Source organism: Oreochromis niloticus, linkage group LG9 (genome assembly GCF_001858045.2).
Source record: "Oreochromis niloticus isolate F11D_XX linkage group LG9, O_niloticus_UMD_NMBU, whole genome shotgun sequence".
Lineage (NCBI taxonomy): Eukaryota > Metazoa > Chordata > Actinopteri > Cichliformes > Cichlidae > Oreochromis > Oreochromis niloticus.
This window is the reverse complement of record NC_031974.2, coordinates 20,075,244-20,651,959: the sequence shown is the minus strand read 5'-3', so window position 1 is coordinate 20,651,959 and position 576,716 is coordinate 20,075,244. Positions and strand designations below refer to the sequence as shown.

General features: G+C 40.7%; 19 protein-coding genes, 2 long non-coding RNA genes and 3 other non-coding genes across 38 annotated transcripts in view; 15 read left to right on the top strand and 9 right to left on the bottom strand.

Annotated features, from left to right (window-relative positions):
• Nucleotides 1-46,678: 46,678 nt before the first annotated feature.
• socs6a (suppressor of cytokine signaling 6a) lies at nucleotides 46,679-50,998 on the bottom strand. Its single transcript, XM_005471782.4, has 3 exons — nucleotides 50,551-50,998; nucleotides 50,029-50,098; nucleotides 46,679-49,766 (listed from the first exon to the last, which is right to left on the bottom strand). Exon 3 carries the CDS (start codon nucleotides 49,638-49,640, stop codon nucleotides 48,030-48,032), a length of 1,611 nt encoding a protein of 536 aa, XP_005471839.1. The 5' UTR covers nucleotides 49,641-49,766; nucleotides 50,029-50,098; nucleotides 50,551-50,998; the 3' UTR covers nucleotides 46,679-48,029.
• An 11,663-nt stretch (nucleotides 50,999-62,661) lies between these two features.
• On the top strand, nucleotides 62,662-96,540 carry rttn (rotatin). Of its 4 annotated transcripts, none has more exons than XM_025910183.1 (49): nucleotides 62,662-62,834; nucleotides 63,107-63,294; nucleotides 63,611-63,800; nucleotides 63,983-64,063; nucleotides 64,158-64,248; nucleotides 64,523-64,637; nucleotides 66,149-66,299; nucleotides 66,581-66,749; nucleotides 67,359-67,549; nucleotides 67,791-67,903; nucleotides 68,803-68,970; nucleotides 69,053-69,265; nucleotides 70,291-70,403; nucleotides 70,509-70,635; nucleotides 70,972-71,097; nucleotides 71,345-71,461; nucleotides 72,019-72,158; nucleotides 72,781-72,952; nucleotides 73,037-73,136; nucleotides 75,038-75,123; nucleotides 75,664-75,781; nucleotides 76,366-76,462; nucleotides 76,554-76,619; nucleotides 76,760-76,951; nucleotides 78,202-78,444; nucleotides 79,803-79,959; nucleotides 81,023-81,189; nucleotides 81,588-81,807; nucleotides 82,745-82,873; nucleotides 83,013-83,123; nucleotides 83,932-84,090; nucleotides 84,460-84,537; nucleotides 85,291-85,489; nucleotides 85,671-85,768; nucleotides 85,854-85,941; nucleotides 86,238-86,478; nucleotides 86,837-86,927; nucleotides 87,218-87,368; nucleotides 87,657-87,794; nucleotides 88,461-88,663; nucleotides 88,856-88,961; nucleotides 89,191-89,288; nucleotides 89,529-89,606; nucleotides 90,007-90,133; nucleotides 92,368-92,561; nucleotides 92,738-93,008; nucleotides 95,833-95,936; nucleotides 96,193-96,262; nucleotides 96,381-96,540. In XM_025910183.1, exons 1-49 carry the CDS (start codon nucleotides 62,804-62,806, stop codon nucleotides 96,458-96,460), a joined length of 6,756 nt encoding a protein of 2,251 aa, XP_025765968.1. In that variant the 5' UTR covers nucleotides 62,662-62,803; the 3' UTR covers nucleotides 96,461-96,540. The 4 variants fall into 4 exon arrangements, with proteins under 4 accessions (XP_025765968.1, XP_025765969.1, XP_003443622.1 ...); XM_003443574.5 differs by having other exon boundaries at nucleotides 62,663-62,834; nucleotides 67,788-67,903; nucleotides 86,277-86,478; XM_019363178.2 differs by having other exon boundaries at nucleotides 62,663-62,834; nucleotides 67,788-67,903.
• Nucleotides 81,816-82,856, bottom strand: LOC112847786 (uncharacterized). Its single transcript, XR_003221576.1, has 3 exons — nucleotides 82,722-82,856; nucleotides 82,437-82,565; nucleotides 81,816-81,944 (listed from the first exon to the last, which is right to left on the bottom strand). It is a non-coding gene; the product is annotated as an uncharacterized LOC112847786 (long non-coding RNA).
• A 143-nt stretch (nucleotides 96,541-96,683) lies between the features above and the next one.
• cd226 (CD226 molecule) lies at nucleotides 96,684-101,293 on the top strand. 3 transcript variants are annotated; one of them, XM_005471784.4, is made up of 6 exons: nucleotides 96,684-97,115; nucleotides 97,786-98,109; nucleotides 98,270-98,647; nucleotides 99,061-99,163; nucleotides 99,475-99,529; nucleotides 100,619-101,293. In XM_005471784.4, the coding sequence occupies exons 1-6, from the start codon at nucleotides 96,932-96,934 to the stop codon at nucleotides 100,736-100,738; spliced, it is 1,164 nt and encodes a 387-aa protein (XP_005471841.1). In that variant the 5' UTR covers nucleotides 96,684-96,931; the 3' UTR covers nucleotides 100,739-101,293. The 3 variants fall into 3 exon arrangements, with proteins under 3 accessions (XP_005471841.1, XP_025765971.1, XP_003443621.2); XM_025910186.1 differs by having other exon boundaries at nucleotides 99,982-101,293; XM_003443573.4 differs by having other exon boundaries at nucleotides 101,037-101,215.
• A 1,911-nt stretch (nucleotides 101,294-103,204) lies between these two features.
• Nucleotides 103,205-156,086, bottom strand: dok6 (docking protein 6). 4 transcript variants are annotated; one of them, XM_005471785.4, is made up of 10 exons: nucleotides 155,890-156,086; nucleotides 155,712-155,801; nucleotides 127,614-127,721; nucleotides 121,765-121,879; nucleotides 117,932-118,051; nucleotides 116,195-116,384; nucleotides 115,670-115,808; nucleotides 114,512-114,617; nucleotides 107,706-107,738; nucleotides 103,205-106,343 (listed from the first exon to the last, which is right to left on the bottom strand). In XM_005471785.4, exons 1-10 carry the CDS (start codon nucleotides 156,022-156,024, stop codon nucleotides 106,189-106,191), a joined length of 1,191 nt encoding a protein of 396 aa, XP_005471842.1. In that variant the 5' UTR covers nucleotides 156,025-156,086; the 3' UTR covers nucleotides 103,205-106,188. The 4 variants fall into 4 exon arrangements, with proteins under 4 accessions (XP_005471842.1, XP_005471843.1, XP_003443620.2 ...); XM_025910185.1 differs by lacking the exon at nucleotides 103,205-106,343 and adding an exon at nucleotides 107,430-107,449 and having other exon boundaries at nucleotides 155,890-156,085; XM_005471786.4 differs by lacking the exon at nucleotides 107,706-107,738 and having other exon boundaries at nucleotides 103,205-104,403; nucleotides 155,890-156,084.
• Nucleotides 156,087-168,219: 12,133 nt separating this feature from the next.
• On the bottom strand, nucleotides 168,220-183,805 carry crispld1a (cysteine-rich secretory protein LCCL domain containing 1a). 3 transcript variants are annotated; one of them, XR_269500.4, is made up of 16 exons: nucleotides 183,420-183,805; nucleotides 182,503-182,873; nucleotides 176,609-176,727; nucleotides 174,858-174,990; nucleotides 174,645-174,760; nucleotides 174,396-174,496; nucleotides 174,115-174,309; nucleotides 173,388-173,448; nucleotides 173,235-173,301; nucleotides 172,908-173,038; nucleotides 172,757-172,800; nucleotides 172,582-172,654; nucleotides 172,427-172,502; nucleotides 172,163-172,296; nucleotides 168,393-169,203; nucleotides 168,220-168,289 (listed from the first exon to the last, which is right to left on the bottom strand). XR_269500.4 is itself a non-coding variant. In XM_005471787.4 (15 exons), exons 2-15 carry the CDS (start codon nucleotides 182,761-182,763, stop codon nucleotides 169,152-169,154), a joined length of 1,563 nt encoding a protein of 520 aa, XP_005471844.1. In that variant the 5' UTR covers nucleotides 182,764-182,873; nucleotides 183,420-183,805; the 3' UTR covers nucleotides 168,225-169,151. The 3 variants fall into 3 exon arrangements, 1 of the variants encoding a protein (XP_005471844.1); XR_269499.4 differs by having other exon boundaries at nucleotides 168,225-168,582; nucleotides 169,097-169,203; XM_005471787.4 differs by having other exon boundaries at nucleotides 168,225-169,203.
• A 10,916-nt stretch (nucleotides 183,806-194,721) lies between these two features.
• On the bottom strand, nucleotides 194,722-199,291 carry pi15a (peptidase inhibitor 15a). Of its 2 annotated transcripts, none has more exons than XM_005471788.4 (6): nucleotides 199,059-199,291; nucleotides 198,644-198,970; nucleotides 197,664-197,782; nucleotides 196,872-197,004; nucleotides 196,673-196,788; nucleotides 194,722-195,926 (listed from the first exon to the last, which is right to left on the bottom strand). In XM_005471788.4, the coding sequence occupies exons 2-6, from the start codon at nucleotides 198,917-198,919 to the stop codon at nucleotides 195,791-195,793; spliced, it is 780 nt and encodes a 259-aa protein (XP_005471845.1). In that variant the 5' UTR covers nucleotides 198,920-198,970; nucleotides 199,059-199,291; the 3' UTR covers nucleotides 194,722-195,790. The 2 variants fall into 2 exon arrangements, with proteins under 2 accessions (XP_005471845.1, XP_003443523.1); XM_003443475.5 differs by having other exon boundaries at nucleotides 199,132-199,289.
• Nucleotides 199,292-229,974: 30,683 nt separating this feature from the next.
• Nucleotides 229,975-235,868, bottom strand: gdap1 (ganglioside induced differentiation associated protein 1). Its single transcript, XM_003443474.5, has 6 exons — nucleotides 235,653-235,868; nucleotides 234,895-235,087; nucleotides 234,192-234,365; nucleotides 233,776-233,870; nucleotides 231,377-231,491; nucleotides 229,975-231,261 (listed from the first exon to the last, which is right to left on the bottom strand). The coding sequence occupies exons 1-6, from the start codon at nucleotides 235,809-235,811 to the stop codon at nucleotides 230,909-230,911; spliced, it is 1,089 nt and encodes a 362-aa protein (XP_003443522.1). The 5' UTR covers nucleotides 235,812-235,868; the 3' UTR covers nucleotides 229,975-230,908.
• A 1,082-nt stretch (nucleotides 235,869-236,950) lies between these two features.
• On the top strand, nucleotides 236,951-269,806 carry jph1a (junctophilin 1a). Its single transcript, XM_003443473.5, has 7 exons — nucleotides 236,951-237,106; nucleotides 237,227-237,726; nucleotides 239,900-240,668; nucleotides 259,471-259,589; nucleotides 265,319-266,052; nucleotides 266,964-267,060; nucleotides 267,237-269,806. Exons 2-6 carry the CDS (start codon nucleotides 237,348-237,350, stop codon nucleotides 267,042-267,044), a joined length of 2,082 nt encoding a protein of 693 aa, XP_003443521.1. The 5' UTR covers nucleotides 236,951-237,106; nucleotides 237,227-237,347; the 3' UTR covers nucleotides 267,045-267,060; nucleotides 267,237-269,806.
• Nucleotides 269,807-276,376: 6,570 nt separating this feature from the next.
• eloca (elongin C paralog a) lies at nucleotides 276,377-280,045 on the top strand. Its single transcript, XM_003443472.5, has 4 exons — nucleotides 276,377-276,513; nucleotides 276,988-277,014; nucleotides 277,154-277,297; nucleotides 279,273-280,045. The coding sequence occupies exons 2-4, from the start codon at nucleotides 277,011-277,013 to the stop codon at nucleotides 279,461-279,463; spliced, it is 339 nt and encodes a 112-aa protein (XP_003443520.1). The 5' UTR covers nucleotides 276,377-276,513; nucleotides 276,988-277,010; the 3' UTR covers nucleotides 279,464-280,045.
• Nucleotides 280,046-281,142: 1,097 nt separating this feature from the next.
• Nucleotides 281,143-291,526, top strand: ube2wb (ubiquitin conjugating enzyme E2 Wb). Of its 3 annotated transcripts, none has more exons than XM_005471791.3 (6): nucleotides 281,143-281,243; nucleotides 282,044-282,135; nucleotides 285,019-285,121; nucleotides 288,769-288,924; nucleotides 289,013-289,088; nucleotides 289,193-291,526. In XM_005471791.3, the coding sequence occupies exons 1-6, from the start codon at nucleotides 281,229-281,231 to the stop codon at nucleotides 289,204-289,206; spliced, it is 456 nt and encodes a 151-aa protein (XP_005471848.1). In that variant the 5' UTR covers nucleotides 281,143-281,228; the 3' UTR covers nucleotides 289,207-291,526. The 3 variants fall into 3 exon arrangements, with proteins under 3 accessions (XP_005471848.1, XP_005471847.1, XP_025766171.1); XM_005471790.4 differs by lacking the exon at nucleotides 281,143-281,243 and adding an exon at nucleotides 281,289-281,532; XM_025910386.1 differs by lacking the exon at nucleotides 281,143-281,243 and adding an exon at nucleotides 281,561-281,698.
• Nucleotides 291,527-292,796: 1,270 nt separating this feature from the next.
• On the top strand, nucleotides 292,797-395,362 carry stau2 (staufen double-stranded RNA binding protein 2). The gene is made up of 15 exons (XM_005471792.3): nucleotides 292,797-292,904; nucleotides 294,558-294,765; nucleotides 295,823-295,953; nucleotides 296,211-296,370; nucleotides 298,573-298,708; nucleotides 314,707-314,866; nucleotides 321,703-321,810; nucleotides 330,753-330,965; nucleotides 331,076-331,213; nucleotides 336,519-336,647; nucleotides 339,556-339,613; nucleotides 350,061-350,416; nucleotides 363,148-363,261; nucleotides 392,687-392,752; nucleotides 393,837-395,362. The coding sequence occupies exons 2-15, from the start codon at nucleotides 294,567-294,569 to the stop codon at nucleotides 393,870-393,872; spliced, it is 2,004 nt and encodes a 667-aa protein (XP_005471849.1). The 5' UTR covers nucleotides 292,797-292,904; nucleotides 294,558-294,566; the 3' UTR covers nucleotides 393,873-395,362.
• Nucleotides 395,363-399,469: 4,107 nt separating this feature from the next.
• Nucleotides 399,470-410,989, bottom strand: rdh10a (retinol dehydrogenase 10a). Its single transcript, XM_003443470.5, has 6 exons — nucleotides 410,299-410,989; nucleotides 409,722-409,957; nucleotides 403,092-403,190; nucleotides 401,921-402,066; nucleotides 401,204-401,335; nucleotides 399,470-401,081 (listed from the first exon to the last, which is right to left on the bottom strand). Exons 1-6 carry the CDS (start codon nucleotides 410,582-410,584, stop codon nucleotides 400,958-400,960), a joined length of 1,023 nt encoding a protein of 340 aa, XP_003443518.2. The 5' UTR covers nucleotides 410,585-410,989; the 3' UTR covers nucleotides 399,470-400,957.
• Nucleotides 410,990-412,555: 1,566 nt separating this feature from the next.
• On the top strand, nucleotides 412,556-416,771 carry rpl7 (ribosomal protein L7). The gene is made up of 7 exons (XM_003443469.4): nucleotides 412,556-412,691; nucleotides 413,201-413,300; nucleotides 413,397-413,563; nucleotides 413,970-414,107; nucleotides 415,533-415,642; nucleotides 416,194-416,409; nucleotides 416,723-416,771. The coding sequence occupies exons 1-6, from the start codon at nucleotides 412,678-412,680 to the stop codon at nucleotides 416,400-416,402; spliced, it is 738 nt and encodes a 245-aa protein (XP_003443517.1). The 5' UTR covers nucleotides 412,556-412,677; the 3' UTR covers nucleotides 416,403-416,409; nucleotides 416,723-416,771.
• Nucleotides 414,201-414,292, top strand: LOC112847968 (small nucleolar SNORD12/SNORD106). Its single transcript, XR_003221805.1, has one exon. It is a non-coding gene; the product is annotated as a small nucleolar SNORD12/SNORD106 (small nucleolar RNA).
• On the top strand, nucleotides 415,735-415,827 carry LOC112847964 (small nucleolar SNORD12/SNORD106). The gene has a single exon (XR_003221801.1). It is a non-coding gene; the product is annotated as a small nucleolar SNORD12/SNORD106 (small nucleolar RNA).
• LOC112847969 (small nucleolar SNORD12/SNORD106) lies at nucleotides 416,455-416,547 on the top strand. The gene has a single exon (XR_003221806.1). It is a non-coding gene; the product is annotated as a small nucleolar SNORD12/SNORD106 (small nucleolar RNA).
• A 521-nt stretch (nucleotides 416,772-417,292) lies between the features above and the next one.
• On the top strand, nucleotides 417,293-422,425 carry lg9h8orf89 (linkage group 9 C8orf89 homolog). The gene is made up of 7 exons (XM_005471795.3): nucleotides 417,293-417,667; nucleotides 417,750-417,795; nucleotides 420,211-420,305; nucleotides 420,585-420,723; nucleotides 421,155-421,262; nucleotides 421,358-421,413; nucleotides 421,727-422,425. Exons 1-7 carry the CDS (start codon nucleotides 417,469-417,471, stop codon nucleotides 421,864-421,866), a joined length of 783 nt encoding a protein of 260 aa, XP_005471852.1. The 5' UTR covers nucleotides 417,293-417,468; the 3' UTR covers nucleotides 421,867-422,425.
• A 6,265-nt stretch (nucleotides 422,426-428,690) lies between these two features.
• Nucleotides 428,691-434,101, top strand: sbspon (somatomedin B and thrombospondin type 1 domain containing). The gene is made up of 5 exons (XM_005471796.4): nucleotides 428,691-429,632; nucleotides 430,576-430,770; nucleotides 430,903-430,981; nucleotides 431,576-431,752; nucleotides 433,646-434,101. The coding sequence occupies exons 1-5, from the start codon at nucleotides 429,407-429,409 to the stop codon at nucleotides 433,761-433,763; spliced, it is 795 nt and encodes a 264-aa protein (XP_005471853.1). The 5' UTR covers nucleotides 428,691-429,406; the 3' UTR covers nucleotides 433,764-434,101.
• Nucleotides 434,102-434,408: 307 nt separating this feature from the next.
• Nucleotides 434,409-440,045, bottom strand: terf1 (telomeric repeat binding factor (NIMA-interacting) 1). Its single transcript, XM_003443568.5, has 10 exons — nucleotides 439,776-440,045; nucleotides 439,253-439,336; nucleotides 438,698-438,825; nucleotides 438,258-438,344; nucleotides 437,994-438,143; nucleotides 436,469-436,578; nucleotides 436,356-436,379; nucleotides 434,934-435,031; nucleotides 434,744-434,817; nucleotides 434,409-434,645 (listed from the first exon to the last, which is right to left on the bottom strand). The coding sequence occupies exons 1-10, from the start codon at nucleotides 439,957-439,959 to the stop codon at nucleotides 434,484-434,486; spliced, it is 1,101 nt and encodes a 366-aa protein (XP_003443616.2). The 5' UTR covers nucleotides 439,960-440,045; the 3' UTR covers nucleotides 434,409-434,483.
• A 3,911-nt stretch (nucleotides 440,046-443,956) lies between these two features.
• Nucleotides 443,957-530,970, bottom strand: kcnb2b (potassium voltage-gated channel subfamily B member 2b). Its single transcript, XM_003443467.5, has 3 exons — nucleotides 530,834-530,970; nucleotides 529,059-529,770; nucleotides 443,957-447,552 (listed from the first exon to the last, which is right to left on the bottom strand). Exons 2-3 carry the CDS (start codon nucleotides 529,641-529,643, stop codon nucleotides 445,573-445,575), a joined length of 2,565 nt encoding a protein of 854 aa, XP_003443515.1. The 5' UTR covers nucleotides 529,644-529,770; nucleotides 530,834-530,970; the 3' UTR covers nucleotides 443,957-445,572.
• Nucleotides 519,179-521,998, top strand: LOC112847869 (uncharacterized). Its single transcript, XR_003221700.1, has 4 exons — nucleotides 519,179-519,259; nucleotides 521,129-521,358; nucleotides 521,756-521,819; nucleotides 521,912-521,998. It is a non-coding gene; the product is annotated as an uncharacterized LOC112847869 (long non-coding RNA).
• Nucleotides 530,971-531,894: 924 nt separating the features above from the next.
• trpa1b (transient receptor potential cation channel, subfamily A, member 1b) lies at nucleotides 531,895-574,260 on the top strand. Of its 2 annotated transcripts, none has more exons than XM_025910456.1 (29): nucleotides 531,895-532,040; nucleotides 555,532-555,661; nucleotides 555,895-556,020; nucleotides 556,450-556,612; nucleotides 556,776-556,951; nucleotides 558,130-558,237; nucleotides 558,395-558,503; nucleotides 558,959-559,104; nucleotides 559,826-559,962; nucleotides 561,432-561,480; nucleotides 563,579-563,678; nucleotides 563,777-563,877; nucleotides 565,131-565,306; nucleotides 567,239-567,403; nucleotides 567,568-567,682; nucleotides 567,886-568,052; nucleotides 568,465-568,555; nucleotides 568,723-568,782; nucleotides 568,884-568,976; nucleotides 570,282-570,352; nucleotides 570,479-570,635; nucleotides 570,791-570,880; nucleotides 571,114-571,283; nucleotides 571,364-571,493; nucleotides 571,923-572,105; nucleotides 572,298-572,366; nucleotides 572,587-572,688; nucleotides 572,799-572,917; nucleotides 573,269-574,260. In XM_025910456.1, the coding sequence occupies exons 3-29, from the start codon at nucleotides 555,925-555,927 to the stop codon at nucleotides 573,480-573,482; spliced, it is 3,357 nt and encodes a 1,118-aa protein (XP_025766241.1). In that variant the 5' UTR covers nucleotides 531,895-532,040; nucleotides 555,532-555,661; nucleotides 555,895-555,924; the 3' UTR covers nucleotides 573,483-574,260. The 2 variants fall into 2 exon arrangements, with proteins under 2 accessions (XP_025766241.1, XP_003443514.1); XM_003443466.4 differs by lacking the exon at nucleotides 531,895-532,040 and adding an exon at nucleotides 553,523-553,637.
• A 1,796-nt stretch (nucleotides 574,261-576,056) lies between these two features.
• The window catches only part of msc (musculin (activated B-cell factor-1)), a 1,850-nt gene continuing 1,190 nt past the window's right edge, over nucleotides 576,057-576,716 (top strand). Inside the window, exon 1 of the mRNA XM_005471797.4 lies at nucleotides 576,057-576,716. This exon is cut by the window's right edge and continues 260 nt beyond it. Coding sequence (XP_005471854.1) covers nucleotides 576,554-576,716 — 163 coding nt within the window. The 5' untranslated portion in view covers nucleotides 576,057-576,553.

The following is a 576,716-nucleotide window of genomic DNA, read 5'->3' as shown; positions in this document are numbered from 1 at the left end:
TTTCTGTGAAAGAAGACCCTATTTTTAACGCCAATCTAATTTCATTTCTTCACCACAAGGCCAGAACAATCGTCTGGATGCTTCTCATATTTTAAAATACTCAAAACAGCCGCAAACATGCTCTGAACCCATTTGCCGAAGCCATTGTATACACACACACACAGCAGTACACAGCAGCCAACCACCAGGCTTCGGTCTGTCTCCCAGTCTGTCTTTTCACGGTGCCATCATCAAAAATGAAAACCTTCAGGCCTAAAGCAGGACGGGGTGATGAGGGGAGAAAAAAAACAGAGCGAGAGAGATACTTTGAGATGTGTTTGATATTCACACTCGGAGGCAGAGCTAAATGTGATTCCTCATTAAACAGCAGCCAAAGCTCTTTGCAGGTACAGCCATCCACGGTTGAGCTGAAGCCACTTAGCACCTGATTAAAACATGGAAACACTCCCTGTGGTGTTATGGGATCTGTGATAAAGCTACTCCCCCATAATGGCATTAACTACGTTGAAGAGCAAAGTAAAACGTTTCTTGCTTTTGCTATGTTGCTTAATTATTTTATATGAACCAACTGGGCCTCCTTTGCCATTTCAGATTGGGATAATTACAAGTTGTCCATGGAGGAACTTTTTGTCTATCTGAATAGTAGGATGGTATGTAGACTTTGTAAATACATAATGAATATTAAAACATCCATTGTCAAAGGTATTATTTCCCCCAAATTTTGCTAAGTAAGGTAAGTAAGATCAGATAAAAGGTCCATCAGTTTTAGGCAGCTCATGGTTATAAACCAATTGTTATAGTTTCCATACATTCAAAGGTTCTGGATAGCTGAGCAGCTTCCGATTTGTTGTTACATCACAATGTCCCTTTCAGCCTTTAAACTTTTGTCAAACCACCTTTTGAATATGCTAAATCACACCACCACCAGAGAAAACTGACTCGTTTCCAACGTGTCAGTCTCTTTTTCAAATGCACTTTTAGATATAAGATCTCACAGCATTGTTTTAGCATTGGCATGTGCTGGTAACATTGTTACTGTCAAGTCATTTTGACCATTTGAATCTTACCTTTGACTAGTGCTTTTTATTTAACTTTGCCTTTCTTAATGCAATTAATGAGTATTGGGTATCACTTGCAAACTTGAGTTTTAGAGGTTTAATCACAAAACACACAAACAAAAAAGGTTTAATTGAAGTGAAATTAACGGTCATGCTGAAGATGCTGAAAGTCGTGTGTTTGCACTGTGATTAATTCCTTATTGTTTCACAAGATGTCGTCCAATAGAAAACAACTATTAGTAACCAATCAGTTTGCATGAAACTATTAATGTCTGTACAAAAAAGGCTAAAGTAAAGTAACAAAAAGCAAAATAAGTGATAAATTTGCTACAATTGGGATGTTTGTAAAAGGATGACTATAGGTTATAAAAGAAGCTGCTGTGTGAAAACCAGCATTGACGTAGCCATACTGTCTTGGGCGGCATTTCTTCATGACAGCATGTTTTGCCAAATTTCATGCTATTTCAAGTCAGTGAGGCACTGTAGTAAAATGATACCTTAAATATCTCAAAAGTGATATTTCAACTGAACGTACATCGAGTTAGCGTGTCAAGTCAGTTTGCGCCACCCTTTTCACATGATAGCAAGCCAACAAAAGGCAGCCAAGTAAGTCTATATTTTCGATCCAATCCGGTCCAAAATTGTGGCTGTCAATCACTTTAACTAAGTTTTTATCAGTGATCAAATGACCCCTCAGAGCACTGAAGTCCTTATTGCTCCTTGCTACTACATAACAAATGGTTTTACTTTAGTTTATCCCAGTATTCCTGGTGGATAAAGCTATTCTGTGATCAATCTGGTTTTATTAGACCCCCCTTTAGTGATCACTGTCCCGCTTCTTCCACAATGAAATACCCTAACAGTGTTAGGTATCACTCTGCTCTTTATTTTGTGGATTCCTACTTACAGCAAAATTTGACTATCACCTCGTTAAAACTGTGATATTGTGCATAGGCCTGAACCTCGGGGTTCTTTGTCCCCCTACAAGGAACAATAAAAGTGGAAAGTTGAGAACTTTTTCTCAAATGACATGGTTAACAAAAATCCAAATATTATTAAATGTGACCTAATTAGGACCCTGTTCATTTTTAGTGGACCAATACAGTAACATAAGCAGCCGAATTTGTCTCAATTAAAAGTTTCTGGTTGCAAAAAGCAAACACTTACTTAGTAGCTTGAGTCGAATTTAAGAAAGTTGGTAATGATGTGTTTCCCTCTTGTGACTTCCTACGTCTGGCCATAAAAAGGTACCAGGTACAGCACGTTTGAACCTGTTGCATCCAGCTGTTGATTACATGTGTTGTAGAAAGAGCCGCCAGCATGAGAGTTGTTAAGGCTGGGAAAAACAAGAGTTTTCTCAAAACACTGAATATCAGGAAACATAAAGCTGTGGTAAGTGAAAGCAAAAGTATTTCTACAGCTGAATAGGTGTTTCACTTCATTGAACAGTTATGTAAATGGGAAAGTATTACAAAGGTCATGTCTGTTTAAAACACCACACAAAAGTCTGAATCAGCTTTAAATGCATATTTGGATATTTTATTATTAATGCTGAAGATGTAGATTCTATCCAAACATCTTAATTAGACAAACCCTAACCCAGACTTTAACCCTGACCCTGACTGTGATCCATTTATTTTGTTTTCTTTATCTCATCAACGACTAGTGCTGTTGTTTTGCTGCCTAGAGAGGAAAATAACCACAGAATTTAATGTGATTGCACATTTTTACAGAATATTAAACACCTGCTCAGAAGGGAGCTGAACATACACTCCCTGGACATATTATTAAGTACACTATCCTACTAGCAGATTTGACTCTTTTGTGCCTTTAGAACTGCCGTAATTCATGAATTATTTGAAAATAATTAAATAAATATATACATCTGTATGTATACATCCATTTTCTGATGAAATGTAGCCTGGCTTTCAAAAACCACCAAGGTGAAACTGCCTCTGTATCTGTATCCAAGTCAGTTAAGCATAGGACTTGTAAACAGGGGTTAAAGTGGAATTTGGTAGGTGACAGAACCCTGAGATCAGGTGCAGTGCATCGTGGGGATAACAATTACTTACAAATAAGAAATGAGTAACATAATTTTATTTAGGCTGTGGTCAGCTGATCTGTGCTGCTCTTTGTGGGTTTAGCCAACTGAATTCTAATTATACACAGATTTCGCAGCCTGGGTGGCTGACTTTGCAAGCCAAAAATACTGAAAAGCTAGTATAGAAGGTAGAATTCAATGATGGAATCCAATCAACCTAAGTTTAAATGCAATGATTTATCTCTGCTCTTTTGATTTAACCTAACATTGATAATGAGCACCATGTCTGCTGTGTACTGGTGTACTATTGAAACTGTAAACCAGTTTAGCCTGCACTAAAGTCTACCAAACTGCTCAGTGGGGCTAAAGTTTGACTAACAAAGAATTTGTTTACTTCAACTTGTTTTGCAAGATGTTTCATAAGCATAAGTTCAGCTATACATCAAGTATAGATCCAGTTTCTGATGCGAAAAACTTTAAAGTTAAATAGGACGGTAAGAATTAAACTTCTAGGTTCTTTTTTTCTTTCTCCATTTCAAAAAAACCACTGCAATAAAAAGTTTAAAGATTAGGGATGTTAATTACTATATAACTATTAAATATTTTTAATGCATTTTTATTGTTTGCAATATTGTAAACTCCAAATGCACTTATTTTTGTAACAGCTGTGGACCATGGTCCCTCAGAGCACACGAATATAAGTAAAGAAAATATCTCAATATTAGTTCACGTTGGTTTTTATAGGACACATCTGTGGCACAGTTTGTGTACAGCAGTCAGTTTACAGTCAGGTGTTCTGGTCTGTTCTGCCATAATTTGTCAGTCAGTGAAGTTAAGGGAAACTTCTCTTCTTTTCTCTTCTCGTCACTATCCTTTAATTAGGGATCGGTGTGGTGATAGAAATTTGATTTAAACTCAACTTCCTGTCTTTTATTAGGAACACAAAGAAACTTGGAACATGAGGCAGATGGAAGTGGCTTACGTCTCCTTGGTAGCACACAGAGATGAAACCAGGATAGCAGCCAAAAAAACAAACACACACACACGCGCGCGCACGCACACACACTGACACGCAGCAACATTTGCACGCACACACAAACACAGTCAATATTTCACCCCTTGCATCTGCCAATTACGAACTAGATTCGTTTGTGAAGAAAACATACACAAGTCTAAACTTAGCAGTGTTCCATACACACACTGTGAGTCAGTAGTGCAAAACACAACGGCAGAAGACCCCCCCAGGTGAAATCCCAGAATATCGACTGGATGATTCAACTCTTTAGAGTCGTTAGGCTTTCTCCTTTTTTCTAAATCTTTTGTAAAAATCCGGTAAAAAACCTTCACTCAGCTACTCTCCCTCTTTCAGCTTAAATAATCCTCTGTATGACAGCATATTCATTGTGCACGGGTGATAACAGTGCAGAGCCCATTGAGAAAACCTCCGTATCTGATTCCCTATCTGGCAAACAGCTTGAGGGTGGCATGGCCTCGAGGCTTCTCTCTGTCCCTCTGTCTGGGTTAGGACACAATCTTTTGATCTGTGGAGGAAGGCTACCACATGCTAAGAAAAACTCACGCTACGCTAGGTGTACATTCCTTTCATGCTGGACCAGAGGGAAATTCGATAAGCACTGAATTGTGAGTCTCCATGCTACACCGACCCTGATGTGCTCACTATCCATGTCAGGCACTTCTCTCGGTCTTGTTTGCTACACCTTTAAGAATGCACTAGATTAGATGAAAAACTCCAGGCAGGAAATACATTGTTTGAGCTGTCATGCCCTCTCCACTGCCTCAAAGCTGTTTGCTACCTTTGTTCTTTACCCATCTGCAGTTTTTCCACCCAGCAGTTCAAACTTTGCTGAATTCTTGTTTATATTAGAGGCTGCAATATCTTACCCCACTGTGAGAATACATTTGCAGGAAATAATCCAATCATGTTCCGTTTCTGGGGTACGTTTTATTGTTATCTTTTTTTTCCCTAGTATACAAAAGCGGTTGATTTTATTTTTTGTCCCTTCGAAGATGATGTCTAACTTTATTAAAATGATTTTATGAAACTCAGCTGGGAATGAGACACTGCTGAAACAGCTTATAGATAGCGCAATGTGCTGGATGCGATTGTAAAAGTTGCACAGTTAGGCGATCTGGTGAGGTGAGACACTGAAAGTGAATGCGGTGTGTGTGACGAGGACAGGGAAGAAGAGAGAATAATGAGGGAGTGAAGGCGTGCAACATAGAGAAGGGGTCCAGACAAACTGCTTTCATTAATTCCATTTGTTTCTGTAAGAGGGTGTGATCGGGTGACCTTTGCAGGATCCAACCCAGCTCCATCATTTTTTCTCATTATGCAAGAGCCGATAAGATCCAGGCTGACACCTGTCTCCTCGGGGAGGGATTAAACAATAAATGAATTCGCTGGAACTTTGTAAACTTGCTATCTGTGTCTCGGCCAGTGAGGAGTAAAACTAAACCACAGGATGGAAAATTCGCCGGGAAGCTAATAAGACTTCAGGGCATTTCAGAAACCCATAAAAGCTGCCATTAGCTGTAATAGTCTGAGCAACAGTCCTGTTTGGCATTAAAAAAATGTTCCACATTTACTCTGGTCTTGATTTTATCTACGGAGAGAGAGTCAGTGTACATATTCCTAAGAGTTTACTGAAACGCAGTCGAGCTGAACAGCCTGCTCTTATGGTTTAACAAAACATCTTTTTCCCTGATTGGTAGATCTTAAGAACAATGGAACTTGATAAATATGAGAAAAATATGTCTGTGAAAAAAATAAGCGCACGTTATTCTTTTCAAGTCTGAAGGCCGCTATACCCCTTTAAAGAATATTTTTCAACCCACTTCATTAATTCAAGTAAGACAGTTAATTAGGCAATAGATTTTTATATTGGAGACTTTCATGCTGCTGCAGTGTGATCCTCCAAATTTCTGCTATCACTGGTGAATTTCAATCAGCTATACAGCACAGCCATTGCTTTATATACAGCGCATACAGAATCCTTACGGCCAACGTCGAGCCAGCTCCATACGCAGTCTTACTCAGATGTTGATACAAAGACAAGAAATATCAGCGCGCATGATCCTTATGTCGGAAAAAAGTGTCACTGTGTTGGTACTACTGGCACCTTAATGCTGCTTAATATGCAAAAATAATGTGAACATTTAGGGTAACTTGAATATGGTTCTTATATAGCGCTTTTCTGCTCTTCTGAGCACTCAAAGCGCTTTACACAACTTGTGCATTCACCCATTCACAAAAATTTTCTTAGTGCTTTCTAACTAACATTCACACACACATTCATACTCCGATGGATGCATCGGAAAGCAATTTGGGGTTAGTATCTTGCCCAAGTATATTTGGCATGCAGATTAGAACCACCAACCTTCTGCGCTACCGCCTGAGCTACAGCCACCCGCCAAAAAACAGTCACTAGACCTGTCAGATTATGGAAGTCTGTTTTAACAGTCTTGTAATGTTTACTACAAATACTTTAAGATGTCTGGATTTCAAGCGCTTATTTTTTAAGTCAACACAATAGCGGAATTTGGCTACTCGAATTAAATACATCAGATTTTGATACTTAAATCGTTACTTTTGTTTTTTGCACAAACATTTTATGGTAACCACTGATTGATTTTTGATAATGAACAGTATAACAGGCCTTTGTAAAATATGGTTCACATTTAGTTTTATAACACTTACTTTAACCCAAAAGGCAAACTTATAGTTAGTTATAGTTTTGGGGCCTAAACATGTAGTTTTTTCAGGAAACTGTGGTTTGTGTCCACTGTGGCTTTGTTTTTATTGACTACATTAGCTGCAGATTGATTTTAGACAAAAGAAAAAAGAATTACTTGGTTAGATTTAGGACAAGGTTGCAGGTCAGCTTTAAAAGCCTGCATCTACCTGTGCATTTAAATGTGATCCAAAGGTAAAGTTTGCATATTTCACAAGTTGGGATATGTGTCTGAGTATTCCCCAAACCCTCTCCTATCTATACCTATAAGACACTATTGGCTTTGACAAACCAACAAAGTGGCAGTATTTAACACCCCGGGATGAGAATGGGCTGGCCATTCAATGTGCAGCTTCATACTAACTTCAAATTGTCAGACAGAAACTAAAAAAGGGTCTTTGACTACATTTTGTTTACTAGTTTTTTCCCCCAGCTGTTTGTTGTAGAACCAATTTCCTCTAAATTAAGTCTTTGTCTCTTTCAGCTGTGGCTTCGAATTAAAACTGTTGAGAGGAAGCAGTCTTCTCACCGCTTCCTAACAGCTCTGTGGATCTCCCACCTTGTGAGGGGCAAGGAGGCCATGGCACAGCCCTCCAGCACCTGGGCACCAGGTTGAAATACATTAATTTTCACATAAGAGCCTAATAAGGGAGAGCAGCGGCAACTTCTGCACCCTGCCAGTATCTTTCATGTGACCAATTACTGACAGATCCCCAAAATCATATTCACCTTTTACCATCTTTAATTAGTTCTTTATCACTACTGCTTTTCCAGGATGTCGTCTCCAGGCTCAATTCATTCCTGTCAGCACGCTGTGAGATGACTGCATTAATCAGGGGTTGATATCCCCCAACGATGCACGAGCATTTATGATCCGTCTCACACACCGGATTCCAGGGGTTTCTGTCACCGCGTGTTATCTCCACTCAGCGCTATCATTGTGGGCAGAAGTGCTGGAGATACTGTAGAGTTGAATGGGAGAGAAAAAACACAACTACACAGGGACAAAGAAAAGTAAAGAAAAGCATTCACGCCTGTAATAGTTATGCAAACGATCACAATTGGAGACAGAAGGTTTGGTGAAATAAACTGAACTCAGTGGCATTTGTAAGCCGAGATTTCCCAGTATTTTAACTTTTAAGATTTATATTTAACAAAGTACTTGCAAGTGAGAAGATTCATAGCACTCATTTTTTAAATTGTTTACGGCACATCATTTAACACTCAGTGCAGCGTGTTTATTAGTGAGAATTCTTACAGCTGATGTGAATTTAAAGCAAGTGGGAACAAGAACATGCGATAGGTCTGACATGTGTTTAATTCTGCATTAACGTCTTCCTGGTGGAAGCAAACAGGCTTGCCATTAGACATTCATTATATTGATTTTGCAGCAGAGTTGAGTCTCGTAGGAAAATGAGGTTTCTCTCCCTTTTGTCTGTCAGCTAATTATTGAAAACAAGATTTGCTTCTGATTAAGGGAGCGGGTCGTTGTTGCTGCAGACACATTGACATGCACAAAACACCTGAGGTTAGTGGAGGACAGTGGGTGGATATGGTTGGGGCAAGGTCTTTCCTCCTTAAGCCTATTAAAGAAACAGATGCCAGATCTTACAAGGTTTGCTTATAACAAGGTGGATTAAATGGCACCATATGTCTGCATTACTTTCCAGCCATTTTAAGCAGTAAGAATTTGCAAATATTGTAGCTGTGTCTGCAATTTCAATTCAAAGCACTGACAATGAAGATGTCTTTTTTTTCTGGGTTTGTTAAGCTAAGAGTGAGAACGTGGTGAGAATATAAACACTAGCTTTTTACCAAATGATCTTCAAATTCTGTTTGTCTTCAGAAAACAACACCAATTCAAAACTAATCACTGAAGACATGTTTTTATGTATTTTGTGGATATCTTACTTTTCTAAAATCAGCCAACTTCCTTTAACCTGCCCAAATATAAATGTCATTCCTCTCCATCCACCTCACTCACGAGGGATGAACAAATGACCTTTTCAAGCTCCTTCCTGGAATCAGCTGTGCTGAGAGTTCCAAGCCAAAGGCTCCAAAAAGATATTTAAAAATAAATAACTAATTAAGAAACCTCAAGAAAACTATAAGCATACATTAGATGTGTAAATACTTTTAAAAAGTACTGACATAATGGCGTCTTTAGCATTTTTTCCCACACATTAAACTGCAAATAATATTGATTGCTTTGAAGTTAACTGTATCAAAAGACCAGCTGTACTAAAGTCTGTGCTCCAGTTTTGGTGAGTGATAATCTAGCATTTTTACATGTAAGCGCTAAACATCTGTATAGCTGTGATGTGTCCATACAGTCTACAGTACAACCAAGCTCGTTAGCGTTAGCTTAAAGTTAGCTAACACTTCTAGCTAACACTTAGCTAACACTAAAATGCTTCCTTTTGTCCAAATATGGTCATTTATGGCTTAAATTCTCAGACTCGGGCTTAAAAAAGTCCTCCTGAGCTAATAGGCAATGTCACAGTGAACACATTCATCTTTCATATATAGTCTATAGCTGGAATGTTAAACCCCTTTACATTGTGCCCACTTTTATCTTAAGTGGGCCGATCCAGTGAATTTCCTGTTTCCTGTAAAGATGTTTAACTACACATTTAATCCCATTTAATATAGAAATAAGTCCTAATTCAAAAGTAAATCTCAGTTTTTACCACACTATGAAAATGCTGCTGTATTAAATGCAGAAAAAATGAAAAAACAAAAACAGGCCGGATTCGGTCTTTGGCAGCCTGATTCTGGCACTCGGGTCTTGCGTTTGACACCCCCGATATATAGTGCAGATTTTGCCTATGCAAGTTGTTCATGTCTACTCTGTGTAACAGCAGACTATCCATACAGAGGTTTCCCCATTTTGTTTCAGCCTGAGCTGTAAATGATAGATCAGTAATTGAGGGATTTGATTCTACTTTGCCCTGTGGAGGTTGTCTTCCCCTTTGACCCAAAACCATAAACGGCCTCCCGTCCCAGGAGGGAAAAAAGTAATTGCTCATTCTGTAGCTACAGCACAGCCTGACCAAGTCACTACTTAATAATTTACATGTCTTCCTGGTGGCTCTTTCCTATGAATCACACAGCGATATTGAAATGTGACAGAGAGGTTGAGAAATTCTGAACCTCTCTTCTCATCTGAGGCATCACTAAGAAATGTGCACGATTGATTTTCTGTTTGTTTGTTTTTCAGGGCAGTAAAAGCTGCTAAAGTGTGTCAGACAAGAATCCACATTCGAGTTGCACGTTGCAGAGAGCGGCGGGATGATTATCCTGTGATGTAGTGAGGCTATAGGCTGTAGCCGCAGGTAGAACGGCAGAATGCACAATGTGGAGCTGCGGAGTAATTGATCTGCGTTGCTGTCTGTTGTGGGTTCGGGTGCAATATTTCTGGATCACACTGTTGTACAAACTCTTGATCAACATGCTGAATCATTACATGTAATTCTCCAGCTGAGCCATAAATCATACCGTGACGGTAGAAGGAGGTTGTGTTTTGTTTTGGGTTTTTCTCTCTTTTGTTTCTCTACTCCAGTTTTTAAATTTCACTCCTCGCCATCATCCTTTCTTCCTCATTGTTATTCAAGCGCATCCTTTTAAAAGAAAAGGTGGAAAAACATTGGCTGACTAAGTCGGGCTTTTGACTTGCTACACATAACTTATTTTGAAAGCGTAAAAAACAGATTTTGGGTACAATAAAGTTGCCAGACATCCCCACCCCACCCCCAAACGAGGGAAAATCAATAAAACTGATAATAAATTGTGTGGGCGGGCTTTCTCTTTCTTTGCCTTTCTGGGCATGGGTGAGGCATCCTGGCATGGCTTCCACCCTCTGTGGCTCTGTGGGAATATGAATAATGCATTTTTCATTTAGATTCACCCTCATCCTACAGTATGTTAGGGGCATTAAGAGATGGTGGGATGTACAAACACAGAGGTTAGAAATTAGATGATTCCACAGGGACTGTATGAAAATGCAGTGCATCTGTTGTTTTTATCGGGCTATTTTCTTCCTCTGGCATTAATTCAATCTGTGTGAAGGTGGGGATGATTTCAAATACAAGCAAATGTTCAGACGCAGCGCCATTCAGGCAGTTAACGAGCAAGGCAACGCGAGGTAGAGAGAGGAGGTGAGCGTGAGAGACAATCCTCTCAGTGTTTATCAAAGTGGTCTAATCAGGTCAGTTACTCATCTCTGACGTCACGTAATCTCACACTTGTGCATCCCTACCGCAGACTGATGCCACTTTATGAGCCATTCCTCACTGATAATATTTACCCGGGTGCATTGTTAAATGCATTATATCATCCGGTGATATTAAATCACATGCAGCTCCATCATAAACTAAGTTTGTACCCTAACATCAGGGGAGATAGAATCCAAAAACAAAGTCTAAATTGTGGGGCGAGCGTCTGTGTGGATGAATACGATGGGACAGATAAGGAAACTGAGACTAAGCCAGATGTTGTATTCCTGGGTGTGTCTTTGGAGTCTTGGCTTGGTTTTTCCCGGTTGCTGAGCTAAGCTGTTTGAGCAAAGCATCGTGGGAACTGTCATCTCTGCTGAGCAGCAGATGAAATCAGGTGGTCAACACAGAGAGTGGGAGGGGAAAGAAATGTGCTTTTAAACACTAAAAACTTTTCTTCTCAAGAACAAAAATACCTCGAATAATGCACAATAAACACTCCATTTTCTTGGGACATTTAGACATTATTTTCTTCCCCTTTACCTTTTTTTTGTTTTGTGCAGTCTTGGCAGATTTTCTTTTTCTAAACTGAATTATGTAGCAATTTGCTGCGTCTTTGATGTGATAAATTTGAAGCCCTGCTGAAATGTACACAGACTTGAGGGTCTGCGAGAAACCATCAACACCGTCGTGCTGTTCGGCTGTAGCTCACCCCCTTCCCTGCTGAAAACAGAAAGATGAGACTACTGTAGCTGTTGGGCTTTTCTGCATAAAAAGTGCTTCATTCAGAGTCCGGGGGCTTCCTGATCGGGGCCGATTATACCGCTGTGGCTAGAAAAATGATGACTATTCAGGAGTGGAGAAGGATGCTGACTGGTAGTAACCTCGGGAAAAGGACAGTGAAATGAAGGCTGGGATGCTCTGTGTGTGTGTGTGTGTGTGTGCAGTCTGATTAATTATAATGAGAGACTAAAATTAAGAACATTTATCTAGGATGATGTTTCCTCTGTGAAATGTGAAATACACATTACACATGTGCTCATTTTTTCCTTAGGTGCAACAGTGGACTTATTACAATCCCTTCTTTTTTGAGCTCTGAGCAGCTATCGCAAGGATGGGAGTCTGTTTTTTCTCCTTCTCTCCCTCTTTCATTCCATGTGGAAAAATGCATAAGGTTCTGTGGTGTTTGTGGATCAATAGCGTTGCTGTGTTGGTGAGTTCCTTGGTATGGGTGACACAGCTTTGCAGTTATTTGGAATTGAATTAGGGGGGCTGAGGAGGGAGGCAGAGATGATGAAGAGTATCAATCATTCTGTCTCTTGAGTGAAGTTATTTGTGGGTCGACAGAATCTGCAATAATGAAAGTTCACTTGTTCACCACTGAGGGTTTGTGGGTAAATTTACTTTCCCCGTCACATCAGACCTAGAACAAAGGGAGCGCACCCTCAGCAGAGGAAGAACTGTCAATAGAGTCCGAACGATTCTTTACAAGTGTTTGTCCTCATAGCAGAGTTTGTCATGACATAAGCCTCAGGGGTTTCTCCGTGCCACGTTTTCCCTGGCCCAAACACAGATGGCTGTGTCGGTTCAATTTTATCGCCCCTTTTAACAGAACTCTAGCTGCTATTATGACTTTCTCCTCATACCTAACTGATGTCTGACACTGTATCTACCCTTTTTTTCTCACCCTGTTCATGATTGCTTTCACAACCTAAAACGCAGAAATAAAAGGCACAATTACTCCTCTGTTTTTCCTCCTCCCCCCTTCACACACAAATCCCTTTTACCCTCCTCTTCCCCTTTAATCTGCGGGAGAGTGATCGCCCCAGCGCTTCAGAAGCGATTTGATAACATTACAGTGGAACTGCCCTCTCTGCTGTCTCAGTATTAGGCAGCGTGGTTGCGATGGAGAATAGTTTAAGTGAGATTGATTGAACCCAGCTGGTTTGGATTCCTGGTGTTTCAGAGTCATTTGTGCCGGGATTGGCTCATAACCTGTCAATCAGATGGATGGATGGACAAGGAGGTGCAGCAGAGGGTGGGCCTGAGAATGTGGGAGAAGTTAACTCAAATGAGTGAGAGTGCCGGAGTAAAGAATCAGCCCGAGTCTGTGGCTGATGCAGGTTGATTCTGTTTAACCGGTGTGCCAGTCATTATGTATGATTAAATATACTGTGGCTGATTTTGGGTTAGCTTCACTATGAGCTTGGCGTCACCTTATGTAAACATCTATTTAACACAGCCACATTAACGTTAGCGCCTAATGGAATCGAGCATAAAATGTGTGACTGCATTTTAACACCCATGCATTTTGCAACCCAAAACAATCAAACCACCAAAATAAAAGGCTGAACATGAAAAAGTAATGCAAGTTATGTAAAAAGCAGGGTTTTTTTTTTTTAAATGGAAATGCTATCAGGTGGAGAACCCATACAGCAGCATCACTGCTTTTGTGTTAAAGGTCAAGAACTTTAATATCCACATCATGATGTGTATAAAATCTAAGAATTAAGAACTCCAGAATAAAAGGGTGTGCTACTGTTTTCCAGTTCAATTTTAAGTTCAGTAGAGCTATTCATTTAGGCAGAGTCAATTCATATATATTAATTGGTCACTTTATTAGGTACACCTTGCTAGTACTGGGTTGGACCTCCTTAATTGTTCCTGGAAGCTGAAGCCATTCTCTGAGTTTTTGGTCCACATTGACATGACAGCATCACACAGGCGCTGCATAACCCATGATGCCAGTCTCCCATACCACCGCATTCCAAAGCTGCTGTACAGGATTAACATCTGATGACTGTGAGGCATTTGAGTATAGTTTTCATGTTCAAGAAAATAGCTGGAGACGATTTGAGCTTCATGACATTGAGTTTATTGTCCTGCTGTAAACTGTGATCATAAAGGGAAGGTCACTTGGTACTGTTGGGCCCAAAGTGTGCCACAAAAACATCCCCCACACCACCAGCAGACTGAACTGTTCATACAAGGCTGGATGGATCCATATTTTCTGTGGTTTTCTTGACCCTATGTCACACCAGAAATCAATATTGATTGAACCAGACAACGTCCTTCAATCTTCATACCAATTGAAATTCTTCATAGAAGATGTGAAGCCTTAGTTTCACGTTCTTCACTGACAGAAGGGGCACTCGATGTGGTCTTCTGCTGCTAGATAAGGTCTCAATGTGCTATGTATTCAGATGTTAGCCCAGAGACCTGTCGCTCACTGCATATCAGTTTATGAAATACTATCGGTAACTATGCCACAGTCGAAGTCACTTTAATCACCTTTTGTCTTCATTGTGATGTTCGGTGTGAATTTCACCAGGTTATTATGACTATGTCTGTATGCTTAAATACACCAGGTTGCTATCGTGTGATTGGTTGATTAATAATTATTTGCATCAACGAGCAGATGAACAAATGTACCTAACAAAGTGGCCAGTGTAGGTCTTAGTTTAGTGTGTTCTAAAATACAAACCAATGAGTTTGCAGCTCTGGGTGCTTTGTTGTCTTAGCTCATTAGCTAATAGCATTAATCCACTGATGAGCTTTCAGACTTTTACTTAACCAGAAAAATGAAATGATCGCTCTCAATAAACCGGACTAGTTAATTGGTCCGCTGTGAAACTGCTCCCTGTGCTGTCACATGATCTGTCTCTATGCGCTGTTTATGATCTGCATAGAATCGGAACCAAGAAACATTCATGTCCATCCATCCATTTTCTCAACCGCTTGGCCGGGCACAGGCACAATCAAAAGAGGTGTGTCTGAGATCAAATGGGAGACCTTAATGAGGGTCGTGATTGATTTATGAAGTCTGACAATTTAAGTAACCCTTTAATAAAGCTCATGAAATAGAAAAACAAAAGGCACTTTAAAGGTAGCAAGTAGCAGCAGCAAGCAAGAGAACGACATCGTGTGGATTTGTATCTGTGCCAATTCAGCCACAAATTGCAGAGGTGGATTTGTGCACTGCACAATATTTTCACACATATTATTGCCAGTAATTGCTCAGCCACCCAACTTCATTATTCCATAGAAAGAGGACCATCCAACACAACTGGCTGCTCTTCACGCAGGTAACACTCTTTACATAAGAGGTTACAGTAATGACACCATGGGTCCTCAGAACCGAAAGATTTGCATACTGATAGAGAACGCCATGCAGACATCCTGCCAATCTCCCTAATAACTAATAACTGGCTTAATTTGAATATCAAGAGAATATTGTGAGGGAGGGAATAGAAATTGCGTTACACGATTTTCATCCTTATAGTTTCCACCATCCATGTGGCATTTAAATGAGAAATCAAAAGCGGAGTGATGCATTGGTATTTCTTTATAATAACTGTGAGGACGTGACGCACTGGTGAATCACTTTACCATGTGGAGGAATTAAAACTTGAGCAAATCGCTCTTTTCTATAAACTTGCACAATTTTGTATGTTTGTGTGGAAGCCAAAACATTTTTGTTTTTTTTTTTGTAATGAGCTCTCCAAAACATATTCCTTTCCCTAATTAGCGTAAGCTGATCAAGTAGCCTGTTGCAGGATTGCTGTGGCTTTACAGCGAACAACCAGAGTATGAGCTGATAAATGAGGTGTCTGGCTGTCCGGGCTCCGGTGTTATCTTGGAGCTGCTATGTACAGCCGACTGCTGTGTAGGTGGTGAAGGCAGGTGACAAGAAGAGAGGGAGGAAAAGGAAGTAAGAAGGGGGTTCGGAGGGGAGAAAGGGAGTGACAGAGTGACAGACAGTAAGACACACAGAGGGTGGAGAAGACGAGAAAAAACAAGGGTAGGGGTGGAAGCCTATGGGTGCCTGGTCTGTCAGGCATGTGATGTGTGATTGTGGCTCTTTTTTTTTTCTCTCTCCACTACAGAATATGGTGATATTGTATCTGTGATGGCACCACACCCCTGTCAGAGGGGAGCTCAGCTGGGTTTGAAGCTAATTAGGTGAACTTTGCTCCTTACCTCCGAGGTGAGGCGAGACTATGCGAACTTGCAGTGATAGGTAACGACAAGCAGCATCAGATAGACTTCACAGCGGATGCTTAGCTGAAGGTGGAGAGATGAAAAAAAAACCCAAGACCGAAAATAGTGAAAATCATTTCAATAAACATACCTCACTGCACTGATGAATAATAGATAAAGAACCATTTTACCCTGAGTTGAAGTATAGTTTCACTTCTTTCCTCACAGGATGCATGGCTCTTTTTTTTAACCTCCATTTTGCAGGATTTTAATAAAGCATGGGCTACAAACTGGCACCTAATGCTTCAGCAATACAGTTTCACTTGGTATGAAAATATTCCGAGGATCTGGCACATTCACAGCATCGTCTGTGTTACTGTGCGGCTGTCAAATAGATTATAATTCATGAGCAAGGAGATGTTCTACATTTTGCCTACCCTTTACTTATCGCAAAATAGCATATTAAGAAGAATGAAATTTGCAGGAATCGTGTGAATGAGTTCTGGGTTCCAATTTAAATCATATTTATGTCTGACTAGGGTTGCCAATCATTTATTTTGTCTGTGATATGAATAAAATGTGTGGTTTTAAATGTGTTGTCTTTATGTAGAATGTGTAGTTTTCCCCAAAAAACATGAAGGGCGGCATTAAAAGTTCAGTAACCTTAATGTGCAACTGTAACATCTCCCTTAAGTATACGTTTTTGCACTATATTCAGATATATTTTTCTATTTGCATGAAAGCGCTGACACTCTTACAGCATTCACACCCCTGAATAGCTGCATATTCGGTCTTCGGAGAAGATGACATTGTGAAAGCATTAAAAAACAAGAAACTATGTATAATCAGGGCTCAGCAGTCTCAGAGAACAAAAGGGTGAATTTAAGAGAATTTAAGCTTGGGAAATTGTCTAAAAGGAAGAGGCAAAGGAAAACTTTACACAATATAAGATGTCAAAACAGACATAATAATACTCCAGTAAGACATACAAATTCTATGGAAAGCAAAGACGGATCACATGTATTTATTACATACAATCATGTGGAAAAGAGGGTTTTCTCAGAACTCTGCAGCTCTGCTAAAAAGAGTATTTTGTAGAACCACCTTTAGCAGAAAAAAGCTGAAGCAGCTGACGTCTTTTCAGCGTTATCAGTTCTCTCACATCTTTGTGGAGGACGTTTAGGGCGCTTTTCTTTCATTGAGGTTTGCAGATACTTATTCATGCACAGCTCTCTTTACATCCTTCACAGCATTTCCATAAAGTCGAGGTCTGGAATTTGGGCCTTTACAACACCTGAATTATTTTCTTATCCAGTGATTCTGTTGGAGATTTGCTGCTGTGCTTGTGATCATGACCCAATTTAGTGTTTCTAGAGTACTTTGGTACTCAGAGGCATTCGTGGTGGACTCAATGGCTGCATGATTCCCAGGTCCTGGGAGTGCAAAACAAGCCTAAATCATCACTCCTCCACCACTGTGCTCGACAGTTGGTATGAGGTGTTTGTTGCTTGGCTCGTGCAGATGCATCTTTAAAAATCTAATCCATCTTCCTGTTATTTCTAACGAGAAGAGGCTTTCTCCTGCCATCCTTGCATGCAACTTGTTCAGTCTTCTTCTAATTATATGTTAACATTTAACATGCTAACTAAGGTCTGTAGAGACTAAGATGTAACATGAGCTCTTGGAAGATTGCGGCCTTTACCACATACCTAAATGCTCAAGGCCAGCAAACTGGCAAAACGTCTGTGACACTTGCTGATGATTCATCACTGAAGTGCATTAAATTATCAGCAAATGACTACTACTATCCTTTTGATGGATGCTCAATCATGCAGGTAAGGAAATCCCAAAAAGTTGATTCTGTTCATATGTAAGATGAACTTTTTGGGGTACTACTATCTTCCACAAATTCCATTCGAAGAGTACTTTTCCACAGTCACACAAATACTGACATATGTTACAAGTGAAGGAACACAACAACATTTCAGGAACAATAAAAGTTTAAACTATTTTCCTGATTCTTTCAGATTGACTTAATTTCTTTCTTAAATTCTGTCATTTCTAAGATGAAACAGACAAAATGTTTAAAAACCTTTATGATCTGACATTGGGAACAAATATGTATGAAATAAATATGAAATGGAACTAGCCCGAGCAGAGACTCCAACCAACAGTGAAGTTTGAAGATGTAGAGAGAAGAGTTGTTTGCATGATTTCCACAGCCAACGATAAAATGTAAAGGTATGAATTATCCAACTAAAGTTGATACCGATCAGGTACCACGAGGAGCAGATCACTGTAACTAAATACTAATAAAAGAAATCTGGCTACAGAAACAAGATCTGTTCCTAAAAAAAGAAAGCTAATTTTAATTTCAGCTTGGACACAAGTTTTTCAGTCCATTTAAAATGACAAATGTTGAACTATAATCCCTAGAATATTGTCTAAATAATAATGAGACTACTCTAGGTCACGGTGATTGCAATTCTGCTTTCTTGGCTTGGCTCATTAGACCGTTTATTGTGTTTTTAAGGGAAGAACCTCAAAATCGTAATACACAAAAATTACTTTTTTCTGTTTTCATAGCAGGTATGATTAAGACTCCAGAAAAACGGCGCAGGAAGAAAGCTAAAACAAGGTTTGGGTGAAAGATTAGGTTGCAGCTTGTGCAGTCGTATCCAAGAGACCTGCAATAAATCATACCTTCCCAAAGGTTATAATGTTCAGTGTTTGTAAAACTGTTTTTTAGAGGTGTTGCTTGGTCATTTTTGAGTCTGTATTTTCGAGCCTTGTTGGTTTATAAAAGAAAGGGGGAGGTTTTAGTCAGTTACCCTTTTAATCTCTGATAAAATGATGGCTGGGAAAAAAAGGTCTAGAAACGTGGTGCAATTCAATAGAACCAAAAATTATATTCTTTGAAAATAACTATAAAATTAAATTAACAGTTTCAGCAAAACGTGGATGAACCCCTCATTAGAGGAGAACACATTTTACTGGACTTTATGACTCGGGGCTATTTTAGCTCAGTACTTTTACATACTGTCAGCTGTGTGTACATAATATGAATCTTTAAGAAATACTTCCTTTGTTCTTCTATCAAACCAGTTGTTTAGCATACAGACAATAAAATATCTTGTGTTTTTCTCACTTAAGCATATGATTTTCATAAAACGTATTACTTCCTACATTGTGCGTTGTGATTTACCTGTAATGCTCATGTGATAAGATGACAAGTACATCTTTTCTTAAAAACAATGATTCAGTGGCCATTTGAACAGTTGTGATCAGTCCCTCACATGTTGCCAGTAGACAGAAGGCTCAGCAGAGGTCATTGGGTCTACATCCGCATGTACATCAGAGTTTTATAAACAAGGATTTTCTCATTTCCTGTCAACACAACCATTGATTTGAAAATTATCTCCAACTGCATAAAAAAAGAGTCAAGAGCATGCCAGCTTTACGCCGCATACGTGTGGACAGGGCCTATGGGCATCCTAGATTAAGGTGCTTCACAGTAAAGGACCTGCTGGCCGAGTGATGTTAACTTAATAAAATGAACGAACTCAGTAAAAATGAAAAAGAAGGTGTTTGTGCAAATCTAAAGTAATTTATTTCACAAATTATCACCAGCACTGACAGTATACTAAGTACTGGCAGCTGGTAAAGCGTACACAGCTTTTCTTTTTTTTTTGAAGCTATAGCGCCTATTCCCTTTTTTTAACCAGGTTTTATCCACCTTTTCACTATATACTCTTAAGCCGAAATCTGTAAACCATGGAAATCCTCAGTAAACTCTAGAGAAAGGCATATTTGCTATAGACTAAACATGGCTCAGCCGGCTCATTATGTTGTGTAGCTCTGTGAGGCAAACCCTGATACTTAAAGGTTCTTGAGTGCATTCAACCATTTGAATCAGCGTGGTTTAAGAAGCACTTACTTTGTAAGCAACACTGTGGCATAATAATAACTACAGTGTGCAATTTTATTGTCTACGAAGAAGGAAAATATGTACGCAAGGAATATTTCAGAGACTGTTTACGTCACGTCTATGATGTGTTTTCTTTTTATGTTTCTACATTGAGCGAACTCCTTGAGTGTCTGCCAGATTGTGTGCCAGTTATTAGAGATGGCACGTGAGGGAGATAAATGAAAAGAAGCTGTAAGAAGCACATGAAAGTGGCTGAAGAGAGAGAAACATGGATGGCTGTTGCTAGGTAATAATGATATGTTGAAAGGTGAAAATGAGGAAAAGGTGAGAAAAATTCAGATTAATGTTAAAAAAGGGAGTGGAGGAATGAACAGAAGAGGTAGGAGAGCTGAAAGCAAGGGGATCTGAGGCAACAGTGTCTTCTACCAACAGCACTTGTACAAGCTAAACATCAGAGTAGCCAATAATCAAATACAGGTAATTGAGTGCAGTGTAAACTAGTCAGTGCTCCTCGAGAGGTTCTTTGTGTTTAAGGAGACCCACTGACCTCTTTTCCTCTCTCCTGTCTCTCCGGTGTGTGTGTATGTGTGTGTATGTTTTGAAGTGTGATGCGGAGGGCTGGCAAAAGTCTGAGATGCACTTAAGGAAAGAGTGAGCGAGGCGATTCACGGGCACGCCTGACGCAAGTAGAGGGGCTTGGGGGAGGTAGGGATGAACTTGCAGATGAGCTCGGCGGGGAGCGTGTGCGAGCAGTGGGAGAGCTGAAGCACGACTCCAGTGATCCTCAAAGGTAGGGGAGCCACTCGCTAGCTGAAATATCAGCGTCCAATGTGCAAACTTAAGTGAGCAGGCGATATGATATAGCAGACTGCCATTGTGTGAAAGTGTAGGTGCATGTGGTCACGCAGCAGTTGAGAGACTAAAATACTGTCTGAAATAGGTTGAGTATGTAAACGCCTAAAACCCCTCAATCATGTTGATTTGTGCTGGTTAATTAAATACATTATAATGTGTTAGCTAGTGGGCTCAGGTCTGCTATAACTAGGTTGTTTTTTTGACCTTTAAACAGAACAAACTAGCAAATCAGCTTCTTGTGTTGATATTCATTTGATAATTCTGTGTTTAGGAAGGGTAAACCATTTTTAGGACTATATTTTGTACAAGGTAGATAACAGAGGGAGATCCAAGTGCTTTTCATCCTGTATCAAGTTACAATTACTGGTCAGTACATTATACTCATTGGCATCCACTATCACTGCAACACATTAATGTGCTGCTTACTGATTGATAGACAAAGTGGACAATTCCTATGGTAAATCTTTCTTAGCTTCAAGTAGAAGTGTGTGAATCAATCTAAATGCTGGTATTGGTTTGGGATCAATACTAGCAAGACAGGATCGATGCTTTGTTTCCTCTAAGTTCAGTATACAGTTCAGTGGATTGTGTTTTTGTGGAAACAAAAAATATAACTAAGATTATGTCTGGAAAGAATTACAGTGATTACATGATAATTAAAATGTGTTCAGAATTTGCAAATCGATGATGATTCACCTCATAAGTCATGGCACACTGCTCTCCCCGATATAAGCTCACTTCATAAGTTAAAAGTATCAATAGTGATATTGGCAATACGGGCCCTGTATTTACTTATAAGATTTTTCCTATCGCACAGTACTAGCTTCAAGGCAATAGATTGAAAAACTACAAATGAGAGCAAAGCGTAACATTAACTGACCTATGAGGGAGTGGTAAATTAGAGGGTTACCTAGGCAACGGGAACCTGGACCTCAGCTAGCAGGTTGCTTTAAATGCGGTTGGAGCTTTAAAAAAACATACAATTATTTAAATCTACAAGGCAACTGTTGTTTTACCGTGTGCCCATGCACTTGTATTAGCATTACTTTAACTTTAGACTTTTACATATTTGGTGCTGTCCACTTGGTGTGAGCAAGATATCCTCCAAATTATCCCACGGTTTACAGTATAAACAATATTTTGATGATACAGAAAACAAAATACTGTTTTATCTATGATTACTGTTTGCAGACAAAATGGTAATAAAATGACAGACATTTACCATCTTTCATGACAGACTGCTTAATTTGAAGTGTGAATATTTTGCCAAACGGTAACAGCAGCAGCAACAGCTTTAAAGGGCAACAGTAGTGACACAGCCTTATATCCAGTGACACAGCATAAAGCATGAAAGTAGCATAGGTAGTGTCTTCCCACGAAATTTATAAAGCTATAACTGTCTAATAATTTAGTTTAACATGAGCTAAGCTAACTTGATCTTAGCCTGCATTAAAAGAAACATTTGACGTAAGATAGGTAAGTTAGAGAAACTAAATGTAGCTGTATCATGCACTGACAATAAACAAGTTGCCCTATCTTAGCTGTCTTAAGTAAACCGTGCTGGGTTTTATGGTCATGCGTTTGCTAAACTTTTTTAAGTACTATTAACTTATTAGAGTTCAAAGTAACTGGGATGTTGTAACAAGGGTTAAGCAAGGGTTGCTTGCTTCTCCTCCTTGCATGTCTCCATAGCCTGATTATTCTCCAACGGTGTGTTTTTGTCTCAAGTGATGACACAAGTTTGCAAATTCCACCTTTAGCGGGATTGTTTTGCATATTTTGCAAAGCATCGTGTTTTGTTGGAGGATGTTGAAGTAGCTCCTTTTATACAAAATCTTCATTGACTCGAGACTCTGGCAGTTAGATATGTCTGAGCTTGTCTGATTGGTGTGTGCATGAACCCATGGGAATTCTGTAGTAGTGATATCATGAGATCACACATTTTTATGACAACATTAAAATTATACTATGGCATGGGCACCAGTTTGGCTCAGTGCGTTGACCAGCGACCACGTACCATGCGGCTGGGGCTAGCCGGCCCGGGTCCGAGTCCAGCCCGCGGCCCTTTGCATCATATCTGCCCCAACCTTCCTGTCCTTTCTTCACTGTGTCTATCAAATAAAGCTGAAAAAGGCCAAAAAAATTATAATATGGCACCACCCTACTGTCCAACAACACTGAAATTTTGATGCTTTAAAAAGACTGTATATATAAGATGGTAATAGCCTTCGGTTATTGCCACGAGTTTTAGCGTGGATCTCAGTGTGTGTATTACTTCCTGTTTTATTTTGATAGTCTTGTGTGCATTATTTTCTATTTTGCTTCCCCTGTCTCATTTAGCTTTTCTTTAACTGTGTCTACACTTTGCACCTGTATTCTTTGTCACATCGTCCCTCATGACTCCTGCTATGTACCCCATCTACTCTTTGGTCTCCCCGTGTTCTGCTCTAATCTTGCTCTGTGTTTATTTTGTTATCTTTTGCAAGTTACCTGCAATAAAGTGAAAGTGATTTCACATCCTGCCTCCTGAGTTGTGCATATTGGGTCCAAAACCTGCCTGCAGCACAGCATTACATGACACATTCTTTCTATTAGTCAGCAGTGGCGACTTGTGGTTTGCAGTAAGTGCAAATAGATGTCTATTGGGGAAAAAAAAAGTCTTAATCAGTTTACAGTATTAACAGCTGTTTTCACATCTCATTTCGTGAAACACTTTGTTCATTTTGTACATGATGGTGCCATTTAGAATAGACAATAAAGCAGGGCAATGCTTTAGATTTAGTTTATCAATCAACTAAACTGATTAATAAGCCCCAGTTTGTGAGTCAGATCCACCCCTTGCACCATGGAAACCAGTGGATGATGTCATCTTTTATGTACATATTATGGATCATAGTATTGCTTGGAGTAATTCTATAATATTTGAAACTACTGTTTTGCTGTCAGTTTGCACCTTCATGATGGTTTATGTGCATCAAAATGACTACAAACTCCTTTCTTCACAGTACACATCAGTGTAGACAAGTGGAAATGTTATGCTCTGACATGGTTAGCCTTCCTCCGTGCCATCCAAAATCATGTAAACATCCCTGCCATATTTTTTGTAATGTAAATGACAGCTGTCCTACTTCTTGCTTTGAAGAATTCAAGTGCTAGGGGCATGGCCCCATCTTCTCTACTAGTAATAAAATAAGACAGCGAGGGCACGCTTGGCACAATGGCTCCTTTGTGTTCAAGCAAACAAAAAGCACAAAAAAGAGTAGGAATGTTAAGTGAAGTCATGTAAGGTTAAATCTGTTTGCAAAAACCATAAAGTCACAAAATCTTTACACTGCATGCTAAAATGAGAAGAAAAATAATATCCCTGACCTCTTGTCTCGATATACTCTTCTGTCTCTTTCATCCCACTCAAACAGATCTGATGGAAACAACAGGTTTGCACGCAGATCAAATGTGTCACCAGTTTGCCTTCCTTCACAGATGATCACAGCAGAGGTAACCGAGGCCGCTTTGCCACAATCGCCAGTCGTCAAACAGAGCCAAATGGTGGAGCCAGAGACGGGAGGGAAAAGCTAATTGAAAGCCAAACACTCCACGGCCCTCTGGGTTCACCTTTTTTGTACATGGAACGTGCCGAGTGCTCTGTATTTATGGGGTAAAATCAGATTCTACAAATGACATGGAGCCCCCTCCAATGGTGCTGGAGCCTCCTCGTGCAGCACGGTGCGTGGTGCTGAATGCAGCAGGAACAGCTTGGCTGTTCCCCGAGGAACAGACCTGCCGACTATCTGCAGCTGTGCTGAGAATTGTCATTTTTAAATATTCACATATTTAATCAGCTGAAAGGGCTCTCACAACACACACACACACACACACACACACATCAGTGTATGTGGAGGATGTGCTGTAGGGTTTGCTGGCAAGAAAAATTATTTATACTGGGATTAGTTTTTATGACTGTGATTTATGAGAATTTGTTAACAATTAAGAGTTTTGTTGATCTTTATCTGAGAGCAGCATTTTTATGCATTACGCATCACACAAGTACATACGGAAGGATGGTGCACGGTCATATTTATTTTATTTATAACAGAGTGATTATGACAATCATCAGTCTGCTTTTCTTTATCAGTGTTACTGCAGCAGTTAGTATTGAATGACCCTACTGTGTTCACGAGCCATTAGCGGGGCCACTTTAATCTCAAATATCAAAACCTAATCTCTCAAGTTCTTAATCTGCCTCTGCAGAAGCAATGTGGCTCCTGAGTTGACTCAAAATCCAGACAAGAAATGTCAGAATCTTCTGAAATTAAAAACCAAGTTTTACAAATATGGGTTGACATAATTCTAAAAAGAGGTTTGATTTCGTGAGCGCACGTTGCCTTGAGCAAAACAAAATATTTGCCGAACTGAAAGGGATGAATCATGACAATATCAAGTGGAAATTAACACGTAATACCTGACCTCCTTTTCATTGTTTTAAGGCAGGGACTAAATGGAAGCGATTGTTTGACGAAAAGCATTATAACCGAAATGAATGCAGCTTTCACCCACGAGGATAAACATGCGCACTAACAATGTGAAGCTGCCGAATGTTTCTGATACTCCGGTGAGATTCCGAGGCAGCATCAATTAGCTGTGCACGTTGCTTTGACCTGTCACTGGGATGTCTGAGCACCTTTTATCATCGTGCACAGTGTGGAGTGTGAGAAGCATCAACTTTAATCATGTATTGTTGTTTTTCTTGGTTTTGTTCTGCTATTTTTTGTTTTTTTGTTGCTGCTTTTTTTATGCCGGGGTAAAAATATGTCCCTATACCACGCAGAGGCCCCAGAAAGCCATGTTGTTTACTGCCGATTAACAAAGGGAAGAGAAAACTGTGACACCAGTTAATGTGAATGAGGTGCCACAATACCACAGCAGGGTAACACACACAACACGGAAAAAATTCCAAAGCGGCAGGTCTGAAATAAAGAAAGAGAGGCACAGCGGAGGAGCGAAAGACGGAGAAATATGGAAAAATTGAGGGGCGGGGAAAGAGGAAAACAGTGACATACCCCCCCATCGATTGTCACTGACAAATCCCTCCTAACACAACATAGTGAAAGTGCTTGGGAGCGTTGCTGGTGAACTCTAAACAATTATAAGACTGAGTAAGACCAGAACTGAAGGTGTTTTGCAGACGAGTTTTAATAAAATTCTTATGTAACAACCATTACAATGCTTTACATCAAAACTGGGACACATTTGGATCAGTTACAAAGATGCAACTGCTGGGTCGGATTTCAAGTTTACAATGTGGTGATCACGTTGCCATGTACTTTGTCTGTACAAGTAATAGATAATGTAAAAGTAATCCTGAAGTAATGAGGAACTACATATTATGGTGCTTTGCTTTAATTGGGGGAAATTGCTCAGGAAGTCACAAAGGGAGTGGAAATATGATTGATTTTCACATAGTTAGTATTTGTTATATTTAGTACTACCTAATGAGTCATTGACATTGCATCTCCCAGCTGGTTCTTTAGAAAAAATGAAAACATCAACTAAAAAGTTCAGAAGTTGAAGCTGAAGTTAATGACTGACTAATTAACAAGTTTTTCCTATTTTGTTCCTAATAACTATGCAGTTTTTTTTCCAATTATTAACATCAGTGGATTTCTTTTTGATATGTCACATGACATTACGGCCATTGTCACCCAAGAACTCTGCAAAATGCAAATGAAATAAAATTGAGACCCTCACACGACTATGCCAGACTGGAAATCCTCGATTTCATATAAGGAGGTTGCAGAGTGTGCAAAACGCTCAACGCACCACAACTTCTCAATCAGTGTGAATCCACCTATTACCTGCATTTGGATTCTCACATGCTCCTCCATCGGGCACTCTCTCATAGAAGTTCAAGTCTGTTGTGCACATATAAAAAACTGCTACTATCTTTAAAAAAGAAAATCCGGGCAGGTTTTTAGCATCTAACGTGACACACACCTTCATGTGAGACTGTGAAGAAGGTGTCAGCCAGTGAGGATCCTTTTTTTTTATGCATTAGTGATGCTTTTAATAGCAACAACGAACGAGGAACCATTAATGGACGGACTTCATTCTCAGACCAGCAAATGCTGCTGATCGTAAGAAGAGAAAACTAGTGTTCCTACTTAGATGTATTAAAAATATCCACGTCCCTTTGTAGGGCTTATTTTAGTGCTTTTTGTTATTTTAAATCAAACAATAGCTTACCTGCTAATAAAGCTTCATATTCATGTTCTTGGTAAGCATATCGGTGACTGTCATAACACTTCGTGGCTCGAAGTCAAAGCGAGAAATATTTTTTTACTGGCTTCCGTGCTCATTTACGGCTAGTCTGCCTCTGTCTGCTTGACGATCGCACGTGTTTAGTCAGACACAGCTAACAACATAATAACTGATCACAGCAGAGGATCCCTCGAGCTGATCCAATCTAGCACTAAAGGAATGAACCTAACACTAATTAGCAGGTATTTGTGTCTGTTCATTGCACTCGTACATTTTATGGATGCAGATTACTAACCAAGCTTGCTAGTGTTAATTGACAGCTTAGCACTCCATAATTTCTAAAGCAATTTCATCTAACAAAAAAAAAATAGCCTCAAGTTGAAGTTAAACATGTCGTTATCTGAGGCCTCAATCAAAAGTTGGATATTTTCGATCTGCTTCTTTGCTTTCTTGCTGAGTTAAATGGAAAGGGCTGGTAGCATTCTGATGTCTGTTTGAAGCTAAACAAGCAGCTGGTTGGATTAGCTTTGCATGAAGACTCGAACCAAGGGACAGCTACACAAGCTGTGTAGCCAAACAAGAATTAAACTGTTAAGTAGCGAGCTTTGGAGGTGGAAACTGGCAGATTTGGGTAGTTTGGGGCAGAGCCAGATAGCTGTTTCTAGTTTTTACCCAAAGCTAACTAATTGCTGGCTTTACCTTTAATATAAATGGACAGATGTGGGGGTGGTATCATCCTCCTAAAAGCAAAAAACTGTTTATGTGTCAACATGACCTACACATTTATGGTGAACCCAGGAAAACCGTACACAGCTTGACCAGGAAAATCCTTTTCTTTACTCTTAAGCATGTTTTTTGTTTTGTTTCTGCAAACATTTTGGAAGAAACTAATGAGAAGTGACATGACAACTAGCACAAGCAGGATGACACATCTTCCCAACATTACTGTGGGCAACATCACTTCCACATTTTTCTAATATCCTAAAAATACACTTTAAACAGGATGGGAGTCTGCCAAGGGATCAAACAGGCGCAAGTGGTGCACCAGCTGGTACCATGGAGAATACCTTACATTCCTGTGGCACACTCTGCACAGGTCAAAGGATTAGCGGGGTTGTTAGTGACAAAGATGAGTAACAGGAAGGAAGAGGTAGGTAGAAAAAAGTGGTTGCTGTTGTTTGAAGTGATTTAAGCTGCTTTCATACTGTATGCCACAGCGTTTTGGAAACACCTGAAATATCTAAGGTGTTTTCTCTTCTGTAGATGAAAAGCATCATTACACGCTTTTCATCTCCGTCGTTGATTATTATACTACAAGAGCTAAAGTAAGCAGGCAGCAGATATCCTCCATAAAAATGTCAAAAACATATTTTTGTAGGTGCTTAAGCTTTCTGCAAATTTTATTCTTTTCCATCGCCAAATAAAAATGAACAACCACATGTCTGAATCATGATACAGTGAGCTTACGTATAACAACAGCATGACATTCTACATCTTCTACTATAATTAGTTACTTTTTCCTGTCCCCGAGGAGCCCAGTGCCAGTTGGATGAATATGGCCTATTATTTTCCTCTTCTGCTTTGCTCTCACTGGATGTCTATCACCACACCTGAACAAATAAGAACCAAGCTCAGTGCATATCACTCCTGCTGGGAAACTTACACTGGCACCGAGATGCAGTCAGTTGGTGGGGATTCTTCTTTAAGTACTGGCTGAAAATCAAATCAGCTATGAAAAATGCAATCGCACCATGTCACCAGAACAAACCTGAATTCGGGAGGCCCAGAAAATTTTACCATATAAATGTCAGATGTTTCCCTTAACTTTCTTTATCGTGGAATAACAAGCTTCTTTTTGCAGTATGAGCGGTGGAGCAAAATTAAAGCTTCATCTAACGACCGATCCAAAAAAGAGACACCATCATCTAAATAGGCTTAAATATTTTTAACTGTGGAATTTCCCAATTCAAAATTAATTATTAAATAGTCTAATAATTACGATTAGTGCTCATTTTCAGCTCCATGTATTTGTTTTTTGGACTCTTTAGAGCTTTGCATGATTCACAGTTCAACAAAATACAAGGTGCAAGCTCTCAGTTTATCCCACTGCCTGAAACAAGCCAATAAGGCTTCTGTCTCACTCCCTTTAAGCCAGCTTTCTTCTGATTGGCTCCCATATGCAAATTAAAGATTAGTACAGCAAGTGAGTGGGGCTTCTGTGCTCACAGCCAGAGCTGTAAGCCTGATAGGAGCATATCAAGGTTATGGACTACCACTGACATCATACAGAAAGAAGAGTTCAAAAACTGTGTGAAAGTGAAAATCTAGAGCTATTTGAAGCTTGTATGCATAACCCATTAGAAATGTTTGAATCTGAACAATATACAAGTAAAACTACAGAAAACCTGAAGTTAAATTCATTTGTGTGAAAATATGATAAACCTTACAAATATAACAGTATCTCATATATGTAAGTTTTCTTGTTGTTGCAGTGAGTAAATCAGTCTCCAATACAGGCGGTATAGCAAAAAGAAGAGACTGTCCTGAGACAGAAGGACCATGATTCCAGGACTGATGTGGCTGAAGTGCTGCTGAAGTGTCCCTGAGCAGGACTTTGAATTTCTTTGAGCTCCATGGGCAATGCAGTGTTGCTCTTCCTGCATTCTGCCCTGTTGCATGGAGGGAAGCAACAAAAACAACAACAACAACAAAAGAGACGCTTCCTATGGGAGATATAGGGGATTGATGTAACGCTGTCAGTTTGACCACTCTGGAATCAACAATGGTGTTGCGATCAATATTTTACATGCTTACTTTCTCATGGAGCTTGAGGGCAAAGTTCATGTTCGTGGGCTACACTGACAAAACAGCCTGAAAGACAAACAACGAAACTGTATTTCTAAATTATGTAATTTGGGGGTACTTAAAAATACCCAGAACACAACACTTTTTAAGGTAAGGCAAAGTTGTTGGCAAATAATTTCTTGTTTAAAGAACCTTGTAGTTGTGTCACTGATTGATGCCTTCTTTAACTTTAAAGTGAAAGCTTAGCTAATCGCTAACATGTGTGGCAGGATTTCAAAGAGCTAAAAGCTAACAATGTAGCCAGGGAGGGGAATTCACTGAACGTGTTCTAAATGGCACCTTTCACATGTGATCCATTGCTATTTTAGATGCATTGTGGCTGCTTTAAAAAAGAACAAATTACAGGGGACAACTAGAAGTGACTTTTAATTTAATGCTGTAGCCCCCTGTGTTTTCTCTACATACCACTTGTGAGGCCACACCTTTTCCAGTAAGGTAATAGTTTTCATGGAAACCTATTGAAGGATATGGGTGAAATTAAAAGGCACGGTTTGCAGGGCGCTGTAGTAGAAGAAAGGACATTAGGAGTGTTATACTGGATTTGCAGGCTTGCCAACCTATTTTAATCATGTCATCTTTATTAGGAGGGGTTTACCTGTGCAGTTGCAAACCAGCTTCACTGGTTGGAAAGGAAAGACGGCTGAAGAGATATGAATTATCCTTTTTGTTGCTTTGTGGCACTAATTTGACACTTGACGGTATTCTTTCACCAGTTTTCGCCTCTCGGTGAAGCACATTCTCTTGAACTGTACAGGTGAACACCAGCTCCTGTTTGAAAAATGAAAAAAAAATCTGTAATTCCTGAAAAATGAACAATGACAAAGCTCTTTCCTGTTCTTGCAGAAATGGTAGGCAATGGCGGCTTTAAAACACCATACTTTTGGAGTGCTTTTGTATTTCTGAAAGCTCAATTTGAATAATAAGCTGAAAAGTGCTCTTTAATGGTTGGCATTCATAGTATCCATTCTCCGGCGTGATTAAGGAAAGAAAAAACCCCTCAAACGTCTATCAAGGTGATACCAGTTAAATCCTCTCTTCTTCTTCTTCGCGCGACGCGTTGCACATAAACACGCGCCTATATGAGTCGCAGGTGTAATCAAACTGAATGATAATTCTACCAGGTTAAAATAAATAAACATGGGCGGAATCGAAATATTGCAGCAATATAAAGATTCAAGGCTAACCCGAGAAAATTAAGCAGCTTGTCCTCCATTTGCTCTATTTGGATTCATCTCGCAAGAGATAGCTATCAGCTCAGTGATGTAGGTAGGATTTATTTATTTATTTTCACCTTTTATTTATTTATATGTAGTTTTAAATACCACCCACGTCTGCTCCACATTCCTCTTGTCTCCTCACTCGTTAAGATCTAGGCACTGCAGCACCGCAGCTGACAGTCTTTTACCTTTGTGATTCATAGATCCAAAAGCCTTACATACTGCTTATTTACTCCTGTAAATGTGAGTTTATGCCGAGGGTTTATATTTATATTTATATGTAAAAATGGATTTTTGAGGGTGGAAAATGAGTTCCCAAATATACACCAAAACACCTGCAGCAATGAGAAATGTCTATCACATGTTGTGATCAGTTCCAAACGGGGGATTTGAAACGTCACAGAATGATGTTGAATGTTTAAAAGACAAAATGCACCTGTAAAACAACCCAAGTGCATTCGGTGAAATGTTTAAGACGAACAGAAATTGTGAAGCTACTGAGAATGTTACAACAACTAAAAAAATCCTCATAGCAATCTGCTGAGCCGCAGCGAAAATAATAACTGATCATGATAACTAATCATGCCCGCGAGTTAAATTTAATAGATGCAGTCTGGGTCAATTATTCTAAAACACTCCAGGGATTATGATTAAACACTTGTGCTCTCACAATGAGTGAACCACAGAACTACTCAGTTGCCTGCGCTCTCTTGGATCAACTTGTGTCTCGGATGCTGAATTACAGAAACCTCTGTAGAGGGTACAGAGGAGATGAATCTGCACTGCAGCTTCCAAAAGGCTTCCCTCTGCAACACATCTTTATTTAGAACTGCAAGGAATCCACATAAAACCAGAGCGCCGGAGAATGAAAAAGAGAGACGTGAAGAGAAACAAGAGACACGCAGCCAGCTTGAAAGCAACCAGGTGATATTATGTCAGTATATTTTCTTTCTAAAGGGAATGGATGTAATATTTTTACTTTGTGAAACAGAAGGAACTCGTTTTAGTGCAGGATCGAAACAGAATCACTTGCTGAACAAGGACATCTATAGGTCACACAGGATAATGCAATAATCATGACAGGCTGAGTGTTTTTGAAGATGAATAAAGGGCAGTTTTTAAAACATATTTGCAAAATCTGTTGTTTTCTTTTGATATTAAATAGAAAAATAAATGCACATTAGCAAAGCCGTTCAGTGTATCACATTAATGGCCTGGCTGTGGGTGCCTAACGAACTGGTATATGTATCCCAAACTGTCCCTGTCGATCAAAACAAAAGGTCAGGGGGAAAAAAAAAGAAATGATCATTCTCCAGTCTTGCTCATGGGTCACAACCTGCTGTCCCTTCCACTCATGTCCTCATGGCTCACAACTTGTATGACAAAAGTGATTCATGTCCTCCAATATAGTCTTACAGAGAGCGGAGGAGCAAGGGTAGTGCACACTAGCCTCCCTTTAAGCTGCTGTTTTTCTCGAGGGGATTTGGAAGGATTTTTACACTCCAAACTAAATGGCACACTTCAGTAGGAGGAGCGGACATGCATGGACTAAAGCTACTTAGTCAAAATAGCGCATTAACTGAAAAAAAAAGTGTTCTTTGATGTCCCTCGAGGAATTAAGTCACGTAAACGTGATTGTTCACCTCATTCAGGGATGTATCACAGGACACACCCAAATCGGCTGTGAATGCGCTTTATTTCTTTTGTTTGTGCGTGCGCGTGTTTACTTTTTCCCTTTCCTACTCACAAGTTACATCACACACCACAAAGACCACTTGATGTCTCTCAGGGCTCTTATTCAACAAGAAGCACTGAGGCGCCCTTTTCAGGAACGCTCATTTGCCTCATCATGCTCAATCAGTGCATGTAGTGGTTTTGATTTTGATTCAAGAGGCCGCTTTGACCTTTCAGACCTGAGCGAAAACGATGAAGAGCTTCTAAAATTATAATATTAAATGTTGTTTAATAAAGTTTTAAGGGTTTACCGTGGAGCCCTTATATGTTTTAGGCTATTTGCATGTGTAATGTAAGGGCAGATTTAATACTGAGGTTTGCTGAGTTTTAAAATGCGTAAATAAAAACCGATTTTTCTGTTTCGCACAATTATGCACATCCTCGATCCTGCCATTAGGAAACGCTGCCTCCAATCAAACCTCAAAGCATTTTCTCTTCTTTTGCACCCTCATGTTAAACAAACCACCGAGTCTTTAGAGCGCTTGACAGTTTGTGAGATGAATTAATAAAGGAACACATTCTTTTATCCAAGCACATCCCTGTAGATCTGTTTAATGACAGCTGTGGATATTTAACCGTCCTCCTCAAACAGAATTATTTCAGTTCTGCTTGAGCCCGCTCCCACAGTTCATTACTATTGCATGGCCCGTGGCCACTTTTACTCATCAAGACGGCATTACATTATTTACAAACTGGAAACAATTGAGGCGGCGATGTATTACGCGACTGGGAGTCACCCATTAAAAACCTAATCCTGAATTATGAATGAGTATTTCATTTACTATGCCATGTTTCATTAAGCACCTTTAAATGGCGGTGCTGACGGTGTACGTAAGGGACATTTGTTGGGATACTGTTTCTTTCAGGAAGAGGACAAGAGGGCAAATTCAGGACAAGTTTATTTGACTTGTCCTGTTCAGGCAAAGACAGCTTACAAAATGTAATGGGATTGAAGGATTTCAAGCCGAACCTACCATGCTGCAGGGATCTTGGGAGTAGAAAGGATGGGCAGACTGACAAAGAGACAGACTCAAGACAACGTCAGTAAGATAAACTGATACAGCCACTGAGGAGGCTGTTAGCTGACTTTAATGGCCCAAGTCATGATTAGGATTCCCTCTACTAACTCTTTAGGCTTGATATTGTAAAGCAAAACCACATGCTAGCTCATAAAACATTTTTTGTACAACGCTCCTTTTGGATTTTATTATTGGCCGAAAAGGAGATGTAAATAATAAGATTTTATCTTGGGAAATGCGAGCCTCTATTCCCCACAATCCCTTCAGTTTGAATCTATTTTTAAAGGACTTCCCTCCAGGTCCACGTTCAAGCCAGCTATCCCTATGCTGGTTCAGATTTATGTCAATGTTAGAGATAGAGCTCGTTCCTCTGATGTTCTCTATCAGGGGGCACGCTGTGTACACAGAGTATATAGGCTATATTTTAAAGAATTGTTGTAACAAAATCACTAAAAAAAAAAGTCACATCATTATGTTGGCTTGTTATATTTCGTATATTTTGTGTATTTCTTGTTTCTGACACCATCCTGATGCAATGTTGTGATTGAATTTACAGCATTAATGTCTTTTCTGAGTAATTATCTTCACCTGCAGTTGGGAAGTCTCTAAAGACTGAAAATTCTTCTTCAGGAGATCATAAATGTTCTACAAAATTTCACGGCAATTCTTTTCAAAAGCCAACTTACCAGCCTAGACGGCAAGGATTTCACACTCATCAGCCACTTTGTTAGGTACACCCTGCTGGTACCTGGTTAGGCTTTTACATTCAGAACTATCGTAATTCTTCATGGGGTAGATTCATCAAGGTACGGAAGAGGATTAGGGCCACTGGAAAAAGAAAAAAAGTGAGGACGTCTTTTTTTCTTCGAATCCTAGGGGGGAAAAAAGATGTCCACACTTTCTTTCTTTTTTTTTCAGTGGCCCTAATCTTCCGTATCAAGGTGCTGGAAGCATTCCTCCAAGATTTTTGTCCGTCTTGACATGATGGCGTCATAAAGTTGCTGCAGATTTGTCAGCTGCACATCCATGATGTGAATCCCAAAGCTGCTCCTGGATTGAGATCTGGTGACTGTGGAGGCCATTTGAGTACAGCGAACTCATTGTCATGTTCAAGAAACCACTTTGGTTGATTTGAGCTTTGTGACATAGCACATTATCCTGCTGGAAGCAGCCATCAGAAGATGGGTACACTGTGGTCATAAAACAGATAGACAAGCTGGTCAGCAACTATACTCAGTTAGTCTGTGGCATATAAACAATTTCCAGTTTGGCACTAACGGGGCCAAAGTGTGTGAAGAAAACACAATATCCATTACAGCACCACCGACAGCTTTTCATGTTGTTTACACCAAATCCTGACCCTAGCATCAGAATGTCACAGCAGAAATCAAAGCAGCAACATTTTTCCAGCCCTCTATTGTCCAATTTTGGTGAACCCGTACAAATTGCATCCTCAGATTTCTGTTCTTAGCAAACAGTAGTGACACCCGGTGTGCTCTGCTGCTGTTGTAGCCCATCTGCTTCAAGGTTCAGTGTATTGTGCACTGACAGATGCTCTGTATACCTTGTGTGTAGCAAGTGGTAACTGGAGTTAGTTGTATTCCTATCAGCTCAATGCGGTCTGGCCATTCTCATCTGACCTCATCAACGAGTCATTTTCTTTCCCTGTGAACTGTCACTCACTGGATATTTTCTCTTTTTTTGGACTGTTCTCTGTAAACCCTAGACATGGCTGTGCAGGAAAATCCCAGAAGATCAGCAGTTTCAGAAATACTCAGACGAGCCCATTTGACACCAGCAACCACGGCACATTCAAAGTCACTTAAATCACCTTACTTCCCCATTCTGATTGAACTTCAGAGGCTCATCTTGACCCTGTCTATATGGCTAAATTCATGGAGACACCTGAGTAGATATGTGTATTAACAAGCGATTGAATAGGTGTACCTAACAAAAGGGCAGACAAGTGCATATAATATTAAATTTGTTGCATTAAAGGTGCTTGGATCCCTTTAAAACAACATGATACATCACTTTAAATATCTAAATATACATCATACATTTTCCAAAACAGTGTACATATGTGAAGCATTGGGTTGGATACCAGTTGTAGATATCCATCACACCTATAAGCTTTCAGAATCGTTTTATCTTTTATAAAAACCAATGCCAGTACACCAAGTCTGTCCTTTGGGAAACTGCAAATCACCTGTGATGGTATCACAGACATCCTGAGCAAAATATCTTTCCACTTCAATAGATTACAGAACTGAGGAGGGAGCCAAGGCTGCCATAACAAATCCGTCTCTCACCTAATTCATTTGTTTACTATTTCCAGAGATGTAGCTTTTAATGTAGTGCGTTGCAGATACGCATGGCTCCTGAGATAATGTAATCAAGCTTTAAGGATGCCGAGCTTGTTAAAATTTCAAACCTTTAGGGTTGGCAAAGACAGCACGATAGGAGTGCATCAAACCATAATGGATGAAAAAATAAAATCTAAACTTACTATATATACCCAAACACTTAAGAGAGCTCATAAACAGTTTTGGGAAGTATTCTGGGGATGCTCAATTTAATAAAGAGTTGAGAGAAATGAGTTTTTGGAACAAATAAAAACACGCTGATGATTTCTCTCTTTGTTTCCTCCCCTCTCTCTATCTCTCTCGAAAGAATTTGTCACTTTTGATATTTTGATGAATCTCAGCCAGTGATGTCAAACAGCACAATTAGCATACATCTCAGTGATTAGATCACATCAGCCTCCTTGGAGCTGTGACTGTGGAGATGAAATGTTTGAGCTGCGCAGTCACGTAGAGTAAAAATGATGGATACCCATTTTACTTGAAAAAATATGATATGTAGGAAGAGAAATTACAACTCTGGCTAAATTGTCTGTTAAATGTTATTTAAAAAAAGAGGAAGGACTGTTAGCTGCGTATGCAAAAACAGTTGGGTTTCTTTTCTTACAGCTACAATGAGCTCAGGGTTTGTTTGACAGTTACAAAGCAGATGCTACACCAGAGGTGTGGCGAACTGAGAGAATGAGCTCATCAAAGCACCAGAGGGTTCAGAAGGTTCCTGAGGTACTGTAGCTGACACGTTCGAGTTGAGCTGGGGCTGGGATATTAGCGGGCTGGCTGCAGAGGAGGGCGGGGTCCCGCTGACTAATGCACACTCAGAGGTCGGGGAGCTGTTAATTGCCATGCAACATCTCAGTTGCGGGAGCATGAAGCACTTTAGGGACTGGGGCAGTTCAAATAGTTGGGAGTGCGACTGCAATTCAATCAAAGTAGAAAATGATGGCAGCCTGGCCCTTGACCAAAAACAGATTGGAGGCAGGTATGTCATTAATTACACATTGTTCATTTTGTCCTGGCGGTGGACTTTTTGTCTTTTGGTAAATTTGTAATTTGCAGCTGCCAAACTCACGTGAGTTGAGCTTCATTTGTAAAGCTCTCCTGTTCTGGAAACAGTCTGCGATCATCTGGGACCTGCGAGCAGCAGGGTTCCCGCTGCGAAGGCGAAGTCCATAGCGCTCTATTGGCTGTGCTTTCGCAGACCTACAGGGGAACTCCATTCCTCGTTAAGCAACAAACCACCACCTGTTCTCATTTCATCTCTCCCGTCCTCGCTGTGCCTCTTGGACCACTGGTGAAGGGCAGACACCCAGGTACTCCGTGAGGAATGGAGGCAAGTTTCCCATTCAAAACATTCCCCATCCATTTCCTGATGGCTGCCACCTGTTCTCCCACCCTCAAGCCCCACACCCCTCCCAACACCACGCCGCAGCCCCAGGCACACACACACAGGTCCCAGCTGAAGGATGGGCAGATTGTTGGATGGAATGAGAGTGCATTGTCAGTGTCACGGGGGGCAAAGGAGAGAAAGAGGTGCGACTCTGTGCTGCTCGATGCCCCTCAACTTCCAGATGTCACTCTTTTTAATGACATAATTATGACTGTGTTATGACTCCCCTTGGCCTTCAGTCAGTGCTGGAAACCACGCATTAGGTACTAGCACAGAATGCACATAAACACACAATTCCTGCATATTATTAATATTCTCACTATTCAATGTCAGTGTGGCTATGCCACTGAAATTGTAACAATGTCTTTCTGAAAGATAGTTTATAGGATTCGCAGGTAGCTGATTTACATTTCCTCCTGCTGTCAGATACTATCTCACAGAACAGCATAATAGTGATAAGAAAATAAAATTTTTATCACATAATATGTGATGCATGAAAGAGTCTAACAAAAGGGATTACTTTGTGAGTGTCGAATGGTGAAAGATTATCAATCAAATATCAAAGTGGCCAGCTTCTTCTTTGCTGACACCCTGGAGCTGGGGCCATCTGGAATAGCCATTTTCTGGTCATTAACCATGCTCGCTTCTCAAGAATTCAGAGTTCTTGCGCCTGTCTGTAACAGTGACTTGAGCTGGTGACTCCAGTCTTCACCATTTGAACCACTTTGTTTGTTAAACTCTGCCTGTTTTGGGAGAGATACTGCTTTTAGAAATGGATGGTGATGAAAGGCAACCCAGAGGCATACAGTGTGAGACACCCAGAGTGGTAGTTTCCAGGCCAAATTCAGCAAACATACCCTCCACAAACATACCCTACACTGTGAAGAATGATCACAGTGAATAGCACGATGAGCTGTTGTTTCAGTGGAGACCTGCTAATGATGAAGGCAGTCCTGTCTCTAACAGGGCTAATTGGGGTTCAGAGGCGCCTAATGTATGATAGATGGGGAAGGAGAGGGTCTCAGTGGTGTATGGCACTGCTGGCATGAGATGACAAGCATTAATAGAGCTGAACCTTTCACTCTGAGCTGAAAGACATCTGTAGCCAGCAGGTAACCTCAGCTTTATCATTACAAGCTAGACCTACTGATGCTCTCCTGGCATGACAATTTAAAGCGATATATATGTTTGCTGGCTAATTCAAGCTGTCAACATCATCCCTGTTTGTAGGTGAAAAATGGGTGCACCACGCAGTGCACCAGATGGCAGGAGCGGATCATCAATCTGAGACAGCAGACACTTGATGGATGGAGTCTCCAGAGTAAACAGTTTCAAACTAAGAACCACACAGAAAAGAAGAAGGAAAAAAATGGCTCACAAATGAGCACTTTTGTGGCAAAAGAGCAATGCAACAAACATATTTTAGTTTGGGGATTTCACCCGAGAATCAAAAAAGTCAGGAAGGGATCCTGATATTAGACTCCAGCTGGTGCTAGAGGTTAGCGTAGTCAAAAGCAAGTCAACAAATAACGATTTTAATGATATAAATAGTAATACCAATCTATTGAACACAAAGGGGTTGCATTATCCTCCTACTCTTACCGTTTCCATCCCTTTTTAAAATAGCAGAGTTTAGATACAAACTGCTGCTGAGTGGGCAGCGCCTCTGATGCACCAACCAAACGCCCAGTGCTCACCATTTCACACCTTTGCAAGGAAACATTGTAGCAAAACAAAGTGTATAGCAGGTTTTTGGTAGCAACAAGAAATCTCTAACATCAGAAATCTGTATATGAACGTGCACAGCCTGCAGGGTGACCTTTGGTTATCACTTGAAGGGGCCGGCAGCTAAATGTAAGCCGGGTGAGGTTTCCACTATTCATTAGTGCAGCAACAATATTTTCCTAAATCTACTTATTTAGTAAAATCAGTATGGAAGCCCGTTTCCGCCACAAAAAAAAAAAAAGAAAAAGAAAAGGATCCATCAAATTTCGAGAAAATAACTCGAAATTAATGCGAAATTAACTCGAAATTTTGAGAAAAGTAACAGTAATCAGTAATCTACGTGAATGATGTCATTTCCTTGTTACCCAGAAACTGGAGCCCTCAGCTACAAATGCTACAGCTAAGCTACCAGTATTACATCCAGTCATAAATGCACAAATTGCTGATTATTTTCAGCGTGGCTTCAAAACTGATGAAATCCTTGTGTTACTAGCTAAATCACATGGCGTTACTATCAGCAAACGTACTCTTGAAAGCGCCGATTTGCTGCAGTCAAGTTTTTATCTATGTAGATTACTGATTGGCAGAGCTAACTCGAAATTTCGAGTTAGTAAGTCGAAATTTCAAGAAAAATAACCCCAAATTTTGAGTTATAGATCCTTTTTTTTTTCTTAGTGGCGGAAACGGGCTTCCATAAATCAGAGACGCTGTTAGGCAGACTTGCTGTTAGAGATTGCCTGAGCTAGCCTTCATGCTAAGTAAGGTAAACTAAAATAGAATAGAATAGAATAGAATTCAACTTTATTGTCATTGCACATGTCACAGGTACAGGGCAACGAAATGCAGTTTGCATCCATCCAGAAGTGCTTTAGCCGCGATATAGATATATTACAATATATATTAGCAATAGTATAGATGTGTAAGTATATTACAGAAATGGGTCTATTATGGTATGTTATAATGTACACGGTGTGAAGTATGTTATGAATATTCTATAACTATAAGTATGTACAGGCTGTAGTGAGTACAAGCTATGAACAGGCTATGAACAGGATATAAATATGAAATAAAAACTATACAGAAATCTGAGATATACAGTTATACAGAAATGTGAACTATGCAAGTTATAAACAGTTGTAGGATTGAAAAATTATCATATGTACAGAATGATATTCACACAGAACTATACAGTAGTGCAGTTAGGATAATTGTGATAGTGATAAAGTGCTAGTGGTTGTGGGTGTGTGTATGTTCAGTCCATGAGTTTAACGTGGGTCAGATGTCAGGAGGCAGAGTTCAGGAGTCTGACAGCTGTGGGGAAGAAGCTGTTCCGGTACCTGGTGGTCTTAGTCCGGAGGCTCCTGTAGCGCCTCCCAGAGGGCAGGAGGGTGAAGAGTCCATGTGATGGGTGACTGGGGTCTCTGATGATTTTCCCAGCCCTTTTCAGACACCGCTTCCTGTAGATGTCCTTTATGGCAGGAAGTGGTGCTCCGGCGATGTGCTGGGCAGTTTTCACGACCCTCTGCAACGCCTTCCGGTCCGAGGCGGAGCAGTTCCCGTACCAGACTGTTATACAGTTGGTCAGGATGCTCTCGATGGTGCAGCGGTAGAAGTTCACCAGGATGTCTGAGGACAGGTGGTTCTTCCTCAGAGTCCTCAAGAAGAAGAGGCGCTGGTGAGCCTTCTTGACCAGCTTGGAGCAGTTGGTCGTCCAGATGAGATCCTCGGAGATGTGGACTCCCAGGAACTTGAAGCTGCTCACACGCTCCACAGCCGTCCCCTTAATGTGGATGGGTGGATGTGGGTCAGCATTCCTCCTGTAGTCCACGATGAGCTCCTTGGTCTTCTCGGTGTTAAGCAGCAGGTTGTTTGTGTCGCACCACTCAGCCAGATGATCCACCTCCTCCCTGTAGGCGGTCTCATCGTTGTCGCTGATGAGGCCAATCACCGTGGTGTCATCTGCAAACTTAATGATGGTGTTAGAACCATCAGCAGGTCTGCAGTCGTGGGTGAAGAGGGAGTAGAGGAAAGGGCTCATCACACAGCCTTGTGGTACCCCGGTGTTCATTGTGATTGTTGATGAGCAGCGGTTATCCAGTCGGACATGTTGAGGGCGGTTGGTCAGGAAGTCCAGTAACCATTTGCAGATGAGGGAACTGATGCCCAGGTCTGTCAGTTTCCTGATGAGTTGTGAGGGGTGGATTGTGTTGAATGCTGAACTGAAGTCTATAAACAGCATTCTGGCGTAGGTGTTGTTGTTGTCCAGGTGTGAGAGGACAGAGTGCAGTGCGATGGAGACTGCATCCTCTGTGCTCCTGTTCTGGCGGTATGCAAATTGGTGGGGGTCCAGGGTGGGGGGGAGACAGGATTTGAAGTGTGCTAAGACCAGCTGCTCTAAGCACTTAGTGATGATGGGGGTGAGTGCTACTGGGCGGTAGTCATTGAGGCTAGATGGGTTGGAGTTTTTGGGTATCGGGACGATGGAGGTGGTTTTGAAGCAGGCCGGTACCACAGCGTGGGCCAAGGACAGGTTGAATATGTCTGTCAGGACTCCTGCAAGCTCCCCAGAACACGCTCTGAGAACACGCCCAGGGATGCCATCAGGACCTGCAGCCTTGTGGACATTGATCCTGCTCAGCACCGCTCCTACATCGGTGGGGGAGAGAGTCAGAGGTTGGTGGTCTGGCGTCGTGTCTGTTTTGGTTGTGGTTGTGGGGTTCCCTCGCTCAAAACGAGCATAAAAGTTGTTGAGCTCGTTGAGGAAGGAGACATCAGAGGATGCGGGGGAGGGTTTGATGGTCCTGTAGTCTGTAATGGTCTGGAGTCCCTGCCACATGCGTCGGGGGTTGGAGTAAATGGCTAGTGGTAGTTTCACATGTACCTTTTTAAATACTAATGATGTCAATTTACTCATACACAATGAAAAGAAAGCCAATAAACATATTTCCTAAAATACTTTTGAATGCAGATATTTCTGTGTAGCAGAGATATTCTTTTGTAGTCTACTTACTTTGCATAGAAAACAAACTGAGACACATATTTGTGAGTGAACAAAAACATGTAGGCAGACTCTTTAATGCCAGAAATATGATCCCCTGGTAAATTCTCAATTTCAACCACTTTCAAAAAATGAGCGGTTTATCGTTTCAATTTTTGATTTACTTGGTAATCAAAGATAAATTATCAACAAAACAATCAAGAAAATACACATCCTGTGAAATTAGTCAAAGCACCCTGGCCAAGTGCCCTTTCCCTCAATGTTTTGTGTATTTCTATAGTGTGTATTTCTGCCAAGGATTCAATCGCACTGTGCCCTTGGCAGAAATACACCCCCAAAGCATAATGATTTCACCATGTTTGACAGTGGCGATGATTTACTTTTCCCTCCTGATGCCAAACAGCTCAATTTAAGTCTCATCTAACAACATCACATTCTCCCAAATCTCATCAGAACTTCTGGTAACCTAAAGAAGGGCCTGAACAATGGCTTTCTTGAGCCTGGGTACTTTATAGGCACCGCAAGAATTCATACTATAATGGTTACCAACGGTTTTATTAAGTCACCCACTCAGTGTGATTTGAGAACTTTAAGGAAATCCTGCTATGTAGTTCTGGGGTCATTCCAAACTGTTCAAACTGCCAAAAGTTGCAATTTTCTTACCAAACTACTTTCTGATGTTTTTATAGTCCATTCGAGCCTTGTGGAAATAGGCAGTCTTGTTCCTCACATCCTTTAATAGATCTTTGGACTTTTTCATGGAGGTCAAGTTAAAGATGTATACTAGGAGTCCTGGTATACTACTCAACAAAGTGGTGCAATTAACTGTGAATGCTGCCTTGGTAATTGTTAATAATTTAGTTGAGACTCGTTAAGACTCATTTCCCTTATTCCTTTGTGATTTTGTTGATACATTATATTTAGCTATAAAATTAAACCTGATATTAAAGCTTTATACTACTCATTTCTCTGTAAGGGGGTGTAATTATAAATTAATCACAGTGTCAAATGCTCATTTCCTCCCACTGATCACATTACACCAGACCAAACTGTGATTATTGACTTTCATGCACATAAACTGTAGATAACCTATTGGACAGAATGTACTTAAATATCCATTTATGTGATGTGTCAGGATTGCATCTTCAGAGGAGTTAAATGTTTGCTGAGGCAGCATAAGCGGTGACACAAAAGTGACAGCGTTTCTTCAAAACAGCCACACAAAAGTGATGTACACTAAAGTGAGGAAACGCAGGCAACTTCCTGGGTACGAGTTAGCAAGGTGAACGAGGCCAATGTGACGTCTGCAGACAAATCCAAAAACTACTGAGATGCTGTGTCACAATATGACAGGCTGCACTCTGCCAGCAAAGTTAAACCTTCCCCGCTATATTCTGAATATAAACAGTTTGAAAAACTGCAAATTAAAAAAAAAAAAAGAAAAAGAAAAAAAAAGGTAACAGTGGAAGGCAGAGATGAGTCCTTTTATGATGGAGGCATCTCTATATGACATGCGACCACCAGTGTGTGCCATGAATAAATCATCCCGAACCGGGCGGCGAGAGTAAACAGTTGTGTATCTTCACCTCAAATGCCTAGAGAGACCTGTCAGACACAGCAGTTAACAAAGCCTACCTCCTAATCATCATGCGAACCATGTTTCAGCAGATCCAAGTCCACAGCTGACACCATTACCCCACTCCCATCTTCTCCTCTCACTTTACAACACAAGAACTCACTCAGTATTTCTCCAGAGTCAACTTAAAGTGAAGTTAAAGCAAGATGGTAGCATTGCTGTTAATCTTTCCCCAGAGTCTCTGCTTCACTCAGCTGTATTCAAAGACCGCCTGCATTGTCTTTGGAAATTAGGAAACCGGGGCTTTGGGATTAGCTGCCAATTTGCACCCACTGTGGAATGAATCTCCTTAAGACCTCCATGATTTACCCATTAACACGGCTGCAAGCATGACCCGGCTCTTATCGAGTGCATCACTGGAACAAAGTATGGTTTAAAACAAAATCAGCATGCTTCATCCTGCCATAAAAACTCTTTAAAAAACACTTTTTTTTTTAGAATATAGTTTTATTTATAATTTATAATTGGCAGATACAAAAAACTCTTGAACTGTATCCAAAATGTGCAATAAATCACTGTTGATTTTTTTCCCAAAGAAAAATACAAAAAGACCATCTATTTTGGAAAGTTGACAACCAATGTAAACTGGAGTGAACTGGTAATTCTACAGAGGGTTTACTAATCGCTACGAATTCTCCTTCGACTACAAATCTGCTTTGCTCTCCCAAGATGAAAACCAAAGTCATTGTGTGTACATACATCTACATTGGTGACATTCTATTCCCGCCCCCCGCCCCGCCCACACTGTTAAATACAAGAAAGGCAATCATATCTATAAGCAGCACAAATGTGTATAACACATTAAAAGAAAAAAAATAATAATAAAGAGTTTTCAAATTGTACCAAGATATTCACGTGAGAGAGGGTAAATAAAAGGGAGGGGCATGTCCAAATGTAATGTTGTAAACAATTACCTTCACTCACCGAGATGCACAAAACAAAACAACAACAAAACAAACAAAAAGTCGGAGCTTGTTAAGTGCTTAACAGCTGTTCTCACTACAAAAAGCGTCAGCAGTCTGAACAAGCATCAACCTCTGGAATCAAACTTTGAAGGCAATAATGCTTAATAATAAACTAGTATTTCGAGAAATCACAGCAGCATACCGTATGAAACTGGCTCCTGCGTGTCAAAATTTGATAACAGATTAAACATTTTAATGGCAATACATTTAAAAGAACATAGTATTATGGAAGAAAAAAAAAGACTAACATTTTATTTTTCACATTTCAACTGAAACACATACAAACACACTGAAAACATGATTAATATCAACATTCATGCCGTGATCCCATTCCTTGACAGCCAATGAGCATTTGCAGAGGCTTTGAAATGATGCTGGTGAACTACCCTTTTTATCCCACAGATATGACAACAAAAACTCTTTTTAATCTGACAGTTATATGAACACATAGGGACAAATGTGACTATTTAACCATTAAAATTAAAAGAAAACCCAAACACACACACACACACACACACACACACACACACACACACACACCATCTGAAGGATAACTGTAGGCAGGAGAGGATCCGAGTATGAAAAATGTTCAAGTGCAAATAATGTGTCAATGTAGTTTTTATGCTTCCCATGCTTTCTGAAAATGGTCTGCAGGCAGATAAAAATGGATACCTCAAACAAGCGCACATTCCCTCTATACAACCACATCCCCCAGATGGCAAATGTCACAAAACAAAATAACAAAAAAAAAAAATAAAAAAAAATCAAGAATTCAAAAAGAAAGAAAAATACATTTCTTGTACACAGAATATCCAGCCAACGCTTGTGACAGAAACATCTCTCGACACAGCCGAACGCACGACCCAAATCCTTCATTCCTATACAACTCAAAAGCTTTAAAAGGTTACGTTTTTAAACATGCAACACCATTCAAAGTTCCTATCTAATTTCTGCTGTGCTAGATTCATAGTAACTTCCGCAGACACCACCGTTTCCAGCTAACAAACTAGAACTATGCGCTAACAACCTACCAACGTTGTTCCAAATACTTTTAAGGACACTGATGTCAAAAAAAATAAAATAATAATAATAAAGAAATGCTCATTCATAATGTGAAAGCACAATTCCCTGTCAAGTATCCATATAAAGCACTTGCGTAGCATACTGTGTGCTCTTCCCTTTACTCTGGCAGAAACAGCCCAGTAGAGAGATAATCCGTGGGGTAGTGCAGTTCTGTGGAGACTGAGAACAATGTGACTGAGCAATGACAAAAACTGTACGCCTCTGTTTACATGTCCTGAAAACCCATGTAACACTAATGACAACATGCAGCTGTGACTGAACTTTTGTCATATGCTGAAACACTGGCATCACTCCGAGATGGCGAGGAGGACTCAACTCTGGCTTTCCCAAATCCGCTCACCTAAGCTTCCTCAGTTTTAGGATTCCTTTGATCTGTGTCCAGCTCATTGCAGGCATTAAGAGACTAAGAAACAGCCATCCCTACATTCAGATTGTCAATTGACTAGAGACCTGTTTTTGTTTTGTTTTTTTGTTAGTTTGTTTGTACCCCCCCCCAGTCGTAACTTAATTGAGGGCAATTTTCTTTATATATATATATATATATATATATATATATATATATATATATATATATATATATATATATATATAATATATATATATATATATATATATATATATATATATGAATTGCCCAAGGTAAATGCATCTGCGCATTTAACAGCCTTTTACTCAGAGTCGCGCTTTAATAACAGCCAAAAATCTCTCCCCCCTTTTACTGTGACATCTTCTCTCAATTAGTGTAGTTCTACAGTGCCTTTAATTGACAGTCTTAAAGCCTTTATAACATGCAGATAAAAGCATTACACATAGTGACAAACTTGTTAGGCCTGAGCTGCGGTGCAGTTTTTGTAACATTCCCAAAGCAGAATTTTTTTTTTCACTTTTAGCATATTTTAAAAAGGTTTATACATAAACTTTATGCTGTTACCACAAACAGCACAACATTAAAATCCAGCATTATCAGTACCTTTAGGCTTGCACAATGTATAATGGCTGCATGCAGCCATATAATTTAAAGCTACGTCTCTCAACGATCTGTTTGAAGGCTCTGGCAGACTGGTAGATTGTGGACATCTTTTGCTATACAGTTGTAAATCCTGGATGCTAAAGGTAAACCTTTAATCAACAGATAATCATGTTTATTAATGCTTATCTGTTTAACAGTGCGGCTGAAAATAAGCCCTGTGACAAGCACTTAAGTATTGGTCGTATAAGCGCTGCCACGTGCCAATAAAGGGTCTGTTAATGCATCACGGAGAAACTTAATCCTCTGAATAAGGAGTTAGGTTTGTAAATTAGCAAAAAAAAAAAGATTATAATCAGAATAATCGGTCAGTCATTGCAAATATGATGATGCCCTACCTTTCTATTTGACTAACAGCACAGTACGAATGCATAATGTTCTCATTTGCAGTCTGAGTGCTGTAAGTGAAGGAAAAAAAACAGCAAAAGATGAGCCAAATTGGTCAGTCTGCAGAGACCTTAAAAAAAATACCGCTCCATGTTGGAATCATCCTTCATATCTACTACAGATTGAATTTAACAAGTGATGGAATTTGAGAGGAATATTCTTTTCCCTATTCCGCAGTTTCAACGCCGATATAATTTCTTTAAAAAAAACAAACAAAAAACTGTTACACTTGCACAGCTGGATTATTGTAGATGTAACCAACATCAGCTTCTGCACTTGATGCATTCAAATGAGATTACTTGGCTGTATATCTCTGCTGTGTTTTTGCGATAGATTATGTGCTGGCCTACATTTCTGGAAGTAGAGCCTCCTGTGAAAAACCCCAGAACCGTGGAATGAAGGGCCGAACAGTGACAGGGTCACACGGACACAAATCAAGAGCCACCAGAACCAATCATCTCAAAACTGTGGTTGTCTGTAAACCCCTTTTGTAAATCTCTTAACTGAACACAAAAGTGCAAATTACCATCTGTATCCTCAGTAGTGCTTCTCCTGCAGATAATCTTTCATCTTGTTAGGTAAGGGCAGTTTTTGGATAAGGTCTATTCTTGTGTATTGCCTAATGACAAAGCGGCAAAGGTACTGCAGAGAGCGCACTTGCATAAACCGAGATACTGGGTTGGTTAATCTGACGGGGTAGGTTGCAGACCCTGGTAAGCGAGATCTGGAATAACAAAAAGCCCCATTTTCTGAGTCTTTGATAGAGTGTTCGATTAAGTCAACAATTGATGTGTGTCCCTCCACGTCGGGCTGCTCGTAGAAGCTGAAGCGTCCGTTGGAGTGTTCGATGCGGGTGTGGAGGGTTTTGCTCTGCGATCTGAAACTCAGGCTGAGCAGGTACCTGTCGTCAGAGCTGTCTCTGACCAGAAATGATCCATCGGCCAGGTTGACCAGCTTTTCCTCTGCCTCCCAGCGTGTGATGGGACCCCAGTACCAGCCCTGCCTAGCAAGCTTCTTCAGCTCCTCCGTCAGGCTGGTCACAACCATGGGCCCGCTGCTCTGGACTGAGTCGTATACCCGACTAACCCCAGGAGCCGAATTTGGGTCAAAGTTGAGGTGGTGTCTTACCCTCTCAGCTACCTGGCTGTCTGCAGAGCTAAAGCCCGAAAATGTCCTTGGAATATGTCCATTACTAGTCATGGGTGGCAGGAGTGGAGAAAGGGGAGGTGGCATCTCCACTCTTGAGTTTTGGAGCATCATGCCAGCAGAACCAATAAGAATACTATTGACTGAGGTTTCCATGAATATATCTGGAGGCATCCCATTCACCAGTTCATGCTCCTCCTGTCCCTGCTCTGTGTGGAGGGACCCATTGTCTGCCTCTGTCACCACCTCCATAGGAGAGGAACCTTCCAGGCAGAAGGAGTGAGACCCTTCGGGATACATTCCCTCATCTAAAGGCATTGTGTACTGGATGTAGTCCTGGGGCGTCAACCCCAGCACCACAGGCACATCATTTTCATCAATATTTAGATGCAGCTCACCATTTTGCGGTTGCTGGAGATTCTTTAAGGACTCTGCTTGGTCCTGAAGGAGCCCTTCCATCTGGAAATCATGAAATTCTTTCCGGACACCGTTTAAGTTGGGACTTGGGCTAGGAGAGTGAACCATGGCTTTAACTTTTACCTCCATTTTGATGCACGCATCATCAGAGTTGACAGACCGCAGAGGCCACGGAGAAGGGCTATAATGGTGACTCCGGAGGGATGCAGATCTAAGGGGTCTCTGAGCTTTTACCTCATTGAAGCTGATCGGGACAGAAGAAGATGAGAAGGTGTCTTCATCATCCACTGAGCCTATGGTCGAGGTGCCGCCTTTCACTTTCGCCTTCTGTTTGGTAGACAGCCTTCTCTTTAGCGATCCCATCAGAGTCTCACTCTTTGAGCGGCCCTTGTTCTGTCCCCCTTTTTCGTCCTCGCTAGCAATATCGCAGGCAGAAAGCTCTTTGGTGTAGCAGCCCCCAAAAAGTGACTCATCCTTAGAAAACTCTGCAGTCACTGAGGGCTGCTGGAGCATGACAAAGTCACCCTCCTCTTTGCCCTTTATGCTGAGTGACTTGCGGATGGTCTTAAGGCTTATCTTCTTCATTCTGACAGGCCCTCCAAAATGAGGGCATGGGATGGCTCTCCTGGTATCCTGATGAAAGTACTATCCACCGTGTCCTCCCATCAGGCCACATGAAACAAGTCATGCACAAAGTGGAGCCAATAAACCCTGTAGTGAGAGAAAAAACATGCAAGATATTCTTTGAACCACATAAAGAAAAATAAAGCACTGAAGAAGGTTATTGTGGCCCTTAAACACAGTCTCCCACTCTCTCTTTTAATTTGTACATAACCAAAAAACAAACAAACAAGCACACACACAAACAATATCATCAGTTTTACTATCTACGTCACTAAATATTTCAAAATTAAGATCCTCAGACATGAGCAGATGTTTGATAACCAAAAACAGCAGCAATCTGATTACTCACCATGATGAGCAGGAAAATGGTGACTCAGTTGGCTGGGTCAAGTTCCACTTCCACCACCTTTCATTGGATGCTACCAAAAACAACACAAAGCCAGCTCATTTGAAATGTTCACGTCTGATTAACATGTGAATTTACCAGAGGAAAACATGCATCGTCAATCACGCACATTAACATTTAAAGTGGTTTCTAATAACCACACCAACCTCAGCTACATTTGTCCTTACCTGAAAAGGCCTGCGGACACAAAAGCATGGATGTAGCTTAGCTCCGGTTGTTAGCCTTTCACTTTAACGCCAATATTGCAACACCGATGGTTACAATGAATACCATTGCAATTAAAATAGCAACAACAAGAAACAAAGCCAACCGAGATCATATCCGACGTCAATGTGAGAGCTGCTGTGTTGCTCAGATGCTATAATAAAATTTTGCTAACGACCAGTGTTAGCATGCCTACAATAAAAGTGCATTTGTAAATACCTGTAACCACTTATTCTAAACACGCACGATATTGCCTCTTACCTGATCACTTCTGCTTGTACTGATGGCCAAGACAGCACGAAGGTTTACGCATTCGCTTTGCACAACACCTTCATTTAAGGTTCGCTCCTTGACGATTGTTGGCTAATGTTAGCTTGACTTATACAGGCTTAGTACCTGAGCCAGCTAGCTTTGTTAGCGCTTTCTGTCGAAAACATTACCATCACCTTCCCTTCATTCGGCTCCCACGCAAAAAAGAAAGCACAAAGCGATTATATGGCAGGACCCTGTGCTACTCTAAACATATAGCTTTAAATTGCCGAGCAGAATTAAACAATAAGTTGACATCTTCAAGCCTAGGTTGGCTAACACTTTCTAGCGTTCGGCCTCTTCCTTTCTTCCTTTGTTGCCTGTTGAATTGTGGGAGCAGAGTCAGAGGACTCAGATGCAGCGAATCAGACACACAGCAGCTCCAGCACAACCACACACAGCCCTGCTACTCCGACATCATGTGCACATCAAATCAAGGAGAAAAAAATTAATTAGCATGAAAATATAATTTTTTCTGAGATTTATTTATTTATACCCTTAAATGGGAATTTGGGAAAACATTTAATTTTAACTGCTTTAATGCGAATTTCCAGTAATATAAGGATGTGTTTGTGCTGTGAAGTCAGAATGTACGTTCTTACATGCAAGGAGGTGTTAATGCTTTATACTGGGGTTAGATGCAAAAATAGAAGATGTAAAGATGTCTGACTGGGTACCTGTAGGCTACAATTCAACACACTTTCAATTTAGCTCAAGTAAAAGTATTTAAGATGCATCCACATTTCTGTGCTGCATCAGAAGTGGAAGTGTTACACCACAGGAAAGACTGAAAAAAGGACTGCTGAAAAAGCTACTGGAAAAGAGAAAGTGCTTAAACTTGGGGGGCGGGGGGAGTTGTTGCTTGCAGAACTTGCCCATTGAGTTCAGTCATGATTGCAGAGACATGAGCCAGCTTTCTGGGCCATGTGAAGTTATTAGCGATGCAGTCTCTGGGGTGATTTTGCATTTTAACAAATGACTAAAAGATTATTTTTCATAAGGTGCAACCACCCTCTCGCAGACAGTGGTTTTTAAAATGCATGATCCAAGCTGTTTGGACTTTTCATAATAGAACCGCAGCACGGGAAGATTTAGTGTGACAGAAGTTGCATCTATAATGAAGGGTTGAAGAGTTTTGGAGGTGTAGGGGCGGGGGTAACTGTCCTTAATCACTAATATGTAGTCCAGTCATTAACCCATAGTGTCATGTCCTGATTGTTTATTGTAGAGAAATGTAAAGAAATGTAAAACTTTGAGGCATGGTGCTCAGCTTTTTTTATATATTCTTTTTCTTCTTCTCAAAATTCTGTAAACAGGAAACAGTGTGTGAATATGCATAGCTGCTAATTAATGTAAATTGACCACAATTTGTTTGTTTCTTGCTTGTTCGCATGTGATTTACTTCATATGGCATGTAAAGTCCCCAGTTCAGCAATCAAGTATCAACTTCCCACAGCAGATATCACATAACAGCAGAGCTACAAACCTGTTTTTGTTCCCTAATGCTGGCTGTGCTCGGCCTCTTTGCAGAAAGGTCTTTCTCATTTGTATTCGCACGACATCAAGTTGGCTCTCAAAGTACTTCAAGTACTTGATACAGCAACTAAAACTTGAACTCTGAAATGATACATTGGTTGCCTAATTAGTGTCAGTATTGTTTTAAAGTAGATTGTGTTTACTACTGCCAGGCTAATTTGGTCCATATACTGAACATTACATTGTTTTTTTCCACACTGTCAAGTGTATGGCAGTCCTTCCCCAACCTGCTTAGGGCAGCTGCGTGCAGACAGGCTCTATGCAAAGACTCTAATTACCGGGCCCTATTAGGGTTGATCAGGCTGCCTTCGCTTGATGTGTTGGCACGGGAGTGGAGGGCTGGTGGGGAGAGGCTAGAGAGGAGGGGTGGGAGCTCTTTAGATATAACACCAAGGACACTGGGAAGCAAGGATGCGATGTTGCTACAAGCTAAATTAGACCTGACAAACAAACTTTTGTGTGGTTGGTATTTGTTGGCAGGCAGTAAAAACAAGTAAATGCTCCGCTGTGGGAATAAGTCTGTTTTGTCATGACAGCACAAACAGATCAAATAGTTGCTAATAGCAGGCTGTTTAGAATTTACAGAAAAGATATCTTGCTCTAATGGGAGCTGAGTATCAGCACTGTGTTATCAAGCGCCACACGGCACAACATATGACCGTCTCTCACTCCCTCCCTCCCTCCCTCTCTCTGTCTCTGTCTCTTTTTCAGATCAATATTTCCCAAATAATTTGAATTTATGTATAAGCACGACTCAAAACACTGAATCGCAAGTCAGGATGGAAGACTGTACGCGTGGAGCAGGCCGCGCTGTTTTAATGAGACATCCCTACATGAGGGGAGGCTCCCCGCGTTTCATCTTAATTTCTAATGAACACCGTATCAGCCATAAATTATTTGCAAAATGTGGCTACGCTTGCCTCAGTTTGACTCAGGCCTCCGACTTGACTTCATTGCCGTCGGGGGATTGTAGGGGGGGCTCCCCTCGGTGCCCACCTTCATATCCTCAACACTTGCAGCGGAGCGGAAGACGGGTACAGCAGGCATGTCAGATTGTGACAGGGCTAGTGGGACCACTTGGGTTTTGTTTCAGGAGTGACTATAGAATAAGACAGGAAGTGTTTACCTCAAGTAGGATCTGAATATTTTGGGTTAAGATGATGGCGTAGTGCTGTGATCTCATGGGTTTTCTTAATCACTTTCATTTTACCTTTTCCCCTCCTCAGATTTTTAAGGAGGTCTTCAGAGATGTGCATTGATTGTTGTTACATGGACTGTGACTGCATACAAGGTAATGACTCAGTTATATAGCTGAGTCATAGAGCTCAATCGCAACAGCAGCCTGGTTAAAACAATGAAAAAATTGTCCACGCTTGCTCATGTTCTTCATTGGGCCCGTTATGCCGTCACCCTTGATTTCACATGGGTAATTCTGCTAGTAGCTCATTTTATTTTGTTGCCATATGGGCTGCTGAATTTTGGACAATTACAATAATGGTTTGGTAATTAGCTGAGCTGACCTGGTTTTATGCATGAAAAGCTGTAATAGCAACACCTAATACTTTTGCAGTCCCAAGCAAGCTCTTGTGAAACATGTGAACATTTTTGTGGATTTTAATTCAACGTATTATTAAAGAGCAGAGGTTAGAGAAGATGATGTCACAGTTTTTTACTATTTTTCAGCTATTGAATATTTTTGCTAAAGTGAGGCTTTTTTATTATAGTATACTTTCTTTCTTTCTTTCTTTCTTTCTTTCTTTCTTTCTTTCTTTCTTTCTTTCTTTTTTACAAAACAAGTGTTGATTTTGGGGGGGTTGCATAGCATCCAGGGGCCATACAAATGAGGTGTAGAAAAGAGAGCAGGAAATTAACATGCAGTCATTGCAATCAAACTGGGGAGCTACCAAATGGCCAAATGTGCCTGTGTGCCTTTACCAGCTATTGAGTCACCTCCATGGACTGTTTGAGCCCTGGCCTAAATAGTTAGCTCCACAACCATGAAAAACACATTACAGGTGGATCTAAATGGTGTTAGTGATAATTACCCTCCTTTCCCCCCATTTGGCATGATTGTAAAGAGTTAAAAAAAAAAAAAAAAAAAGGTTCTTGGTGTCATAAAGTTGACCAGTATGTTCTAATGGCATTTTATTTTAGCATCTATTTCTTCTAAAACAGGGAGAAATATTTTTAGTTTTTTGATTGCAGCTTCCAGATATTCATAGACTGTTAATCTTGCTTCTGTTAACCACAGAGTAAAAAAACCAACAACTTGTCCTTCCAAATGATAAGATGAAAAAGAAAGAGGAAGAAATGCATTTGTCTGCATTTCTCAAAACAACCCGAGGTCACCTTTAAACACAAAACTAGCAACAAGCATAATGGAAAACATGACTAAATATTATAGTTGACGTGCAATTTTGAACTGTGATTTAGCTTGTGTAATAGAGTGTAGCTGATGGAGGTGGTGTAGTAGTAGTCAGTGTAAAGTATGCAAATGGATTTAAGGATGAAGGAGATCTGAGAGATAAAGGGGTGGGGTGGGGGTGGGGGCTCATGAAAGTAAGGAGCAGATACTTGTGTTGTATGCAGTAAAACAAAAAACAGAGAGCAAATGAGGTGAAATCGAATGAGGAGAGGTGTGATATGATCGATGGACCTGGTGCAGATAATGATCCTTGCTACTGAATTCTGTGGTACTTCAAGCCGATTAAAAAGTTTATTGGGGAGGCCAGCACGAATGACAGTAATCCAAGCAAGTGGTGACCAGGATGAGAGCAAGAACTTGCATATTGTGTTGAGGAAGAAAAGAATATAGTGTTGAAATAGTATAGTAGAAGGCTGAGACATTATTGATATGAGTGGAAAACAAGAGAGTATTACCCAAAATCACAGTTCTCCCCCATGGAAAAAGCAAATGGGCATATTTCTGGATGGTGCGTTCTTTCAGCCAATGAGGATGATGTCACTTTTATTGGCATTTAGTTTGACATCATTATTTATCATCCTGGTACTGATGGCCTGGAGGCAAGTGGAGGTAAAGTAGGAAGAGAGGTCCTAGATTTTGTAGGGATGTACAGTTGTGTGTCAGTGGCACCAAAATGAAGCCTTATTAATGTTTACACCATTTTTTATTTATGATTTGCCCTTTTTCCTACTTTAATGACAAAGTTAGTTAAACCAAATCAGCACTATAGTTCGAGTTTGGGAGAATGTTTGTTTTTTTCGTTTAATAAATCAAAGGAAAGATCCAAGGAGAATATCTGTAATGTGGCAGATCTTGCTTTTATAGTAAGATTCAGTCATGCTTATGCTATAAATCTCTATGGGACTTTTAGTCTCTGCAAGTTATCTTAAAAAATGGAATAGACATCAACAGTTTAATGCTCATTACTTTTATTTGTGCTGCCCAGTACGGTCTGGCACAAGTAAATGACTCATGATCAGCTTTAGAATCCAAACACTGAGATGCTTTGAGAGTAAATCTAGCTTCAAAGTATTTAAATTGGCATGCTTTCCACTCAGAGAACGGGCTTACATTCGTAAAGTGCCCGAGGTGGTTTCTGGCATATGAGTAATTTAGCCTGATGTGAAATAGCTGACAGATAACAAGTAGCTCTTTCTGATTTACAATGTTAAAAATCCTTAAATTAACCCTCACCCTGTCGAGTGGGGTCCATGCAGATGCATTTTTGTTGTATTTCACAGGTGGGTTTTTGTCTATCATTCTAATTTGTTTTGACTTTTTCAGCCAATTTGTTCCTAGTGATGTTACATGATTGTTTTTTATTTCTGCTTTGATTAGTGCTTTTTAAAAACAGAAATATTTGGGGGGCCCAGGAGACCTTTGCAGTTTTCATAAATGGAACTATTTATTCAGTTAATGTTTGCTATCTATCCTAAATTAAAGTATCACAAAGTATCAAGGGAAGGAGGGTGGGGGTACTTTGTCAGTCATTACAAACAAGAAAGATTCCATTGCAGCTTTCATCATCTGGATAGGGAACTTCCCAGATTCAAAGTTATATGAACGTTGGAGACATCCCTGGATCGACCTGAGACAGCTGGAGTGTGCCGCTCTCCTTTCCATGCCACACATAAAAAGGAGAGCAGATACTGCTCCGTTACAAAATCGACACCTTCAGATTTGAGCATGACTGAAAGTTTAAGCTATCCACATGGACGAGCCAAATGCCTTCTGGTGAAAGGTTTTATGGTCAAATGAGGCAAAGATTGATCTATTTGGCCTCAATGGCAAGCGACCTAAGAACACTGTATGAACTGTCAAGCATGGTGGTAGTAGCATCATGCTCTAAGGCTGTTTGCCACCATTGTTACATTGTACAAAGTGGATGAAATAATGAAGAAGGAGGGTACTTCCAAATTCTTCAACTTCATCTCAAGTAAACAGCTAGACAGTTGAAACGTGGGCACAGTTGAGTGGGTGTTCCAATAGGACAGTGAAATCAAAGAGACATTACACCTGTTTTTGAAATGGATAAAACAGGCTCATTACTTAAAACAGATGGGGTGTTCCCTGGTCACGCACATACGAAAAGGAGACTTGATACTGCTGCGTTGCAAGCCTTAATCCGAAACTACACCTGCTGACATGACTGTCTGGCAATATGGAAAATCAGCTTGAAAAAGGTGTTACCTTTGGTCTCAAAACAAAGATAGGAAGGTAGAAAGGCAAGCCCTGAGCATAGAATGAGACAGATTGTGTGGTATAACTGCCTGTAGTGTGTGTTTATAGCTTTAGTTGGTGTTAATTGTTTCTGGTTGCTATACAAACGTAGTGAAATCTTGGTTTGGATTTCCAGCAAAGTTTCTGACTCATTCTTCGTGGGTACTGCTGTCAGATTGGGCTGCCCTATGTCAAAGATTCTGTTCATGCCTTTTATGGACAGAAATTCTAGGAGGATGGATGGTGTTGGATTCTGTGGCCTCAGGATCTCTTCTCATCTCTGCTTTTTTGAAGATGATTGTGATTCTCTTGGCTTTATCAGGGAGTGACCTCCATCTCGCACTGGGGTGGCTTGCAGCTGAGTGAGAAGCATCTGGGATGAGAATTAGAACCATAGCTTCAGACTCATTCTGGTGGTTCTCAGCTGGAAAATGGGGAATTGCCCACTCTGGGTCAGGAATGAGTTGCTGACCCAAGTAGAGAAGTTCAAGTATCTCAGGGTCTTGTTCACAAGTGATGGACAGACAGATTGGTTTTGCGTCAGTAGTGATGCAGACACTATACTGGTATGTTGTGTTAAGGAGAAAGCTGAGTGAGAAAGTGAAGCTGTCGATTTACAAGTCAGTCTACACTCTGGTCACGAGCTGTGGGTAGTGATTGAAAGAATAAGAAGGTGGATACCAACAACGGAAATGAGTTTCCTCCAAAGGGTGTCTGGGCTTACCTGTAGAGATATGGTGAGGAGCTTGGCCAATCAGGAGGGGGTCTGAGGACACCTGCTACTCCTTCTCAAGGGTGAGGAAGAGCACCTGAGGTGGTACAGGCATCTGACCAGGGTGCCTCCTGGACACCTCCTACATTAGGTATATTAGCCACAACCTACCGAGAGGAGGCCCCAGGCCAGACACAGGACATCTTGGAGAAATTACATCACTGGGCTGCTTGTGTTTATTGTGTGCTCATTTCATTGATTTACAAGCCCACTATGTTTCATCATATAAATCCAGCACAAATAATGTTTACTTGAAATTACTGAAATTTCAGGGATACCAGAGTGAAAGGATGGTAAATAAACTTTTAAGTATTAATGTGGATTGTGCTCTGGATAAAAGCACCAAGTTGTACTAAAGAAAAGTAGAGATTTGCAACTGTGCAATAATACTAACAATAATCTGCTTTTTCTTCTTTAGATGACATTTATTACTTAACTAATAATGCTCTGAGAAGAAATACATTTTCCTATAATTATTATTTTGCTATTATGATTGTTTCCTATGGTTGAAAAATCAGGAGGGTTAAATATGTCATTAGGATAAGTGTTAAATATAAATTAAAAGATGGGAGTACAAAACACCAAATAGGGAGATTTTGTGTAAATATCAGAGGGGAAAACAGAGTTCATGACAAACAAACGGGATAATGGATAACACTATGTTTTCACCTTACCCCATGTTTTCAATTATTCTGTTTTCCTGTTTTCTTCCCTGTCTGGAGCTGGTGTTAACAAGTGATCCAAGACACAGCGTGGTTGTCAAACAATGAAGTGATGTACTCTTTGGTGAATACTCAACAGCTACTGAAAACTCCTAGTCTGACCTAGGGCAATGTATTTTTCTTCCAGGTAAAGAAGACCTCCTCAGCTGCTCGGATGTCAGAATTCTCACTTTGTATTCTCATTGTACATCTGTAGAATGTCAGAAACATTCATAAAAACTCTGTCCTGTGTACTATATCAGAGGCTGAGAGAACTGGAATAAATTTTTTAACCTCCACAGGTCAATGGACCCTCTGGCAAGCCCATCAATATGACTCATGTTGTGCAGACAAGCTCTGTTCCAACCCACAAAGCATTGTTTTCAATTCTGGTCAAGATGCAAAGGTTCCCAACAACAACAAATGCATCCAAAATTGAATAGATGTATAAAAAAGGATTTTGCATTTAATAGTACAGCTATGAAACATCACCTTAGATTAGAATATCTGGCTTACCTTGTGGTCTGTTTCATACGTGGCTCTCTGGAGCAATAAAGCTGTATTTGATGTTGGCAAAGACTGTGATGGAATAAAACGTTGTATATACATTTGAAGTAAGCTGAGAAGAATCTATATGTGATGAAATTTTTAAAAAGAGTCTTGGATTATACTTTATATCCATTTTAATGCTTAATGCATTAATATGATAGTAAAACATGCCGTATAGTATCTGGCCAAATTAATTATGGGTTTAAATCCTCCTGGAATTCACAAAAGCTGTGTGATTATATTATTAGGATATCAAATTATCATTTGCTAAGTCTGTTAATTATCACCCTGTCTGCGGATCACATCCATGTCCCATCTCGAGTGTGAGAGCTTCTACAGCTGGAATATGAAAATAATTTACACCTGTAGTTGTGTTAAGAGGTGAATCACATCAACTTTGATTTTTGAGAGCATCTGTGTTTAATGACAGGATGACATAGATGCTGTTAAGATTTAATTTATTCAGTATGTCGGCAATGCAACAGCCTTTCAGAGTTTTTGAGAGATGCTTTGAAACACTGCTGATGCTAGAAAGAGAAATTGCTTCAGGGTGTTTGTGGAAACTTTCAAAAGATCAAATGAGAGTGGTCTGTAACCAAACTGCACATCACATGGGTCATGACAAACAAGATGCCAGCAAGAGACAGACATTTGTTGATCACCTGTGATTTACAGTGCATGCATCTCCTAAGCAGATCTCAGGTCCCTCTACTAAAATGGTTTCAGGACTTTTGTTATCAGTGTTGGTAAGATTAGAGGGGAGGGCAAAATACAGTTGTGGTTAGAAATTTATCTCAACTTGCCATAGGCTTGAATTTCATGGTAGGTTTCAGCTTTTAGTTTGAATTCATTTAGGATTTTCTCTAATCCAGACTGATCAAAATATACATACAGGCTCAAATATATACATACATCCCATCTGATATTTTATTAAATGTCCCTTAACAAGTTGCACCTCAACCAGATGCTTTTGATAGCTTTCAACCAACTTCTGGTCTAATTCTGGTTTTATATTTGACTGCTCTTGTTAGTAGAATTGGTAAAGTTCATTTATATTAGTTGGTTTCCTGGTACCCTTTTAAGCATACTCAACAAATTTTCAATAGGAGGTTGAGACTGGGGTTTTGGAAAGTCCATTCCAAAAGCTTAATTTTAGCCTGCTTTATCCATTCCAAAACCAGTTCTGAAGTGCGTTTGGGATCATTGTCCTGTTGGAACACCCAACAAAGTTTCAACCATTTAACTGAATTGTTGTGAAGTTAAAGAATTTGGAGATAGTCCTCCTCCTTCATTATTCCATTCATTAATAATAAATATACAGTTGGGGTATTTGTTGATTTAAAAAAAGCTTTTGATACGTTACAACATTCTATTTTGATTTCTAAATTGTATAATTATGGTGTGAGAGGAGTGGCATTGAATTGGTTAAGGAGTTATTTAGAAAATAGGTCGCAATATGTGCATTATCTCGGTAACACCTCTGAAAGATTGAAGATTGTATGTGGCGTTCCTCAAGGTTCTATTTTGGGACCTAAACTTTTTAATTTATATATTAATGATATTTGTGACGTATCAAAAAGGTTAAATTCTATTTTATTTGCAGATGACACAAATTTTTATTGCTCTGGAGAGAATTTGAAAGATTTGGTTGAAATTATGACTTCTGAGATGTTAAGATTAAAAATATGGTTTGATGTAAATAAATTATCTTTGAATCTGACAAAAACGAAATTCATGATATTTGGCAATCGTGTAAAGGAGGATGAAGTCATTATGTCCATTGATGGAGAATTGATTGAAAGAGTTACTGAATTTCGTTTTTTGGGTGTAATAGTAGATGAAAATTTGACGTGGAAATCACATATTGAGTATATTAGAAAGAAGATGGTTAAAAATATTTATATTTTGGGAAATGTAAGAGATTTATTAGACTATAAAACAATGCGCATTTTATATTTTTCATTGTTTTTCTCATATTTTAGTTATTGTATTGAAGTCTGGGGGAATACATATGAGAATACTATAAAACCTCTAAACTTATTACAGAAGAAAGTGATACGAATGATTCATAATGTGAAATATAGAGAACATACAAATAAATTATTTATAAAATCGAAATTATTAAAATTAGGAGATTTAGTGAAATTACGGACACTATTAATTATGTTTAAGGCTAAAAATAATATTTTGCCCTTTAAGTTACAAAGAGTATTTTTATTGTGTTCAGGGGGAGAAGACAGCCGAAGGAAATTTTATTTTAAGCATCAGTTAGCTAGGACTACACAAAGGTTAATGAGTCCAACGGTTAGGGGTACTCTAACTCTAGGGGAACTCTCTTCATTATAATTTAAAGAATTGTATAAATTTATATTGTTTTAAAAAGTGTTATATGCTTAAAACGATAACTCAATATGAAGAATGTGAATGAAATTGGAGTTCATTGATGAAGGATCCATTATAATTTTTTGTTTTATTTATTTTAATTTTATTTTTCTCCTTGTTACCATGTGGAGTGGTATATTCTGATTGTAAATTTGTATATTCTGATGGTAAATTTGTTGTTTGGTTTGTGGTAGGACCGGAGATAAATGTTAATGTTAGTTTGTTCTCTGATTTTTGGTGCCCACTTGTAATATAAGTTGGATTGTAGATAGGGGGCAGGGTTTAATAAGAATATTTTTCTTCTTCCTGCTCCTTTTCACACATGGTTGTAGTGTTTTATTGATAGAAAGTGTGGTTGGTTTGTTTGAACTATTGTACCAAGTGTGAAATAAATAAATAAAATGAAATGAAATGAAATGAAATTTTGTGCAATGTACCAGAGCCCAGAGCATGATGCTAACACCACCGAGTTTAGCATTTGGTACAGTGCTTGTAAGTTTGAAAGCCTCTTGCTACTGTGGCTCAATCTTTGTCTCATCTAACCATAAAACACTTCTCTAGAAGACATTTGTCCTGTCCGTGTATGCAGCTGCAAATTTCAGTCATGCTTGATCACTAATGAGAAGTTAGCACAACTTATTACAACTTATTAAAAGGTTTAAGTGAATGTATTTGTTGTGTATATATTTGAGCCTGTATGTCTACTTCTGACCCAGTTTGAATGAGAAAAAATTCAAAATAAATTCAAACTTGTCCACTCAATTCTTGTTTTTTAAAGCTATCGAATATGTATGCTGTGGAATCATTTCACCCTGGAAAAAGAACAGTTCAAAGAAATCATTAAAAGACCAACATTATTTTGACATTCATGGCCATGATGAATGTATGTAAAATTCTGACTATAACTATAACACCGCAAGTTTCACTGAAGAATAGATGGATCCCTGCCACGTATGACCACTGGGGTTTGTTAGAAACATGACACACCATTGTCTTCAAAGGTCAGGGAATATCAACTTTCAACAAACCCTTGCTTCAATACATTAATTCTTGCCCTTTTCATTATAAATGAACTTGAACTTTTTTGTAAGTCTACTTTCTATACGATTAAAAGACACACTGTTTGTCTCAGGTCGATTTATTCTTATTACTTTTTAAGGTGTTTATTTATTTATTTTTTTGCAGCTGCTGATAATTTATGGTCCCTCGGGATTCTTTTGACCCCTTAGTGCCGCATTTATTTTAAATGGATGAAAACGTTATTATGTTATATTATGATTATGTCATATACGAATATTTTACTTTAAGTTAGCTGAAATATTTCCTTCAAGGTAACTTGTGTTAATGTAAAATAAAATAGAGCTTTAATTCTGCAGTGTATCAGTTTTCCTACACCGTTGCTTCAAGTAAACGCACCCGGTCCTGACCTGCACAGGAAGTGGAGTGACGCTGGCGCGGTAGTTGAAAACAGACGTTGTTGACATGACGCTGGCGAACAACAGCTCAGCAGATGTACAAACCTCGGTCGAAGCTTTTACTTAACTTTAACACAGGAGAACTTATCGTAACTTGACACCGAGAATGGATTTATCTTCCATTATAAGGAAAATGGGTGAGTTGAACTGTTAGCTAGGCAAATACCGCGCAAGAAGCTGACTATAGCTTACTTTAACTTATGATGACAAAACCCGTTAGCCGCTAACAATAGCAGCTTCCTCTCAACTTTAATATGCGGCTGTCATTATTTGGAATAACAGCACTTAAATTATCATGAAACTGTTCAACTTTGTAAAGGAACCCCGAGTCAGGGAACCTTAGCTACCTTTGCTAACTCTGCTCCAATTTTTTCCCTGTTTAATATTTTTGATTTCTCATAACTTTCAGGTCATTCTCTGGTGGAGATAAGAGTGCGAGCATTGAAGAGCATCTTATGCAAGCTGGATCTTTCCCTGATTTCCGTCCATGATATTGTCCAGGAGAAGATGCTGTTTGTGTATCTTCTGGAGTGGTTCAATTTCCCCGAGGTGCCAATGAAGGAAGAGGCCCTTGAATTGCTTTTAACCTTATCAAAGGTAGATAAGAAGTATACTGATAATAGATGCAACGCAAGGTGAATAAATCAAGGATTGTAGCTAGAGAAGAGCAGTCTGCCAGATGGCAAATTACACTCATGAACTTTAAATGTAATTTTGGCCTTAGCTTCAGTATTTTTTTCTTTTTCCAAAAGCTAACAAGGCTTAAAATGCATAATTGATGAAGGATTTACTTTTGTCCTGATTTTCACTGCATGATTCCAACACCTTATGTCACCTGTATAAAATTTACACTATATCAAACCAAGACATATAATTTCCAGTTTTCTGATTATGCACTATTGTGTCTTCAAAGCATCCAAGTGCAGCCCAGATGCTGAGAGACGTTGGGGCGGTGGACTTTCTCACCCAACTGTCTCCTAACGTGGAGCCCAGCCTGCGAGCTGTCATTGATGGAACCCTGGACCAGCTGTTCCACCTACCAGAACTGCTCCCCAGTCGTGTAGTTGTCTACTCACATGGACCACGTAGTACATCTCCAAAAGGTGTTGAATGTTAGGCCAATTATTTGTTTAACTTTAGCATCTGTCATTCATAAAATACTACATTTTCACAATATGATATTAGAGTCAGTTTGGTTGAAATGGTCTATATTACCAAACTGCTTTAAACTTTCTTGTACGGAGATGTTATCCCAGCTACAAGTCTCATGTCTCTGTTGTTTCAGCTCAAGAGGATTTGCCTAAAATGGGTTATTTCCACAAGAGCATGCCAAATAATATGGATATACCGCCTCACAAGATAGCAGGTTCCTTTTGCTTGAAAAATCTTTCTCTAATGTTATATGCATGATATTTTTATTTCCTTAAAGGACTCATGCTTTATCCCTCTGTGTTATATAGTGCACGAATCTGTGAGATGTCTGAAGTTTTCTGTGTTTCCATGGCTGACTTTGACAAACACAGACAGGCACATACTTTCTTCCAATGAGAAGTAAGAGACAGACGCATGCCTTTAAGCAGTAGTATATTACACTTTTCACCCAGTGTAATGGTATTATAATTAGACAAAATAAGATTATTACCAGTATTGTTTATTCAAGCTTTGTTTTTCAACCATTTCTGAATTCAAACCTGTTTTTATTTGATGCCCAGTTCTATACATAACCTAGTATTTGTGTTGTTCTTTACTGCTGAAATTCTTTGTATTTAATCAACTCGACAAGTGTGAGATTAAAAATAACTCTGTTGTGGTTCTTTTGAAACAGTTCCTTGGGGAGCAGCAATCCCAACCTAGTGCGAACAACTTGTGAACTTCTGTGTGATGTCATTATGCAAGACTTTCCTGCTGAGATCTTTCTGCAAAGGCCGGGCATTGTAAAGGTATTAAATCTGGGTGTTTTTGCACTGTTAGTGTGTATACATGTCTATTGTCTATACGTTTATGCTGGGAGGTTTTGTGTCTTTTTTTTGTTCGTTTAGTTTTTATTTTTTAATATAAAGAGAATGTTCACACTCAACCAGAAAGAGACAATGCTGTAGTGATTGCAATTTCCATTTTTTAATTATCAGGGCATTAGAAGAGCTCTCACTATTTTTATTTTATAGACTCTGTGATTTTTAGCAACCATCATGTGTAGTGCTTGTGTTCAGAAACGATCCCTGTACTGAATAGAAACGCTGCTCTCGCTTGGTTTGAAAATGCTTTATTCACTGTTGGTTTCCTAAGAAACAAAGTTGAAGATGCCAATCAAGAATTCAGAGTCTGGTTTTATTTTCCAGCCAAATGGTATTCACATCGATTAGATGCAGTGCGCTGTTTTGAGTGGCTAGCGTGACCAGCTCATAGCGGATTTATAGGATGGCCGCTCCAACCACTGTCAAAATAATAACCTGTCAAATGGTGTCCTTGAACAAAGCATCCATTTATAATTCTGCGTCCCTGATCTTGTAGGAGGCTGTGAGGCCCCCGAAGGCTTACTTTGGTTGAGCAGGTACTAGATTGCTGCTAGGATGTAGTTTTGTCATGATGTACCTCTTGCAAGGTGTGAAAGTCCTTGGTAGAACATTTTGCTTCTTCCCTCAAAGGCCTCCTTGAGCGGCAGAGTTTCTGTATAACAGGACGCTGTCGGGCACAGCCTTTGAACAGCTGTCGACCTCGATGGCTCTTGCTGGCTTCTGCTGGCAGCTGATCCATGGGGTCGTAATACTGAAGTCTGCAATGAGTTTCCACTTTGTACAGCTATACATCTCCATTTCTTTTGAAGCGAGCAACACTGTGTGATGTATCTCCCCACTGTCATCTTGGTAACAAAGCACATCAGTGCTGTGAGCTCTTTGTTTCACTGGCATAAAAAGAGTTTTGGGGGAGACATCATTTTGCCCTGATGAGCCACAGTGAACATTACTATTTTGCTAATAAAGTGGTGCATTAAATTACATCGGTCTCACGGTAGCATTAACATACTGTCACCCAGCAGTGTCATCACCAAAAAAGAAATGATTACGGAAAAGTACTTCTTGTGGCTTTACTTGGTCCTCTTTCGAGTTGCTGCAGCCATTAAGCAAAATTAAAAGGCTTGAATTTAGAGACATGACATCATTAGCTTCAGAGGGCAGGGAATCTGAACTCTGAACAAATTGCTGCTTCAATAATTCAATTCCATTTGCCCTTTTTATCCAGTGAAATTTATTACGACTTTTCTGTCAGTCTTGACTTTAAGTCTGGTATATACACAGTGTGTTTGTCTCGGCGTAGCTTTGTAAATTGACTAATATGCAGTTTTTACACATTTGCAATAAAATTTTTATTGGATATTACAAGGTGTTCATCCACTGAACACCTTAGCAGTAATGTAATCTGTTATGCTGCTGACATCCCGTTCCATTTGCAGAACCTTCTGTCCCTATTGAGGCTGGGTCCAGGTGAAGAGGAGTCAGGCTACCTCTACTTGTCGGCTCTTTCCTGTCTCCGGCAGCTTTGTGTGGGATTAAGAAGGCGGCTGCGCTTTCATCAAGACCCAAGCTTCTACTCTGCGAAACAAGGTAGCGTGCCCTTTTTACTTGTTTTTAAATAATGAAAGCAATATCTTCCACTGTCATCTATGTGGTGATTTTTCAGTTATTTTTGCATGCTTATAATCAGTAAATCACATGTTACTACCTGGTATCTATCACCTCCATTAATCAGCTGTATTTTTCTTGTAACTCAAGTCTAAAACCGATCTAGAATATATTGCATCCACAATGTGAATTCCTCATTTTTATATTCACAAATCGTGTCAAAGCATCTAACTTATTTGTTTTATTTATTTGTGGGTGTGTAGATCCAGTTTCTCAGAACTCGTCCTTCTCCTACACCCAGGAGGTTCTGGGGACCCAGCGTTCCGGGGCCTCCTCTCCTGGGTCCGAGTGCTCTCCCCGGCCTTCTTTAGTGGGACGCACAAGCCAGAGAGCCAGAGGAGATGGTCAAGATGGAGACGCAGCTTCTAATAGGTACGCATATGAAATCGACATGACTGTATGTTTGAAATTATAGTTAAAAAAACAATAAAAATTTGTCTCTTTTTGTGTATCTTTTCTTGTTTAAGGTATTGTTTGCATAGATGTTAGTAATCATATTGGCACCGAGAGTAGAGACTCCCTTTAGCTTTTTGTCACACTTCTGAGGCGTGCATGGTATTACGTTAGTCATTCTACCTTGCTTGTAGAAATGATATTCTTGACGTGATTCACCATTTTCAATTCTTTTCATTAGGCTTAAGAAGTGAGTCTTACATTTCTTTGAGAATTTGTGCACAGTAGGGTTTTCTGTGGCTTTGATAATGACAAAATCACTAGTGACGCCAGCAGCCCACACAAGACGATAAAGCAGTGTGAAAGAAAAGAAAGACTGTGAAGGATGTTCTTCTAAATATGAACAACACTAGGAGCCCTCTAGCGGCCGGTCTGTAGTGTTTAAAAATCAGGTTTGATTCATGTGATGGCATATTCATTTTTATGTTCCATCCCTATACAGCGGATACGTCACTCCTTGCATTTGAATGGTCCAAGAACAGATCACAAATTTACAGTTGTCTTTCCGTCTGTCTGCAATTCATCCAGTGGCAGCTCACACAGAGGTGGAGGAGCAGTCCAGGCCCCCAGACAGATGGCCCATTCACCTGCAGATGTGGCCCATGTGGAGCTTCCTGATCTGGGTGTAGAAGATGTGTTGGAGTTGCAGTTGCGGCAGCTCACTTTGGCTCAGTTTACTGTTGCCTCTATGGAGTGTGCCATACCACTGCTTAAGACAGGTAAGTGTCAGTATGCTTGTTTTTTTTTAAAATTTATCTTATTTGGTAATATATGAGTGGTAAAACTATTTTTTTTTTTAAGCCATTAATCAATAATCTCAGTCTCATTTGTTTTTGAGCTTAAGATTCCCTCACCTGTTTCTCTACATTGACTGGATTCTCTCCATTGTTATTTGAACACGTCAAAACATTTCTTCCACTCTTGCTTTGTTTTCTCTCTCACTCTGCTGTTTCTCAGAAGGTTTGCATGCTTTCCATCGCGTTCTGGAGCTGCTGTGTGACGCTGTCCTCCTGCTTGGGGACAGCGTTTGTGAGCTGGTCTGGGACGATCGCAGCCTGGCGGGGATGGAGCTGGCAAGTCAACACAACTCATGACAGCCTCTTATGTAGATGAATAGACACTTCAGTGAAAAGGGGAACTGACTTGGCCACCAGACAATTTGCCACAGACACACAGGCATACGGTACTCAACTGTCAAGGAGAACTGCGGGCACGTGATTGAGCGTTGTGTTATATAAAGGTTACAGAGGCTTTCTGCTGGTTATAAAGTGCTTCTTGCATACATGCAAACTTCCCATCTGTACCCTTGGGTTTATCCCAGCACAGAATTGCAGGGCTAGTAAATGTCTTCATTTATTACGTGCATAAAGTCCCCACAATAGATTGTGTTAAACAGGTGTATTTTTTTTACCATGCAGAATCATTTGTTATCTTGCATGGCTGTTTTAAAGGGTATGTTCCTCTGCAGGGGGATTTACACACTTGTCAAGTCCAGGCCCCTGTGGCCCTCTGCTGTTTAATACATGCCCAGAGCCTTGCAGCCTGAGAACTATTTTGTCATCTTTATGTGGAGAGCAGCTTTTGTGTGCCAAACCTCTAGGTTTTTCCTGTGGGAATGGACCAAACTGTTCATGCCCGCCTCAGCCATGCAGAGGGCATGTACTGCCCCCTGCTGGTGTTCATCTTCCATTGAACAATTTTTACACCCAGAACAAAGTGGCTGAGAATAGATTGTTCCAATTTATTCATACAGAGATAGGGTGGATCTGTATCTCGTCCCAAAATAACCCTGAAATCTGATTACATTCAATTCCTAACCCCTGGAACGAACAATTTTTCTCTTGGCTCGCAGCCAGAAGCTGTGTCTTGACTGTGTGTGAGCATTCATACAGTGCGAGTACATGTGCACATAATGGTGCGTTTATGTGGAAGTGTGTGCGTTTGTCTACATTTTTGCTTGTTTTTATTTTAGAAAGAGAAGCTGCAAACCTGCATGGAGCTACTGGGGGATATACTGAGCTATCACCACAGCTGTTCAGTGGATACTCCCAACAATTCTCAGGTTCACCATAGAATAGCCTACATAGGCTCTGCGATATTTACTATTAAACTCCTACAGACCATCCTCCCACCCGAGAAGGTGTGTGCTTGTGTGACAGAATCACTTTGATTCAGTTACTGTTTTCCATTTGAAAGTTAATCATTCTATGAACGTCACACAGGCTAGTGACAATCTCCCAGAAAACACTGCAACAGCTCTTTTCCACTTATGCTTGGACACATCATTGGGAAGTTTGTTACCCAGCATGCAAGAGACAGCAGTGGCCTACTTGGAGCAGGTGAACTCGGACAGCCATGAAATCTACAGGAGGGTGACCCGAGCTGCCCTCTGGATGGAATCCACTTGCAACTTTCTCAGGGAAGCACAAGCGGAGGTATAATCACCATGTCGTGCATCAAATACAAATACTAGGCATCCTTTATACATATATATATGGATACACTATACACTGATCAGGCATAACAATATGACAACTGACAGGTGACGTGAGTAAAAGTGATTATCTCAAAGTTGATGTATTAGAAGCAGGAAAAATGGGCAAGCGTAGGGATTTGAGTTTAAGGATCAAATTGTGATGGCTAGACAACACGTCAGAGCATCTCCAAAACGGCAGCTATATATCTCTGTGTCCAGTCTGCAGTGGTCAGTGTCTATCAGAAGTGGTCCAACGAGGAATAGTGCTGAACCAGGGACAAGGTCATGGGTGGCTCATTGATGCACGTGGGGAGCAAAGGCTGGAGCAATTGAAGAAGATCACCTGGTTTGATGAATCACACTTTCTTTCCCGTCACGTGGCTGGCCAGGTGCATCTCAGGATGTACCTGCGAAACACCTGGCACCAGAATGCACTATGGGAAGAAGGCAAGCTGATGGAGGCAGTGTCGTGCTTTGGGCAGAATACTGCTACGAAAACCTCGGGTCCTGGCAACCATGTGGAAGTCACTTTGAAATGCACCACCTACCTAAGGTCCAGACAACGTATAGCCTTTCGTGAAAACGGTTTTACCCAATATTCCCATTGGCCTCTTTCTGCAGGATGGTGCGCCCTGTCACAAAACAAAAATGGTTCGGGAATAGTTTTAGAAACACAACATCTTTGAGGTGTTGACTTGGCCTTAAAATTGTGCAGATGCCAATCAAACCTCTGTGGGATGTGCCAGACAAAGATCTGATCCATGGAAGTGGATCAGACCTGGTGCCTGATTCCACGACACACCTTCAGAGGTCTAGCGGAGTCCATGCCTCAATGGGTCAGAGCCGTTTTAGCAGCAAAATGGGGACCAACACAATGTCATAATGTTATGCCTGATCAGTGTATATGACTATAATGAAGTCTTTTCAGACAGTATATCATCACCACTTGACTGTTAATTAAACATTGTATTTTTTTTTCTCAAGGGGGAGAAGAATTGGCTGGAGTTACTGGAGCTGGCAGACCAAGCCATAGATGGCCTTCCATTTCACCAGCACTTGCCTATCATCAAAGAATGTGTTCACATTTGCTCTTATCTGTAAGACATCAGATCTAAACTCAGTCATAGTAATGACTTTTTTTTTTTTTTTTTTTTTTTTTTTTAACCAAGTTAGTTAAAAGTCATTTGATTGTTTTCCTTTAGGTGGAAGTTTGATCAGCCCAGTCCCCTCCTCCAAACGGAGAGCCAGAAACTCTTCCTCAAGCTGCTGGCCCATCCTTTACTGCCCGTCAAGACAGAAACATATGAATGCACTTTAAACCTGGTCAAGGTTGGAGCAAGCCATCTTATATAGACAGTCATTGTTTGGATGAGTGCGGAGGGTCATGGTTAAAATATATGAGTGTGATATAGCCTTAATGTGAGCCTGTTTAGTGGGGCACCCATATGTAAATAAGTGGGATGAAGATGGATGAGTCATGGCTCTTTGACAGGCCACTATAAAAAAACCCACTTGACATTTGAAATCAGTCTTTCTTTTCCTTTTGCCAATTACTGGCTAGAGTGAGTGGCTACATTTAAAGTGAATTGAAACTCTTATATGCGAGCACAAGTGAGAATAGTGATAATTTATGATGTGCTCTGGTGTGATTGCATATACCCCTAGGACTGCCTTGGCATCCAGAATGCGACACGACAGGAACCAGAGGCATGTGCTGGAGTTAGCTTCCTACTCCACCACAGGGTGCTCTATGAAATAAGCACCTTTGGACTCCAAGATTCGGCACAAAAGGTAAATGTACTACGTATGCCTTTCAAGTTTTAGACCTTTGAGAGAGCTCATTCTGATAATGGAGTACAGTCACTCACAGGTAATCATGAGATTAAAAGCAGAGGGGTTTGTGGGGGGGTTTTTGGACATTACATGCTAAACCGGTGTAATAATTTAGACATTTCAAAGTTGTCACATGGAGTACTTGTTAGTAGACGTTTTATCAGCAACGCCTTTGTGAACTCAGCACTTTACCTGTGATCTATAGGTGGATGCTCTTGCCAAGGATATCCTGCTATTCCTGCTCAAGGGACGATTGATGATGACAGCATCAGCCTGGGACAGATTCAATGAGGCACTTTACCCGGTCATGCCCATATTACAGGTGTTGTAATCTCTTCAGAGGCTCAGTAGTATTTGCACTGCAGAGCTCATAAAGCGCACATCTCATTTGGAGCTTATTAAACAATATTTATGGAAGGGAAGAATGGGTGTATGTTGCCCACAATTAGAAGAGCTATGATCAAAAGTGCAATATTAGCACTCTTGGACCGCAAAGACTGTGCATTGAGCTGCCAGTGAGAAAAATTTGGTTATTTTCTCATTTACATATTCTGTTATATTGTTTCCTTTTTGAGTGGAGGGGGAAGAGAAACAAAAACTTTTTATTAATTGTTCAGTTCCAGGCAACAGAAAGCCAGGAAATTCTTCATGAATATACATGAGGTTTTGACTAGGCTGTCAAGTGTGATTTAATTCAAGCAGGCCATTCAGAGATGGGCCCACCATGTCAACAAGAGACAAAATGAAACCACCCGTAATCAAAGTGATGCATATTTTATTTACTGTTGCACGGCTTTGCTGGAATTCCCCATTGTTTGCTTTATTGTCTGCCAAGGCAGTCCTGAGAATTGTGTGTGTTTGTGTGTCTGTGTGCGGCAGGGTTACGCCAGCACCGAGGAGTCACTGGGAAACTGCGTCCTGCTGATAAGTGACATGTCGGACATGGCAAGAGACAGTGTGTTCCCAAGTACAGCCAAACTAAAGGCGGCACTGCGGCTCCTTTTCACTAAGCAGCCCGCGTGAGTCTCTTCTCTGGGTCTTTCCTTTGTTGCTGTTTCTTGTTGTTTCTCTCTGTGCTCGTTTGAGCATTTTGTGCCTGCCCGGAATTGTGTGCATATCAGAAATGTGTGTGCCTGTGATGAGTATACTTGGATGTCTGGCATGTTTCTTTTCTTTTTTCGTTTTCCTTTCGTGGAGTTGTTTGATGATTTTGACGTCGGTTCTCGGGATTATTTGTTAGCCAGACAAACACTCTAGAGTCTGAAAATGTACTCTCCAACACTTGCGGTGGGCATATTAGGCCTCTGTGTTGCTGTCAGGTGCTTGTGCTTGTCATGTCAACCAAATGCTCTTCGAGGCCTGTGTAAAACACTTTCTCATCCGGTCCCAATCTATGAATATTGATAGACATGGAAATCCACACCAGAGAAGCCCTGGTAATTTTTGGCAGCAAGTAATAGAGCCGCCGCCTCCACTGCCAGCTATTTCTTGAGGAGTTGCTGTTTGAAAAAATCAAACTGTAAATGTTTTGTTTTTGTTTGTTTTGTTTTTTTTCTTCATCGCATGAATTAGGTTGTTTTGCAGCGATTATAAGTCCTGAACTACACCTGCTTATATTCTTTCATTATTCATTATTAACAGTGTGAGAATAGCAGCAGTACAGCAATTCCTGCCCCACCTCACTGGAAGCGATGATGCAAATACAGCCCGACCAAAACTGGATCAACAAATGATTGCCTCACTCCCCAACCTCTTCTGCCTTAAAAACCCTTTAGACATCACACTTGATACCAGCAAGAAGTCTGTTCTAAAGGTATAATCCTGCATACATAGCACAAAACAGATGTGTGTACTAATAAAAGTAAGTGCTTACCTATGTGTTTATTTTATGTCTTAGGTGGAATCTGTTGAGAAGCTGTTCAGTATCCTCTACTCAGACATTGTTGATATCACCTTGAAAAGATCAGCTGCAGAACAGCTTTCTGTGGTGCTACAAGGTGAGACATCTATAAAAGCTATATTTATAGTAGTATTATAAACTCACCTTTTGTCTGATTTTTGTTCTGGCAGGTTAAAACTGGTAAACGCAACTTCTTAGCCTTCCTTTGGAAGTTGCTCAATATTAGATTAGACTACATATGTAAAACTATATTTTAAGATCCTTCCGGCATTGTCTTTCCTCAAAATTACATATTTAGAAGCTTCTTTTTTTCAATAATAATCCCTTCATGTCTTAAGTAGTTTAAGATTTGTGCTCTTGGATTTAATCTACATCATAGGTATGTCTTAATCGCAGACCTTTTTAAAACTCAACGCCATAACTTAAACCATAATCTAACGTGCACTACTCTAGGAATGTGAGTTGTGTCAACATGTAGTTACGATGACTTTGATTGACCCGTTCATTACTGTCATTTAATCCTAAGTCACTACTCCAGCTACTTCTTATGCCATCTTTTTTAATCATCTGGAGGAAAACTCCACTGCCGACTAGTGTTTTGGCAGCTAAATTGCAGAGCAACAGAAGAACATATTCTGCACAGAAGTATTAGTCACACATTTAATGCATCGAATTGCCTTATTTGGCATGTGCAGAACTATGTGCAATGTGCTAATATTGCTGCTTCACCATTTGGGTACCTGCTCCAATCCACATCTGTGAGCCCCAACAAGAAGTTTTCTGGCTATACAGTTCAATTCAAATTCAAATTTTATTTCTGTAGCTCTGAATCACAAAAGTCACATCTTGGTGCATTATATTATAAGGTGAAGAGCATTCAATGATATTGAGAAAACCCCAACAATTAGATGAACCAAGAGCAAGCATTTGGTGACAGTGGGAAGGAAAAACTCCCTTTTAAGAGTAAGAAACCTCCGTTAGAACCAGACTCAGGGAGGGTCGGCCATCTGCTACAACTGGATGGGGGTGAGGGAAGAGACACACTGTGGAAGAGAGCCAAAGATTAATAACTAATAGATTGTTATTAGTTTCCTTCTGTATCATTCTGTATTATTATACAGAAGGAAATGTACTGTCTACATTCAGCTCTTTCAAGGGAGAGAGGGGGAAAAAGCACGGGCTATATGCAGTAATCCACATTATCTCAATAAACTGTCATCGTCAGCTGACCATTTGCACAGAATAAAATGTTATTCTTTGCAAGTTTTACTTACAGTAACTTGGTAAATTGTCATCAGCTCCTCTGCTCCGTGTGTGTCTGTTACACAAACACATGGATTGGAGTTTGGAAGAGACATGCATGGTGCCACTGAGAGCAGATGAGAGCAGCGAAACAGCATCAGAAACTGTCACACTGAGCTGAAATGAAACAAATGCTCATAGAAAAGATGAATCCTCAGCTTATCAAACAGCAAATAATGTTTCGCAAAAGTTAGACAGATTTTGTTGCTTATTGCCAGCTCTCAAAAGTTGGAACTTCCCTGCAAATTGACAGAACTAGTTCCTTAGGTTTGTAATGAATAAAACCCTGGTGGTTTTCTAGATACACTGCTGTTCCACTTTGAGAATGCTGTGCTTCAGAAAAAAATGCTTTTTATTTTTATTGAAATGATTTTTTATTGGGAAACACTGACTTTGGTGGCACATCCAGGCCAGTTTTAGAATGTGATAATACAAGAATTTAGAGATGTTAATTTACATCTGGATAATTGATGATTTGAATGTCTTATTAGCTTTGCAAAAACTGCATTCACTAAAATGTTAATCAATTATAAGAGTCTGTGATAAGCAAGACGCCATGTTAAAACTACAATTGTAGTAAGGGCACCAGTGTTTGTTGTTTCCCAATACTTTACTCTGTGTGTGTGTGTGTGTGTGTGTGTGTGTGTGTGCGTGTGTTTTGACATATATTGAACCGTTTTCTTTCTTTCCATTTAGACACAGCAATGCATCCAGTATTAAAGAACCTTGGAATAACAGATAAAGTCCTTTCTGTAATTATGGAGTGTGTAAATGGCAACAAGGTAAATAGAAAAAACAGACTGTAGATGCTTACAGTCACTATTATACAGTTACTATTGAAACTCAATAACCCAAATATATAAAGTCACATGTGCTCTCGTTTATGTATATGTCCATGTTTATATGTGTTCATGTGAGTTCATGTGTGGATGCAGGAAAACCACTATACTGATAGAAGGATGAAATGGCCTGTATAAATATTGTCAGACAGGCCCTGGTCAGCAGTGATTTCTGGCCTGTAGTTGATGCAGTCTGCTGATCATTCCCAGGCTTTTAATCAGAAACTGCCGGGGGTAATTGTCCAACATGTCTCGCTACATGGATGTTGAGTAACAGGGCTACAGAGAATGACTTGTATTTGTCCCCAACCTCCCTTGCCTGCAACCTTCACAGTCACAGAATTTAGGTATAGCTTATGCGAACTGACACTAAAGAAATCCTGTGCAGAGGCAGAACAAGACGAGACCGACAGGCAGCGCGTGGCTTTGTTTGTGTTTTCCTTGCAATTAAACACCGAGTGAGTATGTTGCTGTTTTCCCCAGAGGTTTGATTGTCTGCTGGAGCCTTGTGTATGTATCCTGAGAAAGCTGGTGTACGCTGATCCATCTCTGAGGCACAGCCTGGCACAGCGGCACCTCCTGCTCCTCACACTGCTCAGGGGTACATTCACAAGACAACTCATTAAGTAACAGCTACACACATTGTGTCGAGTAGCTCGGGGCCATATTCTCAAGTCATCCACTGATGCATAGCTTTTAACCATGCTGTCACACTGTAGTAAGTAGCATATTAGTATGATGCAACTTGTTGCCACAGAGCTCGGCTTGGCAGCAGTGCACTTTTAACAGCTTAGTCTTAATAGTAGTTGGTAATATATACAGCAGCTCTAATATTTGTTGCATAAATTTGAGCTAAAATATAACTCGGTTTGTAAATTAAAAGACATTTAATTCAAGTGATTTTATGTATATTTGTGTAATGGTTTTAGTCAGATCTAGACAGAAAATAGAGCTTTATTTAAATGTATTCATGCAAAAGATATGCAGTGTTTTAAACATAACCACATTTTAAATTCAGAGGAGTCTTACATTTAATAAGAAAAGTGTTTGCAAGTTTATTTTCGCAAATAAATTCTTGCAATATAAGCTACTTCACTATTACTTCTGTAATCTTCTTATGGACTCAAGTGATAAAGTTCTGGATGTTATTGTTATGTAAATTGCCTATTTTGGTCTTCATTATAGCATCCTTGATATTGAAGGAGAACAAAAGCGATGGAAGTGAGATTGCTGTCCTGATGAGTTTACTGCTATTTGATGAGATTGCCAGCACTGACTTATGGTGAGCATAATTTTCCTCTCTTTAAATTTCCATTTGTGCATGCATTAATGTTCATCCTTTTAATACTGCAGTGCTCTTTTTCTGTCATCAGGTCTGATAAATCCACCACAGAAGTGAGCGTCACACCGTTCTCCCTGCCATTGGCAGTAACACGCAGGTAAGACCTTCATAAACTTCTGGAGGTCAGCAGCAGTGTTAAATATTGCCTTGTGCTTTGTTGCCACCTTTTTTACTTCCCTGTCATTAAAACACTTTACAAACAATATTCACAGTTTTGTTTCTTAATCTTTCTTCAAGGTACAATGTTCCATTTCAGGCAGCAACTCATCATGCTGTTAGTCCGTACTGCTGCGTACTGGTGCCTTCGTCTGACCTCCAAATTCTTAACCCTGCCCGCCAAGCCCTACAGGTGGCCTGGAACACTGCGTGGCATTCTGGGATAGATAATCTCCTTCAGGAGCTTTGTGACGTTGCTAGAGATGTCAACGAGTAAGCTCCTTCATATTTCCAACTGTATATGTGCAAATGTTAGGTGTGGCCATTGTACTAATGGGTTTCATGCGTGTTCTTTTTTTGTGTTAAAAAATTAGGATTAAATTAGAGATTGGACACCATGGTAGATTAATGTAGGGCAGCACGGTGGCACGGTGGTTAGCACTGTTGCCGCACAGCAAGAAGGTCCTGAGTTCAATTCCAACATCAGGCCGGGGTCTTTCTGTGTGGAGTTTGCATGTTCTCCCCGTGTTTGCGTGGGTTCCTTCCGGGTACTCCGGCTTCCTCCCACCGTCCAAAGACATGCAGCTTGTGGGGATAGGTTAATTGGATAATCCAAATTGCCACTAGGTGTGAATGTGCGAATGAATGTGAGTGCTCATGGTTGTCTGTCCCTGTGTGTTGGCCCTGCGACAGACTGGCGACCTGTCCAGGGTGTACCCCACCTCTCGCCCTATGACAGCTGGAATAGGCTCCAGCGCCCCCCACGACCCTGAAAAGGATAAGCGGAAGTGAATGGATGGTAGATTAATGTTTCTGTGTCAAGCAAATGTTTGTTTACTTACTCTAGTAGACTGCCAAAGAAACTTACCTGAGCAATAATTCTGTGACAGGATTTTGAGTTATAGGTATCACTCTTTTAAAACATTCCGTTGTAGAGCATTGCGGTGAAGTTTGAGATTCAGTCTTGCCATCTTGTGTTTCATCTGTCTTCATTTACTTCTAATGTGACCTAATTCAAACAAATGAGAGTGTCTCTCCCAAATTCAACCAGCTTGATTACAGCACAGATGTTTGAAGCACACCATGGATGGATTAGTCCATCTTAAACCGAATTTCACACAAAGCTGTGACTGGGGAAAACAGCACTTGTTTAAGATTGATTAGTAAATAAAATAGAGAGGTGTCTTCTTTGTACTTAGCTATATTTCACATAAACACTATGTATCAAAGCGATCAGCTTCACATATTGTTGTTTTTTTGTTACCAAACTCAAAATATAAAAAAAGACAAGAAAAAAACATGGCTACATCTGCTTTAATCAGTTGTAAGAAATTCTCAAAACTTCTGATGAATCATAAATGTCTCATCCCACTGGACTGGTGATCAAATATGACTGTTAATGCAGTCATTAGTGTGATTCTTAGGCTGCTGCTTAAGCAATAAACTTGCCAGCTCATCAGTAGTCATGCGGTTTAATTTGGAATATATACATTTTTAAACCATTAACATTTTATTCCCCTCAGATTCCATCCCGACTTAAAGCTGTCAGAAAAACAAGTTCTGTGGCTGAAGGCAGTGCACTTCCCCACTGCGCTGCAGGATTGCATCCAGGCCATCGTCACAGCATCAGGGCACAGTTCTGTGGCCTCTGCTCTCTCCAGGCTCAGCCTCTACCTGTTGATTGACAGGCTGGCATTCCCACACATTCCCACCTACAGATGCAGGGAGACCCTTCACTCTCTCAGCTGGCAGGCTGCAGTGACCAGGTACACTAGATAATTATAATCAAGGATTTATGAACTTTTCTCACACTGTTACCAAAACCAGTAAATGTAATCCTGTGTGTAAAATGTTAATAAAGATAGAATTCAAGGATTAAAATTCTGTACAGGCAACATGTCAAATATTGAAAATGAGATGTGAAATGTTTATACTTTTAAAAATGCACTTTATGTTGTAGCCCAGGCAAAAACTGAGCACAGACCTGAACAATATATTCAGGTCTGGGAGCAGCGTACGCTTCCATTCAGACAATGTCTTTTTCAACTTGCTTATTTCAGCAAAACAATGCCAAGTGACATTTGTGAATGCATTATAACAGCATGACTCTGTAGTAAGAGTGCTAATTTGACTTGCCTGCAGCTCAGACTTGTCATCCATTCAACACATTTGGCACATTATGAAACCGAAAATATGACAAAGAAAGCCCTGAAATGTTGGGCTGCTCAAATCCTAAGAATGCAAGAATGGAAAAACATTGTGCTCTCAGAACTACAGCAACTGGTGTCCTCAATTCCTAAACACCTACAGAGTGTTGTTGAAAGAAATGGTGATGCAACACAGATATAAGCTTAGCCGAATGAGTGGGTGACATCAAATTCAAAATAAACATTGTATAAATGCTTTTGGAACTATTCTCCCTTAATTTAGGATCTGAATAATCTGGAAGCATTGCATTGTGTTTATTTACATTTACACAGGGTCCCAGGTTTTTTGGAAATGGGTATTTTACAAAACTGAGTGATGCATAGACACTCATCTGCCACTTTATTAGGTACATGTGTTCATCTGCTTATGAACGCAATTATCTAATCAGCCAATCACATGATGGCAATCCAGTGCATTTAGTCACGTAGATATGGCTGAAGTGTTCAGGTTGCTGGTGGTGTAATAGTGTAAAGCATTTTTTTTTTTTTCTTGGCACACTACCGGTCAGTACCAGCTGAGCATAATTTAAAGACCAAAGCCTACCTGAGGGTCATTGCTGGTGAGGCCAACAAATCTACAGTAGCTGTGTAATGGTAGCATGTCAGTATGGACCGAAATCTCTGAGGAATGTTTCCAGCACCTTGATAAATCTGTGCCAAGAGGAAGAAGAAGGAGAATTAAGGTAGGTCTAAAGACAAAAGGAGGATGCAACAAGGTACTAAAAAAGTGATGAATGAAATGTAATACTTCAGTAACAATGAAGACATTTTGGAATAAGTACACTCAATAATGCAACAATACACTCAGATATGTCAGTTATTTCTCTGATCTGATCAGTGTTATTCAATCAATGTTATTACCCTTCTCAACCATGTTTTTCTAATGTTGTCTCTTTCTCTTCCTCTTCTCCCTGCAGGTTTCTCCAGGTGCACCCAGCCTGTGTTGAGGATGAAAGGTTGCTGGTGGGCATCATTGCATTTTTGAACGCCTACTTCACGCGGATTCACACCGAATTTGTGGCCGACTCAGAGGACAAGGACCTGCGCTGGATACTGGAGCTGCTTCTCAACCAGGTACACATCATTTACACTTAGACATGTGTGAAAGAAAAACCTCACTTTAAAAAAATCATTATAGTTTCATTTTATTTAACAGTAGCTGTGCTGTTTAGCATGGTTCAAACACAGGCAGCTACACAGAGTTTGTAGCAATTACTAATGTCGAGCCATTTTCCTTAGTTAGGCAGTTTTTTGGCACAGCGTGTACACATTATGTTTAGTTATGGATTCATTGAGCACTCTAGTTTCCCATTAAACTAGTGGCCATCTTATCCATACATACCTTACTCATCTTATTTATGTGTCACACCGTAGCTCACCTTGTTAGTACCATTAAAATATGTGTGTATGTGTTCCCATTAGCTGGTAATCTGGTTAGATGCAGAAAGCTATAAATATGCAATCAAAGCATGGATAAATCACTCACACACAAGCACACACACCGTCGCACAACCATATTACTTTTTCATAACTGAAAATAGTTTCGTAGCTACCTACCTACCTCAGGCCTGTGGCAGAGATTATTTCCTTATTTCCTTAAAACAAAGTCACATTCATATTTTTTTTTTATACCTTAGCAGAAGAATCATCTCACTGTTTCAGTGAAGAGAGCTGCTTTTAGGATTTAATCAGTTTCACCTTGGCTTTCTCATTAATGTGTGTGTAAACAATAATTCCTCCCCTGGCAGCTAACGAAGACTCACACTGAATGCCTGGTAGGGGTGAGCAGTGCTGCTCTGACTTTTTCTGTAATTACTGAGCTGTTTCAGGAACATCTGTCACTTCATAGACTTGGATTAACTACCCACTCTGTGTGCACTGCTCAGTATGAAATTCTGCTGTTTGGCATTGCAGAGCAGGGTTTTTAGGGAGAGAAGGAGGTGGTTGCTTACATACACTTCTCACCCTTCTCTCCATAATACTCCATACTCCATAAGTCAGTTTTTCTTTTCTACCTTCAGTTTAAAACCTCTATGACTAAAGTAAATCCACTCAACACTACTAGCTAGGAATGCACAAATTATGGGGGTGAATTTAAAATAATTACATACAATTCAACAGTATCCGTATCTTCCAGGATGCTGTGTCTCTGCTGAATTTGCTGCTTGGTGTGGAGACCCAGACCTCAACTCAGAGCACAGGGGAGCATCAAGAAGTGAAGAACCATGTGAGCCAAAGACTGCAGAGAGAGCTCACCCACTTCTTTAACACCTTACTCCGATGCCTATCACATACCACTGACAGGTAGGTTTTCACACAGACACACTTGTGGCTTCCTTTGGTGAAGTCACATATGACATCCAGTGGTTCTTTTTTTAGATTAAATAATTTTAACTTTTAAGTAAAACACAACTTTGTAATTACATTGGACAGGTTAGAGGGTTTAATTCCTTTTTACATTATAATGTGATGCGTATCATTGAGATTTATCTGCTTCTAACATATCAAATACTTTCTTCCTCTACAGCTGAGGTATTGATTGCCTTACCAAAACATTCACCCATATTTTATACAAAATACCTTTTTGTAATGCTAAGTATAAATAATTCAGTCTTTATCACTCTTCTTCTGCCTTTTTTGCCTTTTTCTGTCTGATTTGCTCGCATCTGTCTTTCTCGTTCTCTCCTTTCCTGTCTGTCCAGGCTATGTTTGGCATTAGCCGGCCCCTTCGAGAGCCAGCTGGCCGTCCGTTTGCTTCAGAGCCTGCGGGTGTCTGATGCACCGCGTTTTTATGGCCTTCCCAGCCTGGAGAGGACACTGCAGGGCATGATCAGCGTGACTGCCCAGCCTGGCTGGAGCTCCCACTGCCCTGACCTGGAGCCCAGCTCCCTTTGCTCCAAGTATCTCAGTGGGTTATTAGAGGTATGTGTTTGTCCTCAGTTTGTGTTTGCATGTGGCATGTGTATCAAGTTCTGTGTCTGCACAGTGTGTGCGCATATGCTCGTGCGCTGCATTGGCAAGTGCCGAAACTTCTTCCCTCTCATCAGATACGAGAATGCCTACAGAAATGAAGAAAAAGGCAAACAGAGTACTTTCTGTGGAATTAATTAAAATTAAGCAAAAATATGGTTACGGGACATGAATAACAAAAGGTAAAAAACATTCATTGATTAGACATGCCACACTGTGAAGATGCTGATGAGATTAATCAACCTTGCCTATTCCATCTGTTCAGCTGTTCAACAGTCCATAAAACAATAGCGTAACTCAGTGTAGACCAGCTTGCACAGCAGTCCAGAGCACAGAGGTGTCCACATTTATTTTTGCTTTCAAATGAAGACCCCCAAGGAACAGACTATTCTGTTTACATGGAAACAGCCTTTTGTTTGTTGTTTGGGGGGCAGCTTTTATTGACATAAATTAACATTTAATGGAGACTGAAGGTTAATTTGCTTTTGCAGTTAGGATTTGTAATGGCAGCTTCGGCCTCTCAGATTCAGGTATCTCCCTCTTTCATCGTAGCCTTTTTAACCTTTTCACCCACCTCTCACCTGCTATAGATCACAAAGGCTCTGTCGTTGACTCCTCCCCCACCTCCTCCTGGCAAAGTAGAGGCCCAAATCTCAGCAAGCCTTGGGCTCCTCTCTCTCTTCATCTGCTCATATGTGCAACCACACATCCTGATGGCACACCAAAGCAAAAATAATTAGTCTCAGCTGTATTTAATTTTCATTTGGATGCATTGGGCTGCATGACAAGCATACAGTTTGCATTAACACAGAAGCAACTACTCTGTTTGCTCAACTGACTAACCCAATTGGATAACAACTACATACCAAATATTCTGTTATCTACCCAGGTGATATCCTCCTTTTATGTTGAGTGGGGTGGCAACTCCTTGTCGTTCATGGGGAAAGGTGTTACCAAGAATGCAGTCATCTGCTTGCTTCACTTGTCTCATGAGATGATGTCTGAAAACAAGGACAAGGCAAGTGTCAACATACTGCAGTATATAGCAGAAAACATGCTCTAGAATTGACATCCTACTGTCTTTATAGTCAGTGAATACTTTTCTGCAAATTATTAAAAGACGTTGGAGTAAAACTGAAGTTTTTTTTCGGCACTAGGACATGATTCCACAGTGGTCTTTGGGGAATGAAGCAGCTGCCGAGGAAGCCAGTTCCTCTCAGCTGGGTTTAGCATGGTTGATCCCGTTATGGGTGGACCGAGATCAAGAGGTAATGAGCGCCACTTTTATATGCAAACATAACACGAAAACTATGTTTACTGTGTTCGTTTGATTATTTGTTTGTTGGGAATATATCTTAAAATCGTTTGAAGGTCTGTTTATGTTGCTTTAAATGGTGCCACATTTCTAAGGAAAATGCATTTGTGGTTTGAGCAGCAGAGTTGAGGGTGTGCGTTATGCCCAATAAAAACTTTCCAAACAGCTTATTCTGTTACTGACTCTTGTTTGGTGTTGTTTATTGGACAACTACATAATTTATTGCCAAGTAGCACTGTTACAACAACGAAATAATCAACCAAACACAAATATCCTTACTTTTTGTGCTGTGTTTATTTAGTCTTTATACTTCAATATATGAATTTGCTATAAGACAGTAAAGGAGTTGAGTTTGCATTTGATTTTTCACCTTCATTTTGTAAACCCTGTCTGTTTTTAAAATGAAGCTTTAAATGTTTGGCTTCTGGAGGGGGAAAAGAACCCTGTAACAGTTGCACAAGAGCTCACAGGCATAAAGGAAGTACATGACAGCTAGTCGTACCAAATGCAATGCTCAAAAATGACTTCCCACACAAGTCAGTCTAAGAGGCTCCCTTGACAAAGAAGACTATGTTTTCAGTTTAAATGTCAGTATAATATTATAGTAAAAAAATAACAACCACCATGACCAAATTCACATTTATTGCATTAGATGTGTCCCATAACATTAACATGTCATGTTTTGTTTTTTTCTTTAACAAAGCTTCATCTCAGTGTTCTCTCTTCCTCCTTTCAAACGTGGGTTTATTCTTTCATGTCAGGTGAGATTTGCCAGTTTGAGTTTAGGTGCAGCTCTATCCTCGATGCCCAGCGGGTGCCAAGCTCTGTGTGCCAGCTGTCAGAACATAAGTGGAGGCCTGTGGGGCACATTGCTCAACATCCTCCTGGATCAACAGGAGAGCAGCATGGTCCGCAGAGAGGTACAGTGTTTGAACTGCAACTGTGCTCCGTAACTGACTGTTAAAGTCAGAAATATTCTGGGTTATTGATTATTATCACTAATAATTTAACCCGAGGACTCTTGGGTGAATATATAGAACATGCAGAGATGATTAGTGATAGGTAAACTATGAGTTGCAGAGTATATATGTCTCAGTGGAAGCAAAGCAAATTTCATTTTCACCTAATGAGTGGTCAGAAAATGAGTTTGGACTTGAATGTATTACCAGCCAAATAAAGGCAGATGGCACTGTTGCTGATTTAGTTTAAGTTGACTCAGTGTGTGTGTGTGTGTGTGTGTGTGTGTGTGTGTGTGTGTGTGTGTGTGTGTGTGTGGTTTGTGTGTCTAGGCTGCATTTATCCTGCAGAACTTGCTGGTGATGCCTATGCCTGCCAACGCAGAGGAGGCCAAGGACTCCCACTGGCAGGTCAGCAGATCTGCCAGCCAGTTAAAAAGCTTTTATAGACCATGAACTGTTTTCGCTTTCTCTCTCATTTGGTTTTTCTCTCTTTATATCCCCTCTCTGTCCCTCCTTTCCATTCCAAACCATCCTCTCCTCTCTAGTTGAGCCCTCCAGGGTTCAGGGGTGTTGCTAGAACTGAAGCTGTACTGAGGGTGCAGGCTTCCAGCACTGAAACCCCCCAAAAATCACATTTAAATCTGTCAAAACATCAAATTAATCCTAATTCAGCATGCCATTACTCATCAAGGGAGCTGTAAGTCAGAAATAGAAAAAAAAAAAAAAAGGTACCGTGTGTTCTTATCTTATAAAAGCAAAGCTTGTTGTTGACTAAATCTGATGCACACAACATTGCAAAGTACAAAGCAGGCCAAGAGCAAAAAAAAGAAAGCAGAAACGGTTACACTTGCTGCCTAGCTGTGCGGGGGCTATATGAAAAGAAAAGAAAGATCCAAAAACAAAAAGAGAATAAAACTAGGACACAAAATGTCATCCTGTAGCTATGAAGTAACATTTGTAAAATGAATGAAATGTCTTATGTCAGTGGCGCAACTTAACGAATGCCCTCAGCCTCTTCACTTTGTCCTTTTCTTCAACTCTCTTTGATTTCTTTGTTTTTAATCTGTAAATTTCAATGGAAATCATAATTGCATCATAAAAATGTAATGTTTGCATTAAATACTGAAATATCTATTCTCCTGTCGCCCTCTCGTCGTCCAGCACCCATGTGTTCGCGATGAAGTGTCCGGGGTGTCTTTGGTGGGTCTTCCAGCACTGCAGGCTCTGCTCTATCACTGTCAGTATTTCCAGCATGTGGCTCTCTCTGCCTCCAGTTGTTACTGTGGCAGGTACACTTTCTACATCCAGCCTCGTGGTGGCTCTCACTGTGGCCCAAGACTTCAGGAGAGTGCCTCATCGGGTAAGCTAATTCTTTTGATTTTCCTTAATTACTCTCTTCAAGCCTGATAATGTGGATTTGTTCCAGCAGTACACATCCACACTCACTTTCATTACTGATTTTCTTCCCTTTTTTTCCCCCTTCATTTTCTTATCACATTGCTGTAATCTGTATGTGTTGTTTTGTTTATATGCTTGTGTAGATTCTGAGAATTCTCTGTGGCTTTCGGGACGCAACCCACCAGCACCCACAGTCAACTCCAGCAGACCCTCCAGCTCTCTCTCCACCTCTAGCACTGTGGTCAGCGCAGCAATATGCATACCAATAAATGAACTGCTGCATTAAAGTCAAATGGATCCTCACATCTTAATATTGTCCATTATAGATAAGAGATTCAAGGCCACACTCCCCAAAGGCTCCCTCCCCATTGAGTATGACACAAGATACCCCTGTCAGCAGACTGATGGCTCAAGGTACTAAAATGAGAAATGTCTGTGGATAACAGCCACAGTAAAGCTGTGCGTTTACTTCTTAGTACTGCATAAACCTTTCATTTTTTTCTCTTCTGAAACAGTGGCTCTCAATATGGCTACTGATTGTCTTAAACTAAACCAAGTTGTGTGTTTATGTGAGCATCCTAAATACACAGCTGAGAAAGTAGAGGAGTGTTCTCCTGTGCTTTTCTTTGGTTTACTGCTTTTGATTATGTGGTCAGTGGTTGGTAGCCAGAGACAGAGACGTGATTTACAATATGTGAACCTTTTTTCAGGAAGTGTGTCTGTTAGCCCTCTATTGATGTGTCTCGCAGGCCAGAGCGACACAGACACCAGCAACTCCATTACCTCGCAGGACTCCCGACAGGGCGAGCCCTTGGCCGTGGAACCGGTTGTCAAGGTAACGCCTGACCTCCTGACGGCCCACTGCGGCCTGCTGACCAACCTGCTGGCCATCCTGCCAGACTTCACCCTCACTGCCATCCGACATAACCAGCTCCTCCAAGCTCTGGCCAGGTAAGAGGTCACGTGCTGAGTCCACATGAACACCAGCTCAACCTCACCACCCTTGATGTATTATCATCTTAAGCAAGCATTGATTTAAATGTTTGTTTTTTTAAGCAAATAATCATTTAAGGGAAAGACTTGTAATAAACAGAAGCTGAAAGTTTTTGTCCTTGTAAACACAAAAACCATAAAATACAGACACAAAAGCTACACTTTGCATCCCTGCACCATTTTTTTTCTTTTGTCACTATTTAAATAAAAGTGTGCATATTTGACTAGAGAATTCATGTTAATTGTAGCCTTAATCCCCTCTAGCTGGTTCCTTGCAAGCGCGCACTTTCTACATCATGTTTATTTTCTTCTTCAGTCTGGTGGTTGTTGGCTCCGTTGAAAAGTGTCTGACTGAGCTGAAGACGCCAAACATCCTTCCAGGAGAGAGAGAGGACATCAAACGCCAGGTGACGATTACTGCGGTAGACGCATCTAAAGATATTTTTCCAATGTTTTTAACATTTTTATTATCATTATATCTTACCACAAAAAACTGTGGGCTGGTTTGAAAAAACAAAGCAAAACAGTGCATTTGAGTGCAGCACAAGGTTATCAAAGAGCATCTCCATATTTCAATGTGGGTGGAATACTTAAGCTCATATTCAAAACATACCATTGTTTTGGACATGTTTTTAATAATATGAATTTCTTTAATTTTAACTGCTTAATAAATATGTGCATTTTTTTTCCTTTCTAGTTTGTCACCATACTTCAGTTCCTGTCCAGCTTTTCAAAACTCCTGCAGTCATATGTCACAGTGAGCGATGAGCCGATTGGACAGATGGACTTCCTGAAGAAGCTGTTGTCTTCTCTGGTGGCTGTGCTCATGCTGGATACTAATGGTTTAGGTCAGAAAATCATATTATATTTAGGTCAGAAAATCATATTATATTTAAAGGAAACAATGTTTAGTATGTTAAGTTGGTAATGATATAGACTGTTTTCCAAAATTTGTATGTATGCCATCATTGGTGACCTTTCCCCCCCCCCAAAAAAACCTAAACAGTTCTTCAAAATCAAGTCCTTTTTGGACATTGGTCCCACTCTTTTTGCAGCATGCCCTGCAGTGCACTCGGTGTGTCTCTTTGTGGCTGTCTTGTGTCATAAAATTTGTGACTCACCCTTTCCCTCCTCAGACGCAGGTACCCGGGACGTGGTTTGTATGTGCTGGGCAGACGTGTTTATGCTCCTGGCTACTCTGGTGAAGAGGGACGGCTCAGCAGCGCACCCATCTGTCTGTGCTGCGCTGGGGAGACACTGGCGAGCGTTTGCAGGTACGCAGGCGCTCGGCTTGGTATACGAGCAAAACCAGGAGGGGGGGAAAATAATATAATAGCTGGAATTTGGACTACAGAATTTTATTGTAATATTGATCACTTCTCATATTTCACAATTATATACTATTGTGAAATTATGTATTCCATTTGATTTAAACAGCCCACTGAGGTTTAAGAGACAAGCTCTTGCTTGATGAAATGCGGGCTTACATCATAAAAGACTGATAACCGTGATTAGGGTAATTACGTTGATTGCAGTAACTGACTAAATAATCAGGATTAGCATTTTAGGTGTAATTGTGCAGCCTTAAATCTGATGCAGAAAAAAATCAGTTCTGTCTTTTTAACATGCTTTTTGCATCATTACTGTTTGTATTAACTTTCCTGAACAGATGCTACGATATGATAATTGCATCCTGTCCTCATACTACCCCTACTTGTCTTCCTGTGTGATTAATGGCGCAGCAGGAAAGTCTGATGAGTCCAGTGAAATAATGCTGAGCCTTCATGCGTGTAGTTTTGAGTTTACATGTTCACGGTATCATGGTAATATTCAAATAATTAGTGTGCTTACTTCTCGCACCTGCTGCCTCATTCATGAACAAATATTTAGCTGTCACAGGGTTACAGTTCTTTACTCTCATTTTCCCCGTGTGTCTGCAGGAACGTTATCGGTGTGCGTAAATGAGAGGTTTGCGCAGCCTCTCCTTCACACAGTGGCTCTGCAGTTTCTCTGTACAGTTTTCACAGAGGCAACAAAGAGCCGCAGTCAAGAGGTCACAACCTCAAACTCAAAGTATGTCAGATCTCTCTCAGACGTCCTGAATAGTCCCTCAGCCAGCGAGCTGTGTGAGCTCTTATTACAGGTATGATGGGGTGATGGTCTCTAAAGTAATCAGCTGTGTTGTTAACTCAGCTATCTTTGTGTTCACTGGGAATTATTTTGGAACAACAAATTGAATTACATGCTTTTGGTCAATGTTATGTAAAAAAGTTTGAATTTGAAAGTGTGTTACTGTGCGGCGCAATCACTGTCCTGCCTCAACTTCTGATACCAGAGCTTTGAGAAGAGGACCACTCAGGACCCTTTAAAGAAGCTTACAGCTAGAGCTCTGATGACACTGCTAGCCTGCAGCCCCACAGCTCAAAACTATGCAGTTAAAGGTAATCCGCCAAACGTCAGGCTGGAGTTAGATTATCACCTGTCATTTACTCTGGTTTCTTTATATTCATCTATCTTTTTAAACGGTGTCCCTAAAAGTTAATCTTTGAAGCAAACCTATTATTGAGCTATTTTTGTGATTGTGTTTAAAAGTGCTTGGATAACAGTAGAAACGTGGTATCTTGGTGATAGTTTAACCTAGTGTGAACCTCGGGTTGTCTTGTGTTCTAGCTGGTTTAATTGACACCTGTGTGGAGCAGCTGAAGCAAACTCATTCCCAGCTCCACTTGGAGTCAGTCCGGCCCGGCAAGGCTTCCCACCGCAAAAAGGTGAGCACAGACTGGCTGGAAATTTCCAATCTCAGCATTTCTTTTCCCTTTGGATAGAATAACAAACTGAATTGAACACGAATGAGTTTTTGGGTAAATGTTATGAATATGGGTTGTACTTGTCAGCAGAAAGTCTGCTTACTGTTCTTATAAGCTTTTAATGACTGCGGTAAAGAGTGTTTTTAACTTTGGAAAATGAAGCCTATTGGACTTTATTTTTTTGTTTTCCCATATTATCAGGAAGAGGGCTATTTGAAGGAAGTCAAGCTGACTGTGGAGATCCTGCGGAGTGCTCTTTATTGCAACGATGAATGCAAAGTAAGCCTCTGTGCCTACCTTTTAATTCCCCACTGCTAATTGGTTTTTAATGCAACCCCAGAGTACCGGCGCTGTTCTGTGAATGAAATTTGCCTAAATGCACACGGCTCAGCTAACATCTCAGCAACCTTAGCTTCTCGCACCCTATAATGTCATTACTTATGAGGCTTTTTAGCTGGTTTTCATTTTCTAAGTGGCCTTTCAGTCACTGTCGGTTAGCTCAGACTAAAAAGCCATGAAGGCTCCACTGCAGTGTTTACCCTGCCATCAGTCTCCTCCTTGTGTGCGTTTCCTGCACGCTTAGGAAAATATTGAGGCATTTTAAGTTGATTACTGTCATCTGTGTCGGAGCTGTTGTATAAATCATGCGCGTGTGTGTAAAATCTGTTTGCGTTTGTAGGTGGTTGCCACAGATGCTCACCTAACACAAGCGCTCAATGCCCTTTGGCCTTGGCTCCTATTGGACGACGCAACTATGGAGGCGGTTCTGGAGCTTCTGTGCGTCTACACGGCCAACTGCACAACAGGTCTGCATGTTTGTGTGTTTATGTTTGCCTGAGTGTGTATGCTTGTGTGTTTGTGTAGGCATTGTGCCTGGCCCGTGCCTGCCCATCGCCTCTGTCTGTATATGGCAATCTGACTGAGTCATACACACTTTGCACTGAGAGTCCCATTGTTCTCTCTAATAACCACAGAGCTGCATTGCATCTCAACTGTATAAGACCCAGTGCCTTCTTGCTTGCCACTCACAATAGGCACAGTGTGGCATCCAGAGGTCAGGCTGCACAGCTGTCTCGCTGTATGCAGAGCAGCCAGTTTTAGAGCATGATGTGGAGAGGAACAGAGCATCTATGTGCTGCTCGAGGTACCAGTATTCCATCATGCAAATGTAAGAATCATGTATGTGGAAACCAAAAAGACGTGCAAGAAAAAGAGGGAAAAAAAACCCTTTTTGAGTGGAAAAATTGAAAGATTCATAGGAAGGAAACGGTTGGAAAAATGTACTTTGATAAACAGCTTGTGGTACCTTTGATGTGTTTGTGTGCATGCATGCATGTGCGACTGGCTTAGAAATCAGTTTCATCATCATTGGTGGTGGTGTTGGGGGGTTATGTGCAACACCTATGAACGTTTGTGAAAATGTGTGCATCTGTGCGTGCGTGCGTATGCATATCTCTATTTGATTGGCATCAGTTCCTCAGTGGGTGCGTGTGCACGCTCTGATCTAAACTCCCTCGCTGTAGACCCCCCATAAGCTCAAGCTGTGAAGCACCAGAAAGCAGTGAAGTCGGGCACAGTATTTCCCTAAAGGTTAACTGAACAGCAGGTTGTGTTCAGCCTGCATGCAGCCAGGCTCAGTATTACACCATACACCCTCAGGCTACCACTCGGTCTCCCGAGACCGCTACATTTCTGCTGAACCTTTCATCTCCAGTCTACCTCCTTCATCCAAAGCTTTGTTAGCGCTGCTAGTTCGAGTCGGATTGTTGTTTTCATCTGTGCCACACATATTTTCCACAGATATTTTTGGAGCAGCCCAAAACTTGCTCCCTCAGACACACAGAAAGTAAAACAAATGAAAATCTTTTCTCCACTTACATGCAGGGATCTCTCCTTTTGAAGTATATGTTGCATGGCTGCAAAATAATTAATCAGCAGCCGACTCGTATCAGAAAAACGGTTACTTATTAAAGCAGATCCCCCTTGTCAGTTTTATGACACACCAGGTTTCTTGACAGGTATTGAGATAACCGCAGGCTAAGATCAGCATATGCCTGTTTCCAATCTAGGATTAGCAAAACCATCAAGCTGTCATTTTCTCCAACAAGAAACGTCAGTCAGTTTCAGACTGCCTTGTCAATTCTCTTCAACTTAAGCTTGTTAATTTCTGTATTTTGTGTGTAATGTACATCCATGCCAATTAGTCATGTCAGTTATGCTGATGTGAATGTGGCGTCTTAGTAGAATAAATTGTAGCTACATGATTTACTTCCCACCCAGAGTCAAACGAGCCTAACTGTCATCACTCAAGTATTTTCGTGGTGACTGAATATTAAATAAATGAAGTGCTTTTCAAAAGTGTTTCTGAAACTCTCCGATTCCACCTGTGAAAGGCTTAAAGTTACTTTAGGACTCTTTTTCATCATATTTTGTTTTTCCTGGCTCTTAGCTTGTGCCTGTCAGCACTTAAGGCTGTATTCTTCCTTCACATATATGTTATGTTCTGTATTGGTGCACAAGTTCCACTTGTCTTCATCATTTTGGTCATTTAGCTAGACTGTCTTTACACCAAAGTAAGCTCTCCATGCAGCCGCGTGGAGATGTTTAGGTGTGGTGGGCAGACAGCCGTGCAAGACAAGTCCTCAGTCTGTTTATGCAGCTACTAATGCTGCTGTCTGGCGAGCTAGCCGGCATTAAGATAAACAAAAAAAAGAGTGAGAGTACTTCCAACAACAAGAAAAAAATGGTTTCACTGTATGTGTGTTTGACTTTTCTTAATGCTGAAATTGGCGAGAGAAGTTGTGATTCCAGTCCAGACATAAGATTTCACAGTGTAGTACAGGCGTGTGCGTGTGTGTGTGTGCGTGTGCGTGTGCGTGTGCGTGTGTGTGTGTGTGTGTGTGTGTGTGTGTGAGAGAGAGAGAGATGTAGATCCAGACATCCACAAAGTGCAAAATAAGCATGTTTTATTTTAATGTTCTTATAAATATAAATGAATAAGAGCAGATTAATAAAGCCATTTTCTTTTTTCTGTTCCCAGCATGCAGTTCTCTTTGTGGCAGTGGCCCTGGCCTTGTACCAGGATCTAAAAGCTCCTCCACTAGCTCACTGATGCACTCTGTCATGAAGCTGGCTTCAGCGCTTGCCCCAGATAACAGCATCATCCAGAATCTAGCTTTCTCCCTCTTGGCTAACCTAGTCATGTCCCGTGACTGCAGATGTCTCCTGCAGAAGGTAAGAGACATTATGTACATAGAATTAGTAGGCAAGACAAGTAGCAAATTAAAATGAAAAAGGTTCAAAAATGATGTTAGGCAATCTCACTTTTACCATGTCCAAAACTCTTTCACTGTTGTTATGACTGAAACTTTAATCTCTGTCCACTTTTGTTCCATTTCTGTGATTCTCAGAATAACTTCCTTCAAGCCTTCTTGTCAGTACCGGTGCCCAAGGCTGCTGGTGTTAAAGCCACGTCTGTAAGTAGTGGTTGGAGCCTTCTGGGCCTATGGCTGAGGCTGCTGGCCAGTCTCTCGTTCACAGAGGACGGCCAGCAGAGTATCCTCAGGCTGACCGGAGCGCTGGAACTGCTGGCAGACTTGGCGCCACATCGACGGCACGCGCTGCTCACCCTTCAGAACCTCTGCTTCTGCCCTGCCAACAAGTCACACGTCATTGCCAATGGTATGGAAGTTAAGCAAGGATTAAATTTAGGAATCTCACTCAGGGATATGAAAAAAAGAAATAAAAGACCAAAAGGGGAAGTTCAATAAGAGATTTGTCAGCATTCTGTGTCCACAGTGCAAGTCAGTGATTAGGGAAAAGTTCAGTGCAGCTAAATGTTCCCCGCTGAGTCACTTTGTTCACTCTCCGTAAAAGTCATCAACCACAGAGGGACTTGTGGTGCACCTAAGGTATGTGCTTTCTGGTGGTAGCTCATTTGCATCAGTAAGTCATCTTAGATCAGTTTCTCTTTATAAGTGTATAAAATTTGTACTTTTGTGCTACCATCATGAAGTTCTGCAACTGCACCTATAAAATGCAAAACAAAACATACCTGATTTTCAGTTTACCCAAAGTTACCCCTTCCAGGTCATCTTCTTATGAACTTCTGGATCTCTTTTAGTGGTCTAATGTTTTTAAGTTGCTCTGTCCAGGTCTCATTATTTGTACTTCTGTGCATGAACCTCAAACTTGTAATAGAGTGATCATTAAATTTAAATCAGGTTTGTTTAAAGGTTTGTTTAAAAATCTGTAGAGTTGCAAAAGCTTAATGGGCCCACACGTTAGTTGCTTAGGCTGCACTGACTCAGATTGTAAGGAGGGAAAATAAAACATACCACATGTCATTGCTTCGTTTTAAAAGTTTGCAAATTATGAAATGTACTGAAAATGAACAGTCTGGTCTTTATTTAATACTTTCACTCTGTTTATTTGCTTAGTTTTATATCATGTGCAAAAAAAAATCAAAACAAAACAGACTCGTGCGGTTACATACTCTCTGCTCTCATCAGCCCTACCTTATAAAACTCCAGGCAGTCATAGCCTGATGCTAAAGGGGGCTGTCTGCAATCAGCTGGTTAGCAAACTTTAGCACCCTTGGACTGGGTTATATTGACAGGACTGCTGAACAGAAACCAAACAGAAAGTGACTTTTGAAAGTACACACAGTATGAATAGTATCGTATATACTAGGTGTAGTGCACACGTTATATTACTGTGATGCGGAGCTTCTGAATTGAGAATGGAGACTGAGTGGTATCAGTAACAGCTCTGAGAATTAAAGCTACTAAAAAAAAAAAAAATCATATATATATGATATTAAGCACTTTTAAATTTATGTTTGCAAATGTAGGTCGAATACAACAGAGATCTGACTATCACTGATTCTACAACACAGAGATGAAAGCGAAGGAAGTCTGTGAGAATGAAAGACCGATCGTGTCCCCCATGCAGTGCACGCTGCAGGTGGGAGTTGTGGGACCAGGTGCAAAAACTATGTGACCGTATATCTGGTTTCCTGTGGAAAGATCATGTTTCCTGTGTTTTGCATACAGCAAGATTTCCATCAATCACAATAGAGAAGATGAGCAAAAAAAAAAAATCTCATTGCTTGATTGAAAATCAGCAAGATTAAATAAGTTAAGGACTTATGACTAATGTTGCTGCGAGATATGCCACTCAGATAATAGCAGAGGAGAAAAACCTTTTTTTCCTTTGTTCACTTCACTGCACATAAAATAAACTTTTGTGTTATCCATGAGACTAAATATCATTTTTCTGTTAAGTTAAAGTTAATTTCAGGGTCTAGACTAGCTTACAACAGCCTTCGTTTAATAGATCTGAATTATGCAAAGAAAATATGTGCTATTAAAATTACTGAGCAGCTACTGAGACTTTCAAGGAAACTTTGATGGCAATAATGCCGTGGGACCTGTACTGTAAAAGCAGATGATGCACAGCCAGTAATCCAGTGATTAATCTGTTCTCGTTTTGTTACTCTCCTCTAAGTTTCAGTGAGTTGTGGTTGAAGTGGGAAAAAGAAAGTCTATCAGGTTTTCCAGATGTGTTTTGAATACAAGAAGGCTGAATTCAATGACCGAACCAGGCGCCTGCTCTCTGCATGCTCCAGATTTGGGCCCAGAAGTTGTTGCCATTCAGTCTTCTTCATCTTCGTTTGAGCACCGTTGTCTTTTTGGAGTCTTGATTCAAAGTCAGTTGGAAAATAAGCAGACCAACCTTACAAAGCTTAGAGTACCATTTCCATAGCTCTGTTCAGAGTTCCACATTAGATCATGATGTGCCGGGTGGAAAACTCAAATGGCACGATTGCGCTCATTGTAAACACTTGATCAGCTTCATGTTGTTTACCCTGTTAAACTTTATAAAACAATTATACTGAACGTTTCTTGACTTCGTGATTAATCTGTTTACATTAAGAAAACGGCAAGTTTTTCCCCAGGTATCTGAAACCTCTGTCAGTTTGGGACTTTCCACAGCGTTGGTAGTTGAATCGGGTAAAAATGATGAGCACTTTATTAAACATAGTAATTCTTTATGTATGTCATAACTATTTGTATTGTTAGTTATTTGTTTTTAACCCCCCCACAGTGACTTCATTAGAGTCCTATACAGTGAATCAAAGTCTTTATGTTTATATACTGATTCAAACGTCCATCACCTCTTATCTTTTGGTGGATCTCCTTTGCTGCTACGGATGTCATATAGAATAAGTTCCAGCTGTTTCACACCTGGAGATGAGTGTGAGTGGAGCGAATTTTCCATTGTAGAGCAAGGTTGTTGTTTCTTTCTCCATTTTATAGTGTGTTGCTTACAGCTGTGTTTTTCTGGGCTCTCTCTTTTAGCTGGAGCTCGTTGAGGTCTTTTCTTCATTTTTATGGCACTGAAGAGACTTCCTGCATCTAGCATGTGTCCAAAAAAAGTCATTTTCAAGCCTTATTGAGTTGCGAATCCCCCATAACGATCTGCACGTCTTTATTCCTTTCAGACAAAGCCATGAAGGTGCTGCTATCCTGCCTCGAAAGTAAAGTGATGGAGACCCGCTGTATGGGAGCTTCTGCAATTTGGGCATTGCTCCATAACAATCAGAGGGTACATACACGCACACACCCTAGTACTAAAACTTTTATTTTATTGTGCTTTTATTGGCTGGTATTTGAGTTTATGGTTGATCCGTGGCAAATGAAATCCTCTGCCTGCTTGATTGTCTGCCTGTAAGAGAGATTTGCCAGAAAGCTTGACTGTTCTCTCACTTTCATCCGAGATGATCAATGTTTTTTAATCTCCTGATTATGAAAAAAACAAACTACTATCCTCTCCATAATCTGTTCCTCATTTTCTCTCAAAGGCCAAGACTGCTTTGAAGTGTCCTTCTGTTAGATTGAGAATTGAGAAGGCTCATACCATCGCAAAGAAGGGTAGGCATGAATTTTGTTTCGTATCAGCGTCCGTCTCTGTCCGAAATATGTACATTTGAAGGTTTTCCACATTCCGCTGTTTGTACTTATTTATTATTTATTTATTTGTAAAATGCAGATGCAGACAGCAGCCAGGAACACATGAACACCTACCTACTGGAGTGCCTTGAAAACATTTCTCAGCTGCTAAATACTTGAACAGTGTTTGTTTTTTATGGATTTTTGTACCACGTTTCCATCTTTTAAATGTGAATTAGATTAAAATAATCTCAGCTTGTCGTGTTTGGTCTAATTTCAGTTGATACATTTTCATTTTGAGACCACTGGTGTTTTCAGTTCACCGTTTGTGGTGGTGGCAGTGGTGGTAAGGTGCTTTTCCACACTGTGCCACGTTTGGCTTACTGGTGAAAATCGTCACAAAGTATTCCAGAAACACAGGAAGGAAATCTTTGGTGTTCACAGGAAACCGAGGCAGGGCATGTGTTCCTCTTTCAGTTTCAAATTTGTGATATGTTATTATGGATTTTGATTTTTAAATTATACTTAGATATTGCTCTAGAAAAACTTCATTATAAAAGCCACCAAGCAGTATTATGTCACAAGTTTGCCACCCAATCCCAGTCCTGGTGATAAAGTGCTCCTTTGTGTTGGAGTAAACAGTGGGCTACCATGAAGTGCGCCCCAGTAGCTCAAGTGCTTCTCTGTAGCGATAGAGCTAGCAGGAAGTGTAGCCTGGGTGCCTCCACTCGTCTCATCAATGCAGCTTTCATTCTCCCTCTGTGGGGCAAGATGGAAGCTGTACAAAAGGACTGCTGGTACTTCGTGGTACTTATCTTTCTCCCTTTTCTTAAAGGTATGGGCTTTATTTTTTAATTCAAATATATTTTTTGAATTTGCAGTGTTTGTTTTTTAATTGGAAAAAGTGCTGTAACAAATACTTTTACTAACAGTTTTAAAACTGATGGCTTTTTTGGCTTTAAGGCTGTTTTTAAAGTCATTTAACAAAATCATTTTCTGATATCTAAATCATTAAAAAAAAAAACCCAAATGTAACTTTTCATTCTTATTTAAAGTCGATGATAAGCCTGTAATCATAAGTCTTTCTAGACATTATTATTCCAGACTTGGCTCTCCCAAGGGCTTCACTGGATTTGAAACAAATTGTCATTCAACTCAGATAAAAGGCTTTGAAAAACTTGGAGGCTTGATCACCAGCTATTGTCAGCTGTTTTTATGTGTACTGGCTTAAATTCGCCTAATTACCATAGGCCGAGGGATGATCTCAGAGTTGTGAATTGCTCTGGTACTCTTCAAGTAGAGGGCTCTCATTGTGTATGTGTAAACCTGATAGAGGTTCTCTGCCAGTAAAGGAAAACTATTATAGTAGAATAAACTGTATGAACGTTAGATTTACTCCTTCCTTCTTAAAAATGTGTAATTTTGTAGCTTTATGGAGATTTTGTTATCTGTGTTGTGTCATGACTCAGATGTTAACAACAGAAAAATTCAATCCCTTTGTCCAGTTGCTGTCCAGCAGAGAGTGCCTGCTACGGTTAGGCTGGAGGAGGGGATGGTTCTGCATTGCTTGTGCCCCTGGGATGGCAGCCTCAGCATGGTGTCTTGGACAAAAACGTCAGAAAAAAATCCAGTGGCTGTTTTCCACCCTGATTTTGGAGTGTCTTTCTCACTTCGTTTCAAAGGGAGAGTGGAGTTCCTAAAGAGCGGTCCCATGGATGGCAGTATTTCCATAAGGAACGTTACCCATCAGGATATCGGGCATTACGAGTGCTCTGTTCAGACCTTCCCTCGGGGACCCTGGACCCGGCACATTCAGGTGGAGGATTTAGGTAAATATGGCAGAAAGCGTGAGAGCGCACGTTCTGAGCTCTCTAGTATCATTCCCACCTCCCCCGCTTAGTGATTAAAAATGGTGGAATATGAAACCTAGAAAGGTGCCATACTGTAATTTCCACCACATATTTTTAGATTTCTTTCTTTCGCTTACAGATGAGCCACCGGAGGAAGACCCCACAGAGCCCGCTCCCACACAGGAGGCCGTTTCAAACGAAGAGCTGCTAGTAGAGCAGAACAGCAACCTGACCATCAGATGTAACTATCAGCAAAATGGCACCGTTAACCAGGTCATATTGGAGAGGATGCTGCACGGCCAGTCGTGGACCATTGTTGGAGTGTGCAAGAAGGTGGAGCAAGGCCTGGTGGCGGAGGACTACAGCGACAGGGGCCGGGTCAGCTGTGAGGACAGCCTGGATATGAGTCTGCACTTGACTGACGTGACACAGGAAGACAACGGTTTCTACCGCTGTACTTTTAACACCGATGTAGGACAGCAAAATATCACCATGCAGCTCACCATTGTGGCTTCAGGTACGAAGCAGGCATCATGAAGTTTCTAAGACACACACACAGCTGAATGTATGCATGTCTGTGATTGTTTAAATTTGTTGTGAATTGACATTAAAAAGTGCATGCAAGTAAATAAGGCCAGTGATGATAATGAAATTAAAGAAAACAAAGCATGTGATGTCACTCGCACATTCATGCAGCTCAGAAGACTCTTATGTGCGCTGAAACCACAGAGGTTTGTGGCTAAAAGTCCGAGCTGTGTCACTGCGTATCTGAAAAAGCACTGGTTGCACCATATGTGTGTAATGGAACAAATTGAAAACACTAATCGGACACTGCTGTATGACATAGAATTATTCAGAAAACAAATTTTCACAGTTTTGTTCCCAGTTTGATTTTGCTTCTTCTTTTTTCTCCCTCCTGCACATAACCAGGTTGGTTCAGCCTGTCGTTATACATGATGTACATTTACATCGGGGTTGGAGCTGCTGGACTCTGTCTATTTATTGCCATCATCATAGTAGTAATGAGGCACAGGTAAGATATCAGCAAACTAAAGTAAGGGGTGCTCTGTCTATAAACACAGATAAGTACGGAGTGAGCACTGATGGTTCAGCTCATAGTGTGATAACGCTGACATGCTGATGTTTAGCAGGGAGCATACTTCCATCTCAAGCTCCATACATGCCTAACAAATGTCACCCTTTAATTCTTTAAACCTGTGCTCCTTGAAGAATTGTGTTCATGAGAAAATATCATTACTATCTTGGAAATCTTCTGATGTAGCGCAGTTAAGTTTGGTTTTTTTGGACAGTAATGAAAATCCTTTTTGTCTGAAAACCCTGCAGAAAGAGGAACAAGAGAACGGAGTACAGAGTCAAACTGCACCCATCCCAGAGACAGGTAGGCATCGCCACGTTCATTTTATCTACTCTCCTCTTTACTCTCGACACCTTTAAGGCACTCCCGTACCTTCTCATCAGACTTGCACTTAATTACAAAACCATCACCCTTTACAGCTAATCTCAGTTAATGGCGCCGCCCACTCATTTAACTAATGCTAATTAACTTCAATGTTAACTGAAAGTGTTTTTGAAGACAAGCAGCTTGTCAAAATGTTATTACAGTATCAATGTCCTGAGTTTGATTATTTAATGTAAATAAATACACAAGCTCTTTAATAATTAGCTGATCTTTTTACACAATTTTGATATAATTTGAATGTATTATTTATTAGCGTGAGCCCATATTGGTGGAAAAAGTAACTACATTTTGCCAAGCTGCTTGACCTCTGCTGCCTGTTTTGGTGTAGTGGCTTAAAAAGCATTAACATTCACTTCCTCACATCCTCACAGCCAAACTTCTATGAGAACATCCCCATGTGTCCCAGGATAAAGAAGTCCAGACAGATCAGAAACTGTCCCGTTTATGCCAACGTACAGACTGTCCGATCCATGAAAACCACATCGCAGCAACGACAGTGTAATAAATGAACACACGCACGAACGTGAGGTACTGGATGATGTTGATCTGTCACAGCTTCGTGTGCGTGCGCCTTCCAGCCTTTCACAAACAAAGCCCATCAACGTTTATCTGAGAGAAAAAAGAAATCTACCTGTGTTGACATGAACAAATAATTTATTTGATATCTTGTAATTATATGCGTGGATCACGCTGACACTGATTAGCATTCACGCCGTGGTTTCAAATGAGCTAACAAGTTGGTGCTTATCTGCGAGTCAGAACGCTGACAGGGGCTGTTTGGGTCCAGCCTTGCTCCCTCTAATTAAATGTAGTATGTACTGCATAATTACTGTTGAGGAAATATTTGTTTTGCCCATAACAGTATTTGACAGTAACAATCACGCAGAAGACAAGACAAAGGGCCGTGTAATCGTTCTTTTCACTTCTCTAACCCCCGAGTAAAACGACTGACAAAAGCCTTTGTAATTGCCCTCCTTTTTACTTTCATCCCTCCTGGTTTCCATTCAGGGATTGACAATGGTGTCTAATCATCTAACGGAAGAGAAAAGCAGTCACTCAGCACCGTACCATCACTTGAGACCGTTTCTTACCCCAACGGGCTCTGTGTCTGGGATGGCTGCATTCTAGTTACATCACACTCTTCGCGCAGGAGCTAAGCTCTAATTAGCTAATCCTGTGCTTAGTTTGTAGCTCCTCAGACTTTGTGTGCCTGCTGTTTATTGATGAGTGTTTGTTCCTGTCGTTGTTCTCCTGTTGTAAAACTGATTTTAAGATAAGCTGTCAAAAGTTTTCCAAGCTGTATTTATTGTTTTGTTTCCAGAGTTTTTCCGAGCTTGCTTTCGTAAATCAATATTTAGGGTTTATGATGCTGTAGTACTGTTAAGCCGTGTGCTGTTTGTGTAATCTAATTCATTTATCTCCATAGAAATGGAGGCAGTGGCAGAGGCAGTAATGGATATGCGGGCTATTCCGCTAAGAACGAGACAAATGTGGAACATAAAGGGACAATATAATCAGTTTGTTTGTTGCTTTCAATTCGCTTCCAATTCAAGAATCTGCAACTGTACATTCGACTGGGATGGCACTAAAGGTGACGCGAGCGTGACCAACCATACTGAAACTGATGTGTGTGACTGTAAACGATTTCATGTGGTACGAATAAAACTGTGTCACTGCCTCTGCTTCCTTTTGTTTTCCTGTGTTAGGTGTAGTTGAGTTCATAGACTAATTGGACAGAATCATCGATGACTGTAGTCGTTTCTAAGAAAGCAAATCATTTCCTCTAACCCACAAAGAGGTACCAGGTGACACGTGGGCAAAAGATGAGCCGTGGTGATCTAAAAAGGAAAGCAGCCCCCAGAAAAATCCAGCATTTTGCAAAATGGCGAATGATTGCAGAGTCTGTTCAATTCCAGCACCGTGGGTTTCATCAGAAGATTTGCAAGATGTCTGCAAATTTGAACGCCTATATTTGATTTACTGTAGGTGGATTTGTCTTTCCTGTTGGTGACATTTTCGTCGTAATCTGTCATATTTAGGTTACGGTATAAATAAAATTTGTAATATGGTCTTCAGTGTCTAGCCCTTTGCTTACTTTTTAGTATTGGCTCTCTGAAAAAGAAACACAAAACGATCTGTCAAACCACCAGACTTTGGTGCACAAAAAACTGAGATATGAAACAGCCAAGATAAGAAGTGTGCCATACATCTGTTTGCGAACCAAAGTGACAGATGCAAAGAATGAGGTGTTTGCTTCTATCTGAAACCTCAGCTTGAAAGCGTAAGAAAAAGAAGAGTGTGTTAACCACCACCCGCAAAGCCACTAATGAGCTGAAGAGGCGCTTTCTGGCTTTTAGCACGACATACACAGAAACAATGTTAAAAAGTAGAGTAAGGGGCTCGTGTTTTTCATCTGAACAAAACTGCAGAAAGTGTGAGAACACTGTTAATGTCTCACTGTGGGGGAATTTTCGCTCTTCATTATAAAAAAGGCATGTTTATGGACAGCTAGTTTAAGGTCCCAGCGCAGCATTTCAGCCAAGTTCAGGACTTTGGGCCATTGCAACATGTTGATTTGTTTCTTTTTCCGCCATTCTGTTGTAGATTTGCTGCTGTAGTTGGGATCATTGTCCTGTTGCATGACCTAGTTTGTCCAACTGTCAGACAGATGGCCTCACATTTGACTCTACACTCTTTGGTATACAGAAGAGTTCATGGTTTACTCAAAACAAGCCTAAATCATCAGCCCTCCACTGCGTCTGACAGTTGGTATGAGGTGTGCTGATATGCTGGTCTCATCTGTCCACAGTCCTTTGGCTTGTTTAGATCCAAGCTTGCAAACCAAAGCTGTGCTGCAATGCTCCTTTTAAACAGGAGAGGCTTTCTTCTGGCATCCCTTCTAAACAAGCCACACATCCGTCTTGCTGGAATGAACTTTAACATTTAATGTATAAACTGAGGTCTGCAGAGTCTGAGAGGTAACTCTTGGGTGCAGTGTCACTGAGCGCTGCACAGCCTGACCTCGGGGTGAATTTGCTGGGACATGCAGTCCTGTTGTGAATCATCTTTCTCCCTGCAGAATCATGGACTTTAAATTGTCTGGAAATATAACCCTAAGAAAATTACTGACGTCTTTCCTCTTTGGCTAAATGCTAAAACATCAGCTTTTATAGAGGTTCGCAATTCCCGATGATCACTGTTACTGAACCCCATAATTCCTATAGAAGAATTAAGCCTGTACTTATTTTTTTTCACACGCTGCTTCTGAATTTGGCTCAGTCATTATCGAATGAATAACAACACATATGCCAGGGTAACATGCAATGCCTTCTGATTCATCTGAGGTTGCATTTACCCGAATTTAAGACCTGTTATGTACCACCTGATTTTTTTTAATCCCTCCTACGTAAAACCTTAGAACTGAAAGAGGTTGTGCTTTCTTTTTCACATGACTGTACTCCTCTTGTGTGTTATTGCAAAACTTTCCCCATTACAATATTGTTTTCCACTAAAGCGTTAAGAATAAAAAGTAAAAGAATGCTAAATGTACTTAATACGAATCCTGATGGCATAAAGGGCAAAAAAAAGCAGATACATGGCAGAACATTGAATTTATTACCTTTTTTTAATCATCAAAAACATTACATATGTACACTTAGTGAAAACTGTAGGCCTACACTCATGTATTAAAAGTGCTATTTTAATCTATGAGAACACAAAACATGGTGGACACAAACACAATCATATAATAATGATAACAGCTCTTCTTGACACTTCTACAAACAAGTGAATAGCTACAGTGAACAAAAATAAAACAGCAAATGACAAACACAGTCAACTAGAAGTTTCTCCAGTCCTCTCAGTACAGCTGCCAGTGCAATGGAACTACTATACTGGAGCTAAGACTCAACTCAGTTATACAACAGCTTAGTTAAATGTGGCCAACAACTGTATCAGTGGACTCTGCGATGCAGGCTAACAATCATCTGTGGCTTAAATTAATAAAATTAATGACATGATTGCGGTTTTTCTTTTTTAATATAATATTTTGCACAAAATAAAGTGACGACTGCGAAACACAAAATAAGCGCTTGTACTTTAGCAACTGTTCAAATGTAAAACCAAGACAAAAGAGCATCAGTACCAAAAAACAAAACAACAAAAACACAACCCACCTTTAAAAATGATTACATTTGACACTGAGAGACTCCTATGTTGCCTAAAACTGATTGTCATTGGAAACTTTTGTGATTAACCCACAAAATGCTGTAATTTCAGAATTGGAGAACGAACAAGAAAAAAAAGTCATAAATTTGATGCATGAAAAACGTCACCACAAATATTTAGAGATGAAGTTGGGTCTAGTGATTGCCACCCACAGCTAACAGGTTATACTCGGTATTGATGCTGTTACATGGCATTTCACAGCCGGGAAAAAAGGAAATGTGGCAAAGCTGTTTTGAAGATTCCAAGCAAACTGTCCGGTCAGCGATGGTAAACTCAAAAGCCAAAGACGTTGCTTTGGTTAGATCTCACACTCTACGGTCTGTGTGTCGGAAGGCACTTCTTACTCAAGGAGGACGATGCAGAAACCATAATCACAGCAGTGTTTCCGTCATGCTACAGAGAGGAATGGAAGCGGATGGAAAAAGGGGGCTGCAGGGAACTAACAGGGGTAGTTAGTTGTTAGGCTGCTGGGTTTGAAACTGTGTGGGTGGGTTTTTGGGGTTTTTTTGTTTTGTCTTCTTTACAAGAGTAGATCTGTTTCCAAAGCCATCAGCCAATCACAAAGCCTGGAAACAAAAAACATTAGCCTTACTGTTTCAAACTTGTTACATTGTTTCATTTCCTCTGTACCAAAAAAACATGAAAAAAATAATGTGGTGCTGATACACAAATTCAGTTACCTTCATAGAGCTAAGAGTGGGTTTGCTTGTTTCAGTTCAGTTTTTATTGTCTGAAAATGTTTCACTTTAGTTTAGGGTACATTTGTTTCGGTATGACTTTTAGTCTTTTTAATTACCACTGTCAGGAATATGTGAAAGAAAAAAATCAAAAATCGGCATACATATAACAATAAAACCCCATTATTTGAAGGCAGCTGTTCACCATCATGTAGACAATCAAAGTCTCAATAAACATATCCATCAAAGCTTTTACTGAACTAACAAATAGTAAAACTATGAGTTCACAAAATCATTTCAGCCACTTTTAATTCTTTTCAAAAGTCTAGTTTTTATCATTATTTTAGCTAACTTTGTTTTGGTTTTCACATCTACTTTTAGTTAACTATAAAAATGTTGGTATCACATTGTCTCAACTTCAAACAGCAGACTTTTACAAGATTTGGAGTTTCGCATATTGTGTCTTTTCTTGGCTACCATTTATTCTGTAACATAGTATCAGGTAACCCTTAGGCAAATTAGAGTAGGTGCTTATCAGGACTAACCACTTCAGGTAAAGTGATTTTATGCTTTTTTTTGTTTGTTTTCCATATCAGTGGGCAAATATACTGAAGTTGGAAGATTGATTTCTGAGCTTGTGAAATGGGAGTGCCAGGCAGTAGAGTAAATTTATAACAAAGTATATTTTCTCAAAGAAATGCACTGATTTTAATCTATTTTCCCCCAAATTAAACTGTGTTATTAAGTTGAATGAAAAGTAGTTATGATGTTTAATTGCCACAGAGCACACCCTGGACCCAAAATGCCAATATCACCTCTGCTCTGCGTAGCTTACTCCCTCAGGTCGCTCTCTTTACACCTTTTTGCAAATGAACCAGTCCTCAGAGGGGTCGGACGACGACGTGCTTGGTGGCTATTAAAATCAAATTGCTCTGGTGGAAAGGTAAGGTTGGCAGTTTTAAAGCAGATGCTGTGCGAAGGTTACATTGGATCATTTCTGACATGACGGTCCATTACTACATCCTTCAAGCACATATCTGAATGACTATTTCCTTTTCCAGTTGTATTCATTCAGCTGATCCATCACTGGCGTCAGCATCCAGCGTCTTTTGTGTAAGGCATTGATCAGTTTCACATTCTTGAGAAGAAAAAAAAAAGCTGAAAGCAGCGAGTGTGGGAGTATTATGAGTCAAAACTGGTGGAATTTCTCATGAATTGGTTGCCGAGGCTGCACATCAATGGAGCGAGCCTGATGGCATTTCAGGAGTTTTGTAATAAAAGTTGACACTGGTTTACAGCGGGCCGTGGTGTGTTAGTAGCTTTTAGGTTTTGTAAGGTATGATGTAGTGCTTTAAAACAGGGATGGGGAGAATCATGCTGGCTTTAAAAGGATAATGACAACATAAAACACTTGAAAACAACAGTTAAAGGATTTTTTTCTTCCTTTTGGTACAATCTTTGAAGCTACTTCGGCTGTCGCACGTCGCACAAAAAAATAGGTACAATCCTCCTCGAGATCCTTTTTTCGCGTACCGATCGCTCTACAGTTGACACTACTGTCTGTAAGTTATCACCATAAAATGATATATTACACATGTCGCTATACATATTTCTACATCCTCTCTAAAGCAGTGGGTAAAGTGTTCAGTCCAGTGTCGATGGAGCAATTCTCTGTCATTGAAGGGGTCTCAGGCTGCAACTAGATTCACAGCCACTAGAGGGCGACGGCGCCTCTCGCTGGTGCTGGCTCTCCTCCTGTTCAGGCTCATCAGACAGAAAGCTGGGGAACGTCTGTGCTCTCGGGATGAAAGTCATCATCAGGCCCGTTCCTTTGAGAGGGAGAAAGAAAAGCTTCAAGTGAGCACTTTCTTTTTTTTCTCTATTTCTTCTTCTTCTTTTTTTTTAAGAGGAATAAAATTAGCCGATCTGCTTCATTTATCTGGAACTCCACTGCAACACTACAGTATTGTTTCTTAAACTATATAGTCATGGTGCAACTGTTGCTTAGCTACTCTCCATGGAAATATCTTTATGAAGATTAAAGAACGACCCTTCTCAATTTTGCTAAAAGGATCTTTTAAAGCCCTTTGATGAAGGTGAAGGTCCTTTTCAGATATACAAAATCTATAAACCCTAAGCTGTATAATAGTAACAGATGTGACATAAAAGCAACCTTTCATCTCAGATAAACAACTTCATTCGGCCCTCTCATCCTCCTCGACTGCTGTCGTCTCTCTCTCTCCCCTGCCATCTCCCTCTCCACCTTAATTTAAATTAACTGCCCCAATTTGTTGTGCAGTTTGTATTGGTTAAATGCACTGAAAGTGAGTAATGGATACTTGTGGGTGGAGGGCTGTTCTTGTGCAACCGCGGGACCATTAATAATATATTAGAATGCTGTTTGGAGACGTGCACACGGAGGTAGGTTGGGGATAAAGTGGCTGGCAAGCTGCTGATCATGCACCAAACAAGGAGGAAGTGGCCAATGATCAATATTGCAGGAGGTGCGAAACCTAACACAACGCTGTAATCAACTCTAACCTACAGCATACACGGGGCCAGCCAACATAGTCGGCTGGGAGAAGTTGCTGCGTATCAATATTTTATTTTTCAGGCATTTCAGATCAATTCACCTACGCAGGCTAATTGAAATTTGATTAACAAATTAAAATTTGATTGTTTTTTTAATATTCCCAAGGGGCATAGAGATGAAATTGATAAAGCTGTGATTTTTACAACTGTTATTGGTGCTGAAATGCTTCTTAGCAGATATGACTTTAAGCTATGCACACCATTTGTTATACAGAGAACACACACATACCAGAACCCACGCGCACAGCCAGCAGCACCAGATATCATGGCAGCCAAAGGGAACTGGGATCAGACACGCTGCCACTTCACCACAACACGGAATATAAAACATGACCCAGTCAACCTGGCAATCAATGTCAATTGTGAGCGTACATCAGTACCACAGAGACAGAAGTCTTGTTTTAAAAAAATGGAGGCACGTAAAAAAGAAAAGATGCACAAGTTAAAGAAAGATACTGAGAAGGGAAAACATAGAAAAGGCATTTTTCCTGTGTGAGTTCAGGGAACAGCTTGCAGCAGGAAGCACAGAGGGGCCTGTGTGGGTGTGAGGATGAGACCAACACAGCATCAGCCATAACAGGTGAGTCATACATACACACCTCTGTCTGCTAGTCTTTCCTTTCCACCACTCCCTGAAATGAAGGAAAAGAATAGCATAAGGCTCTAGCTTAAGGATTTAAATGTAACAGTGTCCGTGCTGTAGGAAAAGGGGGGAAAAACCCACTGCAAGTTTTAAAATGAGGGGGTGGAGGGGGGTGCACTTTGTCTTTCCTCAGCGTTGTACTTAATAGATTGCTGCAACGACTGGTGCGCAACCAGGCATATCCTTTTCACATCTTTGCCAAGACAATCCTTCTCCTCAACCAAGGCCAATTTAGACTGGGGGGGGGGAAGGGAGCCCAGCGCAGACAGAGAGGGCAAAGTGGATCTCATCATCTCCTCAGTGGTAAACAGTGGTGTTTGTTGTGCGGTGCCAGACCCCTGACGAGAGCCATGCTTTCGCAAAGCAGACACTCTTACAAGATAAATAAATAAAATAATAATAATAAAAAGCACTGAGAGCGATGATGGTGTCAGCATCTCCCCTCTTCGTCTATCCCTGTGAGAAGCAGACAGTGATTTGTCAGTGCCTTTTCATTACCAGGGAAGGTCATGTCATTCTATCTGGCCTGGGGTGGCAGCTGCTGGGCCGGAGCAGACAGGACAGGCAGGGGAGGGCACTCTCACACACTGACAGAACAGCAGAGCCGGATACAGAGGCAGCTATTCACGTGTGTGTGTATGTGTGTGGACACACACATGCACCTTTCTCCACCTTCTTTCCTCCAAGTGCAACAACGCAGATGGCATCCTAGAAACAGCTGTAACCAGAGAAACCCGGGCTGGACGTACCACAAACTGCTGACATGCACGGCTGCGTCTCCTGGGCAGTAAAAAGCCGCTGGGGTAACGACAGGCTGTAAGTGATAAAATATCAATCTGATACAGCCTAGAGACTAGGTCGGTTAACTTAAGCTTTGATTCATATAATGTGCGGTGTCGTCCACCAAGAAGAAAGAAACTAACTTTTGCCTGCAATGAATTTTTCATGGGGTTCAGTTTTTGCATTTACTGTACATCTACAATACTCCATGTTGCTTGTCGCAGATAAGACGGGGTTATCGTCTTGTCCCTTTGATACTTGCTACCTCTCGGTAAAAATCCCCTCGCATCGCACCCGGCCGATCAAACTGGGTACAGCTCTCTATTTCATTAGAATTGCTAATGCTACATCACTAAACTACAGAGCACAATAAAATGCAGGAGTGAGGGAGGGAAAGACGGCGTGCATGCGAAACATGCGCACGCACACAAAAATGGGTACACGAAAAAATACAAGCATCCCCGTCCCTTTCCTTCCCAGTATTAGAGTTGGTAATTGAACCATTTCCGACAGGCGTGGCGCCTCGCTTTTTTTCAACTCGAAAACTTTAAAGTGCACTTCCTCTGCATCAGCAAACTCGGAGGACACGGCAGTTTCACCGAAATCCAAAAGAGTGAATAACATTAGAGTAAAGGTGGAAGACAGCGGTATAAACCATAACCTGTCTCAGTATGATGTATCTTGTGAAGATTAAAACACCCATCTAAGGTCATATTTAAAAAAGCTGAATCCTTTGATGGGGCTGGATTTAGTTGAAAATAGATGAAAAGCTCTCTTTTCTTTTAAACAAGACGCATTTTACCATTATCTTTGTCAGTTACAGCAAACAAGGCTTTTGGGATGTGTTTTTTTTCAGCTCAGTAAAAAGCAGATGTTAAATATATTTGAATAAAAGAATGACACTACTTTTACTGCCAAGTCCACTCTTTTACTGACACAAAGAAATAAACAAATAGGTGAATAAACCTCAGCAGGGGGGGAGAGACTGTGTTCCTTAATTATTCCACCGGACCCGCAGGGTATTTGAAAGCAGCCCGAGCATGACTCAGCAAATTGACTCTGCTGATTGGATATTCATCATGCACAGAGTGATACAGCCAGGAAGCAGACACAGCCAGCTGTATCATGGTCCAAGAACCTGACTTCCTACCTATATTAGGATCCAAATTATTATTCTGGGAGCTAATAGCATAATTATGAAAAAAAAAAGAAAAAGAAAAACTCACAACCTGCAGCCATGTCTACTGAGTGTGTTTAAATATGTCTGTTTTGAGCTTATAAGATATTTTTAGGCACCGATTTCAACTTTTTTTCCCACCTTAGTCTGATTTTAAAAAATATTGTTAATTAACAGTGATAACTACATAATGAGTCAGCTGCAATCTGGGAACCCATTGGCTATTGTCTGATGACTCAGTCCCTTGGAACAAGTGCCAGCATTTCAGGGCTTCCGGTGTAGCCAGCAGATATCACAGCCAAGATTTCTTGTCCATTGTTTATGAACGCAGATAATTCTTTAAAAAAAGCAAGAAACCCCCCCCAAAGGTTTCAAGATGTTATTATGGAAAATTGAACTGTTGCTTTGCTCTTCTGCATTCAGGGAAACAACACGGTTGGCTCCTTGCATGCAATCAGAGCCTGATCACATGTTATTGGTCAATGCTAATCAGACCATATATATGGATCATAAATCATGTTCCGTATTTTGCATATTGCATAAAGTAGTGGATGCCATGTCCGCTGCAGTGGCCTCTTTTAGTAAGAATTTTGTTAACAAATCAAAGACAGTTTTGTTCTGATCCCCCCATGAATGGATTTGGTGGCTCTGTAATCCTGTGGGGCATTTTTCCAGCATGGTTTCTTCCAGGGGTCTCAAATTTGGAGTTCTTGTGCCCATCTCCAGTTCTCTGATACGACTCTGGTAACGAAGAACAGAATTTCTAAAAACATTTTCCTTTAATTCATCATCGCTTAAAGTGGTTCTTTCAATGGGAAAACTGTGGATTTTTCACACTGATTTTGTTTTTTGTTACTAAAACGTGCGTCGCATTCTGGGTCTATCACTCAGTGCATTATTGTCTCAAATTTGCTGAACCTCAGTAACGCTGGCTACCATGGATGTATACACATACATGTGTAGTACTGAGTCCATCTACTTATGGATTCCAAGTTCAAAAGGTCATGGAGGAAAACAGATGATGTATCAGTGGACAGACTTGTTTACTTTCACTGCTGCTGCTTATGCCTGAATTACACTTCTGCAGTGAATCTATATATAGAGCCTATGATGTAGTCTACACCAGTGTCCACTGGTATCACCGCTTTTATACCTGTCGTCGATAGCAACATGTGGTTACATTTCTAGCTAGGTTTATATTTGGTCAAAGCGTGGGGTTTTAAAGAGGGCATGCCTACGGCACAGATCTAACACAGACATAAAAAAAATTGCACGCTTTATCAGTAACTAGAATTTAAACTAAACTGAAACAGGCCTTTTTATCATCACTTTTTCTATTCGACTGCTATATGTTACAAAAGTACAGGCTAGTTTTAATTTGATTCACTGGGACAAAGACAAATTGCTCCAAAATGTGTCTTGAGAGTAAATATCTTCAAGAGAGAAGCGTCAGTGCAAACCATTATGAAGCTGCTAAGCTTGAACACTTTTATCTTGTGATGAAAACATTTATACCCTGCTATGTAGAGAGTGGACAGTAGGTGTGATGAGTATAAAGATGTTATGGCTTCACAGTTATCAGATCTCAATCCAGCTGAACATTTATGGGCGATTAAGAAAAAATGATGTTCATTCCTCCGGCCGACTTCCAGAGACCCTCATGAGAATCAGTGGGTCACCTAACAGATTACTTATACACTGTATGTTGATTTTTCCTTTAATTTGTTACCTGGCTGTAGCAATCAATTGTTAAAACCAGTTGAACAAATTTGGAACATGTCAATGAAAGGATGCTTTGACCTCCAGGGAGGTGCAGGCCTGCCAATAAGGAATCAATGCAATTAATGTGTGAGGCCGTCCTCATCCATGTCTTACAGCCATGTTAAGCGAATCGCCACCCCGCCCCGCCCGACACGCCAAACATCCCATGTCGCAACAGGACTTAAACTCCCGTCACTCCCCAGAACAACCTTGTTGTCCTCTTTGCCTGACGAGACCTCAAACGTCCTCAAACACACTGATGCATTCAATTTATTCATGGAAAGGGTGGAGAGATAATAGCAAAGCAGAATGTGCACGAGCAGGAGAAGGTGGAGGGTTGTTCCAAACGTGGACCGACATGCAGAGAAAGTGTGGGAGGACCAGTGGATATGCCAAGGTGATGGATGAGAGAGAAGCTCCTCTGCTCACCAGAGTTTGGAGAGGAAGAGTTTAAAAGGAGACTTTACAGTGACTGAGCTTATAAATAATGACCCCAAGGTGGAAGCTTCTCCGTTTAGTGTATATGAGTAAAAACATGTTGATGTTTGGAATGGAAGACTTGCGTTTTGCTTTTAAGCTTATCGGCCACAATTAAATGATAATGAAAAAAAGAGAAGAAAAAAAAAAACACCCCAGCCTTAGCTTTTCAAAAGAAAATTATGACGTCAGAGCGACTTTCATCTTAGCCTGGCTTTCTGTTTAGCTCTATCAGTGAAAGCCAAAAGGCCCATAATCCTCAGATAAGTCTACTAATCAACTAATACCACGGACAGAGCATAATCGCATCAGCTCACTAATCACCTTTCTGCCTCTGGTCTACATCTAGACATTAAACACACACATACACACACTCTCTTACTCCTTCTGAAGTATATGTGTACATTAAGTGCACACAGAGGACAAACAGGGTTGAGCTTGGACGCATACGGACCACCTGCTGCATTATTAATGCACTCGGTTCGAGACGCTCTCCCTTACTTGCACACGCGCGCAAGCACAAATGTGCTTTCTTTCACAAATCATTCGTGTCTTTTATAATGTAATTTAGATTGGCTTGTGTGTCTCTGGTTTTGGTTAGCAAAGAAAAAGACATCCTCAGAGAGCTCACGCACATCAGTCAAATTCTTAGGAGGGTGTGAATGGGGATGGAAATCGAGAACAGGTTCCAAATACTCAAATCCACCGGAAACCATTGACTCCAAGCTCGCCGATTCCTTTTTAATCAATGCCGGCGTGTTTTTCCGACAGCTGCGCATCCCAAAACAGTCACGTCAAACTCGTGGCAATGGAGTGAGTCACAAAGCCTTTTTTTTTCCTACTGTGTTTCTAGACTGAGATAACACAACAGTTGGGTTGACACTGAAAATCTGCGTAGGCCTATTTGTTTGTTTGTTTTTTTCCAAGCACAGAATATTGAACAGGAATCAACTGAGAATGGGTGAATAATCAGATCCATATGTGGAATCAATAGAGTGTTCTCAATATTCAGGTGTGAGCCGCTCTCCTGGGCGTATGTGCACTGGGTTAAATTTTGGCCTGTAGTAGATTTGCTTTAATGTTTGTACCGCAGCTTCTTCTTCTCCCGAGCCTCAGCTGGACAGCCAGCCTGACATTATCCTGGAAGATACCTCCATAAACTCGAGAATTCATTTTCCGCACAATGACGGCGAGCCGTCCAATCCCCGAGGCAACAAAAAAGATCCAAATCGCGATGCCCCCCTTTCACTTCAGTTCACCTTCTGATGTTTTCATGTTGGCATGCAGGGCCTTTTCATGCTATACATAGTGCAACGTGTTCTTCCCAAACAATTTAACCTTAATTTAATTAGCACACAAAAGTTTTTCAGGTGCAGTACAGCATGAAGGAGCTTTGTGGCAACTTAAGGTGTGCAGTGATGTTCTTTTTTAAGCAACTTGCTCTGTTGTGTTCTGCCAAGGACACCGGGCTCCATGCAGTCTTTCCGCTTGATTTGCATACGGCAGATTCACAAAGTGGAACAGAGATGTTAACCTAAAGCCTTTTTTGGGCTTCTTTTTTTAAGTCTCTGAGCTTTTGAAGTTGTCTATTTAGGCATCCACTTCTAGAGAGAAGCTAAAGAGCTAAATTATATCCATTTATACTGACTTTGTTTGAGTGGAAGAAGGAAGAAGATAACTTTGTAACATTCCCCAGCTTCATAAAAAATGAGCTATTTATGATCAAAAGTCTCTAATATCCCTGATTCACACCATATATCATGTTTCATTGATTTCACTCCTGAATCCAATTAGCTTTAGCTGATGCCATTATCCTAAGGGTGCACATTCTTTTTACAGCCTAGTCTCATTTATGTATTAGATACGGACAAGAACAATAGCGCGCAAGCAATTCGTGATTATGTGATAAAAATTAATTTGTGTCCTTAAGAGTCTCAGCTCCCAGCTCGGACTCGGGAGACAGAAACTCCTAGCTCTACTTGTAAGTTGTTGTTTAAGGCTTACAAAACGACACGCTTTGAGATGAATATGGTTGTGAATTTCCTCTAGATTTAAAATAAATAAATAAATGTATTCATAGCTTAGATTATGATCTGACTATCTTAAGACAAATTTGAACCTAAATCTGGATAATTCCCAATTGTTGGCTAATTTTTCTGTATGATTAAACTCAAAAGGAGCCTAACATTTTACCAAAGATCTTTATAGCAAAGCGGAGAGAGCTCACCCGCTTGTGTTGAGTTTGCGACTATAAACGTCAGTGCTTACACAGAGTGGAACTCATCTGCATTTATTTTCTTGAACTCAAGCTTATCAGATGTGCATCAGATAAGGCTGAGTTTGCATGCCAGGCATGAGATAAACGCAACTACCAGCCAATGCACGAGACACAAAAAGTAATTTCTTAAAAAGTACAGATTTGTAAAAAAATATGTAGTGCTGAAATACACAGAGGTAAAAGCTAAAGCCATAACTGTCGTGTAATCCTCATTAGCAGTTTTTCAGTCTTGCCGGCGAGCCAAAACCCCAACCCGTGCATATGACAATTAGTGACTTCTTGTTTGTACCTTGGTAGCTGTACAGATCCCCCACGCTGGTCTGACGTGTGATGTGCTGCCAGTAGGCGCTGCGTGGCAGGGAGATGGACTTAGTTAGCGTCTCTCTGGAGTGGCTCTGGAACAGACAGAGAAAGCGTACGGTGTCTCTCACTTTTCTGTCACTCTCAGTCAGTCGCTCACAACAGGTGAAATTGCTCTGCATATGTCAGTAAACAAACAGCATGGGTAATACAGCATATTAGAGACTGAATGGCATGTTTCCGCTATGAATGGCTGCGTGATGGGTGAGATGAACACTCGTTCGGGGTCCCCGTGTTGTTTTGCCAGGGAATGATGTGTTTTATATTTTTGCGTTCAATGTGAAACCAAAGACTCCCGTCTAGAAAAAGCAGCTTGAAATACATTAAGTGTTGAAAAAAATATGGATTTACCCAGCAGTAAACATGCCATTTCCCCCATTCTGCTACATGAGCGGTCAGTTTTCTGTTGCTGAGCGTACATTTTATAGAGCTAAGGGTAGCTGCATTTGGAAAAGTTCCCAAATGGTGGGGTCCAGGAGCATGACCATATGGTCAAGGCTCATCAAACACTAGGCAGGCCTACATAAATAAAGAATACAGATGATAGCGGGGAGGAAGGGAGGAAGGAAGAAAAGCATGGGATGATGTTGTGGTGGAAGGAGGAAACCGAGGCCAAGACGGCGGGGTGTCAGAGGGCTCCTGGTCCAAAGCGGAAATACAGTACCTAGAGAGAAATGTGTGTCGTGTGTATGAAAATCATGACTTATTGCCTGCTTTCTAAAACGAATTCTGCAAAAAGCTTCGATGAAATGCTCGTCAAATCAGCCTCAAACAGGCAGGGAAAGAGCTGCAGAGGAAAAAAGGTGTTTTATTAAATTACAGTAATATGTGTCTAAGTGTGTGCACAGATGGAGTCTTTGTGTTTCTTCTGGCATCAATTTCAGCAGGATATTTTAACTACAGAAAGTGAAGCTCACTATGTTAGTGATACATAATTATTTCGACAACAACTTCATGTTGATACCAGCATTGATTATTAGCCGCTTGTTATGCTGGAGGTACAAGAAGGCAGTTGTCGGGCTTATCAAGTGCGGCTGGTGGATATAAGATAAACAACGGAAGAGGGGGAAAAAAAGCACAAATGTACCTGGGAGCTCTTCTCCATCTCCTCCATCATCCTCTCATGCTGCTGGGCAATGGCCAGCGTGGCCGAGTGGACCCGCTGGTAGATCATCTCCCCCTCCCGCGTCTGGAACGTGAACAAACCCTCTCCTGTGTCACACATCCTGCGCCAGGAACACACACACAGAGACCCACTTTGATCGCGCTCACTCTCAGATTGCTGATCTACAAATATGCATGGCTGACTGTTCAGTTACAGAGAGAGAGACACTATAATAGCCCGCTGGAGTCAAACACATAAACACATGCGTGAGTAGATACAGTACACAAACACCGACACACATTCACAGAGGCACCTGTCACATCGTCGCCTGAAGGGCTCTGCGGCAAACGCTGATATCCTGGGATGTTTCGGATATCCGAAGTTGCTTTGTTGAAGTTTTTACAACCTTTCCAAAACTAAGTTTTTCACTCCCACTGCTAACATTTCAATCACACGTAAGACAACAGCAGGCACGAAATACTTGCATGCACATACGCACACACGCACCTTCCGGACTCGAAAGTGAACCAGGTGGAGTCTCTGCCGTATCTGCGCAAGGAGCTGAGGGGCCACATGACGAGTTTGAGGCGAGCATTGTGAATGTCCCACAGATAGATGTTTTCATGAGTGATCTGCATGGTGCACTCCCCGTAGATGTCCAGGTTGGGGGTGGGCATTAGGTACACGTTGAAGCGTTCTGAAAGAATTCACAGCAGACTTACTTGAAGGTGGGATCCCACAGCGAAGAGTGCGGTTTAAATGAGCATAGATGCGGGTTGTATCATTCACAACAGCAAATGGTGCTTTAGAGGGTGGATAAAATATAAGCCACATGAGGTGACTAGTCGGGGGCTGCGGTTTTGTTTAAATTTTAAAAAGGCTATGAATTATTATTATTGAAATATTGCAAGGTTACTGAACATGGCTTCTATTGCAGAAGTAGAGAAAAACTATGATGCAGAAAGCATTTTAAGCAGTACTTTACTGACTTCAACCGCAGTGGGTCTAACCGGCCATCCAGTGAGCTGCACCGGAATCAGTGAGCCAAATCTGCCCATTCACATTAAAGCATTTCTCTGAGGCAGGCAGACAGAGACAGTCAGAGAGACAGTGTGAGGGGGGGAAAAAAGTCCTCCATAATCTAAATTAGTTCTCACTAATTACGCTTAATGATTCAAAATAAGCCATGAGTCTGCAGTGGATAGAGAATGGCAGTATCATGGTGTGGCGTATTTTTAGGGACAGTGAAAATGAACTCTGATCTAATTATCAGCCCCTGCTGTTTGGGGAGGGCTACTAATTGAAATTGCAGGCTAAAGCCTTTTGTTTCATTCACTCATAGAGGCAGCGGAGAGGTACGAGTTCAGTTAATCTCCATAACACTTTGCTGAAAGCTTTGTAGGAGCAACAAACAGCAGGATTTCTGCCACAGCTGAAGAGAGAGCGAGTGTTACAGTTCAACTGGCTCCCCACTCCCGGCACAGTCAAAAACTTGCGTATTGATACCGTAAACGAATGAAGCCAAGTTTATGTTGAGGAGTACAATTTCACTCTGCAGCCGCAACGGGATGTAATGGGTCGAAATGACGGCAGGTTCTTTTCAATTCCTCGCCCCCTTTTTTTCGACTTTAAACTGCTGGTTTTTGCCTGTTGCCTTTTCGATTTCCTCCGCGACTTTACAAATTACACAGGGAATGAGCTCCACTGTGATAGCAGAGCCCTGTTGTCTCCTCTCTTTTCCATTTTCATTTCCTGTAAGTGGAATATGTGGGGAGGCACATTTATTTCACATGGCTTTAGGAGCCATAATCTCATCCATCTCTGTGACAAGCTTCATTATGAGGGAAGCCAGTGATGCACAGCACTTCTCATTAGCCCTGGAACAGAGCCCCGGCCGCAGCCTGTGACTGACCTGTGCTCTCACACACACACACACATCCAAACATTCTTCTGAAGTCTTAAGTTGAACCCTCGTGTGTGCTAATGTAAGTATGGGCTGTAACAGGGGACATCGAATCAGGTATTGGCAAAAAAAAAAAAAAAGAAAAAGGCCATTATTAGCCCGGCCTAATTGGACAGCGGCTGTTCTCCATTCACCTAACCCTCTGAGGTCTTAGTTGCTTTAACACATAAAGGCCTGGACTGCATCAGCTAACTGCTCAGTGGCAGGCTGAGTGAGAGAGATTGACCCTGAATGGCTGTCTGTGTTAGCCCCGTGTTAGCAGGGACTAATTGGGCACTCACCGTTCTGCTCCCGCTGCACCCCCGCTGCTAACAGGTCTGGCTCTCCCAGGCTGATGTCATTGAGACGGCTGCCCAGGCACTCCATGCACAGCAGCTTACACCATTCCTCTGCATCCAGCTCTGCACACAGCAGCACAGCATAAAGGAATGTCCACCATTAACCACACACATACACGACAACACATGCTGTACATGTTGCACTACCATACCTGTGCTGTGTATGCCACCAAATAAACCATCCGAGGAATTTCAGGAGCAATGCGTTACATGCACAAGGCATGAGTACAGCAAACAGTGAAAGGACTGGGGGGGATCAGTCTGATTGATTTGGTGCAGATTAAAAAAAGGCAGTGGATTCTGTCCAGATGAAGACGGGGTTTCTCCTCCATTATCTGCCAATACTCAGCTCTAAGGCTATAAAATATAAGTAGCACAGCTAAAACAATATGGCCAGAGTAAATCTGAAACTAGTGATAATCTACTCAGGTAATCAATAAGCTATTTCCCAAATTGAAGAAGGAGTTTTGCTTGTTAGCTGGAAAGGAAATACATGAATTCAACATTTTTTTTAGAAGTTTTATACTCTCTTTCCCTTCAGACATAGTTAGGGTGGATGTTTCCACCACGATAAGCAATCAAACATATTACCTGGCTATAGAGTCATATTTAGTGTGGAAAGGCAGCGGTATCATTTTACAATCATTTTGCACTTTTCAAAATAAGGTTGTCAAAATTAGCATGAATGTGTAACGCATCAGATGGCTTTTACTTTGAAAAGGCTAAAAAAGTTATGGACCGCCCTGCAGTGCCTCTGATTGGGTTGTGTTTAGCAGGTTAAGTGGACGCATGACTCACAAGGAACAGTAATTGGCTGGAGGAGTGAATCAGAGACGCAGCAGGTCCAGAGCCACAGAGTAAATTACTTTTTCCCTCGTGGTATTTTAATTTCCACTAAAGGAATAATTGCTGCTTTTTGTTCCATTTCATTGTTTTATACATACAACATTCATCGTCCATATTCCCCCACAGAGGGACAAATTGACGTCCTTTAAAGTGCAAAATTTTTGGATTTGATTGAAATGCAACTCTTGGATCATGTCCTTCTTTACAAGTGTGCACATGGGCACCTTAGTAACGTAACATTATTATTTTTTCTAAACCCTTGTTACGTCCCTCTCTTAACGAGAAAATAAGAATGTATCCAAAATGTTGAAGTTAAGATTTGAGGGCTCTTTTTTTACCATTTCTTTTTTATTTCATCCCTACAGAAAGCAAAGTGAAGGTACCGCTTTAAGTGCAGCTGAGGTTTTACACAGAATCATCCGATCCAATAACTCCCTGAAATACTGTAATGAGGTGAGCTAACCAGCTGTATTCATATTTAATGTATAGGTGGTATTAATATTCCCCAAAGGTGCCTTAGCAGGACACCTTTGGGGGCACACGGGGTTACGAGCCTTGTGTTGGGGCTTTAACTTCCAAATTTATGTTTAGTAACATAGAGCCACAGTGAATGAGCATTGTTGGATAATTTTGAGAAATTTGGACAATTAGGACAATTATTGTTTCCTTCCAAAACAACAATCTTGGATTAAGGAAATGAGCTGCGTGTAAGAAGTTGCGCCTGCTACGGATGAAAGCCGGAAACGAAGCAGAACATTTACTGTGAGACAGATTTTTTAATTTAAGGCTAAGTGGAAACAAATGATTTCATGAATCAAATCTGGAAGTCAGTGTGGCAGTGTGTTACGTGTGAATACCAATTTTCCTTCCTGTTAAGTCAGAAAAATTGTGTTTACAGTGCAGAAGATTTCCAATTGTCTTACATGAACGTTTGGTGAAAGTCACTGAAGTGCGAAATGAGGCAAACGCCAGAGTTGTTTATCTTTCTGAAGCTCCCTGGCCCTGAGGAGCACTGGGATTTGTAACTATGGCCACTCATGTGTACAGAGACACATGTGCAAGTGTGGGAATTCTACCATGTTTCTGTGTTTGCTTACGAAAAAATCCTCATGCGCTCGTGTAAAATGCGAGAGAGCATTGGCGTGTCTTCCTGGCGTATTTGCCGGCATTGTGAGACAACCTGTTTGTCAGCTCAGCTCTGACAAACACTGTCAATGGGACAGATCTACATTACTCTGCAGGGTGAAGGAAAGGTCTGCTGCTGCCTGGAGCGCTTCATTCACACATACAAAAAAGCGAAACTTTGGAGCCACACATTTACAGGCAGCACCAGCAGCTCCGAATTTGAGCTCTTTCCTCATGCCTCCCCAGATTCAGCTTTTCTCATTCAGTTGCCATGGCCTTCTTGGCCTCTAAACTCCCACACTTTTTAAGGCCAGTGAGTGGAAAATCAGCTAAGCAAACAGTTCATCAGCACAGAGGCAACCTCGCAACTCCATGTGCCATGCATGAAGAGATGTTGCGGGAGGATGTCTCAGTGTGGAGGTGTGCTGTGGAAAAGGATGGATGTGCTGGCAAGATGAAGCTGGAGTGACAGTATGTGAGAATCAAATCAAAAGACAGTCGAGCTTTCTTTGTATTTCCTGTTTCGGGAGAAGGTGCCGTTATCCAGACAAATACAAAATGTATATCCACTTGTATACGTGCTGTCAGGCCCCATTCGGCTGTGGAATTTAAAGAGTTGGCACACTTGACAGGATTCTCATCTCTTCAGGTCATGCTCATCTCTCTTTATGTGCATATTTGTCAGATGCACCCAAAGCTGTCAGGAATTTTAAATGATTTTTCCTTTGTTCCATCCCGTGTTTCCTCAACAGCACACCAAACAACACGGTACTGCTTAGATGGAGGCATAAAATGGTTATTTTTAAAAAGCTAAAATATCAAGAGAGCTTCATGAGACCTAATTATCTGCTTTTTCTCTTTGCTTTTAGAAAACAGTGAAGAGCCAATTATTGGCATATTTGTATGAATGCCTTAAGAAATGACTGCACTTTACAAATGCCAGTTTTTAAATCCATACCCTCACTGTTGTTGCACTGTAGAAAATAGGCAGCATGCAAAATTTAAATCTGATACAACCTGAACCTCTTACTTACTTACAAGATGGCACATTTTTGCTAATTTCCACAAGTTTAACACTTGTGGATATCATGTGATGTAAGGCAAATGAAGGATATCAGATGTGGAAGGTTGACGGTCAAAAAAGGGGAAAAAGACACTCATATGTTGGGGTGAGAGGACTGATCCAGCAGAGATAGGGGGAGCGAGTTAAGATATGAGTTCACTACTCTCCATCTCACATGCGCATATTCCCAAATGCACACCTGCAAAGGTGGAGTTAAGATGTTAATTAAGGTGCATCCACCTTACCTAACCCTCTGCTTTCAGCTTTGCACAAAAAACGCCATCCGTGTGCAGATCCTGAGCCTTCTTGGCTTCCTATCCACGTATTAGAAGCAATCTCTATTGTTACAGTCTATAATTGAGTTGAAACACGCCGCAAATTATACCCAATATCAGTTTTCATACCTGCACTATGAAAATCAATATCTCGGAACAGATCCTCCCACTTCTTAATATAGCGGCAAATGAGCATCACTTGGCTAAACTCCAGTTCTCCGCTGCCTCCCTCATCTCACTCGTTCTATTTGTCTTTCTCCTTCAACCTCTCACTTCTCACTCTCCTTCCACTTCTCGTCAAACTTTTCAAAAAATCACGCTGCCAGTCCTCACCTTACACCTGCCGGCGTATTTATAAGAAATGACACTTGAAATCAGTGCTGTCCTTGCTCCGAAGTGGCTAAAGAAAAAAAAAAAATAGTAATTTTGATTTTTGCCTGGGAAGAAAAACAAAAAAGGCACTTTACCTGATTCGCAGGCGAACGTCTTGGACGTGTCGTCACAGAAGATAATCGCCACAGCATGCTTTTTTGTCTCCCGAGGCATCCGGGTAATGTTCTTGATGTTATGGAGCTCAGTGATCTAAAAAGAGAAAAAAGAGAGCGTGGCAGGAGGATATTGCCTTGAATGAACACAGCCACCAGCAGCAGCTGCAGCAGCATGGTTTAATTGCAGCCTTGCAAAGCTTTGCTGAAATTGCAATAGCAGTTAGAGGCTTAGCATTAAAGGGGTGAATTAAAACAAAACAAAACAAAAAAGGGCGATGGGGGTGATCTTAAGGGATGCATAAACAGAAGTAGTTATTCTGCTGATTACAAAGAATATCTTAAAACAGTACGAAATCACACACAGTATCAGCTTCCTGCAGCAGAAAGCCTGCTACAGCGTGATGTGTAAAATGTAAGTATGTTATTTATTTTAAAGGCACCCCTATGAATAAACATGACCCGGTGCTCTTTCGGTATACACAGCACATCTATTGTTCATCTCCTCAAAGCTGCCCTTCCAGTCAATAGACAGGAGCGCGATCATAAGCATCTAAATCACTTTACCAGGAGATTGATTGAGCAAATGAAAAAAAGAGAAGATTACATTTAATTAAATATAAACCGCATTTACAAGCCATTTTGTTCAACAGTCTTCTCTGTGTTCACTCTGCCTACTAGATAAGACCCATTACATTAGTGTAGTCCATTGTGTGCTAACTGTGGGCAGTTTGCCAGACTGTTGGGAATGAATTAGCTGGGCTCCCTGTATAGTAAAGCTTGTCTGTTAAAAGTTAAGGGACCAGACCTTATACACACACAGCATATGTGGACTTGAGATTTCTCTGTTTGATAGTATTAGATGTAATGCATTTGTCCCGCAATATTGAAGTTAAACTGGAAATACAACAGATGAAGAAGTAAATCAGAGGCTATAATACTGAAAGATAAGAAGTGCTTTGTTTTTTGTTCCGTTTGTTTATTTTTCTTATCCCCTCTCAAAGATGGTATCTAAATATTTCATATGAGATACGGTATGAATTTGTCCTCGGGCAGGCAATTCATAACTGACACAAAGTAAGCGTCAACGCTGGGAATTTCTGAGCAATGAATGTCACCAGCCTCTCGTCTCTTTCTTTCCCTGTTTGTGTTTAGTGTGTAACTGCGCATGTTTTAGTCTTTATCTGTGTGATGCGTGTGTGAAATGAGAGATTTGGGTGCATTCCCAGCCTGAGGCGCTAGAGTCCAAGCATAGTGAATCATTTCTGATGAGACCTATTTCCTCTCCCATTCTTTCCTCTTCATCTTTATTCATGTTTAGCCTTCATGCATGGCAGACATGAGGCGCAAGAGAAATCTCATGTTTGGAAAACTGGAACTCTAGTCATACTAGTGGCTCAGTGTGGTCTAACTCATATGCTAAATAAAAGGTACCATCTTCTCTAAGTAGCTTAGCCTACTAGCATGCTCATGTTTGCTAATTAGCATGAAACGTAAAGAGCGGCTGAGGCTGAAGAGGTTTGCAGGTATTTTGAAGTCAAACTGGTTGAACTGTGAACTAAATTTAACAGAATTTGATCTAACAGCGGTCGACATGGGGCTGAAAGCTAGTTTTACAAGTGCCAGTGTTAGAGTAAAACAGCTGTTCTCCATCAGGTGGCTTCGTCTTCTAGCGGCTAACGATCTCTCCTGTTAAATCACAGTAAAGTACTGTTTATTGGTTTTCCAGCATGGAACTGTAATTTTACAGTGTTTCTGCTATAATCTAAAACAGCAGTTTCCTACTGTGAAAATAATAAACAATAAAGTATCCAGCGTTGGCTGGCTGAATGTATTACTGCTGGTTCTCTTTCTGTAGTGTCCAAAGTGAGATTATTAATGTAAAATGTATTGCAGTTGTACATAGATCTAAAAAAAAGAAATCCTTATTCTAAACATGTACTTGATCTGCAAGTCCTCATCCACCTGAATATACAGTACTGTGCAAAACAGGGAAGACTGTTAGGCATTGCCACCCCTCATTTCTTTATATTTTGCTAGAAAAATGAACAATTGAAGCTGTGATTTATTGAAACATTTGCAGCAAATAAAATATAAGGCAAAAACAAGAGTTTATGCACATCTAACAAGCTTGACAGTCAATATTCACATTATCACATTATTGTGATTTCTTTAAGTAGTCTTCAGAAATACTTCCTTGGGCTTTGAGGTCCAATCTCTGGGGAGCCCAATCTATAACAGATAGTGTTCCCTAGTGTGTCTAGGTCAGTCTTTCTCCTGTTTTCCTTACTCAAGAATGGTTCTTGACAGTGACCCTTCTACTGAGACCACTTCTGATGAGACCTTGGGTAACAGTACATGGATCAACTGAAGGTCCAGAACATCTCTCAGGTCCTGGGTCAGGTCTTTACTCTATTTTTTTCTGGTTTCTTAAGGAGATGATTTTCAGTTCATCTTCTGTCAATAGACTTTTAGATCCACCATTTCTTTTGTTCTCCTCTTTTCCACTTTCCCTACATTTTAAAAGAAAAAACTGCACGCCATGCTGACAAATATGCTAGGTTTTTAGCTAATAGGTCTTTGGAAAACAACTTGATGGCATAAACATACAATTTTATCCCTATCAAAGCGTGCTATGTGTTGCATTTTTCATAGTTTAAGCTAAAAAAAGCACCTTCAGATAGCTTGAAGAACTACTGTTCAAGACAAGAAAGGCTGGCTCCTTGGAAGTAAAATATAAAGAAAGGATGTGTGGCTCAAGACATTTGACTATGAAAAGATCATCTTGTGGTATTTGCCTCCATTCCCCATTTGCTATGCACAGGAGCTGAGGTTCAACAATTTGACATCCACCCTGATAACGAATGATTAAGCAAATCTTGATTATGGAGTTTCATAGCTAGCTTAAACTTTACGCCCTCCCCACACAGGCTACATGATTTTGTTCAGATGAGATCTGGTTCTAATTTAACAGACATAAAATATGAATTTAGTTAGTCAGTGTTCTTATAAAACTGCAACATAGTTTGTACAATAATTTTTGCTATATAGACCAAATTGGTGGAACAACCAGCTGCACTAGTGAGGCTCAGTCAGCTCAGCTCTCCCTGCTTTGCTGGTTAGTTCCACATCCATGTGTACAAATTAGGCATTTAGCTACAGCTCCATCATTTCATGTTAACTGCTCCTGTCAGGACCTCAGGAGAGCTCAGAAAATGTAGCACAAAGAAGAACAACTTTTCAGAGAGCTAAAAATATTCAGGGACTTTTTACTGCGTGGACCAGTGCTCCTCAGACAGCAAAAGCTGCACAGGGAGAGGGAGACGAGTGGGAGAGAGAAGAGGGAATGGAGAAAGAAAGGGAAAAAAAGCCAATCCCCTTTGTGTTGATTGTGTAAATCAGCCACCAGTGCAGCCTATTTCCCCCCAAAGCACTGCAGCGTTGAATGAAGCCCTCAGACGGGACCTTTCTTGATCTTTGTGGCGATGCATTACCAGGCGCACTGGTGCATGTGTGCACTCATCGCTCACTCCAGCACTGGGTGTATGAGATCCCTCTGGGAGGGGAGTTACAGCCACACAGGATGCCCCATGTGACAGCATGATGCAGTAGGCATAGAGATGTTTCATTCACAATACATGGCTGATACTGTAGCAGCAAAGCGAGCTAAGGAAATGGATCAAAACACCTACCTAGCTTGTATACAAGCTTTCTCAGACAGGAATGTGGAAAAAAATGTGAAATTCTACCAGAAATGAAAAATCTCACAGCTGACTCACAATCACAAGTAGTAAAGAGTACTAAATCTTCTCTCAAACATATCGCCTTATGAGAAACTGATGTCACAGTCCCCTATTATCTGCAGTTATCTCCCCTCATTATGATAAAACATAGTTCACAGTGCTACTCTTTAACATCGTCTCCACTCACCATGATAATGAGCCATAATTGGAGTATTTCAAAGGGCTTAAGAGGCAGGGAGTGAGATATTATACTCTGGATTATTACTTTCTGAAGGGAGGAAAAAGGCCCCAAAGGACATGATAAAGTTGCAAACTGTGTCTTAATAGATCCTTAACTTCATCATCTGAGGCCAATGGACAGAACTTAATACATCAAGATGAAAACAAGGCACAGATGTGCACAACCATATTCCATAATCTTTTTATGCAGTGTAAAAAGCACCTCGTGAGTAATATACTCTTAAAAGATAAGCAGCAGATACTTTTCTTAGAAGTCGTGCTAGAAACTGAAAAAAAAAATCTTGAAAATCAGTTCACATGAGACTTTTACCAGAACATTTGTTTCTGTAGTTTGAAGAGGACAGGAGGATTTTAAAAGGACAGTTCCTGACATCTCATTTTTACTGGGGGACCACTTCCATCAGATTTTATCAGCTGATGCAAATTAATTCCACCAATTGGCCAACCTGCAAAATGAAACTCTGGGCTCCCGTCTTGTAATTGTGCTCTGCATGTCAATGTCATCAGCATTTAGACAGTACCTTAGGCTGCTACCTGAGGAGTCACACAGCAGGTTTAATCTGATTTTGGGATTCAAGAGGACAAAGATCGGACAAACTTTTAGTTTCAAGGTCCTCTAATGACCTTAAATACCCGCTGGGTGTTGCATATATGGTTTTCTATAGAGGCTACAGTTTCATCGACTTCAGTAGAGTCAAATACAAAGTGATGTCTAATGATTACATTAGACGAAAGGTCAGGGTGTTACTAAATCATCACGAATCATACTCTGGAGATTATGAATATTGATTCCTAATTTCACGGTAATGCGGTCACTACATGCTGCATTATCATGATCGACCAATGAGCTGAGTGACATTGGCATCCTTAAACCTCACCACCCACAACGAGAATTTTCTCTCCAACACTGGACTTACTGGTACAGCACACAAAAAGTCAGCACTGTGTAAATAAATACAATGTAATATGTTACGCTGTTCAGATTGATTATTGAGTACTTGTTTTGTCCATAATGTGTCATACAATAGTTGAAAAGAACACACTCACGGCCACACGCTACTTTGTTAGCATGGAAGTGAGCGGAGACCCAAAGTTAGCTAAAGTGAACCGTTGTGTGATACTGCAAAAACAAGTTTCCCAAACCACAAGCCGGCAGCCTCAAAGAGGAAAGGATCAAAGCAGTAATGAGAAAGATTATGGAGATAAACAAATTTGAAAACATCTAAAATGTGTTTTATGAATCTGTTGCACCTGGTTTTGTTTGGTAAAATCAAAAATCAGCAAAAATTGTTATCAGCAGGTCAAACTAGGAGAAAAATCAGAAACCTGAAACTGCAATCAGTGCGTCTCTACAAAAATTATTTAAACATTATATGATGCTTTAGACATCTTCAGATATAAAGAAAATCCTTTTTGAGCCACAGATAAGGCCACAGATTTTCCTATAAAAAAATAATCCTAATCCCCACAGCTAAGAAGATGGATTATTTATTTCCTTTTTTAATCAGAAATGTTAAAATTCCCTGATCAATTTATACATTTACAGTTTTTTTAGTCTTCTACATATTATTTTAAATATTGTGGACTCATTGTCTTAACCTAAGACATTACACTGGGCTGGGAATATGCAGTTGTCATTTCATAGGGTGATGGACAGATTAATCAAGAAGTAATTGATAGATTCATTGATGATCACAACTTGTATTAGTCACAGCCAGAGGATCAAAATCACAATCAATCATGCTGATCTAGTACTCAATAATCATTTTATCTACTAATGAAGACATCAAGACAAACAGTTGATAAAAAAGGAATGATGTTAGTGATGTATTTGAGTCATTTGTTTACCTTGTGGAAGCTCCTGAAGTAGGCTGCCTTCTCATCTGGGTACTTCTCTAACCGCCGGGGTCCTTTACTCGAGGCTTTCTTGAACACCAGCCAACACCTCCGGAAGATCTGACAAAAGACAACAAATATTATGGTAACTGCAGATATAAAACTACACCATCATATGAAAGTCAGACCAGAATAAAATTAACTAGATAGAAAAATTAGCAAGATGAGCGATCATCCTGGAATCGGAACACACCGTTAATGACCAAAAAACAGCAAAATGTCCAAGCAAAGCAAATAAATATATTAGTGAAGCTGTGGATATTATATAAGGACAAATAGACTGACCTCAGGGCTCATTCATCAAATTTAGAATTGGAAAGCGCTGACAAAAAAATCGATAACACTGATCCTTACACTGATTGCTGAATACTTAACCACTATGAATTCTGGGAAATGTTATTTTATTTGAGAATGAAAGGATCAAAAGGAAGTCAAACACCTCGACACAGTAACACTCGTGGTATGAAGAACAACTTTAACCTGTGACCTTCGCTGGGGTCACTCCGAGTGAAAGGACCGCAGAGAACCTGCCCACACCAACGTGCTTATGATGGTTGCTAGCAGTTTTTCCACTGAGTAAATTAAGTTTTCACTTTGATCAGTGGCAACTCCACTAAGTGCATGCCTTGGATTTGTAATGTTAATATTTTATGGGCACAGAGGACATTCAGACTTTGGACCTGCTACATTTAAGGATCTGTTATTCTCAATCCTCAAGCAAACTACTGATGAGATGCAGCATTGGGAAACGTCTAATTGGCTTCAAGTTGATGGTAAAATTATCTGTATTCCTCTGAAGAACAATATTTTAAATGCCCCTGAGCACGTTTTATGTCATAGCAATAAACATTCATGACGATCTATTTCAGTATGAAAAATATAATCCTGTAAAAATATATCTTCTTAGTACTTGTTAAATAAGGATATTCAATTTTCAGCATCAGACAAAGATGCTGAAATGTAGAGTAAGGCTAGGAGTATCTATCTAAAGTCATGCCAGACTACAGCAGCAAAACTGCGAGGTGTGCTGAGTTAAGCTAAAAGGCTGTTTATGAAATGAGGAGGAAGAATTTGTGAGTTGTTCTTCGAAAGGTTACATAATCTCACTGTAAACACTCCAAACCTGCTGCGCTGGGATTACGAAGGTGTGGTTTGGATCAGATTTATGACCGCCGGCAGAAAACAACATCCATCCAGCTGTCGTCAGATTCAGATTAAAATGTTGCTAAATCCTGTTGGGCGCACAGTTTGGTGGCATAACCTTTTCACAGCAGAGCAGAGAGCAGACGGGGATAAAAGCAGATAAAAACTGTTAAATAACCAAGATAATTACTCATGGGGGGAAAATAATGGGAAAAGGTAATCATTTAAGAAATGGGTGCCCTGATGCCTAAGCTGTCAAAGGCGCTGTGCGGATAAATATATGAGGGAAATGAAAATCAAATCAAAATGTTTTGGTGGAATGGAAAATCATTTGATTTATTATCAGATGATTTTACTTATTGATTGAAATCCAAGATTCTGAATATTTTCATCCAATTATGAAGAGATTTTCTCTGTGGTGCTCTGCTGTGCTTATTTATTTATTATCAATAACCCAAATATGGCCTAAAACTGCCAGCAATAAAGCTTTACTTTAGATTTTGTGCCTACACAAACACATATTGTTGCAGAACTTGAAATAGACAATAATGTATACAAAACATTTCAAACTCAACAAATAACTTGTGTTCCTTGGAGTTTTGGACAAACTGCTGTTTAAGCATTGCAATTTTATAACTTAGTTTAAACTCGGAGTAATGTGATTGCAATTGCAGATAACTTTGGGCCAATATGCTCATGCAGAGACATGTACTGTGGCCCTCTCTGGTGTAGGAGATGACTGTGCATTATAGTGATTACTGGGGGTGGAGGGGGCTGAAAAGCAACAGTCATTATCTAGGGAAGCTGGGACCTGGGATCTGACTACTAACCTTATATTTTCTCACTCCAAGAGGCTCTAAAAGTGTTTAACTATGATTTAAAAGTCTCATTTTGAGTTGGTTCCAATAATGGAAAGACTAAAGTTGTAGTAGTGCATCAGCTGTCATCAATAAGATCGTGAAGAAAGAAAGTCTTGGGTAAATAACTGTGTTTGAGGGAAAACAAAATATCTTAAAATGTATATATCCTGATATTATGTTTCCTTGCTTTACTTGATGAGTTTTTTAATAAAAATTTTTTGTTTAAACGTGCATCCACACTGCAGGCCATTTGCTTGGTGTTTATTCCTTTGAAGCTAGCTGCTGGTTGCAACTAGATTGTCCAACTCGATAGTGTATAGGTAACCCCCTATGGCAGAGGTGGCCAACTCCAGGCCTCGAGGGCCGGCGTCCTGCAGGTTTTAGATGTGTCCTTGATCCAACACAGCTGATTTAAATGGCTAAATTACCTCCTCAACATGTCTTGAAGTTCTCCAGAGGCCTGGTAATGAACTAATCATTTGATTCAGGTGTGTTGACCCAGGGTGATATCTAAAAACCGCAGGACACCGGTCCTTGAGGCCTGGAGTTGGCCACCCCTGCTCTATGGTATATATCTGCATCTCAAGCAATGGTATTCTGCAATCTCATAGGAATTGCTTTGATCGCCAACATGGAAGTTGAGAAAAGCTTATTTTGGGTACCGCCTGTGTGGTTGGCAGTTATTTTACCCATACTTCCAGTGTGGATGCCGCTTTAGAGGGGTTTTAGACAATCTTCCACTATAGCTGAAGATTTCACCAACATATTGCAAAAAATATTTGCTCGACTGCTTCCATACGCATGAACTTGAGTGTCGTCTCATTCATAATCCATAGGGTTTAATATGATGTCGTCCCATCCTTTGCAGATATAACAGCTTCAACTCTTCTGGTAAGGCTTTCCACAAGGTTTAGGAGCATGTTTATTTGACCATAAACACACTCCTTCCATGAAACTAATGTGAAGGCGACATAAGGTTTGGAGATCTGTGGTGAATGGCTCTGCAGAAAGTTGGCGACCTCTGCACACTCTGATTTTACGTGGCCTACCACTTTGTGACTGATTTGCTATCATTCCCAGTCACCTCCACTTTGTTATAATACCACTAACAGCTGACTGTGGAATATTTAGTAGAGAGGACATTTCACGACTGAACTTGTTGCAATCATGAAACCACACTGGAATTAAAAGAGGTCCTCAGAGCGACCCATTCTTTCACAAATGTTTGTAGAAGCAGTCTGGATGCCTAGGTCCTTGACTTTATACACCTGTGGCCATGGAAGTGATTGGAACACCTGAATTCAATGATCTGGATGGGTGACTGAATACTTCTGGTTATATAGTGTATATTGAACTTTTTAAACAACTGCTTCTTTGCTTCATTTGAACACAAAACATAGATTCATGCATGTGCACCTGCAGACCAATTTTTGCCTTATAAATATATATATATTCAAAAATATTTCTTTTTCCTTTAACGGTAGATTTTAGCAGGACAATGTTTTTCTAATTACTTTGTTTTATCGCCATTGCTGTGCTGACAAGGCATTTGGAAATGGCAGAATTCTTAAACATCACCTCCATCTTCATACAAAGGCAGTGTCGGGGTGTTAAAAGCTATTAAAAGAGAACAGTGCAGTCGAGAAGCAAAACAAGTGCGATGGCCAATAGCTAATGAGTCCTATGTGGTTGCCTATCTTTAATAGTAGGACCCTTCCTGGTGGAGACAGCCGCTCACTCTGTCTGATGTATGATTGCCCTGGGTCGCATGGTTGGATTGGGGAACCACAGCCGTACGATTAATTTGTTTACTCAGCTGGTGTACTTCATAAAAGGCCCGCTGAGTTGAACTTGGCACTTTGCAGTAATTGACTATGGTGGATCCCTAGGTCCTTATCAGTCTGCCTTGATGGGCCTCCATTCTAGTTAAGTGTTGCACAGGCCCATTATAAACAGCAAACAACAGAAAACAGCACACTACACACTCTGCACTAATGCACTGTGGATCATTCCCTACACCATCCATAAAATCCTTTAAAGAAGTGGGGAAACAAAGGAGGGGTTAAATCTTACTCTAAACTGAACATACTGTATTTATTTCCATAATAATGACGATGAAAATCAAAAATATGCTGCGGCTTGAAGAGAAGCACAAACACATATGTGAGTCCCTTTTGACAATGGACATTCATTTGCAACTTTAAAACAGTAAAATTAAACCTAGCCTCAATTCCCCTTTGGGAGTGTGAATCAAAGCAATGGTGCTTGCTTTCTGCACACAAAGTAATTCACCCTAGGAGTGCTCAGATTAAGTAATTATACCAGCACAAAAGCAAGCTCAGTGAGATAGCTCCTGCAAAATAAGAATTAGGGGGTATGAATGGATTTTGCCTGTTCCACAGATGTCAATGCTTTGTCAAGGCAGTCCTATTCTCTGGTGCTGCTGGTGGGTCTTATTCAGAGACACTCCTACACTGATTGTAATTACACAGACGTGAATGAGACTATCTGCTGGTTTGGTGTGACTCATTTAATGCCAGAACAGTGAGGAATACAATGCTTGGCACAAGAAACCAATTACCGGTAACCAGTTTCGGGGAATTTAAAAAAACAATGCAATGATGAAGACAGTTCTAGAGAAAATAAATCAACCTAGATTTGCTTTGAGTTGTTCTCTGATTAGCGATTAGTTAGAGCAGATCCATCTCCACTAAATACCTGAGGCTAATTACACAAAATAGGCAAAGCTTGCACTACACAGATTTTCAGAAACCTATAACAAATAAGCAACTGCATGCCGCTTTGAGCACTGCCAACTTTGCTTCCTCATCCTCGGTTATTCTGATTGCTTACTGACAGCATAATTGTGATTGACTCTTGATGTTAAGTCACTTATGCATCAAATCACTTGCTTTTAACAAGTTAATCTACTTCTTGTTTTCAGAAATTACATCGCCTTCAATCAGTCCAATTTATTCCAATCAGGAAAGAGATCGCAAATCAGCAAGAATGATGACTTATTTCATAAAGAGACTCTGGCTTCACTTACATAAACCTTTAAAGGGTAGAAGCAACAGTGCTGCCACAGTGGTGATGAGAGACAAAGTGGTTAAGCTGCATATTGTTCAGTGAAGGTGGGAAGTCAATCCCATTAGACTTATTGCATAATAATAACTAGGAAATATCAGTTTTATTGTCTTGATAGTTTAACCTGGACGAGTATTTTTACTTTTAGGGGTAAAAGTTTGGGAGGAAAAATGTGCAATAAAATAAAACTGTAAGTCTGTCTCTTTGCGTCGTCTAAGATGGAAACTAAATGTGTTTTATTATCATCATAAAAAGCAGCATGCGATGGCATTCACCACACAATAACTAGGTTTCTTGCCTGTTGGCACAGAATAAATCAACAAGATTACATTTGGTAGCAAGTTTCTTACTCTGAGCTGTAAAACAGACAGTTTTAATCCTCAAAACCTGTTTGGGTTTTAATATCCAGGCACCGAAATACTGAATCTAAAAACAGAGAGAGATGCAGCCACATCAAGTGTGTCATCCGTCTGCTGACAGAGATACCACGTCTCCTGATGACTACACCAGGGTGCAAATTTATGCACTGCAAAAAAACACGTCATGCAGGAATTTAGTCGAAACAACTCATCTTTTGTTCAGCTTTATATTTATATTTAATTCTGACTCAAGAAATGTTGGCTTAAAATAAAAAGTTGAATACATTAATTTTTGTTTTAAATTAGGAGAGTTTCAAAGCATTAGCACTTCCAGGTTTGGTTAAAATAAAATCCTGTGAATAATAATTCATGTTAAAATAAAGTCTGTATGTTCAATGTGATAAAAATAAAAACTATTCATTAAGATTATCCAAAACTTTATGGATCTGAATGTACAGTTAAGTCCATGAGTTTCTGGACAATGACCCATATTTTTGTATTTTTGCCTCTGCACCCCCAAGGATTTTAAATCAAACAACCAGCATCTGATTGAAGTGCAGACTTTGAATTCAAGGTGTCTGACAAATTTGCATTAACTGTTTAGGAATTAGATCCATTCTTATGCACAGTGCTCCATGTTCAGAGGCTCAAACGTAATTGGACTGACAAGTATTTTCATGGGCAGGTGAGGCCTGTTCCCTTGTTATTTCTTAACAAATGAAGCAAATGCAAGATCTGGACTTTATTCTAAGTTTTGAACTTGCATTCTTTATCTGTTTCCTGGAACTTGGAGAATGAGGTCCGGAGAGATGTCGGTGTAAGTGAAGGAAGCCATCATTTTTTTTAAAAACTGGTTTTTTTTTTAACGAAAACTTTAGGAATTAATTCAGTTTTCTAATCAGTTAAGTTTTATTTGATTAAGGCCAAACAGTCACCTCAAGACACTTTATATTGTACGGTTATTCAGAGAAAACCCCAACAATCAGACAGCCCACTGTGAACAAGCAATTGTCAAAACACCTCTGCAGTTCTAGAAAGTATTTGAACAGATGAAATAAAGATTTAGTTGTGCAGATTGATGTGAAAAGAAAAGTATGGAAGGAGAGAAACAGCTTATGATCCAAAGCAAGCCACAATATCTGCCAAACATGGAGGAGGCAGTGTCATGGTATGGGCATATACCACTGCCACTGGGCTTTGTTGATGATGCGATGCAGCAGGATGAGTTAAGAAGTCTGCAGGGCTATACTCTCTGCTCACACTCAGCCATGGACAATGCAAATGGACAATGATGCCCAAAGCACGCTGCAAAAGCAACCCAAAAGTTTTTCAAGGCAAAGAAATTAGATCATCTTTAAAGGCCAAGTCAGACATTTGATCTCAACCCAACAGAGCATGCTTTTCAGTTATTAAATACAAAACTGACGTCAAAGACCCACAAACAAGCAGCGACTCAGGGTGGCTATAGTAAAAGCCTAGCAGAGCATCTCAAAGGAGGAACCAGTAAGGATTTTCATCCAAATGTTAAAAATAATCCTTATCTTTAAAGTTATGTTAGTTTGTCCAATTACTTTTGAGCGTCTGAAAATAGGGAATTGTATTATAAAAATGGCCGTAATTCGTGAACAGTTCATGCAGTACTTTTACAAAATCCCTGAAATTAAAGTTAAAAATCTGCACTTCAATCACATCTTGGTTGTTTAATTTTAGATCCTCTGTGGTCCTGTACAGAGACAAAATTACAAACAAAAAATGGGTCAAATGTCCAAAAACACGTACTTCATCTTAGTCTCAGTGGGAGCAGGCTCACTGATCTGCGGTATAAAACGGCTTCAACTGCTGCAATTGTAAGTAAACCCTAAAATACACCAGGCACAGCTGCGGTGCATTCTGACACAGTCACCGGAGCTGATCGCACCCACTCAAGACAATGCTTACGATTCCACCAGATGCACTGGAGTGCGTTTCAGAAGGGTCCCAGAAGCAGATCTACCTGTCAGTAAAGTAGTAGTCATGGCGCAGATGTCACTGAAAATAGCCTACATATCCAGAGCAACAGTGGCTCTCCTCATATTAGTTTACAGTATTCTGAGAACACACCAAGTTCTTAATAGATTTGTTCAGCTTTACAGATTAGAGTAAAGAGCAAGTCTAATTATCATGCACCTCCTCAGCTTCAACAAGGACTTAACTGAAATCTGGTGTCTGAACCTTTCCCATAATCTTGATTGGCAGCTTTGAGAATGCTTTCAGATATATTAAATACAGACGTGTATGGTAGTCTCTTAAAGACATCCATATATTATTAATATGATCCACTGATCAAAATGCTGCTTTCAGTGAACCCCAATATCCATCAGCCTGCTAAGGTCAGAAAAAATGAAAAGGCTTATATGAAGATTTAAAGCAGTCATTTTATTGTGTATTCATTTAAATTTGGGGCTGCGAGATGAACCCAAAGGGCCGCTAGAATCCAGGCGAGATTGGGTCATTAAAAATTTAACACTTCATTAACACGATCTTGGAATGATTTATGAAAGAAAATTATTTTTTCAACACAAGTTGCCCACGATTTTACGTAATATGTGTGTATGTGTGCAGCTGTCCTCTTTATTCATAAATAAACATACCAAAAACAGAAGAAAGCAAATAGAAATCCTTTGATTATTGGTTTAAAATAGGCTTTTGTAGATCTATTTAAATGTGAAGTATTGCAAAATGATGGATTTATTATCACCTCATACCAACTTCTATTGTATTTCATCAACAAATCTAAAAAATAGATTAACTATAAGAACTTTGAATTTACCCAAAAAGTAAAAAATCTTAGAGGTTGACTCTAAGAGTCCTCTAAAGACGCGTCCAAAACCCTTAAATGAATTCAAGTTATCTCATGAATTTAGACAAAAATATGGAACAAAATGTTTTTTAATTGCATGTAACTGCGTGGCAAATTGTAGAAACACTGTTCATGAGAGCATGTTGGTGAGAGGTTCTTCATTTTCAATAGCACTGAACACTGCACAAAATGTATTTTCCGTCTTACAATACGTATAAATAAACAGGTCTATTTATATCTGTTCAAAAAGGTCAGAAAAAACCTCTCCTACTGAGTTTGTCCACAGGACCTTGATCTTTTGTTATTTCCTAAGTTGGTAACAATGAGTAGGCAAAAAGAGGTTGCATTTCAAAAAAGTGACAACAAAAATAACATGTGGGGGCATTGTTAAGGCACATATTTTGAGGTCAGATGGGGAAAAAAAACGCAAAAAAACAGGCCAAACTCTTCAGTTATAATGCAACAGTCTGGATCTACAAAAAGAAAGGCTAAGCTCCTAATCCATGTAAGCTTTCTACCATGAAGAACAGTCAGTTGTATCCTTCCTCTTGTAAGGATTCAGGAAAGAATACATGGAGTGATATCATGCAAACTGTTGATGACAACCTGCTTCAAAGTGCTCAAGATCTTTGATTAGGATGACTTTCAGCAACCTGTGAAATAAGCAGTGAATTGGCTGTGGAGTGGGTAAGCCATAATTTCAATTCTGCTAAAAATGATGAATAATAGAATATCTTGAAAATGGCTTTTTACAGCACTGGCTTAGTAGGATTGACCTTGAGCAAATGTGTAATTTTCACCACACTGCAGGCTCTCAACAAATAAAATATAGTAGATTTTCTACTTAGCTGGTAGCAATGCACTAAATAATGTGAGAGGAGTCATCAGGCTGAATGCATTTTTAAACTGCTTAATAGTCACTACTACATCATTAGATGTGTCCTCAAGACTAACAGGGACTACAACCATCTTTAAACTTCAGAAATAATAAAGTGTTGCAAAACACTGTCTATCCACAGACAGACAGCCATAGAAACAGCTGCCAAACTCCTAACTGCCTCTGCATGTTTATTTTTTCCTGCTTATGGGAATTTTTGACACCCCTAAAGAGGTTTTAGTCAGAACCACAGGAAAATCACCAGTGTTCAAATCTTTTTAATTGAGGTTTCATTTACTTAAGTATAATGGGGCTTTTGTTTATCAAATTGTCATAAAAAAGAGGAACAGATTTATGTTGAATTTGCGCAATTGATAAAGACAATCTCATGCTTACTGCTGCATTTACTGTCACCCCCAAAGGTGCATCCTAAGTCAGGAAAAACCCTCCGCTGTAATTCCAGCAGCAATCAGTTTTCCAGAACAACATTTTGCCGTGATGACACATGCAGAGACTCATTCCGCAATGCATGCAATTCACACCAGCTGTGCTATCATAGCTGGTATGAATTGTATTTAGGGTGCAATGCTAGTGAACCTGCAATTCAAACCTCAATAATCTTGTCTTGTGATTCCCTTTTTCCATGCTGCACTGCCACCCCACTTCACTAACATAGCTGGCCATGTGACGGAGAGAGGTTGTAAAAGTGCAGAAACTCAGTTCATGGATGTAAACACAGACACGTCAAGGGGATTATGTGACAGCCAAGTCAGATAAAGAGAAGACTCCCTTCAGCTGTGTAACTGCAGGGACAACCCTGCTAGTTAAGCTTTGTGTTGGAACAGACAGTTTAAGTGTCCTACATGTTGTTTTATACAGTCGATGCACAGAGCAGGAGGATGAAGATGACAGTCTTTTGGAGTCGTCGGTAGCTCCTGGTTAAAGGATGATAGTCTTGTTAAAGCATTTATATTTAAAAGGTCCCTCAAGTAAAGCCTGGAGTGGAAATAGTATGATCTGGTTTGTTTTTTTGTTCATTCATTGATTTCATTGTGATCAAGTAATCATGCATGTGATAAAATTAGGTTCTTTTCCTAATTTCCTCCTGTGGATCCCTCTTAAATTACGAGGTATGGACTGAAACCGTGGATCTCCAAAGCTGTGGATTTGTTACCCCCATAAATGTACAAAACTGAGCACTACAACTGAGATTTGCATGAGGAGACAGGAAGAAGTACCAGAGCCAAAGTGTGATCGCATGGAAGCAGACTCCTCATGGTTCAAAGGCAAGCTGAGAACAGATCCGTCTATCTATAAAATAACTTTGCTTTATGATGTAGTGACATTTAATGTAGCCATAAATACCTTAAAGTTCAACTTGGATTCCTATCCGCTAGGATTTTTAGCTGCAGGGGTGTATAAAGCCCTGACTGACAGGCCTGGAGAAGAATTTAAGAGCTCAGACACCTCATGGAACGAAGTAATGAGCCATCTTTTGAGCCACAGACATTTTCTGTAAGTGGCCTCGAACACAAAGTCCATTCACTTCACGGAACATTATCAAACTTGTGACGTTATTGAGGAACTGTCTCGCCTCTCAATAAAATATGAACCCTATTCCCCCCACAGGCAAAATCACTCGTTATTTGGATGAACTGAGGAACTGTCTAAAGACGTGAAAATGATTTCCAATGACAGCTCGCTTCAGCTAAATGACTAATCACACAGCGGAATAAAAATAGCTGACTGTTAGATTGGGAGAACTAGTGAATACTGAAACACGATCGTAATACCTCAGAGGCACAAATGCTTTTATTATCCCTCAGATACTCGATGAAAGATGGGACAAATGTGGGCAGGGTTTGTACCCTCTTGATGATTCATATCTTACAAACTATGATTTAAAGATGATTGCTGCTGTACTTACAGGCAATACAAAACATAAGAGCACTGCAATCAAGGTAGGCCCGCGACACTTAGACATAATAGTAACAGACTGGATTTAGCCACAGCTTAGGTGTGGAAAATTTTGCTCTGCAGCATCCCGAACAGAAATTAAATTTGACCTTGAAATGATAAGAACGCATTAAAAAACAAACATTTGAAAAAGCACTGTTCTGTCTGTGTTGTTGTTTTCTGTCTAATTTGCCAGCAGCATAGTGTGGATGAAGTTTCCCTCCTCATTCAGCTCTGCATAAGGTTTACTGTTCCCTTGGTGATAATGATGCCTGATGGACTATGACAGACCAGACCACGCAATATCAGCTCCTAGTGCTAGCAATCAATTTCAGACGGCGGCAGGGTCTGTGCTGGGGTGTCCATCTTTATAATTTGATTTGTTATCCCGTCGGACAGTTGTTACAGCAATCATCGCAGCGATCACTCCTCCGACCGCGACCCCGGCCTGCGGCTCCCCTCCCCAAAATCCTCCCAGGACTATTCCGGCATTTTGACAATTCTCAGCTAAATTCAAAGGTTGCAACAAAATTTCTCTTAATTGCACCACCGCGCCCTCTGTCACTCTGTCCTCTAGCCGCTGGCTGTCACCTTTGACCTCGTGCATAACTCCCATCCCACCCAACCTTCTCGCCTCCTGTACCGAAATACTTTTCCCGCCGCATCTGAAATGTTTGGACATCCCATAATTTTGTAATTCGCCCCTGACTACAGCTGTTGGCAGGGTGGCAAGCCAGCCGCGCCCCAGTTAATCATAGATTACTTTATCTGGGCCATTCCAAATCCTCATGTGTAATGCAGTGCTACCTCAGCAGCAAGTAATCACTGCCCCCCACCTTCCCCCTTTCCATCCCAAACACACACACACACACACACACACACACACACACACACACACTTCTCCTCCTCACTTTCTCTCCAAGCCCCTGATTTGTCTCTTGCCCGTCTCTCTCTTCTAAATTTCTCCTCTCCCATTCCTCATCTCTTTCTTCTGTCTATGCATGATTGGACATTCTCATCAAACATTCATGAGCCAAACTGGTCCCAAAATGTAATATCAGAGTATTAGCAACCCTTATTTCATTTGTTAAGGCCTTGGCCATGTCTGTGTGCTATTACGCACAGTATTCATAGTCGAGTATTCATAGCCGAAAACTGGATCCCAGTCACAATGTGGCATGAAATATGACGGACAACAGGTTCCAGCTGATTCCTCGCCAAAAGCAAGGGGTCCGTCTACCCAATATGACAAAGAACGCAAGGGCAGGCGGTATTAAAAGAGCATGTAATGGACAGTAATAAAAGAGAGCAATGGAGAAAATGGGATAAGGCCAGGCGATAGAAAAAATAAGAAAAAGAGCAGCAAATAGAGAGTCCAAGGGAGAGCAGGAGGGTGGTGAGAGCAGCTGCTGAAAAAGAATAGACCTGAGCCACAGAAGCAACCGGCTGCAGCTTTCCATTAAGATAAATTATACTTTTAAATAGAACTTGTGATAAAAACATTAAGAACAGTTATTGATAGCGACCTCTTTTACGTAAGGTTTAAAAGAATCTGAAATTCACAGACAGAACATATTTATAGTCACTTTATTAGGTACATCTTAGTAGGACTGGGTTGGAATCACTGTTGTCTTCAGAGCTGTCTTAACTCTTCACAGCACCGATTCAACAAGGTGCTGGAAAATCCCTCAGAGAATTTGGTTCATACTGACATGACACCGTCACACAGCTGCAAATCCCTGATGTGAATCTCCCGTTTCACAGCATCCCAAATGTGCTCATAAAAGGATTTGGACATGGTCAGCAACAATACTTGCGTTTAATCAATTCCAGGTTCAATGCATTGAGTGTTCAGAGATGCTTGGCTGTAATGAATGCTTATTTGAGTCACTGTTGTCTTCCTATTAGGTCAAAGCATTCTCCACTGACCTCTGGCATCAACAAGTCGTCTTTATCCAGAAAACTGCCACTCACTGGATATTTTTTTCTTTTCTCAGATCATTCTCTGTAAACCCTAGAGATGACTGTGCGGGAAAATCCCAGTTTGATCTTTAGCAGGTGTTTTAACCATGTCCACAAGCTTAAATCCACTAAGTTGCTGCTTTGTTATAGATTTATTAGATATATGTGATGACAATCAGTTGAACAGGCCTACCTTGTTCAACTAAGTTTTGTCAAATATGGATCTGACAACATTTCAATGAGAAGGTAAGGCTGGAGAAATAACAGCTAACAGCCTCGCTAGCTTGTTTACCAAGGTGTATCCATAATTTACTGATTTATGGGGTCTCTGTGGACTATGATGTTTGCAGACAACACTGATGATCAGCAATGAGACTTGGGAGCAGGCAGAAGAGAGGCTGGGCAGGTAAAGGTATGCTCTGGAGATAAGAGGATGAGTCAGTGGACACAAGACAGGATGGAAATGTGTGATGAGGAGGAGGCAGGTAGAAAGGTGAAGATGCACAGATCAGAGGTAGTGAAGGTAGATGAGTTCAGATAACTGGGGTCAAGCATTCTAAGCAATGGACGGTACAAAAGAGGGGTTAAGAAGTGAGTGCAGGCAGGGTGGAGTGGGTGGAGATGAGTGTCAGGGGTGATTTGTGACAGAAGGATAGCAGCAAGAGTGAAAGGGAAGGTTTACAAGATGGTAGTGAGACCTTCTGTGATGTATAGTTTGGTAACGGTGGCACTGACAAAAAGGCAGAAGATGGAGATGATTTTGTTGGGAGTCACAAACACAGAGGCAGAGAGATAAGGCTGAGATGGTTTGGACATGTGCGGGGGGGGGGGCACACTGGATATACTGGACAAAAGGTGTTAAAAATGGAGCTGCCAGGTGGGAGGAAAAGAGAAAGACCACAGAGAAGAGTCATGGATGAAGTGAAGGAGGACATGCAGAGGGTTGGTGTGACGGGGGAGGACGGTAGGGATTGGATGAGCTGGAGGAAGATGATCCCCTAAAGGGAGCACCTTAAAGAAGAAGATAGTACCTTTGGATTAAAAGAAAACGTCAGCTCAGTGTTTTAGTAAAACTGCTGAATAGACGAAATGACAGTTAAAGTGGCCACACCACTAATAAAAACCATCTAAAATGATAAAATGATGTAAGTTATATTAAAATGTGGACCTTTTACAGGAGTCATGAGGCAGGAAAAAAGCTACGGAGACCAAAGAAACGTTTCTGTATCAGGCTGGAAAACATGTTTAGTGCTGTTGAACATTTTAACATGGAAGTCTATGAGGAATGAGTCAATTTTGGGGCAAGCCTCAAGAGACTATTCGAGGAACTCCAAAGAGAGGTTGCCACTTGACATACACTAGTGTTTTTCACATCCTAGAAAGCCAGCAAACAGTCTTACTAAAAAAAATCTTTCCAATTCTCATGCAAATAAGACTGTTGGGTGCAGAGAAAGTGTTTCTACTGCTGATTTCTTATTACTGAGAGAGAGACAAGGGAGATGTTTGACCCATGCTGGGCTGCGCAGCCTTGAGCAGAACAACATTAGTTAAAATGTCACACACTGTGTGGATTCAGGCGTCAGAGCCACTGTTGCAGAGCATTTTTTTTTCCTTTTTCTCTTTCTTTTTTTTTTAAGCACGGCACAAAAATAGCAGCCAAATTATTCTGAAGGAGATGTGGGTCAATATTGAAGTTTCTCTCCCAGGTATGAGAGAGAGTGAAGATAAGTAGTGGGGAAATGTTCCTGTGGTGTAAACAGGGTGACGCATTGCTTGTGTCAAGCGGCTTCACGGAGACAAGGAGACTTAACGCTGTTTTATTAAGAAAGCATATAATAAAGCGTTACACTGTGATGATAATGCCATAATCTACCAATACAGTTTTATAATGTTGCTTTCCTCGCTGCAGCAAAGTTATGCTATCGTATATTTTAACCACTATTGATTTCAATGTGACACCGAGGTTGGCAGACACTGTTGGCTACAGCGTTCAAAGCAGTGCTGGACTTGCATGCATGTGTAAAACATTTTTTTTGTCGGGCCAATTTTGCTTTAAGTCATCATTATGACTATTGCCTGCTCTTTAAACCATCCCTCATCCAAACCTCTTTATGTATTACAGCTTAAGTCAGCAATCCTCTGCACACACACACACACACTCACTGCAATTTCCATTTAATCCATGTACAAGGCTGGAGCTTTCACAGACAATAACACACAGACAAAGAAGAATTTGACTGTGGGCCTCACCAACAAGCCTACTTAGGCTATCGCAGGCAGAGAGCAACAATGCAACGCAGTGTTATTTTGGTTATAATACTAGAATAAGTTGTCCAGCGCTATGCATCCAGTAGCCAGGCTGAATGTTAAACTGAACTAAATCCATAAATGAAGGAGGGCATGGGCTGAATGCAGAAAAAGCACAAAAATCTACTAAGGTCTTGATGTAATGTAGGCAAAGCCTTATTTTCCACTTTAGTATGTTGGTGCTCTCGTCGCCGCCAGCTTCAAAATTAGCATCTAGGCCAACAGGTGAGGGGCTGTTAGAAATACAGTGCTTCAGAAGTGACCGACTAGCTGCTGTGGGAAGAGGATGTAAAGTAAAAGGATGAAAGCAGCTTTTTTTTTCTTTCCCACAACCATGATCCAACTTCACTGATTGAGCTTAATTACCATTAGCTGACCACCTGATTATCATATCAATAAAGACTGAAATTAAATGAGGCACAGACCACTGTGCAGCGTTCCACCGAATATTTGCATGTTTAGCAGGATATTACGAAACGCCAAGTGTTTTCCAGGACACTTTGTGCAAGCGTTTGTTATTTGAATTTCATCAGAAGCCCTAAAAGCAAGTAATCCTCATGCATTGGTGCATTCATCCCCCCCGAGGATTAATTCTAAAGAGGTACTCGCTCACTGATGTTCAGGCTGCTTCTCTGATATGGTTAGCTGGGGAAGCAGCGAGCTCTGTGTCTGCAATGACCGTTTCCTCACAACCAGAAAGCAAGAGATTTGTGTTGCTGGAACTAACTTGACTCAGCCACGTTTAGGTCTGCGAAATCAAAGAGGACATTGGGGGGAATAAACGCGCGCGTGTGCAAGAGAGGAAAATGCGGACTTTTATGTCAAAGAACGGGGTCCGATGGAGTTTGTCATATTGTTTTTGTCTCATTTCCTCCCAAAGAACACACTCCCTTGGAATAAGTGGGCTGCGATTCAGTGTCACTCTGTGTCTCAGCATGAAATCATTGAGGAATGCAATTATCACTTTGCCCAACAGACATTTCTCTGAAATGAAAGAGAACAATTGGGAACATAAGGGAAAGGGAGGGGGGTGTATGTGTATAAATAGGGAGGGGGTGTAACAGCAGCTAATGCGCGCCCTAGTCCCTGCTCTGAACTTCAAACTTACTTTTTGTTAAATTACTTCAATCCTAATCCGCCAGCGTACATCGTGGGTCAAAAGTTTGACACATTAACTTCCCTTTCGTTCTTTTATTTTATATTTCACTTTAAATTTGGTCCAATAACTGCATGTTTTCTATGGTTTTATGACTCTTAAGAGCCACTATTTTCTCCATTATGACCTTTAAATGATCCACTCAAAGTGCTACTGCCAAGGCTACTATTGTGTGCTCCATTTCCCTTGGCAGTCCTTACCCAAAATTCATTCCCTGAACAATAATTCTCACGGAAATATTAAAGCTGTTTAATAGAAATGGGATCAGATTGCTTTGGCCTACACTTGAGGTCATTTTGGCTCATTAGAACGGGAGTGCAAATTTTAAAAGCAGGCCGCTTTTGAAGGCAAGGCAGTCGAGGCATTTCATGCCGAGCTGGGCAGGTACCAAACTGTCACCACGGTGCTCAGCGAGAGGTAAACTGTCACCTCCTTACTATTAAAAGAACTCCCTAGAGAAAGAAAGAGGGAGGGAAGGAGAGTGTACAAACTCAGCCACAAATAAACAGGAAAAAAAAGAGCTTCCACACCTTTGGGTGACAAGAGCTTCTTCCTTTTTCCTTCCGTTTACATGAGACTCTAAGGTCAAGGCTGTTTGAACAATGCATTAATAATACAGCATCAAGCAATTAGTGCCACGTAAAAAAAAAATCGTGTTCATTTGACAGAATGGGAAAATTTTCATTATTCAACAAGGTTATTTGGCTGCATCTGAAGCAAAACAGGTGTAATATTTAAATATTTATTAAAGAACTCCATAATAATGTTTACCTATGTGCCACAGTGATTAAATTAAGAACACAGACACAAAGACAAGCCCTTTAGCACAGATACGCACACGCAGCTGAGGCTATCTTTGGCTGTACACTGTACTGAATGTGCTTGGCAAGCAGGCTGATGAAAGGTAACTGCAGGAGAAGAACTCATTATAGATTGTGATTCAAACATAAAAGGTTGGTGTGTCTTTTTTCCCCAAGAATAACTTCATCTGATTCTTTTTTGCATCCGTGTATACAAATGTCATTTTTTTAACAGCTCATTTCAGAAGATTGGATTTGAAACAACCTTTCTGGATCGCATAATGGCTAAAGTGAATTTGGCAACACTTTCAGAGGCATGACCGACTGATGACACAGGATCTCTGACTTCTAGTCAGACACAAAAATTAACAAACCTAGCAGTAAATTCCCTTTGGATACTAGCCATTTACACGCTGCCACATGAAATCACCCATGCACAGATGCAAACGCACGCAAACAATGCCCACATACTCAATGCGCACATGCAGGGACACACAAACTGAAAGTGAGCTTAGCTGCAGAGCTGCACCCAGAGGGCTGGTCTGTTGATTAATGAGGGGAGGAAGGTAAGAAGAGGAGGCTGAAGCAGAAGTGTTAATGGAGCTATGACAGATTCCTCTAGGCCTGTTGTTTTATAGGTGAGTCTCCAGTGTATCTGCACAAAGTAGCAAAAAGCTACTACAGACTATAAAGTCCCACTCTAATTTGGGGGGGGAGATGCTGATCAAATAGACTTGGATATGGAGCAACATACTATAGCCATTATTTAAGGAATACATGTATCTGTGAACACCTTATTAGATTATTATAGCTCTTATTTTCAGCCACAAGACAGGCTCGAGTTTAAAGCAAAATTCATTTCACTGAGACATCTCTACAAGGTTCTCTTGTAAAACACTTCTGAGAGACATACCTTGGGTTAAATGACAGCACATTGAGTGATTCTACAGGAACATCCAATCTGTTCATGACTTGAGGCAGTTTGACGGAGAATCTTCATAAATCGCGATTCTTTATTGAGATTTTCCCTAAAAGTATCACTTGAAAGAAAGATGTGATCTAAAATGGATATATTATCGCTAAATAGACTAAACCAAGAAGAGATGGGAACATGCTGTCTTTACGCTAAGGTAAAGATAGATGGATAGCCAGTTTTAACAGTTTATCTTGGAAACAGGCAAAGTTTGCCCTTTATTTAATATATATTTATCTGTGTTAGCTTGATTGGTTTAAGGTTTTATTTATGACTTTTTCTAAATGGTCTTTGCACAGCAGCATGAATTTACCACGATGGAAAATTAGGTTGGCAAAGGTTATAATATGCCTGGATCATGCATTTGCAATTTTAAGGGAAATTCATGCAATTATAAATATATTATAAAAGTATTATAATGTTGTAGTATTGAGTAAGTATTGTGGCATAGATTCAACAAGGTGGTGGAAACATTCCTCAGAGATCTTGGTCTATGCTGACATGACAGCATCACAGTTACTGCAGTTTTGTAGGCTCCACACCTATGATGACACTCTCCTGTTCGACCACATCCCAAAGGTGCTCTGTTGGATCGAGATCTGGTGGCATTTGCATAAGCTATGCTGTTCGTCATATTCATGAAACCACTTTGAGATGACTGGAGCTTTGAGGACGGGCACATTATCCTGCTGAAAGGAGCCATCAGTAGATGGGTACACTGTGGTCATAAAGGGATGTGCCAGCAGGCACTTTGGGACCAAAAGTGCACCAAGAAAATATCACCCACTTCATTATACCACCACTATGAGCATAAACTGTTGATACAAGACAGCAATGATTCATGCTTTCATAATGTTTATGCCAAATTCTAACCCTACAATCTGAATATTGCAGCAGAAATCAAGACTCAGGCTGGGCAACTTTTTACGATCTTCTACTGTGTGTCTTCTAAACACAGTAGAAGCCCATCTGTTTCAAAGTTCTGCAGTTCTGCAGAACTTTAAGACCTAAATCACTTTTATTTCCCATTCTGATGGTGAGTTTGAACTTCAGCAGGTTATCTTGACCATTTCTAAATGGTTAATTGCATTGAATTGCTCTAATGTGATTGGCTGATTATATATTTGCATTAAAAAGCAGCTGAATAGGAGTAACTAATAAAGTTTCCAGTGAGTATATATAGAAAACTTTTCAGTCTGGGCTAAAGTGCTAGACAGACAGTCCAGCAGACAATCTAACATCATATAGAGAGAGAGAAAAAAAGGAGTAGCAGAAAAAAAGCAGTGTTGATATAACGGATATTTGTAACGAAAAAACCTTTCTGCTGGTCGTAATCATTCGAGTGGCTTTAATGACAAAATAGTTATAGCATTCGTCCCCTACCATGACAAAAACCTCTTTTGATAATTAGGAACAACTGAAATCAATAATGTGAAAATATTTAAGTGAGGTCCTGGCAAAGATTTATTAATGACTATTCGTGACTATATAATAGAGGCCCATTTTTCAGCATGAATAATGATTGTTGGGCTGTTGTTCCCATATCTTGTTAGAGACGCAATTCATCAGGGCCAATAAGAGGTGGCGATTTGTCTTCGGGGTTTATCTGATGGAGGAAGCTGATGAAAACCAATGGAAATGAACACGCAACGTATAGCTCTGCATATCTGTGAGTTAATGCACTGAGTCTAAAACGATCTAGCACAAAGAAAGAGGAGCTAAAAGTAGGCTGCATGCACCCACAAGGCACAAATAAAATCATAAGCAAAGATAGTCATATTAAAAATCCTCTGTCTTCTTCAGCTCCAATTTCCTTTGGCAATCAGAGACGAAGTGCAGAATGCGGCTAATTTTTACCCACTGGATGTAAAGAATGACTGATTTGCTAATTGATATAACCTGACTTCATTGCACAACCTCAGCCACATTTATCCATGTTGTTTGGAAGTCTCAATTGCTGCAAGTCTAACACAGCTGACAGTGTATTTTCTACGCTCCACTGACAAGTACAGTTCCTGGGATGAAAAATCTCCTGACATCCACCATTCTGGACAGCCTGTCATTGTTAATAGTGAGTGCATGGAAGTGGCAAGATCCTATCTTAAATGGCTGTGCCATCTTGGACAATAGACACATTGTTCTCCACTCCTTTGCTTCTGCTTTGGTGGGTGCTTGTGTGCCAATAAGGGGAGGGGGACATACCCACACACCATCACAATACATGCTTTCCACATAAAGGCTACTGGATACTGGACACAAATACCCACTTGTAAGTCAAAAACAGCTGAGACCGAGAAAGGAGGGACGTTGATAACAGCTAATGGAGGCAGTGACTGTACGCTGAGATGGGTAGAGAGTCCAGAGGAGTACTTAAAGAGTAACAACTCTTCCCTTCTTTTATATTAAGTGTTTAAAAAAAGAGCAAAAGTGCTTTGTTTGTGTTGTTAGCATCTTTATCCCTGTGCACTTTAAGCTGCAAGCAAAGCATTTGTTGTTGTTTTACTAAAGATGTGGTTTGGTAGCACAGAGGAAATTTTATTCCAACCAAAAAAAGAAAAGAAAAACACAATCCCAAAGGCCTTGTGCTTATATGCTTCTACCAGCCAGTACAAATCAATATCTGTCCAGAGCTATAGATTTAATATATAACCACTTTGAAGGAATTTAATATGTTTAGATTAGTGTCTCTAATTCAAGACCCAACCAAAAGTGAAATATGGCCACAATCTTCTGTGCTGTTGAGTTGTGGCACTGAATGATGGCCAGAAAAGTAAGTTGATGTTTGACCTTTTGGACATAATTTTATCCATAGACCACTTTCAGAGATATTGCTGTAGCAAGAATACAAATCCTTGAGTCATAGCCAAAAATCTTGTTTTAGCATGGCCACCAACTTATAATTAGTTCATTGTTAAAACCAAGTAAACAGCTATGCCACATTTTAAGAAGATGTACTAAATTTGATGGATGGAAAACCTTAAAATGCAATACCTCTGATCACAGCTGTTGATAGAAAGCAGGCAGAAAATGGTCCAAAAGCAGCTTGTCACATGTGAGATGGTGAAACTGGAGAGTGTCTTGTTATATTTGAAGAAAAAAAAGAGGTTGCTTTTGTTGGACGAAACAATTAAATGACTAATCTTTTCAGCTCTGAATGGAAATTCCTGTTCAGCTCTATTTCCAGCCTTCGTTTCTTGCCCAGTGTTGCAAATACGGATGGATTCACGAATGTTACATTTATCCCATGAGTAAGCATTCATGATTAGTGTCTAACCCCCGAGCCAGTGCGGCTGATGGAAGTATTACTCCATGTAATGTCATGTGTTCAGTCACAACAAATTATTCCCCTCTGTCAGTTTCTAACAAATCCTTCCGTTGTCTTTTCTGTCAAACACTGAAATCTAATTCCCCCCACCAACACCAAAGGTGGTGAAAATCCAAGACGCAATAAACTCCGGCAGTTGTTACTTGTTTGCTTGTTTTTTCGAGTTTCTAGATCGCAAGGGGTTATTTGCAACAAAACAAACTGTATGCATGCACAAGATTGCAAAATGGTTCACTCATAAAAAACTAATTTTAAGACCTCAAATCACTTCTGCAAATCTATAAACAGGACTGTATTCATCTTTTTGCAAATGATATCCTTGTGCTAGGATGATGAATAACTTAAGCTCTCAGTCTGCAGCCCAGATTATTGGTTTACTGATTATTTGTTTATATTCAGACTTTTTGGCTGATTGTTTTTTCACTCCTCCTCATTCCGGACCAGACATAATGCATTTTTAATGTGTTTTCTGCTTTGACATTTAATGCTGTGCTTGGACCAAGGCACTCTCAAAAATACACTTAGATGGCATTAGAGCTGTCCCTCTCAATTTTATTACTGCTATTATGACGTGCACGAACAGCAAAGCTTATATATTATTTGTGCTTCAAAGATCGAAGTTAGTTTGCGGGGTCCAATTTTTTTTATTTGTGCTTAAATTTAAAGGTGAAAGTTGACCAATTGTGCAGTCTGGTACAATGAAGGTACGCTCGCTGATTTTAATTTCCAACAGCACTCTTAATCTCAGGAACTTTTTCCAGCTCACTGAAATGAATATGTGTAATGTGAATGGGGTCATTTGTTGTCACATACCCACAGAGAATTATAACTCCTTACACTCACTCAGCTCTGTGCAGCTTTATATCGTCTTCCAGCTAACTGTTTTGCCTTGGCTGCTCTCAGTAGAGAGGAAAAAAACATGATAATGACAGTACGCTTGTTCAGTATGAGCGGCTACTTTAACCTAACATGCAGTCATGTGAGCCAGTGCTAACAAAAGAAAATTAAGGTTTTATGGAAAAGAAGTCGCTATTGTTGTTGGTTTTTTTATCATGTGGTGAGAACCAATACTATCTAAGGGAGTGAGAAGCACTCTGTGTCCTCTTAAAGTACTACCCAACTACCTGTGAGCCAGGATCTGTTCTACAGCTTCTTTGAAGTGTCAAAACATGTTTGTGAATACAGAGACTGGCAGACAAACTCACCTCCAGCAAACTTAAATTGACCGCTTTTGCTAAGACTGAAAGTAAACTTGGACAGACGCGGAGGAGAGGAGAAAAATATTCACAAGTTGACCTTTTATATTTACCGCAGTGTTCCTAAGCTTGGGAAACATGTACTGTACCTGGACTGAGACTGACACACAAATTACTCAAAGGTCACCTTATTCAGCCTTTCAAGAGGAGTCCATCCCACTGATAGCATCAGCCGTTTTTCACTGAAAGGAAACAAAGAACCTGTTTTGATGACAGAAATATCACTACTGCTGTTTCTTAGACGCTGCTAGATTTTGCTTTTCTCTGCACTGAAGCACTTCACTTGTTTCTGGCTCTTGTAAGCATTTAGTTTATTTTCATGTTGTAAAAAAAAAAAAAAATACTGTATGGTACAAAGCCACAGGATTAAAATTAATTGAGAATCCACACACTGTTCTCTGGCAGCAGATTGTTTACTTGTTTGTCGGGTGCATGTGTGTGCCAATTCAATGTCGAACCAAGCCAACTTGTGTGTGTGTGTGTGTGTGTGTGTGTGTGTGTGTGTGTGTGTGTGTGTGTGTGTGTGTGTGTGTGTGTGTGTGTGTGTGTGTGTGTGTCTGCCTTTGCACTGTGTCAGGGGGAATAGCCTGTTGGGGTTATGGAGGGTGCAGCGCGGGGTGATGAATAGGATGCTTTTGTGCTCGGCCCCACAGCTGTCTACAAACCAGTGAAGGAGAGAAAGGTGAGGGAGAAAGGGGGTAAGGTAAGAGAGATAGCCAAATAAAGGGGAAGAAAAGAGCGAGGGAGATAAAATAGCGCAGAGGAGATGAGAGCATCACAGCTCCGCGTGGGGAGTACAGGTGAGATACTGGGAGCTGAGAGGTGAGAGAATGGGTTTAGAGGTGAGGAAGAGAGGTGGGGAAGGGGGGGATGTGAGAAAGGAAAGGAAAAAGAGACTGCTTGTGCATTCAAGAACACTGCACCGTTGTCTCTTCAGCCAACACAGAGACAAAGACGTTGGCTAATGTAGGAATCGTTGACATTCATGTGCATGGACAAAAAGAAAAAATGCCTCCAAAAAAATAAGAAAAAAGAGAGAGAGAGGAAGCAGACTTGACCTCATGGCCTCAACCTTCACACATGATGGGGTTTGGAAATGAGCCAATCATAGTGAGTGATGCTGATGAGTTCGGCCAAAGCTGTTGGTGTTGCTGTGGCCACTTTAACACCTATCACATAAGGACAACCATTGGACTATTTCTAATAAAAAAAAAAACACATTTAAAAAAAGTATAATACATTTTAAATGGCACTGCATTACAATAGAGGCCGATGTGGGAGCACCAGAAGGTCAACTGTGATGCAAAGTCTTGATATGTGATATTTCAGAGACCTTTAAACCACTTAAAACATTAAACTAGCATCACGTGAGAAGGAAAACACCAGAAACCTTTCCGACCTCAGACTCAAAGCAGAGCAGAGACAGTTTGCGAAAAATTCAGCTGCCTGCTGACAGGCAGGGCTCGATATATTTTCAGAGCTGAGCATCAGAAATTGTCAACTGTCAACTTGTGTCAAGTGTTTTTGACCAAGTAGATCCTTATTTACATCCACTTTTACATTTCACTGTAGCAACATTCTCGAGAGGCTGTTTCACCAATGTTTATGCAACCCCAAATTCAAAATAGTTAGGACACCGAATGCAATGATGTGCAAATCCCATAAACTAAATATTTTATTCACAGTCGAACACAGAAAACATATCAAATGCTTAAAATGACACATTTAACTCTTTCATTTAAAGTATTAGCTCATTTTGAGTTTGATGGCAACAACATGTCTCAAAAAAGCTGGAAAAGTAGGTGGTACTAAAAGAAACAGCTTGAAAGTAACTGGCTTACTTTGCAATCGGTGAGTAACATGATCTACCAAAACCTGGATCTACAGATGGTGGCTCAATTTCAGATGTTCCTCAACTTAAAATTGCAAAGACTTTGAATATCTTATCATGTAGAGTACATCATATCAGCAAGAAGAATCTGGAGAAATCTCTGTGCGCAAAGGCTGAAAATCAATATTGCATGTCTGTGATGTTCGGTCTCTCAGGCGACACAGGGTGTTTTCATGGAAATCACTGCATGGGATCAGGAACACTGTGTATATCCGTAAATGCAGGTTAAAGCTCTATCAGGCAAAGAAGAAGCCACACGTGAGCATGATCCAGAAACACCACCATCTTCTCAGGACTAAAGCTCATTTAAAATGGACTGAGCCAAAGTGGAAAACTACTCTGTGGTTAGACAGAAACAAAATTTGAAATTCTTTATAGAAAGCATGAACTAAAGAGACGAGAGACCATCTGGCTTGTTCAGCGCTCAGTTTAAAAGCCTGCATCTCTGATGGTATGGAGGTGCATTAGTGCCTGTGGACTTGGCAACACATTGGCACATCTGGAAAAGCACCATCAGTGCTGAAAGGTATATACAGGTTTAGAGCAACATATGCTCTCATCCCTTTCAGGGAAGGCCTTTCATACTTCAGCAAGAAAATGCTAAACTGCATACTGCATCTATTACAACAGCATACCTTTGTAGTAGAAGAGTGTGGGTGATGAAATGACCTACCTGCAGTCCTAGACCAGTTGTAAACATCTGGCATTTCGTGAAATGAAAAATATAACAACAAGACCCAGGACTGTTGAGCAGGTAGTCTTATATCAGACACAAACTTAACTGCAAAAGTCCAGCAGCTGCTCTCCTCAGTTACCAAACTTTTGTAGACTGTTGGTTAAAGTAGAGGCGACGCTGCACAGTTGTAAACACGACCCTGTCCAACTTTTTGAGATTCATTGATGCCATCACCGTTAAGTCCCCCTTATATTTTTCATAAAATGGTACATTTTCTCAGCTTAAATTGTGTTCTCTATGTTCTGTTTTTAATAAAATGTGAGTTTATGAGACTTGAAAATCATTGCACTCTATTTTTAATTACATTTTACAGTGTTCCAGCTTTTTGGGGACGCAATTTGGGTTGTGCATTTCACATTCAAGAATATACTTTAATACAATGAAAACTGCCTTAGTGATCACTAAAAATGTCTAAAAGGCATCAGTCCCAGTTCGTCACATGTGTAGACATTGTCGTGTTGTCTGACAATATTAAGCGGAACAACTGTTAGACAGTTTGCTCAAATAAAACAAAGGCTCTGCGTGTTCTGGTAAGTTGCAGCAGGAATGCTGTTGGAGAAAATGTGAACATAAGTAAATATAAATAAAGCAAAAATACTGAAATAAGTATTCTTATTACTTCAGAGCTGTGTGTGATTGCACTGAAATGAGGTCCATTATGTAGATTTGCCTGTATTTTATTGATGAAGAACCCAAAGAAGCAAAGAGGTAAATACATCTCTCTATCCAAATCTGACTCTCTGTACAGTAAGTTCCTCGTGTGTTCTGTTTTACATACATAAACATTACTGAGGTGTTGAGTCATCGATAACAGGAGGAAAATTGAAAAAATAATGAATTAAGCTTAATAGAATCTCTGGTTTATGTTGAGAAAAGCTGCAAAACTCCCATTTATCTCGAGGTGTATCTTTCCAGTGTATCTGACACGCATTTTCATTTTCATCCCTCTCCAAATCCTCCCAAGAACACTTAAAATAATGCCACAGAAAAAGAAGAAAAAAAAAAATCGCCTGTTGATTCAGGCGCACGGATGCCCGATCCTGCTCGGTCTTGTTGTTTTGTTCTGCCTGTTTCCGAATGAGAATTGTCCTGGAATAACTAACCCTAGCGTGGACAGATAAATGCATTCCATCTTCCCACACCAGGGTTCTCTGAGGCGATCGCAGCATGACTTTTCTATGATGAAACAGCAGCAAGCGGTGGAGGGCTGAGGGAGTGGGCGAGCAGGACACAAACTGCTTTTCTCCACAAACAGCAGGATGAGATGCGGAGCTGGCAGCGATATGGCATCCATACCACGAGCTCAGCCAACACAGCATGCGTCCTCACACTTGCTTTGCAAAGTCATAGGCTATCCACATCTTCTGACCACATTTGACTAATAGCATATGCGCGAAATAAACACACTGAGTCAACTGAGCTGTGTACGAGCAGGCGGATTTGCATGTTAACAACGAGAAATGTCTCGCGCCTTCATTTGTTTCGTGCGGCTTGTAAAGCCACTGTTACTATCAAAGAGTAATCAAAGATATCCTGAACAGCAGCAAACAATGGCAGAGCAGTGTTGATGAAGCCAGGTGATGATGTGGGGAGGCAGACATCATTAGCCCCCATCATCACACTTCATCAGAGTAGAGGGAGTGTGCCCGCTCTGTTAGCGTAATGAGCTGGAAGTATGAACAAAAGCAGATGGCTTTATGAGTCAGACAATAAGGCACTCATAATTGAATCTATATCATTCATTTCAATTTAAGCAGTCAAGCCATTTTTCCTCCTTTCTGTATCTCAATAGAAATCCTTAATCAATGCATTGAGGAGCTGCCATCATAATGAATCAGGCGCACTTCAATGAGACTTTTCAATTCTGCTGGGAATAATTCATGAAGGCTGAAAGAGGGGTAAAGTACAGCGCAGCCTGTGCTGTATGATAAAGGTACAAGCATTTCCCATCTTACCATCTGTATAAAAGAGTGTTCATTTTTACCATACATCATCCATAAAGGGACTAACATTACCTTATTACACACAGGAATTTATGCCATATGACTGATCATACTAGAACTTTACATATTTTTTCTTATAATCCTGTAGTCTAGTCTATAATCAAGTTGGTTACCCTGTCTTCAAGCTTATACATTCATAATACTAGTTGCAGGCTAACATTCTCGAAGAAAACCAAGTTATGGCTGACAACAAGCACAGGGTATGATTCACAAACCCCTCGCACATGACACCGGCTGTCAATCACCCAGACTTCACCATCACCTCCAAAGTATTTGTGCACAAAGCACCGAGTGAAACTTGGCGGCTGCTGGAGCTGCTCTAATCTGTTTTCCCTCTTGAAGAGCTCACAGCAGGACGCTTTGCCCGTGGAGCAATTAAAGCCTCTTTCTTAATCCAGCTGCCCTTGACTGCAAACAACTGGAAGTCCTCTTCCCTTTCCTCCCTTCCTCCTCCTCCTACACCACCTCCTCCTTCTATTTCTCCTCCGCCTCGCTAGACAGCAAGTGCAACAGTACTCACCCCCAGTTTCTTACTCCGTATCCTCACGTATCCCTGCTTGACTATATCGTTGAAGTTAGAAGCCATGGTGAGAGGGAAGCTGGTGGCTTCCTGTCCGAAAGAAGGAAAAAGAAAAGAAAAATAAAGTAACCCCTCTCTCTCTCTTTTTTTTTTTATTTTGAGTAGCGGAGTCTTTTACTTGAGGTTCGGTCCGTGTGACATCCAGCAGGAGGAGAGCGAGAGGTGGGCAACCTGCTCCGGTGTCAGCCAGTATGACGCTTGGGTTGGCCGGCTTCAGCGGCGCGATCCATCCGGGAGAGGAGGGAGATACCATTCGTCAGCTGATTCACTTCAGCCGGAGAGGAGAGCAGAGGCGCGCTTCCTGGACCACACCACCACGCACCGGCGAGGGGGGCGTGGAGGTTATGTGCTGAGGAAGGTGGTGATGGGGGGGTCATTTTTATTTAGTTTCATATTAAAAGCCCACTTTGTTCAAAAACAAAATCCCCTTCCTCTCCCGTTCCCTTTTGCAATTGTTGTAATTCAGAAAGTCACTTAGTGGGAGTCATACCCACTGTGATTAATATCCCCGAGGAATCAGTGGAAACTGTAATGGTTGTCTACTGGATTAGTTGGCATTAGTCCAAAATGCTGGACTCTATTTCCTCTGTTAGTCTATTTTAGCAGGACTAAGCTCTCAGTCTCAGAATATTGTGCTCATTTTATTGTAGCCTTATAAAATAATGTCTTTCCTTTGACAGGCAGCACTACCTTTAACCCTTTATGGTTAAAAGGAAACACATGGAAATTCAAAATTTCAACCCTAGAGCATGTTACATGACTTTTTTTTTTTTTTACTTGCGTGCCTTTTTCCAATTTTATTTTCATTTTTATGGCAAATCTAGTTCAGTGAAATAACCATAATATGGTTCCTCACCCCCTTTTAGGGTATACGTTTTCCCAAGAAGTGTGTATATAAAAAACATATAAAAAACACATTTAAAGTAATGTTAATTTATAAACATTTTTCTTCATTCACAATGGAAATGTCCAAAACTGTAACAAACATATTAAAGCACAACCCTGATCAGTCACAGGCAGCTACTTCACAGTAACATGGTAACATGCTGTATCATGGTAACATGATATTTTCTTCAGAGATTTAAGTTCATTTCAGTTCACCTACTGAACTGAGCATGTGTATACACCTTAATACAGGCTGTTCTATTTTATGGCACAGCACTTGATGGGTTGACTTCCATAAAAGAGCCAAGCAGACAGCTGCAAAAGAAAAACAGGTTTTTGTCAATATCCAGCCAGATTTGAAGGAAAACAATAACACTGAAGTGTTGTGCTACTGAAAACAAAATACACTGACATGGGAATTGTAAATATATGACAAGAAGTTAAAAAATAACATAATAACTACTGATGGGACCAATTTTTCCTAAATAAATTACAAATACCCAATTACTAAATTAATTTAAAATAATAACACTAAGTAAAAATAAACACCATTATGTGCAATTTAAGTAGTTAAACTATAAGATCATCAGAAAAAAGATCCCACTGTACCCTTTCTAGCCGGAAAATGTTGAAAATTGGTTAAATTTCTCATCTGATCATTGTATAGTGTTATAGAAATTAGAGGAAGCATCCAAATATACCATTTACTACTGTTCTATATTTTAATAGTGTATTTTTGTTAGTAAATAACACAAGTATGGCTCCTTAAATGTATCTGGTGCGTGCCTAAAAATAGACTATCACTGTTATGGTAGGTAAACAGGGCACATGATCAAATATCACGATTTCATCTTCCTCATGAAAACTGTGCTACTAGACCAAAAACTGAGCCATGGAGTGTAGAATAGAGGTAAATAGGGAGTTAAATGTATATTCTTTAAAACAATGACAATTAATATGGTTGGTACATTGTTGTGTACAGTGACTGCTGTACACAGTACACAGACTAACATAACCAGCCTGTTTAAAAAGCAAAAACACAAAAAAACAAAACATTATGTACATTTTTTTTTTTCATCTAAATTCTATTTCATTTGTGACACGATGAAATTAACACATTGGACTCTCCCAATCTGTGATCGTGTGATGTCGGCATCAACCGGGAACGCTCTTGCATATGTGAGTCAGCTCAGAGGGACCTGTTAGCTCGTGTGATGGACCTGAGAGAAGGAGGTTGAGACAATAATGAGGTGCTGGTTGTTTCTTTGCCTTATTTGTTCTATAAAGAAACCTCTTACTAAGATATAGTAGAAAGCCATTCTTGAACACAAACTTTCACTTAATAGAAAGTCGAACAAGGACATTTAGGCAACGTTGAAGGTGTGACCATCGTGGTAACATCTGCAAACTCGAACTTACATTTTTAAACTGTTTTTCAACCACGGCTAGATGTTGAAAAAAGGCTGCCAGCCCACAGTTATTAAGTGTTTTCTGGGTTGTAACTTCAGATTTTTCTTTTTTTTTAACATTAGGTTAGTCTGTTTTAGTTAGTATTGAAAGTTGCGCACTACCCAAAATTGTTTACAGTAAAACTTTTTCCTTATTTCTTAACGTGAAACGCGAATTGTTACCCCCTTATTCTAGTTTACCTTCCAATACAAGTATTTTTAGATAAATAAACGTACAAAGTCACCAGCAGGTTTGCAAAGTTAACTTTTTTTTTGTTCTTTTTTTTTAAAATCACCTTTAGGGTTGCGTCAGGAAGGGCATCCAGTGTAAAACACTGCCAAATCAAACAGGGCTACCTGCTGTGTTGACGCTTTGTGAGGGAAGAGAGCAGCAAAAAAATAGCGTCTTTTTCTGTTTCTTCTATCAGTTAATAGAGAAAACAACCAGCAGAGTAACCAGTTCAAGTGATTATTTGTTGCTAACCCCATATAATAGATATCAGGTTGTGACTCAACAACAAGTAGCCAAAACTGATTTACCTGCAACATCTTGATGTTCCTTTGTTCTGTACAGACTTGGACTGTTTTAGTCATTATAGGAATTTGCCATTCATCCTTTTTATCACTAAATTTGTGTATAAGCTGGTCCTCAAGGTCAAGATTAAGATGCTCTCCTTGATCACTGTTAACATGCAGTGAATTCAATAAGACTACTTGTTTACTGAATTTTGCTGTAACTTTTGAAACCTGAAGTAACCACTCAAATTCGGTCCTCGGCTCTCTACTCAACAATGTTCAAAGAAAATATGCAAATACACAACAGAGCTTGGTGTTCAGACTAATTTGCAACGCACTTTGTACCTTGCCTTTTGGTTATTACCTGTCTCAGTATGAATAGCATTTCCATATTTTTCACCAGACAGTCCGCTAATAAGGAAATACAATTTGAGATTGCTAGTGTGCGAGCTCTGTGTTTTGTCATTATTAGGCGGCCCCGAATTGATGTTGTTTGATTTGCTGAATAATGCAACCAGATAGGTGAGTGCCCTATTAAAGGATCAAATGAATAGTAGGAAACCAGACAGTAGAAAGCATAGCACCGCCGGCTGGAGCTTGTAAGTAGCAGATACAATGCTGCAGATTGGCAATCAAAAAGCACCGAAAATAAAAGCACAGAAGCAAATTCTGATCCCTGCCAGAGCTTTAATCCTGATGTAGTGAGAGGCGTAGCTCAGGTTGTACAGCCGTAGCTTGTGAAATCCTTGGTATGAGACAGCAGATGCTTCAGGTGCAGTGATACGAGTGGCTGTCATTGCTTATGTTGTTTAAAATGTGGGGGAAAAAGAGATGGCTTATGTAACAGAGTTATATAAAGTATACAAAACTCTAAATAAAGATCAAAGGCTTTTAATTCCTGGAGAGGTTTTTCCAGATTCTTTTGTCTAACACTTTGCATTCTAACAAGAAAGCCACAGATTTCATTGTAAAAACGAGGACAGAAACACTCCAGAGCAGCCTGTGTTTTTCCCGTTTTATCCCGGCACAATTATCCTATTGCGAGTACTAATTTATTTATTTATTGTGTATCACCGAAAATGAAATATCCCCTGCTGGTTGGAGGCCCTTTTTCAGTGCGGCATTGACGGCTGCCACTTTGAGAAGTGTCATCCTGTCAAGTGTCAGCTTTTAAGACCAGAGGTAAAACTCAGTTTCTGTTTTTCTTTTCTTGTTTTTTTTGTGTCGCTTTCTTCACATTCACAGGGGCACGCAGAACAGCAAGCTGCCACCCCTCCAACAAACAGCTTGACTTTGATAGTCTTCATATCTCTGTGGATGTGTCCTCAAATTTCAGACTTGTCAAAGTTGTTTTGTCTTCATAATCCTCTTTGTACAACATGGCGCTCTTCCATTCCCACTGCCTTGTCATCCTCTCTCTAAGAAAACAATGCTGACAGCAACAATTTCTTATTTATTGCACTAAATATTGTGCTCTGGTGACTGTCATTACCAAGGACTGTCCTAGTTTTGGGGGAAATAATTGCCTGCCGTGATACATGAACAGCAATCATTCGGTCTCATGTTGGTCTCAGGTAGAGGGGCTGCCTCCACAGCATGCAGGCTGCCACGCAAATCAACATATGGCCCCGTCATACATGAACGGCTGCCAACGGGGGTCAGATGTGGCGAGACTCGCTCAGGAGCAGAGAGACCTTCACCAAGGTCAGTAACCAAAATCTGCTGAGCTGTGGAAAACAGCTTCTTTCCAATATGGCAACTTATCAAATATTGACCTCATAATCATCACCATTTTTCATACACGTTTCGCATCACCTGTCTAATTCCCTTCACGTCTATGATGATTAATACGGGGGAAGACTGAGAAACCGCAGCATCCATTAAAGCACCAAGCATTCCTAAAAAACCTCCCCGGAGCTGTTTATTCGGTCACTGCGGAGGTAAACGCAAATGTTTTTTATGGTGTGGTGAAATATTGAAACTGCCTTAAATGCTTACTTTGTCTCAGTGCTACTTGGCAAGCACTCACAAGCACAAACAGCTTAATAATTAACACGTTTCGAAAAAGATAAGTGATGGTGAATGAGAAAAAGAGGGGGAGAGCGAAGGAGAGAAATGCGTCTCTGTGCTTCGTTGTTTGCCAGGTAAGCATTTTTACACGTAGGCGGAGGCGAGAAAATAGAGATCACACAGGCAGAGTTATGGTAATGATCTGCTCCGGGTTCCTGTACTCAAGCTTTTTACAGCAACTCGTATCAGCCTGATATGTTAATAGGCACAATGGGATTTGGGTTTGATTAAATGTCAATGCCTGAAGGAGAAAAGCAAGAGTGGAAAGGGGGGGGAGAAAAAATGTCAATTTCTCAGAATAAGAGATGTGGCTTGTTCTGAGCTCAGCGGGTCCTTGCCCATGCAAGGAGGACATTGGTTAGTCTCACACTATAGGACAGCAAAGGTTGTGTTAGTCCCAGCGGATCAGGCCATGACATGTTTGTGATTTACTCCATAACAGCTAGAGCTAGAAGTGGTTAGAGGGCTTTTCTGTCCTTCAATAGAAGGTGAATCATGAGAGTGGGCAAGTCAAGAGGGTCCTTTACTTGAGTCACAGATAAGGGTATGAACAGAGTGTATAAGCTTCTTACGAGTTCTCCTCACAAATTAACTGAAAATAGCAGCGCCGAGGCTAAGATTTAATTTGCAGCACGATGTCTGCTTCTGCAAATTCGTTCGTAAGGTGATTTAGCAGATACACCTTTTGTTTTAAAGTCCTAACCATCGAAAATGAATTAAAGAGCGCATTTGCATCGGGGGTGATTTATAATTGTAAATGAGTGCATTAGTCAGACAATGAACTTTGGGGTGTAAAGTCTGCAATTACACCAGTGGTCATTATGTTAATGGAAGAGGATGAACGAAAACACAAAGAGAAAACTGGTAAAAAAAAAAAAAAAAAAAAAAAAAGTTTGTGAGGAAGAAAAGATGCAGACAGGACAAGGAAAAGATGGGGAGAGGAGAGGCAAGGACACAGGGACAATAATTGAAAGGGAACAGATGACTCTCAAGGAAAGAAAGGCTATGCCTCATGTCGGTTTGACCCACTCTTTGTGTCTTAAATTGGGGTCCATCTTGTGTCACGGTGAGCCTGAACCCCGAGCTGGATCTCTGGAGAATAGCTGTGCTGCTGTGGCACTTCTCAGAGAAAATAACCAGGGGAGGCTGAATCCATACTTTGTCAAACTCAGCCCCTTATAGAAGATTGAGGAGTAAAATAGGTGACTCAACTCAACCCACACCCACCCACCCACCCCCAAGAGTGATGACATGCCTGTTTGGTCTTCTTTTCTGATACTGCACAGCTCATTTGGACACCGGAAGCTGAATTTATCAACTCTCTAAGTGAAGGAGGGGCTGGTCTTGGATCATTCACCAGGTCCTTTATGTGGCCACCTCATTCATTTTAATGATCTTTTATATTAGGAGACTCTTGATGAATTAAAGCTGGTGTGCCTGGAATTAGATATCGGGTTTTCTGGAGTTGTTATTCTGATTAGTTTATAATTAGTTGTCTTAAAACATCACCTTTTTTATGCATCGCATTAATTTAAAAGTTATAATGGCAACAACATGTTTTGTATTTGCAGCACTTCATCTTGTGTGCCCTCTACTGTAAGGTCAAAGGTCAGAGTAAACTGGTACATCCTAGGTCGCTAAAGGTTTTTAAATAAACAGGTGCCGGTGCAGGACAGATGAGAGCGTGGCAGATTGCCACCCTGCAGTTACTGGTCCTCAGGCTCTTTAAATACTGTGTAATTATACATTAATTAGCCCATGTGATGCTGAGTCTGTTTAACTGATCACAGCCTCCTATACTTAAAAAAAAAGAGTAATGAGCAGGGACAGACAAGCGTGACTAATGTGTATGCCCTGTAGAGGGCAATATTGTCTGCAGTGCTAGGAGTACTTTGAAGGGGCCTTTTAAATGTCTTCATATTTCTTCTGTATGGTAATGAGAACTCTCTTCTTGTGCTATAAATTCCTAAAGTGATGAATAATCAACATAAGCTGTGTTACAGATCGCTGCATGAAGTCAAAAATGAGTCTGTTGTAGATCAAGCCATTTTCACATATGTTTTAAATCCTCCAAAAAAAAAGTTTGTTACCTCAAATAGGAAGATGCAGGCTGCTTTGTCATTGCTTGTTATTAGTCATTGTGCACCTCATTTAGTGTGAGGGTGGATCAGTGTTCAAGAGCAGATTCATGTATGAGTTTCCAAATGCTGTTTGTTCTCTTCCAAGGCTCAGTTTAGAAACAGTTGTTGGAAGCATGATCAGCAGCAGAGCATGAAATTTGGCTAAAACGTCGCCTCGAGCACCGCGGGTTATTGACTTCCGTATTTAATCTGACACATTTAATATAAAACAGGTGATCCTTGTGCCTTTCTCAATGGCTGTGGCTTGTGGATCCTTCTTCGGGACTGGCAGAAGCACACGACTCCAGTGCTCACCATCCAGGTCAGAACAAAGCTACTCTTTTACCTCCACGGCCCGCATTACAACGACTCGTGTGTGAGGATGGAAAAAGAGTGGAAATCAAACCTCCTCCATAAATACATGAAAGGTCAGCGATGACGTCAGAGTCCAGGGACTGCCCAGTCCGTGATTTTGCGGCCCATCGTCGGTGCCTGATTCGCTGCAGCTCTTTATATTTTGCACTCAGTGCACCTTGACCATGATCCCAATATAAACACGGTGCTACACTTCTGAAATAGAAATGTGTGTTTGCCCGCTGCTCACAAGTCTTTCTACTGTTCCATTTGTTGCAGGCGGCTACAAAAGGAATAATTTTTGCTGACTTGCACAAAAAAAATTGAAAATAAACTTTTATTCTGTTTGATGTAGTTTACTATGAACTGCATTGTTTCATGAGTTCTCTTAGTATTCACTTTCCATGCTCTGCTCTTCTTCCACTACCCCTGAGCCCTCTAGGCCTTGGCCCAAGACTCCTCCACTTCCTTTTTCTAGTATTATGACTGACTGCAAAGAAGTGTGTGTGCCCATCTGCTGTGCTTGGCCTGATTTTTTTGGCCATGACCCTTAACTTTGCAGCATGTAGTTTTTCAGTCTGTTTCTTGCTTTATTGGAAGGTATGTTATACTTTGTCCCAGCTCTGTCTCAACATTTGTATCTTTGCTTCACTTTGCAGACTTGTGCTTGCTTTACATGCAGCTTGTGCCTCGGAGAGGCAGGGTTCTTTGAAATTCAGTCCATTTCCTGTTGTTATCCATGGCTTTATGCATAAAGGTTGACACATATCTCAGCTAAAGCACTCTTATTATAGTTATAATTCATTCATTCTCAATTGAGCTGCATTTGGAGGATAAACAGGAAACCTCTGCCCGTTTAGCTGTTGATTTTTAGAAATATTATATTCAAAAGTAGGGCTGCTGTTAAACATTGATCCTTTGGCAAGAGAGAGATGCTGGACTCAGTGGCTCAATTAAATAATAAAACCTACACTTCACAAATAAATATGTATTAATTTGTTGTTTTAAGAAGCTATTTTGATGCAGACTTGTCCTTATTTATGCTGAGGCGCAAATCTACCAGCCGTGCAGTCTGGGAGGCAGCCAGCCCCTCCCGGTGAGGTACTGTAAGCCCAACTTTCCCAACTTTGGTCCTCAGTGCTTGTTTTAAAAAGACGTCTACATGTGGCCCACATCTGAATTCACAGCATAAAACTGTTTCACTTTATTTATACAGGAACAAATGTCACTGCTGGTGTTGTATGTGTGCAAATTGTTGACTATAAACCATCTGTGGGCAGTTTTTTTTCCCCCTCTTAGCGCTGAAGCATTTAAAATATAGCTGCAGTTTTGCCATGGAAGAAGTAAGATTCATTTATGTTAATCAGTGTTTACACACAGAGTACAAGTGAGAGGAAAACCAAAACAGAGCGTGGAGCAGCTACCATGTTAATATGTAGATGCACAGTATTGTGTTTAGCATAATGTGCAAAGAAAAAAGCAAAAAAAAAAAAAGTTTGCCAGATGTTCTTAACTAGCTTTACTGGCCTGAGTATACAAGGGCAAAATAATCTTTCTGCAGCACAAGAGCTCACATTTCTTAATTTTCTGTGAAACAAAGGAACCTTTTCTTGCGGAAAGCCTCTTTTATTTGTGTTGGATTGGAAGACAGAGGGTGTATTTGATCTGTTAAAGCGCCCCGCAATTAACCTGGTACAACACATTGGCCGAGGCTCAGCTGTTGACATTGTGTAGCCGCTGCAGGTACAGCGCTCTCGAATGGCACTGTTTGGTTCTAGGATCCAATAAGCACCACTTAGGCTCATGTAACAGATACACATAGCCATTCACACGAAGTTAACCATTAGTTTGACACTGTTAAATCACACTGCCTGCAGCTCAGCGTGTCACACATTGCTCTCGCTTCTGCAAGGCGTGGATAGAAATAATGACCACAAGCGTGCAGGCAACCTGTTCTGTGTTTTTAAGGTGGATAAGCGCACAAGCACGGGCAACGAGCCAAACAGAAGCCGTTGATGTTGAACGATCCCCTTTTGGCCTCTTGATTGACACATTCAAAGTATTATTTTTGATATTTTGTTATTGCAGCACAACTCTCCAGCTTTAAGGACTGCGGCAGCATTTCGAGTACATGCTGTATGATTTCAAACTTCACTCAAGTAGTCGGGTTTGTTGGTCACGGTTGCTAATGAATGGTTGTTATAAATCAAATGTCTAAGATTTGTCAGAGGTTTGTTTTAAAAGCATCTAGGCCCAAAATAACTCAATAATTATATGACTCACCTTGCCACTCAGGAAAAGCGTATTTTTTTTCTCCGCCAAAGTACCCACTCCATCTTTGCAAAAAACTAATTCACAGTGTGGCTATGTACATGTAATATTTTTGGATCATAAGAGTAAAAAAAAAAAAGCCCACTCCCTGTCAAATGCTATGTTTTGTTTGTCTGCCAAAGTAAAGGCTTGACAAGAAGGAATCCAGTCATTACCACTGGCAACCATAACTTTTCACCTCGGTGCTGACGGCTTCCCTGACTGCATCACTGCTATCTGATTCCCATCCAACTATATTGGGCCAGACACTGTACATAAACAAACAGGTGAGTAAGTAAAAAAATACAATTAAACCCAAATGTACAGCACATGCACAAACACACGCACACACACACACACATATCGCTGCCTGCCTGTCTATCCTCTCTCTTCCCCTCTCCTCAGGTATATGCGGTCTCTTTGACACAGTCTGCCAGTCTGCTGCCATGCAGCGCCACATTTAGCTTCGCAAGAAGTGCCAGACTGCAGCAGAGCAGAGCGGAGTGAGGGGGTTATTAATGGCCTTCCTTATTTTAAACGACAGTCTGAAAACACTGGTGGCACCATGCAGACCCTGCTAGCTGCAAGCTTGTCTTTCATCCCATCTGTCTTCACGGCACTCAGTCTCCTTGGTCCTAATGGGCCCATAGCTGTCGCTCTGTCAGTTTGCACCTAATGCATCCTCGGCTGTCTGGTGGGTCCAGTGGGCAGTCTCGGTGGGTTGCATGTGAAAGCACACAATAATCCATCACTTTCAACTAATGTGTTGCACCTCTTCTTTAATTATTTGAAGACACAGAGGATTTTCTTTTAAATAAATAGGCTAACTGTCCAACAAAGCCTTTCATGAGAGTTACATCTTCATAAAACGTACCCACAGTTGGGAATGCAGCGTCATCACATCATTAAGATGTTCAGACCGTTCTCTCAAACCTTCAGGTTATCTCTCCCCCATTTTTCCCTCCCTTTCACCGTCCTGCTCACCCTCTTACTTTTCATTCTTCCGAGCCTCTGAATGCCACCTATCACTCCATCCCACTGTGAATTTTGACACCTGTCTGATGTATGGCTCTGTTTTCTGCATCAGTCTCTCTACGGCCCCTTTAGCTGTGGAGCTCGGCCAATCAGGCAAGCGATCAAGATTAATCAAAACATGATGTGTTTATGTGTTGACACTGCAGCAAGCATTGATATAAATATGAACAGAGCAATGGTTTGTCAGAGTAAAGATAAATAATGCCATTATGTAAAACTCAATACACAGTGGCTTATGTACAATACAAGTGTACACATCTATGCATGTTATATACCGGCTGCTTGGATTTAGTATATATTTCAGTGCTATTTTACTGTATTTGTTCTCTAGTTCTGGAGCAATTATATGGTCTAAATGAAGTTACAAACATGAGTCAGCCTCCTCTAAATGTTTTCACTGTTCACCAATTGTTGTGAGGGTCTGCCTGTATTTTTCTATTTGTACACTGACATTTGCTAATTTACACAGATATGTAATTATGAATCCTAAGCTTAGACGCACTGGCACAGACACAATTAATTGAACATAAATCCATGTATACTCTGTCACATTGGTGTCACCAGGCCAGTGGCTGTACATTAAGGCCATAAAATTTAGTATCACTTGTCTGGGGAGTAACAAAGACTGACGGCTTAATTCAAGACCTATTGCGGCCCTCCAGACATCATAACGCTGCCGGACATGGACATGGTGAAATCTATTATTGACTGGTCATTTTGTTTGACTGTTGCTCCCAAGTGAATGAGGAGTGATAGCTTCTCTCCCTGGTGGCAGACACTCAGGAGGTATTCCAAAATAAGTCTGAACAATTTCTAATTTTTCAAAAATATATTTTCAGTTACAATATTAGGGCAGTGGATCAAAAGTTTATTCCATATTATTTGGGTAATATGGGTTGGGTGAACCTAATAATTATAAAAATTCCTATGTACAGTCACCAGGTATATACACCTGCTCATTAATCTAATGAATGAGCTCATTGGGCAGACTGCTGAAGGAAGGAAACAGTAACTCAAATAATCGCTTGTTACAACCAAGGTATGCAGAAGAGCACAAGTTGAACACAAGATGTGCTACAGCAGCAGAAGCGGCTGCATTTTAAACAGGCTGTGATATTTGGATGGTAGGCTCAGAATTTGGTGTAAACAACATGAAAACATCCAGTTCAGACTGGTGGTGGTGTAATGGTGTGGGGGATTTTTCTCAACCAAATGAGAATTGCTTAAATATAAGAGTCTACCTGAGTATTTTAGCTGACCGTTTCCAGCCCTCCGTGACCACAGTGTACCCATCTTCTCCTTCCAGCAGGATAACACACCATGGCACAAGTTCACATCATCTCAAAACTGGATTCTTGAACATGACAATGATTTCACGGTATTCAAACGGCATCCATCATAACCAGATCTCAATCCAGTAGAGCACCTTTGGGATGTTGGGAAACAGGAGATTTGCATCATGGATGCACAGATGAAACATCAGCAGCTGCTGTGTCATGCTATCATGTCAATATGGACCAAAAACTCTGAGGATTGTTTCCAACACCTTGTTGAGTGGAGTCAGTTTTGAAGGCACATGGGGTCCAACTCAGTACAATCAAGGTGCAACTAATGAAATAGCAAGTGAGAGTATTTAAATGTATAATGCAAACAGCTTTTTAAATCAAATTAACTTTAACAGACTCAAAATGGAAGAAGAAAGCGGCTAATAGAAATATGTGGTCATTCTATTGTTTTATTGCAAAATGAACTTTTCCTAACAATCCCAAGGTAGGAAAATCTATATGCAAGGAAAACAGAGATGAGAATAGAGTTACTTGCCCGTTGTAACGACTGCAGCTTAAAAGAAAGCATGCTGTATGGAAGTATACTGCACGACATACTTTATGAGATTTTTAAGACGTGCTTTTGTTTCTCTGTATCAGTGTCAAAAACGATTACTAATCGGGCATCATTTTTCTTTGGAGCAACGGCATCCAGTAAAATGAAATTCACGATGAAAGGTGAATGGTGAATCCCAGAGAGATGAGCATACTTCCCGACCTGCAGGCAGTTTGAACTAAACCACATTTTCTGGAAAATTACAAAGAAATTCATCGAACAGGTGATCACAGCAACAATACTTAAAACATATAGCAGCATCCTTTACAAGTCATAATGTTATAGTGTCTAACCATACAAAAATAAATGAATAACAAATTTCCCCAATCCAAAAGTACTAAATGTAGCAAAAGCACCAATAAATGTGCCAGACTTAATATAAAAGTGATATTATCTCTGAAGTGCCATTATAAGGTCATATAATACATTTCTATAATTAATATTCATACACAGATATTTGCTACAAAGGCAATATAAATGTAATACTATATTAACAAATATGTACAACAAAGTAATCAGCAATATTTACAGTTTTTAACATTTCCTGCTAAAGCTGACAAAAACTCATGGTTCTCATTGCGTGCATGTCAAGTTTCTTTTTTGTTGCAGGGCTTCCGTTGCCATAGTGACAACCTCTAACCCGTGTAGTGTAGCAAAGCCAGAAACATTTCAGTCATTGAGTTTGACAACATGGCTTGATTACCACCTTTTCAACAGCACGAGTGCGATTTTCTGTTTGGCGAAGCTGCCCTCTGGGGCTCTCAAATCACAGCGAACACCCGGAACGCCTTCCCTCCGGGAGGGTTTTGAAGGCTGCAGGGAAGGAGAACAACAAGAGGGAGAGTGAGTCTGGGTGCTGCATGTGTCAGATACAGAACGTGTCCCAGCCTACATGACAGACACACACAAACAGATCGACTGGTTTTGTGGAGAAATGTCCGTGGCAGTGTGCTGTCTGACGCTTTGATGACAGACAGGACACAAACAGATGGAGGCTGAAGTTCAGTGAAAAAAAAACAGGTAAACCACCCATTAATACACAAACACGAGGAACTTCATGTGGTCACCCAGCAAAGACAGACATGTTGTAAAGGTAAGGGAGACAGATAAATGATGGGCAGACGTCAGGTATCTTAGCAGAGTGACAAAGATAAATTAAGTGGCGACAGGCATGGTAAGAGCAAGGAGATGAAAAGGAGGAGGAAAGGGCTTTGAATGAATGAGGCTGTGCATGCAAGTCTCCCCTCTACATAGGTCATGGGAAGCGTAGTGATTCTGCAGACCACAGTAGGTGCAATTTAATTTCTCTTAAAAACTGGAACAGACTACACTGTATCTAGGTCACTTTGAAGAGTGGCTGGTATGAACCTGTGGCCTTAATATTGTTGCAAGGTGGTGCAGCATAAATTCAACACATGCTTTCACCTTATTAGCATAGCAATACCTTGGCGTGCAGGAGAATTTAATAACAGCAATCTCTAATTTTATACCAGAGACACTGAGTCTCCTGACTCAAAGATCACATCTGCTGGTTCTTCTACATTCAGAAGACAGCGTTACACAGCACAGATTTGAATTTGTTTGAGTACTTTATAGGCCGCTTTAAGCTTCTTAACATTCCAACAGCCACCGTAAAAACCAGTGATATCTCTTGTTTCCTACTCTGTGTTAGCACATGGCACCAAACAAGGTAATCTACTCTCAACCCTCTTCGTCGGATTAGACAAATGAAAAATGTCGGGGCGGTATAAGCAGATGTACACCCCTATGTCGACGATGAAGTGCTCTATTTGCAAACTAGCTGAGGTGTTTCATCTTATGTATAGTGCTGTCCTTGGCTGTGGCATTGTTAAAGCTGGAGTGAGAAGCTGTTACATATACATGACCAGCTGTTACATCCAAGCGCTCGCCAAGTGGGTTCACACAGTGCTGATTAAACCTATCAGAGCCATGTAAATGGATGTGTATTTTCCAGTATACCAGAGTTCTGAATCTGGCATCTGTGGTGACATTCCCATGCTGGCACTCCAGTAGAGATGAATTTTATATTAACAAAAAATAACCGGTTTGCTAAAACTGAAGAAGGGAGAAACCACAGAGCAGGATGGAGAAGAGTATATCAGCTAGGCGTGTGGTAGAAACGCCCAAAGAAAAGGAAAGTTTCTGGTGCTCTAGACAGAAAAGGAACTCGTTCAGAGAAAAAATTACAGTCTAAAAAAAAAGTTACTAACTGTTGTCAGCTGTGTTTATGTAATTATTTTTGCTGCCAGAAGGGGGAGACAAAAACAACAGAGATGCTAGGTGTTGTTCATATGCTAAAAATTGGTTATTTTAGCTTGTGGTTGCTAATACGGATGTAAGCATTAGCAACCACCATTCTGGGTGAACAAAAGATTACAAACAGGCCATTCCAGCCCATTGTTAGCTGACTGCCAAGCAATTAAAATGACACAATGCTTTTACAAGATGTTATAGTTGCATAGGCAACATGATGATGTCATAATATTTGATATAGATGAGAACCTTCAGAGGACTAAGATAAACCTGTGTGCAAAGTTTGGTCGCTCAACTCCTGTTGGTCCAAGAGGAGTTGAGAGACAAAGAAACAAACACAGACAAAAATTTCTTTGAAGATACTAGTTGTCTGTGCCGCATATATTTCATCTTTTTAGCTTTTGTGATGCTAGCTACTTTTCAGCTGTATTATGTTTACTAAATATTCAGCAACACAGCACCTTCAAATGCAGCAAGTCAGCTTTTCGGTGATGACGACTTCTATTTCTATACCATATAGCAAATTAGAGCAATCGAACGCCATTTCACAGATTCATTTAGATCACATGTGACCGTACAAGAAACCAGATACGTTTCTGCCAAACAAAATCCTTCTTTGCAGCTTCTTTCCTCAACCCGATTTGCATTAATTCATCCACTTTCCTGTTAGGACCAAGCAAAAAATTGTCTAAAATCTCATTCAGTATTGACCTCCTTTGAGATAAATGGTAACAAGACCCTGTTTCCTCGGTTACATGCATTACCTTTTTATTTCTGTCCTTTTTGTTGTCGTTTTTAATTTATCTGTTTAACTATATTAAGCTTTAAATCCTTGTCTATTGGTCGTCCTTTTTGACCTTCTACCAGAAAGCAAACCACGTCTAGAACTACACGAAGATGCACTCCTCTTGTGTACACTAATTGCCAAGCAATTCATTATTTTAAACTACAAGAATGCAAATGACTCTACCGCGTGCACTGCATACAGGATGTAACTGCCTGCATCTTGAAACGATTAGGTCCACAAGGAGAGGAGAGTGGATACCTGAGAGGCATTGATTTCTTACTGCTCCACTCTGGGTGCAAGTGCATTAACCTCTTCACTTTCCTGTCATGTATTAAGGCTGAATGCTGACACAGGACCAGTAAACCCCCCAAACAATAGATCTATATTGGTATTATAAAACAGAGATAGGATACCATTATGCATTATTTATTTTGTCCTTCTTTTATTGTATGTGTATATATATATATATATATATATATATCTATATATATATATATATATATATATATATATATATATCTATATATCTATATATCTATATATATATATATATATATATATCTATATATCTATATATATATATATATATATATATATATATATATATATATATATATATATATATATATATATATATATATATATATGTAGGGAGAGAGAGAGAGAAATATTTTCCCCTCTTATAAGATTGTGAGGTTAGTCATCCAATACCTCTCTGAGGAAATGCCATTTTGGTACGAGGCGATGTAGTGTTTTCGCTTGTCCACTGGCATCACATCGATGTAACCACCCACATCGTTCCTGAAGACTCCGGCGTGGACGGCCGCTCGACATATACTGGACTTCTACAGGAGCATGCAAGAGGAAGGAAAACATGTCAGAAATGTTCATTCATTTCTGTCTCTAAAATGCTGACAGCCCCAAAGTAGTGTGAATTAGTGTCTGACAAGTTCACCTTCAAAAACAGGGACTTACATCAGAGTATATTCTGGTACCGATCACTCTGGATATGTGAGGATTCTCTTCTACACAGTTTCTCGGGCAGTATAACCTAAGACGAATGATGAACAGACATGATGCTAGGCAGCTCTGATAACCAGAGAGAGCGTGCGATACAGGGAGGTGCATACCTTGGACAGTGTTTTACAGGCCTTTCGTATGGACACAGTTGTGCAACTGTGGTTTCACATGTGATGGCTTTGACTGTAAGAAGGAAACACAGCGAGTGTCAGCAAAGCTCATAATGAGAAGCTGGAAACAAATGACAACATATCTACATGCACAGCGTGACGTCGCCAGACTAACCTGTCACTCTGGAGACTATGAAGGAGTTAGCACTTTGATATTTTCTGTCAAGGGGAAAATGAATACAGCAACATTAGGTGTTATTATTTCTATTCACTTTCATTATACTTAACAATCAGTTGTCATTGGTGTAAATTTATTGCTGTCTCACCCAAGTGACTGGATGCCATTCTTGTAGGATTTGATAAAAAAGTGCTTTCTTCCTTGCCTTGTTACATCCATCCATCCTCCATCATTATCTATGACACCAGCATGTAGACCAGCTCTGCACACACTGGATTGCTGCAACAAAAGAGATACAAAGAAACACCATTTATACTGTATTTAGTAAGAAATTTGGATAAATTAAGACGTATCCTCAAAGTATAAAACATCTTTTTCCCCAAAGCTTCATCTTGCACACCTCATGAAAAAACACTGTAGTGTCCAAATGTTTTTTAATCTTCCCTCAGAGTAGACTAGCTACATGTGCACTCACCATTTCATAGTACACTGTGCCAACTACTTTTCCTGTAGCATCTAGGCATCCAGCTGGGCACTCGTATCTGTGTGTCAATGCAAAAATAACCATGTGAATATGTGAACTGCACATTCTGCACCGCACCCTATTAATGCTTCGTCTTCACTGTACCTATTGCATGTTGTTCCTTTGCACTGATCCCGAAGCTTAGTGTCACAGGTCACTAGCTGGGCTGGAACACATAAACACAGAGGTCTTTGAGTTCTCCTGCAGGAAACAGCATGCGTGAACTAGCGGCTCCTATGCAGATGACTAGTTCCTAAAAGACTCGAGTGGAGACGCTTCAAGAATAAAAGACAAGAATTCAGGTTCAGGGTGGTCAGCAAAACTAGAGGATGTGTCTCATCTTACGAGCACAGGCCCCAATGTGCTGCAGAGAGGAAGCCATTTAAAAACCACAGCGAGCCGCTCTCACCCCTCAACCCTTCTCAGCAAGCCAAAAACAAACACACACTCAGGGGCTCATGCTAAAATAGACCTCCCCTCTCTGCTCCAAAGAGTGACTTGCAATATTGAGTAGACTCCAGAAAGTGCCAGGGTTAATCAGGGAGATGACAGATAAGGACTACACAGCATCAAAGCAATTTAAGATAAATTGCAAGAAAAATATTTAAGGTCAAAGTCTACTTTTTGCACTTCTTATTCAGTATCGCTAGCTCAATACTGAGCAAGCAGCTACTCTAAAGCTCTTTGGTTCTGAGCCAGGTTTCTTTTTCTTTTGCAGCACATATTGTCCTCCACTTCCACTCTCTGCGCCTCCCAGACCTAAAACCATATTGTACACCCCCCATTTCGAGACGAAACTAGATCCAAAATAAACAGTCAAATGGCAGCTTACACATCTGCTGTGTGTTGACCATTTCATTCTTCTGCAGGTCCTCTGCGGGGGGCTGTGTAGGGGCTGGAGCGGGGAAACTGGGAGGCTCAGGTCTGGAGGCCCGAGCTCGGGGATTTGTGGTACGGGGGACCTCCGGTTCAATAAAGTTGTTCTCTTCAGTTTCCTCTTGCAGTGGATATGAATTGTCATCTTGCCCTTAAATAAAACAGAAATCAAGGCATGATAAGGAGTCATTTGCATCGACTTCTGTCTCCCTCTCTCTCTCTGTGGCTTTTTCTTACCTTTGTAGCAGAGGTTGTCTTTGCATCCTCCTCCATAGCTGGGGGGACAAGAAGAGCATGGGGTCCCATGTTTGTAAGGTGCATGACCCCACCAGTTTCCCCTGTGCACATGAAACATCAAACAAAAACTACTGAACACAGACATACCAGTACTGCTTTAACTACAAGTGATCGCTGTGATGTCACATCAAAATGACCTGAGACTATAGTTAGCTCTTCACAGTGCTGGTACACAACACATCTGCTTACTTTGGTGAATAGTTGCAGACAAGATAGACTGCTTTGGCCCAGATCTGCCCCCACACGTTCATGTTGTAACACAAGTTGATTGCACAGCCGATTCGACTGCTGGTAGCCCAGACAAGCTACAAAAGAAGGACAACACGGAGAAGCAGAAACAGATGACTTAAATGTTCTCATTGCACATCTGTAAGGTTTCCAGAAGTCATGATCCATAGCTACCTGTGTGTAATGTGTGCAAACTGGGCCAGAGCACTTGAAGGGACAGTAGGGATTACACTCCTGAGGGTAAGGGAAGGAGTAGTCTTTCACTTCATCATACCAAGCCTGAACATGGGACGTGGGTGGACGATACCTGGAGAGATCGGTAAGAACATCTATGATTATAATGTTCCAAGCAACATTTCTTGTGTCTTATGAGTCCTTTGGTGTAGATGTTTGCATTAAGCTCTTCACTGCTCACTGCAACTTGGATATTCTGCTTGGATATTCTGTTATATTAAAATGCATATATATATATATATATATATATATATATATATATATATATATATATATATATATATATGGTAAATATGACTGAGCATTAGATAAGGAGTGCTTGATTTGTTTTGACACAAGAACTCTGAGGCAAGCACACTTAATAAACCCATGTAGTGCCACCTATAGTTATCATCCACTGGCAAACAGAGTGCTCTAACTGAAAATCAACATTTGTGCTCAGTAACCAAGGACACTGATCTGGCACCAGGTGTTGCCAGTTAATCTGATTAGAATTAAGCAGACATCTCGACTGTGGAGTGATATGATTAGATGCAGAACAAGCGTCTCTTGTGTGAAGCAGCGCTGTTTTCGGGAGCTCTGCGGGAGACTGAGTGAAATAAAGGAGCAAAGAAATCTGTATTAAGTCTGAGTCCACTCTCATACATGCCACAGTGTGCGTCTGATGTCTCACTCGCAGTAGGTAAATGCCAGTCATGGGTAACATATTGTACACTCACCAGCCACTTTATTACTTGTGAATGTTCAAGTGCTTGTTAATGCAAATGTCTTATCTGCCAATCAGAATAGAGAAACAGGGTGATTTAAGAGACTTTGGACGTGGCGTGGTTTTCCGTGCCAGATGGGCTGCTTGGAATATTTCAGAAACTGCTGATCTACTGGAATTTTCCAACACAACCCTATCTCTAGGGTTTGCAAAGAAAGGTCCAAAAACCAGAAAATATCCAGTGAGCAGCAGTTCTCTGTTCAAAAATGCCTGCTTGATGCCAGAGGTCAGAGGAGAGCAGCCAGGATGCTTTGAGCTGACAGGAAGGCAACAGTAACTCAAATAACCACCTGTTACCAACAAGGTAGGCAGAGCAGCATCTCTGAACGCACAGCACATCAAAACCTTTTAGCAGATGGGCTACAACAGTAGAGGACCACACTGGGTGCCACCCCTGTCAGCTAAGAACAGGAAACTGAGGCTACAATTCACACAGGCTCACCGAAATTGGACAACAGAAGAAAAACTTTGTCTGACTTGATAAGTCTTGATTTCTGCTGTGTCTGGTGTTAACTGGTGGTGTAAATAACACGAGAGCATAGATCCATCCTTGCTTCTATCAACAGTTCAGTCTGCTGGTGGTGCAATGTTGCGCTGATATTTTCCTTGGACACTTCAGGCCTTTTAGTATCAACTGAACATTGTTTAAATGTCAGAATGCCCGAGTACTGTTGCTGACCATCCCTTTATGACGACAGTGTAGCCATCCTCTGATGCCTGCCTCCAGCAGGACAACACACTTAAACACGAGAGTGGCTTCACTGTATTTGAACAGCCTTGATCATCACCATTTTTACACTGCAGCTTACTTGGTCACTTAAAGTACAACAGAGCACCCTTTGAAGTCCACAAACATATTTAACTTTAGTGTTTGATAGCATAAAAGTCTACATGCATAAACTGTCTGTAATAACCGATTATTTACCTTCCCCAGTGTGCCCCCAGATTCTGTCCAATCTGCGGCAGCAAGCCGGCGGGCCCGTGCTCCCACAGACACGTCTCTGCCCACTCCTCTGCAGTACGTTCCAACTCTGTGTCCCACACCTGCACGAGGCCAAATAAGAAATGAGTTTCCTGGATTATAAAAGTAACAAAATGGTGATAAAATGCATATAAACCAGTTCAATGTGTTATAGGGTAAAGGAGCTTAGAGAAACACTGCTCTGTGGTCAGTAACATGAGGGGAAATAGCACACCATTTCAACCTATAATGAATAAGCAATATTCATTATGTGTGATAAGGAAGAGAAACTAGGAGCCGCTGCTGCTGTAAAGCTTTTTGCCTTTCCTACTTCGACTCAGCTGACTTTTCTTGGAAGTTGGAAGTTTTGGAAGTTTTTTTTTTTTGGTAATAACTTCCATATGTCTCTAGTGAGATGACTGGGTACAAGCTTTTGTTTCACTTTCCCTCTGTGAGTTGCCCTCTCAGTCAAGTTTAGCTCTGGTTGGATACTAAGGGATCGTATTCCCATTCTGGGGTTTTCTGGGAATGCAAAGAGCGTCCTTCCTCCCTGCTGACCTACATTCTACTATAAAAATGCTAGAAAAACACCAACTGTACTTCCTCTGAAGGACGCCATGTGTTCGTTTACTCCCAGCTCCAGTGTGGGATGACTTATATAACAGGTTTCTGCCAGAAAGTCAATTAGTTGATGTGCGTTAGTGGGTGTGAGCACATGTATTAGGAGTATACGGGTGAAGGTGTGAGAAATATTCGCATTTCACACGTTGGGGCCTGGAATTCAGCTAACCTTCACTGAAATCTCATCCACTAACCATACTAAAATAACCCCCCTCAACTTCCACCAGCCACCTCCACCTCCACTGTCCGTCCCCCACTTTCAGTCCCTCTAGAAACAACTGCCCCGCACACCTACTTAGCAACAGGATGTCTGGCAGTGCTGCAAATTAACTCTTAACTCCGAGCAGTTTCTTCAGCTGTTTCTTCCCGTTAAACGCATTTGTTAAAAATCAGCGACGCCAACGTGATACTGCAGAGCTGAATGTCAGTTTTTAAAACAGAGCCTTGTGGGAAGGTTACATAACTGAACAAACACATAAAAATTCATCGCCAATAGAGGGATGCAGAGTTACAGCAACCTCTCCTGCAGTTGCCTGTGGTCGTTCCTGTACAGTAAGGTCAGATGTTGAGTGACAGACGCAGGGCTAAAACAGGAATGAGAATTTGTTTACCTGAAACCCTATCTCGCTCCGACGTGACCTCTGCTTGCAGTGAGCCGCAAATAAACGTAAGTGTTGCCTTATCTGTTGCGTATCCCTTTTTTTGGCAGGATAATAGCCAGCAATGCTGGAACAAAGGCACTAAAGGTTTTTAAGCTTGGTCATCATCCGCACTAGAAGAATCCTAATGGAGACCAGTCAACTCTAGTTTGATTTATATCTGAATATTTTACCTTTGATGCTTCTCAACGAATGACATCTTTGTGCAAAAAAATAGACTGATAAGCAGACTGAAATACAGTATGCAGGGCTAACTGTAGAATGATCTGCAAACCACATGAGGAGTGTGGTCTGTTCAGTGTTTTTTTTCCACCCTAAATTGGTGGTTCCGTGTCTTAAAACATTTTACTGTGACTGCAACTACAATAGGCTTCAAGCCTGAAAAAGAACCCCAAATTCTGGCTGCAGCTTCTTGGAGCTCTTGGAGATTACAGTTTGTATCACAAAGACGTGATGTGCGATGATTTCGAGGCACGTCTTAAATAATGATAAAATAAGCGGCACCGTCCAGCTGAGAAACTCATTCCACTGTCTTGAAAAGTTGCAGTGAAAGCAGGTTGAGAAAGTGTTGACCAAGACACATATTTTTCAGCTGTTGAGTCTGTACAGAGTGCAGCTGGCTTGTCAAGCCGCTGCTGTTTGCACAGTTCGCCCAGCAGGGGAGGCCTTGTAACCGCGAACCACCCCGCCCACCACCCACTTCGACCACAGTTCCGCGGGGCCGTAAAGAAAAACACCTCCTCTGCTTGAGTCTTTCAGCGCCGTGCACACTGCATTGCTTATTTCGCTTAACACTTCATTTGTGGCCATTTTTTGTTTTTTTTTTCTGATTCTATTCCAAAGGCCCAGAGGGCTACTTCCTTTGCAAGTGTGGGTTTCCTGCTCATAATCAATGGTGCATGCTGAATAATACTGAAAAGCAGGGAACAGACATGGGAATTGGGAAACCAAAGCCGGGGGAAAAGAAAACAGAAGGGGTGATATGATTTGGTGAGAACAATGGGATGCAAATGGGTAACTTAATTTACAGCAATACAAATCTTAACGGTATAGCAACAATAGTCAACAACAAGGGAAAAATAATAAGACAAATTAAAGGAAAGATGTGTATCCTCAGTTTGTGTAAATGTGTCTCTGCTCATTTTTATACCCATGCCGTTTTTTATTCTATTACACATTACTGAGTCGTCATTGGAGTCAATGGTCCGAAAAGTTTTATGATGACATTCCCCGAAATATTTATGAAAAGTGCAATTGCAACCCATTCATAGTGAGCATTTGCAGGAAGAGCAATGTTTATAATCTTGGCATTATATTAAGCAAGTGTACTGAGAGCTTTGGACTCCCACAGCAATATATGCAGCTTGAGATGGCGTGCAATTATTCATGCAGTGCATTCTAGCTCCCACCAGCTCACATCAAAGTTCCCGGGGCTGACCACTGTTTGAATGTTGTCGCCGAGCAAACACCATTATCTCCCTATTATTGTGCTGTAACAGGGGGCATGGTTTGAGCAACACTGCAAAGCAAATCATTGTCGGATGAGAAAATCGCATTTGCAAAATTGCAGAAGGAGTTACGCAGCCAGTGTTTTGCAGATGAACCAAATGACAGGAAGCCGTTTCAATTGCGAGCTGGCCAAACTGTAGCTCGAAACGCATGACAGGCGTTGGAGGAGGCAGTGAAGGATGGCTTTCAGAGGTTCTACGGACTTTTAAAAAAAGGCTGATGAGTCAGGACTAGATGGAAGGCCAAAGTGTTTTAAGTCAGCGTAGGGGAATGTTGGCCTCAGTTCATGGCATTGTCTAGAGGATAAAAGAGCACTTGGATGACCTCCGTAAATCAAAAAAAAAAAATCCTCTGAACAGGTGGTTTGAAGGATGTGCCAATAAGCGTAACGGCTCAGGTTTCACAAAAAGGAATCGGAAAGTATTTTCAATAGGTCAGGGAATGCCAAAGACAATCTGTGAAGCTAGCAAACACAGGGGATGCTTTTTATGTCTCCAAACGTGTCTATCTCCGTCACCAAACAGTGCCACTGCAGGCCTCGTCATAGCTCCTTAAATGTTTTTATAGACAATGCAAGAGTGCCACTTGTTTTCGGCAACCAGTGCAGGTGAGGTCCCAAGAGAGCATATTTTCTGTTAGTTTGTCTGTTAGGCTTTGCAGGAGTTTAATTATAAGTAATTCAGGGTGGATTGTTCCAAATTACTGTACATAGGATCTACTGGATGTGCTTTAAGCACCTGTGGCAGATGCTCTCTTCCCCACGCCTTGTGACTGAGCAAACCTGTAATGAAAAACAGACACACACACACACTGGAGGGAATTCATCTCCGGGCTGGTGTATGACTTCTGAACCATCCAGTGCAAGAAACGTTGCATCATATGCTCGTCCATATAGCTGTAGACATTAACCCGGTGAAAATGTATTATCCTGCTTTTTTTTATTGTTTTCTTATTGTGCTTCTTTGGTTTTTTAAACACATTACGCATCAATGATTTAAAAGGCTCAACATTTGGCAGCAGAGCTCTTGATTCATCCATTCATTTATCATCCATTGCTAACATCACTGTAACCTCAGACCTGAGCGCAGACCAGCAGCGCCAAGTTAAACATCAAGGCAGGTGGGGCTCTTTCTCCCAGGATGCCATTTGTTTATCTTACAGGGCTTCAAACGCTGACACGTCTCTGTTTATACCTGTGGGGTCAACATTTGAGTGAGCGGCAGAAACGCGGTCCTCCTACTGAAGCTTTGTGGACCGCTACAGAGTGTGAATGCTTATCCGGGGAATTTTTTGGGCCTCTGTCTTGGATAATGACAGAATGGGAACGGAGCCACAGGGATAAGGGAGAGGGAGGCAGAAAGAGAGAGAGAGAGAGGGCAAGAAAAAGAAGCCGATAAGGGGGAGGAAAGAGGGGGATTTGAATTGATGTTATCACTGAGTCTCTGTCATGATTGCCACAGAGGGTCACTCGGGTTGTGGTTTAATACAATGGCAGACAATAACAGAGCTGATGGGCAAATGGTTATGTGTGCGGATGTCTGTGTGTGTGTGTGTGTGTCTGCATGCCTGAGTGTGTCAGGAGAGCAGGAGAGCATGTCTATGAAGTCTTCCAGTACAGTGAAGCTGTGAGGTTTCTGAAAGGTGACAGCAGTTCAACACGGACCAAAGGAAAATCGGAGGAATACGGAGCACCCTTTTAAAAATAAAGTGCTAAAAATCACCAAAAGACCTGCTCTACATATGACCTGAACAGCTTTTGCCTGAAACACACTGACATCTACAAAATTGCACATGAGATTTCGGTGCCTATTCTTGCATGCTGCTGTCTCTCCTAACTGCGTGCCCCTTCAGAGTTTTTTTTTCTTTTTGCTCATTTCCTCTTTTCTCACCTTCACTTCAGTTACTTTGACACCTGTTTTGCGATGCTTTCTCTCCCTCCATCTGTCTCACTCTGCCTCCTCTTCCTATTTAAAAAACTCTTTTGAGTTGTTTTTTTTTTGTACCTCTATTTCACTTCATCTTGCATTTCTTGCTAACTTTCATTCTCCTTCACCTCACATACTCTTGTTGCTTGCCTTTCCATATTTCACCCCTGGGTGCCCCTGCAGCTAAGAAAAAAAAAAACAGCCAAGTGTAACAGGAGACAGTAGAAAAGAGCTGTGTGCTGCTGGCTCAGCGTTTCTCCTCTAGCGTGGGCCTTAACCAGAAGGCAGCCAGGCTGAGCGTCTCACATACACATACCTATAACACACACACACACACACACACACACACACACTAGAGGTCCTCAAGTCCAACCTCTCAATTATACAATTACACAGTCCAGCAATTGCCCCCAGCAGGAACTGTTTATTTGCCTTTACCACAGAATAATACTGCCTTTTGTTCCATAGCTCTTTAAGCGTGGATGAAAAGATGATAAAATCTCATTACTTTCTGCACATTGCATTGATTTTTACCCTTTTAACTATTGTAGATGGCAATGCGCTGTAGTGGTCAAGCTGCGCCTACACACGTAGTGCTTCTGGAAAAGTTTCAGATTTGTGGATTGCTAAGTTTCAGAAGGTGTGCTATCCCCCGTGTGCGTTTAGTGAGGGGAGTCGAGGGAGGGGCAGCTGGTAAAACGAGCCCCGGTGCCGTGCTCTGATTCTAATTGCACTGTGAAAAGTGATCTGGCGCTCTACATACACGTGATGGCCAAAGGATAAAGTCAAACAAATCTCTTACCATGAGTAAAAGAAAACAACAGAAAAAAAACATTGGAGAAATGTGATCATTGGCAAGGTGGTGAGAATTCTTCGCTTCTGGCAAAAATGACCAAAGTCACGTGGGTACAAAGTTAAGTGTGTGTGTGTCTCTTTGTGTTTGGGCTCATGTGTGAGGGTGCTTAGATGCTGGCATGCTGCAAGTGTGAGCCAAGTGGGACAAACGCCAGGCAGTCTGGTGACTGGGTCATTTCACTAAGCTATATGGGCCACAAATGTGCGAGAGTTCAGAAAAGGGTCAAAACATGCGTTAACTGCATGAACTCTAAATCACCGAAGACGCACAGACAACACCTGCACCTACCATGTACTCCATGTTGGAAGCAGGAGGGTAAACTTGGCCTCTGAGCTTGTTGTGAAGGTCCAGGATGAGCTGAGCGTCGCTGTCAGTAATGGCCCTCTTCCCCCTCTGTTTGGCCTCCCACCAGTCGCCGTCCTCGTCCAGATACTTGTCCAAAATCTGCTCCCAGCCTGTGGAGTTTGGAAGCATCACCATGGAAGTCGTCGTCTGGAGCAGCAGGAGCAAGGACACGCCTCTCAGCCGGTGCAGGGATCCAAGCCTCATCCTTGGAAACGCCGGTGATAACGATAAACTCGAGCAGGATGGATAGGGTGGAAAAATATTTTTGTGCCAGCGCAGACACACTTTGTCTACAATGTCAGTTGACAAGGACCCTGAAGGAGAGAGCGGGGGAGAGAAAGAAATGATAATTGGAAGCTTTGCAGTTGGAGTGCTGTATCAAATTTGCTGAATAACTTGGGTCAATATTGAACTTGGTGAGGACAGTGTGTTGGCTTGCAGGCACTTAGTCTGGTGCGCTGCCACAGGTAAGCTAATGGGGTTCACTGAGGGTAAGCTGGCAGGCTGGGAATGACTAGTTTGGATTAAGCCTGGATTAAAGAAATCAATTTTTACAACTTTCCCCCTAAATCCAAATAATAAAAGGAAAGCTTTAGAAGGAAAGAACACAGCATTACAAATCACAGTAAACAGCACAGCTGCAATAAATGCAGTTAAGGGTACAGGATGGTGAATAATGTAGCTTTTGCTTTTACCAAGCCTATATAAACACAAGCTCTCACTGGAAGTGTGTGTGCAAGCAAGGATGATGACAGAAGCTGATATTACGAGCCAATATCTAATGGAAAATGTGAAGAGTAATGCATATTAAAACAGAAATGGAGTGGTGTGATTTAGTGCAGACTTTGGAAATAATTTACCTTTAATGAATTGGAATGAAGCCCACTCCTTGAGGTTCTGACAGAGATCTGGCTGTGATGAAACTTGTGCAGCAAGAAGAAGGGGGAAAAAATCCGCCTTCAGTTTGTGTTGCAGAGCTCAGGTGGAGCGGTGTGATGATTGTCGCTGGCTGCCATAGCACGTAAATCAAAGATGTGATGTGGTAGCTTCATTCGGTTTTCATCAGTTTGGGGGGGAAAAAAGAGAAGAAGTAGAAAAAGAAGAAGAAGGCTGGTCTTTCTTCTTTCAGGATTTTTGCACCAAAGCCGCCAAAGCATCACTTATCCACATTTTATCCTAAACTTGGCTGGGCTTCCAGAGAGCCGCCCCTGACCACGCCTCTCCTAACTTTGGAAACAGCCCACACCGCTTCATGGCGAGACCTCTGTGCGCTTCCGGGGCAGTGCGTGCATATTTCTTTCTCCAGTAATGCGCGCAGAAAGTAAACTTCATACTGTGAGACTCTAAAACGCACAAAAAGATTTCAGATAAACGTTTTCTTTATATTTATTGATTCTGACAATGAGTTTATAATGATCGTGACGTCATTTATTAGTTATACCACCTGATCTTTGATTGGCTCGTCATTAGCGTTTTGTGATTTCAGCCTGGAAAGTGATTTTGTTCAAAACCGCATTAACTTAAATCAGATCTACCTCATTTTCCCAGGTCTGGCTGTTCACAGGTGACTCTCTGTCTTCTTCTTTTTTCTTTTTTTTTTCTGAGGTGGGGGGTGTTATAACTAGAGAACCAAGCCAAGCAGTGAACCTGTCGTCACTGTTTCCCCGCTCTCTCCTGCAACACAGACTGAATTCCATAATGGAAACAGGCACGTTTTGTCTTTTGTCATCTGGTCATTTTTTACTGGTAGCTATGGCACATGTGGAAACAGTAGACCTGGGTGTGTTTACCCCCCCTCTACCCGGACAGGCTTACTTTTCCACCAGGGGAGGCACAATGTTCTTGTGTTTTACAATAAACCGCAGGCTGGCCAAGACAAGCATGTGCAGGAGTTTTTCCCCTGCTCCCCAACACTAAGTAAATCCCCTTGTTTCTATGACTCCTTGATGTTTTTAGCACTTACACATCAGGTGTATCAAGCACTACACAGAAAACTCAACTATGTGTGGATGCCTGTGAATTTGAAGTTGTAAGGTTTATAATCTGTGCCAAATTTCACGACTGATGTATTATAAACAAATGAAACGCCGGTTGTGGACTAAAGTGTAATTTTAATGAAACTATGAAGTTATGAAACCCAAAATTAGCTTAAAAGAGTTATAAGTACAGTTTATCTTTGCACAGAAATGGGCCTGTGGCTGGTGTATTATTATTATTATTATTGGATTGTTAATGTGTAAGCAGTAGCTTTTCAGATGTACAGCTGATGATTTTACCTTTAAACTTTGAAATAAATTCTTTTATGGAAACTGCAACAGAAGCATCTCGTAGTCATGCTGTGAAACAAGCCAAGCTGACTGTGCACGTCTGGTTCAATCCTAAAAAATGCATTTTGTTATCTGACAGATAAATAATGCAATAAAAACAAAACAAATAAGTGTGTGCTTGAGTTCCTTTACTTTCTTCCACCACAGCCCCCAGCTGATGAACTATCAGTGGGAACTGAGAACAAGACGTATATAAAAACCTTTCTTCCAGGCTGCCTCTGCTTGTCTAACCTACTTCATTAAATGTGATACAGAGCTCACTTTGGTGACTCACTCTGAACTTCCATAAACCCGGGGTTTACTGTCGGCTCCCCGGGTCAGTTGCGAGGGGCCCTCGACCACGGCTCCAGCGTCAGCCACCTCTCCGCTGTCAGACCTGACAGGACTTTCCCAAGTCCTCATCACAGCAGCTGAAATAGCAATGTTCTACCTTTGCTCACCGCTCCCAGGAGGGATCGCAACTCTGAAAACACTCATTCATCTGCAGCAGAATAAAATGCTGCACTACATTTAGATAAAACATGTGCCTTGAAGGAAGAGAGCTCAGTGGGTGTGTGTTTGTCTCTGTTTAACAGGAGGAGAGTGAGAGGTGAGGCGGCAAAGTGGTGGCGTCGTCCGTGCATCCGTGCGTGCATGTGTGTGTGTCTTGGCACAGATGCCTTCACAACTTAAATATGAGCCGATACATAAAACATACAATTATTTTAAAGACTCAAAATAAGTTTTATGGGCCGAGGGTGTGAAAGGACCTAAATCACATGAAAGTTACAGCTGAATTACACAAAGTCTGACTGTGAAAGGATGCCTCTGACCTCGAGTATGAACATTAAACTGTGTGGATAAAGGAAATATTTACCAACTGTTCAGGGATTTCTATGATTTATAGTGTGGTAATTTAGGTCAGGCCATCTGTAACACGCAAGTCACTCTCTGATTAATGTTATTACAATGCCTGCCAGTAAATATACACTATTTGTGCCAGCAGTAGAGCAATATAAATGATTTCATGCCTAGGCGTCTTGTGTTAGCAGCCTTTCTTTCTTTTTTTATTTTCTTTCTTCTTGCATCTGCTATCTTGTACCTGTTACTGGGTTGTTTTTCTTATGATTTCATATTTTTCCCCTGTTTTTGTTACCTCTGCTTTCTCTACCTGAAGTTTCTCTGCCTTTGTTTTCACGCCAAAACATTCACTTTCTCCACTCCTATGCTTGCTCCTCTCTCTCCTCGCACTTTCTATCTTACCCACACAGTCATTGTGAAGCCATGTGGGCCCAGATGCTCCATTCTGTACCTCCTCCATTCAGCATGTGGTCTTGCGAGAAACCCCATGAACCCAGGAGAATGCATCGGCCGTGCCAGGCCCCGCATCTACACAACAGTAGCCTCTGGACACAGCAGCAAACCACACAAACAGACTCGAAGAACACTTTTTGTTGGCCCATGTTATCTGGCACATTGCTCTCTAATGGTTCTGGTTGGGCTCAATTGAGGTCAGAGTGTTGGAATGGCGTTGGGGTGAAAGTGGGAGTAAAGAGCATCAAGGTCATTTGGCTGCTGTTCTACATCATTGCTTTTGTGACATTATCAGCAGCGTTCAGCAGAAGGCTGCCTAAGATATCGCCTGCAGGCCAGCTTGGGATTAGTTTGTCTGTGTCTACCCTCTTGTGGTCAAGAGATGCCAATGCATCTGTGAGCGGTGCACAAACTGTTCTCTGTTTTCCTGCCAGGTCTTATTGCAGGGTTGTAATCGGGGATTTTGGTAGAATGTGTCCAACTGAAATACGAGGCCGTTAATACACAAACGTTGAACGATCTGTTTTAAATCCACTGGTCTTCTGTTGGTGTTGGATTCACACTTCTTTTCTGCGATATGTAATTTTATTTTTCCTGTAACTTTCACAAAGACGACCTTTTTTAATTTCTGTTGTATTTTTTTCCTCTTCCATCCCTTCCTCTGTTTCACTTTCCATTTTCATTTACAGGAAACTGTGTTAAACCACGCTGCCAAACTTCACAGCCCAGGACATGTCCAATTTACTGCACAAAAGTAAAAGTAATATAAAACAGTGTCACTCCAGTCAAAGAGCAGAAATACTGTCAACAGCGTGTCAAAAGTACTCATTATGTGTAATTTCAGCTCTGAGTCTTTCGCTGCTTTTTAATGGTTTTTAAGAGCCCTGAAAGTCTGAAACCTTGCATCATTTTTGCTTGTGCCTGTAATGTCTTATTGGTTTACAGTACACCCAGTACTCTCTCCTGTAATACCATACTAAGCAAAAGTCTTGAGCCAGTTATTCATGTTTTGCTCGGAAAATAGGAAATAGGTCCAGTGATTTATTGAAATGTGCAAACATTCATGGAAATACAGTAAATTAGGCAAAAGCAGCGTCTGTACAGTTCTTGAAAGTCTAAATTTGGTATGACCACCTTTATTCAACACAGCCTTAACTCTCTTGGGCAGCTTTCTTGTAATTTCTTTAAGTAGTCTTCAGGAATACTTCAGGAAGGGCTCAGGTGCTGTATCAGGTCTTTATTTGATTTGTTCTTGTTTCTTTTTTGACATGACTTCCAGATGCTACTGCCACTTCTTCTTTTGGGACAAACTGCACACAATGCCAAGATATGCCAGGCTTTCAGCTAATTTGGGAATTCACTTGTTGGTGCAAAAATACTGTTATGTGTAGACACAACGCTGATTCATCCCTTGAGTTAGGTTCCTTTTTATGCTTGAGTGTTTGAGAGATCAGTGATAAGTGACTTAACGAAGAAAGACCACTCATCTGAAAATGGGCAGGTACAAGGCATGGACTAAAAATGTCGGAAAAAGCAGCCAATGTCCAAAGAAAAACTTGGAAAGGCTTTAGAAAGCCTGAAGCGCTACTGCACATTAAAACATCATAGGAAAGTCTGGCTCCTTGGAAGCAAAATATAAAGACACAAAGTCTTTTGCAGAGTACTGAACATTTAATTTGCTTTGTGAGTGTTGACTTAAAACACTTGTGTGTGACAACTTGAAATAACCCCACCATGCCTTGCTCCATATGTTGCTCTATATGCTTTCATGCATGCAGAAAAATGAATGCTGCTTTGAAATGCAGTGAGCAATAATATAGAGCAGTTTAAAAAGCCAAAATTGAGAAACTCTATATGTCACACACTACACACGGTATTGTTTAAGCTTTAAATTGCAATCTGTAAAAATTCTGTAACTGCCGTTTAAAAAGATACAGAGGTGACACCGAGCAGGCTTTTGAATCACAAGTGTGTTGCCTCCTGAACAATGCTGGCTCTTTCTATAATATGTAGTATGTGATACTAACAATTCAGGGAAATGTATCTATAAACATTTGGATTTGCTTGCAGGGAAATGCATGATAAATATCAAATCTTCCCATAACCACCAGGTGTCAGTATCTTTTTATATACAATGTGGATCTCTCAGTCAACCTCAGTTCCTGATGACAGGCTAAAATGCTTCAGCTCCCCCGCTGTAACACCACAAAAGGAGCTCTGGGTAAACTGAGGCACTTATCCATCGCTCAGGCTATTAGGGTAAAATCCTGAGCAAACAAAAAAACCTAAAGTGATGATGTAGAGACAATAGACGCTGGGGAATTGTGGGTATCTAAATACACCCTTGATTCATGTCAGATTTCATGATGTTACCAAATGAGTAATCCTAGCAGAAATTTGGCTCCCTTGAACTGAATGTTTGCAGATTACTGCTTTTGCCCACAAACCGACTGAAACCAAAAGAAACTCAACACAGTGATGCCAAATACACTGCGGTCTAATGTCACCTTATATTCTCCTCGGGAGAGAATCCCATAATCATGCAGTTTCTTGCATTTGAAGCGAAAGTTGGTTTGCCGCATTGGATGTCGAAACCCTTTCTCGGTGACCAACTCAGTAATACAAAAAAAAGAACAGTTGACAGGGTTATTTTTATGAATTTAGAGGGTTTGGTTTTTTTTAACCCTGCATAGAAAGTGCAACGCATTTCTATGCAAAAGGGTCAGTGTACCATGAGTCGATATCAGCATCAAAGCCGCGCTGAGCTTGTTTGACTGAGGGTGTAAAAGAGAGTTGAGAGTGAAGGAGGAAGCCCATCTGATTAGGCAGCACTTTCCCAGCACTGTGCTTCTGGGAGGACATTGATTTTGGCCCGTGTTTTGGAGCTGCAGGATGTCGCTTGTCTGAAGTCCCTGCTAGGCCCTGCGAGGAGGCTAACTCGGCCCCATCCAAAACAAAGACTACAATAGGATATGGAAGACAAACACCAAACGCGGGCAACCTTTGCCTCAGTTTGTGTTCCTAGACTAAACGAGACGGGTCAAGTGAAGTTTGTTTCAGCATTAGACATGTTGTAGATTCAATCTTATGGCCACTGCAGGTCTGAGATGTCAGTTTGAAAGCATATAATTACTTTTAATGTTGCATATGGTGAATATAGACTATACAGTTTTATGACGAGACCCTGCTTATGTGCTTTGTTGTAAAATTGAATATCTATGCAGAAGTATGCCAGATATGCTTTATTTATATTTTACTAGACCATGTTACAAACTTACTTTGCCAAGGAAAAGTCACCAGACAAGAAAAGTGACCGTAACACAAGCCAGCTCAAACTGAAATGGTGTCTTATTTCATTGCGGCTGATTGCGAGAAACATCAGCGTTCGCTTGGGTACTTCTAGCGTGGTGAGCATGTTTAAACCCAGCCATGAAAAACCTTCTGTGAAATGAAATGTTTCCCACACGTATTATGACAGCTCTGTCCTGAATAAACAGCATTATAGACAAAAATAGACGCCTGAGACACCGCAAATGATTTGTGTACCTGAAATGCTTTATTTTTTACTCCTTGTTTGAAGTAAGGGCATCCAGCAGAAAAGAAGAAGTCACCCTGCATTTAACTCCCCAAGACATTTATGGACACAATGGGGTTTCAGCATGGACATGACAGCATCTGAGGAGAGCCAAAAACATACTTTGAGTACCTGATGTCAGTCTCTGGGTAACACATATGTCAACAGGCTCATCCCTGACCTGTCGGAGGTGTGAATGTGTACTTGTGGGCGATTATTTGATTGATAAGGATGTTCAAATTTGACTTTTGAAGCAGCTGAATAAACAAAATAAAAACTGAAGTATTTTACCCAGATTAGATATATTTTACATATTTGCAAGATGATAGACTCAACCCTTTTGTAGATGGTGAAGCAGAGTACAAATGATGACTGATGCACACTTTGGTTGCAGCAGCCTGAAGAAGGGAGATGGCAGATGGCTCACTGGAAAAGTACTCACTCACTCACTCACTCCGTCACTCACAAAAAGTTTTGGAATCCAGCTGATGAAAAGCATGCATTTTATTAATTTAAGCCAATCTCTCCTTCAAGGTCAACACCTTGTGAAGCAATGCACCACCACATATCCTTGCTATGTCTGGATTGCTCTTTGGAAGATTTGCTTGTGTACACTTCACATTTGCAAAGAATTCATCCCCCAGGGTAACATCCTGACATGTGTACCTGAGTTTTGGTCCATGTCTGCACTGAAGGAGTTTTTTGCTCACCATCCACCGTTCTGGCCAGACTCCCTTCTTCCTAAAAACTACAAATGCGCAAGTGCAAGTGGGCAAAAGAGAACTCCTACCAGGAAAAGTCTTGGATGTGGTGCAGAGCTGCACAAGAAAATGACCTTGAAGGGAGCCATATTTAAATAGAGTTCCATTACTTTTTCATTTCACCTTGTAAGGAGGAGAATGAACGTGAGCAAACAGAGCATGAGTTTGATTCTTGTCCGCATGTTTTATAAAGCTCAAAATTAGACGCTGACTTGAGAGGCTGTTTCTATTTTATTATTTCATTGTTCCTGTTTAAACCAACACGAACAATAAAAACGAAATGTTTGAGCATTTTCACCGTCTTCTGACCAATCGAATCCCGATGAGCCGATGTCATGACGGGCCTAGAAAATAAAAACATTCATTGAGTTGAAGGACAAAGTCAAGCATCAAGGTAATCTGCCAGTTTTAATTTCTAATAATTTATATGCAAAATTTTCCTTATCATCCAAAACACTTGTGTATAGGACTTTCTGGATTAGCTGCATTAGCTCTGTAGTGAGTGTGGTTCTTAAAGATAATGATGTGTCTATCTCAGCCTACAGCAGCCTAACATCTAAGCTCCTGAGGGTGACAGATCTTTATTTGGCAATAAAACTCTGCTGACTTATTTATTTTCCCCTCGCCCCATGAGCACAAGGAAGTAAAAAATCTATGCAGACACTCTTCCTCTCTCTAAGCTCACTAAAAGCCAGTTTCACCCAACCTGTTTATGCTTGCATTACAAGGTGATTTATGATCTTGTGCGTAACAGAATTTACACTGCTGGTTTTTTAAATTCACTGAGCCCTTATTTGAGCTTTTTCTTTCCTAATAGCAGCTCCATTTTGATGTCCTCAAGCTGCTCTGCTGCTATGCCAGTAAAGGATTTTTGGGAGGTTTGCAGACGGAGCGAGGCTTGAACAGGGCACAGGGTGCATTTCCGATGGTTGAGCTGCAAGGGGAACAAAGTAAACATAGTTGTTGTGCTTCGGGGGGGGACTGAAGAACAAGAAAAAATACACTGAATAAAAACAAAGTCTCTCCCAATATCCCCTCTGAGGCAAAGCGAAGCCAAGTTTTCAACCATTCTGTGCAGTCAGGGAGGGCACAGAGGTTGTAGAGTACAGAGACGATAAAGTGGAGGAGACTTTTTCTACAGCTGTGCACCAAATATATATTTTTTAAAAAACCCTCTAACCATCCACACAAAAGATTTATCCCTCTTCTTCGTTATTATACTCAAACTGTGACAAAGTCTTTCTCATACTTCTCGCCATTATTAGATTTGGATGGCTCTTTGCACATTTGGAAACTGACTCCTCGCACTCACCCGCTCCTGGTTCATAATCTATCAACCTGCCAAGGTCCTTATGAAGTCTCCATCCTCTTTGTAAATAAACATTTCACCACCTTCACACTTGAGGGAGACTTAAATGTTTCAGCAGTTACAGTTTATCTGACAGGTCGGTAATTCACATGTGTTATTAGGAAAAGTGGTGCACCTTCAGACGAGATCGCAGATGCATCATCATCGCCTCGGTAGATGCTGGCACAGGCCGACACTGTAAGCCAGTTGAAGTGGATTTATTGCTGCAGCATCTGGGGACTGAACATCTGTTTTACCTCTCCAGCTTTCTGATTGTGTTTAACTCGTACTTTTTGGTCTTTGAGTGGGTCCTCATAAGATTTTATTCTTCTTGCTTAACTACCACGCGCTGGGTGAGGGATTAGCAGCATCATACTTTTAAAAAATTAGGACAACGTTCTTGCTGGTTAAAAATACATTTAAATATAAACTCTTAAATATCTGAATTTAATTATGAAAACAGTTGAAGCTTGTTTCCCTGAATGAAGTCGACTGAAAGACCATGTGTGGGTTGTTATGATCATGAGCCCTAAAAAATCATGGGAGAAACATAGTTTTAACCAAAATGTACCAATTTATTTACCAAAAAAGCAAAAAAAAAAAACAACCCCAAAACAAAGCAATCATGTTAGCTGAAGTGTCAGCAGTTTTTTGGCTGTTTGACTGTTAGGTGTATGGTGTTTTATAAAATAAAACCTAAAATAACCAGGCTGAAGCCATCCAAAGAAAAAGTATTTAAAGAGCCAGCAGTTAGACTGACCAGGTGCACTGACAAAGTTTGGCTACCAGAAACCTGCAGGCTTTCCTGGTAAAGCACTAAACATGCCTCATTTATACCTTTGTATACACTCTGATCATCATCATCATCAGAGAGCAACTTGTAGACTGGAAGAGCCAGTGAACTGAACCTTTAGGATAGTAGGCAACCTGCTCAACCACCTAAGGTACAGCCATCCCTACTAGAGTGAGAGCTGCCATTAAATAGATGTTACCACAAGAGCCTGACCCAGAATCAGGTCATTTACAAGTTATTTAGCACCGGATTCTCGATTGGGGAGAGGTGACCATCAAATGGCTGTCCTTTACCAGCAGGCCAGCTATCTGAGACAAATCGAAGATCCATAGCGATACAGTATCAATGCATCTAGGCAGCATTCTGACTTAGAGGCGTTCACTCAGAATCCCAAATTTGGTAGCTTGCACCAAATTTCTGATCTTAAATTGGCATTTGAAGAGTAACAAATGGGCCTTTCAGTTTGAGTACTCAAAATGCTTTCTACTACAAGCCTCGTTCACTTTTTTTTCTATACTTACAATAACATACTCACACAAAAGCAGTGGGGACAATTCCAACTTGAGTATCTTTCCCAAGGATACATCAAGGTACAGACTAGATAAGTTGGGACTGAACTACTGACCTTCCCGTTAGTAGATGACCTACTCAACCTCTTGAGCAACAGCTGCCCACAGAAGCACCTAAAATGTCATTTGATGTGTCACTGCTAAAAGGAGCTGAGGGGTCACGTTAAGACTAGCCAGTCTGTTTTGTGGAACCAACCAGCTGATAACAGTGTCCTTCAGAGTACTGGGTCTGCACAACGATGCAGCTTAAAAAGTGTCACTACAGGGAAAAAAAATGACATAAATGACAAACTCCAACAAACGGCATCAGGTTTCAAGTGTAAATCAACTGTCAAGTAGAAGTTTTCAAAGTGTTTCCACTCATTCATTAGTAATAAGAAGAAGAAAAAAAGCTGAATTAAGTCCAAACTCATGAATGTTATGGACATATTTGTTCCCTTTCCAATTTACACTTCATTTGCAGGTGTTTTCTTGCTCATGCCCTCGAGCCATCACAAGCTGCTTTCATCCCAGCCCAAACCCATGTCCTTAACCTCTGACAGTCCACAGCAGACTGTCTAACTGGTCGTTGCATCGCGCTCCGCATCCTGATGATGTGACTTTTTAAACACTCACCTATCATCTGTTTGGCTCGGGACCTGGCATTTGCACAGACGGGAAGATTTTTTCCCATGCATACTAATGCGTTCCTCGAAAACTCTCTGCTGTTTAGTTCCAGGGAATGCGCTGCTCTATCTGGCTGCAAAAATGTGCAGGAAGTGGTTTGAAATTGTCACGCTATGCAAAGGTTATCGTGAAAGTGTTTAATAGTGCAGTGCTGCTGCGCACATCAGCGTCTTTACATCCTGACTTCTATCCCTGTGTTTCTACCTCTTCCTAATTTTTCTACCTCAACTCTTTAGAGCGTCTCATTCTTACAATTTGGCTGTCTCCGATGATACGCCTCTTTCTACATCCAGCGTTCTTGCTGCTCCTTGCTTCTCCCCCTCAGTAAGGTCAATGGTTTCAGTGGAGAAACCCAAACATGACAGTCCCCTGAAACCCTATCAGTTATCTGTTCATTTATGTAGACACAGACCGCCAGGGCCAAAGTCAACCTTCTCTTATTAGGATTCAGTTGTAGCCTGAAGATGTTTTCTTTTCTCCTCGTTTTTGCTGTTGATACGCAGGACGTGGGGCTTTTCAAGGACACTCTTTAATTGAGAATCAAAGAGTCAGAATGATAATCAATATAAGACAGCACAGAGCAGAAGCTGGATAAAGATACTGCTTTTAGCCAGAGGCACAGCATGAGCTGTCCAAAACATGCAACGGAACAAACAAACAATCAAAATAGAACATTTTATTACAAGTACAAAACACAAATGGAGAAAAGGTTCACAATCAGTGCTGAAAATGTTAATTTCTTTTGTTTTTTAACTCTTTTTTTTTATCTTACTGATTAAAAATGCTTTCATTGCACTCCAATCCTTTTACAAAACAAAACAAAACTTAATATCACTTAAATATATATATATATTTAATATAAAAATGAATAACTTACAGTATATTTGAAGATAGTCAAAGTATAATGATTATCTACATATACAAAAAAATAATAATTTGAGTATTTTGGAAATTTACAAACAATTAAGGTGCACTCAAGTGCCTAAAGCTTGGCTACATCAGTGATTATAACGAAATATATAAACAACATCAATAGACTGTATATAGTGGTAATATACAGTAGGATACCAATAGTCTCCATAACAAATATGACTACATAACAGATATGTGGGTCAAATGATTTTATGTGCTTCTTAGAATACAAAATGACATGAACACTGTATGAAACCTGTAAAATGCCCAAACGGATGAAGTCTCTGTAATGGTACACAAGCACTGAAAATGCATTGTTTTGCACTTTAAACAAACGTCCCACCACTGAGGTGTTGTGTAACTTGACAAGTTGCCTTCACACGGCCACTTCCCACTCTAACTGATGTATATTCTGCACTTTTGTCAACAAACTTGCTGCCGGACACAAGCTGGAACTGCAGCACACTTGAGCTTATAAGCTGCTGACACTGTCAGTGTGGGGGGTTTCCCCTCTGAGGTCAAAAGCTTTGATCCTTATATCAGAGCATTCCTGTGAAGGCAGAGCACACAGCATGGTGGTGTGATGCCCGTAGCACCAAAGTGAGCAGCTATGAGGAGTTGTGATGGTAGTAATGTCCTTTATTACCACACTGTCAGCTGTAAACTGGTATAGTAAAAACCAAATGTGTTTCTAGCACCACGCACTGTACAGTCTGCGCTGTTAAAAGGACCCATTTTACATTTAAATATATTGCATCAGTTAAAATAGTCTTTGCAGTTTCGGTATAAAACAAATTAATTTACAGATTATTTACAAGTGATCAAAGCTAAAATTTTACGCTGCCTTTAAATGCATGTTTCTGTCTTTAAATAAGCCCATATATACAAATTAGTGTGGTCCACAACTATTGTGCAAATCCTTACTGGATTAAAATAATGTCTCTGTGGTATTGTAGGTTGTCAGCTTATGTTGAGAGGAAACCTTTGTTTATTTGAACCAGTGCAGGTAGTTTGTCTTGAGAGCGGGGAAGCACATGTTGTTGCTGCACGAGCCCCCATAGCTGGGAGGGCATGCAGAGCAGGGTACGCCTACTTTGTAGGGAGCCTCTCCGATCCAGTTACCCCTGGAAGACAGTAACATCTAGTGTGAATGAACCACAAAGATAACCACAGAGCTAGAAAGGAAGTAGCAAACCGATAGTTTCTAGGTCCATTTTTGCAGCTTTCAGTCATATTCTATGGTCTTCATTAGCAGAAGATCTTTGGATATATGACTGAAACATTGAGTACGATCCCTAAATGGAAATGGGTGTGAAATTGCCTTTTTTACATGTGTAAAAAACACAAGGTTCAGATTTCAGTTTCTGCCATTAAACTGAACTAAATCTCGACACCAACTAGATTTAACATATTGCAGTGCCAGCTGGCATCATGCACAGAACTTCTGTGACAACAGTGACCTCTGCAGGACTGTGTAAAACACAAGAGCACGGAGACCACATTCCCAGTTAGCAAGCTAAAAATGGGTCATGAGCCAGTTCTTCTCACACGTATGTCTCAAACTAGTGAGATTAAAGAACCTCGGGTCACAAGTCAGTCACAAGTCTGGGTGTTCTTTGATTCTCTGAAATATTTAGAGACTTTTTCTTTTGGTTCGTGGCCCTCCGGTGCTACCAACATGGGTGGCATTTCGCAGCTAAGCATAGAACAGAGCAAAGTGTGTCAGGATTAAGCCTGTCGTCAGCGTGTCGTCATCAGGTTAACAAGTTCATTAGAAATAAAAGGTTTCCTTTCAGCGTGAAAGCTACACTATGTGAGATTGTGTAACGTAAACCACACAGTTAACTGTCAGGTTAGCAAGTACACTTACTTAGGCGAGTAGTTGCAAACTAAATATGTCGCCCTCTTCCACACCGCACCCCACACATTCATGTTGTGGCACGTGTGCACGGCACAGCCGACTTTGTTGGATGTTGCCCAGACCATCTGCAAGTTAAAAAGATCAGCTGTTACTCGAAGTCCCCCCAGCAGGAGTTCTACTGTAGCCTGAGTAAGTGTGCAACTACTACCTGTGTGTAATGGGTACACATGGGTCCATAGCATCTGAGTGGGCACCGAGGGTTGCAGTCACGGGGGTAGGGGAAGGCGTAATCTTTCACCTCATCATACCACGGCTTCACCAGCTGAAGAATGGATCGATATCTGTGAACAGAACACTTAAAGTTCAGCAAGCCTCATATTATCGGTTGTAACTTGTGCCATTATAATTCTTTCTAGCAAATGAGAGATCACAGGAACTGCAATTACTAGCAGCAAGGGAAATGATGGGAAAATTATGAAAATCAGTTATTTTGTTTGGCAAATTGGAAGAAAATTAAAGAACTGTTTACTATAGCCCTGAACTAGTTTTGTCCAGGTATGTGTGAAGATATTTTAGTTTCCTCCATCGGCTTGGCTTTAGTAAAAAAAAGGGTTTTTACCAATTTTTGTGGCTCCACAAGAAACATCAGTTTCCTTGTGTTTTTAGAGATGTATTAATGAGTTCAGAAGGACATGTTCAAATAGCCTGTACTCCATGTGCCTCCTCAATAAAATCTAAAAGCAGGAACACATGAAGGTGCCCTCTGTTTCCAAATGGAAAATCAAGACCCAGTAAAAGGGACAGGCTTTTGTCCTCATGGGTCATGGCTGAAAGCAAGGTTTTTGTGTTTATTTGAAGGGTCACAGGAGCATTCCTTAGCCAGTCACCAGGTCACAGTGGAAAGGGGAAAGAAGAAGGGGGCAACAAGGCAACAACCATGACTGCTGAGAGAGGGTCAGCAGATGTCAGGGAAGGGGGAGGGAAGTCAAAGGTCACTCACCGTCCCGTCCTGACTGAGAGGTTTTGACCCAGGAACCTGAGGAGGTGAGGCGGCCCGTGCTCCCACAGGCAGGCATGAGCCCAGTCCTCGGCCGTCTTCGCCAGTGTGTCGTCCCACACCTAAAAACACAGAGAGATTAGGTGGAAGCAAGAAAACCCATTACATAACCAAGGGGAAAATATCAGCACAAGATCTTCATTTAGCAGCGCGATATGAGATAAGAGTTGGCACGCTGAGCTCTTAGCAATGTTGCAGGCGTTACTATGGCAAAACACAAAAATCATCCATCAAATTAGTTGCATAAGAGGAGAAACTTTGTTTCCTAGTCACCCTTACTGAGTGACCCTTTCGAGGAATACATTTTTTTATTATAATGAATGAAGGCTGAACAGCTTCTTGTACACTTGTACACAAGGGTGCCATTAGGAATGGATCATGACTGGAGCCCTTTAACAAAAGTAGTCCAATGATTTTATCAAGGAAAAGGACAACACTAATAATATTTTACTGATGACACAATGTAAGAGCTGGAAATAGCTGTTTTAAATGGAAACACATCAATCTAAGTGCTTATGTTTGTCAGCCAAAATAGCATATGTCCAAATGAGCAAAATGCACGCATCAAGTCTGTTTTTGGACTTGAAACTCTTTAACATCTAACAGGTCAACTGGATGTTTCCATTACAGCAGGCTTCTGGTATCATACATGACCCCTCTTCTTTTGGAAGTGACTACCTTGGTGGTCTGCTGCAGCATGATCTGCTGAACAGCTGATGATGTCAAGTAGACCCTAAAAACGCTTCCTGAATAAAGTAGGGCGACTATTAAAATGAGCTAGCATTACTTTCATAGCTCTTATATTTGATTGGTGCATGTTGGACTTACGAGGTGAAATATCCTGTTCATGGAACATATGGCTGCAGTAAAATCGCGCAATAAATATATGTGTATATATTTTTAAATCAAAATCTGTCACCTACCATGTATTCCATATTGGATGCGGGAGGAAACACTTTGCCTCTCACTTTGTTGTGGTAATCAAGAATGGCGAGCATGTCGTTCTGACTAATGTAACGCTTCCTCCTGGTTTTTGAAAAAGTCACAGTGTCTGTTCCAAAGTCGAGCGCTGCGCCAAAGCTGGTGATATTGGCGGCCGGCGGGGACGTGGACACAACAGGAATAGTCACTGCCAGTGCACTTGCTCCGCAAGATATGCACAAGAGTACTAAGTCTAAGGTAAATAGCTGAGGTTTCATGTTTGCTCTTTAGCAAACCGCAGAAGAGAATATCCCGCGTCCTGGATGACTCTGAAAAATTAAAAGAGAAAGAGAAAGAGAGAGAGAGAGACTTAATGGATTGTCGTTTGAAAATGCGATGCACTACAATCCAACTTACATCAAGTTTCAAACCTCCCTCTTTGTAACAATACAGTACAGAAACACCGGTCGCATTCCTTCTTTGCTCTTACTTTTCCTTGCGCGGCGGTACCTTGTCCCTGCGTTGCCAAGGCGGTATCACCTCTAAAGCCTCTGTGAGGGATCGGAGAGAGGGAGGGCTGCAAGTGGGTAGTTTTTGCGCTTTGCAAACTTTGTGAGTGTTTCAGAAGTCCGTTTTTTCGGGCTTATATATGGTAATGGGGAATGCAGGAAGTGAGCCTGCCTCGGAGGTAGACGCACAGCCCCTCCTTGACACCTGAAACAGAACATCACCGAGAGGCGTTGTGTTTGTTTCCTCTTAATCCTTTCCCTGTAGAATGTGCCTAATTTCCTCAAAGCGTTAATAAAGAAAAACGACAAGGAAAAGCAAGCTGTGGCACAGGTCTTTATCATGCACGTGCTTTAATGGGATTCATCTACAGATTTATTGGAGGGGGGAGGAGGTTATCTTACTAATACTGAGTAAATGGACTGGACTGGACTGGACTGGAGGTTAAATTGTTTTTAATAACCAAACTGGCACTTTAGCTCCACATTCAGGTGGCAGATTTGCACTTGCACTTGTCGCATGCGCCACTGATCACATATTCAGCACTTTTATCAGTAAAATCAGTGTGAGAGCTGGGTGTCGTCCTATCAGCCTTCTTTGTGGTATTCATCATACTATAAAGATTACACTTGTTCTGAGTGTGCCTCCAGCTATGTGTTTTGCCAGTGCAGATTCAGTGCCAAGAGAGAGGAAGAAAAAAAACCTTCTGCAGGTCATCATTTTCATTGGCAGCTGGTGAACAAATTAAAGCAACGTGACGCAGGAACACTTTTTTTTCTCCCCCTTCTCTCTCTTTCTCTTTCTCTCCTCCTCGTCTGCAGTCGGCAACTGGTGCTTTCCCAAAAAAAATCTTCTTGGAAGTGATGTCCTTTTTCAGGTGGTGCAGTTGGTGGAAGGGATATATCATTCAAGCGGGTTGCACGGCAAAGACTTTCTCCTTCATTTCACTCCATCCATACATTTCTGCTCCTACTCTCCACCGCTCTTTAAGGTTTCACTGGGATGGAAAATCGTCAGAGTAAGAGGGTGAATCATGACAGATTAGTTTAATTACTTCCCAGCACAGATCCAGCACTTTGTTTAATACTCAGATGTGAACCCAGATTTTTTTTCTCAGAAATAAATCAGATTTTTTTAAAGGCTATGACAGGTTTTGAGATGTGAGATTGACTCTAGTAACTCAATGAGACCTGTACTTACCTTTGAGTGAACTGTAGAAACTAGTCAAAGACGAAAAAGTACATTTAACCCCAAAAATATTTTTCATGCACATATTTTAAAGCCATTGTGTTGGAATTATATCTATCTACATATAATTCTATTTAGCCAATTCAGTACCTTTTGAGGTATAATGTGATTAGGTTTCCTTTTTTCCTGTTGTGACTCTGCACCATCACATCTGCTCAGTATTTTGACTCATCCTCTCATATGGTATCAATAGTCAGGCCACTCTCCAGCCAGCTCAGCCCACCAGCCAAAGATTCTAATCAACACAGTGCTGAGATCTTATCCTCGGGTTTATTGCCATATTATAATCCATATCATCAGATTAGCTTAAGATACACCTGTTTCGCTGAATTTCACACTGTTTAATCAGCTGTGTGCCTCTGATCCAAGACTAAATAACAGAGTCAAAAGTTCAGTTTCAATGTGCAAAAGCTGGCGACGGGATTGAATAGAATACTGTACTTCTACAGTAAGTCTATCCCCCTTGCTCTGTTTCCCATACAAGCACACACACAGTGCAAGCACACACACACACATACACACACAACTCCTTCATGTGCAGCTCCTCAAGGCCCCAGATGATATTCCCTCAGTCTCAGAGTGCTGGTCCTTGTTTGCGCAGTGAACCCAGTGACTTCGAAAGAGGTTGAAGTATATTATCATATTATCAGTGGAGTAATTGGGGCATTATTTGGGGCACATGCTTCTTCAAGGGGGCCTGGGTATGTTTTGAAAAGGCATTCTTTTTTAGACAGCGCATTTATTTACCTACAACATATTGTTCCAAGTTTCCCTCATGCTTTCCCCCCTCTCCAGAGGCCTCCTGAATCCTAGAGCTGATGCCAGTACAGCAGAGGGGATGAGGTGCACTAGTGAGGAAAAGGGAAAGCAAGAAAGAATAGCCTGCAGACCATAGAAATACTCAACAAGTGTTTCATTACGTTTCTAGATGGCAGAAGGTTTCAAAACTCAAGTGCAGGGAGGAAAATGAGTAAATAGAATTTGCATGAATGGTGCAGAGCCTCACGTACAACTATGCACTCTCTGTTCATAAAAGTTTAAGCAAATTAGTCTTGTTGGACACTTTTTGACCCATGGTCTGGAGTACATCGCTCTGACTTGGACAGTTCAATAAGTAACACAATCTCCTGAGGATGCCTCCTTGCTCTGTCCATGATTCCAGCAATCAAAGCACATGCTGTAGACTCCAGCTCAGCTGTGCACTCCACCCAAGGTTATTGTTACTTCGCTGGCAGAATCCACCATGCATGGGAAAGAGATCGGCAGCATGTGAATGGACGTATGAAAAAGAGGCATAATGACTTGAAAGACCAACACTTTTCAGAGCAGTTTGAAAAGCTTTATAGCAGTGGATTGCCTATGTGTATAATTTTTTAACAGGGCTATCCTGATAGTTTACATTTGGGTAAGGAGTTACGCTCTTAACTCTTAAATGTAATGTGAATAATGGCTCGGAAAATATGCATATTTGCTTTCTTTCTGAAAGTTAGATTCAAAGATTAATACTACCTTTCATTTCTGTTTTGATATAGAGCTAGGTAACAGATAGCACAAAGTGGGTTGGATAAGCATAGAATCAACAAAGCAATAAATTCAGATTATTATCAAAATGTATGTAATGGAAAAAAAAGCAAAAATGTCGATCTCTCAAAAGCGGGACTAACTTAGCTGTCCTCTCCTAGCTCATAGGTTATCATCTTAAAATCCCCAACTTTACAGCATTAAAAGCATTAAAGCATAGTACAAAAAAGGTTTTGACCTCTCTGGATAGTTTCTCACATCATGAAAGCTCTACATGGGTGATTATTTTTTAATAACTTATTCCAGCACAGGCAGTATTTGTGTCTGCTAAGACCAAGTCCTAAACTCACTCACGGCCGTGATTGTCACATTGGCTCCTTTTGAAAGTTTTAAATGGACATATCTGCCTAATATTATGGCTTTGTTTGGTAAATAACATCCAAGAAATTGATGCTTCAGTTTGCTCAGCCTGTTTCATAGCACCACTTAGTAGTTATGTGTCTGTGCAGTTTGTGAATGCAGCTCGCTAACCAAGCTAGCTAGCTGGAGGTAGCTGATGACTTAGGTCTGCACCTTCCTTCAAATATGGTCACTTCTGGATTGAGAAAACAAGCAGAGAGTAACACTGAGGATTTAAATTGTAGAGTCCAGAACCAATAGGTGACCTAACATTGGTTATATCTAAGTTTTATACAGTCTTTGTTCTCAGTTTATGGGTGTCATGCTAACCTAAGTTAACAATCTGCAAGCTCTCGCCTCGATATCAAATTCTTTAGAAAGTCAAGTTATTCGTTTAATCAACCATGTAGACTAGTACATGTGACTGAATCCCAAACTCATATTAAAACCTCTATACTCTGAGTTTTATAAAAGAAACTTCAAACAAACCACCAACTTTATGCTAAACATTACCTTTTTGCCATTGGGGCAGCACAAGGGTGGGGAAGTTGTGATGTCATGAGTTGGTTTTTGTTGGCTATGGGGCAGAAAGAAATAGTGACATTTCAAGACTAGTTTACATTGGTAAAGAGCCCAGCCTCTAACTCCAAGCTGTCTCGGCTGCTTTCTTCCACACGCAGCTGTTAAACATTGTATCAGTGGAATATACAGTTACATAGCAAATAGTGTATGTTTCACACAGTCTGGTACCTTTAACAGCAGTTGTTACTGGGAAAAAAATCCCAAAGGGTGAGAAAACTTCAACCCAGTGTCCTCATCAGAAGTTCAGGGGTGGATTATTACTCCTTTGCTGTCCAAAGGGAAACAAGCGCAGTAATTAAGTCAATAAATAATTCAGTCTTCTGTTCAGAGAGCCCTTACTGAGCTCTAGTTTGATTTTAAATTAAATTCCTGCTTTGTTTAGACTGTGTATACATCGTGGTGTTATAATATCACTGATAAAGTAACTTTTTATGGTGACTAACCCACAAGAGGATTGTTGCAGTGCTAGTTGGTACTGAAAATACTTATTTCTGAGAGATGACCCAATTTAACAAAGTCATAGGCCTTTTCTTTGACTTCTCAATGAAATCTAAAGTGATTTTGTCCTATCACAGGAGGGAAACGGACTATAAAGACCATCCAGGTAAGTTAAAGACTATACGTCAAATAATGCAGAGATCAACTGAGGTTAAGAGCAGCAGCATTTAAAGACCAGTGTGCTCCCATGTAAAATAGGTAATAAACCTGACAGCCATGAGAGACAATAGACAAACTAGCAAGTTGCTGTACCAACGACTTTGGTCAATGGCCTATAAAGTACTACAGACAAACTTAGCAAACATTATGTCAGCAGAGCATACACAATTAAACACCCTTTTTCCCGTAACACTGTTTAGAGTGTGGGAAAAACCTGACGATTACTCGAGCGGAGGGGATTCTTCAGGAATAAGCCACTCAGCTTGCGTATCTATTTTTGACATGTTACATTCCTTTGCCCCCAGATATTCTCACCCATCTATTAGACATCTACAGCCATCTTTGATGCCTGGGCCTTGTTAGACTGGACAGAGACATGGCTGTGGTCACAGACAGACATTTCTCACGAGGTTCAGATGTCAGCTGAGAGCGAGACAGGCAAACATGAAAAACTCCAGCAAGAGCTAAATTTAGAGCTGAGACTTTTTATGATGTATCTTTATGACAGCAGCCACAAAAAAACTATCACTTTGGACTCAGCCGTGACCTGGCAAAAATCAAGACAACCAATATTTCTTCTTTGAGATATCTCCTAATGGTAAATTTTGTGAATATTTTCTGACATGAGTATTTCAGTGTTGTGTTGGCATCTGTGATTTTCTTTCCAACAAAGTCTGCCTTTTATTTTTTTAATGTTTACAGAAGTTGTTCGGGTATTTGCTAATTTAGTTTCTTGCTAAATTAGATGAAATAAATGCTAGCAGTGTTGTCTTTATTTTATGATGCATTGAGGTTTTGCAGACATGTGACCACTAATCATGTGAACTTGTCCACCATTTTGTAACTTTCATAGTGACAATGTTGGATCAAGTAAATAAGGCCTCCATGGTCACACAGGCCCAGACACTGGTCAGTGACCATCTGGCAACCAGCTGTCCCAAGGAAAAAATGAGTATTCCCTGTCCAGCTGTGAGTGGTTGCTGGATGGTGATGGCAGTCACTGGAAAATGATGCTAAAGCCCCAGTTACGCAGACCTACAGACCAGTCAGTGATTCCCTGGCAACCACTTGTCACCAGGGAAAAATGAGTATTCCCCAAAGGTTTGTAAAACCCACTTGTTGTCACAGTTGAGGATAGAGTGGACTCAGGCAGGTCGACCGGTCGGGGCACCGTCCGACCCTGACACTTGTGATTGCTTCGGTCACTTGCATAGTGGTGCAGTCACAGTTTGAATGGAAGTGACGGAGTTGTCTATTAGCACTGTCCTGCTTCTCCACGCAGTGAAACTGAAATGTTCATCAAAACTCAAAAGAGGAAACAGTTTGCCTTTAAAGTAAAACGCTTTCAAACATGTTGGCTGTAGCTTTGAGGCACAACTTTTACTTTGAAGGTGAAGCTTCCTAGTAAAGTTTTTTTGAGTTGTACTACCACTTGGCTAGGAGTTAGCAAGTGTTTGCAGACACGCATAAAAACTACAGGCAACTGCTGTCATTAGCTATCAACCAAAGCAATCTGTAGGAGGTTTTTGGTGAAGCAGTTTCTTTCTCCTAGCAACTCCTAGGACCAATGGCAACCAGTCAGGGAATACACATTTCCAGTAAGTGGTTGGCTCAAATCTCTTACAGCAGACAGTATGTATGAGGTCAGGGGAGAAACCTCAATAGGTAATTAGAAAGTATCCAGGATGCGGCTACTGGCACCATGTGTTACCGTGAGCTAAATCCAGCGTAAAGATTAAGTTGTAGCACTATAAGAAGTATAAGAGCCAAACTGTTTCCTGCAGCTATAGCTTTTATAGCTTTTAAAATTGCCCCTTTAACAAAGTTCAGCCACTAACCTGTTAAATCTAGTCAAATCTGATGAACCTACATATCGTATCCATTTTGCAGCCATTTTAAAATAGAAGAGATGGTTTAATGCTGGTTGACTGTTTCAAAGAGGGCTGGGTAGGGCTTCAAATAGTCTAGATAGCAGATGAGCAATTATTTCAGCCCTGGCAAACCAACACTGCTGCTGGTTATCTCATGGGCAGAGCAGGGCCGGGCCTCTGGGACTACTGTTCCTGATAGAAATAATACATGCTCTTGATAATAATAAAAGGAAGGCACAATCTAGCTTTTGTGATTCTAAATAAGTTGTTGCAGTAGCTTTTATAGAGATGAAAAGCAAGAACAGATACCTACCACCTTCACGCCTTACTGAAATTATGTGCTGCAGTTCATATAGTCATAATGTTGCTTAGGATTTGTAATCATCTAACAGTCCTAAAGAAATGCTTTTTCTCAAAAAAAGGGAAAAAAAACTGCTGAAAAGGCTTGAGTATCAGAACCTACGTGGGTGGTTAAAGACTTGATCCTTGCTTATTTGGCACCTGGAAAGAGCTTTTATGTGGCTGGGAAGCACGGGCCTGCAGCTTGGAGAATTCCTGTTCAGAGTGCAGCGGTGACATCTGGTGAACTGTACCATTCATCATTAAAGAATATGCAAATTGTTATGTTGGATTATTTTTTATGTCAGATTTTCTTCCTTGATCCTATTAGAGGCCGTTCAACTAGCTACCTGCCAGCAAACCCGTGCAACAAAGTACAATAACACCAGTGATACCATTGTTACACTCTTGATTGCTCCTTTCATGATCTTAGTTGTTATGTAAGCTTTCCCTTTACAGTGGTTAGGTTTAGGTTCTGTATTAGATATTTAACCCAACAGAATCATCAAGATGCTACTAAACTGTAAGCTTGTTTAATACTGAAGTGCTGAATTTTTCTTTTCAAGCCACAGAGTCCGAGGAGAGTTCAGGAGGTTGTGTACTAAAAGAACTCAAATCCTGGAATTCAGCCTCTCAGCTTCTCACATTTGTGCGTAAAAAGATATCATAAAAGAAACGTAAGAATTCAGTATCAGACAGGCTTCTTGGGTTTTTATCTCACTTAAGCTTGGGTCAGTGACGTTGAATGAAGAATCATCAATCCATCATTAGCAAGGTCTTGCCAAGGCCGTATTTATGATGACATCAGTGCTTGTATTGGCTCCAGCTTATCTGTAAAGCTTGAGCTTTCCTGTGCTCTGTGTTCCATGAAAGTGATGGATTTTCAGTAAAGATCAAGCAAAGTCTCTGTGGATTTCTGGGAGTCCCCTCTTTTGGCCCCATATCTCCGTCATCCTTGCAGTAGACTTTATGTTGTTTCTAGGTTTTTCAAAGTTCTCCAAAGCACAGTTTGGACCGGTTACAGTGTCTCATACTTTACTGAGTATTTCCCAAAAACGTAGCCAGAACCCAGTTGTTTTTAGGGGTCAGTGATGGGAATATGTTGGAAAATATCCATTTAGAGGAAGAGTCAAGGTTTAATGCTGGATACCCACTCTTAGTCATTTCTCCAAAACTCTTTGTATGTAATTAAGGCAGCCTCTGATGTATTTCAGCACTCATTTTATAAGGTTTAAACGCTTTATGGCAGGTGGCATCCCTTGTAAGAATTTACGGCTTGGTTCTTCAGGTCAGTGCAAACGAGGCAAGTTTTATGAAGCAAATACTGAGCAGTTGTGGTCACCACCATGATAGAGAAACATTGCTTCAATTATTCTGTGGTAACTGTGATATGTTTTTGGAAAATATGAAAGTTTTAAGGCGCTCATGGAAACTCATGAAAAGCAGTTCTACTAGTTCCCACCTATTGGTCAATCAAACAGTGTTTATTGCCACAGATCAACTCATTTCCATTCTCCATAATTCGTAATTGCATCACAAAGCTTTGACTGGATCTATAGAAAGTCAAAAATAAAGTTACAGTGTGAGCAACAACTTTTTTTACCACCTCCTACATGGGAAAGGATTGTACTTTACCTTATGTTGAACTGCTGGTTTTTGTAAAGTTACAGAAATTGTCAATGATGGATGCCAAGTCCATTAAGACCCCTGTCACACAGGCCTAGAGATTGATTGGTGACCTCCCCAACAACAGCCATTCACAAGGGAAAAATGTATATTGCCCAATCAGTTGGTAAGTGGTTGATGGAGAATGCTGGTTTTAGGGTGATCGTGGCTCAAGAGTTGGCAGTTCGTCTTGTAATCGGAAGATTGCCGGTTCGAGCCCCTGGCTTCGACAGTCTTGGTCGTTGTGTCCTTGAGCAAGAAACTTCACCCGTTGCCTACTGGTGGTGATCAGAGGGCCCGGTGGTGCCAGTGTCTGGCAGCCTCGCCTCTGTCAGTGTGCCCCAGCACAGCTGTGGCTACAATGTAGCTTGCCCCCTACTTGCCATCACCAGTGTGTGAATGGGTGGATGACTGAATGTAGTGTAAAGCGCTTTGGGGTCCTTACGGACTAAGTAAAGCGCTATACAAATACAGGCCATTTACCATTTATTAAATTAATTGCTAAAGCCCAGTCATACAGGTAGACCAACTGATAACCACAGGTTGATAATGAAAAATGTGGAAAAACTGGAAAAAGTACAACACAAACTGGATGCAGAGAGTGTTCACCTTCAAAGGAAAAGTTTTGCCTATCCAGCAACACATCACAAGTTTTACTTTGAAGTCAAACATTCTCCGTTGCCAGTTTGAGCCGTACTTTTTCAAGTGAGTGGCATCATCTATGCAAACTTTGAGCTACTACAGCAATCTACTAACAACCAAAACAAACAAAATGAGTTTTTTGGTCCAGTACCCTCTTTGCAACTTTGCCAACCAATCAGGAATACAAATTCTTCCCTAGAGACCAAAGGTTGCCAAAGGGTTTCTGAACAGTCTCTGAAAACATGTTGTTCTACAGGCAAGAGCTAAGAGTTCATAGTGTAATTTTTCCCTTCCTCATAAATAAAAATCCCCATGTTTTTGTAGACATGTTCCTTACGTCTTTCCACTTATCCCGAAAATCTTTTTGAGCCCAGGTGAAAAAATTCCAATATTAATGAGTTCTGTCAAACTTTAATTCAAAACTTGACATCATGCAAGGGATGTTTTTGTAATTCTACTCTTTTGACTTGCTTCACATAGTAAACTTTGTCTTTGTTTCCATAAACCTCCAGCCAATGCGGTGTAAAAATAAGAGTGTAAGTCTGGCTGTTGTGGATTGTGGTGGTGGTTTTAACCTGTATTGCATCAGCAAGTGTTTTGACTTTCATGCACATCTTGGTAGCATTCCCATTTTCTTCCTTCTTCTGGCACTGCTTCTCATGATAATCCCATGTGCCAAATAGTTTCACACATTAGAGCTCAACTGGCTCAAACGATTGGGCCAATTCTGAGTCTTCCTATGCATACACATGTAAACACGATCAGAAAATTGATAATACCACTGATATACAGTCTATCTTCTACCAATGGAATTGATCAGTCAGATTCTAAAAGACAACAAATTACCACTTCCTGTGATGACTTTCCATTGTACTGGCAGCAGATCTTCTCATGTTTCTCCACAGCAATGGTGCACATCCAAAGTTCGGCTTATCAGAAAAGATGAAAACTAAGCCAGGTTACTTCGGGGACAATCCAAAGGTCACTGTTATTTTTCATCACTGTGTAATTGAAGACCGCTCCTTTTACGTAGCCCTGCGCCTGATCTGAGGAACGTGTTCACTTGTGCGTAATGTTTTGATGCGATTGGCAGCAGTTTAAGCCTTTTATGCTATCACTGTTGTGATTGGCATTCTATCTGTATGGTGTTATTCATAAAAGTTAGAAAAACTAAAGCTTTCACACAGTCATAAAGTCATGCGAAAGTGTTCGTTTTTATACAAAACTGGGCACCAATCATTCAAAGGCTTGTTGTAACTAGTAAGTAATTTATATGTTTTGACTTTATCAGTCTCTCACAGCCTTATGGAGGAAATTTGGCCCACTCTTCTTCAGAACAAATCTCAGCTCACTGAGATTTGTGGCCATTCGTTTGCATAGTTCTCTTAAGGACCACAGCATTTCAATAGGTTCAAGTCCGGACTTTGACTCGGTCATTGCAACACACTGATTCTTATTTTCTTTTTCAGTCACTCTGACCACACATTTGACTCTAAAATGCTAAAGGAGTTCAGAGTCAACTGCAAGGTGGCCGTCTTGTGGGTATAAAACAACCCGACACCATCACCCCTCCACCACTATGTTTGACAGTTGGTATGAGGTGTTTGTGCTGATATGCAGCATTTGGTTCTCACCAAAGACGGCACTGTGTATTATGGCCAGACATCATCACTTTGAAATTGAACTTTGCAAACATAAACCATGCTGCAATGTCCTTTGTTGAGATCAGTGAAGAGGCTTTCTCCTGGCAACCCTTCCAAACAAATCAAACTTATTCAGTCTTTTTCCTACTGTACTATCATGAACTTTAACATAACATACATCCCCCAGTTTCTCTGAGCATCGCATGGCCCGGCCGCAGGGTGAATTTGCTGGAACGTCCAATCCTACGAGGACTATAGCATTGTGTTAACACACACCTGAATGCTCCAGACCAGAAAACACCTCTCCAAGTACTCACACTTCATCAGCTAATGAGGTACATTTGGTTAGCAGCACCTGGTTGCTACTTATCATCTTAATTCCTATGGAAGCAGTGACAGTATACTTAGTTTTTATCATGACTGCATACTGTAGAGTTTCTTTCTTCTTCTTTTTTACATGACTGTATATAAATTTGGGCTGATAGAACTTTTAGAACTGTGGCAGAAACTGTTTGTTATCAGTGAGGACATTTATCTAGGTCTTGGTAGGCCCTGAGTTGGTCAGCCCTGGGCCAAAACAAATCCAACCAGCTGCTGGATTTCTGTTCTAGCTTGTTCAGCAGTGAGTCCAATGTATCCCAGCATTGCAAAGCCAGTGCACATTTCCTGTCCCTGTTTCCTGTTGAATATCAAACTGCTATAGAGACTCATCAAGACACACTGCTGCTGCACGTGCAGCTACAGTTCCCACCAGCTGCACATGGTTGCAATTAATGCAAGAACTTGTCTTAATATCTGTTTTTATTGCTTTCAAGCAGATGAGCAGCACCTCAGGATATAAGACTGAAATGCAGGCCATAAGAGAAAAGAAAATAAAGCAAACCTAAACTGCAGATACTTTGGTTTCTGGAATTGTTGGCAAAAGAAACCAAAGAATTTACAGCTCTTGGAGCAGCTGTGTGAATGTATTGAAAAACCTACAGCTGTCGGTTCAATGAAAGAAAATTCACAGTAGCAGGGTCCAATGAAATATGAAAAGGCATGGAATTCAAAGCCATACTCATTTTTCAATGCACTAAATCAAACCATGTCTGTCCTTTTTCAGTTGATATTTGTCCAAAAATGACAAAAAACGGGGGGGAAAGTAATGCTGATTTCACTGACAGATGTGAAATGGTGATTTCCCTTCCTCCAGGCCAGACTATCCACAACCGTCCTTGCAGCTCATCAGGGAGTCTGAAATGTCCATCGCTGCCCCACCCTAACACACAAAAACACAGATAGACACATACACACAAATGAATAACTTATTATATAGTTTGTCCTTTATCAACCACTATTTATATTGTAAGTTTAGAAAGTGAGATTTTTTAAGAGCTCAGGCAACTTTGGAGAAAAAACATATTAGCTGTCATTTTAAAGCTGACTTTTAAGGCTGGTTTTTTTGGTCCTTCTGGGATGTCCTTCACATACATTATGAAAATCGGGACAGTGAAGCATATATGTCTGTCATGTATTCTGCTGGTATATCCTTCTCAGTTTGAGTTCATTCCCTTCTTTTTTGGCCTGAAGTTGTCTGACACTTCAGACACGCTACAAAACTCCCAGTGCACTCAACCTTCTCTTTAACCCCTACCTCATCTGCCCCCTTGAATTTGATCAAATTTGAGCATTTTCAGAATTTTTATTTTAGCAATTTAACTACATGTTGCACGGTGGGATTATCATTTTGCTTATGTATTTTTTTTTCACCTGGGTTATCCATCCACTGTTTGCTTCTGTTAAACTAGTGTCACTGTTGAAGGCTGCTAAAGCCCACTGGGACTTATGCAATATGTGCTTATGCAAAATTTGCTTTCCTTGACATGAAATTGAATTAAAATGTAGACATATTGGAACATCTCCTTCTTCCATTAAAGTACTTATACTAATACTTCATGACATCCGAAGTGGTTAATATATTGCTTTTCCAGTGACTCAACTGGGTAACAGATGATGCCATCATGCTGTTGCACTAACACATGGAACCGTAGAGGTTCACAGCAGTTTCAGATTTTTGTTGTTATCACCGTAAAAATGTAGGTAAGTATAGAAATCATTCATCGTGGCTTACTGTGTCCATAGGCCACCTACTAAACTTTTAAGTGATCATATATCAGATTTAATAGGTCATTCTGTAGATGCAGTTTTACATTCTTGTAATCAATGAAATTAAAAGCTCTTTCTCCATACATTTGGAGTGTGTGTGTGTGTGTGTGTGTGTGTGTGTGTGTGTGTGTGTGTGTGTGTGTGTGTGTGTGTGTGGCTGTGTGTTGGGGTTTCTCCAGCTTTCAAGTGACAAGACTTGATAAAACCATGGACCTTGTGACTAGTGGATGTCCTTTCTACTTCTTGAACATCAGCCAGTTTCAAAGGAGGACTTCTAAAAGAACCATTTGCAATATTTGATCATCAAGAGTGGACAACGCAAACATGTTTACAGGTTTCAAATTCAAATTTTAGGTAAACACAGAGAGACTTTCTAGCTTAAGCTGAAGAACTTGGCAAAAATCTTTCAACGTCAAACTGTAAACATCATTCTGCACAGTCAAGCAGGTCAAACATCCAAGAGAAGTAACAACAACCAGCGGGAAAACGTCTGTAAAACTTCTACAACCACTCCCGTCATCTAACATTACACCTCGCCTTCTATGTCTATTGTTATTATTGGCTGGGCCACGTTTCAGAAGAGTAGCAGTGTCCTTCCGAGGTATTTCTCAACACTCCTTTAATGACAAACCTTTCCCTGCCCTCTGACCCGAACAGCTCAGTCCCCAGATACACAGTAGCGGAGTGATTCCAGATGGATGGAGTCTACGGTTGGAAAGTCCGTCACTGTTAGAGCATCATCGCCACAATTTCCTGTTTTAATTTCTTTCCAAAACTAGCAAGCTCCAGTCAAACCAGTGACTAAAGAGTGCGGGTGCTATTTGCCCAAATTTGCCTTGAACTGTTTTTATTCATGACCATATTTTACTGTGACCTATTTGACTGATGTAGACTAGCAGACAATCAAGTCCATTACCAAAACAGAACCAGGTGTTATATGTAAAAGAGCCAACTTCACTTTTCTTCTCTGAAAGCTTTTATAGCATCTGTAAAAGTCATTCCTATCAATATGCAATGCACAATGCATTTAATCAAGGATAGTGTGTCTGCTATCAAATAACTTCTCACCCAGTTACATTTCCCCTCTGCCAATAACACAGTCTGTGAACTTTATTCAGAATCTGTCCAACAAGTGTGGATATGCTACTGGTATAAACACGGCCGTCAATAAGAAAAACAGGTGTTCTTTTAAGCACTCTCCATTCACATATCAGCATCCACTCAGCTGCATGATTGTGGATGGTGGGAGAATAAGGTGGTCCGAACTCTGTGTTGGACACAGAACCCGGTGGTGTCAACTGCTGTGAGGACGCATATGCTCAACAAATTATGTAATATTACCTACTCATAAAATTCGACAATGAGATCAGCTGGCAAAATTTTCTTTCTTTTTTTCACTGGCTTTTCTTGATGCATGGTAAGACACTGAGCTTTGAATGTTTCCATGAATCATACAGCAGCTGGATTACTTTTTGCTTCCACGCTGGGTGGAATGAACAGATATTTGAAGTCTTTGAAAAAAGCACATTGTTGCCAAGATATTGCAAATTAACTATCTTGAAAATGCTGGCGTGATCTGAGCCTATCCAGTGTGGTAATAGAGGAAGAGGAAATGGGGATGTGGTGTGAAGCAGAGCATGCACTAAATGCTAAAATGGCCCAACTAAAATACACTCACCAGCCACACTGTTAGGTACACCTTGCTAATATCAGATCGGTTGCCTTTTTGCCTTCAGAACTGCCTCAATTCTTCACAGCATTGATTCAGCAAGGGGCTGGAAACGTTCATCAGAGATAGTTGGGCCATACTGACACGATAGCATCACACAGTTGCTGGAAGCACTCATCAGAAGATGGGTACACTGTGTTCATAAAGTGATGGACATGGTCAGCAATGATACTCAGGCAGGCTGTGCTCAGCTGGTTACAAGGGGCCCAAAGTGAGCCAGGAAAATATCATCCACATCATCACCCCGACACAAGCTCTAACAGCTGATACAAGGCAGGATGGATGCTTTTATGTTATTTATGCCAAATTCTGACCCTAACATGTGACAGAAATTGAGACTCATCAGACCAGTCAACGTGAGCGCCTGTGAATTATAGCTACAGTTTCCAGCTCTTAGCTAACAGGCGCACTCAGTGTGATCTTCCACTGTTTCATGGTCAGAAATAATGTGCATTCAGAGATGCTCTGCTTCAAACAGTGGTTGGAATGATTGGTTATGTGAGTTACTGCTGTCTTCCTAGCAGCTTGGCACAGTTTGACTCTTCTCCTCCGACCTCTGAACTGCCTGGCATCAATAGGGCATTTTTGCCCAGAGAACTGCAGCCCAGTTGATATTTTCTCTTTGTCAGACCATTCTCTGTAAAGATGGTTGTGTGGGAAAATCCCAGTTTCTGGAATACTCAGAAACTCAGGCCATCTGGCACCAATAACCATGCCACGTTCAAAGTCACTTAAATCACCTTTATTCCCATTCTGACACTCAGTTTGAACTTCAGCTGGTCATTGTGACCATTTCTACAAACCTAATGCTGATTGGTTGATTAGACGTTTGCATGAACAACCAGTGGAATATGAGCGACTGACTAAGTTTCCAGAATTCATGATAGCAGCAGCTGCATACTAATAATTATCCAGTATAAAATTTAAAATGAGCTGCAACTTGGTTCAAATATCAATATCCACATTCACATATCGGCGGATCACCGAAGTTGTGTGGATAAACGCCATAACCAATACTAGTTATTTTATTGCTAGTATTGAGACATCAGTGTCAGTAGTTAGTTTTTGTATTCTTATACTGTATCAGTGTTAAAGGATTTTTCAAATGAGAAAATCTGCAGTTGCTATCTGCAAGAACACCTACTTCTGGGATTAGCTGATCCTTCAAATGTGGTCAAAAGTCTGGAAAGTGCAAATACCACAGTATGTAAATAGAGGCCAAGTGTACATAAATATTTCAATTTAGCATTCAGTTGCATCCAAGTGGCATCTAAGTGGGAATCCACAGGCTGCTTCATTCTGTTTTAACTGGAAGGCTTTGAGCTTCAGATTTCCCTCAAATCCTCTGCAGCTGGATGCAGAGACAGCCTTTACACCAAGAACCACCGGGTGTGACATGGATTATTTAATGAAGATATCTTTACTTTGCATATGCCACCTATCCAGAATTTTTTTCAGCATCGCAGATATTACTATAATATGGGAATGAGGCAGATTCTGGCTAACAAAGTGTTAGTGTGGATTTGATTTAAAGTCCACTAAATTGGGGATTTCCACCCTTCAGAAAGGGTCAAGTTTTATTTTGATAGTGTCCCTCATTCTGGGATTTGCGGTATTTTTACAGAGAATATAGTGAAGAAAAAAAAGAGGCATCTAGCCAATGAAAGTTAAGTCATTTATACTGCTTGTCTTCTTCCATCTCTTGTGTTTGTCTACCTGTCATGGAAAAAAAGCCAAAATGACATCAGACAGCTACTGTGACATTATTGCCTAAAAGATTCAAGACCACCTTGACATTTAGAGAAATTGTTTTATTTGCTTTGTAATCAAGAGCTGAGAGAGGATACCTCTCTCTTGCCCCTAGAGCAACTGGAAACTCTAGCAAGGAAAAAGCTACTAAGCGACTAAGGATAATGAGGGTAAAGTGGAGACACCTTGGAACTGGACACAATGAAGTAAACTACAGACGCATGACTATCAAAATAATACAGGAAGTCACGAAACAGGGACTTACTAACATGGAGTTGGAGAATTAACTTTACATTGGAAATACGGGGAAGGCTAGGAATACCACAAACACAACAGTAACTGTAACAAAAGAAACAAGGCTGAAAACACAATAAGCAATCAAAGAATCAAAGTGAAGACAATTATTAAAAAGCAGCATTTAGAAGAACAAAAACCCTGTGTCAAAATCGAGGACCATAACAAAAAATAACACACAAAAAGTGTACATATGATGTGTTTTTTATTCCTTTATTCCATCATTAACTGTTGCTTTATACGTTGATATTTTACAGATTATGCAAACGAGACATAATGTTTGATTTGTGTACTGGGAGGGAGATTTTGATGCTTGTGTTACCTTTTCCTTGTGTGAAGTGCTGTTTGCTTCCTTTCGTACACTGGGTATGAGAGCAATCTTTAAGCTCATAGCAAAAAAATAAAAAATAAGAGTGACTAAGCCTATTTACTTTTGATGATTCTGCCACCTTGCCGGAAAACATCTGGTTTATTACAGGCATTAAATATAATGCGCTAAAACCACCACTAAAACCAGAGTAAAAGCTCTTAGCTTCGAAAGTGCATGTGCATCGATCTGTAAGCCTTTTTATTTCTTTTTTATTGAAGATTAGGACATAATCCAACACTAAAGCCAACAGTCACCCTCCGAGTGTTCTAAGCCTGGAGCTGTTGGTCCATCTCTCCTCAGCATGTGCAGTGTCAGTGATGTGACCCATGTCATCAAGAACAGGCTGAGGAAACAGATTCCTGGAACCTCACCATATGTGGAGGAAAAGCCGTGGGTGGTAGTGACGTAAAACACACTCAAAGGACATACTATTAAGACCCCCGAAACAACATTCCCTTCTTCTCTGCTTTCCCTTTCAACCAGGTAGACCTATCTGCAGCATTTAGAGCATAAAATGTTTACCTCCAAGTACTGGTAAATAGCAAAGAAATGTTAGTTGCCATTATATAAAAATCAAATGCTAAACATTTGTTTGGCTTTCATTCAGTTTATTAAATTCTCTCACTGTTGTTCTGCACTGGTTTCAGAAAACTAAACAGAAATGATGTCATGCAGGAGAAAACTGATGCTGTTTCTTTGTATTAATGCTACAACAGCCACACAATTACTAGTTAATGTGCTTTTACCGAACCCAAGTGTGTTCATGACTGGTCCTTTGCCCATATCTTTGTAAATAATGATTCATGTAACGTAACGCTGCCAATGTGAAAGCACGGAGCCATTAGAGAAATGACGTAGCCTGGCAGAAAGACCGTAAAATGCACCCAATTCAGAGTTCACACAGTGACGCACACACTCACACACGCAAACACACGCACGCATGTAAGAGCATATGATATAAAGTTTGAGGGAGGGAGATTGTTAAATAGGCCTGTGGGGATTGTTGGCAGAACTCCATCCAGCGGAGCAGGGATTTAAAAAAAAAAGTGTGCACATGCCCATATTTGGCTGTAAATGCACCTGTTATGCATTTTATACTTTTTTTTGTGAGTCTCACACAGAGACCAACTGTTGCTTCTCTAACTCAATGCAGTTGCTTTTTCTGAAAAGAAAAAACCTGGACTTTCTATTTTTCAGCACAAATCATCATCCTCTGCAGCACCTGCTCTAGGAAATAAAAAATTAAAGGCTTTCATCCGTTTTCTTAATTGAAAAACCACCTTTACACTCACTGGACACTTTATTAAGTACACCCTGCTAGTACAGGGTTGGGCCCCCCTTTGCATTCAGAACTGCTTTCGTTCATCATGGCACAGATTCATAGACTTTTCACTGGAGTCTAACATTCTGGCACTGGTGACTGGTAACAAAAGACAAAAGTGGAACAAACAAAAAAAAAAGAGAAAATATTCCCAGAACAACTGGGAATATTTCTGAAATCACAATCCTACTGAGACTTTGCAGACACTTTGCCAAATTAGTCATCGTTTGGAGCAGTTCAACAGCCCTTACAGAAGTCTTTTTAGTGTACAAACCAAAATAATTTAGATGGAAAGCATGATTCTGTTTACAGTCCAAACCAGTTTATTGCATATTTATGGAGTTTGGAGGCATCCAGCAGCAAAGTTGCTCAGAGAATTATTTGGATTTGGTTAAATATAGAGGCTTTCTTTCAACATGAAGCCTTAAGGCAGAAACATTTTTATTAAAACCCATTATACTTAATGCTTAAGAAATGTGGCAGGCTCTTTACACAGTGTAGTCCCTGTGACCTTATTAATAGTAACGGTTTGTGAGGGCGGGTTGATGGTGAACACACTGTTATATTTGTACAGCAGTAATCCGTTCACCATAAGCCAATATAACTGAGTCAAATAGGCCAGATAGCACTAAGCACAATTGTAATTCCCTAATTTACTATCCCTTCCTACCTTCATTTTACACTTTGGAAGTTCAGCCTTTCTTTCCTCAATAGGTTGCGGATTCCCTCTTAGACAAAAATACTCTCCAGCTGTGTAGGAGTTTTCCTTTGTTTATGTGGCGCATTTGAGTTTCAACTCATGCATGTGATGATGGAATTTATTTGGATTTGCCTAAAGCCCCTTTTCATTTCTGTGGCCACAGCCTCAACTTCTGGTCAGTGCGGTCAGCTTGGTGTGGCTGTCTATTAGGTGAGCTGCAGAACGCATGACCTGTGGTAATGTGGGGCTCTGCTGGGCTGAGCCTAGTCTGAATTGCTTTTGGATTGACAGAGAAGAGCAGGGCAGGGACAAGCAGTGGTCAAACTCTGTATCTGAATGTGTCTGCATAAGTGAACGTAAAAGTCAGAGGTGCGGGTGAGGGTTTTATAGTGGATAGTTCCAGCTTCTTTGTTCCTCCCATGTCTGTCTGCCTCTGCTCTCTGTTATATACTTTTTATTCTGAAAAACTCAGAGTACTCTGTCTGAGGCAGCCTGAGGCATGCGTTAAGTGTAAAGGAAGAAAGCTAAATACATAACCTATAACCTATTATATATAACTGCTGAACATTTCATTATGTACACCTTTGCTAGTACCAAGTTGGACCCCCGTTCACCTTCAGAACTGCATAAACTCTTCATGGCACAGATTGAACAAGGTGCTGGAAACATTCCTCTGAGATTTTGGTTCATATTTATAAGATAGCATCACGCAGTTGCTGCAGATTTGTTGGCTACACACCCATGATGCCAATCTCCCATTCCACCACATCCCGAAAGTGCTCTACTGGATTATGATCTGATGACTGTGGAGGCCATTTGAGTACAGTGAACTCAATGTTATGTTCAAGAAATCAGTTTGAGATCATTTGTACTTTATACCGCGGTGTGTTATCCTGCTGGAAGCAGCCATCAGAAGATGGACACACTGTGGTCAATAAGGGATGGACAAAGTGTTCCCTGAAAATATTTCCCCCACCATTACACAATAAAGCAGCCTGAACCGTTGATAAAAGGCAGGACGAATCTATGCTTTCATGGTACTTACAAAAAATTGGCGGCAAAAATCAAGATTCATCAGATTAGTCAATGTTCTTTCGATCTCTCATTGTCCACTTTGGTGAGTCCGTGTCCAAGTTTCAGTTTCCTGTTCTTATTCATCGGGGGTGACACCCAGTGTAGTCTTCTGCCATTGTAGCCCATAATATGTCAGATCTTGAAGCAGTTACCTTTCCGCACCATTCTGATGCTCAGTTTGAGCTTCAGCAGGTTGTCTTGCTCGTGTCTATGTGCCTAATTGCACTGAGAGCAGCTCAACAGGTAGAGCCAACAATGCAGCTAGTGAGTGTGTAAGTTTTAAAGGTCTATAATCAGCATGACAAGGTTCCTTTCAAATAAGTCCTTGGTAGCATTTGTAATGAACCATTAGATTATCACCATCCAGCTTCACCATGTCTAGTTTTAACACAGCTTTTAACTGAAGTCAGTTAAATGTAATACTTCCAACTTTAAAGATAATACACTATTACTTGAGTGTAATATTTGACTTGCAAAAAATGGAAAAGGCAATAAATGTTTGTTAGGAGTTATTATGATAAACTTTGAGGAGAGTTATATTTGGAGGGCATGAGTGGGCATGACTGGTCAGGAGTGATGATCAATCCACGTCATCCAGGACGTATAATAATTCATACTCAACATAACAAACAGCAGGGAATCACTCAGATGGCATCATCTTCAGAGAGGTTGCACTCAAAGGAATGAAACTCAGCATTTACAGTTTGTTGGTGTGAGTAGAGTTCCATATCAGTGCAAATGTTTGTTAGTACAGAACTGCCATCCAGGAATGGAGTCTTCACACCAATCCTCCAAAAGCATGAAGCCCACGATGCAGTTGCACTTCTCACCTTGAATGCCATGGTAATAAAACAAGAAAACACAAGAAAACGTTACTAATTCATTTTACTTAAATTCAGCTTTTTAAGATATTTTTTAAGATAATTTGTTGCCTGAACTAAACAGCTGAATTCAGCATCAGATTGGCATGACTGGAACTTATATCTCAAAATGACTATATTGTATCAGTGTGTGGCACATTTTCCAGTTGTGGCCCTCACCTCACCAGCTCAACAGTTTTGAGTATCCCATACATCCCTGTGGCAGATAAGAGTGTAAAAATACAAAGTATAACTGTAAAAGGTAGATGTCCCTGTGCCATGCAATTTTAAACACAAACCCAGTTCCCAACTTCAACGCTGGATAAAGTGTAAATAAAAATGTAAATAAATACATTTTTAAAAAGTGCAGTCATTTGTAGACAGTTTTTTTAAAAAACATATTCAATTTAGAATGAAACATAGAAAACATAGCAAATGCTTGATTTCAAAAATGAACCATCTTAAGAAAAAAAAACTCCCAAAAAGTTGGGACAGGATCATGTTTACTGACTTCTGGACGAGCAATGTTCTGTCATTCTTCTCTCATGTAGAAGTATAGCAAAATTACAGCTTTAAAGCTGTTGTAATAGATGCAAAGTGCAGTTTGGCGTTGTCTTACTGAAAGATGCAAGGCCTTAACTAAAAACAAATGTCTGAATGTTGCTCTAAAACCTGTGTGTACCTTTCAGGATTGACAGTGTCAATACCACAGGTACTAACACACCTCCATACCATCAGAGAAGGCTTTGGAACTGAGTACAAGGTGGATAATCTGTCTTCTCTTTAGTCTCTTTAGTCAAGCCATCTGACATCATGACATACATGCCATCCTCAGATGGCATATATGTCATGATGTAAGCGTGTATGTGGAAATATGTGTGTGTACTTATGTATGCATGTATATATGTATGTATGTGCATGTATGTATGTATGGGTGTATCCGTATGTATGCAGGTGTATGTATAACTTGTACATATCTTTCATGTAAATTTGTCTGTGTTATTGTGTAAATACTTACGCTATTGTGTACTTCACACACATGGAGAGATGCCAAACTGCCTTTCATTGTTTTTGTAACAAAGACAATGAAAGGCAATTCTATTCTATTCTATTCTAAATACTAGCCTAAACCAATAACAACTGGATTTAGAAGAGGTTGACGCCAAACTACCTGCCAAAAAAGTAGGCCTTGATGAAATGAGACTAATAAGAATAATTCAAAAGCGTTTTGCATTTTGGAGTCATAAAAGTGCAAAAAGAGTTTTTCAGCTATTAGAAATGAAAACACGACCATGTCAACTTGACCTTTCAAAGATGCACGCTTTGTGCAGTGACTGCAGTGGTTATGATCGTACGTGTCAGGCTACAGGTCAGATTCTGTGGTTAAAACTGAAGTCATCATAATGCAGTCCAGACCAAACCACCATGTACTTTGGCTCCCCCTGTCCTTCTTCCAGAGGCTATAACTAACAATTACTATTCCTAACTACAGCTGGGCAGTGGTGTGAGTTCTTGCTAACGCTAGTATTTTGTGGCAGATAAAGCAGATAAAGAAACATGTCTCATGTATTTCTTGCCCATAAACCAAAGGAGGCTCAGGAGCTTCAAAATATAAAACCTGATTCATTCCCCAAAGTGTAGCTTGAAGATTAGGAACTCCAAGCAATGGGGGGAAAAAATGTCTTTCTCCACTTGGCTAGTGTTAATGGGTTCAGGCTAGTCAGAGAAAACAGACCTCTCTAATCCTCCATGGATACAGCCGTGTCAATAAAACCCTCTGCCATTTAATTCTTCTCTTTGTACCGCACTGCTGAGATACACAGCCGAACAAGAAACTTTTAAAGCTCATTTTATTTTCAGTTTAGCTGGCTTTTTTTTTTAAACAACAGAATTGAAATGGGCTTCAAACAAACAGACACGAGAGGATTGTGTATGGGTCTCTTTGTTTCTGGTTGAAGGATTATTGCCATGCAGTTTTCCTCATCCCTACCCAACAGATGCATTCACTTTAAAATCCCAGTGGTGTAGTTACAGTACTGTTTCATAAGAGATGGAAAGAAGAGCATTAACCTTTGGCATCACAGAAACCCCCTGATAGACTGACTGTCCTTTAGCTATTTCTCCTCTTTTTCATATTCAACATGCGGAGGGTTTTGTGATTAGAAAGAAGAAGCTGTGATTTTATTATGGCTTTTTTTTATGTTTCATTTGTTTCGCTTGGACAACATTTGGTCACACAGAAACACATTGTTTATTCATTTGTTCTTTCAGTAACAGTATCTCGTGTTAGATGGGCTCCACAAGACAAAGTATTCATCGTAAGACAGCAATAAAAAGAAAAGCCAGTTTCCTGTGAAGCAGTTATGAATATGGTTTGTATCGCAGCCCTTTCTCTTCATTTCCTTTGAAATGTTTTGTTTCCTCCTCAAAAATGCTCTACCGTATAGACTACCTCCTGTGCGCCGCTCGCGATCTACACCTCGAGGGCATTTATAAAGCCAGACGTTTTTATAGGAGATGTCACATTGGGAGAACTCTGTGGCTGCGAGCCAAGGCCACCGAAAATAATCAGTGTTAATGACACACAGTAAAACACGAGCTCGCTCGGTTCCTTTCGAATGCTGTGTGGCTTGGTGGATTGTTCATGCCGAAACAAGTGTTTCTCATTATGTCGAGTATTGTGCTTGGCAAGGAGGCTGCAAAAATCCTGCCAATGCATAATCTGCTTTTCCAGTGCCTGCTTAGAATACCATATATAGTTTCACCTGTTATCCTGCTCACTTCTCAGAGATAATCCACAGAGTCAGCATGTTTTCATGTCTTTGTTAAGTTTTTAGGGGTATGTTATGGCTGACATCCTGTGAAACTAAGTGTGTCACGCATGTCTTTAATTTTGATGCCGGTTACAACGTGTTCTTTTTGTTGTTTCAATTTCATAGCATAATCCTCTGAGCTTCTTGGTTTGTCCCCTGTGACCTCAAGAGTCTGGTGGAAGTACAGTGTGTACCTCCTTAATTGGCCTTTTGGAAAAAACAGAAATGCATAGTCAATATCGTGGAAAAGAGAAGAACCTTATAAAGATTAATAATAACAACAGTGTTCCTGTAGCACTGCAATTGTCTGAAGTATTATTTTAAAGAACAAAAGAAGATCTTTTGTGACAGCAGCAGCAATTTGCATTCACCGTCAGCAGTGAATCACCTTGAGCTTGAAGCTCGCTCAAGTCTCAGCGCACTCCTGGTAAGGCTCCTTTCCTGGCAGCCATCTTGAAAATAGCATGTTGGTTTGTAACAGAGATGTGGAATTTGGGACACAAATGGAACGTCTGTGTGAAGATAAGTGGACATATAAAGAACTATACCACCAGTTCAAAGGTTGCAGGATCAAATATAACCCCAAATCCCAAAGGCTTCTGTCCCAGTGAGAATCAGATGCCCACAAAAAAACATCCCACCCCCCTCCATCCCCCTCAAAGAGGATTTGTTTTCAAATCTTCACTTTGTCAAAGGAAATTCCCCTCAGGAAAAGAGTTTTTGCAACAACAGTCAGATTGTATTATTGTGCTCGGTTGTTGCCTTTACAAGTTCAGAGAGGACAAGCTGCCATCGGAGCAATCCAGCTCAGCTGATTTTGATCGATTCGGTTCCTCACTTGGATTTTTCTCGTTGCCTTGCGTGTAGCATTCACAGCTATCAATATGAGGAAAGGCTAATTGAGATTGCATTGATAGGGCAATATATAACTTCATTACAATCTCATTGGCATAACAGAAGGAGACAATTACAATCACATTATAAATGAACGTCTAATAATGCCATTCTAAACAGAAAGGAGAAATCAGGCAAAGACCAATGGGCTTGCTTTATAGACTGCAACATAAAAGGATGTTTGTGTGTGTTGTTGGTGTGTGAAAGGCAAAGCCGAAGCAGAAGCGTGTTTTTTGAATGGTCTGCTAGTAGGAAGTCATCAGGTCCTCCTTCAACTGATCTGTGATTGCAATATAAAAACTTTCCTGGTGGGTGAAATTATTTTGTTCTATTAAATTAAATAACTGAATATAACGTGATGGGTTTTTGGGTGTTTTTTTAATTACGGTACCTGTTACAATGATGATAAAGCAGACAACGCTTTAGGGCAGGCCTACAGTGTCACTCGGTTTTTCAGTTAGAGCTACTCATCTCTCATCATGTCCAATTTCAAACCAGCAAGATGGCATTGAACGCTCACCTTGAGGATATAAACCTGCTTTTACTAACCAATGGGACACAGCAAAGTGGTCATGTCCATCTTTTATTTACAGTGTATGGCTGTGTGCACAGAAAACTGTTAGGATGCCTGGGTCGTTGACCCAGGGTTTTGAGTTTATTATATTTATCATTTCTAGTCTTTGGTTTCTTTGAAGTTCTGTCTGATGGTTTATGTCTCTGTGTTATCCTTAGTTGCTGTCTCCCCTGTCGGCTATATCCTCGTGTCCAGTCAGTGTCTGTGTCTGCCCTGTTCCCACCTCTGTTCCCTCTGTAGTGCTTGCCTGTGAGTCTGTCTGTAAGTTCAGTCTGTGTTACTTCCTGTTTTACTTTGAAGGTCCGGGTCTTATGTGAATGTGTCCTGCTTTGCTTCCTTGTCTCGTTAGTTCTGATTTCTCCCAGCTGTGCCCTCCTTCTGTGTCTCATTCCCCTCGTTACTTCCCAGTGTACTTAAACCCTGTGTTTCTTTGAGTCAGTGTCGCGTCGTCCCCCATGCTGTTAGGATCTCCCTGTGTTTCCCGTGAGTTTATGTTGTTTCCCAGTTTAGTTTAGTTTGCTTTGCTTTGCTTTGCATGCTTGTTTCCCTGTGCCAGCAAATAAAGCTGAGTATTTTGAGTTCATCCCTTGAGTCTGAGTCTGCACTTTGGGTCCACCACTCCTCCTTGCCAGCCTGCCACACAGCCAACCTTAACAAAAACTGGTAATGTGGTCATGCTAAGTTGTTGTGCTGATAGATTGGAAGGTTTTGAATATGCCAAGCAATGCTCTCTTTTACTGTTTATATAATCAAATAATTTCATATCATATGACATCATTACCTGGTGGATCCATAGTGTAGTAGTTTACACACATACACAAATAAGAGATACCCAGTTCAGTCCTGGGATGAAAAGGGCATCTGGTGCAAAAAAATCTTCTAATCTGAACATTGTGAATAAGGGAGCAGCCAAGTGTAGCTTTATTGTATGATATCATTGCAACTGCATGCATCTGACATCTTTACAGTCAGTGTTACAACCACTAACAGTTCAATAAAATTTCACAGGAAGCGAAACCATTAATATTTCTAATATTTCTTCTGTGTGCTGACAGTCAGTAAAAATATCTGGAATGATCCTTTCCACTTTAATTGATGTTTCTGCATTACTGTTTTATGCTTGTCACCAGTCCGATGCATGGCTAAGAGCAAACCCACATTAACACTTATGGTCAATTTAGTATCACCAGTTTGCACTGCATGTCTTTGAACTGTGGGAGAAAGCCAGAGTGCCCGGAGAGAACCCAAGCAAACACGGGGAGAACTGGTGCCGAGTGTAGAAAAATGGTCTCATGTGAGATGTTGCTAGTTCACTGGCTTGCTTAAGTCACAGCTGTAAAACCAAATTGAGAACCTCAGAGTTGAGGGATGTGTGTAAACCTTGCATCTTCTTTCAGAGTTGAGGACTCAGTCTGGCTGTAGCATGCATCCAAACCACAGGCTGCCAGGTAATGCCAGGTTATACCTTTTACTTACAGAAGATGAACACACACGTGTGGGAGTTTTGGGTTATTTAAGGGCACCTTTGAGGGAACTGAAGGGATAAATAATACACTATGCGCCACCTGTCACAGAACCCATAAGCACTCAATAGTTCTTTTTCAGCAATTCAAGCTCATTACTTTACTGTGTTTAAACAATTCTGATATCTAAGGACAATTTAATGTCTTTCCTTTGTTTTGGCATATGACAGGTGTTATATAGCCTTTTAAATCCCTTCCAGTAAGGTCACACCCTATCGCCGGGGGGGGGGATCATGGGAGTGGAAGTGTTCTCAGTGTGAAAGATGGACTCCTCATGGACTCCTTGTGTCGCTCCTCATAGAGTTTTTTCACAGGCACAGACTGCAGGTGTAGCGACCTCTGTAGCAGTATACTGTGTCCAGTTGACTCATGGATGTTTTACCACTTCAAACAAACTAACTAACTGAAAATGCTGCTGAGAAATAACTTCCCACATCTCCTTAGATCTCCACTGAAAGCAGTAGTTTTTCCTGGAAATGGCAACCTCATGATACACAGAAAATTCATTTGCACAATAAAAACCTGATGGTGTGTTTGACCTGGCCACATCTGGCCAATTGAACAGAGATTTATAATGCAGCAGGTCGGCTCCAAAAGGCGTCGGGTACCATCTCCCCTGCGCAGCAGTGTTTATGTAGGCCAAGTTTAAATATTTGAGGAGCACATGTGGGGATGAATAGTGGCACAGGGTTTCATCATAAAGCTGTGAAGGGCGAGCCAGCGGGGGGTCATTTTAACAGTAGTGTCAACATCACAAGGTCCCACCTCTGTCGACTCAGCAAACAGTATATCGCAGATGCTCTAAAAGAGGTGGTGCCGGCTGCTTTCTGGAAATGGTTGGTGGTTTTTTAGAACGTTATTGATAGCGCCAGGAAACCCTGGACATCTCTCCCCATTGGTTCTAAACTGTGTGTCCAAAGTAACCATCAGAGAATGAAATAGAAGACAGGAGGACTGAAGTGTGATGCAACAATAGTGATAGAATTGCAGTTGCACAAAGAGCAAAACAGCTGCTGTTCTATTGACTGAGGTAGTCTTTCTTGGCCTTGTCTACAATATTATTATGTAATCTCACTGTATATACAAGGAACAAATGGAGGTCATCATCTTCTCCAACATCTTCGACATTTGTCTGGACTAATCAGAGAGCAAGACACGATTTGTTGCTCTGGTTTTGCAGATGTGATGGAGGGTTTGATGATTAGATGATTCCACTTTTCTGATTACTTCACTAGTTTCTGGAAAACAGTTACGAAGAAGTTTATATCACCACTTTTTCTTTCCTGTCATGACATTTCCTTCTGCATCCCACATTTCCCCAAATCTAATGTTACCCCAGCTCACAGCCTCTCGCTGTAAAAAGTCTATCGAAGTTTTCATGATCCCACTCTCTCAGTTGGCAGTGCAGGAGTCACAGGGAAGTCGGCTCAGCTGCGAGCTACTGCTGCGTGGGTTGCTGTTTACCCAGTCTGCCTGTCTGTGGACATCCAGCACAGCTCTCACTTCAACACCCCAACTGTCCACCTGCCTCCTGTTTCTGCACAGACACTTGCAATCCTGCAAGCAAATCCCTGCTCTAGCAAGAATAATTATCACTCTTATCTCTCTTTTTTTTTTTTTTTACTGCTTTCGATTTTGACAACCCTAATTTCAGGTCATTCTGCAGCTTTCACAGCTTTCTGTGGTCTGTTTTCCAAGTCGTTTTAGCCCTGAGGTCAGTAATGTCCTTGACCCCTCCCTTGTCTTGCATCACCAAGCCTCTCGTTTCCATCCATCGCTTTCAGTCACACTGTACCGCAAGCCTCCATTGCGCTCATTTCTGCTTGTCTTTACGTCTGCTGGGGGTTTCCATGCAACTTTCCGTTTCCAAAACAGACACCTGCTCTACTCCCTCCCAACACACAGACGTTCCCTACTGAGAAAAGCAACAGAAAAGAGAGTGAGAAGAACTATGTTGAGAGAAAAGTGATTTCATGGAAGGAAGGGGGATGAAGAACTAGTGGTAGCTGGTGATGCAGTTATTTTTGTTTATTTGAATGGCAGCAAAGAGGCTCCATACAGCTCTGCTTTAGTGGTCTGATTTGATGCCAGTCACCATCTTTAAAGTATGCCAAAGAGGTTTAAAGAGGCACTAAACAGAGATTCAAATAATCTACGGGCCTACATATTACAGCACAAAGGAACCACCAGCTCAAAGCAGCCTCCACTCCAGTGCCACATCATCAAGGACATCAGCCACAGCATGGTGTCTTATTTTTTCTATCCGTAATAGTCTTCTGCCAGGTAGAGGCATGAAACCTTACATGGATTCTGCTCAGCTCACAACCCCAGTCAGTCCCTGACCTTACACAGCCTCCAATCATTAGGTGGTACCATTAAAGGCATCAGTGCACTTGAAAAGGGGGTGTTTATTTGAAATGAAAGGGTTGTGTCTGACCACTTTTCAGCCTTCTGTTTGGTTAGTCGGGTATTCAGAGGTAGGGAAGTATGCAAAATCTGACCTTCTCTCTAAATAATGTTTCATTCTTCACGCAGTTTGCATTTTGGTGGGCACCTGGTGCAAAGTAATGGAAGCTGTTACCTTCAAGGCCCGACTGGCTTAAAGTGTGTATGTATCTCTGCATGTGAAGAATTTTATCCTTGAGTGTGATTCAGTTCACCCACAGTTAAAGCCTTTTAATACTCTTAGAAACCCCCCTGTGCTCAGACAAGACTTGCTCGCATTCAATAAGCAGGTAAATGCAATGCAGTTCAAGAAGGAAGCTATTTTATCTACAGTTTTGACAGAAAACAACCACATACTATTAAAAGCCAGGGAAGAGAACATTTACAATAAAATACTGGAAACAGGTCGTTTTAAATGCATCTGCTAATTTGTCAAATCCAGTGCCTATAAACACATGACCCTGTGTTTGGAGCAATCCAAATGTTTTGGTGCACATGTCTGGGTGAGGTGCTGAGGGTTGAGCGATACAGTTGTATACTCACTGCTCATAATATATCATAATGAGTCTGCAACAAAGAAAACAGTCACCATTGTTGAAAAGTACGGCGCTGGTTCTTGTGAACCACCTGCTGGATTTTAAACACAGGAATACCGAGATGTCAGGACCAATCGTTTGAACAACCTGTGATCACATCCAGCACTACAAAGAGGTTTATTTGGTCAGTGGGCTGAATCACATTTGGCTTCAAATATTGCCCTTGTATATAGAAGTCCTCAAAAAAAAAAAAAATCAATGTATCTGAAGCACATTCCACTACATATGTAAAAAGTAGCAGTGTTATGTGTATTTTGGAACAAACAGAAGTTTACTGAGCATGCCCCACTTCCTCATGACTGTTCTGTATAGTATCATGAAGTTGGCTTCTTGGGTCTGCAAGGCTGCATTTGGACCCTTCCCATAAGCCTCACTGGCATGAGTAGGTTTTTGAGAAAACACTGCCCTCTAGTGGTAAATATGCATGCTTATAGGGTCACAGTACTGCAGTTTTGTTGCAGAATCAGGGTTAATGATACCGTCTTCTATTTAATAAATAATATGTATAATCTGGCATGCTTTTGTTAGCATAGCAGTCTTTTTACTCTTTCTTTGTTAGCGTTTCCTGTAATCATGGATCACAAATGAAAATTTTAATTTTAACATGGTACAACAATCTTTGAAATGTAGGTCACTCACTTTGCTAAATTATAGCAGAATTTATGCATTCAGAGCTCCCGACAGCACCCCTCTGCACTCTGGAGCAAAAATGATGATGTCATTATGGTTGCCATTCAAAAGAGCAGCATTTTCCAGACTTGCACACTAGTCCTCACTTAAGTCTTTTGACATCTTTGCTCACATGTGGCTTTAACACGTGTGAGGCATTTCTTTGACAGCTACACTACCCAGCTCCGTGCAACAAAGGCCAGACTTTGTTGAAAGGTCTAGCATGTGTCTGTTTTATGTGGGGGCTGAGCTCACGTGAGGAGGAGTTTATATCAAAGGGGAGCATATGTTAAATGTCAGCGTTGGCCTGGAGGTTGTGACTGGGCAAACAGATTACTGTAGATGTTGACTTGCATCCAGGTTCTGGGAAATGTGAGTGGTTTCTAGATGTTTTCCCTTTGAATAAACCTGTAGGATATATGATAGCTTATTAAGCGATGGTGTGCAGTGAATTTTTAATAGCAATCCTAATTATATTTGAATGACAGGGAACACTGGAGGTCGTTTGGGAGCAGTTTAATTTTAGACAGATGTTGGACAGGATGGTCTGCATATTGACTGTAACGGTACTCATTCGACCATTGTTACACGGTGAATCTATCAAACACGGAAGCATAATTTATACAGAAAAACATATGCAGATGTGAAGGCAGGGGATACAGTGAAAATGAGCTTTCCTAAAAAGTAGACAGCCTCCTATGTAGATTTGAAAAAGTTGCCCACAGAGATTTTACTTTATTTTATTTTCCTAACATGCATATATTGGCATTGATTAAACAACAAATGAAAAGCACACGTTAAGCAAAACTGATCCTTAATTTTAAAAAATACACACAATGATGTCTTTATTCAGCGCTTGTGAACATCTTAGTTCATTAATATATATCAAGTATGCCTTTTATGCAGGATTTATAAATATGTTGCTTTCAGATAGTAATTTCTTTCATCACTTTAACTACAGTATGAAAGTCTACTCGTATTTCCTAATATTTGCGTCACTGCTGTGTTATGATTGGACGATCCAGATTCTTCCAAAGAGGGATGGCGCATTCATGTGCAGCCACATGTGCTGTAAAAACAATCTGCCCATTAAAATGGCCTTTTTGATGCAAGACCCAATAATATTTCCATTATTATCTGTTTCAGGCCACCTACTTTAGCATTCGTATATATTGGCATACTTTTCATACCGCCTACCAAATCGTTGCTGGTGAATATGCAGAGTGCTATCCAGATGCATACTCATCAGATGTGGCACCTTTGATTAATGACAAAACATGCGTGATGCAGCAGCGTGTTTTGTGCAACCAGCATCCCAAAAAAACAATTTCAGGCAACATATGTTTATTAATTGCTCGTATGCTGGGTGTTATAGAGTTAGACACTTTGAGTTTGTTTAAACCCCACTTTGGTCTCAAACCACTTCACTTTCCCTCAGCTGAAGGCAGTCAGCCTCTTCTTCATGTAAAGAAAAGCGAGGTATGTGGCTCCTCCTAGAACGCCTATCAACAGAGTGGTACCAACAATAGCCGGTGCATTCTTCCTGGCCACGCGAAAGGCCACGGGAAGGACAGCAGAGATCAGGATGTTGTTGACGTGGCCCAGTACTCTCCTGAAGGCCGGGCGCTCCACCACACGTTCGTAGTATGTTTCCACGTTGACGCGGTTACCGTTGCCCCAGTAGCGACGAGAGAGGCCGAGAAACTTCAGCCGGTGTAAGGTGACTGCCAGGGAGACGTCGGCCAAGCTGAAGAAGTCACCGCACAACCAGGGCTGGCTGCCTTCTTCTGCAAGTGGAGAAGAAAATAAGAAAAGCATCCTACATGTTATTTAAAAAGCTACAGCTCTCAAATTTTGACTGATTAATACAGTATCTGCTATGTGGCAAACAGTTGTGGCTACCTGGTGTTTCTTCCACCCTTCTCTGTAGCTCTGTCTCAACCTGATCCATCACGCTTTCCAGTTCATCAAGAAGCTTCTTCAGGTACTTCATGTTGTCATGGTCAAATAACTTGGACTACAGAAAATATAAACACATAGCGTATATTTACTTCAAGTGGACGTACAGAAAGTGACTAAAATGATCAGATAGGCCGCTACAACACAGAATGATTGTAATGTCTTCATTTTGGTACAACAATTCCAAAACAGCTGAGATGCTGTAAAAGGTAAATAAAAACAGAATGAATGAGAACTGTAACTATCGTTGACTAAATATTTTATTTACAATAGAATATATAAAACATAGTAAATATTTAGAGTGAGACATTTTACTATTTCATGAAAAATATTAACTCATTTTGAATTTGACGCCAGCAACGGATCTCAAAAAAGTTGTGACAGGGGCAAGAAAAGACGAACTAATTAAGTTAACTGGCAGAAGGTCAAAAACATGACTGGGTTTAAAAAGACTGACTGGGTCATTATTATTACCATTTACAGTGAATAACATCATCAAAATATTCAGAGAATCAGGAAAAAAGCTTTAAATCAATTTTTGATGCCTGTGATCTTCAGGCCCTCGGGCAGCACTGCATTAAGAACTGGGGTGATTCTGTCATGGAAATCACTGCTCGGGCTCAGGAATACACACAGAAATCACTGTGTGTAAACACAGTTCACTGTGACATCCACAACTACATGTTAAAGCTCTATCATGAAAAGAAGAAGCCATATGTGAACATAATCCAGAAATACCGCCATCTTCTTTGAGGCAAAGTGGAAAACTGTTATTTGGTCAGATGAATCAAAATTTGAAATTCTTTTTGGCAAACACAGACACCGTGTCCTTCAGACTACAGAGGTGAGAGACCACCTGGCTTGTTATCAGCGCTCAGTTCAAAAGTTTGCATCTATGATGGCATGGGGGTGCATAATGGCAGCTTCACATCTGGAAAAGCACCGCCATTGCTGAAAGACATATATAGCTTTAAAGCAACATATGATCCCATCCAGATAATATCTTTTCAGGGACGGCCTTGCAAACTTCAGCAAGACAACATTAAACCAAATACTGTATCTATTACAAAAGCATGGCTTTGTAGTAGAAGAGTCTGGGTGCTGAACTGGCCTGCCTGCAGTCCAGATCTTTCCATGATTAGATATATTTGATGTATAGTGAAATGAAAAATATGATAAAGAAGATCCAGGATTGCTGAGAAGCTACAATCCTCTATAGGACAAAAATGGGACAACATTCCTCTCCTAAAGGTCCAGCAGCTGTGCATATCAATTCCCAGACATTTGCATACTGCTATTAAAAAGAGTGGATGCCTCACACTGTTTTCTGTTTACATGTTGCTGCGATCAAATTCAAAATTGGCCAGTATTCTTCTTTTTCATTTTAAACAATTGATATGTTTTTTGTGTTCTGATGAAAATTTGGGTTTATGAAATTTGCAAAACATTTCATTCTGTTTTTACTTATATTTTACACAGTGTCACAGCATTTTTTGAAATGTTAATTTTTTTGGTCTATCTAGTTTTTTGGTTTATCTGTTTTGTTTTGTTTTTTTGTTCTAACTGAAACTTACGCTACTGCGGAAGTTAGCTAAATCTGCTTAGTGATTAAAAGAAAGTGATTAGCAAGGAGGTTGGTTCCTCAAAAATGAAAGGCCTCTGCTGCAGATCATACTGCATGTGTGGGGAAAAAAGTAAGTTTTTACATTTTACATATACATTTCACATATTTACATTAGGAGTCTACTAACAGCAGTGTTGCTAAAGCTAGCTAGCTAGCTACCACTTCTTTAGCTTATTAGTTAGCTTCTGTTTACTTTATGGTTTACTACATTTGATGTGCACTCTTTTGTTTGTCTGAATTCTTTAACTTATATTTCAGAATCCGAATATTTTATTAACCCCTAAGAAAATTATGTGGTTACAGTTGCTCCAAGACAATAAGAACCGTAACAGGCTAAACGAAATTAAATAACACGATATATTACCAAATTACAAAATATAAGAAATGGCTCTAATATATACAAATAGCTCAATTATAAATATCCAGATTTATTCCATATGTGTTCACTAAAGTTTTATTAAAAATTGCACAATGGAACAAAAATAAAGTTGTACACTTCTTGCTATGCAAGACCAGATGGCATAATGACACTCACTAAATTACGGAAGATTAGTAGGTGTCTGAAATCTCACTACTCAGTGTACTTCTGAGTGACTCTTACATAATTTGTAGTAAATTACTTAACAAAAACATGTTGTGGACAGTGTGTCTCTATAGCCAAGGCTCATTTGGACACTTGACAGAGACATTTGGCTCTCTGGTAATTAGAGTAACTTACTTTCAGGCGCTTTTGTTTTGCTATATAAGCGTCTTTAAGCTCTGGGTTCTGCTCTGCCAGTTTCATCAGCTCTGACTGTGTGCTTCCGATCTGTGCTGTCACCACAAAAAAATAGTAATAAGAAAAATATTAGACATGATGAGGCACAAAATTAATCCCATTGTTACAGAGTTTTACAGTGAAATAAGAAATGCCAGTATCAGCATGTGCGAATGGGAGGTTTTTATCTAAATCATAAAAAAGGTTACCTTGCACATCGATGTAAAGTTACAAAATATATATTTTTGGCTTTTATCTGATTTTAAGTACAATGATTCATAAGGCAGAAATTGATTTAGGATAACTAAGGGTATAGTGTACAGTCTCTTTGATATTCAGTTGAAAATTGTACAGCTATGAAGCTCAGATCATCTTACTTCGTACACATGTGGCAGCATATGCTGGTATATGGGAGTCCACAGTGATTTCAGGGTGCAGTAGGCAGCCATGGGTGTAGGCATCCATGGGTAGTGAGTCCAGCAGCTCTCTGTAGTGCTGCACTCTTAGGTGGTAGGTACTGCCCTCTTCTGGGACCAGCCTCGGAGTGCCCTCTGGAGACAAACAAGTCATGGAAAAGGATCAAATTTCGGAATTTAATGTTTTTCTTTCTTATGGGTTTTTTTTATGGGTTTATACTCTACTGACTTAGGTTAGGGAGAAGACATGATGACGGCAAAGCCTTTATGTTCAATTTCATCCCTGAGGATTTAAAAACATTTGGGTATCTCCTTAAATGACTTCATGCTTACCAGATGTCCTTTCCTTCTAAGGTGATTTGATGCAGACCCTTAGCTATTATGGATCAGTGCACACCAAGGGAAAATAAAAATTTAGAAAAAAAACAATGAAATTATTGAAAAATCAACAAATGTGTGATACAAGGAAATGCATAAGAAAACAGACAGAAAATACAATGAAATAAACCTTAAAAGGTTCTTCTAAGAACCTTTTAAGGTTCTAAGAAACTGAAGCTTCTAAGAAGCTGAAGCTTGATATAATATTTTAGTTTTGGTGTCATAAATGAGAGCTTTGGGCTGCAGCTCCTCTAGGGACTAGCAGCTACATCCGCATCAGTCTCACCATCATTGAAGTTCTGCTCCAGGTAGTCCATGATCTGCGTTGGGTCACAGATGACATTGTCATTGTGAACTAAGACTGGAACCTCGCCACCCGGATTCAGGCGCATGAACCACGGCTCGTTGTGCTCGCTGAGAGGAAGGCTCACGTCGTACTCTTCACAGTGCAAACTTTTCTCTGCTATGGCGAGACGCACCTGGAAAACAACAACTTATTGTGACTGGGACTGTGGAGGAAGCTTGTTTTTATTTCCCTGTCAACAAAATCTTGCTCTCTTTTCTCCTCCCACAATTTTCAAATAAATCATTGGCTTCTCGTTTATCCAGTCAGAACCTGCCTTTAATTAAACATTACAGATGCATTTTTTACAGCAAAAATGCATGAATAGTTAGGTGGGTGGATTGAGAAGAAGCTGAACCTCCTTATGATTCTGTTAAGAAGTAATGGAAATGAGAAGTGAAAATAAGCATGTCTGAAAACCTGCTGTATTTCTGAGAAACACCATCCCCCCTGAAAGATGGAAAACTCATGTCTATACACTGAAATGTGCTGCTGAGCTGCTGTTACACCTGACAGAGCTGAAATGCAGTCAAGCCACCAACTGTTTTAATTATTTAAAAAACCAAAGAGGAACGGGTTTATACAAAGCCTAAACCACCTACAGCAGCAGGGCTGTTTTTGCAGTCCGACAGTGTCATAATTAACCCTGTAATGGGGAGCTGTCCACTGAACTGTGGTGCTGAAACGCTAATGACACTCACCTTCTGAGAGTTGAACGACTGCGTCCAGTGATACAGCGTCAGTTTGGATTCGCGCTGTTTTACGACTGTGCCGCACTCCTGATGAACATCTTGCTCTGAGTCCGGGTTTATAAGAGCTGCTTTCTCATCTTGAGATTCAGAGCTGTTTTCGGACGCCATTTTATCCGTTACTGTTGTAAGAGGGGGGCGTCGCGGTCGACAAAGTACTCCCCCCGCTGGCTCGGAGTGTAACTTGAAATTATTGTTTTATTTATTTAAAAAAAAAAAATTAAAAGATAAAAGTAATTATTTTTTAAATACATTCTCGCATTCACGTGTTGGTATTCATGTGTATGTGACGCACTTTAAACCTGCGCTTTTCCTTCTTTTTGAATACCTGGGCTCTCTTGCACCCTTACCCCCCTCCCTTCCTGCTAGTTCATGTTCTTGCTCCTTGTTGTTGAGACTAGCATAGTGGAAATATTTTACTAAGGGTTTCTTTTAATTAATAGAAAAAAAACTACAACTACGGTACCAAATTTAAAATCCCAAGTATAATAATTAACAAAGTCAGACAACAAATAACACCCTTTAAAGTGCACACTTCAATCCTTTACTACATCACAGGCCACCCTTCCTCATCTGAGGCACTGCAATGAATACGCTGGTACAGCAGAGGTCGCTGTAATCTAACACTGTGGCTGCTACTGGTGCACTCGAGTTTGAATATTATCAGCCTGATACAAAAACTGATGTTTTTTTTAAGTCAATGCTATAATATAAAGCGATACTTGTTGTTACTCATTAAACACAGTTAAATTAAACTATTGTTTCTTTCATGTTCTACATAATACATTGACTCATTTTTTTATTAGATTAGATTTTTTAATACTTATGTAAATCAGGGGTTGTTGCCTAAAATGTATGCCCAGCGTATGATTGATCTTTTTTAAATAATATAATAAGTATAATAATATTAATATTTAATTTAGAAAAGCAAAGTATATGGCTACTTAATTCAAGATGCGTATCGAATACAAGAGAAACGTGATGGGTGTGTTAAAGAATGAACGTCTAAAACAGCATCAGATCATCGCCTCACAAAATAGGCCATATAATAATATTATGTAATATGGGTGAGGATTGAATCATATGTGGCCGAGCTTATATTTTTGTAATGGGGGCATTATGGGAAGTGATACTTGAGGAATTTAGTCTGTGTAAAGCGAGGCGGGTCTTTCAAATGTAAAGTTTGGCAGTGGCGCGTTATTTTGGCGAAGTTGAGGCATTCGGGCGCTTTGCAGAGAGAGGGGAAAGGAGGAGAGTGGGAGGTCCCTGTGGCGTGACGTTGCGATTGGCCCAGCGCCTTTCTTCAACAGGGGCTCGGTACATCTCTCTCTCTCTCCCTCCTTTGATCAGTGGGTGAGAGGGGGGAGACGAGCAACACACAACGGAGAGTCCAGCGTGCGCCTCCGGTAAATGACGCCCACCATTCATACCTTTACACTTACCGTTACGCATGCCGTTTGTATTACATGTCAGTGTCTGGAAGCGCCAGTCCACCATCCTCACCTTCCTATTTTTTGCTCTTGTAGTCATCATCTTGTTGGCTCATCCTTTCATCACACCACCGGTCCTGGATCCTCCAGCCCAGGTCCTGGAGAATCCTGAGTCTGCAGCAGCGCACCATCTGCTTTATTTCCAGTCTATATCTGAATGACGGGCGGAAGGTTTGACTTCGACGATGGTGGCACATACTGCGGGGGGTGGGAGGATGGCAAAGCCCACGGACATGGGATCTGCACCGGACCCAAGGGCCAAGGCGAGTACGCCGGGTCCTGGTCGCACGGCTTTGAGATAGTTGGCGTGTACACCTGGCCCAGCGGGAATACCTACAAGGGTTACTGGTCCCAGGGGAAGCGTCATGGGCTGGGTGTGGAGAATAAAGGAAAGTGGATCTATCGAGGAGAGTGGAGTCATGGTTTTAAGGGTCGGTACGGCGTCCGGCAAAGCCACAACACACCTGCTAGATACGACGGGACCTGGAGCAACGGTCTACAGGATGGATATGGGATCGAAACCTATGGAGATGGCGGTAAGGCACCAGGTTTTAATAGATATGGCACATCGCTTGTTTAGCGTGCGTGTCGCTTTAACGGCGGTGAGTGGTAATGTGTTATGTAGCTCGTGTGTAGGATGCTCAGACTCAAACTGAGGAAGGCTAACCTTAACACACCAGCGCATGAATCTCCATCTGATATGAGCTGAGTATAAGCTGAGATTGCGCACTGCGCATCGTGGTCAGTCACATCGTCGTTTACCCAGCATAACCGACTCTTTACCCCGGTGGTAACGTTAACTTTTTGGATACCGTTTAAGATCACGGTTCCTATTTTATTCCAAGAGACATCTCTTTTGGCAACTACCGGTTGCTCCTCATATGACAGTGGGAGGAGGGTGACTGCTCCTCACTGGAAACATGCCTCCTGGAGAAGGATTTTGGAAAGCAAATCAGTCCATTTAAAGTCAATTAAAGACTCAAACTCAAATCACTTGCTTCCCCTCTCATTTTCTCCCTTTGAACCTTAACTATAGAAACACATCTCATGAAGAGTGCACATGCTCCCGTTTTAAATGAAATGTAATGTGTATAAAGCATGAGAAGGTGCTAATTTTTGGTAGCATTTAAAGTTATTCTTCATGCGTCTAGACTAAAGAACTCGCACATCTGTAGTGGAAAGAGCTAAGTCCCACGCAGGACTTGTACTTGCTGAAAGTGAGAGGTCAGTCAGAGCTTTGATCTCACTAATCATTGGTGTGTTCACAGATTGCGTTTATGTAAGGACCTGTGTCTGATGAGGGAGACAAGATCGCAGGAAGCCTAAAAAACAAGTGCTTGCCTGTTGTTCAGGCCTCTCTTGTTATAAAACAAGCAAGTCTTTGGGTGATTTGTGAGCATCATCCTCCCCTAATGGAGGCCTTATGGTGCAGAATAAATGCCTCACATATGATGTTACAGAGGGCTGGGCTTTGGGAATCAGCTGATCCTAGAGGATCTACAGAACATCTGGCTGTCTGACTCCGCAACATCCTGATAACTTGATCTGCAGGGTCACCAAATTGAACTGCAGCACAGAGCCAGCCTGTTAATCTCACCCTGTTTATCCATCTAAATTCCTCCCCTGACTAGTATATCATTTTCTGTTAGAATCTGACCGTTATGGCTTATTTCACTGCATTGGTGAATGAGATTCAGGCACTGGATTAACAAGCCTTTCTTATTATTAGGCTCAGGATTGTAATATGACACTTTGAAGAAGCAACAGTAGGGTAGGCCGACAGCCTGCTCATTGGGCTCAGCAGCACCAAATGGGATTAATGAAGTATTCTCCTCATTATGTGACTCATAGCAATTCCCTGTCGTCACAGACAAACGGATGGTGGTGAATGTGCCTACTGTCAGTGGGGGAGTTAGAGGCTGCCTGAAAATAGGCCCCTGGCTAAGTGATTCACATTCATCCCAAGCGATCTTCAGTATCTGTACCTTAATCAAATCTCTGTGATTGAGTTAGCTATGCTCACAGTCCCATATCTGAGTGGAAGGAGAGAAAACATTTCATTAGCTGACATACTCTTGCACCAACAAAGCAAGGCTTCAAGGTCTTGTTACTGATATAGAAAGTTACTGGTCAACAACACGCAGGGTGTGCATGAGGAGCTCAGAACAAAGCAGAGGAGCTTTCTTCTGACCATAAGTAGCCTACAAAAAATTTTTTTTACCCTGCTTTGACTTTAAAGTTGTTGTAAAACGAAATGAGCTTTTCAGGCATGTATATAATCACAGATTATCATCGGTTTTATTGCAAGCAATAGAAAATGGACATAACCAGCTTGTTGTCACCCCACTGGTTTGTGGAGGTTATCATCTAATGCTAGTGTTAGTTAGCCAGCTTGGTTAGCAAATTAAATATAGGTAAACTGAAGCATGAACTGAAAACACATTGCACATGGGGCAAACTTTGAAGATGACTACACAATGCTCTAATCAAATTTAGGGATATTTATAGTAAATGCACACAATACTGTGCATGTCGTTGCTATACTTATGCCCTATTGACCAGTCACAACTTACCAATCACAAGGTCAACTCAGCTTAAAGCATTAACTTATAGTTAATATTAGTTTACAAAGTCATGAAGAATTATAGGCTAGAAGTAGCGACTGAGACCAAGTGTTTACTCATTGATCTATGCCTTCCTCTTACTCAGGAACTTATCAAGGCCAATGGATGGGTGGTATGCGACATGGCTATGGTGTGCGTCAGAGTGTTCCCTATGGTATGGCCACTGTCATCCGTTCTCCACTCCGTACATCTATGGCCTCCCTGCGCTCTGAGCAGAGCAATGGTGCAGTGCTCCAGGACCTCTCCTCCCCGGCAGACACTCCAACGGGCAGCCGCGGTGGCTTCGTCCTCAACTTCCACTCGGACAGCGAAGTTGTCACCGGCAAGAAGAAGGGCCTGTTCCGCCGCGGCTCGCTCTTTGGCAGCCTGCGACAGTTGCGCAAGTCTGACTCTCGGACCTCAATCTCCAGCAAGCGCAGCTCTGCGAGAAGTGACGCCACCATGAGCCGCATCAGTTCAAGCGACGCCAACTCTACCATATCCATCGGTGACGGCGAGCTGCCAGATGAGGACCTACCTCAGGAGGACCATGTGGACGCCACCACAACTGAGACGTACATGGGCGAGTGGAAGAATGACAAGCGCAATGGATTTGGTGTATCAGAGAGATCCAACGGGATGAAATATGAAGGAGAATGGCTTAACAATAAGCGCCATGGTTACGGGTGCACGGTTTTCCCAGACGGCACCAAAGAAGAAGGGAAGTACAAAAATAACGTGCTGGTGCGTGGAATAAGAAAGCAGTTGATTCCTCTTAAGAACCCCAAAACCAAAGAGAAGGTAGATCGGGCTGTGGAGGGGGCACAGAGGGCTGCAGCCATCGCGAGGAGTAAAGTGGAAATAGCAGCATCCAGGTACTGTGTTAATGTGTGGGTGTGTGTTCATTCATGCTCCTGCATGTGCCTGTGGGTGTATACTGTGTAAATACAAAAAAAAAAAAAGCCCACACAAGATGAAAATCCTCAGGCATTTATTTTCACCACTGAGGAGTCACAGCAGTGTCCTGTTTGACACATATCTCCTGGTCTGATTGAAGGTTCAGTCTTGTATAAGTGAAGTCCCATGACAACAGCTCCGACCTTTATGCAACATCAACAGTCGAGGCTTTTGTGTTGCCAGTGTGATCATCCCTGGAAAAGGTTCTGTTTCTATTCTCTGCCCGTGTCTTTCATTCCTAGGGAGAGGGGTCAGGCATCTTGCACGCGTGTCTGTGTGTGTGTGTGTGTATTTGCGTTGTAGCCGAGTGTCTGTGAGTTCATGTGCGTGAGCTGTATAGCCATACCTGCTCCTATGCCAAGCTCATCTTGTGCACCCAGTACCAATACCTGCTCCCGCTGCCAAGCATTGCTCTGATGTGGCATCTGCTCTTTAACAGGTGGATGAGATGTGACCTTTTCATTTAAAGCCTCCCTCCTACTGGGACACAGTTCAGGGTATGCAGCATCGCTTTGACATCCTCTGGTTTCATTGCATCAGGGAATTATTAGACTGAAGACTGAGGGGATGTGTACAAGCTGTGAAAAGGTCTCTCTGCAATCAACCATGTTTTGATTTCTCCCTCCCCCACTCTTCCCCACCACCAAACCCCTTTTCAAGTCGTGTGCATGAATTTGCGTCCCTGAAAACACATCAACAAGCATTTTAAAGACTCAAAAGCACACGTGTGTTTCTTAGTTCACAGCATAATGAACCATCATTTGACTTTTACCTTGATGTACCAATCAGTTCAGTTGTGAGTTTTTTTTCCTGCTGGGCACAGCTTCACAATTTTGCAGATTTTATGTTTTAGGTGATTAAATAAGTTTAAAATGCCTATGTTTTATAAATACGCTAACTACAAAGTAGCAGTAGAGGGTGTGGGGAATGTCATTTTTATTTGGTTTTAAAGTAAAATATTAGATAACTTATTATTCCTGTTTATCCATGAACATTTCCATGACTGCACTGGATTTCATGGGCTAGAACCCCTCCGCAGGGATTGCTTTCCAGTTTAAAACACCTGTTGGCATTGGCATAATAAGCATTTTTTAACTTACTAATCTATTAAAAATAATTTCACCTGAAGGTTGCTTGACTCCCACAGCTCGTGTTGAGGTTTGCTCGTGTTTGGCTTTTTGTTTCTATCTCCCCTCCCTCTTTTTTTGTCTTGCCTCCTACACCAACGAGACTCTTTTGCTTTTACCGGGTCGTTTCCACAGCTACTGCTGTGCTCCAGCGTCTACCAGATTGGTGTTCAAAGCTACTGACCAGAGAAAACAAAAGCACTGTACTCATCTCATTTTGGTTGCAGAATCAGATCTTCCTTCTTATTTCATTAATGTGAGCTTATTATGCTCATGAGCTTCATAGTTTTATTCTTGGACTGAAATCTTTGTTAACTACCTTCAGTCATCTCTTAAATGATATAAGAATACCTTATTTCTTTGACCTAACTAACATTAATAAACATAATCCCAGATTCCTTAATCCTGCTCAGTCTGGATTCCCAGCCACCTCCTCTGACGACACACAAATTCCTACATTTCTTTGTCTACAACATCAGTGGTATCAGACTGGACTTCAGCCCTGGAAATCATCTTTCTCACCAAGCTAGTCATCCTCCTCAGTTATCAGAGTTTCTGAGCTAGCCTCTCATTTCCTTGCTTCCATTCATTGCCTTCTAGTGAAATCCACAGGTGTTCATTTTAATATTTTAGAAATCATGCAAAAACCCTTGCAATTCCTTTCCACTGCTATAGCAGAATTGCCAAGACGTTATTCCAGCAGTCGGTCTAATCAATCATCTAATCAAGCGTTTTTTTCAACTGTTCAACACTCCTATTTTAAAACCAGAAGCAGCCACACACTTAACGTTGTAGCAGCAGCCTTCCTCAGCTCATCAGTGAGCTAAATCAGTGGTTCATTTTATGCGTCTAGTGAAAACTCATTTTTATAGCTGTGGCTATGGCTCACACCAGCGCTTGCATGAGCTGTGTAGTGGGATATTCATGCTTCACTTTAATGTGTGTATTTTGAGAAAAAGCTCCTTGTAGCACTTTGCAGCTGTGTTTATTAAATCATTAATTATTGTTTTTACCTTTTACTGAGCCTTGTCCGACAAAAGGTCTTTCTGATTGGCTATCCCTTACAAACCAAATGTTTGAACTCCAGTTGCATTTGGCTTTTGTGCTTAAGCGTCTGAGATGACCCCATCAGTGACATCCTCTCTCTATGAAGACCAACATGGCCTCCCATAAAAGTAGAGACTGACTAAACAACACAGGAACACGGCCACGGTTAAAGCCCGACAATTAATCTGGATAAAGATAAATGTTTTTAACATGTTGGGCTGCTCTACAACTAAACAGTATTAAACTGTCACCACTGCCTCGATGATTTACAAACATATTCATTATTTCAACATTTTGTGGACTAAATGAATTTTCATCAAAAGCTTGTTTTTAACCAGGAAAAAATTCAATCTTAAGGTTAAAGGTAGACTGAGCATTGCTACTCAAATGTGAACCCAGTCATTCAGAGCACCACAGTTGGTGCTCTGAATGACGTTTTTTTCTAATACAATAGCTCATCTCCTGCGAGCAGGAAGGGAAGATGCTTTATTGTGCTAATTTCAAGGATATAACATGCAGAATACATTAGCTGGATTGAACATACTTTATTTTGAAACTGTGGATAGTTGTTAATATGGGACTTCCATCTTTGTAAGTGACAGCCAATAAGACAGAGCTTAACCTACAGTGAAAAGATAAAAAAAGGGATAATGTTTTGATAACACTGAGCCATCTGAGCTCCTGTCTGGTTGCGCATTAGAGCAACAATTTACACAAGGAAGCACATGACTTAATTCATAGCAATAAAGCAACAAGAGCAAAAGCATTCGAGCTCATGCGAAGCGTTTACGGCAGTCAACGAGGTCCCCTGAAGTAAGCGATCAAATTACTGGATGCCATGTGCCGCTACTTCATGTGCAACTGGAAATCTCAAAGCAGGTTCCTCTGCGGTCTGGGTGGAATCGGGATTTTTTTTTCTCTTTCTTTTTAAAAGTGCAGTTGTGTTATAAAGAGCCAGAATGACAGACTGTCACTGTTGTAAGCAGGTTATGTAAGTATCGTTATACAGTACAGCGCCGGGCAAAAGATGCACTCGTATCGATCCACTTCTAGTCACATGATTCTCTGTCTTTGAATGTGGAGTGTACCCAGTGGATCCACAGGGAATGGGGGAGAGATGGGCTCGTAGAGGAGACAGGGAGTGAAATGGATGGAAATGAGAAAGCCGGGGATAGATGTTGATTGAATGAAATCGGAAGTGCAGCACATTCGCTGAGCAAGAGGTTTCTGAAGAGTCTGGAGTGGACAGAAATGAAGGGAGAGTATAATAAAAAGGGCATAGAGAGGACACACCGGCCTCTCCCTTGTGGATTACTGTACAGAAGAGCTATCCCATCAGCCTCTGGGGTGGAGCCGATGACCTCATGCTCGTGATCAGCCAGTCGATAGAGAGCTAGTGCAATGTGGTAGAGTGGAGTGGAGTTCTGTGTCTCTCATTCACAGTTGTCATTTGCCCTTATCTGTGTAAAGTGACCTTCTGTACACACACAGCTCTTTCAGTGTGTCCATGCATATATGTGTGTGTGTGTTTGTTTGAGTGGTGTGGTGTGGTTGTATCAGGCCTGTGAACTGAGATAAGTGACTCTATGTGCCACTGAAGAGTTTACCGAGTCATGATGCTTCTCCCATAAATTGTTTTTTTGTTACAGATCAGCAGTTTGGGTATCCTGGGAACTCAGCAGTTTGTCAGTATATCCACAGAGCAGTCCACCCTTATTACACATCCCTGGCTAAACTGTTACTCTGTAGGCTATCTAATAAAAGCAGAGATGTTAAATTGACCTTACGAAAAGCTGCTAAGCACAGAAATTCAATAATGCTTGCATATTAGTTTAATTTGGCTTACTGCCTCTGTAATGCTAAGAATGAGAAATACGGCCAAAAAGACAGTGCATTCATAGAGACCTACTGTGCGTGTTATGTTCAATTGCACTGTTTGCTCTGCAGGCTCCAGTAAAAGGTTAACCAACACCTTATATGCACAGATGATATTTTTACGATGCCTATTTTTTCCTTCACACCAGTGAGCAAAACATTCAGACTAACTGTTTTCCACATCACAGTTTCACTTCTGACAGGGTGTTTATAGTGTCTATAGTGCTGTCAAATGCATCTACAGTTCTTCATGAAATTTAATAGACATGAGTCTGAATTCGGATTGGATTTATTGGTGGCCCATCTCTGAGATTTCTGGCAGCACATCTTTGGATGTATATATTTTTTCTTTGCATGGGTGCAGTCGATCACCAGAATCAATAATTTAATGGGTACTGGTGAATTCAATTCAATTCAATTTTACTTATATAGCGCAAAATCACAACAACAGTTTCCTCAAGGTGCTTTATATTTTAAGGTAATGAATCTACAGTAATACAAATAAAACAGAGAAAACCTCAACAATCGTATGACCCCTTATGAGCAAACGCTTCGGCGACATTGGGAAAGAAAAACTCCTTTTTAACAGGAAGAAACCTCCAGTAGAACCAGGGTCAGGGAGGAGCAGCCATCTGATACTTCCGGTTTGGGGTGAGGGGAGGAAGATGGGACAAGGACACGCTGTGGAGAGTCTGATTAATCTAGTCTTATCATATACAGTAAAAAAAATGGATGTAGCCATTATGACATCACTCATTGCCTCCTTGTATATTTCTTCTGCTGCAAGAAGCTTGGATTTGCAGTGCGTTGGGGGATGAGTAGTTCCTTCAGTAATTATGTCCTCACTCTTGCACCTTTGCCGTTTTCTTGGTCATGATCCACACAGTGGCTAACGGGATTTTTAGAAGAAGTCTCTTTACAACCACAAGGTCAGTCCCCTGGTGGCCAATAAATAGAATGCATCTGTATGGTAGCTCATTGGCTTCAGTTTTCCTGGAAGCTGAGCCCAGCTTTGATACCATCTGTGATCATTATAACTGTAGTCAGTAATAGTAATAGGACTTGGTATAATATAAAAACTAGCTATAATTACTATCATTGATTCAACATATTTAAAATGCTTCAGGATCATTGTGTATGATACTCCGTGGATTATTTGACTGTACGTGTTAAACTTGCTTAATTTGTAAAGAAATGTGAGAGAGAGAGACAATTGATTTGTTAAAGATGCATTATGTAGGATGTCTTACTCCAGTAGTTTGTTTTGCAATAAACACCCACCAATTGGTCCGGATTCTAAGTAGCGGTTGGCCATACATCGAATATACTCGATGTATGGTGAGTTTTTCCACGTATGATGGTTAAAATAGCTTTATCGTAACCACCAAGTATAAATTGCCATGGCAGTATTAAGCTGTCTGCACGTTATTCACTTTGAGTTTTTTTCCTCCCTCATGCTGATAATGCATCGTTAACCCCTCCCTCGCTCCCAACGGGAAAATTTTCTACCTGGCGCCCTGAGCTGAGCATGCATGTTTATACTACCAGATAGGGAAAAATATAGCGGAAGTGGGAGTTTTAGATGAGCGAAGGAATAAGACTCGTTTGGATGTCAAACAAAATGCGCCAATTTGCAAAACATGTCATAAATCTATTGCCGCACAAGGTAGCAATAGTACAAATGTATTCCACGAGCTGAAAAGGCATCCATTGCAAAATGGGAAAAAATATAGAATTGTCGATTATACCAGTAGAGTATACCAGTAGAATTTTAGGCCTCCAAAACCAAAATAACATTTGGTTTTGGAGGTTATTTAAACATATCGTGATATAAATCGTGTATCGTTATATAGCCAGAAAAAAAACCCTGATATTAGGTTGTCCTCATATCGCCCAGCCCTAATTCTAAGTGATGCTACTTTTATTTTTTTGCCCTTTAGACTTCTATAATTTCTGCAGTACGTGAACAGAGTAATCTGTACAACCTTAAGAATCCTGGATGTAACACTTTCTCAGTATTTTCTTTTACTTGGAGCCTATCCCAGCTGTCATAGCATGAAACGCAGGATACACCCTGGACAGATCACCAGTCTGTTACAGGTTGGCGATCAACTCATAACCCATTCACACCTACAGCCAATTTAGAATCACCAATTAGGTTCCTATCAGGGGGAAGCCAGAGTACCCAGAGAGAAGTCAGGGAAAAAAAATTCAGAATGGAATCAAACTCTCAACCTTCGCACTGTGAGGTACTGGTGTTAACCACAGCACCACCATGCCACCCGATAGTCTGCCCATTGTCAATAACTCTGCAGGCACTTTACGTCTTTTCAACAGTTAAACAGTTGTAGATATATTGTTTTAGCTGCTTTTCTTTTTGAGTTGATCAGTTTAGTTCATCTTTTTTAGGCCTTACATATTCTACCTTTAAGCAAAGGAGTTGAAACTAGAGCATGCTATCTAGAATGACAGACTAAAATCAGTGTACTACATATTTTTGATCAAATGCATAGCAGATACAGTAGATAGCATGTGCACAGGTATCCATGTAACATCTCACCCTCTGTCCATGTATCTCCCTCTCTGTCAAACACACACACGCACACACACACTTCTGTCTATATGCATTCATACTCGGAGCCTAACTATCTCCCCACAGGAATGCCTCACATACATACTCCAGCTCACATAAACTGCTGGACAAACACATACAGTCAGAGTACATGCAGCGTGTGCTTCTCTGCTAGTGTGTCAGCAGCGAGTACTGCCTAAATAAGGCAAGGCATCAGTTGGCTTATCAGCACCAGCCAAGAATATATACCCGTCCCAACACTGATATAGCAGCCCGCCATCTCACTCACACTATCATTTCTTCCAAATGTGTGTGTGCGTGTGTGAGAATGCTGTATGTGTGTCCATACCGTATAAATGGGAGTGAAAAGATTTAAAGTAACACGTGTCTGTTTGGGCATAGAGAGATCAGATAAGACGGCCATCATTTGGCTAGAGAACAAAGAAAGCGCAATGTGTGCGGTGCGTTTGTGCCCCGGCCTGTTTGTTTGTCACCTGCTGTGGGATGACCTCAGCCACTCACCACCTGCCCTTTTTGTAGTGAGTTATAGATCATCCGGTGTTTCAACAAGTGAACAAAATAATCCCAACAGTCAGTACATCATGTAAGATTTCATCTTGGCTGTCCCTCGATGCTGCTTCAAATAGTCGCAGTGGTGAAGTTAGGTTGCTTCTTTTTTTCCCCCTGTGTCTGCATTCGCATACACCAGCTTCACACGCCTCTTAAAAAGCAAGTCAAATTTGGCTCTTTACGAAGTGACGGCGTGTACAGTAGCAAAAAGGCACGCGGGTATACAGCAGCAACTGTAAGCATGTGAGGGGCTGCCAGCGATCCGAATCACGGGTCAGAGTAAAGCGAGCAGGATCATACATTATATTTATCCCACATTAAACCGCTCCCTCTCTTTTATTTATGGCAGTGCGATGGTGTGACGTAACACTGCGTTTTTGTTTGGTTTTTTTTGCTGACAGAATCAATGCTCATGCACTCACACACGTAAAATAACCTGCCACGTGTGCCTCAGGTTATCTGCATCGTTATCATTAATGACCGGAGTCATTTCCCAGCTAGGGCTATTAAAGATCTATAAATAATGTCGCTGAGGCAACGGCACATATATCACGACTTAGTTGAGCAAGTTTCACATGACCCACGGACCAAATCAAATTATACTGTGTAATGCAATATTAGGCTGTACTTCAACACATTACCAATATATTAAGTCATAGTAAGCGCTTCTGAAAGATGCCGGTGGATGAAAAGCATGCGAGCAGTTGAAGCAGGGGCTGAGTTTTTGTTGGCCGGACAACGTGGTTGAAATCATTATCACAGTATTAGTAAGGATATTAATATAGTGGACAATAGAGCGCTCCAGCAATTTCATTTATCAAAGTCAGTTTACTCACTTATTAAAGCTGTAAAAAAACAGCTGTTTGATGTCTTACGTGGCTCAGAGGAGAGCTGAAAAACAATCCTGTAGATGTCATCGGGGTTATGTTGAAGTGGAGTTTGAAAGTTGTGGGTATAAGAAAGAAAAGGAAAAAAGTCAAGAGTGAGAGTTGAAAGCTTCTTTTCTCTCTCTCTCTCTCTACTTCCTTCTTAATATTTTTCCTCCCTGGTGGGAAACAGTAGGAAGGCGAGAAAGAAAGATTTTTGGCATGAAATCAGTCCACAGCCTCCAAGAACAGGAGTTCGTACCGTTTCCTGGCACCGTGAAGATACATCTTAACAAGAGTAGGAGGAATATGTGTAAATTAGGACTGGGATAGACTAAATTTGCTGACTTACTGTAAGAAAGCTTTGTTCCACACAGAGCAGAGGCTTGTGTTTTTGCAGGATTGGGGTGCTGGGCTGTGTCCACAGCAGTGGCGATAGGATTGGGTTTCACCTACATGCCAGAAGTGTGTGACTGTGTCTTGTAATCTCTTGGAGAATGGCACATATTTCTGCAGCTTCTGGAGGAAGACTGAGATGAGTCAGCCAGCCAGGCAAAGAGGCAGGCAGTAGAAGGGAGTCATGTGGAGGCCGTGGCTGTTAGAGGTTAACTCATGTAGCTGTTCACCTGCGGTCATTAAATATTTAAAAGTACTCCCTGTACAGCTTATTTTTCCCGTTCCTCTATTTCCTGTTCAGCTGCTCCTTAATTTAGTTTGTGATGAATGTCCTAGAATACTACATTTGCTTGGTTATTAACCAGCAGATAGATGAACTGCTTCTTCATTGTGGTGCATCATCTTGTCTAATTAATAGTGTATGTAATAGAAGTTAATGAGGGTTGGAATTAGTGGAGTAGGTCAGGTTTTGTATTACACACACACAGAGAAGCAGTTTTTCTGAAAAGTGAGCAACTAAGACTTCAGAGAATGGGCCACTGTGTGTGTGTGTTAATTTAAATAAGCTTTCCTGGGAAATATGTAAATGGGATCCTGTAAAATCAGCATCAGTCAGCTGTGGTTTATAATTCTTTGCTAGATTTCAGGAAGGCATCCTGGAGAACTGCTGATTGAGTGTAAGTTAATGTTCGTGCCACTGAGTTTAATGCACTGATTTACGGGTTAACATCACCAGCAGGGAATAAACTTAACAGCACCTCAAAATAGTATCCACAGCATGTGGACTGTGACAGTCTCTCCAGTGCATTAATAGACTTTTACTCCGAAAGTTCAATGCTTTTGCCATATTTAGCCTTGCAGTATGTACAATACAGACAGTTCTCACTGTCTGTATTGGATTTTACAGTCAGTGAATCCCTGCACAAACAATATTTCTTTTAGTTTTTACATTAGAACGCAAAACCAACAACAAAATGCAACGTTGAAAACCAGCACAAAGATAGAAATGTGTGCAGGCTACAATGCTACAGGGCTGACTGCTCATCCCTGCCTTTGTTACAAATTGGAGTTCAGGCTCTGGCTGCTGGGCTGGTGTCGGCATGCTTTTAGCTTTGTCATCACTCGGGGTTCTTCTCTCAGTTTGTGTTAGCACGCTGTCTGTGCAGATGCTTTTAAACAACCGAAGTTGTGTTAGCAACATAATGCAGTTGTTTCTGCCTTGGATGCACTTTACCATCATGTTCTGGTTTCTTTTTGTTTGGTTGTTTTTTTTTGTGTGCAATAAAAATAAAAGTAATGTCTATATCCCGACTCCTGAAAAGTTGTAGTAGTTTTCCTCCTCTGCACATGAACTGAAATCAGCTGATTGTACTTTAAGAGCTCTGGAAGAAAAAGGGATGCTTGATGATTTTTTTTTTCACTCTATCTGCAGGTACCTGAAGAACGATTGTAACACAAGCAATGACATACTTTGATTACTAATTTTAGTATAACACATCACATTACTGTGTTGCTGAAAAATGTAATGTGATTACGAAACACGTTACTTTGGATCGCCTTAAACCGAACCCTGAGTACGAGTGCAGCCACTGATTTTCTTAACAGCTTATCCTTCAAGGTCGTGTGGATGTTGGAGCCTATCCCAGCTGTGATAGAGTGAGAGGCAGGGGTACAAAAGGAACGGCTGTCATCCTATTACAGGTCCATTCTGGTCATTTTCTTCAACATTTGTATGGATTTTAAAATGTCATTGAAATACATTAATCCAAAGTAAGATCTTCAAATGGCTTCAACAAACATTTAACAATAATTGCAAATGTCTGTTTATCTGTGACACCAAGAACACTACATCTGTCATTTAAGTTTGTCCGAAGCAAATCTCGAAATCTCTAAAAGCATTTTTTTGTTTTTGTACCTACAGCTAACACAGCCGTGGGTCTTTAACCTCTGGATACTGCCCCACTAAATCTGTTCAGCCACTCTGATTGGCTAGCTAGGCTGCTTTCACTCCAGCTGTTCACGGATTGGATTATAGAATTATCACTTCTATTGCTGAATAAGAGTGTTGCTTTTCCACACAGCATCTCTTCCTGAAGCATGCATCCACTGTTGTATCACATGTAGAGATGATGCTGTGTGTGTGGCCATACCCATGATGCATTTCCTTTAGTAGAAGGGAGTCTGTAAGGACATTTCATCTGTTTCATCGCACTCTGGGAGATGTCAACAAGTTAAAAAGAAGTAGATATTGGGTATTTCATTTACTTGCAAATGTATGATGCATGTGTATTCCCTATATTAAATGACAAGATGATTTAAATTCAGTTAACTTCAATTCAGTTCAGTTTTTATATATACCTCCAAATCACAACAGTTGCCTTGAGGTGCTTTATATTGTAAAGTAGAAACTGCAATACAAAGAAAACAGAGAACACCCCAACAATCATGTGACCTCTATGAGCAAGCGCTTTGGCGACAGTGGGAAGGAAAAACTCCCTTTTGACAGGAAGACACTTTCAGCAGAAGCAGTCTCGGGGTGGGGTAGCCATCTGCCAAGACCAGATTTTCACAGAACAGGGTTGCAAGGGTGGGGTTATCGGGGCATGTTTGTAAGACTGCTCCTTATGAGATGAATCATATCAAATCAACCCAAACTATGGCTCCAAATCCCATATCAAGAAGTCAAAGATCTTTAATTTCACTGCGCAGCTGCAAGGAGAATAGTACATTTTGCCCTTGAAGGTAGCAGATTTAAATACTTCCTGTAGGATGACATGCTGTGTGAATTATGTGAATCAGTAGAAGCGGAGAATGAATCACATTTTTTCTGTACCGTCAATATGATGATTTCAGGCCTACATTTAATGAAATGTCACTGATAATGACAGAAGTGGTTGTTTAATCATTGAGATGTTTACAACTTAGCCGCCTACTTTTTCTAATCTGGGAAAAGATGGCAGGTAGCATTATCTGTTTACTACCTGGAAGTTATGTTGCTGTTCTGACTATCGGTCTGGATAATTGCTACGAGTGTCCTGTGAGCTTCTTTTCATACACTGGGCATACTATTTCATGCGTGGGACGTTGATAAAATCGAATCAGTCAGCCACATCTGTTTTAATGCACTCAATTAGAAGATTTAACTGATGCAGAGATTGACACTTGTAACATTAGCTGTTGTAGTTGCTGATAATGAGACAAGATTGCTGCAATAGGAGACTTTATGTGTCATTATCAGGGTTGGGTGTTTTTTTGCAGAGGTCTTCCGGCTAGTTCATGAAACAGCCAGAACATGCAGATTGCGTGAACCTTACATCACAATTTATTTAGCAGTGGGCAGATGTAACCTAATGCTAATGCTCTGCTTGGCTTTGCACTGAAAAGGAAATTGATGGGTGTGTGTGTGTGTGTGCAGACAGTGGGGTGAATAGTGGCAGGAGATTGGAGGAAAGAGAGAACAGACCATAATTAAAACTATTCCTTAAGCTCAAGTGGTTGCCAGGCAATGTGACCTTTACTCATGCAGGTTCAGCTTCGGATGTTGAGCGTCGTAGTTAAATTAGACACACCGTGGAGCAGTTGTTTGTTTGGGGGGGGGGGGTGTTTGTTTTCTGTCAGCTATGTTACAAAGCTATGCATTATGTGAGTCAGTTTAAGTGCTTTTATTTCTATAGAGTTTAAAAATAGCTGTGTTGTGTCTGTTTGCACGTGCATAAACGCGCTCCCATACATTGGGCTTTAATGTGTGCTCGTTCATTTGCAGATTCATTAATACAGACCAGATGCCTGGCTGGACAGCTCGCTCAAGTGTCTCTGGTGGTTACCATGGTTACTGCCTCACCGCCGTCATCGTCATGTCAGTCATTTGATGATTTTCTTATAAATTAGCTGAGTGAAGAAGCGCCGTTAGTTTAACACAGTCATCCTCCAAGGCTTGTGCAACACGCCTGTTTCCAGTTGGAGATTTACAGTGGACTCCTATCAGCCATGTTTGCTTTAATGCAATAATGCAAGAGCAGTTTATAGCTGCCCTTTCTTTACACTTATTCCCAGTAGACCTCATTAGGGCACATCTCATTAATTGGCCTTTCAGTTTTTCTTGCAGATATAATCTGTGTTTATATGTGAGAGAGGGAGAGAGAGTAAACTGGAGTTAGCGCAGTCATTTGCATGGGAGGTTGCTCATTTTATTTAAGGTACAGGTCAAAAGCTTTTGCATGTATATGTTTGAATATGTATATGATTGATGTGTGTGCGTGCATAATGTTTGTATAATCGCCATGGCTTGATTTGCATGGGAGCTTTGTATGTGTGTTTACAATGTCAGTGTTGGAGCAGCTTGAATTCATGTTAGGCAACAGGAAAAACAATTCTTATCAGTTCTGCCTACTGATTATTCTTTAAAGGTGAATAAAAATAGAATACTTCCCTTAGTCTATCTGATATTATTTTAATGTGAATACCTGTGGGCATTTCAATGTACATTTGTTCTCCTTATATCTAATGCCGCGACACAATTTAAATATCAGCACTAATTTTTTATACCAGAATCAACTTTGTCCTAAATTTAAAATTGTTACACCTACTCTGTGGGACCATAGAAGGTATGTAAACTTTATTAGGTACACCTGTGTCTACTGTTATTTAAGGCAATCAGCCACTCACATGCCAGCAACTCAGCAAGTAAACATGGACAAAATGACCCTGCTGAAGTTCAAAGTGAACATCAGAATGGGGAAAGAAGGTGATTCAAATGACTTTAAACGTGGCACGGCATTTCAGAAGATGTCGCTCTACTGGGAGTTTTCACACAACCTTCTCTAGGGTTTACAGAGAATGGTCTGAAAAAGAGAAAATATGCAATGAGCGTCAGTTCTCTGGGTGAAAAATGGCTTGTTGGTGTCAAAAGTCAGAGTGAAATAGCCAGACTGCTGACAGGCAGCATCTCTGAACAAACAACACTTGAAGCAGTTGGGTTACAGCAGCAGAAGAGCACACTTCTGTAAACTAAGAACAGGAAACTGAAGCTTTGATTCACACAGGCTCACTGCCATTGGAAAGAAGATGACTGGAAAAACGTTGCCTCGTCTGATGAATCTAGATTTTTTTTCTGCGACATTTAGATGGCAAGGTCAGAATTTGGAATAGAAAATATGAAAGCACGGATTCAACTCGCTCTTTATCAGCAGTTCAGGCTGGTGCTGGTGGCGGTATGGTGTGGTATTGTGGGGGATATTTTCATGGCACACTTTGGGCCTTTTAGTACGCGCCATGTCACCAAGCTCCAATCACCAGTGGATCACCTTTGGATTGAATATGAAAATACCTCAAACTTATAAATATCTAACAGTTAATCGATATATTGCAAGATAACCATTAATGAAATGGGAACATGGTTCCATTGCTAACTTTTTCTAAGGATTGTATGTCATTCTTATATACAGGTTAGCTTGTGAGATATTTAATAACTACTTTGTCTTTTTAATAGAATTTTTTTTTTAATTTGATGTCCCAGTATTTATTAGTAACTCATATTATTAGTTCCCGATCTCTTATATGAGTTACTTGTCACTTTATATGTATATAATATGTATAAAATAAATATTTAGGAACACATAGGTGAACTGAGTGAATCTGAATTGACAGATTTGTCACAAATCTTTTTTTCATCATCAAGCCTCTCATATTTTCATTGCTTATATTTGCTTTTGCTCAACTGGAAAAGCAAATATAAGCTGTTTCTCTGCTGCGAATTCTTTAGCCAACATCACTCCCTCCCCCTCTGTGTCATTAGCTGTATCAGCTGTGGCCATGTTTCACCAGCAGTGTTGACACAGAGCTGAGGTCTGAATCCCTGCCACTGCCCTTCACCAAAACCAGAGGGATCATCTCAGTAAGAGATTCTGTGTCACTCTCTCAACACACCCGAGGATTCATAACGGCACGAAGAGCGTATCAGGCCTTCAACATCTCAGAGGTCCAAACATGTACCACAGATCAGTGCTGTGTTGAGAAGAACATGATAAAATCCTGATAGATTCACATACCTGCATGTTACGCCCGTTACCCGATGAGGGTTAGGCGAGGTGGAGGGTTCACTTTATAGCTCTTGAGTAGAAAAATACCAGCGGGAGATTAGGTCTGTTTGTAATCCACAGCCAAAAATGTTGGCAGAGTTTGGGGATTTTCCTGTTTAATCAAAACTGATTCTACTCATTCTTCTTCCCAGAAATGAAGTGTGTTTGGGAACAGCTTCTCAGTTTGTCTCTACCTGTTAGTTCAACCTCTATGAAAAATACAAAATCTGAGGGGGAGGAAAAAATGATGTCATGATGGCAGAAATCAGAAATTGGCAAAAAGTACAGAATCATTGCTATTTTTTCCACACATATTTAACCCCATGTTTACTCGATTAATTGCAGGATTTTATTTTACATACTCCTCTTATTGTGCGCATAGTCAACAGGTGTTAAACATTGGTTGCCTAAACACTGTCACATGCTACCTACATATCACACCTACGGGAGCTGCTCTATCATGGAAACCCGTGTCATGAAGCTCCAGGCGCACAGTTTTTTTCGCTGATGTTAATGCCAGAGGAGGTTTGAGCCTCTGCAGTCACTGAGTCTTTGCCTCAGCAACCTCGTTGACGTTTATGGATAGGTCTGTGCATACTGTGGCATATCACGGAGAACAAAGCTTTCAGTCTGACAGTGAAATAAAAACAAAGATTTCTTTATTTGTCCTAAAAAAAGAGTAACAGTACAAAAAAAAGCAATACAAAACAGAAGAAAGCACTGAGCACAGAGCCCGTCCCCTCCAAACATCAGTACAATACATGTTATCGGTCAGACATGAGCGTGCATAAATATTTCCATTATACAGCAACACAGCTCTCTCTTCAGCATAATGTTAGCTTATCTCATAATAACAGCCACTCCATCTTTCCCTTTGAACCTCATTTGCAAAAGCTATTGTGTCCCCCACTGCTGCAGCCCCTGGTAATATGAGCCCAGGCCTCAGTCCGAGAATAATTCCTGAATAATTTCAGAGTCGGTTTTAGCTAACCACTAATGGTGTTAGTCATGCTTGAGTAATCCTGAATTAGCACCAGCCGGGAATTCAATAGCAGCCTTGCATGGATATATGTGCGGGGCAAGCTAAGTGCTAATTTGTGCAGACTGTCTGTGCTGCTGCTTTGGAGCGGGGGATTGTTTGGCCAAGATATAGGACAGCAGTTTCTGTTAATTTATTATATCCTTTCATGCACTGATTTGTGCACTCAGAGCAGACAAATGGAACATGACCCTTGCTTTGTAGTAGCAATACTTTGCTCTTGGTTGCTGGCAAATAAAGACAGTGATGGAGTTTAAAGGATAGCTGTTGTCTGTCACAGACAAGGTAAAGACTCATCTAATATCTTGTACTAGTCAGCATTCCAGTTAAGCTATCAAGATTGGATTGAGGGGGAAGGGGAATAGGTTAGTGTGGTAAAGAGCAGAAAAATGACAGAAAATAAAAACAGGATGGACGCAGAGGGGACCGAAAGGCAATAGAGGGGTTCAAAACTATGCCAGCATATGTGAAAGAGATTTCTCAAATAGGCCATAGCCTGGGGAGTGATGGACTGAAGCCTCACTATAGGGAATTTGCACACACGCACACACACAACAGGCGCATACACACATAATACTGTATTCAGCACGCGACCGAGGCATGACCGCCCTTATAGCGTGATGCACCGTGCTGCCTGTGGCCTGAGGACTGAAATTTAACCCTACAGTAAAATTAGAGGGGCTGAGATGCATACCTCAGCAGTTCTAAATGCCGAAGAGTCTTTAAAGGGGCAACCTCTCGCCCCCTCTTTCTTTCTCTTGCTCCCCCTTTTCTCCTTTGGCTCAGTTATTCTCTCCTTTCCCCCCTTCTTTTTCTCCCCCATGTTTCAAATACACACAGACAGAAAGACCATCCGCCACACTCGCTGCCAAACTGACTCAACTGTTTTCACACTCTTCATTTGTCACATTAATGAAACAGCCAGCCGCAGGGCTTTATCAATATCATCTCGCAGATGACGCTCCAGAAGGAGTCACTTCAAGGTTTTGCACCCTTTTAAGGCTTTGTCCAAATGTCTACAAACTGTCAAGTGTGTCTGTGCGTGACAGCCTGCGCGTGTGCGAGCAGGCTCCCCAGCATCCCCACACAGGTGTGTCTGCACAGCCCAGAAGCTAGACGTGAACAGGTGTTGCTTTGTATTCATGGGCAGACTGTCTTACAAGTCGCCGCTCCAAAAACTTTCCTCAAGGTCACTCCTGAGTTTGCGTTTGTTTGTTGTTTACCCAGGTTTTTTTTTTTTTCATTTCCTCTACCATGGCAAAGACAGTGCATTTCATTTCATAATGTGTGAAGAGTTTGTTTTCATGCATACTTTGGCTCTCTGTTGGAAGGATTTGCATGCCACTAACTGGCTGGGGTGATGCATGCTGTACTTATTCCCACAGAGAGCTATCATCTGCTCGGTGAAGCATTTTGCTGTCTTTCTGCTCAGATTTTTATGGCTGCAATTCTCACAGCTCATTACCTCATCGGGAGCTCCTGTTGGGGAAAACCCTCTAATATATCTACAGGGTGATCTAGATGTTTCCCTCAGAAGCAGGAAGATGAATGAATCCACAAAAGTCACATGTAAAAAGTGAGCAACAGTTATTACAGGCTTCTCACTCCATGAACTGTCCATGTGTACAGTGCAAGTTTAATTAAGTTGCTATATGTCAGGCAAAAAAAAGAACCATGCATTTCATCTCCTTCTTCTACATGCCCATGTTTTCTCACCTTCCATTTCACTCTCCTCTTGTCCCAGTGCTCTATCACACCTCTACTCCCATCATTCTCCGCCTGTCACCTCCCACCACCAGATATCCTGTCTGGGAACAGTCTGCATCACTTCCTCTGTCTGGCCATGAATTAATGCCCACTCCTCTGTGAAGATCCTTAGGACATGCCATGGGCATGCTGTATACATTCGAGGCACATTCATGCTTCCATTCACATAGCAGGATATTTCACACATTGCAGAAATAGAAGCCTCGGTGTCCTTCTGGTAGCATGTGCGGCGAGCAGTATGCATGTCAGTGGTGTGATGTAACTGGAATGCTTTAATGTCAATTTTTAGCTGCCTTTCCTAAGGAAGACAATGAATGCTACAGTGTGCCTGGTATGAGCCACACCAGTGAAACTCCTGTAGCACAGCAACAACCAAGGCATTATGAGTTATACTGTGTCACGGTTAAAGATTCTTGAATCGGAATTTTTATCTGCAGCTGGTCAAACATACCCTCAACATGTCCTTTGTCTGTTTGCTTATTTCTTGGTCCCTCATGAATTTTAATATCTTACTGTTCCTGTCCTCTGAAACAGGACAGCCCCAGAGTCCAAGGACAGAAATAGAGACATCTGTCCGGACGGGGTCACTCTAACAGCAAGACGGTGGGAGGGAGGGGAGGAGTAGGGATGCAGAGGGATGATGGCATGTGCCAATAGACAGATGAAGCAGGATCGGAGGGAAAAAAAACCAAAAACAGGAGCATTGATTGAAAGAGAGAACACAGGACAGTGCGAGATAGATGGAGAGGAAGATGGATGATTGGGGTTAAGCAGGGCAGCGGGCACAGCTGTCAATACTTAAAGTGATACTTGAACTTCCCATCTGGATCCTCACGTTCCTTGTTGCACTCATCTCATATCACTTGAGCATTTTTTGTCACTGTCATTTTTATGTTTAAGTGAGCAATCTCCTTTAATTGATGAGCTTTATGTGTTTGTTTGGTCTCTTTATTTTTAAATAACCCCAGTGGTAGAAGAGAGAGAGACATCTTCGTTCCCTGGCACGGAGATACTGCCTATAGCCATGGTTTGCGTGTTTTCACATGTGGACAATATCTCTCACCTGAGTGTTTTTTACGGCTTTGTTAAGCTGGTCACCCTTGGCCTCTCTCTGCTTCATCACAGCACATTTTCATAATACCCCTATATTGATCTCAAAACATGTTACTCTTCTGTCTCTGGATTTTATTTTATGTATAGATCTGAAAAAGGTTTAAATACAAGGTTCTTTGATGATTGATGACAGATAAAGAGCAGCAGATTACACTGGCACTGCTCACCAGTGTGCCCGTTATATGTCTGTGTTGTTACTGTGCACATGGTGGAGAGCAGCTTTTCATTGTTTCCATTTTTCTAATACTTATTTTTGTTTATGCATTTGCAGAACAGCCCATGCTAGGACAAAAAGTGAGGCTGCAGACCAGGCCGCAATCTCTGCGGTGCATGAATCTGAAATTGCCAGGGCGGTTGCCCGGGAGCTCTCACCCAACTTCTACCAGCCAGGTAATCTTACTTGTGTCCTTGTTATGTTTCATGTTCCCATCACAGGCTTTTAGAGTGTGTTAAATATCAAAAACTGTAGTCTCTCTTACTATTTTATGGTCGGAATAGAAAACAGACCGCAGGTGTGCTAAACCAGCACTGAATCTGCAGTTAAAGCAAAGACTGTCGCAGGAGCCCGAATGAGATTCACACCATCGGTGGGACATTGAAAAAAATCAAGCTGATCTAAAATCCAACAACTAATTTGTCCATGAAAACACATTTTTGGGACTGGGTAATGGGTAAGGGGTTGGGTACTGTGTGTGAATGATGGTATTTGCATAGTTTTAGGGTTGTTTACACTGACTGTGTGCGAGTCAGTAATGAGCTTGTTCTGGGTGCACAAAAGAGCAGGGATTGGAGTTCTGGGGCTGTAATCGAAGACTAGAGGTACTGAAGATGATTTGTAGCACCACAATGGAGGACTGTGTTTGTGCTTAGACAAAGCACAGTCGGCTTGAAGCAGGCTACTGTTTTCTGGCCGAAAGCTTTGTCTTAGCCCTCAAAGGCCTGCAGTAACAGCTCAGATATGCTTGCTAAAATTTGCAGCGATAAACTCTGACCAAAAAAAAAAGTGTGAATGTAAAACATTTCTGTTCTTTTTTTTTTTTGTATTACATAAACTCGTCCTTTGGTGGAGTGTAGAAATGGCTTATGGGTGGTTGTGAGTTAAACCTATGAAGGTCTTTTGTTCCTAATACCAGACAGCAATATCTTCTATCTACGTGAAGGATGAACAGCTAACCCTTTCACACTATACACTAGTTCACAGTCGAGACGTCGACTCAACTCTGTTTATGTCATTTACAAGATAAGCTGAGCTTTAGAGTCATATCCTACTGTATTAATAGTCAGAGAGCGGGATGTGTTTTTGCTAAAAACTTTGTGGTGCAGGTGGGCTCCAGGTAAAACACTGAGTCCCAGAGAGGTGCTATTGCACACCTTTTTATTTTTGTTTTGTTTATTTATATTTACAGTGTAAGACCTATACTATGCTTTCCTCTTCCACTTGGTGTAATATATTTACGCCTATGAGCTAGTGACCTTGGGTGTTTGCCAAAAGCCACCGCAAAATAGAGGGTGAGAAATAGATTGACAATGGGACCCATTCAAGCATGTCCCTTCACTAAGCCGCAGAAATGGCCTGCCAGGGAGCCAGAGACATCGGGAGACTTGTTTGTGTTGTGGAAAACAGTGGTCATGCTTGGCAGGCTGGGTGATCTCCAGGTTCACAAGTCTGTGCGGAGAGTGTCCTTGCCTTATAAGTCAGATCATGAATGAGAGAGTGGCCGATGTCATAATAATGTGCGGCGCAGGGCGACATCTGAGCCGCAGCATTTAAACGTTCAAGTTACGTAAGCGTGTCTGGTAAGCCCAGCTGACAGCCAGAGGGGCACCTGCAAAGAGTCAAATCGCGTATTAATTTATATCTCGTTTATGAACTAGCTGGTTTTTGTAGAGTCTAGCTCAGATTTTCTAGGATTGTTGCTGGTTTGTGCTCTGCCCTTTTGCTAATTAGGCCATGTTTGAGTGTAAATAGCTACCCCTATTTGCAGCTTTCTTGTAAGGCAGCTACAGCAGTTGTTGCTCTCAAATATGGAAATAGTTATTTGGAATATTTTTTCTGTTATAACCTTGTCTGTCATGATGTCACAGTGAGGCAAAGATGTTCAAACTCAAATCCTCTAGGGTAGCAACAACGGGCCCAAGCCCCCTGTTGTTCATAACTGGCATTTTGTACTCGTAGGAGATTATCACCAAGATTGGGACTGTGTACTTCAAAAGCAATGTGAGGGTCATAGGGAACGGGACCCTGACCTTTATGATTGATTCACACACAGCACCCTGGAGGGGCAGTAGAGAGGGTTAGCTGGGCGTGGCCTGTGGCGTGACGTTAATTGGGCTATATTTGGTGCCGATGTGTGCTCACTGGTGTCTAATGGAGACATAGCTGAAATCCTTATGCACTGAGACGAGCTCAGTCCCGGACTCGTCCCCTCCATTGGGCCGAGGCACAGCAGCTGTTCCTTCCTTCAGTGGGTCGTAGAGGGGGCGGAGTATGGGAGGGGGGGGGGGGGGGGGGGGGGGCTGGAGGGTGAGGGGACCAGCAGGGGGTCCTGCTCTGCCCTGTTTGACCCGGTCAAGGTGCACTTGGACCTGGTGGAACCATAAAAGCCTCGACCTGTCAAGGCTGAAAATCAGACGTTGGCAGGTGCTGCTGTTTATTCATAGCAGCAGGTGTGCAGTAAGTTTTACCGCAGTAGCTCATGTGAAGTTTAAAGTAACTCAGAACCTTCTTTTGACTTTCAGGGATACAGGATATAAATGACCTTAAGTGACTGATAGTCACATCTCTTCCCAGATTTCAAAAACATATTTATGTGTCCCACTTTTTTGAAATGGTCGTAATCCAAAGGACAATAAGGCAGACAGACAGAGACAAAACATTGCATTACGGTGGTGATATATTACTGTCAGTCCCTCCTGTCAGCGTGTGTGCATGAGAGGCCTTCAAGGTTCTTCTTTGCATGTGGGCTTTTGCAAACAAAGTGCAGTCAGACAGTGATCACATTCACCCATTACCAAATGACAGTAGGGAAATATTTTATTTACATAATTTCAAATGCATACAGATGGGTAACAAATCAAAAGGGAAAAAAAAACCTAAAGCTATTAGTAATGTGTTGAGCCTCTCTGGAAACCTACTGAAGGGATTGAACATGATTCGTCTAAAAGATATAGAGAGAGTAAAGAGGCTAATATCTGGTGATTGTAAAAACCATAGCATAAAATATTAATCCTTTTTTTATACTCATAAAAGCATTCAGTGACCCCCTTAATGCCCTGTGAATGAGGGTACTGTAATCCTGGAAAAGACCACTTTCTTTATCGGATAAAGGTGATCACGGAGAAGTGCCTTGTATTGATTTGCAGTGATCCTTCCATCTAAGTGGGGGACAAGTGGATCCAAACCTTGCCATCAAAATCCCCTCACAGCGTGTCCTCATAGTGCGGGGTCAAGGGTTCAGCTTTTTCTTTAGTTTGTCACTAATTTCTGCGTGTGTCTGCGTAGGCTATGTAACCGTAGTGAATGTAATCTGGCCAAACAATAACAGCTCCCTCTGCCCATCTGCCAGTGTGAGTAGGAGGAAGAAAGAGAAAATCTCAAAAGCTGCAAATGGAGTTATGAATCTTAAATCTAACCGAGCAAGCTGAGATCACAGCACACAGAACAGACTAATACATGTACAGAATAACGCAGTATATCCATGTAAGAATACATTAAACATAAGCAAAAGAGTCGTCAAAGCAGATGAACCAGGAATTTTCATTTAACTACTGTGGGGAAAAATAAAGCCAAAAGTTTGCTACGCAGAAATGTGCATTTCCATGTAGACCTGTCATCATTCATCCAAAAACTCTTGACTTCTATGAGCCTTAAGCTGAGGTATACTCAGATGCACAATGGCAGCAGATGTGATAATGGCATATACTGTACTCCTTCCCCCCCATAACACATAAACATTGATGCCCACACTTACCCCGGCTTCAATGAGGCTTTTCCCCCTGCTACTGCTGTTCATCTCATATTAAGGACAGGGGTGGTTAGGTCTTAAGCAGCCAATCTGTTGTGTTTTGTGTGTGTATGATCTTGTGCGTGTGGGTGCCAGAGAGAGGGAAAGAGCGTGTGTTTTGCTAAGAGTGCAGTGGAGCAGAAAATGTGCTGTGGATTAACATAAACTGAACTGGCATCCTGCAGCTTAAACAAAAGCTCGTATTCACATACAACTCAAAGATGCAACGATCGTGTGAGAAGAAAGTAAAGTGTCTGAGTTTTTTGGGGTGAAAATAAATAAATTGAGGATACAAAAGAAATCTCGCATTTTTATCTGCGTTTGTATCTCGAGTATTTTTGTTTTGGTCATGGCTGGGTACCATGGCCTATTTTAATGACCCTCTTTAAGACGGCTGCAGACTCAGCCCAGTTGATCAATGTTCGCAACGGAAAGAAACACCACAGCCATTTGGGTAACTGAGTCCCAGTACATGTTCCAGCTGACCTGGCAGGATTCCTTGGAAGAGCAGCTCTAATAAATCTTCACTAACTTGTCAAGAGGATGTAGACATCCTGAAATATCTACAAAACAATCATACAGCTAACTTAAATATTTCCTGTACATTCACAAGTCTTATTTTGAAACAGGAAAAGCATGATCGGCATAGTTTGGAATTGAGCATGGCTGCAGAAGTGTAGATTTTCCTGACGCCCACTGTTGTGGTCCTCTATCTGTTTGAGGCTGTGGTGTTGGGGAGGGGTGAGTGTTTAAGTGCCAAGAACCATTCAGAAAATGCCTGGAACCTCTTGAAGGAATCCGTCCCCATCCATAGTGAAATTGCCTGGATCCGCCCACGAGGCCCTAACTCTTATTGAGCTATGGTGTGAAATTAAGCTCAGCAGATATATTAAGCCCCACAGATGTTCAAATGTCCCCATGTCTGTTTGTAGTGGGTCTTATTGGTTGTGGTGGCTATGAAACAAATTAGGCTGCCACGCAGCTGAAAAGTACTTTGGGCTTAAGAGTACTGAGGCCCGAAAGATTCCCCAGTAAGGCCGATTACACTCGTATGAGACTGGATGGACTTGTTACCTTGTGGATTTGCGTAATTGTTCCAAGAACTGATGAGTGGCAAATTAATGTTAACTCTTTGAGACTAAATCGTACTGTGCAAGCTTAATTGGTGTCAGGCATGTATGAGACAATGTAAGAGACAAGACTGATCTCTGAGATCAACCATTTTCCAGTCCAGTGAGTCTGTGCTGAAAAAGTCAACGTGCAGATAGAGCATAACAGCCAAATATATATATATATATATTATTTTTTCTCTATAATTCCTTTATTTCTTTCTATCATATGGAATGCAGAGAATCATTTTCTGCTCATACCGTCTGATGTACTTCAAACAAAGCAGCATTATCCCTCCTCTTAGTCACTCTGACACCATCTAATTCAGGCGAAGGGGAGAAAAACAGGCGAACAAAGAGCCTAATGTCTCTAATAAATGTTAATTCAGCAGGAGAACAGAAGGGACAGATAAGGTGTCACTTTACCCACATGCGAAATTACATTTACATTCAGCTTTATTGTCCACACGTTAAAAAGGATATTAGAGGAGATTTCAACATCTACATAGTTGAAAGAGAAGTTTTCATTTAGTCTCGAAGCAGAAATATCGTAAGGTCCGTGAGCGTCCACTAACCCAGGCAGTCCATAAGCTCTTTTTGTAGTAAAAGGAATGATCTTCCTCGCATCGAAGCGTGTCAGTGCTGTACCTCGGGGTCACCTCTCATTATCTGCGTGGCCATACTGGATGCTAAGAACTGAAAAGACTTTCCAGGAAAGCGACATGCTGATAAAAGAGAATGACTGATGATGAAGATGAGCCTGCAGGGGAGGCGTTCTTTGTGAAATGGTGTTTGTGACCTTGCATTAATCAGTCCATTTCTTTCTGTCTCCCCGTGACCCTCTTTTCTAGGCTTTGCGGAGTTATTGAATTTCAATATAATGTTGATGAATATTTTATTTGAAAGTTTAACTGCGCTTAAGGGTAGATGTGGTTTAAATTTCGTCTGTGTGTTGAAGGCAAACAGTACGTCACGTTAATGCGTTTTGCCTGTCTCCCCCCTTCAGGTCCCGACTACGTAAAACAGCAGTTAAAGGAGCCAGTGGAGATTAAAGAGGTCCCTGTTGAAAAGAAGGACAGCTCTCCGAGAGATTCTCCCCACTTTTACCGAAAAGGCACAACGCCTCCCCACTCTCCTGCGACCAGCCCTGCAGCCACACCGCCCCCCTCACCTCAATCCAGCAAGAAGAAAGGACAGCTCGCCAACAACAGCACCAGCCGCAAAACCAGCAAAGAAGAAAAACCTTCCCGCAAGATTAGCAAAGAAGAGAAACTAAGTCAGAAGACCAGCAAGGATGAGCGGTCTAGTAGGAAGCTGAGTAAAGAAGAACGGCAGCCTGTCACCGATGGGCCCAAAGCTTCTCAGGCCCAAATCGAGGCTCCACCTAAACCCACTAAAGTTCAGCAGCCCACCCCAGCATCTGTGCCCCCTTCACAGCCTCCCGCAATTCCAGTCAATGGCCAGCTCCACACTGAATATCACAGTTACTACGTCAAGGCCCCTACAAGGGTCCCTCCACCCCCAGAACCTGAGGATCCAGAAGAAGAGCCTAGTGCCCTGGCTTTGGCACGTATGCCCCCACAACCCCCTAGATCTTTTAGTACACCCACTCCTAAGCCAGCATCTATACGGGAGAGCAAGAGCGACCAGAAACTCAGGAAGCAGGATTCCCTAAAGCCAAAGAGCCTCGCAGACACAAAGAAAGCAAGCATGGAAATTGCAGAAAGCACGGAAGAAACAGTAAGTGACAGGATGGGAAAGTGTGCTTTAAAGCAAAGGTTTTGGAAAAAATATCGGACTTAAACACACATTTATGCTTTTTTGCTGAAAGTTGTGTGGTAAATGAGAAGCTACACCCAGTAGTGGATTAGCTCAGTTTGGCACAAAGGTGGGACACAAACACGTATCTCATTAACCAATTTTCTGTCTTAAGCAGGTTTAAATATCAGACTGCTTCTTGGTAGCTTCTGCAGTAGTTGTCTGATGACTAATTCCAGTTGAAAGTATGAAATAATGACTGATTACCCTCACTTTTAATCTTGTATTGTACTAAGCTAGTACTATAAATCTGAACTGCAACAACTCTTTGAAAGATAAAGGTAGCGTGATACCTTCAATACCCATTTATTCTTTATATTTTATTGACTCACATTCATTTTTTGACTTTGAAACATGGCCTGTGTATAAAAGATGGATGTCTGCAAATGTGAAAGAGGATAAACGTTTGGAACTTGGAAACTGCAATATGACAGTTTTTCTTCCCACATGATTTATGACTTGAATAAACATTTTCCTAGGAGTTGATGAGCTCAATTGCTAGTTTAAAGTCTTATTTAATACAGCATGACGTTCATTTAATATTTGTGTTTTGTAAATCATTTAAAATAAAATAGATGCTAAATCAGGATGTGCTTTAGGGTACACTTTCCTGGAATTTTTTAACTTTTTATGTCACTTGTGACATTTGGTTTGAAAAGTCTTAAATGGCCACAACGCCAGACTGAGGCTCAGTGAATCAGTGGGTGGTGTCATGGTGGCTACGGCCATCTTTTATATACAGGGATCCTAATGTACACGTTGAGGTCTCATTACAGTACAGATCATTTGATTCCCTACTGTACGATTTTTATATATTTTATCATTTTTTGCAGGGTCCTAACTCAGTCCTTGTTGCTATGGTAATGCTGTTGAATATTGGCCTCGCAATTATATTTGTCCATTTTCTGACATGATGATGCTGCTTCTCAGGTAAGCTGATTTACTGTATTGTTTCATCCCATATTTGCTCTCCAACAGAAATCGATGATCACAGCATGAATTAATGTCTCGTGTCTCGTCTCCTTGATGCGCCTCAGCGTGCATCTGAAATGTGACAGGGCTCAATTAAATCCAGAAAGTTACAAACAAACTGTCTTATGTTTCAGCGGAACCATGGCAACTGGTACAGTTGCATCGTCGGCCTTGAAACATGAAAATGCCGCCAGTGAAACACGGGGATGGCCACAGGAATCAGCATGAAACCGAAGAGAATCGAGAGGAAGGCAACGATAACACCAACCTGACACTGGCCTCGTTTAGGGCCAGCCCCGTGAATTAGCACTCCTTTGGCTTCTCTAAAAGCTAAGGTGAAATGTTGTGTCTAGTGCGATAAAGAAAATGTTTAAAAATTGCAACCAAACATACGCAATCTAAAAAAAAAAAAAAAAAAAATCAAATGAAAAAAAAAGAAGACGTAATTGAAACCCACACATGTGCTGATCCAAGCACAGGTCTCTGTAGCCCACTTCCACTGCCTTGGCAGAGATAGCAGTGGGCTGAAAGAGTGTGGAGATGCACTTTTAGATGACGGGAGCAAACAGCTGCCTTTCTATTTTGCCATCTGACGTTTTGATGGGGAGATGTGAGCCCAGCTCGAGGGTTGGGGGAAGGGGTTGAGGAGGGGGGACGGTCGCAGCAGGAGTGCGCTTTGGGTGTTTGGAGAGTTTTCTGGGGTTCTAGCCACTCTTGCAAGAGGAAAGTGGGCATGGCCGCTGCCAGCAGTCAGTGCTAGCACGGTCACTAGCCAGTCTTACTCTGTTAACCCAAACATCACTGCACCTTTCTCAAGCTCCGTCCTTTGTGATCCAGGATACACTGCTTTGAAACACTCCCCGTGCATGGTACAGTTTTGAACACTTTGTTTTTCTTTCTTTTTTGTTCTAACGTAGTTTTTTGTTCATAGATGTTCTATCAATGTTGGTTACCTGCCGTCATTTGCTTGTAAAAATCTGTTCTCTTCTCGGAACGAATAAATACATTTTGCTTTCCCTTTGTTCATTTCCAACAATTGAGCTGTAATTTGACATTACACAACCACGTAACTGAAAGTGCAATATGTTTATACTTTCAAAAGGTTGGAGTATGGCCATTATGAACATCCTTTTTTATTTCCATTTAGTTTGTGAGACTCGCATCTTTTTAATAGGCTGGTTTTGAGAGAAGTGGTAATTGACAGCAGTCATTATGATTAGGAAAGCAGTACTTTAAAAGCTTGCTCACTCTGAGGGTAACAAATGTCTTATTTATGAAATCGGAAGGAAAATTATTTCATTGTACACGCGTAGACCATTTAGCTTGGATTTCGTCACTATTCTTTGCTTTCACTATACCGATAAGATGCAAAAACGCAGCTCGCACAGCTGCTTGTGTAAGCCCAGAAATGCTTGCTTGCTTATGAGACTGAATCGAGACAGTTTTGTGGACAGTTTATTCAGGTCAAGGCCATGGGGAATGTGGCTGCAGGGAGAAGAGAGATGCCTTCAAAAGTCTTTAACAGTACTACTGTTTACCTCAAAAATGATGAGGAAGCGGGGGGAGGGAAAGAAATGCCATCCTTGTCTTAACTTTGTTGTATGTGGGAAATACTCTGACTGTTGTCATCACCTGAATCATGCTTTTAACTTGCCTCATCGTAGCTGCTTGTAGTCTTTGTTGCAGGTATGGCATGAGTTTCTTTGATTTTCAAAGTGGTTATTTATATACGGCGGACATTTACTGTCACCTGTACCAAGATTAATTATTTATTCATTGTATAGCTGATGTGTTTGTGAACACTGGTCATCACAGAAAGGGCTTTAAAAATGTCTAGATTTTCTTTAATGCAGTCTTTTTTTTTTCTTGGTAGGTCAACTTTACTATAATGTCTCTTATGAAACTAGTTGAGCGCTCATCCTCCACCAAGGCCAGCACCCTGTTTCACAGTTTTAAAGGAAGTGATCCAAACCTGCACCAAAATTCAATAAATTCTTCCTTTGCCCATAGTCCACCTCTCCACCACGTTTCATGAAAATTGGCCTCAGTAGTTATTGCATAACGTTGCTGGCAAACACACAAATGGTATCCATCACATCCTTCTGCCTTGGTGGAGGAATGACGAGCACGTTACTTTTCGAGAACACTTCTACCAGTTTGATGTTTGCAAACCGTCCACAGAACTACTGAAAAACTAACTACTGACATTTATTTAAAGAAAACTATGGTGTAGACAAATAAAGGTTAAGGCTGGAGTTTCAGAGGGTTTACCTGAACAGTCTGTTTATGGGATATTTTTTGAATTGCAACATTGCATGTTAGAGACATTTATATAGATTATTATATACTATTTATAAGGATTTTTACAGAGCACAATCCAGAATCTGGTATGAGTTGGTATTTTTCTAACAATTTGCACACCTATTTTGACAATGAATATAACTTGTTTGTAATTGGTAATGTAATGCACATATGATAATGTTTGACAGTGGAAAAAAACTCTTTATTTCTAATTGGATGTACTGTATGTACCATTGGGGATGTGGAAAGCAGATGTATTTGTTTGAGTATTTTAGGAAATAACAAGAAACTGTGGGAGACTTTTGATATCGCAAGGTTCATATTACCCCACTGATTTGTGCAAAGTCTTTGGAGATGAAGTTATGTGTATAACAATAAAGATGTTATGCCTTGTTAAACAACATTATGCTCTCTTCTTGTATTTTGATTCTCGTTTACCATTCAGTTCACCTTTCAGGTATCATGGTATACACTCAGTGGCCACTTTAAACTGGGATAGCATCATCTCCGGGGTTCACAGAGAATGCTCCAAAACGAGTGAGGAGCCGTTCCTTGGGTAAAAAGGCCATGTTGAGGCCATGGATCAGAGGAGAATGGCTAGCCTGCCTCAAGATAATAGGAAAACAACAGTAACTAAAAAAAAGCTGTAATTACAATCAAAGCATCTTTAAATGCGCTACATGTCAAGCTGTGAAGTAGATGGGCTACAGCAGCAGAAGACCACTCCTGTTACTCCTGTTAGCTAAGAACAGGAAACTGAGGGTAAGATTCGCAGGGGTCACCAAAACTGGACAGTAGAAGATTGGAAAAATGTTGCCTGGTCTGATGAGCTTCGATTTCTGCTGTGACATTCAAATGGTAGGGTCAAAACAACATGGAAGCATAGATTCATCCTGCCTCGTATTTACGGTTCAGGCTGGTGGTAGTGTAATGGTATGAGGGATATTTTCTTGACACACTTTGGGCCTCTAGGTAACAACTGAGCATCATTTACACGCTACAACCTGCCTCAGTATTGGTCCTGACCATGTCTACTTTTATGACCATAGTGTACCCATCTTCTGATAGCTGCTTCAAGCAGGATAATACCTGACAAAGCTCAGATCATCTCAAACTGGTTTCTTGAACATGACAGTGAGCTCGCTGTGCTCAAATGGCCTCCACTAGTCACCAGATCTCAATCCATTTGAGCACCTTTCAGATGTGATGGAACAGGAGACGGGCATCGTGCATGTGCAGCTGACCAATCAGCAGCAACTGTGTGATGCAAGCATGTCAATATGGACCAGGATCTCTGAGGAATGTTTCCAGCACCTTCCTGAATCTATGCCATGGAGAATGAAGGTGGTTAAGAAGGCAAAACAGGATCAAACCTGATACCAAATGAAATGGCTGGTGAGTGGATTATAGGGAACAGCATACATGCAACACAAGTAATTCCAAATAAAATCAACAGATAGATTTCATTGGAAGGATACAAGGATTTCTACTTGGCTTGTAAAAATGTTTTAAATTCTAGCCTCATGTTCACTCCTACCTATCTCCATGCAACAGTGACCTCATGTTGACCTTCTGATAATGAGATCCAGGGGGAAAAACACCAGGCACGAAATCAAAGTGTCTTCGTCAGGGTCTCACATTAGCCGTTCAGAAGCACGCAGGTGCCCCAGTTTGTCTCGAGTCAGTTTATACTGTTTCCACCACTGATCAGCCCTGGATTAGTGTCATGTTACGCCAGCAGGGGCACCTGCCTGGAATCAGCAACACCATGTCGTTGCACTTGTTGTGATCTCTGCCCTGACTCCAAGAGAAAAAAGCAAAACTGGGAGATTTTTGTTTTGTTATTAATTTTAATTTTACGGTTTTACGGTGTCGTATTGCTGTTCAGACTGTGTGCCTCTGGAATATTCTGGAGGGTATATATTCCTGGCAACTAAAACCCCTATGTGAAGCAGAACTTGTCAGTAATAGTATAGAATATCTCTGTTACTATTCTAATAAGGCAGATTTGGTTGCACAGGCTGAGTTGGACAAATATAAACCAAAACCTTATAAGCATATCGTACCTTCTTATAGAGGCCATTTAACAAAATTCTTTGACAGCTATAATTTTGAACCAGGGTGGAGATTCTACGCCCAGTTTAGTGGGCGTGAGGTGAGTGTGCGACTCAATATGGCAGAACAGAGAAAACACATAAGCAGACGCCTGACGTGCATTTTTTTCCCCTTATATTTAGCCTTTCTAAAACAATATTTATATAGTGCTTATAATTATGTTCTAAACAGGTAGCCTTAATAGAAACTAAGAACTTGGGTAGCAAATTGAAATTTGCTGCCGATTGGTCAAACAAACTGAGACCAAGCCTCCACCTTCAGAGCAAAAAGCAACTCAGTTCTAAAATTGGATTAATGCTAGTAAGCAGTGAGGAGATATCAGTGGGCAGCGTTTTTCAGAAGTGTTGCTAAGACATCAGTATTAAGCAGATCCCCTTTCCATGCTTGGCATAGCTTGCCTTGCTTAGCATCACCTCATCTGTTCCTCATATTTACACAAACAGAACCAAATAGCAGTTATCAAACTGTAAACCTGTCACTTTTAAGTAAACAATTACCTGCATTGATTTAAACACGCAGCAGATTCTTTTTTCACTTGTCGGGCCTCAATGTGCCACTTCTTGGGGACCCTAAGAGAGCAACGCAGTGCCATTTAAACACAAGGACCTCCATGTCCTGTTTATTTAGTGACATGTGAGTCATGGTGAAGGTTTTATCACAGGGGTCTGTAGGGTGAGTCATAATAGTTCAAACAAGCAAGCCTCAACATAACGCATTAGCCTCAAGCTACTCAAAGTAAATGGTTGTCACATCCACTTATCTGTCTGCTGAAGCTTTCATTGTGCGTGAACTACATTAAATAAATATATAAACTTGAGGCAAGCCAGAAAAGACTTCTCAAAGATTTGGAGGATGCTATTTTTCCTCATGCATTATTTGCTGCGAATGGCTTCGTCTTAACGGATGCATAAGTTGGTGGTTTACGCTCATCGTCATAATGCCAGGAGTGTACCGTTAATACATGGCTCGTGATAATTGTGCTTCACTGACTCGGAGTGCATTGTTTCATCCTACTGCTTTCACCATTAGCTGCAATTTTCAAAGGCATTTTGGCTAAATACTACTAAGTCAGTGCCTATTTCTCTACGACCCATTTGTTTGATCAACAGCTCTACCTGCTCGCCTATTTATCAAAGGAACACAAAAGAGGACCCAACCACCGTACAAGGCAAACAAAGACAGGATATCAAAAGCAGCACTTTGCCACACATGATACTTTTTAATTTCTCACTAATTTTCTGGTCAATCGAATTACACAAACACAGTTATTGTGGAAGAAATAGAAACAAATCCTTTTATATAAAAAGTTCGTATACAATTTTTATTTCATGGATTTTAAGACTTTTAAACAATTAGCATAAATTGCTATTGAGATGCTTCTGTTTTGAAACATGTCATGGGCTGCTGATGCTGAGCTTCATGGGATTAAGAGCAACATGAGAAGTGCAGGGCGCTGTGGCTGGCTGCAGGCTAAAGGAACAGTACACTCAGATTCACTGTGACAAGCCTCCCCTTCTTTTCACTGAAGAAGAATTGCCAAAAGACATTCATCCCCCATCTTTCCCTATCATGACTGTAATGCTGACCTGGTTTCATTCAGGGTTTCTCTACCAAAGCTATTGTACTGCTCCTTAAATGGTCCTACTGTATTGACATATGAACAACCGATGTGGAATAAAAACTGTGGTATATAGAAGAGGAAATTGTGTGTTCTGGTAAATACAGACAAGTGAGACAGAGTCTTCCCACAACACCATATCCACTTTTACCATTTATCATTAACGATGGAAAAATCAGCAGATAAATGTTTAAAGTATGCCCACTATTGTCATTTCCATATGCATATTTTCTTTATTGGACTCCATTAGTGTAGCTTTGAATTATTCACAGTTAATTATCTTATACTCAACTTTGGTGTGGCCACTCAGTTGAAGATCTGTTTGAAAAAAAGCTGCTTTGGCTCTTTTCCGTCTAAGACCACTGCCTCTTTGAGTCTCTACTGATTGGCTAGCCTTTGCAAACAGAGGTTTTGAACAGGAGGTTGGCAAGGGTATAGTGCACAGCACAGATGACCACATGAAGCTATCCCCTTTCACTGACACAATACAGAGGCAAGCGGAGCAGAACAAAAAGATGAACTGATCATTTAGAGCACCCTGACATTTGTGCTTTTGCCTCATTTGGATTACTTGTACATGCACTTACTCCATTATTTGAAACTCTGACCGTGTTTACGCTACTACAAAAGTCTTGAGTCACCCCTCACTTCTTTATATTTAACTTCTAAGAAGCCAGACTTTCTTTTTGATATTTTAAAGTGATCTTGAGCAATGGTTCCCCAGGCTGTTTGGAAGACTTTCAAGGTTATTTTTGTACATTGGCTGGTTTTCCTGATTTTCAGTGCAGTTCTTGTACCTGAACATTTTCAGAAGGATGTTTTTTAAGCCACTTAGCACTGACCTGTGAATCATGCAAGAATATAAACGGTACCAAACTCAAGGGGGGAACCAATGTTGTTTCACATAACAGACTATTTAGCAAAGAACCAATTTTAAACTGTATCTTTAGTCACTTTGTTAATAGCAGTCTCTCACAAAAACACACTGCTTATTCCCATTTCTTTAGTGGATTTTATTGAAAATGGCAAATGTAACACAGTTTGAAAGGTATAAAGTATTTTTGCACCAACAAGGTGATTCACAAAGCACTATTAGCTTATATATATATATATTGGCATATTTTGGCAGGATGTGCTGTATGTCCTTAAAAACTGAGGAAACTGTTCTTAAGAAATGGGAATAAAATCCAACAAAGACCCGAGAGACACATCTGGCCCTTTAGTTTATCCATCTACTATTCACTGAAGCCTCATAAGAAATGGCCTCGGTGGAAAATTGGCTGTGAAGAAGCCATTCTTGAGGAAGGAAAACAGGGAGGAAATGCTGAAGTATGCTAAATTTTACAAGAACTTGACTGAAAATCAATGCCAACAGGTCTTTTGGAGTGATGAATAAACTCTGACATGGCTTGACAATTCCAAGCACAAAAGCATGCCTTGATAGAAAAACACAATGCAGCACTATCAGTCATGGATTGGCCTCCCCAGAGCCTGGACCTCAACATTATTGAAGCAGTGTGGGATCATCTTGACGGAGAACAGAACAAAAGTCACAAAATCGAAAGAAGAGCTTTGAGTGTCCTTCAAGAAGTCTGGAGAACTATTCCTGAAGAAATGACAAGAAAGCTTCCCCAACAGAGTTCAGGCTGTGTTGAAGAATAAAGCTGTATTTCAAGGTTGTTAGAATTACACAAACTCAGATTTTGCCTTATATACTGTATTTCCATGTATGTTTCCACTTTTCAATAAATAGCTGCAGCCGTCTCTCATTTTCCTAGAAAAATATAAAGAAATAATTGGTGGCTCAAGTTTTTCCATAGCACCAGAGATGGGTACAAGAAAGTGTGATCTGTATAGAGTTCAGTTGTCACAGGGATGAATGGTATCACTGCACATGACACGAGTGTTTGCATGTGTTCTGCGTGTTTGTGTGGTTTAAGGAAGCCCTGTTGTAAGGGCCCACAACAGCCTCCCCAAAATAGAGCCAAGAGCAGCTGCAGCCGGGTGGGTCGTATCAGAGGGACATCAAAGAGGCCGCCGCCACCCGCCCTCTCTGATCATAAGCACTAATGGTGTAATGGGGGACTGGAAGGTCAGTGATTGTTTTTGGTTGTGTGTCTGTGTGTGTAAGAGAGAGAGAGAGAGAGAGAGAGAGAGAGAGAGAGAGAAAGAAAGTTAACAGGCAACAAAGGTGATAGAACCTTCTGGAGCACAAAGCAACAGCATGTAATACTTGCAATAAAAAATAAATACCAGATTTGGTGTTGCCTCTTCACTGATATCTATGGCAGAACCCAGCACAGCCAATTATAAATAACTGGCTAGTGATGTCTTGGAAAATGGACTCCTTCTCCCACTGGTGAGTGAACTCTGGATCCCTAGATATCAGAATAAGTGGGAAAAAAGTATATCACAGTCCCACAATACTATCCGTAAGGAACATACACTTCATCACTCTTGCATCAAACTGTACAGTTTCCAGGCATGCTCAGTATACTACTCTTAGTGTCCCAGCTCAGATAACTCTGCGTCCATTTGTGAGCCTCAGATTTCAACAGTCATCACTTTTCCTGCATGACTTTTTTACCAAGACCTCCAGGCAGAGAGGTCCAGGCAAAGACACAGTCTGAACCTGAGCGTAGGTACCCATTTGCTGTGATGTTGTCCTTATGTATTCTATATTCTTATGATATTTTGTACTCTTATGATATTTTGTACTGGCTGGACTTCAGAAGATATAAAAGCACAGAGTACATGCCTCCCCCGCCTCTCTCATTCTTTCTTGAATCCAGATTTATGGCCCTATAAAATGTCTCTGTCATGTTCAATCAGCACCTGCTGTCGCTCGTCACAGACGCAGTGGAAACAGTCGGGGAGGTTAAGCTTGAACACAGGCGCTCCCTATAGGATTAACAAGGCATTAGCCCGTAAACCAATTTTAGTCATCTGAGCTCTTGATAAAATAATAATAATAATAATAATAATAATAATAATAATAATAATAATAATAAACCCAGAAAATTTCTTACTTCTTCTGCTTATTTAGCCTTATCTGTTTACCTTAATGTATTATTTCGATATGCTGACTCATATACAATAGCGGACAGTTAAACGCTCATTATCCTGACACGTATTTTGTGATCGTAGAAGACAATATTTTATTTTAAAAATTAAACTTTGCTCGCCATAGTAATATGAATATTATTATTTATTTATTTTATACACATAACTGGCAAAGACCGGACACTTTTCTTTAGCCACTCTGCGGAACAAATTTACTGCGGACGTGTGTTCGCCCATACTGGTTCCGGGTTCAACATCCTGATAGCTAACGTTAGCTGAAACACAATCTTCTCTACGCTTTAAGCTACATAGTGGTAAGAATCCGTGTATCTTTTCCGTTACGTGATTTTATGTATTGCCGTATGTCAAAGCCAACTATGTGGTTTGAGTTTTACATTGTAAACAAGCGGTAAAATAAAAAAGTTATATCAATTTTTTGGAAAGGTTTTAGCAGGCTAGCCAGAGCTGACTAACCCTGACGGCTGGGTACACGTAAGATAGAGGAATAAATTCACAACCATTGCTGTGTGATTTAGATATGATGGGCGCAGAGGATTTACAGGTGAAGATGTTCATATGTCTCTTAACGGAAGCTAGCTTTGTTTTAATGGGCCTAACGTTACGCGGCGTTTGTCATAAATCATAACCGACGGAATAACCAGCGTTAACATTTAACAACCGGCAGTATAACAAACACTGTGGCAATCGTTGTGTAATCTAGGGAATTAAATGTTGAGTTGTAAGTTATACCCCAAAAAGAGTGATGTTTTAATGTTTTTCCTTTTTAGGATTAAAGAAATCCCGGAACAACATGGGTGAGTGATGGCTAGAAATCCACTATTCCCATTTCTCCACATTAAAGTAGCCACACTGAGCTCTCATTTCATCCCTCTTCAGTAGCTGTTGTCGTACACCTGTTTAAAATTGTCGGTTGTCATTTCTGTTACTTCACAGATGGTGAAGAGAGAACCTATGGTGGCTGCGAAGGGCCAGATGCCATGTATGTGAAGCTGATCTCGTCTGATGGCCACGAGTTCATTGTGAAACGAGAACATGCCTTGACATCTGGGACTATCAAAGCCATGTTAAGTGGGCCAGGTGAGAATTCAGACACTGACATTGTTAAAAAGGAGCAAATTTAACTTTTTAACTTGAATGATTTGTAATCTAATGGTAACATACATACAATCATTGGTCATGCTCTCCAGTAATTTTGTTGCACTTTGAAGATCATGTCAGGTTTTTTTTTTCTAGTGGTAGCTTGTTTCTGCCAATCTGCTTAAAAAAAATAAATAAATCAGCGACTAAAAATTGCCCCCCCCCCCCCCCCCCAACAAAAAATAAATAAATCACTAAGTAATTTGAAAATTTTAATGGGTTTTTTTGTGTGTGTGAATTTTGAGGTGTTTTCTTAGTGTTTTGAGTTAGTCTCAGACCAATGCTAACCTGTACCGCAGCCCCAATTTTGAGTTAGCCAAAATTTCAGGATAACTCAAAATTTTGACTTACGGATCGGGGAAAAAGAAAAACAATTTGTGGCAGAAACAGCTTCCACAGTTTTCTCTGCAAGCTATTGGATTGCTGTCCTCTTTAATCCAGTGTGAGTAGTTATTTGGAATTTGGAACCAAGTGTATTTAAACAGTGAAGAACGTAACGTTTGTTTTGCTGCTGTTTTTACTTTATTTGTTTTCCCCTGGCATTTAAAGTATTTTCTGGATTGTTTTTTTTTTTTCTCTTTTCGCATTTTTAAAAACAACGCACATATAGAAATCCCATTGTAGTACCTCAACCACATGATCATCATGTGATCTATTACTTTATTAATTTTGTTAGAGGTAGTGTGAGGTTCTGTAAAAGATGTGCATAGTGGTGCTTGTAGGAGATGGTGTTATTGCTCTCAGTCAAGTTAATTCTGTTTCTCCAGTTGATGGCACTGTGCTCCCCTTTGTTAGCAATACTATTCGTAGGATTTCATTGATGCAAATGCCATTATTCATTACCTCATTTATCCCTGATCAAAAATATCTCTGTAGGTGTATATAATTACAATTAATTGGACAGTTCAATACTTTTTAAAATAAGTATTGTTATATCAATATCTATTATATGGTCTGATATTTTCCAATTAACTTGCAAATATTTTTGCACGACTTTACTTGATTACCTATCTTGCTCTGATCATCATGCAGAATTCTGTTTATTGACTCCATCCATAATGAGAGTGTACATATTCAAGGTTTTCTCCAGCTTAGGTGTTGTATGGAGAGTGGGTGTTTGGTGTTTTGTTTTTTTTAAAGCTCAAGCTCTGGTATTTTCTCCTTGCTCATGATGAATCTTTTGTACAGTTTTAGCTTGCTGTAGCTGTTGCAGGCCCCGAAGGCAAAGCTAGGCAAATCAAATCATTTTAATGTTGAGTAACTCACTATAATTAAACCCACACTAGTAACATTACGCCTTTAAAAGATCAGAGGATGCATCTACATTTAAAAACAAGACCTGCACACACAATTGATTAGTCGTCAGATATATGCTGCTGTTCACTTTTACTTGGGCCAGTACACTGGAAAGCTTTCAGAATACTTTTTTGGTTAATAAGGTGTTTTTAGGTGTCATGCTCAGTGCATGACTTAAATCTATGTTGTAGCTCTTTACTTTACACTGTAGGCTGATGTGCACCTTAACAGAAAAGTAACTACAGTGGCATAGACATGAACCACTGTGATAGGGCTGTTTGGTAGCAGTATCCGGTGTAAACACATTAGCAGGATAATACCTCAGTAATTGTATCTAGCTTGTTCATTATACTATTCCAGTAGCATCAGTGCAGAGAAAACTGTTTTTCTTTTTTTCATAAGTCTAGCAATATGTTTATAGATTCAGTTGGCTCCGATATCTTTTCTCCTTTCACGGTTTCTGTAAAAGTAACTGTTTAGTTCCAGATTTATCAAATCCATGACCAACATTAAGAGCTCAGTTTTGCTCACGATGGCAGAGCAATGACAGGAATTCAACACAGAGGAAATTCCTGTATATGTTCTTTTAATGTATGAACATGATATTGTCTGTCTGCAGGACAATTTGCTGAGAATGAAACCAACGAAGTGAATTTCAGAGAGATTCCATCTCATGTCCTCTCCAAGGTCTGCATGTATTTCACCTACAAGGTCCGTTACACCAACAGCTCCACAGAAATACCCGAATTCCCCATCGCACCGGAGATCGCACTGGAACTACTCATGGCTGCAAACTTTTTGGATTGCTAAAGTTACAAAGATAATGGAAAAAAAGCTTAAAACATTTTTAGTTTCTTTTTGTTTTCTTTTTTTGAGTATTTAACTTGTTTTGCTATTCACTTCATATGAAAAGAAAATGATCCTTTTTCTTTGGTTTGCTGTTATTTCATTAGTATTAAAAGATGTCATTTTAACATGTTAAATGGATATAGCAGAATGTGACAAATGTGCCCCCCCCCCCCCGAAATCTCTCCTCACCTCACCATCTTAATAAAGACGTATTTGGTGAGCACTTTGTTTCCAGTTTTTGGTACCTTGTGCCTCATGAAATGAAATACCATTTCCACAATGAACATGCTTCCTATTTTTATTCTTTTTTTTTTAAGTTAAAAAAAAAAAGATATTTGAGATAAAGGCAACAGTGGGGATGTTGTATACACTAAAATAGATAATTCACTGGGGTTTTTTTCACATCAGTAGTTGGAGGGGGTTTAAAGGGATTACTCTTTATACTGATCAGATAGGGATGTTTGGAAAATGAATGAACCTCAGATGTGTGTAATTTAATTAGCATGGCAATGCTGAAATAAAAATGTGTATTGAATCTGAAAATACTGCTTTTTTTTTTAAACTATCGTGGGAGAACTGCAGTGACTGCTGTAGTTTAAACACTGTTAATATTGTGTTAGAATAAAAATACTTAAAATGTGGATTAAAAATAAAAACTTATAGGAAATACTGAACAAATGCATGAAAGGACTCGCTGTATGCTCGTAGTGCTCCAGCGTGACACTGATTCATCAAGAAGTGAATTTATGACTCTAGGATAAAATAATTGGTACAAACTTCTTAAAGTCCCATAAAGCGATATGACATAAGGGCTTTGGGTTGCATGTTATAGAAGAAATTTCTGTGCTAATAAAAAAGTCAGTGATCACTTAAGCTACATAAAAATGGAAAGCTGATCGATGTGATCTTATTACTCTGAATAAACATTGCCTTGCACATTCAAGTTTTAGAAATTTACATTGCCTGTGTCCATGCATCCATCTATTTGACTGGTGCCTATATGGAGTGCTTACCAGCCATGCCATGTGATACACCCAAGCGTTAATTCCCATGGTGAGGCGAGAGCTTATATCACATCTGATGCAACTCTGCCTACCAAGAGACCTTTTCTCTGTAGGAAACATTAGGAGGTTAGATCCAATTGCAGTTCAACTGGATGAAATGTTCAAAATTTTTGCTTACACAGATAAATGAATATGCTTCCTGTGCTTAAGACACTGACACCCAAAAGAAATGACAGTAAGATAACATAACGAGCTAAAGCAGCTCAAATAATAAAAATCATCATCAGGAAAACGAATAATAATGATCACAGGAAGTCTGTTCCTTGAAGCATTTTGTCATGATGAGTCATTGCTGTCACACTTAGAGGTTGCAGAAACCAATGTTATTCTCATTTTTAGGTACGTTTACTCCACCAGAGCGTCTGATCATGTTATACCTCAAAGGCAGGAAGTTTCTGTCTTTTAATAACTAAAATACATCCTTTAGCAACGGTCACTGGAGGTGCCCGAAGTCCCATTTAAAAATATTATGTTGTCTTTATCGCTGGTGAAATGCTGTGATAAATCTGCTAAATGTTACGGACATCTTGGCGGTGACGGTGGCGCACACACACACGTTCGTGTGGATTTCTTTTCTGCTGTCAAAACAACTTAAATCACGTGACCGCCTGACGTACGTTTCTACACTCTGCGCTGAGGCAGGAGGAGGGGGGGTTTCCATCATGGCGTCGATGCAGGTAAGAACACAATTGACAGCGATCGCTTATTTTGTGATTTTTACCGGACCTCCCGGCTGTTTTTTTCCTGGCACTTTATCGACCACTTCATTTACGTACGCGTATTTGCCCAAAGTGGTGGTGACGTTACAGTAAAATCGATGACATTTATCCTCAACTGTTCAGGTTTAGCGGCTGCTCTTTGCTAGCAATACAACTAGCCCATCATCATCATCATCATCATCAACAGCAAGTCAAAGCTAGTAGAAGCTAGCTTCCTGGAACTGTATGTCGATGACTTGGCCCGTGTGTAAGTTCTTCTCAGAAAGGCGTGATAATTCAAGGATATGAAGTGGAAAAATTTCCGATGTTTCCCGTAAATGTTGGCTGTTAAGTGGCCGGGCTCTCACCACAGTGAGCTAAGCAGACGGTGCGCAGATCGAACAGTTGCAGTTTCCTCCTGAACAGCTGAACAGGTGCATCGCTTTCACAGAAATTGCGGTGTTCAGTCGACTGACTGTTATCCCGTCTAAATAAATCAAACTCGTAAAGCTAATTTCATACATGTTTTTTAAACACTTACCTGTTTTAAATAGTTTTGTTTGGGTCACGTTTAACTACTAATAAACGGTAACCTCTCATTGGAATACCATTGATGTATCAGTGTTTTTCCGGGTATGGGCCTCTTAATAAAATTGATGAACCCATTTGCTAAATTTCTCAGCCACTACTCTGTTTGATTTGACTTGACTTGAGCCAGTATTTCAACTCTTTTTGTTTATTTTTGGGGGGTATAAACCCAATCATGTTTTCTCCCACAGAAAAGGCTACAAAAGGAATTATTAGCCTTGCAAAACGATCCACCCCCAGGAATGACCCTCAATGAAAAAAGTGTACAGAATACCATTACACAGTAAGTCCTTCTCTCTCTCTTTTTTTTTTTTTTAAATTTCCTGTGACTCATTTGTTTCAGAGTGGCAGCACTTCTGGGTTTTTATCACCAATATGCCTATCGTGTTTGCTCAAATACCACGTGGCTTTGTGAAATGCCAGGTTTCATCTCTTTAAAAGGGTAGTGTGGCAACCATGCGGCATGCCATAAAGGTAGCTGTGGTTGGAGGTAAGACACCACGGCCTCAGCAGTGTGTAGTGGTGAGGAATTGGGGTCATTCCAGCAACTGGCAGCCACAGGCCCTTCGTAGAGTGTCTCTAATGCACAGTGTCACTATTCATCCTTATAAAATATTTAATGGCTGGCATGCAGGAGTTGGGCTAGAAACAGAGGCTGCTTAGCTGACCTTTCTGTCTGTTTGTCGTGGTGTATCCCCTTAAACCCCATGACTACTGTTGCCATGTCATATTGTTTCTGATAAGCAGGAAATATGAGTTGAATTGTAGTCTTGTAAATGGATTTGAGAATAGTTTCTAAGCTGGATCAGAACTTGTTAGGTTACTAACTTTTAGAGTTGTATGGCATGGTTTCTAGCCTCCAATGCCGTCTGAAAGAGAGGGTGCACGTTGGAGTGTTTGTCACTGGTCAATTATGGTGGCATCTTCCTCATTAGATAACAATCACCTGGTCTGACAAATGCCTTGCATGACTGACAAGTCTCCTAACCCTCCTAACCAGTCCTGCTGGCTTGTGTGATCCTTGTGTATCATTTCTTTGACAAGGCATGTGTGGGTGTGCCTTTTTTATGCTCGGCTCTGATGTCACGAGGTCTCTTTATGCTACTTTCTGTTGTCATGATTGACTGTGGTCATGAATTGTCTTTATTATCCTGACTGGAGTATGACGTACTCTTGTTCTGCTTGGCATAGAAGCACACAAGCCAGTATGTTGCCGCAATAAGGGGTCGGTGTGTTTTCAGCTTTGCACCTTTTGTTTATATAGTACACTTTGACTCTCAGTGTTGCTCGTTACAGTACAATGGTTTTGTTTTGTTTTTTAAGTGTATTGTGTGCTAGTCCTATATTGGTTAGCTTCATGGTGTAATGAGTCACTTAATGTAAACAGGGAAACTGCTGCTTAAAGGCACTCTTGGGCCTCTCAGGTGTACTCCATTTGTCCTTGTCCCTACACTTTCACTAAATGTCTCAGTGTTATTTTTGTTGACTGGATCATATAATCACCAGGCTATAGGGAATTTGAGCACGTTGAGCGTGATGTCCTTGAAGTCCCTGACTGTATTCAGCATGAGTTGGTAGTGCGATCAGGCCTCCCTCGGAGCTTCTTGAAGGAAAAGTGGAGCTTTGTTTAGACACTGTGACTGACCCTTTCCAAGGGCAACGTTTTAAGGAGGACAGACTTTATATGTAGGCTTAAACGATCATGTGTACCAGTCTAGATTTGAATGAGGCATGAGGCTATAAACCTGGCTAACAGCCACAGGACTCTCTGGTGTCATGTCTGCACTGCTTGCATGGAAAAATTAGGTCAGAGATTGTGATGCTTTTTTCTTCTAAGGATTCTACTATGAGCCCCACAACTGTTCTGCACTCAATTTATTTTTGCCACCAGTGAAGCTACATTCAGCAGTCTTGAGTTGTGTGTGTAAAGAGTGTGCGGTGCAGGTAGGCTGTCTTTCATCCCAGGGGCCCAAGACTCTGTATTTGCAATCATCTGTGCAGGATTGAATTGCTAGCAGCTCAGTCAGCAGAGTTCTGTAGCCTGACCACAGAAGCGAAAATAGATTTTGTCCAGTAGATCAATAGAATATCACATTATTACTAAAGCACTGTCATAACCCAGCTGAATATTGAATGTCACTGAAATGAGTCAGACTGAAAGCTTTTGATTACACACACTTACTGCAGAACCGGCATCTCACATTGTGTATGATATTTTTTTTTTTAATGATAATTACATGTGGTTCTGTACTTGTCTCTAGCTAATCTGCTGCCAAATTATAAAATGACACATTATTAACAGAAATAATGTCAAAGCTGTCATTGTGTTTCCCACCTACTCCAGAATTGTAAGATTGAACACAGAGCACATTATCGCTCATAAACCAAACTTTGCTTTTATAGAAATGTCATTTTCTCCCAAAGCACTGAAGGTTTATGTCTGAAAGGAAGTGCTAAACCTGGTATTCTCACTTGAAAGGAGGAAATTCATAACTTCATTGTCAAGTACACTACGTATGAGGAAAAAGCCTGAGTAGTTTTTGAGATTATCCTGTCAAAAATTTGTAAGATCTTTACTCCAACCCCCCAAAACCACAAATCAACTGGTTCTCGCAATTTGGATTTGCACACAGTAATGAGGGTAGCAAAATTAATTGGTGCACCTCATTCAAACTGTGCTGTTTTTATCTGTATAGGCCCAAAGTCCCTTAAAGGCGCAGGTTTTTCTGCTAATATGGTGAATCAAGGCTAAATTTGCTCATTTCCTCCATGCAAATTGTGGGCAACCTTGCAGGGTTTTGTGGTTCCTTGTGGTTTCCTCCTTTCTCTGATTTGTGTAAATCTCTAAAAATGTGTTTTGTTTTGTTTTTTTCTTGCAAATTAATGAAATTATAAGCTAAAAATTGTAAGTTTTTGTAAGTTATTGTAAGTTGTAATTTGAGAGAATTAATGTTGCAATTTAATGACATGGGATCTCCCTCCCCCACTTCATAAATTTAAAAGAAAAATGGCCTTTTTTCATATTTACATAAGCCCTTATGTGTCACTCTGATTTCTAGTCAGAGATTACTAGACCCTGATTATCTCAAGGTGATCTGTGTTATTTTATGTAATTTTTATTTTTTTTGTTTGACATATTTTAATATTGTGCTTTTATTTTTTTTAGGTGGATTGTAGATATGGAGGGAGCACCCGGCACACTGTATGAAGGAGAGAAATTTCAGCTGCTTTTCAAATTTAGTAGTCGATATCCTTTTGATTCACCTCAGGTAAGCTCAGCAGTCATTATTGTTTGTGTGTAGGTGTGTGGGTAAATGTTAAGCATTTTAAAGCACTTTGTCTGAAGCTCTCTATAAGTTCACTTTATTAACCATCTTTTCTTATGGATCTGTTTTGTCTGCACTGTGGGTGCAAGAGATGCAGATGAACAAAGGACTTGGAACCTGGTCTGATGATGTTTCCTTTACACCGTTTGCTACTCTGATCTAATGTCCCACATCCATTCCTAGTTTGATATCAAAGATTGATATTCCTGAGTTCGTGGTCCACAGTGAGGTTCCGATTGAAATAAACTCACAAACTGAAGAGCTGTAGAAACAGTCTTTTATATTCATCGGCTAGATACCTGCTGTAATCTCATGAAACATCTTGGTTCTATGGTCATTAGTGCAATGAATGTTGGCTTGGAATCACTGAGAGACAGCAGTGCAGAAGTCTCACTGAAGCCATGTTTGATGGGATTAGTTTGACTCAACAGTCTTGTTTCACTGATTAGGAGCCTGCCCGTCTAAAAATAGGTAGAGAAAATTAGATAAATTGAGCTACTTAGCTGTTACCCTCTCAAATAGGAAGGACACACTATCAGATTTGTCCACTGTTGAAGTCCTCTCCTGGGGCCTCTGGAAGAACTTCTTTCACCTTATATCCTTTTATTGTCATGTAAAAGAAAACAAAGTCTGATCAAAATCACTTGACAATTTTTGCATAACAGCTTCAGTTTCTGTTGAGCCTTTTTATTGAGTTTCATAGCTACATGCGCACAGGAGAAACTACAGATTTCCTACCAGAACTTTAACCCTGTGCAGCATCTTCTAAAACAAAGATGTCAAATTTTAAACAGTGTTGTGTAATCTTACAGTTTAGATTGTTACAATTGTATAAAGGCTTTTTATTTGTGCATTTACTCATTTTATGACATGTTTTAGCCATCCAAGCTCTGCACATCACTCCACCAGTCATTTGCAGATTCTGTGTCATTCACATGGGGAAAAATATAAGCTTTGCAATTAAAACTAATCATCATCATCAGATTGAAATGTGAAATCAAAGAGTATTCTCTAGAATTTTTTATTTTATATTATTTTTAATGCTTACACAATTTTTAAGATTAAAATCCGTCTCCAATAATAACTTCAGCTTTAAAGAAGACAGAATAGGAAAACTTTGGGCACGACCTAAAGTTTTTACATCTGTTTTTTGGCCTTCAGACTTTGCTTTCATCAAAGAACCGTTTATTTGCACACATCAGACATTTGACATTTGAGTTGTTTCAAGTTTGTTGAGGTAATCTAATGGGTATGGTTGAGATCTGGTGACTGCAGTGACGTCTCCATTAAAGACAGACCCCAAGCTAACCAGTTCTATAAAGAGTTCTTGTGTACTTTGGAGCTGTTTTTTAGATCACTGTCCTGCATTCGGTCCAATCATGCTGCTTCCAGCAGATTACAGCATGGCATTTCCAATCCTTCCTTATTCGACATCTCGTTTAATCTTATATAAATCTTTTCCTTTACCCACTACAAAACAAACCATCTCAATTTTTGTTGGAAACACTTTAAAGGTGGAATTGTTTGATCTTACCACCATTTTCCAGCCTTTCTCAGTCGAATGCATGAAGCGTTGAGCAGTCTTGGTTTTCTTTTATTGGCCAGTCTCAGATTTGGCCTTTTCCATTGAAGCTCTGCCTAGTGTCATTAAAATCACCTCTTCACTGTCGCATTGAGATGGGTGTTGTGTTCACTGGGGCTTCATATCTTTTTTTTCTCTCCCCCCTGTTCTGGTTAGAGACACTTTGCTGACAGAATGGTACACACACTAGTATGAAATTTCCTCTGTGTGTTTTTTCCTCATTGAACTTGAACCCACAATGGCTGATGTTCCAGACACTGAACTGTCAAAATTTGCTGCTTCTTCACAGCAATTTTCAGTTGTGGTAAAAATGATTGAGAGTTTAATAAAAAGCTTTATATATTTTTTTTTTTTTCTTTTTTGGTGATTCCAATTTCTGAGCAGTTGTACACATGCAAATTAGAGGCCTGCCTTATGAAACAAAACGGGGGCTACTTCTGTTTTTCTTTTTCTGAAGTTAAAGATATTGAAACTTGTGGTGAGCACAGATTCAGCACTAGAACAAGGCACAGCATGGACCTAAGACTAGATATCTTAGTGAAATAGAAGATTTAGGTTACCTACAGACGCTGTTGGCTTGGTGTGATTTGGAGGTTTGAGTAAATATTTTAAGAGATTTTTTTTTTTTGGTCTTGATCTTTAGACTATAAAGCTAGCTGTGCTTTCCATTCATATCAGTCACCCCCCTCATGATGTGGAGCCTGCACTCTCCCGTGAGGCCCGGTCTGGTGCCAGACTGACTCAACCCTTCATTACCCTTTTTACCCGCTCCCCCTTCTCTCTGCTTTAGCACTTCTGACTCTAGCTTTTTGCTTCTCACACTTTCCATATCTTCCTGCTTGGCCCTCACTCGTGTGCCTTTTTTAAAGTCAAATGTAGCCCAGTGTTTTTTATAGAACGTGTCTACTTTTTTATAAAACATGCTGTATCTCCTGTCTAGCTCTCCCTACGCGGTTTGCTTTTCCTCTCTCTCTCTCACCGTGTCCCAGCCCCTCTGTCCTAATCCGAGAGCCTCATATCCCTGTAGAGCAGTGGTGTCAATCATAAGGCCCGGGGGCCAGAATCAGCCCGGCAAAGCCTTCAGTCCAACCAACTGGACAGTTTAGTAAGATGTGAAAGAAGGCATACATTTTGGACTTGAACAGTTTTGGACTAACTGTGTTTTCCCAAAGCCTTACAACTTTTCCTACTGATAAGACTTCCCCTGTGCTCTATTATCCAAGTAAGGAAATCCCAGAAAGCTGATGCTGTTTATCTGAACATTGTGTTTTCAGTGGGTGAAACATTTCCTTACTTTTTAAGAAGTCACTTGGATAAGTGAAAAAACGTTTCTCCCACTGAAAACTGGACATCCAGATGAACAGAATCAGCTTTGTGGATTTAAACGACAGAAAAGGTTTTGGTTTTTCACACAAATTTCACAAGGTCATTTTACAACATGGACAATGAGCAATGAGAACTTTTGCCTTAATCAGCATTTCTGATACATACTGTTGAAATTACACTTGTTTTTCTTCCATTAAAATATCTGAGATTAAATCCATAGTTAAGCATCTTTACATCGACAGAAGTCAAATCGGTTTATTTATATATCACGTTTTAAACTAGTCAACGTCTGTTGACCAAAGTGCTGTACAAGGTATACAAAATATCCACTATGTAAAACGGTCACTAAATCAACAATAAAGAAAGGGAAAGCTTCACTGGTCCAGCTCGCTACATGTGGCCCACAAAGTAAAATGAGTTTGATATCCCTGCAGTAGTGGGTTAACCCTGCAGCAAGTCTAATTATTTTGCTGTCATTAATTGATGGTAATGAATGTTTTAGCTTTCTCCAAAGTTCATCCCCAAGCTGGATCTTTGACCACACATGTAACCCCCAACCACCCCAAAGTTGGTTTTTATGCGTCTTCTTTCTTTAGGATCTTAAAGCTCGCCGGCCTCATGGGATTTTTATCTGTACATATTCAGTTGTGTTGATGTGGTCTGCTTTGCTTTCATTGTGCAGGTAATGTTCACAGGAGAGAATATACCTGTCCACCCGCATGTGTATAGCAACGGTCACATCTGTCTATCTATCCTAACGGAAGATTGGTCGCCAGCGCTCTCAGTGCAATCAGTTTGTCTTAGCATTATCAGCATGTTGTCAAGCTGCAAAGAAAAGGTAAGTGTGCGACACCTGGTGTGGGCGGCAGGGGTTTGTGGGCACGTGTTAAATGTTAAATGTAATCGCTGCTTTTTGTTTTCTGCAGAGACGACCGCCTGATAACTCGTTTTATGTAAGAACATGTAACAAAAATCCAAAGAAAACAAAATGGTGGTATCACGGTGAGTTAAAAAAAAAAAGGTTTTATTTTTTTCAGCGCTTCTTGAACTTGAAACGTTTTTGTCTTTTTCCTCTAATCTTCATGCTGTCTTGTTTGCCTTCACAGATGATACATGCTAATGTACAAACTTTGTATTAATGGTAGAAGAGAGAAGTCCTACTGACCTACGTAAAGCACTTTTTAATCATTCAGTCTTTGAACTCTGACCTTTGACTGGAACAATGGACACCATGCGCTGGAGGCTCTTGGCTGCATTTTCCCCCATGGCCGGTTGGCTGCATGTTTTAGTCTGTTGTAAAATAGAAAATAACGGAACGTTTAGCTGCACCCAAGATGGAACTACTTCCTTTTTTTGTGTGTATTGTTTTTGTTTCGTTTTTTTGAGGGGAGGGCAAAAGGGTCACAATGCAGCGAGCAAGTAAGGCAGACTTGTACTGATACTTATAATTCCTCTTTTAAGATTATTATTGTTACTTTTTTTTGTTTGTGTGTGGCTGCATTTTAAGGTCCTTGTGTTGTGCAATAATAACCGATGGATGCATGCTGGGGCCTACAAAGAGAGATCCAAATCTAACAGTCTTCTGGAAGGGATTTGACCATCAAAACCCCAAGAAAATGCTTCATCTGTTTTTATTAGTAGTAGTAGTAGTAGTAGTACTACATGCACTGTGACGGTATCTAGTTTAAAAAGGCACTATTACGTTATTCCCAACTTGCAGGTGTACTGTAAGCAGTCCTTTACGCTTATCAGGTTTAAGGGTTTTAGTTTTTTAACCACTGTATCGACAGCACACACGCTCTTCTTCATCTTCCAACTCTTAAGACCTGGTTGCAGTTCTTCCTGCCATCGGACTGAAATTCGGTACGCACGGGAATAGCACAGGCGTGACGGTAGATCCAGGAGTCATCCAGTGACCTCGGCGTTTGTCTCCTCATAAAGTTGGGCTGAACTTTGCTGGTCCAGCCTTTTAAGACTTGCATCAGCCTCTCTTCCATTTAAAGAATGTCATTGCATGATCCATTTGTATTTGTATGATATATATTTTTATTATTATTATTTCATGCTTTAATCTTCTGAAATGTTCGATTTCTTTTTTTTTTTATGTATTTTTTTTTGTATTTTTTTCCCCAACTAGCTGATACTTTGAAAAGGGGGTGCTTTTGACGGGTCAGTATGTTTTTGATTTTTTTTTTTCTTTTTTTCTTTTATAATTTAAATTTAAGTCTTCATCTTGATCTCTAGAATGTCTTTCTAGAACTTATGAAGACAATTTTTTTTTTTTTTTTTTCTTTCTCTCTCTCTTCCCCCTGGTCAGAGTTTTGGCTCAGGTACTTTTTCAATAAAGAGATCACCTCTAAAAAGACACCTATCAGAGATTTTGAATTTAACTATATTTTCACCAAAAGAGACTGTTATGTTGTAAACTTGTAACATGTCTGAAACTATTCTGTACATATATGCGTCTTTAAATTGTTGGATGATGTGCAAGAACCTGGCAGAGGATGCATTAACTTTATAGCAGAATGATGATAGGAGTGCTTTATTTCTTTGGAACTTTGCATCTTTTGCCAATTAGGTTGTGTACAGTCAGCAACAAACGTGTAAAGTTGGTTTTGGAAGAAAAAAGGTAGTTTTTACAGTGGGGGTGCATGCAGTTTCAAGCCCTACTTTTTTTTTTTTTTTTTATTGGCATCTAACATTGTGGCAACTTTGTCGTTCCATAACTGAGGTCACGGTTTATAGGATGGATGCTAACAGTGCTCACCTCCAGAGGCTGTGCTCATTTCAAAGTGTAATCACTCCATTCCTAAAGACATGTTTATCGCCATCCAGTCAGAGATACTTGAATTTTTTCCATCTTGAGTTGTTTGTATTTAACCCCCCCTCCCCCCCTTTCCAGGGTCTAGCTGAGTTTCTTGAATGAACATGCGTGAATGTGATGATGCTCTATTCTGTAGAGGAGATTACCACAGCACACAGCTATCTGAAGAAGATTTAAAAACAAAACTATATTGATAATTTAAAGACATCTATTTAACCAATGTTGTTTTTTTTATTAGTTTCATTATATAAGGTCGTATCTGCTATCACTGCTTCGAGAATAAGACTGACTGAAACACCGATTGTGTAAATGTAGTCACAGCAGCATCAGTGCAGAGAGACACCTAATGGATCAGTAAAGGTTTTTTTTTTTTTAAAAACATGCGTGTGGTTATGTTACAGGGTTTGGCTGTTCTTTTTTTGTTTTTTTCCCTTAGTTACTTTTTTTTTTTAATGTGGTTTGGACTCTTAGCTTGCAAGTTGTTGTGAGTGATCAACACTAATAAGGGTGTGTTATTTATATTTGAAATTTTGTTCTGGGATGTGCAAGCTCCATGTAATAGGTGCCTGTTCATTTTCATAATCAATAATAAAAACAAAGATTCACTTTTATTCAACCTCAGTCTGCACAGTATGTTTTGTTTTTTTCCTTTTTGAATAGCTTGCAAAAGACTGAGTAGTTCTGCTCTGAAGGCAGAAGGATGATGACCATATTGAGAAAGAAGATAAATGTGTGACAGTGACACATTACGTAAACTGCATATTTCAGAAGCACGTAATTCCATCTGTCTGTAAAAAGTGAATGGCACAGATCTCAGGCGTGTCTGTGGAATTGTACTGGGTTTGTGAAACATGCGCAAAGATAAAGATGTAGTGTGACAGGAACACTGATGATCTGACACTTTTGAAAGCAATTGAGCTTTCATTTAAAGCTTTTTTTTTCTTTTTTTTTTTAACTGGTCCTCAAAGCAGTTACAGTGTGAGAAATGATTTCAGTCAAAAAAAAAATAAAGGGGGAAGGGTAATTTCAGATTGTAAAAGAAATATACATGCGTTTGGCCAAGTTAAACTAAAATCTGCTATCAGGTTTGGAAACTTACTTCACTTATTTTGCTTGAATTACTTCTTTTTAGACTGCTCTATTTCTTGTTGGATATTTTTCTGTCTAAAATAACACAGGGACAAGTGGTTTAGTGGCGCCCTCTATTGGAGCTATTGGAGACGCTTTAGCTGTCAAATCTGAGGATCAGCAGTTCTTGATATTTTCCCTTTATGGGTATCTATTCCTTGTTAAATATAAAATGTATGTGGGTTACCCATCCACCCCTACCCATCTTCTTTCTTTTTTTTTTTAAGTTCTCATCTTGGCAACAATGCCACTGCCCCAGCGTGGACTTTTGCAAATAAAGCTTGATGCAGAATTCTGACAAGATTGTTTGTGAGACACTCTTAGGGTTTGCTCTAACTTTCTAATTAACCAAATAGAGAAAATTCCCAATGGATGGTTGGAGAAATATTCCAAGTAAAACTATATTTTATGGAGTCAGCACAAAACCTTAAGTTTCACTGAAACACGGACCTGTAAAATGCAAAACTTATAAATAAGACTAAAAATCAATTTGGTGACACAAATGTGCGCAAAACAACTTTGGAAATATTACATTTGTTTCTGAATCAAAAGTTACAGTGTGGGATCCGAGGAAGCGCACCAGGACTGAACCATCCTTACCGCGGCGGGGGTGGCTTCATTCAAAATTCACCTCAAACTCCACTCATAGTACGTTAGCGATATGCGATATGCAGCCACAACTATGTTAGCTAAACACAAGCTTTATGCGTGAAATATTACATGGATACGTCATGTTGCGTCCAGTGACACGTATTTTCATTTCTTTTTTTACCCAGACAAATAAGGTGGTCGGTTCCTCTTCCATCCAGTTCTCTTTAGTGTTTGCCAATGTTGGAGGTGTAACTGGGGTCTGGCCCTGGATAAAGGTAAAAAAATGTCCTGAAATATTTCTCCCATAGTTGTCGGATACTCTCTGGATTATTCGCCACGTTGTCGCCAACTCGTATGTGATATTAGGGTTGACTGAAAATCCCCAGAATTTCGAGAAGGATGGGGCGGTTTGGAGATGCTAGCAAGAAGGGTGCTCGGCCGATCAGCCATGATGAGCTTTAACCGGCTAAAGTATCGCAACTGGGGGTGGCTAGATAAGATTTATTCATCTGGGGAAACCATAAAGGCATATTCATGACAGCATGCATGCTTGCCTATTCTGTCTGCGTGTTTTTAGGAGCTGACATTGGGAAGAAACGGCGTATATCTTGTTGGCAACGTTAGCTTCCTGCTAAGCTGGACACAGTAATGAATGTTCAGGGGTTGCAGACAGCACTGTAGCTCTGCCAGTCAACCCCAACGTAACACAACCCCCACGTTCAACTTGCAGTGAAAGACAGCCGTCCAAACAGGCAGCTGTTTGCCGCTGTATTTGTGCGTGTTGCTGTGAGAGCGCAAAAAGAAAAGCAAGAGGGACTATCACCACAAGTACCCCACGGGCAGGCATGATGCACCTACGAATTAAATAGGAATAACTTCATGACATGCAATGAATAAAAGTCATATTACAGTAAGTGATGCATCACTTGTAGTGCATTTAAACCACATTTGCTGTTTTCTGACCGTGCAAACTGGACTGATGTTTACAGCAGTTCAAACATGGTCCCTAAACAATACAGAGAGGTGACACCTGTAAAATCAGGTATGCAATATTTAATAACCTGAATGTGCCATGTTCAAAGCTAGCATTTCATGCAGTGTCCAAGGGATGACACTGAATTTCTCCAAAACTCCAGGGGTTCAGCTCAGCTCTGACCTTTTGTTTTGACCTCTGTGGGGATGTTCAAAGTATTTCCTTCATTTCCCATCACTGTCTGCCACTTATTCGTGTGACTCAGAAGTGGGAGCCATTTTGGAGCAATTTATTGTGATACTTTGTGTGTGTGTGTGTGTTTGGGGGGTGACTTTTTTTTATCACCTTAATCATGATTTGAAACACACAGTAGCATATATGCATATATTACATAAATTACACAGTCACAGCCTGTGTACTGTGTCTAATTGCATTCTGCTAAATATTGCATGCATATTTTAAGAGATAAAAAAATACTACAATTCATTCTGCTGTTTGATATTTGTTGACCCTCATTTGTTTGATAATGGGCTGTGTCCCTCTCTTTAGTCCCAAAATGTGGTTTAATATAGATTGCATTGTTCAGGCTACAACCAGCGGATTCCTCCTTTTTGCCAGGGAGTTTTTTCAGCCGTAACATGAGCAAAGCTCCTTCAAATAAAGGTTCATTGTCTGAGTGTATTAGCTGCCAGTGGATCAGAATGTGAGATAGGCCTAGGGCTGTTCAGTTTGAAGTCTGTTCTCCAGGCTTAGCCCAGAGAAATCTGTCAAATGACATTTAGCTTTAAACTGTGCATGTGCATTTGTGCTCAGACTCACAGATGCTTAATGCAGTATTGTGTACTACTAGTGAATCAATATTGATTTTCTTTTATTTTTAAACTACTCAGTAGTTATAATTACAGTATAGTAAGTGTATTTCTAACAAAAGCTTTCAAATTTGGTCTGCTTTCAGGAATAGAGCATGGCTCAAGTGAAAGTACAGACCTCAGCGCCCCTGGCTGGTCCTGGCCTCTCCCCTGGAGTCCCTCCAACGGCCATGGCCAGTCAAGGATCCCTGGGTCTGCAGCCCTCCGTCAATGGCACAGGCCCGGCCCCCACACCCGCCTGCCCTGCTCCTGCAGTCGGATATGGGGACGCCCCTGTGTCTGTCACACCGCCAGGTAGAATTTCCCCCAAGTTTGTCTTTAGGGGAAATTAGTTATTATTTTGCATTATGTGTGGTGTTGCTACTTATCTATGAAAACTAAAAACTGTTACAGTAGGTTAACAATTTTGCAAATAAAATGCCATCACCCATGGCAGTGGTTGGTATTTAACTGCTTATCTGTAAAATTGTGTTATTAAATTTCTGCTTATTCAAAAAATAGAGTGCTGAAGGGCTAAAATATTTGATTCCTGGTTTCACTCTTGCAACAGGGGGCAATGTGATTTAAAAAAAAAACTACACACACAAACAAAAACACTGGCTATTGGCTTTCCATGGTCAGTACATGCTCAGTGATCAATAGTTTCTGCGATTTCCAACAAATGATGGACTACATTTCATTAGTGTTTTTATTTTTGGGGTTTGAAGAGATGATTCAGTGAGTTATTCTGTGAAAATTACATAACCTCAGTCATAATATATTATGACTCTATAATACTGATATAGATTTAAGACCTTACAATACAATGTGTACGTTTGCATAGTTATTCTATAATAAAAAGTTGACTTTAGGCAATTAACTGGCCTAAAGGGCTCTTTCTCATGTTCTTTTTACTGCTCATTATTTCTCATGACCTAACCTAAATTCAGAAAAGTTTCTGTACCACTGCTTCTTTAATAATGATTTAGGAACTGAATTTCACTTCCTGTCATGTGTTAGCTGCACTATAAGCCAGTCTCTCATGGACTGACCACAACACGAAGGAAAAAACACCTTACAATATTGTCCTATAAACAGATTTATTTATTAATTATTTATTAAGTGTTTGTTTACTGATTTTTTTCCCCTTAATTACATGTAAAAATAAAACAAGTTTGCATTTTATTTGCAAGTTAGAAGTGTTCCAGTGGCTGTATCCGCTGCTAATATCTCATCCCTTGTCACTCAGTGAAAGTATCCAATTCTTATATTAAAAAATGATATTTGTTCATGAATATAAGTGGAAGAAGATGGGTAGATGAGTGCTTTAGTTACCATGTTTTTAAATATGTCATCTTCTGATATGCTTTAGGCCCGCCCCAGGAGAACATGGCAAACCCTAAAGAGAAAACTCCAATGTGTTTGGTGAATGAGTTAGCCCGTTTCAACAGGATCCAACCACAGTACAAGCTCCTCAATGAGAGAGGCCCTGCACACGCTAAGGTAAAATTAAAGTTTTTCAGATTTAGCGTTCACATGTCAATATGGAATAATATTTAATAAATCTCAGGAGGTAGTTCAGTTTAATTCTTGTTTTGACACACATCCACATGTGCTAAATAAATAAAGTATCTGCACTTTTTGTAATTAGTAATTAGTTATTGGCTGTGCTGAGAGCACCAAACTCCTGCTAAAGTGCTGTAAGAAGAATATTAATAAAAATGGTGGGTAATGTCTTCCTCTCTGGGTGTCACTTCCAGATCTTCACCGTGCAGCTGACTCTTGGGGAGCAGGTGTGGGAGGCAGAGGGCACCAGCATTAAAAAGGCGCAACACTCCACAGCTGCCAAAGCACTGGCTGAGAGTGTCCTTCCCAGGCCAGCACCCCGCTCCCCTAAAGCTGACATCAACAGTAACCCAGGTACTGCAGCCACAACTGAATCTCTTTTAACTGTTAAAAAAGCATGTGGCTCAGCTGTAGCAGCAGAAAGAAGATATTGCCTTTAGATCCAGGGAGAATGAGGCCGCCAAGAAGGAGGTACTTTTACTCCCTGTTCATTAACTAAGGGTGTCAAGATTTCTCAAATCTTTGAGGGCAACAAAGCAGGTTTTCATCCTCCAAAAGTTTTACAGTATTTTTTAACCTTGTTGTAAGGAGGAGCTTTCTCTCAAGCTAAACTTGTTTCTTTGGTCCACTGTTATCCTAAAGCACAATCCGGGCCTATCTTAAAGTTAGTTGCCAGCACTATGTCTAACATTTAAAAGCTTAACCTTTTCAATGATACTGTTTGAAGTTGGAATCATAGACAAGCAAATATTACAGCTATACATTCTTTTTTTTGCTTCTTACTCACTTCTTAGGATTATTGAGAGGCTGGAGCGTATCTGAGCTGTTGAAAGGTGAAAGACAGAGATAGACAGTCACACACACACTTGTAACAAATTTAGAATCACCGGTTAACCAAACAAGCATGTCTTAGGACTATGGGAGGAAGCCAGAGTACCCAGAGACAACCCACGCAGGCATAGTCACTACCATGCTTCCTGGAATGGCAAACACTCGCTAATAATCAAAAAGTTAAGAGTGTAACAGAGTGAAGATCAGATAGAAGGACACATTTTCTTCATCTTTTTTTCATTGGGTTTACTGGCAGTTTAAAGGGCTGTAGTGAGTTACTGACTTGTGATGCTAGTGATACATGGATAAAAAGGGTTAAGCTTAGGGTCCACATCCTGTGGACAAGAGTATCCAATGGAATAAATGGCAAATAAACAATGGATGAACTTGATAAAGCTGCTGCAGGGTCAGGTCTTGGTTTTATACCCTCCAGTTTACTGTCAAACTGTTAAAATACTGCAGTGGAACAGAGCCATTGTCAAGAATAGGCTCACAGTTTTTAAAGTCTGGTCACCATATGAAACATCTTGTTGTAATTGTTCCATCTATTTTTACTGGTCATGGTAAAATCACTCCCTAGTTTCCACGTAGGAGATGAAAGACAAAATCTACAGTCATCTGTCTGTGCAAACATAAATTTTGCAGTTCATCTGACATAATATTAGACTCCAGCAGTTTATCCTAGATATTTGCAGACACGAATCAATCCTGTGCTTTTCTTTTAATGGCAGTTTGCTGTGAACGAGATCTAAAATTACGACAGCACTGTGAACATTTTTCAGTTTTTTTAACCTGTTTACCAGAAGCAGTTTAATTTTCTTGCAGATGGTTAAAACCAAGTTTGTGCTGTTCATTTCTGTGTGCACACATCTGCAGGAATTTATAGTTAGCATTAAAGCCCATGCATTTACACTTCTAGTAGCAGTAGCTCGCCTTGTCTCATCCTCCTAAAATTGGAAACTATGTTTTGATTTTTTAATTGAAACTCACTAATGTTCATTCATTTTAAAGTCTGGTGTTAAAATAAAAGTATGGATTGGATGTTAGCACACTGGATAGAGCTAAAAAGTCCCTTTACAGAGGAAGTTGTGATTTGAGCCATGATCTTTTTTAAATTTATACCTGTCTGTACAATCATAAATTTAAAGTGCAATGCATTTATGTACTTAGGGGGCATTTTGTTTTTTCATCTGAGTGACTTTTCTTCCCAGCATTGCTGCCAAGCAACTAGGAATATTCAGATAACTGATGTTCACGGAAACAACAAAAAAACAGTACAAAGTGTCTCAGTAAAACCTAGGAACAGGCTTAAAATTTATCACTAGCCAAATTAATACCACTAGTCTGGACTTACTTCCCTTGCCCTCTGTGACTTTGTAGTGGTAAAAGGCCTCAAAGCCAGCCTTTTAATGGGATTAAGAAAGTCCAGAAAGTCCTGTGATAAGTTATGCAACATCACTGAGAAGTGCTGGTATTAGTGGTGCATGCATCCTGGGGGTAATTTTTACTTAGAATGCAGTTTCAGGTGGCAAATGTTAGGCTGCACAGTGCAGCTTTCTGCCTGTGTGTATTTTCTAGAAAATATTTTCTTACCATCTTTTTAGACTGCTTCGACCATTTTGTTTGCTGCCGCCAGAAAAATAAGTTCACATCAGTGTTTTTAAAAACCTCCCTGTCTTGGTTTTAATCTTTTCCGTGCTTGCATCTGCACTCTCACTCACACAGGCAGTATAACACCCACAGTCGAGCTGAATGGTCTGGCCATGAAGAGAGGGGAGCCGGCTATCTACAGGCCTTTGGATCCCAAGCCGATGCCCAACTACAGAGCCAATTACAACTTCAGAGGGATGTTTAACCAAAGGTGAGCTCCCAAAAATGAATGATTCTATTGGCTCAGCTGTTATTCATTTACTCGGTGATTGGTTTATTGGTCAACCTTTAAGGGTGGGGGGAAATTATTCATGACAAGATGAGCTTTTTTTTTTTTTTTTTAAAGTCAAGTCTTTTATACTCACCTTTCGACCTGGGAAACCAACCAAAGTTAGATTTAGGTTTTCTTTGTTTTACCATAACTGCTGCATGGTTTGTAGCAACGGCACATGCTCGCTGATCCTAATGCAACAGCATTTGCTTTATCCATGCACCAAGAGTAACATTTCTCTTTGTTGTGGGTGTCGATAATCGGCGGTAATATACAGAGGAAGAGAGGGCCTTTGACATTCGTCTGACTTGGTGTGGACATGGTCTTGATAAATTTTAGATGATGTTTCTTTGATCCCAACTGGCTTAAATGTGTGTCAGGCATGGCTCTCCGCTCCATATGTTTTCTAAACTGATGAACGTGGTGCCCTCATGGGTTCCCTGTGCACTCTGTCTATGTCAACGTTCTTTCGTTGTTTTTTCTGTGCTGGAGCCACCCAACCATTTCCTAAGCTTTGTAAAAGTGCCACAGAGGTGCAATTAATGATCTCCTCTCCCCCAGGAGAGAAATGCTATTTAGGTCTGGGAATTTGTTGGGCTAATCCAGGTATACCCTGTTATTCCCAGTTAGGAAAACAATGGTAAATGTGTTTCCTGTGTTTTGGACAGTGCACAAATAGTTTGTTTGGTTTTTAGTTTTATCCCACAAATTTACTAAACTGTCAGCTTAGAATAAATATTACATTTAGTTATATTAATTAGTCTCCTAAATGCTATATTATTTTAAATACTGACATATGTTGTGATTACAACTTAACAGAAGTTGAGTTATGCGGCTCCAAAGAGTGCACTGTTCCTGATAAAGTTAGTATTCATCTAGGATTGTTTGACATACTTAGTGTCATTTTCAGGGCACATTATAATCCCCTCAAGGTGGCAGTGTTTCCTCATGTAAAGTCCCATATCACTCCTTTCTAGGTGCCTAGGGAAGGCCTTAGATCCCATTTTGTAACCTGCAAGTTAGGAATGTGGTGAATTTATGAAAGCTTTTCTGTGCGTATGGGTTCACTGTTGTAATCATAAGGATTTTAAATTAACATCTTCAATATTAAAGCACTAAGCAAAGTGAAATGTCATGAAGAAGAGATTTTTTTCCATCTATATTTTTGTTCATTAATGTTATAAGGTGCAGCATTCTGCCATCAGTTTTGCTGAGCGCAGTTTATTTTTTAAAAGGTGTCAGTCAATCAGTTGCAGTGTTGGGTAACCAAGTGTAGTCAGTAGACAGTCTAGCATCTGGCTCACATCTTCTACTATTTGATCCATGCAGGAGCAAACAGGGGTGAAAGATAAATGGGGTAGAGGAGAAAATCTGTTTTCCAGCATCTGTCTGTCAATGACATATGTCACAGTGAGGAGACAGGCAGTATCTATTCCTCATGGTCTGTTTTGTTTTCTTATGGCATTTAAAGGTAAAGGAAGCAGAAAGGGGTTGGAGGACGTGTGTGTCTCAAACAGAAGTGATATAAGAAAGACATTTATTATTACAAGGTCATTATGTTTCCATGAGGTCTCTTTCTTTCAGTGTAGTCAAGCCCCGATTAATGATAGTAAGACCTTCTGAATATGAATTCTGTTACTTAGATGACTAACTATGTGGCAGAGTGACAGGCCATATCCACAATCGGTCACCTTAATGATGGTGCAGGGAAACGAAGGTTTCCTCATGCCCATGCCCTTACCTATTATGATGAATAAGAGTGATCCAAAGTCATGTTGATGGAAAATCTGACCATTAAAAGGGCAGTCTGGCTATGATCTATCAGCGCGCTAATCACCGCCCAGACCAGTATTGATTCATTCAGAAAGTGCCCTGATGAGAAAATACAGCGATAATATGAAATGTACATTTATCAGAGTCTTAATGAATCTTATTTATGGCGAAGGACTTATGCATAATTCTTTCCCATCCAAGTCCATCTTTAAATCAGTGATTCATCTCTCCTATCATCCAGACGTGACCACACCATTGAACAACAGTGATCAGCTCACTCAGTCAGTTACTGAGCTGCTATGAAACATGTGTGGAAATTTAGCCCAAGTGATTATGAAAAAAAAAATGATCACAGAATCGGAAAAATATTTGTGTTATCATGAAATCTGGTTACATCAACCGTTTTCACGGACAACCCCTGTGTTATCATTGGAACACCTGATTCCAATGAGTCATACTGCGCTCCTCCAGTTTATCCACGACGCTCCCAGCTTTCCTCCTGCTGCTCTGATCTCAGGGGGGCGGGGCGCCTGCATCCTGCATTCTGTCAGAGTTGGAATTTGGATAGGACTTTCCCTGTTAGAGCAAAGCTTAGCGGCCTGAAGCCGCCTACCTCCTCCCAGTCCTCATTTGGTTATGACACCAACATCATGTCTGTTGGAAGAACAGTGGGCTGAATGACTGGGGGTGCTTTGCACTGTGACATTTCCTCCTGTGATGATGTTCAGATACCACGCTGGCCATTACTGCTTTCTCTGTAGGAAAGGAAGAGTTGCTCACATTTACTGCTGAAAATTCAGTGCCTGTTTTATATTGTATTGGCCAGTCTCGTAGGAGAATAAGTAAAGACCCAATTTGCTTTTGTTTGTAAAACATTTTTAGATTAACTGTGAGAAACATTACTACGTATTAAATCTCCACTTGTAATGAGAAACCCGCAGGTAAGTTTTAGTGGCCGCTAGCTCATTGGATGGGCGTTGTGGTTCGATGTCATTGCTCCTACTGACCTTGTTTCCAGTCACAGCAGGCACTTGTGTTCAGTGGAATAACTTTGATAAATCCACTACATTTTATCCATTCTGCAGTTAGTGAGCATTGAACATAGAGTATTTAGCAGATAAAAGGGAGCTTGAATAATACTGAGCCTACACTGAGGGTTAAATGGGATGTCTCGTGTGTTTGGTTTCAGGGTTGAGTACATGGGTGCACATCAGCAATAATTACAGGGAATGCTTTTACATATAAAGGCCTGCTTTGAATATACTGGTGGACGTATGATAAAAATAATTGAAATAGTGTTATAAAATACATAAAATCACATTTAATCAGGAAGGGCATAATATTTTTATTCACTGTTAATGCCATTGGGTTATTTGTACCAGTGCCCTCGTTTGAATAGTCCCACAGAGAGTTCACTTATAGCTCAAATACCCCAAATAAAGAACTATTTGTAAGGGCAAATTTCATTTTTGTCTCTTGCTGGGGTGAAAAAGCAAAACAAAACAAGAAAAAAACAAATTCTTTACATTCACAAATCACCCAAATAATTTTTATGGTATAATAAAATCCATTTTCATTTTTAATAGGCTGCTTGCTGCTGTGTTTTGTTAGTCACTTTGATGATTAGAGAGGTTACGTCTGCATGTTGTTTTTGAAATGCCTCCCTGTACACAATGATGCCACTGCTAAGATGATCTGCGTGGGAGCATGAAACAAAAAAGACTTTTTCTCACAGTGAATTAAAACCTCAGGACTCATCCTCAGGATAGCTGCTATAAAAAGATGGTTAATACTGTGTATACTGTGATGCTTTGTATGACACTAACCTCTGTCGGGTAAAAGAGTGCATCTTAGAGTGTTATTTACTGTTCTTGTTCTTAGTGCTGTAAGAACAGTAAGAATGCTGTTGTTCTCACTGTTCTTGATCAGTTGTATCTCCATGTCCACAATTTATTATAAGTAGACTACAGTACTTGAACATACTTAAAATGTATGCAAAACTTTTGCTTTGGAGGTGCTCATATGGATCCTGCTGCTGTATGATGCTAAAGGTATGTAATTAAAACCGAAGAAAGACTCCTACAAACAACTGGAAGGAACAAATTCAACTTTAGGTCCTGTGAACAAATTACATTCAGGGTTTACAAATATCTCAGATATAATTTTATATTTTTTTGGTCTATACACAGACCTCAGTAAATGCTGCAAATTCCTCAATTGTTGAATGTCACATCATGTAAAGGGTTAATCCCATTACAATTGTGCTCCAGACTTGGTCTGTAGCTGTATGAAAATGTCAGTGTAAAATCACTTTCATGTAAGAACTATAAGAAGAGACAGTTGCAATGAAAGGATATTTGAGTACCCTTCCCATGCCTTCAGGAAAACGGTATAACATCAAACAGCAATGACAGCAGCACAGACATAAAGGGCGCACACAGACACACAGGTGTACTTTGTCATCTACATTTCTAATTGGGGCAACCTGTCCCATTGAAAAGGCAAATCTGCCCATGAGCGCTTTTCTATATTCAACATTTCATGTCATCTCCTCTACTGTGGAGGTATTAGATATCCTTCAAGGTTCCCTTTGCACACACAGCCATCTTTTTTTCACTCACTTTCTCCCACTCAGGTTTATTTTTCTGTAGAGCTCTCTGGCCAATTGGGCTTTGTAGTCTCAAACGGCCTAATCGGGACGCCTTGTGCTCTTTTGTCCAGTAAGGCATTACAGATCCATTTTTGTTGTCCATCCAAACCTCCCAAGGTAAACTTCAGAGGAGTTACTCCTATTGCATTATTCCTGAAAAATTTTCCACATATTCGTTTGTGTCTCTAAATCATAAATTACATAAGTAGATAAATTAACATTGGCGGCAAGCCAGACCAAAGGATAACATGTCTTAATTGCACAAATGGGTGTAAACTCATAAAGCAGTGTTTTATTGAAGAGACTGGGGGTGGAGGAGTGAAATACAGATCCAACATAAACAAATGCTTGGAATGATTTGTGCTCAGCAGACTCACTGACAAAGAAGTCTGGGCTCTCCTTTCATCTCCTCTCTTCTGAGTGGATTTTCTTGTTTGTGTATCCCTGTGTGTCCTCCTCTCCTCCTTTTCCTCCTTGATGCATTGAATTTAAAAATGGAACTGAGGCCATGATGTACAAAGTAGGTTAAATCAGTGGAATCACCTTTCATAATGCTGCCTTTCAGGATGTTTGTCAGGGGGAGTCAGAGGACTAAATAGGCATTTTTACAAAGAACTGACGTCTGTGCATTTTTCCACAAAAATAACACTTGAATCTCTTCTCAGGAAATTGTGCACTTTGCTGCAGCACTCAAAACGATTAGCCTTACCTCCTTAGTTGCTGTGCAATATCACTAAACATCTGTCAAGAGGAATGGTTAACGTTCCTGGCTGTTTGCTGAGTAATTTGGATCGCTCTTTATTTAGGGCATTAGACACCAGAACCACATAACACGCATCATAACATCTGCACCCATTGTTGGCATGGTTCATCACGGGTTAATGTACATCAGCTCATAGGGACACATTACTGTCCTACTTTCTGGTGCTGCAGAGTATTAACAGCAGCAATTTCATTATGTTCACCCGTTATGTCTGTAAATTGGAGTGCACCTAGTGTAGTCTCCAGAAAAACTCCTGTAGTGGTTTGTGATCTCATTTAGACTGTTAGATTCTTTCTTAAACATTGCCACCAGGATATGGACTGGCAAATTGCACTTAAAGGTGTTATACCTGTAAGAAGTGTTTCAACTGTTTTGTAGATAGACATTTCCAGTTTAGTTTATAGTTCAGGGCTACACCCAGATGTTCTAACCTCAGTCGTTGTAAGCGGATAGGTTCCTGTTTCTGGGAAAACCGATTCAAAAGTTTTTTAACCACATTTTGAACGAGGTCCACATCACAATCACAGATCATTCTGCTGCGGTTGGATCCGTCACTGGAAGATGTGACGAAGATTACCGAAATATCACAAATCTATTACAAATTTATCCTTGGTTTACTTTGAGTTGAATAAAGCCAGCAGCAGACACACGGTTGAAATATGCATCTCCCCCTTTTTAGGAACTGTCATCTTGCATCATTATAATTTTCTTCAGAGCGTGCAAAGTCAAAACAGAGTTTGTTTTTTAAATGATTCTGCATTTCTTCTTTGGTGGTCCTACAAGTGGAATCATATCATCCAGTCTTTATTTTACATCCTGTACAGTAAGTAATTGACGCTGTGTTTCTTTCTCAGCATAAGCAAACCACAGTTCAGCCAAAAAAAGGGGAAAAAACACTTTTAAGCACACATCAGCAGGACATTTGCTTGTTTGAACAGCTTTGTTCTCATCTGGTTGAAAGACTCAAAGAGCACTAAGCAATAAAGAGAAATAAATAGTATTGCCTAGAACATAGCCTTTGTCGATAAATTAACTAGTTAGCCTACTGCTAAATCACTGAATTTGCTATTTTTATTTCTTTATTAGTTGTATAGTATGCAAATATTTATACATACTGTCTCCTATCTGATGCCCATTAAAGCTGGAATGCTCAATTAGAGTGCTTCATTAATTTTTAGAGGGATTAAATAGCAAAAATTGTGCTGCATATTGCTTTAGAGATGTTGGTATAAAAATACAAAGTAAAAACTGTTACAGGCTTAATGGCTGACACAGAAACCACATCGTAATAATCTGGCCATAAGAAATTCGTAGTATTTATTTTCAGAAAATGGCATGAGATTTTTTTTTTAAACAAAGCAATTAGTTTTTCCCTTTTAATGACAATGAACATAAAACAGCAGGTCTCAAAGTAATATTCTTAATGAGGACAGAAGGCTCTGATTTTATGCTGATCCTCAGCCAGCCATTCCTCTCAGTCAGCCAAGACTTAACAATTGGCACTAAAAGGGCACAGGGGCTAAGAACTGTTTCTTGCTATGTCACATAAATGCACAAATGGTGTAACTGGTTTGCACACACTGGCACAGTCTTCTGTGCTTAAGAAGTCAGAATTATTCACGCGATGCCTGTTTTCAGTCAGATTATTAAAGAATAGACTATTTTCCAGTGGTTGCTTTTATTACTAACCTAATGAAATGAAGCCTTGTTTTTTTGTTTTACTTTAGCACATTAATATTTTCCCTGGAGTATGCTACCTGTCAGTTTCGCTACTAAAGGTCTATCACGTATGGAAACTTAGTGCACCACTGCAGCTCAGCACTAGAGCGGGCAGGACCTACACACAGCTGTGATGGGAGTACAAGGAGGGCACCAAGACAGCACGCTGATTACAGAGCATGCACAAAGAGAGCTTTAATCTCTTGTAGAAAATGAAAACCACAACAGTAAAAACAATGAACACTGTCATTTTTGACAATTTAATTAAAATAAGTCATGAAAGCTTTGGTTTGTGCACAGCGCCTGTTCGTTATTCCAGATTAATATCTTCTGTCCTTAAAGTCGGTGATTTGAGTTGTCCATAAGAGACACCAGCTGTCTGCAGTACAGAGACACAGCCGTGCATTACGCTGGAGGAATATGAGGGAGGAAATAGATTGCTCCCATGGTGAGCTTTAATGAAAATCTACAGAATGTAAGGTTTAGTTATATTAAATCTCTGATTTAATGCAATGGAGAGACAAACCAGTCGATGAATCTTGAACAAAAATCTATGGGAAAATTTTATGTCACCTAATGCGGCAGTTCTTTGTGACATATTCCACCCCTTCCCCCCAAAAGCCAGTCATCTGCAGAACCGAGAAACACTGAGCTAATCATCTTGGTGCCGTGAAGGACTCTACCGGTACATGCACAGTTGTAGTTCATCCTATGGGGCAAAAAAGCTTTTTGAACCTTATTGTGGTGGAAAGTCACCAAGCCTATTAAGTGTTTCTTATCAGAGTTTACTGGTGACTACATGGACAGCTTTTTCTGCCCCAGTTACAATTAAAACTGGTTTTATGGCTGCATCATGGGCCAAGAGTGGCGAGACTTGCTTTTAAGGGATGCTAAATGAACTATAAAATAAGAGCTTTAGTCTTAGGTTGACACTTTATTTTACTAAAGTTCTCTCACTGGACACCTGAGTGATTTGACACGTTGTGTGTTTGATGTTTTTATATTAAAATGCCACGACATTCTAAATTCTATAACACTAAAGGCTTGACAACAAATTACAGCGAATCTGTTTATCTCTGTCACAGTTGCCTAATGGAACCACTGACTGAGTAACACTTATTGTGACTTTTGTGACACAGATCCTACACACACTCTCTCTCTTTCCCATTATTCCTTTCTGTTTCTGTTTGTGCTTTCAAAAACCTCCCTTTGTCTGTATAGTATTAAAAACAAAATCTAAAGCCAGACATTGTTTTAAGCTACATTTTCAAACCCCTTAACCAAAAGCTTATTTTTCATTTGTATAGATTTAGATGGGTTATAAATTGGTGTGAGGGAATAAACAAATGCTTTCCATTGACACTTTCAAAGCTCTGGGTGGTCTTTGGCTGTCACTGTCTTTGTCTAATGATCAACATAACAGAGGGAGGGCATTTATGCATACTGTACACTTTAGTAGGTACGCCTTGCTAGGTCTGTGTTGGACCTCCTTTTCCCTTCAGAACAGTCTTAATTCTTCATGGCTTCAATAAAGTACTGGTAACATTCCCCATTCTCCTCCATGTTGACATGATAGCATGATAGCGCTGCTATTGTACCACATTACCTAAAAGTGCTCTATTTGATTGAGAGACCAAAATATTCCAAGAAAATATCCCACTCTATTACACCACCAGCAGCAACCTGAACCATATATACAAGGTAGGATATATTCATACTTATATGTTGTTTACGTCAAATTCTAACCTTACCATCTGAATGTTTTCCTGTCTTTGTCCTGCTGTGGTCTTCTGCTGCTGTAGCCCATCTACATCAAGGTTCAACCTGTTGTGTATTTTGAGATGCTTTTCTGGATACTTTGGTTGTAACAAAGGGTTGTTTGAGTTACGGTTGCCCGTCTTCCGTGGTCAGAGCCTCAGTTGTGTGCCTGATATAACTATATTAATAATAGCCGCTCTCAGTGACATCAGACAGAGCCAAAAGTATCAAAACTTGTAGAAACTTTGGCTTCTATATACAGTATGTTGATCCATTGATCAACATCCATCCATCGCATCCATCAGTATAACAGTATATATGACAGAAAAAAAATAACCCTGAATTACCCAGCGGTTTTAGATGCATTGCCGTTCCCCCCTCAAGTATTATACAATATATAATAAAAATGTCTGTAATGTTTCATACAAGTTATTAACAAAAGAAGAAAAGACATTGGCCATGGACATATTTGAGTTAAGCACCCATAATCTTTGTTTTTGAGTTTCATGTACAGGGGGCTCCAGAAATCATGCTTAATGAGCAATTAGAGCCAAAAAAATACTTTCATTTGGAACCACTCCTCGAACATCACACTGGATCAGCTTCTCCCATGTGGATTAGTGGTTTGTAACCTCAGACAGAGTCCAAAGAAATCTTAATACACAACCTAACACCATGACACAAGATGTTTTGAAAACTGTGTTTACTTGACAACATGGGCTATTTTCTCACACCGCTTTGTATTTTGCATGTGCAATCGCGTGAGGCTGAAGGGAAGGAGAGCAATCAATGATGGACACAGGGAATGAAGTATGGAAGTTGGGAGGGAGAGAAAACAAGTAAAGGTCTGGCAGGAGTTTGGAAGAAAATGCAGCTGGTGGAAGAATGAGTCTGTCCAAGTTTTTGTATTTTTTTTCCCCCCAGATCTCTGTCACCCTTTTGCTTCCAGTGCAGTCCCATCCCCCTTAAAAAGCTTAGTGTGTGTGTAAATGTGGTTCCATACATACCGCTATTCATGTTTGCATGTGTGGTTAGCAGATCTTGGTGTTAAAGCTCAGTGACCCTGGAAGACAAGTAGGCCAGTACCCTCCCTCATTCATGCTCTGTCATTTATCTGTGCCTGATTGGCCCACTTTTTTCTCATTGCAGCATTTTGTTGTAGCAGAATTGTCACCTTTTCATCCCATGTACAAGAGGAACACATAAACGATGCTTTACTTACTTTAAAGCTTATTGTAGATGGGCAAAATGGAATGGGTCTTAGTATTTTTCCTTTGTTAAAACAGAGCTTTTTTGATTTTCCTTATTTTCTGTCATTGACCCTTATAATCATTCATCCTCAAGTTATAAAAATAACAATGTCAATGAACGTGCAAGTAATCCTTGATCTTAAAAATGCTCTAATGTTGAGTTTCAGGATGTTTTTTCTAACCTTTGCTCCTAGTAAAGTCAGTGAGAGCAGAGAGGGCCCATTATGGTCGCCACATTGGTTGTTTTGTGAGCCAACTGTGACATCACCACAGCCCTGCCTTTTATACAGCCACCGAGGGCGCTCCAGACTTGCCGCTGTGAGCACAGAGGCCCCACCCACCTCCTGTTGAAACCTTCTGTTTGAGAGGGGCATCCAGTCAGATGAAAGCTGGCTAATAAGGAAGGTGAAGGATATAAGTGCTGGTTTCAAATAGTGGATGAAGCGAGTGTCTTTGTAAAGATCCAGTGTGCGTTAAATAAGGTTTAACTGTGAGTGATGCAAAGCTACATTATTAGAGTCTAAGAATTATTCTGGAAATGAGTGTAATAGATTTCTTTCAAATCTGTAAAGCCCATCTTTGCTCTCATAATAGCTTTAACTCATCATGTCATTGATTTCACAAGTTGTTGTAAATATTCTTTTGAATTTCTGGTGAATACTGACTCGACAGCATCTCTTCCTTTCTTCGGAGTCGTCAGCTGCATTTCATGCTGTAAATCTTTTTTTGTCTGCCATGTCCCAAAGGGCTTCTTTTGGATTCAGATTCTGGACTAAACTCATTGCCTTGTGAAATTTATGACACCGGTGTTTTCCGGTCAAGCTGTAGTGCAATTTAATATTAAAAGTAGTAATTTCAAGATGGTAAAGAAGTGAGAAGGTGATGCAACTTCTATTTAAACTCAAACCCATGATGATTGGTATTAAGGGGCTCATAATTTGCTACATTAATCACCACTTCCGCCATGTTGTATTAATCTTATGTTAATGTTTTGTTCCCCACTGTTTCCAGTGAAAGTTATGAGCTGTACTTCCTCTAAGAGGGCCGGGGGCATGGGGCGCACCAAATTAGGCTTTGTTAGTCAAACATGTTTGAAGAGAGTACGGATCATCTAGTTTAGTACAGTCTTAGCCGTCAGCCAAGAGCTGATTTAGAACTTTTGTAGCAAAAGACTTTTGTTAGAGAAAAAATACAGTGGAACCCCAACTTAAGAAATGAATTCGTTCCAGAGGGTCTTTCGTAAGTCAAAATTTTCGTAAGTCGAAGCACCTTTTTCCATCGCCTTTTGAGTGAGGCGATGCTGGCTTAAGACGAAGTTCTTGGTGGAGGAGGAGGTGGCGGAGGTGGTGGAGGCTGAAGAAAGCATATGTATGCATGCATACATACGTATGTGTACATGTACATAACATTCTAAACATTAAAACTAAAACTTCCATTTACGCACGTACGTAATACGTACACTGTGCAATGATAATCGCGGAGAATGTCCTGATATCGGCCGATGGTATGACGGCCTCCTCCTCCTCCTCGCTGAATTGTTGCTGTACTGATGAGTGCTGCATCGCCTCCAACTCTTGCAGCTCTGCCGTTGACAATCAGAGCCAGCAGATTTCGTTACGCGGGCATTTTGCCGTACCACAGGCAGAAATATTGCCGTTAAGTCCCTTCGTAACTTGAATTTTTCGTTAAAGGGGGTCTTCCTAAGCCGGGGTTCCACTGTACTCTAATGTGAAATATGACCTATGACACCATACTGATACTGGCTAAAAATACTGTCCCATGCAATACATGTTTGTTTAACCATAGTGTAGTGGTTAACACATTCAGTTAACACACAAAGGATGTGCGTCTCCTCCCTGCTTCAAGACCGGCCGAAATATTTATGCCAAATCAATAATATAGATCCATCTACTGTTGCGACCCCTTAGAAATAAGAGACCAGCCAAAGGAAGCTTTTTTAAAAACATATTTTAAAGAACATGTGTGTTATAATTACGATGCATAATCAAATGAACCCAGCAGCATAGATCTATGCCCAACTGTAAAAATGTTTTCAGAGCAACAGCTCAACACAGAAGTAAATCTGCAAAAAAATAACAAATTCATCTTTCCACTGTATAAATGAGTTCATTTATATGTAACATGCACTTTTATATAACAAATTATATTGTTGCACTATATTTTCAAATAACCGAAGAACAGATGAATGACATCATGTTAGTGGAGTGTTTCTGAGGTAATGTTTACCTTTTTGTTTTTTCTCTTTCTGCCATCTCTATAAGTCCTTGAGCCATCTTGAATTACATTATTGATAATATTGATTTTTATTTATTTATTTATTTTTACTGACTGTGCAGAATGGATTTCATTAATTTTGGTGATGGGTGTCTTATATTTAATGATGCTTAACTTAAAAAATGAAGGCGAGAAAAACTAGCTTTAAGAATGATATATTTTCATTAAATTTCCTTTGGTAAAGGCTCTCTGATAGTGGTATTTTTCTCTGTGTGAGTGCGTGAACATTGATATCGTCAGTGTAAGAAATATGACTTACAGGCAATGAAAACAAGTCTGTTACTGTGAATATAAATATACTGAGAAATAATAAAAATGTCAAGGTAGAGGCTGAGAAATCAGCTCATTTAGGAACATATATAACATATATAACGATTTAGAAAGGAAATACTTTTCATGCAACTGAAAATGATTTCCAGCTCAAATGTCACCAAATGTCCAATTTCCCAGCAGGCCTGTGTGTGGCCTTGAAAAAAAACTAGAACCTTTGAATGTATCTGTCTCTTTGTATGTTCAGACATAAGTCTTTGAATGATTAAGATGAAAAAGTAATATCACATGGCCAACATCAAAGAGAGCCGCAGGGAAGGTTGTGCCTTCAAAGTCAAATTCATTACTCACTGCTGAACATTGATGAGTTATCATTTGATTGAGCTGCAGCATTAGGTTTTTTTTTCCCTTGAGTCATAACTAGATACGCACATGCACTCATCTGCGTCATCAGCCGACACAATTTTTGTTTTTTTAATAGTTTTTCTCTTCCCTTTGAGATTTTTCCACACTTTCCCTCAGGTGTTCTGGTTCAATTTGCTCTCTGTAGCAGTAATAACAACAAAAATAATGATTGATAACACAGACCATGCTGGTTTAGCTGAGGTGTTTCTCTTTCAAGCACTAATGTGATTTTCCTGCCGTGTGTGTGTGTGTGTGTGTGTGTGTAATTTTTTCGGAGTGTATATGTGCTCGCCTGTGTTCTTGGCTTACTTGCTTGTGTGTAAGCCACTACTTTCCCACGTTGTGGAGTCGAGTCTCCCACAGGCATCCCTCCACGTCCCCCTCTCTCTCTTCTCCCTTTCTTTTCTTTCCCTTTCTTCTTCTCTCCTTCAGTCTCACTCCTCTCTCTCTTTCTTACCCCGCTCTCTCTTCTTCTCTGCACCTGTATTCAGTGCTTCAGCCCCAGCTGCTCCCATCTCAGCTCTGCACTTTTGGCTGGAGCCCATGTTGCACTTGGCATGTCCTCTGAGACCCTGGGGCCACACTTGACGTGTGAGGGCCAGGCAGGCCCCCGCCCAGGGAAGGCCCCTGTGGCCAGGAGTTGAGAGCAGACGGATGAGAGGAGGCCTGTGGGCTGGAGAAAGACCTGCTGGAATTCTGGGAGTAATATGCTGACTCATTCTTGGGCCTGCTGAGCAAGACATTAAGAAAATTCAAGACAAAAAAGGGAAAAGGGAGGAGAAAAAGAAGCACTGTGTAACTGTAAAAGATGTGTTATCTTCAATAATTTTGGGAAGAAAAACATGGGGAAAAGCTGTAATGCCAAGTGAGTCATGTTGTTACACATAGAGGTTCATGACTGTGGCATTTGTTCAGATGCTTTGGATTGAGCGATAAGTAAAGCTGTAATGTCAACAAACTCCAGGAACCTGTAACAGAAGTCTAATTTGTGAGGGCATAAAATGTGTTTTAAACCCTAATCTGTGTCACAATCAGCCAAATATTTATACATTTTATCAAGTTTCATTGGTGAGTCGTGAAGTATTGAAGTCAAAGTTATGCCTCTCCCACTCATTTCTTGTTAACTTGAGCTAATCTCTCGGAAATTTTACCAAGATGGTTGCCAAATGGCTCGAAGTTCTTCTAGGAGACCTTTGTGATGCTGTAAGTAATGAATGAGTGTTTTTATTGAATACTCTAAAACAATTATCAGTGTTAATCTTAATGAAGTCTTCAATTTAGATTTTATTATTGGTTCTTAATTACATAAGTACTTGCTACAGTTTCCATCAGTTATGATAAAATTGGATTTTCCAAAGTAATAACATCTTGGAACAAGGCAGGAGTCGATGAAGCCTGAATTTAAAAGTAAGAACACGTTTGTCACTACGTCAAACACTTGGCCACAACTGTCCACAGTGAATTGTTTTTGACTAAGAAGGTACTTAAGGTTACTCCCTTGTTTCCCCAAGAGATCACCAACGTGGATGGATCCTAATATTTAATTTGGCACAGGTTTTGATGCCAGTTGCTCTTCCTCACCTATCCCACCCATTTATCCTAGCTACTGGCACTAGCACAGTAGCTTTTTTTAAAATGTGTGTCTCCTCCCTATCTCAAACTGGGGAACTTTTGCAAGTAAGGTGAATTTTTAATGACGACACGGTGGAGCCACCGTAATTTTTGAGATTAGGATAAATCCCTGACAAATATCTAATCCCCATAAGGATGATCCCTAAAAACTGAGGTCATGATCCCCATATTGTGATCCCCAACTCATATTGTGTATATGGTAAATTTCAGTAAGTTGTTAGCATTGTGATGTTATCATTAGCTTAGTGCTCCACTGTTGGAAGCTGCTAGCATGGCAACTCTTTGTGTTGTTGTACTTTACTACACTAGATAATAAATGAATGATAACGTAAGGTCTTAGTTATTAAATTTGAGTACACACAACAGGGTGTTTGTAGCTTTCATACATATCGAAAGGGTTAGGGTTAGCTTTTCTTGATACCTTTTCATTTAATAAAAACTGCAAACGTTTCCAGTGCACGCTGATTTTCCTGTCCAGCATCATCAAGCTTCTTGGGTTGCCCCAAATTCCCACATGCACCCAATCAGTTATTAGGGCTACGACGCCAAGTGGAATGTTGCTCTATAGAAATGTGTACACAAAAAAAGGAAAGCTGCATATCTCTAAAGGCAGTTTCAGTTCAAGACAAAGATGTCACTGTATTTACTTAGTATAGATATAAAAGTTTACGAAAAAATTAAATATAGTTTGGGAACCAGACTCGAGTCAAGACCCATTTCCATAAATCTTAACTGCTGCTATGCATTTGTGTCGACCACATATGGTGTCTGTATGTCCTTGTGAGTATAAGTGTATATTGGCAGAGAAGAAAGCGAACAGCGCGGCGGATATTAAAAAAAACCTTCTCTCTTCTCTTATTAGTTTTCCCACTATTTCTCTTTCCTTGTCCTCAGTCCAGCAGACGTTCTCAGCCCTTCTCCTACTGACCCGGGAGGGGGGTATCACACACGCAGACCTCTAAATCTGCTCAGTGACAGCTCAGTCCCACTCTGTCAGGACCCAAAGAAAGAGAGAATAATCTATGTTTGGGGCAAGAAGAAAGAGGAGAGGATATATGTCCCTGCGCTTTGTTTTGCATGCCTGAGCTGAGATTCAATAGCACTGCATTTTTCAAGTGGTTGGCCAACAGGCTATTGTGTAGTAATTGACCCTGATGAAGTGGTGGGCCTTTAATTTGGAAATGGTGTAAACGGTGAGAATTGATAACTTGGCTCATTATGTTAGAGCCAGTTCCTTCCCTAGCATCTGTTTTTAAAGCGGATGTAAACCTTCGCTTAAGGGTAAGACGACACATTGATTGTCTAATGTCCTTTAATGTGCACTCCTGATCTGCCATATTTTGTGCTACTCGTTTCGTGATAAATCTTCTCTTCTTGCTAATGTTTCTTTGTTTTTTGTTTGTTTGTTTGTTTTTTATTACAGGTACCATTATCCTGTTCCTAAGATCTTCTATGTGCAGCTGTCTGTAGGGAGTCATGAGTTTATTGGTGAGGGACGCACTCGCCAAGCAGCCAGACACAACGCTGCCATGAAGGCCCTGCAAGCCCTCCGCAATGAACCCATCCCTGAGCGGCCACCACAGGTAAACACGCAGAAACACATAAAAACAGAAAGGTTACAATAACACTGCATATTTCCCAATGTTTAACCTGCACTTAGTAAGTTCTACTGACTTCTGACTGAGTCTTATTGACTTATGGGCAATTTTGGACAACCAAACTTGTGAATGTGATAACTTGAAAACAAGTTGATGGAAAATTTTTAATTCATACCATAGATGCATCTACTGAAAGTCTCAGACAAGTTCCACTCTCAGTGACCTCGACCTCAAGGTCATAGGTCAGAGGTTATGTTTTCAGAAAATCTTCTGAATGTAATAACTCGAGAAGGAAGTCACCTAGGATTGGTAAATGGACTGGTTCTCATATAGGGCTCTTCTTCTCTGAGAACTCAGAACAATTTTATACAACTTGCCTCATTCACTCATTCATACAAGCACTTTTTTTCTTCACTTTTCCTATGTAATTGCTTTCGAACATTCACACACCGATGCACGCTCCGGATGCATCAGAGAACAACTTGGGGTTGTTCTCTGATGCATTACCCAAGAATATGTGAAAATCAATACTACTGGTGCATCGAATGGGAGGCTGATGGGTAGCACTAGCAGCTGCCAGTATTTTTAAACATTATTATAGTTTTATTTTTGCATTTAGAGCCATTTATAAGAAACTGCAATAATTTCAAAAATTGTAACTGAGTAATAATAATCTTGCATAATGCTAAACTAGGGAAAACTGGTTGGACCTCATGACCATGTGCAATTAACTTGCGGTCTTGTTGCCTTTGAAATGGTTGCTCCGATGGGGATGAGGTTTGCGGCCACTCACAGTCAGAGCAAGACTGTGATGAAACAGCAATAAGACACAATCGGACTGTGTCTTAGTGTAGAAATTTGATTCTCTTCATCTGAACGTTCTGTTACTGTCTTACCTGGATGACCGAGCATGCATCAAGACAGTTAACTGCCAGGTACACGCACAGAAAATCACGTTAACTGCTGACATCCAGAGTCCATCCAGGACCTCATAGATTTGAAACAGATTCAGAAATTCCTCTGCAAATAGTGACGTAGTTCCCAGAGTTCATATTGAAATTGTTGAAAGCGACATTGAACTTTACTTTGATTTGGTTCAGAAGTAGGGTTGACTAGAGTTCAATGACTGAACAGTAGTCCAGTTGGGCTCGTCACTTTTTCTGAGAAAGTGTTTACAATATCCAGTGTACTTTCTTTACAGTCTTTATCCTTATTCTGGGGAGTGTACACACATGGAGTTGGCTCGTACTCAGTATTTGGGCATGTTGAAATACACTGAAAAAGATTTGAAACTAGTGGTGTTCAGTACCATGAGTTTCCTACTAAACCGATACCAAATAAAAGCCCTGGCTGCTATTCATGATATAAATCTGATACCTGTTCTGTACAACAAGTATCACTGTCAGTATCAACGCGACGGGTATTGCTTTCACCTAGTGTAGCAGGACCTACTACAAAGGCAGTTTTGAGTACTTTAGTAGGTCTTTATATGACTCTCTGGAGGTCTGGATGTATTCTATCACATAGATTCACAAAACCTTGCAGCTTTGAGAATCCTCCAGTTTTAAATATTTCTTCTGTATCAAAGTAATCCAGTGGTAGCTTAAAGGGAGCATTCAGTTAAACTGGCAAACGTAATTTTCTAAAATGTACACAAATACAACACAAATCAACAGAATTCAGCTTTGAGAGCTTTGTACATGCTTTCCAGCACCCATGAGCACACAGTCTTGGACATCTTATGGCTGCTTTCTGAGCTTTGGCAAAGCTAATAAACACTCAGATTGTTCTTCTGTTATTTGCAGCCTCATCTGCAGCTTTCATCCTACCCACTGTTATAAACGCCTTCATTAATTAAAGGTGAAAGGATTTTTCCTTTATTTTGATTTGGTGTTGCTTAGAGAATGCTTCTAAATCATGTTTTGTAATATTTCTGCAGTTGCTAAGATGATTGCATATTCACCTTTCATCAGATTGAATCCAGATCCAACTCAGCTCTAATTACTCCAATGTATAATTTAAGCCCTGCAATCTCCATAGTTTTAGTTTGCACCTGGCACAGGGTTATTTTCTGTTCCCCTGTTTCTTTTTTCTTGTGCTTTTCTTTCTGCCTACTCCCAGTGTCATTGTACCTTTCCAGAGTTTCCCTCAGGCATAGCTGTTAACTGTTGTTATCATCTCCCACCGGAAATCAAATTACCCCATATCCTCACAGCCTGGCATCGCTGATGGTTATTCAAAACGCTTTGGCTCTTCTCACTTGCCTGCCTTGCTGTCTTGTGGCGTCGGCCTCCATAAATGAGCTCTTTGTTTGCTGCTGCTTCTGAGTCTTGATTTACAAATTGAGGAACATTCTGTCTACAGTATACGTCTTTCATTCTGTCTCTGCATGAGTCTGTGTGATCCTACATGTGTAAGTGGGCGCCCTCCGGCATAAAGTGTTTCTTTTCACCACGGGCTGTCAAACCTTTATTTTGAGGAAGACCGCAGGTAAATATCAATGACACTGTAATTAGACTGTTTATACACCAGTGGGTCAACAAGATATATTCCCGGGAATCATAAAACACCTGCAATTTTAATGATTAAATGCTTAAATGAATGACTAAATCCCCACCAGTGAGTTTAGCTTCGAGCTAGCCTTCGTTTCTTTATATTGTGCTAGTGACCTATTAAAACATACAAACATGCATGGAAATTTATTCTTATATGAATTCTTCAACATAGCCTGAACTCTCTTAGAAAAGCTTTCTTTTCATTTCTTTAAAGGCACAGTAAGTATTTTTTTTAGTTTCTTAATGGAAAAAAACAGATAGTCTAAGGAGCTTGGAAAGAAAAGCGTCTGGACTTCTTTGAGTTGCTTGAAGACGTTTCACCTCTCATCCAAGAAGCTTCTTCAGTTCTAAGGGTCAATGGTGGAGAGTCCCAGATTTAAACCCAGTGGGAGTTTCCCCCCAAAGAGGGACAAAGGACCCCCTGATGATCCTCTACCTAATCACATGAGCCAAGGTGTGAAAGTGGGTGTGGGCCCCAATCAGCCAGGGTTTCGGGTGAGCTCATTGTGAAACCTGGGCCCACCCTATCATGTGATTTCCTGAGGTCAGATGGCCCAGGATGTGAGTGGGCATTAAGGCGTCTGGGAAGGGATCTCAAAACTGGATTATAGATGGCAGACAGTTGGTGTCGTAAACCACCGCCTCTGTTCAGAGATGGTCGCTCACAGTGGACGTAAATGGCTTCTTTCACTCCTCTTTCAAACCATCTGTCCTCTCTGTCCAAAATGTGAACGTTGGCATCCTCAAAAGAGTGACCTTTGTCCTTTAGATGCAGATGAACTGCTGAGTCTTGTCCCGTGGAGGTGGCTCTTCTATGTTGTGCCATGCACTTGTGAAGTGGCTGTTTGGTCTCTCCGATGTAGAGGTCTGGGCATTCCTCGCTGCACTGTACAGCATACACCACATTGTTAAGTTTGTGTTTAGGAGTTTTGTCTTTCGGGTGAACCAGTTTCTGTCTGAGTGTGTTGCTGGGTCTGAAGTACACTGGGATGTCGTGTTTGGAGAAAACTCTCCTGAGTTTCTCTGATACACCGGCTACATAGGGGATGACAATGTTGTTGCGTCTGTGTCTTTCGGGTGAACCAGTTTCTGTCTGAGTGTGTTGCTGGGTCTGAAGTAGACAAGACAAAACTCATGTGATTAGGTAGAGGATCATCAGGGGGTCCTTTGTCCCTCTTTGGGGGGAAACTCCCACTGGGTTTAAATCTGGGACTCTCGGCCATTTGACCTTAGAACTGAAGAAGCTTCTCGGATGAGAGGTGAAACGTCTTCAAGCAACTCAAAGAAGTCCAGACGCTTTTCTTTCCAAGCTCCTTAGACTACGATGACCTGGATGACTGAGAACCTTCACAGACAAAAAAACAGATACTATACTCATAAATATACGTTACCATATAAGTTACCTCTTTTAAAAAACTGATGCATTCTCATAAACGTACAAGCCTCAAACCATGACACAGATGCTGCACTACATGCTGGAGTTGGGACAAGTTTTTGGTTAGAAGTTATTTGTTGGTGCAAAATGACATGGGAACAAATAGTGTTTCTTGTGACAGGCTGCTCATAACAAATTGTTTCTTTGCTAAATGGTATGTTATGTGTAGACACACATGCACTCGTTCTTCTTTTGATTTAGCTACCAAATTAATTACACCTGAATGATCCATAGGTCAGTGTTAAGTGTCTTAACAAACAAAACATTCTGTGAATAGGTCAGGCAAAGTGTAAAAGCAGGTAATGTGCAAAGAAAAACTTTGAATTCGTCAAGACTGCTTTCCAACAATTACAAAAAAGCCTGGCTCCTTGAAACAAAATTTCAAGAAATAATGGCTAGGTCAAGATTTTTGCACAGTTCTGTATATGCATGTTGCTCTGAGAAAAGTTAAAAGCTCAAGGTGCAAGCTCTGTGAAACAAACAAGCTTGCCTTTAATTTTACTGAATTATATTTTCATCCTCTGGGAGCCCCTTCTTCCTATCTTTTGATAATCCCTTTTAAAATCAGTTGACCTAAATGTAAAAATGAAATGTTTTTCTTCTTTTCATTCACAACAGCTACTTCAAGGTGATTGTTAATATCTGAGAGTTCTTTATGGGTTCTTCTTATACTTTGCATCCATAAATAGAAGAATTGCTGCAATCAGAGTTAGCCCTCTATTTGTCTTTGTCACTGGAAGGTTGCCAGGTCTGCTTGGTCATTCCAGTTTGCACCCAAACATATCGAGCAGCTTGTTAATGCAGCTTTGAGATTAATTCATGCTATTAATCAAACACATCAGTGAAAGAGAAAAGTGTGATCATGAGAAATATGAATCCAAATTAGAACTGAAATGAGAGCAGTGGGAAAAAAATAAGATGAGCACTGAGTCACTTTCAAGTTTCTCTCATGTCTGTGTATATACAGGGCATTAGTTATGTTACATTAGTTATGTATTGTATAGTGCAGCGGTGCTTAGTTATTAGTTAGCCATGGTTGTGGCAAACAAAAAATAAATACAAAACAAATCATTGTCACCACCTTTTATTTTTTTTAAACCTCACCAGTTCTCTAAGGTTCTCTTGAGGGAGTAAAACTGTGTCTTTAAAATGCTATTAATAAAATGACAAAAAAAAGCATTAAATTGCCTTAAATTAAAATCTGATCGGTTTTAAATGTTTTTTGTTTGTGTAGAGGGGGAATAAGTAGCATCATTGTGTGCTACTTATCCCCTCTCTACATATTTTGATCACGGGATGAGCATCCATCCTTAAGGCCATGTTATTTTTTAACAGGCTTTACTCCAATCAGCAGCAAGATAGTTTTGTTTTCTTTTCACATTAAATTTATTTTCACATTTGGAAAATGCTCTGAAACTTAACTAATACTATGTAACAAAACTTTTGCTGTTTCAGCCTCAAGTTTAGTCCTCATTGTGTTTGAAAGCTCTAACAAAAGACTTCTTTATACCTGTTTGCAGGTATAAACAATTTGCTACAGTTTCCACGTTCTTTCTCTTAGCCCTGAGTTGAGTTCTTCACACTACTAAGTGTCCAGTTGCTAGTCCCTGACCAGTTGGCAAGTGGTTGCTGGAGGTTGCTGGCAATTGCTAGGCGGCAACAGCTGAACCAAAAACCTGTGACCTTGTTTTTATGTTTATGATCATGTCATACTGTAGAAAGAAACTGGAGCTGATTGAATACCACACTAATGTTACTGTGTGATGAATGCAAATCTAAGCCTGTTAGAAACAGAATATGGCGTATATCTCAGCATAAGTTAGTCACACATGCCTCTTACCATCTGGAGGTCTTTAGCCCAGTGGGGTAGGTGCAGTAGGACTCCTTCCTGTGAATTTCAAGAGATCTCACAGTGTTAGTCATGTGCCATATCAGGTCATGTACTGAGACAGGAAAAGGAAAGGAGTCCAAAGGGAAAGACTGCAGTCATTCAGAGTTAATCAGACAAAAAGTGAGACGGCTACATTCATCGACAGATAGCACCAAAAAGCCCCTTGTTGTGTGCCTGGTGACGTGATATCTGTGTTGCAAACTAGGTTTTATCATCAGCAGAGGATACTGTGATGACAAATTGAAAGATTTCAATTCAAACATTAACGGGAACGAATTTAACAATTCCTGTAAGTTACTCTTATCACTAACTTCGTAATTTCAGCCGTAAGTTCAACCCAGAACCGTCATATGTTAAGTCCAGAATTGCTTCATAGGTTAATTAGTTTTTGCTTTTGTGGGAGACAGAAAATTGTTTTAATTTTTAACAGTGAAATGTCATCGAGCCTGTCTCTTAGATATAAATGTGTGATTCTCCCCGTGAGCGCTGATCCTTTGATCTTAAGCTTTTCTTGTTCTCTAGTTTGTTTTAAGGAGGACACAGTTTACGATGTCCACAAATTATAACCGATAATTTAAGCTGGAACAGTTTGTCACTATAAAAAATTTTCAAATTTAATAGAAAATCCATTTAAGGGGCCTTCCAGTGCAGACAGAGGACCACCAGTCGTGTCCATGTAACCAAGTTTTTAATTCCATATCAGATAAGGATTGTCTCCAGAAAACAGACAAGCTTCTCGTTGTGGCAGGTTGGCCGACATCCACACTGCTGGTGTGCAGTTCAGTATTGTCCATGTTTGATGACATGCCAAACATGGAGTCACTGTTCATTAGAAATTGTGAAAATAAAAAAAAAATATTCCTTATCATTTTACCATTGTATCAAATGACAGACCTTTGTTAAACATTTCCCTCTTTCGAATCTTGTATTTGTTTTCCAGAATCCAGAGGAAAAGGGGGAGACTGAGGAAGGCGCTGATGCCAGTAAATCAGAGATCAGCCTGGTCTATGAAATTGCCCTCAAGAGGAATTTGTCTGTTAATTTTGAGGTGAGAACAATATGAGAAATACCCACAAGGATATGTTCGTTATTAATGTTATTATTATTGGTACCAAGGGGATTTGCAAGTTATGATCTCCCTTTAAGTAATTACAGAAGGAATGCAGAATGAAGATAAACTGTGCAGTGAGATGATGTGTAAATAGTCGTGGTGTCCGGGGTTTGTGTAATGTCAAAATGTGGGAAGTGTCTCTAAAATTGTTTTCATCAGTAGCCGTGTGAAAAGATAACAGGCCGGAAATTGAAGGAGTCACGCTGGGAATCCTCCATTAATAATGAATTTTTTTATTATTATAAGGACGGACGTTTCCTTTACTTGTGCGTCAGTGAGCTCTGTTGTCTTAGTGAGACACATTAAATATGAGTGTGTGTTTCAGTGCGGTTATGGAATTGATTAAGCACGTGGGAATGGATTCAGTGGTGTGGTGTTGTGACTGGTGACTCAGCTTAGCTGGTGCTAATCGAGTACAAACCTCTAAAAGACACTTTACTTTATTAAATCACATTTCAACCTAGACACCCATCCCTGCCCAGAAGGCAAAACGGTTACATAGCACAACACTGCAGAGCTTTGTTTCATTATTTGAGTGCTGCTCTCTCTGAGTAGGCTTTATTTATACAAACTTACTGTTAAATTTAACTATGATGACAAAATCACACCATTCAAAAATCTGCCTTTTACCTCGTTTGTTTTGTTTATGCTTAACTAACTTAAATTCAGTTCCTGAGTCAAGCTCATTGTACTGACTTTACATTGTATCTGATCGTTAATAGACTCATTTAATAAGGCTTTAAAACGAGGCTTATTTATGAATTAACTTTACTTACTAGTATCATCTGCTAAACCAAGCTTTGATATGTTATCAGAATTCTGCCTTTTGCCATTAAAACAGGGATTACATGTATTTCTCAAAACCTGAGCAAAGGCATTTGGTAATTCTGTGCATTTGGCTCACTTTTGGTTTTACAGTTAAGCATGTGTAATCATTGTATTCAGGGATTTTCGTTTTTGTGAAGTACATTCTCTGTCATGTCTCATGCCACCTTGGGACTGGCTTTCTTGGCATACAATAGTTTCTGTTTCTTAATCACGGCTGCTTCTGGGAAAAGCTTTTTGCATCAGCTGGTAAAACCCGACATCCAAAACTTAAAACATTGTGTTTCACTGACATGGTCCACTGGATAAGACCAGGATTAAGTTCCTTACTAGCTTTGCCTGACAAGATTCCTTTGGATTCTGCAGGGAATCCTACCACATCTTTTCTGACCATTAGAGTCACAACACTACTTTTTTTTTTTGAATCCATGAAATCTAGTGTGTCCTTGTATGACCCGCTGGTTCAGTGCTCCTTGGCTTTCACCATATCTCAGCTGACTCATCCAATATTCTCTCCCTCATCGCTCCCCTCTTCTTCTTCTGCACTCAGCAAGGTGCCAAAAACAAGAGAGGCTCAGTTTACAATGTGTGCCCCCTCCCTTCCTCCACAGAGTTCCTCCCTTCCACCTCTCTTACATCAGTCCCAAAAATTAGAGGGCAGTTCCTTATAGACGCTAGGGGGATGTGAAGATGGGCTGAGAGGAAATGAACTGTAAGGAGAGGAAGGGAGGTAAAATCTTCTCACTGTGTTTACTTTGCTTGTTAATAAGAGTTTACACAACAGTGGAAAAATTATCTGCAGAGCTATCCAGTCCTCCCTTTTTCCCTCCACCTTTCAGCTTCTTTGTTAACAAAATGTATTTACTCACTAGGGTATGGAATGGCTACCCTGTGAGTCCTACCTTGCGTTGAACCAGAGGAATTACACTCACCTTCCTGGAACTGCTATTAATAATTTCATCCAGCTAAATCTGGATTGACATGATTCATTATCTGTTATGTCTTTGTCACTGGCAGCAGTCATTTCGCTTTCATTTTCAGTCCCTCCTAACTGGAGGCTGAGAGCAGCAGTTTTTAAAAGAAGAACACAGCCACATTCCTCCGAGCGGTCTCTCCTCTGCTCACTGTCAGTCTGGAGACAGACTGTTCATTACTGCTGTCTGATGAGCAGTAAATCAGTAAATATTCTCCATGTGCTTTCTCTCACAACACTTATTCTCTTTCACCATCTCCCTACATTTCTGTCAACAGTTCATTTTCTTTGACTATTTCACAAGTTACGAGTTGTGTGCACTTTTTGACAGCAGCGTTTAGCTTGGTTTGTTTGGTCTACCCTCTACTGTACAAGAATATCATTTTTTAAATCAGAGGGATCAGTTTCTTTTTTTTTCTGTGCTACATCAAGCAAATGTTTAAGGGTCAGACGGCAACAAACAATAATCAACAAATTATTTATTTTTAATTTTGGCAAAGCATGTGATTACCCATAACAAGGCATTTGAATCAAGCGGCAACCTCTGAGGAATAAAAATTAATGCAGAAATGCAAAACTTTTCAGTCCCTCCAGTGGCCTCCTGATAGCTACACCCCACCCCTCCCATCACAGACTCCTATGTTAAAATGGGAGTCCCCTCGATTTCAGCCATGAAAATAAAACAAAGACAAATGGCCACACACATTCATTTAAAAAAGAAGAAGAAAGAAATACTTTAAAAAAGGGAAATCAAAGAAATAAGTAAATGAAGGGGAAAAAGAAACATCTGTCCATCCATTTTCTTAACTGCTTATCCAGTTGCTGTAGCTGCCATTTGGCGATGAATGGAAAGAGGACTGAAAAGAAACCCCTGATACAGTTAATCTAGTTGAATCACTTTACAATAGAGTTACCTTCTATTTGTGTCACTTACATGTGAGAATTAAATTATCCCGAAGCACTTGAACCCAATTTTCCTTATGAAAAGACAGTCATATTCTCACTACTGTACATTTTTCAGTAACGCACTGATGAAGTGTCACTAAGTAAAAGGATAAACTACTAATGAAATTGTGAACGTAACCCAATTATTTAAGAATTACACAATAAGTTATCACACTCAGTACTTTGTTTGAGAAACAAAAATAGAGAGCACTTTTTGATGGATCTCCCCTCATTAAGAAGTAATTTGTTAAACTGCGGCTAAATTAAAAGATTGTTCCACTGACAAGTTGTCTTGAACCGGCAACTTCTTCAGAGAGTAGTCACTGGTGGCAAGACTCATAGCGTTTGATCTGTTAAGACTGACATATCGGCAGTCTTTCTGGACGTGGAACTCCATAAACCAACATACTAGATAATAATTAAAGATAAAACTAAAGAAAAATTACAAGCACAGAGATTGAAATCCATCCTCTCCCTCTCCTTGCATAACATACATTTCTCTTTCCCTCATAGCTTTCATTTCTCTTGAGCAGATTCACTTTAATCCCCACTCTTAGATGCAGTATGTTCTCACTCTGCCAGTATGCTGTGGATGGAGATCAAGTGTGAATTACTGAATTACTTGTTTTTATGGATTTCATTTTGCACACTCAGTCCATTAAATTCCAACTAAGTTGACAAAGTTTTGCTTTATGCCTTTCCTCTTTACTGAATCTTCTTTGATGCACACCCTCGTCTAACCTGACACACATAGATGCGTCCCACATAAAACAGTAATGGTCATCTCTCATGTGAATGCCTTTCACAGCAACCATGTTTTCACATCAGCTCATCCCTGCCCTTACTGGGGCATGAAATTACCCGTGAGTCACTGTTAGCGAGTGTCTGCTTTCCCATCCCTCTGCAGCGATGAGGGTCGTTGCCACCCTGAGAGCCAGTTGGCTCATTTATTCCCCCCGTCAGGCAATATCAAACAGATGTCAGCATCAAAGAGGAACCAATCTATAAATCACGGCTTGTGTGTTGGATCGGAGGCTCCTTTTCCAAGGAGGACACAAGAGAAGAGGGTCCGAGCCAAGAACCACCCATCTTACAAGAATCAGCTTCCCTCAGGGCTTGTCCATCCACCGCTCATCACAAAAGAGCCTTTCTTCCCTTTACCAGTCCCTACTATTGTCCTACCCTGCTCCCATAGCCTCCTCTTCTAGAGTACCTGAGTTCTCGCATGCTCAAATCCTCAGACTGCTCAGGGTATTAATGTCTCCACGCGAAGCTGGAGACATGATTGAATAAGAACAAATAAAGAGACAAGAATAGATGGGATTTAAAAAAAAAAATTCAACATTGAATTACCAAAGGTTTCCTGTATACAATCTGATCCTTGTCATTAGGTGGCAGACGGGTGTGTTTGTCTATTTGTTTGCATGTATGTGTGTCTGACTGTGCGTGTAAATGAATGGAAGTGCTGAAATCCCATCGGTGTGGCGCAGATCCTGTGTCGTCTGCCAGGAGACTGACTGCAGCTTGTCTGCCGCCATCCTGTGCCAAGAGTAGGTGACATTGAATGCATAGCTATATACGCATTGTCTCATACTTTTTGTTGACTTGCCATATGTCCATGTAGGCCACATTTGATCTCGTTCTTCCTATTGGTGACTTTATGTTTTCAATTTAAACAGCACAGATTAATCATAAGCAAGTGGAACACTTCTGGAGGGCTTATGCTCCGGTATTTGTGCGAGTCTCACTCTGAAAAGCCTGTTATGGTAAAGAAAACCCACAAAAAACACCTTCCTGAATGACAAAGAGGATGAATGTAGTTACAGAACATTGACTTTACTCTGTTAATTAATATAACTGCTGTACACATTCAAAACAAGAAATAGTAGATTTTGGGGGAATTCTCTCATTGGCTTTCTCACCAAGAGTTAGATGTAAAGATCAATGCCCCTGTAAGATGTGTAAATGCTAAATGGACTAGTTCTCTCTACTTTTTCTATTGCTCTACCTCCGGAGCTACAGTCATCCCTAAAGAAGAGTGAAACATTTAACTTGGCGCTGTCCAATAGTGACAAATTCTGCCTGCCAAAAACAGCTCATTAATTAATTGATGTCATACCTAATTTAATTAGTATGAAAACCAAAATATTGTCTGTTTTCTTTTAAGTTTTCTGTTTATGGAGATTATGTGCCAGAACATTTCTTGACTGAGTCTCTGCTTATTCACTAAAGTTAAAGACTTGATGTTCTGTGTGATTAACAAGGAGACACAGAAGGTTTGAGTGACAATAGAACTGAGAAGAGCTGAAGAGGTTTCCTGTCTTGCACATCTGATTATTTGTTACAACAGCATCAAAGACTTGTCTTTTACATATAGGTCCTTAGGTGTTTGTAAAAATATAGAACCTTCGTCATTTTATTCATGTATTCCATCATACTTGATATTAAATAAAATAATACGTGATTGAAATGCTGACTTTCAGCTTTAATTTAAGGGCTAAGCAAAAGTTCTTCATTAACTTTATGAAATATGACCATTTTTGTGCATTTTCCTCCGTTTTCAGATGCTAAGGGTAAATTGACAGTCACTTTTGAGCCCTGTTCCCTTGTTTAATCATGACATATTAACCAGATAAAAAGTCATTATTGAACTTGCATTTGGTAACTGTTAAAGATAAACCTTCAGTAATAAAACTGTACGAGTGACAAGTCCCCAATCTGGTACTTCTGAAAAACAAGGAAAGCACTGACCATCTTGGCAACACCCAAAGATCTGAAAGACTGCAGAAGACAACTTAAGGGGATGATTGCAGAATATTTTCAGTGTTTATAAAAACCCCTTGATAACATCTAGCCAAGTTAAGAACACTGTTGAGGAGGCAGGCTTATCGTTGTCAAAGTGGATGAGTAAATAAATGGATAATGGCCCAAGAGTTTCTCAGGGCAAAGAAATAGGATATTCTTGAATTGGCCGAGTCAGCCACCGGATGTCAACCCAAGATTTATATTTAATTTGTATTTAATACTTTAATACTTGATTTATATTTAATACTTTTTAGTTATTAAATGCAAACTGAAGACAAAGAGACCCACAAACACGACACAAGTGAAGATGGCTACAATAAAGGCCTAGCAGAGCGTTGCAAAAGAGGAAACAGCATTAGGTGATGTCAAAGGGCTCTAGACTTCAGACGTTAAGTCATAAATTTTACGGTAATTTAGGGCTTTTAATGGTGTCGTTGAACTTCTCTCTTTCTAAGGTAAAGTGACTGTAGAGCATGCAGTACATCTTTTATTACTTTAAAAATATGAATTGGGTGCACAAGTTTATTTATTTATTTCGTATTTTCTGTAATCCACACAGGGTCAGAAGTAGACATACATAGACATACATGTACCCCCCGCCCCCAGTAAGTTTTGGTTAAATGCCACTTAGCAAGTTGGACCTTGACTAGATACTTTTAGTAACCATCAACAAGCTTCTGGCATAATTCTGTCTGGACATTTGACGACTCTTCTTGGCAGAATTGGCAGAGTTCATTTAAATTGGTTTAGTTTCCTGGCACGTGCCCTCCTTTGAAGCATAGTCCACAAACTTTCAGTAGGGTTGAGGTCGAGGCTGGAAGGCCGTTACAGAAGCTCAATTTTAGCCATCTTTATCCATTCCAAAACCAGTTCTGATGTGGGTTTGGGATCATTGTCTGGTTGCAGGAACAGCTATCTAGTTAATTTGATTTGAGGTAAAGTTGAAGAATTTGAGGTTGTCCTATTTCTTGATTATTCCATCCACTGTTTTGCAATGTACCAATACAAGTGGCAACAAAACAGCCCTGGAGCATGATGGTTCCACTACCATTCTTGGCAGCTGGTACATTATTCTTACATTTTGAAAGCCTCACCTTTACTCCTCCAAACATCCTCTTGTCATTGTGGTCAAATCTGTTGTCTTCATAGCTCAGTCTTTCTCTTGTCTGACTATAAAACCTTTTTTCCAGACCTTTGCAAAGTGGTGACACATCTGAATAACTTGTATTTATGCAATTTTTTTTAACTTGTTGTTTAGAAAATGGCTCCCAACTTGTATAAATCTCTAGTTCTCCTTCTCAGAACTACTGAGTTGCCTGGACTTTCCCATTGTTCTAAGTATTGGTCAATCTAATGAGTGCTGTAAAACAACTCCTTTTTATGCGGACAAAGAAAAGCTACCAGTAGTAGTCAATCATGATCACAAACAGTAAGTTAGTAGGGCTTAACCTTGTCAAGTGAAAGGCACTGCAGAACCTTCAGCACCACTTATTAAAAGATTTAAGTGAGTGTATGCATATGTTTATGTGGATTAGAGAAAATCCAAAATAACTTCAAACTGCAACCAATTCTTCTTTTTTAATGTCATTAAAGATGTGTGCTGTACAATCATTCCATCCTAGAAAAAGAACAGTTTAGATAAGGCCAGAACTACTGTGACATTCACATCCAGGATCACTACATGTAAAGTTCTGTATAAAAATGAATAAAAATGGCCTCCGAAGTAAGGCTGAAAGTCAGTCACGTGTTGATTGTTTGATTCAAAATCTATTGCAAAAATGTTATTGTCTAGATATTTATGGCCCTAATTACACATTTCACTGTTAATCCATTTCTATTTCCTCAAACTGACATACTCTTAGCTGAACAGTGGCCGGTGATGTGCGACGTCATCGTCAACACTATGCCTTAAAAAAAAAAAATCTGACTCGGGATGCTTCCAGTCCCACTGAATGTTGTAACATACAAGAAGCTGCCATGTTACATTTCCCTTTTCTGGTGATGAGCAAGACCAGAGTTAGATCCCTTGGGTGGGAGTAAGTTTGGCTGATAGCTTGGACAGCTAGTGCTCCAAGGCTTCACTACAGCGCACATGCTAACCTACTGTATACTTGAATTCCTTGTGCAGGACTGCCCACAGACTGACAGGTTAACAGTGATGGAAAACATGGGGCCCAGTGTATGCTCTGTTAAGAAAATGTTGGGGTCAGTTGAGTAGGAAGAGAAAAGAAGTGATCGTGTATGTGATAAAATGTGTTAATTGCATTAACATTATGCGTGTCTGCTCTGAGTTCTCTGTTTTACTTGTGGGCATAGTTGTATGTGTGGTATCTGTCTAAACATTCACTAACTGATTTCTATTTGTTTAGTTTTCATGCACAGGACTTGCCTTGTCACTTCAGTTTAATTGAACTAAAATGTTTGTTTTTTTGGGTGTCGTGTAGATTGAAGAGGGGGTATGGACACATTATCCTTTGTTTCCCCAAAGGTCTGGTATTAGTCTGTGTTGATGTGTGAAGTATTTGAGGAATGCTCTAGGTTCCGCTTATCAGTTTAATCTGTTTTATCGGTCACTGAGTTCAAATCAACTGTTGCTAGATTGCATCTGATTACTACAATTTGTGCTGTCTGCACCACAAATTAAGCTCAAATGAAGAAAATCAGGAGAGAGCGTGGGAGGGGGCTGAAAAAATCCAAAGCAGCACACAGCTGCTGCAGCAAAAAAAACAGGGAGAGCAAGGGAGAAAGCCATCGAGCTAGGAACCGATCCACGTTCACCGAACATGTAGAGCTGGACTCAGTAAGTGTGTGAAACTTAATTCTTCCTCCAGTATGTTTTCCTATATAAGAACCCCACCTGCTACACACACATCCACACACTCGCACACTGTGGTTGGACTTCACAGGAAGTAGATGTGATTGCAGAAGCATGACCTAACGCCAGCCGGTGTTTGTTTTAGGTCTCCCAGGTGACCAGAGGCTAGAGGAAGGAAACTGAGCCTTCATCACTAGAGACTGTCATCTAGGAACATGTTACTTTTCATATGTGTGTTTGTGCGTCAGTGTTGTTCAGTTCTGAGTGTTTTGTATATGGGTAACACACCCACATATGGGTGGGTAGCAGTATGTGACCATTGAGAGCAGATGTTTTGGACCACCTGGTGTAGCTGCTCACAGAGAGCTTTGCACACACTCCTTTACACATGTTACACACAGGAGAAAAAACTCACACACATATAAATTCAGATTTTGTGTTATCATTTTTACTTAATTTCTTTTTTATGAAGAAAAAAAACCCTCCCATCTGCGTTTCTCCAAAAAACCTTTCCAGGTGTTGAAGGAGAGTGGGCCCCCACACATGAAAAGCTTCCTGACCCGTGTCACCGTGGGGGAGTTCTCTGCTGAGGGTGAGGGCAACAGCAAGAAGCTGTCAAAGAAACGTGCCGCTCTGTCCATCCTGCAGGACCTGAAGAAGCTTCCCTCCATACCCACTGTGGAAAAACCCAAGACACACTACAAGAAACGAACCAAGACCATCCTCAAGGTACTTTAATAAAGTAAACCAACAGGCACACACCTGCTTTTAGTGAAGCTCAGCAGAATAAATGATTGTGGTTATTACAAGAGATCGTCACTGGCTTTTTTTCCTTGTAGACAGGACCAGACTATGGACAGGGCATGAACCCAATCAGCCGTCTAGCCCAGATCCAGCAGGCCAAAAAGGAAAAGGAGCCCGAGTACCTGCTGCTCTCAGAGAGAGGGATGCCCCGACGTCGGGAGTTCATCATGCAGGTAAATTCCTGGTCACAGAATATGCAACTACAAGAAAAGACGTTCCCAGACTAGGATTTTGAAAGTTTTTAGCAAACTATATGATGTCCTGCAAATACCAGACCACTTTCTCATATTAAAGTAGGAATTAACAGCAGACCAGACACAAAGAACACATTGTACTCATCAAACCCACCTTGTCTCAGTCAACTAAGTCCACTTTCCAATTTGCGCTTCTGAATGTTAGATGTTTAGCAAATTAGGCTTTTATTTTTAATGATGTCACTGTTACTAATAAACTGGATTTTATCCTTCTAATGGAAACCTGGCTTGATAAGAGTGATTGAACAGCTGATTGAAATATCGATGACTAATTGTAGTTTTGAATACTGCATGCGTGCAAGCAGGAGGTGGTGTGATCACTGTATAGAATCATTTTTAGCTGCAAATTTTTGACATTTGACAGTTAACTGAGTTTTGAATGTAATCAGTTTATTGGCATGTTTTTGGATGATGAACTGACCCACATATACAAATATTTTAGACTTTGCTATCTCCGATTATTATTGCACATTTTCAGAAGTATTTCGTTCACCTGCCAAAACAAAAAGCAAAGTAAAAAGTACACATTACCAGTACTGTTGTCATGTGATGAAATGATGGACAATTATCGATTGTATCGTTCCTGTCAGAACTGTTAAAATGCGTTCTCCACCTAAAGTACCTTGGAGTGAAAAGTTAAAGATGACTAAAAAAAACCTGCTGTAGATCTGAGAGAAATCATAGAAAAATAAACTATAAATTGACTTTGAAATCTTTTAGAACGAAAAAAAATACACAAAATGGAAATATTTGTTGTTGCTCCAAAAAGAGACAGAGACAGAAAATGTATTCATACTTATAATCTCTTTCTCTCAAACACAGTGAGCAAGTCTGGAACTGTGGCATAATTTTGGGCAGTGATCTCAATTTGACAATCATTTTATTAAAGTCACCAGGACTGCTCTTATCTCAAACTAAGAAATTGGCTCCTGCTTTCATATCAAACAGGATAGACTAGTGTAACGCTTTATTTACGGGATTATCTAAATCATCAGTAGGATGTCTTCAGCTTGTCCACATTGTAGCAGCCTTACACGTGTGTAAGTAACGTCATTGGTTGCCAGTTCAATACAAGATTACCTTTAAATCCTTCTGTTAGTTCATAAAGCTCTCAGTGGTTTGGCCCTCCAGTGCATCTCTGACTTGCTCAGTGTCTATAACCCAGTTACAGCTTTCAGTTACTTCTTTGGAAGAAGCCGCCCGCTGACCCGAGGTCAATTCCATTTGTGTCCACATTCAAAAACAAATTAAAACCTTTTTATTCTCACAGACATACACTTAATAACTGTGTGTGTCTCAAGGTATCATAGTCCTACATAGCTAGGTCTTTATTGTTGTGTTATTGCATCGTTTTTTAAGCACATTGAGTTTATGTGTAATGAAATGTGCTGTGTAAGTAAATAAATTCCCGTTGCCAGTGTGGCCTGTTAAGTAGTCCTAAGGAAGTAAAAACAATAGGGTTATATATGCTGTAGAAGAAAAGCATCTTAGCTCATATCTGCTGAATCTCAGTCTGCTACATACATGAAGGATGGCTATATGTGGATAATGAACGTGGGTGTGAGGTTTCTTAGGTTTCCAGAGGGGTTATGATCCCTAACTGTGTTAGCATGACAGCTCCCCTTTGTTCAAACAAGGTCGTTTTTGAACAGCGTGCTAATGTGCAGAAAAAAATCTATTCCCTTCTTGCACCACTGACCAGCTTTGTTCTTTTAATTGTGGAACCTACTTCCAGTTTTGCCTTTGCAGTATTTATTATTTACTATGTCAAAGAATGGGGAAAAATGTTGTTGGTTAATGTTTAGTCACCAGAAGACGTGAATAATTTAATGCATTTGGTGCAAACATGGTTATTTTGTCAGGAACATGTGGTAGAATAACTGAACATTTAAAGTCTGTTTTCATTTATTCAACGTTGGATTAAAATGATTTGGGCCTCCTCATGTTTCCTTTCACCATTTTCGCTTCTCCTCTTTGTCTCTCATGCTCGGCATTCCTTTGTGAAACATTCTGTTTAGCATTTATTATGTTTATAGATGCAGTTAAAGCTTAGAATAGATGAACATCCATCTTTACAGCCCTGTTTCCATCACTGGAGCAGCCAACTTTTTTTTATGCTATTACATTTCAAGTTGTCGGTGGCACGAAGTCTGTTTTCTGTACCACAGGACAATACTGGAATGTGCCTGTGTATTAAGGAGCTAGTATTCATAAAATTTCATGTTCCTCTGTCAGCTGCAACCTTTCCCCTTTAACTTAGTTACGGGTGATTTGGTGTTTATTATTAGTCCAGTAAACAGAGTAGGATCTTTGTATGAGGAAATCTCATCAGATACCACAGTTATCTCTTTCAGAGTTGTTTAGCCCATTTGAGGTCATGCATGAAAAACGACAGGAGAAGAAAAATAATTTGTGTCTGCAAGTTGAAACTATTTCAGTTAATACATTGTGCACTTTAAACTTGGAATTTGCCTTCTTTAATTTACCTGTCCCACTTTTACAAGTTAAAGCTAAACTACTGTTTCTGCCAAATTTGTCTCTTTTATTATACATGTGTTAAAATTAATTTGCAATTAAGATTAAAGGACAATCTTGAGAAATGCTATGTTAATTTGAAAAGAATTTGTCAGGTAAATGTCAATGACATTTATGTAAATCAGATCATTACATGATTTTGTTTTATTAAGCTGTCACAAATCAGTCAAGCACATTGTGTAAAGTAGGGAATCCATACAATGCTATAGTTCAATAACTATTCAATTATGAACTCAATAAATATTCACAACACAGTGATTCTGCAGTACATAGTCTTTAGCAGTACGCTGCAATAGTTTTGTAACCGAAGAAGAGAAAACTGAATCTTTGTGTGTTATTGCTCCTCACTTTTAATGAGTCGGTTCAATGAATTAGCTCTTTGATTTGCTTTCCCCTGCTATCCATGTTGTCTGGTACTTTCCCTCTGAGTTTCTTCCTAACTTCATCTCTTGAGAAATTGTACCAGCCAGTTTACAGTTGGTTTAGTGTTTTAATGAGAATATTGATATTTGACATCAGTGTATATTGAAAGTATTTCACATGAGGAAGTAATTAGTTATGTTGCTGCTTTGATATTCTGCCCCACCCTTAATGTGAAAGAAAAACGTCTTTGCATGTTGGACTGATGTGAACCATACAGAGGTCTGACTTACTGTGCTGCTTGTAATTCACTTATTTTTTTTAGCAGAGATGACAAAAAGGTGTCTTTTTAAATTTTCTGTGACAGCCACACCTTCACATAATTTGTATCTACAAAACATTTCTAAATTTGTTCAGGTACGACACTATTGATGAATCACTGATTAGCGTGTGAAACATTCATATGTATCGTAAACAGCAAAGCAAAAGAAATGCTCAGAATTACAGGTAAAGAAAATGAAATACCAAATGGAAAGGTGACTGTCATTGACTTGTCATAGCTGAGTGTTGTCATATACAGTTCTTGGTACTGTTCCATAGATACCAGGGAATCTAGATTTCTTTTTTCCATTGAACTAAGTTTCTCATCTTGGAGTGACCAATCTGGTTGCTCCTTGTGCTCGACCTTTTTTTTTTTCTTTTTCTTTTAGTCTTTTCATCCTTTCATCCTTTATTTTCCTGTATCAATTCTGATTTCCAAACTGGGTTTTTTTCTTCTTTTTTAAAAAAAATTGAGCCACAGTGAGTTTCTTGGGTAGAGATATTTTAGCCCTTTTAACCTCATATTTTAACCTCAATTATTTCAGCCTGAGCTAGTGTCTTCAGTTGGACTTTCACCCACTTGCAGGATTCTCTCATACATCTCTTTCTCTACGTCACCTGGCATCAAACATCTTTCTTTATATAAAGAAATTAGCTAATGGCAATAAATTTGATAGTAATTTTGTGTACGTGATTGTTTTTTGCGCAGGGCAAGAATGTTTCCATGAAAATATTCATGAATGAGCGTCATTGATCCAGAGAGCTTGTGGTTTGTTCTTTGCAAACCTAAGTCATGCGGTCATGTTCTTTTTAGAGAGAAGAGGCTTTCTCCTCGCAGCCCTTCCAAACAAACCACACTTGTTCAGTCTTTTTCTAATTGTGCTGTCATGAACTTTAAAATTCAACATGCTAACTGAGGCCTTTTTTTGTTTGATTGTTTATTCGTTTGTTTGGTTTTTTGCAAATTCTTTGACCATATTTTTGGGTGAATTTTCTGGGACATATACTCCTGGAAAGATTGTGGCATTGTACTAACCCACACCGCTTCACACCGTAAAATTGCTAAACGTGTGCATTTAGAGGTGTTATTTATGCTCGCCATTTTAACAGCAGTCTGTCTTTTTCTCTTCCTATTCATCTTTCCCTGGCTGCCTCTCCCAGTCAAACTCTCCCACTTAGTCTCTCGTTCCATAATCCTTTTCTTTCATGTGAAGAACAGAGCTTCTCTTAGCATCAGGCGGTAATTCAGCCTCAAACCTATTCTCCATGCCTCTTTGATGCACACATTAGTCCCCGTGAGTGTGTGTGTTCTTTTGTGCAGTCCACTCCATCTTCTAAAATTTCCACATTGTTTCCTTTGGTAGGCAGCAGGGCTCAAATGAGTCTCTGTTTTCGTATCGTTTGTCTGAAGCCATCACTTCAGAAAGGGCTCCACCTTTTGTCAAATGCTTTTTGAGGAGCTGATCATCGTTTAAATTTTGATAAAAGAGTGATTGTGTTTGTTTAGTGATTGGGGAATTTATTGAGGCCTTCCTTCCTTCTCCTTCTGTTGTGACCTTCGTGATGTATTCCGATGAGTACTTAGCGAGCATGTCAGACCACTTTGACTGAGTGCACTGAGGCCTGGCAGTTCACAGGCTTTGGCTCCCAGAATGTTATTTGTACAGTGTAATTGTCTGTTTGGATAACATAACGACGTCTGATATTCTCTTGGAAATTTCTGCTTACATTCTGTGTAGACAGATTTAATGTTTTGGGATTACTGAAAAACAAACACTTCACTCAGATTCTTTTGGTGCAATGTGCACTGCATGGCTGCCTCAGCTCAGAAAAAGAGAGCAAAGAAACTTCTTTTTTTTAAAGTAAAGAACAGTTAGTCATTATCACAACAGGATGCGTCAGCAAAACCATAATGTTCAGTTGTGAATCAGCAAATATTGCTACTGTCTTTATCTCACTTGTGTGTACTGGTTTCTTTATATGCGTGTTTTCCTCCATTCCCATACAGGTGAAGGTGAATAATGAGGTTGCCACGGGAACAGGGCCCAACAAGAAGGTTGCCAAGCGGAATGCAGCTGAGGCTATGCTGCTACAGCTGGGATACAAGGCCTCCACAGTCCCTCAGAACCCGGCTGAGGTAAAAACGCCTTCGCCAACTTGTATATTTCATATCTGTTTTATATACAAGCCTCCCACTTTGCTGCACAACTGTTTATTTATCTTACTTCCTGACTGGTAGTAGTTGTATATTGTTGAATGTTATTTGAAGTTTTAAAAGATTCTACATGATGGGGGGAAAAAATAAATCACACAATTAATTATACAGAAGGTTTTGTTCACAGCCGTTTTAGAAATGTAAACTTTCCCAGCGCTGGTATCTTATACTACATCTATAAATTTTCTCATTTGTTTCATAATGATATGAATATATCAGTATGATCCACAGATTACATTTGCTTCTGATTTCTTGTAGCTACTAAAGTGAAAACGTGTTAAACTGTTGAAGAGGTGGACACTTTATTAGTTATACCTTGATAGCGCTAAGCTGGCTCCCCTTTTGCCTTCAGAACTGCAATAATTCTTCGTGGCACAGATTAATCAAAGTGCTGGAAACATTCCTCAGAGATTTTGAACCACATTGACATGACATCATCATGCATTTGCTGCAGATGTTGTCAGTTGCACATCCATAATGTGAATCACATCCCAAAGGTGCTCTGTTGGATTGATTGTGAGGCCATTTGAGTACACTGAACTCATTGTGATGTTCAAGAAATACGTTTGTGATTTTTTGAGCCTTGTGACATGGTGTAATATCCTGCTGGAAGTAGCCAACAGAAGATGGATATTGTGTGGTCATAAAGAGGTGGACATGGTCAACAACAGCTCACCTTCCTAGTCAGGTAGGCTGTGGCATTAAAAAGATGCTCAGCTGGTACCAAAGGACCTATGAAAATATGGAAATGCTAAAAAATATCACTCACACCATTATACCACCACCAGCAGCGTGAACCATTGAAACAACCCAGGATTGATCGATGTTTTAATGTTGTTTACATGAAATTATTATCCTGCCACTTTTCCAATCTTCTGTTCTGCAATTTTGGTGAGCCCTTGTGAATTGTAGCACCTGTTTCCTGTTCTTATCTGACAAGAGTGGCACCCAGTGTGGTCTTCTGCTGCTGTAGCCCATCTGCACCAAGGTTCGATGTGCATTTAGAGATGCTGTTCTGCATACCTTTGTTGTATCAAGTAGTTATTTGAGTTACTGTTGCCCTCCTAGAGAACTGGTACTCATTTTCTCTTTTTTGGACCATTCTCGGGTTTATAGAGAACGGTCATAAGTTTCTGGAATACTTAGATACTTAGACCACCCTGTGTGGCACCAACAACCATGCTACGTTCAAAGTCACATAAATGTCCTTTCGGGTACCTAATATAATGGCTAATGAGTGCAACATAAATGTATAGTATGTAGGTTGCTTTAGGTCACTTAATTACAGACACTCATGAGTTATTCCAATTGGTTTTTATTTCCTCTGTCACGTTTCTGTTTGCCTATCAAGGTCTGGGGTGCAGGGGGCAGCAGTCTAAGCAGAGACACCCAAATAACACTTTGCAATTGTTATTAGCATCAGAGCTAGAAGAATGGTGATAACTGATGGTACCTATAAAGCTGTATGCTGAAGAACTACATTAGGAAACTTCATGCACTGCCCTGACTTTATCTCATCTCTACAACCCCGCACAGTAATTCTGATACTCAATTCCCAGATTTATCTCAAATCCCAGTGCTGCTGACCTATTATACAACCCGTTCAGGTTCTCTGAACCATGTGTGTTTTGCAAGCAACCATTGATCACCAACATCTTTATTCACCTCGTTGGTTTTTAAGCTCAAGGGAGCAGAATCAGATAGAGATACTGTTACATAACCAGTCTCTCTGTAGAATGTTAATTGTTCCCCAGACAGCTCATTAGTTTGATATATGATGCTGCATATATATATACTATTCAGAAAACCAAATCTTAGAACTAAAGGAGGGTTAAACATGACATGCTCCGAAGAAAGCGCATCTCAGTTAGCAGCCAGTAATTTCCTTCCTTTCAGTTTGATTTCCTCAGCTCTGACATTAATTACTTTGATCTTCTGTGTAGTTACTGCTACTGAGACTTCAGCTGAGCAGTTTTTGAAAGTTTTAAACTCTCTGCACACTGAATGCCCCATTTACACAAGTCTCCAGGGGAATGTCAAACGTTACAGACATGTAATCAAATCCACCATTGGATGCTTCATTCTTTAGCCCTATAAACCACTGTGTTTTGTTTTCTAAGGTTTCAGATATGTGAGTCTGCTGTTATGGAAATAAGCAGTGAGTCTCCCTGTTTAAGCTAATTTCTGGCAAGAGGTGAGACCTGTCTGGTTACACTCAAGATGCAATATTTAGACAGAACAAAGTTAGTGGCCGATACGTGACTCTGCAATAGGTCGACAACTCCGACAACTTCTCTCTACAAATTAGTTAAACGGCTTACTTTTCTTTTGATCTCAGACAACCCAGAGCTCTGTAGCTTTTGTAAGATAGGTTGTCTTTCTTTCGAGCACTTTCTCTCACGCCGTCCTTCCGTTCCTCCTTTCTCTCTGTTCGCTGTGGCTCTCTTGCACTGAAATTCCACTGTAGCGTGGGTGAATTTGTTTACAGCAATGTCATCTCCTCAGCTGTCACACATTTGAGAAATGATTTGTTTGTGTTTCACATGTGTTTGTGGCTGTGTGTGTTTGTGCAAGCAGACGCGCACACCACAGCAGAAGTAACACATTGAATAGGAGCCTTTTTTTTGTTACCAAACATTGACAACCCCCCTAATTAAGTAGCTGGCCTAGAGACACTAGGCTCCTTAAGCATCCCCTCCTGTGAGCACTCGTCTCTTTGTGGACCAAACAGTAGGAAGGAACTTGTCTGACATGCGTGAAGAAGCTGTCTGTTCAAGAATCTACATCTCTCTTACCTCCCCCTTCTCTCCTTCTCTCCACATCACTACAGATGGACAACAAAGGCTGGAATGGACAAAAGGCGTCTTTTACTGAAGCGACAAGCAACAGTGAGTATCGGCACGTCTCCCCGTGTTTCTTTCCATTTCCTTCTCCTCCTCCTCTCTGGCTCTCCATCATTCCCTCCATCCTGCAGGTGGTTTTAGCCACCGAGATGGCCCGGCGTTTAATCTCTGTGACTGGTCAATGGGCCTCTGACTGTCAGCTTAATTGGCCGTGCGTCCTCGTGGGGAGCCTGCGAATTCAGGCTCATTCACACAGGCTTACAGGGCCGGCACACAGAGGCCCTCCGGGGAGTCCCTCCGCTGCCTTCCTGTGCAGAAAACATAGCCTTTCACTCAGGATTAACACACAAGTGCACAGGAGTATAGGGTATGTGCACATACACATACCCTTAATCCTCAACACATAGAGACACTGCAACTGTCATACATGTTTACAAAGTTTATTACATCAGTGGTTAAAGTAGTTAGCAGATTTCTCAAACTGATGAGACCAAAAACAAAATAGTAAATAAAATGTACACAACACTAATTACACAAGGCTAGTTTGCTATAAAAGATTTTTAGACTATTTACTTGAGAAATGTTTTGCAGTTGAGTAGTGATCTAGTAAAGGTATTTCCATGTGTGCTCATGCGGTTGCACTGATTGGACATTAAACATTAAATAGAGCAGGTAACTGCCTGGTTTCCAGTGGATTGGGTGGATGTGATGTGTCCTGCCTCGAGTATGCTCCACCTAGCCAACACCCCATGATCAAAATGGGGTAATTTTCAGGTAGACTATCACCTGTTGTTCGTTAAATGTATGAAAGGAAACTGTTATACTCTAACCTGATTCCCCTGACATTGTCTGGCTTACATTATCCAGAAGGCCACTAATGTGACTACCTGTGACTCTCGTGCTACAGGTTCGGGCTCAGCTTTCTTAGTAAAGTTTGTGTTGTAACTAGTTGCTGAAACAGAATAAGTAATTAATAAATCATTACACCTAGTATTACAGAATGTCAAACTAGTGCTAAAAGGGGCCAAAGTAGTGGAAAAAACAGAAGTGGTGATATCCACGCTCTGGAATAAATGTTCAAAAAGGCCTTCGGCAGTTAAAATGTGCATTGAGCACACAAGATTAGTAGTAGGTCTTTGCTAGATATTAATTTTTTGTATTGCAATTTGGATCTCTGTGCAGGTTTTTAGCAGCACGGTTGTGAAAATCACAACACCAGTCAATTAATTGGTCCAGTGTGTAGGTCCAGCATGGACTACAATGAATGAACACACTTGAGTCTTATGGACTAAAGTCTTCCTTTAAATTTCTCACTAATGGGATAATCAAGTACAAAAAGGAATACATGGCCTTGGCTTTGGTTTATAGTGAAAGATAAGATAAGATGGCCTTTATTAGTCCCACAGGTGGGAAATTTGTTTTGTTACAGCAGAAGTGCAAAGTTATGTAGCAGAAATTAGAAAACACTGGAATGCAATAAAATACAATAAAATAAAATAAAATAAAATACTATATACAATAGAATAAAATAGAATAGAATAATATATACAATAGAATAAAATAGAAATACAAATACTATATACAACTGAGTAGGAAAATACAAAAACACAACTTCGTCAGAAGAAGAATTGCACGTATACCAGTCTTATTGCACATGTGTGGGTTTGTGTGTTTGATCAGCTGCAAAAGTCTTTATTGTAGAGTCTGACAGCAGTGGGGAGGAAAGACCTGCGAAATCTCTCCGTCCCACACCGTGGGTGCCGCAGTCTCCCACTGAAGGAGCTGCTCAGTGCTGTCACAGTCTCATGCATGGGGTGGGAGATGTTGTCCAACGGGGATGACAGCTTAGCCACCATTCTCCTGTCACTCACCACCTCCACTGGGTCCAGAGGGCATCCTAGAACAGAGCTGGCCCTTCGGATCAGCCTGTTCAGTCTCTTCCTGTCCCCAGCAGAGATGCTGCCCCCCAGCAGACCACACCATAAAAGATGGCTGAGGCCACCACAGAGTCATAGAAGGTCTTCAGGAGTGGGCCCTCCACTCCAAACGACCTGAGTCTCCGAAGCAGGTACAGCCTGCTCTGCCCTTTCCTGTAGAGGGCGTCTGAGTTATGAGTCCAGTCCAGTTTGTTGTTCAGATGAACACCAAGGTACCTGTAGCTGTCCACAGCCTCGATGTCCATACCTTGGATGTTCAGTGGTTGCAGTGGAGGATGCTTGTGCCTGCGGAAGTCTACCACCAGCTCCTTGGTTTTACTGGCGTTGATCTGGAGGTAGTTCAGCTGGCACCAGTCCACAAAGTCTTGAGTCAGTCCTCTGTACTCCTTGTCGTCCCCATCAGTGATGAGGCCGACTATTGCAGAGTCATCAGAGAACTTCTGCAGGAAGCACTGGGTGGAGTTGTGGGAGAAGTCTGCAGTGTAGATGGTGAAGAGGAACGGAGCCAGAACCGTTCCCTGTGGGGCCCCCGTACTGCAGACGACCCTGTCCGACACACAGCCCTGAGTCCTCACATACTGTGGTCGGTCGGTGAGGTAGTCCAAAATCCAGGTAGTGAGGTGATGGTCCACTCCAGAGTTCTCCAGCTTGTCCTTCAGAACCGAGGGAAGAATGGTGTTGAAGGCACTGGAGAAATCAAAGAACATGATTCTCACAGTGCTCCCAGCGGTCTCCAGGTGAGCGAGGGAACGATGTAGGAGGTGAATGATGGCATCATCCGCTCCAATGCCAGGCTGGTAGGCAAACTGAAGTGGGTCCAGTGATGAGCTCACAAGGCGCCGAAGCTGAGCCAGGACCAGCCGCTCCAGGGTCTTCATCAGGTGGGATGTCAGAGCCACCGGCCTGTAGCTGTTGAGGTCCTTGGGGCGTGAAGTCTTTGGCACTGGAACAACACAGGAAGTTTTCCAGAGCTGTGGGACTCTTCCCAGCCTCAGGCTCAGGTTGAAGAGGTGCTCCATCACACCACACAGTTGGTCCGCGCAGGACCTGACGACCCTCGAGCTGATGCCATCTGGACCCGCTGCCTTCTTGGCTTTAATCCTCCTCAGTTCCCTCCGAACCTGGGTGGTTGAGAGAGACAGGCTGGAGCCTTGTGTTGAGTGTGTATTGGATGCTGTTGTTGGGGGTGGGGAGGAGTGAGCAGGGTGAATAGAGGAGGTGTGAAGTGTCTGAGGTGTCAGAGGTGGAACAGCAGCAGTGGGGGTGGGTGAGTCTGCAGCCGATGTTGGAGACTGCCTCATGGCTGAATCAAATCTGTTGAAGAAATGATTCAGTTCATTTGCCCGCCTCACATCCTTCCCAGGCAGAGAGTTCTGATGTTTGTGGCCTGAGATGGTTCTGAGGCCTCTCCAGACTTCACCAACATTGTTTTGCTGAAGCTGGTTCTCATTAGACCAAAGCTAATGGCATCGCCTACTGTAATTAGCAAATGTTAGCATGCTAACAGTCTAAACTATGATGGTAAATAAAGTTAACCTCCTAAACATTACCATGTTAGCCTTGCCATTGCTGTTATAGCTGTACAATGCCCAAGCCTGTTAATGTACAAACAGATACAAAGGAGAAACAGATCATTATCTCACCTTATGGACATCTTCAAAAGGTCAACAAATGCAAAATACATTTCCTGTCTGGATTTATGTAAGATCTTACATAGGAATGTGATGGCCTTCAAGGACATTTTATTTATAGAAGAGGCTTTGTCTCAAAGGACTCTTCACTGAGAACCTTAAGGGTGTAATTTTAAAACAGCTGGCCTCCATCAGTGTCTCTTGTTAAGTTGATTGTCTTGTCTGTAATCAAAATAAAAAATAATGACGAAAATCTCACATTAAAGTCAAGAAGCTATTTCAAGAATTCGCATTCTATTTTTAGTTGTTTTGCTGTCTCCGGAGCCTGGCAGTGGTGTTATTTTTCTAGTCGTGCCACATGTGGCATAAGTTGCATACGTGTTGTTTGTTTTTTTTAAATATTACGTGTGAAAGAAGTTTCCCAAGAATTAATTGTCATGGTGTTGCTTAAGCATGTAAGTATCTGAGCTTGATTATATTTTTGTGATGTCCTAGATTGAGTTTTAAAAAAAGCAGCTGTAAGCAGTTTTAAACTAGGAAAGTAAATGCCAGCAGCTTGAGAAAGAGCAGTTTGTGACTCAAATGAACAATCTGTGAGATGTCGAGCAGCAGAGGGGAAAACAGATAGCTTTAATAGATTCAAATGTGCTGTCGTCACTTTGGTCTAATGGAGGGTTTTGGCAGAGCTCCGGCTCCCTGACATGGGGGATCCAGCTTCACTCTGGAGAGGAGAATGGTTGTCATGCTTAGCGCACTTATGTTGAGAGAGTAATCGCCCAGATTTGTTGCATTGCTCACTGCTGGTTTAGACTTGATAGGCAGGACCCAGATGAGAACTGAGCCTGTGCCACAGTTTTTATAGCACTCAAATCTGTGATTTAGTCCAGTTTGTGAAAGATATATTATCTAAATTATATTTGTAGATAAATGATTGTTCTCTTGGAAAAACTATTTTGGTGGTTGTGGTTTCTATGGAAGCCCGAGCTTCAGTCATTGCCCAATACCTCCAGAGTAGAGCCTCTTGGGAAACAAAATCTTCCTTTTTTCGACGACTGTTCCTATTGTTGGCTTGGAGTGTGCCTTTGGGCCATTGCCATTTCCACTTAGTTTATCTCACACTCAGCATGAGGCTTAACTATCTGCTAATTAGCTCTTTAAAGTTGCCCAAACCGCACAACACTCACACGACGCTAATGTCTGAATAATGTTTATTGCATAAACACCATTTACAACTCATTCAAACAGATACAGCTGGTCTCAGTTTTCTGTGTGCGTGTGTCTGTCAGTGCTGAATGGAAGATGTTTCTTGTTTGTCTTTTGTTTTGACGTATAGTGTGAATAAGTAGAAGTCTGGCTGGGAGTTAAAAAAAAAAAAAGTGGGGCGAAAATCCTTTCTTTTCCTCGCAGCTGTTCAGACTTTGCGAGTGTTTAAACAGGGCCCGTGTTTATAGGTGAATAAAATTAAAACTTATAATCCTCAATATTGTAGCCATCTTTGTTGATGTAGCAACATCTGTTTTCGACTCTTTATAACGGCAGTGTTACATATTATGTGGATCTTTTCTGAATGAGACTTAGTTTTTCAGAAGCACAACAAAACAACTGCTCATCTCATTTTTTTCATTTTCTTTAATCTTATGACGGGAGTCCAAGAATAACTCACTGTGCAATACCATCGAAGTATGTCACCCACAGTCATGATATATCACAACACATTTTTCCGTAGTGATTACATTTTCAAAAAAAAAAAGCTTAAATTCTCTACATTCACTACTACACTGTGTTGTTAGGATGGGATTTATTTATTTTTTTGTTAAATTTAAATATACTTCAGTTAATATGCTTTCTTCCACTGTTCAAATAATGCCACGAGAGAAAGCAATATGTTTGGTTCCACCCCGTATTTTATATCATACAGATTTTTAGTGTAAAATGTGTAAAAATGTTAGAAAGCCCAGCCCTGAGTCTGAACCAAAGGAAGGTTACCATAGAAAAAAACTGCTTCAAATCTGTCTTCCTCAATGAATTGAGACTTGGCTCAGTCACACTAGTGTAAAACAAGGGTGGCAGTCTCTATGCTGCTAAGAAAAATCGCATTCGATGATCAAGTGCAGGTAGTTGCAGCAATCAGCTGCAATCAGAGGTTAAATGTGCAACGCCTGTAATGACTTCAATTCTAAGGTTGTTGCACCGGTCGTCTGGTGGGAGGCAACCTGTCTCTAAACAATCATGGCCTAACTGCACATACTCTCAGACTTGTGAGCTGCCATGTAATTTGTAAACGCAGACAGACTGCCATTTTGCAATCAATCTGAGTCACCAATGAGTGCAACACATCTGCAAGAGTGCCTGTGTCATTTTACAGTTAAATTGCTGTCCTGCAGCGACTACATCACTATTTGTCGAGGAATTTCTATTTAAAATTGATGTGGTTCTGTCTGGACTGTTAATGTAAGTAGTTAATGTTCATTTTTGTTCATGTGGATTGCAGCGGATTTGCAACAGAAGGCAACAGATTTTCTACAGTTTATCACAGCTAATAACTATATTTTTACTAACAGTGACAGATTGTGTGTAATTGCCAGCTTCACCCCATTCAGCTGCAAACTGATAGCACACCAAGTCCGTCTTATTGCTGTTTTTCGCCATCATGATGCACCAAGTCCCCTTGAAGACAGCAACTGAATCCGAGTGGTCCCAGACCTGGTCTCGATCTTTGAAGCAAATGTTATAAAAACAAAAAACACAAAAGCCTAAGTTCACATGGTTGCAATAATTTGGTTGTGCCATGCTCTTCCCTTGTGTCATTGTACCATATGTGGATATACCCATTTTCTCAAATTAACTCCAAACAGCATAGGGAGAATGAGGTCATCTCCAAAGTTCCTTATTACCTAAAGTGTTGCATGCTTGAGGTAATAATCAGTTTCAGAGACATTCTCACTATTGGAAATGTTTAGGCAAGGGAGCTGCTTTGATAAATTGTGCAGGAGGACAGACACAGAACACTGTTAAGTCACCAAAGAATTACTACTACTACTATGGAGCAAGAAGGTTTCTAGTACCTAGGCCCCTGGGTAGTATCCACTCTGACTATATCCCATATTTGCACTTGCTTCTTTCAGCTGCCTAGAAAAGTAAAAGATGTGTTTACTCCCAACCCTATTGGCTAGTTTAGTACACCTTCAAAAGAAAAAGAAAAAAACTCTAACCCAAAATGATCTTAGCCATGAACAAAGCCTGCAACAAAGGTCCGGACCTTCAAAGTCCGGACTTGAATCCTATCCAAAGTTTTCATGTGACGTCAGAGCTACTGCGTCACGCCCACCTGACAGGCAGAAACAGTATTGCAGCTCTTTACCCTCCAGCTGTACTTTCAACATTTTCGAGTTTAACTCAGCCAAAATGCCAGATAGTTGCTGTGCTATCGGATGCACTAATCAATGCACTAATGAACGTTTATTTATAGCTGCCAGAATGGTGTAGAAAATGGCACCAACATGTGAGCAAACCTCACCTAAATCTGCCAAATGAGGACAAATTGCATCAATCCCTGCTTCTTCACAGCAACTCAGGCTGTCAGTGGCGGCTCATTTAAACTGTAGGAACGATTTACCTGACATCAGAAAAATACTCGCTCAACTTTACTGTTATGCCATGAAAACAGAATATTCAAGTTTTTAGATTGACTGTTAATAGAAATTCTAGAGAGACTTTACTGTGTGATTTAATTATTACTTTCAGTGAGTGGACACCTCAGGTCAAACAAATTTTAAATGGTTTGTTTTTGGCTCAATTCTGAAATTAGAGCAATTAGAGGTGCTGCTGGAAGTTATCATTGGCATTTTGTTAATTGTGTGTCTGCTAGGTTAGTAGAAACTAGGCTAGGTTAGACGCAAAAACTAAAAATCACAGCCAAAGAAAGAATCATAGTCCACATTTTAGGTGTAGCTCTAGATATAATTTTAAAACATTACCCACAGGCCTCTCCGTGGGGCCCAAAAGTGTTAGAGGGCCACAGAAGGCTGACAAACTTCTCCCCTTTCCCCCCAAACAACAAGTGAACCATTTGCAATGGCATCTTAGTTGGAAAACTCACTAAAGGGGCCCTATGTAGGGATGTGTGCAAAGGACACCAGCTGCCTCAGAATGTGAGGATGATATAGGGGCCTAATAAGCATTATTGTCAGATGATTGTTTAATGTTTTATGTAAGTAACTGACGTGGCAAATATCATATCCTTTGATCCATTTTCAGGTTAGTTATAGGACATAAAGCAGGAAGGAACACTTGAAAAGGTTTCAAAAACTCAGTTCTGTTTGAACATTTTTTTCAAATTTAGCTTTAAAAGCTGTTGCATATTGGCAGCCCAAAAATGGGTTAACTCTATTTTTGATCTTCTTCCATTTACTAGCCTGAGGTAACACAAACGCAATTTCCTACACATAACCAATGCTGTCATTGACGAGCTATGCTCCACACAAAGAATATTTCTGCGTTATATAAGGCATAGTGAGAGAAAGTAGGTAAATATGTCAAGGGCTGTCCATTTATCCCTCTGTCTTTCTGTTCTTTCCGTTCCCAGACAAAACACCCACACACTTACCTCAGGCACCTACAACCCTCATTGTACTCTTTGTGTGTGTGCGCGTCAGTGTCCTTTGCCCTATGTAAGCTCTGGAAGGCATTGCTACAACAAACAGGGTGGCTTAGAGACAGGAAGAGAGCATAAAAAGAAAGCATAAGTAAAAGAAGTAAGAGGGTGATTTTTCTCCCTTCTATTCCCATGGGTCTTGCAGAACGGCTTTTCACTTGAGTTGCCACATTTCATTTCCTGCTGTTCATATGTGTGTGTGTGTGTGTGTGTGTCTGTGCATTGTGTGCATGTGTAAGCTATGTGAAGGTCTTGCTCCACAGTGGTGATTTATAGCGGCGGGCTTCGGCCCTATCTGTTTTCGATCAGTCTCATGCTTGCCTCTGGCTTTCCTCCAATGCTCCCCTGGCCCACCGGACACCGAGTCTGGGTGGGACCCCTCTGCAACTGCCTGGAACCGGTACCACAAATAAGCTCTCCCTACTCCTCCGTTCCCCACTTCTCAGGCTCAGCCTGCTTTTCTCCCGCTCTCCCCTTTCACTAACTTTCTCCCACTTTATGTACACAATTTCACAATCACTGTCCAGCATCACGCGCAAACACATTCAGCCACTCTTGCTTATTCACTCCCACTGTCTCTCCTCCATTGTCTCACTCTTGTTGTTTCTTGCTCTCACGCTCTCGCTTACCATCTGACACCAGCTTTAAGTACTCAATCACATGCAAACATGCAAACACTCTCACATGCACTGGGCAGTCACAGAAACTCACATGGATCACATTGACTGCCTCCTCCTCCCCCCCTCCTCCAATTCTCTTTGTCCACTGCTGATGTCATGTTGGCTAACACCTTTCATTTTTTATGATGCTGCATTCAAAATGTGCAGGCCTGCAAGTTTTACTTGTGTAAATTCAAATTAAAGTTGTCATCATGATTGGGAGGAGGGGGGAAAAGTCCTAGCATTTGTGTCATTGTTGGCAAGGGGCCGCTTGTTGTAGTACGAGCAATAAGTTCTGGATTTCATTGCTGTTTCCTTCAGCTTTTCTGCTGCTCTGGAAAGGAATGCAAACTTCATTGTTCATTATGGGAAATACTGTCAGCAGGTTCCCAGAAACCTTACACTAGAGTAAGCTACAGTTGTGCAAAACTCTGTCCTTGTTTGTGTATTTCTGTCTGTGATTGTAAATGTTAACTGAAACAGGAAGTGACCTGTCAGTCAAGTGCTCGCTCCAGCGCTTTCTCCCAGCTGTTGGTCCATATACACACAAACAAGCCCACAGACATATGCACAGACACACAGACAGCTGGTCTTCCTGTCTCTGGTGACCTTGGCTGGGCTTGGAGGCTCCTCATGGGTTTCACATTCACTCATCCCCACATCCTCTTCCATCTGAACGAGCTGCCAGCTCATCCTCCTTCTTTTATCCTCTCTTTACAATTCCTTGCATTCTTTTAATGCCTTGTACTCCTTCCTTTCGCTTTCACCATGACCACAGAGTAACAAACGTATTGAATCCCATCCCACGGGCATTTCCTGCTTCCGCAAAACTTTCACGTCAGTGATTACAGAGTCTAGAAAGCCTTAAAATGGTGCTGTTGTGTTCAGATGGCTAGAACTACAGTATGTATTGATTGGGCTGCATCCAGTTTCACTTGTTAGACCACAAAGGTGCCTCGGCCAGGCCATTTGGGACATTTCCTCATTATTTTCAAAATAATAGAACAGGAACCTTTTTTCTGAGACTAAACTTCCTTTGAGGTTCGGGCGGGTCTATGTTTGAAGACATAATAACTGGAGCAGGATGCCAGTGAAGTGACGGTGCTGTTTTCCATCAAAGATGAAGTCATAGACGCTCTGTTGATATTGGTGGATGCTCCGTTTGTGTCTCTGTGTTTGTGTTTGAGAGTGAGAAAGAAAGAGGCTGTGTGTGTGTTTCCCAGCAGACGCTTTGATAGTGCTTGGACCTGCCAAAACACAAGTAACTGTCAACTACGTTTGGTGATGAAATGCCAGTTTAGGAGCTCACACTTGTAGGCACACAAATGGACACAGTTGGGCACCCACATAGACAAACTCTCCTTGGTATTGTCTTATTGTGAGTGGCTAAGGAATCTGTATTCATGAGATTTCAACATTCAACTCTTAATTATGAGATACATAATAACCTTTTTCTCTGTTCTCGTTCCTAATGTCATTCCTTTATTCTGTTTTGCCTCTTTTAACTCTTTATACTTTTCTTTGTGTCCATTTATCTATTCATACTAACATCTTTTTTAATCTTCTCCATCCACCTCCCTCCCTTCCTCCCCTCCTTCTTTACCCCTCCAGCCCAAAAGGGTCTGCTCCACCTAAGCCCAGATGTCTATCAGGAGATGGAGGCCAGTAGAAAGCAGGGTGGCAGTGCTCCGGGCCCCGGGAGCACCAGTAGCAACTCCGTTAACTACATGGCATCAAAAGACATGGGGCCCTGCTCTGCCCCGCTACCCCCAGGACACCCTTCTTATTACAGTGGCTCATCCTCCTCACCCAGCCCAACCGCTACCATGGCCAGGGAGCTGCTGCTGAATGGTCAGTCACCCACAGCCGAAGCCTCACTGCCCTTGAAGGGGAAGAACCTGGCCTGTGGTGTCTCGGTGCAGCCAGCACAGCAGCTGGACTACCTGGCTCGCATCCAGGGCTTCCAGGTAAGATGCAAAAGAGGTGAACCTCTAAAATTTCTGTACCTCTAAAACATAATTTTTATAGGTAAGTGGCCTGTGTTATGCCCTAATTTTTACAGTCTTACCAAACATTTTTTATTGGCAGTAATATAGGTGAATTCATTAAATGTGTCACTCTGTCAATGGAAGTACCTCAGCATAGTTAGTACAAAGTTCAGATTGGGGAAACTTACTTGGATGAGAAAACAAAAGCAAATGATTAAACTACCCATGGTTTCCATTGTAAACTCCCTTCACAGTTCATAGACGTTCTGGTTCAAATTTTAACCAGCTTTAATTACCAGAGGGTTTCCCACAAGAAATTGGTTGTCAGATGTTGTATTCTACTGCAGAGCAAACACCAGATGAGCTGATTTGGACAGATCCCGATGGCTCTCATTTGTTACTTTTTTGTTACCTCTTATTAATGTTAGTTTCTTGGTAAATATTTAACCTGTCACCCTTTTCCTTCTTCACATTTACATAGCCTTAATATGGCAATGCCATGATATAATGACATTCTGTTTACAACCTTACTGGTTGTCAGACAGATTTTGTTTCCTTTCTATTGGATAGACTCTCAGATCTCAACATGCAGTTTCTTATTGCCGCAGAATAAAATAGGCGTCGACGTATTTGCTACTAGGAAAAATTGGTGCTTGCCTATTAATTACATTGAACTTTTTAGCATTTTTGAGGCAACCAACTGGTTGCCCAGAGAATACAACACTCTCAACCTCTGGGCAACTACTTTTAATAGCAAGGTGATTGCACAGGTCACCTAGTGGGAGGAAGCCTGTCTCCAAATAAAACACCTAAGTAAGCAACCCAGTATCACTTGAACATGTGTAATAGACACGCTAGTTCATGCTTTGCCTCTCCAAAACATGAAACGGAGACAGAAGTTGCATTTCTAGCAAGGGGAGATGATATCTTTAAAGCCAACAAGTTGCTAGTGAGCAAAAAACATATAAAGTGTGTTCCAGGGTCCTTAATCATCAGAAACGATTAAGCTAGGCGGCTAATATGTATATACATGTAAATATGTTATTAATATATGTTTAAACGCTTTCCCGGGATTTTTTGTATGTTGGCTTGAAATAAAATATTGCTCTCTGCTGTTACTGCAACTTCTGCATGCATGTCCATTTCACATTTTTGAGAGGCAACACATGAAATGGACACTGTGGACCAGCATGTCTGTTACACACTTTGCTGGATATCTGGTTGGAGTCGGTCTGTACCAGTGAGCACAACCAGTTTCTGTCTCTCTTTGCAATAGGGGACTCGACTCGACTGGTTACCAGCTGGTTTTATTCTGGTTATATTCCTATCAAAAAGCAAGGTCGTCAAGCAACCGTGTCATTTTGTTGCTAAATCGGCATCCTGCAGCTACTACGCCACTATATATAGAGGAATTTCTGCTCCAGATCTATGAGGTTCTGGTTGGACTCCAAATGCAAGTTGTTAATATGAAATTCTGTTTCATGTGAATTTCTGCATATGTAGATGCCAACAGATTTGAGTTTTTCACTGATTTTTCACAGTTAATCGCCATATCATTACAAACAGATTGATGCATCAAGACAGCAGCAATTAGACAGTCGGTCTGCTATCAGTCTGCAGTTAAATGGGATCGAGATGGCAATTACATGCAATATTTTTGTGATAATATGGCAATTTACTGTGTTAAATCAGTGAAAATCTCAAATCATTTGGCACCTACATATACAGAAATTCACAAGTCACTTTGACGATGCCAATTGAATGCAAGCGAATTTGATCACCATCTTTGAAGCAAATGTTTCAAAGTAAAAAAAAAATTAAAAATTCAGAATTTTCCTGTTTTGCTCATTGAACTTTCTTGCTGCCTTAACCTTTATTATTCTTGTGGAATAAAGTCTTGTCATTTAAACTGGATTCAATTACATCATAAATTTCATAATTCCAACTAAAAAAGTTAAAGACACCCCCAACCCTCCAGCACTACACCCATACAGTAATCACGCATGACATGACAGATGTTAGCGTGACCATGCATAAATATGATCATATACATGCACATGCACAACAACTGTGTCCAAATTCTTCTCCCTCTAGGACAGTGCTGCAAATAAAAATGTGTTCTTCATCAGCCGTGTGTTTATAAAGAAGATATTTGGACAGTTTAAAAAAAAATGAAAATACACATTTAAAGCATGTGCTGGAGGTTGCCGGGTCTACAGTATCATAGAGTCATCACAGCGGTTGTCCTACAGCACAGTGGGACTTGTGTGTGGAGCGTACAACCTAGAACTGCTCGATAACACCCTATCCTTTTTCTGTTTCTCACATTATTGGCACGCCAAGGATTTAAAGCTGGAACTAAACCTCACAGGTGTTTCTGTCAGTACCAGACTGGACGCACACATACACTTGCTATTAGGACTCTGTGCGTCCAAGAGGGAGACAGCCCGCTGTCTGTTTTAATCTGTCCCGGCCGATCTGCTGCACATACCTCGCCACTGATACCAGCGCCTGTTCATTTAAGCTGCAGATGCTTTTTATCAGTTTGAGCGAAAACATTTTATCTTAACCTGCTGAGGGTTCCTTTGAAAGGCCTTTGTTATTGCTCTGAGCCTTCCTGTGTGTGTGTAACCTGAGAGAGCTCTGCTGCCTGGCCAAGCCCAGACACACTTGTACATATGCGCAAATACACACACACACACACACACACAGCAGGTTCTGTTTAGTGGAAATGGAAGAGCTGGGCAAAGCCTGTGTGTGAAGTTTAAGTTGGTGTTGTTGCCAAACATTACAAACTGTGACCCATTTCACATTGCTGTAAATATATTTGCGTCTGTTCATCCTTCCATGCATTTCTGTGAATAAATACACAAACCATAATCAGTGTACTCACATATTTCCGTGTGCTTGTGTGTTTGTGCATGTGTGTGCGCGCATTTCTTAAGTGAGGAATTCAGGCTGTAATTGAGACACGCAGACAATATGTGTTCTATTGAGGGGATGTTTCATATCATGTGGGTTTGTAATGAGAACCTCTGGTTGCTTACAGAGCCATGCTAGGCAGGCTTTTTAAGGCTTATGTATTCTTATGTGTTTTTGCAGGCCAAATCACCACAGATTTCAAATGTTTTTGCCAAAAGCTGCACTTGTCTGCTTTTCCAGTGGTCACGTAATGTGCTGCTTTGTGTTGAGCCGTCTTCCTGTCAGCCATACTCAATAGCAAATGAGTAGTCAAATCCACAGTAAGATCTTTTTAGCAATTTAATATAAATCTGCTAGTCTCATGTATAATAATTAGAAAAATGTAATTATGTCATCCAAGTGAGCGGATTACAGAGACCTCCTAGTGGTGGATTAAAGGAACAAAGCAAAAACGAAGGACATTCTCATAGTGTCTGTTTCATCCATCCAGCGCTGCAAACAAAAGCCGGGGCCTACCTGCTAAGCCCCACTTTGATTTGATTGGAAAATGGCCTCTAGTGGAAGCTCTGACTGGATAAGCAACAGTGTGTTGTATTCATGCCAGCTTGGAGCAAGGATGCTGTCACTTATTCCACCGTATTTGTACGTATGTGTGTCTCTGTGTATTTGCTATTAATTTGGCTAGTGCATTGTTGGCACGCTGGGTATGTGTGCTGGAAGTGGGGCAGAAACAAAACAAAGCAGGAGGTAATAGACAACACATGGAACAGGATGAAGAAGTGAATGAAAGCTACGTAACAGATTCTCAGTTTCTGTGTCCGTGTACCTTTTTTCTGGCCTACAACTTCTATTATGTTTCTGTATGTTTTGTCCATTTCTAAGTGTTTTACTCTGGTAGTCACCAGTCAGTTATTGCTGACTGCCTCATATTATTAACTGTTACCTCAGTAAGAAATGAGCAGGGGGAAAAGTTTATATAAGAGATCGGTGATTGATGGAATGCTAATGATATTTTTCCCCATCAGCTCCACATGGTGCCATGGTACACATCTGGACCAAAACAGATCTGCTGCTGTGAACCTGATTTATTCCTCCTCATGCCTTCATACCTGAATTTTATTTTTTAAAACTAAGCAGGCATTTATCAGGGCGGCACTTTCTGCCTGGCAGGATTTCACATATTTAAAAGTCTATAACTGAAAAAGAGAGGGAGTATAAATGTTATCAAAAGTAGTCACATATGTGTGCACTAATATTGAGTGTTTCAGCAGAAATTGAATTCAGCAGAAAATTCCTTTTTCAATACTAACTTTGGCTTTGCTTTATAAAATGCTTTCAGTCTACTTGCAGATTTATTTTCAAGATACTGCACCTAATGCATTCCTGGTACTGGGATGTTTGTGAACTGGTTATGGAGTCGCTAAGCATTCAGTCTACAGCAGCATTTTCCTTGAATTTTGCACATTTTAGATACTCCGCAAGCAACTGGTCAAACTGACAGCTCATGTCACACTTGGCAGAATGTGTTGGCGCACAATATCACGCTTTCAGGTTGGCCTCATTTGTAGTTATGTGCAGGCGCTTCAGGTCATATTTTATGATTGTGTAGCAGGAGTAAAATGCAAGCCATTACTCTGCCTCTGCAGACAGTTGGGTCGTTAAAATATGAGAATATCTGTTCGGTCAGATGCAAACAAGACAAGGCTGTACTGAGAGAAACTGGGTTTTACTACTTAAAAAAATCTAATTTTTCAGTTTGAAGTGTAAGAATGGGCTTCTCTGTAAATAAGGTCTACTATGATGGCAATGGTAATGATGTTTTGCTCTTCATACTGTCATTCCAGCCTGTGTCTAGAGGAGTTGATTTGTATCTACTGTGTCTATCAGTTCTGTCCAAAGCAATAACACAGCAGAGATATTAATCAGCTGAGTTATTTTATCTAGTCACGGCAGGCTTAACTTGGAAGATGGATTTGGAGAAAATGGAGGGATGTAGTTGTTGCCGTGCTGGAGGCAGAACTTTTGTGGGGGGAAATCCCATGTTAATGAAAACACTATCCTTGGCGAGTGACTGGTGTTGATATCCATTCAGTGCAGTTCCCAGGATTTCTCACACTTATACGGTATTTGTTCTTCTCTCTACGCTTCCCTCTTTGGCTTTGCAGAAAAACCACTTCAAATGGTGCCGTCTCCACCTCGTACCCACCCTGGCACTTTCTACACCACTCCCTTTCCACCTTTCCCTTTTCTCCAATCTCCATTGCTCACTCTCATCTCTCTGTATCAACATCAAACGCCTGATCTGGTACAAACGTTCAAAGACTCTAACAGTTTGTTTCCAACTTCCTTGTCATCATCTCATCCCTCTATTCTCTGTTTACTCTGGGATTTGCATTAGAAAATACATTTTGGGATGGCTAATCCCTCCACGTTTGATTTCCGCGGCAGGGTGATGGCTTCCAGCTGCGCTCTGCGGCATATTTGTGTGAAGAGCGATCTTCGAAAACAAGTTTTGTCGGTGGTATAAATCAGACCACTAATGCTGTGCTGGCTCGGCGCGCAGTCTCTGCTTACATGGTGGCCCTCCGTATGCGTGTTAGTGGATATGCCTGCGTCTGTGTGCTTGGCAAAACTGAGTGATGATGTTTTTACACCACAATCAAGCCCATTTGCAAACCTTTAAATCATATACCCTCAAGTGCGAGCGCAGCATATTGCAAATTTGAATATGCAGCATAATCGTTTTTTACTCGCCTTTGTTCTCTTGTATTTTGATAGTATTGATCATATTTCATGTAATTCTCAAAACTACTCGGCGATAGCAGTTTTGTGTCAGCGCAGGCTTAGCTTGAGGAGACCGAGGGCGTGTTAACCGACCGCTTTGATTCCCAAACAGTTATTTATTTTTATTTTTTTCACATAAGCCGCCGTTCTCAGAAAGTCTCCAGCCTGGATGCTTCTATTCATTGCAACTCCTTCTCAACTGAGTGAGCTGTTTCACAAGCTGCAGACAAAGTCACAAGTGATTTGTTGACAATTTAATGGTATAAAATCACAGAATGAAAATGCCCCTTTTGTGTTGTTTTCTGTCCCCAAATCGCTCTGGATATTTGGTTCGTACTATGATAACTGTGACCACAGAACAGCATAACGTTACAATAGCAATTTCATGAATGTTTTCTTTTACCACTTAAAAAAATTCTGCACCACTTGTGGGCATTTTATTTTAGCACTGAGAAAACAAACACTATCCATTTTTACCTCACCGACCCTGATGATCCAATCCCCGGCTGCAAAGACTTGTCTTAGGATTGGTGCGACGTCAGCAAAGATGCGGCTGCTGGCCCGATCTGTTGCGGTGAAGAGAGAGTGGTCGTGAAAGCAGAGCTGCTGATTTAAGTTAATAGATGCTTCCAACCTCATCCGCGGCCACGAGCTGTGGGCAGCGACTTAAAGAATGAGATTACAATAAAGTGATCATTTTTGAAGTTGTAAAAAAACATTGGCTTTTACAAAAGTTACAGAAATACCCATAATAGCTATCTTAGCTACCTAAATATGAAACTACAGTAAGTGACAGAGTAGTCATGGACTGCTGACTATAGTTTCATTCTTACATTTGAGTGGTATCAGTCTCTTGAAGGCAGGTAAGGGTATTTCCCAAAGTGTCTGCTATCTCTTTACTAAATGAAGGTGTGTCTGTGTGTATGTCTGTGTGTATGTAGTTGTTTTGGTGTATTGGTGGGGACCTAATAAGCTGAAGTGTTGAGTTTGGAGTTTTATTTAATTGACCCTTGTAAATGTATTGCTGTACAGTTATTCTGTCTTTTCATAAGCAGTAATGGTGCGTGTGTGTACATTTGTGCTCCTCAGTTTGACTTTGGTGTTTGAGTTGTTATTATAGAGACACACACACTGAGCTCAACATAGATGCTGGCCTCTGCAGATCGCACTAGATAATGTCATATTTCTGGATTTCAGTTCAAGACCAGCATTGTTGAATTATTGCAGCTAAATTTTGGCACCCTGAATCAACTGTGTATTTTGCTGACACACCCCATTCCTCCTGCCATGATAGACTTCACTCACTCCTGCTGCAGAGTTTAAAGGGCCCTGCACTGGTTTCTATAATTCGCAATTCCGTTAGTACCTAAAAAAAGAGTAATCAAGAGGATCATTCTAGGGAGAAATACCTTTTATGGACTATAGGAGATATTAAAATGTTCATATCTGTTTAAACACACGGTTATGTTTTTGTAGCTGTTGAAAAAAGTGGATAATTGCTCTGATCTTCGAATAAGTAACTGCTCTGCTGCTACTTTGGACCTTTGGTTCCTTACATTTGTAATTTTAACCTCAGTTCTTGTCTCTTTGCATTATTGCTTGCTTAAAGGTACAGTATGTAAAATCCCACCACTAGATGTCAGTCTATTAGGGATTGCAGTCAACTTAATTCTGTTTTTGTTACCCCTCACAATTCAAGTACATAATCCTAGCTATGGTGGCCCCTGTAGGACAAACAGCTCTGGCCACGATTATAGTGATTGTAGGCTGTCAGTCCACTGTTTACCTCAGCTGTCAATATAACTGGAGTTTCGACATGCTCTTGATCTTTAGGACACTCGAGCCTAACATTAGCTAGCATATTGTTAGCTTTTAAACAGTTTATCTGAGATGTGAGGCTAACATGTCTAATCTGCTAACAATAAATAACTGTGACAATATCAGGAATAAAAGAGCAAGTTTATGCATGTTTTGTATGTTAGAGCCCTGACGTCATATAAAGTTTTAAAGAAGTATTTGTGATCTTTAAATTACAAGTAACTTATACAGTACGTATGTAGCCTGTCTCTAGTCACATGCAAAAAACCCGATTAGGCTGAACGTCCACCTTGGCCATCGTGTTCAATATGGTGCTTGCTCCTATGTATTCTTAATGGGTTAATTACCTAAAAAGTTTATGAAAATCCATCATTTTGTTAGAAGATGTAATTGCACACTAATCTATGTATGTTTCTGATTACATTGTTCTTTTTTCTCTTCAATAACATCAAAAAATAACTTTTGTACCAATAAAAATACGATTTTATCTGTTTTGCTAAAACAGCAGCCTTCTGACTGTGTCAGCAGTCGAAACAGATACCTTTTACAAAATTTGAAAAGTCTTGCATGCCTGATATGTGTGATTGCAGTAAAATATTCCATTGTTAATTTTTCTCATGTTACGCATTGCACTTATTTTTAGCAAACTCGTCTGGGAAGTTTCTAATAATGGACTGGTTTCAATAGAAGGTGGAACTTGCTTTGTTCTTTTTCTTAGGACATCTCTCTGTGATTCAGGCAAAGTGCACTTAAAGTTTTTAAGAGCAGCCACTTTGTTTGCCTTCAACCTCCTGCCCATTATAGAAGTCAAAGGTATATTAACAGAGTCCTTCAAACACTCATAAGCCTTTGTGTCCTTACTGAAGTTGCTCAACATGAACTTCTAATTGGTTCTCACCAACAATGCCAGCCTTCCTTAGCTAAGTGGGAGGCTTTATTGTGAAGTCCAAGTTATTTCTGTGATTTTTGACTGTGTACCACTCAAACTAAGTTTAGTGCGCAGTCACATGAAGAACGTGACAACACAGATATTTGTATTCATAGTTACCTTAACAGCATTGTGTAGCACAATCCTCATCGTGGATTGCTTGAATTTGTATATTTTGCCTGTATTTGTGTCTGTGGACTTGCATATTTGTGCACTAAAGATAAATTCTGAGCATGGCTGCAAGAGCACTGACTGCAGTTGCGTTTCAGTTTGTGAATGTTCATGTTTGCTCAAATGAGGAGGAGCACTGGAGCTATCCAGCTTTAGAAGCCAGATGTCAGAGGTCGTTCCACATTAGTGCCACCGATCAATCGCAGGCCTTGCATAACTCTCCTGCCTCTTTGTCTCTGAAGGAAGTGGATTAGAGGCTGTTTTCTGTGATGGGACCTGGGATGATTAGTTTGGCCTGTTTAGAATGCATGCGCTCACAGATGCATGCAAACATGCACTCAAAACAGACGGCCTGGATGGTAGAATAGACCTTTGTTTTTAAGATGCTCGTTTATTTTAGTCTCCAGCAAGTCATCATAAATCAGATGATGCCATTATGTTCTTTGATGCTGGGAGATCATGAAACTTTCTGTCCTTCCTCTAGGTCACAGTCGCTGGTAAATACTCATGATCAGGCACTTTGCTATTTTATCAAAAAGCCACCAAGGAAGAAAACCCTCCGGTTGATGTTTGGTGACTTGCCAACTTTATTATTTTAGCTGCAATTTTGATGTTAGCTGGACTACATCATGTGTACTTTAATGATCCAGTATCATACAGTGTGTCAGGGGCATTACAGGCTTAAAGAGGAAGTGTTTCCAGCTCCAGATCTCGGAGGGAGGACTGAAACATATACCCTAAAGAAAACAAAGCATAATTGACCAAGAGCTGTGCTAGGGGATAGCCAAATTCATTAGGATACTTGAATAGGATAGAATAGAATAGAATAATCCTTTAATTGTCCCACAAGGGGAAATTTGGTTGTAACAGCAGCCAAAAAGACACACATACAAACAAACAGTACACAGGACACAGAACAGAAACATACACAATTTTTCTTACATATTTACATTAAGGACAATGGATATGATCCAGTAGTTGTTAAGATATTTAAGTGTAGGAAATCTTAGGGGGAGGTCAGAAAGAAACCCTACTCCTTACATAGTTTTGCAGCTAAATGGTAATGACAAATAATGAACAGAATGCAATGCTACATAGAAATGGTAAATGGTAAATGGCCTGTATTTATATAGCGCCTCCTAGTCCCTAAGGACCCCAAAGCGCTTTACATATCCAGTCATTCACCCATTCACACACACATTCACACACTCACACACATAGAAGAAAAACTATGAGATCAGGAACCACTGTTAGGATCATAATAGGTTTAACAGTTTCTTTGTTCTGGGAAATGGATCACACACAAAAATCCAGTCATGCCATATCCCTCCTGTTACAAAATGTTAGCTCAGATAGGATACAGCCCTGTAGTTGGATAAGCGGTTCACAAAATGGATGGAATCGACACCTTTACCTGGTGCCCTAGAGATCCCAGGAGCTACTTTGTTGGTGGGAGTTTGCCCCAGTATTGTGTCTCAAGGCAAATTGGTCCTAGGTAGGGAACAGGATGAAAAGCGATTCAAAACACCACTATGAAGAGAAAACGAACAAGGGCTGATTGATCCGTGATTGATTGATCCATGATTGACTGATCGACGTTGCTATTCTCACCCCTGGCCATGAGCAAAGTGACCAAAACAAAACAAGCGTCATTAGAACCTTCCATCGAAGAGTATCTAGAATCAGCTTTAGAAATAGGATGAGGAACTCCATAACTCCAGAGGAACTTGGAGTAGAGCCACTACTCCTCCACAATGAAAGGAGGCAGTTAAGGTGGTTTGGCGATCTGACTAGGATGCTTCCTGGGTGAGGTGTTTCAGGAATGCCCTCTCCCAAGGCAGATCCAAGACACAGTGGAAAGATTCCATCTTTTGGCTATTTTAGGAATACCTTGGTGTCCCCCTGAAGATCTGGACAAATTGGCCAGGACAAACGAGGTCTGGGTGTCTGCTTAGACTGCCAACTCAGACTCAGATAATCGGTGGATGGATGGATGAAAACAAGTTTATAGTTAATAATTAGATTTATTTAATAATTTTGTCACGACCAAAGGCAACAGAGCTGCCACTTACCTTACTCTGTATGAGAACTCCTGATCTCTGCCTGTTCAAAGTCAGCATACTGTAATTTGTACTCACCATTAGCTAAAAATACACACGTGTACCCTCGCAGACAATGGCAGAAGTTGTGAATTATTAGAAATCTGATATGTATATAAGTGTATATCTCTTTCCAGTGAACGACTTTAAAAGAACGCCTGTTTCCTCCAGCACCATTAAGGGCCTCACCCTCAGCTGGAGTCCTGACAGCTTATGACAGATGAACCGTGCAGAGTGCCCGCTGATCAGACAGCGTGATTACACCATACATCACAGGTTCCCAAACACAGGCCTCCATCCTGCCTAAACGCACCAGCATACGGGGCAGTTAAACACATACAAAGATTTGTATGTGTCTCTGTGTTCAGACGCTGAAGTATAACTGTGTAGTCTAAACGTAGTCACACATGGTTATCGCTCAAGAATATGGGTATTTTTAGCTCATTTGCAAACTCTGTGCCATAGGATTGCTGTTGCAAAACTTTTTTTTTCTTACCCCAAAAAGTACCTCTTTTTTCACCCCTCCTTTCTGTCTTTTCCTCTCTTTAATGTTGAAGTCTAGACAATTTATTGGAGAATAACTTGTCAGGGAATGCTTTTTTTTGTGGCTCACTTTACTGCATTAATGATTCATACACATTTAAAATAGCTTTCCACAGTTTATCACCGTGGCCATCTCTTCATCAGCAGGTTTGCGTGAATTTTCCCACAAGTGTGTGCATGTTTTGGATGTAACATGACGAGATTGTACATGTCTTTGTGTGCGCATATTCATATCTCCGTGTGAGTATATGTTATGATGGGTGTGTGGGTATGTGAGTGTGTGTGTGTGTCACGATGGGTCTGTGTCTTTAGGCAGACTTCAGTGTGTCTGGCTGGCTGATCGTAACTCATTGGGAGGGAAAGGCACACATCTCGCTCTGGAAGCTTTCAGTCACAGATCGTATACAGCCACTTTGGTGTGCATACCCTCTCACACACACACACACACACACACACACACACACATACGTTCAGCATGTACAACCGCTGAATTAAGGTCTAGATAAGATGAAACTTTGATCCAGTCAGATAGTTGGTGCACAGAGGAGAACACACATGCTTGTGCTTATTACACATATTTTCTGTTAATTGACATAAAATGATTCTACTCAGACAATTAAAATATGACGAAGCTCACTGCACACTTGTTTAGCAATTTTGCAGCCACTGATTTTCTGCACATCCTGCTAGAATACAGGCTGTAGTGTAAGTGATGCGTAAGATTGTGTGTGATTAGGCTTATATATGATGAGAGTTTGAAGCTCCTGCCCTTTTGTACTGCAGAAGCTTAAAGCTGTGTTACAGTGATAATCTTCCATACCTGCTTACTTGTTTTTTACCCTTTTGCTCACTCAAGTGTGATATTTTACTCCTTTCCGTTTCTCACAGTTATTGAGAAACCTACTATTTATTGAGATTCCTGCAGCTGTCTTGGACCGAAGTAGGGCAGGCTAGTACGCAGATGAACCCATGCAAATACACATACATGCACGGAGTGAGAGCTAGTGAGAAGTAGGGCAGACAAGCAGGCAGTATTACCAAAAGCCCTTGCATATCAGGGGCAGGCTGTCCCAGAGGAGCATCATGTCATAACAGTCCTGATTGCACACCATTTAGGAATGCCTGCAGAGTTAACCTTTCAGTGATGAGGGGTCACCAGTGATGTGATCACTACCCCCCCTCTGATGCTCCCCTGCCAACTGCATATACACACTCTTGCATTCATTCTCCCCTAATGCCATCTCTGTACGGTGTGGGATAATTGCCCACAAATGCTCCTTGGTGGCTATTAGACATGGAAGATTTACTCTCAAGCCAACCACTTCAAAAAAATATTGTATCTCACTAAAAACTTGAGATGCTTCAGTTCCCTTGTGTTTTCTGCGTTGATTTCTTTTTCCTGCATTATCTGAGGTAACTCACTTTATCTGCCTACCTCTGTCCAGGTGCAGTACAGCGATGCGCAGAGTGGTAAGGATTTTGTGACCTATCTGACTCTCTCCCCTGTGCAAATGACTTTCCACGGCACTGGGAGCACCCTCCAAGCCAGCCATGACCAGGTGAGTCTGCTAAGATGCATTACGTATTGTGTAAAAGTATACAAAAACAGTAAAGTGAGGATGCTCTCAAAAAGATATGCTCATTTTGTTTTTTGGTTTTTGTGGTTATCAATGAACTGAATGTAAAGTACACTAAACAAAAAAACCCACAACATCCATGCTCTATTTAAGCACAAATTAGCAGTTTACCTCTGGAGTCAATTACTTTATGACTTTTTTAAGGGTCCAGTGTAATGTGTTTAAAACATCAAAGTCAAACTCAGTGTTTCAAACAAACTAACAATCAAGGCCATTGACTACCAGCTTCAGTGTTCTGCAGAGAAAGTCAGTTCAGTCAAAGTCCAGTGGCTTTGAGGAGACTGATAACATGATGTAACAAATCCACGGCAGACCCTGCAATGTTTTCATGCTCTCCAGCATACTTCTTTTATTAACCGGTTGCTGTTACAAACACACGGCTACAGCTTTTCAGCTCGCAGCCGAACATACACACCAACAACAACACAGTCAGGACACAGCACAGAGCTCTGGTGTGTCAGCCTCCCTGCAGCGGTGCTACAGAGCACACCCCGACACATACCCCCATCACCCGACTGAGCCTTTTTTAAGTTGCCTAAAATGTATTTTGATGTATCCACAGCAGTATGACGCTTCTGTGCTGAGCCTTGTGTTTACTTTTTCAAACTGGGGGGTTTCCTACCATAACATATTTTAAGAAGTACATTGACTATAGATATATCCACTAAAAAAAAAAAAACAGAAATATATTTCTTTCTACATTTATATATTTATAAATTGCTCTGAGTTGACCAAATCTTCCTGTGGACTGTAATCAATGATCCTTCATGGCAATTAAATTGGATTTTTATGGCTCCGTAACAGTGACAGCCGTGGCCTGAGCATTTATGCTTTTGGTTGCCTGTCCATCCAAATCTGGTGAACATGATATCTCTTGGATGGCCTTGATGTATTTTAGTCAAATTTGGCTCAGATGCTCACTTGGACGAAAGTCAGGGCTGAATAGATTTTGGTGGTCAAAGTCCAAGGTCACTGTGATCTCAAGTCTACCCCTTGTGAAGGGGATATCTAAGACACCTGCAGAGTGTTCATTACAAATGACACTACATCTGGCAAAAATGTTTACTTGGACTCATGGACAAACATTGGTAATGGTTACAGTGACCTGACAAAAAAATGTTTTTTTTTTCCAATGTAAGAATTAATTTGACAATTGCGACAACATTTAACAGAAATATGAAATAGCAAGAAATGAAATAATGATATTTTATAGTTAGTTCACTGGTTAGCAGTGCTACAGAATCAGTACAATTAAGTTGGTTTTTCCAGTTGAATCTAATACTGATAGTCATGCTTGTGAAAAATAACATATCGAATATTATAAACAGATACTTGTCATAATCAAGTATCTTATTAAAGACATTTGACCGTTGAATCAAAGACTTTATCCATCCAAACATCGGACCAAGAAGTTGAGTACATATTAAACTGTAAATATCATTAGCTAATCTTGATTTTCTTTTATATTTTGTAATAATAATAAACTGCAGCTGTCCCACCATGTTATCAGACGGGCTTCCTTTCCTGGTGCAGTCAAGTGTACCATATGCTGTATATGGTGTACTATATAGGACGTATTGTGAGACTTTGACAGGTCTCATCCTCTAATTAACAGAGAATCTTGGCTTTTATTATTAATCACCAGGGTGTTAGACCCACCCGTGGTAATATTCACTCATTGCATTTCTTCCCGACAGCTTTAGTTTTTCTATCCATCAAAAATAATCCTCATCCACAAATCTGATTAAACTTATGGCAGACATTGTCATTCTCTCTCCCTCCCTCTCTAGTTTTCTCGCTCACTCTCTCTCGCATACTCACTGCATTCAGAAGGAGGTTCTTTGTCTTGTGTTGCCCAAGCAGAAAACCAGTTGCTTACAATCTATCATCTAAACATAGGACGCCTCTTTGTTCAGCAGTCTTCAAAGCTTTAATAAAGGGCCTGGTCGGCCCCGATTGGGCCAGCTGACAGGGGGCTAGTGTCGCCACCGCTAACTGAGAGCCAAGCCAATATAGGCCAGGCAGGTCTGCGTCCTTGGGACCTGTTGTTGCCAGGAGCACTGGGGCATGACCGACTGTTAGAGAAAGCCTTTCTTTCCCTCTTCTCAGTACAGTGAAGAGTATGACCACAAAGGGAGCACCTAACAATAAGGGGTCACCCCCAGCAGCCCTTCAGTCCACAACACTTTAACAGTCCTGAAGGCATCACACATTTGGATGGCTTTACCATAGACCATTTTCCATCACAGGAACTAGCAGGTCATATTAGGGTGTCATGCTCCTTTTTTACATGTTCCAGCCATGGAAGCTATCCCTGTATGACCTCTTTATGGGCTGTTTCCGTGGTGGGAAAAAGTATAAATTCCAAGATAAGTAGCTCTGAGCGCCCCTGAAGTACTACTAGGCAAGACTCAGTGCTGAGACAGCACTTTAAAAAAAAGAAACCAGTAGGGCGATGCAGCAATCAGCAACACAACAACTATATTTGTTCCCTCAGTCATCTTGTTTTTACGGACTCACAGTTCCATACTTACATCAGTGACGTCAAATTATTTAAATGTTAGTTAAAGCAAAATTATGATGTCACATGTGTGTCTTGTTGAAGCTCTGTTACAATTGAAAGAGCCAATCAGTCAGTTCCTGTAGAAGTGCATGTCACTTAGTGGCTGCACCTGAAACTCCTTGGACTTACCTATAAGTTATTGTAAAAGGTCTCCTAGTTCATTTTAGGCATGGTCTTTCATAAATTCATATTGATTTGTTATATCCTTGACTTGCCAATTACTAAGTGAGTGAGTGAGTTATGTGTCTCCTAGGCCAAATGCCTCAGCACCCACTCACAGGCACTCTCACAATTTAATATGTGCATTTAAAGATTGTAAATCTGATGAGATGGAACTGGGAATCTCAGCGCTAAGAACTGATAAAAAACTTTTCCTGGAGCCTCTCTCTGTTGCTGCACACACAAAATTACCACAGTAACATGCGGTGAATCCATTTATGATCTCGCAGGGAATTTCCTCCAGTGTTATCCGCGCTCTGGTGGAGGTTTGTGTCTACTAGGCCAGAGTAACTGATAAAGATCCACAGCCAGAGGAAATCCTCTCCATACTTCTCTGCCCATGATGTTAAAGGAAAGATATGCATGATACAGAGTACAGTTATGAATGGGTTTGCAAACACAAAATAGAGTTGAAAAAAACCCCATAGTACTCATTTTCTATTTGTGTTTGCGTGGTTCTGACATTTCAGTCTTTACTTAGGTTTTTGAACAAGCGCATGTCCATAAATGAGGTGTTAAATAAAAGGAAGATTAGTGATTAGGGTTTATGATAGATTCCTTTATTTAATATGGAGGAACATCTTAGGCACACATGAGCTGAGAAATCAGATATAATGTATTCTTTTAAAAGTACCATAACCCTATTTTCTAAGTCATATATAAGCAAGGATAAATTAACATGGTATGAAGATCAGGTGTATCAGGTGACCCTGAACCCTCCCTAAGTTACTCTGTAATAGCCTAGGCTGCTGGGGGCTTCCCATGATGCACTGTTTCTTCTTCACTCACCTCTTTTCACTCTCTCTGTGTTTGTTCACCACTCTGCATTTAATCATTAGGTAATTTCAATCCCTGGCTCTCTTCCTTGGTGTGTCTTTTGTCCTTTCTCGCTCCCAGCTAGTTGTAGGAGATAGGTGCCCCTTCGTGAGCCTGTTTATGAAAAAGGTTGCTTCCTGTTAAAAGGGAGTTTTTCCTTCCTACTGTTGCCAAGTGCTTGCTCACAGGGGGTCATTGGATTGTTGGGGTTTCTCTCTATTGTTCTCTAGTCTTTACATGATCAAAAAAGCACTGTGAGGAGACTGTTGTTGTGTTGTGGTTTATACTGTATTAATTCATTTTAATTAAATCAGATTTGCTCAGTTAAATTCACATTCAAACAGCTTTTATCTCACTTCCACAAACAAATAACAGGCTCTGTAACATACTGTATTTAGACATATTTTTGATAGGACTACATGCTTTCTGGACAGGCTGATTCCTGTGTTTGTTCTTCAGAGCTGAACTAACTCTTCTGGCAGTCCCTCTGTGGCGGCAGTGGGACACCAGGGGGGCCGAGGCCCTCTGGTCTGAGTGTAAGGTGTCGCTGGTCCAACATGAGTGGCCTGCAATCGAAGATGACAGGGTGACTGTTGTCTGCCACCAGATTCTTGTGTGTGTCTATGTGCATTTGGTTGTGTGTGGGATTGCTTTGCGTGCAGTAATGTCCTCAGCTGAGCCACCCTGGGTCCCAGGAGCCCTGTCTCCCAGATTGTCAGCTGTGACTGCTTGGGTTTCCTGCAGCAAAGGCACTTTTTGGCTGATTTGATGTGACACATTGACTATAATCTGTTAGGATTAAAATGTGTTGCAGACATTCTTTCAGGTAATGAGGGCCACTTTTTTCTGGATTTGTTTGGTTATTAAGTTGTACCAGGTTTTCCAGGTATTCCTTAGCAATTTATCAGGAAGCTGTTAGGCAAAGTTTTCCATAAGTGGTTCATTATTTGCTGAGGCAGTGCTATTATTCCCAATTCATTCCACGCCAGGGTTACAGTAGGTAAACACCGTTTTCTTGCTCTCTTGACCATTTTTGTTCGTTTATACCACAGAAAATTTAACAGTTCTGGTAAAATTAACTGGGAATCTGACCATGCTCTGGCAGAGCAATGATATTGGAACAAAGGATGAAAGGGCAGAGCTATAAGGAGCCCGTTTAGGGACTCTAAATGTTGCACACATTCCTGTCTTTGTTTACATGAAATGTGTTGAAAAGGCTTGAATTCATGTTTGACCCAAGTGAGTATGGAATAGGCTACAGCATGACCACTGCAGATACCTGAAGCCTCTACTTTGATTTATATTTTTAAAATGTATATATTTAAAAAGGAAGTTGCCTTTTAAGGCAGTGAACACAACACTTACTACAGTGCTAGTGGATAGTTTCTTGGTAGCATTTAAGGGCTGGTAATCACTATTATAAACCCATGTTTACTTTGTTTGTTTAAGTTAGGAGAAAAAACCTGAAAGTAACGAAGTATAGTGGAAGATAGTAGGATAACTGCTGGCATGGTCTTCAGAGGTCCCCCGTGGAGCTCAGGGGAACAGCAGGAGAGGGAGCTGCAGAGGGCCAGAGGTTGTACAAGCCTTGTGTTTGAAGTCTTCCTCCCTGACTGCAGTGCAGACGTTACCCCAAGCTGTGCTCCTCTCAGGGGGTCCTCTGGAGTGTTACCCAACCAGGCTGGCAGCTGTTGAACAGCTTCTTCTCCCTGCTTATCTGTCTTAGCTGTCTCCTCTTTATGTGCCAGTGTTTTGTAACCAAAACCAGCACCTGGACGTATCCTAAATCACTGAATGTGGAGAACACAGGGCACACTGCTCTGTCACTCAGACATCGAAACACCAATCACCTGAATGAGGACTAGAGACAGTTTTTAATTAAACGTATTAAATGTATATAGTAACTGATTGCCTGCATGGAGGGTTTTTTTAGTTGGCAGAACTAAAGAAAAAGAGATTTTTATTTGCGGTTTCACTTGTGACGTGGTCAAAAATTACAGGAAGATAGATACATTTCAGTCAGCTGGAGTAACACAGTGTCTTGCCTTTACTGTGAATCTATACTTATATGCCAGTCGCCCATCGAAGACCAGTTTCTGAGCCAGGAAGACCCTGGTTCGGATTGTGTTTTTGTCGCTTTTTCTGGCGAACATCATCCTGACACAAAATTTGGGTCATTTCAGAACAAAAGCCCGAAATGACGCCATAAATATTTGGCTGATATCAAGTCACAGCTGAGTGTAATGATCCAAAAATTTGGCTTGCAGGAGAATTGGTCTGTTGCTTCTGTTAACTGGGTCAGTTGAAGAACTCATCAGCTAGAAATGCAAGCATTGTTTACACTACATTATTGTGAGTCACTGCAGACCACTATTGCATATTTGGGTTGGATGTCTTTCTCTTTATATAGTACATAATGAGGCCTGGACTTTGTTTCGTCTTAAGCTCTACATTGTTGTGCCTAACCAAAAACAGCAAGTGCAAAATAAACTTATTGCAGTTGCTGGTTTATAAAAAAAATTACCTGTCTTAGCAGTCACCAACATCAAGCAATACAACCGTCACCCAGAAGCTACCTGAACATTTAGAGATTACTACAGGTGGTGCCAGTAGGTTCCTCTAAAGGTTCTGTAGACACTAAATTGCTAAGGAAAAGCTCATACCTTACATTCACACCGTCAGACGTATCCAAACCATGATGATCCCCTTACCCATCACCACCCTTTCCCTACCCCAGAGAGAGACAAAGTGAAGTATCTATAGAGCAATCCATCATTCCTGCCTGTCTTCCCACTTGCCCTCCTCAGGAAACACCTTTCAGACCAGGAGATTAGAGTGTGACGGGAAGAGAGAAGAGCAGTGAAAGAATGATGGAGGAGGAAGAGGAAGGTGTAAATGATTAAGAGGAAAAGGCTAGAGAAGAACTGCAGAGAAACTGATTAATTGGGCAAAGAAAAGACTGCTGAGACAAGGAATGAGAAAATGGGAGATACAAGTGACTGTCTTTTTTTTGCTACCTAGAGAACGCCAGTAGGAATAAACATGAACTTGCCCATTAGGGGACTTGTTGATATCTCCTAGTGGCCTCTTGGAACATTAGCAAAGCTTTTAAGGGTAGACATCAGCCATTTTCACACATGCACTATAACCTTGAACTTTTCTAGACATCATGTGAGAAAGTTGTATGTATGTGTAAACAATACAAGTCTGCTCCAGTAGACTTGTATCATTTACAAACTCTTGCCACAACAGTTAATGTGTTAAGTCTTTTTATCATGGAAGATTTTGCTGGGACACCTTGACAGGTACCACCAACGTAAAAATTGTAGTTCAAGCTCCCCCAGACACACACCAAACCACAAAACTGCTCTGTATTAGCTTGGAAAATGGCAAAAACCCCAAGGCAGTGGCTTAGGCCTCCAAACTCCCCAGATTCCAATTCGATTGCGCATCCCACGGGGTTTGCCAAAACAAGCTAATCTGTTTTGATTTTTTTGTCGATTGATTAGTCCATTATTTAGCAAATAGTTTTTGTTCCACTACAGTGGAGAAGAATGTACTCAAAAAACTGCGCTATGGTCCTCAGGCCAATCAGATTTTCACTTCAAAGTAATCTAAGTAAAAAGAATGGACTGCCATTAATAGAGCAATTTTCTAGTAATAGTGACCATATTTGTACTATATGTTTTAAAGCACTTTATCTACCTCATGTCCACAGCCAGTTTAAAATCGCTATTTTACCTAACATCAATGTCTTTGGGCTGCCCACACAGAAACACCCCACTCAGGGTTAGAACCAGGAACCATCTTGCTGTGAGGTAATAGTGCTAACCACAAAATCTTCTGTTAGCTACTCACTTATCCACAAGGGGTCGCCACAGCAGATGCATTTGGATTTGGCCAATTTTTTACGCCAGATCCCCTTCGTGACGTAGCCCATCCGGGAATTTGAGTGTTCTCCTAGTGACCATCACTGAACTAACCGTCAGCCGTCAGCTGTGCTTTGGGAATATATGAGCCTGGTTCTGCTTTCACCAAGTGCTTGCTAAAATTCTGTCTTTGTTATCGTAGGGTTTTTACCTTTGCAATACAAAGCATCTCGAGGCAACTATTGTGATTTGACGCTATATAAATAAAATTGAATTGAATTGAATCTTAATAAGTGCTAGTAATAACACATTTATGGATGACTGCACATCCAAAAACACAATTTACCCACAAGTGCTAGCAAAACATATGATAACTTCTGCTCCAAAAACTAAAATTAAAAAGGCCTGCGTTTCAAGCTGTCAGCACGTGTTTGTAAAGTATGAGCTACAAAGTAACTTGACACGTTTTAGTACAATCTTTAGACACTCACATACAGGCATTAGTGCAATTTTCGCTCGCAGATAGTGTTACAGTGCCTGCCAATCTGGATTAAGTTCCATTGCTTGGGGTGTCTCCGAAGCTGAAGTTTTGGAGATGTAATACAATTTGAGAGCAAATAACATTAAGAGTGAGTTCCTTTCTCTTAGCAGCTTCATCATTCTGTCATATATTGGCTTTTTTGCGCAAATAACTCCTTTTTAATCAAAATTCTGTCAGAAAGTACAATTTATATGTTTATTGAAATTAATTGTGCTCCCAGACCAGTGTGACTACTTCAGAACAAGCAAAGATGCCGAATTCATTATCACATTCATGGTGAGAGGAGCAAGATGTTTTGGCAGTGACTTTGCAGCCTTCAGGGGCGTCAGGTTTTGCGCGTGATTTCTCACGCACACAAATTAGGTGCGGATAAAGGTTTGTAAAGCAGTCGCACCTTCTTTCACTCGGCACCTCTGTGGGAGGTAAAGGAGAGCTGGGCTACCCACTGCTCTTTGTAGCGTCTTTTGCTCATTAGCTTCATGTCATTTGATACTGAGTGATAGCTCGCCTTGCTGAAAAGGTCCCCAAGATAAGGACCACGCATTTAATCTTTTCCTCTGCTCTGCAATCTTTCAGTAACAATGTGTGAGATGTGTCATCTGTGGGGAAATCACCTTTTTCTAATGGCAGCACAGTGAGGTTTTACTCCTCAAAGGTTAATATTTCTCCTCTGTTTAATAATCTGTGTTATGCAAGCTGTTTCACCGAATCCACTTATGTTTTGTTGACCTAATATACAAGCCACACAGCGGTAGAGTGATGCCAAGAAGATATTTTCAGAGCTTCAGCCTTCCTCTGTCTATTTGAGCTCTTTGGAAATAATCCATTTGGTGTACAGTTGTGACAGTGATGTGCATTAATCATCCTAATCTCTTCATCCACTGTCATCCAGGCCAATGTCTTACGACATAGATAAAACACAAACCAACATTGAAACTGTCAGTCTCATCCTGTTCTTGGAAAGTTGCAAAATATATCAAGCTCCTATTGTTCAAGGAAAATCTCTGGATTTAAAATAAAATCCTTTGACTCAATATGGAACGACACTTCTTGTGGTTAAAACGACTTAAAGAAAAAAGAATTAATCATCGCAGGACTGCTCCAAAACCATATCACTCCCTGACAGTAATTGCAGGCATACATGTTTTTCTCACAAGCATAAATACAATCACACACACACATAGACAAACACACATGCTGCACAATGACCTGTATTATGGGTTGTAATTATGCTCTTTGTTGCTTTCCTGACTTGATGAAATCTGATCTCCGAGATTCGTACACCCTATTTGTTTGCGACGGTTGTTTTTGATTTCCACTGAATACTGTGTCATTATTTACCGAAATTACTGGCATTCATGTTTTGCTGACAGCTTCTTGGGGGGGGGGGGGGGGGGGGGTAGAAGTCGAGGTTCCTCCTGTCTTATACAGAATTACTACTGATTTGTTTTATCCAATCTACTTAAGTCTTCAGCTGCAAATAACTAAACCTCTAGCGGTGATCAGTGTGTCTGGATGTGTACTGAGTTATGGAAATGACCGTAGCAATTGGGGAATGTTATTCTGTCTGTCTGAGTCCCACCACCACAACCACCTCTCCCTCATCTGGATGTGAACGAATTCTCAGGCCTCTAGCAACAGACATTTTGAAACACTCAAAACAACAGTCCCATAGGAGGTTAACACCACTTACAATTAAGGTGTCACTTACCCCTGCGGTTTAACACTTTCTGTGTTTGTGTGTGTGTGTGTGTGTGTGTGTGTGCACGTGTGTCCGTGTGCCTGCCTGCCTCCTAACAGTATCTTCATGATCTACTAAATCTCCTCTGTAAATAAAGTCACAAGTGACAACTTGTGTTCTGTTTTATATGCAAATTCAGCCCAGCCCTTTGCATTTAAAGGAGATAAGGAAAGATTAAGCAAACCACACTGTCACTACGTAAATGTGAGAGGAAGAGGCTATGGCAAGTGAAACATGGGCATTCGCTCTTTTTTTAAGGCTGATGAGCCCCTATTTTGCACACCTTAGCAACCAATGTGCCTCCTCCTTTCTCTTCAGTATGACTTCTATCATATGCTCTGCATCCTGCAACAAGTTAAATATCTGATTGATTAAATACTTATCTGATTCTGATCTACTGGTAAATCAAATGACTCTATATTGAATTGTTTGAAAGTCACAAATAATTGGTAACAGGCACAACTGCTGTCCAATATTGAAAAGGCTGAGACTACAAGATATCTTTGGTTAATATGTTTGTCACTGTGTTAGATTAGGCAGTTATAGAGCCATAAACATTACCGACATTACTGAATACACACTGCTCCCCTACAGGGCTGCTAGTCCTTTTTTATGATTTTATTTTGTCATTCTTTCATCTGTTGGAGATAATGACATGATTTGCTTGTGAACAATTGCGATGGTCTTGTTTTGAAAGTGTAGTTGCTGTCTTTTTCTATCACTGACTGCTCTAAAGAGCCTCTGAGAGCTGGAAAGCCTCTTGCCTATAACATGCTCTGGTTAAAGAAACCTTCCAGGTTGACCTGGTTCATTTGTTGCTACACCACGAGCAAAACATGGACTACCGTCAGCCGTGGTAGAGCGTTGGCAGTCCGTGAATGGCCCATATACCTGTAGAGTCCATGGAGGCAGTGTGCAAAGTCTGTGGTACTGGTCTTTGGGCTAGTCTTGCTCATGCTGCTGTCAATGCATCAGCTGTAGAGCAAGAGTTATAACATTCAAAGAGCTGAAGTTAAGCTGGGTGTTAAAAACAATGGAAAATGCAGCATGCAACACTGCAGCCACTGTCTCTGCTTTTCATGCTGTATTTTTTATTTTTTGGATGTTTTGTTGTGCTTTTTTTCACACAGTTTTTTCACCGTTAAAGGCCGCTGTCACACTCTTTGCTTTTCCAGTCTAGTTGCCAACCAAACCAGCACAGTGTCATCCACATCCAGCATTATGCACTTGAGATTTTGGGGGACTGCATGGGAACATGTTAGCGTTAGGTTAAAACCCCTTTCTTTAGGCTTTCATTGGGGAAAAGCTTATGTGCCTTTGCGTATGCATTTCCCTTTTGCTAGGAAAATGCATACGCAAAGAAACATAATTGCAGAGCAATGAATTATATATAAACAACAGCTTTTATTGATTTTATGGAGACTAAGATTAAAGTTTTTAAAAAAAACATCTACGATCATTTATTAATCTCACTCATTAATAACTTATATCATAATTAAATTGTTAAAGCTTCCTTTTTATGGATGGCGTTGTATGATTGCATGATGGCAGGGACCTTAAATTTCCCACAGACATGTCATCTCCTTGAAATTGCTTTTCTGCTCTAGGGATGCTACTAGGTAATTTTTATTACGTGTGAAGAGCGTTGATTCCCCATGTTCCAGTTTTTTTACTAAGCTAGGTTAATCACTGACTCTTGTTATATAAAGCCATTTTCACACATGCAATGCAGCTCTGCACTTCACTAGAGTTCACACAATGTAGCTGCATGTGAGAAAGAAAATGTCAGTTTGATACTCTCATGTCTTATCTTTGTGATGTCTATTGGACCCCTTGGGAGACTACACATTTAATTGTTCATATTTCTAGCAACATGAAGTGGACTATATCCTGTTGTGTGCTATATGTTAGAAGTGACTACTTCAGATAGTGTACTATGCTTGGAGGATGTTCACAGATATGATAGAAAATGTTATTTAATTGCTGAACAGTCTGGCTTATTGAAGCATAACTCAAACTTGTTGATTTTTTAAATGATTTTAATTTATGGAATTTTTTTAAGAGGAAAAAATTGTTTTAAATCAAAGCTTAATATGCAAAATAGTCCGATGTTAAAAGTGTGTGTTTGCATATCTTAAGAAGCTGTTGCACCTGACCGATTTAATAGAAGCACGGCCCCAACAAGAGAGCTGTCAGCTGAAACGCTCAAGGGTTGTACAACTCTTTTAAGATGGAAACCCAACAGAGTGTGGCTGGTTGTTCCCAGTCAGCTGTGTCTAAAACATGGTACAGGCAAAACGGGATGATTACGAAAGGAAGATCTCAAAGCATCTGGACAGAAAACTCAAAGCAATATGTCCTGAAAATGGAAAATTGCACAACAAAAGAAATGAAAAGCAAATGGTCAGAAACAGGAGTCAGTGCCTGTGACAAAAAACAGTGCGAACAACAGAAGAAAAAAGGTTTTAGTGGGCTAAAGAGAAACAGTCATTGACTGTGATTGGATGAAAGCACTATTCAGTGATGAATTACAGATCTGTGTTATCCAGTGAGTTGATGCTAGAGCTTTTAACTTGTGCTTTTCCAGTGAAACATATAAGATGCAAAGAAGAAGTAGCTAATTTCCCCTTTCAATTATGTTATTGGGTTTTCTTATATGGCTGGTAAAAGGGGAGAGATGGCAAGCGTGACCTCAAGAGATAAGGGATTTTTTTCTTTCTAGGCCTGTGTGAATGAGGCTTCAGCAGCTGATTTCAAAGGGACTGCCAGCAACCACGAGCAACCAGTTAGGAAATGCTAATTTTTCTGTAGTGACTGGTGGTTGCCAGGCGGTTGCAACTGGTCTGTAGGACTGTGTGACTGGAGAATTATGTTTTTTAAGGAGTAGACTCCATACCTCAAACTGTTTAGCTCATTATGAAAGAAAGTGCTAATTGTAATCTTTTTGTTGATTAGTTTTAAAGTTTGATCAAAGGCGTTCTTATATTCTCGCTTTACGAACGTGTTTCTCTTTAGAAAGCGTGTTATTTCATTGTTTCCTTTTATGATGTATAGGAATCCTGACTACAACAATAAGCTGCAGTCCAGAAAAAAATATTTTAAATCCATATGTTACTCATCTGTGTTTGCAGTGATTGCTTCCACTAAAGGAAACCGCAGTATGTTATTATCTCAGCGATTACATGTACTTCTGCAGAATGTACACCTCGATTTACCACAAGGGAGGGAATTATGTTTTGATTGCAGTTCTATAAGTGCATTGTAAACTGTGCGTGTGTAGTAGAGGAAGTCGTTTTATCTATTTCATTTGCAAATTCCCACATGCACATATATGCATGCATCTTGTTTGAGTGATGCAGTTAATGGCTTTCCCCAAACTGGTGTGGTTTATTGGAGATGCTTTCAAATAGGAGCTTTAATTCAGCACAGTTGGTACATAAACCTTTGTTTTTTGGTTCCCACTTTCCCTCAGGGACCCCTTCCATTCTTCTATTCCCGATTTCCCTCTCCTTCTCTCTGAACCCAAACTCGTTCACTTTTTTTTGCTCTCTGCTTCTCTGTCTGTCTTTCTCTCTTTGAGTCTCACACTGACTCCCACGTACACTTCTCCCTTGTGTCCAGTGAGTAAACGTGGAACCGTGTGAGCTTTCAGAAGGACTTTGAAATGAGACATGGCTAGGACATCAGAGGACTCTGACACTCTCAATGAAGCCTACTTGATTTATAAGTGAGCAGGGAGTGTTGCTGGTGGTGGTGGAGGGGGGAGGTGTTTCCAGAGGCACACAAGGCCAGAAGGTCCTCCATTAGTACCTTGACCCCTGCTTCATGAGACCAACCACTGCATAGGAGAAGACGGGAGTAGAAGAATAAAGGGATAGGGGTACGTGGTGGAGGGGTCTTTTTTTTACATAAGAAAGTCTGTTATTTACATTTTCACCACAGAGAAGGCACCACAAATGAGAAACCCTACCTCGATCATTTGTCAGTGGCCTGCTGTGTCCTGACTCTGACGTCTGTTACTTGTACCTGATCCCTCACTCAGACCTGTCTCTGCTCCCTGTTTTACGATTCTACTCACTGTTTTACTGTTCACCATCTAATTAGCTGTGTCTTAATACACATAAAAACACAGCACAGTCTTGGTGTTTACTGTCTGTTTGCCATGCTGTAAAAATGTGTGAGTTTGCTCATAAAAACTTGCCCACAGATAAGTTCTCACTTTCATTTAATGGGCAAGATCAAAGAGTTGATGACGAATAAGAGATTATAGCCTGTGTATTGTGCAGCTGCACAAAAGTTAACACTGATAGACTTATTTAGTTTGGCTATACCAGACAATGCTTTTAATTGTGTTCTTTATTTTATGAAAAACTTCATTTTAAGGAAATTTGTGACTAAGCGAAACATTTACAGTGTTCACATTTTAACCAAATTACATTCTAGTGTTGTACTTATCCATCAAGTATCGATGCAGTATACAGGCATGTGAAAAAAGCACACAGATCTAAGGTTTTCACTAATAAAAATTATCTTTAGCATTTACTTATTATTATTTATTTACCGTTGGTGTGAGGTGTTAATGCGGATTTGCTGTGGTTGCATGATTTTTGCCCAAAGTGGCCAGACATTTCTACTTTGGTCTCATCTTTTCATTTTGTAGTTTCTTCAGACACAACTTTACCAACCTAAGCCGTGCTGCTTCTTTTTAGAGAAAAGAGGCTTTTTCCTGGCAACCCTTCTAAGCAAGCCATATTTATCTTTAACATTTAACATGCTCAATGAGGCCTGTAAAGTCTAAGATGTAGTTCCTGGGTCTTTTGCAATTTCTCTAAGCATTGCACTGTCTGATCTAGCAGCACCTCGCTGCTGCTTACCATAATTCCTATCAAAGCAGTAAAGGTGTGCTTAGTTTTTCACCCACAGCTGCATTTTCGCTTAGTTTTTTGTCAAATAATGACACAGTGCAGTGCGTGTTGTTGTTCAGCTGAAGTTGTATTTACCCAGCTTTAACTTGGAAAGACCAGACAATATTTTTGTTGTGTCCTGACACGTAAAACCTTAGAAATGAAGGAGGGTGTACTTTCTTTTTACCATGACTGTATACTGTACTTATACAGATAGGGATAAACAGAGACACAGAAATCCCTTCCCTTTGGAAAACATTGTGTCATGCTGCTTTTATGTTGTGTGTAAGGCCCACCATCCCTATGCTATTCTATGTTTGCTTATCACGTCACCTACTCTGTGTTTGGCTTTTGCTCATGTATGTGCTTGCAATTGGAGTTTCATGTTGTTTGTGACAGACCTGCCAGCTATATGCTAACTTGGCAGATGCACTAGGCTAACATTTAAAAGTTTTTTATTCTCATCTACTTCCATCTTTGGCTAGTTTATGTGGCCCCTCAACCAATTCATCAGAAAACTAGCCTTTTAGGGAAAGCCTGCCTCTTGATATAAGCATGCTGGAATTTATTGTTTTCTGTAAACATGCCTTATACATAATCTATCTTCTCAATACACACTGCCAGTTGCTATAGGAACAAAGTAGGGTTTTCATAACACATGAAGGGCTAAGGCATGATGGGTCTCAGTCGCTCCTGTCACACAGTGAGTTTCAGGCCCAGCTCAGTATTTCTTTGGATTTTAGTGTAAGATAAAAATGTCTGTCTGCTTCTTATGATTCTAATGAAAAACACTCACCAGCTTTGTGGGGATCCATTGCAAATTATAAAGCAGCACAACAGGTTTTAAAGATGCGTCCCTTGTGTGTAGTAGGTGATTAAAGTCCAAAAAGGAGCTGAGGGAGCAACAAAGCACAAGAGACAAGAGGAAGAATGTGTAAAACGCTGTCTGACTCCATGTCCTCTCTTGTTACCGGATGTCCTTGTCCAGCAAACATGTATTCGCATACACACTGCTGTCTATAACACAAAAATATAAAAAGGCTCATGATGGAGGGTTGAGGATTATTACATACAGCTGGCTTCTGTCACTGTATAGCCACATCTTCTACTCTATATCTTAACCCTTCATATACTGCTTTCAGAGGCTCCTTTTTTTAATATTCACGCTTACAAGCTTCTCCCGAAAAGGCAGCAAGTTATAAAGCTTAAAAATAATTTTTTTCTAATGTATATAGCACCATTTCAGAACAATTTCATGTATACAACCACTGAGAAAGCCTCATCAATGACTGGCTTTCCGTGAAGTATTGGGAATTTCTGATAATATTAAATATCAGTGTGTCAGTTTTGTCACAATCGACAGTTTGCAGCATCATTTTAAAGTTTTGATTATACTCGGACACACCAACAGCTTGAGACATGACGGCCAAAGTCTGTTGGCAGGGGCACGTGCGCAGTAGGTGCGTTGTAAAGTCTCTACAATCGAGTCCACACAATCCCCCCAAAAATGGCAGACACGCAGACATCAACACATTCACCATCTAATGACAAAATTTATGTCACTTGGATTCAGTTGTAGTAAGTGATTTGCTTTATTTTTGGTCTCTTACATAAATGAACTGTATGGGCAAAAGTACTGGGCCACCTAGTCGTTACAACTACAGGAGATGTTCATTCATGGAAACTGGGGGTGAGCCTCAAAATTATGTCACAATATTTCAAGAACATTTGCGATAATAGTATTTCTTATGATATGGTCGGGGGTGGGGGTGCAGGCAGCAACATTTAAAGTGTGAGTAAATGAGCTACTGTCACTGATGACTCAATGGCTATTTCAAAATGTGAATTTATTGCCACATGGTGCCGGTAGCAGTAAGCAGAATAAAGCAGTAAACTTTATAGTGCAATAGTAGTGACTCAACAATATATCTAGTGATACAGCAGAAGTCAAATGTACACACAGAAGTAGAACAGTTAGTGTTTCCCCCAGACATTTTAAGCAGTAAGTATAAGAATATGATAACTGCTTAATGCTGCTTAATGCCCGGTACCGGTCCATGAGTCGTTTGGTACCGGGCCGCGTGAGTTGAGGCTCGGGTGTGAAATTCATGGTTTTCAGGGTTTTTATCAGGTTTTAGCGTTATTTTTAAAATCTTTTTTAGCGTTAACTCGGTTTCCCTGGGTCTTTTCCCGTGTGTTATGAATAAATCTTCTTTTTTTTGGTACCAGTACTGGTTTTATTTTGTTGTATTTATCTGCGACACCTTAAAGGCCGGTGCTTGAAAATATTTTTGGACATAAACCGGTCCGAGGCACCAAAAAGTTTGGGGACCGCTGCTTTAGTTAGGTAACTAAAGTAACTTAACCGTGTGACTCATCAGGAGTCTGTGCAATGTTTTCAATCATAACACTGAAAAATAATTTGTATCTTCGGTCAGACTTTTTAGCCAGCTGCTCAAACCTGTGCTTTTTTACAATCTAACTGCATCAGTAATTTCTCTGCACTGTTTACTCTTCAGAAATGATGTCCACCTAGCAAGTGAAGCTAGTGATGCTTGGTTGAGTCATTTGTTTACTTTTGAGTCGCTCATCAGTAGCTCCTAGTGTGGCGTCCTTCATAGCCCGGTTGTAGTTGACAGTGTGTTTTTGCCTCAGTTGTTGTTGATTCCACTTTTAGAGGAAATTTTGCAAAGCATTGTCTGTTGTTGGAGTTTGTTAAATTAACTCACACGCTGGGAGACTTAAACACTGATGGGGATATGATATTTTTATATCATGTAAAAATTTATACCAGTATTATCACAGTCAATATAATATGGCATAGCCCTTATGGAAAACCAGACTATGAAGCTCCCAGCCCACAGGTTTTGTGCTGATGTTAATGCCAGACAAGGTTGTTGAGTCAGCATGACAACTTTTGCATGCTGTGGGCCTGAGCGTTTGGACACTCTGTTGCTTTACATGGTCTGCCGCTTTGTGGATTAGTAGCGGTGGCTCCTAAACTCTTCTATTTCGCAGTAATACAGTTGATCATGAAGCTCTACGAATTAAGAAATTTTATAGACTGACTTATTGCAATGAAAGCATCCTGTTACAATACTTCACTGGAATTCAGTGACCTTTTTAGAAAGACCGATTCTTTCACAAATGTTTCACAAATACAGGTGTGTCTGCATAGCAGTGGAAGCTATTTGCTAATAATTTTGCCAAAATGAAGCTTGTATAACATGAAAACTCTTGGTGCTAGCACAGAGACCTGTAAACCTCAATTTATGTGTTTCGACAAACGATCATTTACATGAACTAATTGGAATCTGAATTTCATAAATCTGACTTAAATTAGCATGGTACCAGTTTATTTAATCCTACTGATGTGTTCTGGTCTTTGAAATCTAGGACAAGTTATTGAGCATTGCTGTTTGTGTGCTACAGTACAACATGCTATAAATCCAAACTGAAAACACTCAAATAATTTCTGTGTAAGTGTCCATGTAATTCATTTGTTTATTTTAAAGATTTCATGTAGTAAGTTAGATGTAATGCTATAATTTTAGAGTTTTTAAGTAAAGATTAAATTATAACATTTTTCAAATCCTGCAGCACGTTTTCACAAAGATCGATTGGTTACATGTAAATGACACTGGAACATCTCTGACCAGTGTGCTTGGTATGGTGTATAAAATACAAGCAGGTATTATCAATATTTCTAAAGCTGCTGTACTTGACAATGCAGCTGTTAGATTTGAGGGAACGTTTTTCATTAACTTGTTTTCTCTAATAGTTTTTGTATTTCTAAAGCTCTCATGTAGTCAGGTAAATGGATGCAAGGCTCAACAAACCTATATCTCTTTCTTAGCCTGCCTACAAAAAAACTTGGTGTTGTTTTCCTGCATTAACAGTTAACTATTAAGTGTTCCCACTGATCTGTGTCAGAAGAAAATTAATAGTGTGATTAACAGCAATGTCCAGGTTCATTTACAAGCCAAATGAGTGTAATAATAAACTAAACTAAACCTGCATGCTTGTTAGTCAACTACTAAATCACTTTATGTGTGCTAAGCATTCAGTTAGATAAAAATGTAAAGCCAATAAATTAAAAAAGGGGGAGGTGGATAACAAACAAAATGAATAGAACTTTTTAATGTTTTGGGTGTAAATTCAAAGAGTAATGCTTTAAATGATTCACAGTACAACTATATTTAGGTTTTGGGATGATTAATAACTTTAAGTCTCTATCAGTCTTGCACTCAAGTTCTCTTTTTGTTCCTAAACTGTTAAAAGATTTCGTAACTCAAGGCAATCACATTGGTATAGGGGTTTTTTTAACTTGCATGAAGTTACTGTCCTGATGACTCATCTTACCCAACTTCTCATTTGTCCGATCCATTTTTAATACAAACAGGATATTAGCTTCTATCACTTATCCCACAATGAAGAAATAATTGGACTACAATTTAAATTGGGAGGGCTGATAACAGCAAGCAATGCTCTTTGACATCCACCCTGATATCCTCATTAGAGATTGATTTGTTTCATGTGGTATCTCTGCTAAGGTTATTATCTATGCAAATGTTGGATGCGATTAAGACCTTGGATCCTGCCTCTTGTGTTTGAGCTTCCACCCTGCACATAGGAAAGGTCTTTTTCCTTTGGTTGTGTAGCAACAACCACAGCTATTACATTTGCATCCCCACCCTCGTACCACTGCCCACTTTAACTTGTCTGTGCACTTCATCACCAAGCAAACAGTGTGAGTTTGTCATTTTAAAACCCACACACTGAGAATTGGCAGGGAGACAGCAGTTGAAAGGATCCATCTTTGACAGTCAGATCGAAAGGAAAGGTAGATTAGCCCGCAGAAAAGAGAGAAATGGGACGCCTCTTGGGGCCGATCACTATCTGCGTTGATAAGAGAGCGAGTGCCTGAAGGCTGGCTTTCCTTCCCACCGCTTTTTGTGCCTTCCCCAGAGCAATTTGAGTCCAATTGTCCAGGATTATAGAAGCTTCTCCCTCTGGCATAGAAAGGTGGATCCCTGCAGGTGGAGACGGGGTGATGTAACTCTGTTTTGCAGTCAGCGGGGAAACCTGATAGAAATGGATGGTTAGGTGCTGTTTTCCAAACCTCCCACCATGACTTTACTATAATCCCAGAGAGGGAACTTGAGAAAGACATTTTATGAAAACCTCAACTTCCCAATACTTTGAAAGACTTACAATCAGTTTTTTTTATTTGTGTCATCCACATAGGCATGCCATTAACATTATGAATCAAATAATCTCTGTTCATTGAATGAATCATAAAAGAATAGTCCACCCAGATGGTCTCATTATCCAGGTTGTGTCTGTATGGTGGTTTTTTTCTCCATAAAAATTCAAGGCATCTACGTTTTTGGGGAACTTTCAGCTTAGTCAGTGGTCAGGTTGGTGAGTCACCGGCCTTGAGGCTGTTTTTTTGACAGACTGAGTATCTTCACAGGCAGTAGTCCCGTCACTAATGCATTCCACACGCTCTGTATCTCATCCAAAGGAGAATTTAGTCAGTGTTTCATTAACAATCATTGAGTAATTTGGCAGGCGTACACAGGTTCTATTGTGTAAATCCGTTCTCATTGAAAATGTGTCCCTATCTTCATTTTATTGGAAAAGTAAGTTTCTCTGCTGTGTCAGAGACTCTTGTTGGCAGTTGCTCATTATTGACTTAGATTGGTTTATAGTGAAGGCAAAGGACTGGTATATTACACACAGCAGCACAGAAATACAACTGACTGATGTTTTTATGGAAAATTGCAATTTCTAGTTAAAATTTAAATCTGTTCTCTATTTATATGTATATATGCATACACAATGTTAGAATAAAGAATTCTAGCAGAATACTAAAGAATACAATTCTTTCTTCTTTTGCAAGCCATATATTCACTGAAGTAAACGGTTCATACAGGCTGGATAGTGCTAACAGTTTAAAAATAGTGCTAGCAGTTTTATCTGCTTCATGCGGCTTCTGCTGATGTAATGTTATCGTATCAAAAATAACTGAGCCCAGTGATTAAATTCCTTGAAAAGTTATATCGTGGCAAAGTTAACTCAGTCTTATCACAGAGCCCGTCTGTATCTGCTTATCCTCTAAGATGCTTTGCTGACAAGGCAGAAGTATGGTATGCTGAGGTGATTCTGCCCCTCGCCCTTTGCCCATATGTTTTGTATTACGCCCTAGGAGGTGCCATGCTCAGCAGCTCGGTGGTGGGAGGGGATAAAGCAGGCCTCTCCGGCCCAAATGACGCATGACATGGTGCTGCGCCCCGGGCCCTTATTTATGGCTTCCCATGTCAGCGGAGGCTTGCTCCCCTGGGGAGCCCCACAGCCGTTATCCGCTAACTTAGCTCAGCCAGTCCTCAGGGCTAATATCACGCCTGGAAGATGCACAAAGGGAAACACTATCCACTCTCGGAATTCAGATCAGCATATTGTGGAAGCATGCACATGTGACCGAGTCGTACGGAGAAATCAAATTGAATTCCTCATAGAGAAGTTTTTCTTTAGCTGTCACATCACAATTGCTACACTGTTGGAAAGAAGCAAACCCACATACATGAAGTGCTACTTCAGAGGAATTAACGTCATATCAGGCTGAAGCTAGGCCACTGCCAGACACACACTGCCTCTTTATTCATGCCTCTGATGTGGGAAAGGATGTGAAATCTGGAGAGAGAGTGAGGAAGAGGTTTGGTGTGTGGATCTGAATACATTTTCTCTGTAGTTACTCAAGAATCCATGTACATATCACACCGCATTAACAAATAGAAGCATACACTGCCAGCACTCATGCACACACAGGTGTTCTCCACGAGCTGTCCGGGAATGTTCCAGTGATCCCTGTCCAGGGTTTTGATGTGGGTAGAGGAAAAATGAAAGAATTTAGAGGAAAACGAAAGCCAAGGGATGAGATGAAGCCGAGGAGTAGATGGCAGATATTTAAGAAAAAGAGAAGAGAGGGTCTGCAAAGTATAGCTGAAAGAATTTATTGGAGATCAGAGGAAGGTTTGACGTGATGACATGATGGTAACAACAGGGTTAACAAAGGACAAAAAAAGATGGCTGGGGTTTTCTCTTCCCGGGTATCTCATATTTCTTTCTGCTTTGAGGAATGAGCACAAAAAAAGGGAGCACTGTCAAGGTTTTATGTGGCCTTTTGAAAACAGAACAAACCCTCTACAGAACAATATATCCAGCCTCAGAACTTCTCCGACATGAGCGCACTCATTTTCCCAACTTCCCAGGTCCTCCCTGTAAAACACCCTGTTTGATATCCACTCTGGTCATTGTTTAGTCTAGTGGATATCCCTTAGATCATCCTCATCAGCAGCTGTCCTGCATCCCCTTCATGTTCTTTGCGTCCCCATCTCATAGCAGCCCCAGAACAGTCACCTGTCGTCAATTAAACATTTTGAACCATTACTAAGATTGGGCGTGGTTTTTTTTGCGGGATGAGAGGATGAAGGGTTATTGCACTATTGAACAAACAAAAGCGAACAGTTTGAGTTACAGTTCGTCCACCCCATCGCAGTCTCAAGTTCTTCAATGAAACTGGAAGTGCTTGTGTAACAATGCTGTGGTTTGTGTATAACAGGGGTGCGTGTAATGGTACTTGGTAGAAGTGAGGAAGTGTGTCTTGGCTAATATTGTTCCTGTAAGCGATGCAGCGCTCCAATTTCTGCCCATAATTATTATTATTTGTCGAGCAGCTCATGAATAATTTCAGTTTTGGTTTCATTTCAGGTTAGTCTCTCAGGCTTAATGGGGGGTTTTTTGGTATGCATGTTGGCGTAGCAGCTTGGGGTGGATTGTAGTCTTAAGATAACAAGAAGAATTTGTGTTTTTCCTTTTAAATGCCACATGGTTTAGACAATGAAGCCTGATCAAAGTGAGAATGGGAGTGTGGTGGGGTGTGGTTTGTGGCTCAGCTGCAGGGGAGGGGTGGTTGCCTCTGATGCTCATAGAATGGACTTGAGATTAGAAAAGGGTCTGATTATTTGTGCTGGACTGCACAGAACCAGAACAAAGCCTTCGCTTGGTTAAAAGGGAGACGCTTCAGTACTGAAGTGGTGACTGGACTGTCATCTTGCCTTCTGTAGAGCATAAACAGGATCTTATCTGATAACCCAACAGAATGAAAAAACTAGGGAAATGTTTTCTTTCAAAATACGTGCAGAAAGCAAACATGCAAGACTGAATGATATGCTGGTGGTCTTCACCTAATTGGGGCCTCCTTGGTGTCTTTGATGGCTGCTAAAGGTCAGAGAATGAAGTGATGGAGATTCAAAGTCTGAAAACGCCTATCCCCTCATCTGTCTGGTTACGTTCCTGGCTAGCATTGTGCTGTGTCTTCTCTTTGTTCCCCACATTGTCTATATTGCTTCTCTGAAACTTAGCTGTCTAGTAGTGAGAGCTGATACAGGGGTCTGATTTGTCAGGGTCAATGTGATCCAACGATCCATCAGATCTGACATGCTGATGCGGTAGACTCCTCGGGGACTTGAACTTTGTTTGGCTAAGCCGCTGATGGAAGCGTAGCCTCTGTCGGTGAAGCTATTAAGAGCGCAGCAGGCCCAGAAAAATGAGCCACCCTTGTCACTCCACATCAGGAGCTCAGCCACGGTTACAGATCCTCCTCAGACCTGTCACATTCGACCAGTGTTTGTCTAAGCCTTTGAACTCGGGACTGCTAGATAGATAGATGGATGAGCTCATGTGTGAAGTGCTTTTGGGGTTCTTCAGGTTGGCTACCAGGCTTGCATTAATGATGGGTGCTGGTTTGTTATCTAGAGCTAGAGCAAATAAAGAGGAATAACTGGAGTAGTTTCACTGCAGATTCGACAAACTGTGCTTCAAACGTCCAAACATTTGAAGAACACCCGAATGGAAATACACACACAATGCACAGGATGTTTAGTAATTGCAGAAAGTACACACGAGACACCAGTGTTTTTCCATCTCTATGACTGTGAGGTAAAAAGAGTATAATGCTGTTTTCTTGGGATTTTTAATTGCGCAGTTAGCCAATGTCATAAATAAATATTCGATTAAAACTCTTTAAGCTCTTTTTCAAACCATCTTTTAACATTTTACCAGCCAAAAATTGATATGACACAACAAACAGCTACCAGCCACCGATGCAGTACGTGTCCTCTGATTTGCAGATCAGCCCAACCCAACTGATTTTGGCGCTGATCTGTGCATCGTTACTAGAATTGTACATGTTATAACAAAAGGTTAAACTTGTATGCAGAACTTCATGCTTGTTACTTCCTGCTGGGGGCTCTGTATCAGCACGTTGCTTTTGCAAAAACTGTGATCTTGTTTTTTGTTTGTTTGTTTTAATGTTGGCTACACATGGCGTATTAAACATTTCATATGTGAGGTTCGGCTTGGGTCCAAGTAATGAAAATTTCCTCATCATTTTTTTTATTTCTGACACTACATTCCTGAATATATAGGCACCGTCGTCCATTTGTCCAAGCAGACCAGGGCATAGTTAAATAATAACAACTAATAGTTTGTGTTGTCCATGATCATAATTAATCCTGTTCTTATGCTATACTCAGAAATGCTTGTCAGGGGATCTCACCGTTTCAGACAGACTGCCTTTCCCACACCTTTTCACTTTTGGATTTAGGCCTGGCTCTAACTTTCTCAAACTCACAACTAAATATTTACACCACTGAAGCTATTGCGAGGTATGTGGGAGTGGGAAAGCAGGCAGAGGCACACCCTTAAGAGGATATTAAACAATTTTCTAGTTAGTTAGTTTTAAGCTTCAAATTCAAAAATCATTGCTTTCCTCTTCCATTTGTCAACGGCTTGGGGCACAGCATCCTCCTCATTGTCTCCTCACCCGCCTCTCACTGTCTCTTTGCTCCGTGGCAGAGATGGAACACCTCCACCTTGCGTTTCCCGGCCTCAGACTAAACACACTCTCCTTGTGTTGATGCATCAGTGTAGCGACTGACTCTAACGATGGTCAACTTATCACATTAGAAAAATAATGATTTCACTGCCTGCCATTCCCACAGATAGGCCCAGTGTTTGTCTTAGGCTCCGTGTCCTTCACTGTGCTGCTGTGCCCTTATGCCTGCCTGTCGTATATCAGCAACGCTGCCACTGTCAAGCCCCCTGATTTATGGCTGTTTATCTCTAGCCCCTACCCTACCACCAGCACCCCTCCCACTCCAACAGATGGTCTCTAGCTATTTACTCAGGGAGAAAATGGTCCCAATCTGGTTGCTTAAATACAACAAAAAAGAAGTTTATGGGAAGGCTGATTTCAAGTTATTTGTCATGCGAGAAAACAGGATATCTGCCCCTGTTTTTGTGATCAGGTATGATACTGATCATATCTGCTAGATGAATCTGACTGGTTACCGTCTTATCTTGATGACTTCCCACTTCAGTATGTGGGACAACCTTGACAATTGTGAAATGACATGTGACTGTATATTTATAAAACAAATCATCACAAGCATTACAGCAGCGTTCCCCTGGTATCATCTGTGGTTATTAACAGTGTAATTGTGAAAAAATCCCGTCATTTGTCATGTTCTGGGCGGTTTTCGCCTTAAATCTCTTCAAGTATATTCTACCTCTAAATCTTTGTTGGCTGTCAGATGCTCACAGAGTAAAAAAAACACACATAGCCCAACCCGAACCATAAATTATCTGCTACAGACTCAGAGGGGCTTCACTTGATTTCTGTGTCTCTGGAGAAAGGGCCTATAAGTAGTAACTCAGCAGTATCAATTTTTTACATCAGTTCAGCTATTAGCGTTGTAGATTTTGTAGTACCTGTACGCATCACAGATTTTTTTCCCCCCTCAATTTGATGGATACAAACCAGATTTTGACCCTTGCACCTGTCAGTCATAAATTACAGTTCCTGGTTTATGTTTCTCATAGTTTGAAGTGAAACACTTTTAAAATGATTTTGGACACAAGCACACAGATAATAGTTTGTAACAGCCTTCTGTGCATATTGCATTCCATGGAGACAGTGATATGGCATGTACTGGGATTCATATTTTCTCAGGATTAAAGCATGATTAATGTTTCCTCTCGCTCGCATATGGCTTAAATACAAATGGGTATTCACATGGAGACGTCTCTGTCTGTCTATTCTGGACTATCAGAGAAAATGCCTCTCAGTCAGATATCCTTGTGAGGAGAATGGCTAATTTATAATGAGAATAAAGTACTGTGTGACGTTGGTGGGCTTCATAATGAGGTAAACGCAGCCAGTCATCACATCTCACTCATCTAGAGCGCAAAACCACTTGTGTCTTATCTCGACTCTGATTAACCAGTGATGAAGTGTAACGGGTCCTGGCTAGCTTAGGCCACTGTCATAGCAGATGTGTGTTGAATAATAAAGTGAAACTGTTGGGATTTTTCCTCTTTGTTGCAATGATTTTATACTAAGTTTTTATAGTATATGAAAGAAGTGTAACTGGATACTGTAGAGGTGAAGGGTTTGGTACAACTGTCTTAAACAATGCTGCCAAAAAATAAAAGCAGTTGTGGTTTTAATGGGTGATGAAATTTGCTGAATTATCAGGGACATTAAAAATCGCTTGATCTGATTCCACTATTGGCTGCTACGAGGTCGATGATGATTCACAGTCAGATGCTGTCTTCTAACCAACTTTTAAGCAGGAAGTTGCCAATAAAATGGGAAAAGTCGCTCTGCTATCAGTTGGCCATCAGATAGTATCAAGTTGGCAACTACATGCAATCTGTTACATGCAATTTGTTGCAGTGGACATACACAGAAATTCAAATTAACTCCTTACACTCGGAGTCCAGCCTGAACCTCATAGATTTGGAACAGAAATCGACAAATATTGCTGTCTGAGAGCGATTGCAGCCAGTTCAAGTGGAGCCGCGATTATTTGGACACAGGTTGCCTCCCAAAAGATGTCATATATAATCACCTTTCCATTAAAAGTAGTCACCTCAACTGCTTGTTAGTTGGCAGATGCAAAAAAGTTCAATGTAATCACCAGGCAACTATTGATTTTTCCTACTCATAACGGAGCTGCCTTTCTAGTTTTACTCAAGTGTAACTGAGCTATAAGCTGGTGGAGTGAGTCAGCTGACTTCCATCCCATTTGGTTTTGTTGTGTTTGACCAATCTTTATATTTCCTTTCATTTTAGTTATGTAAATCTAATTATGTAAAACTAATTCAGTTTTAATTGTATCCCGCATGCAGTCTTTCTTCATCTCTCCAGCACCATAACAGATAATTGCTCAGATACAAAACAGTAGTAGAACAAGTTCCTCCTCAGACAGATAATACGTGTACTTTTAGACACAAAGTGTTAGTATCTCCAACAGTGATCACTCGTGTAGACGTATAGATTGATAGTTAATATTTTTCCCTTAGGAAGTGTTATTAGAAAACGTAGCATACATTTTCATTGCTATGCAGATGATACCCAGCTTTATCTGTACATGAAGCCAGAAAACACACACCAATTAGTTTAATTACAGGCAGGTCTTAAAGACATAAAGACCTGAATGATCTATGATTTCCTGCTTCTAACTTCAGATAAAACAGAGGTTATTGTACTAGTCCCCTAGAAACACGATATCTAACCATATTACTTGGTTTGGATGGCATAAACTTGAGGAATTCCTCACATTCCTCTGTGAGGAATCTTGGAGTTGTTTTTTGACCAGGATATTTCCTTCAATGCACATATTACACAAGTATGTAGGGCTGCTTTCTTCCTTTTGCGCAATATCTCTAACATTAGAAACATCCTGTCCCTCTGTGATGCTGAGAAACATTATGTTTATGGATTTATTATTTCTAGGCTGGACTATTGTATCCCTGAAAAGCCTTCAGTTGATCCAAAACACTGTAATGAGAGCACTGGAAGTTTAGAAAGAGAAGATATTTCTCCCATATTGACTTCTCTTCATTGGCTCCCTGTTAAATCCAGAATCAAATTTAAAATCCTTCTGCTCACATACAAGGTCTTGAATAATCATCTCATCTTAAAGCCCTCATAGTACTATATCATCACAATAAAGTCTTTCACTCACAGACTGTTAGTTTACTTGTGTCTCCTTGGAAAAGTAAAACAAGAGGCAGAGCCTTCAGATTTCAGGTCCCACTCCCAGTTGAGCTCCCAGTTTGGATTCACGAGATGGATACCCTCTCTACTTTTAAGATTATGCTTAAAATGTTCCTTTTTGATAAAACTTAGAGCTGGATCATGTGACCCTGAACTCTCTCTTAGTTACACTGCAATAGGTCGAGAAAGATTCCCATGATGCATTTAGCATCTTCACTCACTTATCTGTTTATACCCCACTTTGCATGTAATCGTTAGTTATTATTAAACTTTGTCTTTCTTCCATAGTGTGTCTTTTCCTGTCTCCCTTTGCTCTCTCCTTTTCCCCTCACCCCCAACCGTTCACGGTAGATATCTGCCCCTTCCTGAGCCTGATTCTGCTGGAGTTGTCTACCTGTTAAAAGGGAGTTTTTCTTTCCCACTGTCACCAAGTGCTTCCTCGTTAGGGGGTCATTTGTGTTGATACCAGTGGTATCGGTTCTGCTGGGGGATATATTCCCCATCTACCCTGTATCCTCATATCCTCAATCTGCATTAAGAGGAACAAAAGTGCAAAACACATCCGAGATGAAGGTTAAGAATAATGAAAGGATCTATGGCTTTTCCTTAACACTTGTCAAGATCCGGTAGAACAGTTCATATTGGGACATGTAAACAGCTATTTTCAAACTTTGGTCAGTGGTTGTAAAGTTTTAATGTCACAGTACAAATGTTAAGAAAACACTGGTGAAAAAACTCGCTTGTTGTTGTTGCTGCCTTCCAGGCCCACCTTGCATAATATGTGTGTGTGTGTGTGTGTCTATGCTGCACCCCTTGACTCCCACACATGTTGTATATGTTATGATAGCAGGCGGGACCCTTCTCACTTGTCTAGCAGCCCCTCGAGCTGGCACAGACAGGCAGGCAATGAGCAGGAAGGAAATGACTTCATGGGATTTTTGGTCCAAGTTTGAAAATATAGATAGCATGTAGTGCAGTATTTTAATGACATTGCATCGGATTGCTTCAAGTGGCTGGTTGTGATTATGAGCTAAATGTGGCAGACACGGTAAATTCTAAGATAAATACTCTGTCGAGCACATGAGGCTGCACTACAGTTTTCTTTCTCGGCCACAAATTAACCCTAATTAAGTCATTACACAATTAACAATAAAAATGTTACATGCACATTTGTCTGTCTTTAGGGTGTTTTTTAGGCTAGACTGATTGGATTTTTCTGCGCACTGTGCACCGAAAACTTTATGATTTATTCCGACCTGCTGCTTTTGTTTAGCTACGGTCGCCACGAATACAGATGTCACTCTGGATTGACGTAGGAAAATGCGGAGCAGCCAAAACATAAAGTGGAAATGTTAACCCAATAACGCTAGATAAACAGTGAGGAGAGAAGCCAAAGACAACAGAGAGTGAAGGGAAAGTGTCCTGCTGGCATCAGGTTTCCCAGACTAAGTGTTATTTGAAAAGCAGCTGAAGGGTGACACTCACTCTCTTCCCACCCAAATCTCCCTTCCTTCCCTCCCTCCCTCCCCACTCACTCGACCATCTGTTGTTCCTTCTCTTCTCAGGCTGCTCTAAGTGCCTTGAAACAGCTGTCGGAGCAGGGACTGGACCCAGTGGATGGCCCCATCAAGGTACAGTAAGACCTGAATGATGCCCACATGGCTGCTGGGGTTATTAACCAGCTCCAGCCAGTGATGGTGGGCTTAGATCAGCTCCGTGTACACCCACGCACACACGTCCATCACTTCCGCTCGACATTTTTCTTCCATAGGAAAGCAGCGGTAGGCGTATGTATTTACATGCACTACGTTCCTGTCAGTGCCGAATACTTTGCATGATCGCTATCACTATTAAGGCTCAGTCATGACAGACACAAGGGCTTCCCTTCATTCATTCTCTCCTCCACGATGAGGAAGGGAGGGAAGGAAGGAGGAAAGCCGACAACGGAGAATCAAGTGGGAAAGCAGGAGCACCGCAGGGGGTTTTTTGGAAACCGGGGAGGAAATTACTGTCAAGCGCCTGTGGTGTATTTTCATAGTAGGTGTGCCCTGGAAGAAAAAAAAGAAGAAGAAGAAGAAAAAAGTTTTTTACAGCCCTGTGTCTCCTTTAGAAAAAAAGGGGAAAGGAACAAAAGGGAGGAAAAACAACTGCAGTGTTGTAACAGCTTTATTTACGTCACCAACAGAAATGAGGAGCAAATATGGCAGCAATTACTCTTTCACCTGAGCAGTTAATCACTCATTTCTCTTTCCAGTCTTTCCCCTTGTGGTCCTAAGACTCATTAAGTCACCCATACTTGGCTATTAGCACATTCTCAGTTGTTGTTTTCAGATGGTTGCCGTTGCCAAGATGAAAACACAAAGCAGTACAAATTTGAACCTACTGTCTTATCATTGTCAGTGCTATCAGAGATGATTATGTCCTCCTAATAAAACAGCCCGAGAACAGGAGCCACAGCTGATCAGTTAGTGTGAAACAGACTGAGGTCAAGGGCTTGATAAGTGTCTTGACTCATAGCTGAAGCACTTCACAAGTCTGTCTGCTTGGACGTTTTCTTTTACAACAACAATCACCTGTTTTTCTTTTTGACAAAGTATTACTCATTAAAGACTGAGGGAATCTTTTCATGAGAAACCCAGAGAGTAAACTTCCCAGTGCAGGAGTAATTATTGGCAGCATTCCCCTCCTAACTCACAGTTTCACTTTTCGTTTCAGACCACTGAACCATGTGGGAGGGAGGACGGACATTAAACAGACTAACTCAGGCACCACCACTCAGGTCTGCAAGGATTCAAAGGCTGTCGTCTAGGAGCTGACAACCCCCCGAACCTCTCCTTCAACATACACACTCCCACCCCAACCCCCCATCCTATAACCCTGATCCCACATAACCTCCAACCACTACCCGCAGTCCCCACCCTACCCTCTCTACCCCTCACGATCGCCACTGTATCCTGCAAAACCTGTCAACATGCAATAGGGTGGATGTGCACCGAGAAATGACCGACTAAAACACCATTACCCGAGTCTATGTGAAGACAACGCTATCTTAACACGTTTATTGATTATTTCAGTCAAAATTTAGTGGACAAGATAAATGAATAAATACAATACAAGCTAATGATAAATGCATGGTACTGTGTAAAATCAAGGGAAGTCCAAAGCGATACCCTGCATAGACAATTTTCCCTTTGGATAGATGTTGGTATGGTTAAAACAAATAATGTACATCATGCCATTGAAATACAAAAGAAACACATTAGGGGAGAAAACCAACTTCCATACAGTAGCTTTTTTTTTTTTTCTTCAGGGGTTTTATATTTCCTTTTTATTTTTTTTTTATTCTTTTTTTTTTATTTGATCTTATTTGATTTTATCAATCTAACAATGCTTGAGTACTGTATTTAAAATTAACCAATGCCAGTGCTGTGAAAGTTGTAGTTGTTGTCTTCATATATAGTCACCCAGCTTACCTTGTATGCTGACATAAAAAAAAGAGTTGATCTATCTATATGGATGTGTATGACTTTGCAAGAGTATCATATTCCAAAAAATAACACAGAAAAGTTTTTTTCATGTGGACAAAAAGGACAAAACTGGTGTTAGCAGTAATCAGTAGAAGTGTTGACCCCCCAGGAGGAAAGGTTGGGTTAACCTTTTCACATCCTGAGGGGGCCTACCTGTTTTAACATGACCCCGCACTGGCATAGCATCACTGGAGCATCACCTGATCAATGGCGGTGAATGGGCCGCCCCATATGTACTTTTTAGGTCATAAAATAGGCCAGTTCTCCTCAACAGTGGCTAGGTTTTTAATTTTTTTTTGCACACATCCTCCAGTGCCAGTAAGCTTTCAGAATAACTCCAGAGAGGTTTTTTGTACGGTCTGCATGAAAAGTTCTCTCCATTCCAGTGATTTTATGTCAGTGGATCGTCCCCCCTTCCTCCCCCCTCCGCCCCACAGTTTTGTCGATCACATCTACACCCATTGTGTGTGTTGTATTGACCCGCCAAGGCATCAACTGGGTGCTTTTAATGCCTGCATTCTGGAGTGCATCTTTTGATTGAAGAGAGCCTGTAGCTCTAACCTGCAGGCTCTCTCTCTCTAAAGGCCACTTTGGATCACTTTGTCCACTGACATTGAGGATGTGTCTTCTTCTTCGCTGTGAGTGCGATGTGTAATAAGGCTGTGTCTGTTACTGAAATGCAGTAAAAACACCTCAGTTCATGTGGAAAAAAAACTGCTTCTTTGTCTCTTTTTTGCTTCTTCAAACAGGTGTAAAAAAAACATCTCAGTGAATGAAATTAACGCTATTTTCTTTCTAAAAAAGCCATTTTTCTTTGGCACATTTTTAAAGGAGACAGTGTGAGCTTAGACTAGCTGTAGAGCCTGGCGCTGGCAAATGAACACTGATGGGATGTTACCTTCAATTTTCCATAAAGACTTCCCCCACAGCCCGTCATATTAACCAAAGTAAAAGTCATTCATTTACTATTGCAGCATTTCTTCATCATGTAGAAAAACTTGTAATTGCGCTTGTTTTATCCTATATTGAGAAATCCCAGGGATTAAATGTGGAGTTAAACTACGTTACAGTGACAGGAAGGTGGTGTTTCACTGGTGCGGCCCACTTTACATCACAGTGGGAGATGTGGTCCTGCTGGGGGAGACTGCTGCCTTCAGGGAGCGCCATTGGGCCGTCACTCACCAGTCCTGGATGGTATTCACATGAATATCAGAACCCCAATTTTCTTAGCAAAGCATTGCATGCTAACAAAATTAAATAAGAGACACGATCATGATAGGTTCATTCATTATTATGATTACGATGAAGTCTTTGGCTACCAAAATTAGTCATCAGTAAAATGTTGTTAACACCCCAAACTGCCCTGCAACAGATTAGCGACCTTTCAAGGGTTTATGTCCCGCCTCTTGCTGTATGGTCCCAGGGATAGGCTCCAGCCCGCCCACAACCCTGATAAGGACAAGCAGAAGAGAATGGATGGATGGATGAACTCCCCAAACTGCTGTTTCTCAGTTACATGAAAAAGTAATTGTTTGCATCCGTGTGTAAGTCACACAAATCCTTCTGTCTGATAAAGATTTTCCAGTGTGGGATGTTGGTGGGTTTTCTTATGACACATTCACATCTGGTCCTTTCTTATTGGATCAGCATCATGGATTTCACTCGGCTGTTCTAAAACACCACTCTTCTCCTACCTTTCTTTGGTAGAATAAGCTCTGTGGCTGCATGACCCACTTTCTGATATTCATAGAGAAATACGGAAAACCTACGAGGATTTGAATTGATTCCTGAAAATGTAAATCTTTGAGAAATTGAGTAATTTCATAGCTAAATTTTGCACTTGTTGAGGACAAATTTCAGCTGCTTCCTTAAGTAACAGTTTAATTTCCTGAAGTGTCTTTGAGGGAAACAGCATGTCCACATTGACCTGCTCATTTGCTAAAAAGTTCCCCGATGTCCTTCACTTTCACTTTACAAATGAATAACTACAAAATCTCTGCATCATTCCAGCTAGTTAATCTCTACCACAAGCAAACCTACTTCTGTTATTTTTCTTCCTTGTCATGAAGGACACAGTTGTGTGCTCTCCTTGTAGATTATCAGCACAGGGGTGTATTATATCCACCTTATCGATCTCACACTTCTGTTGCCGTTCTGTCACTTTTACTTGCCTCCTTCATGTAACTCCACCACCTGCGCCGTTCTCCAGAAAGCCAACAGTCTCTGCATCACTAGACCCGCTGTGCTCTCCCCCATTAGAGAAATGGATGAGCGAATGGGACAGTGGCGCTCTAATTCAGCTTCACTGACTAATGGACTCAGCTGGCAGCTACATCTGCTAGCTACTGAGGAGCGCCAAAGCTGTTCACATACATTAGCAGCAGATCTCTGTTCCAGAAGCTTGTTCAGGTAGTGGCGGACCAGCTTGAGGCCATGTTAGACCCAAGATGAATGGCCTCACTTTGAACCAACCAATATGGGAAGTGAGCCTCACGTCCCAAAATAGAATAAAATCAATGGGACTGTGAAGCTTGTCTGTGCCATGCAAAAGCAAATGCCAGAGTCATTGATTTTTCCGTCTGAATTATGTCTCATTGACCCCCCTCTCCTGAAGTCCTCCTACTTAACACCAGGATTTTTTTAACAAAAGGGAGGGGAATCCTATAGAAGTTGATGAATGTCCAAGAAACGCTTCAAGCCAAAAACCTAATAGTTTTCTTGCATTTTCCTGTGTACTTCACCACTTCATGTAAAGGGTTGTTTCACATACTTACTGAGCTCCACTCAGTCCCAACAGTAGCTGGAAATGGCTGCGCTCGGTGCTGTTTGCCTCTGTACACAGAGGGATTGAGACTGTCAGTACAACACTCCCTCCTATAAGAAGTAATCTGCCACCGAGCAACTTTATCCAGCCCCGATTAGTCACAGCAGAGGAGCGCTGTACGAAGAGTTTCGATAGAAACTGCAGGGACTGATCAGCAGTGTCTGGAGGACGGCTGCGTTGTCTGAGGCGGACAAAAGGAATCGATTTGCTCTGTGGGGAGATAAGTGTCTGCTATCACGCTGATAGCTGTGAGGAGGATTAACGCCAAGACTTGTCAGCTTAACAACTTAAGCATTTTTGGACATGACATTGATTAACTGAGTCCAGACAAGGGGGGGAAAAACAGCATCTGGTAATGAGTTTTATTCAATTGGGTTTTTGTAATCAGATTTTTGTAATCTGTTTATGGGAAATTAGGTTCTAATGAACCCTGATCACATTTAAACATGTGTCATTAGTTAGTGATGAGAAGTATTTGATTTTCATAACTTCTATAAAATATGGCAGTTAGTATGTGCTGCAGTGCTGTTTTTGAGTCATTTTACCAAATCTTAACATGAAAGATGCTTAAAGAGAAAAATGTATTTGCAGATTTGTATTATGTCAGTGCTTGGTGGTAATCCAGTACATGAATAATACAAATGTTTACTTATTATGAAGTATTTCAGTGTCATTTTGTTTTTGGTAGCTACTATATTTCCAGCTAGTTTAACCCTGCTTAACTCGCATTTACAAATGTTTCTAATTTCAGCTCAAAGGAAGCATGCAACCCACGTCTACAAGATAACTGCAAGAAATATCAGGGCTTACAGCACAATTGGTTTCTAAAATTGTCTTATCAGTGTTTTCCTCAAGTTTCAGTTAATTCTCTGACGTAATTCGGAACTGGTAATGTTCTAAAATAGATTTACAGAATTTTATAAATAAAAGCAGTCAGTTTTTCCATGCTGGTGTCTGACTTTCTGTAATAAACTGCACCGTCTCTCACTAAAATCCCCCGAGTTGTTGTCAAATACCAAGAATGTGACCTCAAAGGCAATTCCAAGCCTGGCACAAACAACTCAGCAATTCGAACATGTGAATCCAAGTGCAGCTCATGATAATGTGATGCTTTGCTGACACCAATTAGGAAATTTGATTTTTTTTTCCCCTCCTCTGGGTAAGTAAAAGGTCAGGGTCAGATACATAAACAGCTCCGGGAGAAGCGGTAGAGTTTTCGGATGTGGCACCGATGTGTCCTTATTGTTCTTATTCTGACCTTCTGATGCCTTTTCTGTCATTTACGACTTTTAGATCCTCTTTCCTTTTTAGTGGTTCAGCGTGACATGCCTGACTTGCTGTGACCTTGAATGACTATTTCAATCTGTTGGGTAAGCACTTTCTAAAAAAAAAAAAAAAAAAAATATCACATGCTTGCGTGTGCTGCATATAAGAGTATATTTACTTACAAAGACAAATGATTCTTACCATCTTTAGCCAACACCCACGTCTAAAGGGTGCCTGAGTCACCGTTTGAGGGCAGTGATACCGATACTAGTCGAAAAGAGAAGAAAAGGGCTGGGTGGGTGTCGCTGCAACAATGGAAACTGCACCCAAGAAATTCATCAGCATTGCAGAAGATCCGCTTTCCTGTCACTCACTGCAGTAATTCACTGAATTCAAAATAATTTCATGGTGCTTTGTGCTGAATAATGGTTTGATCTGAGGTTAGAGTGGATAACTACAGTCATTGCTGTGCAATTTATGACTGCAGCTCAGGTCACCAGCCTTAGAGGCAGGAATGTGGGTGTAAACACTTCGCTGGAGGTCAGGATGCGAGTTTTCCCTTTTGATTATATTTAGATTTAGAGCATTTGTGCCTTTATTGGATGCAGAGATGAAGTGTGGGAAAACAGGGGTGGAATGACAGCTGCAGGCTGGATGTTGCACTCATGTGGTATGTCATTATAAGTCAAACAGACAGTCGCGTGCTGACTGGCGGCTAAGAAGACACAGTGTAATAATCTAAATCACTTTATTAATTTAAGTTAAGTAGAGACACTAAACATTGGAACCACATTTGCTCTTCTATGGAGCAGTCTTCAGAAAAATTACAAAAAGAGGCTTATGTCATACTGTCAAAAAAAAAAAAAAAAAAAAAAAAAAAAAAAAAAAAAAAAAAAAAAGGCAAAAAATAAGAGGTAGAGAATTTAGGCTCATCACTGTGACTGAAGGAATGATGCCTGTTGGAATGTAGTTGAAATTCAGGGAAATAATAATAATAATAATAATAATAATAATAATAATAATAATAATAAAAAGGGTATATAAAACAGTCATTTATCAAATATGGTGGACACAGTTAGTTGGGGACACAGGGGTAATTCACAATATTTAAACATATACATTTCACTTTAACTGGACGAGGTGGACACTGGGCAGGTGTTAACTTTAGGGAAAAAAATAAAATAATGAAAAGCTATCTTTAATACATTTCCCTCAATCACATCAGTGTTGAAACAGCAGTTTAAAGTGGAGCTTTTTTTAAAAAAAAAGAAAAAAAATACAACAATAGGTAACAAATTTACATTATGAACGCATTAAAAAAAGAAATTAAAATCGACTGGATTTCTCCCTAAGCAGTACATTCTGAATGTGTCGTGCATGCCAATTCAGCCCAGGACGCCACTCCCTCGTGCGCTTTTCCTGCAGTGACAGGACCGCCGAGGGACACTGCTGAATCCCATTAGATTGGAAATGCCGTGAAGATTAAAGTCCGCTACAATCTGGCTAATGCAACGTTTCATTTGGATTGATATTAATATACGCTATATGCATCTAATGCAAGTACTGAACACAAGAAAAAAAAAAGGAGTATAGTTAACTTAAATGGTGGGATTTTTTTTCCTTTCCTATTACTTTATTTTTGATGGCACGAGCTAAAAATCAGAGCCGGAGAAACTTGTTTCCTGACTGAAAAAGAGCCTCTGTATGGGGTAGACGGAAATGCTGTGTTAATCCTTTCTACACGGAGAATGCTGGCAGTGTAGAAAAATCAGAAGAAGATAAACAAAAACCATCAGAAATTACAGTGCATGTCTACAAAAATAAAATAAGTGAAAAAAAAAAAAAAGATTACTGTTTGTACAGTAACATACTGTATATTTCCACAATGACACTAGACAAGGCTGGTGACTACATTACGTAAATAGTTAATTACTGGATATCTTTTTCTGTATGATTTCAAAACTAGTGACACAGTATATAGATGTTGGTTTCTTTAAACAAACTTTAAAAAGAAAAGACAAAAATAAATCCTTTGTAGTACACAGCTTTCTTTGTTCCAGAGGAACAATATGGTAAACCTTTGCATTTGCTCAATGCAAGTGCACCAGTCTAGATTCAGTCTTTTTTTTTTTCTTTTTTCCTTCCATCTCCGTCCTCAGTGGTTGTTTCCTCATACTTGCAGGTTTAAATTCCCCTGTTCATATTGCAAACAGCACCCCCTAGATCCCATTCTTTGCCTCATTGTTGTTCATGGCCTCCTTTCTCTGAGCTAGGAAGGGGTACATGCACTTGTCGGCGCCTAGGAACCGGTACATGCACACAATGGCCTCGAAGGGCAGGATGCTGTGGAGACAGGACGGAGATAAGATTAGCGAGAGACACCGGATAACCCTGCACAGTACACTGAAGGCCGATGGAGTGGGAGGGTGGGGGTGGAGGGTTAAAACAAAAAAGAGGCAGCTCACCTTTTCATGAAGTTAACCATGTAGACGATGCGAGGCGTGCAGATCATGGGCTGGTCGGTGAGGATGGCCCTCATGGCTTGTTTCACGCAGAACTCTGGCTTCAGAGGAGGGAGAAAGGGTTCGATTTCCTTCCTGAAGGGAAAGAAATCACGGTCATCATCGAGACAGGAATTCAGGGAAAATGTGCGTCAAATTTAGTTAAACTGGTTAAATTTATGAGGAAATACAATTAGGGATGATTGAAGTCATTCAGTAAATTAACGTGAGTGGAAACATGAGAGGAAGTCTGAGAACACTTCAAGGAGCGCTGACAAACTTCAGGAAATCCATGAACATAAGTGATACTGGTACTAAGGATTGCTCCAAAATGGTGGGGCAATAAAGACAGAGCACATGCCAGCTGCTGACTGCACCCATCAAACAAAGTGAGGACTATTACAGCAGCACGGAGGGCGGAGGGGAGGGGAGGCTAGCCCAGGTGCACCTGTTGATGAGGTTTTCCCCTGGGAAAACAAAGTAGCCCTCTTTGTTTAAGCCGAGTGTTGACCTAAGGAATACCACTCACTTTATAATAACTGTAACACCACAGATCGTCAGCTGCCGCTTTGAAGTTTTAAAAATGGGTGTTGGAGGCCGTTTAATGAAGTGGAGATTACAGGTGACAAACTCACTGCAGGTGCACGAAAGCTTATTAAAGAGGACACATTGGCCGCCAACCTTATCCTGCAGCCTTTAAACATTCCTGTGTCAACCAGGTACGGGCACACCAGAGTCATGCTGATGCCGTCCTTCTCCGAGGCCTTCAGCTCGTGGCTCAGCGACTCGTGGAACCCGATGGCACCGAACTTGCTGGCACAGTAATCCTGAGGGAATGAAGAGAGAGGGAGAGAGAGAGAACGGGTTAGCTCCGTAAACCCCCTGCCCGCACCCAGGGACTACAGAACACTATCAAACATGCCCTGTGGCCACAGAGGTCTCTCTTTGCTGTTAATGATACATCCACACACAAAAAACAACAAAAAAAACCCAGAGTGAGTCCGCTGTTCTACAGTTTCATTAGCATTCTTCTCCAATGCTTCAGGAGACTGCGCTGCTTGGCGGGAAGGTTTTGATGTGGTTCACTGTGGAAATAATCAATTTTTTTTTTTAAAGAAAAAGACTTGGGCAAACACAGATGCATGTCGATAAACAGAAAGAGGACAAAGGGATTTGTCTGTGCCCACATGACAGGCGAAGGCTTTGGTTCAAACTTGCACGTCTGAAATGACATTTCAGGCATTTCCAGGAACCGTAAAAGCGTGACCCAAAAATAAATAAATAAATAATTTTATGGATAAATGCTTAAACAAAAGTCAAATGTTATCCCTACAGACTGTTAGAAATGGATACTGTTCTCAGCTAAGGAGATAAATGAGAGCTCTGTTCTCTGACATATGAAAATGAAACATTCTAGGAGGACCACCGGTTAAATGACCCCCCCAGTAAATATTTTATTATGCATTTAAAAAAAAAACTATAGGAAGGAAAACCAAAACCATATCCATTGAAAGCTGCTGTGAACTGAATACTGAGTGAGCACCAAGTTGTTCACAAAGCAGTGATGAAGATGTCTCTGTCCCTCGGGGGAGCTGTCAGCTCATTCTGGCCCTGGGGCCAGAGCCCAATAGGGGCCCCACACCCCCACTGCTGAAGATAGAGGAATCTATAAGAGGCTCCCAATGCTCATCTGTGTTCCTAAATTTAACGGGTGGAGGGACAACTAGAGAAAGGGGGCCTAACCTCCCCCCGTCTCAGTGTGCTAGCTGGCAAGGACGCCTTTGGGGAACAGCACTGGTTTTGGATGGTGGGAAAGATGGGATGTGCATGTGTTGTTGTGTATGATACTAACCTCCACTCCAGCTGTGCTAAATAAACCCAGGGAGCTGGCAACCGTCACAATGTGACCATGATTCAGCTCCAGCATCTTGGGGAGAAACGCCTTGGTGGTCTAAAGGGGGGGGAAGGACAGAAGAGACAGAAGGGCAAAGAGAAAAAAGAGGAAGGTTAGTTCACTTGTGCAGTTTGTCTGTGCCAGAGCCCTTTGATCCTCTCTGCCTTCCCTCTCATCCCCCCCTCCTCTGTTTCTCTCCCTTCTCCATGGTGATGCAGAGAGAGGCGTCTGAATGAGAATTCATAACATGCATAAAAACAGACCGAGTGCTGGAGGTGCAGCATTTGAAAATATAAACATAGAACTTCTATCATTTCCGAGTCAGTTACTGAAGAGGGAAAAGATGAAATGTCGCCCTCTCTGTACAATCTGTGCTTTTCCCACACAGATCTGGTGCCCGCCGTTGGGCCCTGCACTAAAGAGCTGGTGACAACACCAATCACGGGCCTCCGTTCACTCAACACTTCCAACAATACAGTCTGGCTTCTCGTCTACCTACACGGCCTCGCGCCCGGCCGGAGCGGCAGGCAGCAGAACAGTCTGCGAGATGAAAGCGTTTCTAACTGGAGCGGTTCCACTGGTGAGTCTGGTGGAGCTAGCGAGGGCGGTGAGAGGAGCAGCACACACAGAGTTAGCCGTTACACTTGATTAACCTATGGATTCATTCCTCATTCTGCCCGTCAGCTGACTTTGGAGTTGCCCTGGACACAGCGTGAGCCAATCAGCAGGTGTGACATGTGACGGCAATGATAGGAACTGACCAATCACTCTCCCACTAGGAGGTCTACAAAAACAACCATCAGGCCTTTTGTTGGGAGCAGAGCTAAATCTATTCCAGTCAGATGTGTGCTGCCATAGTGAAGAACAATGCACGCGTCCTTGAGGACTGTTAAAATGTTACTGAGGAGAGGCCACACACACACACACACACACACACACACACACACACACACACACACACACACACCACACACACACACACACACACACACACACACACACACACACACACACACCACACACACACACACACACACACACACACACACACCACACACACACACACACACACACACACACACACACACACACACACACACACACACACACACACACACACACACACACACACACACACACCACACACACACACACCACACACACACGACTGAGACTTCAAATAGCCTAGTAATTAATAAATAATGATCATCACAAGGGCCACAGCTACAGCCTGCAGTATGTATTGTTTTTCAGCCCAAAAACAGGACCTTTCCAAGACATCTTTGGGTGCAAGAAAGTAGTTTTCTGTGGTTGCTGTTATATTGGTTAGCACTGTAGAGAAACGATTCACCCTCCTTTATAAACATTTTCCTGGACCGGAGCGCAGAGCCAGCGAGACGAGAGAGCGCGGTACCAGGTAGTACAGCCGTGAAACCTCTGGTAGGGGGAGGACGAGCCTCATTAAAACTGCACCCAGAGATTAACTGCATCGGCCCTACTGACCCGAAGCGTAATCTCCGTTAAGCTTGACATTTGCGTTTAGAGGTCCCTCTCCTTGTTTAGTGAGGTAAATAAAACTGGAAGCAATAACTCAGATTTACAGAGTGGTTTAAAGGAAGGTGACTTCATCGCTTTGGAGTTTATTCTACAGTCAGGTATAACTGATCTGACTCCGTTCCAAACATCTGCACTTTTCCAGGACATAAATTGCTACAATATTCAACTCATTGAATGATGGGGCCTAAAGAGAGGGAGTGAGAGAACATGAAGCCCGGGCAAAAGCTGAGAAAGGCCTCTGTGAGCCAGAATGGCAGTGAAAGAGGGAGGGAGTTGCGTGCAAATGAAGCATTAACTTAAGATATGCCCGTAGCTGATTTGAGCCAGCGCCCCCCCCCCCCCCCGCCCCCCACTCCCACAGCAACTTTTAGAGAGTGGGGAATGACTCGATCTGGCACATACATTACTAGCAAAGCCAATACACAAATTCAATTGGACAATTCTGCTGAGTGGTGTGAGGGGAACTGAGAGGAAAGGATGATTTCCTCTGATCGAGGACGGGTCTAAATGTGACTGACCGTCCCATCTCTCCCCACCCGTCCTGCTTCTCATGGCAATCCTGGCATGTGGGTATGACCCCCACTGACCTCTCAGACACAAAATGTGTGAAGGCAACCGGGGGCTCGTGTCTTACATCAGAGCTGCCGTAATTGGGTCTCAACGCTCCCTTGTTCCGCTAAATTACCCGCTGACACAGCCGGGCCTCCTTGGCCTATGTGGGGGTGCCCTGCCCGCTGCACCCCCTAATTGGTGCGTGCCCCCAGGAGCATTTAAGCCACACAAAGCTTCTTGCAGCTGGGGTGTCAGGCTGCATTAGTGCTAGCGCCTGACCAACAGGAATATGAACAAAATATTGGCCTTTGCGTAGGACCAGATGGCCATTTAATTGGGCTGACTTCTCCCTGGACGAGAGAACCAAGTTGGGAGAGAGAAAAAAAAAAAATGCCTGAGCTCCGGAGCTTGTCCGATCCTGTAGTAGATCATGAAATCTGAGTGGGCTGGGCTGACATTAGTGGTCATCAGGGATGACTGATGCAGATTGTTTATGTTGTATTGACCATACCAAGTGGTAGCCATCCCCTGCGTACAGCTCAAACTCTCAGTTTGGAGAACTGCTCTATAAAACATCAGTGCACAAATATAACCTCAAAGCTCATCTATAGGCTCAGGTTTTCCCCAGGTATGGCGTTTATGACTGGTCAATTTGATTTTCTGGACAAATTAGGAGCTGGATAAGGAATTATAATTGTTTTATAGTCACGTTATAAGCCATGGGCTTTATCTGAATAATGAGATCATAATTTTAATTCTGCTTTTGTGGTGGTTCAGGAGGTAGAGGAGGTCATCTACTAATCGCAAAGTTGGTGGTTCGATCCTTGACTGCCCCAGTCTGCACCCTAAAGTAATCTTGGGTGAGACACTGATCCCCAAGTTGTATAGAAAGCACTTACGCAGAGAGAAAAAGTGATTGTATGAATGAGTGTGACTGGGTGAATGAGGCAAGTTGTATAAAGCGCTTCAAGAATAGCAAAGCACTATATAAGCACCAGTCTATTTACATTTTCCTATAAAAATGTTCTGTTTTTTATAAGTTTCTATAAAAAAAGTAATGAATATTGTATGAGGACCATTAATGTCACAATAGCTGCTCAGAGTGATGATTCACAGAATCTCATGATCTTTTTTGTTCTTTATCCCTTTGCTTTTCTTAGTATCCACTTTATTAGTTTAATTCTATTTGAACTGACAAACTACTTTTTCAAAGAATCAGTCAAGTTTTTTTGTAATGAAAGGAAAAAGATTCTTTAGTACCATCTTATCAAATCTTTGAACAGAACAAGGAATTTAAAAGAGTTAAAAAAAAAAAACTCCCAAAAAGCCAAACAATCATAATGAACATTCTTTCGCAGTCATTTTAAGAACTGAACTGCTAAAATGACGGGGGTAATCTTCAGACTAAAACACTGGAAAAAATTAATTATCTATAGCCCACGAACAGGTACGTGTGGGAGGAGAACAGTGACACGGCCATGGCTAGCTTCACTGCGGGGTACAGGTGCACTGGGCTTGAGGAGGGGCCCATATAAAACCAGTCAAGTAGGACCCTTCTGCCTGGCTGCCTCCTTTCTCTGGCTACAGCAGGAATGCGGCCTGCGGAACTTGGCTCCTGTCGCCTGGCATCTTGTCAAGCTGATCCACAGACAAGAAACCAATTGTCAGATAAAGTGGGTCAGCAGCAGCTTACCATTACCCTCTCGCCTCGCCTGTGGATGGGACGGCAGTGCCTTCCTTCCCCTTTTCTTTCCCCTGCTCTTTTCCCGCCGCGTCGCTCCCGAGCGCTCGGTGAGTTCGTGCCGTCGCACAAGAGGTGTAGGATTTCCACGAGAGGGCGGATAGCCGCTTATTGTTCACGAGCCACCTGTTGGATAACCAGCTCAAGATGCTGAGGATCATTTCCTCTCATGTCATTCCACTAAACACACACGCTAATCCTCAAACACAAACTCTGGTGACACTGGTGGAATGACTGCACAGCCCCTTTCCCAGCATGACTAAGAACCGAGTTGCAAACATCACAAATTGCCAGCTGGACTAATCAAAGCATCGTCAGACAAATTCAAAGTGATGACCCCCACCCCCTTTCTCATAAAAAACCTAAAGGGAGGAAGGGACTGAATCATAGCGGTTAGCGTGTGTGGCAGAGCCGGATGAACAGCGCTGGCCTCCGTGACTCCCATGCAGCTGCACCCACTGCCTCCAAATCAGGTTGGGAGGAGTCAGAGGGGCCTGTGGAAGGAAGACAGAAGAAGTGTGGGGTCTGAGCCGGGCCTGTTTGGCAGACACCCACGCGACACTACGATTACCATCCGCTTCCTGCTCACAACTCCATCCCTGCCTTATTCCAAAACTCTGTCCAACAAATGAGGACTTGCTTATTTTTACACCCAGCTGTGCCATTTGTGGGAAACGCTTTGAACTTGCAGCCATTTGCAGTTGAAATCGTGGCTGTTTAAAAACCGGCCGGGATTATGGAGAGGAGGAAGCTGGGTTTGGAGGGCTTGACATTGCCATTGCAGTGTTTTGCCAAACAGTGACACAGAAAAAGCAGAGTACGATGTGTGCCTAAAGAAAACACACACCAGACCTTTTTACGCGCACTGCTGAGACATCAAAATATATTAAAAAAAAGAAAAAGAGAAGCTTATCAGTATGAAAAAAAAAAAAAAAAAAATGGCAAGCACACTTGGAAACCTGCTTCTGTAAACTGATCTGAATAGCTGTTCTTGCACTTTTCAAATACAAATTCTCCTATAACATGCCTTTAGGGATAGCATTTTGTGAAAACATGTGCATTAACAGGTTTTTAAAGCCGGCCTAAAAGCCTTTCATGACGCGGACCTAAACTGAAGTTATTTGTTGAGTCAAAAACCACAAGTAAGCCGTTGGAGGTACCTGTTGTTCAGAAAAAAAAGGGGGAGAAAAAAAAATCAAAAGGATTCTGTAATACCTGCCACCTGCATGCAGTGACTAACTGCAGTGAGTTTGAAAGGAAAGTGGACAGTGCCTCTGTTAGTTTAATCTCTATTCATCTAGCTTGTGTCATTAATGAACCACATCCTCCATTCTGGCTGTCACCATTCATTAAGTCCTTCTTTCATCTGCTCCCCCCTCCGCACACACACACCTCTAAAGAAACCACGCTCACCATGGAATACAGGAAAACACAAACATCTATTTAAAAAACAAAACTCTACTACCAAATCACTGGACCCTGACTCCAAATCCTGGATTTAAAGAGCACTGAGATATCCAGCAGATGAATGCTTGAATGGGGCATCCATTAAAGAGGAAATCCGCACAACCTGCGTGAGCGATGCCACAAGAGATTTTTCATGCTCGATTAGGAAGCTTGAAGTTACTGTGGTTTCATGGCATGACTGAGAATGCCGTTCTCTGTAAACAACAAATAAAATAAAAAGATAAGAGCCTGGGGCCAAAGCCTGAAAAATGAAGATATTCTGGATCACTTGACAATATGTTGTGACAACTAAATTCACGCATGAAGTGGTGAATTCAGAACCAGTCTGCCAGGTGAAAGACTTATTCTCAATCCATGCGGTTTACTCCAAACAAAGCTTATAAGCCAAATTTACACAGTCATTGCTGCTGTTCCACAGGGGGTGGCTATAGTGAAGAAATGCAATCAATTCTCATTAAGGTTGGTCTAAAGGCTCCAAAAGAGTAAACATCCATCTTTAAAATGAATAAAGCTCTTTATTAAATTTCTAATAGCTTTGGCAGTCTGCAACCACAGTCTTCCCACACCCCAAAAACACACAGACACACAAAAAAACCTGTGATAGCGCTTAACTGGTTACACGCTACAGCTTATGCTTATCTAAAGCGCAGCATATTCACTCCATCAAGTCCACGTAGCCTCTCAGATAAGTAGTCACACTGAAAGGCTCGAGGAACGGAGCCAGAGTAAAAATCTGATATGCAACAAATCACCAACTGCCAGCAAAATGTGGTGAGCTGATCTAAGACAGATCCAACCCACGTACAGAACCCCGTTTCCATCACGCACAGTCGGTTTGTGCAGATCTGTGCAGCTGAGGAGATGAGACGGAGCCGCTGACATACCTCTGGGATCATCATCGGCTGTGGCTGCCAAAGCGGAGCAAAGGCAAAGATTTAAAAAAGCCAAACCCGTGACTTTCCTCTGGCAGAATGAAACCAAGTGGAGCTGAAATCTGAACATGCAAGGCAACTATTTATGGTCATAGTTTCTTAGGCCTGGAGGCACACACACACACACACACACACACACACCTTTGATTCTTGAGTTTGGCACAGAGAAGGATAAGATTATGAAAAGGCATACGAGTCAGAGTGGAGACATTCCTGTGAACCTGGCATCACAGTTAACACATTCAGCAACACTGTTCTCACTGAAACTTGGGCACACACATTATAACTTCACAATAACCTCAGTGTCGGCTTATTACAACAGCTTCTACATCGGCTCACCCAGAAGTGTGCGTGACAGTTGACCACCATGGTCCGCTCGATCAGCTCATCAGGACACTCCAGGAGGTGATGGCCAGAGACGACGCCAGCGTTGTTGATGAGTATGTCCACTTCTCCCACCTCCCGACGCACCTTCTCCGCTGTGGAATACACACTCTCGCGCTTCCCTACATCACACACATAGGTGTAGACCTGCGGCTGGAAAGGTGGGACTTCCTCTACCCCTCCAACAGGTCCTGCAGAGAGGGGGGAAAATAAAAGAGAGGGAAAGCAACAGATGATCAGTGAAAGTGTGTTTAGTAGGTTGATTAAGATTATGAAAGTTAATACAGCTAAATTAGGTGAAACGGTTTAAAAATCTACTGTCTCCATATGGAAGTCTCATTCCACTGTTTGGTTATTTAAAATGAAACTTTTGAAATCCTGAGGCTGTGTCCAGTTTAACTGACTCCCTCTGACACACTTTAGTTTATTCACTCTTACACTGATCAGGACTGCAGTGTGTGTTCCTTAAATAACACTCGACCGCTCAGAAAGCCGGCTGACAGCCTTAAAGCTGCAAAGAAAACACTCTTACCGTCTTTGGTTACTGGAGTGTCCAGTTCATGGTAAATCTGGCGCACCATCTCCGCCGTCTCCTCGTTGCTTTGGCTGTTTATGTCCCATAAGACCAGTATCGCTCGTCTCCGGGCGAACTCCTTGGCGAACAGCCGCCCGAGGCCGCTTCCAGCGCCGGTGATCAAGCACACCTGTCCCGCCACGCTTTTCTCCTTTGGCCGCACAATCCACTTGGCTCCGGCAGTTAAAAAAGCCCAGAGCACCTTCAGAATAACTACGAAGAACTCCGCAATTATTATCATCATCTTGGCCAAAGCTTTCTATCAATTCAAATAAACGGCGGAAGAGGCGCAGGGGACTGTTTCCTTCTTGCAACCTGTTTGCAGCAGACAGGATCAGGGAAACACCGACAAACTTGGATCACAGTGCCGGCAGGAATAACGGCCTATGGAAATATGGTTTAAAAGACAGAAAAAATGCGAAAGAAACTTAGGCGCATGCAGGACAGATGTATGAGTGGAGTGCGAGTTCAGATGCTGCTCGGTAAGAGTCCAGTTGCCACTATAACGCACAGTTGCAGTGAGTTATGAGCAGCTACTATCAAGTGAGCCTCCTACTTCCTCTGCTGCCTCTCCACTCATCTCACTCTGGAGCGCACCTCAGGCGCTATTTATGCTGTTCAGCCATCAACGCTGGACCCAATAGGAGGGGGACTTGAGCGCCTGTCAGAATGAAGGTGATGTAACCTGAAAGATTTTAACACGAATCTCGGACTTTTTTGTATCCTCAAGGAAGATTAGACATTAAGCTTCCCTCCTGTTTGAAAAGGTTGCTTATTTATGCGTCTCTGTGTGCGTGTTTGCGCGTTTTTGGAAAATCCTAACAATGTAAAGTTTGATAGCAAGTTATTTAAAGATATAATTAATCTTAACAGCTTAAACTCAGAAATCCACGAGCCACCGATCAGGCCGCACTGGACCTGCAAGTCCAGGTCAATGTCCAGCCATACGTGGAGCAAACTAAAATATCTTGTTTACAAAGTATTCCCACTTTACGTTATTATTATATGTTACACGTTATTTTTTCTGTTAAACAGAAACTACACTTAAAGTTATAAGCCAGCTCAAGACATATCCCAGCTTTGCCTGCAATGATTCCCTGAGATCCCCACGGAGGAAAGTGAAGTCGGTCGGTTAGGTAAGCCACGCACCCGGCCAGAAAAGTGATACTTCCACGCGCAAATCGTTACGCGATCACGTTTCTTCCTAATTAATATAGCCTAATTACCCTTCAATTATAATGATAATATACAAAACAGGCGCACACGAATCGTCTCCATTGTGAACACGTTCATTGCCGCTTTGCAGCTCCCCCCACACCTTAGGCTATTGTTTACACCTCTTCCAGGTTGTGCAACCTTTGCCAGCAGCCTCTCACTTGTGCTGTGCTTGTTTTGTGGGCGTGTCTGAGGAACAAACAGCTGATGGAAGAATCCTTTGTAGATTCTAAGGATAAAACAAATACGTGAAAAACACCTCCGGGGAAATGTTCTCTCCAAATGTAACAATGTGCCCAAAAAGCCAAGAAAATTACAGATAAATAAAGCACTCTGCTTTTTCAAGAGTATTAAATGATTGATGGGCTTTAACGCTGGCTCGTTTAATACAAGGCAACATTTTTAATATAAAACTACCTGCACTGGAACGGTCAAATTGAGAAGCTGACCAATGGCAAAGCTCTATTTAGGCGACGTTTCACCATTAAATTAAAACTTGTGTCTTGCATTTTGCCTGTAAAATAAAAATAAATAAATCAACAAATAAGTGGCCTTCAATCGAGTCTATATCTTTTTATGATTTTTTTTCATAACCTCCTGGGACAGGGTCTGTTATACAGCCTGAAGCAAAGTGCTGGGCGGGAGTTTCAACGCTACAGGCGCTCTCTGATCGTGCTTTGCAAAATGAAGTGTTTGCGCCCTCTGCTGGTCAGATGGCTGCATAACGCCACCTGTAGCACGGAAGTCGGGCAAAGTAGCGTTTAGATTAATTTAAAAAAAAACGAAAAGAAAAAAAGAAACAATATAAAATAATGTATTAAAAATAAGGCCAGGTAGGTCTACATCAGAATACGTATTATAGCGTCGTCTTACCTTTAAAGCGTTTGTTATTACAATAATATTCCTTGCGGTAGCCATAGAAAATAGTTGTTGATATATTAACCGATAAATTTAAGGGAGCATTTAACCAAGAGAATTATTTCAGTGGGTTTTGCGTAACTTTAGTTTTGAATACATCGCTAGAATTTATCCATCAGGCAGTCGGAAGGACGCTCCGCAGAGGTCCTAACGCTTTTAACCCGCACATGCGCAAATGAAAAAGTCTCTTTCTCGGTGATCGCAATGGCGGACGCAGAGTGAGTGTTTCCCTCTGTGTTAAAATCTAATCACATCCAGCATTAAACTAGCATCTGGTGTTAATTTTACAACGCGAATAAGCTATTTAGTTAATGTACGATAGAATAATAGCAGTATTGTTACAGATGGTGATTATTACTGTTGTTAGGGTTACTTTATAATAACTGAGTCCATATAGCTGAGTTCAACATGGCTGTCTCTTTAGCATCTGTGGATTTTACAAGTGTCCAGTTCTTATGGTTAAAAAAATAGTACTAAAATAATAGTCAGCTATTTCAGCAACCTTTGAGTTCATGCTGCTGTAAAACCTCTCTAGTCTTGAAAGCTATTGTATGAAGTAGTATTTACCTGTGTGGAAGCCGGCAAGTGACAGACTGGCAAGCTAGCAGCCCCCATGATTCAGTCATCGCTCGTTTCAGTTGAGCGATGTACATGTGTTCAGGTATCTTGTCCACCATCTCGCTTCGAATTTTTTCCTTACAGCATCTTTTTGTTAACGTTTAAACAGAAAAAAGGTTCCGGCGGTCCCTGAGAGCCTTTTGAAAAGGCGAAAGGCCTACGCGGCCATGAAGGCCATGCGTGTCAAGAAGCTGCTGGCTGAGAAAAAGGTAAAGTGAAGCTTTGTGCAGACAGTATTCCCGTATGGATGGAGATGTCGGATAGTGTTTTGAACTGCTTCAACGTGTTTTCCCTTTTGCATTCAGGTCCGCAAGGTGACCAGGAAACTGATCTACAAGAGGGCTGAGAAGTACCACAAGGAGTACAGGCAGATGTACAGGCGTGAGATACGAATGGGCCGTATGGCTCGCAAAGTGGGAAACTTCTATGTGCCAGCTGAGCCCAAACTGGCCTTTGTCATCAGGATCAGAGGGTGAGTGATGCGCACTGCTTGGGATTCCTCTGTGTCTGGCTTAAAAGAACTGCACAATCAGTTGCAAGGTGTTGTGCAGGCAGTGCCACATGAGAGGATGTCCAACTGCTGAGCCTCATACATTACTACTTTGTGTTTAGCTGCTCAGTTGCTTGTTAATTCAGTTGCTATTGAGAAGTCATTTTTATTGAATGACTAAGCCAGTCTGTGTGGATAAATACAGTTGAGTGGTTAATGATGCATGCTCTTTCCCCGACTTATCGACTCTGCTGATACACATTTGTAATAAAAAGCCAATAATGTTCTGAAACCACTCTAAGTAGCTTAATTAGGAAGTTGTACCTTGATGGTAAGTCCAAACAGTAATCACAATGGTTGGTTGTTGTTTGTTTGTTTTTTTCTTCAGCATCAACGGCGTGAGCCCCAAGGTCCGCAAAGTTCTGCAGCTGCTCCGTCTGCGCCAGATCTTCAACGGTGTCTTTGTCAAGCTGAACAAGGCATCAATCAACATGCTCAGAATTGCAGAGCCTTACATCGCTTGGGGGTAAGGACTGTGTCACTCTGAAACCTGCTGTTCAGAAATAAGAAGCGATGGTCAGGGGGTATTGGCACGTCTCTAAATAGGTGATACACTTGGAATGTGGTTAATGATGCTGAACTTTTTTCCCCATCATATCGACCATGGTGATTACTGACTGAAACTAAGCCAGTTTTGTCTGAAACCACATTCCATAGTGGTACGTGCCAGTGTGTTGACAAATGTGAGTGTGTTGGCTTCATACTGTAATAATGCAGCCAGAAACTTTTGTAACCTGGCATTTACTACAGTGGTCATTCACTGACACTTGAAATCAACACATTAAAGTACTGTTAAACAGTTTATATAAAAATAAGCCAGTGTCAAACTAAACGCAGTAAATGCTTGGCTATATTTCACAAAGCTTTAATGTCTTGATGTTAAAGACCCAATGGAAATGTTTTGTGCTCTGTGTGTTTGACATTACTGTGTGGTGCTGTAATGGAAGAATTTACCTGATCTTCACTACAACAGCCCTGTGGAAGTGTGGTTGTAACTTGGCACAGGAGTGAAGTGTAGGTTAGACTTGTAGTGTTTGCTTTTTGGTCACCTTAAGACTTCCATTTTTGATATTTATGTAGTTGGTTAGGGTTACTTCCTATCCGGTCATTTATGTCAGTCTTGTTTGGATGTGTCTAAGTGACACTTTTGATGCAGATAACTTGATCTGTATTGGTAGATGCAATATTGTTCCCAATGTTGTACTAGGTTACTAATATTTCTTTATACTATGACGGAGTCAAGAAACACCATCATCTGCCACTGTGTAATGCCTTTGTATTTAACTGTAGACTTAAGATTTTTTGCATGTTGTTGACTGTATTAACTTGGCACATCTGCATTTGGGAGGTATTGTGCAGATTTAATATTTAAAACTAAACTTTTTCCTTCATAAGATCTTAGCAAAGCAGGATTGTTTATAACACAGAACAACCCTATAGATGCATTACACATGTCCTGAAAGAAGCATCAAAGCTGCAGAAATTTGAATTGCTACCATTCAATCATACCAATTAGATTAAAACAGGATCCTCAGATTGGTCAGTTGAGTCTTGAGCCTAAATTTGAACTGTCAGGTTTAGTATCCAGGCAATCTGTAGCATTAATCCAATGAGTTTGACTAAATCTTGGGGAGAATTGCCATTCAGATTGTAGATCATGCTTCTTCCCCAAAACAATGATGTATATAATCTTTTTTGCTAATGAAAGTGCCAGGTTTGGAGAGATGAAATCTGAGCTCTTAATGTTTTGGGGTTCATAATTTAATATTTTGTAAATGCCTCTTAAATTAAACTTTTCTAATCCTATTTCTTTATAAATTAACACACGTAAATATCATTGATTTGTGCTCCTTTCATAAGCTGTGACCTTTGCTTTTTTTTCCCCCCCTAGATACCCCAACCTGAAGTCTGTGCGCGAGCTCGTCTACAAACGTGGCTTCGGCAAGATCAGGAAACAGCGCATTGCCCTCACAGACAATGCTTTGGTGGAGAAGTCCCTCGGTATGGAAACGTTACAGTGCTGTTGAAAATGAACTGGGGGGTAAAAAAAGAACAAGTTTGTAGTATACCTTTTAGGTAAATGGTTGGCAGTTGATGTGGTTAATGATGTACACTTTTTTCCCCGTCTTATCGACTTTGGTGAAAAAAAGGTTGAAAACTTTGCCAGTTAAGTCTGAAGCCACATGCCAACCTAACATGACTTTACCAAAGAGAGATTTTTAGTTGATAATTCTTGGCTTGTACTGTATTTGTTGGTCAGACGTTTTGGAACATGAAATGGAAAGATGAGGCTTGCTTATCAAGCTCGAAGAGTTTTACTTTGTGCCTGAAAAGATTGAAAACATCAGCGCTTCAAATGGCAGCAAGCACATCTGGAAATGAGTCTTGTTGTCTAAATTAAAAGAAGAAAAGCCAGAGTTGCTCCAAGCAGTTTCATTCTTGGATTACCTCTATTGGTTTAATCAGCCCTTCGCTTTTAAAATTTTGAAATGAAACGCTTAAATGCTAAAGCTGGCACGCAGTTGAATTTATTAAATGCTTTTCATCTGTAGGCAAATATGGCATCATCTGTGTTGAGGACCTCATCCATGAGATTTACACAGTTGGAAAGAACTTCAAGCCCGCCAACAACTTCCTGTGGCCCTTCAAGCTGTCGTCCCCACGCGGCGGCATGAACAAGAAGACCACACACTTCGTGGAGGGAGGAGATGCCGGCAACAGGGAGGATCAGATCAACAGACTGATCAGGAGGATGAACTAAAGTCGTGGTGAGTTTCAGTGATATTTTGCAGGTTTTGAAAGTAGACTGATTTGATGTGGTTAATGATGCATATTCTTTTTTCCCCATCTTATCGACTATGGTGAAAACCACTTGTTAATAAGCCAACATTGTCTGAAACCACATCTTTAGTCATTGAGCTTTAAATCACCTACTGGGAGATCTTTCTCTTTGAAAATCCATTTAAAGCAAAACATGGATACATGTTGAATGCTATGCTATCCATTTTTATTAAAGATGCTTTGCTGAGACTTTATATAACATCAGAATTCTTACCTCATTGTCTTCTTTTCTTCCCACAGGTTTTCAAAAGGACTCAAAATGTACAATAAAAATTTGGAGGAAAAAAAACTTCCTGGTCCTGTCATTAATGTGTAAATGTGTCATGAATCACGCAGGTTGTTTGGTATTTACGTGTGGGTGTGGTTGTGTACATTACTACTTAATGTATTAGTAGAGTCTATTTTTTTTGACACCCAGGGAGATAACTACATAAATTGGTTAGTTCTGAAGGACACAATTTTCACAAGTTAAGTGTAACTAAAAAGTACATGTGAAGGCAATTTACTGCATTGATCAAATAATTGTGGGCTAGCTGTAGCCTGTATGGATAAAGGCTGAATAATTTATTTTTTTTTAACCCATTAGAGCCCAGACCTATTTTTATTGTCAGGAAAACTTTGGGAGAGTCAAAGTTGCAACTTTAACAGGAACATTCCTCAATGTGTAAAGAGGCGGTGACACACGTGTGACCCTGGGTTCTTATGGGTTAATTTGGTATTATAGGACAGTATTTGGGTACATTTTTATTACCTAACCTGGTTAGGAAACACAGAAAGCTAAATATAAAAAAAAACCGATGCAGGCGAATTTTGAAGCCTGTTTCCATGGTGACGTGATGACTCGCTAGCGTTGTACCAGAGTGAGCTGCAGCGTAGCACTGCCGCTCAGGGATAACCGGTTTTAACCCATGTTCCGTTAGCTGTGTCGTAGCTGTGCATAGCACTAAGGTAATGTCTGAAGTAGATGTTCGTGCGGCTGCTCCATCATGATAACTTGCCAGTTAGACCCGTCGATAATCACCGTAAAGGGGCTAATATCCCGGGAAAGCTCGAACTGCGGGCGGCGCGGCCCTGATGCGGTTGGATATCCGACATACAGGAACTTGAGGATGGGAGCAGGTGGAGGGCAAGCGGCTTTAAGGCAAAGTCAACCAAGGAAATTTCCTGTTATACAACCTTTGAGCAGTGAGTAAGCGTGCTCCATAAATGTGCCAGATTCATTCAAACAGCTATCTTAACGGTCCGTAAAATGCTGCCTGTGTTGTAGAGTCCAGGGACGGGAAACCTCAGCTGACTGGCTTCATAATTGGAGGGTAAGCTATGTGAATATTTTGGAAGCTATAAAAATACTACGCCACAGATATAATAAAAGAGATGTTCTCACAGTGTTTCACACTCGTTGTTTTTAACCACTATGCTAGTACAGACTGAAAGAGAGTGGGTAGCATTACTGTTTCTGTGCCAGGCTTATATGGAAGACCCGAACTACTGTAATCCAACGTAATTAACACGCTAGATTAATGTCTGCCTGTTTTTATTTCCACACACTGTTCCGCTCCTGTGTTTCTTTTTTACGCTTTTTTACCCATTATGCAAATAAGGGAGGCTGGCACCTACTTATTGGCTACTCCACATCTCACAGCTTGATCAAAAATACATAAAAATACATAAAGATACGATTGCAAACATAAAATAAGACAAATTAATACGGAAGTTCCGTAAAAACAAATGTAAACAATTGGATGGGGATGCAAATAAGTACAAAGGAAAACGAATACACCAGAAGTAAACCATTAATGGATATTATTATTGTTATTATTATTAGATATTATTTATAGATAACCATAAATAATTCCTTCCTGGGTTCCATATCCAGCCCACAACATGAACCATTTATTTCCTTTATAGAGCCCTGTTTTAGGGTGAGTATGAATATATTAAGGTATTTTACATGATAAAAGATCCAAGAATTATACATATACGGACTGGTGCTTATATAACTGAACACTCTTTGACTCAAGCCTCATTACATAATCACACTCACATTCATACAAGCACTGAGGACCTTGTCTAACATTCACACACAGTCACCCTGATGGATGCATTGGGGGTAACTCGGAGTCCAGTATTTTTCCCTAAGGGTAAGGATCCTTGCAGGACTTGCAGACTGGAAGAGCAGAGAAGTGAACCACTGACCTTCTGATTGGTAGATGACCCACTCCCTGAGACAAGGTCGCCCTGAATATAATGCTCAATAACGCCAAGAAAATGTCATATTTTTAAATGAAAAGCCATACTTTTTTGCATACTGAATAGGAAATACTGTCAAGACATTGCAAAATAATGATTTGCTAATGAAACTTTATTGTAAAAGAATTGCCCATGTGCAGAAATCACAGAGCTGCAGATTTCAGCTGTCAGTTTTTTAATGTGGAAACTTTTCACCCTGTGCTTCCTGAATTGCTTACTGTAAGCCGGACTGGTTTGATCTGTATTTCATATGTAGCATATGGCCAGAGTGTTCCTACATCATCTCACCAGGACTGAGATGCAGTGACTGTGCCGGCTACTCTATTAAACACAGAATACCAGCTGGCTGCTTCCTCTCTAGATAGTTCCCTGCAGTGAAACTGTGCTTTGGTTCATTGTACTGCTGAAAAATGAAATTAGCTCTTATTAAGTTGTGTCCAAAGCATATGGCATTACGCATATGCAAAATGTAGTAATAGCATTTTGCACGTCCTTGTTCAAGATCCCTTTTGTTTTGTAGAAATCTTCTACTGGACCTGCTTGAAGGGCAGTGTATGGACTCCTCCAGTATATCTTCATTTCTACTACATTTACAAATGTTCTAACTTTCAAGTCTAAATACCTTGATCTGCCCACAGTACATTTTCCAGTCCTCCCTTTGTCCAATGTGCTCTTTCCCCCTTTCTAATCTGTTTATTTTATTGGCTAGTCTCAGATTTAGCCTTTTCTTTGCACTTCTGCCCAGAAGACCAGATTCACGAGTCACCTCTTGACCATTATCCAGTTCAGGACCCATGAGGCATCCCTGCTTCTCACGCTAGGGACTCATAAACTGGCCTATTTTCTTAGTCATTTGAAGGGGTCTCTCACATATTTTTATTGAGGTTGGTGTTAGCTGATGCTGTTGAGCGAGTTAGTGGTATGAGAGTACCACAAACTGTTGTATGAAATATTGTTTTGTTTGACAATTTTCCATATGGGAAATCACAAAAATACTGTGACAAGTTTCAGAGGGAAGCTTGTTTTTTAAAATTCATATTGAGACTACAGTTGAACCCACAAAGCAGACCCTCAGCTTTAGCACAGTGCTAACATAATTATTGAAAAAGGGGGTTTTCTAATCACCATTCAGCATTTTAACATGATAAAACCATTAGGGAACACAGCATGCCACTCGACAGTGGAAGTAATGGTTGCTGAAGGTGGGGCTCCGCTACGCCTACGCTGACTTTCCATTACAAATCAGTAATGGAAAATTATCAGTGAATCGTAAGTAATTCATGATGATCTGATTAATCATAAAGATTGTTACCGAAACCATCTTTATTTGATTTAATGTAAAAATAAAAAAGTATTTCTTTATAAAACTTTGACATTTGTTAGTGCCATGACATGTTTTTGTTTTTTTCTAGGTGGTATTCAACTATATAAAATATAGAATCCATGTGTGCTGATATATTTTTCTCCAATTTTTCTAGGACGCCTACTTTAACCAAAGATGACAAGCTGGAATTGCAAAACACCGACCCAGAGAGGGATCTCAGCGGGAGGCGCTTTCTGTTAGACAGAAAATGTAAGAACTGCAGAACAGGAGACAGCCTTATGTTAATAAAGCTGAGAGGAAACTAAGGAGTTTCTTCTTACTTCCCCACTCAAAATGGGCTGAATTTAAATTTGTGGCATGGGGTTTGTGTTAACTGACTGCCAGCAGGTGGAGCTGTTGCCTTACATAGTTTCTATAGGTCCCTTTCCATTGACTCCAAAGTGGGACATTAGATACTTGCAGGAAACTTATAGATATAACCTGACAGTGGAATTAATGCAGAGCAATTTTCATATTCCCTTTTTTAAGGTGTGATGTTAGAGAGGACCAAAACTGTGATTCCTCCACTGCCAAGAGACTACCATGTGCACAGACCTGGTAACCTCCCATCCTTCAGCCTCTCCAAGGAGCTTTCCCACACCCACACAGGGCGACCCTTCACCCTGGGGTAACCTTTGGATTAACATCTTTTGGGCAGCTTATTGTAGCTGGAATTTCTTTTAAAAAGCATATTTCATGAGACAGCTGCACAGATATTAGTTTTTACACCGAGTCACAGTCTCATGCAGGGTATGACAGATAACGTGAAGAAAGAGAAACAGCAGCCAGATAAAAGTATTGTTTTGACACGCGTGCATTATCTGTCAGAAAAAAAGAAAAGCTCGAGCAGATTGCTTTTAATGTTTAATTTTCTGGCAGTTCAAAGGCGATTATAGCTAGAACTGAAAATCATTACGCTGCACAAAAAATATTATCTCAATAACAAATTATTCTCAGTCTTCTATTTATGGGAAAAGTGGGGTTTGATGGACTGAAGCTTTGTAAAATGTCAGCTCTGCGTTTCATCTACTCCTTAATGTTTTTACTTACGTCTTCCAGGTACCCTGAAAGCTATAAACTGAACACAAATCCAGCCGTCCTCATTCCCTCCGCTTTAGTCCTCAGTGGCAGAAACACCTTTTCGGTTGAGAACTGCAAGCTCGGCAGGTATTTTGGCTTTTTAAACAAAATGTGACCAAGCCAGTGTTGTTTTCAGTTATTTTTCAATGCAGCCAGCTCTGTTGTCCTTGTGTCGTCTGTAGGCCCAAGGTGAAATATCCATCCTCCAACGTAATGACTGTTAAAGACAATCAGAAAAGTGAGTTCATTTCATGCTTTGACTTCATTCTCAGCCTTAACACATCAGGTCCACATGTACTGCCTTTACAGCACACTTAGTTTTGAAGTGAAAAAACAACCAAAAAGCATTTTTCCTTTTAGTTCAGTCCAGTTACACCAAAAATACCAGGTTAGTTTTTTGTGTTTTTATGTAACATGTGGCATATTATTCAAGAGTTTATCTCTAATTAAGATTATTATTACTTAATGACAGGGAAATATGTGCAGGATATTTAGAGATTAAATATGCCCTGTGCTTCTCTCCATCTCTTTCCATTTCTCTCCCCACACAGGCCAGTCCTATCCGGACCCAATGGTCGGAGCCTCTCGCTCTTTCATCCACAGGATATCTGAGCTGTCCTCTCTGGAGGGCGAGACGGTGAGGCAGGAAAAGCTCAAGAAAATGAGAAAACCTCGAAAGCCTCCATCCTGACAATCACCTCCTTCCCAGTCACACTGGTCGAGGTTAAAAACATTCGAGTCTGTGCCAACGACGGAACAGAATAAACCACTTAGGGCGCCGTGTTCATTTCAGTGGCTCGTTCTGACTGCTTGTTTGTCCTCGGTGATATTAGTTTGCTGCTTGGTATGGCTGGTGGTTACATTCTGGGATTCATGATTACATGTAGTAGGGACTTGCTGCAACAATAAATGCCGGTGATGAATATTAAGTAAACATTTTCCAGTCTGACGCACAGCTGTCAGTAGTTTTCCACCCAGCACCTGCATGCAGGATATTTAATTTAGCTTTCTAATGGCTCTTGTGTAATACAGCCATATTTCTTTCTGTATCATCTGTATCATATTTCATACGGTGTCCAGCTTTGGCCTCATCGTTACCACAGTGTTTCAGACATACAGCATATCTAAGCTTTGTTAAGTAAGTGAAATATTGACATATATAGTAAATAGTTTAGCAAAGCCATTATTGTGCCTTGTTAACTGTCTTCCTGAAATTAAATAAATTTATTTTTGTTATTTTGAGGACCTTCCTTCATGTGTATAGCTTTTTTTTTCACCACACAGGTTAATATGTGGACCGTCACACCACTTTTTGGCGCATACACTACATATAGACCACTACAATTAGCAAAGTATGCATTCCATATTTACGAAACAGACACAAAACTGTGCCCCCAGATCCGAGAATGTGGTGCTGTCCCACACAACAGTGTTTTGCTGCTGAATACTCTTGTTCATTGTATTTGACAGCAGCCATGCAACGGTCTTTTTGTGTAGAGAGAAATTGGGACGTGTGTGGAAATATGAGTCTTTTTGAATAGATATAATAAGAACTGGTCCCAATGCTATTTTCTACAGCCATCTATACTGGAGATTTGTGCAGTATTTTGCTACATATTTGAACCATTAATTCATTACTTGAACTATTTATAAGTTTTGGCCCTTTGGTGGAAGTAAAGGTTGTGAAAATATCACATCTGACGTCATTTTAAAGTTTCTTTACAACCCTTTAAAATTTAATCTGATTAAATTTACTTGGCTCTGTGTGTAAATAAAGACAGAACAAGAAAAGAAAGAATTAATGGCTGAAATTGTTTTTCCACTAATCGCTGATGTGTGTTATCACGCCGCTACAGCTCTCCTCCGCGTCACCCTGTGCCAATCAGAAAGACGCAGGGGAAACAGCTGAGATGAAGTTCTGTCACTGAGATCATTTAGTGCTGAAAGTGACAGATGAAGGCTTCTACGTAGTCTGATATACATTTAAGTGAGAGTTTTTGTTTCACTGTTATTGTTTTTTTTCTCATTTTGGCATTTCTGCTGGATTAAACAAAGCAGCGAGGGAGAGGAGAAGAAGCCATCATCAAGGATATCAGTCAGTATGCGCGCTCTGAAACTCAACTGTCAACTGTGTTTAATTTCAGGGAGTGTGTGCCTAAGCTCCCTATTAAATAGCACTGAGATGTTGTCAAACGTCAGGCTCTGTTTGCGTCCCTCCCTCCGCCGGGATTGTGAGGTGTGCATTTCAGGGGCACACAGTGACCTAGAAACACAGAGCCATCCACTTATTCATACCAAGTGAAGGGGGCGCATGAATGCCCAAATGGAGGCCGGGGCTCCCTCTTCTTGCAGGGTTTTTAGCGTCCCTTTCAAGTGTAGTGAAACAAAATGACCTGGAACAAACAGTCAACAATGAGGTCTTTAATAGGAGCTGTTCTGGGGCCTGCCCACAAGTGGTTTATCGTTTCACTGTAGTTCCACAGAAACCTTGAACAAACGAGACGGTGCTGAATCAAAAGTTCAACTGTCACTTAAGTCAAGGATCCGATAATGACGAAAATGCCAATTCATTTTATCACACAAAAGGCATGAAAACGTCAGATACATGTTTTATGAAAAAAAGCCAGTTACTGTTTCACCTGACTTGACATTGTGCCAGTTGACTCTATCAGCAGGGCTCGGAGAATGTAGCCTGTGTGCCAACACCTCAGATCAAAAATCTCCCAAATATGCTGTGCTGCTATATAAATTTTGATGAGACAAAGTTTCCTCGAAACAGTTCAGGAGACTCAGATGTAAGTTTTTATTATTATTCACTGTGGCTGACTTGATAACACATGTTCTTGCTGATCATTTTATCATCCCACTTCTGGTGCTGTCCTTAAACTATGTGCATTTTTATACTAGAGAAAAAATTGTGTTCATTCCTTTTATTCATTCAGATGTGGTGCATTTTTACTTTTTGCTTACAACTCAGCCTTTTGACCTTCACGATGCTGCAGTCACGGCTCGGTATAACATAGACAGATGCCAGAAAAAGACTTCGAGGCCACCGAGATAGACAGGCACCAAAGATAGGCTCCGAGGCCACTCTTCATGCTGAACAGCAGAGTCCTTTAGTTTGAGTAATTTAGGACTTTTCTGACAGAGAGGAAGAAACCTTGTGCTAACATCGCTATTAGGTATGAGATGAAAAGAGCCAGCTCGAGTCTGTGGACAAGCACAGTGCTTTTCTATATTGAAAGTGTTGATCATATGCAGTTTACTGTGCACAACAAGTATCACTTTGTTTGTATACTCTGGACCCCATGTGTCTGGATTAGCATAAAAAAGGAAACATGTCTGGTAGTCTGTAGTTTGTCAGTGGTCTAAAAATTATGTCTAAGGATCCTAAAAGACAGTTACACAGTGATAAAAAAGAGGTCAAATCTTTTTTTGTCTTTTTCAGAGCATCGTATAAAAAAACAACAACAATAACAAACTGGAGTAATTTTATCTTTTCAAAATGTTTGCACACAGGTTGTTACAGCTGCCAGGTCAGGTGACATTTGTTTATTTTCATGTCATCAATCTATCCTACTAGAGTGATCTGTTATTCACAGGCATCAGTGAAATTTGACATGTTTGGTAACGATATATATATTTACACACTTTGCCCTTGACAGAGAAACACACGCATGCATGCGCACTAGCCCGAGGCCCTAACCTCTCCACTGCTGTGCGACATTTAACGATGTGATTTATGAAATCTACCCTGATAGCTCCACCCTGCCACCTTGCCATTACCATTACTCGAAGCGTCATCTCTCTCAGGGGCAGGGCTCGGTTTCACTCCCCACCCACACATCTTGACTCGTCTGCCCGCTGCTACTAATGTCCGCATTGATTTACATACATATGGATCCATATGCCAGGTGAGGTGACTCATGAGGGGACAATTATCAGTGACGATGTCAGGATCAGGCAGGGGAAAAACTTTCATCAATATCACATTCTCTGATGTCATTACACTGGCAGCTCTCCAAGGCCAGCCAGCTTGTAGAGCCATTGCTAGAGTGTCATCAGTCCTGTCCGGGGCCTACCGCTGGATCCGTAAACTATCCAGCAGTAATGACCTGTAATGAATGGAGAATCATTAGAAGGATGTACAAAACGTCTTGCCATAATAGACGCTGTTGTAAGTGCGACATGAAGAGCAAGGCTCCTGGGTGTTTGCACTGTGCCCTTTTAAAAACTTTTAAAAGTGTGATTTGGTGACTCGGCCTAAGTCAAACACCAAACTTCTCAACTCATTAAATAATAACTCAAGCCACTGTGTGGCACAGATGCATACATAATCCACAAGAAATAGGATAAAATGCCCGTGCATGGATGAACTCAAGTTACAATGAAGGAAACTACTGAAACTCAGTTACATAAGAACAGATAATAAGAACAGACGGTGCAAAACACTCCCGCACTTGGAAAACCACCCAAATGTACAAATGTAGACGTGAAAGAATGTGCTATAAATTGAGAAGATAATAGACAAAGGCTTCCATTCATGTGGGAGGAACTGACTGTACTCATCAGGAAGAAAGAAACTCGAACTAATTACTTCGACCAGCTCTAATCAAATATTCTCTAAGAACAAACATTTGGGGTTTTTTTCGCTTTGATGTTACTTTTTTTGTTTTTTTCTATAGAGAGGCTTAAAAATACAGTTTCTGTGCAACACAGAGAAAGCATTTTCTCAGTCATGGATGACATCATCTTTACGACACATGCCATCGTGTAAAGGTAAATTCTAGTATTTGTCAACCAGAGCTTTTGATGTCAAGAAACTTTTTGAAACTATGGCAACCCAGGTCAAGTCTTCCCTTGAGGAGAGCCAGTTTACATTCCCCATATAGATGAGACGAAGCTAGGGTTGACCCTTCTACCTTCCCACCGCAAGCAGGGGAGGACAGCAGACTTTCATTTATTGCTAAATCGATCCTTCTTTGTATCTCCTTCTATCTCTGCTCTTGCCCCAAACGAAGGGGATGGATGACGCAGCAACTTGCGACACTGTTTGAAGATCATAAATATGCTCAATTACTGTTCCCCGTCTTGAGAAATATTAACCGATGTACACTAAGATGACTGGATGTGTTGCTGTAAGGCTGATTGTTTCCGACAAATGAGCAGTAAGGGCAGGAGGTCCATGGCTGGGAGCCTGTCAGATGGAAAACGCACATGCTTTGATGTGCGCTTCCTTCATGCTGAGGCTGATGCTGCTGAACGTCTTGCATCAGTGGACGGATCAAATCAGCACTATAGTTGGACTTTATGAGAAAGCAAACGGTTAAAAAGTAAGAAACTTCACAGCTGGGATTATTTATTGTGTTTAATATTTGTAGATTTAACTTTAACGTATACTGATTCAGACACTTGCTTCTTAGCGATGCCTCTGCTGATGATTATGGTGGAGATGAAGGCTATTACTGTCGCTTGACCTACCTGCTCCATAGCATGAAGAATAATCAAAGGACCCAGCCAGACCCCCTTGTGAAAGATTATTTTTCAAGACAGCGAAGTATCCAGTTATTACTAATGTCTACTTCTTCAATAGCAGGAGGCGTGAGGAGGCCTCATTTCCTGCTGATGCTCCCTGCAGAGGCCCCATTTGTTGGTCGTAATAATATGGAAGAGGCTGAGCTTCTTCAGCAACAGTAACAGTCGGGCCCCCTGGAGCATATAAGTAAAAAATGGTTTTTGTCTGCCCTCTCCAATTTGTCATCATCAATCAGCAGCAGCATTAGAAATCCTTGCCATATATTGTGTAGCCCTCCATCATGCCATTAAAGAGGGCACGACTGGGCTTGTCCTGCATTATAGAGTTGATTGTCTTTCATTTCACATTGAGGAGTTTCAGTTTTTACTGACGAATTATGAATTGTGCAATATATTCACACTGGTTTGTAAATAGTGCAAACTGGAGCTCCTGTGCAACATACAGCGGTGTGAAAAAGTATTTGTCCTCCTAAACCTAATAACTGTTTGTGCCACCTTTGGCAGCATGAACTGCAATCAAGCGTTTGCGATAACTAGCAGTGAGTCTTCTGCATCACTGTGGAGGAATTTTTGACCCATTTGTCTTTGCAGAATCGTTTTAATTTATCTACATTTGGGGGTTGTTTGAGGTCATACCAAAGCACTTCAATTGGAATTATGTCTGGACTTTGACTAGGCCACTGCAAACCCTCTTTTTGTTTTGTTGGGCCATTCAGAGATGGACTTGCTGGTGTGTTTTGGATCATTGTCCTGCTGCTTAAGTTGAGGGCTCTTGAGCTTTAGGGCATGAACTGATTTCTCCTTCATGATCATCTGGGAAAGAGCAGAATTCATGGTTCCATCTATTATAACAAGTCTTCCAGACTTTGAAAAAGCAGAGCAGCCCGAGACCATCATATATTCTTTTTATAAAATGCTCGAAATGTCTCGTCATACCACAGAATATTTCCTCAGAAGTCTTGGGGATTATCAAGATGGTTTTTGGGAAATGTGAGATGAGTCTTTTTATCCTTTTTGATCAGCCGTGGTTTCCTACTGGGAACTCTCCCATTGAGGACATTTGAATCATGAACTTTGACCTTGACTGAGGCAAGTGAGGCCTGAAGTTCTTTTCGTGTTGTTCTGGGTTCTTTTGGGAGCGCCTGGATGAGTCGTTGATGTGTTTTTGGATTGATTTTGGTAGGCTGGCCACTCCTGTGAAGGTTCACTACTGTTCCACATTTTCTCACTGTGGTTTTCTGGAGCCCCAAATCCTTAGAAAAGTCTTTGTAAATCAAAATATTTGGTTAATGACAATTAATTTATGATTTAGAAGAGGTGCAACTACTTTGTCATACATGCCCAAGTAGGTTTGGATAGGTTGTTTTCCTTATTAATAAATAAAATAATCAGTTAAAAACTGCATTTTGTATTTACTAAGGTTATTTTTTTTACTTATATTATAATTAGCGCGATGATCTGAAACATTTAAGTGTTACAAATATGGAAAAAATAAGAAATCAGGAAGGGGGCAGATCATGTTTTCTTAGCATTGTATTTAAATGCTTTTTCATGTTGTATGCAGTTTATAACAGTATATAACAGTTTATCAGGGATTGGTAAAAGGAACAGTCAGATATTTTGGGAAATATGACTCTGTTTCCTTGATAAGACTGATACCGCTTTCTTGTTTGCCTTCATAATATGACCTACAACCAGTAGATGGTTATCTTAGATAAGCATAAAACTGGAAACAAAGTCAAGAAGGAATTAGCTTCCAGCATTTAGGAATTGAGTAGTGCATTAAAAGTCCTTTGTTTTTGTTTAAAACAAATAGCACACATGTTCAGAATTGCAGGAAACAACTGCACGCATAAAACAATTACCTTATTTATGGCTGAGCTCAGGGGAAGCTGATATGTAGATTTTTTTGACAGCCTCTGACCCAGTGAAGCTAATCTTTAGTCTACATAAACCTCACAAACAAAACAAACACAGAGACAAAATCATACCCGAACGGTTTGGATTTCTGCTGGATTACAGGAACTTAAGGGAAAGAGAAAAAGGGAGAGAGGTGAGAAGCGGACGGTGTAGAACAATTGATTGGAGACCTGCCAAAGTCTCACATTCCTCCCTTTCTTTTGGGACTCGGAAACCTGGGGTGGCAGAAGGTCACAGGTATTCTGAAGAATGAGGGTCAGAAAAAAGGTAAACAAGAATAAGGCAGGTAAGAAAGAGGCAAAAAGGAAAGAACAGAGGCGGGATGGTAAAGCATGCATCACCAGCTCACCCCTCCCTTGTCCTCATCGTCTCCTCCCGAGTGTGATCGACTGGAGGGAGGTGCTCAGCTGGGAACGGGGAGAGAGACACCAGCTTTGAGGAAAGGCAGGCACACACAACACGAAAGCCAGTGCTGGAATTGGGTGTTTTGTACTGTAGGTTGCACTGCAGACGTGTTTCTGGAGGGAAACTGAAAGGCTGGACACAGGAGACGGACACAGGAATTCCAGGTCACAAGGGCTCCTGTGGCAGAGCTCAGTCCTGGCTGGGTTGGGCTGGGCTGGTATTCCAACCTCTCCCTCTCACGGTCATGAGCATGAAAGAAGCAGAACCAGAGCAGGAGTAAACACAGGTAGAGACGTGTGTGAGCACAGCCTGGGGGGAAACCAAGAGGCTGGCATCTTACTTCAGGGGTTGACTTCTGACCTCACTCCATCATGATGGGATTCTCTGTTGAGTTTGCCTGCTGGGTGCTGGTAGCTTTTGCTCTGGGTGAGAACCACCTGGTGAGTGGAGGTTGTTCAGGAAAGTGCTGCAGAGGCAGAGACACCAACTGTTTGACCACTGACTGGAGGATGGACCGTGTGCACGGCACATGCTACTGTGATGAAGGCTGCGTCAGAACTAAAGACTGCTGCTTTGACTACTTCACAGAGTGTCCAGGTGAGTGATGAATGGATGGAACTGTTTGTTTTTTGGTTCGCACCTTAACTTTATGATACCCGACCTCTTGCTATCTTCTGAATCTGTTGTCCAGAAGATAAAACAAGACAAATTATCACCACTATCTGGTCATTAGTGGGCTGCTTATCACACAACATACCTCTAATGAGAGAAGTGGCATGGGTGGATGCGTTCCACATTTTCCCATACATGTCAAATTGTGTGCATTTAACTTCAGTCCTTTCCAGCTCTTCTGTGTCTTTTGTTGTTTTCTTCAGCTTCTAACATGGTGCAAACCTCACATAATCTCTGATTTTGTGTTCCTTGCATGTGTCTCACCTGCCGCATTACAAAAAATGGCAATAATCAGCACACCAAATAACCCCAGCAGCTCTGAGCCTAACCTCATTTCAGTGGGCTGGCCCACATAATGGAATTAGTACAAATATTTTAAGAATGTGGTTCTGTCAATCAGTTGTAGTGATAACAGCTACAGTCAAACAAGCTAGGCACATTTAATATGTGTTATGGGCCAGTAGTGACTAAATGTGAATGTTTAATACATCAAAGTGGAATCATAGAGCAGGCACAAAGAAAAAAAATCACAGGACTCGGTCACTGATTGAGCGGTGCACTTGGCACACTGTCAGAATACTTGTAGCAGAGCAGGAAGCACTAATTCCACAAGTCACAATCGATGCTTCATTAATCCGAAGTTATTTCCTGGATATTGAGTCACATTCCACTCTTCCACTGGAATATTATAATTATTCATCCCTTAAAGAACAATGGTACATCTTACTGTCGATGGGAATTGTAATCCTGGCACAAAAGCTAAGATCTTAGGGAGTCAGTCTTTGGTTTAAATGCAGTTTAATTGTTTGCTGCAACAGAGGATTTCCTCTAATAACGTTTCTCTCTTGATACTGGTGCCAACATCCAGCTCAGGACTGTGTTGTGAGCGACTGGAGCTTTTGGAGCGGCTGTGCCAAACCCTGCCAGCCTTCGGTGCGAATCCGTGTTCGTCACATAGAGCAGCAGCCCCACAACAGTGGCCAGCCCTGCCCCGGCCTTGAGCAACGAGCTGGCTGCAGGGAATACAGAGACCACCAGGGTAGACACTGTGGCTTCAACTCAGGTATGCAACCAGATGAACACTCTCTGGTTTTACAGCATGAGCATTTTTGTGTGTGTGTGTGAAGTTGCATGCATATTTTCTTGCATTTGATCCTGTTTTGTAATTCATAGATGATCTGGTTTCTCTTATCAGGTCCTGCATTCATCACCAGCATGGCGTTTGCCAAGGGAAGGCCCAAGCACGACAGCTACGGAAACCCCCTAAACCCTGGGTAGGTTTCATATCATGGTACTATAAAGCCTGCAGACGCTCTCTGAAACTGCACAGACCTCAAAAATCTTTGAATTCAAGAGTTGAAAAGTTCATGAATGCTTTCAGGGGAAAAACCTCTTTTTTGTGCTTTGTATCACAAATGAATTTGAAAGGAGATAACAGCTCAACGTTTTCCTACCAACGAGCTACCTGTAGGTGTTTGCCCACCTGGCCTTCTGTCTACAGACCATTAAACATAGCGATGCTGAAAGACTGCCGACAATCCTTTGAAATTAAATACTCAAGGCTGTCACATGAAAAGCGCATACACAAAAGGTTGGGATGACAGTAGGTGCGGTATTGCGAGCAGTTCAAAGCATCTATATGCTTAATTATTGTTATTCCTTTCATAAGAGCTGTGGCCCTGCTACTAGGGATAAAGTGGGTTTTTCTTTTTTACTGATCAGTAATTCCCAATATCGCCTAACCATGTGATGATGCCTCGATGTCCCTCTCCTGTGCGTTAAAGGTTTATTTTGTTTGAATTCTATTGTCTCAGTATTCCAGGATTTACTTTGTTCACCTTCATTACTCTAATCCTGTCCCCCTTTAGGTTTTGTGTGGAATTCAAGCTAGAGTCACGGACGCCCCACTGTACTGTGGAGAACCGGCCCCACACACTGTGGATGCGCTACATAACAGAGGGCTTTAACGTGTGTGTGGCATGTGAACCTCCTGCCATGCGAAACAATACCAGCAGCTGCCAGGGAGACGGTCAGGAATCAGACAAGTATGCAGTTATTGGCCATTTTACATGTGTTTTTCCTGCAGTCCAGATATATTTAAACTGTTTGGCTGTTTACCAAAACACATTTAATTTAGAGCTGAATGTGGTCTAAAAGGGCAGACTCTCAGCTTTTATTCTTATTTTTTACAAACTGAAGGAACATTTAGGAATGGTGGTTATTTATTATATAGCCCCCTTTTTCTTTAGGGACCAAAATATCTGACTGAAAAGCTGCTTCATGGACACATGTGGGCTTCTCGGCTTATTTTTTGAGCAATTGTGAAGGTAAAATATCTGGAAAAATTCCAAGTGTAGCATTTGCATTTGAAAACTGAGGGTTTGAACCCACGACTTCCAGATTTCAGTGGGCAAAGATGCTCTAAAGACCGGTGAAACAGATCATCCATAGGCTGTTAAAAACCTGTGACAGAGGTAGAACTTTAGAAGTGGTGAATTTTTAACAGAGAGATAATAACTCAATGGTGTGCTCAGCAAAATAAAAAGGTAAGATTTTCAATCGATAATTAAATAATTGTAGATGATTAGATTATCCTTTCCATGGTAAAGAAACACCCCTCATAACATTTTGATGCATGCTCAATCATCCAGGTAAGTAAATCTCCAAAAGTTGATTCTTGTTCATCTGGACGTAGCGTTTTCAGTGGGAGAAACGTCAGGCCAGGACTCTGCAGTCTATTTACACCTACAGGGCAGTGGACACTCTTCCAAGGATGAGGATGTTCACATCCTGGACAGGGAGGAACGCTGGTTTGAGCGCGGAGCCAAGGAGGCCATTTCCGTGAAAAGGGAAAGACCATCTCTGAATCGAGGAGGGGGCCTAAGGGTACATCTGTCACCATCTTACAATGCTGTGCTTGCAGCCATTCCCCAACTCTCTGTGAATAGTACTCATGGCCATTGATCAGTGGGCCTTGATCAGTGGTTGTTGATCATGAGAATTTGCGTAATTATGATGAAGGAACTGACCTCCCAGCCCATTGTTCCTTCAGTGGGCTGGTTTCAGTCATTACGCAAATGTACTGTTTATAAGATTGGGGAAACCTGCAGTCGGCTGAGACTGAAGAAGTCACTTGGATGAGTGACGAAACGTTTTTCCCACTGAAAAAGCTACATCCAGATGAACAGAATCAACTTTTGGAGACCCCTCATAACACCCAACCAAGTTGTGAACATTGCCCAGGGGCAGAAAAAAACATATTTAAACATCTAACAATACCAGACAAGTTGTGAAACAGCATTTGTTTGGACTAATGAAAGTATAACAAGTACATAAGAACAAGGAAAAGACTAAGAATGTTTCATTATTTGAAGCATACAGCAATACTTGCAAGATGGAAGACAGAATGAGCAGGGAACACAAACCAATCGAGCATGCACTTCGCTTGCTGAAGAGCAAACTAAATTACAAAAAAACCCAAGGTCTACACTAAAGGCCTGGAAAACCATCAGAAAGGAGGAAACTCATTAATGTGTGTGGCTTTCAGTCAGTCTGTCAACCATAACTAACAAAGTCCTAAAAGGTAAACATTTTGGTTATGATTATGCTCACTTACCCAGTTTGAGCCCCTGAAAGGAGCTGGATTAAAGTTGAAAGTCTGCATTGAAATTGCATTGCATTTCAGATCTATTGCACTTCTGTACAGAGCCAAAGTTATGGAAATTGTGTTCCTGTCTACAAAGCCCTAACTGCACGATTTCACATAAAAATCTAAATCAGTTCATAAAACTTAAAACAGCTACAAAATGAGTCCACCTTCTGCTTCAACACTTAATGTGCCCTTGCCTTAAGCTAAGCAGTGTTGAGATCTTGTGAAATGACTATGTGAAACCATGTGCATAAAGTGGTATGAAACCAGTGGTTTAACTGCGTTGCAGAGAGACTGTGCTCCACTGGCAGGCGGTGGGGAACCCGCGGTGCAGCGGGACTTGGAAGAAGATCCAGAAAACTCAGCAGTGCGCCTGTCCTCCACAACACAGTTTTGTCTTCATCTGATCTGGATTTCACGTGAATATCTAAAAACCAATCATCAGTGGGCAGCCAGATGCCTCAACACATCATCCCTCTATCAACACTAAGAGGCCTAATTTTGCAGATATGTCTCTTAATATGGTCCAGATCAGAGTAAAGTATTTTTAAATAACAGATTTTCATACACATTAAAATAGAAAGACACTTGTACAGCATTCCACCTTTTCCTCACACACATTAAGCACACTTCCTTTTACTTTGGTTATAAAACAATGCTATTGTACTCTTTTCCAAATGTCTTGTCTTACACCTTATTTATCTAAAAAAATGTGGCCTTAAATATAAAAAACTAAAAACTTTTACACCGTTTCCTGTGATTGCCCTCTGGTGGTATGACTTGGTGCACACAGCAACAGCAAAGCACATACACTGACATGGTTAAGGAACTAACTCAGCTTTAGCTGGTCAGCTAAAAAAGACTAAATGAGTGAAATATACAATTATGTTTTACTGACACATTGTCAGATTGTTTCACATTGTCAAATTTACCCAGTCACAGCAGACCAAGTTACCCAGATCACTGTTCTGTGCTTGAGCACCCTCTGGTGGTAAATTGTTTCAGTGCAAACATAGCAGAGCATGCAACTAAAACTATTTAAAAAAAAAAAATCAATAGAAAAATCAGGTGATTTTATTTACAGGTCAAATGCTACATTGCACGAATTAGAGAAGCTCTGTCTGTCTTTATCCCACTTCATGTGCCCTCCTTAGAACTCTCCAGCGGTCTTTGAGCATGGTGCCGGTGCGTCCTTCAAAGTCATAATCCATTAAGATACGAGACCACTTCCCCTGCCCGTGACGTTTAACACCATCCTTGAGGTACTTGTCCAGCTGGGAGGTCCATTTCTAGATAAAAAGGAAAAAACATAAACTCCTGCTTTCTATGCTTAAAGGAATATTTATAACTCCTTAAACTGATTTGTGGATTAATTGGTTCTACTTACTTGAGGGGGTTTTCTTGTTTTTTGTACCTTTTTTGTGTCTGGTGAATTTTCTGTCATCTGGGATAACTCTGATGCTGTAAGGTTTGAAATTAATTTACTTGTATTCAGGCTCAAATATAATGTGCTGGTAAATAAATTTCAAAAGAAAAATTCAGAAACCAATCAAAGCCACAAGAAAATTAAAACCCACCATTACTGGAGATTCGACGTAGAGAAAAATGACGCTTCTTGCATGTATCAGGCTTCCACACATCTGTATTTATGGTTGAGAGTAGTTTCCGCTTTGGTCTGTGGAAGTGTAATACAGTACGACACAATTATTTCCTTAACCTACATGTGTAATTTAAGTGACCCTGAATGTGACGTGGCAGTACTTCAGACACTGCGGATTTACTGGGATTTTCACAACCATCTCTAGAGAATGGTCCCAAAAGAGAAAATGTCCAGTGAGCGAAAGTTCTCTGGGTGAAAATCCCTTAGGGGGGAACGGAAACATGGCTTTGAGCTGGTGGGAAACTATGCAGGACAGCAACTCTGAATGCACATCAAACGTCAAAGAAGATGCGCAACAGCAGCAGAAGGGCACACTGCACATCCTGATGGTGGGGGTCAGAATTTGGCACAAACAATATGAAAACACGGTTCAGGCTGGTACTGGTGGTGTAGGGAATATTTTTTAGGCACACCTGTCCCCGGAAATAGGATTTATGCTTCTATGTGAAATCTATGTCACAGGTACACTAATCAGAAACCCCTCTGAAACTCACACCCCAACTATTTTGAGTGGCCTCTTGATTCCTCCTGTGCATTTCCTGCTACTTTTGAATGAATCAGTGAGAGAACAACAATCCCTGCGTCAATATATGGACTCTCAGATTGAATTCCTCGAGGGAGATTCCTTAAACTATCAGGACTGATGTGAGGGGATGTAAAAAGAAGTGGAGAAACTTCACCACGGACACATTTTTTTTTTAGCCTCTGGGGAAAAAACAGAACAAAACAAAACCCCCCAAAAGAAACTGGAAAAAGGGGACCCAGGAAGAGAAGAAGTGCTAGAATCATTTAGGCTGGCAGAGGATATAAAAGATCAGGACATAACTGTAATGCGTAGTGCACAAGTGTGAATGTCGGCAAAGGCATTGGCCACAAAAGTCTGAATCAGCCGTTAGTACCAAGCAAGCATTGTTACAATGCCATAGGCTGCCTGAATATTGCCATATGTCCATCCCTTTATGGCCACAGTACACCCATGTTCTGATGGCTGTGCCATGCCACAAAGCTCAGACCATCTCAAACTCGTTTCTTTAACACGACACGAGTTCATTGTACTCAAATGGCCTCCAGTCACCAGATCTCAATCAAAGAGGCCAGCTTTGGGATGTGGTGGAACAGGAGATTCACATCATGGATGTGCAGTTAAAAAATCTGCAGCAACTGTGTGATGCTATCATTTCAATATAGACCAAAATATCAGAGGAATGTTTCGAGCACCTTGTTGAATCTGTGCCATGAAGCATCAAGGTGGTTTAGAAAGCAAAATGGGCTCCAATGCAGTACTAGCAAGGTGTACCTAATAATGTGTCTGGTGAGTGTTAAACATATTCTTACTGACCTGTGACATGTGGGGTTTCCTTTCCTGTTAGGATATAAATAAAGTTGAATATTTAGCATGAAGGAGAAGTCGAGTTTGAATAAATGGGGCTTTTCTAAAATACTACGACTTACTTTCTGTCCTCTGTGACATCACTGGCCTTCTTTGAAAGAGAGCTGTCCCGAGACCCCTCGTCCTCCAAACCTTCAGTTTTGTGTGAGGACTGCACCATCTTTGAAGCTGCCTGATGATCAGAGAGGTAGACATAACACAGACATTTAGCTCTGCTAATTTATGCATATTAATATTACCCTTTCATAAACTTCTAAAAACAACTAACTTTCTGGTCCAAGTACCGCTGTAATGAAAAGCTAAATTAATGAGGGCAGTCATTAGCATACCCTTCCAAGTACAGCCATCAAGAGGTCATCGGCTTGCGTAAATCATTCATAAAACTTTCCTGAATAAGCGAGTCTGTTAGGCCCTGAGGACGACTCTGCAGAATGCAGCAGTTTGCCCTTCCAACTAATTTGATGACAAATTGTCAATTAGCTATGACTGATAACGTCACATCAGCACCTTCAGTTGGTCTGAGCGCCACTACTCAGGAGGATAAGAGTGTAGTTTCAGCACAAAAGGAGAAAAAAAGAGGAGGAGAAATTAATATCTGCAAAAATTTGTTTGTTAAGCATTGCCTGTTAACTACTGAGAAACTTTGGACACCTCATGTACACCCATCAGCAAGCCACAGCATTAAAACAGGCGCTGTGATTATCTCTTCACAACAATCCAGAGGTGCGATGTATCAGGCAGCAAGTGAACAGTCAGAGCTTGAAGTCCACGTGTCAAAAGCAGAAAAAAGTGGGAGAGCACAGATCAGAGGATTTTCTAATGATGGCCAAACTGTAACTGTTATGCAGCCCCAGAGTCCCCATAATGACTAGTGTCCACTGATCGGTGTATTTACCAAAAAAAACCTTCCATCTCACAAAGAGTGGAAAAGGGTTTTTATACTTTTTTGGCTTGGACACAAATTTGGAGAGACAAGGCTGAGATGGTTTCGACATGTGCAAAGATGGAGGTATGTAGTGAAAGAGCATATGCAGAAGGTTGGTGTGACAAAAGACGATGCTAAAGAAAGGGTGAGATGATCTGCTGTGGTGCCCCCTAAAGCCAAAACCCAAAAGAAGTCGACAGCACTTTTTGCAAAACCCCCCAAACATTTCTAAGAGTTTAAAGTGAATTTTAAACTTACAACTTAGGAAATAAAATGTTCAGCCCAGAACCTGAAACATAATGTGTATAAATATATCTAGTCTAGTTTTTTAAAGAAATATTTTAAGTTACTCTGTGAACACAGTGCTGTATGACTTGTAGAAACTCAGTCTGTAGGCCTGACAAACAACTTGTGAACTAAGGTTGGGATGGACTTCATGTTGGCTGATTTTAAATACACAAGTGACCTAGTAGGGCTCTAAATAACTGAGACATGAACCTGTAGGATTTAAAGGTTATTCTCAAAATTCTCAGAATTGTGATCTTAATATTGACAGTGATAGTAGTGAGTGTGATTTTTCACATAGTTGAGCAGCCCTGTGTTCCAATCTCATTCTGATACTGGCTGTGACATAAAACACTCAGGTTCTGCAGGTGCTGTACCTTGAGAAGGTAGTCAGAGGGATTCTTCTCCAAATAGGAATCCAGGTAGGACTGGACTGTCTCCAGCAGGCGACTAAAACTGAAGCTCATGAGGAATGGGTGGTAAGTCTCCACCTGTGCAACTATTTTCGAAAGCTTAACTCTCAAACCCTGTTAAAACACATTAGTTGTTAAAATCGCTTAAAATCTATTACTGAATAATGAAAATGTTCCAAAATTGACCTTTATTTTGAAAAGGAAAGGGAGAATAACTGCCATACAGACCTGTGGAAGTTCAAGGTTATTCTCAAACCACCTGAGGGCAGAGGAGGCAGAAGACCTTTCACCCTTCTCCAAGCAGACAGCAACAGACTAGGCACAGGGTAAATGTATGACGTTAGACTCAAAATCATCACAAGCAGCCAACATCAGGACTTAAACCCTGCTTATTTCATAATCAAAGTAATATGTTTAGTTCCCTCAAAGAGATTTTAGAGTCAGAGCTAAAGGAAAACCACCAGCACTGCAATGCATCGTGCTTTAACTAGTTTTGTTAATCACCGTTTCCTTTACTCAAGCATGACGCTCCTTTGTGTCTCAAAATTGAAAAATGCATATGAGGTGAAACAAACTCTTTCCCTATATTGTTTGTAGCTCAATTACAAGTGAAGTAATCCCCCAAAGGCCCATACTGAGGCAGGAAAAACAAAACAAAACTTTATTACCTGTACAATCAAAAGGATGGCAACGTTTTTAAACAAACTTTCGTCTGCCACAGTGTTTTTGAGGTCTGACCAAAGTCTGGCAGCCGACATCAGAGGCATCACAGAGTCATCATCTCCAAACTGCATATCTGAAGAAAAACAGTGTTTTACAGGACAAGGAAACAGGAAGCCAACCAGGATGAAGGACAGTAAGAGTCTGCTGCTGTTAAAATTTTTTAGTAAAACAGTATACTCCCAGCGGCCACTTTATTAGGTACAACTACTCAGGTCCTTGTTAACGTAAATATCTAGTAAGTAAGTAGTAAGTACATGGCAGAAACTTTGCAGGTAGACGCTGTCAAGCTGGGATGTGGATGTAACGGGAGATTTAGATCACGGATGTGGAGCTGACAAATGTCCACAAATCTAGGCCACGGAAAGTTAATGCATCACTGATGAAGAGACAGGTGGGTATATACATTTTTAATCAGTGATTTCCAACCTCTTTCTTATCTTTAATTATCTTTAATAGTTTTAATGTGTATTTTAATATAGGCTGGCATCATGTTTTCTTACCCAGCAGCTTTCCATGCATGACTCTTGCCAGGAAGTCACAGATCTTTGCTTTCTCATTTCTCTTAAGAGATAATTTCTGAATGGCTGAGGAAAAAAAGAAGAAGAAATGAAAAAAAAAAAATGGTGTTAGCCACAAGATTTTCAGAAACTTTGTGAAGACTTGCACATACAATGTATATTTACATTAATGTTACCAACGAGAGGTTCTTCTTCTTCTCGTTTTTCTGAGTAAAGGTGCCAGTTGCATTTAACAACAACATGACAGGTCTTAACAAAAAACATAAAAAATACATAAAAATAGACCTGGCTTAAAGAGTTTAACCTCGGACCCTGTTTTGGCGTCTACTCCTTAAACATATCTTACCTTTATATCTGTCATATTTTACGTGATATTTGGTTCTTTTAGGTTTGTCCGTACCAACTTTTAAACTTTAACTAATGGTAAACTTAAGAAGCTGATCTAACACCACTGGAATAATCATAAATTTAGCATAAATATACGTAACCTAGGTGCCTCACTCACTCTGGAAAGCTGAGAGCGTTTCGTTGAATTCCTCACGTTTGCCCTCCTTAAAACGCCGACACAAACTTAGAAACATGAAGTCCGACATCCATCCTGTAGCTACGGCGGTAATGTGAGAAAAACTGACACTTTCATCATGGTTATTTACATCTGAAACGGTTCTGTTATTACTTTCAGCTGCCATGTTTATGTGTATTCCTGTTTCTCTTTTAAAAACACCCGCGCGCTCACCATTTACCAGCCAGTTTGAATTCGCTAATCGGACTGCAGCGCCCTCTGGCGTGCAGGAGGAGAACTAAATATCAATATCACCTTGTTCAGATCGTGCCAAAACAACTTGAGGCAACTGCAAGTTGAAGAAGTTGTTCACTGGATTAAGTTTCAGTAAAGGGGCTGATATGACTTGTAGACTCGTAGGATAGTATTTAATATTATGTATATAGCAATTCTCAACCTTTTATGCAGTCAAACTTTGAAAACTTGCCTTCCGTACTGTGGAGAACATTTGAGTACAGAAAACTCACTGTCATGTTTAAGATTTGAGGTTTATGACTTGCCATGTTACCCTGCTGAAGTAGCCTCTTAGCTGACAGGAGTGGCACCTGATGTGGTCTTCTGCTGTAGCCCATCAAGCCGTTTCCCTCTGACCTCTGGCATTGACAATTTTTTTTTTTTGGTGGGATGCCTTGGGAATATTTTCTTTTTATTGGATCATTCACTGTGAACCATACAGATGGTTGTGCAGGGAATCAGGTGAAATCAGCTGATTAGAGGTTGCAATAATGAGAAGGTGAACAGGTGTACCTAAAAAAGTGGTCATGTGTATAGTTCTAACAGCCTTAACTTTATTTACTTTTCTGATTGTATCAGTTCTTTCATGAGGACCCTTCATGGAACTTGGAAGCAGGTTTGGAAGAACTGATTGTAGCAAAAAAAAATGTGTTTGTGTTTTTTTGTGATAAAAATACATTTGTAATTAATATTTTGTTACCATTTGTGTTATTTCTTTCTTATTTCTGACCGATTTTAGGCACTGAGTCATAAATTCAGAACTTTCCAAATATGTAATTATATTATCTTAACTTATACACCTGGTAATCCAGAAAATCAATTACTCTCTTTTACAGTGTGTATTTGTCCCCTCACCACCAACAAGTTGCGGCAGATGGCTGCCCCTCCCTAAGCCTGGTTTAGGCTGTTAAAACAGACCTTTCTCTTCCCACTGTCACCAAAATGCTTGCTCACAGGGGGTCATATGATTGTTGGTGTTTTCTCTGTATCATTGCAGGGTCTTTACCTTACAATGTAAAGCACCTTAAGGTGCTATATTTGGTGCTGTATAAATAAAACTGAATTGAATGAGAACCTTCAAATGCAGTTAACACTGAAAGTATGTTTTTATCAGAAATGACCTTTCCCCTAAACCTAATAGAAACCTAAAGTGTGACTATAGAACCTAACCCAGTAATTATATTCCTAAAACTAACCAAAAATGGCCATAAAGATAAAGTTAAAGACAGAAAAGAATATAAAACTAAGTAAAATTGTTCCCACACTAGAAGTGAAGAAGCTGTGTGAATGCCTCTGCCACCTTATTTGGGCTTAACTGGTTTTTACATTGCAAATTATTATTGGAGAGAGAATGCATTTCCCTCTAAACACACTGTAAATGTTGTTTAGTTGCACTGGAACATGCCTGGAAATGCACACTTACATTAATTGCATCGAACGGAACGCATTTCCGTTCAGTAATAAATCATTTATCAACCAGCCAAACTGCTGAGTTGTCCACACTTCTGTATACGGAAAACAACTTTGCTTTCTTGCAGCAAATGCAACATATTATTTTAATTGGTGTCCTGATTCGAACTTAAGTCTTTTTTCCCCCTCTTTTTTTACTTTCCTGGCCTACAATCATCATCTGATATGCAGAGCAAGGAACACCAAACACAAACGCAGGAGTTATACATTTATTTGTTATTCTGCATATGCTAATAGACGTAATGAGGAACAATGCTCTACACAAATGTTGACATACATACCATAACAAAGTGTTCTGTGGTCACATAATTGTTCAGACTACTACATGCATACAAAGATGTTGCTTTGTACAGAAACAGTCTGTAGGTCAGGATGTGTCTTGATGATAATGCTCTCTCAAAGCTGAACAGAAAAAAGAATGGAGGAGGCAGAATATACAGAGATATAAGGACAAACAATGATGCTGTTTGCATTTTAAGGAGCAAGGTAAGCACGTATGAATGACACGGACAATACCCATTCTCTCAGAGAGGGTAAAGACACGACGTTTCCACTCTGTACAGCATCACAGATGAATACGCCATCATGAGACAGTAAGACAGAGCACAGTCCTTTTTGCTGTCAGTTCACAGGATTAGCTGCAGTATCCACACAAACTTTATCCCGAGGGGATACAGCTGATCAATCCAAATCCCTTGTTTCTCTACCCTACCTGTCAAAATGAAAGATTACTCGAGGCTAACACAGAGACATGATTACTACAAACAAGGGATGAAGGATTAATTGGAGTACAGAAAAAAAGTACAAGCTTACAAACAAGAAGGTTATGATCTAACCTCCCTTTATTATAAAGAAAAAAAGAGAGATGAAAATTCAAACGAAGACCACCGCTGACCCCGCATTTTACTTCAGAGAGTACCAAAGAATCTGAGCTTCTGATGAGGGATCGGTAATATCACAAAGGTAACTCCATGAGGTCTCACATGAATCTCTGACCACTGAGTCAGAATATGCTACTTTGGGCAAATCGTATGTACACAGACAAAAGAAAGAAAATATGGACCACAACTGACACAATGTAACCATTTGGGAAAACCATTTCTTTTCTTGTCCTCGCCTTGTTTTTACCCACTCATAGCTATTCCTGAGGGCATGCCATGGGGTTAGAGCTTCTGAAGCCGGAGGGACCGGAGCACTCACTGGTGTCAGCATGGGAAATAATCAGATGGATCAGCTCAGAGACAGCAGGGATCTCTTCCTGGCTGTAGCCGCGCTCCCTCTTCGCCTCCCTTATTGGTCAGATGTCCATCCCTTTGTTTGTACTTCTTCCTGCCTCTCTGAAGACTGATGGGAGTGGATACTGAATGTGGTACACACATTACTCAGAAGAAGGGAGAAATATTGCAGCTCCCTGTTCTGGAAGCCAAGACATCGAAGTGGATTTTGACGACAACACTTCTCAAAAAGTACAGAAGCAGCTAGCTGACATTAGCTGTTCAAGAAAAACAAAACAAAACAGATAATCTATCCAATCAGAACATCAGAGAGTTATAGAAAACCTGAGAACTCAATATCATTACTTGTTTCTATTACATAAAGACCTGATTTTTCCTATAAAATTAGAATTTTTTTTCTGTACAGTGCTATATGAACAAAGCAAAATGACTCGCTACCTTCTCATAAACAGCCGTGTTATGAAAAGGCACGCATCATTTCAACCACCATATGGCAGGAAATTGTGGTCGTGCTCCATTTTGGTTTAGAAAAAATAGACTCATTCTCCACGATAATTCACAAAAAACAGAAAATTGTTTGTTTGTGGCCATTAAAATTAGATAATGTTAATATCTTCCACACATTTGCTAGATTTTTTATGTAAATCTAACAGCAGTATAAAAGGCCCTGGTGGTCAATTTGGATTCTTATTCCGACAGATAATCAAATTTGAGGTCCATTAATACCTGGCTTTAAGGTGCTCAACAGCATTTTGCCAGTCACGCAATATGAAAAAGTAAAAGTCAGATTCTCATTTGCATTGTTTGTGAGATCCTAGTAGTCGTAATACTCTTTTTGCCTCATATTAAAGATATAACATCTGAAAAATACAAGTAAATTTTGCCTGTACACTTACAAATTCCCATAGACATAAAATAAAGTGCCACAATTCTTGGCCTGCATAGATTGCAGTATGCGGTATTGCACATTCCACACCGTTCAGTAAAACAAACAAACAAACAAAATATGATTAGCGAAAAAGAATGATAACAAGAAAGAAAACAACAAAGTAATTCACCCACGTTCCTTCCTATCATTGCCATTCCGGTTTGTGTGGCTTTCACAAACACTTCGCTAGTCTACGCCGACATGTGTCACGCTGAAAGAAATAAACAAATATTCCAGCAATAAATTGGAATCAAAGGCAACGTAGAACAGATATATTTTCAGTCAGTGTAAAACAAAAGCAAGAGAGACGACGAGAGAAAAAAAAAATCCTTTGGGTTTAAGTTTGACTGAAAATTGTTCACAATAAAACACGATAAATTACAGTCCGAGACACCACAGATGTACAAAAAAATGCCTTAAACTTATCAGCAGGATTGGGTAAAGTTGCAGTAGTATGGAACAAAGGTCAACATTGACATGAGGCTGCTGAGGATGCAATGAACACAATGCAGGTAAACAAACTATAATGAAAAAAAACTCCAAAAGCATACCTACTGTCAAAATACATGTTATTACCATATATGTTATAATGCAGTTGAGATAGAAGAAAGCTTGTCAGTGTGCTTGATTTGGTCCATTGATATCAGAAGGAATACTGTCATTTTTTGTTGTTGTAATCTACCACTTTTAAAAAGCCAAAACAGATAATGATAGTGTAACGCATATATCTGTGTTAATGACCAAATCTACTTTGGTGAATAATAAGTCTTACCTCTTTTTTTTGTTGTTTTTTTAAATGGAGTCTCACCTACATATTGTAGACTTTTTCTACAACCAATCTAGCCCTACTTATCACATTTCATTCTTAAAACTACTTTTAGATAGATAGATATATTTATTTATATAATTGATGTTAGAGAGTAAATAAGATCATTTCCTCTGATTTGGATGGAATCAAAAGGCTGAACGAGGAGCATCTTAAATCTCTAACGCCTGAAACTGCGTGATAAATATTGTCAGTAGCTTTAGTGTCTGATAGTTCATCTTCTTACTGGTTTGATAAATACTTGGCAACTACAGGTGTTTTTTTTGTTTTTTTTAGAGAGAATTCAAGGTGTTTTTATCCTTCTTCAAAGATTCAAAGATGCTCAAACTGAAAGTTCAACAGCTGCTATGAAAAACAAATATATTAATCTCAACGTTACAGTTTCATACACCGTTATTCACGAGAAAAAAAACAACCAAACGAAACAAAAACGAAACAAAACAAAGAAACAGGGCCATCATGAGAACACTTTGCATTGCCACAAAAGGTAATGATATGTTTCTTTTTTTTAAATAGGTCGCTACGATGCAACACCCAATCTGAGGGCTGTCTATCCAAACCCCTACCCCTTCCTTTTTACATTACAAATATTAGTACCCTCAGTGACTGTCTTCCTTTGCCATCTTGTGCATTGTCATTGCCTTAGATGTCCTAGTATTTACAGTGGAGCGCTTTCAGCAAACTAAGCACCGTAAAATATCTGTCCTTTGATTTTTTTAAAAAGCATGCTTTTACAGTTCCTCTGTGCATTTCCTTCTTTTGCTAAAAAAGGAGACGTTATGTACATCTGGAGGACCTGCGTGTACGTGATTTGATGAATTCTCTGTTTCTCAAAAGTGTCCTCTTTGAGCCCACTGTTTCCCAGGATCTGCACAAAGCACTGCAGTTTCTTTTTCTGCAATTCAACAACAACACAAGTATAAGAGACTTGTCATGCCATGCAAAAAGATCTTTCGCCACTGCTGCACCCTTGACTTTCCTCCCTGCTCTCCCAAACTTCAGGCTGAGGTTGTACTAGGTCTGTTGTCCCTCAAATGTCCCTTACATTCACATGCTGGTTTCACACGTTGGAGAGAGGCTGCCATCCCCGGGTATCAGGTGGATATCGGATGTAAACATGTGGTTCTCTACTTTGTGTCCACTTTGGTTGCTGTCAGGCTTAACCTCCTCGCCTGCCCCAACCACACCTTGGGTGCTATTTTGTGCTGCTGTCTTGGGTGACAATGGTGCAACCACTGCTCCCGCCACCTCCATCAGGTGCTTCTCTTCATGATTCTCTGTGGATTGTGGATCTTCATCCCCTGGTGGGGTGTCCACCACCAGCCTCTTAGGGGCCAGAGGGCAGACGTCTTCCATTGTGACTTGAAGAAGCCCCTCTGAACTAGGGATGAGTGGTGATGTCTCTCCCACTGGAGACTCATCTTCCAGGATGCTGGAGCTGATGTCTCCAGGAGAAGTAGTACTGGGTGGTGTCAGAGGGCCTTCAGCAGAGGTCTTTGTATAATTGACCTTCAACCCTTTGTTTTTTAGAGGATTAATCCGTCTTGGAGAGCCCTGGATATTCTCCGCAGCACTGCAGCTTTCCCCTTCCTCTATGTAGAGCTCTGATCCATCACTTGGGTTGACGGACTCATAGAGACCATCTTTAAGAAACCTCTGGTCATCACTGGGCCTCAGTAAGCTAAGATTCAGAGGTGGCGGGGCCCTGGGGTGTCTGATCTGACATGATCTAGTATCCTCCTTGCCTGAGTTTGAGCCCTGTTTTTCGATGCCCGCTGAACAGCTTCCAAAGTTTTCCGGCAAGGAGGGCTGGACTTCCTTCATCTCCATCCCCACCTCCTCTTTTAATGCAAATTCAGGGCTATGGGACTTCTTCGGTGATGCCGGGGCAGTCATAGTTGTGCTCAGAGTGCTCATGGAGCTTGTAGTGTTGAGATTGCTGAAGGACTGTGACTTGGTTATCTGACTGTACATCTCCTCCAGTGTTTGAGCACTAAGGTGCTGTGGGGTCCTGCTTGTCCGCTGTGGACTTCCAGTTGTAGTGATGGTTATGTGATGGGGAGAACCTTCCGGCAGAAACTCTGGGTTTCTTTTGTCAGGTGATTTCAGATGGGTTTCAGAGGAGGCATGTCTTGTATGGCTGCCCCAGCGGCTAGGCGACAGGTGGTTGTCAAGAGGCGTCTTGTTTTCTCCTTTATCTACCGCTACATCCATCAGTTCCATACTACGAGCAAAGGCATCTTTTAGGTTCATTGACACAATGCTACCATTCCTTTTGGCTCTCTCCAGAGCCTCCCTTCTCTTGATGGCTTTCTCCTGCCTCTTCTGCTCTTTGTAGAACTCAGAGAAGTTGTTTACAATGATGGGGATTGGTAGGGCAATGACAAGAACACCTGCAATGCAGCAGAGTCCACCTACAATCTTTCCAAGCAACGTCTGTGGGTAAATGTCACCATAGCCCACTGTAGTCATTGTAATGGTGGCCCACCAGAATGAGGCAGGAATACTGGTGAATTTGGTGGCATCTTCATCTTTTTCAGCAAAGAAGACCAAGCTGGAAAATATCATGATGCCCATGGCAAGAAATAAGATAAGTAGCCCCAGTTCGTTGTAGCTCCTTCTCAAAGTAAATCCTAGAGACTGGAGCCCCGTGGAGTGCCTGGCTAACTTCAGGATCCTCAGTATTCTCATGATTCTGAATATCTGCACCACACGACGCACATTTTGGAACTGCAGCACGCTCCTATTCGACTCTGTTAGGAATATGGTGACATAGTAGGGCAAAATGGCCAGCAAGTCAATAACATTAAGTGGGCCTTTGAAGAATTTCCACTTATTCGGAGAAGACAGGAAGCGAAGGAGGTACTCCATGGTGAACCAGGCAATACACACGGCCTCCACATGGGCCAGGTTGGGGTTATCATTGAACTGGCCAAACTCATCTTTGTGCTGGAGCTCTGGTAAAGTGTTGAGAGAAAGTGCGATGGTGGAGAGGACGATAAACAGTATTGATATGATGGCTAGAATCTGAAAAGAGAGCACAGAAATGAAGAAAGTATTAGTTTAACACTGGCAGAGGACACTCTGAATAATCAGGGCTGCCTGATTTGCATTAAGGATTTTAAAAGATGTATAAATAAAGGTCTTCAGTATATGATATGAATCTAATGGAGGGTCTGTCTTTGGTTCAAAGGCACTGTGGGCGTGCTCTTGAATATCAGAGCTCCATTATCCATATAAAGAATATAGAATATGCTAGAGTATTACATAAGGATAGGTCAGCAAGATAATGGAAAATGACACAAGGAACCAATGAGTGATTAAATGAATGAAGCATTGCAGACCTTACTGAGTGAGAAGTTAATTTAAATAAGGGTAATAAGTAGGCCAGACATCTGTTTAGACAATAACTGTGAGGGCGCGCGTGCGTGTATGTGTGTGTGTGTAGTCCCATCTACACCAGATAAAAGAATAAAAGGATTTTGGCGCCACCTGTTGGCAAATGTCTAAAACTTCCCCTTTCATTCATTACTTTCACTTTGAAAAATGCACAAAGCTTTAAAATATTGTTTCTTCTTATGAAACATACAGTGAAAATATTGTTTCCCGTATGCTCATCTGAACAGTGAGGGGACGGGTAGGAACATCCTGCATAATGCCATGAGGTCAGCACAGCATAAAGCTGAGTTTTAGCTGCAGCTCTTTATCTCGATGAGGATTTATTGACACAGATTGATTAAATCTGGCCTTAGATGCTCTGACTATGGTTTAATATTTATAAAACAAGTGTGTCATTTATATTTGGCAAAGACATTATGTTACGTGATGAGCTGAATATCTTCCCTCTTGCACTGTAACCACAGATAAAACTCCTTACAGTGCTGCTGGGGTTAGCTGATGTCCTCTTTTTATTCCTCTCCAGTTCAACTCTGCTCAGCTGAGCGTCTCTTCCCACACAGGTGAAGCATGCACACTCGGTGCAACCCTGCATCAAAACATCGACTGAAATCCAGGACATGTGAAAAATTAGCATTCTTTTGTGCAAAGTCCTCTGTGACTCGAGCAATATAAAGCCTATTAAAATCTAATGAAGAGAGATTGAAGCGACTCAGTCAAATAGGAAAACAAGGCACGCTGAATACTAATCACAAATCACATTAAGTTGCAGAACACATTGATGATCTTACATAAATTTACAATGTGTAGTCCGGAGACGCTCACAGTATCTCCGCAGAGACTTCATTAATTTAGCAAATATTACATATTAGCAATACTCTTTTTCTTTCTTGCAGTGGTTAGGGGTCAACCACTTCTGTAGTGCATCCATTAGCCTGTGGCTAACAATGACAAGCTGGAAAAAGTGGTCAGATGGCTAGTGGGATTTCCTGAAGCAAACATATATAAATGCATTTTTTTGTTGCTGGATCCCTTCTACTAATGCAGAGGAAAAATGGAATCATAAAGCAGAACAAAGAAGGTGGTGTCATGGCTCAGCAGAGGAAGTGTTATCGCTAAATGAATGCTGGTACTGATTAGGTTAAACCTATTAGCAGCTAAGTGAGGCAACTCAGGGCAAGCTTGGCACTGAGCTGTGGAGTCATAGTAAGGACGCAGATTGCTTCCATAACCCTCAACTTTTTGGCAAGCGCATTTCAGGCTCACTCCCTGCTGCCAAACAATTTGATCGGAAGACCTTTGCTTGTACTCCTGTTTCTGAACAGCAACAAGGTAGACGAGCAGATAAGAGCATGAGATAATAATTTTGGGGGTATACTGTGTCTTACACAGATGACTTTCTGATGTGGTACAGCATGGAGTGGACTATATGTAAATAAGATTTACTGACATGCAGGCAAGAGGTAAGTCATTCTTCAGAGGTCGATTCTTTATTTAGATTTACATTAACTGCCTCAGAGGACACAGTTAATCTTCTGCTGTTCCACACTTCAAAAGCTACACTATGAACAGCTGAAAGAATGGACATGCGGGCACGCACACAAACACACAGACAGAGACAAACCGATTAATGTTTTCATTGACCCATAGCCCCGCTGTCTCACTTTCACACACCCAAGCAACCTGTGTTCAGCAAATGCCGTATAAGCTCGGGGATAAGAAGCGCTCAGGTGGCTTGCATTAACCTACTGTTATTGAGTGGGAGTAGTTAAGAAGATCAATTACTTGGACTCCTCTTTTCTCATGATTTGCATCCGCGGTTGCATTAAGTATAGCATCAAATGTCATGAGTGGTGGATTAAAAAACAAAATAAAACCCCCCCCAGAAAGCACAGTAAAGCCGGTTGACCTAGATGTGACTGTGAGGACGAAGGCTAACAGACACAGGAAGTGAAAGAAGATTTTTCACAGAAGCGGCCACTTTCTAATCTGTGGAGCTCCTCTCTGACCGTGAGTTCAAACTGTTAGATAACTGAGATTAAACTATCTGTCAATTCCACCACTGACCGATGTGCCTGCACGCACCTTGGCTAAACTGTGTGTGAATGCGTGTTGCGTTAAAATGAAGCAATTTCATTTAAAAGTAATTAAGAAAGTTAAATATCAAACTACTGGTAATTATAGCTTTATTATATACATAAATTTTATACTCATCTATCAAAATATATTTAGACTTAATATGTAAGAACATTTATATTTTACGTCAATTTATTTTCAAGTACAATTTATCAATTTATTTTTAAAACACACCAGGTTTATGAGTACAATTACCTTATTATTACTTTATAACTGATTTTAAGCATTAGGCTCCTTTTTGAGTGGACATTATACTTCTTTCACAGTTTGTTTGAAATTTTTCTCTTCTTCTTGTGAACGACTCGGCCTCAGTACCAGGATACCAGTCAGGTCATGGTCAGGCTACTCTTGATTGGCTTAGACGGGCGGTCAATGCATTGAGATGATTAGCTGGTGTTTGACATACTTTAGCTGCCTGTGACCAATTGGGCTGCTTTACTCTATCTCCACTGGCTCTATAGTAGCAGACAGCTTATTGTGCTCTGAATAATAAGAGCACAATCAGGCCAAATCGTACACACAAGTGGGTCTGTACGGCAGACTTTTGTTGTAATGAAGGATTCCTTCTCTGTGCGTCACATGGACATTCAGATGTATGCAGAGAAGAGTTGCCTATCCTTTAAAACCCCATAGAGTCCCCATCAATTCACAGCAGAGGAGTTTGCCCTGATGTCACAACATCGATTTTCCTTGAGCTCTCTCCCTTTGATCAGAATTGTCATGTTGCTCCCAGAAAGAAACATTTGAATAATACCTGCATTTTTATACTGCATTCTATTGGTTAGTATGTCACCCACTCGCCCATGAGGTGTGCTCATCTTGGATCACCTAATGTGCACTGCTCGTGGTAGCTGTCTTGCATTCATACATTTAAGGATTTTTAGCAGATCACCCACGGAGAAAAAAGCAGATATCTTAGCACGGCTGCACTGGGAAGCCGGTTCACTTTGAGATTTACAATCAGGGAGACGACTAACAAATTAAAGTTCTGAGTATCATGTCTTACTTTTGGAGCTCGACTGATATATGGTAGGACTATCGCAGTTATACTGGTATTTGGAGATAAACTATTTCCTTATATGAAAAGTTAATACATAAAAAGATGTTTGGGATAATTGAAACATGAAGCCATCATGTGGTTTTTCACAACAAAGCAGCTCCAACTGTAGCACTGTTGGCTCCACATGTATAACAGCTGAGCAGAAGGTGCTTCAGTTCAATTCAGTGCAATATTCTTTATATAGCGCCAAATCACAACAACAGTCACCTGAAGGTGCTTTATATTGTAAGGTAAAGATCTGACAACAACACAGAGAAAAACCCAACAATCAGATGACGATGTCAAGAGGTTAAAATTTGGAACAGGCATTGTCACCAAAAAACTAAAATAAGCTGATGAAACAAAGCAAATGCTCTTTTGCCCGTAGCAAACACACTCTCCTCATGATTTAATTCCGCAGATCCTTAAAAGTAATTTAAGATATCCTGGGTGGACTGAGAATGGGGAGTGAAGTTGATCCAGAGGAGAAAACATGCAGGAGTCATGGCATTAAGAGCCCTCTTGAGTCGCTCTTCTGTGCCTCTCTTGAGCTTTATCTTCAACCACCTGTCATCTCAACCACTTCTCCTGAAATTGCAAGAATCACCTTTCTACATCCTCCTCAAGAGGTCGTCAATAGAGGCACTAACTCTTCTATAAGTGCCCTGTCATCAGTGGCAGCTCGTGGTTGCACAACTACGTCCCATTTATTGCGCTACCTCCTCTGCCTGCATTCGCATTGTTCTTGACTTTGAGAGGGAAAAGCTCTTGTGAGGAAGAAAAATATTCTGCACCACACCAGTGGCCCACCTGCCAGCTAGGTGGAGGCTATTGATTGTGTACACATCAAATTATGGACACTGAGCCAAGTCCAGCAAGAACCTATTGATAACCCTGCCCGAAGCTCTTATGGACTAAGATCCACCCCATAAGTCCCCATTGGCCAAACCTCCCCCACTTGGTTCATCAATTTGTGCTTGACAAATTGAGCCTTTCCTCAGGTATGATAATTTTTGCTGCAGAATCAATCCAGATGATTATGGCTATGGTAATGTGGATTGATTTCAGGAGTTGTGTGGTATTTAATCTTCTTGGTCTGTATCTCTTCCAGTGTTATGACCCCATCAAGGAATGTAAGATGTTGGATGGCACATGACAACTTGGCTTTGTGCAAAGTCTACATTGCTAATGTAATGAATTACTTTATTAAGTTTACATGTGCCCATTGCTCTATTATTCACATTATTAGATGCACATGCAGGATATAGGTATAATCCCCCTTTGTGCATAAATTCTGCTAATTAGCAAATTGACAACAATTAATGGAAGCAGTGAACAAACATGATAAGACACATAGCTGGAATATGACTTATACACACACCCATAGAGAGACCAAATATAAATCAGCAGCAAAGCAGGGGGGGACCTCACCCTTCCTACACCACTCTGTCTGGTTGAGTGCCTTTACTATGGCCAGTTTCCAAGGCATTCACCAAGAGAGGGAGAGCAAGAGAGAAACAGAAAGAGATGGTGATATTTGTTGGCCATCAAATGTTTTGTTCCGTAGATCCTCCAAGGTTCAGAGAGGTTTGGAGAACTGCCCAGCCATTACGATTTCAGCCTCAATTCTAAAGCCATTAGTCTGCAGACAAAATTACCGAGTTCATAAAGCACTGGGGACAAAAAAAAAAAAAAACGATGAATCTGATCCAAATGAATTTCTTGAAACTGGTACAATACTACATGTGTCCAAAACTGCTTTGTTACAATTTGCAACAAAATGAGAAAAATAAACCAGTTCAGTGTCCGTCTGGTCTACAGTTTTTAGAACTCCAGAATTGGATGCGTGATAATGAATGCTGATTATTTTCTGAAATCTACTGAGCTATTCATAAACTTTTGACAGCTCAAAGTGCAGTCAATAACTGCACTGGATATGACCACTGTGTCTAAGCATAATGCAGTATCACCGCTCTGTGTCACTTACAATTTAATTTGTTATCAGTCAGCTAGAATATATTATGTGCCCCAACTGAGCTCGGGAGCTTTCGCCAGAAGTCACGTTGTGATTTAAGTCACGTCTTCAGGGTCAATCTCAGTGAGGTGTCTTACAATCAGTGTGAGAGACGATCCCTGCATGTAAATATTTTATCTTGTTGATTGTTTTGCAAAGCACGGCAACATCAACAGGAGATGCAGAACTCGCTGTCACCTTCGTATTATCCTTGCTGGAGGCATGCAGCACGAAGAAACCAGAAGGTTTCAGTCAGTGTTTATGTTGAAACTGCGCTGGGTTCATTCAGCAGCACAAAAAATGCTCAAGTGGGCCTGACAGTGTATGAGAAGAAACCTTAATCAATAACCAGGACTCATCTGCCTGTAGGCCACCTGCACGTTTTGAGCTAAAGTTAACTTTTAGGCAAAATATGACAGGTGAAAAAATATTGAAAGACCCACTAAGACCCACTGGCTGCAGTGTCGGATCTCTTTGCTAAACTTCACTGTTTCCTGCTTTCGTCTTGTAAAACACACTGTTCTGCGCAAGCTTTTCACACTCCCCCTCAAAGCCCTTTCACTTCTGTCCAGGCTTTATTTATACTGGAGGGATATTTGTTTGTGTGTTTCTTTCTTTTTTTTCCTTTTTTGATGAAGCAGGGAGGGAAGTGGGCTAGTATGAAATATTTATAGAGTACATTCATCCAGTAGTCGCACAAACACGCCTGCACAGAAAAGGCAACACAGTTATGGTGTGTCAGCATGTGGTGCTCGATTACAGCTTAGAGGCAATTTGGACTGAGTGACATGCCCATGATTAGCAGTTTGAAATATCATACATAGAAATTCATGCATTAGCTGACACAATGTGCTGACAATTCCTCCTTTGGTGTTTGTTCAAACGACACATTAGGCGAAGCTCATTAAAACTTTTACTAATTCAATTAAACAACAGCAATAAGAGAGAAGTGCACCAGAGTCTTCTTTTGCCGTGTTGCACTCTCGAGGCATGGATATGCGGAGGGATGGATATTGATAAGCTTTCATTGAAACCAGTGCCATTATTGATTCTGCTTATAGGTCCAATTCTTTTATAAATCACTTCCTTAATGATTCATGAGCAAAAAAGTAGGCCGCCATAAATTTTCCAATATGAGCGTGGCTGTTTTATTATCGCTGAACCCTAATGCAGTGCATAAACAGAGCAGAAAATAGGCCTGCATGTAACTCAGGTGTGCAAAATCTCCAACTGACATGAGTTTGAATCACTGCTTTGCAATGCCAAACTATCTCAAAAGCATATCAACAATGATCAGACAAATTCAGGCATGATCACTGTATTTCACTGCATTTCCATCTGCTGTAATTTATATTTGCCAGCATGGCTCTCTTCTGGGACCTTCTTGTCCTTCCATGACCTCAGTGACATTAACTAAACCAAATACAATGTAAAAAGTGAAGGTGGGTTGCAGAGCAGCTTGCACTTGTGCTGCAACTATAGGAGAGCTGAAGCAGCTTAAAAAGCTTGCCCTATATGAGACAGCCAATTAGACTCGTAGACGGGTATCTGAGCCATCAGCTTATGTGGTTTCAGCTGCTCTACTGGGATTGCAGATGAGCCTGACTTCGAGGGGTGCCTGAACTAATGTTATGCTCAATTTGATTAGCTTGGAGGCATACAGCTCTGATGGGATGGATGATTTGTGGATTGCTGTCCCCAGAGGAGAGAGCATAGCATTTGGCTAATGGTAAGTGCAGCCTACTTTCAACTTTAGGCCAAAAGATGATTTTTCCACACTGTGGATATAACAGACTTTCTCTGACTCTGCTCAAAAATCGAGATATTTTCAATGACCTACATTTCTATAGTTAGAAAATTATTTACTGTTGGTATCATTGTAAAGTACTGAGAGGTTACTGCTGTAGATACTAAATTAATTAGCTGAGAATGCTAACATTTAGCTTGTGCTTTTGACAATGAAATGTAATTTTCAACTTGTGCTATCAAGTTAATATCGAGTTAATAAACATTATATTTTATTAATAAGTAAACAGGGAAGCCTATTACAGCAAAGCTGACCGGTGTACCTTCACTAGGTCACAATGCAGCACAGCACTCAGGTAAAATTCAACATTTATGAGTGAAACACATTTGCACACTTACAGTAGCACCATCTTAAGATCATGAGACATCATGAGTCAGCTAGGACAGCTAGGTCATGTTTCTCTCTCAACTTTGAGAGAAACTTTGTAACTCTTCTTTTCAGTTAGGGCCTGAGATGGATTTATTCAAAGCTCTGATAGCATCCTTGAGCTATCTGCTGACTGAAATAGATCCCTAACGCATATTCCATCCTGTAACACAGTCATCTACCTTAGTTATCTGATCTCTACGTCCAGTACAGTCTTTAGGAGAGATATGATTGCACTTGAACAATGCTTCACAAGTCTATTAAAAAAAGATGTCCCATAGCGTGGTGCTATTTTGGTCGTCGACTCAGCAGTTTGGCGAATTAATAGTTGGCTGCAAAAGTGTTTCCCGCAGAGACCGGGCCTCCCAGGAAGGGCAGCGAGGAAAGACATGCAGAAAACACCACAAAGACTTTAACGTAAAGAACAAACTGAGTTTCAGGTCAATGTCTTAGAGAGATCAACGCTTTCAGCTTTCTCAGTTCTGGCAAACTTCAAAATCGCACCAATCTTTCTTGCACTTTTCGTCTGGCTCTCTCCTTCCTCTGTAATCAGTCCAACACTGCTGCCCTCTTAGCCACTTTGCAGCCAAACATGGCCCATGACTTTCACAAGACAAATGTCAGGAAGAAAAAGAGACAGAGAGCGAGAGAGAGAGCAGGCGGGCAAAGTGCAGGCTGCACTGACTGTGAGGCTGACATAAAGTTGTATTTCCTATTACACAGTGGAAATTACAAATATAGCAGAATCAACTTATGAAATTATGCCAAATCCTCACAATTTTTAAACCTGCAGTAATAAACAAAATATACTACTTCTATCAGAAGAAAAATCCTATAAAATGAATTCCACTACTCGTAAAATATGTAAGAACTTGCCATGAGCTACGAGACAGGCAGAGCTGAAAGTCTGCATGTTTTTATGCCTTTTGTCTCCTGTTATCATTACTTTGCTGCTGCTATGGCAATTTTTTTTGTGTGTGCATTTCTACGATGAACAAGCCTTAGGCCCTTATGGCGTGACAGCATTATTAACCTATGTGCCTCTGACATCCTCCCCCCGAGAGAAGAGAGCAGAAGGCAGTCTACAGATAAAGCCAGTACCTACCACAATACACATACACATTTACTATATACACGTGATCATTTTCATCTTATCTGTAGGAGCATATGACGGTTTTTCTTTCTTTAAAGAAAACAACAACAACAACAACAACAGATGACTTTCTTATGTTTTTAATAATTTTCAGCCATGTGTCCTGCTTTCCCTCAGCTCTGTGTCTCTTCAGGGGGTTACAGAGCCAAGGCTGGAGAGAGCAGTCAGCAGGGCTAAGTATAATTACCGCTAAGTGTGCTAGCCCCTGCGCCTGTGTAGTGATCAGTGTGTTAATCACACCGGGCAAGGCACCATAATCAACACTTCCTCGAGGTATAGACCAGAGGGAGGAAGCAGAAACAAACACTTGGACCATGTAACAGTTAATATTCATGATGCGCTGAGTGCTGCAAATAACTTGCAGGGGAGCTTGCCTGTATATATGCAGATAACAACACGGAAGGATCTCTTACAAGCTCCCTGCTCCCATCTTCCTCTCTCCCCGAGTCTCCTGATAACATCATCCATCTGAGTGTGGAGGCTGCGGGAGGAGGGAAAGGCGGGGCGGCGGTGGAGAAGATGCATAAGTGTGCGCGCGTGTGGTGCTTTCTCTCCTGTCACCTCTCCCGGGTGCTTCTCCTTCACAGATAAGACTGGGAAAACCTCGCAGCAAAAACTCACTCTTCCACACACCTCCCACACGCATATGCACACTGGCCAACGCCGCCACACAAACACGCTAATATATACAGTAAAAATGCCTTTCCTACCTCTCTTAAAAAGACGCACAGTGTCACACTGAGCCAGCTCTTATAGTTTAGAGACTACGCCCTCTTATTAAAAAGAAAATCCCTCCCTTTCTCTCCCCCTCCTCCTTCTCCCTCTCGTACCTCTGTCTGTTATCCTCAATGACTACGCGTCACCTTGCTGTCTGAGTCAAACTGTGTAACCATGGAGATATCTCCGAGCACTACTAACGCAAGTCGAGTAGAAAGCAGCTTTGTGACTTAAACATAGTTTTTCCTGTGATGCTGAGCCTCTTTACCATTCTGAGCGCTCTGCAGAAGCCCTTTGAGCAGCAGGTTGACAGAGACAGATCTCAGGGTAAGGAGAGGTTACTTGGCGCATTGTAATTCAAAGGAAAAAATTCTGACAGCCTGTACAAATGCTATGGTGAATGCCAACAATATATATATAGATAACATTTGCAGTTTGGGGGAAACTTTTTGTTTAAAGTGGAGGTGCTTTAAGGACATTTTTAGGATATTTCAAACGGGAAAGAACCCTGACACCTGGGATTACTAGTCCACTGGTCATTTGCTGTTGTTTTAGTCAACTCAAGAGTGACTCTGCCCATAAGAGGGAGATTCTCCACCATCACGAGCTGAATTAAGGAGGAGGAAATGTTTGCAACTTTGTCTTTTTTGCTGCAAGGAGGTTCATTGGAGTTGGGTTAGAAAGTTTTAAGCTTAATTTTAATGCCAAAAGAGCGAGTTGTGATAATCCCTTAGCTATCCTCTCCATCCTTCACACACTTTGTGTCTGTCTTTCAGTTGGGACTGCAGAAAGACTAGCGGTCACCGAGGAGTCAGCTAATCCCAATCAAGCGTAAGGAGGAAGAAAGAAGAAAGCACAATGCTGAGCCCTAAGTGGCACTCCCCTTCTTTTATATTCCCCACAACATCAGCATCCACCTAAACACCATAATTTCAAAATGTGGACTAGTATGTGTCTACTGGGCAATTGCAGTTGTTGCTCTCGCAAAGTCTCTTTCAAGTTATATGCTGACACTGCAAAACTCTATACTGCTTCACTCTACCTTGTTGACTTATTGTTTCACAGCTTCACCTGCAAGGACAGGCCAGTGCCTTCACATTTGTCTTCAGCACTAAAATATTCTTAACTTATATACCACACACACACAAAAAAAACCCAATTCTGGAGGCGAGCCTCAGCACACAGCCTATATTTTTGCCTCATTTTTTGGAATCTCTTTTTCTGCCTTTCTGCTGGGAGTCTGCAATAAATATAAACCAAATTCTGTTTACCACAAGTCAACTGACAACATGGGTTTCCTTTCTAATGAGATGCACCCTGATGATGTTTGCATGAATTTATTCATGAGTGAGGCTGACACGGGAGGAGAAACAAGACAGGCACAAGAGCAGCCAAGTAAGTGAATAAGTAAATAAACACTCAAACAACAGACAGCAAGAGCAACAAACACAAAAGCCAATAAAAAACTAATTTAAAAAAAGCTTGAAATTTGATGAAATTACAGAATGCTTGTTTTATGTATCAGCTCTTAATAAAAAATCATCTGGTCCTTAGCAGGTGTTAAAATGAGGTAAATTCAACGTCAGAGGAACAATAGCAAAACATGTCATTTTACACTGTATCATGATATATTTGACAAAGCTGAAGCCAAAATGCTGAAACTGTATGTGACAAACTAAGTACACCATTACTGCTTCCATAGAAAATTAAGAGGGTAAGTAGCAGCCAGGTGCTCATAATGAGATGCACTTAATTAACTGATCATCAGGACCTCTACAAAAGCAGACGTTATGGCAGTTTGCTGGTCTGCAGCATTGCGTGCGGGAAGGGTTATATGGATATTTCCAAAACAGTTGTAAGTCCATCATTCTAAAGTGAAGATGATTAATCACAAGTGGAAAACTTTTACGGCACCCGGAGTGACCATCCCAGCAAATTCACTTCAAGGTCAGACTCTGAAATGCCAAAGAACAAAGAAAGACCAAAGAGCTACATCTCAGGCTCTAGAGGCCTCAGTTAGCATCTTAAATGTAAAAATGTATTACATTAGAATTAGAAAACAATTAAGCGTGCAGCAGGTGATATTATTTGTCAGATGATTTCATAAAAATCATCATCCAGAGGGCACCAACATCACAGTAAGGGTTGAATCTGCAGAGGTGACACCTAGTATGGAGCTACTGGGCTAGTTGGCATCTACCTGTTACTCATAACTCCCATGCACCAAATTTAAAGACAGAGGCAGCCTTATGTGACTATATGAACTTCTGCATTGACTTATCTTCGCTGCTTTGCTGCCCTAGTTGATCTTTTCACTAAAGTTCTGGTTTACACAGTACTTTCAGTTTGGCCCAGTCACCATATAACACCTTGACTTTGCTGTCTGCTTCTGGGGAAATAGAGAAGCTTAGCAACCATGGTGTCAATAAGATATTGACGCTTGTCTCTGTAACCATAGAAACTTGTGAATGGGATCTGTGGTTCTCATGTGTGTAATGTCTTCACAAGAAAATAATGGAAATATTAGTGGAGGTTTTGTGCTTTGATATCTTGCTTTGCAAATGAATGTCTATAACTCAAACCTACATCTGCACATATGAGTACACAAACACACACCTTAGAGCGATTTCCGCAATTATCTAAGCCGGGGCAACCCCTTTTACGAAGAGCAACACATGCTGCTCTCTCCCTTGCAGTTTGCCATGATGTTTGCTTTGGTAATGACTCATACTGGATCATAGTCAGTGGTTGTCAGCAACAAAAGAACAGCCAACAGACCACAATAGAAATGTGATATTGAAAAAAAAAAGTGGTATGAATGACTGAGCAATTGAGCTCAGTGCTGCTTCATGGCTGAGACAAGCAGGGAGCACTGATAAGGGAGCTGTAATAGCAGTCAGACGTTTACCAGCCTTTGTTCCACAGCAAATGAGAGTGATGATCGCCAGGCTTGGGAGCGGCACTGGGTGACTGTTTCCATGGCGTTAGAATGAGGTATGCCTGAGTGTGTGTACATCTGAGTGGGTGGTAGCGTAGGTTGGGGTGGAGGCCTGGGTATTATTGATAAGTTGCTCGTCCTTGAGAAAAGCCAGATTGGGACGCCCCCACTCTTCACGGGAGATTTCCTTTAATTAATCCAAATGAGGACACACACACACAGAAATGCAGGCACACACAGATGACTGCAAGCAGTGAAACAATGAAAGTGTAGGAGAGAGAAAGAGCAAATTTTTAACAGATGTTATTCAAAAAGTCTCAAGCTAGAATAAATTAATCACATTTTATGTTGTATTTAATAGCACAGATAAAAGTTTACAGCCATCGGAGTTGTGAGGATATACTTAGACAGTGTACCGCTTTGAATTGCCAACATGTTCACAGTAAAATCTTGTGTGTGTGATGTTTTTATCAAGCTAATTACTACCAAATATAGCGTACACATCAGGTACAAATTGCACTTTTGCAGGTTTTTTGTCAGAAAACAAAGGATTAGAAAAGCATTTTTAATCCTTTGGATAGGATGCCTCATCCGAGAACCATAAACACTTAACATCTTGCCTGCAGCGGTATAACTAATAATCGGTTTTAGCTCAGGAGGTAGAGCAAGTCATCTACTAATTGTAAGGTTGGTGGTTCGATTCTTGGCTTTTCCAGTCTGCATGCCAAATATCCTTGGGCAAGATACTAACCCCACATAACCTCAGATCAGAGTCTGAATGTTAGACAGAAAGCACTTAAGGATTGGTGGGGTGTGCTGCATAAGGCAGGAAGAAAAGTGCTATAAAAGAACCAGTCCATTTACTTAATTTCGAACTTTACTTAACTTTCGAAGTACTGCTTTTTCTGTGTAGAGTTTTGTCTGTATTCTGTGTAGGTTGCTTGTACAGAGCTACATTTTTGCATGAAATGAGTCAGTGTGACCATCCAGCTTATGGTCCAGTCAAATCAGTTGATCGCCACAGCTGCATTGGAACAGGTATGGGATTATCAAATCGGTAAGACAATAAGCTTCCACAATAGTCCCACAGCCAAAAGAAGCTGGACGCCTACCAGATTGTTTTTGTATTATTCCTCATGTGGGGGAAAAAGTAACTGCTTACAGCCTCTTTAGATCCTTACCAAAGATAGACTTCAAATCCTATTACAACTATTCTGAATCATACATAGAGAGAATGATGTTAATGCTCGTGCAGATTCAAAAACCCAAACTACAAGCCCCTGCGGGAGGCTGAGGAGGCACGAAAAGGGGAACTTCTAGTGTTGCACGACCACACAGACGGTGAATCCTGAATATTTTGATGGTACCTTTGCAGTACATAGGTTAAGTGCACCACAGCACAGTTTTTACAGCTGAGTGTGTGGGATGACGGTGAGAGACGAGAGAATTAGAGGGTTGAAGATACACGAGGAGACGCAGGAAGAGGCAAAAATTAAAGGCAAAAACTTGAAGACAATAATATTGTTAACAGCCCCCAGGAGGCTTGTAGATGCACAAATCCAAACGCATAAAAAAATCTACATGCAGGCCATGAAACGGTTTAGTCAGAAGAAATGCTGCACTTCAAGCGGAAGAGCCATTTTTAACCAGCACGCTGGCAAGAATTTGCCACGCTGAATGTGCAAAGCACAAGCTCTGCGGATGAAGGTGACCTTTGAACTCCCTGTTTAGAAGAGTGCCGTCAGTATTAATAGTACAAACATAATTCCACGTCCACAGTATAATACATGCAGTATAATAACAAACCGGCTTAAATGCTGTAACACTTTAAAAATCTTTAAACTGAGCATTAGCTGAAGCTAATGAGCTAATGAGCTAACTCTCATTAGCTGAAGAGTTGCTACTTTCTCACATTTATATGATTTCATATGACTGAAAATAGGATTCAGTAAGCACATGAATTCAAATATGACTCCCTGGCCTTTCAAAAAAGTGACAAGCGTATTTACTATTTTCAAATGTAGGCCTACAAATTCTTAAATAGAGTAATTTTTGGTATAAATCTGTAATGATGAATAGAAGACTTGTATTACTGCACCCTTGCTAAAATTTATGTGACAAGCATGCTCTTATTTAGGCACAGCAGAATACAGAATAAGGATTTATCCAAGTAAGACAAAATGAAACAAGTAAGAGGGTGATAATGATGCTGGAGTGACAAAGAGGAAGGATAAATGCTATATTGTGCTCATACCAAAATCCTGTAAAGAGCGAATAAACAATTAAACCTTGACTTGTATATAATCCTATTAAAATTGTGCTACACTGGTGTACCAGATGCACACGCTGAAAGATCATTAATTTATTTCCTTAATTAATAACATTGGCTCCTCAGTACTGTTTGTCTTTAAGAGAAAGGAGACAAGACAAAGTTGGGCAGAAAAGACATAATGTACTCACAAGAAATGAGCTCTGTTCAGGCTACTTCTAACACAGCTAACCTGTGAACTTTAATCTGACTTTCAAGTCTGTCTATCTATCTATCTATCTATCTATCTATCTATCTATGAGTGTCTGGAGTTGCTAATATATTTAGTTGTAGCTGCAAAGGTTCTAAGTGTCCATTAATCACTGTTATTACAGAGTAATAAAAAGTAAACACTGTCACAGGCTACATTTTTAAAAGCCTAATAATCCCCATGTAGCACAAGGAGAAAACACAATAAAACTGGCAAATTATATCTTGATTAAGAAGGAGCCAGGAGTATTTCGTCTATGGTTGCATAAAGGTTATAAAACAGATATGTTCTCCGATGACCTAATCTTCCCATTTTTCTTTCTTTGATGTAAGGGTCTTAGAAAAAAAGCGGTCCTTCTCAAACACCAGAGTTAAGTTATTCCCTCTAATAAAAGCCCAGTGGAAAAGAAGCTAAAGAGTAAATCTCTGTGCGTAAGCAGTCTGATTTTGCAGATGTCATCAAAGAACGATGTCTTTGTTTGGTTTATTTACGGTTTTCTTGATGTAACTTGGAAAACAAACGGATAGGCTGTATTCTACAAAAGCCGAATCACAGTGTTGTAAGACCAGAGTTGACAACAGAAATCTTTGTGCTCTCATGAAAGCTTTAATGGTCAAGTTTAGCGAACTGGCATTTATAATTCATAACTTTAGATTTTAGTTCTTACTGAGCATGTGAAAAAGTTTGAGAATTATTAGAAAGAGTTTGCAGGCTTTCAGAAACTGCCCTGCTTTTTGAACTTTTATTTCCTACTTATTTACCCCAGCTCTGCAAAACTGAGTAAGAAAACATTTGAACAACACTTCCCACTGTGATGCCTGCTCCAGCTGCCTATGCTGGAGGAAGTCGAGGTCAAAATAATTGGCTGTATCTCTTACGGTGTCACTGATCCCTTTCCCTTTTTCTGCTATGTCGGCTCTGCTGTGTGGCAGCAGGTAAACAATTTATTACAGTTAAGTTACCCCAAACAGCAGGGGAGCTCTTCCTCTACATAATTTAAGCAAGGGTACAAGAACATAAGTCCCCTCTGTCTCACCCTGCTAGTGATGCAAGTCGAGCTAACACCAGGCAAAGTGATTCTTCGCTGAGCAAACAAACATAACCACTCTCCACAACACTGCTTAACACGATTGATATGCTTGGGGCAAGTCTTAGGAAATGCAGGCTCTCTTGCACACACACATAGAAAGATGACTAGGCTAATGTAGAATATAACAAGTGTTAATCGCCGCTCCTGGCTTTCAAGGTCGAATACCTTTACATACTATTAGGAAATCTAGCATAGCAACACATTATAGTGCAACAAATACAATTACAGAACACTTCTTATAGGATCTGACAATACTGTATAATTTTAACAGGATGATCATGTAGAGTTAAATGCACAGTATCATCACTGTCAAGTGGGAAGAGAAATGTTCGCTGCTGTTCTGTTAGGGTATAAATGTGACTGACAGGAAGAAACCTGCGGTAAATCATGCAGCTCTTAGTGACTGGCCCATTAGCAGCCAATGTAATGAGGAGCATTAGAAGCCTCTAACTTTCCATGTTGACCTCCCATCAACGTTCGGCCTCGTGCTTCAAAATTTATGGCACTAAAACGGACTGCTGAGGTACCCTGTGCTCTCAGAAAATCCCACAATCAATGTCAAATATTGATTCTCTTTCATTAATTCAGGTCACACGGCCTCCCAGTGTGGGGCTTTTACTTTGAAAAGCCTGTTTGAAATTTTCATCAGAATTAATGGGGAGGGCTTTGCAGGGAAATGAGCTCGCATAAACTGGGAGGTATGTTTGTAATAATGGATTGAGAGGTATGAGCGCTCGGATGGACCAAAGGGATTAGTGGTGCAGCGAGTCAGATTTCTTTGTGCTCAACAAATCGAGTTTAATTCTTCTCGGTTTTTTCCTTTTGCATCTACGTAGTCTTCCTCTTTAAGGATAAAAACACTAGCTGGACTTTGGCGCGATACCAGTGTGACACAAATATCGTCTTGCAGGGCATAAAGACGATATTCCTGAACGGCTGTCTGCTGGTCTTTGTGTAACGTGTGCGTGCATGTCTTGGGTTTAAAAGCTTTCCGGTGCATCTGAATGATGATGTCATCGCTGGCATCAGTAGTTTCTGCTTGACAAACAGGAACAGTGGCTATCGTGGCTGCCAGCAGTTGTGGCTAAATTAGGCTTGGGGACAGCAGACCACACTCTGATGTCACCGGTGGTCTCAGACCAGTTGCCACGTGAACATCAGTGGCTTTAACCTTGGCACCTAGATTACATTGCATTCCATGACTGCATTCCCCTCCGACTATCCCCTCACTTTCTCCGTCTCATTTTGCATGATGAGAAAACAACACTGCTCCCCCCCCGCCCCACGCTTTAGCGTTTCTGCTTTGGAACTGTGGAAATCCCAGATAAAATTAAGACCTCCACATACATATTTTTTCAGTGTTTATTGTCAGAAAGAATCACACGCTAAATAAATACCCAGTAACATGCAGAGACAGCACTACAGCTTAGATGAGCCTTTGAAGTCTTGCAGGAATCTGTGACCTTGCTTTGCAAATTTATGTTTCAATATGCTGGAAATTGAAATCCTATGGCTAGATAACGATATGGTTATTGGAAGCTTTTGCAAAACCCTGCGTCCCATCAAGTGGCAATCATGAAAGCAGAAAATGAAAGGGATCGAAAACTTCTTAGAGTCACCAGTTGAGGATGCCAATCCTCACAGACTTGCTGAAAAGACCTAACTTTTGGACAGCTACATTTATAGCTACATACAAAAAAAAGTCTCTACACAGGACTTTGACACCCATGCAGGAAGCAACTTAAACTCTGCTTAAAAGTTATGCATGATCAAGGTGTGGCTTCTTCGAATAACAGGTGGCTACAGCTATCATTTATATACAGCGCACGGGTGACATACCACCCCTGCTTTCACAATGTCGACAGTCCTTGTTGCACTTCTAAAAATAATCCTAAGAACAATCTGCAGCATCAGAGAGCATACAATGAGAATCACTCGACACCACACACACTCTACAATTTACTTTCCTGACCGACTGGCGTCATCTGGAGCAGACTTGATCCAACTCGGTCTGATCTGTTTTAATTCCAGCAACGCAACTGTAATGAGCTTATTACAGCCATGCTTTGGTTGTCACGTAATGCCCACCCCTATTAATATTGATATTTGCCTTCATTGCCTCTGGCTCTTCTCCTCCTTTCTTTCCTCTCAATTCATCTCCTTATTTCAGCACAAATCCTGAGAGCGGTGTCTTGCACCCATCTAACACATCGTCACTTGTGAGTGAATGACTGACTGGATGGAGAATCAGCGCAGTGTGACGCGGTCTTTGTTTTCTCTAATGTCTCTGTTCAGGGAGAGAAAAGAGACAAGTTGCTGAAGCCATCTGTTGGAGGATTAGGAGTAATCATGCCCGACAAGCAAACTCCCAAATGATTCTGTGTGCCACAGTCAAGTTTATAACCACAAAGCAGGCAGATATTGATGATAGCGAGCAGCACCCACTCGTATGCTGTGTTGCGCCGGAGCATGCGGCGTCACTGTGGGCTGCTGGATAAACAAACAATATTTTTCTCTTATGTCTGTGCGATGATGTTTGAGGCTGTTTTGGGAACACACAGAACATGTGTATGCCTTTAGGGCAAAGAGTGCTGTCATATTTTATGCTCTTGAATGCCTACATACCACATGCGGGAGCAATTATACACAAATGTTATTTGTATGGACACCAAATATGCTTAAACATTAATTTAATCTGTTGTACTCATTTAATTAGTTAAACTTATTTTTTTAAACCCCCCCTCTTGCACATAATGAGGCTTATAGAATTAAAGGGTTAACCCCTGTGGACCTTTAGAGGCTCAGACACTGACCATTAGAGATAAATGACCACAATGCATGACACGGATCGGTGAGGCATTTCTTGCTGAATCAGTCTCTCTTAATAATTAATCTGTAACTTTCTCTCTTTGTTTCCCAAGTGTGCCATTGCTTTGATCTTAATGGATCTGCCGACACATAATGCTGATCTGTCTGTAAAGAATTGTTACAAATGCCCTCCACTTACTTTATCTTTATTTGGAGCTGCCTGTTCTGGGTCAGCACTTTGGGCAGGTAGGCTATTTAAAGGAGTGTAAATGTTCAAAGACTTTTCATAGGTCCCAAAAGGGAGGCTGTAGAGGATGGATCAGGTGAGTGTTTTGGGGGGAAAACTGGCCATAAAATTTCCACAGAAAAAACTGCAATAGTGAAATGCTTAAAAAGGAATATATGGGAATATTTGCATTTCACTTATTCGGTTATTGGGTGGGTGTTTATAAGCAAGCGTACACTTATCTATGAATGAAATACACTTATCAGACACTTTATTAGGTACACCTTTCTACTACCAGGTTGCCTTAGTTCTTCGTTCCACCACATACCTAAGATGCTCTATTGGACTGAGACAGCTGCAATAATCCTCCAGTAAGCAGTTGTATTTAAACAATGCTCATTTGGTTCAAAGTGTGCCAAGATAATATCCCCCACACCATTACACCATCATCATCAGCCTGAGCGGTTGACACCAAGCAGGATCGATCCATATTTGATTTTGTTTACATCAAATTCTGATTGTACCATTCCAGCAGAAACCTAGACTCATCAGACCAGGAAATCTTTTTCAAATCTTTTTCTATTGTCCAACTTTGGTGAACCCATGTGAACTGTAGCCTCAACTTCTTGTGCTTAGCTCCCAGGAGTGGAACCTGCTGTGGTCTTCTGTTTCAAAGTTCCTTGTGTTCTGCTTTCAAAGATGCTCTTCTGCATAACTTGGTTGTAACAAGCAGTTATTTGAGTTACCATTGTCTTCCCATCAGCTCAAAAAAGTCTGGCTGTTTTCCCCAGAGGTGGTTGTGTGCAAAAATAGTAAATAGCAGTTTCTGAATTACCCAGATCAGCTCGTCTGGCACCAATAACCATGCCAAAGTCACTTTAATCACCTTTCTTGCCCCATCTTGATACTCAGTTTGAACTTCAGCAGGTCATGTTGACCATGTTAGATCTTGTATTAAAAAGCAGCAGAACATGTGTACCTAATATAACAGCTGTGAAATGAAAAACAAGTAACCTTTGAATGTTCTTGTGATAAAAACGAAATGGGTGGAAAAAACAGAGCATCAACAAAATGAATCAGAGAAGGACGTAATAAAAGAGAAGGGAAGAACAAAGGAAATAAGGTCACGTGTCTGACTATCTGAGGAACTGGGTAAAAATATCCTTTACCACTACCTCCTTCATGACTAATGAGCTGCATTCACACACACTTTCAAACTAGGGGCTAGTAATTTATTTATTTCTTTATTACAGCTTTTTTCCTCTTTCATTTTTAGATTCATTTCCTTTGTAAATTCCTGAGAATTCAGCTACAGGGCCAAAAAAATCTGCATATACAAGAGCTCTCCAGCAGACGTGAAAGATTAGCTTAATTTTACTGTTCTGCTTGTCCTGTCTATGTGCATGCATTCACGTAGACACAGTGTGTGTATGAGTGTGTGTGTGTGTGTTGGTTGGGAGGAGATGGGAGTCAGGCACATTGACACAAAATACTTCAGATGGAAGTAGATGTGGGAGGACCAAGGAATCTCCCCAAGAGTCTTTGCTGCATCCATGCCATATTTGGTGCTTCTCCGCTTCACTGTCAGTCAAGCCAAGTTTCAAGCACAGTGTGTACATCCTGTGGACCTTGGATAAAAAGCTTTTCCAAATAATTTTTAGTGTTTGTTTTATCTTGCTTGTACTGCCCAAAGGTTGGCATTTACGCTATCAGCACTATAAAGATGTGCCAGATGCTGTTGTTCACAGAAAAGTTTAATGAATTGGCTTTGAAATAGTTTTTGCAACTCAAGTCAATGCTGGGTACGTCTGTGAGAATTCTAACCTATTTAACAAACTACACCAAAGTCAACTAAAGTAAATCATAAGAACTCTTGTGTGACAGTAAGCCACCTTCAGCTGTAAATAAGAGGCTAGTCCAAGCATGCCGGCCTCCCTGAAAGAGCCACCGTCCTCCCAGCTGCTAAAACACCCCAGGCATCATGTACCCTGGCTTATGATCCCTGACCAGAAAACAAGCACAATCTTTTTTATCCCCTTGATAATCTACACTCCTCAAGACACACACACATATATATCCACACCCACATACACCCATCTCTCTGTCCCTCACTGCTTTCACTTCAGAGCAATAGCTGAGTGTAGGAGCACAATCTGTATTTGTGCAAGTGTGTGGCAGCTTCTCCTGCCTCTCTCCACTGATCTGCAGCAGCGTTGGTGGGGCCGCCTACACACCTTCCACATCATCAGTTGCATCCTGACTCCTCTAAAGTAGTAAGTCCTGTGAGTGAGTCCATTACCGATGCCAACATTTTGCCACCATAAGCCTTCACAGTGGATGTTTGGAGGGCTGAGAGTAACTTGACATCGGGGGAACTGTTCCATTTTTAGACACTTGCATAGTCACAGGCCATTGCTGCTTTTCATGAAGGATTATTTCACAAGGGGATACACCTATGCAGGCAGGAACTGAAACCTGTAACAGGAACTCCAAGACTTATCTCACACAGCAGCAATGAAAAACATCCAGAGACGGCTACTTCTGCCTTGTGTTATAGCATCCGGTTAGATGGAAAACACGAGATGAAAGATGAACCCACAACAGCAAAGGACAGATTCCGACACAGACACAGACATAGACGGGTCTTCTGTGAAACATGGGATACTAAGGCAGAGGAAACCTTCTATTAACTTCCCTCGGGCCTGAATGAAGACAAAAAGAAATCCTCTTATTATTTCTGTTACCCATCCCAGACTCCTCCTTTTCTTTTCTTTAAGAGACCACCTTTAACCCAACAGCAAAAGAGGATCCATTGTTTTCCTCCCTCTTCCGCCACACCTGTCACTGTTTGTGTGAACAAAAAGGCCTCGGTGATGGGGAGATTGGTGCCTTTCATTTGTCTAGCCCATTGCAGTGCTTACTGTGAAGCTGTAATTAGTGTCAAGAACAAATTTGTTGGTGCTAATAAGGCTCCAAGCTGTGGTGCTAGCAAGCACAACATGGCAACACACAGAGTGGAGGGACCAGATGTATCTGCTGTTGGCTGACAAATAAGTAGGCTGGAGAGCTAGAATCGGAGGAAGTGCCTGGCATTTTCTATCCAAGCTAGAAAAGTGTGGCTGTAAATGTGCCAGTGTTGGTCTCCTGGTGTTTTTGTTGGTTATTTGGTGAATACTGAAATAGTTCAAGAATTAGTGGATGCAACGCTGACTTTCATGGTGCTCAAGAAAGTTTGAGCACCATGAAAGTCTCTTCGTTCCATCGGCAAGTCACATTTTTCTTTCATTCACTGAAATCTATTAGTATCCACAAGATTGTCATAAATACAGATTCAGGTGAAGTAACCCACTAATCCACTTTGGAGATTTCCCCTGATAGCTCTACCATAGGGCTCACATTTATGGTTTTGTCCAAAAATGCTGAATTACTGGATGGATTGATGTGAAATTTTGTAAATACACTTGTAAGAATGAACCTCATCAACTTTGGTGATCCCCGACTTTTTACCAATTACGCTTTGTTCATTCCCATCAGACTTGGCTTAACTTTTAATTTCATGCCAACTAAAAACTAGTGCGAACAACAGAGACAATGAACGATGTAAACACTGTGTCCACTAAAAATCAGCCTGACTGTGATGTTTGTGTTATGATCACAGATGACACAAACGCATGGCACCTGCACTTTATAAGAAACATGCAACATGTAGGGAGAAAATTTAGAAGAAACAACATGAGGAAAGTGGTAAAGAACAAAGACAGAGACAGAGGGAATAACAGAAGAGGTGTAGCCGCCTAACGAGGACCAGGTGAAACCAATAAAAAGTAATCACAACGCAGGAAAATAAACAAAGACAGGAAGCAAAGGAACTGAAGGCAAACAAGGGAGTTAATACTTTCAAAATAAAACTGGAAAACAACCAAAATCTAAGAAACTGTTGAGAAAATACCCAATGCCATGACTGTTAACCTTAGCTTTGACCTTTTCCCTGCTGCAGACTTTTCGTATCGTGATAAAAATTCCAGTTTTCTCATATAACATAAACCTACAGCAGCTCTACTAAACAAAGTGTATTTACAGGTATGTGGTGCCAGACTACACAGAGCTATTTTTTCATTCGGATTTGACAAAAAAATGTGCAAAGCAACAATCTTATCAAGCATAATATGATTGAAACCCCAAAGAGGCACCACAGAACAGCGAATAAGAAATAAAAATAACAATGAAGCCACAGGATGACGCAATAATATTGCTGATTTACTTGATCTAAGATTATACTGTGGCACAGCAAAGAAAGCCTTGATGAAAAGATTTATGTACACTGAGATAATCTCTAATCCATAAAATGATCCAAAATGAGAACACAAAGGCTAGCTGAAACCACGCGACACTAATGGAAACCCTAAAAGGAGGAATTTTCCTACAGGCTGGGGCAGAAAACATAATTTCATTTCCTGTAGGATATAATAGCCAAATCAATCATCCCCATTTGCAATGGGTACAAAAATTCTGGATTAATCTATCTCTCTTAAGAGCTACCAGTTCTTTCTACTTAAGATACTCCTCATCCCTCAGTGGAGTTCGCCGAAGAACTAGATCTCCGAATACCAATGCAACACCTAGGCTGTCTCACAGAAGCATGTTATCAAACAGGGTATTACTCCAATATATTCAGACAGAGATAATCCATATACGGTAAGCTCTCAGCAGATATATGCCTATCAGAATTTTATTGCTAATAACTGAAGAACTAAAATCCTTTATTGTAGACTGAGGTATTAGATAAGCTCCTGTGAGCTCAGAGAAAGAGCAAGAGTGTTGGTGCAGCTCAATTCACCTTGTTGTTTAGGAGATGAATGTAATTCATAAGTGAGAATATAAACTCCAATATGGGGAACGATTCTTCAAAACAGGGCTCCGCGTATTGGTTAAAGCAACTCAATTACTGTAGTTCACAGGGCCCATTAAAGTAAATAACAGGGGATTCAGGCAGTTCCTCAAACTGTATAAGCCCACTGAATATTAGATTTGATTGTCTATTCCTTTTGCTTCTCTTCATTCCACCCACCTCTGCCTCCTGTCCTTGCCTCCCTATCTGATGTCCCTGTCAAGACTGTCAACCAGAAATAAAGTTAGCCTGTTTATCAGATAGTGGACAGCATGCCAGTGTTGATTAAAGCGCTGCTGAACAATCTCTATTTTTTAAGAACGCAAATTGAGCTATATATTACAGCAAGACTCCCTGCCAAAGAAGAACAGGGTTCCCAAAATATAAGAGACTTCTGCTGTTTGTTAAATTACACTTCATGTCAGAATATAATGAGGATAGAAGCTTCCTACTTTTACACACACAGTGTGACTCATCATCAGCTATTCATCATTACAACATTTTTTCCTCTTACTGATTAAAGTCTGAGATCTTGGCTAGGTGAGGAAATGGACTCTGCTGCTTTGCCTGTGCTTCTTTTGTGGTAAATTGGAAGGCTGAGCACCTAAGCATCTAAAAAGAGGAAGAAGCCTCTTTTTGTTGGGGAAGGTAAAGCAAATGCACGTACTGTTAAGTTAATCAGTTTAAGTTAGAGCGCAGAGTGCACTCTGTTTTTAATCTATCTGCTATCAGCAACAGATGCTGAAAAAAAATGTTGTGTCTACTATAAATGGGATACATATTATATAAAAGCAAAGACATTGAAAAATGAAGAAAAGGAAAGTAACGATAGGGACAGAACAGAGCTGGGGCAATGGGGGGGATTAAATCTCCTATTATGGTATATACAATCTGACTGGTCTTTAGTACATTTACAAGAGAAACCTCTTTTTTTTTCTTTCTCTCCGTCTTTTTTTTTTATTTATACAAATGGCTCACACTCAACATCTGCTAAACATGGACTCATCTGTTTCACCCCAGCTGTTCCCGAAACTAAACATTTATGTTTAGGCAAATCAAAGCACTTGGTGGAAGTAAGATAAGGACCATTGTTAATGTTAAAAGCTGAAACTGTCAGTGTCTGGAGTGCAAGGGTGGAGGAGGCAGACTTCAACAAGAAAAAGCAAGCTCTTAATGTAGGTTACAAACAGAAGTAAAAAAAAAAAAAAAGACACAAGAAAAAGCACAAGAAAACACAGGTATGGACACAGGGATCTTTACGGTAAAAATATGGAATTATAAATTACATTGAGTGTTTATAGTCCATTTAAATCGAACTCTGTTTTTTTCCCCCTCGGTGTGGTTAATTTGTGCAAGCGTGAACACAGTGACCGCACTCAGGTGTGGACAAAAGCAACAGGACCAAGACCCTTTAGAGGAGTTGGTATTGGTGCGGTTCCAAATGAACTCCAGAGCGGTTCGTTTATGGTGTGAATGTGATCCGACCCAACTACCACGTGAACATTGCAAGTTTGAGCTAAAAAAACTTAGCTACACATCATTTGCATTCAGGGATGCAGCAAGGTACTACAGATGTGCAAAGTCAGTAACTCACCGTGAAATGAATGAACTGATTTGGACCAGAGTAGATGAAAATGCCCTTATATATACACAGAGGACTGATTAAGAAGGAGGATAATGAAACACTGGCGAAGACAATCAGGAAAATAAAACAAACCTTCAAAGTAAAACAGGAAATAACCAAAGTGATAAAGGCATGAATTCTAACACATGGTGAACTTGGAGCAAAGAAGACTCACGTTAAACATAAACACAGATCAAGGGAACACTGGAGGACAAAAACATTAACACGGAGAGATGAGACAGAGGGAGGAACAGATACACTGAGGCAACCTGAACTACTACTAATAGAAAATAAGACATTATTTCAATGTTCAGCACTTAGGTCAGTGGCTGTGTTTTCAAAGTGCTCTATAAATGAAATTGTCTGGACTTAGATTGGCATGAACTAAAGCACAGGATGCAACACTTAAACTTATGACTGGAATAACCATAAGGTTAACACAGGAAGACTTTCAGCCTATATATCTTATATAGACATCCTATATCTAAATAATATAGGCTATTATGAAATATATCTAAAACAAAATGCACCCTAAAAACTATTGTTATGAAAAATTATATTGACTTATTGTCAAGCTCTTTATGTAATTAAACAACAAGCTGATCTTATGATGCACGCTGACCGTAAGGTGTCAAGGATAAGCTCCAAACAGACTCTGAGCACTAGCGGCATCACTGGTAAGTTATTTGTAACCCCTGAAACCAGATGGTTGATGTAGATGGAAAAAAAGGAGACCGAAGAAACAGACAAGACAAGGTGGCTGGAAGGGCAGAAAAGATTACGTAGAGGTCTGTTGCGATGAAGTTCTCATTTCTGTTTTTTTCACTCTTTATTCCTCTTGTCTATTTATTGCTCTGACCTGGGCCCTGCTGCTGTCTCTCCACAACATCTGCCCACCGGGGAGCTAAGCAGATTAATTGAAAGATTTGGATTTCTCTTCATTTAGCTTGCCTCACTCTGAGACTCTCCTTCGCACCACACACACACACAACTATCCTGCTCAAAATCGCTCGACCTTTTCTCACGCAGCCCTCCCCGCCCGCCGCCTCCCTCAGCTACACGTATCACTTCTCAGACTGAGATGAAGAAAGACAAAAATAATGTCACAGGATTGTTTATAGCAACATATCCAGCTGCAGTTTTGGAAGCCCTCTTCTGCTTTGCGAGGAGAGTGGTGAGTTATGCTTATCGTTTATGGAGGAGATAAAAACAAGCTGGCAGCAGAAATTACAGGCCTGTGTGTGAGATGAGGACACAATGAGCTAAATAAAAAATATCAGTCGACAGGGACATAAAGTTAGGATCAATCCTCATGTAGGTTTCCACATTTGCTGATGTGCTAATGAGATTTTATGCAACAGTATTACTGATCCTGTTACACAGAAGGGGTACTGGGGTTGCCCCTGCAAAAAGACGCCATTCTCAAGACTGGTATGTGACATACACACAGCATTCACTGAGACTGAAAGATGCAATTCCTAGGAGCAATTCCTGCTTTCGATGATGTGATATTCCCAGACAGCGAGGTGATGGGTTTTGAGGACATGCATGAATTACAGCAGAGGTAGATGGAGAAACTGGGGAACAGGGGAATAAAGAGAGTGGAGGAAATCAAGAGAGAGAAAGCAGTAGGTACAAGTCGTAATCAGGAGTGTTGAAGGTGAACCTTCAAGGTGGCTATTACAGGCTGTGGGTACTTGATTCTTCCAACCTGTACATGTGCACACATGATAACCCCCCCCCCCTCCCCCCCAAAACCCCCCAGACCTCCCGTTTTCCATGAAAAGGTCAAGTTGCTTGCTTGTTTCCGAGTCAACTGATTGTCATTCATTTAGCATTAAACCTGAAAGTGCTTAAACCTGAAATTTGCTGATGAACTGAAGACCAATTTCAAAAAATGTCAAATGTTACGGCTTATAAAAATGACATTTTGCCTGAAAACCCCAATTTCATACCATATTAACAGCACTGAATGTCTTGAAATGTCAACTGAGACAAATCCAGCTTAGGTACCTTAGAGTGCCTTAATTAGATAAGACTATGGTTTGCACGAGCTAATGACTGAGCAAATAATTGCATTACTAAAGATAGGTATAAACATGTACTTAATGTACACACAAGCGCGCACACACAAACACACACACACAAACTCACAGAGCTTGACTAACATGAAAGAAAAGCTCTCTTATATAATAAACTACATCCTGCACAAAATTTTAATCCCGCCGGCCACACACGGACAGACCCAGACAAAAACACACAGATTCTCAAGAGTGCCATAATGCGACTGTCTGATTTAGAGTATTGATCATCTGTGGTAAGAGGGTCCTTGGAGAGCATGGCATCACATAAAAGACAACATTACAGCTTATCAGCAGGGGCCAAAAACAAGGTGACCTTCACTTTACTGCCTCGTGGTTCCAGCATCCACCAGCATCGATGGAGAGATAACTGTGTGTTCCCGGGTTTCTCTGTGCATGCAATTTATGTGCACATGTAAAGTGCGTCAGAGCATTTTCACAAGCCCAATAAGAAATGTCAGTAAACAACAGGCCAATTATAATAAAATGTTAGATGATTACCAAGAAGCCTGATCATTTAATGCAGATTTACCTATTTTAGCCGAAGCCTAATAACAATGGCAAAAATCTGAATAACGAAGGTTCAAGTAAAACTAAAACAACAAAAAAAGCTTTAATAAAAGTCTGTATATTCTTCCATTTTTAGGACTCATTTTTTCCTTTAAAAAATTATTATATTTTTACTTGCCTGCAGTGATTTTGCAAGCAACAGTGAACCATTACACACAAGGAATTTACTGTACACATATGGTTTTGAACATCCAGCATCATCCCAGCACAGCAGCATTCCTGCTCTTCCGTCGTGCACAGACTGGGCTGAACAGCTTGTCCACACAACAAACAGCATAAAGCAGAATCATTAGCTTGCGACTGCAGGAGGGCTGAACACTTTTGCTTCCATTCTTGTATTTCTAAATAACCATATGGCTTATGCATATTTATGTACTGTATATATTTTGTATTTATCACACCAGCAAAGCAATCCCATTCCTCTTCCACACTGTGAGGTACAAGACTTTTCTACTTATTGAACTTCTCTCTCAAATTGTTGCTGTGTGTGTGTGTGTGTGTGTGAGACAAATACATTCAATGTCAGGCAGCAGAGAAGTGAGAAAAAAGGAATCTTAGATAGACATATAATCCTCCCTGTGTCATTTATCGCTGAACATCTAGTAACGGACGCAGCTCATAGATGAAAGAAAATACAGGGAGGAGAAATGTATCTCTCTCCTTGACCCTGTGCTCTGACAGGAGTTTGGAAGTGCATCACTTTATAATCCGTCCTCAGGAGATGACAAATCTGAAGGGTCGTCAGGAAACAACATTTTGTTGCAGTGTGATAAAATGCTTCTGCTGCCAAAGGGAGTTTTATACATTGAACAACTCTCTTTTTTTAAAATTACACAATGTGTAAAATGTAAAGAGTTCGTAACAAAGATACTACATGAAATAGGGGAAATGTTTAAATTTTATCATTCTTTTTTTCCAAGTGCTCATTTAAATTAGTTTTCAGCAACGAGTTTTAAAATAAATGGGATAGAAGAAGTGGATATAATTAAAGCATGCAGCCTGCCTTTACAAACATTTGTGAAAAAAATGGTTGTTCTTAAGAGCCCATAAACTTGAGCATGGTATTGTAATAGGATGCTACCATCAGAAGAAGCTAGTAAGTGAAATTTCTTACCTACTGTAAGCGGTATTACTGCAAAGCGGAAGCACTCAGGACCGGTTACAAGTTACAGAGTGGTGTCGCTCGGGCTCTTACTTCATAAAAGTCTCCAAATATCTGCAGAGATACAAACCTCCTCTAGCATTAACATCAGTAACTAAACTGTGCACTGGGAGCTTCACACAGCTCCTGTAAGTGTAACATGTTGGTAACCCAGAACTTTTGTCCATAAAGTGTATTTTAACCATTTCCAGATTTTATTCTCACCTATGCTTAAACAGCTTCTTGCTCTAGCACCGTATTAAACACAAACAGATAGAAATAGAAGTATTTGTACATTTATACAATGTTCAGTTTGACTTTTGGTGTGATTTTGAATCAAGCCCTCATAAGGTTGGTTTCTATGCCTGTTCTATGCAAAATTAAGAATGTAATGGATGTACATATTTCCAACTTGAAAATTTCATTGAAGATTTGAGATCTGATGTGTGATTGTAATGTTCCCTTATTATTTTATTTACTTTTTTGAGCAGTAGTTTTCCTGGAAATCTCAGCAAGGAAGCTACTAAGCATTATCACTGTTTTATACAATATGAGCATGAAATTCTTCAACTAAAAAAAAGTGATAACGCACGCTACTGTGTGCTAAAGATAACGAAGATGTCCAAATAGAAATTGTATTGCCTTTCCATTGATAACGTGGTTAAAATGCACTGACACATACTGCGCGAACCTCTTAGTAGTTTTCTACTCAGTAGTAATTTTCTTCAGCAAAAAAAAGTTGCAAAGTTTTCTGCTTCCCTATTTGCCCAGAGGGGTTAATTAAACTTTAATCTAACCTAACGTTGGTGAGAAATATAGACATTTCTTCAACCTTCATCCATCTTCATTTCCCAAAGCCATTCAATTATTTATTAGTTGTAGAGTAACTGTGGAACAACTGTGGAGCAGGCTCATATAATGTTGCATCCCTAAAAGAAGCCACAAGTTCACATTAACATACATCAGTCACCTACAACCTCAATGTGTATCATCTGCAGCTTTCACACCAAGCTGACACTCGATTGGTGTAGTCCTCATACAGATGTTAACAATGATGCTAAAATTATTTAAATAATAGGATATATATATCCATTTCTAATAGAAACAAACTAAATGATGATGAAACTGCAGGCTCCTTTTAAGGAACGATTATGAAGGCCGAAGGATGGTATATTGGGGAAACACTTTCTAAGTGCTCTGTCCTCCAGAATAAGAAACTGGTACTCCTTGCCAAAAACCAAAGAGTACCATAATCAATACTGCCACAGCTATTCCAGGAACAATGACAAAGTGGGTGTATTGAATTTTCCACATTTTGAATCAAGAGAGATGATACTTTTCCTGAAAAAAAGTAATTCCCTGGAACATTTTAACAAAACTTTTCTTTTTATACGCTTTGAAAAACGCCATGCCGTGGTAAGAGATGATCACCCTGCTTATGATAATATACTCGTTGAATAGCATCCAATTGATATGCGTGAAATATGCCTGACCGAAGGTGACATGGCGGTAACACCACTACTTTCAATATGTTTAACCGCTTACTTAGAATAACTCACATTTAATACTATGGGAGTCATTTATGAACTCTTAGAGTGCTTGTGAGTGTGTAGGTGTTTATGGGTGAGTATGTGAGTATTTTGTAGCGCTGTAATGCTGTCTCTTTTGCCATGATTCTCCTCGCTCTTCCTCTTCTCCTTTAATGAGGTGACCAATGTTATGATTTTCTACATCCCACAGTATGAGAGGATGGATAAGGTGACCATAGCCTAGCAGCATAATCTATTGTACTTTATGAACTGGTGGCCATAGACGGACATTACAGCCTGTAAGGATGACCAAGTATCAGGAATATTGGCTATGGCAGTCATATTTCTTTATATAGTCAACTTTCTATTGCTTTTTCCTCCTATATTGTGCTGATGGCAAGGTATGTGTGACTATGAAGCAATCTACTCTGCTGGGCTTTAAGATTAGGTGCTTTTCTTCCCTCCATACTTTTACCTCTTCTCATTTTAACAGAAGTAAAATGCGCCAACTCCGCTTCGATGTGTCTTTTGGGCTGAGTGGGACAATCTCCTTTATGGGCTCTTGGAGTGTTTGCTCATTTCTCAGGGTGTGGTAGCCCTCAATTTCACTTGGCCCACTGAGCTTTATCTCCTACGTATATTACATTTTACTTTAATCCACAAAAAGGACACCGTATCCTCTGTTCTGCAGTGTAATATTGATTGAACATAGTATAATATGCAATATGCAACATAAAATGTGATGTGAAACATGAATCCTAGAAGCAACGCAGTAAACCTTGCTAATAAGATCATAGCAGATGAAACCTGCCACGGTGATTTAAAAGGCATGTCATAATTTTACCATATCCACAATATGTAACTGTAATAAACTTGCCCACAAATGCCCCACTGTAAAATGGGAGAAGACTGTATCGGCTGGTTCTGTGATAGCCGGCAGAGCTGGATAAGGTGTTTAAAAAGAAATTATGGAAAATGCTGTTACGCAGAAAATTATCAATCTCTTTTAAGAGTGCAGCTGGTGGATCAAAGAATAGGTCAAAAAAGATATTTTTACATGAAGCGAAAAAAATGTAAAAAATAAAATTAAATAAAAATCTTGGAATGGTTATTTTTCTGTCAAAAATACAGCAAAGTTCATTCATCTGGCCAACCTGTGAAAAGTCTGGAAAACCTCATTCAGTGGCTCTGCCGAAAGTTTTTAATCATGAGACTTATCTGGCTTTAAGGAGTTGCAAACTGCACACACTGACAAAGTATTTTGTTAAAACCTAACAAAATTTAAGATCCAGTGTGAGCTGAGGCTTTCTGCTTACTTCTTGAGAGTTTAACAATTCCTTGTGAAAATCTACTTCCTGTTAGTCTCCACACTTGTTGGAAGTACTAAGATGCTGTAGTGCCCTGTGCTGCTGTTTTCCTGCTGCCATTAAACTGGATGATGGAGTTTGCTAAAATAGTAACATCATATCACTGTGTCATAATGCAGTAAGACAGTTATAACAAATGGAAATGCTAAATTAAGCTATTTAGTTATAATACTGCATCCGTTTCGGTAACAGACTGATAAGAGTACCAAAAAGTAGTGAGTCTCAAAGTCTGGCCATTTTTTGTTTTACATCATTAGTCTGTCAAGCATGTTGCTTAAACGTTATTAAGCAGTTTTCTAAAGACTATGGTCATAAAGACTACAACACTCCCTGGAATAACCCTTATACACACCATCAGCTTAGCGTCCATCCAGTTTATGTGAGCGGCTGCCCTGTGAGTGGCTGCCCTGAACTTTATAGGAACTGGCACCAACTTGCTTTGTTGATTTTTACAGGGAGTCATTGGACTCAGTCTTAATTCAGAAAATACAGCTTAATGCGGCTTTAAATATCAGAAATCGCTGCCAAGATACATCGTGCCCCCAGGTTCTGTCAACACGAGAGCAGATGGACAGACAAACAGAGCTCAACCCTCAACTCAAGGCCCAGCCCGTCATAACATTATATTGTAGCGATAACAGTCATAAATACAGATTTGTAGCCGTACTCCCTCATATTTTTATATCCTGCTCACAGTATACTGTATCTTGATCAGTGTTTAACTCATGAGGCACCATAAGGCAAAACAAAGCACTCAAAGTGAGCTTGTTTATACTCAAAGGATCTTCTGCATTACGTAACATTGTATTTCTCCACTTGGCACGGTGTTGTTTCAGTTTAAATCAAAAGTGATGGGTTATAAATATTACACGCAGAACTGGCTTTATAAATAGCATAGATATAATGAGAAGGCACAGCTATGGCCCCCTCGTGCTAACCTGATTTGCATAAAGTGCTGAATAAAACAGTCTTGCTTAACGATGATATGCTTGTCAAACGAAGCTTGAAACATGAGAAGGAGATTTAAGAGAGGAAAACAGAATTCGAACTGAAGTTGGATCGATAAAAGAAACAGGGGCGGCTTGGCTTTCTTTTTTAACTTTGCAGGTGTTGAATCCAAATAAAATGACTGCTGGTGGCTTTCCTGAGTGCTGCAGCTTTCTGATACTTGTAAAAGGAGTGCGTATGCTCTGCTGCTGTTACTCAAAAGCATATTTTCACAGATGCCTGTGGAAAAACAGTCGGTGACAGAGGAAGATAAGGAAGGAGACAGAGAGTTGGTGGCAAAGAATCTCAGAGGTGAAATCAACCCTCAGGCCAAGGAGTACATGACAGTTTGGGAGGTCGAGGCAGGTCAGACTGTCAGGGGCACAACTGCAAGGTAGTGATTAAGAAGAAACAGTCAGCAATATGGAAATGGGATTAAGATGACTTCAGCCATGCTGGTTGGGTATCTTTAGGTAAGGGTTACAACAGAGTGGAGGTGAAGAGAAAAGGGAGAATATGTGGGAAAAGAGAAGATACTACACCCAAAGTTAAATATTATAAAAAGAACAGGTTGAGTCACACAGCCTCCTTTCCTTTCCTTTCCTTTCCTTTCCTTTCCTTTCCTTTCCTTTCCAAAACACACCAGAAGGTGTTGGGGGAATTCTTTCAAACATGTTCACATAAAATATTTGGTTTGAGAAGCATTGTCAAGAGTGTGTTTATACCCAACTGTTTTTTAATCACATTGTCACCGTTCACATGAAAAAAAAAATTCGAGTGGAAATGGAGTAAAGTCAGTTTTGTTCGCTTGGCTGATGCAGAAATTTGATTTAGACTACCTAGAGGAGTACTGCACCCACACTGATTTAACACACATAAAGAGTGGGACTTAAATGTTACCCTGAACAGATGAAAAGTGGCAGCAGACCAAAACTGTGTGGAGAGGCCAATTCCAGTTTCTGTGTTTTAGAAGTCTGAACTGTTGATTTCTTTTGGGTGTTTCTGATTTTCTTTCGAACTATAATTGATTCATTTTGTGACTTTTCGAGACTCTAACTTGTTCTTAGTCTATTGTTACCTTGATTAGTTTTATAGTTGGGATTTTATTTGTTTTCTTTATTTAACTGAGTATGTTTTTATTTTGCAGAACTAATGTAAGGTGACATTGAAGGTCTTTAACCTCCTAAGACCCGAACTCTTCCACGGCATGCATTTTTAATTTCTCTTTGATATTTGGGCATATTGGGGCCCGATGAATGTAAAAACGAAGAATTACCAGATTTTTTTTTTTTACTTTATTTTTGTTTTTAAGAAAAATGAGAGCCACATATGAGGATATTCGTTTAAAATTTCGATAGAACAGTAGCAGTATAATGTCCTCGTAAGTGGATATCAGGCCCTTGTAGAACAAAATTGAGTATTTTGGTCTAAATAACCCAAAATGTGATGTCCACATATGTGGACGGCAGGTCCTAGGAGGTTAAAGGTGCTTATAAATAAAATGTATTATTATTACTTTTCACTTAATGTTCACACCGACTATTGGATTTTGTTATATTTCTGCTGGCATTCTGCTTTCACTACAGCAAATAAAGTGTCCCAGGTTGCTGGAGAGAGCTTTATTGTAAATAAGCTGTAGTATATCCCCCGTAATCGAATTGAATTCTGACACAGCTTTGTAGGCGTGTAGAGTGGGACCATTAAAATTCGACTTACATCCACCAAGGTTTTCAAGGCAAACTTAGAACTTGGAAACTGACTTTTACAGGTGTGTTATATATTATAACATACAGAAAGCAGCATGTAAAGACTTAAAATGTCATGTCACAATTGACCTCTGACCTCAACTTCAAGGTCAAAAGATTGATCTGAAGGTTAAATGGACAATAATGCTAAAAAGAGCTGTTCAGAACAATGTTTCTTACTGCCATTGACACCATTAAGGTGACATATATGTAAATATCATGTTACTTTGGACCTCTAATCTCTTCTTAAAGGTCAAAAAGGTCAAACTTTCATAACTTTCACTCCTTTGTCTTTAAAACTATGCTTACATTTCTATTGCCTTTGTTTGCATTTGTAAAATTTAGGAAGCAATACTGGTGTATAGTGATATTAAATATATCACAATATAGTTTGCATCCAAATATCACATTTGATCTCTGATGTCACTTTTACATTTCACATTTCTTCCAACCTCAGCCCAAAATGTGTAATTTTTACTGCACTACAAACTTAAATTACATTTTAAAAGAACAAAGAAAACCAAATAAATATGTCAAACATAATAAAATTCCCTTAATGGTAAATACTGGTTTAGATGCATCTCTCAGGTCCTGTGTCCGGTCTTTCTTTTTCCCTTTTTCTTAATAACATGACTTTCAGATAGTGTTCGTCTGCTGCAGATAGTTTTAAGCCTGCCATTTCTTTATTTGTCCTCCATTTGTCCAGTTTCCTCATCTTTTTTAATAGCTAAATTTGCAGAAGTAATAGAAGGAAGTGCCTCATCCTGCTAATGTTTGCTATATACAGAAAAACAAGATTGCATAGCTCTTTCAAAATCCATATTTACACTATCTCCTTTTTCATAGCTGTCTGTATGCTTGTGTGGAGCAGTTACTGTGAGACATTACATTAAATAACACCGAACAGTGTAACGTGGCTAACAGCTATGATAACTTGCTTCATTTGGAGCTCTCCCGGCTCTCAGTTCCCCTCAAAGGTCATCTCTGGGAAGTCAGCTAGCAATTGATGTGATTCAGGTTGAGTGAGCTTGCCACAAAATTTCTGTAGTTTTCAAGCTGAATTCCTCTTTGACAAGTGTTCATTTAAGTTGAAGTATTATCTCTTGTTCACTTTGTTTAGAAACTCCGTAAACTGTAAAATGCATGTCCAGAGAGCACCTACGAACAAACCATAATCTGCTGGGACACACAGCAGATTCCCTCAACCATGACCCAACGGTTATGTGGTTACATTATCTCTCATGTATGAGATTAAATTAAGAGCTACTGTCACTTTAGCTTTGTTTCCTCTGAACTTCACATGGCAGCTTATGAGACTTTGACCTAATAACCAGAGGGTGATTAGCTTTTGTGTGAGGGAACAACGATTTCTCGGAAATCGAGCAAAGGCAAACATTTTCCTCTGCCTCTGAATGACTGCAGGACTATGATCATGTCACACTGATTTTTTTCTGAGGTCTGAATATAATTTTAGACATCTCATGTTTACCTTTTTGTACTTTTTAATAGTGCAGGGTATAAACAGAAATACATAAAAGAAATTATTTTGTGCTTATTCTCCATAAAATTGACAAATAAGTAATTAAACCGCTTAGGATCCAATCAGTGAGTTTAGAAGCTGGCAGAGACAAGTTACCCTGGCTTCCCAAACTGCCACCTTCTAATAACACTGCTACTGTGCTGTGACGTGAAGAAGCAGCGGGAATATCACGCTGTCAGCAAGCACTACTACACACCCAAGTACATTTGCACACACACAGACAGACACAGACAGACACACACAAACTTTCAGACCAGAATTAATGAGGTAAGAATGCCAGCTTAAAGCTCACTTGGGATAAATCCATGAATAGATGAAGCAAAGCTGAGGAAATTCAATCTGTTGTCCTAACCTTTACTGCTAAGGCTAACGCCGGCTTCACACTCCTGCCTGTTTCATTTGCGATCATTGGACACTGTAGAATTTAGCTGATACAGCTTCCATCCATCACGTCCACATTGGCGACGATGATAGAGGGGGCAGCAGCCAACCAAAACAAGTACCTAAAACAGATCTGAATGCATTTAGACATGGCATAATAAGAAGAAAACACCACTCTACATCGCTTGATCTAATTGTAATTATAATATCAGAGTTTAGAGAGGGAGAGTTGTAGATGAAGCTAAGAAGAGAGCAAGAGTAAAAAGAGGAAGGGAAAAAAAGAGATAAAATAACCCGCCTGCCTTTTATTTTTCAAGACAGCAGTTCAAGTACACTTCAGGTCAGCTGCATAGCGGGGTCTTATGTAAGTGCCATGTTGTCAGAAGTCAACAAGTCCAACATCGATTTGCTCTTGCAAGAGTACAAGCAGTCAGCTGAGGAGTTCTAGACTACTGAAGTGAATCATAAAGTCACTCGGCCGCTCTGGGAATGTTGAAAATATTAACCCTTAAATGCACACGATCGAGACAAAAATAAGCTATTCTAATTTGGTTCCTGAAATACGATTACCCCAAGTTGTGTGAAAAGATTAAAAACCTTCTCTGACAAGTGATCAGTGTCAGAGTTCAGGTTCACACTGAACAGGAAGTGAGCCGATTATTCGAACCACAACATATTAAAAGAACTAAATCATCTATTACATCCTCTCCATCCCAAGCGTCTTCAAACCCCATCTCCCACTGATATGATGTAAAAGTCACAAAGACTATAGAGTATGGTACGGCAGATGAATCAAAGTAAATTAAATCCATGACATTTAAGTCTTTAAGAAGCTTAACGCAACACTGAAATGTTTACATGAGAAATCCATCCTTTCTGAGAAGTTTTCCACAGACATCTGCCCACACCGGGCCAGGAGGAAGGACTAAGCTTTTGCTTTATGCATTCACTTTCAGTACGCAAATGCTTGCGTGCAGGTCAGTGGGTACGCAAGCACAGGTAAATGCTTGTGAAACAAACCACTTGCACAGCCCACAAACCCCTCCTGCGAATTTACACATCAATTTACCTCATGCTTTCTCACACCACGAGACAACCCTCTCGATCAACGCTCCGACAATGCAAGCATTACTGTTTAACAATGAGCATTTCATGGTTCCCTACTCCACTGTGGAAACAAAGTGCTGCACAGCATCTCCCATGTTCGGAAATCAATGGTCCTCTGGGTTCATTTCACCAATCACCTTCTTTTCACCCTCCTTACTGCTGCCCCTCCCTGCTGCTGGAAAAAAAAGAAGCCTGCGCCACCAAGCATGGCAACAGTTGCCTGGAGCTACCAAAGCTAAGAATAACTTGATTTTGGAGCAAAGGCTAGAAGAAAATCATTCACAAGAAAACCTTTGTAGATCCAGTTAATGAGTCCCTGCTCTCATACGCACCGTTCATTTTAATGCGATGCGGTCCTTTCAATTTACATAATGATCCCTTCACAACAAAATTAATAACAATTGTGCAGGGAATCAATCACTTCTAATTATGATATCAGAACGTAATTCAACCCCCCCTTTTTTAATGTAAACATCATTACTTATGCAGGCGGTTTCTTTACAGATGAAAATTCTGACCTCATAAAAAAAATCAAAAGCGCCAATCTTGAATTAAAGCCTCTCAAATTGTTTGTGTGTCATTCGGAATTGAAGACAAGCGGCACACGAGCGGCAGACAAGCCCATGAAACTCCGGACTTAAACACAGCTGTCAAGGAGTCACTGTGTCCTGCAGTCAGTAAATACAGTGCTTGGCCATGGCAACAGCTAAATGCCACAGCACAAGTGGAGCACATTTTACCCACTGGGAACTTACACACAGATCCAACAAGTAAATGTCAAAAGAATATTCAAATAAAATATCTCAGGGGAAATAAAACAAACAGCTGTGTCCTTCTTAGCCGTGTTTAACATATGGAATGTGAGAACATCGATTTGGGAGATCTCGTCAGCGTTTTAGGTGAGATGCCGCTAGGATTTTTTTCAAGAACACACTATTGTGCTGAATGCATACTATGCTGCAGTGACACCGCAGCTAAACTTCAGCTGATAATGTGAGGAAAAACATCAATCCTTCCTTGTTGACCTTTAACCATCTGTCTCTTTCGCTGCCCTTCTTTCCCTTACACCCTCTCTCTTCCTGCATCTTTCTTGTCAGTGTGTGTAGTGCCTTTGCTCTGCTGTTTCCTTATGGCTTTCTACTCAGTGGGATGCTCCATGTGACTGTGGATTGTGTCCCAATGTGCACCGGTGCGAGGAGACTAGGTGGGGACACAGCCGTGTACCTGGCTCTACTTGTGTGTCTGCGGTGCTATCATTAGCGCCAGCGCCTTTCCAAGAGAACTCTCTCTTTCCCCCGCCTTCTTACCCCGCTCTCCTCTCCACTTTTCTATCATTCGCTCACCCACCTGGGAGCGACAATTAGGGAGGCATTAGAGTGGTGAGCCAACCCTCCCTCCATGACCTCCCCCATGGGGAAAAATGGAGGGAGGCGAGCTGTAAAACCGCCAGCGCATGGCTGGACCCCTTCCTCAAAGGCTCTACCCTCTAAAAAGACACCCAGACGAACAGGACGAGAAGCTGGCTGGAACAAGTGAGGAGAAGTCATGACTTTGTGTTTGTCCAACTGTGGTGAAGGTTAGCAAGTTGAGGGATGAAATATGTTACAGCAGCCTCAGTCTATCTGACCTCCCCCCATCTGTGAGTACGCCAGCTGCAACAAAGCTGACCGCAGCCTCGCCCCCCAGGCTTACGGTTGTTTCATTTTTAGTGTTGTTTAGATCTGGTATGGCAGCATAACTTTGTCATGATCCTAAATGACAGAAAATAAAATAAAAGATAAGATGAAATCAGTGCAAATACTTCCTTTGACCTTATTCTTCAGTGCTAGTTATAGTCTAATTATAGACTTCATTCATTCTTAGAATAATACCAGTGTGAAAAGAATATATATGGAGCCTGCTGGCAAAAATAGTTACAATCACAGTGTTGAAGTAGTCATAAAACAAGGCTTGAGTCGGTTGCCCAGGTGAATGTGAGGTGCTTTCTGGACACCTAATGGATTAAATGCATTGAGCTGTAAAACCTGCATGATTTGCACCAGGTTACAAACTACCTAGATGCCAGATTTCAAGGTAAAATGCATCCCAGCACTGTTTGAAAATAATAAAAGGGCAGGCCCCAACACACGCAAAACTGCAGAACAATCACAGACCTGGAAACTGTGAGTTAACATGCCAATATCCTTATCTGATAATAACACGTGTCATTTTTGTTCTGCTGTTTTGATATGCACTATTTACCTTTATTTTCCTGCTTAAAATGAAAGGCTCATTTTTAATCTATGTATTTTTTTCTTTTCTTAATGAAATCAGCCTTGAATGATTACAAATGTATGCTTTCTAATTGCATGATGTTGTGGACCGCGCATCGAGATACGTGTTGCAGCATGCCGGAGTGCTACGAAACCTATTTATAAACAAAAATGGCCATGACTAATTGTCGCAATTAGCACTGAAGCTAAAGCTTAAATAACTGAAAATATAGTGTGGTGAGAGGAACTACTTACTATTCTACAACCGAACGTGGCCCTGGGGCTCATTTTCCTTCTCTGCACGGCTCACCCCTCTATTATTAGGGCAGAATTTGAGCAACATCTAAAGATAATTTCAGCAGAAAGCTTTCCTTATCACCTTGCTTTTTCTTTCAGTGGGGAGCATATGATCCACAGGGATCGTCCTCTACTGCTGTTTTAATTCTCCTCAGTATTACAAGTTTAGCACTGATTGATTTCTGATATTCGCCCATTAAGCTCTTATCAATGATTACATAACTCATCACATTTCCATATTATAATCAACTCACAACCTTAAACAGCATGTGTAAAAAATCAGTAATCATACATGTGACTCAATCCCCCCATGTCTTTAATAAGCTGTGAGGCACATGTATTCATATACATAAACATGAGCACTTGCCTAGCCATGTGCACACATCCCACTATACAGATTTCACATCCTTTCCAGCCAAGGAACTTGAATTCTCTTCAGCGATTTGGAAACCACTCAAATGCCCCCTGACTTTTGTGTTGACTCTGTTTGAGTTTGAGAGTGAATAACGAAGACGCAAATCAGCAATAAAGAGGAATCTGAAGGCAAAGAGGAGGGAAAACTGACAGCCAAAATGAAAAGGACGACGATGGGGCCAAGAAATGAAGGACAGAGAGGAGACGAGAGGAAGAGAGAAGTGTAAAAGAACATTGGAGAGTAGTTAGAGGAGTAGAGTGGGTACAGTAAAAGCTCTCCTTTGGTTGGCATCCTGCCAGCCCCTGGACAGAGATGCAGCTCGCTGCTCTCCGCCTACTGACCGCCTCCTCATCTGAACGCTCACTCTGCATTAAGGGCTCCAATCAAATATTCATTCTCCAAAACCGGCACTTATATAACCGATACAACAAGTGCGTCTCCAAGCTGACCTGACTGAGCAGAACAATGTGTTACACTGAGCGAGGAGCAAACAATCAACCGTGCAGCAAACAAAGGGTCAGCAGCATGGGCCCACTCAGAGCACAGGATATTCTTGTGCAGCAGCTAACAACCTTTGCCTGCAGAGTGCTCTGTTGCTGCTAATTAACAAATGGATAATTTCAGAGGAAAAGCAGGAGGCGCCGTTTATGGAGCCGAAAAATGGGTTGCTTTTAATAATTACGGGAGCAAAACAGCTCTAAATAAATGATAAGGACGCAGAGATTAGAGAGTTATTTGCTCTTACAGTACAGGCAAATGTGCTTTCTGTTATGAACTCAAAACCTAGAAGCTAATGCGACTCTACAAATGCACTGTGTGCCGAAAGCACTTATACAGCAAATTTTAATACACTTACGTCCTTGTCTAACATTTCTTCTTTGCTACATTAGGAAATGTTTAACAATTACAGCTCAAATTGGCTGATTTTAAAAGAACAGACCAGACAAGGTGGAATTTAGACCTACAAAAGGGCATCATCCTATACTTTACCCAGTGTTACAGTGAAGTGAAGTCATGTGTCTATCACATTCAGCACACATTTTCCTTATGAATTGAGTTTTAGCTCTCCAAATGTTTACTCAGTCATTCTACATCCCACTGATTCAAAGTTTTCTCAAAAGTTTTGATGGCAGGGAAATATATTACTTGTACTTCCTGACCTTGCTTCTTGGCATTTGTGCAAAATGATCCCAAACCTGTTGACGTCACCTATGCAACAATTCATTTTTCTCGTAGAGCAGTTCGTCAGCGCAGCGGCATTTTGAATTATGTTTAGCAAACCAAAGCAAAAAGGTGGTGCTTGGAAAAGACAGGAGACGAGAGCGGGATGAGAATATGTTGTCAGTGACTTTGCTGAGCACAAGGCCTGAAAGATGACGTTCTGATGACTAGTGTGTATCTTTGTAAAGGACTGAAACACTGTTACCTCGCACATGTTGAAAATATGCAGTACGTGTAAATGATACATCTAAAAGCTGGTCTGCTGGAACTGATTGTTGAATGAGGAAATCTATAAATGAGTGACCCATTCAGTCAGTCTATGAGGATCTTTTCTCCTCTATTCCTTGCCAACAGACATTATAGTAATCACAATAATAAGTTTTAGCAAGGCTGAATCTATTTTGGACTTGCAGTTGCCTAGTTCAAGAAGATGGCGTGAGTTTATAGCATAAACTTAAATAAATGTGTCTATTCCCCCCGATCTCTGACTGCAATTTTGCTGATTATTAATTATTATTAATTATTGCTATATATTTTGCACTTATAGTGTGTGTGTGTGTGTGTGTGTCTGTTTGTGAGAAAGAGAGAATATGTGAGAAGCTGTTTTTGCTCCAGTACGAAAAGCATCTGCCCCGGGGGGCGATCACAGAGTTGTTACACCTGTGCTGGAGTGTAAAACACTACTGGTGAGGTAGTCCAACAGGGGATTGGAACTTGAAGAAGTACACGCTACAGAATTTATCCAATCTTAGCAGTAACATCAGGAACAGGTGTGTGGTAACACGTCTGTGGAGGTTCTCATGTTAATCTAAGGAGCTTGGAAAAAAAGTGACAGGACATCTTAAATTTAAAAGGCGTTAATTTATTTCAAAGAAGTCCAGTAATTTTCTTTCCAGGAAATGGACACTTACCTGATCCATGTGAGCTACCAGGAAGTCGGCCTGCTTAAAAATAGGGAGTCCTGGTTTGGATGGGCTCTGAAGCTCATAGAGACCTATTCACCTCTTTGAAAGTATTGAACCATCCCTGACTCAATCTTATCACCATCCCAGTAATTACACCAAGGGCAGGACTCATCAAGGATTCACTCTTTACAACTCAAGGGCCATTAAATGTTGTCACCATGGTAACTAGCCTTATCAGCAGACAGCATCGAATGCCTTTGTTTTTTAGGGTTGTTTTTTGTCAGGTTTTCTTTTCAAGCATTTGACCGCTACGCGATGCCATCTCAGCAGAAGAACACTAACCCAGGACAGGAGAGGCCTGGCTGCACATGACAGCATGTAATTAAGCAAATCATACTAAACGCACTTTTCCTACCAGCTTCTTGCTAATTAAAAATCACAAGTACAGTATGTTTAAAGGGTATTGATGTCAATGATTCTTCTGGTTTCTGATCTTCGCCTTTTAGGCCCTTCTTCTGTGGAATCAGCTCCCAGTTTGGAATCAGCAGACACGCTCTCTAGTTTTAAGATTAGACTTAAAACTTTCCTGTTTGATAAAGCGTTTAGTTAGGGCTGGATCAGGTGACCTTAAAGCCTCCCTTAGCTACACTTCAATAGGCCCAAGTTGCTGTTGGCTTCCCACTATGCACTGTTTCTTCTTCCCTCCCCTTTTATCACTCTCCATATGTTTGCATTTAATCACTAGTTATTAGTCATTTCTGGCTCTCTTTCACAGTGTGTCTTTTGTCCTGTCTCCCTCTCCTCACTTCAAACGGGGACAACAGATGGCTGCCGCTCCCTGAGCCTGGTTCTGTCAGGGGTTTCTTCCTGTTAACGGGGAGTTTTTTCTTCCCACTGTTGCCAAGTCCTTGCTTAAAGACATTGTTTTAGCATTGAAGTTTATTTCAACAGTACTGGCACCAAATTCCAAATGTATGATATTGTGGCCTCGGTACCCACCATAGCTTTAGCTCTGATGCTTCCTATGGACCTTCTTCAAGGTTAGTTGATTTACAAAATGAATCAAACCTCCACACTTCATTGAAATGTTTACTGCATTTCTGATTTTTATGCTACATTAGAGAGTTTCAAGTCCCAACAGTAGACTTTGGCAGCTGGATGTGTTTTTCTAAGTTTCCTGTTTCAGACCTCAGTCTCCAGGAAGTGAAATAGAGTGCCTACCATCAAGACTTTCATAACCTAGATGTGACTGTGTGAGGGAATGCCAAAGTCTCCACTGTTAAGTGGTCAGTAATGGCAAAGTAATTCAATCCGAGTGGGTTTTTCTCTTTCCACTCAAAACTTCCGGTACAATCGCTTCTTGTTATGTGGGTGAGCAGCTTTCCGGAAAACACACCAAGACATCTTAGTGACTCTGCCAACAAGCCAATAATGCAATGGCAATTAGAACACAATTATGGCTTCAATTGTTCTTTAATTGAATTGTGTTACTGCCTTACAGGGCTGTGAGAATAAAGCATATAGACGTAATGTGCATGCTGCTACTTGCTGAGGCATCACGAAGATGCTGGGGTTAAAGTCTGAGATTGTGTCTCATTTAGATTAAGGCTGTGTAGGATGGGCTCTAAGGCGTGAGAAGAGAAAGAAAGAGAAAATACAGACATTGAGAAAAAGCTCCAAGCTTAAGGAGAAACAGAAGCAACTGTGTTCTAGCACTGATGAAAGGTCATGATGACTCTTCTCTCACTCTTATTTCTCCTGCATAAATCACATATCCACACAATCATCCAACTTCTTTGTGTCCATTACGGTCTGCAGCCGTAATAGAAGAAGCAGTCAGATCATTTATTTAAAGTGGACCTATTATGCTTTTCGTTATTCCCTGCCTTTAGTGTCACATTAGTGGATGCTGGTGAGGTCCTAATGAGGTCAGACCTATGTAGAAGCAATTCCAGTGAGCCAGACTGCTTTGAATGTTCCTTTTCAGACAGTTTTTCTTCTTCTCTAGGATTAGTAACACATCAAGAGAGGGACATTTCAGAGTGTGAGCACAACAGCCAAACGCACCTACTGTTCACAACTTCTGTTTACAATCGGCAGCCAATCAGAAGAAAGTTGGCTAAACAGAAGGTGGTCTTTAAAGAGAGAAGAGCTAAAGTGGATTGTATAAATTATCCGTTGTATAATTTAAATTAGGATATTTTTGAACTGTAAATCATGCAAAGCTACTCTAGTGGATTTTAAGAATAAAAAAATGAGAAAACTTGAATATAACATAACAGGAAAACGTAGTCCTACATTTAATACTTAAAATATCACATAAAAATGACAACAGAAAGTTATTGTAGCTCCATAAAGAGGAGCTGTTTCTATACTTTGGTATTTCCCAAAGTAGAGGTTTGGGTGTGCTCTATAACGCCACAAGATAAATTTAAGGCTCCTGAGTTGATTAATGGATAAGAAAACAAGAAGGAAGCTGTTCCGCTACACACATTTATATTAATGTTCATTTCATTTGAATTTGCTTGCTGTTTCAACAGCAATATCTTTAAGCAATTTGTCATCGTTGCCGACTGCGTTCCAAATTTTAAGGCAGACTGCGAATTTATGGTGGATTCATCTGACTCATATATATTTAAATCAGCATATCATTCAGGTGTTTGTAGCAGAGTATCAAGAGGTCAGCGTGAAACAGAGATGGTTGCTAGAGAGGTACCAAGGTCGTCCTTGTTTGCTTGATAGTTCATAGAGCACAGATCATATTTGACTGTCATTAGAGAAGGTTTATTGGGTGGCAAAATGTCACAGCATCACTGACACTTCCAGCTCACTGAGCTGAAGCGTTGTGAAAACCTAGAAGAAGCGGTCGGATATCAAAACTGGTGCCAAAAACTGCACTGCTGTGTAACTACAAAGCATATCTTCCATGATGAGGTTCAGGGGGTAACCGAGCTCAGCTCCCCTCCACTTTGGTTTCTGTAACTGGGGACACTTTACTCCTAGTTGCTGTACCTTCCATGGAAGCAGGCACAAAACTTTTTAATGGATGAAGTTGCTGATAGCAAACCAGAGAGATTCCTTTATTATGTGATGAAAAGCACAAGAGCATCCAATTACACACTTCACCAGTTACTTGTCATTTATAAATGGTTCCTCAAACAAACAAAAAAACACACACAAAAAAACACTCATTAGGTCAGAGTGTTTCTTAAAAAATAAGTCAGCTATGCTGTCTTCTAGTCATTTTTTTAATTATAACTTTTGATCATAAGACTGGCTTCTTGTGCATATTCAAAATTCACAAATAAAGGAGTGGGCTTATGGACTGTTTGTCGTTGTCTGCTGCAAACACCTTTATGTGACTAACACTTAACTGGTGTTACTTTTTTACAAGACACAGATGCACCACACACTGCCATAACTCAGATATACATATATCTATATATATATATATATATATTTGACACATACACTTTCTCCCTTTTAACTAGACTACCCTCTGTCAAACACTTGGTGAACACTGAGTCAAAAAGGCTGAAGAACATCTCTGAACATACTGCTTGTTAAACACGCTCCAACCATCTCCCTGCCAAACGCAAACAAACACACATGCAGAGAAACCAAAGTGAGTGTCTTGTATATATGTCACAATGTTATGAATTATGTATGTTCTGCGTTGATATCTATAGGTGGAAAATCTTATGCAAGCCAGCTGTGGTGTCATATTCGATGAAGCGGGACAGTTCTTTAGAAAGTCTACATCTTTATTTTGGTTGACGCTTTACTGCATGCACAAGTCTCAGCTCGTGTGTCGGCACACTAAACACTGCACAGAATGCATTTGGGTGACTTTGTTGCGCACTGTGCACCTAACACTGTTAGGTGTCACTCAGTAAAGTGATAGGTAGGCTGGATGCCAACATCCATCCAATTATTTACTGTCATTGTTGTGTTTTCCAGGAGGGCACTCTGACAGTACACATAAAAGACATGATGAACTTGAAGACAGCACTCTTCACTGACCCTGCCTCAGCAGTTGAGTCTAAAACGAACGCCGTGACATTTTTATAAACTGTTGAGAGCATCAATAAAGTGAAAAGAACGCCACTTCATAGAGCTTTTAATTTAACATGAGTTGATAACCAAATAGTTAGACCATACAGTACAATCGAGAGCAGTTACACCAAGGAAATAACCAGGTAATATCTATCTAATACTGGGACAATATTGTTTTAATAATATGTAATAACAGCAACAATGAATTTGTCTTTGACTTTTGTTATAGGTAGGAGCCAAACATAATCATCTGGCTTTACAATTCCTTATAATACTTTTTTAAAATCTACTCCATCCTAGCAACGTGAATTGAGACAAATGGGAGATACAAGCAGGTGATGCTACCTGGAGGGTGTGGATGGAAAAAAAAGCAAGTCTGTAATCGAACATCATCAGGTCCAGACCTCCAGAAACACTGTATGTTTCATACACACTTATTTCATGGTTGTGCTGTAGATTACTTCCTGTTAAAAGGGAGTTCTTCCTCCCCACCATCGCCAAGTTCTAAGGATCACTGACTTGTTGGGGCTTATTTATTGTAGCTCCTTAAAGTGACTTGAATTGAATTAATTTAACACTTATTTTGAGTTTACTTTGAATCTCTGAATCCCGTATTTATGTGACTTGGAAAAAAACAAACCAAACCAAAAAAACAAACAGTGCTTTATCTTAGCAACAACACTGCTCAGTGACAACAAGTGCTTACGAGAAAGACATTAAATACCTACTACATACAATTCTTATCATTATCGGCCTCTTTAATTGCTGTATGGGTGTTGTATTACAACCAACCATGGCATGCCTAATTCCACTTTGCAACCCATTAAAATATAAAGTGGGTACAGCTAATGGTATAGTTTTAAGATGTGTAATGCTCCGCATCTATTGAGCTCAACAGGCTCCCTTCCAACAAGTGTATTTAGCTTTCTGACTCAAGAACACGCTAGGGACTGAGGATGGCCCTTTGTGGCAAGAAAGCCTTCCCTGGTAATGGCAGTAATATCTAAGGGCTTTTACCATCTCTATTTCCCATAATACACTTTATAGATGTTTCAGTATCCAACAATTAGTGGCATCCTCCCACAGTTTAACATTAAGGACCACAAAAGCCAGCTAATGTGAATATTGTGATGCTAATGCTTGTTTTACCCTAATGTACATCCTTAAAAGGGGATTGTCCGAAAACCCAACAGGACAAGCTGTATCTGCATTTTCAATCATTTTTTAGTATTCCCAATTAAAATTATACAAAGTTAGGTCCATAATTTGTTGGACAGAGACACAGTTTTTGTACACCCCCTTTGTACACCACCACAGTGGCTTTTTTATTCAAGCGGTCAGGATGTGATTGAACTGCAGACTTTCAGCTTTAAGGGTTTTTACAAAAATGTTGCATTAAATGCTGATTACAACCATTTTTATACACAGTCAACCATTTTCAAAGCCTGAAATATAAATGAGCAATTGACTGACAAGCAGTTTCATGGCCAGCTGAGGCCTATTTTCTTGTTATTTCATGACAAATTAAGCAGACATAATATCTCAAGTTCAAAGAGTTTAAAACCAGTTATACCTACCACTGGCAAAATCGGCAGTCAACAATTTTGAACAAGAGTGATTGCACTGGTAAGCCCAGCAATACCAAAAGGCCTGAAAGAAAAAGAACTCCACAATATCTAACCAAGTCAAAAACACCCTTGAGGATGCAGGCATAGACTCGAGAAGGGAAAGGCCAGATTAGATTAGGCCAGAAAGTATCTAAAGAAGCCTGCAAAGGTGTGAAAAACACCTGTGAATAAATGAAACCAAGATGAACTTGATGAAGGCAAGAGAAAAGTGTGAGAAACGAGAGAAGCAGCTCATGATTTGAAGCATGCAACATCTGTGAAACATGGTAGAGGCAATGGCATGGTATGGGCTTATATGGCTGCCAGTGGAACTGGGTCACTAGTGTTTGTTGATGATATGACTGCTGTTAGAAGTAGCAGGATGAATTGTGAAGTATACACAGCTATACTTTCTGCTCTCTCCTCAGATTAAACCGAATGCTGCAAAACAAATCAGACATTACTTCACAATACAAATGGATAAAGATCCAAAAAATACTCAGAAAGCAACCCAAGAGTTTCACAAGGAAAACAAATGGGATATTTTTCAGTGGCCGAGTCAGTTACCTGATCTCAGCCCAACAGAGTACAGTTTACAGTTATTGAAGAGAGATCCAAAAAAACAAGTAGCAACTGAAGGAAAAGTCCTTCCCTAAAGGCCCAGCAGAGCATTTCAAGGGAGGAAACACAGCATTTGGTTTTGTCCATGGGTTTTAAGCTTCAGGCACTCACCGACTGCAAATGATTTTTATTCAAATATTAAAAACAATACTTATATTTAAAACTATGCAAGTTTGAACTATTACTGTTGAGTCTCTGAAAATGGAGGACTATGTATAAAAATGGCTGTAATCCATAAACAGTTTATGCAATATTTTTGGAAAACTTGCATCTTTGTGCAACAAATTACGGATCTAAATGCACACACTTCTTTAAGATGAGTCCTGACGGTAACATCTAAGATAAGACACATTAAAATGTAGTATGTCAAAAACACCGGGGGGTGATGCTACAGTAAATGGCAAGAGGTATAAACAATAGCATAAAAGCAAATCAATACATATGATACATGATTTATGAATGCAGGCAGTTACAGGGAGTGTGCCAGACTCTATGCTTGCTGCATGGGTAAGGATAAAGTAGAGCCATGAATCATTTTCACATGGCAAAAGCCATGGATAAATCACAGCTGGCTTGAACTGAGTCATGTGCTGGTGGTGGCTACTAGACTGGATCTGCAAATTGCCAGCGCGATGGACATTATGATGATGGCTTTCTTCTCTAACTTGCTGAAATGAGTCTCATCAGAGCACACGGACAAACTCTCTGTCTCAGTTAACACAGCCTTTCATGCAATGCCACACCTGCTGCACTGTGCGCTGAACGGGCCGGTGCATCCTATATGTCAAACCATGACCACAAGAAACAAAAAGGAAAGTCATCAAGTCCTTGACACTTGCAAAAAAATAGACCTTCACACACACCCACACACGCACATCTGTGCTCAGTGTCCGTCCCATCCCGATAAGCATCGTCAGAGATAATGGCTTTGTTAATGAAGTGAGACCTGCTTGAGACCAGCGGCTGATGCAGCTGATGGTTATCAGTGGGTGGAGCTGTCAATGGTGCAGTAATAAAGTGAATATTTCCTGAGGCACACTTTTAGGACGGAGATGTGCCTCACTATGTACTAACACGCTTATCTCTGCAATCAGTAATATATTGATCGTGCGTCTGTCTGTCTAACGTTATAATCGGGCATGACAGCGACGTAATGAACATATGGTGCGTGTTCTGTATTTGCACGTGAATTTATAAAAAGCTTTCAAACTGATCCCGCACCGCTTCCTGCAGTCAGCAACATCACTGAGCTGTTAATGATGGCTTTCATGTGGAGCCCTTGCAAATTAGAACATGCAACTGTAACAGGAGATCACTGCAGGGCTTTTTGACCATTAGTAAGCCTACCTAACACATATCACACATATTTAGCTGCCATCACAGAGAAACAGCACGTCTCGTAATAGCCAGCAACTTGGTGGTATGTGAGTGTGTGGAACGTTCCATAATGTGTTGGTTATTTCAAGCTCCACATTGATCCTCGTTACATCTCTTCACCTGTTGTTCGCTGACAGAATTGCTAATAGCGCTGGACCGGAGAAACTGTTTACGGGCTTTTGTGATAAAAGAGTGCATCAGTGCTTTCAATAAAAGCGGGCTGGCTCAAAAAAAAAAATTCTGCTCACGTTCTTTTATCCGCCGATGAAACCCTTCAGGTGCGTCAGAGTGTCATAGAAGCAGCTCGCGTTAAATTAGACCAAGGCTAATGTCACCCCAATCTCAACAGGCTGGCTAATTACTGTCATCCTTTCATGCCCCGGAGATGAGAGGTCACAGAGAGGTTTGGGAGAGGGAGTCGGTGTAACTCCTCCAAAGAAGGATCTTCCAAAAACAAGTCAAAGGCTGCCGTCTTCAGAGTAGGAAGATCATCTCGTAACACTGAAGCAATGATCAGCCCTGGTCAGTGTGACAATAACAATAATTTGTATTTCGATTGTGTCAAACCTGAGGCAAACGCGGCTTTACCACAAAGCTGAATTACACTAGTAAATTACACTGATAATTCCCATCTATCTATCCTTCCCTTTTCAAGCTGACTGACAGCCGTCTGCTCACACCCACTCCTAATTCCCATCAATCACAAATGTTTCCGGCATTATGCCCATTATGTGTCATCCAAAAAGAGGCAGTGACACAAATCATTCACCACATGCTCGACTGTTTCTGTCAGATAGAACAAGCATAGAGAATTGAATGAGGAGATATGGAAAACGGGGAGAGGAGAGGGATGGAATGAAGACAGGAATGGAAGGAGGGAAAGAAGGAGATCTGCACACCCACATAAAGGCCCCATTAATCAAAGGGCTGTCCTGCACGCCTCGTGACAAATGAAACAGAATAATGGTTTCCGTGACGAGGAAAATATGGGATAGAATGGCCCTCACATAGTAACGATTCCCACACTCTTCGTCTATATCCGGATATCAAATTAATACCAGTGTACTGAGTGCCTGCACGACTCCGTTTGCCACATCAGCCTATCTTCATGGATTAAGCAACTACTAAACACGTGCAAAAGAATTTAAAAATTAATTTACTAGTTTGGGTTTTTTTCCCGTCAATTTCCAGCCTAGATCAACAACTGCATTACTCCCCAAATGCAGGCAAATTGGCGAGCACACTGATGATAACAAATTGCTCATCGCCTCAACTTTTCCAGAGAGGGCTGTGACATGAAGCTATTACAGCAAAGAGGCAGGTTGTACTTCATTTCATTGCAATTCACTGAGTTGTGAGAGGTCTCACGAGATACACAGTGGATCTCAGCATTAATGATGTTATGGCCTTGGGCTAGAAGCAAACAAAAAAAATCTACACCAAAGTGAGGTTCGCTTACTTTGAAACGCTCAGTCTGAATATGAGGAAGACGTAACAGCACGTAAAGACTACCCAGCTGATGACTTATATAACCTTTGAGCCTTAACTCTAAGGGTAAAAGTGAAAAGTACATTTTTGTGATCTAATTCAATCATATCATTTTAAACAATGCTTTGACATTCATGTCACGTCTGAACTCGAGCCACATGCGTGCACGGTTGTATATCATTCACACAGAGGCAGGCAGTAACACATTAGTTCGCAAAATGTTGCTGTGCTGGTTTGTTTCTTTAGTAACGACCACTGCAAGGTATTACTCTTTGAAGCTGAAATTGCATTTATTAATCCCAGTAATGCAAACATCTTTCAATGTTTTGAGGGGGCTTTTTTTATCAGCAGTTTAAGGTAGTTTTTTTTATTAATTCGGTCTTTCCGTGTTCACTGGAGAGACAGTCCAGTACTTCTAGCTCGGGGCTAGAGCTCTGTGTGGGGTAGTTAGCTTTTACTGAACGGGAAAAAATAGACAAAAAGTGAGCTTTCACCAACTCCAAAGTTGTTTTATTTATATAATATCTGGGTAACACTTTATATAAAACAAACAAACCTCAGTAATGATGATTTAATGCATGAATGCAGGGTTAATCACAGAGTCGTGATCGCCCTGAAGAACTGATTAAGTCACTATCATTTTATATTACTGTTCACACTTGATAGATCATCAGTTAAGGGATGTCAATTCACAGTTAGTTCATACATGAAGTGATACAGAGCCAAATTAGCTGGATTAGAGTTACATAACTTGTCATTTCAGTGCCTTTTTTCTCATAATTATAAGAGTATTGTTGTTGTTTTCTAAAAGCAAACTAGTCATCAGAAGCAAGCGCTTACCAAGTAAACCTAAATGAATCCTTTTTAATTAAAAAATAAAGTTTGTTTTGCTAAAATTAAAGCAACCCACATATAAAAGAATAATTGAACTGCATGGTTAAATTCCTAAAAAATAGAAAGCTCACCAAAAATTGCATCCCTTGCTCAGCGATATGCAAACATCTCTTTAGCTCTTTAGCTGAGTAAGTGTGTTACCAGCATAGCCACAGTGCATGTGAAATGCATGCAGATAGTGGTGAAAAAGTTACTGAAATCAACCATGAAACATATAGATATACCCAAGCAAAGTTTTACAATAACAGCTTGTTGTGTGCTGTGTTCTTGGTGCAAAAGAAAGTAAATACAGTGGCTTGCAAAAGTATTCGGCCCCCTTGAACTTTCCCACATTTTGTCACATTACAGCCACAAACATGAATCAGTGTTATTGGAATTCCACGTGAAAGACCGATACAAAGTGGTGTACACGTGAGAAGTGGAACAAAAATCATACATGATTCCAAACATTTTTTACAAATAAATAACTGAAAAGTGGGGTGTGCGTAATTATTCAGCCCCCTTTGGTCTGAGTGCAGTCAGTTGCCCATAGACATTGCCTGATGAGTGCTAATGACTAAATAGAGTGCACCTGTGTGTAATCTAATGTCAGTACAAATAGGAGGAGCAGGCTTAGGCTACAAAGAGATTTCCCAAGCCTTGAACATCCCACAGAGCACTGTTCAAGCGATCATTCAGAAATGGAAGGAGTATGGCACAACTGTAAACCTACCAAGATAAGGCCGTCCACCTAAACTCACAGGCCGAACAAGGAGAGCGCTGATCAGAAATGCAGCCAAGAGGCCCATGGTGACTGTGGACGAGCTGCAGAGATCTACAGCTCAGGTGGGGGAATCTGTCCATAGGACAACTATTAGTCGTGCACTGCACAAAGTTGGCCTTTATGGAAGAGTGGCAAGAAGAAAGCCATTGTTAACAGAAAACCATAAGAAGTCCCGTTTGCAGTTTTCCACAAGCCATGTGGGGGACACAGCAAACATGTGGAAGAAGGTGCTCTGGTCAGATGAGACCAAAATGGAACTTTTTGGCCAAAATGCAAAACACTATGTGTGACGGAAAACTAAGACTGCACATCACTCTGAACACACCGTCCCCACTGTCAAATATGGTGGTGGCAGCATCATGCTCTGGGGGTGCTTCTCTTCAGCAGGGACAGGGAAGCTGGTCAGAGTTGATGGGAAGATGGATGGAGCCAAATACAGGGCAATCTTGGAAGAAAACCTCTTGGAGTCTGCAAAAGACTTGAGACTGGGGCGGAGGTTCACCTTCCAGCAGGACAGCGACCCTAAACATAAAGCCAGGGCAACAATGGAATGGTTTAAAACAAAACATATCCATGTGTTAGAATGGCCCAGTCAAAGTCCAGATCTAAATCCAATCGAGAATCTGTGGCAAGATCTGAAAACTGCTGTTCACAAACGCTGTCCATCTAATCTGACTGAGCTGGAGCTGTTTTGCAAAGAAGAATGGGCAAGAATTTCAGTCTGTAGATGTGCAAAGCTGGTAGAGACATACCCTAAAAGACTGGCAGCTGGAATTGCAGCAAAAGGTGGTTCTACAAAGTATTGACTCAGGGGGCTGAATAATTACGCACACCCCACTTTTCAGTTATTTATTTGTAAAAAATGTTTGGAATCATGTATGATTTTCATTCCACTTCTCAAGTTTACACCACTTTGTATTGGTCTTTCACGTGGAATTCCAATAACATTGATTCATGTTTGTGGCTGTAATGTGACAAAATGTGGAAAAGTTCAAGGGGGCCGAATACTTTTGCAAGCCACTGTAACAGCCTTGTTCATGCGATGTTACAATGGAGAGTTGGTCTAAACAGAAAATGAGCTAACAAGCTGGCAGCATTTTGAACCTTAAAAAAGAAAAATGCAGAAACTCTGGGAGCAAAAAACTGGTTGGTCTATTATTTAACAACAAGGCTAAGTTGCATAGAGATGGGAGATGTTGCTCTGCAGGCAATGCTGTGAATGATATTTAATCATTTATTTGTTTATGTGTATTCCTAAAGCAACATTTTAAAAACGACAAATATCCTTGGCTTCCAATGTGACTGACAGAATACTGATTTTTTTTCCTGATTCCACAGTTAAATTCACATTCTTTACATTGCCCCCGAGTTCCTGCACGTGGCGAAACTATTTGCAGAGGGGCAATTCCTCCACACCGCCCGAAAGAATAAATTTGCAGATTTTCCTCATCACGTACCATATCCAGCTGCACAGCACCCCATCAAACCCCTGCATTTGTTCATAATTGATGGTCTGCAGTCTGTGGGACTCAAAGGGGAGGATACAATACTGCGTTATTGCTTGCTTAAAGTATGAGGACGATACACACAGCGTGTTTGGACTGTGCTAACACCACAGAGAGGTGAGGAGAGAAACAGTTTCACATTGAATTTTGTATTGGATGAGGAAATAAAAGATATTACTGTAGCTTCACACATGGTTCTCAGCTCAGGGTTCTGCCCTTCATCTGGGGGTTTCACATGAAATGGATGTTATGAAGTTTGATGAGGTAAGGGGGGCCCTTGTGTGACTGCTAGCCTCGATGTATGAACATAAAAGAGAAATATCAAATATGTATTTATTCATGGAGTATGATTAGATGATGTTTAAAGTATATATTTATCACAATAAGTCTCTGTGGAGCATATTTTTCTCCATGGAGGTGTGGGTGTACATACTGTACATCTGTGCATATCTGTGTGTGCATGTGTTTGTTCTGGCTATCCAATATAGCTGTTGTTCTCTGCAAAGTAAATATAAAAGACGGGAATAATCCAAGAGAGATTGCCTTTGAAACCACCAGCATCATCTCACAGAAAACAGGTTTATCCTCTCAGTCAGGTAGAGTTTAAAGACAAGAAAAGCTCCCTTTTCTGATTCTCTGCTCAATTTGTCTTTCGTTACCTCAACAGACCCCCCCCCCAAAAAAAAAGAAAAGAAAAAAAGTGTGAAAACGAGCCAATGATGAGCCAATGATGTTATGATGTTGTAAATGTCACCAAGTAAACAGTGTGCACATCCACACAGATTCCCTCTGAGTGCTTCCTTGCACTCCCACAGAAGTCCATTAGCTTGTCATTCGCTTTCTTTATAGTCATTCAGCTTTTGCACATGGCCCGTGGCAGTATGGAGCAGCATGATCCACATGAATAACAATATCTGATTATTCAGACAGCAGCCAAGTGACTCAGCTGTCTCTACTGTATTCTATCATCTCATCTCTTCTTTCCTTTTCCTTCTGTCGTTCTCTTGCATCTCTGTCCAGCCCCTTTTCTTTCCCTTCTTTCTTCCATTTATCTCCCTCTTTTATTAATCTCCTAGGTTATGGTCCATGTTGTTCATTTCACATCCTGTCTTCTTTTCTCTTCCTCCCTCTACTTGTGTGTGTGTGTGTGTGTGTGTGTGTGCATTCTCTTGTGATGTGGAAAGGCTAACTTTGCCAACGGCCATGTCGGCTTGCTGTTGTGTGGGCGGAATCACAGAAGGATGAGGGGGAGTCTGCCACATTCATAGGACAGGTAGAGCACAGTGAAGTTAGTCCTGCTGTCGAGACAGAAATAAACCCTGGGACAGCGTTCCCACAGGGACCCCCTTGTCTGTTTCCACCTTAGAATACACCTCCAACTGGATATATTTAGACTAAATGGTCTTGTTCATATTTCTCCACATATTTCTGCCTTAAACTGTGAATGACTGAAGAAACAAACCAAGTCAAAAATACAAAAAAAACAAAAGCCTGTCAAAAGTTTAATAAGAAATAAATCAACTAAAACAGTGCAGACATGAAAATTACAAGCTTTTCTCAAAATCAGTAACTTTATATTCATAAAGATTTCAAAGCCAACATGAAGCTGAACATCTGCAGCCTGCAGCGTGAAGTTCTTTATCGGACCGCTTCTCTCATCATTACTTCCTGTCACATTTAAACGTTTGCATTTAAACAAATCAAAAATACATAATGTTGCTTGGATCTGTAGACATGTTTTTAAAGTCTCTGCAGCCAAAACCTGCAAAGTAGCAGCAATAGGATATGTTTGGGTGCACTAGCTGTAACTTAATCCACCTCTTGCTGTATGTAAAGCAGGTATACAGTAAACAGAGAGGCTGATCTTAATGAGGTAACATTACACCATGCTAGAGTCTGCTGCCACCAGTATGAAAACAACAATATGGGCATTATTCAGAATACTTACTGTATAATGGCTATTGATGGAAAAAAAGGATGACCAATAGTACAAATTAATTATTTGTGAAGTCAGTATTTCAAATGCAAACAAAGAGCAGCATCATGGATTTACCGGCAAGTTAACAAAACAGCGAAAGCAGCTTTTGGTGGTCCACGATTGCTATGACGTGAATGGAAATGTGCAAGACGCCCATTTTTTCTCCTAACCATCAATCACAAAGTCAGCCAACATTGCAGTCATGCTTTCTAAAATGCAGTGGCCTTTGATGAAGGAAATAAGCACCACAGAACTCCAAAGAGCTGTCCTAGTCAGCTTGTTTCACATCTGGGCAAAGTGCACCTGAACAGTAAAGGTGGTCCTGTCACACGAACCAAACCAACTCATCAAAAGAACTCTGTCCTTTACTTTGCCTTTCACTGCCACTCTTGCGTCTTTATTCCCTCCCTCGCTATTTCAAAGGACTAACTTTTCTTTTTTTCTGTTTTCTACTATCAAGAAGTCCTTTTTTCTCCCCCTTGATGAAATAAAATCCCCTCCCCACTCAAATACTGAGAAGTAGAAGCATTTTCATTAGCATAAATGCAAGGACAGATAATCCCCCCCTTACCCTTCAGAGCAAACCCACATTCTGCCCATTTCTCCCCCAGTGCTTGCTTTCCCATGAGCCTCTTTGTGTCTTTCATTTCACCTCCTCTGAAGCGGGAGACCTGTCAACCTGAAACATAAAGCTTTAATTGTGGTGATGGAGCGCTGCCCTGTGATGATAGGGGCCACAGGGATCACAGTTGCAGCAGGGTCACTGTGTTGCTAGCAAATGTTGGGATACGGTGGCACTGATCGGGAACACGCGCAGAAATGCAGGTGCCATTAGTCGCCAACAGGACACTTACTTGGAAACCATTAGAGCGTTTAACAAAGGCTGAGTCAGGATGTGTGTAATTAATGTAGGCACGATAACTTAGCTATCCTACTGTACCAAATGTTGTGCTACCAGTTCTGTGGCTTGGGGCTTTGTTTGATAATTACCCTGTTAATGAGAGTAAGAGGGGAAGCAGATCGAATCAGTGCAGATAACCGGGGTTAAGTGAATTCTAAAGACCAAAATGTCCTTTCGTATTCTTCTGATGTACTAATTACAACTCAACAGACCCATATGATAATCCCTGTTGCTGTTGCTCTTTGCAACAAAAAAAAGATTACAGTCTGGAGAATTAGGATCTATCTCGAGGAGATCGAATGCCACAGAATAATAACAGATTCAAATGATGATTTCACTCAAGCCCAGATGAAATTTAAAACACGATATGAAGGACATGCAGTACCTTCTGCTGTGAAGGATAGTTGGACCTGTTGCCCACAACCTTCCTCTATCGTGTTTGACTGTCACTCACAGATCAAGACCAGCTGGCTGATAACATCATGCCATTCCTCTGGGGAAAGCCACCCTTAATAAAAAGGAACAAGGTGACGAGACTAGTAGGTTAAACAACATAGTTCTGCAACCATGTGAGGCTCTTCCCCCTTCGTTTTTCCCCTAGGTTACTTTTCATAGGAGATTCAAAAAAGAACAGATGGAAATCAATCCGGGTAAAAACAGACAGCAGGTGCTCTGGCTCTGTAGAAAGGCCAGGGATTGATCGGGGGGGAAGTGGAGGAGAGACCGTGGGCACGAATGAAGGCCTGGGCCAGTGGCCAGAAAGTATGCAGCTGCACAATTGCCACTGTCCTGGCCAGAGCTGCGGCGAGGCGCCTCCATCTTGTGCTCGGCGTGTCTAACGCGCTTGATCTGCCAAGTGCTCCTTTTAATTAACTACTCCATACAGCTGCATAATTACTCCTCTAACCTCCCCTAATCAGTCGCTCGCTGGTGCATACCATATTTTTCTGCCCTTGTTCATTGTTCATTACCTGGGTGTTGCTCATACTCAGCGCAAAGCCAACAGACAACGCAAGGTTGACTCTTTTGCACAATGGGGAGTGCGGGCTAAGTGAATGTCAGCGCTACTTTGGCACAAACCTTATACGCAGGAAGAACAAAGACCGACACAATCACAAGAGTTATTGTCTGAGTGGGTTACAAGCTGCACGCTGTGTTCCCCGGTCGCTTCTGTTTGGATGTATTCACCAGCTTGTGCATGTTTTGTCTCTATAATCATGCAGCTGTATCACAGTAAGGAAAGAGACATAATTGCATGCTTTCTTTTACATTCAGCCCAATCCAGTGGGAAGTGTGAAAGTATCCACTGTTGTCTTGGTTACATCTTCCATCTTGTCTTTTCTTGCTCTATAAATAACTCTAAGGGGTATGAACTCAAAGGAAGCCCCCAGTGATATGAGTCAACAGTTGGAACACAGAGTTAGGCACCAAGTAGGAAAAGATAATGACAAAGTGTTAAAAACACTGGAAACAAGGAAAAGTGAATGCAGCCTTACAATGCGTATTAGGATTAGGAAATGAGGTGGACACGGGAGATTAACTTGAACCACACAATCTGTCAGTATATCAATAATCAGGCCATGTTAATGAACATTACCCTCGTGTGCGTATCAGCAGACTAATACACAAAGCAACACAACACAATGGCTTGTGATTCCCATGCTTGTGGTAGCATGACCTTCTCTTAAGCCTGTGTAAGAGCAATCTGACACTGGAACAGAGCCGACGTGGATTCCAGTGTGTTGCTGCTGATCCCGGCTGGCAGGTAGGATTTAGCCCAGAATTTTAACTGCATTTTGTATTTAGATACTCTGTTTTTAGTGGAGGTGTTGATGGTTGCATGTGTCGCACCTGTTTTCTCTGAAACTTATTGAATGTTATAGCAGTTCGCACCAGTTATATACAGTGTGTGGGTCAAGATACAGTACATTTAAGATGACAAGGTGACACACAGAGGTGACTGTGCAAAGAGAGCTTTGTCAAGATTTCTGAAAATTTACCCAACTTTTCAAGGCACAATTACCACAGTTGATCCACTGCGCCCCAATTTCAATGATAATCTGCTAAAAAAGAGTAAAGGAAGACTTACTACTCCAGCATCAAGTCAGTAAAACTTCTGGGATATTGAGCAGAGGGGGCTGATAATCAACATTTCCCTCCTCATCTTTTCTGACTGTTTTTTCACTAGTTTTTATTTGGCTATTGTCAGTGTCACTACTGATATTACGAGGCGATGCCTGGACCCTATAGAGGTTGCACAGGTAATCCAACTTCTCCAGGATGGCACATCAATATGTCGTATTGCCAGAAGGTTTGCTGTGTTCCCAGGGCTTTCCCAGTCTCAAGAGCATGAAGGTGATTCCAGGAGACAGCAGTTACTCTAGGAGAGCTGGGCAGGACTGTAAAAGGCCCTTAACCCAGCAGCAGGTCCAGTATCTGCTCCTTTATGAGAGCAGGTTCACCGTGAGCAATTGTGACAGATTTGAAAGGGAAGCCATGGAGAACGTTATGCTGCCTGTAACATTAATCAGCCTGATCAGTTTGGTGGTGGGTCAGTGATAGTCTAGGGAGGTATATCCATGGAGGGATGCACAGACCTCTACAGGGTAGGCAATGGCACCCTGACTACCATTAGGTAGGTCTACCTACATTTTTACCTAGATTCCTCCTGGCGCACCACAGTGTCCAGCCTCATGTGACGCGAGTATGCAGGTTTCTACAAGATGAAGGAATTGATACAACTGACTTTGAATTGATGCTCGCCTGAACTAAATCCAGTGGAATACTTCTGGGACATTATGATTCAGTCCATTCGACGACGCTCTAAACTATTTGTATGTCTTAAGGTCTCATCTTGGTCTTCCCCACAGGTGAAACTACATCCGTGCGCAGAAGAGTGAAAATGTGTTTGTGTGGACACTCCTCAACAAGTATTACTCCTGATTTCTACTGTAGGTTTTTCTAACTCACAAGCATGTCGAAAAAATTATCTCACGTGTTCTTCTCTCTGTGTCACATGTAAAAACATGCAAAGGAGTGGTAAAGCACACCTAACCCACAAGCTGTGGCTGTGTCATACTGGCTGCTCCCATCCTTCCCTCTGAGAGTTTTAACTGCCTGTCTGGGATGGCTGGGTGATGTCACTGATGCTTTCCGGTGCACTGCTCTTGTAATGGAGTCAATTTAGCTTCATGCTGAGCCATTTCTGTCCAGCCCTACCCCATGAAGGACACATTAGTCCCCCTACCCCACCCTCCATCCTTCAATCTCTTGTTTCTTCATCCCATCTCTATTTCACTATTTCACTTCCTGCTGCTCTGTCTCCATACATGCCGCTCTGCTCTTTTATATCCTTTACGTCCACATTTACATTTTGTTTTTCACGCTACAGCTCATCAGCTTGTTGCACCCCAACCCAATCCGATAAATGTGCTCCACCCATCAAAGATGCGGCCCTGCATGAGAATATAAACGTAATTGCATTAAAGTCAAATGGAAACTGCAGCAAAAAGTCTTGATTAAATACTAATCAGTGGCACTGTGAGCAGTGATAGGGCTTGTAGCAATGTGTAGCACACACTCAGACAGAGAAAGAAGCTCACACACATATCCTCCATAGTCTGCAAGTGTATTTTGGAATAAAGTAAACATCACTCTCCCCGGGTTGTTCAGCTTCTTGGAAGCAGTTGTGTGGGAGTGTGTTGTGTTTAAACACCCCACTATCTGAGTCGAGCACTCCCGCTGCTTCCTTTGAAGCTACTTCAACTTTCATATTCTCTCTGAACAAACACACACACAAAAACTTTAGCTTTAACCACAAGCATAAAACACAAGTTGCTCTCCATCACTTTCAAAGTCAGTTGTGGTCATTCCCTCTCCACTGTCTCTCCACCTTCCAGTATCTCCAAAAGTATGCAGTATTTTCCTCTAGTTCAGTTTCAGTTTGAGGCATCAGCTTATTATTACGTGCTTACACCCGTCCGACCGCTCGCTCCATCCCTTCAATTTCTGCCTGCTGCATGACTGCACAAAGGAGGGATTAAGTTATCAGGATGATAAAGTGATATTCATACACTTCTGTAGCTGCGCTAAATTTAACCTGTTGCAGTGGAGATTGAACTTTAAATAGCCCCCTCTGTGTTTATGCCAGATTAGTACTGGCGCATGCACGGCTCACTTGCTAATTTGCCTAATTTGCCTTGTGAGGTGGCATCAGATTAGCCGGTGTGATGACTTGCACTACTGCCACGGTGAGTTTGCCATTTAGAGTCTTCCCAAAGGATACAAGCAGAAAAAAGGCCACATTTAAAAAAAAATAAAAATATATATATATATATTTCAAGCACCGGTTATGTTCAACTGAAGTTAGAATATATAAAATAGCATACAATTTGGGCTGACAGGTTATATGTGGTCTCCTTCCCAAGGGATGGGTAAAACACAGGGCTGATTTCCCAGCTGGGTAAAAGAACAAGAGATAGGGGGCAGGCATGTGGGTGGATGCCAGAAAAAGCGACTGTCATCGAGGGGGAAAGGAGAAAGTCAGATAAAGTAAGAGGTTAGAAAGAGGTGAAAATGTGAATAAAAATGGGGAAAAACATCTATTTTTAGCTAACAGTTTTAAACCTCACCAACACATTCCAGATCACAAACTTCCTGATAAGCGTTATATCCCAAACCAGACCTGACGCGCTTACTAGGGCTTGTTTGTGCTTGTACCTACTGTACATTATGCTCTGTCACAGTTTCTGCTCAGTCGACTAAAACGAAACATGTCCCCTCATGTATAGATATATTTATATGAATAACATAAACTCTGAACTTCATAGTACGAGACACAGAGCAGAACATATGCTCTGCAAAAAAAAAAAAAAGTGCCACACTTCAATGCACAGGCTGAACACACAGGGTCATTAAACATTTAGCTCATTTTCCAGTGGACAGGGAAGGGGGAAGTCACCAGCAGCATTGCCAAATATAACATTATTTCATTTGACAGCAATATTGATGAAACTTTTAGATTGAGCCGAACATCAAGTAAACTGAGTTAGGAAATTATTTAGGAGCTATTGATTTTCAGAATTGTGTTTTTCTTCCATAGTCAGTCTACTATGTGGCCTCACAATGAACACTGTGTGAGGCAGTCTGTCTCCAGCTGAAGGCAGCAGCATTAGAGGAGAGGAGCCCTGAAGTTATCAGTAACATCTCACAAATAGGAGATAGCCTCCTGTTACGGGCACAGAGTCACAACCTCAGCCATAGCGCCGTCGCTGTGAAGCTGTGTCGACTCCACTTCTTCATAATAGGCTTTTATCCCTCCAACTGCTGCAGTCTGTTACTGTGACACAGTGTAGCTCACCTCTCGCTCTGTGGCTGTGGTAGTTCCCTGTTGTGGCTCCATATTTCATTTTTTTTCCTCTTACCCCAAACTTCCCATTTATGTCTGCTAGCACTTTGTTGTAATTCAAGTAAATGTCGTGTCCATCAATATTTTATATCAAAGTACATCCTCCTTACTAACTCCTTTAGAGTAAGACTTCAGTGTAGCTGCCAGACACAAATGAATGTGTTCTCAAAGCACAAAGCAGAGATCTCTGGCTAATAAGATTGGAGACTTCATGATTACACTATTTAAGTTCAGAGAAAAAAAAACTGTCTCAGCAGAACTGGAACTCATCTAGAGTCCAAGTTAAAGAACAAAGGAACTGCAGGGAAATTTGTTTGACATTTACTAGTTAGATGGTATTTAATGTGTTCTTGTGAATGGAGCTCACACTTTCTGCAGAACACTTGAATTGCAATGAGCTTCAAATGATGCTGCCCATGCAATGTTCTACATGACTGGCTGCAGAGTGCTACATTTGCACTCCTACACAGTCAGGCAGGCATGTACACGCGCTATACGCACATGCAAGCAGTGTGCGCTAATGTAATCTGCAGGCTCTGTACACTGTGTCGTTCGGCACAGGCCCCTGTAGGGGCCAATAGGAATGCTCTTATACATCGTCTATTACAGCAGGTAAGTGAGGTACGCCTGCTGAATACAGGCAGAGATGTAACCACGCATGCACGGAAAAACACACTGCAAAAGCATAAAAAGAAATGGACCCAATATATTTTCAAATGACTGCACGTCTGAAGAACCTTTTACAATAATGCAAAATTCACAATTTCTTCAATAGTCAACCACAGAATGCGCATAAAGGAAAAACTGTGGTCATAGCAAATAAGGTATGATTCAACATCCCAATGACTCGGAAAATCAGGCAACTCAAAAAAATGTCCATTGTGTTAGTAAATATTTTACCTCTATTCTAGATTCAACATTAACATCAGTTTAGAAGGCTGTTACATCCCATCCATCCATCCATCCATCCATCCATCCATCCATCTTCTTCTTCTTATTCAATTCAGGGTCGCAGGGGCACTGGAGCTGACCCCAGCTTCCACTTCCACTGGGCAAGAGGTGGGGTACACCCCAGACAGGCTGCCAGTCTACTGAAGCACTAAGACAGGTGAGAAAAACAACCTTCCTATTCACACCTATGGCCAATTTAGAACCACCGGTTAATCTAACATGGATGTCTTTGGATTGTGGGAGGAAACTGGAGAACCCAGGGGGAACACACAAACTCCCACCACTTGCATCAGTATTTACCTACATCAAGCGAAAAAGCCACTTTTATGAATAAATCATAAAATGAGATGTGCAAGTCTTATGAGATATGCAAATTATGTTATATATTGCATGTAGATAAGCTCTGTTTTACTTTTCCAGTTACTATAAAACCAAACTGATGCTAGAAAGTTGTGCAAAATGAATGATCACAGGTAAATAGCTGATTGATATTTGCATGTGGGGTTTGACACTACAAATTTATGTTTTCAGATGACTTATGTAAGTCATCCGACCCACTGTTAACATTAACATACAAACCAATTCCTTCTTTAAGTCCACTTTTAACCTCTCCCCTTGCTGAATTTTTTCTACAGAGACAAAAACATTTCCTCCAGATTAGACTGTCAACCTCAGCAACCCATAGCATCCCTACGCGACGCCAACCCTTCCCCCATTAAGCCTCTCTCAGCCAGGCCACACAGGCAATCGTTTTAATGAGTCCACCTATGGCCTATTTGGACTTAATCAGATTTATGTTAGTGATGCTAATTGATTCCTTGCCATCACGAGCGTGTGATTGTTGTGACAAGCAGGCGACTGGGACGTGGCAGCTGATACTACGTAACAGGGCTTTTAATTTCTGCCCTTAGACTTTGCTGTGCCGTCACAGAGGATTAGGGCAGCGGCACATCAGGTTGGTGGTGTGTGTGCTCGTCAGGCAGACACACACGAGGCTGGATTTATACCTCGCCACGCCAGACTTAATCCTCACAAAAACACAGACTTGGGCTTTCAATTAGAAAAGAGTAATTTGTGGAATTTTTTTGTGTTCAGTAAGACAAATTACGCCACTATGATTAAATCAGTGTGACTCTTACACAAGGCAAAATGGTAAACATTTTTAAATTAATATTTATTAAACTTTTAAACTGTTAAGCATAAACAACATTCCTCTGGCACAACTTTCCACTGGCAAAGTGTGTTTGCTTCTCCAGACACATTCCTCTAACTCGGAGGAGATCCATCGGCTGTATAAACCTGTAAATCAGAGGGTTACTCATCTCAAGAAGAGAGATGAAGCAATGCTAAAGCAAGCCAAAAAACAAACAATAACAAAAAAAAATCAAACTAAGTTTTAATGTAAAATATATCAGCATGAAAAATTGAATGTTTATGCTTCAATCTTTGTAGAATCCTGAGATAAGTGTAAAGGGGTTTAGAGAATTGAAATGCAACTGGAAAAATGTTATGTTTTTTTCTTCTTTTTGATCGGATTGAATAGTCCTCAGTCAGAAGTGCCTTCACATACACTCCATTAGGCCACTTTAATAGGTACACCTTGCTAGTACAGCATTGGACCCTCTTTTTCCTTTACTGCCTTAATTCTTTGTGCAGATTTTTGCAGATTTGTCAACTGGTATCAATGCAAATTTCCTGTTCCACCCCTTCCCATAGGTGATTGACATCTGATCTGTGGAGGTCATTTTTACATGGAGTGAACTCACTGTATGTTAAAAAACAACAGTGAGATGATTTGAGCGTCGTGACATGCAGTGTTATCCTGCTGGAAGCAGCCATCAGAAGATGGGTACACTGTGGTCATGAAGGGATGGACGTGGTCAGCAACAATACTCAGGTAGGCCGTGGTGTTCGAATGATGCTTAGGTGGTGCTAACAGGGGCAATTTCCTCCACACCATTACACCACCACCATCAGCCTGAACCAAATTCTAAACCTACCGTCGACATGTTGTGCAAATCAATAATTAATCTAATTAGGCTGATTAGAAATCTTTTTCCAGCTTTCTGTTGTCCATTTTTGGTAAATGTGAATTTCTGTTTATATCTGATAGGAGTGACACCCAGTGTGGTCTGTGCTGCTGTAGCCCATCTACTTCAAAGTTTGATGTGTACTGTATACCTTGGTTGTAATGAGTCAGTATTTGAGTTACTGGTCCTTTCTTATCTGCACAAAGCAGTCTGGCCATTCTCTTCTGACCTCTGACATCAACAAGGCATTTTCACCAAGAGAACTGCTGTTCACTGGATATTTTCTCTTTTCTCTGTAAATCCAAGAGATGCTTGTGTGGAAAAAATCCCAGTAGATCAGCAGTTTCTGAAACACTCAGACCGGTCCACCTGGCACCAACAACCATGCCATGTCCAAAATCATCTATATCACCTTTCTTCCCCATTCTGACGCACTGTTTGATCTTGAGCCGGTCGTCTTGACACACTCAGGTTCTTGAATGCATACCTGGATTGCTGCCATGTGATTGGCTGATTAAATATTTGTCGTAACTAGAAGTTCAGCAGGTGCAGTGGCTGGTGAGAGTATGTGCGCATGGATCCGTGCTTAAAACCTGAAAATAAGTATTAGTCTGCAAAAAGCAAAGAAATGCAAGTGAAATTCAAACAAGGTCCCCAGCTCCTGAAAAATTAAATTTGGATTTATATTAATTCAATTCACGATGTACTAATCTTCGACCATCTGCATCTACAGAAAAAGTCACATAAAACATGACAATACTGCACACAAAAAAGAGCTTCCCAACAAATCAGCTGTTCAGGTTCTTAAACGCAAGCTTTAGTTATTTCATCAAGGAAAAACTGGATGGCCTCAAATCTACACATGCATATATAAGATATTGCCTCTACAGTATGCTCTTATGCATATACAGCCAAACGGTAAACCTTCAAGTGCATCACTTTGTAAATTGCATTGCCTCCGCTGAAATTAAGTTTAAAGGGCACGGTTTCATCGGCTGTGACATGTGAAGAAAGAGAATGAGTGCGTACTGAAACAATAACAGATATGAGTCATGCATCCAAATGTGGACGAATCAATGCCTTACTTGATCTAATGCTTCACATTATAATCCGCATTAGCCTTTGCCCTTTCATACTGCCGCTATATGTTTAAATGAGACCTCTTAATCTTTCCCCGTATTCCCAGCTAGTGAAGAGAAAATCAAGGTTTTAGTGTGTGCATGATTACAAACAGATCTGTACTCCTCCATGTGTCGTAATGTGGCGGGACTGGCAGTTTTGTTGGTATTTTTAGAGATAAGCTTCTCTTTACTTCTCTCTCTAATAACTTCAAAATGTAAAGAATTTTAATACTGAGCTTTATGATGTCCATCTGTTGCGTGGAATTAATTTTATGGCAATATTAATGCAGCTTTTAGGAGGTTAGTGTCACTCAAAAAGGGCAGGACTGTTGATGGTACAGTTGGGGAACGCAAGAAGAAAGAAAACGTGAGAATAGCGAGACTGGGAACGGGACAAAGGCGGCTGCTCCTTTGCCTCGTATCACCAGTCATCCATCAACATTAGTATTGTTATTTGCTTTTAGACACCTTATTCATTACCTTGTAATAGGAGGCAAAGCTAAAAATGCTTCAGAGTCTTAGGTGGCCTTTAGATACTGTCATGCTACTTAAGGGGGATTTATTGCAAAACAAGTATACTTTAAAAATCTTTATTTGGGCCAGTGCCAGGGAACAGTGGCCAACGCCAGTAAGTGTGGGTGCGAGGCAGATTAAAGATTTACAGCAGGTTTGGCTTATCCTAACAGAATATGTGGCAAATTCAATGAAAGGCAAAGGGGAAAAAATGGCTACAAGGTGACATTTCAAAACATAAGCGAGAAATATGCATCTTTTCTCCTCAAATATTATTTCTGCTGAGTCAACACACAAACAGGCTTCATTTACTCTTTGGGGAGCTTGAGGAAAATGACCTCTTTTATTTGCACGTGGCACCTGCTCAAGTCACTATTATTACTTTATAAATCCGGGGACTTGAATAGCTCACGTGCAATTTTCTGCTCATGTTTAGAGTGTTATGCACAATCAAAACACGTCGCACACATTTGCTTGTTTGGGGTAATTTTCACGATTTATGAACACCCCAACACAGTTTCAGAAAAAATAAAAAAAATCTTAAACTCCAAAAAACACAAGTGTAACTTACTAGGTTTTAAGACTTTGTGAGATAAATCTAATAATATCAACCCACCACCTGCTTTTGCCTTCTGGCTCCTCCGTGATTATCAACCTGCCTGCATGCGCACGGCACCAGAAAAGATGAGAGGAGGAGAGGCTGTGCCACCGCTGACAGACCTCACAACACTATTGTGTGTATGTGAGTGTCTTCAAAAAAGATTCAGGGGCTATTTTAGCTCATAATTCATACTTATATGTAAATAGTAGAAACAAATAACCCAAAAGAGCCACCCCTGTTGAAGCCATTGCATGTATATAACCTTGCTTATATTCATGATGTGCATGTTTTAAAAGAGATATAACACAATATAATCAGATCTAAATGTGAATCTTCACTTTCAATTCAGAGAGAGGGAATTCCAGCAAAATGTTAGAGAATTTGCACTCTAACAGTACTGGGTGCTAAAGCTTCCTGCTATGCTTGCTCTCTATGCAGAAGCAGTAATGTTTATAATAACTCTGAAAGATGGTGGGTACAAATTTTGTAGTTTTACAGCCCAGGCGGGATCCCACCATCACCCTAATCCATCTGAAATCTCATTTTTCTTGTTTTCCTTCCCGCACTTTAAAGGAAACAAGTGATTTGGGAGCAAGGGTGAATGATTGCAGGACACTATGATGCAGGGCAGAGAAAAAGAGGCAAACAAGTATATTTTACACAAGAGATATGGATAATCAAAGGAGGCTGTAACGAGAGTCAACTTAACAGTGAGCCACTGAAGGTGAATGAATGAAGGAGCTGAGATGCTGTAAAAGTAGCACCAAGTTCGGAAAAATAAACAAAAGGATCTAGACATAAAATACACAACATCGGTCGCAGCTGAGGGAGAGAACCGGCAAACAGCAGAAAGGCACACAAGTCTAGAAGCAGCACTGTTTTTGATTGGCCACTGACGTTGCATTGTTTAAATAAAATGAGACTGGTGGACCTTTCAGCACACCGGTCAATACCTGAGAGTCACCCTATCGATTGGCAAGGTGCTGGCAAATGTCAACACCCAAAAGACCAAAAGTCTTTCCAGATCCTGCAGATGGAGAACAGATCCTTCTTGAGCTGGCAGCAGCACATAAAAACACCAAGAAAAATTGTGCTGTTATGTCTCTGACAGCACTTCAGATAAGGCACAGATTTATTGGGCTTTTAGACTTTAAGATGAATGCAGACCTCTTTTAAATGTTTGCCTGCTGACAGTGGAGAGCAGGCATCTGCACCTACACACAGGGATACTGTTAAATGTGACATAGGTCACGTGGTCTATGTGTAGTGTGTGTGTCATCATCCCTGTGTGCACTCTGACCAGCTGGGGTCACTCTCTTCATTGGCACTAAGCTGATTACAATCACACTAGGGAGCCAAAGAGCTGTATCAATGCCTCTTGTCACTTTGCCTCACTAGATACAAACTGTCCATTCCTGCTGAGGGCACATTAGTGATTTGTGTGAATGACTTATTGCTTCCATGAATGGCCTGGGAATTACATAGGAACAAAACCTTGCCATTCCTCTTTATAACTTATAGAGTCATGCTGTGCTTACTGTATCTTGTTGTGACAGAAAATGGAAATAAAGTATTCAGATTAACTTTCTCAGTAAGATGAAATTTCAGCATTCAAGCATGTAAAGCAAAGGGAAGTTACTGTGGTCAGCAATAAGGCACTCTGGTGGTGAGGCAAAAGATGTGGGAGGCTTGCGTCGAGCACGCAATATAATCATTTCTTCTGTCACTTCCTGGAGTGCGGGGAGACAGCAAACAGCTGGCAGCACTTCCCACAGAGACGCCAACGGCATGATGACACAAGGAAAAAAAAGTGATAAAAAGAGGGAAAGACGGATATGAAAACGGAGGCGGTCCAACAGAGAAGCTAAAACAGGAAAAAGGCAGAAAAAAAGCTTAAGACCGGAGAAAGGAGGAGGTGGTGGAGATGAGAGGGAAACCCGTTTGCCCGGTCACAATCGCTTCTGCTTCATCAAACCAGTATCCATGAGGCAACGAAGGCTACCAGGTTGCTTCAGCCTTGCTCTGTTGGTTTCCTTTTTTTTCTATCATGTCTTCAGAGGCTCCTTCATAGAGCAGAGATTTCTAATACATCTCCTCTGTCTTGCAAAATCAAGCCCCTCTTTTGTTACTGATGCTCTGGAGACCCTGTGATTGCCCTAGATAGGACTTTCACAAAAGCCAATTCCACTGCTTTACTAAGTTTTGAGCAGAGGATAACTAATTTTTAAATCTCGGCATAATTGAAAGGCAGCGTTTTCCCTGAATATGTGAAAATGTGAACTCATTTAAATGCTGCACTGCAAAATAGGAAATAATATTAGTGTCAGCGAGAACTGTTAAAGCATCTGTTATAAATGATACAAGCAGAAAATTAAGGAAGACACCTAATTGGAAAAAAGAAAATGATCCCAGTGGGGGGAAAAAGTATTTTGAAGGCAAGTTTTAATCAGTGAGACCTGAACCGTGCTGATAATGTAGAGCAGAAGCGTTTCCCTTAAATTTGCATCAGGGGTTGGCTGTGGGGGCTGAGGTACCAGCTGCTCTGCCTCACACACAGCCTGTATAGAGATGAATTGCTCCCTGGGTGTCGATAAGTCACCATGGCACACCATGGTCACCATGGAAACAATGCAAACACAGCATTTCTGAGGAAACAAGTAAAGTAAGTTGATTACACACTTCTTTCTGACTGAAAGGGCTCTTCCTCCTTAGGAAATCCCCTCTTATTGTCAGGATTTTCAATGCATATTTGATGTTTTTGTTTTTTTAAAGCAGCGATTCTGCTTTTATGGCACCTCAGATATCCCAAGAAATACTAAGACAATGCACAACTGTAGTTCCTGAAGCAGCCACCTGAGGCTGTTCCCAAAAGCCAAGTCAATCCCAACATATCTATCTATAACAAATTTTCCCTTCATAACCGCTGAACTGAGCTAATTATTTAAATGGTGTTAAGGCTTAAAGTTATGCATAGGGGTATTGTTGCTTTGAGTGACTGTATCCAGTACGCTACGTCGGTCAGGACAATTAAATCAAATCAAATTTAATGAAAAGCAACATTCAGAACATCTAACTAATCTCACCCACGTTGGTTGCTGTTTCTTTTTTGGTTTTTAAAATACTTCCTCTGTTATGTAGTCTCACTTGTAAAACATTGTGAAATGTCTCATCAGGTCACTGAGCAACGCTAGCAGTTTCTACCAAATAAAAATGCAGTACTTGGAAACACTTTTGCCAAACAGAAAAACTAAAGAACTAAAATAGTTTCAGAGACCAAAGTAATTCCACAAATCTGTTACTACACACAAATGCCCCAAAATATCCCAGCTGTAGAAGTTGAGTATTTACAGTACAAACCTACTGAACTAGGAGTGAACTAGCTCTAACTTTGAGCCATGTGTACTGTTTGCAGTGTTTTCGTGCATTTCTGTGTGTTTGATTTTATGAAACGATATAGCCCGTTGTGAAGTTTTTATAATAATAATGTATTCAAAAAGTCCACTCTCCGGTTATGCTGAGTAAAATAGTTTTTACTTGTATGTTACGTAGCACTACTTAGAGGGGTCTGTGTTTGAAATGCACCTATACAATCTATGGATGAACCTTGCTAGCCATTCTTGCTAAAGTTAGCTGACAACTCTGGATCCCACCCTCTCATCTAAATGCTGTCCAAAATAACATGCCTGGGGTCACTTAATAATATCTAAGAGTCACAGCTGGATTTCAAACAAACAGTGGGTGATATGTTAATTTATACCATACATCTGTTTTCTAGGTAGAACCAGTAGCATACTGTCCCGCACCTCTGGTATTACACAAAAAGTGGAGACACTGATCCAGTGGTCAGGATGCACTTCTCTGATGACTGGTAGTCAGTCACACACATGACGGATTGAGAGCCAAATATAAACACCACAATGAATACTAATGCACTCCCATGTCAATGCTCCCAAGATGGAACAGCAAGAAGGATCACAATTCAGCTTTCACGCTGCAGGGAAGCAATGACAGAAATGTGGAAAGAATGGAAAAACAGAGCAGAGAGAGGAAAGGGCGCGGGAGGTATATAGGAGGAAATGGATGATTGTAGGGTGAAGGTGATAAAAAGAAATGTAAAGGGAGGCTATGAAGAGGGTGGGGAGACTATTGAATGGTATGGAGACAACAGCATCTCACTCGCTGTGTTGTGAAGCCCATAGAAAGCTGGCTCAGCAGCATTTGAAGGTTTTCAGATAAAGAGGTGTGTTATTGTGTGTGTGTGTGTGTGTGTGTGTGTGTGTGTATTGCACATAGACATGTCTGCTTGTGTGTTTACTGAGGGCAAAATGCATGTCTTATTCAATGTATGTGCAGAGATTTGGAAGGCTGGCTGTGAGCTCAGCATACACAATGTGTGTGTGTGTGTGTGTGCAGGGGGGACTACTGGAGCACGTAAAAGAGACCCGATGCTCATATAATTTAGAATGATGACTCTCTTCTCTCCCCTGTCGTCTCTCCATCTCTCCCTATTCCTGATCTCTTCTGGGACAAGAAAAAAGAACAACAGACAGGGTGAGCAAACTTCCCTGAGAGACAGCAGTGGAGGAAACAGGGAGGAGATGAGGAAGGCAGGAGGAGGAAGGAACACATTAACCTCTTACTCGGGGCGTCACTCGAGCTGCCAGCACTAGGCAGCGCTAGCCCTCGTTGGTGGTCTATATGCAGCCGCTCCCAGCATTTCAGTGGGGTTTATGTAGGAATTTGATGGCAGTCAGATCTGAGGTATGCCCTGTGCAACATGGAATATATGTAAGAAATTGTTTATTGCAGAGCTTTACAAAGCTTTGCAGCAGAAGGCAGCTGTTTTTGGCATACAGACTCTTACCCACTGTTGTGCACCACCTGTTGTGTACAAAAAGGCAAGAAGGAAATGCTAATGATGTGAAACATTTGGCAGCCAGAGAGCCAGATATTTTCCATAGCAGCTGGTAGAGACCAAAAATGAAGCAAAAGGGGTAGTAAAAAAATATTTGGGTCGTAAAAACGATTTAGATTTATTACGACACACACAAAAATTTAATTATTGCCCAATCAATACAGTATTTTTAGGACTGATACAAATACTTTTTTATTTTCGGTATTCCAATAATTTTCCAATATTCCATTTTTTTTCTTTCAGACACACAAAACAGTTATGTGGCAGGGGTGTGGTCTCTGGCGTGTTGCAGTGGAGGGGCGTTACAGTGAGTTCTCAGGGCAGTGCCGAGGTGTGGCAGAGAGGGCAGGTGTGACCGCTCAAGGTGCTCATTTTCTTCTTCTCTGTATGTTTAAATAGGTGGGGACGGAGAGGAGGAGAAGGAAGCAGCTGCTCCTGTGCGACTGGTGCCAGAACATCAAAATACAGTTCCTTAAGCGAAAATAAAAACGAACCTTTAGTGCATGAAATCCAGTGTGCGTTTCGGGTCCTTACCACAAGTTATTTATTTACTTGCTTACACTACGCCTGATTTTGCTCAGATCCGCTCTTTGTTGTGTTCCAAACATGGTTTTCCAATGGGAAAGCTGCAGAGTGCCCTCTGGTGGAGAAACTATGCAACATCAACAGTCATGATATGGTTGAAGGGTGTTTCTTCCATCTCTTCATTACTTTTTAAATATTAAATGATCAGCTATTATAAATGCTGATACGGATAGACTTGCTAGTAGCTATCAACTAATAATATTGGCCTGCTGATAAATCAATTAGGTCATAGTCTAAATAAATTTTTCTTTGTTGTTCAAGATTTTTTTTTACTTTGATTTTAAGTAAATATTTCTCTATTTTTTTTCTTTTTTTGGAGGCAGTGTCCAAGTGGTAATAATTTTGTTAGTATAAGATAAAGTATAAGATTAGGGAAAATTAATTGAAATGTTTAAATCTTGACAAAGTACTGAACACTCCCTATTATATATTTTACTATTACTATAGAAGGTAATTTACAGGTTGATTGAGTAAATATAAACATAATGGAAGAACAGTATAGCCGTACCAAGCTTGCTGAGTTGTAGGTGAGGGTAAATTGAGGGTATAATACACCATCTGGCCACTCATTAGCTTTGGTTTGTATTGACCTCGTTGTTTATGCTTTAGACCAACCTAAAAAAAGAGGATTTGCTTGTTGATCTTCTCCTTTTCTGTATTAGTTAAATTGTGTGGCTAACATAGTGAGGATTAGACGTGCCTCACGAGTTTCACTTAATGATGTCTTCATTCATGAATCACTACACGCATGGTCAACTGCAATTAGCCGTAAGACAGGCCCCTGGGCTTTTTTGGGATGCCATGGCCACTGAGCTGCATTCAAACTGTAATTCCTCGGCACGCAAAATCCCACTGGTGATCATAACTAAAGAAAGCAGCACTGGGTTGTCACAGAAGTGTGTGTCACAATAAACACATACACTGATGGAAGGGAATTTTTGAAATAAAATATACAGCAACAATTTAGTACTGAGACAGATGAACTTTATGTGCCGTCCCCCTATTTGTCTTCCGCGACCTCTTTTGCCTCACTATAAACGTTCCCTCGCAGATACAAGGCTTTGTTTGGATCAATAAAAAACTGCAGTGTCCTAACCTCCCCCTCATTTTAAATATGACCCTGGGATACCTCTGCTGTAAAATCCACATGAGATCCAGTCTGCCTCTTAACAGTGCGGGATAATCTGACACAAGCTCAGTTTTCGGAGCATTTCAAATTAAAAATTGCTTTTACGTGATGAAATGTCAGTGTAATGTTATCCGTGTGTATTTTATGCCACACTTACTTCTGTTTTTGTTCATGTAGCGGTCGATTAAAGCAATCAGAAAAAATCAAACACACCTAAGGCATGAGTGTAAACCCTTATAAATAAATGCAGAGTTACATTCGAGCTGCAAAACACGATTTCACAAGTTTTAATGCAATTTTATTCCTACAGAGCCACGTGAAATGACCCTGTCAACAGATGTCATAGTACTCATCAACGTGGAATGCTTTTGTTAGGAAAGTTGATATTTGCTGCTTGGTAACATAACTATAAATTCAGACAGCACTAACAAAACAAAGGACAGTGGAAAGTACTCTACTGCTTACAGCACTAGTGCCATTTGTTGTCCATGTGTGGAAATTCATGTTTAGAGTGATTAAATAGCAGAACAAACTGGTGAGGATTCACTGTACATACAACAAATCAGCTACTTCTCAAAGAAAACAATAGAAGACGCCATCAAAAAATGCTTTAAATGAAGGAACATAAGCGCTTCTTTTTATAGATGAAACTGATCCAGAGTATATTTTGAGGGAATGAAAATCCATTGTTTGTTATTGTCAGGGCTTTTGCAAAGTTTTTGTTATCCCCAAAACAATATTTAAACTTTTTGATCACTACACAAGTGATCGCAGCCAAAGATCATTTCAAAAATTATATTTTGTTGCAGGTGACAGAGAGAGAAGAAAGGCAGCGGTGGATGGGTTAAAGTTTTTCCTGGAACATCCTGATGACAAATGCTTCTGCCTCGTCTCATGGCGGGACTATAAGAACTCATACCACCTATAATCTAGCAGGTTCTTTCTTATCTGATTATGAATGCTGGGTAAAGAGGATTTAGGTGCTGGTGCCTAAATGCTAGGCTGTACTGATTAGAGGCCTGATGGAAGGCTTATGCAACGAGGAGACTACACGAGGAGAGAAGGTGTGCTCTGCCCAAATGACAAACTCGCTTCGGCTATGCATCCTGATAACTTCTTAAAATGTAACACGATAACTCCCATAGATTTGAGTTACCATTAGTTCCTGTACATGGATGCATTGCTTGAAAAAACAAAACAAAACTTGGAGACACAAATAGTATTTGCAAAGTCAAGGTCGGTATTAATCAGAGAGGCTTTTCACAACATAGGTAAAAAGTAGCTACAACGCACGTATTTCCCCAACAAGCTGAGTTTTTGTCAATAATATGCCAGCACTTATAGATTTAAACTTCTGAGAACTGACCGCGAGTCAGGCAGAGATGAAAGAATGATTATGAAAGACAGATTAGCGGGTCCACCTGCTGCTTGAATCTGACACAGAGGCGCATACGTCGGAGAACATTTGACTTAATGCTGACGAAAGGCCACGCTCATTTTTCCTCTCCCCATCTCCACTCATCTTTGACTCAGCCAATATCAGAAACTACATCAATGTACACACAAGGCCAAATGCTCACTTCAGTGCTATAAAAGCCTGGAAGGAAACAGATGGATGGACGGGAAGGGGCTGTCTGCGCTGATGTGAAACAACGGGCGGCATCAAACGCCGTGGAGTCGCGCCACAACAGTATGCTAATTGAATTTGCTCCTATCACATCCAAAGCTACGCATTAATATTGTCACTTCTGCCGTCTCACATGTCCCGTTCTATATGCGATTCTATAAATGAGCCAACAAAGCCAAACGGGCAGTGTGTACTGTGGATTTACCGCACCACATTGAGACGGATGATTATGACAACACTGACATTCACACAGTGGCATTTAGGATGTGTGTTACAGTAAGGTATTTTGTTACAGCTTCCTTATACTGTGTCATCATCATCATCATCATCATCAACAGTGGACCGACTTTGGCTGCTTCCAAGCGTGGGAGGACCAAACAGCACAAGGCTGCGCCCATGCAGTCCCACTGCTTACCATTTCCACTAGCTAGACTAGCTTATTAGATAAAGGGGAGAGTAATGTTGCACATCCACATCAGGAGCAAGCATAGGGCTGGACATGGCCTGTGTGTGTGTGTGTGTGTGTGTGGGTGGCTGGCTGGCTGGCTGGCTGGCTGGGTAGGGAGGGTGGGGGAACAGAAAGAAACACTGATCTCTTTAAAATGCTCTGAATCCTCTGCTATTATTTTCCGGGGCTGCCCATATAGACTTTCTCTTTTAGAGTCACTGGTGTATTAAAGCTCTAATACTGTGCATTACATTATTAATATTCTGAAAGGTTTGTCTGCAAGCACCGCATGAAACAAATCAAGATTAAGAAAAGATGCTGCTCTTGCATACTGCACTATTAAAACTGAGCCCTGTATGCACCCATGTCACGACTAATAGCAATAATTTTTAATACTGACTAAACCGCTAAGATCTGTAGCAACTGTTCGTTAACATCGTGATACTTATTACACGATTTGGGTTTTTTTTTTTGCATACCATTGTGTTTATTTGAAGGCAGAAACAAATGCATTGGCGGCATCTAATCACATTTTCCATCTCACTGACAAAAAACACTGCAAGTGGAGAAACACAGGCAGGTTACAAACTGCATGCACAAGTTACATTTGCCATCTTGGCATCATGACTGTTAAAGTGCATTTACACAGAGAAACATCAAGGCAAAAATAAATTCATATTTCCCAAAGCAATCCAGCAATTTTAATACGAGTTCCTTGTGCGAGCTAGTGTTAAGAATATTTGCTGTAGAACTATACCCATGACTCATTATAAACAAAAAAGGTCGGGGCAGCACTAAGTCCTTCTGGCTCAATATCAAGGATGACACGTTCTACCGGATTACAAGAAATTATAGCCTCAAGGAGGGAAAAGATGCAAACACCATCTTAGGTTTTATTTTTCAGAGCACAACCGCCACTAAATTATTATATACAGTATCTAACTGACAAGTAGAGATAATATAAAAAATGTATATACGTGTGTGTTTGTATTTACAAAGAGAGCGCAGTGACAACATTTTATGTAAGAGGTGGAAACTATTATCTGTAATGTAAATCAAGCATCTATACTGATTTACTAAACGATATCAACGCTGACAAAACGGATCTTTTACTTTTTTGCGCTTGATTTTAAAATGTACTGACTGCACATCTGTTTAGAAAACAGCGCAACTTTTTGTAACTCCCCATAAAGCTAACCACAACTATGAGCGCTCACACACCCTTTACTAAATCTGTTCCTTACATGTGTGATTTAATTCAACTCGCAGGAGCTGGCACTACAGTGCATGAGCCTGGAAGATCTTTTCTTCTACATGAAATTCTCGCACGCCAAACACCCGTCAGTGCCCTCCCCTCCCACCCACCCATGCGAGAGGGCACTAAACCAAAAGTCACAGCAACACTAAGAAGCCACCGCACTGCCGAGTGTTCTCTTTCTTTGGACCATTCATAATTCACCGAGAAAGATTTGCAAAGATCCAGCTCAGCATCCTGAGGCGTAACTTACATGACTTCATCTCTTACATCACTCTCTCTCTCTCAGGGCTTTCCTTTGCCACTATCTTGTCCACCGCAGCTCTCCCTTCACTTGTGGCTCTCTCTAAGCACCTTTTTTTTCTGTTTTGGTGCAGTGTGTGCTAGGCTTCTGCCTTTTCCCTTCCTCTGCCAGTGCTCCCAAAGCATGAATGAAATCCTGAAAGAATGAAATCCTAAATTGATTGACCCTTCTGAAAAGGTCGGCCCTCTTATGCGTTACCTTTATTTAAGGGCAGAGCGGGCCAGCGGTGGCATTAAGTGTCAGACTGGGTTCCTCGTAAATCTCATAAAGCCTGCTTTACAGAAAAACAAAGAGAGTGAAGGGAAGGTGTATATTCTATGCCGTAAGACTCTGTGATTGCATTTGACAAAGGGCTCATGTTGCTTTGAATAAAAGCACATTGCTGTGTACCAGGCTTGTAATGGCATTTCCCTGGTAAAGGGCTTTCAAGGCACGCACAATGTGTGCCCCATAAAAGGCTTCCCTGACCTCAGGGAGCTGCCATCTGACAGTCCAGCAGCCCTGGCAGGTTATTTCCAAATGTACTTTCAACTGCAGATAACCTTAGTGAAATCACAAAGCCGAGGCATTAGAGTCACATTCAAGCTCGTCTTGCAAAGCAGTCTGCAGAACGTCAGTGCCATTTGAATTAGGGAGGAATTTCCCTTTCAGGTTTCACAGGCTTTCCCCATGCAATAGTGTACAGGTCAGCAATACGTAGACGTGTCTGGAGACTAAGGGACTATACTTGGACTTATCAGTTTAAAATCCACACAACGTATCAAGTTACTACACTGCTATCACCAAGGTTTGCCTTAAATTAAATATTGTCAACTCTTTAATTAATTTAGGTGATATAAAGCTTCCCCCCGTCGAGGATGAATGCAATCATCGAGGTGAGGCGGGGTCCTTGTCAGTCACATATCACTAGTTGATGTGTGGGTAAACAAGCTATATGGATATAGTACAGGAAGGCAGGAAAAAAAAATAAAACATCTACAGCAGCCTGTAAAATGAGCTGAACTTTATGCATTGAGAGTCATTACCATTTTTTGCCATTTCAAAGCTGAATATTGCACCATAATTTTAGCACCAGGGGTCTAAAATTGAATCGAGCACGAATTCCAAACTGTCCCAGTCGAAGTGAAACAGCTTTTGCTTTAATGGAAAAGGGCTCAGAACAATGCATCATCCAACGTGCACTATACAGCACATCAGACGGGGATGATGTTTCTTGGGTCACGCACACAGGTCCCTGTGTTTATGATCCTCTGACGTGGAATATAATCCCGATGAGCCCTGCCCCGCCTGCACTGCTTGATGATGGGATCAGGATACTAAATTACCAGTGATTGGATTTCATCAAGGCTGACCAACCTAATTGAGGACTGAGTGAGGGTGGAATGAGAAGGTGGAGGAGGAGGAGTTGTCATCGTTTTACAAGGAGCAGCCATGACAACATGGCAAGACAGTCACTTGATGTCTGTAGTATTTATCATGTTGATTCAGGGCATGAATGAACACGGGGCTGTATGTGACTGATGCAGCATTTTTCTAAACATGTGGAAAGGTGGGTAGCAGCTGCACCGATGACTACCTCAGCCCTCAGTCACACCGAATAAAGATGCCTGTATTTATATACAAGTATTTATAAAAAGGGCTATAGAAACTGTATTTATCAATACATATGCAAGCACCTTATGACATTTTCCTGACTCACAGTCTGACTGAGAAAGAAGTACATCTAATCAGTAAGACTTACGCATAATAGAGCCACATGAGAATATATGCTTGTACCGCTCTGTCCAAGAAATGTACCGTTTTACAAGTCATGAACAGATGTGGTCTATTTTATCCCGGCAAAGAAAGCCAGACCAGAAGCTGACACTCCTACCGATTATTTCATCAAAGCAAATGAAGTCAAACTCTTTCTACTCCAGTGATTCCCACTCATACTAGAACTGTGCGTTTTTACTTAAGGATGATTTTTCATCCCTATATTCTGCTTTTCCTCCATCCGTACAAATTGTTATCCAAAGACAGCAGCTTTCGCTACATTTCAAACCGATGAACTCATCAGTATTTTTGTTTTTACAGGATAGATCTGGCCTTTGATAATCATGCCTGCAATGTGTTGTGATCCAGGGAGCATGTTCAGCTTTGAATGTGAACATGAAATGTGAGACGGTGTGATCGCACTTCCAGTTTGGGTTTCCTACCTTGGCAGCCACTGAGGAGTTGGGTTTCTCCAGGAGATCCCACAGTTTCTTCCTCTTGTCCGGGCAGCAGGTGTTATCAAACTCTCCCTCTCCCTCCCTCTCCCTCATTGTCTCTGCCTCCCTCCGCAGTTCCTCATTCATCTGCTCTTTTTTCTGGTGGTAACGGGCCTGGCAGCAAGACTCCAGGTAGATCTCATCAATACCCCAGTAGTCTAACTCCTGGCCAAACGACAGGGCGCACATCTCCTCCATCATGTGCAACTTGCCTGTGCGGTAAAAGTTCAAAATGGAGGTGAAGGCCCCCGGGTGCCGATCGAAGAAGTATTCGTTCTCGTTCAGGCTGTAGTCGTCACAGATTTCCATCAGGGACTCGTGGCTGTTGCACTCTCGAAGCTTGCCAAGCCGGGTCCTGGGTAGCCGATCCAGGGTCCGCCACAGGACTTCATGGTTCAGACCCCCGACGTTAAGGCGGACTCTGCGGGAGCGGGCTTTGGTGCGGATTATGTCGATGGGCTCAGGGGGAAGCGAGGGAGCAGTTCGGATGTTGATGGGCTTAACTCCGATTGGTCCGAGTTTCTCAGCCATTGTGATGGAAAAGGAGACTTCTGGGAAGATGTTACACTGACCTCCTCACCCCCCCGAAATATGGGAAAATAATTTAAAGCTCTTATGTCGGTTATGTCGGATCCTCTTTAGGCAAGTCCCTCCATGGCTGAGAAAACAAAAGAGAGAGGTGTGAGATGAGTGAGTGACTGATGGCACATTGGTTGAATCAATTTCAGCATCAAAAGGGACACATTTCACCTCCAAAATTAGAAAACAAATGCGCTCTCTTCAGTTGGGAACAGTCACCTGTTACTTCATATGGTCAAAAAATAGTATCAGCCGTGCAGCGTTATTGATCCCACATTTCTATGAAGGTGTTAGGCAGAATCAATGATTTTGTCAATATGGCTGCTTTGCTTTGCATTCCACTCCAGCAGCGTTGTAGTGAGGAAATGAACTCCTTTCTGTGCAGCCCGTCGGCCCAAATGGGTCAAATAAGCCATGACTACATTCATGTGCCATTACTGTTTAGATGCACCAATCTGGAGACATGTGAGGCAACAATTTTTAACTTCTCATTATCATATATCATTAGAGTCATATGTTTTCAGTAAAATTTAACTCCCTGCACATGAACAAAAAGCTCCTAAGAAAAACTATTTTGACTAGGGTGTATTATATATATGTATATATGTATATATATATATATTTTAAAAAATCAATATTTTATAATTAAAAGTTGTAAATATAGCCCTTTTACTAATTAACCCCACAAGGGTTAAAAAATAAAAAATAAAAAAATAATGAGAAATAAGTCTATGTAGCAGGGAATGATGGGAGTGCTCCTGGATGCAACAGTTTTTAGTTACATTCCCAACTGCCGTATTATCTGTATCACGAATTTGCCACTAGGAAGCCAATTTTACTATATACATGGATGTATATAAGAGGGGGATGCACTGCGAAATCACGCGGATAATATAACTGTAGTATAATCTGAAAACATCGCATACCTGTTACACTGCTGTGTTTTTTCTTATCTGTGTTCAGGAAGGTTTTCATGCCTTCACAGTCCACCACCTACCTTCAATCTAAATCAGTCTAACAATCCCTGCTGCTCTGGTAGCGCACATTCGTTTTCGACTCACTTCAAAGTAGAGTTAAAAAAAAAAAGCAAAAGAAAAAAAAAAGAAAAACAGCAGAATATATGGTGTAAAAATGAGTCTCACCTTGCCTCGACAAACCACCTTTTGCATGCAAACTCCTCTTGTTCCTGGGGGAGCAGAGGACGAAAAGGGAGCCGGGATCTCCCCTTCAGTCAAGCGGCTATTGCTGTAGGAAGCACTCCGCCGCGCAGAGAACGCGCGCCCCACATTTTGTGTGAAAACGAGTCGAAAAGACAAGAAAAAAGCGTCAACGTCTTTCTCTGAAAATGTTCATCGGGAGAACGGACAGTGTCGTTTCGCCATGGGAACGCTGAGGAAATGAGTCCTGCGCCTTCATCCAAAAGCTTGAAGACAGGGGCTCTGAATCACTGTAACTGCAGACGTAGAGCGCGTAAAAGGCAACGAGAAGGAACGGGATAAGCGAACTGCGGAGTGTCCCGCTGTATACTACATAAGGAGGAGCAGAGGGGCGCACATGGGCTGCACCACATCCTAGAGGTGAAACCAAATCAGAAGCGGGCGGAATATTATTTTTCTAAAACAGAACAAAATGTTCAGTGAGAAGTGTTTGATTTCTAATCACGGAGAGCGGAGATTTTCAAAGTTACTGAGCGAAATCCTGGATCATATCATCCTACAAGAGCAGTCACGCACGGAAAATCAAAAGCAAAATCTTTACAATATGTCTATAGTATATAATACACCACTGGCCCATCGTTGCTGTGCGTAAAGTGTTGGTAGCAAACGATAGGTGCACTCCTTGCCGTAGGTGTGACTGTAAATACTGCGCTATATTTCCTGTTTCGGTGGAGATTTGAAGTTGGATTATCACAACACGCTGCTGTGAATAATCTCCAACAAAATTTCTCAGAATAGCAGTTTTTAAATTTTACCAAACTACTTTCGGTCACTCACACACTAGCATGGCCGCCACCTATTGTAAGGAAAACAGCTAAAATCTCACATGTATTTGGCATTATACACCAGATTGCTCCCGTTTCTCTATCTCTCGCTCTCTCAGTGCACAGGAATATTGTCCAGTGCTGCGGTGATATTTTCTTATAGTCTACACATGTGTCAGCTGAACATTTCCCCCTTAGCTAAGCACTTTTCCAGAAATTTGATTATACGCTGCATATGTGTAATCAATTTCTCTGCCATGTTCTTTCCTTCCAGTGACAATTGATCAATACTGCTGCACTGACTAAAGAGAGCCTGGTGTGCATGTAGCCTATACTATTTCTTAACTGTGTGGGCACAATGTTTGAAGGTCAGTATAGTTTTGGTGCTCTTCACAGATTTTGTACATTCCCACAGCACACTCATGGCAATCACGTATCACCCCGATTAGTTGTTTGAATGTGACCTCAGCAATCTGGCGGTCTAGTGCATAGACTAAGCTGCATTTGCTTTAGGACTTTTTTTTTAAAAGATGGCAAGAGGATTGCAGGATTTGTGCAAGTCTACAAATGCAAAGAATCTATTATTTTACACCCCAATAGAAGTGTTTACCACTTAATCAGGTAATGATTTAAAGATGTATTAATTTAACCCCTTGTTATCAGGGGTATATTAATATGACAGGCCTCAGGTCTGCTGCAGTGAAGCATGACTATGACCCCTAAGTGACAGATGTAAAATATTCTGCTGTTGACAAGAAAACTGCTGATGACACAGGTTGTTAATGAGGGTACAGAATAATGATTAAGAGTAATCGACTGTGTCCCCTTTCATTAATTATTGCAAAACTGGCAGCCAATCAGTTATCCCACGTGAGGTAGCGCAACAGGGCAACATTGTGCACCGCAGCTTCTACAGCAGTAATTTGTGTTGCGTGCAGTAATGTGTACTTGCTGTAGATGCTTCCAGCCCTGTGCTAACACCACCTGCATGCGCGGGTACTCCAGGGAGTTGAAGGCAGCCTGCATCCATCCCACCATGTGGGTGGAATAATTCTAGTTACCAGCTTGATATCTATAATTACCAACTTTCCAACAGGTTACAAAGACTATAAAATGTTTGTTTTCTTTGGACAGTTTGCTTTTTTTTCCCCTTCTCATTCCTGTGTACTATGTGGGCATTTGTGCTTGTGTGGGCTGTTGCCATAGCAACCCAAATTGTAGCATCATGCTGAAGAAACACTTTGGGCCACAGAGCCAGATAGGCTTGGATATTTAGATAACCAGCATTGCTGCTTTGTTACCGCTGAATGATTGAATCACTTGTTTGGCCAATTAACCTTGGGTGTCTGTAGTCGTCAGATTTCCTCGCACAGTTTGAGAGTGATAGCGGGCTCATGGAAGAATTCAAAAGAAACTACTTGGCAACCTTCCCCCCTACCTGCTCTCTCTGTAACATTCGTATCAATCTCCGACCAAAGAGAAGTTGACTGACTGCACCGGCTGTCTCATCCATGAGCTGTCACTGCCTGCTGTATTTTCCCTTTTCAGTTTGTCATAAAATGTGTCCACTCCATCATCACCACCGTGGACACACTCGCACCCCACAGCTCCTGCCTCTGACGCTGTCAGCACATAAGAGAGACACATCATCGCCCGTTTGTCACACACTCATTAGACAGATACACCGAGGAGCACCACACCAATGATTTTTCAGCTTCCTTTTACTGTACTGGGTTCTGAAAGTGTGAGTGTTTCACATAAGAAGGAAGCACATGGGCTGATCTTAAAAAAGAAAATGTATGTTAAATAGGCTGCGAGTGTGTGCACGGTGAAAGAGAGGAAATATGGATGCTGTAATTTACTGTCAGCTTCTGCAGGAGTGGGAGAGCAAAAGTCAAATCCACTTAAATTACAATAATAAGCATTCAATCAGTGTGGAACACCTTTCTATTAATAGGAAGCTGTCACGGATTTGAATACTTGCGATAGAAAAAACCCACATGGGTGGATAAGGTTAAAAAAATCTATCTGCTTTCTCTTTTTTACTGCTTCCTGATCCTTGCTTTGACAGCTCGGATGTAATGTAATTTTCCATTTTTGTCACTTATTATTCTGCAAAGTTCAAAGTTGGAAAGGTTTTTGGATGGCTCGATGTGAGGCTGCAAAAATGTGAGCCCGGAGACTTTGTAAGCATGCCGTGACACAGTGCAGTGTGCTCAAATGTGCTTGTGCGTGTGGGTGCGACAGCGTCTGGTGCGTGCTTCGTTTTATTTGTGTGTGTGCGTTTGTCAATAAGAGGGAGGAAACACACCATAGCAGCAGCCTGTTTATTCTCTTTTGCTATTTTTAGCTACTGGTCATGTCAAGGTCCACACAAGCACCCACCCACAGTGGGCAGCAGTGGCCTTCAGTGTAACGGTCAGCTGCAGACTGGAATCATTAATCTATGTCATGTCTTCATTCATTCCACAAAACACACCTGTTCACCTCCGATGCTGCCAGCATCACCTAATGTGTCAAAAATACACACAACACAATGAACACGCTTTGGTATTTGGTTGTACAAAATGCATGTGTGCTATGTAGGCTTGCCCTCAGGGGTTAGCGGTCTAAGTATGTACCAACTACTAAGTCCTGGTTCAAATCCAACCAAGGACCTGTGCAATATGTCATCTCCCTCTCCATCTCCCTATGTTTATTGTCACTCCTCACTGCCATCAATCAAAATAAAGAAACAATACCCTAAAAAAAAATGCATTTATCAAAGTGTATGTCCATGGTGCTCTGGTCTCAGCTTTCTCTCTGAAGCCGATGTTAGCTGCGGACAAACAAACATGATTGATCACCCCTCTGTGATGCTGGTTATGTTTGCATAATACATCCAGGGGCATGGATCACTAATTGACTGGGTGTTGTTTTCTTTCTATATTATTATTGGTATCTCTGCAGCAACTGCCTGTCAATTGCTCTTAAAAAAAATCGGCGTGTCCAGCACAGCACAGCACAGCAGAGGATACACGCTGCCACATAGACACATAGATCCTAGAGTCTTGTTTTTTCCCCCCTTACAGCTCAGCATCACTGTTTTCCCAACACAGAATGCCACATCCGGTGCAGCACAGCTTCTCCAAATTTCAGGACTTTGCACCACACTCATCTGCATTCATCGGTGTGAATAACACTGCCTTGCAGAGCAGACAAGATGCTCAGTGTCCCACCTTAACCCAAAGTGCTTGTGGCAGCATGATAATGTGAATATAATGTACTTGGCATAATTGCTGCAAAAACACCCACTCTGGCAATTTGACCTGCTACTACTGTCAAGAGACGGCTTATAAGGGTAAGCATTTTTTTTTACAATCAGGGCAGGTGTGAAAGCAGTGATCACTGCGTGTTGTACGTTTTAGTGAAAGACAGGGAGGAGAGACCTTGGAATGAATCGCAATGAAGTGGTGTGGCTGCCAGAGACATTAGGCTCCGATGGACAATTTAGCATGTTCAGTCTGCGCCCGAGCGCCGTGTGTCGTTTAACTATCGACTTCTCTGGAGAATAATTCTCTGTCACAGTCTTTATAATATCATGTAAAAAGAACATTAGGAAAACTGTTTTTATTTTTACTTGCAATGCAAGACACTCACCAGCCAGTTAATTTGGTACTGTACACTGCAAATATTTATCATGGCAGCTACTCAGTACGTTTAGGCACGTAGAAATGGTGAAGACATGTTCAAACTGAGCATCGGAATGGGGAAGAAAGGGGATTTCAGTGACTTTGAACATGGCACGGTTGTTGGTGTGAGAATCTGGTTTGAGTATTTCTGAAACTGCTGAATTCTACTGGGATTTTCCTGAAGAAACCATCACTCGAGAATGCTCTGAAGAAGAGAAAATATTTGTCTTGTTGATGCCGGAGGACAGAGGAGAATGGTCAGACTGCTGTGAGCTGGTGGGAAGGCAACAGTATCTCAAGCAATGGTTTCAACTAAGGTATGCAGAAGAGCATCTCTAGATGCACAATATGTTGAGCCTAGAAGCAGATGGGCTACAGCATCAAAAGAGCACACTGGGTGCCACTCCTGTCATCTAAGAACAGCAAACTGAGGCTACAGTTCACACAAGCTCATGAAAACTGGACATTAAAAAAATGTGAAAACACTGTCTAGTCTGATGAGTATTGATTTCTACTGTGGTATTTTGATTATAGGGTCAGAATCTGGTGTAAACAACATGAAAACATGCATCCATCCTGGCTTTTAACAATGATTCAGGCTGCTGGTGATGTAATGGTGCGGGGGATATTTTCTTAGCACACTTTGGGCCCGTTAGTACCAACTGAGCATCGGTTGAACACCACATAGTTGCTCACCATGCCTATCCGTTTATGACCACACTGAAGCCATCTTCTGATGTCTACTGACAGGAGAATAACACGCTCAAAGCTCAGATCATCTCAAACTGGTTTATTGAAAGCAGTTTGGTAGTGAATTCACTGTACTCAAATGGCTTCTACAGTTACCAGATCTCAATCCAATAGAACATGTTTGGCATGTGGTGGAACTGTGATGGATTGTTAAATGAGAGATTTGCATAATCATTGTGCAGTAACTGTGTGATGCTATCATATCAATATAAACCTAAATCTCTGGGGAACGTTTCCAGCCTCTCGTTAAATCTGTGCCACAAACAATTAATCAGAATCACAATCGCAAAAAATATATTAATTCCAGAGGAAAACAGAGTAAGGCAGTTCTGAAGGCAAAAAGGTGTCAAACCAGGTACTAGCAAGGTGTACCTAATAAAGTGGCCAATGTGCAATGATTTATAAAAAGAATTATGCCACCCAGATGGCTGAGTTGCAAATGATTCGTTCAGAATAACTAAACTTTCAGGTGAACATGGTGAGCTGAAGAACTTTACACGAGCTGAGCTCTCAGTTCAAAGTTTCAGGGATACAGTTTGCAATGCACAGTGAAATCTGCAGTATGAACAAAATGGGTAGGTGAAGACCGTCTCAGATCCTTTCACTTGACAGATCTGTCATTTGTTCACTGATCATCCACAGCTACACAGCTCAAACTGCTGGAATAAGGTACAGCAAGTTCAAGAGTAATGATGAATTATAGAGCTTGGAAAAAAACTTCTAAGTCATTAAAAGCTCTTGTAAACAAATCATAGAGTTTGGTGTGATTGTAAAAACTGTTCTCAAAGTGATATTGGAATGCAGCATATATCACTCTGCCGTGTTTCAGTTGAACGAGTGGCACTATGTCATTGAACCTTTGGTCCTTTGGTCCAGTTCCTCTCCTTGATTATAATCCAAATTGAGCTACATTGTGAGATATAATCCCAATCTTCTGTCACTGTACTCACATGCCATCTTCAGTTTTCCATTTTCAGAGCTCTCATAATCTGTCTATAGATGCATTTGGTTACAATGTTTTCTCCCTTTGCTGCTTTTCGGTAATTTCGGGAAAGTGCTTGTGGTTCTATATTTATATCTACTCCAATTTCATTGTGATCACCACAGTTTCTGTTGTTTGATCCGTCTCACCAGCTAATGTTTTGCTGGTGTAATGGCAGAGAGACCCATCTACCCCTCTGAGGCTTGCCTGTAGCTCTAGCATACTGCTTCATCTTCAACAGTCCCTGTAAAAAGCTGTATTGGAGTAATTCAGCAAATGGAGTTTAAACTGGAAACTGGATACTGAGTCTGAAGAAGCAGAAAAGCAAATTTAGCAGTGTCACCTAAGTGGGTGGATCAGAATGGCAATTGCTCTTTGCAGTGTTAGAAATTGGATAAAAAATAGCCTTTGGCTGGACAACATTATCGAAGGTCTAATAATATGATGCTAATGTTTAATAAAACTTTTTCAGTATCACCAGCTTTGATAAGCTAAGAAGAAATGCATTCGGAGAAAGATTAGGCTCATGTTTTGTATGTTGAGAAAAATACTTATGACTTAACATTTTTCTAATAATGTCTTCTAGTATGTTAAAAACACACTTATGGGTATGCTAATGATGTTAGAAATTTGATTTGCATTGGACAGAGGTGAACTGTTTCTAATGATAAAAGACTGGTTTTGTGCAACAGACTTAGCAAAACAAACACAAAGCAAACTTTTATATCATCATCAGCGGCAGCAGCATTTCATATTGATGCTGGGCTGTGCTAATCCATTTAGATGATTTCTTTATAATTTATACTGATCGAAGACAGAGGCTCCCGTGCTTGCACTGCCCTAGTCAGGGAGTTGCATTGATACAGTTGTCAGTGGTGTAATTAGGTCCACAGGTAGTGTTGTGGTGTTATGACTCTTTCTGCAAAATAATGTGAAAGATTAATCATTTGGACAGGAAACCAAAACTTTCCCAATCCTGGGAGGGATACCGTGATGGGCAAATCTTTTCCTCGGCTTACAAATGAGCACATAGGAGAGAAAGCAAAGTGAGAAAGTCCAAAGTCACAGTGAAAAAGCAATGTTAGTTAAATATTTCTAACATTAAAAAGTATAGAAAAAGGAGAGTTTGCTACAGCACCAGCACTCATACTGGACTGAGGTGTTATAGCCCATTGTATTATTGATACTGTAGTTAACCGCTAATGTGTTGCAAGGCCAATAAAATTGTCTTTTTGAGGGAGAATCATGTCCTTTATGGCTAAAACAAGCCTAAAAGACCCTGGAGTATCCTCCTAATAGACTACCAGGTAAAGGAGCAACTGCCACAACATATTATTGCACAGCAGCTCATGCATTCCCTATTTGTGTATTAACTTTTGGTTCATTAATATGATGTTTTATCAGTACGTGCTGTGCATTTGTTTGCGTTTCCTGCTTTAAAAAGTTGATAAATACATACAGACTATAATAAGCTAACTATAAATGTCCACACATGCTCTATGTCGATGTGTGCAGGCACACACATGTGTGTAGGTCAAACTGGGTGATCTTGTTTCCTGCGGTTTACCTGTTGACGTGCATCTGCGGTCACGTTGAGGAGGGAACTCAGCGCTGAGCTGTTTCTGGGTTTAACTAATGAAGATGGCATTGGATTGACATTCAATCTCCCCTCACTTCAGCGCCACTTCCAACAGGACTCTGTGTGCGTGAGTAGGGGTGAGTAATGACCTTGAATATAGGTATTAAGTAATTTGTCAAATCAATAAAAGCCGAGCAGTTGTTGTAAATAATCACACATTACTAGACCGTCAGCATCCAGAGATGATATGATTGTTATTCAGCGCTGCACATTTTGAACTTTAAAGATAATGCAAACTCCTAGAGTGCTTTTGATGGACATGCTCTGAGAAAGTGTCTTTCATTTAAGCCAGTCTGTTGAAATCGTTGCTAGTCTACGTCTTGTTTTCTGTCCTTGATAGTAGGTGATTCCTGGCACTTGTCACACAGTCAGCGACCCAGAGAAGTGTCGTATACAGAAGAGTGGAACATTTGAAGCTGGGGAGCAAGCATCAGTTAAACTGCTTAGCAGCCTTTCCACTGCAGGAACTTGTGGGTATAAAATATTTAAAGAAGTAGACTCACAAGGTAAAGTAATTTTTTGACAGCTTTAAATAAGTGCACCTATAAAGGTATGCACCTTCAAGACATTCCTCAGGAGACTTAGTAGGAAGTCAGGGCGGCTAAGAGGACTGTATTTATGCAGGCAGAGTCATTCAGGAGGCTAACTTTGAAAGGTGGAGCCCTTTTGGAGGTCAAGCAAGGGAACAGCAGCAAAAGTAAGGATCTTCTGGGGATTGAGCAGCAGTGTGTGCTTAGTGACAGACGCTGGAGTTCAGGGCACCATGCAGGGACATGCAGAAGGCTGAGATCTAAATAGTAGACAGCTATTAGACAGCAAAGACAGATGATAGATGGAGGTCAGTAGCCAAGGACAACTATGCAGAGGGCATCCTTCCAACTCTAAAGCTGACTGGAGGTCACTGGTTGATTTTGGGCTGTTAAGGTCATAGGCCAACTTAGGAACAGACGTGGTATCGGCCAGCTCAGCAACTGAAGCAATGTCTACTGACTTGGGAAAAGACTGGACAACTGAGACTCAAGAACAGAGAAGATATCGACTGGCTCGGACTCCGAAAGAAAAAAAGAAGGCAGAATCAGAGTCAGTCTAGGAAGTGTGATGAATGCCATCTAACTGAGGAGCAGGAGGAATGCTGGCTAATGTGGGATTGGGAAGACCCTGGACCAGGACTAAAGACCCGGGTAAGACTCAGAAATAGGAGAAACTTCAACCAACTCAGAAACTGCCCTGGAAGTGAGGATTTGAATGTGTTGCTCAGCTATTTAAGGGATCTGTACTTAAGATATAAAATAAAAAGATTATTTTAAAATAAAACAGGAAACAGACAAACAAGACCATAACACCTACTGCATAAAAATAATGTTTTTCTCCCCCCTGAACAGCCCTGAATGAGTCCCCCAGGAGCCATATAAGTAGTAGGAAACATGCACAAAGGTGCTGGCTGCTCTACAACAGGCTGCTAGTTCCCGCAGTGGGAACAGGAACAGGTTCATACTTTTTCAGGTTGTGGCAATTTAACCATTTGTTTGTGAATGTGAAGTATTAAAATATAACATGCAATGACATTATGAGGGTTTCATAATGGTGATAACAAAAAAAAAAAATAATTGGTTTATTCAAATTACCCACTGCAAATTAGGGGCCAGGCACTTTTCCAATACTCTACTTGTAGATAAACTGTGCACTGGTCAGAAAATATGGTGAACAGAAGTGCTGACCAGCAGGTTTGCTCTTGCGTAGTGCTTTAACCCAGACAGAGCTCTGGTTTCTCTTCTTTACTTTCACACAACCTATCTATATTGTGTAAATGTCCACAGTTAAGGTAATCTCTCTGATTTCAACTGAAAAATGCAACAGTGCCTCCCCTCTCTATGCATCCATTTCTGTCCCCCTTTCTTCCTCTGACTATACAGCAAGACACAAGTACTATACAAACACAGTGAGACTCTCAGGTTCATTTCACCAGAACACTGTGTGTAAGCATTTTCACTGTCCATTAGTTTGGAAGGCCACTGTTGTGATTCAGAATGGGGCCGTTGCAGAAAGTGAAGTTACGAGACAACCCGAAAAGGAACTTTTGCTAGAAAGATTTTATTTCTTAGAGAACGCAATGCAGTATATCATCCAATTGCCTTTAAAGGTGGCAGTTGTTCTACAAAGACTGCAGTAGCTCATTCGGATCTAAAGACGACACTGTGGGTCTAATAAAAATCTGGACTCATGTCTATATACAGAACGCAGAGTGCAGCTCATAATGCCAATGCACTTCTTAAAAGGCTGACATAAGCATTTGTTGTGGTTTTTTTCAGGTTGGTCTGCTTGTGTGTTGCATGTTGTGTCGTACACGCACACACACATGCACACGCAGTTCTTTATTGCCTGGTATTTCAATATACTTAGCCATCAGGAGAAGTCAATAAGGTTTTTCCTGCCTCTGTAATTCTAAGGCAGGCTATACTCTGAGTGTTTTCTGTCTTACCCACACATTCTCACATACCCTGTCCTGTCTGTATCAGTTACATTAGGAACTACCAACCCTTCAAACTGAGCCAGGGGAAGACCCGGGTGTATAGATTTTCTTTTTTCTGAAAGGAGTCTAGATATTTATCTCCTCTGTGAAGAGATTGGAGTGAAGAGTGGAGAAATGGAGTACCCATTTCTCAAAATAAATTTCAAGTAGATATCTAATTTCTACTAAGTATACATAAATCTATTAAGCTTAGGCACTGATTTTGGGAAACAGTGTTATGACTGATTTTTAAAAAATGTATATTTATAAATCTGACACATGTCCCACACTTCAAATCCCCACTGACAAGGAAAGCTCAATACTAAGACTCCCCTTCCCCTCATCCATCATGCAGAGGGCTTAGCAATCCCGAGCAACTCAACGTGCCCTTTACCTAGCACACAGGTCCAAGCCCTTGTCCAAACGTGGAGTCATAATGAGAAGTATCAAAATGAGCTATTGCTGTCATCATAAAGAAGGACCCCTGAGGACAGTTGGCGGTCCTTGGATCATTGCACCCACATTAACCTTCCTGTGAAGGGATCAGGCACAAGCTTTCTTTCACAAGGGAGTTGGGTCATTGTTCTAAGAATACAGTTTCTGTTTTTTGGAGGACATTGATATGATAGAGACCTGCCTCTGGGAGCTCCCGTGGCAGAAAGCCCTTAAGGGAGAAAGAGAGAAAAGGAATAAAGCCCTCAAAGGAAACGGCAGACAGGCCTTTGGCAGAGACGGTAATGTTATCCCCGAGGTGTAAGTTACAGAGCAGAGGTTAGTGTGCTATCCGAACTCTAGCCTTTTGATTACCGTGACTGCTGCAGGTGTAATTAAGTTAAAACAGTTTAATTATGTTGAGTAGGATTCAATGAATGTTTCATTGTAAACCCTAGTTAGTGGGAGTGCTGTAGCCTGAGACAGCTGGACCACCCAACGGTACATGAAATACAGATATTTGGATGGGGTTCTTGAAATGGGACCTCCAACTGGCAGCACGTTCAGATATTTAATATGAGCCAAAAGTCACTTTAGAGGAGCAGGTGATCAGTTTGATAGCTCATCCAGAAATATCTTTTTTCTTTAATAATTATAAAAGTCATTAACATTTAATTCTTTTAAAAAAAAATCTAATCCTCCCACATCCTGTGGAATTAAAACTGTAGCTGTTTGATTTTAGCAAACCAATTTAAAAGCCATCATCCCTCATGCTGTGACAATAGATGGGTTCCATTACTTTGGTGGATTTAAATGTTTATATATGGCAGCCACTCTGTTGTTAAGCATATCGTTGGCACATTTTTCCCGCGTGCATTAATCGAGCTCTAATTGAAGGCTTTCAGCGAGTCATGGGATGATTAATTCAAATCAACATTAAACATCATCGCGCTTCTCTTGCTGTTAAGTAACACACACTGTATGACAGCTTCACCTTAGGTACACAACACAATTTTTTTTTTCCCAGCCCATTCTGCCGCAAGCTTGGCTAGGTGTTTACTGTCCATTGAAACGGTATTGAGTCCTGTCTTTTTTAATGACTGCATTCATCAGTATAAGCTTTCAGTCATTTGAAATACAGCTGGACTGCGTTCTATGCAAGGTGTTTAATTGTCTGTTCTCTAAAAGCCCTCCCGGTATTTTATTGAACTAATTTATTCTGAATAGAAACCCTAGAGGGTATAAAGCCATCTGTTTGACATTGCCAGCTGGACTCTGTCCGATAAGAGACATTTTTACAATGGGGTTAAGCTTCAGGGTTTAAAAATACACAATGAGGCGAGATCGGTAAGCACGGACCGGAAGAGGTACAAAACTGTTTCCGAACTATGAATGAGAAGTCGCTGAAAGCACACTGATAAGGTTGTAAATTCTGATCTCAATCTTGTGTGTCCTAAACCAAAGATAGAGTGTTTGGAGGAATCAATAATCTGCAGGATGCAGGAAGAGACTATTTAAAACCGGCTGAGATAAAAGCCGAACACCTAATAGTAGATAGAGGGAAATTTGTGCAATGAATAAATTATCTGCCTTTTTTTTTTTTTTTTAACTGCAAGGTCGGCTCTGTTGCCCTCCTTCTCCAGGGAAACCTCCGCCAACTCACATGAGTTCACCCACAAACACACACTTTAAATCTAGTCCCACACACTGGTCAATAGCAGGCACCCCCACCAACACATTTCACATCTTCCTACACAGGAATGCATCTTATGAGAGCAGGCGCGCGCACTTGCATCAAGTTCTGTCTGCTTTTGTACACATGCATGCATTCGTGCACCCCCCCCCCCAAAAAAAACCCCTCAGCGAACGGTGTGTTATAATGAGTATCGAGTTATACAAAGGGCACCTTTACAGTAAGCCTCTTGACCTGTGTATGTGGGAAGCTGTTTGCTGTGAGAGAGGAGGTGGTTAAAGGGTGAAAACGGTTCCCAGCAAATACTCTTACATTACTGCACAAAGGAGGCAGTCGGTAGAATTTTACGTTCAATGTAACAGAACTCTTTTTTATAATTTCCACATTGGGGCTTTCTCACAATAATGCTGGCACAACATTTTTACTTTAATGTACAACTTCATTAAAAATCTTACACATCTAAAGGTGATACATGAGGTAAGACGAAGCATATTTTAAGAGCCTGCCTTGGCTGTATGTATTTTACAGTATATATGGCCTCGTATAAATTTCTCCAAAATAAATCGGAAGGTTAGAGAATGATTAAATTTTTTTTTTTTTTTTTTTTTTTAGAATTATTTATTGTGTGCTGAGCCGACATGCTGGGAATAATTTATTTGTGGACCATCAAAAACATTTATGAGTCTGTTTCAGCAGTATGCTCTAAACAAGAAGTCATAAATCTACCACTGTATCCCCACTCGTCCCTCTCTCTCTCTCTTTGAGCCGTCTCCACCTTGCTGTCTCTCCTTCCGCCGCTTCTTCCGCCTATTTCTCATTTTTCAGGGAGCCACATCACTCGAGTAAGTGCCTGGGCCTAAAGATTTGCCATCAATTCCAAATTCATCAGTCGTGATTGGATTTTGGTGGTGGAGAAAAAAATCGAGCTATGTTTGATTTGGTGTTGCCTCCTAAACAGCAAAGTGGAACACATTTCAAAGGTAATGTCCTTCATACAGCAGTTCTGGAAAAAATATAAAAAAACAACAGCCACAGGTGCGGCGCTCTTGTGGACGGTGCTGCACTTCAGCCATATTTGCACATTTGTCAGATAAGCATTTCCTTTCCAATTAAAAAAATGGCACAGGCTGCCTGTTTAAGCACCACATAATATTTATGAAGGGCGTGTTTGAACTACAGAAACACTTCCTTCAGTTTGTCTCTCAGCATATGTGTTCCAATCATTAATCTGTGTTGTCTCCACAAGGTGGTGTCATGCTCATTAGCTCACTGTTGCAGCTCATTGTGTCAGCTAGTCTGACTCCTGCACTGATGTGGATATGTCACATGAGCGATGCTACTGCTTCCATTCCCAAATCTATCTGATAGAAATAATGGAAAGCCGTGTAAATCAAGCCCGCAGTTAACTCTGATGCATGATTATTTATTTGGTTTATTACAGTCAGTTAAAGCTGTCTGTGTGGGGCCCTTGTTATCCTGCAGTGTGAAATGCCAAGCGGGTCTGTGCAAACCATTTCATCGCTGAGAGCAGTTCAGTAAAGTGAGATAGTGAAGCCAAACACTCATTACCACAATTTTGCGGGTGTAGCCGCCTTGACCCGTGCACTGACCTTCAAAAATAATAGTTGCAGTGGTGTGGATGCAGTTCATTACCCACAATGCCTGCCAGTCTTTCAGCTCACACATCCGTAGTCACGAAATAAGGGCAAGAAAATAAGGGCATCCTGGAGCGGTGCGCTGACTCTCGTGTCTGTTTCTCGCTGTCCTTCCAACCAAAACAATTCAGACTCACACTTGTACTCAAAACTTGAAAAAAAAAATGCTTAAAGAGTATTTTTCTCTTCTAATTTTATGCAGTTTTGCAGAAGCAAATGTTAACTAATTACACAATGCAATTAGAGTAATCCCCTTTTGTTACCAGTGGCACATTGCCCCAATGGCCAGCTAGGATCACAGCTAAAGTTACTTAAGCATGACCCCCTTTGGTGTCAGGGTTAACAAGCTTTGCATATGTCAAGTAGGTAAGGCTCAACAGTGAGTCATGATCAGCTTACCGATTCACAACCAGCATTTGTAGTTTGCAAGAATGACATCACTGAGCTTTAAACGCTTGTCAGCCTACATCTCTGTGGTTATATGAACTCTGGCACAAATCGGAAGATGTTATAACGGCCATTTTTATACTGAAAATCTGATCATTATATGCTGAAGGGGTGGAAGTATATAGTATGTTCTGCCCCTGTACAAAGTGTTTTCAAAGCCCTAGCAACGGTTAATGAAAAAAATACATTTTATGACTTATATCAAACTGCTGTTTCTAATTTATGGACAATGGATACATGATACCCTTTCATTTGCAGTTTTCTCAGGCATTTTGGTCTATTTCCTCATATCAGGAGTGTAATTTTCACCTCCCTTAATGCTTGCCTCAAAACAGTAAAGGTATTTCTCATAACACATACTCAAGTGTGCAAAAAATAGTAAAGAATCGAAACCTTTTTCACATATGTCAAGTCAGTCCTTCATTTCAACTCTGTAATCAGTGAATAAAAACCCTTTTACTACCATTTTAAGACAGACACTTTGTACTTTTAATAAAACCTTATTGGTTTTGGAGAATACTGAGGTTTAAGAGTACTACAAAAATGTAGGCCTATGTATGTGTATGAAGTGTTCAGATGCAAAAATTTAATCTGAAGGATTTATTTGAAATTTACACAGTATCACTGAGAAAAGCTAGATAGACATGTACAATACATGTGCAACTTTTCTTCTTCTTTTTCTTCTTCTTGCTCCCCTCAGGGGTCACAACAGAGAATCATCTGCCTCCATCTCCTCCTGTCCCTAGCATCCTCTTCTGTCACACCAACCCTCTGCATGTCCTCCTTCACTACATCCATGAATATTCTCTGTAGTCGTCATCTTCTCCTCCTGCCTGGCAGCTTCCTTGTCAACATCCTTTGTCTAATATTTCCACCATCCCTCCTCTGCACATGTCCAAACTTTTTCTACCTTGCCTCTCTAACTTCGTCTCCAAACCACTCAACCTTAGCTGTCCTGCTGATGCACTGATTTCTGATCCTGGCTATTCTGGTCACTCCCAGTGAAAATCTTAACATTTTCAGCTCAGCTATACTCACTTTCAGCTCAGCTATACTCACTCAGTCATCCAGGTCATGATGACCTGGATGACTGAGAACCTTCACAGACATACTCACCCAAAAAACATTTTTCATCTAGAATAATTCTACAGTTTGATCCTTGAATGTTGCTGACTCTAAAAAAGTAGAAGCATCTCATTTGTAGGTTATACACCCTATAAATAAGTTTAGTTGATAGTTTAATGAGCAATGGCCATAAGCCAAAAAAAGAGAAAAGCAAACCATTGTGGAAGATGAGATGACAGCAATGGGAGGAGAATCTGAAGCCAGGCATTATGTATTATTCAGTGGATTAAATCGAGAGTTGACAAACAAAGTCAAACATTGAGGTTAGGAGTGTGTCACCCCTGCAGTGAATGAAATGAGGCAGAAACACACCCAAAACTACACTACCCCAGCATAAACAGCAGGAAAACCACTGAAGTCAAGCCTAGAAAGAAACTGAAGACTAAACTACATGTGATCTTCTGCTTACGTTATACTAAGCCTGTGTGGTCTTCTGCTGCCGTAGCCCATTTGCGTCAAGGTCTGATGGGTTGTGCATTCAGAGATGCTCTTCTGCATACCTTGATTGTAACAAGCAGTCTGACCATTCTCCTCTGACCTCTGACATCAACAAGGTGTTTTCACCCAGCGATCTACCACTCACTGGATATTCTCCCTCTTTTCAGATCATTCTCTGTAAACCCCAGAGATGATTGTGTGGGGAAAATCCCAGTAAATTCTGAAATACTCAGACCAGCAAATCTGGCACCACCTTTCTTCCCAATTCTGATGCTCAGTTTAAACTTCAGCAGGTCAACTACACCAGTCTTTCCCAAACACTGAGAAATGATCAGGCGTGCCGTGGAAGATTATCTGGTTCCACCTCATTAGTACTCTAAGCGACCAGCGTTAGTAACAGGCAGAGTAATTACATTCTCTTCCACTAGAGGGCAGTACAACTACCTGCTCTAATTAAATGGGTTGCCAACTGCCAGTAAAACAGAAGAAGACAAAGAAGAAATTACATAATAGTCATGCATCGTGTAACAGCAATAGGTAAATATTTGAAAAGAAAAAGTAGTCAATCTGGGTCCTGGAGAAAATTCAGACCCAGATGAAGGCCCTAGCTTGAGTAGAGGTCAGAAGAAAGCAAGAAAGGTATACTGGGGACAAACCAAACCAATTCTGCTATGCCTGGTGCGCAGGGAGAAGTTGTGTGCCGTGGCTCCAAAAGGATGGGAAACACTGAACTACACCATGCCTACATGTCTAAATGCTTTGAGTTCCTGACATACAACAGGTATTTGCCTTAACAAGGAGCTGTACAGGCATACTTAATAAAATAGTTGCTGAATCTATGTAGTGTGACTTTACTAGACTATATGATGGTTGCAACTACATTCTCAGATTGTTCATATTTTCTTTGTCTGTTTTTTGATGCATATAGTTTCATGAGTATCATTTGGTTATTGAAGCTAATGTTTCCAGTCGCTGCCTGTGCTGGTGCAATGATTCTTCAGGTCAGTCACTCAAGTGTGACTATAGTGTTAACAACGTGCACAGGACACAGCAATGACAGATGGAAGAATACTGTTAAAGAGGATTAAAGGTCGACTCAGGAGAAGTGGTCCTCGGGGTACGTCACGGGATGCAGCAGAGAAACAGCTGCAATACACATTCTTCTCTTCTTCAGTCCTAATCTGGTCTTGTTGTGGATCTGTCTGTTTGGTGAGAGACTATTTTTTACTATAATCTCTTGCATAAATGTATTTAATCACAGCTGATATGTGGAAAGAATGTCATCAACTGTACGTCTGTAATACAAATAATTTAAAAAAAAAAAAGAAATTGAACAAAAAAAATGAAAATGAAACAAAAAGGGACTGCCGCCAAACACAATACTCTACTCCAAGTGTGTGAGGGCACGGCCTTACAAACTGAACAGATGGTGTAGCTGGGATGGAATAAAAATGATACTTTTTTTGACAAGCAACAGCGGCAGTCTGTGTAGCTCATGATTGTTTTTCCAATTTGACTGGTGCGAATCAACACAGATAATCACGAGCACCAGGATCAAGGATTTAGACCTCAAGGGGGTTCCAGCACTCATAAGGCTCACGGCAGTCTCAAGACAGTGCAGTTGAGCTCACCTCAGCTCGTCTCAGAGCAGCTGGGGTTTGGTGTGAAAGAAAAGAAAGACAATAGAAGTAAGAGAGGGGCAAAGTATATTACAGGAACTGCAGCAGTTACATGTTGCCTGCTGTAAAGGATTCAGTAGCTCAGATTCTCATTCACTATAACTTTAACGTGTTTTTGAATTGCTGACAGAGCAGAGGCAAACTATAAAATGCTGCAAAATCCCCAAACAATACTCCTATTAAAAGCACTTATTGTTAAAACTGCTTAAAATTTGAATAATCTCCCACTGCTTCAATAGTGTTGGATTGGGGCTCTGGGGTGGCCAATCCATGACTAATAATGTGCTGAAAAATGACGCTGCTGTTGGTGAGACACTTTCCAGATAGATTTGCATGGTTGTGGTGGCTGCAGACACTCACTATGGTACCTCTCTCCTGACCTCCAACATAAATCTTGATGCAAATTTGCATCCAGTACTCCATAAGACTGTTGCCACTGATTTTCAGTCCATTTCTTGGGTGATTTGGCATTCCTCAGCATTTTCTCCCTGTTTGCCTTCTTGATGGCCACACTTCCACAGAGACCATCTATGATGAGGTTTCAGTGAACAGTAGATGGATCAACTGAAGGGCCACCTTCATCTCTCAGTTCCTGTGTCAGGTCTTTGCTGGACTGTGTTCCTGTTTCTTTATATTAGATACTTTTCATCTGCTTTATGTAGTTTTTTTTTAGACTATTCGCCTTTTCTTGTGGCCACCACTTGTCCAATCTCCTCAGATATTTTAAGGACCAACACCATAATGAGATAGGCCAAGTTATTGACTAATAGCTCTTTGGGAATCACCTTGTTGGGATAAAATGCTATTGCCAAACTGTGTTATTTTTGGTATTTTTCATATACTCAACTAAAGAAATTGAAATAAAATATATAGGGTAATATAACAGAGAGTTTTCCAGCGTTGAACCTATCGTCACTGATGCAGAAAAAGATGACAAAACAACTGAGGACTTGTCACAAGTCAACTGAATGTACTACAGTTCACTAACACTACAAACTAGATATCCCAGTGTAGACTGAAAATGACTACACTAGTATTTTAACTTAAGGTCTTTAACTTTAAGCTCTAAAACAGCTTCTTTTTATAAATTTAACCGTTATTTATACTGGTAGTCCCATTAAGACTCAATGTCTCAATTACAACAGAGACCTGTTTTCCCCACAGCTTCAACGATACTCATCACCAAAACCTTCGTAACACTGTTGTATTCCACCTTATTGCCACAAACACTGACAATGCAAGCACCATACATTTCTTCCTTCCAAAAGCGGACTGTATAACAATATGTCTCCGTGGCATAATTTCATATCTCAGTTAAGCCTGAAAAGCATCCTTTGAGCTCTTAATTATATGCTTAGAAAGAATCTAATCCCCAGTATGACTAAAGAGATTTCCTGTGCAAACATATTTTTATTGAAATTTGCATCCTCATTTCAGAGTCGTTTACAATGGCTGACAAGCCAGTCATTCTCAGAGAGGAAAATCACTGGAAACATCACAAAATGCTTTGTTTGTGTTGTTGATTTAATGGATGGGGAAATGACTATTTGTTTTCACTGCAGATCACTCACTGGTGGCACATGAAAAACCAGACACGCTCAGTAGGTTTTCAGCAGGAGTCAGACTGGCAGCCGTAGGTCTGCTGCCCGAGGTCACCGCCACACTTAAGAAGTAACCTCATTTATAAGTGATGGAAACACCAACACAGTCGCACACGTTACCAGGGCCCCATATGTGCACACACATATAAAGACGCACGCAAATAACATTGCAAACTTCTGATGGACAGCTCTGCACTAATGCACTCAGCATATTGCTGCTCTCAGCCACGTTAACATTCCCTTTTTACACTTTGTAAACTAAGAGGTTTTCATTCTGCAACCGTGGCAATTTAAACACCTCCTGTACATGCATCACAGTTAACAAAACCATGCAGATGTGCAAAATTGCTAATAAACTTCTCAGTGTGTTAATAATATAGTGATAGCAAATAACTGTGCACGAGGAAGCATGTATGAAATGAATTTTTGGTTTTTTTAATGGCGATTTTTCCACCCTTGGCATGACCTAAAGCAATTCTGCCCACAGGTGCCCTCCGAGCACCAGAGCCCAGTGTGTGATTCATCACCTGTCCTGAAGTCATATGATGCACACAGCCCAGCTTCATCATTTAGAAGTCGCTGCGCTCTAAATACACCTGCCTGTCATCTAAATACTATTCAAATCAGTTTGTCATTAAATAACCATCACACATACAGGGACACTCGTGAATTCTGTCCCTAAAGCAAACTTAGTCAAAACGCACACATCCTCATCACTTGGTCTTCCTATTCTATCGTTGTTGTGCGCTTGCACCCGCCGCAAATTTCCAAGACAAACACGGACGTATTGCTGCGCAATAGTGTTTACTGTACATACTGCATACAACGTGAGCCTAGAAAGTCATCAATCTCAGCTGGAGAGATAATACATGCTTTGTGACTCCACATCTGCTGCATGTGTGGCTTTTCCCTTGGACAACGACACACTTCAAAGATAACCTCGCAAGAACAATAACCGGGCAAATATTAGTTTTGCTCTGGGAGGCTTATAGGAGGAGGATGTGGTTAAAATATACCTTCTGACATTTAATACACCGGTTTGTTATTTGTTGGTGTGCAGCAAAACAGACCTTAAGGATCTTTAATTAACTAATAAAAATGTTTTGTCATTAAATTGTTCCATAAATCACAAAATGGTGCCTATAAATCAAAGCTGTGTCAGGTTTTGAATTACAGCTCATTTTCAGAGTTTAATGATGTTTGCAATAAATATTTGGTTGTTTCATAAAGTTTTTGTACATTCTTAAAGACAGATTTCAAACATCTAGGCATTTCTGTTCAGCTGTTTTCAGCTAAAGTAATAGAGATATCCATATATTAAAATGCTTCTAAAGAAACAGTTCTTTTTTAATCATAGCTCATCTTCTTAGTTGTTAATATTTGCTCACAAAATCGTCACTAATCTGGCCATAAAGGTTTTCTGGCTGCCAGTTTTCCTTGTGCGTTGTGCACCCCACTGCACGTTCTCCACTGATTCTGTCCTCTGGTTCCTGCTCAGCCCGCCGACTTCTCTCAAAGTTTTTACAAATATAGACTTCCACGGATTAAAAATTCATGCAGAAAGAGTAGTAGTTGACCTTTTCCGTGGCTGGACATGTCCTGTCATGGGGAAAATACTTTTTTAAGCATTTTAGATTTCTTTTTATTGTAGCAGCACGAGCAGTGACTGGGGGTAAATTACCTGCAAGTCTGAGTGGCTTACACTGCATCTGGGCCTATTAATCCATCCATGCGAGAAGTGCAGCAGTGAAGGAGTGAAATACCATCAGTTTGGCATGTCATGAACCGACTCAGGAAAAGGGGTGTTTTCAGCTACAATAATAATACAGATATCCATATATTAACATGCTTCTAAATACACAGAAAGCAGGTGATGTTTCAAGAGGTAACTCTAACTACATTTAACAGATCTTTCATAACTATAGCTTGCGTTTTTAATATTTGCTCACTAGGACAAAACTGTCACCATCGATTGGGCCATAAAAGTTTTCTGGCTGCCAGTTTTAAACTGCATGTTCTCCACTGATTCTGTCTTAGACAGACTGAAATTTTAATCTAACAACACCAGTTATTAGTTCATAAATATCTGCACCAAGTTGCATGGCAGTCCATCCATTAGTGGTTGAGACACTTCACTTAAAAATGCCACAAGGTGGCATTAGAGGAAAAGTCAGGAAGCCTCAACCGTGCTATACAACTGTTGTTGTTTCCGGACGCTGACATTTTTATATGATAGAAGAGAAACGGTGGAAGTAGACGATAAGTAATATGATCTAAAAAGTCATTATGATTCATGCACTAGTGAAATGAATCTCTCTTTGTTTCCCTTGTAATTTGTTTAATAGGTATTATTTTGGGATATTTTTGGAAGTCGTAATCCAAGCACTCAGCAGGCGAAGATTGCAATCCTTGGAGCTTAAGAAATGGCTAAAATTGTCTTTAAGTTTCCTTTTACTCTATTAGTTTTTAAAAGAATGGCTTGCCAGTTTCTTTTGATGTTGTTAAAGGATTTCTTTTACATGATATCCAGTTTAATTCCATAATTGGAACATCAAGCAAAACTTTAATACACATTTCATATTGATCTGAACAACTCTACACTCAGTCCCTTGATTAATGTGGAATAGAAATGCTGGTATAATCCTTAGTTAATGATACACCTTATCTGATAATCCTGCCTGATAAAGATTCACTAGGGAATACTCAGTAATCCTCAACAAGGAGGTCTTTAAGGTCATCTTTAGTCACTTGCTGAGTCACTTCAGAGCAGAAGCACAAGACTTTCACCAAAAAAAACAAACATAAAAGGCTATTGTTTCCATTACAATCACTGATTTGATAAATGGTATACGGTAGGTCATGTGGAGTTGGGTGGTCAAGTTTCATCTGAGGGGAGCCTTGACTTTCAGATGCTAGTAATAGGCAGAATCCTACATACTTTCAACCCCGTTTTAAAGATGAGCACGAGCTTTGGTTTCTTCAGTTCGTCATCATTTTTGTGGGAAAAGACGAGAGAGACGGCAAAATACGTAAACACATCAGCAACTCACATCTAGACACATTAATTAAACCCTATTGTGAAGGAGAGTGAAGTATCATGTTTGCTGTTTAATGTAATGCTGCCAGTTAAAATATCCTATCACGTTACACCATGGGCTTGTTTTCTTCTCTGTGAAAAACAGCACGAGAGTCATTCGGTCACAAGGGGCAGCATTTTGCCTGCATTAGACTGGGAGATAGGCAGGGAAATAGCCAGCTCACCACACTATTTAAAGCCCTTTCACAGGCAGTAGTGAGGAGAACGTCCAGATTGCTCAGCTCAGTAGCAGCATCACACAGTTACAGTAAGTAATATCTTTAATGTTGTCTTTAAGGTTTTGAGTTTGTGTGGGGACGAATTTAACATTTAATGACGATTAGATATGGAATATTTTACACTGTAGAAAGTATGTAGAGTGCTGTTTCAATTGATTAAATATATGACTATATATATTTGATCTCTGGTTTTATTAGCAGCGGATATGGATAATGTCAGCTATCCCACAAGCCTGCACACTTCATTATGTTCTTCGTCCATTAGAGTTAATTATTTATGTAACAATTAATACTGCAATGTACAGAACCACTTTTTAATCCACTTGTTATTTACTGTGCCACTGATTTCAGTTCTCAGATCTACTCATTATTTTTTAGGATGGTGTTAAAAATTCACCCTCTGAAGTAAACACAATTTGTGAGGGTAATGCTAGTCTATTCTGTTTAAATGTGAACAATGTGCACTCATGCAAGGATCTCCTTGTTAAAATTAAATATATCTCCCGCTTGTTTCCGGATTGTTTGGAAAACGTGTTTACCAGTGCCTATTAGTGCACTTCCTGGAAACCATCTGCAAACTAAATAAGCAAATCAATTAGAGAAACCGATGACACTTATTTACCGCAGTTGGCTGGTAATGACAGGGAGGAGGACATGCAGTGGGGTCGTTATCTAATTCGCCAGATTAGAAGGAAATGAGGTGACACCGTCTTGGACTGTAATATGATGTTTTATCAGGACCACAGACCACAAGACATGAAATATCAATGACTTGTATGGTAGAGGTAATGGAGTATTCAGATCAGTGCAGATAGTGCTGAAATATTGATGGGCGATCATGACTCATAATGCAAACTGCAAATCTGCCAATAAATGCAAATCCAAGTGTTGGATGTTTAGAGCATTACTTTACAACCCCCAAAATAAAAAGTCTTCATTAGCCTTCATTTTAACAAAGAGACTAGAAATTTAGTATGATAGTAGTATCTTTCATTGATCAAGTGCATGCGATGTCACTTTAGTGCTTTAGTTAAACACAAATTATACCCATGTTGTTAAAAATCATCACAGGTGGTGCGACATGTTTTCCAGAAACAGTTGCACTTACAGTACTTTTATATATGTAAAGAATTTAAACTAAACCTTTACCGTTATGTATATATGCTTGCGCTTTGGAATTTGAAATGTATTTGGTAATTATACTTTTTAAAATTTTTGAATAATAAAAAAACTAATGCAAGTAACATATAGAAGACTATATAACTAAATATTATTAAATATGCATACATATGCTAAGTGTTTCTTAAGTACAGCATCTCAGACACTCATCCTTTCATCCACCCATTAGTCCGGCTTGAAGCTAACCCAGCGGCCAAAGGGCAAGAGGCCAGTCCATCACAGGCCTACGCGATTTAAGTGTTTCTTTATTATTCTATTGCTCTAATGATATATCAATAGCATACTAAGGGCATTATTACTGTACCAAATTTAAGGCAGTTAACTAAAAGCTGTAAATTAAATTAAATGAATGCATATGCATCTGCTTCATACCCTATAAAATTAACTCAGTGATCATTTTTGACTTGCTGTTGTTTGGCTTCACCTGATATTTGAACTGCTGTCTTTATCTTTAAGTGCTTAAACGTTTGGATTAGGTTGTTACTGACTGAGCATACGTCAGTGTGTATAAAACACCAAGAAAATGTGCAAATCAAACAGTAAAACGTAGCTGCTGTTCTGACCCGAGGAACAACATCAGCGTACGGCAAATAACGTGCTAGTTTCAGTAGGTCAAGGAGATTTGCAGTGAAGATTCTCAATAGTAATTTGCTCACCAGACAAAAAATGCCATTTATTGTTTGGCCTTTCGATGGGACTGAAGGCAATAAAATTACAAGGTCTATCTCAATCTCACTCACCCAGGACCACACAAGGACACCTGGGACTGGCTCAAACAAGCTGACCTGCAGCTGCGGAGGACATAATTGCTTTCTTCAAGTGCAGGGCTTCAACCCCCACCACAAAGACTCGACGGATGTGAATGCCCTTCTGGGTAAAGACAATGTCCTGTGCCCATGTCCCCTCTAAACATTAGAAGCCTGTGCCTTAAGGTTTTATTTGCGCTGTCTGTCACATTAAGCTCTAAGTTCTTCCAGCTTGCTAAGTAGGCTTGCTCATCTGTGGCTTGATTGAAAGTATGGCATCGTTCTATCTGTGTTTTCAATCTGCTGCTGTCATGTACATCAGTTTGGACACACGTGTCACTGCTTTCTTTGTTTTTATTAGGGCTCATGTCCACAGAGTCTCAGCTAAGTGATGAACTTCAGCAGGGATGTGGCACGGCAAAACAGTTGTTATACATATGTGATAGAGGATGACGATCCGGGCCTGGCGTCTCGAAATATATTTGAGGTGAGGGGAAAAAACTTACTGAAAAAAATATGCATGTCTGTAAAAAACGTTTTCAAAAACTTACTTATTTCTGCCACAAGTATTCACAATATGAGAAGGTTTATGTAACTCGGATTAATCCTAGCCCAGTCTATCCTTAAGGAGGAGGTTAAGGAGGCCTAAACAGTTCTAGTATTACATAATAATAATATTACATGAGTTTTCAATGAATTGGATTGTAAAGTCTGTTTTTATACAAAACTAACAAATGGCCGTTATATCATACTCCAGTGATTATATCAGAAGGCACCCAAGAATAGTTTTAAATGCCTTCTAGCACAGTGTGTTCTTTGGTAAAACACAATATGAACAAACTGGAAAGCAGAAGAATCAACACATCTATTCTGCTTCTCTTCTTTGTGTTATATTACTTTATATAATATCATCTAGTTGGCTGAGAAGGGTGACCTAGCTCTCCTGGAGAACCTAGTGAAGAAGAGCCCAGAGGTCCTCAGTGAAAAAGATGAATGTGGAGCCGGTCCCCTTCATCACGCTGCCGCAGGGGGCCACATCACCCTCATTCAATTCATCTCCACTGTCACAGATGCACAAGGTAAGCGCACCTATGTCATCGATCACAAGACGCGACGCAACATGTTTTGTGACTGGGCGTAATTCCCTTTTTAAAGTTACTGTATGGAAGAGGGACATTATTTTTGCATATTATATCTGATACATATAAACCTTTCTGCATATGCTCTTGTATCGTCTCTTAGACCTGAACAGCTGTGATGAGCAGGGCAATGTGCCCCTTCACTGGGCAGTGGAGAGGAACAAGGCAGAGAGCTGCAAGGCTCTTTTGGACCTGGGGGCTAACCCCAACATCCTCAACACTGCCCTCCTGTCCCCCCTGCACTTGGCTGTCAGCCATGGACACAGCAACCTGGTGGGGGTGAGAAGGCTGATACTGCACAGTTGATGTAATAATTTAAAGGACAGGAAGTGTGTTTTCCTCTTGAATTCCTGTGGTTAACAAGGTCAATGCAGAGTATGCTAGCACTTTATTATACAGCACTCAACTAAGGTGTAAATCCCCTGTGATTAAATGAAATTTCTGTGTATGTTATTATATTTAGATGCAAATAGTTAAAGGTAGGTAAACTACAATAAACGGTAAAAAAAAAGGATTTTTTTGTTGTTTTTTACGGGAATTAAAGTAAATTTAAGTAGTGTGATAATTTTAATTACTGCATAAACAAATTTAAAAATTTAGCCGGTAATTTAGCCAAAAAACAAACAATATTTTCCCACCTTACATCGTATGTACTGTACTTTTTGGGGCATTATGGACTGGCTAAACCTTGCCTTTTTATGTCTTTATTTAATCTTTATTACGTTTATGTCCTTGATGGATTTTCTATTATTCAATTGCCCTTTTTAACTTATGCTGTACTTAAAATTAGTTACCAGCTTAAAATAAGTCAAGGGGGTAAGTCACTCCATAATGCAGCCTGTAAGATTTTGAAATATTGTTTATTTTCTGCTAAATTACCAGGAGATTATGTAGTACTTAAAATTACCTATGCAGTGCTTAAATGTACTTTTAAACCACTTCAATGTATTTAACTAAACTTACTGTATAATTATTTATTTGCTTCCATTAAAACCAGACTTACCTTCTCGTTCTAGTGTAGCTACCTTTAAATATTTTTATGTGAATAAATATACATTACATTTAACTACCAGGGGATTAGGCCCTTAGTCGCGCCTCGTATTACAGAGTGTTACCCAGATCACATGTCTGCTGCATTTTAACTCAACAAATGACATGTGAGGTGTATCTGATGGAGTCCCAGATTTTCTACTCTATTCATTATTTGGAAGATAAAAACAAAGTGAGTGAAAGGATTGTTTTCCTCTGTATGAAATCAACTGAAAGCTGACAAACCTGACTAAACAGGCCATTCAAAAGATCTTGTCATCTCCTCACCACGACATTTGACTTTCAAAAAACTGAAACATCGCACGTATTGTTTAAGATGAACGACACAGGTGTATGTATGTAGGCAAGAAAGTTGGGGATAGTACGGGCAAGATTAAACTTACTGTTTTTATATCTCTTTCATGAAGGTGCTGTTGTCCTACAGCAGTACAGACTGTAATCTAAAGGGAGACCTTGGAAACACCCCACTGATGCTGGCTTGTTCCCTTAATAACTGTGAGGCTCTTAGCATATTGGTATGTACGAGGCTCCACGTTGTACTGCGTACCTACACCTTACTGCAAAAGATAACTGTGAACTCATCATGTAGCTTCCTCCTGCTGCAGCTTTGCTTCTGACAAAAGACCATCTCTCTTTGTTTTGCCTTCTCATCCATTCATATATCCATCAAAGTTAAAGCATGGAGCAAAGCTTTGCCAACAGAACAAGCTTGGCCATTTCGCCATGCACGCTGCTGCCTTCGCAGGTGCGAAGAAAGCCATGGAAGTGATTCTCAAGGCTGGTATGATGAAAGAAAAATGCTATCATCACAAACTCAAAGTGCTGACAGCAATGAAAATGTTTTTTACAAGGCCGAGCAGCACATTAAGCTGGTAGATTACTTTTTTCCCCCCAGATAAGCACTTGGGGTATTTTGTATAGGCTAGACATCACAAATGATAGTATGTTTATCCACAGTGGGAGGTCTGTTTGGTAACTTTGGTGCTTTTGGACAAAGTTTAGTAAGAGCTTAAAATATTTAGGACATTTGTGTGCTGTCTTTTTTTTTTTTTTTTCACAGCCCATATTAAATATACACATTACTCATTACATCTGCCTGCTAAAAACAAAACAAGAAAGCCACTAAAAGTCAAAGACAGACATGGTCATAAGAAACTACCATTACGGACCTTTTCACTGCATTTCACTGCACTCGCTCAAGATATAAAAACAATTTATTGAATTCTCTCCTGACAGGAGAGGAGTTAGGCCACTCGGCTGTGTGCCACATCAACTATTTAGACAAGACCAAGAGCAGTCCCCTGCATCTGGCTGTACGTGGTGGGAATATCGAGACCATCCGCCTCTGCATTGCTACTGGAGCCAAAGTTGACCAGCAACAGGTATTATAAAAGATAACAAGATGTAAATGACTACATGGCCTTTTCATAAACCGTCTCAAAAAGACTGGGCATACATTCATTTGATTTTCACCACTGTTTTTACCTACTACTCAGAATGCCATAGCCAGATTACACATTTTGCTCCACCCATACTCTGCCAGATTTGCATTGCTTTTTTTAAAAACCTGGATTCCAACACTTGTAAAACATGTTGTCACCAGAGGGTCGCCTTCTTTGTACTGTTAGAGCCCGTCAGTCTTATCACACCCATCTGGGAGTGATCGTTATGTCTTGCCCTGGGCTAGTGGCCAGAGCTACATCAGCAGTAGCGAGTACAGTAATAGCTTCGGTTGGCCAAATTGATACAAATTACATCCACTTACACTGTGAAGCTGAGTGGAGTGATCACTGGCCTCCTCCTGCCAGTCCTGGTTATCTCATTAAAGGCTTGTGTTACAGTCCCCAGTGTTCAGCCAAGAAGTCTGGGACTTACTTTGCTAATGTTACACAGAGGAAACTTGCAGGATTTCTTTGTGTGAATCACGCATGAGCATACTTATTCATATCTTTTTGTTTGTGCCTGTTTACATCGCTGCAGGTTTATAAAAATCTCCACAGGGTTTCTGTATGCAGCAGACATAACTGTGTTTGATGAACTTGTAAATGTGCATCATATTCCGCATTCATCACTTGTAATGTATCCTTGTTTGTCGGACTCTAGAACGACAAGTCTACGCCGCTTCATTTGGCCTGCACCCAGGGTGCTCTTGAGGTCATCAAACTGATGCTGTCTTCTGTTGAGCGAGTTGAAGATATCATCAATCTCACTGATGGTGCATGTCAGACCCCTCTACACAGGTGGGCCTCTCCTTGTCGTTCATTTCCGGAAATTAGGTCGAAATAAGTGCACGGATCAACAAATTTTTTTTTTAAAAACCCCAGTTTATTTAATCAAATAATTAATCATAAAGGAGAATATAACTAAATCAATACTGATCATTTGACCAGATTCTTTAAGTCTAATGTTTTACATTGTACTTATGTAACAAAATTACATAGAACATTTAAATCGATTCAGATTATTTAAAGTCGGCATTTGGGGCATAAATATTTTTTGAGTGTGTTGATAAAACTTAATAATGCAGCTGCATGTGGTTATGTAGGCTCTGCAGGCTGATAGTAGCCATCACAAACTGTGCATCAAAGATGGGCATCATAACCACACTCAGTGGTTTTTAGGCTTGTTTATTTATAAACCTGGAGCATATAAGCTTCTCTATCATTGTTTTGGTCATAAGTGAGGGGGACAGCAACTTCTTTGCAAATTGCTTTTCTGTAGAATTTAAAATTGGTGCCTTTTTGAAATGCAAATTTCACTGTTGACAAAATGCAAAGCATCCTGACCATGCTGACCCATGAGAGAGCAGAGAGTTGCTGAGACTCCAAAATGGAAAAAAAAACAACAACATCTTATTAACTGTATCTCAGCATCCAATTTTAAATTAATCTCCATAGACAAGAGTATATATATTCTGTTCCTTGTGCTGAACAGTCAGTGACCAAGAGCACAAAAGGGCAAGTTTCCACTATTTCATAATTGTAGTTCATAATTTTATTGGTGGACATGTTTTAATTAAAATGATCTTTGTTGCGATACCAATGAAGTTGTGTAGATATGCAATATTGCAATTGCTACTCATTTGCTTGCTCATGCTGTATAAAGATCACTTTATCTGCATCATATCAACAGTAAAACACATCTGCAAACAAGATAATTAGATATAAACTCCTTATGCTTGGCAAACAAAACGACAAGCCTGAGGAAAGTGATAATGATATAATTACATAATAAAGATTTGCTTCCCATCCACATAGATTTTATCTAAAAGCTATTTGTGTTGGCACTGACAGTAGAAGAACAAAGGACAAAGGTCCTCCCTCTGTGTTTTCATTCTTATTTGGACGCCATTGCTGTGATGTGCAGTGAAATAATACCACGAAAGGCCTTTTAAGCACAATAGAAATATGTCGTCTGGTATCTGGATGATCAAGTATACTTCAGTCCATCATTTAGTTGTGGGGAAATCATCCACATAAGTCTCTTTCTTAATGGAGAACACAAACACTTAGTCATTAAAGTGTGTCAACGAAGGGAAGCCGTAGAACCCTGAAGATAAAAGTGTGACCATAAAGGGAAATCTGGCTATTATGTTGCCGAATGAGAACTAAATCATCCTCACTGCTTATCTGACAGCATGAGTAAGACCTTGACTCACAAAGTAATGCGCGGAACGGCTGGTTTACAACAACTGTGTTTACTTTTCCAGGGCGACAATATTTGATCACACGGAGCTGGCGGAGTACCTAATTTCTCTGGTAAATAAGACACACATGAATACACACAAACGCCACGCAGCTGTTATACACATGACATGTCCGGTTTTATTATCAGATATTTTCCAATTGATTTTTTATCCTTCGGTGCATCAAACCGGCACAAACATTATAAAAACAGCAGTGCCCCCACATATGCTGAAATCTAAAAGGCAAATAAACTGTGAATCTCTGATGTGAATCTCTATTCACTGCATGTCGGATTTCAATTATTAAAATCTTCCACTCGACTATGTTTGTTCCTATTGCTACAATTAAACAATATTTGCTATTTTAAATACACTTCTGAGTAAATATTACAGGTGCTGCCGATTGCTTGTGGACCACCTGTCACCATCTGTTGCACTTTGATGGTTCTTATAGAACAGTGTTGCTAGGTAGGAAGCGTGGTCCAAATTTATTTCAAGTCTACTCGTTTAGATGCGGCAAGCAGTAGATGAACCTTAGTGTGTTTATCTCACAAACTATAAAACGGTGGTCTGCACGGGGTGATTTCACTGTGCAGGTGCCAGCAGAACATCAAATCTTAACACAAAGATGTGTGGTTCATGAAATGTTTATTTCGTTTAGGTACTATTTTAGTTCCCCATCTAAAAACGGTTTTCTCACGCATGGCACATGTGCATATATTTGTGAAAATCTCAGATAGAGGTGTGCAAAAGCAGGTTCTCATGTTTACCTTAACTATAGAGCGGAGGAAATAATTATTTGATGCCCTGCTCAATTTGTAAGTTTGCTTACTTCCAAAGAAATGAACCATGTCTAATTTTTATGGTAGTTTCATTCTAATAGAGAGAGAGTATCAGCCAGAAATCCAAAACACACATTACATAAAAGTTATGAACTGATTTGGATCTCAGCATTGATCGCCAAACAAAACATGACATAGACTGGCTGCCAGGTTTGCACACATCTCAGGAGGCATTTTGGCCCACTCCTCTTTATAGAAACTCTCCATGGCCTTATTCTTCTTAAGCCACTCCTTTGTTGCTTGGTCGTTTGTTTGATTGGTCAATGACCCATCATCGATCCATCTTTAGTGTCAATGCAGTTAAATCGTCCTGTACCCTTAGCAGAAAAACCAAAGCATAATGCTTCCACCTCCGTGCTTGACTGTGATGTTGTTTGGGTCATACTCAGCATTTCTCCTCCTCCAAACATGGCGTTTATAGTTGATGGCATAGAGCTCGAATTTGTTTTCATCTGACAACAAGAAAACTTAAGACGAGGCCATTCATGTAGCTTCTCGAGCAGGGGGACCTTGCACGTACGGTGTAGTGTGTTACCGTTGATGTTTTGGTATCTGTGGTCCCAGCTCCCTGATCCAACACTTTTCGCATGATCATCCTCAACCCATGAGGCAAGATCTTGCATGCAGACCAAGGGTGATTGATGGTTATTTTACATTTCTCCCTTTTCTGAATAATTGCACGAGTTTTCACTGATGGTTTTGTGGCCCATTCAGCCTTGTGCAGGTCTACAATCTTGTCCCTGATGTCCTTTGGCAGCTGTTTGGTCTTGTCTATGTTGGTGGAGAAGCTGAAATGGAAGAAAGTGATTCTGTGGACAGTTGTGCTCTATATTCATAACGTATTCAGGAGTATCCGTAATTGTTGGATTGCTGGATTGATTTATTGTTGTTTTTGTGCCAGATGGGTGGCACACAGCCAATGTTATTTCACTCAGTGAGATTCAATTCAGTTTATATCTTTTATGTTACGTGTTTGTTCTTGAGTTTTGGTTGATAGTCTGCCTCTCTCCATTAAAATGAGACTACCATCAAAAATAGAGACTGTTCATTTCTTTGTAATTTAGTTAACTTAAAATTCAGCATGGGATCAAATTGTTTCCCCACTGTTTACTTCTTCTGCTGTCATTACAAAATATCACCTATTGGTCTGATTTGGTCAAGCTAAGTTAATGAAATTTGTTTAAAAGGACTTTTAAATGCGTTCTCTGATCCTCTTAAAACTGAGAATCCTGTGGACGTGTATTCATTGCTAATGTGCACATAATGCTTTTCATTTGTGTGCTAAAATTAAAGAGGTAACTTTAAAGCTGTAATGCATTCTATCTTCAGGGTGCAGACATTAACAGCACCGACTGCAAGGGAAACTCTCCTTTGCTGCTGGCTACGAGCTGTGGAGCATGGAAAACTGTGGCTCTGCTGCTGTCAAAAGGTGAGCTAAAGTAAATGACTTCTCCACCAGTAGTGCTCATATAATTTGCCTGATAATACAGGTTGTAAACACTTATGCAAATGTTAATGTGTTTTTAGGAGCAAACGTTAACGTGAGAGACAAATGTGGCTGTAACTTTCTTCACCTGGCCATTCTGCAGCCAAAGGGGCTGAAAAACCTGCCGGAAGAAGTACTGCAGGTACTGCCAATCAGTTGGTAGCTTATTAAATGCACTGAATGCTGCTTAAACAAAAATGTCATTAAGTGGCTGGAATCTAATTACTGCACTGTCCTTGATCAGCTTGCCTGGAGCCTTCAATAGTTGCGTGCTTCCAAAGCCAGCTGATGGAAGTTCATTACACTCTCACTAAAGCCAAATAGTCCTTTAAACACTGTGAACTTTTCCTGAAGCTACATCACAGTTACAGCTTTCAAAATGATACACAAAGACAGACAGTGTGAGAATAGCAGATCACAATAATTTTGATATAATTTTTGTCTGTGTAGTTTCTTTTCGAGTAGGGATAACTGTCAATTTTGTCATGTGCATAAAATATATCTTATATATATATATATTTTCTTTGCAAACTCCTTTGACAAGTGCATAAAATATAGCATTTCAATTTTTTGCATTGCTTAGGATGCACTTGTTGGCCACTTTGTTAGGTACAGTTTCTAGATTCAACAAGGTGCTGGAAACATTCGTCAGAGATTTGGGTCCATATTGACATGACAGCATCACACAGTTGCCGTAGATCTGCTCCCTTTCCTCTCACAAATTCTCGACTCTACCATCTAAATACTGCAGAAGAAACTGATATTCAGTAGATGTTTTTTCACTCTTCTCTTGTCCAATTTTTGGTGAGCCTGTGTAAATTATATCCTCAGTTTCCTGTGCTTAGCTGACAGGAGTGGGACCCGATTAGGTCCTCTGCTGCTGTAGCTCACCTGCTTGAAGGCTCAACACAAACATACCTCACTTGTAACAAATGATTATTTGAGTTATCGTCACCTTCCTATCATCTCAAAGCAGTCTAGCCATTTTCCTCTGACCTCTGCCATCAACATGGCATTTTCTCTCAGAGTACTGTCACTCACCAGATATTTTCTCTCTTCTCTGTAAAACCTAGAGATGCTTGTGCAGGGAAAATCCCAGTAGTTCATCTGTCTCTGAAACACTCAAACCAGCCCGTCTGGCACCAAAAAACACATTCAAAATCGCTTAAATCACATTTCTTCCCAATTTCTGATGCTTAGTTTGAACTTCAGAAGGTTACCTTGGTCATGTCTACATGACTGAATGTACTGAGTTGTTGCTATGTGATTGGCTGAATAGATATATTGAATAATAAGCAGTTAAACAGGTGTACCTAAGTGGTCGGTGAGTATAGATTTCCTGTGCATTGTACAATAAGAATGAAGAAAATGTATTCATAATGCATTGGATTTTAGCTCAACAGTGTGAAGGCACTTTTAAGCTGTGAGGATAACGAGGGCTGCACCCCACTCCACTACGCCTGCAGACTGGGAATCCACGACTCAGTGAAGAACATGCTGGGCCTCTCGGGGCAACTTGGCCTCGCATGCAAGTCCAAGGACAAGAAGTCTGCCCTGCACTTTGCTGCTCAGTAAGACTTAACATAGCATAGATTTTCACTCAGTTGCATAAACTTTGGAAACGGATTTGTTCAAACAAATGCAAAATGATGGCTGTTGAAATTAATCAGGTGATATTGACCACTGTATGATGGATGATGTGTTGCATACAAATCGTTTCTGTTTGTTAATTTCAAGTATAATTTTTAGCTGTAATATCACCTAGTGCTGTGTGCCAGTGTAACTCCAGTGTTATTGTAACACACTATAAGTAGCTGTTACATCCACACAGAATTTCATAGGTAGCTATCCATCCATCCGTCCATCCATGTATAAACACATATTTGCCTCTTTCCTGCTTTCGTTTTACATATGGGACAAAAACTTTCCAAAAAGTTCAGCTTTTGTCTTGTCAGTCCCGGAATATTTCCCAAAAGTCTGGGGGATCACCAAGATGTTTTTTGGCAACTGCGAGACAAACGTTTGTGTTCTTTTTGGTCAGCAGTGGTTTTCACCTTTGAAACCTTTTGCCCAATTTTTTTCTTATTGTTGAATCATGAACTCTGACCCTAACTGAAGCAAGTGAGATCTGCAGTTCTTTAGTTGTTGTTTTGGATTCTTCTGTGACCTCCTGGATGAGTAATCAGTGCACCCTTGGAGTAATTCTATTAGGCTAGGCACTCCTGGGAAGGTTACCCAGTGTTCCAGGTTTTCTCCATTTGATTGGCTTTGGATTCCTTTCCAAACTGAAGAAGTCAGTGACTTTGTTTCTTGTCTGTTCTTGAGTTTCCTTGGATCGTAGCATGATGTGTTGCTTTTTGAGATCACTTTGTCAGACAGGCTCTCTTTAAGTGATTTTTTCATTCAGTAGTTCTGGCAGTAATCAGTCCTGTGTGTTGTTAGGACAATTAGGGCGATCGTGGCTCAAGAGTTGGGAGTTCGCCTTGTAATCGCAAGGTTGCCGGTTCGAGCCCCGGCTTGGACAGTTTCGGTCATTGTGTCCTTGGGCAAAGCACTTCACCCGTTGCCTACTGGTGGTGGTCAGAGGGCCCGGTAGCGCCAGTGTCCGGCAGCCTCGCCTCTGTCAGTGCGCCCCAGGGTGGCTGTGGCTACAATGTCCTTAGGGACTAGTAAAGCACTATATAAATACAGGCCAATTACTTTTTCACACAGGGCCAGTTTGGTTTGGATAACTTTTTTCCCCCCTAATAATTGAAATCATCATTTAAAAAGTGCATTTTGTATTTATTCGAGTTATCATTCTCTAACATTTAAATTTGTCTCATGAGCTGGAACTAAAAATAAGCAAAAAACTAAAAAACCTGGAAGGATGAAAATTCTTGTTGGCACTGTACTGTATGCCCATTTGATTTGTAGTCAATCAAATGGACAGACGAATAATAAAACATCATTCCTTACTGTTCAGCTGTATAAAACCTCAATATATTCATGCACCTAAAAGCTTTTTGAAGATTAATTCAAGTAACATACCTGAAATATTATGCAGTGACCCAAAGGAGCTGTCACAGGAACAGAATTCAATTAGTGAGGCACATGTGAACAAAATGTTACTCACAGTGTGTAATGGGTGGATTTTCAACATTATTATTATAGATTTTTCTATCATGTACACCCATTTCATTAGAACTAGAGGGCAGATGAAGGCCATGCTATGATATCATACCTTAACTCTTACAGAAGCCTCATTCTCTACTGTACAGACAATACTGCTGACCTGCTTAAAAGGTTCAGAGACAACAAAACATAATCTCCCAACTAAATATGTCACTTCTACTTTGTTCTTCTTACCGCTCCTAGCACTTGAAGTCTTTATTGCTACCTAGCCTACAGCCTACAGATTCAAACCTGCAACAGTTGCCATGGGTGTCTTATAATAAAATTGTCTAGAGGTATGGAGCTCTACTGTTTCTCCACAATACAGTGATTCTACTTTTTTTTTAAAGGTATGGCCGCATCAATACATGTCACCGATTATTAGAGTCCATTACTGACTCTCGTCTGCTAAATGAAGGCGATGAGCGTGGCCTGACTCCACTCCATTTGGCCTCAAAAGAGGGACACACAAAAGTGGTGCAACTGTTGCTGCGCAAAGGCGCTCTCTTCCACAGGTAAAGCCAAACACACGTTGTGTGCACAGAAAACATGTACATTTGCAAGCATAAAAAGTACACTGCTCAAAAACATTAAAGGAACATGATGGTTTGAGTGATCGTATTTTGCAGTATACTAACCTGCAGAGAAAGTAAACAATTCCTCCATGTCTTGTTGACAGTGATTACAAGGGCTGGACTTGTCTGCACCACGCTGCTTCTGAAGGATACACACAAACGATGGATATCCTACTGTCAGCCAATCTCAAGCTGCTGGATAAAACAGATGAGGATGGGGTATTGCTTCCTGTTTCTCCAAAAAGTTCACTGTGATCTGTGATATTTATTCTTGAACTAATTCATTTGTCCTGACGATTTTTATACTAGGGTTATTTTTCCAGCTTAAACGTTAAAACACAAATAATTGCCATTCGCTCTGAATAAGTCATCCGACCCATACTGTAATGAATCTGAGAAGGTGTGTTCTGTTGTACTGACAGAACTCGGCACTCCACATCGCAGCGAGAGGTGGACACGTGGCTGCGGTCAGGCTGCTGCTGGCCAGGGGGGCGGAGATCATCTTAAACAAGAACCACACTTCATTCCTCCACGAGGCTTTGCAAAATGGGAGAAAAGACGTGGTCAATGCTGTAATTGACAGTGAAAGGTATTTTGTCAATACAAAAACAAGCATATTAAAGAACAAAAAGCTTATACAATTTTTTCATTTATCCGTGCAATATTTAGCTCTTTCTTGGATCTGTAAAAACTATGAATCTCCCAAATGTCAGCTACTGATTAGTGGGTTTGTGACAATGATTTTTTTCAGATAGTCCAATCTAATTAGTGAAAGAGGTAGGATAGATTACTCAACCTATAAGGGAGCATTTAATCCTCGAGTGACAAACTCACAATCATCAATCACTATTAGGAGTCATGCCGTGCCACACAATAAAATGTGGGCAGTAGTGTGAATTGCTATTTGCAGCTGCCTGCAATGTGCCACTGAGAAATATTAAAGTGACTCTACAATCCACTGGTTATAGTCGTGTCTGTAATCTTATTATTTTTTCTTGCAGGTGTGCTGAAGCTGTAAGTCTGTTCAATCCCGAAAGTAGTCAGCGATGCCCCATACTAGACATGATTGAGTTTCTGCCTGAAACTTACAAGGTTTGCTGCTGGCAAAATAAATAAATAATAAAATAAAATAAAATCCATATCATAAATCACTGTATACGGTCATCATAACTCACATCTTTCAGCATTTTTGTGTTGTGTGATCTGTTGTTACTTACCAAAGATTTAATTCCTCGTCACTGTGCCGCTTCTGTCGACAGCATCTTTTGGACCGCTGTGTGAGGGAATCCGATGATGACCACAACAGCCCTGATTACCACGTAATCAAACTGCACAATCAAAAACACACAAAACACACATTAAACATATTGTTTGAAACACTGATCGGCAAAAAGATTAAACAACTCTTTTTGTGGCCTAGATTGAATATGACTTCAAATGGCTCCAAGCTCCGATTGAAGTGAACAAGCAGACTTTCAATGGGAATAAGGTTCAGCCACTGGCCGCTCTCAACGTAAGCAAACCTTTTTTTTACTCTTTTAACAGCTTCAGAATCCAAATGTTGTACTTCCACGTGATTCACAAGCACTCAAGCTCTATTTGTGTCATGCATCAGCATCTAATGAGGCTCTGTAGACTTCACCGCTTGCCTTGATAACTCATGGGATCAGGATTGGCCTGTCCCTCCTCAGGGGCAGTGATGACACTTCCTCTATTAATTATTAGAAAGTGACAGTGACAACTACATAGCCGCAGTGTGTGGCCTATTCAGAAATGTTTTTACTTTCTCTACATAGTTTAGTGAAGATGACACTTTTATAACGACATTTGGCTTCATTGTGCCTTTTTTCACTCTCTTCCTGCCTTGAAAAATCACAAAAGAACATCCAAGCATCCCTGCTGTGATGCCACCACCAGCACTCTGCCCTTAGCACTCATCAGGAATCAAACTTGTCTGATTAGTTGTTGGCAAACATAAAATAAAAATCTGTCAAGGATGCTTGGATGCTTGGTCTCTCTTCCTTGCCTCTTTGAGCACAACAAGTAATAAGTAATAAGCTGTGAGGTCAGGCTTCTCCTCTGTTCTTGCTACAACCTCCATGTGTTGTTTACATGGTTTCACCGTTACAGACATTCAGCCCACACTTATTGATATAAATATTGTGAACTAAAAGCTTTTGAGTATGTTACAAGAGAACAGGTCAAGAGAAAGACTAGCTGTAGCCTCTAAAATGGCCAAAAAACAGTTCACCTCTGCAAAACATTTTCACCAGGAAACAGAAAATTGCCACCTCCATGAAGGTTGGACATATTATTACAGTGTTACATCTGCATCAATTTCAGCTCGTTGTGCTACCTAAATTGCCAGCAGAGGGTAGTTCAAACGGGGTTTAATCTGCATGCAAATGTTCACAAATTTGGTGAGTGGCCAAGTCTACAGAGACCTAATAACAGCCTGTGCCAAATCACTGAGGCGAAGATACATTGTGCAATCTTTTTTTAGTCCTCTGCACAGCAGCCACCCCTTCTTTTCTTGATAGCTTTGCACTATTTGGAAAATTACAACATCTTTCAGTAAATGTTTTAAAAAAATACTGCACCTGTTTACTCCTGCTCATGTCATCGTTTGTTAGGCCGTCAATAACTTGCTGTCAATAAAGAACAGTCAGGGTCAAGAGTCAAGTTTCTCAATGTCTCCGCCTTAAACCCAAACAACAGACTATTTCCAGCACAACCCCTTTGGTTCTGCAATGAGCACCACTGCTTGTGCAAAATGTGCTACTGACCGTGGGTTATTTTTCTGTTACACCTCCTGCAGGCAATGGTGCAGTACAACCGCATCGAGCTCCTCAACCATCCCGTCTGCAAAAAGTATCTGGCAATGAAGTGGTGAGTATTCAGGGGGACTTGACCCATGACCCACATTTATTTTTACAGATTTATTCACCCTTGTTCAGGTCCAGTTAACATTTTACCTTGAACGTTGGTCCATGGTGTCCTCTGTTTTGTCCACAGGGTTGCTTATGGGAGCATAGCTCACGTGCTCAACATGTTTCTCTATCTGTTGGGCTTGCTGCCCTTAACTCACCTTATAGTGACTCTGAGACCCTCTGTGAACACTAGTGACACGGGCGAGCACGATATCATCATGGTTCCCGTATCTTTCACAGAGGTACTAATGGCTGTGGTGATGAGTAATAATGACTCTGACAGCATTATGAGAAAATTATGATTGAAAACAAATGATCTGTCGTTCATTACTAGATAAAATGCATCTTTACAAATGTGCCTCGCCATTCAAAGTACGTCTCAACATTTGTTTCACAGCAACCTGTGTCCTTGTCCTTCTGCATGGTGATGGTCTTGGTTATGAATATCTACTCGATAGGAAAGGAAGTGGTGCAGATATCACAGCAGGTACTGGTCCTCTTATGGAAGTGTCATTACCTCACATAAAACATGTGCCCATAAATCTGTGCAGCACCGGGTCTGTGTGGACACACAGGCAATCAAGTGTGATGAATGCGTGCCCCCAGATTTAGATTTACAGCCCCTACTGAATAGCAAAAAGTCAGAATGTCACCTCCATGCTTAAGCTTAGCTGTTAAATTTGAAAAAAACCTGATTTTATTCATCTCGTTGCTTCAAAGCGCTGGAAATACATCACGGATTATTCCAACCAGAGCGACTGGATTTCAGCCATCTTCTCTATACTGTTCGTCGTCCCCCTCATGATCAATGCAGAGGGTTCTTTACACTGGCAAGCAGGGGCCATAGCAGTTTTAAATTCCTGGGTTGGATTTCTCCTTTATCTCCAGAGGTACTATTCACTCTGACTTAAATCCTCCACTTTCTCATAAAGTTGAGGTTACCAACCTGTTTATTCTCCTGTTTCCTCAGGTTTGAGGGAGTTGGCATCTATGTTGTGATGTTCGGGGAGATTATGAAGACGCTGGTCCGTATTGTATTGCTGTTCTTCTACCTGATGTTGGCTTTCAGTTTGGCCTTCCATGCCCTGATGCTCAATCAGGTATTAAAAAAATGCAGTGATGCATATAACCATACAATTCCTGCAGAAAGGCTATCGTCAGATTTTCAAAATTTTGCATGTATATCAATGATCTCCAGATGAATGACCTTTTTAATAATGAATAATTTTTGTAAGAACAGTCCCTTCACCCTGTGTTGTAACATCACACACACCTTAGAAAGTCACCAGAAAGCTGTGTTCATGCACCACTGCATATTTTATTGACATGGCTGCTAAAGTCACCTAACTTTAAAACTTCACTGTTTGTCAAAATTTAGGCCTGCATAGAATTCTTTAGTGTCCAAGTTGTGTACAGAAATGATTTAAACCTAGGCCATCTGGATGTCTGGATATCTGTTATAATAAACTGTTAGACTGATTGTTACTAACATGCAATCACACACTTTGGTGTTCTTTTTGTATCATTAGAGGGAGTTTAACAGCGTGCCGCTCTCTGTGATACAAACCTTTGTGATGATGGTCGGGGAACTGAACTACCAGAACAACTTCCTGGATGAGTATCTGAATCATCGACTACCTTTTGGTATCCTGACATACTTCATTTTTGTGGTCTTTGTTCTGTTCATGCCAATCCTGCTCGTGAACCTGATGGTAAGCACACGCTGATAGTGCCCAGTTGCATCTTAAAGTAGTTTATGTGGCTATACATTTGGCTTGTATGTTACTATAAGAATTTCTGTTCTGGTGCTTTGACAGCAATTTCGTTCTAATCATGCTTTTGTCATAAGCTTTGTATTTTCAAAGGTCCTGACCAAAGATTTTTTGTCTTTGATTGTGTTGTAGATTGGTTTAGCAGTTGGAGACATTGCTGAAGTTCAAAGAAATGCTGCGCTGAAACGGATAGCCATGCAGGTTTGTATTAAACCAGGTTATCTTTTTTAATATAAAAAGTACTTTGGATTTTTTTTAATTCACCTTGTTCTTTTTTTGATGTTGTGGTGTTTTGCTCTTGAGCCATTTTAACCAAATGCATGGAACACTGACACATAACAAGATGATATATATGATATCAATGATATATTCCTCGCCCAAAATTGAACCCCTTACTAAATACCAGCCCTTCTGACCCCAGATTGATCTCCACACCGCTCTGGAAGATAAGCTCCCTTACTGGTTTATGAAACGAGTTGACAAAAACTCCATTACCATCTATCCCAATCACAGGTGTTCCAGGGTAAGCTAAAAAAAGAAGAAACAGATGATGTGCAACATGATGATTTATGTCTATAACTTATAGCAGTGAAGTGTTCCTCCTTTATTAAACCTTCAGACTTTTGATTGCAGCACTTTCTGAAGAAATTTTTCTATGGTGAAGAGGAAACCAATGAAGTCTGGAATCATCTGCAAGCCAAATCAAAGGCATGCACTTTGATCGAGAATGAGCTCAAAAAGCAGAAGACCAGGTAGGGCATGCACAAGAAAGTCAGTTTTCATGTTTCTAAAATCATGTCATGTCAATTTCTAAAAGTGTGCAAGCTTGTTATTGAGGTTATGGATGATTATTACAGGTACAATGATCTAGACTGTGCATGCTGAAAGCTAAAGTGGGAATTAAGGAGTTGAAAAGTAGTTTTTGATGCATGAGCGACCCCTACAGATCCCACTCTGTATCTCTTCCTATAGTAAGCACATCAAGTCACCCAGGAGTCTGACCTTCCAGCAGTCTCATTATAAATCTAGGCAAGAGTGAATGAAGTCTGTCACTAAGTGACATGAATTGATTGTTTTGTCTTTGTTTTTCTTTTTCCCTGCAGAATGAAAGAGATGTCGTGCCTGCTGGAGAAGCAGCACTGCCTCGTAAAGCTCATCATCCAGAAAATGGAGATCGCCTCTGAGGCTGACGAATATGACGGCCCCGTGAACATCAGAGGGAGCACGTGGCCCGCTTTAGGCCAGGCTAAACCAAGTAGAGAGACTACATCTCGGTGGGTCCCACTGATGAAGGCCATCGAGGCCAGGCGAAAATGAAGATGAAACAACACAAAGTGACAACTAAACTCACTGCAAAGTGAATCGTCTGAAAAGACTAGATCTATATGGCATAAAAAGATATTAAATAGGTATAAATGTAATCACTTATATTCCAATTTAACAGCGGCGTTCACTATTTACATGTTGTAACAGTAGTAACAGTTAATTTTATTGTTATTAATAGACTTGTCCTAACTTATATGTGGTTCTTGAGACATTAAATACTTAAAACGATAATATTAATGGTATTATTGGAAAATCCTTCATTGTTGGATAAAAAAGTAACATTTCTTGTCCTGTAGGCTACTTTTAAGTTATACCAGTGAGCTACTGATAAATGACTTCATAGTGTGCAAGCAGTACTGGCATATTTCTATTACGCACGCAGTTGCTGTTTTTGTAAAGTGGCTTGAAGTCCAACTCCTGTTCTTTTGCTCTATAGATGAGATGGTTAATCAAACCTAATTTAAACCTAGTTTTTCATTAGGCTGAGATAATAAACATAGAATTTGTAGCTACAATAACAGTGTGCTTGCATCTATGTATCGTCCATCTGAAATGTGTGCTGTTGCGCCATCTTCTTTGGCTTGTTTTTGTCATTATTATGATGCACTTTGTGACATCTGCTCTTGTAAAATGGTACAGAAATAAACATCATTACATCAACAGAAGCCTACAGTGTACATTTTGTCATAAAATTCCAGAACACTGTTGGGCACAACTTACTAAATACCATAAAACAATAATAAATACATGAATTAAAAAGGTTGCAGAAGTTGATGGTTATGGTCTCTGATTTGTGCGCTTTTCACTCAGCAGCTTAATGTGCTGCGAGCTTCTTCAAAGGCAATCATGGGAATCATAAGTGGCTGGGAGGGAAACTGAGTCAGGCCTGTGACATCATGAGCCCGCACCTGTCTCTCTGGTTTTTCCAGCTTAGGGCCGTGATAGAGGTCAAGACCCCTGAAAGTCTTTGCTGATGGACAGATGCTTGCTCTCCCTTCAAGTCAAGTTTTAAGTGTTATTTATTATCACTGGCCCTGAATCTAATTATTCCCAAGACACATACAACAACCATGTAGCCATTAATTACACTTATGTTTTGGACAATATGTTCTTCTTCTTTCTCTCTTTCTCTCTTTTTCTTTCATTTTTTTGAAGCACAACATGCACAAAATGACAAACGAACAAAGTTTTATCTCAACCTGTTTCCTGTGACAGTGAATGAAGCAGCAATGTGAAATATGTGTCATCCAGCCAATATCTTTCGGTGTTAGATTTTTTTTTTTTAAAGAGAGAGACACTGTAAAAAGAGAATTAAATAAGACAGCAGGATCTTATAACTCGCACCTTCAAGAGTGTCACTCACCTTGCTGACGGATGCAGTGATGGAGGATGAGTTGGCAGCATGCCTGAAGCTCTGACTGTCTTACCAGCACAAGTAGAACCTAATATTTCAGAGTCGTGACATATCCAAGGGTGTGCTGAGCAGAGGGATCCCTCAAAGCAGCAGCTGATCTCTGCTTTTGTGAAAATTGCTTGGAAAAGCAGGATTACGGGAAGCAGAGGAATGTGTCCTTGGATTAAGGAAACATTCTTGCATTCTTCTTCTTCTATGACAGAGGAAAATTGTTGGAACTGGTAACAATCAACCATATTACAACTGAGGTTTTTAGTTGTTCAGAAAGGTGTGACTTGAAGCCAACATGCTGGAATAAAGTTTCACTGTCCGGGTACAAGGCGGCATCGAGCCCAGTGCCGTAGAGTAGTTTCCTTATTTTCTCTCATGGCCCCTACATGGCTGTCTACCAAAATCAAGCATACATCAGCTGCAGTTAAGTAATCCTTGGCAAAGCCTGGCTATTGTCATAAAAAAATGAAATTTCACACATATTACGTGGTGTAATAGCAAACAGGGACCTGGGATATTCTGGGAATATCTTTCTTGACAGACAAAGAGACGGAGCGAGCAGAGAAAGTATGAATCAAAAACTTCAAGAGAAAGTGTGGCCATTCAAGTTTCTTTCAGTGTTTGCATCACACTGGAACATGAGTGCTCTTCTTAGTGTTGCGCAAAAGTCAGCTTCCCATGGGATCTCAGCAGAGACACTTCTGTCCCTCTTCCCCTCTGCTCTACAGCTCAGTCCTCATATCATTGATTAAACCACCAAACCAATGCACAAAAGAAATGCAAATATGGCCAAGACACCCAGTAAAAATATTTGTGATACTATGAGAATGAAGATGGTGCCTCCTTGCCTCTGCCACACCCATGTCATGCCAACGCTCCAGATGTCATGGGAACCAATAACAGCTGGGGCTGGTACACACAGGCTGCGTGTGAAGCGCTGCTCCATCTGCAGAAACCCAATCCCTCTGTGAACGCAGCGAAGGATTAAACACTTTTGATAAGGTCCTCAAGACATTTCCAAAACACATCTGCAGGACCACAAACCAGAAGACTTTTTACTCAATATAATGTATTTGGAATTGTTGCAACGGACTGGACCTAAATCAGGGAATTAGTGCTCTCCAGTAAATTCTGAATTTTTGAGGAATTTGCAAAAAAAAAAAAAAAGGTAAAATTATTGTACAAACAGCTTTGGAGGAACTTCACTGCATCTTTTGCTATAACTATCTCTGAGGGCAAATAGTTTACAGGACTTAACTTCTTTTATTAAGATGCAAATGAGCAACATATGTCTTTAACAGTTTACACAACGAGATGGAGTTGTGGTCTCACTGAGGTCATGGTCGCTCGGACAAAAAAGGGGGAGGAGAAATGCTCAGGAAAAAAAACTGTGCAGATGCCAAGTCCATGACACTTAAATTAGAGGGATAGCTAGGCCATGTCTCTTTAGACAGAGCTGTCTTTAGTTCGTGCAGATGGTACTGCAGTGAATCAAGGGTTGACGTTTTAGCGCTTCTGTGGGAAATAAGTTCCACGGTTACCAAATGGGAATTTAAAAAGGAGGTGCTGACTTGCAGCCTCTCGTCATTTACTTCACTCTTGTCTGTCGTCCACAGTGCCACTCCGGTCTGTTTCCCCAGGCGCAGGTGGAGCAGCCATGTCCACTGGCTCTGCTGCAAGTGATGCCGAGGACGACGAGACATGCCACAGAAGGACTACCGCTGCCATGGAGGCCAGCGCACGGAAAGTCACCTGTTATAATCCCAGCCGGTACTCGGAGGAGGAGTTGGAAGACGAAGGTGTTGAGGGGAGGATCAAGC

Bases quoted from the DNA above. Each gene is read 5' to 3' on its own strand.
- eloca (XM_003443472.5), top strand. The intron at 277,298-279,272 runs GTGAGAATTCAG...GTCTGTCTGCAG, and splicing joins AGCCATGTTAAGTGGGCCAG to GACAATTTGCTGAGAATGAA.
- sbspon (XM_005471796.4), top strand. From the start codon at position 429,407: ATGATGGGATTCTCTGTTGAGTTTGCCTGCTGGGTGCTGGTAGCTTTT. The intron at 429,633-430,575 runs GTGAGTGATGAA...GCCAACATCCAG, and splicing joins CTACTTCACAGAGTGTCCAG to CTCAGGACTGTGTTGTGAGC. The intron at 430,771-430,902 runs GTATGCAACCAG...TTCTCTTATCAG, and splicing joins ACACTGTGGCTTCAACTCAG to GTCCTGCATTCATCACCAGC.
- gdap1 (XM_003443474.5), bottom strand. From the start codon at position 235,811: ATGGCGTCCGAAAACAGCTCTGAATCTCAAGATGAGAAAGCAGCTCTT. The intron at 235,088-235,652 runs GTGAGTGTCATT...GTTGTTTTCCAG, and splicing joins AGTCGTTCAACTCTCAGAAG to GTGCGTCTCGCCATAGCAGA. The intron at 234,366-234,894 runs GTGAGACTGATG...GTTTGTCTCCAG, and splicing joins GGAGCAGAACTTCAATGATG to AGGGCACTCCGAGGCTGGTC.
- pi15a (XM_005471788.4), bottom strand. From the start codon at position 198,919: ATGAAACCTCAGCTATTTACCTTAGACTTAGTACTCTTGTGCATATCT. The intron at 197,783-198,643 runs GTAGGTGACAGA...CTGTGTTTTTAG, and splicing joins CATCCAATATGGAATACATG to GTGTGGGACGACACACTGGC. The intron at 196,789-196,871 runs GTAGTAGTTGCA...TTTAACTTGCAG, and splicing joins TGTGTACCCATTACACACAG to ATGGTCTGGGCAACATCCAA.
- socs6a (XM_005471782.4), bottom strand. From the start codon at position 49,640: ATGAAGAAGATAAGCCTTAAGACCATCCGCAAGTCACTCAGCATAAAG.
- rdh10a (XM_003443470.5), bottom strand. From the start codon at position 410,584: ATGATGATAATAATTGCGGAGTTCTTCGTAGTTATTCTGAAGGTGCTC. The intron at 402,067-403,091 runs GTTAGTATCATA...TCATTCCCTCAG, and splicing joins TTAGCACAGCTGGAGTGGAG to GATTACTGTGCCAGCAAGTT. The intron at 401,082-401,203 runs GTGAGCTGCCTC...CTGTCTCCACAG, and splicing joins ATGGTTAACTTCATGAAAAG to CATCCTGCCCTTCGAGGCCA.
- terf1 (XM_003443568.5), bottom strand. From the start codon at position 439,959: ATGGCAGCTGAAAGTAATAACAGAACCGTTTCAGATGTAAATAACCAT. The intron at 438,826-439,252 runs GTAAGAAAACAT...GTTTTTCTTCAG, and splicing joins CATGCATGGAAAGCTGCTGG to ATATGCAGTTTGGAGATGAT. The intron at 434,818-434,933 runs GTGGGTTTTAAT...CAAACCTTACAG, and splicing joins ACGTCGAATCTCCAGTAATG to CATCAGAGTTATCCCAGATG.
- crispld1a (XM_005471787.4), bottom strand. From the start codon at position 182,763: ATGAGGCTTGGATCCCTGCACCGGCTGAGAGGCGTGTCCTTGCTCCTG. The intron at 174,310-174,395 runs GTAAGAAAAAGC...GTTTTATTTAAG, and splicing joins AGACAACCTCTGCTACAAAG to GGCAAGATGACAATTCATAT. The intron at 172,801-172,907 runs GTGAGACAGCAA...TCCCCTTGACAG, and splicing joins AATGGCATCCAGTCACTTGG to AAAATATCAAAGTGCTAACT.
- ube2wb (XM_005471791.3), top strand. The intron at 282,136-285,018 runs GTAAGTCCTTCT...TATTTTTTTTAG, and splicing joins GTACAGAATACCATTACACA to GTGGATTGTAGATATGGAGG. The intron at 288,925-289,012 runs GTAAGTGTGCGA...TGTTTTCTGCAG, and splicing joins TGTCAAGCTGCAAAGAAAAG to AGACGACCGCCTGATAACTC.
- rttn (XM_019363178.2), top strand. From the start codon at position 62,804: ATGGATTTATCTTCCATTATAAGGAAAATGG. The intron at 84,538-85,290 runs GTCAGCAGATCT...CTCGTCGTCCAG, and splicing joins CCAAGGACTCCCACTGGCAG to CACCCATGTGTTCGCGATGA. The intron at 96,263-96,380 runs GTAGGCATGAAT...TGTAAAATGCAG, and splicing joins TCATACCATCGCAAAGAAGG to ATGCAGACAGCAGCCAGGAA.
- dok6 (XM_005471785.4), bottom strand. From the start codon at position 156,024: ATGGTATCTCCCTCCTCTCCCGGATGGATCGCGCCGCTGAAGCCGGCC. The intron at 118,052-121,764 runs GTAAAGTGCCTT...TGCTGTGTGCAG, and splicing joins GACGTTCGCCTGCGAATCAG to AGCTGGATGCAGAGGAATGG. The intron at 106,344-107,705 runs GTGTGTATGTAT...TCCCTCTCAAAG, and splicing joins GGAAAGACTAGCAGACAGAG to GAACGGGCCTGATGATGACT.
- stau2 (XM_005471792.3), top strand. From the start codon at position 294,567: ATGGCTCAAGTGAAAGTACAGACCTCAGCGCCCCTGGCTGGTCCTGGC. The intron at 314,867-321,702 runs GTAAACACGCAG...TTTGTTTTCCAG, and splicing joins TCCCTGAGCGGCCACCACAG to AATCCAGAGGAAAAGGGGGA. The intron at 339,614-350,060 runs GTGAGTATCGGC...TTACCCCTCCAG, and splicing joins TACTGAAGCGACAAGCAACA to CCCAAAAGGGTCTGCTCCAC.
- rpl7 (XM_003443469.4), top strand. The intron at 413,301-413,396 runs GTAAAGTGAAGC...TTTTGCATTCAG, and splicing joins AGCTGCTGGCTGAGAAAAAG to GTCCGCAAGGTGACCAGGAA. The intron at 415,643-416,193 runs GTATGGAAACGT...TTTCATCTGTAG, and splicing joins TTTGGTGGAGAAGTCCCTCG to GCAAATATGGCATCATCTGT.
- jph1a (XM_003443473.5), top strand. From the start codon at position 237,348: ATGACGGGCGGAAGGTTTGACTTCGACGATGGTGGCACATACTGCGGG. The intron at 240,669-259,470 runs GTACTGTGTTAA...ATGCATTTGCAG, and splicing joins GTGGAAATAGCAGCATCCAG to AACAGCCCATGCTAGGACAA. The intron at 259,590-265,318 runs GTAATCTTACTT...TCCCCCCTTCAG, and splicing joins ACCCAACTTCTACCAGCCAG to GTCCCGACTACGTAAAACAG.
- lg9h8orf89 (XM_005471795.3), top strand. From the start codon at position 417,469: ATGATAACTTGCCAGTTAGACCCGTCGATAATCACCGTAAAGGGGCTA. The intron at 417,796-420,210 runs GTAAGCTATGTG...CAATTTTTCTAG, and splicing joins ACTGGCTTCATAATTGGAGG to GACGCCTACTTTAACCAAAG. The intron at 420,724-421,154 runs GTAACCTTTGGA...TACGTCTTCCAG, and splicing joins GGGCGACCCTTCACCCTGGG to GTACCCTGAAAGCTATAAAC.
- kcnb2b (XM_003443467.5), bottom strand. From the start codon at position 529,643: ATGGCTGAGAAACTCGGACCAATCGGAGTTAAGCCCATCAACATCCGA. The intron at 447,553-529,058 runs GTAGGAAACCCA...CTCTCTTTTCAG, and splicing joins ACTCCTCAGTGGCTGCCAAG to ATTCTAGCCATCATATCAAT.
- cd226 (XM_025910186.1), top strand. From the start codon at position 96,932: ATGAAGTGCGCCCCAGTAGCTCAAGTGCTTCTCTGTAGCGATAGAGCT. The intron at 98,110-98,269 runs GTAAATATGGCA...TTTCGCTTACAG, and splicing joins CATTCAGGTGGAGGATTTAG to ATGAGCCACCGGAGGAAGAC. The intron at 99,530-99,981 runs GTAGGCATCGCC...ACATCCTCACAG, and splicing joins TGCACCCATCCCAGAGACAG to CCAAACTTCTATGAGAACAT.
- trpa1b (XM_025910456.1), top strand. From the start codon at position 555,925: ATGAACTTCAGCAGGGATGTGGCACGGCAAAACAGTTGTTATACATAT. The intron at 572,367-572,586 runs GTTTGTATTAAA...TTCTGACCCCAG, and splicing joins TGAAACGGATAGCCATGCAG to ATTGATCTCCACACCGCTCT. The intron at 572,918-573,268 runs GTAGGGCATGCA...TTTTCCCTGCAG, and splicing joins CTCAAAAAGCAGAAGACCAG to AATGAAAGAGATGTCGTGCC.